We start from the raw sequence: 485312 nt of genomic DNA on the forward strand, positions 1-485312 counted from the left end.
ACTTTATGAAAACTGAGAATTAGGCAACTGAGAATTGGAGTTGGGAGAAAAGAAAAGAAATGGACTTTGCCCGTTCCTCCCTATTTCCTTTGTTTGGTTTTCTGAGAAATGCATTTTGTGTCATGATCTTGGTCTGTTTGCTATTGGCAGAAGCTTGCAGAATAATTCCTTCCTTCATGTGCGGGACTTGATTCAACAATTCATTTTGAAGTCAGAACTTCATTGTCTGTGCTGGAATCACATAGGCTATATTGAATTATTGTCTAGAGTATCAAAGAAAAGATTCTGTTGAAAGAAAGAAAAAGAAAGAAGGAAAAAAAGAAAGAGGGAGGGAGGAAGAAGGGAAGAAAGAAAAGGGAAAGGAAGGAAGAACAGATTTTAAAAAGAGCTAGAGGAGTTCCCGTCGTGGCGCAGTGGTTAACGAATCCGACTAGGAACCATGAGGTTGCGGGTTCGGTCCCTGCCCTTGCTCAGTGGGTTAACGATCCGGCATTGCCATGAGCTGTGGTGTAGGTTGCAGACGAGGCTCGGATCCCACGTTGCTGTGGCTCTGGTGTAGGCTGGTGGCTACAGCTCTGATCGGACCCCTGGTCTGGGAACCTCCATATGCCGCGGGAGCGGCCCAAGAAATAGCAACAACAACAACAATAACAACAACAAAAAAAAGACAAAAAAAAAATTAAAAAGAGCTAGAGAAGTTCTTATTGTGGCTGAGCAGAAATAAACCCAACTAGTATCCGCAAGGATGTGGGTTCGATCCTCGGCCTCACTCAGTGGGTTAAGGATCCGGTGTTGCCGTGAGCTGTGGTGTAGGTCACAGATGCAGCTCAGATCCCACGTTGCTCTGGCCGTGGTGTAGGCCGGTGGCTGCAGCTCCAATTTGACCCCTAGCCTGGGAACTTCCACTTGCTGCAGGTGCAGCCCTAAAAAGACAAAAAGTGGGGGGGGCTAGAAAAAAGATGACAAATCTGAAATAGAACAAACCGTTTGATTCCTGCTAAAGTGAGGCCCAGTCCCAGTTACTTGTGTGGTGACCTGGGCCATGTTAACAAGGTGTTCATTGGGGTGCAGGGGAGTAAATGGGAGATGTCTGGTGCTCCCCTACATCTTTAGGTCTTCGTCCATTCATCTTCTAGGACCACCTACACACTAGCTGTAATGAGGAGCAGAGAACAAAGGCACTCCCACAACAGAGACCATGGAGTATAGCTTGCTTGGAAGAAGCAGCAGCTCCCTTACATCTACCTGCCCCCTAGGACTTATGCTCCCATCTCATCACAGCTGGGATTTGGAAGCACATCCAAAATGGAGGAGAAGGAGTTCCCATCGTGGCGCAGCAGAAATGAATCCGACTAGGAACCATGACGTTGCAGGTTCGATCCCTGGCCTCGATCAGTGGGTTAAGGATCCGGCATTGCTGTGAGCTCTGGTATAGGTCGCAGACACGACTCAGATCTGGCATTGCTGTGGTTCTGGCATATGTTAGCAGCTACAGCTCTGATTAGACCCCTAGCTTGGGAACTTCCATATGCCTCGGGTGTAGCCCTAAAAAGCAAAAGAAAAGAAAATGGTAATAGGAAGTATGGTTGCAGTCTCTTGGGGGAGATGGAGGATTACTGGTTTTCTTTTGGGTTTTTTGTTTGTTTGTTTCATTTCTTTTTTTTGTTGCTATTGTTTTGTTTTGGTTTTGCCACACCCACAGCAAATGAAAGTTCCCAGGTCAAGGATCGAATCCAAGCGGGCAGCCTCAACATATTTCAGATACCTTAACTCAATGCTCTGGCCCGGGGATGGAGTCAGTGCCTCTGCAGCAACCTGAGTTGAGGTCAGATTCTTCACCCACTGCCCCACAGCAGGAACTCCAAGTGAAGGCTTACTGTTTGAGGAGAGTTTTTACTCTTCCTCAAAGACCCTGTTGGGCTCCACTTGCTAGGTTTGTAATGGGGGGCACAGAAGGGACAGGGTAATTAGAAAAATGGGACCCAATTCAAAGTCTACTCCTCAACCCCCTAAAAAGACACAGGCAATCAAATTCTTTTTTTTTTTTTGTCTTTTTAGGGCTGCACCCGAGGCATATGGATGTTCCCAGGCTAGGGGTCTAATCAGAGCTGTAGCCGCCGGCCTACACCACAGCCACAGCAACGCAGGATCTTAGCGGGGTCTTCAACCTACACCATAGCTCACGGCAATGCCGGATCCTTAACCCACTGAGCGAGGCCAGGGATCGAACCCAAAACCTCATGGTTCCTAGTCGGATTTATTAACTACTGAGCCACGACGAGAACTCCGCAATCAAATTCTTACTCCCTCTCTCATGCTCTCTCTCTGGGGCATAATGATCCCATCAGGCAAACTAGTCCCAAGCTGACCTCAAGACAACCCCCCTTATCAAACCCAAAGCAGCCTGGGGAGGCCAGAACCCCCTCCAGTGCCCTCTGTGCTCAGAGGTTGAAAAAAACATCATTTTGACCTACAGAGCCCAATACTTGAACTTTCATTCAGATTATAAATGTGTGTTCCAGAGTTCCTGTCGTGGCTCAGTGGGAACAAATTCGACTAGTATCCATAAGGACTCAGATTTAATCCCTGGCTTTGTTCAGTGGGTTAAGGATCCAGTGTTGCCACAGCTGTGGCATAGGTTGAAGATTTGGCTCAGATCTGGTATTGCTGTGGCTGTGGCATAGGCTGGCAGCTACAGCTCCAGTTCGACCCCTAGCCTAGGAGCCTCCATATGCTATGGGTGCAGCCCTAAAAAGACAAAAATCAATTAATCAATTTAAAAAATAAAGATAAATAAATGTGTTCTTTCTACTTATTCTTATATTCAACCAACACTTGCGCATTGGCCTTGTCCCAGACATTGTTCTAGAAGCTTATGACTACAGCTGTGAGCAAAATAAAGTCCCTGTTCTCATGGGGCTTGGATTGCTGTGGGTAGCTTTATAAGTCATCATGAAAAAGGGCAAACTATGAAACACTACCTCAGGACTTCCCCAGTGGCTCAGCGGGTTAAAGATTCAGTAGATTGCTGCCGGCTCGCTGGTTCGATCCCTGGCCTGGGAGCTTCCATGGGTGTGGCCAAAGAAGGAAAACTACCACAACTGAAACAAATAAAAGAAGTATTTGATGAGATCTGAGTGCCCACTTTTGTTCCGCCTCTCTCCCAAGTCACATGTGCCTCTGCCCCTCTATCACATGTGATAGAGGGCCAAAGAAGACTTGCACGGAAAGGAGTTTCATTCTCTGAGTATTTGTAAACTCAAGTGACCTTTGGGGCTAAAAGTCCTTAACAATGCAGACTTTGGTGCAAATGGGCTGAGAGCAATTTGGATCTGACTGCTGAGCCAGCGGCACCTGTGGTGACAACAGAGAAAGGAAGCACAAAGCTTGGAGGAGTGGAAAAAAAGCCAGCTATGTCTCTGAGGACTCTTCCAGTGAAGGGGAGGGGTCTTATCGCTGGTGGTCCTCTGAGAGGGGTAAAGGAAAATCCTGGGAAGATCAGCAGGAGAGGGTGTTTATTGTCCCACAGACACTGACGCCTCATTTGTTTTGTATTCGTCCCTTGAGGAAGTGGGCCTTGGAGTGCATGCATACTGTTCATTTACTGATTCATCCAAAAACTACTGAGTGCCTACTGTGTGTCAGGATTTAGTCTAAGCACTTGGGATGTATATCAGTGAACAAAGCAGGCCCAAACATCCCTGCCAGCATGGAGCTTACAGCCTCAGATGAAGAGAGAAAATAAAAGCAGCATGGAGATTAGAGGACTGGAGAAAGTGGCTGTCAAATTCTATAGTCAGGAGCTCCCGTCGTGGCTCAGTTGTTAAGGAATGCGGCTAGGAACCACGAGGTTGCCGGTTTGATCCCTGGCCTCGCTCAGTGGGTTAAGGATCTGGCGTTGCCGTGAGCTGTGCTGTAGGTCACAGATGCAGCTCAGATCTGGCATTGCTGCTGCGGCTGTGGGGTAGGCCGTCAGCAATAGCTCCGATTGGACCCCTAGCCTGGGAACCTCCATATGTCACAGGTGCAGCCCTAGAAAAGACAGAAAGATCAAAAAAAAAAAAATCTATAGTCTATCAGTCGGTGATAAGCCTGGTAAGGAAATATAAAGGGTAGGGGCCTGGTAGGAAGTGGGTCAGAGTGAGGCCCAGAGCAAAGAGTAGGTGTCGGCACTCTATCATCTTGAGCCAAAACCTGATATTACTCTTGGTCACCATCATCGTCATCAAGAAATGCAGCGTCTGAAGTTCCCGCTGTGGCTCAGTAGTAATGCACCCCACTAGTATCCATGGGGACATAGGTTCCATCCCTGGCCTCACTCGGTGGGTTAAGGATCTGACATTGCTGTGAGCTGTGGCATAGGTCACAGACTCAGCTCCGATCCCGAGTTGCTGTGGCTGTGGTGCAGGCTGGCAGCTGCAGCTCCGATTGGATCCCTAGCCTGGGAACTTCCATAGGCCCCAGATACGGCCCTAAAAAAAAAAAAGAAAGAAAGAAAGAAAAGAAAAGAAAAAGAAATGCAGCATCTATAACAGTATCTATGCATTCTTTGATTCTTCTGTCTTTATCATTGGAGTGGTACAATCCCAACAGAAACCAAACACCTACCACTACCACACACCATACTGTATATTTGTCATGGTGTGCTTTTGAACGAACATTTTAATGACACACTCTGAAGTTTTGGCTTTATTTAATTGATCCTTAAACTGATTAATTATGGAATATGGTTTGTCGCTTACTACCTTTTTTTTTAATTTTTTTAGGGCTGAATATAGAAATTCCCAGGCTAGGAGTCGAATCAGATCTACAGCTGCTGACCTACACCACAGCCACAGCAATGTGGGATCCGAGCCACGTCTGAAACCTACACCACAGCTCATGGCAACGCCTGATCCTTAACCCACTGAGTGAGGCCAGGGATCGAACTTGTGTCCTCATGAACACTAGTCAGATTTGTTTCCACTGAGCCACAATGGGAACTCCCCCTACTACTTCTTAAAATAAGGTACTTTCTCTACTCTAAACTAGTACAAAAAAAAAAAAAGAGAGAGAGAGAGACAACGTATTGCTACCACTAAGAAATAATCTTCACTCTACAAGTACTCTAACCCCTGAGCTATGGAGACCTCACTTTCACCCCACTTTATTTATTTATTTATTTTGTCTTTTTGCTATTTCTTGGGCCGCTCCCGCGGCATATGGAGGTTCCCAGGCTAGGGGTCCAATCGGAGCTGTAGCTGCCAGCCTACGCCAGAGCCACAGCAACGCAGGATCCGAGCCACGTCTGCCACCTACACCACAGCTCACGGCAACGCCAGATCCTTAACCCACTGAGCAAGGGCAGGGATCGAACCCGCAACCTCATGGTTCCTAGTCGGATCCGTTAACCACCGCGCCACGACGGGAACTCCTCACCCCACTTTAAACGTGTGTGAAGCAAATAGTGCTTAAGAGTTACTGGAAGACATAGCAAAGCAAGTAACAATTAACCAAAGGTTCACTGCATTTGACAAAGAGATTATACGGAAAGAGAATGAATATCCTCCACCTCCTCTCCAGGCCATGGGAAACCACTGTCCAGCATTTTGTATCTTTGCCAAAAGTTTTCTCTGCTTGCACGGAAACATTATACAGTACACAGATTCTTTTTGGTTGTCAGGGGAGAGGAGAAACAAAACTTGGATTATATTTATGTGTAATTTGAATTTTTTTCCCCTTACTAACATATTGTGGGCATCCTCTCAGGTCAGTATATACAGAAATACTTTATTTCTCTTATTAGATGCTTAGTATTCCATTAACAAATTTCTTTCAAAATGGTCATTTCTATCATTTGTATTCCTACAAATAATACTGTGTGCAGGCACGTATATGTATGTATTTTTATTCATATATCTTTATGTCTGTAGAATAGAGTTTAAGAAATGGAATCGCTGGGAGTTCCCGTTGTGGCGCAGTGGTTAACGAATCTGACTAGGAACATGAGGTTGCGGGTTCGGTCCCTGGCCTTGCTCAGTGGGTTAAGGATCTGGCATTGCCGTGAGCTGTGGTGTAGGTCGCAGACGCGGCTTGGATCCTGCGTTGCTGTGGCTCTGGCGTAGGCCAGTGGCTACAGCTCTGATTAGACCCCTAGCCTAGGAACCTCCAGATGCTGCGGGAGCGGCCCTAGAAAAGGCAAAAAAAGACCAAAAAACAAAAGGAAATGGGATGGCTGGAGTTCCCCTTGTGGCTCAGCAGTTACAAAACCAACTAGTCTCCATGCGGATGGGGGTTTGATCCCTGACCCCCACTCAGCGGGTTAAGGATCCAGCATTGCTGTGAGCTGTGGTGTAGGTCGCAGACTCGGCTCAGATCCTGTGTTGCTATGACTGTGGCGTAGGCCGGCAGCAACATCTCCGAGTGGATCCCTAGCCTGGGAACTTCCATATGCCGCGGGTGCAGCACTAAAAAGCATTAAAAAAAAAAAAAGTGAGTCAGAGTAATTGTTTTTATTGTAATTTTGATAATTATACTTGTGACAATGATTGCGAATTGCTGTATAGTCACTATTAGTAAAATTAAAACATGGTCTTTACCCTCCAAATTATTGCAAAAGGCAAGCACAACAAAGTTCTGTTTCTGTTGAAAAGAGAACCGAATAAAAAAAACAGCACGGAAACCAAAAACAAAACCACGAAATAATATGACAGTGGTCGTAACAATTATGACAATTAAAAACTCTTATGAAAAGGTTTGTGGGAATATAAATTGGTACAACCACCTTGTAGAACTATGTAACAGTGTCTTGTAAAAATAAAAAATGCAAATCCTGTGACCCTACAATTCTACCCCAGGGCGTGTTTCAGCCAAAACACATATGAGGTTCACGCCTAAGAGTGTTCAGAGCAGCACCATTTCAGATCGTCCTAAACAAGACAATGCCCCGAAGAACCTCAACAATAAATGCAAAACCATGGAGTTCCTGTCGGGGATCAGCGGTTACCAACCCGACTAGTATCCATGAGGACATGGGTTCAATCCCTGGACTCACTCAGTGGTTTAAGGATCTGACATTGCCATGAGCTGTGGTGTAGGTCACAGATGCAGCTCAGATCCCACCTTGCAGTGGCTGTGGTGCAGGCCAGAAGCTGAAGCTCAGATTGGACCCCCAGCCTGGGAACTTCCATATGCCACCCCTTTGGCCCTAAGAAGACTAAACAAATAAATAAATAAATAATAAAAAGCAATAAATGCAAAAACAAATTGTGGTTAGAGTCATGCAATGGAATATTATTCAGCAATAAGAATGAACAGTTACAGCTGCACCTGCCATATGGGTAAATCATAGAGACATAAGGTTGAGAAAAAGAGCCCGACATAAAGGTGCACACACTGGATGAATCCATAACATAAAACTCAAAACTATGTGGAACTGTGCTGTTAGAAGTGGTTCCCTTGGTGAGGCAAGTGGCTGGAAAATGCCTAGAGGAGAGTTTCTGGGTGTTCTTGACCTGAAGGCTAGATCCACAGATTTGTTCACTTTATGAATATTCATTCACTTATAATCTGTACACTTTTTTTTTTTTGTCTTTTCTAGGGCTGCTCCTGTGGCATATGGAGGTTCCCAGGCTAGGGGTCTAATCGGAGCTGTAGCCACCGGCCTACACCAGAGCCTCAGCAACAAGAGATCCAAGCCGTGTCTGCGACCTACACCACAGCTCACGGCAACATCGAATCCTTAATCTACCAAGCGAGGCCAGGGATCGAACTCTCAACCTCATGGTTCCTAGTCGGATTCGTTAACCACTGCGCCATGACGGGAACTCCCTATTTTCAATAAAAGCCCATTTTAAAAACAACATTCAGGAGTTCCATTGTAGCATAGCAGAAACGAATCCAACTAGGAACCATGAGGTTTCAGGTTCGATTCCTGGCCTCACTCGGTGGGTTAAGGATCCGGCGGTGAGCTGTAGTGTAGGACACAGACATGCCTCGGATCCCTCGTTGCTGTGGCTGTGGTGTAGGCCAGCAGCTGTAGCACTGATTGGACCCCTAGTCTGGGAACCTCTATATGCCGCAGGTGTGGCCCTAAAAAGCTAAATAAATAAATAATAAAAACAATATTCAGGGACTGGCTGTTTACAAGAGAACACAAACTCACACAAAAATAAAATAAAAACCACTAAAAATAAGAGAATTTAAAAGATCAGGTTTCATTTATTGGACACTTGTTATGTGCCATTGTCCTGCTGTACATGATTTCCTTATTTTATTTTAGAGTTGAGCCTTGAACAATGCAAGTTTCAGCTGCACAGGTCTGCTTACACGTGGAATTCTTTAAATAAATATGTTCAGTAATGAACAATCCATGGTTGGTTGAATATACAATTCTGCCTCTGTGGACACGGAGGGCCAACTTTGGAACCTGAGCATCTGTAAATTTTGGTTTCCAGAGCAGGTCTGGAAACCAGTGCTCCTCGGATACTGAAGGGTGACTGTATTTACTTTTCCAACAATTCACACTTTATACAATAGGATAAGTGTGGTTATTTATATTTCTAATGGATGTAATCAATAGAGAATTAATAAAAGCATTGAACATTTGTTCATCAAATAAATACAGCACCAAAAATACATAAAGAAAAATTTGAGATAAAAATGAGCCATAGAAATAGAATTGTCATGTAATATAAAAACAGTCCCCTCACAAAATCTGTACCAGATCGATTAGGCAAAAACAAGAAAAGTCATGGAAATTTGAGCCATATTCCTTCTTAACACATGTCCAAAAAACACTTTATTGAACATTTATTATACATTAGGGCAAAGAAAATCTATAAGGAAAAAAAATTTAAGTAGCAATAATTCAAAAGATCACACTCTGATTAAAGATAAAATTAGAAATTCATAAAACACATTTAATCTACAATAACACTTTAAAAAACTCATATAATTTTTTTATGCTAAAAATAGAGGTCACAGGAGTTCCCGTCATGGCTCCGCAGTTAACAAATCTGACTGACTAGCATCCAGGAGAGTGCAGGTCCGATCCTGGCTTCCCTCAGTGGGTTAAGGATCTGGTGTTGCTGTGAGCTGTGGTGTAGGCCGGCAGCTACAGCTCTGATTATACCCCTAGCCTGGGAACCTCCATATCCTGCGAGTGTGGCCCTAAAAAAACAAAAAACAAAAAAGATCCAGCGCTGCTGCAGCTGTGGTGTAGGTCACAGTGGTGGCTCAGATCTGATCCCTGGTCCAGCAACTCCATATGTCATGGAGTGGCCAAAAAAAAAAAAAAAAAACCCACAAAATTAATATAGAAAAATCCTTTAAACCACTATTAAACAGTTAAAACTGAAATAGAGATAGGATCCCATTAACAAGAGCAAAACGATAAAAATGGAAGCATATACTTAAAAACAAGTGTTCAGGAACTAAAAGTTATAAAACTATACAGAACATCTTAAAAATATGAACTCATTGAGAGACACATGCTTGTGAATGTGAAGACTAAAAAGTTGTCAAATCTCTCCAAATTAATTTATAGGTATCACGTAATTCTGATTGAATTGCCAATTGAAATTTTCAATTAAGTCATTCAAACATTTATCTTGGAGTATAAACAACTGAGACTATTTAAGAAAATTAGAATATTAAGATTAATGAGAAAAAAAGATTAATGAGAACAGAAATTATCAGTGTCGGATATATCAGGGACTTAAGTTCTGGTAATAGAAGATAATGGCAGACTAAGAATTTCAAATAAAACACTCTCCCTTAGAGAAACTAGAAAAATCTGGATAGAATACTTAAAGGATCACGTACTTAAAGGTAAAAGAGAACAGACAAGAGAATGAGACATCACTGGGCCACTATCGGGGAAGTGCCAAGGGAGGGGAAGCACGGATATGTTTGTCCCTTACGGAGGGGCTGCTGAGGGACTAGGACCCTGAAGAGCCACCTCCTAGGAGAAATAATGAATTGAAATCCAGAGGCCCTCGCTGGGAACTATATGTCACTTTCTAATCATCTCAGCTCCTCGATTTGATTAGCGTTAGTGTCCCCCAGACCCTAGAAATGTAAATCCTCCCAGAAGGAAGATGTCATCTTCCAAGTGCTGCCAATTATTTCTATAGTTCGGCAAATAAAATGTCTGCCACGTAATAAAAAAAATGACCATGCACCTAAGCAGATGAGACGACTGAACACCCAACAGCAAAGACAAAGGATAATATATTTCTTTGTTTTTGTCTTTTCTAGGGCTGCACCTGTGGCATAAGGAGGTTCCCAGGCTAGGGGTCTAATCGGAGCTGTTGCTGCCGGCCTACAGCAGAGCCTCAGCAACAAGGGATCCGAGCCAAGTCTGCGACCACAGCTCACTGCAACGCTGAATCCTTAACCCACTGAGCAAGGCCGGGAATCAAACCCTCAACTGCATGGTTCCTAGTCGGATTTGCTAACCACTGTGCCACGACGGGAACTCCCAAAGGATAATATAAAGAGAACACATAGGGCCTCAGGAATCAGAGTTTTCAGGCACAAATTTTAAAATAACTTTGTAAACCATCTTCACAGAAATAAAAGATAGGACTGAGAATGTGGGCTGAGAACTCAAAGCTTTACAAAATGAAAATGAGCAAATTGAGAAACTCAATAACTGAAAGTAAGGAGTCAACAGAGTGAGTTTAAACGCTGATTAAAAACATGAGAGGGGGTTCCCTGGTGGCCCATCAGTTAAGGACCTGGCATTGTCACTGCTGTGGCTTGAATCACTGTTGTGTTGAGGGTTTGATTCCCAGCCCAGGAACTTCCACATGCTTTGGGGGCAGTCAAAAAGAAAAAACAAACTTACCAAACAAAAAACACAACAGGAGTTCCCGTCGTGGCACAGCAGAAACGAATCCAACTAGGAACCATGAGTTTGCAGGTTTGATCCCTGGCCTCGCTCAGTGGCTTAAGGATCTGACATTGCCATGAGCTGTGGTGTAGGTCACAGACATGGCTCGGATCTTGCATTGCTGTGGTTCTGGTATAAGCCGGCGGCTACAGCTCCGATTAGACCCCAAGCCTGGAAACCTCCATATGCCTTGGGTGCGGGCTTAAAAAAAGAGACAAAAAGACAAAAAAAACAAAACAAAATAAAACAAAAAAACAACACCACAACAGGGGAGCGATTTAGTGTCCTAGAAGATAGATTAGAAGAAAATTCTAGAATAAAGTACAGAGAGAGGCCAAAAGATGGAAAATACAGATAAGAAGAAAAGAGACATTTATTTATTTATTTTTGTCATTTCTTGGGCCGCTCCTGCGGCACATGGAGGTTCTCAGGCTAGGGGTCTAATCGGAGCTGTAGCTGCCAGTCTACGCCAGAGCCACAGCAATACAGGATCCGAGCCATGTCTGCAACCTACACCACAGCTCACAGCAACGCCGGAACTTTGACCCACTGAGCAAGGGCAGGGACCGAACCCGCAACCTCGTGGTTCCTAGTCGGATTCGTTAACCACTGCGCCACGATGGGAACTCCTATTTATTTATTTATTTTTGGTCTTTTTAGGGCCAGGGCATATGGAGATTGTTAGGCTAGTTAGTGGTCAAATCAGAGCTGTAGCCACTGGCCTACACCACAGCTGCAGCCACGCCAGATCTGAGCTGCGTCTGTGACCTACACCACAGCTCAGGATCCTTAACCCACTGAGTGAGGCCAGGGATCGAACGTGCATCCTCATGGATACTAGCCAGATTTGTTTCCGCTGCGCCACAACGGGAACTCCAAGAAGGAAAGAGACTTAGTGAATCCCGTAATGACCAAAATATGTACAACTAAAGTCCCAAAATGTGAGAATAGGGACAAGGGGGATGAAGACATCTTTGAAGAGATAATGGCTAGAGACTAATACAAATGAAAGATTCAGAGACCTATGAAAGTTCCAGACAGGATTCACCAAAGAGAAGAGGAGGGGGAATTGGAGGAGAAGGAAGGATAAAGAAAACAAAACAAAAAGAGGAGTTCCCATCATGGCTCAGTGGTTAACAAATCCGACTAAGAACCATGAGGTTGCAGGTTTGATCCCTGGCCTCGCTCAGTGGGTTAAGGATCAAGCATTGCCGTGAGCTGTGGTGTATGTTGCTGATGCAGCTCGGATCCCCCGTTTCTGTGATCCGGCGGCTACAGCTCCAATTGGACCCCTAGCCTGGGAACATCCATATGCCTCGGGTGCGGCCATAGAAAAAACAACAACAACAACAAAAAAAAAACGAAAGAAAATAAGTATCTAGGCAAATCATAATGAAAACAAGATAAAACTTTAAAAACGAGACAGAGGGGAGATGACAAAGGGGGATATAATGTACAGAGAAGCCTGGATATAGAAGCAACCAACCAGTGCATGTTAAAATCACCAAGAATTAGGAAGTTCCTATTGTGGCGCAAGGGAAAGAATCCGACTAGTATCCATGAAGATGCTAAGGATCTGGCGTTGCCATGTGCTGTGGTGTGCTGTGGTGTAGGTTGCAAATGCGGCTCGGATCCCTAGCTGCCGTGGCTGTGATAGGCCAGTACCTGTAACTCTGATTTGACCCCTAGCCTGGGAACTTCCATATACCACATGTGCAGCCCTAAAAAATAAAATAAAATAAAAAATAATTTAAAAAGCACCGAGGATTAAGAGACAGGTGAAACTGGAGAGGCTTACAGTGAGCTAGGAGCTGCAGTTACTGAACCAGGAAGGGAGTCACCCTGGGTCAGTTGATGGTGCAGCCGTAAGGCGTTGTGGCTGGAGAGTGACACAGCTGATGACATGGGGAGAGCCTGGGGCATCCAGGGAGGACAAGGGGAATGGAGGACAGCCCCAAGCCCAGCGGTTCCTGGTACGCGGTGCAAGGGTTGGGAAGAGGCCGACAGAGGGAGCAGTGACCTCAGGGAAGGGCCTCCTCTAGTTTAGCGTGAGAAGCTGGGGTGTGGTGGGGGGGCTTTCAGAACCAGGTAGAGAGTGCAGGGGGGTCGATAATGGCCAAGGGCTGGAGGTAAGGGTTTCAGGGGTTGAGGAGGGATGGGAGATGCCCACAGGGTAAGGGAGGTGTGATGCCAAGTGGAGATGAGGAGGGAAGGAGCGGAGGAGGGACCTGGAAGTGCAGGCAGTGCCTGAGCACAGCTAAAGGCCTAATGAGATTAGTCCTGATGGACTGAAAGGAGATTCTGGTGGGGAGGCTGCCAGGGGTTCTTTATTCGTAGTTAAATTATCTTCTGTTTAGTGGGTTGGTTTTCTTAATGCTAGTTTGTTTCTTGTGCTTCGGAAATTTTGTTTTGTTTATTTTTTTTTTTGTTTCGTGGTGTGTGTGTGTGTGTGTGTGTGTGTGTGTGTGTGTGTGTGTGTGTGTGTGTTTGGCTGTTATTTCCTTCTGCGCTCACTCTCCCGAGGTAGGTCTGTTGCTGCCTGCATCAAGGACCCTCTAATCCAGAACCATGTTTTTCCATTCAAGGAAATGAAGGCGGAGGTGGGGGCCTGGGAGGGGCATGGGGAAGGGGCACCAGGCAGCTTGGACTTGGTTCTGTCCACGCTGCTCTCTGCTGCATCCTGCCAGTGGGAACAGAAACCATGGTCCCAGCTGCAGCCCATGCGGTGGCCCCAGCTTTCGTAGACTCCTTCCACACCACGGAAGTCCATCTCTGCCCCAGGTTCACCTGCTGAGACCCCCTGGTCCCTGGCCCCCAACCTTGAGGAAGAAAAGCTTCAAGGGAGGCTTGGAAGCATAATTGCAGCGCTACCAGACTCCTTATGCCCAACTGGACCAAATTTCAGCTGAATCGAGGATTTGGAGGTACAAAGAGAACCTAATTTTTAAAAAGTAATCTGATCTGGGATAGTTTTTTAGCAGAAGGCTTTTTTAAAAAATCAGAAAACGGGGAGTTCCTGTTATGGCTTAGAAGTAACGAAGCTGACCAGTATCCATGAGGATGTGGGTTTGATCCCTGCCCTTAGTGGGTTAAGGATCCGGCATTGCTGTGAGCTGTGGTGTAGGTTGCAGACTCTGCTCAGATCCTGTGTTGCTGTGGCTGTGGTGTAGGCTGGGAGCTACAGCTCTGATTAGACCCCTAGCCTGGGGACCTCCATATGCCACAGGCAAGGCCCTAAAAAGACAAAATAACAATAATAATAATTTTTAAAAGATAAGTCATCATATAATGAATGAGGAGCTCTTACAAATCAATTTTTTATGGAATTTTTTTGTGTGTGTGTCTTTTTAGGGCCGCACCCACGGCACATGAAGGTTCCCAGGTTAGGGGTCCAATTGGAGCTGTAGCCACCAGCCTATGACAGTCACAGCAACTCGGGATCCAAGCCATGTCTGCAGCCTACACCACAGCTCACAGCTACACTGGATCCTTAACCCACTGAGCGAGACCAGGGATCAAACCCGAATCCTCATGGGTGCTAATCGGGTTCATTAACTGTTGAGCCATGATGGGAACTCCCAAATCAATTTTTTAAATTGATATATATTAGTGGAAGGCGTACAACATAATGACTCAGTATTTTGCAAAATGATCACCACAACAAGTCTCGTTAATATCCGTCACCACACATAGACACAGATTTTTTTTTTCTTCTGATAACTTTTTAAGATCTATTCTTTCAGCACCGTTCAAGCATAGGACCCAGCATCATTAACCATAGTCACTATGCGGCATGTTATCTCCCCATGACTTGGTTTATAACTGGAACTCTGTACCTTTTGACCACATTCACCCATTTTGCCCACTCCCACTCCACCCCCCCCACCCCATCCCCCACCCTACCCCCCTGCCAGGCACCGCAAAGCTGTTCTCTGTGTCTGTGAATTCAGGGTGTTTTTATTTTTGTTATTTTTGTTTTTGTTTTAGACTCCACATATAAGTGAGATCATCCAGTCCTTTTCTCTGTTTCACTTGACTTAACAAGTTACATCCATGTTGTCACAAGGGACAAGATTTCCTTCTTTTTTTTATGATTTTTAATTTTCCAGTGTGTGTGTCTGTGTGTATATCACAATTTCTTTATCCATTCCTCCACTGATGGACTCTTGGGTTTGTCAATACCTTGACTATTGTCAATAATGCTACAATGGGAGTTCCCGTCGTGGCGCAGTGGTTAACGAATCCGACTAGGAACCATGAGGTTGCGGGTTCGGCCCCTGCCCTTGCTCAGTGGGTTAACGATCCGGCGTTGCCGTGAGCTGTGGTGTAGGTTGCAGACGCGGCTCGGATCCTGCGTTGCTGTGGCTCTGGCGTAGGCCAGTGGCTACAGCTCTGATTCGCCCCCTAGCCTGGGAACCTCCATATGCTGCGGGAGCGGCCCAAAGAAATAGCAAAAAGACAAAAAATAAAATAAAATAAAAAATAATGCTAAAATGTACATAGGTGCAAGTGTCTTTTCAAATTACTGTTTTTGTTTCCTTACAAAATTAATTTTTGAATGGCCAAAATAGCCAACAGGGAAATCAATAAAAGATTTTGTACATCACAGAAAAAAATCCCAAATGTATATATTTAAATATAGAAAGCATCTAAAAACATCATTATGAAAGGCAAATTAAAGTTAATGATAAATACTATTTTCACTCATCTACTATCCCACAAGGTAAATTATCAGCTTCTCCATCTTTTTGTGGTGTTGACGTATCACAAAAACGGATGGGTCAAAGAAAACCTTAACATATTTTTGATATGTTTAGTGTCCATATGTGTTTAAACATGCTATTCTTTCTGAATCGAACACTTTTTTTTTTTTGGTCTTTTTGCCATTTCTTGGGCCGCTCCCGTGGCATATGGAGGTTCCCAGGCTAGGGGTCCAATCAGAACTGTAGCTGCCAGCCTACACCACAGCCACAGCAACACGGGATCCGAGCCGCGTCTGCAACCTGCACCACAGCTCACGGCAACACCGGATCCTTAACCCACTGAGCGAGGCCAGGGATTGAACCTCATGGTTCCTAGTCGGATTCGTTAACCACTGAGCCATGACAGGAATTCCCTAGAACATCTTAAATCACATAGATTTGGAAGTTCCAGGTGCGGCTCACCAGTAACAAGCCTGACTAGTATCCATGAGAATGTGGATTCAATCCCTGGCCCTGCTTGGAGGGTTGTGGATCTGGTGTTGCCATGAGTTGTGTGTGCAGGTCACAGACATGGCTCGGATCTGGTACATTTTATATATATATATAATGACAACCCATCTTTTAAAACTTGGCTCATCTCACCCTCTCCACAAAGCCTCCCTTGCTTATCACCACCACCCTAGTGTGATTAATCTCTCTCTCCTGGGTTTCTGTGTCCTCTTTTTTTTTTTGTAATTTGATCATATTCTTGTCTCATTGATTTCAGTCCTTGATTTACTTGTTCCTTTTCTCAACTATTCTACGAATGCACCAAGTCTAATTTGATTTGGCCTTCCCAAGTCCTCACTCGTTGGAAGCACTCAAAGATTCTTTGTTGGGTGTATGAATGAGGAACTTGTTACTGTTGATTTAGTGATGCTAGGGTATGTATCACGCACACGCCACTTGGAGGCAGTGTTGTGCAGTGAAAAAGCTCTCAGCGCTGCCCGACAAATGCCCAGGCTCCCACATCACCCCTGTTGCCTTCTACCTACCTGTTCCTGGGCCATGTAAAATCTTCCCAAGACACTGGCCAACAGGAAGAAGAAGAAGAGTATTTTTCTTACAAGATCGTCGTGAGGATTAAAGATACTTTAGGTAGATTTAGGTATACTGTAGGGGTATTTATTGTAATGTAGCTCTTGATTGCTTGCTTAGACAATAATGGGCCCAACTGCAAGTAAAGGTCTAGTTCAAAGAAGTGTTCTCTGCAATTATGCTGCAAATTATGGTCTCTCTAAAAGCTGTCAACCCACTTCTAACCCTGCTCAGAGGGCCCAGGGTTGCAAGCCCACGGTTCAGAGCTCCTGGGGCTTCTATGAGACTGGGAGTCCCACTGGGCCTTTGGCAAGTCAAAGGCTTGAGGGACCATCATTGCCAGGCTCGGGTTCAGCTGCACGTGCATTAAATAGATTTTCTATGCCCTGGCCTGGGAAACAAGCCACCATCTATAATTCTGTTTCTGTGGGGAAAGGCTTTCCGTGTTCCAAACAACCAACTTACTAATGCACTCCTGGAACACAACCTATTGGTCGATGGGGACCAGCTGACTGGGTTTACAGGGCTGAGACAGCAGCATAAGTGACTCTGCTATGTTGATCTAATTATCATGAATTCTCTCCGGTGACTAATCTAGCTGTGGTCTCCACAATGGAAGAGGAATTTTGAAAAATTGGAGAGGGCTCTACAAAGAACCACAAGGATGATTAAAGGGCTGTAGAAAAATCTAGTCTGGTCTCTATAGTCTTCAGAGGATTGTCAAAATGACCCATGTGGCATTCACTCCCAAATGAAAAAAGTGTTTGATTCTGTACTGTGTCAAGTGCCTTTATCATTTGCTCATGGATTATGAATTTGTAGAGAAGGGAACCAGTGTTTGTTGAGAACCCACATCAGAGGATCAGATAAATTTTTTACATACCATTTGTTGTCATTTATTTATGTGTTTATTTTATTGAAGTATGGTTGATTTATAATGTTGTGTTGATTTCTGGTGTAAATATGCTTTTCCACTATGGTTTATCACTATGAATATCATTCCCTGTGCTATACAGTAGGATCTTGTTGTTTATCCATCCTATATATACTAGTTTGCATCTATTAACCTCAAAATCCCACTCTATTCCTCCCCCACTTCCCTCCCCATTGGTAACCACAAGTCTCTTTTCTATGTTATGAGTCTGTTTCTGCTTTGTAGATAAGTTTATTTGTGTCATATTTTAAGTTCCACATATAAATGATATATGGTATTTGTCTTTCTCTTTCTTTCTTCACTTAGTATGAGAATCTCTAGTTCATCCATGTTGCTGCAAATGTCATTATTCCTTTCTTTTTTATGGCTGAGTAGTATTCCCTTGTATGCATATGCACATCTTCATAATCCATTTATCTGTCAGTAGACATTTAGGTTGTTTCCATGTCTTGGCTATTGTGAATAATGCTGCTATGAACATACAAGTGCATGTATCTTTTTGACTTATGTTTTTTTTCCAGATATATGCCCAGGAGTGGGATTGTTGGATCATATGGTAGTTCTATCTCTAGTTTTTTGAAGAAATGCCATATTATTTTCCATAAGGGCTGCACCAACTTACTTTCCAAACAACAGTGTAGAAGCACTCCCTTTTCTCTGCACACCCTCCAGCATTTGTTATTTGTAGACTTTTTAGTGATGGCCACTCTGACTGGTGTGAGGTGGTACCTCATTGTAGTTTTGATTTGCTTTTATCTAATAATTAGCGATGTTGAGCATCTTTTCATGTACCCATTGGCCATCTGTAAGATACACTATTTAAGTTTGTCCTCAGAGCCACCCTGCCAGATAGGATGTCTCTTTTACAGATGAGGAAACTGAGATTCAGAGATGAATTTGTTGAAAATCTTATAGCTAATAACATAGAACATTGATTCAAATCCAGGCCAGATTAATTTCAAAGCTTCTCTAATCAATTTTCTGCATGACAGCCAGAGTGATCTTTCTGAAATGGAAGCTTAATCATATACTTCCTCTGCTCAACACAGTCCTCTGGCCCCACTGAGCTCCCAGGATAGAACTCAAGGTTCTCAACATGGCAGATGGGGAGTTCCCATTGTGGCTCAATGGTAAGGAAACTGACTAGAACCCTGGAAGACACAGGCTTGATCCCTGGCCTTGCTCAGTGGGTTAAGGATCCAGTGTTGCCATGAGCTGTGGTGTAGATCGAGGATGCAGTTTGGATTTGGCGTTGCTGTGACTGTGGTATAAGCCAATAGCTGCAACTCAGATTTGCCCCCTAGCCTGGGAACTTCCGTATGCCACAGGGGCAGCCCTGAGCGGGGGGGGGGGGACAAAAAATAAAAAAACATGGCAAATGGGACCCCAGGTGTCCTGCCTCCTGCATACCAGCCTTGTCTCCTGTCATTACCCATTCCCATCAGCCCCAGTTCTCTATTCCTCCAGATGCTTCTAGCCTTCAAGCCTTCACATGCTCACAGCTCTCCTGCTTTCTCGCCTTTCCTTCTCTATTGACCGACTTTCTTCTACTCATCCTGTGGACCTCAGCATGTACCTGCCTTCCTTTGGAGGCCTTCCTGGGCCTTCAAGTCTGGGCTAATCAGCCCTTCCCCATGGTCTCACAGCAGGTCACATTTCCAACATAATAGCATGTATTGCACTGACGATAGTTGCATGATGATTAAGCCTTGGACATCCCCCGCCCAGTACACACAAGCATCTTTCTCAATAAACGTTTGTTAAATTAATGTTGAACAGTCATGTCACAAGTTATTTTTGCAGGCAAGAGTTCATTTTTTTTTTTTTTTAAGGGCCATACCTGCACCATATGGGAGTTCCCAGGCTAGGGGTCAAATCAGAGCTGCAGCTGCAGGCCTACACCACAGCCACAGCAACGTCGGATCTGAGCCGTGTCTGAGACCTACATCACAGCTCATGGCAAAGCTGGATCTTTAACCCACTGAGCGAGGCCAGGAATCAAACCTGCATCCTCATGGATACCAGTCAGGTTCTTAACCTGCTGAGCCACAGTGGGAACTCTCTGATATTCCTTGAGAGGAAGGAAAAGAATGCGGCTGTCAGGAGCATCCTGGGAGTTGTGCAAAATGTCAGAGTCCTATGGAAGCATGTCCCACGGTGGACGTCATCCATCAGCTGGGTCATGACAGAAAAGAGACTGAGAACCTTCTATCCCTTAGCTTTTCAAGAAGGGCCCAGTGAATCCATTCCATTCAAAAGAACACTGATCTTTGTAAAGTCCTCAGGAGAGAAATCTCCCATCCTATCAGGTGTCAAACAACCCTTGGGGTCAGGACCTTCTTCCTTTTGTTTAACTTTAATAAGCTCATTCTTTTTGTGTTCTTGGCAAAAGAGAAAAAAACAGCCAGCATCCCCCATGCAGTGGCTCTTCTGAAGTTAAGGTTCAGTGCTGATGCTTCTTAAGTGACCCTGAGGCCTCTTCTCTCCAGGCTAAGTAATCCCAGGTCTTCAGCCCTTCTTTGCTGGTCACTAAATGACTATCCACCTTTTGCTCTGAACTCTCCCCATTCTCTCAATCCTACTGAACGATGGAGACCAGAGCCGGCCCAGCTCCGTTCCAGTTCTGATCTGTGCAGAGCGGCGTAGCAATTACCTCATGATACAGACATGCTTTTCATTTGCCACAGTTCTCTGCTTGCATTTTTTTCAATCAACAGAACTGCAGGGTTGTGACAATTCCTCCCGGTCAACTGGCTATCCACTAAAGCTATACTTTTAATTTTCCAGCCAACTGCCTTTGAGTGGTTGGCACCTTGCCTTTGAACATGTTCACTTTTCAACTCCAAGTGCATAACCCTGAATTTTTCTCTGCTGAACTCCATCCGGTCTATGTCCCATTATTCCAGTTGACCAGCATTGCCTTCTACAACTGCTGTAGTCTGGAGAGCACTTTGCCTTTTGTGACACCTCAGGGTTTGTATTTTAGATGCCTGCTTCTTTTGCACATTTACAATTGATCAGCGCATGAATCAGATTGTGCTAAATCATGCTGCTATAAACAAACTATCCCAAATCTCAGTGGCTTAAAACAGAAGTTGCGGGGAGTTCCCATCGTGGCACAGTGGTTAACGAATCTGACTAGGAACCATGAGGTTGCGGGTTCGATCCCTGGCCTTGCTAGTGGGTTGGGGATCTGGCGTTGCCAAGAGCTGTGGTGTAGGTTGCAGACGCAGCTCGGATCCCGAGTTGCTGTGGCTCTGGCATGGGCTGGCAGCTACAGCTCTGATTCGACCCCTAGCCTGGGAACCTCCATATGCCACAGAAGTGGCCCTAGAAAAGTCAAAAAACAAAAACAAAAAACAGAAGTTGTGACTTTTGTTTTACTCACACTACATTCCCTACTCTGGTCATTAGAGGGACTCTGCTCTGCGTTGTTACTCATGGTCCAGGTTGGCAGAAGCTCTGCCATCTTGCGATGCCACTGTCTCAACACAAGGCTTCAGGGTTTGCTGGGACTGAGACGTAACGCATGGAGAATGGAGAGTGTCGCATGTTTATTCCATCTAGGAGTGATTCCCGTTGCTTAGGCTAACATTTCTTGGGCTAAAGCAGGTCACGTTATTGTGACTCCTTGCAATAGGGGGTATGTGCTCCAAGGAGAGAGGAACTGGAGAGGAATCCTGATATTCATGTTAAGTTTCCCCTGCAACCAATGAGATCCTAATCTTTCCTTTGTCTTTTTAGAGCCGCACCTGAGCCATATGGAGGTTCCCAGGCTAGGAGTCAAATCGGAGCTGCAGCTGCTGGCCTACACCACAGCCATAGCCATGCGGAATCCAAGCCACATCTGCAACCTACACCACAGCTCACGGTAACTCCGGATCCTTAACCCACTGAATGAGGCCAGGGATCAAACCCGCTTCCTCATTGATACTAGTCAGGTTCATTAACCACTGAGCCATGACAGGAACTCCGAGAGCCTAATGTTTCTAAACATAGCGACCTTGTCTTTCATTTCTGCGTCACCCCACATTTGTTTTTTGTTTTAATCCCTAAATTCTTTTTTTTTATTGTTAGTATGTTTTTTTTATTTAATTATTTGTTATTTCATTTTTTGGCCACCCTAAGCATATAGAGTTCCTGGGCCAGGGAGCCTATCCAGGCTACAGCTGCCACCTAGGCTACAGCTGCCTCCTAGGCCACAGCTGTGGCAATGTCAGATCCTTAAATCACTGTACCGGGCTGGGGACTGAACCTGCATCCTAGCACTCCCAAGATGCCGCCGATCGCCTTGCACCACAGCAGGAACTCCTATCTACTATCTATTTATATATTTATTTATTCTTTTTTTTTTTTTCTTTTTTAGACTACTCCTGCAGCATATGGAAGTTCCCAGGCTAGGGCTTATACTGGAGCTGCAGCTGCTGGCCTACACCACAGCCATAGCAATGCCAGATCCGAGCCACCATTACAACCTAGGCCACGGTTTGCAGCACCATGTGAGGCTGCTGAGCAAGGTCAGGGGTCAAACCCACATTCTCGCAGATACCAGTCAGATTCTTAACCCACCGAGCCACAATGGGAACTCCTATTTTTTTAACATATATTTTTATCGAAGTATAGTTGACTTATAAGTCTGTGATAATTTCTGCTGTCCAACAAAGTGATTCAGTCACACATGTACCACATCCGTTCTCTTTCAGATTCCTGCCCCCCACATAGATTATCACAGAATATTGGGCAGAGTTCCCTAGACTGTACAGCAGCCCCCATTGGCCAGTCATTCCACATAGCTCAGTGTGCATATACCAGTCCCAACACCCAGTCCACCCCTCCACCTCATCCTGTCCCCTTTGGTAACCATAAATGTATAAATGTTTCAAAGTCTGTGAGTCTGTTTCTGTTCTGAAAAGAAGTCCTTTTTTTTTTTTCCTTTCTTTCTTTCTTAGGCCTGTACCCACAGCATATGGAAGTTGCCAGGCTAGGGGTCAAATCAGAGCTATAGCCCGCCAGCCTACACCACAACCACAGCAACATCAGATCTGAACTGCATCTGCGACCTACACCACAGCTCACAGCAACACTGTTTCCTTAACCCACTAAGCGAGGCCAGGGGTCGAACCTGCATCCTCATGGATGCCTGTTAGGTTCATTTCCGCTGAGCCATGACGGTAACTCCCAGTTTATTTTTTAAATCCCTAAATTCTTAAAGACTTGTAGATTCTGGACTTTTTTTTTTTTGTTTACTCTGACATCTCCCACAAAAAATAGAGCCATTTTTCTCTTGCATGGTCTAGATGATATACCAAGATGTTAGATCCAAGACAAAATTGTGCAAAAGGCTGCTAGCTGAATGTTAAGCGAATTCACTGACAATATGTTTTCTCTCTACAAACGAGAGTGCTACACACGACGGAATTGTTAGGAAACCAGTGGAGTTAACTGGTGAAAGACCTTGTCCCTCAGTCTCCTACATCCTCCACTCAGGCAGCCTCGCTGTTAGAACTGATCGTGTTTTGCAAACAGAAGATGGACATGCAGACTCTCCCCAGCAGTTTTAAAATCTAAATGAGACAAAGAAAATAAAATCTAAATGGAGGAAGTTCCCTTTGCGGCTCAGTGGTAACAAGCCGGACTAGTATCCTTGAGGATGTGGGTTTGATTTCTGGCCTTGCTCAGTGGGGTAGGGATCTGGCATTGCCGTGAGCTGTGGTGCAGGTTGCAGACTAGGCTCAGATCCCGCGTTGCTCTGGCTGTGGTGTAGACCAGCAGCTGTAGCTCCAATTCCACCGTTAGTCATGAAACTTCCATATGCTGTAGGTGTGGCCCTAAAAAGCAAAAAAAAAAAAAAAAAAAATTACATATATATGTAATTTACTTATATATAAATATACTTATATACTTCTCATATATGTGTATAAATAGAGAAGACTTGCAGACAAAGGAGTGTGGGTTGGGAATTGAACCTCCCTCAGCCTCCCAGGAACTCCATGACTTTGAGGAAATCCTTCCACCCCACTGGACCCTCAGGTTCCAGCTCTTTCTTGAAATAGGGTGGGACTTGATCTGTGGTTCTCAGCTCTAACTATTTACTAGACTACCACAAGGAGCTTTTTATTTTTATTTTTTATTTATTTATTTTTGTCCTTTTGCCTTTTCTAGGGCCGCTCCTGCGGCATAGGGAGGTTCCCAGGTCTAATCGCAGCTGTAGTCACCGGCCTATGCCAGAGCCACAGCAACTCGGGACCCCAGCTGAGTTTGCTACCTACACCACTGCTCACGGCAATGCTGGATCTGAAACCCACTGAGCAAGGCCAGGGACCAAACCCGCAACCTCATGGTTCCTAGTCGGATTCATTAACCACTGTGCCAAGATGGGAACTCCCATGAGGAGCTTTTTAAAAACAGTTCTTAAACCTCACCTAGACCTTCTAAATCCTCCAGGGTAGGACCTGGAATCTCCTAGTTGAGAAGATCATCGCTAATCTCTTTTTTTTTTTTTTTTTTTTTGCTTTTTAGGGCCACACCCAAGGCATATGGAGGTTCCCAGGCTAGGGGTTGAACAGGAGCTACAGCTCCCTGTCTACACCACAGCCACAGCCACAGCCACGTGGAATCCGAGCTGTGTCCGTGACCTTTACCACAGCTCAAGGCCAGATCTTTAACCCACTGAGCACAGTCAGGGATGGAACACGCATCCTCATGGATCCTAGTCGGGTTCATTAACTGCTGAGCCACAAAGGGAACTCCTATCTCTAATCTTTTAAGTGTGAAGGATCCCACTATTCTGCCCTTGACCTTTTAGACTTCTCTCACATCAGTTGTCTTTCATATTTTCAGGATTCCATGTTTTCATTCCGTATCTCAGAAGCATAAAACTTAATTCATCACCTCATGCAGCTCTAGACTGCTCTGAAAATATCTAGATTTCATATAGGTGAATGGTACAAGCTTCTAGCCAATCAGTGGTGCCAGAAAATCTTGGATTTCATTTTATAATCCTCCCTCTCTCACCCAGTTATTCTTTCAGTTCTAACATCTCTCCCCTTGATGCCCTGGCTCAGGCCTTCATTCTTGTTGCTGAACCATTGCATAAGCCTCTTCCCAGCATTCCCTGACTTGAATCTCACTGATTTTGCCTCCTACCCTGTCCATACTCCCTTCGTTCCAAAATGAACATTCTAACATAAAACATCTGCAAAAAAAAACTTCAATGATTTTCCCATTGCTCCTAGTTTAACATCGAAATTCTCTTGCCTTTAGACCTAAACATTCAAGGACCTTCAAGATGTTATCTCAGCATTTGAGGGCCATTGGCATTGGCTTACCTGCCCATGACATACTCTAAGCAATACTCAGCCACCCGTGGTCCCTCAGCTTCTCCGTGTCTTTGTGCACATTGTTCTCTAATGGAAATATGATTCCTCCACCTGTTTTCTGAATATGATCTGCTGGCTGCCAGACCTGGGAAGCCTTCATGATCTTCTCCAGACAGACTGACAAACTATTTCTCCTTTGCTCCCACTGTACTCTGCTTGTTACCAAGTCCAAGCTCATACTGCTTACCGCACAACAGGCCAATAAATCGAGAGATGAGTTTTTGGAGCAAGGAATAGGACTTTGTTCGGAAAGCCCAGCAGACCAAGAAGATGGCAGGCTAATATCCCAAAGAACCATCTTACCTGAGTTAGAGTTCAGGCTTGTTTTATCCTAAAAGGGAAGGGGACATGGTTGGTTGGTGCAAACTTCTTGGAGTCTTTTGTTCTTGTAGCTATCCGTGTACATCAGCTCATGATGTTCCTGTAAACCTCCAACAAGACGTCTGCAAGGTTGTATCCCTATATGAATGGAAAAGTGTTATACCTTTAAAGGTCCGAGCCTTGAGAATGGGCTAAAAATGTATTTTTAGGCTGTAGGCAACCTTCTTAACTTGTAGCAAAAACAAGAGAATACAAAGGTTAAAGCAAAAGTAACAGATCCAACATGGAGGCAGATTTGCTCTTTTATTTTTTTAGGGCCACACCTGCATCATATGCATATGGAGGTTCCCAGGCTAGGAGTCAAATCAGAGCTGTAGCTGCTGGCTTACATCATAGCCACAGCAACACCAGATCTGAGCCTCGTCTGCAGTCTACTCCACAGCTCACGGCAATGCCAGATCCTGAACCCACTGAGCAAGGCCAAGGATTGAACCTGCATCCTCATGGATACTAGTCAGATACATTACTGCTGAGCCATGACAGCAACTCCCAGGTTTGTTCTTCTCTATTATATATTCACACCTCTATAATAGCTTTTATTTGATTAGATAATAAAAACTTCTCTGCATATCCATTCCCTCTGCTGGAATGGAAGCTAGCAAGGGTCTGGGGCAATGCCTGGCATGAAGCACAAATACGTGAAGACTATGAATGAATGAATGAATGAAGGACCCTGTCAGCTCTAAACATCTTATGCATGGAGAAATGCTTCAGGACAAAATAGGTAAAATATTACACTCATGATTAAATTCACACCTGAACAATAATTTGCAGCAAGACGGGATTGGACAGAGATCTCAGTGGGGAGTGGGCAGCTAAGGTGGGGAAAAGAAGGCTCATACAATAATGGCAAGCAGCATAGAAAAGCCATGTCCTGACCCCAGCTCTGCCCAGTACTGTCCTTAAGGATGAAGTTGTTTTACATGATGGAATTAGAGGCGAAGTGGCTAGAAAATTAAGATCATCCTGATTGAAAGGCACTGAATAGCAAGATTTCACAGAAGAACTGGTTAAGTGCTTAAAGCAAATCATTTTCACTTCCAGCTGCTTTTCTCCTCTTCTCAAGTATTGACATGTGCTCAGCCTAAAAAAGCTGAAACTATCCTTAAAAAAACTAAAAGATGCAGAACTTCCAGAGTGGAGAATTCTCCCCATTGGCTCTTTCCTGGATGTGAGCTTCACTGACAGGCTCCTGAATGCTTTTGCAATGACCGCGACTCAAATATGTGATTTCTGTGGTCAAGGCCATCATCACTGTGAAAAATGTCCCTCTTTTAATATGTTTCTTGTTTAAACAAACCTTAGAGGACTGTTTGGTGCCAGGTTCTTAGAACTGGCGGTACAATGAGCTTTTTTTTTTTTTTTTTTTTTTCCCCCTTAGCTGTTTATACTGCCCAGCCCGTAGAATTTAACTTAACAAAGAACGTTTAGTATAAGGTAGCAATATGGATGAATCGTTTTTTGTGGGCTTAACTAAAAATGGGGGCTTCAAAGAACAAAAACCCATTAGGAATAATTCTGCTTTACCCAATGATGGACAGAAATCATACAGGGAAAAGGGAGGAAATTATAAAGGACCTTATGCTACAGAAGCAACAGAGTCAAATGTTCGTCAAAGAACTGTTGAATGAAAACCAGAAAAGCCCACAGCTCAGCGGTAGGAAGAAGCCACCACAACCAGCCCTCTGTGTCTCTCCTTCTGTATCTCTTTGTTTCTGTCTCTGTCACACACATGCACACATATCACAAATGGAATTGACTCAAACAGAACTGTGTCAGAGCAGGAGTTCCCCTTGTGGCATGGTGGGTTAAGGACCCAACATAGTCTCCCATGAGGATGCAGGTTCGATCCCGCCTCCGCTCCTCAGTAGGTTAAGGATCTGGCATTGCTGTGGCGTAGGTTGCAGATGCAGCTCCGATTGAGCCCCTACCTGAGAACTTCCATGTGTCCCATGTGCAGCCGTAAAAAAATTTTTTTTAATTAAAAAAGAAGAGCCATGTCAGGCTCTTTTGTCTTGACACTTAAGCTTCCCAGTACTTACTGGTATGAAATTCTTTGGCAGCAAAGGACAATAAGCAATGTTAGGAATATTCTGTCATGTAATCTAAGTCTTACTTTCAAAAGTGGCAGGTAAGGTCTTAACACATGCCATATAATGGTTTTAGGCCACCTCTCCTTTCTGGACAAAAAGCATATAATCCACCGCTTTTTCGCTCTGTACCTACTGCAGGGTATAGCCACAGCAAGGAAGAAGAAAAACAGAATCCAAATAACAAGATCATGCAAACTCTTTTGCAAGTCAGCTTCAGTTTGCAGCCTCTGCCAGGCAAAGGGAAATGGATTGGGTCGGGTCGACAGGTGGAAAAAATCTCCTTTGACCTCAACCTTTTTCTTGCTCAGAGACAAGCCAGGCTTTGGATGGAGGCTGGGGTCCCAGGTGTCACTCCAACCATAGCTCCATCATGTAGCAGAAACAGTGGAATATGTGGGTTTAACAGTGGTTGATGCTCCTGCAATTCCCTTACTTTACTATGAACTCGTAATTTTTTTTTTCAAGATTGCTTATTGTACTAAAACATAGACTCTGTGGGAAAGGCTGGTGCTCACTTTGGGAACTTCAAGTGCAGAATAGTACCTGAGTTGTCTGAAGTGTGTTCTTCTAAGGAGATGCCCAAATGCTATCAGCCTACCCCTTTCTCCCATCAATTTCCCTCCCATCTTCTCTCTCTCCCACAGCCTCCTCCCCTCCACACAGATCTGCTCAGGCTGCTGCAACAAAATACCATAGACTGGATGGCCAATGAACAACAGAAATTTGTTTCTCACAGTTGCGGAGGTTGGAAAGTCCAAGATCAAGGTATTGACAAGGTAAGCTGCATTCTGAGACCTCTCCTCTTGGCGCTCGAGTCACTTGCTCCCTGTGTGTGTACAACCTCTTCTCTGGGTTAAGTGTTTGGGGGAGGGGGAGGGGGGAGGAAAAAGGGGATGAAGAGAGAGAGGAGATGGGGAACCTCTCCAGTGGCTCCTCCTCCTCTTATAAAAAGGACACTAATCAGAGTTCCCATCGTGCTTCAGTGGTAATGAATACTTGACCAGGATCCCTGAGGATGCCGGTTTGATCCCTGGCCTCCCTCAGTGGGTTAAGTATCCAGCGTTGCTCAGGCTGTGATATAGGCTGGCAGCTGTAGCTCCAGTTGGACCCCTAGCCTAGGAACTTCCATATGCTGCAGGTGTGACCAAAAAAAAAAAAAAAGAAAGAGACATTCTCTGGTGGCCTAGCAGTTAAGGATCCAGCATTGTCACTGTTGGGGCTTGGGTCGATGCTATAGTGCAGGTTCAGTTCCTGGCCTAGGAATTTCCACATGCTGCAGGCGTGGCCTAAGTAAATAAATAAATGTGCATTCATAATTAAATAGAACAAATAACAGAATAAAATAAAAAAACCTCTACGGAGTTCCCGTCGTGGCGCAGTGGTTAACGAATCCGACTAGGAACCATGAGGTTGCAGGTTCGGTCCCTGCCCTTGCTCAGTGGGTTGACGATCCGGCATTGCCATGAGCTGTGGTGTAGGTTGCAGACGCAGCTCGGATCTTGCACTGCTGTGGCTCTGGCGTAGGCCAGTGGCTACAGCTCCGATTCAACCCCTAGCCTGGGAATCTCCATATGCCGCGGGAGCGGCCCAAGAAATAGCAACAACAACAACAACAACAACAACAGACAAAAAGACAAAAAAGACAAAAGACAAAAAAAAAAAAAAACCTCTGCATTCCCCATTCAACCTCTAGCTCAGGAACTTCCACATGCTGCAAATGCCACCCTAAAAAGAAAAAGAAAATTTTTAAAAATGAAAGCAAATCAGAAACATTCAAGACCTCTGAAATTCTAGATGTGGGGTGGCACAGTGACATTTCTGTTTATGACACTGACTGAAGCTCCCTAGTCAAGCCCAAAGTCTACCCAAAGTGAGTCCTTGGCACCAGCATGGGTGCAAAAAGGGTGAAAAACTCAATATACCTCTTCTTTCTCTTCCGTATTTACTTCTCATGGCTGACACATTACAGTGGCTAATTGTTTTTAATATCAAAATCTCCCAAATATGTGTGATTCTTGCCCTCCCTGCATCCACGCCCTCATCTAAACTGTCCTGTTCCACCTGGGCCCTGCAGGAGCTTCCTGATTGGTCTCTGTTTATCCAATCTTGAACTTGACCCCCGAGTGATATTTACATTCACAGACGCCTCACGTCATTTCCTGTGACTCTTTTTATTCTGAAGATAAAGACCAAAGTTTCTTATAATCACCTAAGGCACAACATAACCTAGCAGCCACTAGCCCTTCCATGTCACCTTATAACCCACTTGCTCTCACTCTCTGTATTTCAGCCCCACTAGCTTTTTGTCTATTTGTTTGTTTTTGTTTTTTGTCTTTTGTCTTTTTTTTAGGGCCTCGCCCTCGGCATAAGAAGGCTCCCAGGCTAGGGGTCCAATCAGAGCTGTAGCCACTGGCCTACGCCACAGCCACAGCAACAGCAGATCCAAGCCACATCTGTGACTTACACCACAGCTCACGGCAACAAAGGATCCTTAACCCACTGATCAAGGCCAGGGATCAAACCCGCCACCTCATGGTTCCTACTCAGATTCGTTTCTGCTTCGCCGTGATGGGAACTCCCCCACCAGCTTTATTTCAGGCCTTTATAATTGTGGGGCTCACTGACACTTTAGGGCCTTTAAAATGCTGTTTCTTTGCCTGGAACCCTGTCCTCTGTCCCCACACTCTTAATTCTAAGTTATCCTTCTCATCTTAATTTGAGCATCTCTTCTTCAAGAAAGCCCTGTGGCGCAATGGGATTGTCAGTGCCTTGGGAGCGCTGGGACAGAGGTTCAATCCCCAGCCTGGCACAGTGGGTTAAGGATCCAGGGTTTCCACAGTTGTGGCTTAGGTCTTGACCTCGCCTCAGATCTGATCCCTGGCCGGGGAACTCCATATGCCGAGGGGCAAAGTTCCCGGGCCAGGGATCAAATCTGTGCCACAGCAGCAGCCCGAGTCCACTACAGTGACAATGCCAGATGCTTAATGTGCTGCGCCCGCGCCACAAGAGAAATACAAGAAAGCCTTCCCTGATGCCCAGGCCAGATCAGCTTGGTTTTAGAAAGTCTCGTGTCATCGTATAGCTTTACTTCATGCCAATTTTTGCATTGTGTCATGATACAATATTTGTGAAATTAATTAATTAATTACCGCCCTAGCAGTAAGCTCTAGAAAAGTAGGCACCATTTTTAGATTTGTTAAACATTACATCTCAATGCCTGGCATGGTACTTGGTACAGGTAGGGACTCAATGCTTTTTTGTTAAGTGAATGAATAAACAAACTGGTCCAAACAATCAAGAAAATAAAACTCTTTCCATTCTCTTTGCAAAGAAATGGAAGATATCCACACATTTTTTTTGTCTTTTTTTGCCATTTCTTAGGCCGCTCCTGCGACATATGGGAGGTTCCCAGGCTAGGGGTCTAATCAGAGCTGTAGCCACCGGCCTACGCCAGAGCCACAGCAACGCGGGATCCCAGCTGTGTCTGCGACCTACACCACAGCTCACGGCAACGCCGGATCCTTAACCCACTGAGCAAGGCCAGGGATCGAACCCGCAACCTCATGGCTCCTAATCAGATTCGTTAACCACTGCGCCACGATGGGAACTCCCGATATCCACACATTTTTAATTAAGATTTAACACAGGAGTTCCCGTTGTGGTGCAGTGGTTAACGAATCCGACTAGGAGCCATGTGCTTCTGTTCTTGCACTTCTGCCATGCTATGAGATCAAGCCCAGGCTAGCCTGCTGGATGGTGAGAGACCATGTGGAGCAATGTCAGGTTATCATAGCCAAGGCAATTCTAGATCAGCCCCCTGCCAACTTCCAGGCAAGAGTAATAGAGATTGCTTTAGATTAGCAGAACTGCTCAGCCAACCTAGAGATTCCTGAGTTAAATGAATACTATTGTTTAAGTTTGGCATCATTTGTTAGGCAGCAATAACTAACTGAGACAACTAAGCCTAACTATCACTAGGCTTCTAAAATAAATTATTCCTACTGAATTCCCTTTGCACCTGCTCCAATAGCATAGAACTTTCAGATAGTTAGATCTAGTTATGTCTTCCCTGAGATATACATTAACCAGATGAATTTGGACAAGTTAATTAATAGCTCCAAGTCTTAGATTTCTTATCTATAAAGTAGAGCTAATAATAACGTCACAGAGAAAGAATCTAGTTGTCCTCTATTTTCTTCCTTTTTCTACGTTTTAGATCCATTCCCCCCCCCCTCCCACCCTGCCTTTCTTTTTGCCTCACCTGCAGCCTAACAAAGTTCTGGGGCCAGGAACTGAACCTATGCCACAGCAGCGACCCAAGCTACTGCAGTGACAATGCTGGATCTTTAACCCACTGTGCCACAAGAGAACTACAGAGCCCCCAATTTTTAGCTGGGCACATGACACCCACCTAGGTATGTTTATGTGACTAAGTTCTGGCCAATGAGCTCTAAGTGAAATATCATGTCGTAAAAATCTTCCTAAGGAAACTGGTCTATTTCCTTTGCCCCCCTTTTCTTCCTTCTTTTCCTCTCCGTTGACATTGAAGCTAGTGGCCACTTAGGGAGAAAGAGTTTGTGTCCCTGAAGACTTTGTGGAGCAGCATTGTGAAGTCCGTCCTAGACTGCCTATACCTCTGGACTTTTCTGCAAGAGAAATAAAATTCTCCCTGTTTAAGACATGGTTATTTTAGATTTCTGTTACCCAGAACTGAACCTAATCCTAGCTAATATAAACATCTTCCTTGCTGCTTTGTTATGAGTTAGGTGATAACATAAATGTCTGACATCATTTCTAGCAACAGTAAGTAACAAGAAATGAATGTAGCCTTGTTATTTTTTGATTGGTAATAATAGGAGAGACAATACCAACATGCATCCACAGCCAATGTCGAGATAAAACTGGCAATATTGTTGGAGTCAGCTAGAGATACGGCTGTAGTTACATTTACATAATAGTACAGATCCAGGGACCGGTTTGTTGATAATATTATCTTAAAGAGTTTCCTTCATAACTCACTCCTCACTAAAGAAAAATTTTATCTTAATGAAGTTTAGGAAAGAGATATACATTAGCAACTGATAGTACAGTACTCATTTTGTCATACACTTTAACTCACTCGTGTCGCAATCCCCTCAAGATATGGCCAAACAGGAGAAGGTTTTTAGCATTTTTCATCCCTCATAAACACTTCAAAACTATACTAAGAAAATGCAATCTTCATATGTACTTCAAAAGCAATGTTTTATGTATATATAAACGTATACTAGGGCCATGCAGTTTCTTAACAAAAAATTATCCTGCAGCTTTAAAATACTAAAAAACTTTATTTTCACTATTGGGAGAAGAAATCATTTTTAGAAAACGATCACCATTGTAACTCTGCCATTAGCTTCTTTGGTATTCCCTACTGTGAAGATCATTATTTTGAGACTTGGAAAGTCAGCAAAAAGGCATGCAGAACCTCCCCAGTTCTGAATCAATTTTTAAAGACAAATTTTCCCCAGAAATATGGCGAAACACAGAGAAGTCATTCATAATGAGTTCCTCAAGCAAAAATTCTTTTTAATTATTCGAACATTGGAAAAAGAACTCACAGAGAAATACTGTTGCCAGTGGATTCCATATAGCATTTGAAAACTAATTGTCACCACCGAAATTAACTAACAAGTTCCAGTCTAACTGGAATGGGGCTTTCCCCATTAAGGTGCCTTTTAAAATTAATTAATTATGGAAACCTATTACAAAGATTTTCATAAGTCCTATACTTTGGAGATCATGGGATTTTTTTTTTTTTAACAGCTATTAGGTGTTGGTTAGAATAGTCCAAGAAAACCCAAACTAATTTTACAGAAGGGTCAAGAAAAGGTTTCAAGGTGTGAGTAGATTTGAGATGGCTTAAGGAAGAATGGCACAAGTGTGTGACTAGTGAGATACACAAGTACGTGAGCAGCACAAGTCAAGACAAGAAGTGGGACAGGAGTTCCCGTTGTGACTGAGTGTTAAATGAGCCCATGAAGATGCAGGTTCGATCCCTGGCCAAGCTCAGTGGGTTAAGGATCTGGCATTGCCATGAGCTGTGGTGTAGGTGCAGATGCGGCTCAGATTTGGTGTTGCTGTGGCTGTGGTGTCGGCTCTGATTCCACCCCTAGCCTGGGAAACTCCATATGCCTCAGGTGTAGCCCTAAAAAGACCAAAGACAAATAAATAAATAAATAAATAAATAAATAAAACTGGACTGGGAGTTCCCTGGTGGCACAAATGGGTTAAGGATCCAGCATGGTCACTGCTGTGGTTTGGGTTGCTGCTGTGGTGCAGGTTTGACCCTTGGCCCCAAAATTTCCAGTGCTGAGGGCACGGCCAAAAAAAAGTTGGCCAAAGACCTGAATAGATATGTCTCCAAGGAGGATATACAGATTGCCAATAAGCTCGTGAAAAAAATGTTCAACATCATTAGCCATAAGGGAAATGCAAATCAGAAACCACAAAGGATACCCCTCACATCCACTAGTTTAGCCATAACAGAAAGGACAGGCAGTACTGAGTATTGGTGAAAGTTTGCAGAAATTGGAACCCCCACAAGCTCCTGGGAATGTAAAATAATGCCAGCCATTTTGGAAAAAAAGTGGCAGTTTCTTTAAAGAGTTAAACATAGGGTTATCTTATGTCCTAGCAATTCCCTAAGTTTACACCCAAGGAAAATGAAAACATATGCTGACATTAAAACTTGTACGTGAATAACTATAGTCATCAAAAGGTAGAAATAGAAGTTCCTGTCGTAGCGCAGCAGGTTAATATCCATGAGGATGCAGATTAAATCCCTGGCCTTGCTCAGTGGGTTAAAGATCTGGCATTGCAGCAATCTGCAGCGTAGGTGTAACAGATATGGCTCAGATCCAGTGTTGGCCTGGCTGTGGTGTATGCCTGCAGCTGCAGCTCTGATTCCACCCCTAGACTGTGAACTTCCATATGCCACAGTTGCTGTCATAAAAAGGGGGAGGGGAAAAGGTAGACACAATCCACATGTCTACCAATTGATGAACGGATAAACAAAATATGGTATCTCTACATACTGAAACGCGGATGATCCTTGGGAACAATATGCTATGGGGAAGAAGATGAAATTTATATGAAATGTGCAGAATGGGGAAATCTATAGAGACAGAAAGGAGATTTGCAGTTGTCTAGTGTTGGATGAAGAGACAGGAGGATCAGCACTCGGCAGTTAAGGGATAGGTGTTTCTTTGGAAAATGATAATAAATAAGTCCTACAGTTGACTGTGGTGATGATCACACAACTCTGTGGGCATACTAAAAACCACTGAACTGGTTAAAAAAAAATCAGTCCCATGTTGGAGGGAGATCACTCTGATGGGAGTGGAGAGACAGAAAGCACAGAGACCAGTTATGAAGTGATTAATTTTCTAATCTAGGTTCAGAAAGAAGACATCTCTGGGCTTTTTTCCCTTCACTCACCAAGTCTGTTCCCTTCAAATGCAATTAGTACATTCTCAGTTATCAAGTCTGTATTTGATAAATATGCTACAGGATGGGACTCTGGAAGAGGAGACCATAAAAAGAGCACTTAACTCCTCTAGTGGTCATTTTATTTAGTAACCAAGGGAAAAGTCTATAAATAGTAAATGCTAGTTAAGGATCCAGCATGGCTGTGGCTGTGGCTGTGGCCGGCAGCTATAGCTCCCATTGCACCCCTAGCCTGGGAACTTCCATATGCTCTGGGTGCGCGCCCCCCCGCCCCCAGAAAAAGGGGAAATGCTGAAGAGAATAGAGAAAAAAGGGACCCTCCTACACTATTCGTAGGAGTGTAAATTGGTATAGCCATTAAGGAGAACAGGATGGTCCTTAAAAAGCAAATAATAGAGATACCATATGATCCTGTAGTCCTATGGGCATACATCCAGAGAAAACCATAATTTGAAAGGACAAGGTAAACTGGTGCAACCACTATGGAAAACAGTATGGAGGTTCATCAAAAAGCTAAAAATAGAACTACCATATAATCCAACAATCACACTCCTGAGCATATACCCAGAACAAATTATAATTTGAAAGGATACAGGCACCGCTATGTTCTTAGCAGCACTATTTACAATAGCCAAGACATGGAAACAACCTAAGTGTCCATCGACAGATGAATGGATATAGATATGGCATATATACACAATGGAATATTACTCAGCCATAAAAAAGAATGAAATAATGCCTTCTGCAGCAACAGGGATGGACCTAAAGATTATCCATCCATGTAAAGTAAGCCAAAGAGAGAAAGACAAATATCAAATGATATCACTTATATGAAGAATCTAAAAAAAAAAAAAAGACACAAATGAACTTATTTCCAAAACATACACTCACAGACATATAGAAAACAAATTTATGGTTACCAAAAGGAAAAAGGGGGTAGGGGAGGGTAAATTAAGAATTTGGGATTAGAGTTCCCATCATGGCTCAGCAGAAACGAATCTAGTATCCATGAGGACACAGGTTCGGTCCTTGGTCTTGCTCAGTGGGTTAAGGATCCAGTGTTGCTGTGAGCTATGGTATAGGTTGCAGATGTGATTTGGATCCCACGTTGCTGTGGCTGTGGTGCAGGCTGGCAGATACATCTCCAATTCAATCCCTAGCCTGGGGAGTTCCCGTCGTGGCGCAGTGGTTAACGAATCCGACTAGGAACCATGAGGTTGCGGGTTCGGTCCCTGCCCTTGCTCAGTGGGTTAACGATCCGGCGTTGCCGTGAGCTGTGGTGTAGGTTGCAGACGCGGCTCGGATCCTGCGTTGCTGTGGCTCTGGCGTAGGCCGGTGGCTACAGCTCCGATTCGACCCCTAGCCTGGGAACCTCCATATGCCGCGGGAGCGGCCCAAGAAATAGCAACAACAACAACAACAACAATAACAACAACAAAAAAAACACAAAAGTCAATCCCTAGCCTGGGAACCTCCATATACCACAGGTGTGGCACTAAAAAAATAAAAAGAAAGAGTTTGGGATTAACATATATACATATATGTTATATATATGTATGTAATAACCAAGGACCTACTGTATAGCATACTCAGTATTTTATAATAACCTATATGAGAAAAGAACCTGAAAAAAGAATATCTGTGTGTATATGTAACTGAACGCTGTGCTATATACCTGAAAACCTAACATGATATTGTAAATCAACAATACTTCAATTAATTAGTTAACTAATTTTTTAAAAAATAACCAAGGGAGGAGTTCCCGTCATGGCTCAGTGGTTAACAAATCTGAATAGAAACCATGAGGTTGCAGGTTCGATCCCTGGCCTTGCTCAGTGGGTTAAGGATCCGGCATTGCCGTGAGCTGTGGTGTAGGTCACAGATGCTGCTCGGATCCTGAGTTGCTGTGGCTCTGGTGTAGGCTGGCAGCTACAGCTCCATTAGACCCCTAGCCTGGGAAGCTCCATGCGCTGAGAGTGTGGCCCTGGAAAAAGACAAAAAAAAAAAAGAAAAAGTAACCAAGGGAAAGGGCCCATTTCTCAATTGTTTACCTAAAGGCCAGGAATTTAAAGTTAGATTCTAGGCAAGCATTTTTTTTTTTGTCTTTTTTGTCTTTTTGCTATTTCTTTGGGCTGCTCCCGAGGCATATGGAGGTTCCCAGGCTAGGGGTCTAATCGGAGCTGTAGCCCCTGGCCTATGCCCAAGCCACAGCAAGGCGGGATCCGAGCCTCGTCTGCAACCTACACCACAGCTCACAGCAATGCCGGATCGTTAACCTGCTGAGCAAGGGCAGGGACCGAACCCACAACCTCATGATGTCACTACTGTGGCTAAGGTTCAGTCCCAGGCCTAGGAACTTCCAACTTCCCCAAGCTGAGAGCACAGCCATATACAAACAAACAAATAAAAACAACAACAATAAATATGTCATGAGTTCTTTACATCCCTTTCAGGGAAAAAAAAATTGAAAGGAAAAAGAAATAATAATTTGCAGAGTTAGGAGCTTCCCTTGTGGCTCAGCAGTTAGCGAACCCGATTGGGATCCATGAGGATTCGGGTTCAATCCCTGGCCTTGCTCAGTGGGTTGAGGATTCAGCATTGCCATAAGCTGTGGTGTAGGTTGCAGAGGCAGCTCAGATCCTGTGCTGCTGTGGCTGTGCTGTAGGCTGGCAGCTGTAACTCCAGTTCGACCCCTAGCCTGGGAACCTCCATATGCCACAGGTGCGGCCCTAAAAAGCAAAAAAAAAAAAAAAGAAAAAGAAAAAAAAAGAATATAAATAGTCAAAGGTCAATTAACGTAAAGCATCATATCAACAGTCCAAAGGAGAAAAATTATGTGATTATATTGATAGATGCATAAAAAGCATTGGATCAAATCCAATGCTGATTCAAAATAAAAGCTCTCAGCAAAGAAGGAAGGAAGGGGAATTTTCTCAACTTGAGAAAGAATTAAAAAAAGGAGTTAATGGAGTTCCCGTCGTGGTGCAGTGGTTAATGAATCTGACTAGGGACAACAAGGTTGCGGGTTCAATCCCTGCCCTTGCACAGTGGGTTAAGGATCCGTAGTTGCTGTGAGCTGTGGTGTGGGTCGCAGACTTGGCTTGGATCCCGAGTTGCTGTGGCTCTGGTTTAGGCCGGTGGCTGCAGCTCCAATTAGACCCCTAGCCTGGGAACCTTCATATGCTGAGGGAGCAGCTCAAGAAAATGCAAAAAGACCAAAAAAAAAAAAAAAAGGAGTTAAGAGTTCCCGTTTTGGCAGAGCGGAAGCAATCTGACTAGGAACCATGAGGATTCAGGTTCTATCCCTGGCCTCGCTTAGTGGGTTAACGATCCTATGTTGCTGTGGCTGTGGTGTAGGCTGGCAGCTATAGCTCTGATTCGACCCCTAGCCTGGGAAGTTCCTTATGCTGAGGGTTCAGCCCTAAAAAGAAAAAGAAAAAGAAAGAAAGAAACACCATTCTATGAATATCATGTTCTCCCCAACCAGTTCTAGCCAGATAATCTGGTTTGTCATATCTAAAGAGCTACCGTTCTTTGTTCTAAGGAATAATTATGAAATTGGTGAGAAATAAGCCCAAGATTCAGGGATTACTAACTACCATCTCACAAGAATGATGATTAAAACATCTTGATTAAGAATCAAGGACCTTCAGCCCCTTGGAGTGCTGATTACAAAGTGATTAGTTGGGATTACTGGGCGATTAACAGTGTTTGCAAGGAAGATGATTCGATTCATTCCAGGCGTTAGGGACAGAGGGAGCAGATGGTTTAGTTATACCAAGAGAAACTAAAATGTACAGAATAAAAGACTGTTGGATTTTTATCCTGTATGGTTTGAAAAAGAAAAAAAATAACAACTCTTTCGGGAAAGAGAACATGTTTCGAGTTGCATGGGCTGATAGCATACCTTTTCCATTTGTTGAGAGTGTGAAAATGATGTGATTAGTGTCTGCCTGGGAGGATTGGAGAGATCCAGATAATGAAAATATGGAGGGTAGGTTGTCCATTCAGTCCTTTATGTATTGAGTAAAAACCCTTTGATGAGAAGGTATGATGTGAACGAACTTGCTTGTTTTACAGTTTAGACAGGTGTGGAAGGAGTACCGTAGTTTAGATGCTCAGACTGGTACTTGCATATGCAGATGACATGTTAATGATTGTTATCAACTGATGTGTCTGTAAAAACACATCCCTTGAATATCACAGCATATGGGTAAAACAGCTGGTTCTAAAGTAAGTTTAAGACCGGCTCTTTGCTTGACAGTTGCTGACAAATATGAACAGGTGATCATCTTGGAAGAAGCTCTCGTTTTAAAATGAACCAATTGGGAGTTTAGGAGGGTTTTTAGAGAGTCAAAACAATGAGAAGAAAAAAAAAAACCAAACAGAAAAGAAATGTAGCAGATGAGTGAGTGTGTCTCTAGCAGATTTGGGGAGTTATTTTGTTGTACTGAATGTGTTATTAATCAAAAATATTTCTCTTTGCCTTGAGCCATATGGAAGTGATTTGCCATGTTTTTCTTGCTGTCCATTTGCAAAGTTATGCTTGAGGGAGCTGGCAAAGTGCCTTTAAAAAAACACTATCTTTACAAAGGTACTTTAACGAGCTGATTGAAGACAAGATTCTTTGCATGGCAACCATGAGTGATGTGGCTGTCTTAACTTGTAAGAAAAGCCTATGTAAGAAAAAACTTGACAAAAAAATTCTTTCGCAAATACTTCTGCTATTCTACGACATATTTAGGAAGTATGTGCACTAAATATACTGACGATATAGAGTTATCTACAGAAGGGCCTTTCCAGTTAGTACAGTTTGGAAGCCTTATTTTATAATCTTTTGAAAGCCTTTAGTATGATGAAGAGACACTGATGTAGGACTAATAAAGGGCTACTGAATCCTCTCCTTTTTTGCGTGTGTGGTATCCTTTTCTTTCTTTCTTTCTTCTTGGTCTTTTTGTTCTTGTTTCTGGTTGGAATGAACTGTTTTTGTAACTGTGGTTGGGTGAGGTTTGTCCACCAGCCATGTATACTCATTAACCTTGGTAGAGGCACTATTTTCTCTTAGTATCGTAGGGAAATAGCTATAAGGAGCCATTGATTAATAGGACTTAGTTATGAGCCATGACAGGCACTCTTAATGACAAGTGGATAGAGGCCAAGGATGTGCTGAATATCTCACAATGCCCTGCAAAGCCCCCACAACAATCGGATGTGTTTATAAAAGAAGCCCAAAGAGAGAAGAGATTCTTCAAGATACAGTTTTTACCTGGTTGAAATTATCATATGGCAAGGATGATAAAGAAGGAAAAGCATTTATTTGAGGCATCTGAAAATTCTCTTTTCAATGCATCAGGACTCATAACTAAGTCCTTTTAAACAGTGGCTCCTTATATCTATTTCCCTATGATACTAAGAGAAAATAGTGCCTCTCTACCAAGGCTAATGAGTATACATGGCTGATGGGCCAAACTCACCCAACCTCAGGTTACAAAAACAGTTCATTTGAATAACTTTCATTTATTTTTTCCTTTTCTTTTTTTACAGTTGCACTGCAGCATGTGCAAATTCCCAGGCCAGGGGGTTGGAGCTGTGGCTGAGGCCTATGCCACAGCCACAGAAACACCAGATCCAAGGTGCAACTTGAAGCAATACTAGATCCTTAAACCACTGAACAAGGCAAGGGATCAAACCCTCAACCTCAGCCAACCATAGGTTACAGAAACACTTCATTCTGTTACAACCAGAAGTAGAAAGAAGGAAGGAAGGAAGGAAGGAAGGAAGGAAGGAAGGAAGGAAGGAAGGAAGGAAGGAAAGAAAGAAAGAGAAAGAAAGAAAGAAAGAAAGAAAGAAAGAAAGAAAGAAAGAAAGAAAGAGAAGAAAGAAGAAAGAAAAGAAAGAAGAAGAAGAAAGAAAGAAAGAAAGAAAAGAAAGAAAGAAAGAAAGAAAGAAAGAAAGAGAAAGAAAAAAAAAGAAAGAAAGAAGGAAAGAAAGAAAAAGTTAGGAGTTCCCGTTGAGGCTCAGTGAGTTAAGAACTCAATGTAGTTTCTGTGAGGATGAGGGTTTGATCCCTTGCCTTGTTCAGTGGGTTAAGGATCCAGTATTGCTTCAAGTTGCACCTTGGATCTGGTGTTGCTGCGGTATAGGCCTCAGATACAGCTCTGACCCCTGGCCTGGGAACTTGCACATGCTGTGGTGCAGCTATAAAAAAAAGAAAAGAAAAGAAAAAATAAATAAAAGTTATTCAAATAGGAGTTCCCGTCGTGGCTTGGTGGTTAACGAATCCGACTAGGAACCATGAGGACACAGGTTCGATCCCTGGCCTTGCTCAGTGGGTTAAGGATCTGGCGTTGTTGTGGCTATGGCATAGGCCAGCGGCTACAGCTCCGATTAGTTCCCTAGTCTGGGAACCTCCATATGTTGCGGGGGCATGGCCCTAAAAAGACAAAAAAAAAAAAAAAAAACTTGTCATTATTCACTGATATAATTGTGTATATAGAAATATAAAAGAATCTTCAGTCAAGGTAGCAAGATCACTGGACACAAGGTCAATATAAAAAGTCTATACTATTTTTATAGACTGACAAGAGTTAAAAATGAAAATTTTGGGGAGATCTTGTCGTGGATCAGTGGTTAACTAATCCTACTAGGAACCATGAGGTTGCGGGTTCAATCCCTGGCCTTGCTCAGTGGGTTAAGGATCCAGCATTGCCGTGAGCTGTGGTGTAGGTCTCAGACTCAGGTCGGATCTGGCATTGCTGTGGCTGTGGGGTAGGCCAGCAGCTACAGCTCCGATTGGACCCCTAGCCTGGGAACTTCCATATGCCGCAGGAGCGGCCTAGAAAAAGGCAAAAAGACCAAAAAAAAGAAGAAGAAGAAGAAGAAGAAAATGAAAAATTTTAAATAATGACTTACAAACAACAAGTGTTTGCAAGGATGTGGAGAAAAGGAAACACTTGTACTTTGTGGGTGGGAATGTGAATTGGTGCAGCCGCTATGGGGAATAGTATGGAGGTTCCTCAAAAACTTAAAAATAGAACTACCATCTGATCCAGAAATTCTACTTCTGGGTATTTATTTACCCAAAGAAATGAAAACATTGACTCAAAAAGAAATAAACACCCCTATATTCATCACAGCATTATTTACAATAGCTGAGACATGGAAACAAACTTAATGTCCATTGATGGATGAATGGATAAAGAAAATGTGATATATATAGATATATACACACACACACACATACACACACACTGCAGCAATCCCTGGCCTCCCTCAGTGGGTTAAGGATCTGGCATTGCCGTGAGCTTTGGTGGATGTTGCAGACGATGCTCGGATCCTGCGTGACTGTGGATGTGGCATAGGCCAGCAGCTACAACTCCAATTCAATCCCTAGCCCAGGAACTTCCATATGCCATAGCTGTGGCCCTAAAAAGCAAAAATAAAATGAAAATTTTAAAAATTGGATCATTGCATTGTACATCTGGAACTAATATGTTATACATAAATTATACATCAATAAAAAATATCACAGCATTGAAAAAAATCATGCTACCTAGGAATAATCTAATGAAATATACAGGATACTACAGAACTGTATTGAAAGGAAAATAAATAAAATCTAAATACACAGAGAAATATGCCATATTCGTGGATTGAATATTATAAAGATATCACTTCTTCCCAAGTGGATCTAGAGTTTCTATGTAAATCAAATACAAATCCCAAAAGGTTTTTTTTGTTTTGGGGGGGGTTTGTTTTTGTTTTTTTGTTTATTTCTTTGTCTTTTTAGGGCCGCACTGCAGCATACGGAAGTTCCCGGGGTTGAATTGGAGCTGTACCACAGTCACAGCAATGTGGAATCTGAGTCTATGACCTATACCATAGCTCATGGCAACGCCAGATCCTTAACCCAATAAGCAAGGCCAGGGATCAAACCTGCGTCCACATGGATTCTAGTCAGATTCGCTTCTGCTAAGCCATGTCGGGAACTACCCCAGCAGGTTTTTTTTTTAATGGAAATTTATTACTTGATTCTAAAATTTATTTGGAGATTCAAAGGACCAAGAATAGCAGATATAATTATGAAGAAGAACAGTTAATGAACTTATAAAACTGTAATAATTGATTAGTGTGTCATTGGTACAAAAATAGACAAATAGACTAGTGGAACAGAACGGAGAGTTTAGAAACAGAACCACTGCAGTACCATGGGGAAAGAAGTAGTCGTTTCAAATAATGCTGAGTTAACTGATATCCATATGGGGGAAAAAAAGTGAAAATTGAATTTATCTGTCACCATGCACAAAAAAAATAGCAGATAAATTTTAATTCCAAATATGAAACAATAATACTCATAGGAAGAAGATGGATGAGAATATTCATGAGTTTGAGGTAGGCAACAATTTCTTAAACAGGATATAAAAAGCATTAACCATAAAGATCAAGATCTATGAGTTGGACTATATTAAAATAAGAATTTATGTTCATCAAGAAATATTAAAAGAAAACTACCAAGTGGGAGAAGGTATATATCTATATATCTCTATAAACATATAGATCACCTGAACCACTGCAGTGACAATGCCAGTTCTTTAACCCTCTGAGCCACACAGGAACTCTGGGAAAAGACATTTTTAATACAAACATTCAACCAAAGAATCATATCTGTATAAATGAAGCCTTCCTACTAGTCAATAGAAAAAATCAGACTACTCAATAAAACAACAGGCAAAAGACTTAAATTGGCATTTCATAAAAAGTATACCAAAACAGTCAATAAAAGTACTCAACTTAATCACCAGGAAAATGCAAATTAAAACCATATCCACCAAAACAGTTAAAACTAATGTGGCAAGAATGTGAAGCAATTTGAACTGTCATACACTACTGATGAAAGTATAAATGTATATATGATAATTTTTGAAAAACTGATAGTATCTACTAAAGGAGAACCTACTCAACTCTTCCATTTTTCACTAAACAGCCAAGGAGAATTTACATGTATGTGTACAAAGAGTCACATACACAGATATTTATAGCAGAAATATTCACAGTAGCTCAAAAATCAAAACAACGCAAGCGTTCATCAATATTTCCAAGGGATAGTAACTTCCCTTGTGACACAGCAAGTTAAGGATCTGGCATTGTCACTGCAGCAGCTTGCTTCACTATTGCAGCACAAGTTTGATCTCTGACCTGGGGACTTCCACATGCTGTGGGTGTGTCTCCCCCAAAATTCACTGGGTAGATATATTATGAATGGATAAGTATATTATGATGTTTTCATACAACGGAATACTGTACAGAAATGCAAATGGACACACAACAATGTAACTGATTTTCATCAAATATGAATGCAGACTGAAAATCAGATTCAAAATAATACATACATTTGATTATATTTTCACAAAGATCAAAAAGAAGCAAAATTATGATGAAAGAAGTCAGAATAGTAATTAGTTTCGGAGTGAAGAATGACTACCTGGGGACTCCAGGGCTTTCCATGGTGTTGCTTATAGTCCATTTCTTCCTTTTTTATTTATTTATTTTGTCTTTTTAGGGCACACCTGTGGCATATGGAGGTTCCCAGGCTAGGGGTCCAATTGGAGCTGTAGCCACTGGCCTACGCCACAGCCACAGCAACACAGGATCCAAGCGTGTCCTTGACCCATAGCACAGCTCAACGGCAATGCCAGATCCTTAACCCACTGAGCACGGTCAGGAATCGAACCTGCATCCTCATGGATGCTAATCAGATTGTTTAAGAGCTGAGCCACTATGGGAATGCCTACAGTCTATTTCTCGCTCAGAGTAGCTGTCATGTGGGTGGTTCACTTTGCAAAAATTATTCCACTGAACCCTTTTCAAGATATAACACTTCAGTAAAACATTTACTGAAAAAGAGGTTCACTTCCAAGTTCACAGATCTATAAAATTTATGGGCAGGTACAAACAGAGGATATGAACATAATTAACTGTTCTTCAAGCAATGCTTTAGGACTCTGTTCAAATGATGACTATGTTTGGGCTCAATTACAAGCACTAAGAGAAAAAAAGATCCATGGGGTTTGAATTTTTTCTTTTTAATTAATATGTGAGATCAGAACTTTATTTTACTACCATGAAAAAGAATAGTGTTTATTGTTAATTTTACTAAGAAAATATATCTACTCCTATACCTTTTCTGCCTCTGAATATCTAAGTAATTCTCCCTTTTAAAATTTATTTCCAGCTAAAAGCATCTATTTTCAAATTTCTAACGCTCGCGTCACAAATATTCATTGAACTTTATATGTATTACTTTTGTTTTTCTTTTTACGGCTGAACCTGAGGCATTTGGAAGTTCCTAGGCTAGGGGAGCTGCATCTGAGACCTATGCCACAGCTTGTGGCAATGCCTGATCCTTAACCCCCTGAGTGAGGCCAGAGATTGAACCTGTGTCCTCATCAGCACTATGTTGGGTTCTTAGCACGATGAGCCTCAACGGGAACTCCTATGTGTGTTACTTTTGATTGTCTTTCCCTTTTTTTTTTTTTTTTTTTTTTTGCTTTTTACGGCTGCACAAGAGCCATGTGGAGGTTCCCAGGCTAGGGGTCCAATTGGAGTTACAGCTGCCAGCCTACACCACAGCCACAGCAACACCAGATTCTTAACCCACTGAGCGAAGCCAGGGATCAAACCTGAAACCTCTTGGTGCCTAATTGGATTTGTTTCCACTGAGCCACGACAGGAACTCCATGATTGTCTTTTTAACCAACCAGTTCTCAGTGGTAAGTAGCAAGGTTCAGTCTCAAGGCAGCAGGTGTAAATTCCCTGAATACCAGGCTACTTACTGTAAACAGCAAGCTGCAGTTAAGCCTTTTTTTCTTTCATCACTTAGGAAAAATAGTTAAGTTGGAGTTCCCCTTGTGGCTCAGTGAGTTAAGAACATGATATAGTATCCATGAGGATTTAGGTTTGATCCCTGGCCTCGGTGGGTTAAGGATCCGACATCGCTGTGAGCTGTGGTGCATGTCGTAGACTTGGTTTGAATCTGGAATTGCTGTGGCTGTGATGTAGGCCAGCAGCTGCAACTCCGCTTTGACCCCTAGCCTGGGAACTTCCATATGCAGCAGGTTCTGCCCTGAAAAGAAAAAAAAAGGAAAAGAAAAATAGATAAGTTTAGGGCAGCATTCCAAATACATTTTCAGTAAACTATCACTGAAACTTAAAGAGTGGAAAGAAAAAGCTGATTAATAATCTGCTAAATAAAATCCAAAGACTTTATTCCTTTCAATAATCAAGGCAGAAACAGAACAGCAACAGTAAGTTGCAGGTTTACCCGGAACCCTGGTTTTACATTCTCCACATTAGAACTTCTGGATTCTTAGAAAGCTAATTCTAGAACAAAGCCATTTCTGTACCTTAGAGGGCACATCTATACCAAAGAACCGGGCTGTATGTTTCTGCTTTTAGAAAAATTTCTATATCCCAGGTTTCTGAGAGCCTTAGGAGTAAACTGCCTTTGGGCAACTTCAGAGCTGGTAAATAAACAACTCAGATTCTTCTTATAAGCACAGATAGCTAGAAGCAGAATTCTTTAGCCCTGGGTTGGAATGTCTCCAGGGAGAAATCAAAGTTTTTTTGCTTTTCAAAAATTGCCAGTGACCTGAGGCCAAAAAGTTTAGAGCCTGTTTTCATAGATACTAGGACCTGTGCTTCAATTACACCCCTTCCTACTCTCCTAAGCTTCCTTATCAAGAGGCTGATGTTAACAAGAAGGGAACAGATTGAAGCCCAAGGTCTTTGAAGTGGACATTCATCTTATCAAGAACAAATCTGTGACGTCAATATCGATAAGATGTTAAAAAACAAAAAACAAAAAACCCAAAACTACCATATTTAGGCCAAAAGAGAATTTGGCCTCATTTTCTTCCTTGTGTCATGCAGCTGACATCAAGAATGTTATCAGGCACACTCCTATAAGGTGGCCCAAACCAAGAAGAAAGGATTCTACGCAGCATTCTGAAGGCCAGAGTAGCATCATGAATTTGTATTTTTCAAATAGGGCTTACCTAACATCCCAAAGTCAGTTTAATCAAAAGAATAAGCCTTTCATTGCTTTCTCAGAGATGTAAACGTGTGTAGCATGCTTAAGCACCCGATGTACATTAAATGGGGTATAAACACTATAAAAAACTAAACATTCTATGTCAAACTTGAAATCAAAGCACACAGAGGAGAAAGGAGTTATGATGATCAGCTGTGAAAACAAGGGGTAGAAATTGTTCATTCTTTATTTTTTTCCCCCTTTATTTATTTATTTATTTATTTGCTTTTCAGAGCTGCCCCCTCGGTATATGGAGATTCCCAGGCTAGGGGTCCAATCGGAGCTGCAGCTGCTGGCCTATGCCACAGCCACAGGAAAGCAGGATCCTAAACCCACTGAGTGAGGCCAGGGATCAAACCCACAACCTCATGATGCCCAGTGGGATTTGTTTTAGCTGTGCCATAATGGGAACTCCCTTCATTCTTTATGTTTTATTTATTTGTATTTTTTTATTTTTATGGCTGCACCTGTTGCATATGGAAGTTCCCAAGCCACAACTGCAACCTATGCCAGATTCTTTAACCCAATGTGCCCAGCCAAGAATCGAACTTGTGCTTCACTGGTGACCTGAGCTGCTATGGTTAGATTCTTGTAGGAACTCCTTGTTCTTCATTCTGCATCTGCTCTGGGAGAGAAAAGTGAACCATTCCTGTGTGTGTGTGTGTGTGTGTGTGTGTGTGTGTGTGTGTGTGTGTGTGTGTGTGTGTGTGTGTGTGTGTGTGTGTGTGTGTGTGTCTTTTTAGGGCCACACCCTTGGCATATGGAAGTTCCCAGGTCAGGGGTTGAATAAAAGCTGCAGCCACCAGCCTGTGCCACAGCCACAGCATCTCTAGATCTGAGCTGCATCTGTGACCTACACTGAAGGTCATGTCAACACCAGCTGCTTAACCCACTGAACAAGACCAGGGATTGAACCTGAGTCCTCATGGATACTAATTGGGTTCGTTAACCACTGAGCCATGATGGGAACTCGGGAAGTGAACCATTCTTACCTAGGGGACTTTCTACACCTCCTATCTGCCTTTCCCACACCCCATTTTGAAATAAAAAATGGCATGTGAACTCTCTGTGTTCCAACTGCCAAGTTTCACTGATGTTAAGACATGGTTTCCCCATTTTTATATCTCTGAAATTGGAATATATTTTACAACTGGTGGCATCTGACAATTAAAATTGTCAGCATTTCAAATTTCTTAGTGGTACAAAAAATAATAATGCATTTTACAATCCATCCTGCTTTAGAATAAATCAAGAATGGTATATATAAGTGAAATTCCTCCACCAAATGCCAGAGAATTCTTCCACGGGCAGTTATTTAAAAAATAATTCTTTTGACAGAAGTTAGATTAAAGGAGATGTAAAGACATACTCTGCAAATTTGATGTGCGAATCTTGTTTGAATATGATATGAACAAACTAGCTGTAAAGGATATTTTGGGGATTATCAGAAAAATTTGAACACTAACTGGATATTTGATGATACTAAGAAATCACTGTCAACTTTTTTTTTTTTCGCCTTTTTGTCTTTTTAGGGCTGCACCCGTGGCATCTGGAAGTTCCCAGGCTAGGGGTCTAATGTGAGCTGTAGCCGCCAGCCTACACCGCAGCCACAGCAATGCGGGATCCGAGCCTTGTCTGTGACCTACACCACAGCCACAGCAACGCCCGATCCTTAACCCACTGAGCAAGGCCAGGGATCAAACCCAAAACCTCATGGCTCCTAGTTGGATTCATTTCCACTGTGCCACAACGGGAACTCCAGAAATCACTGTTTACTTTTAAAATGTGTAATAATCCTGTGACATAAGGGAAAGGCTGAAATCTTTTAGAGATACATAGTGAACCATTATGAACGTAATAGTATAGCGTCTGGGATTTACTTTAAAATGATCCAATGAGGAGTTCCCGTTGTGGCACAGCAGAAACAAATCCATGAGGATGTGGGTTGGATCCCTGGCCTTGCTCAGTGGGTTGGGGATCACAGCTTGGCTGTAGCTGTGGCTGTGGTGTAGGCCGGCAGCTGTAGCTCCGATTCGACCCCTAACTAGCCTGGGATCTTCCATACGCTGCGAGGGCAGCCCTAAACAAAAAAAAACCAAAAATAATAATAATAATAATCCAAGATATAGCAGAAATTGTAAATCAACTATAATAGGAAAAATAAAAAACTTTAAAAAATTATCCAAGGAAGGAGTGGGGGAAGTAAAGAGTGGTGATAAAAGAAGACTGGCCATATGTTGATAATTGCTAAAGTGGAGTGATGGGTTCATTATACTCTTCTGTATATGTTTTAAAATTCCCATAATAAAAAAATTTTTTTTCCTTTTGTCATTTGTAATGATTTTTATTTTTTCTATTATAGCTGGTTTACAGTGTTCTGTCAATTTTCTACTGTACAGCAAGGTGACCAAGTTACACATACATGTATACATTCTTTTTTCTCACATTATTATGCTCCATCATAAGTGACTAGACATAGTTCCCAGTGCTATACAGCAGGAAAAAATTTTTTAAATGTCCTAAATTCTGACCTATTAGGTTTTGTTGAAATATATATACCAATATATATACCAATTATGTTATATTAGAAATGGATTTCAGGGAGTTCCCGTTGTGGCACAGTGGTTAACGAATCTGACTAGGAACCATGAGGTGGCAGGTTCGATCCCTGGCCTTGCTCAGTGGGTTAAGGATCCGGCATTGCCATGAGCTGTGGTGTAGGTCACAGATGCTGCTCAGATCCTGCATTGCTGTGGCTCTGACAAAGGCCGGTGGCTACAGCTCTGATTGGACCCCTAGCCTGTGATCCTCCATATGCCATGGAAGCAGCCCTAGAAAAGACCAAAAAATAAATAAATAAAAGGATTTCAGGAGTTCCCTGGTGGCTCAGCAGGTTAAGGATCTGGCATTATCACTGCTGTGGCAAAGGACACTGCTGTGGCTAAGGTTCAATCCCAGGCCTGGCAATGCGCAGCCAAAAAAAAAAACCAAACAAACAGATTTTAGTTCTCTTCAGCATTCCTGCAAATACATATATAAGTAGGTTTCCTTATCAAAATGTATTTACAACTTAGTATTTATTTTTGAAATGCCTCTCTAATCCACACATACTTGGAAGTATTTAAAATTGTAAAACCATGACATATACAACATTCTCTCCAGATAGTATACATACTTAGAAAAGAAATCAGGTAAAATCAGGTGCCTGGGGGTTCCAGTTCTAGCTCCACCACTAAAAAGCCACAAAGGAGTTCCTGTTGTGGCTCAGTGGTAACCAACCCTACTAGTACCTATAAGGACTCAGGTTTGATCCATGGCCTTGCTCAATGGGTTAAGGATCAGGTGTTGCTGTGAGCTGTTAGTGTAGGGATCCTGTCTTTGCTGTGGCTGTGGAGCAGGCTGGCAGCTGCAGCTCCAATTCAACCCCTAGCCTAGGAACTTCCATAAAGAAAAAAAAGCAAAAAAAAAAAAAAAAAGCCATGAGACCTAGAGCAAATAATCAAGTCCTCTGGCTTCAGTTTCACATTAGGATTATAGTGATGGCTCTATCAGCTGCAGAGTGTTTGAAGATTCAAATAAATAGTAAATATAACAGCCCCTTCATGGTTAAAAATATATATATATATATATATGTATGTATATATATATATATATCTTTAAGGGGTGCTCTTTGTAGAATGCCTTCAATAAAATGTTCCATCAGATTAGAATCTGAAGCAGTGTCAACATAGCAGTTGGAAGAAAAAATATCAGTCCTCTAACTGATCGTTCTGCTATGTTGCACCAAACAACCAGTTTGGCTGTGTTTCTCCCTGGCTTATCCAAACAAAGCAGATGTTTCAGTCCCATTGTCACAGCCCTTGAAAGCCAGCTCTGGGCCACACGTGAACTCAGGTACTGGCCTGGGGCTCCAACTGACTCAGAGTTAATGAGGATAAAGGGAGGGAGTACTTGGTAGAAAGATTCAGCACAAAGCTGATCAAACAGAGGTTCACAGGACCCTGTTTGAGACCTTAAAAGACAAGCAGTCTGACCTTGTATGAACAGCAAGCACACTAAGCCCCTACTTTGCCTGGGCCCTACACATATGTTGGTATAGTTCCAGGCAGTTTGAAAAGTTAGAGACTTTCTGAAATATCTGTCCTCAAAGCCTCTTTCTTTTGTTCTGTGTTTCTTTCACTCCTATTGGTAATGCATTCAGCCCATTCTTGGCAGGATGGCTTCCCTGGTGTGTGTTGGGAGAACTGTCCAAGTACATATACAGAGAAAGCAAGAGAACTGGAACTGAAAGATATGGGAATATCAAGCCCAATAATATTTTTCATCCCTTAAAGATGACAGTCATGTCTTTAAGTTATTAAAATGCTTACATCATTTCTTTGTGAAACCTTCACTGTTTCAGAAACAAATCTAGTCACTCTTTTCACTCTCCCATAAAATGAATGTTCCACTGGCAATGAGACAAGTCTTTCCCCTGATTTTCTCTTTCAGCCTCAACAGCTTGTTTATACCACTTGCTTGTACAACCAGTGTGCTGCCACTATTAAGCATTGTGATCTTGCACAAGACACCTAACTTCTCCATAAAATGAGTGGGTTTGATCAGCAGCTCATTTCAGATCTATAATTTCTGAACTTCCGGATTATTCACTATATACCAGAATGCTTACAAAAGAGATGCTTGGAGAGTTCCCTGTTGGTGCAGTGGGTTAAGGGTCCAGCGTTATTACTGCTATGACTTGGGTCACTGCTGCAGTCCAGGTTCAGTTCCTAGCCTGGGAACTTCAGCATGCTGCCAGCATGGGCAAAAAAAAAGAAAAGAAAAGAAAAGAAAAGAGAAGAAAAGAGATGCTTCCAATTGATAGTATTTTCTTGGGAGTTCCCGTCGTAGTGCAGTGGTTAACGAATCTGACTAGGAACCATGAGGGGCAGGTTCGATCCCTGCCCTTGCTCATTGGGTTAACAATCTGGTGTTGCCGTGAGCTGTGGTGTAGGTTGCAGACGTGGCTCGAATCCCGCGTTGCTGTGGCTCTGGCGTAGGCTGGTGGCTACGGCTCCAATTGGACCCCTCGCCTGGGAACCTCCACATGCTGCGGGAGCGGCCCTAGAAATAGCAAAAAGACAGAAAAAATAAATAAATAAAAATAAAAGATAGTATTTTCTTGCCAACTGAGGCTTAACCAACAAATAATTGTTCTTACAATTTTTTATATTTGAAAATTTTTCTAACTGCCCTATAATCCTTTTAGTAAATTCAAATGCTGTCATTAATATAACACTAGTAAATTAAATATGAGAGAAACTTAAAAATGTCATATATTAAATCCAAATAAAATTTATACCAGGAATGCAAGGATGGTTTGATATTGATAAGTATATTAATTCAGCACAAACAAGACTAAAGAGAAAGACTATATACACATATTGATTGATGGTAAAAGATATTTGATGATATTATTTTTATGTATAAACTAGCACTATAAGAAATCTTTATTAAGATAATTTAAAAAATCTTAAACCAGTAGCCAATCTAATACTTAATAATGAAATTCACAAAAAATTTCCATGTAGGAGTTCCCGTCGTGGCTCAGTGGTTAACGAATCCAACTAGGAACCATGAGGTTGCGGGTTCGATCCCTGGCCTTGCTCAGTGGGTTAAGGATCCGGTGTTGCCATGAGCTGTGGCGTAGGTCACAAACGCGGCTCAGATCCCATGTTGCTGTGGCTCTGGTGGAGGCCGGCGGCAACAGCTCTGATTAGATCCCTAGCCTGGAAACCTCTGTATGCCTCGGGAGCAGCCCTAGAAAAGGCAAAAAGACAAAAAAAAAAAAAAATTTCCATGTAGTGCATGATCCTTGAACTTCCTAAAACTGTAAAAAAAAAATGTAGGTACACGCATTTTTCTAAAGTTAACTTTTATCAGATTCTCAAAGGGAGAGAGCATACCAAAAATGCTCCAGAGGGATTGCCATGAATATCAGGAATAAGAAAAGTATTCTCGGAGTTCCTGTTGTGGCGCAGCGGAAACGAATCCAGTTAGGAATCACGAGGTTTCAGGTTCGATCCCTGGCCTCACTCAGTGGGTTAAGGATCCTCCACTGCCATGAGCTGTGGTGCAGGTTGCAGACGCAGCTCAGATCTGGCATTGCTGTGGCTGTGGTGTAGGCCAGCAGCTGTAGCTCCGATTAGACCCCTAGCCTGGAAACCTCCATATGCCATGGGAGTGGCCCTAAAAAGACACAAAGACAAAAAAAGAAAGAAAGATAGAAAAAGGATTCTTGCTATTACCAATACTATTTAATAAAAGTCTGACATTTCTGGTTAATGCCTTAAGACAAGAAGTAGAACCAAGATGGGGAGTTCCCATTGTGGCTCAGTGTTTAACAAACCCGATTAGCAACCATGAGGGTGCAGGTTCGATCCCTGGCCTCACTCAGTGGGTTAAGGATCTGATTCGACCCTTAGCCTGGGGACCTCCATATGCTGAGGGTTCGGCCCTAAAAAGACAAGAAAGAAAAAAAAATAATGATAACAAAGAAGCATAGCTATTAGAAACGAGAAAGAAAAATCCTCCTTATTTAAGGATAATATAATTGTATTAAGATCTTTTGATTGTGAAACATAGAAGCATGATCAAGTTATATGACATATCAATTGATTATGATTGAAATAACTAATATCACAAGCAAGTCAAGAGGAGAGGAGTCAGCCACACTGAGTGGGATGTTGCTCAGGACAAAAAAATATAATCATCTGAGGACAGATGTCCCTTGTTCTTCAGCCCTGTTCTCCACCACAGTGACCGATCTCCCATGTTTGCTATAATTTACTTAATGTCAGAATCTATATGTCTCTTTTTTGTAAACAAACTTGCCCCTTTCAAGTTCCTGTTCAACAGGGCAAACTGAAGTGTTCTTAAATCATGATTTTCTTTTTTTTTTTTTTTTTTTTTTTGGTTTTTAGGGCGGCACGCCCGGCATATGGAATTTCCCAGGCTAGGGGCCGAATTGGAGCTACAACTGCTGGCCTACACCACAGCCACATCAATACAGGATCTGAGCCAAGTCTGTGACCTATACCACAGCTCACGGCCAGATTTTTAACCACTGAGAGAGGCCAGGGATCGAACCTGCAACCTCATGGTCACTAGTCGGATTCGTTTCCAGTGCACCACAACAGGAACGCCCTGCCCTCCTTTTAAAATATACTTTTTTTTCTTTTTAGGGCCACACTGGCGGCATATGGAAGTTCCTGGGCTAGGGGTCCAATTGGCAGCTGCTGGCCTATGCCACAGCCACAGCAACACAGGATCTGAGCCACATCTGTGACCTACACCGCAGCTCATGGCAGCACCATATCCTTAATGCGTTGAGCGAGGCCAGGTATCAAACCTGCCTCTTCATGGATACTCGTTGGGTTCATAACCCTCTGAGACACTACAGGAACTCCCAACCCTTCTTTTAGTATGAAGGAAATGTAAAGGAGAAATCCTCATCCTCATTGTTGTTCAGGAAATCCACACTATTGTTCAGGATCTAGAAAGCTGAAATCAATTTTGGGATGTGCTGTAATACTGAATACAGCTATCTATCAACCAGATCTATATATAGTCTTTAGCTATCAATACTTCACTGGGAAAAAACACTTTCACCATTGGCTCTTGTTTTGAAAGGGACAGCAAAAATTTACATCAAACAGCTTGTTCATGAAACTGAAATATGACTGTCCTCTTACTGCACATGGCAGAGAACTTTGTAGGGCCTGAGAGTGATGAGGGGTGTCTTAGGACATAACTTAGATTCACCCAAGGGTTAGGGAAAGGTTAGTGTTACCAAGTGGGTTCGAATGGGAGTAGAGGGAAGAAATAGTTGTTCTTCTCGCACCCTATGGAATCTTGCTCTTTAAACAAAATGGTAGCAGTAATAACGGTAATGGCAATAACAACCCTTAATATTTATGTGGAGTTATTACATGCCATTTCAAGTTTAAGTACCTAATACATCCTTGTTCATTTCCTCCTCACAACAATCCTAGGATATAGACCTAGGGATTTTGTAAAACCCATTTACAGAAAAAGGAAACTGAAGCTTAAAGAAATTAAGTATCTGCTCATCATAACACCGCTAATAAGCAGCAGATTTGGAATCCATTCGATGTTCACACACTCAGAAACGGACCCTGGCAGATCACCCTCTCACCATGAGCAACTTGTGAGACCAGCTGCCAGCCAGAGGCTGTCTCCTAGGGACAAGAAGATGGCTTCCGGAGGCATGGGCTTGCTCCAGAATCTCCAGCGTCATCCAAGCAGATTCCAAACAGTACCCTGATCTACGAAATCCTCTCTAAACTCATGGAACCAGTGGGGAGCATTCCCAAGTAGGTCTCTTTGGGGGAGACTAGAAGGAGGATTGATGACATACAGTTGAGATTCGATAGCAGCTTTCCTAAAAGGTAACCAGCCTTTCCTTTTGTTAAGAATGCCCTAGGGGAGTTCTCTTCTTGGCTCAGTGGTTAACGAACCTGACTAGGATGGATGAGGATGTGGGTTCCATTCCCTAGCCTCACCCAGAAGGTTAAGGATCTGGCTTTGCCATGAGCTGTGGTGCAGGTTGCAGATGGAGCTCGGATATGAATTTTACTACATTTATAGTTGTACAATGATCATCACAACCTGATTTTATAGTATTTCCATTCCATTGGATCTGCAGGTATGGTGTAGGCCAGCAGCTGTAGCTCCAATTTGACCCCTAGCCTGGGAACTTCCACAGGCCTCGCTCGGGTGCCTTAAGGTGCAGCCCTTAAAAAAAAAAAAAAAAGAAAAGAAAAGAAAAAAGAATGCCTTGGATTATTTAATGAACTCAGGTCTGGGACTTGCCTGAGGGCCCGGTACTCCTTGCTCTGTTGCATTTGAATTGGGTGTAGGATCCTGTTTGTCAGGTCTGGACTTTTTCTTCTGATACAATCGAACAACCCTTTGCCTTACCTGACAGTTTCGTTCCTGTGGTCCCCATAATTGACAGGCTTGGGGGATTGGGCCTCTCTCATGGCCACTTGCATGCTTCACCATGGTAGCTCCCTGGGTGACACAGCCCACTTGGCCTCTGTCTTCTTACAGTCACCCTCCTGGGACCCCCCTGTCATAGTTCATCTCATCCCCACTATAAAGAGTGAACTGACTTTTGTGTCAAGCTCTTGGGGTGATACATGAGATGATAAACGAAGATACACTGGGTGTTGAGTTAAATCATGTTCAAAGTTTAAAAGATAATAAGAAATCAGCTGAACATTCAGTGGTTTAAAGTGGGATTCTCGAAATAGTATGAGTGTCAAAATTTTCCCACTACAAATGGTTGTATCCTAACATACTGTACCTTTATTACTATATCTGAAGATTTTATATATATATAAATATTTCCTGTTGTGGCTCAGTGGTAACAAGCCCGAGTATATCCATGAGGATGCAGTTTCAATCCCTGGCCTCACTCAGTGGGTTAAGGATCTGGGGGTGCTATGACCTGTGTTGTAGGTCACAGATGCGGCTGGGATCCCAAATTGCTGTGGCTGTGGTGTACGCTGGAGGCTGTAGCTCCGACTTGACCCCCAGCTTGGGAACTTCTATATGCCACAAGTACGGCCCTAAAAAGAAAAAAAAAAAAAAACATATATAGGGAATTCTATGGTGGCTCATGGTTAATGATCCAGCTTTGTCACTACTGTGACTTGAGGTTGATCGCTGGCCCTGGAACTTCCTCATGCCACAAATGCAGGGGGAAAAAAGAATCACAAAGACTATGTAAATATATATATTCATTACAGATTTTTATTTATTTATTTGCTCTTTTTTTTTTTTTGTCTGTCTTTTTGCCTTTTCCAGGGCCTCTCCCGCAGCATATGGAGGTTCCCAGGCTAGGGGTCGAGTCAGAGCTGTAGTCGCTGGCCTATGCCAGAACCACAGCAACACAGGATCCGAGCTGCATCTGCAACCTACACCACAGCTCACAGCAACACTAGATCCTTAACCCACTGAGCAAGGCCAGGGATCGAACCTGCAACCTCATGGTTCCTAGTCGGATTCATTAACCACTGCGTCATGATGGGAACTCCTATTTTTTGCTTTTTAGGACCACACCTGCAGCATATGGATATTCCCAGGCTAGGGGTCCAATCGGAGCTACAGCCATTGGCCTATGCAACATCCAGAGCAATGCAGGATCCAAGCTGTGCCTGCGACATACACCACAGCTCACTCAACACCAGATCCTTAACACACTGAGCAAGGCCGAATCTTCGTGGATCCTAGTTGGGTTCGTTAACCGCTAAGCCAGGAAGGGAACTCCCATTACAGTATTTTTAGTAACAAAATACTGGAAACAACCCACATGACTGTCAATAAAGAGCTAGTGAAATAAATTATGCAATGGAATACTATGCATTTGTTTAAAAGACTGAGCTATAGTATCATGAACTGATATGGAATTGCCTCTGCATTATATTGTCAAGTGAAAAAGGTAAGCCGTAGAAAAATGTGTACAGTATGCTCTAATTTTGGCTTTGATAGAAGAGGGCTATTTCTCCATATACATGCTTATATATGCACGTATGCTTTTTAAGGAAAACTCTCAATAGCATTTTGGAAGTAAAAATGATATAAACCATCTAAAGAGAAAGAACACTTTGATCCTTTATGTATTGGCAGAGGAATCAATCTACTCATCAATAAATTGTGATTAATTAAATTAAAAAAACCCCATGCATTTGAACTAAAAAATATATAAATAAATAAATAAATTGTGATTAAGGATACCCAGCTCCTTTTTTTTTTTTTCTTTTTTGGCTGTTCCTGCAGCACATGGAACTTCCCAGGCCAGAGATCAAATCTGTGCCACAGCAGTGATAATGCCAGATCCTTAACCCAGTGTGCCATAAGGGAACTCCCTCATACCCAGCTCTTTTCCTGAGGTTGTCATTAAAAATAAAAATTTTTTCAATTATAAACTTTCCTCTTCTGATTTCCTTTTTTCTTAAAAAAATGATAAAATAAATATTTCTTGGTTTTGTTACACAGTAAATTCCAGTTAACCACGGTTTGCTACTTAAGTTTGCTTAATTAGAAGTAGCATGAGAGGAGTTCTCATCGTGGCTCAGCGGTTAAGGAACCTGACTAGTATCCATGAGGACACCAGTTTGATTCCTGGCTTCAGACTCAGTGGGTTAAGGATCCAGCATTGCTGTGAGCTGTGGTGTAGGTTGCAGGTGCGGCTCATCCCTGTTGCTGTGGCTGTGGCCTAGGCCAGCGGCTACAGCTCCGATTCGACCCCTAGTCTGGGAACTTCCATATGCCTCAGGTGTAGCCCGAAAAAAAGCCCGGAAAAAAAAAAAAGAAGTATCATGAGAGGTGGGATGCAATTATACCAGTAGGTAAACAAACAAACAAAAATCTCCCAGCAGCCTCTGGGCTACATTTGCTTATTACAGTTTCCCATCAAGTTCTGGGAAGAGTATGAGTGACATCGGTCACCACTCCAGAATCTTGTGTCAGTAGACCAGGGCAAGACATCAGGAAACTGGAGTCAGCAGTGTTGAGGCTGGTGGCCTTAATGATGAAAAACCCCTATTTTACAATTTCTGCCAAGAAACCTTAAGTTAATAGAGGTATTGAGCAGCTAGAACGGCACTCCTTTCCCTGAGTTAGTTAAGTGGTGCCCATGTTAAATTTGAGCTGTTTTCCTGGATTATGTCTCAGACCTGTTATGACTGGCAAATGGAAATGAGAATAAACCAGTCTCTAGACACATTAATTTGATAGTTCTCATTACAATACATTTAGCAGCAATCAAAATAAGAAGAAAATATTTAATTCTCTATCAATCTTATTTTTTCCATGTGCATCTTCATACCTTACAAGACTTAATAAAAACATAATGGAATTATCTTGGTCTAAGGCTGTGGTTCTTAACCAGGTGCAATTTTCACCCCCAGGGGACATTTGGCAATGGTTGGACACATTTTTTTTTTTGTCTTTTTAGGGTTGTACCTGTGATATATGGAGGTTCCCAGGCTAGGGGTCTAATCAGAGCCACAGCTGCTGGCCTACACTACAGCCACAGCAACTTGGGATCCTTAACCCACTGAGTGAAGCCAGGGATCGAATCCGTGTCCTCATGGGTACTAGGCTGGTTCCTTAACTGCCGAGCCACAACTGGAACTCCTAGACACATTTTTGAGTGCCACAACCAGGAGGCTGCTTCTGGCATCTTCTGGCATCTCTGGGTAGAGACAAGGGAGGCTGCTAAACATCTTGAAATACACAGCACAGTCTACCACAAAAAAGAGTCATTGTAAAATGTCCACAGGCTGGAGTTCTCTTGAGGCGCGAGGGGTTAAGGCTCTGGCATTGTCACTACTGTGGTGCAGATTCAATCCCTGGCCCAGAAACTTCTTCATGCTATGTGTGCAGCAAAATAAAATAAAATAAAATAAAATAGGAATTCCGCTTGTGGGGCAGCAGAAACAAATCCAACCAGGAACCATGATGTTTTGGGTTTGGTCCCTGGCCTTGCTCAGTGGGTTAAGGATCTGGCGTTGCCAGGAGCTGTGGTGTAGGTTGCAGACTCGACTTGGATCCTGTGTTGCTGTGGCTCTGGTGTAGGCCGGCAACTGTAGCTCTGATTTGACCCCTAGCCTGGGAACCTCCATAAGCCTTGAACATGGCCCTAAAGAGCAAAAATAAAATAAAATAAAATAAAACAGTCCATAGGCAATTAAGGTGGAAGCCTTGGTTTCTTTTATTCTAGTATACTAGGTGATAAGTCCCTGCTTTAACTCAAGCTCCTGATCAAATCCAGCCTTCTTTTAAGATCAACTAATTATTTATGAACTTCATGCAGTACTAGAAACTATCAATTAGCTTTTGTTTATTTATTTATTTTCTTTCAACTAGCTTTTAAAGTACATCTTCTTGGAGTTCCTGTCGTGGCTCAGTGGTCAATGAATCCGACTAGGAACCATGAGTTTTCGGGTCCGATCCCTGGCCTCGCTCAGTGGGTTAAGGATCCGGCGTTGCCGTGAGCTGTGGTGTAGGTTGCAGACTCGGCTCGGATCCCGCATTGCTGTGGCTCTGGTGTAGGCCAGTGGCTACAGCTCTGATTGGGTCCCTAGCCTGGGAACCTCCATGTGCCGATGGTGGGGCCCTAGAAAAGACAAAAGGCAAATGATGATAATAATAATAATAAATAAAGTACATGTTCTTCCAGGAGTTCCCATTGTGGTTCAGCGGGTTAAGAATCTGACTACTAGGAGTTCCCGTCGTGGCGCAGTGGTTAGCGAATCCGACTAGGAACCATGAGGTTGTGGGTTCAATCCCTGGCCTTGCTCAGTGGGTTAAGGATCCAGCGTTGCCGTGAGCTGTGGTGTAGGTTGCAGACGCGGCTCGGATCCCGCGTTGCTGTGGCTCTTGCGTAGGCTGGCAGCTACAGCTCCGATTCGACCCCTAGCCTGGGAACCTCCATATGCCGCGGGAGCGGCCCAAAGAAATGGCAAAAAGACAAACAAAAAAAAAAAGAATCTGACTACTATCCATGAGGATTTGGGTTCAATCCCTGGCCTCACTCAGTGGGTTAAGGACCAGGCGTTGCTGCAAGCTGCAGCATAAATTGCAGATGTGGTTCAGATCCTGCAATGCTGTAGGCTGCCAGCTGCCAGGTTGATTTGACCCCTAGCCTGGGAGCTTCCAAATGCTGCAAGTGCACCCCTAAAAAGAAAAGAAAAAAAAGTACATCTTCCTATTTCCTCTCTCTCCTCTCTCCCCCACTTTCAGACTGAGTTACATATTCTTCTGAAATGCTTCCCCAAAACACTATAACTCTGCTCCCTTTAAAATAGCTAATCCCTAGTAATCCTTTATGATGAGTCAGGTGTGGGTTAAGTGCTTTAAATGCACTACTCTTTTTCTGCTCCACAGCCAGCCTCCAGGAGAGGTGTTATTTTCCTTCCTGATTCCAGAGTAAACCGGTGCCTACAGAGAAACACCTTCCTTATCACACCAGCTTGTGATCTCTGATTTTCCCAGCAGCCGGCCATCTTCCAATGGGGTCTTATTATTTCCATATCTTCAGAGCATCTCATGCAGAGCCTCATGAACAGTAAGAGAAATGACTGATGGCTGAATGAATAGATACATGTTATAGTGATATACACTGTCAAATTTGGAATCTTATCATATTTATAATACCCACATATGTATTTGCTGCCAGGTAAAGAAGACAATCTATTTCTATTTTGTGCATGCCAAATAAGAGGATTGAGAAATATTGTCATAGCTAGAGGCTTCTCTAAAAGCATTCTGCTAAGAATGTAGGTTTTCATTCTTTTTTTTTTTAAATGATTTTTATTTTTTCCATTACAGTTGATAGGTTTTCATTCCTGACTTGAGGTTTCACATCTTAATTCAATTACCACAACTTAAGAAAAGCAGCATTTTATTCAAGAAGTATTCTACTGGAAACATTTCCTAGGAACAGCTTATTTGGTTGATCTTTCAAATACTTTGTCACGTATAATAATAGCTGAAGTAAGTGTTAAAACGGTTTTACAGTTTTGGTGTAATCTGTCTGCAGCTTTTTCACGGGGAACGTGTAACCTTATTATGTCTGTACAGAGAAAGCTCAACAGGGAAATCACCATTTGGTTTGGACTTCGGAATGGACTTTGGCCTTTCCTTTCATGCCACAATCATAGAGCAGCTCTTGGGCACAGGGAAAAGAGCTCCAAAAAGAAGGAATGAGAAGCTCATCTATTCTTCTCCAGGGAGCAGGGCATACAGAAGTTTTTTGATGTTTTCTGTTGTTTGTTCTTTTTAATTATGAATGAATATTTATTTATTTGGATCGAGCCTGCAGCACATGGAAGTGCCCAGGCCAGGGCTAGAACTTACACTGCAGCATTCACCCAAGCCACCACAGTGACAACTTTGGATCCTTAACCACTAGGCCACCAGGGAATGCCTCTTCCTTACTTCCTCCCTTCCTCCCTCCCTCCCTTTCTTTCTTATTTTCTCACTTATGTATTTATACACATTGCAAAAATCTCAGAATTCTTCCATAAAAAGAAATCTCCAGCTCCTCATTCTTCATTGCCAATTTCTTTCCACAGGTAAACATTCCTTTTTAAGTCATATTTTAATTTGGAGGTAATTAACATTGGTGCAAACATCACAAACTACGAAAAGGTGAAGACCCCCTCCCGTTTTTCCATTTCTCTAAGGCAGGTAATTGTGGTTATTAGTCTTGTTTGCCCTTCCAGAAAGAACATAGTTTTAGAAAAGAATACATTTCCTCGCAGTCCGTGCTCTAAGATAAATATTTACGACATAAAATTCAGTAGAAAACTCAAGAACATTTTTTGGCCATTTCCCTTCTTTCTAGATGTAGTTTTGGAACAAAAGAAAAGAAAGGCACACAGGAGAGGAAGTCATTTCAAAGTCTGAATTAAGTAACTAAGTGTTTCCTTCAGGAATTCCCCTTGTGACTCAGCGGTAATGAACCAGACTGGTATCCATGAGCACGCAGGTTCAATCCCTGGCCTCGCTCAGTGGGTAAAGGATCTGGCGTGGCCATGAGCTGTGGTGTAGGCTGTCAGCTGTAGCTCTGAGTTGACCCCTAGCCTGGGAACTTCCATGTGCCTCTGGTGTGACCCTAAAGAAAAAAGACCAAAAAAAAATTTTTTTTTGTTTTTTTCAGAAGGTAGTTTATTGCTTTGATTTGTCAGCATCTTAGGGAGGAAAGATTTTTCCTAATAGTACAAATAGGAAAGTGCCTAATAGCTTAGACCTGGCACCTGTTGTCCTAAGCCAAAGTTGTACATTGGCTTCAGACCCTGTGTTGCTTATAAACCTGAACCACAAACATTTCTGTGTGATGCAACTGTCCCAGGCAAAGGCCAACGGTTTTCCAGGAAATGTCCTCAGTATTGTGTGTGTTCAAGAAGTGTGTTCTCTGTGCTTTTCCGAGATAAAATTGCACTATTTCTCCACGTGAGAACATCCTTGCCAGGGTGGACGTTTTAGTCACCTGATCAAATGCACCATTCCAAATCTATCAGAGGGGCATTCTCATGCTAGTTCCAGCAGAATGTGGGTCTGAGGCTTAACGTGACTGCCCAGACTTTTGTTCTCGGCTTTCTCACTCTTATTGTTTTACTTTGCCTCTATTTTCTTCCATATCTGTGCAGAAAGGAAAGAGAAATTGTGAAATAAATACAGCACTGGAGGAAACAATATGTACACGATATGAACCGTACAGATTTTTCTCGAAACAATAACTTCTATTTAATCAGGACCTGAAAATCTGAGAACATTAAAGGCTTCAGAAACATTTTCTTCCTATTTTCAATCTCATTAACTTGCTATTTTATCCTCACAGTGCCCATATAATGAAAGGAGAGAGAACAGAGTATTATTGCCTGTCTATGCATGAGAAAGCGGAGGCCACGGCAGTAGCCTAAGGGCTCAGGGACGCACACCAAGGCAGAGATACAATCAGGGAAAGAATTCTGAGCACCCGCGTCAACGTTAGCACTGCTGAGAATACGTGTTTGTGGCATTCTTTCCTCGGCCTTTCACTACGTAGCTCCCCAGCCTACAATATCACTCCGTTCATTTTGTCAACCGGAAACCCACGCACAGAGGAGCTGAGTGTTCCCCCAGGTCACCTGGGCCCAACAGAGGAGCTAAAAATAGTACGTGCCAATGCCAGGTCCTGATCCTTGCCTCGGTTCCTTTAACCTCATGTTCAGGGTCGCAGTATCAGAAGATATTAGAAGTCCATGCGTCTCCTGGAGTGATGGCTTCTCTCCTGCTGGGGAGCCTATTGCTACCGCCATCCAAGGCAGACTCATCAATGGCATTGCCCTTGACAAAGGGCAGGTGGCAGGAATCCTGGGCAGCTGTTCTGGAAATTTGTAAAATGCCGAATACTGGATTATTAGGATAATTCAGGGCTAGGCGGTGTGTATCTGGAAAAGACACAGGTCAGGGGACAGGGGTTAGAGGCCTTGGGGAACTGTCTCAATTTCCAGTTTACTTTGCTTCAGTGATACCGCCTCAAAGAATACCCACTCCCCCAGTCGCTGCGTGTCACTGCCTGTCCCGGTAAGGAAGCCACCGCATGCTGAATCCCTCAGAAGCCTATCGTCCCCAGCTATCTTGAGGCTGAAAAACCATTAAAATTAAGCAGAGGGAAAGAAAATCCTAGTAGTCTTAGGAACACTTCCATCAGCGAACAAATCCCTGGAGCAGTGAATTTTTCATTTTACCTGCTTTTTACTTGAAGGCACATTTGGGCTCCAGAGGCCTCAAAAAGTTACTCACCAGTGGTTTCGCCAGTAAAAGAGAACTTTCTTTAATTGAGAAGAAACAAAAGAAAGGGGGGAAAGTTAGAAAGAGAGGGAGAGAACAGGCTTATGTAATTAATTAGAACAAAAATGGATGCCATTTTCTATACAAATTAGTCAACTGTCACCTATAATAAGCACCTAATTTTGCCAGTTATAGTAAACTAATATATATATATTATATATATTAATATATAATATATATTAATATAGTAAACTAATTTCATTATAGAAGTAACAACAAAATGAGAAAAAAATGAGAAATTACATATGAACAAAAAAAAAAGGAAAAATCACCCACAGAATTTCCCATCGTGGGTCGGCGGTAATGAACCCAACAGGTATCCATGAGGATGTGGGTTCAATCTCTGACCTCGCTCAGTGGGTTAAGGATCCAGTGTTGCCATGAACTGTGGTGCAGTTCGAAGATGCAGCTCGGATCTGGTGTTCCTGTGGCTGTGGTTACAGCTGCAGCTCTGATTTGACCTCTAGCCTGGGAACCTCCATATGCCCCAAGTGCGGCCCTAAAAAGACAAAAGAAAAGAAAAGGAAAGAAAGCAAAAGAAATATCACCTACAATCACAGCACTAGAGATAACTATTACCATACAATGTATTCAATTTCTATCACGTTTTCTTCTGGAGTTTTTCCTTTATATATGTGTGTACGTATATTTACATAAAATAGAGACCATGATACACATCATTTGGTAAACTACTTTTGTCACTTCACTATATAATATAAATATATTTTATGGGAATACATATTTATCTACATAATTAATTTTAATGGCTGCATAGCCTTGAATTATATGGATATACCTAAACTTACTTTAATCAGCATTCTTATTGAATATAGAAGTTATTGTATTGAAAATACAGTTTTCAATGTGGTAAACTGTTCTGGAATAAACAGCCTGATACAACTGATCTTACATATCCATTTGCTTATTTCCTTAATACAGATTCCTGGAAGTGATGTTTCTAGGTCAAAGAAAAGCACAGTTTCAGGCTATTGACTCATTCAAACCATTTAAAAAATAGTAAGCAAAGAAAGTTGGAATAACTTTTCTTTTCTTTTTCTCTTGGCTATGCCTGCAGCATATGAAATTCCCCAGGCAGGGCTCAAACCCACACCTCTGCAGTGACAATGCCAAATCCTTAACTGCTAGGCCACCAGGGAACTTCAGGAAATAAAATCAGTTAGCCACAACATATCAGAGGAATAAATGAAAAAGTATAACAGACAATATAAAGTGTTTTAAAAAATTATTATAGCGAGTAACTTTTTTTTAAATTTATTTTTATTTATTTATTTTTTTGCCTTTAGGGCCTAACCTGCAGCATATGGATGTTCCCAGGCTAGGGGTCTAATCAGAGCTACAGCTGCCTACCTATACCACAGCTCACAGCAACACTGGATCCTTAACGCAATGAGTGAGGCCAGGAATTGAACCTGCAACCTCATGGTTCCTAGTCAGATTCATTTCCGATGTGCCACAACGGAAAAACCCCCTCAAGTAACTTTTTAAACTCTCATTTTATTTTATTTTATTTTTTTTTTGTCTTTCATCTTTTTAGGGCAGCACCCATGGCATATGGAGGTTCCCAGGCTAGGGGTCCAATTGGAGCTGTAGCCGCTGGCCTACGCCAGAACCACAGCAACTCAGCATCTGAGCCGTGTCTGCAACCTATACCACAGCTCACGGCAACGCCGGATCCTTAACCCACTGGGTGAGGCCAGGGATTGAACCTGCAACCTCATGGTTCCTAGTTAGATTAATTAACCACTGAGCCACACTGGGAACTCCGAAACTCTCACTGTAGCTTCCAAATCTTGGTGGAATTTGTGGGTGAAGGAGAGAAAGGAAATGTAGTGGGATTAAGGGATGCACCAAAAATCATCATCATCATCATCATCATCATCATCATCATCATCATCATCATCTATATAAACCAAACAAGGGAAAGAGAAAAGGGGACATGGAGGGAGAAACCCATACTTCCTACTTCAGACCTTCAGTGCTCTCCTCTCAGTTCCTCACTAGCTTTTAGGCAAAATTCTGGGCTCCCTGTTATCAGTAAATGGACTCAGGCCTGATGATTCAGGCCCCAAACTAATGAACAAATACCCATGCACCCACTAGCATTCCTATCCTTCTCACTGTGACCCTCACCAGCATATAGTCCTTCCCTTTTCTTAGTCTCAAACTTTTCAGCACAATTTTATTAACTTTCTATTTCACTTTCAAAATAGAAGGGAAAATAAATTTTTTTTTTTTGAGTTCCCATTGTGGCTTGGCAGGTTAAGGACCCACCTAGTCTCAGTGAGGACGTGGGTTCGATCCCTGGCCTTGCTCAGTGGGTTAAGGATCCAGTGTTCCCACAAGCTTTGGCATAGGTTGAAGATTCAGCATGGATGTGGCATTGCTGTGGCTGTGGCATAGGCCAGCAGCTGCAGCTCCGATTCGACCCCTAGCCTGGGAAATTCCATACGCCAAAGGCACAGCCATAAAAAGAAAATTTTTTTCTAAAATTTCTTAGAGTTATGAGGAGCAACGTTTCAAAGTATGTGATAAGGGCATTCCCATCATGGCTCAGCAGAAACGAATCTGACTAGTATTCATGAGGATGCAGTTTCGATCCCTGGCCTCACTCAGTGGTTAAGGATCCTGCATTGCCATAAGCTGTGGTGTAGGTCACAGATGCAGCCTCAATCCCTTGTTGCTGTGGCTGTGGTATAGGCAGGCTAGCAGCTGTAGTTCTAATTCACCCCCTGGCCTGGGAAATTCCATATGCCATGGGTGCAATGTTAAAAAGAAAAAAGAAAAAAGAAGTATGTGATAAATACAATTGGTTTTTTATTTTTTGGCTCCTGTGCCTGTGGCATGTGGAAGTTTCCCGACCAGGGATTGAACCCTCACTGCAGCAATGACAATGTGGGATCCTTAACTCACTGGCCACCAGAGAATTCCTACAATTGTTTTTTAAAAGAAATATTGCTTAGAATTCTAAGAAATTTAGGTCTTCAGAAAATTGCTGGTTAATGAGACCCAAATCCTTTTTGAATGCTCCAGAATAATCAAATCTTGCATACTAGGCTCTTTTTTTTTTTTTTTTTTGGTCTTTTTAGGGCCTTGCCTGAGGCATATAGAGTTTCCCAGGCTAGTGGTCCAATAGAAGCTGCAGCTGCTGTCCTACACCACAGCCATAGCAATGCGGGATCTAAGCCTCATCTGCAACCTACACCACAGCTCATGGCAATGCTGGATCCTTAACCCGCTGAACAAGCCCAGGAATTGAACCCGAAACCTCATCGTTCCTAGTTGTATTCATTTCTGCTGTGCCAGGACAGGAACTCTGGTGTAGCTCATTTTTGACTATAAATTCTGTTGAAATAAAGGGAAGTAATTTCTACGTAAACTGGAGTCCCTCTCTTTGGGACTTGTCCTAATCTTTTCAGATGGCTACAGCAAAATACCATAGACCAGGGGGCTTATAAACAACAGAAATGTATGTGTCAAGTTCTGAAAACTGGGAAGTCCAAGATCAAGGCACCAGCAGATTTGGTGTGTGGTGTAGGTGGCTTCCTGGTGCAGAGATGACCATCTTCTTGCTGTGTCTTCATAAGATGGAAGGAGTGAGGGAGCTCTCTGGGGGTCTCTTTTATAAGGGAACTAATTATATTCATGAGGGCTCCATCCTCATGACATAGTCACCTCCCAAAGGCCACACCCCAAAATACCATGACATTGAGAATCAGGTTTCAACATATGAACTTGGGGGGGAAAGAAACATTCACTCTGTAGCATTCACTCTTTATAACTTTGGACAAACAGGAATAAACAAATCTCTGACCAAGGAAAAACTAATTTGATTGGTCTCTCTCTCTCTTTTTTTTTTTTCTGGCTGCACCTGCATGCCATGTGGAAATTCCAGGGCCAGGGATTGAACCAGCACCACAGCAGCAACCAAAGCAGCTGCAGTGACAATGTGGGATCTTTAACCCATGGTGCCACAGAACTCCTCTCTCTTAACACATTGCACTGAAATCAGTGATCAAGCCACTAGCAAATATTATGTTATTGTCAGAATAGGGTAAGCCTACAGATTCTGACCTGAACAAGCTTAAATCTAGTTGAAAAAAGAAAATGAATATTGGAAGAATTAAAATGTATTGAGATGTTAAAACATAGGCATTCAGGGGAGGTTCAGTGGGAGTTCATAGATCATTTTAGAGAAAAGGAAGGGGTCTAATGTGGTAGGTGGGACTTTATCCATTTCATCAGTAAACCCTTTTAAATATTTATACTTAAAAAACCCAGATGCCAGATCAACTAAAATGTGCCCCTTGTCCCCAAATGGCTCTTTGCCTAATGGAGAGAGCCTGGAAATTAAATAAATAATTACAGCACAATGTTATAATACAGATATATACAAATTACTTGGGGAACAGAAGGTATTTGTGGGGGCACAGAGGAAGACCGACCCCACGACAGAGAAAATGAGAAGAAAGGATGTTTGTACTAAGGCTTAGAGAATGAGTCAGATCTGGAGTTCCTGCTGTGGCTCAGTGGGTTAAGAACCCAACACAGTGTCTGTGAGGATGCAGGATTGATCCCTGGTCTCACTCAGTGGGTTAAGGATCCAGAGTTGCTCTAAGCTGTGGTGTAGGTCAAAGCTGAGTCTCAGATCCTGCATTGCTATGGCTGTGGCATAGACTGGCAGTTAAAGTTCCAATTTCCCTAGCCCAGGAAATTCCATATGCCGCAGGTGTGGCTCTAAAAAGAAAAAAAAAAACAAAAGTGAATGAGTTGGGTCTTATTTTGGGCTTGGGCTCTAAATGCTGATGTTTAAAATGAACCCTTAAATCACCCATAAGGTAGAGTATCTGTGTATGTAGAATCCAGATATCCAGTGTCTAGGAAGCCCCAAACAGCCAGATTTTCCTCCAGCTCAGGAACAGATTGTTAGCTCTTCTTTGAGCACCAGATGAAGAGTTGGCTTGTGTTGATTGGCTCTGTTGTAGGAAAAACACTTATCTTTAAACACTGGGATTACACCCTCTGTGGTGAGATACTCATGTGAACATATGAGAGCCACGGTGGATCTGAGCGAGTGAGGAGGCAACCGATTCAAGCCTCCGGTCTCATGTTCATTCAGAAACGCCAACTCATGAAGCAGAATGGGCGGCCAGACTGTCCTCTTTCTCCCTGTCTCTCTGGAGAGCGTCTAGTTGAATTCTCAAACGCGAAACTCACAGATGATACAGTTGCTCACCCTGTGAAGAAAAGACAGAACAGTATTGTAGATAGACAGCCAAGATGTGGGGAAGACAGGGACATGGGACTGAATCTTAGCATGTTCAGAAACAATTAAGACATCCAGGATGGCAAAATTATGGGATAGGGTACAAAGAGATTGAATGAGACAGCTTGTCTTATTACTGGAGACTTTGTCCTTTTTTTTTTTTTTTGGGCTATACCTGCAGCACATGGAAGTTCTTAGGCTAGGAGTCAAATCCAAATCGGAGCTGCAGCTGCTGGCCTATGCCACAGCCACAGCAACACCAGATTCAAGCTGCATCTGTGATCTACACCACAGCTCATAGCAATGAGGGATCCTTAACCCACTGAGAGAGGCCAATGTCTTCGTGGATACTAGTCGGGTTCGTTACCACTGGGATGCCACAGGAACTTCCTCACTGGGGACTTTGGATTCCACTGATACTTTTAAATCAGGAGGTGACAGTGTGGGCCTTATTTTTGGAAAGTCCATTTTTGTAGCATGTTAAGGATGAAGTCAGCACATTTTTTTTCCATAAAGGGTCAGATCATCAAAATTTTAGGCTCTATGGGTCATATGTCCTAAGGCACATGTCTCTGTCACAAGTACCTATATCTGCCTTGTACACAAAAGCAGCCATAGATAACCTGTCACCAAATGGGCATGGTTGTGTTCCAATAAAACTATTTACAAAAACAAACTGCGGTCTGGATTGGGCCTGAGGGGCCAGAGTATGTTGATCCTCAGATTAGAAGATGGTGAGGCGACTGGTGGAGAGAGCAGTAGAAATCTAGGTCATAGCCTAGGTCACTGTTTTTCAAAGTCTAGTCCCTGGATGGACAGCATCATACATCATCAGGGGTCTCTCGGGCTGGGTTCCTGCACCCTGGGTGTGAACATGCCCTCCAGGTAATTCTGATGCCTGCTAAACTTTGAGACCCACTGGCCTAAGACGGATGGAAGCGAATGCATTTTACATTGGGAGAGGGTGGGAGCAAAGAAGAGGGAGGGATAGATTTAAGATGTTCTAACAAGAAGTTCCTGTTGTGGTCACTAGGAACCATGTTCCCACTAGGAACCATGAGGCGGCAGGTTCGATCCCTGGCCTTGATCAGTGAGTTAAGGATCTGGTGTTGCCACGAGCTGTGGTGTAGGCTGCAGAGGAGGCTCAGATCCCACACTGCTGTGGCTGTGGTGCAGCCTGGCAGCTGTACCTCCGATTGGACTCCTAGCCTGGGAACCTCCTTATACCACAAGTGCGGCCCTGAAAATCGCAAAACAAAGAACAAGATCTCACTTTCTTTTGTGTGTCTTTTATAGAGACACACCAACAGCATATGGAGGTTCCCAGGCTAAGGGGTCGAAGACGAGCTATACCTACCCGCCTACACCACAGCCATGCTGGATCTGAGCCAGATCCTTAACCCACTGAGGGAATATTGGGGATCGAACCTGTGTCCTCATGGATGTAAGATTCGTTTCCGCTGAGCCAAGATGGGAACTCCTGGGCTGGGTAATTTAATAGGCTAATAAGTGGAAGAATTATTCCACCTATTTTGGGGAAGGGGCGTGGTTTCCTGGAGGTGGGGGCATCGCGCGACTTTGGCCTTTCCTCCTCAGCTTCACAACCGTCATGGCGCCGGTGGGCGGGGCAGTCCCCATGCTAATATATTACAATGAGTGCATAATGAGGCTCGGGGTTGCGGGAAGTGGAGCTTTCCGCCATCTTGAGGCTAATCAGCTTTGTCATTCTCTCAAAGGCTCCGCCCTGCCCACTTCTCTCCTGTCTCACCTAGAAGACTACTGGGCTGGAGGTAAGTGCTTGGAAAGCATTTTTATTTTTACTTTTTTCATTTGTTAAAACTTTTTTTTATTACTCAATGAATTTATTACATTTATAGTTGTGCAATGATCATCACAACTCAATTTTATAGCAAGAAAGTATTTTTAGGAGTTCCCGTCGTGGCTCAGTGGTTAACGAATCCGACTAGGAACCATGAGGTTTCCTTGCTCAGTGGGTTAAGGATTAGGCTTTGCAATGAGCTGTGGTGTAGGTCGCAGACGCAGCTCGGATCCCGCGTTGCTGTGTTTCTGGTGTAGGCCGGTGGCTACAGCTCCGATTAGACCCCTAGCCTGGTAACCTCCATATGCCGTGGGAGCGGCCCAAGAAATGGCAAAAAGACAAAAAAAAAAAAAAGAAAAAAGTGTTTTTATAATGGATCCATGAATGATTCAAAGTTGACAGCTTAGGGGACTGACTAGATGGGGAATAGTATTAGTCAAGACGGAGAACACAGTTTATTATTTTGCTTGGATTATAGTTTTTGTTTTTGCTTTTTTTCTCACATCCACAGCATGTGGAGATTCCCGGGCCAGGGATCGAACCCGTCCAACACGTGCCACAGCAGCAACCCAAGCCGCTGAGGTGACAATGCCAGATCCTTACCCCTCTGCGCCACAGGGGAACTTCCTATTGTTTCTGAGCAATTATGAGGAAAGAGGATGAAGGGACGTTTATTGAGTGCCAGCCTTGCCTACAATGTGCCAGGCAGTATTTTACAGACATTGCTTCATTTGGTTTTTGAAACAGTTTTTAAGTTGTTATTATCATCACCGTTTTACAAACTAAACAAATTGAGGTTCCATTTGGAGTAAATAAGGCGGACAGTGAATGACAGCTACACCCAGGCTCTTGTCACTTTGCAGAACAGCTCTGTTTTGAATTTTGGCCAGACTTTGCAGGGTAGGAAAGCTTTTTTTTTTAGGATAGGAAAGCTTTAAAACACGATAGAACTTTACTTCTTACAAAGCAGCTTCACTGATGACTTCTTTTGAGGGGAACTACTTTGTGGAGCAGAAAACGCATAAAGTGCTAGGTTCAGATCCCAGTTTTGTCACTAACGCCTGGAGGTAGCCATCCAAGGAGAAAATGACAATATTTAATAGGGCTGCCATTAAATGGCAATGACAAATACAAAGTACCTGGCCTCAGACAAAGCTCCGTAAATGGTGGATAGTTTTATTTTACAATCATTGCTAAGCTCTTTCTTAAGGACAATAATGGGGCCCCCCATGGAGTCACTTGAGAGACCTTCTCTTAGCTGAAGTCTTACAAGTACCTCTTAATGAGTTTCGATATTTTGCTTCGAGGACTTATCTCCTGTTCTAGGTGTGTTGACATTTAAACAGGTTTTGAATTGGGCTGAGGCCTGTTCCATTGCAAGGCTGGCTTTAGCTCTCGGCTTTGCTCTTGGCAGCCACAGTGGTCAGGCCACTGCAAAGTTTCAAGCTCCATACATACTGGTTTTCCATCTTTCAACACTTCTTTCCCCCCTGCCCCCCCCCCCCCCAATCTGTAGTGTCTCCACAATTTTCCTGCGTTTATTCCCTTCATTTGTCAGGTCAAACCATGAATGGGTTTAAAGGGTCAGAAAAAAGGAGCCGCGGAGAAAGAAATCTTGAAAGAACTGCCTCCTTGTTTCAAAGGAATTCACTTACTGTTGTGAAGGCAGGACAGAAACAATCCAGAGAAAACTGGATTTGCTAAAGGGGCAAAACCGATCACCAATCCCTACTTCGCTTCCTTTTTTTTTTTTTTTTTTAATACTTAAAAGAGCCTAAGAGCCTGGTGGTTCTCCTCCATTGCTCCTACTCCACTTTCAGAACTTGAGAACACCACTTTTCTATATCTCCTGAAGGACAAGTTCTGGACCACACCAGCACCTTCACTCCACAAAGGTTAGTTTGTGACCTTCTTGCTTTCTAGTATGTTGTAGGTAATTTTAGAAAACAAGACTACTGCTTTGCAACATGCTAGGTAAACAGCAGTTTCCATTTCAAGGGGAAATCATACCTGACCATCTTGCCGCCTGGGTTCCACTAGATTAGAAAACAAGCAGAGATAAACACAGCTTTAGTGAGTTGGTCGCACACTAAGGGAAGGAATAACTGGGCCTTTTAAGATAAATGGAACTGACAAAGGGCAAGTTCTGCAAAGAGTAAACACAGCTCTAGGAAAGTTATTCTGAACGCTGATATCTGCAAATGATAGCTGTATAATGTTGATGCAAAGGTCTTTTTCCCAAGATTTGAAATAAAATCCCCGCTTCCACCTCCCACCCCACACCATTTAACCAAGCTGATAAAAATCATGTTGTCAGAAATGACGGAACTAATTTGTGACTTTTTCCCAAACCAATTTTGATGTAATACAAGATTAAATGAATAGTTTCTCTTATTTTCCTCTAGCACAAATTAGAACAAATTGTACTGTTCTGTGTCCTGTTACACAGACTGGCTTGACGTAAAATTCAGGATTTTAATCCAAGATTTGGAGAATTATTATCAGAGATCCATTTTTACCCTCGACATTGATTGGATTCTTAGAGGCTAACTGGTGATTTCTTATTGGGGAATAGTCGTTAAAGTGATGACATTTGGCGTGGTTTTGAGCTCTAGTCCAGAATTCTCAGGCCTTCTCAGGGTCTGCTTGTTTGGGGCCTGAGTTTATTCACTGGGGTTGTAACAACCAAAGTTTCCCGGTTAATGTTTCTTCCACGCAGTGATAAATTGGAGGGGGGCACATCAGGCAAGCGATCGTGCCGTGATTTGTACTTGTAGCAGTTCACACTTCCAGCCCTTTGCCAATTATACCTGCGATGCAACTCCTGACACTTAAACAGGCATCTTCTCACATGAACATATGTTATCTCCCCTTCGGAGGAAATGAATCCCAGCCTAAAGAACACTAGCAGGCCACGATTAGTTCTAATCTCTAGGTTTATGAAAGGAAAATTGACTATAAGAAAATATAAGAAAACCAGGGGAGAGATCCCATCATGGCACAGCGGAAATGAATCTGACTAGGAACCATGAGGTTGCGGGTTTGATCCCTGGCCTCGTGCAGTGGGTTAAGGACCTGGTGTTGCCGTGAACTGTGGTGTAGGTCACAGATGTGGCTTGGATCCTTCATTCCTGTGGCTGTGGTGTAGGTTGGCAGCTGTAGTTCCAATTGGACCCCTAGTCTGGGAACCTTCATTTGCCTCGGTGTGGCTCTCAAAAGCAAAAAGAAAAAACGAGGGAAGCGTAGAAAACTGAGTTCATTTTCTCTTTCCAAAATGGCATCGAATCACTGCCCCAAACGTTCCTTCAAGGTGCTTGTCAACATGTCCTCAGGAAAGTCTTCCTGAAGTCCATCAAACTAATAAACATACTCCGTAGAGTTGTTTTGCTTCGGTATAACATTTGGCAGGAAAACGTGGTCAGAGACTGCATCATATTAAATGGATTTTATGTTTATTGACTACTTGCAGCACTCCTTAATTGATTTATGTCTGCTTTAGAAGGCTTTATGCTATGAAACATAAAATACATCATTCATAGTTTACTAAGTCCTGCATTTGGTAAAAGTTGGCATAAGGCCCTAGGTCAGGAACTTTACCCTTCTGTTATATCACTGTTTCTGAGAGAAAATCATATTTGATACACTTTATTTCCACTTAGAGTAAATTTCCTAGGAATATAATCCACATGTCAAGGCTGCTTGTGTTTCCCAAGTGCTGCTACTGTCATATGCTCACTGCTTTCGAATTTTGTATTTTTTCTGTCTTTTGTGACTTTGAATTAAAATAATAAATAAGAGAAAATAGTAAAAAAAAAAAAAAGTCTATCTTAGGATCTAAAATTTTTCTTCGAGTTTTTAGAACTAGCAGGAGAAGCCTAAGACCATATAGGAAAAAAATACCACAATACTGCTAAGATTTTGAAAGCTATCTTATGATAAGTATATATATAATCTATATCCCCCCAGCTGCAGCATGCAGTGGCTTGATGTGAGATCTCAGTTCTACGCAGCGACTGAACCTGGGCTGTAGGGGTGAAAGTATCGAGTCCTAACTACTAGACCACTAAGGAACTCCTGTCTTTTTTTATTTTTAATTGAAGTATAGGGTTTTTTTTTTTAATTAAAGTATAGTTCATTCACTATATTGTGCCAGTTTCTGATGAAAAGCACAGTGGCTCTGTCATGCATATATACTTTATTTTTTTGTATTATTATTTCCCATCTTGGTCTATCCCAAGAGATTGATTATTCCATGTACTATTCAGTAGGACCTTGTTATTTCTCCATGCATCTATTAACCCCAAACTCCCCGTCCATCTCACTCCTTCCCCCCAATTGAAGTATAGTTGATTTACATTGCTGTGTAAGTTTCAGGTGTATAATACAGTGATTCAGATATATATATATATGTATATAAAACTGAATATATATACTTTTTCAGATTCTTTTCCCTACAGATTATTACAAAATACTAAGTCTCATTCCTTGTGCTATATAAGTCAATACAGTTACCACAGCTGTGTGGGTAGACTAGATGGGTGCTGACATCAAGAACTAGAACCTGGTCTTAAGTCACCAAAGTGCCACGTAAAAGGGGTACCACTAGTGCCAAACTGGTTGTCCCAGCCCACTCCAGTGCCATCATCCCATCCTTCCTGCCAACTTTTTCTCCTTAAATTTCCCTCCAGAACAAGTTCACAAGTCTTATTTCTCCTGTTCCCTGAATACCACCAGTGCAATTTACTGAACTCATCCCAGTCCTGTGAGCAAGAACCTACAAATAAGTAACATGGGAAATGAAACTCCAGAGTTCCCAATGTGGCTCAGTGGGGTAATGATCCAGTTCGTCTCTGTGGTTTTAGTGGTTCGATCCTCAGCCCGGCACAAGTGGATTAAGATCCGGCATTGCTGCAGCTGTGGTATAGGTCACAGCTATGGCTCAGATTCGATCCCTGGCCCCAGAACTTCCATATGCCACCAGTGCAGCTGAAAAAAGAAAACAAACAAAACCCAGAAAAACTCAGCACCTCTATTTGAAGATACAGGAGAGATTGGGAGCAGAGGTACTGTTCTCTGCTAGAACGTCTTCGAGTTGTCAATCCAGGGCCACTTCTCTTTTGAAATATAGCAAGGGCAAGAACTATGAAGTGGTATGTTTTTGTTTGCATTCTAAGCACTAACCCACATTCAGTTAATAGCATTAATGGATGAGAACGCTGCCTGAGTCATGTAAAATGGTGGCTGATGTAAACACTACTTAGATTTGGCTTTAAAATGTACTTTTGTTAAGACATATTTAGATATGGGCAGATCTGATCTCAAAGTTGAAACAAAATTAAATGGAGGCATAACTCAAGAGACTTGGGAACATGAAATACATTAATGTAAGCAATGAGTTGTCCAGTGTAGAAATTAGCGAAAGCTTTGGATCAACCCTAACCTCTCTGGAAACTTCTCTGAAGAATCCAATTCAGTCCAAGCCTGCCTAGCCCTCAATTACTATTATATTCTTTTTTTTTTTGGCTTTTTAGGGCTGCTCCCTTGGCACATGGAGGTTCCCAGGTTAGGGGTCCAGTGGGAGCTACAGCTGCCGGCCTATGCCACAGCCACAGCAATGCAGGATCTGAGCCACGTTTGTGACCTACACCACAGCTCATGGCAACACTGGATCCTCAACCCACAGATCGAGGCCAGGGATCGAACCCACAACCTCATGATTCCTAGTTGGATTTGTTTCTGCTGCGCCACGACGGGAACTCCAATTCCTATTATATTTACTCTAACCAAGCAATTTAGGCTTACACTATACTTTCCTGTTGGTCTCTGATTATTTTACTTATCTTAAAAGGCCACAAATAGATTACAAACATCTTGAGAGCAGGGACTATGAATGAGATAAATGAGAGTGTTTGTGAAAGCTCCAAGAGAGTCTGGTCAAATGGAAGAATGGTTGCGTTTCAGCATTTTTTAGTGCTTACCACATAATTTGACACATGGAAAGAACTCGACATATACTTGTTATGGGACTAACCTCAGGTATTCATAGAGGAGAAGTGTCTGCTTAGGTGGCTAGGCCTTTGGGGTCAATGTCTGTCTTTTTTATTCTTCAATAACATGGAAGAGTATACTTCTAAGAGCGTGGGAATGACTGTGGCTTCAGCATATTCAATGATATATGAGGGGAACCAAGATGGAAAAGAAAACCGATCCTAGTAACACACAAAGTGAGTGTGTAAGTCCCATTCCACCACTGACACATGGAGATGGCACCTCTAGCCTTGGTCGGGCTGCAGGCCAACAAGACCTAGGTCTGGGTTGCCTGGCAGAAATGATCCCCACAGCTGAGAAAACAAATCAGATAATTGATGAACTGGTGATGCGCTCATCCAGCCATCTCCTAATACTATCTAGATTTCTTTTTCTTTTCTTTTCTTTTTTTTGTCTTTTTGTCTTTTTGCCATTTCTTAGGCTGCTCTCGCGGCATATGGAGTTTCCTAGGCTAGGGGTCTAACTGAAGCTGTAGCTGCCAGCCTACGCCAGAGCCACAGCAATGTGGGATCTGAGCCAATCCTAGTCGGATTCATTAACCACTGCGCCACGACGGGAACTCCTAGATTTCTTTTCCTGTTTTGTCTTTTTAGGGCCGCACCAAAGGCATATGGAAGTTCCCAGGCTAGAGGTCAAATCAGAGCTGCAGCTGCTGGCCTATCCCACAGCCACAGCAGCGCAGGATCCAAGCCATGTCTATGACCTACACCACAGCTCTCGGCAACATCGGATCCTTAACCCACTGAGTGAGGCCAGGGATCGAACCCACATCGTCATGGGTACTAGTCGGATGCATTTCTGCTGAGCCCCAGTGGACACTCCGAGATTTCTTTAAGTAGATTGACTAGGAGACATGATGCTTATAATTGTGCCTCCAAGAAATGTTGCCATAGTTTTGCAGGCCCCAGAGCTGTACAGTAGAATGATATCAACCTGGAGAATCTTTATTAGTAAACCCGAGTCATTTTTTCAGTGAAAAGATACTGAACACGTACTACGTGCCAGACCAATTTAGGTGCTGGGATATGCGCAAAATGAACAGAATTCCTTTTCTCATGAAGGTTATAAACAGGTAGCCGAGAGAGAAAATCCATAAACAGAAGTATATTGGGGGAGGGGCAGTATAAGCATGGGGGAGGGGGAGGTACAATGTCTCCAGCATAAGATAAGCGTCAGGGATGTATTGTACAATACAGGGAATAGAGCCAATATTTTATAATGACTGTAAAAGGGGTGGAACCTTTAAGAATTGTATTTTTTTTTTTTTTTGGTCTTTTTGCTATTTCTTTGGGCCGCTCCCACGGCATATGGAGGTTCCCAGGCTAGGGGTCGAAACGGAGCTGTAGCCACTGGCCTACGCCAGAGCCACAGCAAGGCGGGATCCGAGCCGCATCTGCAACCTACACCACAGCTCACGGCAACGCTGGATTGTTAACCCACTGAGCAAGGGCAGGGATTGAACCCGCAACCTCATGGTTCCTAGTCGGATTCGTTAACCACTGCACCACAACGGGAACTCCAAGAATTGTATTTAAAAGTCATCTTCATCATATGCTAAACCCTATATACACATAGGTCAATTTGTGATTCTGTTCTACACTATTACACTATTCTGAAATAAGTACACATTGCATTTTTCTTAAAGTTTTATCTTGTTTTGTCAAATTCAGAAAGGTAGCTGGAATTTTGGCTGGGACTGCTTTAAATTTATAGATTCATGTGGGGTAGAAATATCATGATATTGAACATTCCTATCCAAGAATATCCAGGAATGAAGAAATAGATAGCTCCATTTATTTGTGTAGCCTTTAATGTCTTTAAATAAAGCTTTATAAGTTCTTACCAAAAAAAAAAGTGTATCTAATATAAATTTAGACAGCAGAAAGTATCATGAAGCAAATAATGAATGAAGCAGATCGGGGTATTGAGTGACAAGGGGCAGGCAACCTCATTTAGAAGACACAGCCTGGGAGTTCCCTGGTGGCTTAGCAGTTAAGGATCTGGCATTGTCACTCCTGTGGCATGGGTTCAGTTCCTGGCCTGGAAACCTCACATGCCAAGGGTGCAGCTGCTCCTCCCCCCAATAAGAAAAGAAAACACAGCTAGGAAGTTCTCTCTGAGGAGGTGACGCTGAAGAGACCTGAGACATATGACTCTACAAGGCAAGAAGCTTCCAGGCAGAAGATACAGTGGTTCCAGGAGTCCTGGACACACTTTGCCTTTTTATATTCAGAACCCTGAGAAGGTCATGTGGCTGGTGAGAGAGAGGAAGAGCAATAAGTGGCATGGAGATCACACCAGGTCCAGAGTTCAGTTTGTATTCTGGATATTTTGGAAAGCTTTTGGAGTCTTTGGGGCAGAAAAGTAACATGACGAGGGTTTTTGTTTGTTTATTTGCTTTTTTGGTTTTTTTTGGCCATGCATGTGAAAGTTCCCAGGATCAAACCATAGCAGTGTACTGGGCACTGCAGTGTAAATACCAGATCCTTAACCTGCAGCAAAGCAAGGGAACTCTTACATTTTTATCTCTTGCATTTTTATTTTTTAATTTTAAAAAAAAATTTTCTTTTTTTTTTTTTTTGTCTTTTTGCTCTTTCTTTGGGCCGCTCCCATGGCATATGGAGGTTCCCAGGCTAGGGGTCGAAACGGAGGTGTAGCCCCTGGCCTACGCCAGAGCCACAACAACGCAGGATCCGAGCCATGTCTGCTACCTACACCATAGCTCACGGCAACGCCGGATCGTTAACCCACTGAGCAAGGGCAGGGACCGAACCCGCAACCTCATGGTTCCTAGTCAGATTGGCTAACCACTGCGCCACGATGGGAACTCCATCTCTTGCATTTTTAAAAGATCATTCTGGCATCTGGCAGGAAAGAGACCCTATCGGAGACAAAACTCGAAGGACAGAGACCAGAGGTGATTATGACAGTCCAGACAAGTGATGACAGTAGCCTAGGCTAAGGGGGACGTCGTGGAAATGGTGAGAAGTGTTTAGATTCAGAATATATTTTGAAGGTAGTGCTGTAAGATTTGCTTATGGATCGGATGAGGGAAGTGAGAGAAACAGAGGACTCTGACCTTTCTCATCAGGGCTAGATATCAGAAAATAGTCACTAAAATTCAGCTGCATAAGAGTATGTGCACCACTCCTGTGATAAACCATTAATGGGGGAGTTCCTTGGTGGCTCAGTGGATTAAGGAGCCGGCATTGCCGGGAGCTGCAGTCCGGCATTGCTGAGGCCGTGGTGTAGGCCAGCAGCTGCAGCTCTGATTCGACCCTTAGCCCGGGAACTTCCATGGGTGTGGCTGTAAAAAGAAAAAATTTTAAAAAATTAAAAAAGAATGTTTCACCACGATGTGACTACACCAGTTCTAAGGTGAAAGAGTTAAGTTTGTCAAACGCCTTCTTAACCTTAAAGCAACCAATCAATGACTGAATTTAACCACCAATTGCCAAATAAACACTTGAAATGATTCTACCATTTCTTTGAACGGTTTTTGCATATATGTTCACATCTCTATTTTTATGTTTATATATACAACCTATATATAGGTCGTAGTAATCTACAGTTAAAGGACACTGGGTCAAAAGTCTAAAGTTAAAAAAAAAAAAAAGGTCTAAGGTTACTGTTTTTACAGCCTAGAACTCTAGTACTTTGGATGAAAGAATATGACTATCTAGAGATTTCCAAATAGATAGCTTAGCTAAATAGCTATAATTTCTCATTTTTCTCCAAAGATTTGCTATCAAATAAAACATAGCAATTGTGTGAGGATATCAACCCAGAATAACAGTGGCATATCCCTTCCTTAATGATTGCTCCACTCAGAACTGTTCAGACCCCAGAAAACTACCCAGGATATAAAGTTGTAAGTAATTTGCCATTGGGCAAGACACCAAGCATAGCATGACAGTCAAGAAATCCCAAGAAAATATTCACAAGAACAAATATCCAGAGATGCAGATACTAAAACTGAAAATGAGATCACAATGCCTCGTAAGAAGTGAAAACATTGGTCCACAAATGTGGGGTGGTTTATACATTTTTTGAAAAATTGAAAACTTGTATCGACCTGGTTTTCAATGCAGTTTCTTCAGACAAACTGAGTTACTCAATAGTAACATTTAATAATTATGATGTCTTTACAAATTATTTCACAAGACCTACCCATGTGGGAACGTCTTTATTTTTTGGGGGGGGGGGGTGAAGGATGAAGAACCCGAGGCAAAGCCCTGGCTAATGTCCTGCCTGTGGCAGCTAAGCTGGTGACAGAGCCAGGACAGCCGAGGGGACAAGACAAGCAGTGCTGTGTGGGTGAGAGGCAAGGCGCCAGCTCAGTTCATGGTACTCATTGACTTAGGCACTGCATTATTCAGCTACACTGCACTCTGGCATAACTTGGATATTTTTTTTTATGTTTCCTGCCTATTTCAGCAATAGAAATAGAAATATTTTCATGCTAATAGCCATGTAATAGACATAATCAAAGTCACACTAACGAAAAGAAAACCAGATAGGATGGAAGATGAAAGACAGCTATACTTTAGAATGTCAAGAAGTAGCAAAATACACTAAGGATCGTAATTTCCAAGATAATTATAAATACATATTCAAGGACCTAAAATTTTGCATGACCCAATTGTGGATGACACTGAACTTCATTGAACTTAAATAAAGGATGCCTTCACCAATCACAAAAGGGCATACGTATGAAAATAGAGACACTAATAGAGAACTAAAAAGAGGACTCTGACCCAAGGAACAAGATGATTAGGAAATCATAAAAATATCTTTTGGAGAAATCTTAATGTATTTTAAGTGAGGCTCTTGTCAGGGATAATGGCATGTTAACATGACTTTTAAATATTCACAGCAATCTCTTAATAAAATTATCAGCCAGAAAGAACTGTCTTCATTATAGCTGAAAAGACAAAACAAATCCCCCACCAGGATACAAACCCTCAAGACCAAGACTTGGGTGAAATGGCAAGTTGACACTAAGCTCTCAAGGTCAACAAACAGTCAAATCGGCTGAGAAATGACTAAAATTATAGATAGCAGACTCTTTTCATCATAAGTGGAAGTTTCCTAAAATATGTATATTCTTTCTTTGTGCTGCTGATTCATTATGAAAAAATGAAAAAGTTCCCCATGTACACATGAGCTATACTTTGAAACTCTTTTGACCCAAAGCGTATAATAAATGCCTCTCTGTTGCCAAAGGGCCAGTCAGTTCAGAGAGTTTGCCTACATAATGCCAGACATCTGTGCAAAAGCTGCAAATTTTGGTCAAGGATTTTCATGTTTTGTCGACCTGGTGCCAAACATCTGGGTATTTGAAAATATCCAGATAATTGATTGATTTTTTTAACTTTTCATCTAGATGTCTGGCATCAGAATTAAATACCATCTTACTATGTAAATGTATTTGTGATGTGCCAATAAATGCTCACAACATACCCTGACTAGAAAAGAGGGGTTCCAGGGTTGATTGGTTGGTTTGTTTTTGCCTTTATTTTATTTTTTTTTTAGGACCGCACTCGAAGCATATGGAGGTTCCCAGGCTAGGGATTAAATCAAACCTGCAGCCGCTGGCCTATATCACAGCCACAGCAACAGCAATGCAAGATCCGAGCTGAGTCTTTGACCTACACTGCAGCTCAAGGTAACGCCAGATCCTAAACCCACTGAGCGAGGCCATGGATTGAACCCGTGTCCTCATGGATGCCAGTCGGGTTCTTTAACCCCTGAGCCACGATGGGAACTCCTGTGATCCCAGTTTTAAAAACAAATATTATAGATATGCCCACAGAAGAGGGACACGTACTGAAATGTTTATGGTGATTATTCATTCTTCGGCTGGTGAGCTTATTGCTGATTTTTATTTTACTCTTAGTTTTTTTTTTTTTAAACCTTTTCTAATGTTCTTCAGTAAAACATGTGTTGCTTTTGTAACCAGAAAAGCATTTTCATTGTGTGATTAGGCAATGGCAGTCCATTTGGAAATAGAATTTATTGCTGGGCCTTGTATACATACAATTGTAGCTGTGATACTACTGGTAAGGTTTTGGAAAAGCAAGTTAAAAGTAAGTTAGCAGATGGAGTTCCTGTCGTGGCGCAGTGGTTAATGAATCCGACTAGGAACCATGAGGTTTCGGGTTCGGTCCCTGACCTTGCTCAGTGGGTTAAGGATCCCACCTTGCCGTGAGCTGTGGTGTAGATGGCAGATGAGGCTCGGACCCCGCGTTTCTGTGGCTCTGGTGTAGGCCAGCGGCAACAGCTCCGATTAGACCCCAAGCCTGGGAACCTCCAAATGTCACTGGAGCGGCCCTGGAAAAGACAAAAAGACAAAAAAAAAAAAAAGGTAGGGATATAAAAGCAGAGATATAAAAGCTCTGGGGATCTAATGGCTGCTAGGCACACATGGCTGGAAACAAGGGCCTGACTGGTTTTTCTCAGTGAATTGACTGGAATTTTGTATTTTGCTCACATCCCCACCTATGCCCGCCCACACCTATGCATGCAAGCCCAGAACACCAGATACTGTTCTCAGTGATGGTCCAGTGCTTGGTTGGTACATCAAGAAGCTGATCCCAGGGGAGTTCCTATTGTGGCTCAGCAGAAACGAATCTGACTAGTATCCATGTGGACGCAGGTTCGATCCCTGGCCTCGCTCAGTGGGTTAAGGCATAGCTGTGAGCTGTTGTTCAGGACACAGACTCGGCTTGGAACTGGTGTAGCTGTGGTTGTGGTGTAGGCCATAAAAAGCAAAAAAAAAAAAAGCTGATCGTAGGAGTCCCTGGTGGCCTAGTAATTAAGGATCTGGCATTGTCACTGCTGTGGCTCAGGTCACTACTATGGTTTGGGTTTGATCCCTGGTCTGGGAACTTCTGCATGCTATGGGCATGGTCAAAAAAAAAAAAAAAACAAAACAAAAAAAACCAACAAAAAACCCTGATCCCAGCAATTTCTCCTATCAAGGCCACCACATCCCACTGCCTTTATCTTTTCTCACTTCCAGCCCCCTTTAAGAAACCAAGTATTCTTGGGATGATCTAAACAGTTCTAAATTAAATAAAGACCAAATGATGAAGTTATCTGGAACTTTTGAAGTGGAAAATTTGTGATCCCTTTAAAAAAGTAACACAAAGATTGAAAGACTCTGTAGTGTGATTTCTTTTTTCTCAGCCTTTGTAGAGAGCAAAGCAACCATAATTCACTGATGAATCCCATATATTCTTCAGTTGTTAATTTTAAAAAGCTGTTCAGGAGTTCCTGTTGTAGCTCAGCCGTATCAAAGCTGACTAGTATCCATGAGGATGTGGGTTCTATCCCTGGCCTCACTCAGTGGGTTAAAGGCTCTTGCATTGCTGTGGCTGTGGTGTAGGCTGGCAGCTGCAGTTCCGATTTGACCTTTTGCCTGGGAACTTCCATATGTCATGGGTGCAGCCCTAAAAAGAAAAAAAAAGCCATTCAATAAGCAACACAAAGTAAAAAAGCAAGCACTATATCCTAGCTTATTTTAAAGTTCTTCCTGTAGTTCAAGTACAAATTAAACTAACCTGAAAAAATACCAGTTAAACAGATCTAAAATAAAAAATGGCAAAAAAATTTTCTTTTTTTTTTTTTTGGTGTTTTTAGAGCCGAACCTACGGCTTATGGAGGTTCCCAGGCTAGGGGTCCAATCGGAACTGTAGTGCCGCCTCTCCGCCACTCCCCCCCCCCCGCACCCCCCCCCCCCCCGCATCCCCCCCGCCGGCCTACACCACAGCAGTTGCAAGCTGTGTCTGCAACCTACACAAGAGCTCATGGCAACGCTGGATCCTTAACCCACTAAGGGAGGCCAGGGATCAAACCTGAGTCTTCACGGATCCTAGTCAGATTTGTTTCCCCTGAGCCATGATGGGAACTCCTTCATGAGCAAATTTAAAGCTAAATAGTTGAAGAAATGCTAGTAAATCTCTTGTCCTTCTCAGTCCCTGTCCAATAAGAGAGAAGAAAGAAAAGAAATCATTAGCCTGCAACCTGCTTAACTCAGTTCTTCACAGCCAGAGCCATTAAACACTTCCACATTGTAAAGAGTATCACAAAACATGCTTAGCTGGTTCCGGAAACACTTCTAATTCTTAACAATCCAGATTTAAAAAAAAATTATTTATTTGCTCAAGACATGTAAATTGTGAAAGAAAAAAAAAAAGAAGTTAGTCTTTGGAATTCCAGTTGTGGCACAGCGGAAACGAATCCAACCAGGAACCATGAGGCTGCGGGTTTGGCCCCTGGCCTTGCTCAGTGGGTTAAGGATCTGGCATTGCTGTGAGCTGTGGTGTAGGTCGAAGATGCAGCTCAGATCTGGAGTTGCTGGGGCTGTGGCGTAGGCCAGCGGCTACAGTTCTGATTGGACCCCTAGCATGGGAACCTCCCTGTGCCATGGGTGTGGCCCTGAAGAGACAAGAGACAAAAGACAAAAAAAAAAAAAAAACCAAAGAAGTTAATCTTTAAATACTTTGTCTTTTCTATACATTTGAAGTTCTTTTAAAAAATGCATGTACCAGAGCTTAGGGCCATAAAGTTACTACTGTGCAGGCTCATTATTGCATGTATGTATTCAGTATTTATGTTTGCAAAGCTTTTCACCATCATTAACTTCATGTAAGCTAGGCAGGATATTAGACTTAATGGAAAAATGATCTAATCCAGTATGGAAAATGCTGTTCCTACAAACCACACCTGAAACAGGCAAACTTTCATTTCTTTGTGCCAGAACATTCTAAGTATGAAGGGCTCATGAAGTAGATCCCTAAAATCTTTGCAAAGTGAGGTCAGTGGGGGAATTTCATCTCATGGAATGTTTTTGTTTTTTGGTTTTTGTTTTTTTGGCTTTTAGGGCCTCGCCCTTGGCATATGGAAGTTCCCTGGCCAGGGGTCAAATCAGAGCTGCAGCTGCTGGCCTACACCACAGCCACAGCCACACAGGATTCGAGCTGCATCTGCCACCTACACCACAGCTCACGGCAACGCCATATCCCCAACCCACTGAGTGAGGGAGGCCAGGGATCAAATCCATATCCTCCTGGATACTAGTCAGATTGTTTCCGCTGCACCACAACAGGAATTCCCTTTTTTTGTTTTTTAATTTTTAGAATTTATTTTATTGAGGTATGGTCAGTTGACAACATATTGTGTTCATTTTTTTTTAATTAAAAAAATTTAATGTTAAAATGTGTGGAATGTTTTTTGTTGTTACTGTTATTTGGGGGATTTTTGTTTGCTCTTGGCAGTGACGATGTTTTTGGTAAATTTCTTTTGTTGTGTTGTGGATTGGGTAGGTTTTTCAAAGAAGAAAAAAAATAAGTGAAGTGAAATAACTGTCAAACTAAAAACTGGAGCCTGCCAACGTTCTCAGATAACTGAGCCGATGTCTAGTACTACCTCTGAGATAGAATGAAAGGTTTTTAGGAGTGAGCGGGTGGGCGGATGAAGGACAGTTTCCTGAGAGAAAGGTCAAACAACCTAACAGTCCATTATATGAAAAGTTTAGTCAAATTCTGATGAAGGGAGCAGTTCAGGTCTTTGCCCAATTGCTAATTTTGCATCCTGTCACTCACTCTTCTCTAGAACAGTTCAGAGCTGCTGAGCTGTCATAAGCCTGACTTGATGCCTATGAATTGACTGTGTTCCAAAACCTCATTATTGGAAAACTTTTCCATTTGATGCTAAATATAGGGTATTATATAAACATAATGTATTGTAGGTCAAATCCTGTTACCACAAATGCTAAGAGGCTATCCAATTTGGAGATAGAAAGGGAGATTGTATTAGAATATTACAGTTCACATCAAATCAGATTCCAATTATGTAAAACAAAACTCTTCAAGCTCTAGTCAATGGGCAACATATTTCAATTGTCGGTAGAAAATCCTTGAGTTCTTCAAAATGAGAGTTCCCTTACATGAAACATGAACTATTTTCTTGGAGTTCCCACTGTGACATGGCAGGTTAAAGATCTGGCATTCTCTCTATCAGCTATGGTCGATGCTGAGGTATAGGTTTGATCCCCAGCCTGGCACAGCAGGTTAAAGACCCGGCGTTAACTGCAGCTGTGGTGTAGGTTGTAGCTGTGGCTTGAATTCTGTCTCTGGCCCAGGAACTTCCATATGCCATGGTGATCTTCCTCCCAAATCCATAGTATGTATTCCTGTACTGCTCATTTAGAATTGGATCTATTACCGTGTGACATGTTTGTATGTTGTGTTGGACTTCCTCTGTGGCTCACAACATGTTTGTATGTTGTGTAAAGCATAAGATTATCCAGCATTTACTATGTATTTCTGTTTGTCTCTTATTAAACTTGATATGATGTCTTTAAGGGCAAATATACACAGTTTACTTTTTTTAAATTACTTAATGAATTTTATTACATTTATAGGTGTACAACAATCACCACAACCAAATTTTACAGCATTTCCATCCCAAACCCTCAGTGCATACCCTCACGGTCCAACCAGTCTCACTTGGAAACCATTAAGTCTTTCAAAGTCTGTGAGTCAGTATCTATTCTGCAAAGGAGTTCATTGTATCCTTTTTTTTTTTTAAGATTCCACATGTAAGCGATAGCATTCGATGTTGGTGTCTCATTGTCTGACAGACTTCACTTAGCATGGTAATTTCTAGGTCCATCCATGTTGCTGCAAATGCCATTATTTCTTTCCTTTTGATGGATGAGTAATATTCCATTGTGCATTTGTACTACACCTTCTTTATCCACTCCTCTGTTGATGGACATTTAGGTTGTTTCCATGTCTTGGCTATTGTGTATAGTGCTGCTCTGAACATTGGAGTACACGTGTCTTTTTTTTTTCTTCCTTTTCTTTTTTGTCTTTTGTCTTTTTAGGGCTGCACCCGCAGCATATGGAAGTTCCCAGGCTAGGGGTCAAATCGGAGCTACAGCTGCCGGCCTATAACACAGCAGCAACACTGGATCCGAGCTTCGTCTTCGACCTATACCACAGCTCACGGCAATGCCAGATCCTTAACCCACTGATCGAGGCCAGGGAATCGAACCTGCAACGTCATAGTTCCTAATCTGATTCATTTCTGCTGCGCTATGATGGGAACTCTCTACATGTGTCTTTTCGAGTCAGGGTTTTCTCTGGATAGGTGCCTAAGAGTGGAATTACTGTATCAAATGGTAGTTCTATTTTTAGTTTTCTGAGGAACCTCCACACTGTTTTCCACAGTGATTGTACCAATTTACAATCCCACCAACAGTGTACTTGGGTTCCTTTTTCTCCACACACTCTCGACCCTTATTGTTTGTAGACTTTTTGTTGATGGCCTTTCTGGCTGGTGTAAGGTGGTACCTCATAGTGGTTTTGATTTGCATTTCTCTAATAATGAGTGATGTTGAACATCTTTTCATGGTTTTTTTGGCCATCTGTATGTCTTCTTTGGAAAATTTTGTTTAGATCTTCTGCCCATTTTTGGATGGGGTTGTGTTTTTTTTTGGTATTGAGCTGTAGGAGGTGTTTATAAGTTTTGGAGATTAATCCCTTGTCATTTGGTTCATTTGCAAATATTTTCTCCCATTCTTTGGGTTGTCTTTTTGTTTTGTTTAGGGTTCCCTTTGCTGTGCAGAAACTTATAAGTTTAATTAAGTCCCATTTGTTTATTTTTGCTTTTACTGTCATTACTCTAAGAGGTGGATCTGAGGAGATGTTGCTGTCATTATGTCAGAGTGTTTGGCCTATGTTTTCCTACAGGGTTTACTTTTGGGTGTATTTTATATTTATTGTTAAATCTAGATAAAGTCCTTAATAAAAGGGAGGAAAAGGAGTTCCCTGGTGGCTCAGTGGCTTAAGGATTTGGCATTGTTACAGCAGAAAAAGGGAGGGAGAGGAGTTGCAGTTGTGGCTCAGTGGTCATGAACCCAACTGGTATCCATGAGGATGCAGGTTCAATTTCTGGCCCTGCTCAGTGTGTTAAGGATCCAGCATTGCGGTGAGCTGTGGTGTAAGTCACAGACGTGGCTTGGATCCGGTGTTGCTGTGGCTGTGGTATTGGCCGGCAGCTGCAGTTCCAATTTGACCCATAGCCTGGGAAATTCCATGTGCTGCGGGTGTGGCGTTTAAAAAAAAAAAAAAAAAAAGGAGTTCCTGTCATTGCTTAGTGGTTAATGAACCTGAGTGGCATCCGTGAAGACGCAGGTTCAATCCCTCGCCTCTCTCAGTAGGTTAAGGATCCTGCATTGCCGTGAGCTGTGGTGTAGGTTGCAGATGGCAGCTCAGATCCCATGTTGCTGTGGCCCTGGTGTAGTCTGGCAGCTACAGCTCTGATTCGACCCCTAGCCTGGGGGTCCACAACCTCCATATGCTGTGGGTGCGGCCCTAAAAAAGAAAGACAAAAAACAAACAAATAAAGGGTGTTCTCATTGTAGCTCAGTGGAAATGAATCTGACTAAAATGCATGAGGACGCAGGTTCAATCCCTGGCTTCTCTCAGTGGGTTAAGGATATGGCGTTGCTGTGAGCTGTGGTATAGATAGCAGATGTGGCTTGGACCTGGCGTGTTGTGCCTGTGGTTATAGGCTGTCGGCTACAGCTCTGATTGTACCCCTAGCCTAGAAACCTCCATATGCTGCAGGTGAGGCCCTAAAAAAAATAAAATTAAAAAAAAAGGAAGGGAATAGATTCAGTATAGTTTTTATAAACATGTAGGTCTTGGGAGTTCCTGTTGTGGCTTAGAAGGCTAAGAACCCGACATAGTGTCTGTGAGGATTCGGGTTTGGCCATGGCCTCGCTCAGTGTTTAATGGTGAGTGTTGCCTCAAGCTGCAGCATAGTTCGCAGATGCGGCTCAGATATGATGTTGCTGTGGCTGTGGCATAAGCCTGCAGCTCCAATTCAACCCCTAGCTGGGAAGCTTCCATAGACTGCAAGTGTGGCCATAAAAAGCAAAAACAAAACAAAACAAAAAGAACCTGTAGGTCTCAAATGTATTCCCCTAAACAGGAGCATGAATTCCTCTTTTAAGAGCATCTTTGTGCAGAATGGGTTAGTTTCATCTCTGCTGCCCACGTAGAGGAGGCAGTTCTCCTCTTTGCTGAGTTCTGCAAGAGCCTGGGAACTCCTTTAGCAGCTATGGGATCTTCCTTGCTGTCTACCTGCACTGACTCTGGCTTTGGGCTCATTGAAATGTGCCATAAAAAAAAATAGGATGAGGAATTCCCATCGTGTCTTGGTAACGAATCTGACTAGTATCCGTGAGGACGCAGACTCAATCCCTGGCCTTGTTCAGTGGGTTAAGGATCGGCTCAGTGGGTTAAGGATCCAGTGTTGCTGTGAGCTGTGGTGTAGGTCACAGATGCAGTTTGGATCTGGCATTGCTGTGGTTGTGAAGGCCAGCAGCTCCGATTGAACCCCTATCCTGGGAACCTCCATATGCCGTAGGTGTGTTCCTAAAAAGACAAAAAATAAATTAATTAAATTAAAAAATAGGGTGATAGTGGGATCTTGATACAAACCTTTCAGCACTTTGGCCAAGCTTAGTGTAGGCGTTCTTCATCTCCTACCTCTGCTGAATTAACGTTAGGCTAATAGGTCTCCAGTTTGGGGGTTTTTTTTTTTTACCCTTTTTATTTATTTGTTAATTTAGTTATTTTTGGCGGAGGCATGTAGTGGCTTGATGTGGGATCGCAGTTCCCAAATCAGGGATGGCACCCAGGCCACAGCAGTGAAAGCACCAATTCTTAACCACTAGACCACGAGGGAACTCCTATGAGGCCTCTAGTTTTGCTCCTCTATCTGAAAATACTAAGTTAAAATTTCTCAGGTAGGGCAATTTCTGTAGTAAGGAATGTTAACCTTTATTCTTCAAGAGAATCTTTGGAATTTCAGTCTGGCTTTGATTCTGAATAGTATGGGATTGAAAACACAAAACCAAACCTTTCTTCCTGTAATAACTGTCTATCTCTTAGAGGACTGGGTCTTGATGAAAGGTCTTTATTTAATTCTTTAGCTCCTAGCTCCTTGCAGTCTCTGTATCTTTGCTTTTTTCCATTTACTCCCTCGTAATTGCCCTATGGATTGAATGATCATATAATTAATTGCCCAAACCAGGACAGGTTGGAATTTTGCTTGGTTATGATTTTTTTTGTTGCACATTTTGAAATCGAGATTTAATTCACATAACGTAAAAGTCACCACTTTAAAGTGTACAATTCAGTAGTTTGTAGCATGTGCAGGGCTGACCATCACCTCTGTCTGGATCCAAAGCATTTTCATCTTACCTGAAGGAAACCCTGTAACTCTATAAACAGTGACTCCTCAAGCCCTTTTTCCTCCAGGCCCTAGTAACCATTTTGGTCTCAATGGGTTTCCCTGTTCTGGACATTTCACATAGATGGAATCACATAACATTTGGCCTTTTGTATCTGGCTTATTTTATTGATCATAATATTTTCAAGGTTCTTCTCTGTTGTAGCATGCATCAGTCCTTCATTCCTTTTCTTGGCTGAATTATATTCTACTGTGTGCTTGTTACCACCTTATGCATCCATTCCTCAGGTGATGGACATTTGGGTTGTTTCCACCTTTCAGTTATTATGAATAATTAAGCTATAAACATCCATGTACAAGTTTTTGTGTAGACATCTCTTTTCACTTCTCTTGAGCAGTTATTTACCAAGAAATGGAAGTACTGGGTCATATGAGAATTCGTGTTTAACTTTTTGAGGAACCAGCACACTGTTTTCCATAGTGGCAGCACCATTTTACATTCTTACCAGCCATCTATGAGGGTACCAATTTCTCCTTTGGTTATTTTTCACTTTTCTCTCATGGCCATTCTCATGGCTGTGACACGGTATCTCACTGCATTTCCCTAATGACTAGTGATGTTGGGCATCTTCTCATGTGCTTATTGGCTATTTGTGTATCTTCTTTGGAGAAGTCTGTTTAAGTCCTTTGCCCATTTTAAAATTGAGTTATTTATCTTTTCATTTTTGAGTTGCAAGTGTTCTTTTTGAGGGCAGGGAGGGATAAATTAGGAGTTTGGAATCTTTTTTTTTTTTAGAAAAAGGAAGGATTTATTATTTGCGAAAAGTAAGGAGAATAGCAGGATCTTTCCCAAAGCAGTGTCCATCCCTTTGGGGGGGGGGGTGTACCTGTGAAATATGGAAGTGCCAGGGCCATTGATCCAACCTGCTCCACAGCTATAACCAGAACCATAGCAGTGACAACGTCAGGTCCTTAACTTCCTTAGCCAGATGGGAACTCCAAGAGTTTGGGATTAACAGACACATACTACTGTATATAAAATAGATAAACAACAAGGACCTCCTGTATAGCACAGGGAACTATCTTCAGTATCTTTTAATAATCTATAATGAAAAGGTATCTGAAAAAGAGCATAGGAATTCCTGCCATGGGGCAGTGGGTTAAGGATCTGACCACAGTGGCTTGGGTCAAATCCCGGGCCAAAGTACTGGATTTAAAGGTTTTGGTGTTGCCCAGCTGTGGCATAGGTCACAGCTGCAGTTGGATTCAGTCCCTGGCCTGGGAATTTCCATGTACCCTGGGTGCAGCCATAAAAATTTTTTAAGAAAAGAATATATATATATATATATATATATATATATATGTATGTTTATATTTACACACATATATATTTTTTGCTTTTTAAGGCTGCACCCACGGCATGTGGAAGTTCCCAGGTTAGGGGTTGAATTGGAGCTATACCTTTCTGGCCACAGCCACAATAACGTGGGATCCAAGGCCTGTCTGCAACCTATACCACGGCTCACACCAAGGCCAGATCCTTAATCCACTGAGCGAGGCCAGGGATTGAACCTGCAGCCTCTTGGATCTTAGGTTTATTACCACTGAGCTACAATGGGAACTCCTACTTATATATTTTTAAAAGAATTCTTTATATATTACACATACTAGATTCTTATCTGGTATATGCACCACAAATATTTTTCTTTAGGCTATATTGTGAGGGGAGACAGCTGTTAGTACTTACTCAGATAATACAGGCATCAACTGAGACTATTCCGGAATAGTCAAAACAGGACACACAATCAACCCACATATGGAAGATCTTGATCTGGCAGGTTGAAGAATAAATGTGTTAATTTTAATGGGACAAATTATCCAAATAATCAGATACAAATAAGCCAGCTCAATACCGTTCCTGTACTACCTAAAGTGCTGGATACTGTGAAAATTGATCTAAGAAATATTTAAAAATTCGAAAGCCTTTTTCTCTCCTTGATGATTGATTGATTGGCTGCACCCCAGCATGTGGAAGTTCCCGGGCCAGGGATCAAACCTGAGACACAGCAATGGCAACGCCGGATCCTTAACTAGCTGAGCCACCGGGAAATTTCAGACCTGTTTAACTTTTTTATTGAAGTGTGGTTGATTTACAACGTTGTATTCATTTCAGGTGTACAGCAAAGTGATTCAGTTATATATATTTAAGCAACTTAAGGGCAAGACGAAGAAGTGAAGAAACAGATACATAAAAAATAAGGTGATCTGGTGGCTTAGAAGAAGAAATTAGATTTGGAGTACTAAGAGGAGTTTCAGCCTTGAAGAACAGGTGGCACAGAGATCAAGAGAAATTTCTTTCTCTCTCTTTTTTTTTGTTTTCCCCCATTTTTTGGCTACCCCACGGCATAAGGAGTTCCGGGACTAGGAACCAGATCCCAGCCGCAGTCATGACCAAAGCTGCGGCTGTGGGAGAAATTTCATTTTGAAAAGGATGTGAGTTACTAAGGGATGTAGAGTAAGTGTAAGACATGTACTGGAGAGCAACTTTCATAGGCTTCTCTGGTGAGAGAAAGAGTGGAAAAAGGTTTGTATTTCACCTAATGGTTCTGTTCTCCCCTTTTCAATGTCTTTATCATCATCCTGTAAGGAGAAAGTTCTCTAAAAATGAGAAAGCCATGCATTATCCTACAATGCTGCTTGGAATGCTATTAAAAGGCCTTTTTTTTTTTTTTTTTTGGCTTTTGGCTTTTGGCTTTTGGCTTTTTCTCTTTTTAGGGCCACACCGGTGGCGTATGGAGGTTCCCAGGCTAGGGGTTTAATTGGAGCCGTAGCTGCCGGCTTACGCCACAGCCATAGCAACTCCAGATCCAAGCCGCGTCTGCGACCTACACCAGAGCTCATGGCAACGCCGGATCTTTAACCCGCTGAGTAAGGCCAGGGATTGAACCCGTGTCCTCAAGATATTAGTCAGGTTTGTTACCGCTGAGCCACTAAGGGCACTCCCAGGCTCTTGTTGTTATAGGTTGATTATATCTACTGTCTAAAAGGAAAGGAGAGTCTGTGAGGAGAGGAGTGTCTTATTTACTTGTCTGAATCTGCCCTTGCAGCTCTGCCTCCCACGGGCTGGCGGCTATGGGTTCTGTCTGTACGCGCTGAGCCCCCTAGGTTCTTGCTAGGTTAGTTCAGTGGGTGGGAGCCCTCGAGGGAAGTGGGAGAGTGAGAGCAGGACCTTGGGTCCCCTGGCTCTTTTCCTCTGAGGTCCTCTCCTCCCAGAAACTCAACCTTCCTGTGCCTTCTCCCTCTCCCAGTCCTTTCAGAACCTAGGTGACAGTTGTGTTGAACCTGGGACATAGGGTTGCTGCACAGTCGCTTCTGACCCAAGCCTTTGCACCTAATCCCTTTCATAAATAAACTCCCACTGGATTATCCTAATTTGAATGTGCCATCTGTTTACTCTTGGGATCCTAACCCATAGGGTCCCTCATTGTACCCAGTACTTTAACAGGTGTGTAACAAATATTTGTTAAATAATAAATGAATAAATGGGGAGCAGATGCCTCTGTTTCATCTTGTTTCCCCTGACAATTATTTGTCGGGACAGAGGTAAACTTTCTGATAAAATCCATGGCACTTTTCAGTTTTCAGTTTGCACTACATGTGTTAAGTTGACTTATTTGAGAAATCTGTTTTTAACTTAAAAAGGCCAGGTAAAATTGTATGATAAATTTCCTTTATTGTATCACAGCAGTAATTAAGTACATTGTTTTCTGTACACCCATCAAAAGCGTGTGTAAATGGAAACAAGGGACATTTAAGGGACTTTTTTTTCTGTGTAAGTGATGTGTGTATTTGTGCATGTGTGTGTGACACTGCGTGAACTTAATATCAAGGGAAAAAGAGAAAGCGGTAGTTTTTCTCTCATTTCAAAAGCTTCTGGTACTTTTTTTGCAATTTCTTTCTTACCGATTATTCTGATATCTATTTTTGCCAGTTGTTACACTGAATACTTCTGATCACAGGGCAGGAAAAAAACAACCTGGAGTTAAGTACACTAAATTTTAACTTTAGTTTTCTTAGCCTCTTTCAATTTTTTTTTTTTGGTCTTTTTAGGGCCACACCTGAGGCACATGGAGGTTCCCAGGCTAGGAGTCCAAGTGGAGCAGTAGCCTACAGCAACAACAGATCCAAGCTGTGTCTGCGACCTACACCACAGGTCACAGCAATGCAGCAATGCAGGATCCTTAACCCACTGAGTGAGGCCAGGGATCGAACCTGAAACCTCATGGTTGCTAGTCGGATTTGTTTCTGCTACACCACGAGTGGAACTCCTAACCTCTTTCAAATTTGCCTTCACTTTGCTCACTCTGATTTTCTGTTCTGTTTTGATTTGTTTTGGGGTGTATTTGCATATGTGTGTGTGTCCGTGTGTCTGTGTTTTACACATGGCTGTGCTAAAGAGACAGGAATTTCTTACCTCAAGCATACTTATCCAAAGACATTCCCTTTAGACTACCAGCTTTCTCACAGAAACAAGATATTCATAGCTACCTGCTCTGCAAAGACCAATACAAACTTTCTTTTGCTTTCATAAATGCTTCCCTCACTCCCATTTTCTTGAGTGCCAAAAGAAAGAAAAAGATATAATATTAGCCTCCATTTTATCCCTTTGGATCATAGCCTCTATATACTTGAAGAAAAATAACTATTAGAAATAACAAATATGCTCATGCAGATTCTCTTTACCAAGAAATTAAATTAGAATGAGTTTAGGAAAGATTATCAAAGATCAGTCACACTGAATTCGTAGACCAAAGACCAGAGAAATGGTGCCTGTCTCAGCAAATGCTGAAAAGAAAAAGAAAAGTGGGAATTTAGACTCACTCTCAAGCAGGGATGAGAAGATACAGAAACTTAAGTCGCAAAGAGAGCATTTTCAGAACATCTTCTCTGTGGCTTTGAAGTGAGTCACATCGTAAAGCACTTGGGCAGTTATCTAAACAGCACAGTGGGTGTGGCCACCATTATTTGACTGGACATGATGCCTATTGCCTTCTAAATTGGGAGCCTGGAACATGAGCGTTTTGGAAGTTTCTTTCAAATTATTGCCTGGACTTGTCATGGCTTGTCCCAGAGCAGTCCAGCAACTGTCTTCAAAGTGCTTATTGGCCCTATCCAGCCGTTTTGAGCCGCTATGAGAGTGACCGTGCCCCTAATATGGTCTAGATCATGAGGAGAAAGGGCGAGGGGTGGCTTTTACCAAAACATCCTGCTTCAGCGATAGCGTGTTAGGTTGCTGTTATTAAATAAATTGGCATTCTCAATCGCAGTTTTTCTCAAAAAGTACTTCTCAAAGATTGTCAAGGAGAAATACCATCGTAATTATCTTTGTCTTAATTTTACTGTAGATTCTATAAAACAGATGAATTGTCATCACTCTAGAACATTTGAATTTCCACCCTTGTCTTGATTTTAAGCCAATTAAGCTCCATTTTCGATTTGGTCATTTCAGTGAAAGAATTTCAGGAAGCCAAGCATTGCTTAGCAACCTCAGATTTATGTTCCGATGACAGGACCATAATGAATGCTTTCTTGCCTTTTAGGCATAGTTTAGGGTATACATCAAACCTTAAAGATTCCAGAGGGGCAAAGTTCATCTTCAATGGCTCATTTTCTTGTCCTTTAACTTTTTACTTGTTCTCACAGAAATTGCAGAAAAGGAACTATTTCTTTCAGGAAAAAAAAAAACCAAAACTGTCAATTTAAATGGACCCTCCCTTCAGATGGAAAAACTGAGTGAAATAGAGAAAAATAATTCAGTTCATTAGAATATTTCCTGGGGACTCTCTTGGGGAAAGGCAGTGAGAAAAAAAAAATTGGCTTTACAATAGATTTAGGGAAGAGAACAAAGGCCAAACCTCATCCCAAGCCATTATGTAATGATGAGCCAGGAATACGAGGCATGAGAAACGTAGTCTAACACTGTACTGTCAAAGCTACAACCATAAGGATCCCGAAGGAAATAACCAGTGCTAAAAATGAGAGGTTCTTTGTGTGTTTCTCTATCAAAAATACTAGTAAGTGTTTGTAATCCTACACTCTTCCACAGCCGCCCCCCCCCAAAGGCATCTTAACAGTTAATGTGATGCTAAAGCTTATCTGGGGGACAAATTAAATCTTAGGCTGAGAAAGGAACGGGTGATGGTTTGACTTTGCCTAACGTCTTCTCCAGTTCTATCGAGTGTACTGTCCTCAAATTGAAGAGAGCTGCTTTTAGGGATGGAGGAGCAGAAATAGCCCTGTGGAGGGGTGGAGACCGGCTTGCTCTGAAGAGCTTTTTGTCTGGTGATTCTGTGACTAAAGATAATATTTGTTTATCTTGTATGTTTAACTTGTGTCTTGTAATCCAGAGAGCTGGGGGGGGAATGTGGAATTACAACTGAGTTAGTGAACAAACCCATAGTATAGGGTATAATTTCTAGGCATGGGAAGGGCAGGAAGAACAAAATCAGCAGTTAGGCGAGAATGTATTTTTTCTGTGCTCTCTCCAACCCTTCCAGTAGGATAATTTTACAATTAAAGTGCTGATTGCACAGCAGCATTTGATATAAAGTTACGTCGCATTACTCATGGAAGCAACTTTACTTGAAATGTTTTCTTACTTAGACCTCTCAATTCTTGCATACCTAACTGATTTTTTAAAATAATAAAGTAAAACAAAAAGTCTTCCAAAGGCATTCAGGAGCTAAAAACCCAAAACTCATGTTTAAAAATACCGTCCAGGAGTTTCCATCGTGGCTCAGTGGTAACAATCCCGACTAGTACCCATGAGCACCCAGGTTCTGGATCCCTGGCCTCGCTCAGTGGGTTAAGGATCCGGCATTACTGTGAGCTGTGGCGTAGGTTGTAGACACTGTCAGATCTTGCATTGCTGTGGCTGTGGTGTTGCCCAGCGGCTGCAGATCCGATTCCACTCTCAGTCTGGGAACCTTCACATGGCGCATGTGTGGCCCTAAAAAGCAAGATAATAATAATAATTATAATTATAATAAAGATGCTCTATGAATATACTAGAGATTATAATAGAGAGTTGGGGGACCAGAAGAGGGTGGAGTATTAGGGTGATATGTTTAGGCTCTTTAAGGATAAAAGGCCCAGCACATTCCAGAAGGAAAAAAAATCTATGTTATATCACCATGGCATATTCTCAGTGAAATCAGCTCCTCCTCCCTCTCTCGTTCCAGGCTGGGCTCAATATTATTGAAGTAAAGCCAGCAGCAAGTTAGCAAACCAGTAGGGGAGCAAATTGATTATACAGTTAACTGTGGAAAAACTGAAATTCTTTATTAAGGGAAAATGAAATACAGTTAATTTATGCTTCAACGGAGCCTTTCCCCACGTGGCATTTACTCTACTGGTTCTTTGACTTTGCTGTGAAGCTGTAACTTGGCCAAAAAATGACAGAAGCTTTACTGATTTAAAAATAAGGCAGGTTTTGAGCTTTTTTTCCCCCCCCTTGCATGATGATTTTTCCAGCTACAATTACTGTAACTCACTCATTACAGAGGATAACATAGCAGGCAAACAGGCAAGGAAAAAAGTGTGGTAAAACAGTTGGCAGGATGTGAATTAAAAGTCTTTGCCATCTAATTTTAAACAGTATTTATAGAGAGCACCCATAATACAGCATTCACCATCTCACACAAAATCTCTTAAGTAGTAGAAACATTTACTGAAGTTGTTAGCAAGACAAGTGGACACTAGTAAGTGAAAGAAATTAATGAAACCCTAACCGCCAAGTATAAGAGGTAGAATCAAGGTTAGGCACATCAGTTTGGTGTGATTTTGAGTTATAAAACCTAATGCTGAGGTACCCCTTCAGAATTAAAAATGTCATTAATGATTTCCACACATAAAGAAGGCTTTTTTAAAGCTCTACCTTATAAAGTTTGCCTTATTAATTCTGAAAACAGCCCCAGGTTCAGAGAAATTACTCTATTTTTAAAAACATTTTATTTTGAGAGAATTGTAAATCCTCACATACTTGTAAGAAATAGTACAGAGAGAGTCTACATACCTGTTGTCCAGTTTCATTCCACGGCAACTTCTTAGATAATTATAGTACAATGTCACAACCAGGACATTAACTTTGATGCAATCCAGCAATCTTATTCGGTTTTACACGCAGGCGTGTGTGTGTGTGTGTGTGTGTGTACTTAGTTCCATGCCATTTTATCACTTGTGTAGATTTATATGAACACCACCAGTCAAGATACAGCCAGTCTATTTCCCTCACAAAGATCCCTCGTGGTACCATTTTATAGCCCTTGGCACCTCCTCTGCCTCTACTCTCTAACCCCTGGCAACCACTAATCTGTTCTCCATCTCTATAATTTTGTCATTTCAGGAATGTTATATAAATGGAATCATATAGTAAGTGGACTTTAGATCAGCTTTTTCACTAAACATCATTCCTTTGAGATCCATCCAAGTTGTCGTGTGTCAGCTGTTTGCTCCTTTGTTTTGCTGAGTGATATTCCACGCTGCAGAGACGCCATCATTTATTTAACTATTCACCCATCGAAGGACTTTTGGGTTGTTTCTCCTTGGGAGATATTAGAAATGAAACTACCATAAACAGGGAGTTCCTGTTGTTTTGCAGTGGAAATAATCAGACTAGGAACCATGAGGTTGTGGGTTTGATCCCTGGCCTCGCTCATTGGTTAAAGGATCTGGTGTTGCCATGAGCTGTGGTGTAGGTTGCAGATGCGGTTCAGATTCTTGTGTTGGTGTGACTGTGGTGTAGGCCAGTGACCACAGCTCTGATTGAACCCCTAGCCTGGGAACCTCCATATGCTTCGAGTGAGGCCCTAAAAAGCCAAAAAAAAAAGATAGAAAAAAAAGAAATATTTGTCCACATATTTTTGTGTAAATATAAATTCTTATTTCTCTGGGATAAATATCTAAGAAAGAAAATTGCACTCACGCTTTCTCTCTCTGATTGTGTATTTAGTTCTGTGCAATTTTGTCCCATTAAGATTGGTGTGTCTACCACCAAGGTCAAGATATATTTTAATTTTTAGCATAAAAATACAGTGCTACCAAAAACCCCTCACAGTATTACACATTTCAAGTGCAGCTTCCTTGATCATTTGCTAATAATTCAGTATTTGCCCTTAATTCAGTTACTTATTAAGCATCCACTGCAGTGTAAACCCTGTGCCAGGTAGAAAGAAGAACAGAGCAGAGCTACTCCATAAGGAGGATCAGTTGGAGCAATTGCTCAATACCCTATGGTGTTCCTAGAAATGACCCATTGAATAAAGACCTCCTGGGGCCAGTGCTGGCTGCCTGACAACAAGACCCAGTTCTCCAGTCTCAGGCTGGAAGATGGAACGTTTTTAACATTTTCTCTTGATGTCGCTGTAAGGCTGCTCAGAGGAGGATGCATATTGAGCCTTTTATCCCTGTAGAGGAGTTCATTCATTTATTTAAGACCTGAAAGAATCTACTGTTTACCAGGAATTGCACTTGGTATTGGGAATTCACAGATGATTAGAACACTGGCCCTGTCCACAAGGGGCTCTAAGTCCAATAAAGAAATATGAGATTGATTCTGCCTTCCAGGAATTTATGGTTTTGTTATATACTGAGCATTGAGTAAGTAGCACAGGAAGTTCTGGTAGGGGGGTAGACCTCTAAGAGACTGGGCTTGAGCTGAATCTTCAAGTGATGAGGATTTGCATAGCAGACGGGAAAGCATCATTGGCAAAGGACAAAGCAAAGGCAATATATCTCCATTTTAAATTTAGGAAGCAGGAAAATATTTTATCAACTGACGCAGGAGTTTATGTGAGGAATTAGTGAATGGTGACACCAGAAAATACCTTTGATCAGATGCGATGGCCTTTGATGTCAGCCCTGCCTTTGGCTTTTGGAGCCTTGTTAATTTTTTGTTTGTTTGTTTTTGTTTTTGCTCTTTTAGGGCCCCACCTACTGCATATGGAAGTTCCCAGCTGTAGTTCAGAGCTACAGCTGCTGGCCTTCCACTACACAGAGGATGCCCTAAAGTAAGTTTTGCTAAACAATAATAGCACAGACCTAGGGCTAAATTAGTAGAAAGGTTTGGAAACCAGAAAAAGGGTGAATTGAATTACCAAGAGTTCAGTTAATTGAACAGGGATTTCTTGGGAGGTGTTCAGACTTGAACTGAACCTTGAAAGAAGCACATACACATCAACCAACAGAGAGGATAGAGGCAAGGCCTCCAGGAAGGAGGAACTGTGAGCCAAAGATACAGAGTAGGCACGCACTGGACAGGTCCGGGAAGCTAGGAACCGAGTAGTGCCTCAGGCAGAGTGTTCGTGTCCTTGAAGAAGTTAGAAAAATGTATACAAATATGCAGAAAATCACTCCTGTCTAACGATAGTGATTCCTTTAAATTACAGAATAAAGAGAAGAATGCATTATGCCTACTATTCCAATACTTTTTTTTTTTTTTAAATGGCTGCACCTGGAGTTCCCGTCGTGGCACAGTGGTTAACGAATCCGACTAGGAACCATGAGGTTGAGGGTTCGGTCCCTGCCCTTGCTCAGTGGGTTAACGATCCGGCGTTGCCGTGAGCTGTGGTGTAGGTTGCAGACGCAGCTCGGATCCCGCGTTGCTGTGGCTCTGGCGTAGGCCGGTGGCTACAGCTCCGATTCGACCCCTAGCCTGGGAACCTCCATATGCTGCGGGAGCGGCCCTAGAAGTGGCAAAAAGACTAAATAAATAAATAAATAAATAAGTAAGCAAATAAATAAATAAATAAATAAATGGCTGCACCTGCGGCATATGGACGTTCCTGGGCCAGGGATTTAATCTGAGCCACAGCTGTGACCTAAGCCACAGTTGCCGCAATGCTGGATCCTTAACCCATTGCACCACGGAAAGAACTCCTAATAATACTTTTTTATGTCTTTGAGGAAAGCCTAAATATTTTGTATTTACTATGTTTGTGCTAGAAAAAAGACTTTTCAAGCTTTCATGTAAAGTCTACCACATATGGATGCTCATCCATAAATGCCCCATCTTGAGTCAATACCGTTGCTTTTATTGGGGAACTCTAAGATAATAAAATGTGGGTCATTGAAATCCTATCACTAATCATCTTGCCATCTTGGTAGCACTATGCCAGGCATAGTGGTGGCTTGGTAGAGGTATAAGGCAAGTCATTCCTTACCACAGAGCAAGATGGGATAATTCTCCAGCAGAAGTGACTGTTCATAGTGGTTATCAAAGATTTCAAAGGCAGGAAAAAAGCATTAGTATGTCAAGACTGCAACATTCTAGGATGCTTTGTGCAAAACTGAAGTTAGTTGCTACAAGTATAGCAAAAGCCATACAAGATTAGGAATTGAAACCACAGGTAAAAGCGAGAGCAGTATTTTTTATTGAATTCATCCCTTTCATTAGAGGATATTAAAGGATATTAAATTATTTAATGAGTATTGCTCATTAAACTTTGTTAATGAGGTAACTATTATGCTACCTATTTTATATAAAGGTAGCCTTAGAAAAGGAGTGTAAGCCCTTAGAGAAGGACTTAGGCAGAAGTCCAAATTTCTGGATGGAAAGAACCACCTAGAAAATCATTTAAATTTAGAGCCTGCATAATGCCCCCTATTCAGATATTCTGAAATTTCTCAGTGGCTGAATTTCTAACCCCTCACCCTGGTGTTTGGTATCCTATAGACCTAGTCTTAAGTGGAGATTTTAAACAAATTCTAACATTGGAAAAAAATCAAAAACTGGAAGAAACCCTTTGTCTCAGCTTCTGGAAGCCTGTGTTATTTACTCCTAGATCAAGTTCCTTATTAAAATGGATATTTTTTTAAGCAAATGTAACTTCAATGGCAATGAGTCCTCAATATAAAACTCTCCAATCAGCCAAGTCAATCTCTTTAAAATTTTCCCAACAGTCACAATTTGTAAAATATGTAAGCCAAATCCAATAAATCAAGTAAATAGCATTGCATAATGGAGGCTTAAATATAGAACAAGACAAGCCAGAAAGGTTCAATTAAGTAAATGCTGTACATATGTCTAGCTTTGGTGAGGTCAGTATAATATATTGGGTTATTTTAGTATAAAGCCAAATAAAATAAGATAATTTAATGATTAAATAAAAGAGGGGAAAAAACAAAATGAATACTTTAGGAAAACACAATGGGCAAAAAAAAAAAAAAAAATCCTAGAATAAACGAGAGTTTTGAATTACAAATTACTCTTAACAAAAATTCAGAAACCCGGGAGTTCCCGTCGTGGCGCAGTGGTTAACGAATCCGACTAGGAACCATGAGGTTGAGGGTTCGGTCCCTGCCCTTGCTCAGTGGGTTAACGATCCGGCGTTGCCGTGAGCTGTGGTGTAGGTTGCAGATGCGGCTCGGATCCTGCGTTGCTGTGGCTCTGGCGTAGGCCGGTGGCTACAGCTCCGATTCAACCCCTAGCCTGGGAACCTCCATATGCCGAGGGAAGCGGCCCAAGAAATAGCAACAACAACAACAACGACAATAACAACAACAACAACAAAAAGACAAAAAAAACCCCTCAGAAACCCTTGTAACAATGCAAAAACGGAGAGAAATTCTCTGGACAAATAGAAAGTAATATCATAATTGTGTTTTGTTTTTGTTTTTTGTTTTGGGGCTGTGTGGAGGTATACAGAAGTCCCCTGGCCAGTAGCTGAACACTCATCACAAGCAGTGATCACAGGACAGTGGCAATGTTGGATCCTTAACCACTACTCCACCAGGGAACTTTGTCATTGCAATTTTTAAATCCTAATTGAGTTTCAAATAATTCTTATGTAGAAAAAGCCAGAGTTCCTATTGTGGCTTGGCAGGTTAAGAACCTGACTAGTACCCATGAGGATGTGTGTTCAATCCCTAGCCTTGCTCAGTGGCTTAATGATCCAGTGTTGCCCAAAGCTAGGTTGCAGATGTGGCTCCAATCCCAAGTTGTTGTGGCTATGGTGTAGGCCAGAAGCTGTAGCTCTGATTCGACTCCTAGACTGGGAACTTCCATATGCGGTGGGTGCTGCCCTAATAAAAAGCCAAACCAAAAGAAACAAAGAAGCAAAGTGTGTTTGTGTGTGTAAAATGTAAAGTTACCACGGTAACATCAGACTCCTGAAGGAGTGTATGTATCTAAAACAATTCAGTGGAAAATGAAAAATTCCTCTAATCACCCAGACATTTTATCTACACAATTGCAAAATTATACTGTTTCAAGCTATCTGGGTAATCTAATGAACTTGCATTTTTCCTATTAATGTTTGATTCTGGCCAACCCTTTCTGCATCTTTGTAGTAGACGAAGAGTCCTATCAATTAGGAACAACTTAACTCATAAAAATTTATCTGTGTTATGTATGCACAATCCATTATTCCTGAGCATGTGGCCATGAAGATCATGCTTCAATTTAATCATGATTAACCTTTTTCTTCTAGTAGTATTTGCTGCATATTTATTTGTTTTGCTGCTCACTACTACTTAATAGCTGGGAAAAAAACACTCTTAGTAGCTTAAGAAACATGTCAGAGAAACAAAGTTTTTTTCTTTTTTTGTCTTTTCAGGGCTGAACCCGTGGCATATGGAAGTTCTCAGGCTAGGGGTCGAATTGGAGCTGCAGCTGCCAGCCTATACCACAGCCACAGCAACGCAGGGTCCAAGCCTTGTCTGTGACCTACACCACAGCTCACTGCAATGCCAGATCCCTAACACACTGAGCAAGGCCAGGGGTCCAACCCATCATGGATACTAGTTGATTTGTTTCCGCTATGCCACAGCAGGAACTCCCCGGGAAAATTTTTAAATAGAGAAATCTATTCACTAATATATTCTTTCTTATCCATTGGGGCAGTAGAGACGTTATTTAATTTTACCAAAAAAACCCAAAAAACAAAACTTTGTGCAGCTTGTTTATCATCATGATTTCAGAGCATAAATTTGAGGGTTCGGATTTTTCACCAGTTTTCGAACATCTTTCCCCTTCTCTGGTTTTTCCTCTTAGGCTCATATTATTCATGTATTCATTCAACACCTCCTTGTGCTGTCCCTCCCTCCGTGCTCCGGGGCACTCTGAACCTATCTGTGTTGTCCCATCTACCCGTCTCTGCCTTGTATTTGGCTCTTTCTGTACATGTCTCTCTTCCTTGTGTGCCAGGCAGCCTCAGGGATGTATGTTTTTCACCTTTGTATATTCCAGGCATACACAGTAACTGCTCAATAAAGGCGTTGAGTGGATTGAATTCAGCCAATGCTTCTAGTTCTGTTAGGTTCAGCAGTTGTGGCCCTGCTTCTTCATTATCAAAACTGATAGTTGGTCTTGCCTGGTGGCTCAGTAGGTTTAAGGATCCCATGTTGTCACTGCTGTAGTGCCAGTTTGATCCCTGGCCCAGGAGCTTCCACATGTATGGGTGTCCCCCAAAAAAAATTCATAGAGGAAGGGGATTGGTTAGGGAAAATATGTCTAAAAAGTATTCTTGCGAGAGCCAATGACGAGAAGAAGACTGGGGGACCCTACTCTAGAGCTTATGCTTTTTTTGGGGGGGTGCACCTGCAGCATGTGGAAGTTCCAGGGCCAAGGATTGAATCCATACCACAGCAGCAACCCAGGCCACTGCAGTGACAACACTGGATCTTCAACCTGCTGCACCACAAGGGAACTCTTTAGAGCTTGTGCTCTTAAACACCATTTAGCAATACCTCTCAAGTCTCGTGGTTTTTTGTTGTTGTTGTCGTCTTTTTTTTTTTTTTTTTTTTTGACTACCTAGGGCCGTACCCGAGGTATATAGAGGTTCCCAGGCTAGGGTTTGAATCAGAGCTACAGCTGCCAGCCTACACCACAGCCAAAGCAATGAGGGATCTAAGCCAATTCTGTGACCTATACCACAGCTTATGGCAACGCTGGATCCTTAACCCACTGAGCAGGGCCAGGGTTCCAACCTGTGTCCTCATGGATACTAGTCAGATTCATTTCCACTGGGCCACGATGGGAACTCCTCATATTTTTTCTTTTTTCAGACAGCAAATTTAAGGGGTAACATTTCATTAATAATGTGGATTCACAATCTGCTAAAATGTACCAGTTGTGAAAAAGCTAGTTAAGGTATCCCCAATTAATCAAGTGTGTATTTATCAAATAAAACTTAATTATTATATATACATTTTACTTCTCTGGGGATTTTTTTTTTCTTTTGTCTTTTGCCTTTTCTAGGGCCGCACCTGCAGCATATGGAGGTTCCCCAGGCTAGGGGTCCAGTCGGATCTGTAGCCGCCGGCCCACACCAGAGCCATAGCAACGTGGGGTCTTGAGCCGCGTCTGCGACCTACACCACAGCAACGCCAGATCCTTAACCCACTGGGTGATGCCAGGGATCGAACCTGCAACCTAATGGTTCCTAGTTGGATTCATTAACCACTGAGCCACGACGGGAACTCCAATTTTTTTTTCTATGACCCAGGATAATTCTAGGTATTGTTGATCTTGGCTCTTCCTTGTCTTGGAGCTCTTCACTCTCCTTAGGTTTCTCGTTTCTTCTCCCCCCCTTACTCATTTATTCATTAAACTCATAAACATTTATTGAGTATCCTTGCAGTTTCATCCACTCCCATGATTTTAATGACAACATGTATGCTAACGAGTCTCATTTATTTAGTGAATCTGAATTTTTTTTTTTTTTGGTCTTTTTGCTATTTCTTTGGGCCGCTCCCGCGGCATATGGAGGTTCCCAGGCTAGGGGTCGAACTGGAGCTGTAGCCACCAGCCTATGCCAGAGCCACAGCAACAAGGGATCTGAGCCGCGTCTGCAACCTACACCACAGCTCACGGCAACGCTGGATCGTTAACCCACTGAGCAGGGGCAGGGACCGAACCCTCAACCTCATGGTTCCTAGTCGGATTCGTTAACCACTGCGCCATGACGGGAACTCCCGAATCTGAAATTTTTTTTTTTTTGTCTTTTGTCGTTTTTGTTTTTGTTGTTGTTGCTATTTCTTGGGCCGCTTCCCTCTGCATATGGAGGTTCCCAGGCTAGGGGTCGAATCAGAGCTGTAGCCACCGGCCTATGCCAGAGCCACAGCAACGCGGGATCCGAGCTGCGTCTGCAACCTACACCACAGCTCACGGCAACGCCGGATCGTTAACTCACTGAGCAAGGGCAGGGACCGAACCCGCAACCTCATGATTCCTAGTCGGATTCGTTAACCACTGCGCCATGACGGGAACTCCCGAATCTGAAATTTTTAATCCTAACAAAGATTTCTCCCCTGAAGTTCTAAAGAACCAGACTGCTTAGTGGACCTTTTGTCTTAAAAGTCCCCCAAATTGCTTCAAACTCATCATATCCAAAAGGGAATAATCTGCCATCTGGTCTTCTCTTCCTAGACCCTCTCTGTAAGGCGCGGCAACTCCTTCCACCTTTTCACCCAAGCCAGCAAACCTGGAAACCTTTTATCACCAGTCACATTCAGTTAGAAATCCAGCCTTTTGATAATTATGCTCCTTTACCATCTCAGGCTCTAGTCAAATTACTGTCCCTAAATTCCGATTCTTATCATTGTGCCTGGAAAATTTCTCTCTGCTTTGAAATCCTTAAATCGCTGTTCATTGTTTAAAGAATGTGGACCTTCTGTGATCCGGCCTCCACCTGACTGTCCACAGTGGACACACCATCCCATCACCACTCACATCCTAAGCTTTTGAGGCTTAGAACTTATTTTTGACATTGTTACTTTGAAAAATGTCTGACTCCAAAAGACCTCTATTGACATATATGGATCCACCAAAGCTACTTTTGATATATAGATTGGAAAACATGGTTTTTATTTGTCTTACCTGGACATGGATCCGTACCTAAAATCTACTCTTCTCTCTCTCTCTTTAAAGTATACTTTTTTTGAACACAAGGACATGAGACAAAATATGTTTCTATCCTCCCTGCAATGCCCTGTGTACTGTAAATGCTCAATAAATATATTTTGACAAAATACTATTGACTATTATTTTACAGACTTGCATGTTCTTTCTCTTGGAAATAGAATTATGAGACTATAGTATTTCTTATTCATGTAATTTGATGGGAGGAAAGACAAAATAAACTATAAATTCAATTTACTGTCTTACTTATTGAGGAAATTGAGATATTACTAAGTAAAATATAGATACCCAGTCCAGGTTTTTCAAAAGACAGATATGTAAAAATAATAACTATTGCTAAAATCAGTTTTTGACATGCTTTCTCAGTTTACTTAATGGAATTATAGCTTGTAATCAATAGATAAACAGCAGAATTCCCAAGCAACACATACATCTCTCAAAGAAATTGATGAAAATTGTTAAAAATTTGAGACTTTACCCAAAATACAGAATTTAATTTCAGAAGAAAGAAAAGATAGTGAATTTTAGTTAGCTATTAGTTGAATTATAGTTAGCTATTAGTTATAAGCATGTTTACCAAATCTAAACATATTAGAAGATACTAATATGTAGAAATCTGAAATTATCATTAAAAGAATTTACATTACATTTTAACTTTTGAGAGACTAGCATTCTTTTGTTTTTGTAATTGAATTCCAATATTTTCTGAGTTCAGAGGTGTGAATTTTGCTTGACCTAGTGCCAGTCTGGAATGAAGGCCCTACCTTCTCAAATCCTTTTTGAGAAACAACATCATATCTGCACTTTTTTTTTTTGCCATGCCCATGCTATGTGGAAATTCCTGGGGTCAGGGATCCAACCTGTGCCCCAGCAGTGACAGTGCCAGATCCTTCATTCACTGCATCCCCAGGAACACCTCTTTTTTTTTTTTTTTAATCAAAGTCCTCTACTTCCCATTGTACCAGATCCACAGAAATATTTCATTTGTAAATCAAAACTGTCTACCTTAGTCTCGTATATCAGGAAAATTGTTAGCAGATTTGAAACTAGTGATAAAATTGGACTTGCTGTGTTCCTTCAATTATCAGCATTAGCAAGTAGTATAAATGCAGTATTGATACAGGGCTTATCCATCTACCCAGCTAAACTCAGGTTTATCCACCAAGTTCATGTTTACTTCCTCCCTAACTGTGTTCACCTTCAGGGCACACTCCTGTTTGCCATTTACTGTCTTCTTTGACTATACCTTTGTTTCTAGGCTGGAGCTATGTTCAAAGTGCTCCAAAATGTGTTTCAACATGAATAAATTTGAGAAGAGCTCTATATCTTTTAAATCAGATATAGATTTAAAATTGGGATAAAAATATGCTAGTAAATTAGGTTGGCCACTGCCATATCTTTCAAATCTGTGTAAACAGTGGCTGGAACTAAGAGACTATTTGGCACATATTTGAATTAAATTCAACTGTAAGTTGATGCAAAAAATAGGCCCTGTAGTTCATATAGATTTATTGGTATTAGAATTACCTAAGCATTTTCAATAATTGAAATACATATAACCCAAATAACTAATACTTCACTCATATGGAAAACTAATTAATTTGCTTTATGAGAGCATGGGATAGGCATTTACCATGCGAAAACATTTTAGTTTGATCACTTTTCACAAATACTGTATTTCTGCTTCTTGCTTTATAGTGGAAGAGCTGTGATAAGCAAAAACCAACACCTTTGTGCTAATCAATAAGTAGCATTAGTGCTACATATATTATAATTCCAACTTGGTTGGGTTTCTTTTTTTTTTTTTTATGTTCCAATGTACAGAAGTTTCATTTGCTGATGTCAAGAGAATGAAAGATGTGTTGTTTATGAAATGAAGTATGAAGTTTACTTTAGATAGCACATCTTACAAAAGCACTCAGGTGTGGAAGCATACCTTCAAGTTCAGCAGAATAATGTAAATTGGAAAGGGAGAGAAATAAATTTATTACACATTCATTACAAACATATTTATATAGGGGTTCCCGTCATGGCTCAGTGATTAACGAACCCAACTAGGATCCAGAAGAACAGGGGTTCAAACCCTGGACTTGCTGCGTGGGTTAAGGATCCGGTGGTGCCGTTACTTGTGGTGTAGGTCGCAGAGGCCGCTCGGATCCAGCGTGGCTGTGGCTGTGGCGTAGGCCAGTGGCTACAGCTCCAATTTGACCCCAATCTGGGGAACCTCCATATGCCTCGGGTGTAGCCCTAAAGAGACAAAAAATTATTGTTTTCTTTTTTCTTTTTTCTTTTTTTGTCTTTTTAGGGCTGCACCTGCAGCATATGGAGGTTTCCAGGCTAGGGGTCCAGTCAGAGCTGTGGCCACTGGCCTATGCCAGAGCCACAGCAACGCAGGATCCGAGCCACGTCTGCAACCTACACCACAGCTGACGGCAATGCTGGATCCTTAACCCACTGAGCAAGGCCAGGGATTGAACCTGCAACATCATGGTTCCTAGTCAGATTCGTTAACCACTGCGCCACAATGGGAACTCCAAGACAAAATTTTTAAAAAATTAAAAAAATTAAAAACAGACATATTTATATAATTAAAAGCAAAATGCAAAATATACACATCAGTCTACAAACCACAAAAATTGAACTGCTATGTTTTTTAGCAGCCTCAGCCAGTCTTTACTTATATGCAAATGTAATTTTGATATGTCGTAGTAATAGGTTAGAATAAACCTGTGTTTTTTTTTTTTTTTTTGTCTTTTTGCCATTTCTTGGGCTGCTCCCACAGCATATGGAGGTTCCCAGTCTGGGGGTCAAATCGGAGCTGTAGCTGCCAACCTCTACCAGGGCCACAGCAACACGGGATCTGAGCCGCATTGCAACCTACACCACAGCTCCTGGCAATGCCAGACCCTTAACCCACTGAGCAAGGCCAGGGATTGAACCCGAAACCTCATGGTTCCTAGTCGGATTCGTTAACCACTGAGCCACGACGGGAACTCCTAAACCTGTATTTTTGTAAGGGAGAGTTTAGGCAGTGTTTTAAGGTCATTTCCACAATTAAAATTATTATTATTATTATATTTGCTTTTTTTAGGAACTTCAACAAAGTTTCTGTTTCCCGTCATCATTAACTGTAGAACAGCTAGAAATTAAAGATTTCAAGATACATTACAATGTTTTCCTTCAAAAAATATTTATGCATATAACGGAAAAGCCATCCTTAAGAAAATTTTGAGGGGAGAAATACCATATTCTTATGAATTCTACGTGAGAACTATGTTTATTGCAATTTTCCTCATAGTTTTATGTCATTATAATCAAACATGAAAGTATAAAATATTAAAGGTCTTTCTCCATTTTCACTAAAAAGTCCTTTGTATGGGCAAGTTTATGTGAAGTGGTTCTTGTGACATGTTTGTGGCATTTTTTTCTATACCTGACTTTACAAGCTTGGAGAATCCACAATACCCCATTGCAGCCTGCCCAGTTTGACTTCCTATAGAAAAGGTGGTTTGGCGTGGTATTGGAATTTCATGCACATGTCATGAAATTTGGGCTCACAGTGGCATCTTCCTCCCTCAGCCAACTTTCAAGATAAATAGTTTGCTGTAGTAAGTTGAGGAAAATAGAACAGGGGCCCAGGGCTGGGGGAGGGTGACCTCTTTGTACAAATTGTGGGAAACAACTATTTAACTTAGAACATTAAATGAGTTTGTAAGGGTTTTTCAAACACTCACGGAGTGGGTTATTGAGTTATTGTCTGGGCTTTTGGTACTAGAAGGTTTGGTGACCATTAAAAGTACTAATACTAGGGAGTTCCCGTCGTGGCTCAGTGGTTAATGAATCCAACTAGGAACCATGAGGTTTCAGGTTTGATCCCTGGCTTCTCTCAGTGAGTTAAGGATCTGGCATTGCCTTGAGCTGTGGTGTAGGCCACAGATGATGCTCTGATCCCAAGCTGCAGTGGCTCTTGTGAAGGGCAGCAGCTACAGCTCCGATTAGACCCCTTGCCTGGGAACCTCCATATGCCGGGGAGGGGGGTGGCTTTAGAAAATACAAAAAAAAAAAAAAAAGTGTTCACACTAGGAGTTCCCGTTGTGGCTCAGGGGTTAACGAACCCGGCTAGTATCCATGAGGATGTGGGTTTGATCCCTGGCCTTGCTCAGTGGGTTAAGGATCTGGCATTGCTGTGGCTGTGGTGTAGGCCAGCAGCTACAGCTCCGATTGGACACCTAGCCTGAGAACCTCCATATGCTGCTGGTGCAGCCTTAAAAAGATCAAAAAAAAAAAAAAAAAAAAGTACTCATACTAAAAGAAAACCAGAGAAAAAGAATTAACTGCCTTTTAAACAGAGATGTAAGATTAATGGACAAAGAGAAAGTGTGGTGCTTTATCCAATTTTAGTAAAGTATATGAACACTTCCCTACTTACACACGGATATAATTCTATATTTGATAACATTTTAGTTTTCCTTTTTAAAGTAAAAGTTATATATTTTAAGATTCAGGAGCTCCCATTGTGGGTCAGCGGGTTAACCTGGATAGCATCCGCGAGGATGTGGGTTCAATCCCTGGCTTTGCTCAGTGGTTTAAGGATCTGGCATTGCCAAAAGCTTCATCATAGGTCTCAGATGCAGCTCAGATCTGGTGTTGCTGTGACTGTGGTGTGGCCAGCAACTGTAGCTCCAACTTGACTTCTAGCCTAGGAATTTCTTTATGTTGCAGGTGCAGCCCTAAAAAGAAAAAAAGAAAGAAAGATTCATACATCTCAGGTTAATTTTCATTCTATTTCTAGTTTCTCTGTTTTAATGCAGTGCTCTTGATTTTTTTCCACTGAAAACTGAAGGTATTTATTACTTTCAAGGCCACCTATAAATATTAACACTGGATCTACCATGTAACAATATGTCAATAAATTAATTTTCTGTTGGTTGGGGAAATAAGAGTATCACATTTAATTGAGAATTCACCATGTGTCATGATACCAGAGTAGCAATCGTCAAATAACTGGAATATAAGACACACTGAATATAATTTAGGTTTTCTTTAATGGCTTAAAAATCAGTTCAGAATTTTGCCGTGTCTCTTGGAGTTCCCGTCATGGTGCAGTGGTTAACGAACCTGACTAGAAACCATGAGGTTGTGGGTTCGATCTCTGCCCTTGCTCAGTGGGTTAACAATCCGGCATTGCCGTGTGAGCTGTGGTGCTTGGATCCCGCGTTGCTGTGGCTCTGGCGTAGACTGGCAGCTACAGCTCCTATTAGACCCCTAGCCTGGGAAACTCCATATGCCGCGGGAGAGGCCCAAGAAATGGCAAAAAAAAAAACAAAAGAATTTTGCAGTTTCTCATCCTCATGACCATGTTCATTCATCCTTCGTTCCAGCTATATTTAGGGAGCTTACGACATGCCAGGCACAAAAGGCTAGGCACAAGAAATGGAAAGACGTGGGAGTTCCCGTCGTGGCACAGTGGTTAACGAATCCGACTAGGAACCATGAGGTTGCGGGTTCGGTCCCTGCCCTTGCTCAGTGGGTTAACGATCCGGCGTTGCCGTGAGCTGTGGTGTAGGTTGCAGACGCAGCTCGGATCCCGCGTTGCTGTGGCTCTGGCGTAGGCCAGTGGCTACAGCTCCAATTCGACCCCTAGCCTGGGAACCTCCATATGCCGCGGGAGTGGCCCAAGAAACAGCAAAGATAAAAAAATAAAAAATAAAAAGAAATGGAAAGACGAATCGATGCACAGTCTAGTCTCTGCCCTCTAGGAAATTGTACCAAATAATAATGATCAGGCAGATAAAAGAGTCGCACATAGAGCTTTCTAGTTGACAGCACACTGGGTACTGAAGAGTTCACAGAGCATATCATTAACCTGAAGCAAGACCACATTATCGCTTAGTTTGTCTACTAGTGTCCATAACTAAAGCATTTGATTTATTCGGTAAAAATTCGTGTAACTATATGAATGCCGTATGAAAATCAATCAGAATAAAGTATAATACCTTCTCTCTATTAATCTATAGTTCTCTTTAAACGTCATTAAATTTGTTTTCTTTTTTTTTCTTTTTTGCTTTTCAGGGCTATGGATGTTCCCAGGCTAGGGGTCTAATGAGAGCTACAAGTGCCCACCTACACCACAGCCACAGCAACTCCAGATCTGAGGCATGTCTGCGACCTACACCGCAGCTCATGCAACGCTGAATCCTTAACCCTGAGCAAGGCCAGGGATTGAACCCGCAACCTCATGGTACCTAATCGGATTCGTTTCCATTGCCTCAGCATGGGAACTCCAAAAACCATTAATTTTGTTCTGAGATGTTTTGTTATAGTATGACGATATTATTGTTCATCACAATTGTGTTATATGAGTTATACCTTTGGCTTGCTGTGACATACGTTCAGTATCTTTAACAGCATCTTTGTTGAGTGTATCAGTTGCAGTGGTTGAGAATTACTCCTCTATTTCCCAAACCTGTTATTGCCCAGTAGGAAGTATTAGGTCATTTCTTTTCTTGGCCCAGAAAGCCCAAATTATCTGACCACAGACAAAGAAGAGTTTTTGCCATATACCTGGTACCTATTTTTTTTTTTCCCCCCCTTGCCTGGACTTATTCCATGAAGAATACATCTGAAAGACCTGAGGGAAATGGAGACAGTGGCACAGATAATTCTGGAAAACTCAGCTCCCTTTTCATTCCTTCCTCTGATTGTGCCTTGGGCCTGGTACTTGGAAGTGCTGCTGAGTTGTGGACCTGGATTTAGGCCCTGGAGCAGGCAGTACTTGGAGAAATGCTTTAGGCCAGAGTGATGCACAAATCCCCTAGCACTGAAGCCATCAAAGGCCAGAGCTTGGCTGTGGTGGAGGGGCTGCCCTCAGGACTAGCACAACCCTGGGGAGGTTACGGGTTTAACTCCTCATAGTTTCCTCCCCTCCCCCAACCCCTGCCCCAGCAACTTAACTAATGTTTCCTGTTTGAGTTAAAGACAACACCCATTTGCTGAAAACCAGACCCTGAGGGCCCAAGCAGGGAAAGCCTTTAGCAGGATTGACCTTGAAGTTGAGGTTGGATAAGGAGGAAAGTGAGGACTGGATTTGGGTGGAGGACGTGGTAGGTTTTTGAAGCAATTGGTCATCCAGTCCAGAGGAGTGGAAGGATTCTTGGAAATGAGTTAGCACAAGGGTGAGGTGCTAGAGTGTAAGAAAGTAGAGGTATGCACTGCGGGTGAAGGGTTCCCGGTAAAGCCAGCTTGATCTTTAAAGTGAGGCCATAGGAGCAAGAGGCTGAAATAGTGATGGGCAGAGAACTGCAAGTACTGAGAGGCCAGGGTGTGAGATTCTTGGAGATCTGGTTAGAATTTAGGTGGAAATAGCAAGACATACACCATTTTTATTGCAAGGATGCCTTGTAGGGTGCTAATTGATCACTGCACTTGGGTGGGGTAGATTCACTGTCGCCTGTTCTCAGGGCTGCACCCATGGCATATGGAGGTTCCCAGCCTAGGGGTCTAATCAGAGCTGTAGCTGCCAGCCTGCACCACACCCACAGCAACGTAGGATCCAAGCCTTGTCTTCGACCTGCACCACAGTTCAAGGCAGTGCCAAATTCTTAACCCACTGAGCGAGGCCAGGGATCGAACCTGCAACCTCATGGTTGCTAGTCAGATTTGTTTCCGCTGCGCCAGGATGGGAACTCTAGAGATATGCAGTTCTTTTTTTGTTTTTTAATTTTTTTATTACTCAACTGAATTTATCACATCTGAGTTGTATAATGATCATAACAGTCTGATTTCACAGGATTCCCATCCCACAGCCCAAGCATATCCCTCCACCCCCCAAACTGTCTTCTCTGGAGACCGTAAGTTGTTCAATGTCTGAGTCAGCATCAGTTCTGCAAAATTCAGTCTGTCCTTTTTTCAGATTCCACCTGTAAGTGATAGCATATGATGTTGGTGCCTCATTGTATGGCTGACTTCACTTAGCATGATAATTTCTAGGTCCATCCATGTTGCTAAAAATGCCCATATTTCGTTCTTTTTAATGGCTGAGTAATATTCCATTGTGTATATGTACCACATCTTCTTGATTGACTCCTTTGTGATGGACATTTAGGTTGTTTCCATGTTTTGGCTATTGTAAATAGTGCTGCAATGAGCATCGGAGTACATGTATCTTTGCAAGTCGTGGTTTTCTCTGGATAGATGCCCAAGAGTGGAATTACTGTATCAAATGGTAGTTCTATGATTAGTTTTCTGAGGAATCTCCATACTGCTTTCCAAAGTGGTTGCACCAATTTACAATCCCACCAACAGTGTACTAGTGTTCCTTTTTCTCCACACCCTCTCCAGCACTTATTGTTTGTAGACTTTTGGATGATGGCTATTCTGGCTGGAGTAAGGTGGTACCTCATAGCGGTTTTGATTTGCATTTCTCTAATAATGAGTGATGTTGAACATCTTTTCATGTGTGTTTTGGCCATCTGTAGAGACATGCATTTCTGAGCTTACTTCCTACCGGCTCTCAACACATGTTGACATGTTAGGGCTTTATTGGCTGAGATCTCTATTTTATCTACATCCTTTGGAAGTGCCCTAATGGAGCAAGTGGGCATGGCCCACGTCTACCCCCATCACTCACCCACCAGTGCTGTAACCACAGCAAGCCTTACATCTGAACACCAGGCACATATGGGGGAAGGTGGGGTTGGCAAACTGTGGCCCACAAGGCTCTTTTTTAACTGCCCATGAGCCAGGGATGATTTGTACATGTAAACTAATGAACAAAAAATCAAGAGAAGATAATATTTTGTGAGAAACTAACATTATGTGAAATTCAATCTCCCTACAAAAGGTTTTATCGGAACAAGGCCACACCCAGTGTTATGTACAGTCGGTGGCTGCCTCCCACCACAAAGGCGGGGTTCAGTAGTTGGGACTGCCATGTGTGAGCTCTAAAGAAAGAGATAGTATGTTCCATAAACTACAAGAGTCACTATCTGGCCTTTTACAGAAAAAATTTACAGGCTCCTGCGCTAAACATTAAAATAATCATTTATCATTTGGAAAACAAACTACTGTGCGTCAAAGAACTCTCATTAAAAAATGATATTGCGGAGTTCCCGTCATGGCTCAGTGGTTAACGAATCCGACTAGGATCCATGAGGTTGTAGGTTTGATCCCTGGCCTCGCTCAGTGGGTTAAAGATCCTATTGGACCCCTAGCCTGGGAACCTCCATAATGCTGCGGGGGCGGCCCTAGAAAAGATGAAAAAAAAAAATGAGATATTGGAGTTCCCACTGTGGGGCAGTGGGTTAAGCATCTGATTGCAGTGGCTCGAGTTGCTGTGGAGGTACGTGTTCAGTCCCTGGTCCGACACAGTGGGTTAAAGGATGCCGCAGTGAAAAAAAAAAATGGAGTTCCCGTCGTGGCTCCACAATAAACGAATCTAACTAGTATCCATGAGGATACAGGTTCAATCCCTGGCCTTGCTAAGTGGGTTAAGGATCCGGTGTTCTTGTGAGTTGTGGTGTAGGTTGTAGGCACAGCTCGGATCTGGTATTATTGTGGCTGTGGTATAGGCTGGCAGCTACAGCTCCAATTTGACCCCTAGCTTGGGAACCTCCATATGCCTCGGAGATGTGGCCCTAAAAAGACCAAAAAAAAAAAAGAGAGAGATAGGATCCTGCATTGCTGCAGCTGTGGCATAGGTCACAGCTGTGCTTTGGGTTCAGTCTGTGGCCTGGGAACTGCCATCTGTCATGGGTGAAGCCATAAAATAATAAATAAATAAATAAATATTAGTGGAGCTCCCTGGTGGTTCAGTGGGTTAAGGATCCAGCGTCTCACTTGTATGGCATGGGTTCAGTCCCTGGCCTTGGAACTTCAACAGGCCATGGGCCCAGCCAAAAAAAAAAAAAAAAGAAAGAAAAAAAAAGAGGAGTCTATGGCTCTGCCAAGAAAACAAATTGGTAAATGAGCAACCTGCAGACTGCAGCAACGTGGATGGACCTTGAGTGTATTACACGCAGTGAAATAAGTCCAACAGAGGAAGACACATACTCTATATTATCACCTATATATGGAATCTAAAAACTCAAAAAAGCAAATATATGTAACAAAACAGAAACAGACTCATAGATGCAGACAACTAGTGGTTGCCAGGTGGAGAAAGAAGGGGGGAGGGGCAGGATGGGTCTGGGGATTAAGAGGTACAAACTCCTACATATAAAACAAGTAAGCAACAAGGACATAGTGTATACACACAGGGAAATCTAGCCATGGTTTTGTAATAACTTCAATGGAGTATAATCTATAAAGATAGTGAATCCCTGCGTTGTAGACCTGAAATAAATTTAATATTGTAAATCAACTATACCTCAACTTTTAAAAAAGGAGCAAGCTGAAGTGGAGGGGTGGCTGTGTACGCCCCCCTCTGCTGCTGCGTGCCCAGATGTGCTGCACAGGATGGCCTGGGACAGATCCAGGGGAAATCAGACCCAAGTTAAACCCAGGTATTGCCCATGGTTACTCAGGCACCTGCTTCCTTTGAGTCTCAGCTTGTTATTACATGAAGTGGGATAGTCATTACCTCCTTGGGTGGATAACCTGTCATAACCTTTACAAAAGCCCCTGGATTTAGTAAATGTTAGTTTCTCCCCACCCCTCACCCCCCTTTAGCAGCGAGATCTCAAGAAAGAATAAATTACAACTTACGTCACCCAGAGACCACTTAACACATGGCAGCAATGAGAGAAAAAATTTTTTTTCATTTTACAATGTCTGACTTCAGAGGATTCAATTAGAAACTATAGAGAAATCTCAGCCTTTGCTGAGATCCTAGCAGACGGAATTAAGGCAGTGTGGTGGCAGAAAGACACTGTGCTCTAACAGGAATATCCCATATTAGGAGTCGGTTAATACATTTTAGTACAGCCATATAATGGAACATTGAAAAGCTCTTAAAAGAAAAGTAATAAAAAAAGTAACAGCATTTTTAATGACGTACAAAAAGTGAAAGATATAATACTTGATGAAAAAAAGCAGAATATAAAATGCTATATATAATACAAGCTCAACTATATTTAAAAAACAAAACAAAACACAAGGAGTTCCCATAGTGGCTCAGTGGGTTAAGAACCCGACGTAGGAATTCCCATCGTGGGCTCAGCAGAAATGGATCTGACTAGCAGCCATGAGAATGCAGGTTCAATCCCTGGCCTCACTCAGTGGGTTCAGGATCTGGTGTTACCATGAGCTGTGGTGTAGGTCACAGACGTGGCTTGGATCTGGTGTTGCTGTGGCGTAGGCCAGCAGCTGTAGCTCCTATTGGACCCCTAATCTAAGAACCTCCATGTGCCTCAGGTGCAGCCTGAAAAAGACAAAAAAAAAAAAAAAAAACCTGACGTCATGTTTGTGAAGATGTGGGTTCAGTTCCAGGCGTTGACCAGTGGGTTAAAGGTCCGGCATTGCCGCAAGCTGTGGCATAGGTGCAGATGTGTCTTGGGTCCATTGTTGCCATGGCTGTGGCGTAGGCCTGTGGCTGTAGCTCTGATACAGTCCCTAGCCTGAGAACTTCCATTTGCTGAAGGTATGGTTGTAAAAAGAAAAAAGAAAGAAAAAATGCAAAAAGAACAGTAAGCAATAAAAAGTACATAAATTTTTTGAAAAAACTTTTAAAAGCAATTTTATTAATGTTACATACTCTAATATTAGTACATATTTATAATGTTATAAATCTGTTTCTACAATTTTTAAAATTATACCTTTAAGAAGCTGAGTTTAACATCATGGTCTGAGTGTACTACTCTAACTTTTCAAGGTACCTTTATTAATTTTGTGTTTATAATAGTAAAACATTGAAAATTTTTAGGAAATCAAGGAGTTCCCGTCATGGCGCAGTGGTTAACGAATCCGACTAGGAACCATAAGGTTTCGGGTTCGATCCCTGGCCTCGCTCAGTGGGTTAAGGATCTGGCGTTGCTGTGAGCTGTGGTGTAGGTCGCAGACGTGGCTCGGATCCCATGTTGCTGTGGCTCTGGCATAGGCTGGCATCTGCAGCTCCGATTAGACCCCTAGCCTGGGAACCTCCATATGCCTTGGAAAGCAGCCCTAGAAAAGGCAAAAAGACAAAAACCAAAAAACAAAAAAGAAAATTTTTAGGAAATCGAAGAAAGGAAAAAAATGTAATGATCACATGTAAACCCACTAGTGAGCCAAATGAACAACTTCCCAGATTTTTTCTGTGCATGTGTACATATTTTTAAGAAAAATTTAATATTTTGACATACTCTTTTTTTAGGCTGTCTTTTAAATTTTAATATCTGTTGAACATCTTTCTATGTCAATACCTATAAGAATAAGTTTTTCTCTAATGACTGCATAATTCTATGGAATTTATTTTACTAGTCCTGCATTTTGGACACAAGTCTTAAATTTTTCTTTCTTATAAACAATGCCATGCTGAACATCAATGTCTAACTCTTTGTATTTATCTAATCAGTTTCTTAGGATAAATTCTTAGAATTGGAAATGCTTTGTCAAAAGTATTTGCTTATATTTTAATGATTTCTGATACATACTGTCAAATTGTCTACTAGAAAAGTTATACCAATTTACACTCCTGCTAATACTTTGTTAGAGTGATTTTTTTTTTCTCCACCACTCTCAAAGCATTAGCAACCTTGAAAAAAATGTTTTATTGAGGTATAATTCACATACTGAGAGGTGAACTTTTAAGACAAAACAGGAGACTTTGAAAGATTTGGATCTGGAGTTCCCGTTGTGGCTCAGCACACATTTTCTCTGTGAGTGTGAGGGTTCGATCCCTGACCTCGTTCAGTGGGTTAAGGATCCAGTGTTGCTGTAAGTTGTGGTGTCAGTCATAAATGTCGCTCAGATCCTGTATTGCTGTGGCTGTGGTGCAGGCCTACAGCTGCAGCTCCAATCTGACCCCTAGCCCAGGAACTTAGATCTGCTGCAGGTAAGGTCATAAGAAGGAAAAAAAAAAAATTCGGGCTTGCAGCGGTCATTTCAGGCTACCCCCTCACTGAGTTTGGGGCTGCATTTAGTTACTCCTTTAGAGAAAACTTGCTAGAAGCACTCATTTAGTTCAAGTTTTCAACTCCCTCATTTGCCGGTAGGGAAATTGAGTTTCAGAGAAGTGAACACAGTTGCCTCAAGAAGCACAGCATTGTAGCAGCAAAGTAGGAACTAGAACTTCAGGCTTCAAGTTCACTACTTAAACGTGTCCATTGTCTACCATCTTCTGTCTTTTCTTGTTCAATCCATGTGCACATAGAGTTTCTATGTTGCAGTTATAATATAGACACAAATTGGGGGACTATTAATTCTTCAGAATAGTTTTCCTTCTCTCAAGTTCTGCTATGTCAATATTTATTCTTCTTTAAGCTTTTCTCTTAGTCTGAATACCCAGTATGCTTGCTGTATTTTCGAGCCTGGGGAGTGTTTTTGTAAAAAGCCCAAGAAACTCAAAGGGCCCTTTTATTAGCAATTGTTGGAATCTCTGACCTCATTTTAAAATTTAAATGTAAAATTCTTTCCTCTTCGAGGCTTGCCTCTTTAGAAAGTACTTGTAATCTTTCCTCTCACTTTTTAAAGACAATAGGTACTTTTAAGACTACTTCAGCCTCTTGAAGGAAGAGCTGGGCTCATCTCAAACTCCCTGCTCCCCAGCCCGCTCCCCCTCAAGGAAACTTCCCTGCTGCTGCAGAAGATTAACGATCATCTTTCTTCTTTCCCTGTGCCTTTGAACCTGCCCTCAGTTACTTCCATCTTAGTCTAGCAGTTCTCAACCTTGCCTGTGCTTTAGAATCACCTGGGAGGCTCCTAATTTATTTTTACTGGGATGAGGACATGATTCTCATCTTCATCTCCTGCCTTGGATGAATAGGTTAAAACGAGTGTGTTTCTCTAAGGATATTTTTGTTGTAAAATAAGTCTAGATGGGAAATTAAAAGATTTGACCTTTGCAAAAGAAATTTCATTTGATGCCATTTGGAGCTGGCAGGGGAAGTATTTTTTTTTTTGAAAGAGACCACTGAAATTATACACCGAATGGCTCTCACTCGTTCGTTTATTCACTTGTTATTCATTCGTTAAAAACTTACACTGTGCCAGACACTAGAGATTTACATATGCTGCCTGTTTTCAAGGGGTTTACAATCTAGTAGTAGGAAAAAAAATACTCTAGTAAATACGATAAACTGCCATCTGCTATGAGAGAGACATTTACGGGCTTCCTCTGAATAAGGAATATGTTAAAATGTAATTTCAAGTATATTAATAGAGTATATACTTTATTGCATTATATCTAAAGCAGGTTTAAAAAAATATTCTTGTTTAACTAGAAGTTACAGGAAAGTGAAATGTAGATAAACACCACAGTCGTATCAATAGCAAATGGAAAGTTTTTTAAAATTAAGGTCAAATTTGAAGGTGCCTTGAAATGACAGACTGATTGAACATTGGTGTAAAAGAGAAAAACTCATTTTGATAAATTTCACTGAAATCATTCAAAATTAAAGGAAAAGGTAGTTACAGATTTCGATTGAAAATAGGTAAGCAGGAGCTCCCTGGCAGCCTAGCAGGTTAAGGATCTAGCGTTGTCACGGCTGTGGTGCACTGCTGTCCTTGCTATTGCACAGGTATTATTCCCGGGCCCAGGAACTTAAGCAGGATGAGGCGAGGCAAAAAAAAAAAAAAAAAAGTAAAGAAGCAGGGAAAACATAGGAAACATAGTAAAAACACAGGAAGGGCCAATGGGACAAATCAATAATAGAATAGAAGCAATTTGTAGGGAAGGGAAAACAGCAAGAAAAAGAAAGCAAAAGACTGTCTCATGAAGAAAGGATTATCATTCCAAAATAGAGTTCAAAAGTATTTAAGAACATCACAAGTAAATGATATATTAAATGAAAAGGAAAAAAATGACAAAATTTGAAGATACAGAGTAGTATGCATTATAGCAGAGGACTGGAAAATATATTCTATTACAAAAAATTCATTTGCTATTTATTCTAAATATGCTGTATAAAATGTATCATTTTGGTTCATTTGAAAAAACATTATTTTAGGAGCAAGCAGGCTGAAAATAAAACTTCTTAAAGAATTGCAAAAATGTCCCTACTTAAAATTTAACATATGAAAAACCTAGTAAAATCGAGAAAAAGCCAACAGTGAAATCAAGCCAAACACACTGAGAGAATTTGCTCAGTAAAGAATCTGGGTATCTTGTTCTTCATAAAATCCTACAAAATTCCCCCGCACTATAAAGAAACCTTGAAATTATGCCTGGGGGGATCCAAAACTTCTCAGCTTGGCACTGACAACATATTATATACACTGATGGAAAGCATACTGAATATAGCATTCACTTCATTAGTATGGATGTGCCTTGTTGATGATAGTATGTTTATTCCCAGTAGTAATTTATGAATAAGACTTTTTCTTTCTCATTTCTGTTTCTTAAAAGTACTATTATTAATAGAGTACTAGATTTTTGGTCACAAAAGAAAGTCGAGGTAGACTGTCATAACTACTGTTTTAGTGCTACACATATTCTTTTACAAAACATTACAAAGAGATAGTGTTCCTTCGCAAAGTAGTCTATGATCATAGATTTTTTGTGTGTGTTCTGTCCCATGAGGGGAACTCCTAGAGGTCTTAGTTTTGAAGGGAGGAGACACAGCAGTGATTGCATGAAACAGCTGGCCGCTTTGGGCTTCTCATGCCTCTGAGGTAGTCCTTGGGGAAACTGGATGGCTGATAAACTGTGGAGGGAAGGAAGAGTATGCCTAGAATTCAAGAGATCCCTTAGGGCTTCTCTTAGTAACAGGCACTGAATTAAAGTCAATGGAAAATTACAACAACCTAATCCAGGCAGGTCTGTTAATGGCCCAAAGACTTAATGAATGAAGTGTTGGACCACTCTACTGGGTGAAGAACCACAACCTGCTGTGGCACAGTGGGTTAAGAATCTTACTGCTTGGAGTTCCCGTTGTGGCACAGTGGTTAACGAATCCGACTAGGAACCATGAGGTTGCGGGTTCGGTCCCTGCCCTTGCTCAGTGGGTTGACGATCCGGCGTTGCCGTGAGCTGTGGTGTAGGTTGCAGATGCGGCTCGGATCCCGCGTTGCTGTGGCTGTGGTGTAGGCTGGTGGCTACGGCTCCGATTAGACCCCTAGCCTGGGAACCTCCATATGCCGCAGGAGCGGCCCAAGAAATGGCAAAAAGACAAAAAAAAAAAAAAAAAAAGAATCTTACTGCTGTGGCTTGGGTCACTGAGGAGGCGTGGGTTTGATCCCCGGCCTGGCACAGTGAATTAAAGAATTGATGTTTGCTGCAGCTGTGGGTCAGATTAAATCCCTGGCCTGGAAACTTCCATATGCTGTGGGTGCAGCCATGAAATTAAAAAAAAAAAAAAAATGAAGGCTGTAATTGTAATAAGTATTTCTTTATTTTTTTTGGACTGCACCCATGGCATATGGAGGTTCCCAGGCTAGGGGTTGAATCGGAGCTGTAACTGATGGCCTACACCACAGCCACAGCAACATGGGATCTGAGCTGTGTCTGTGGCTTACACCATAGCTCCCAGCAATGCCGGATCCTTAACCCATTGAGTGGAGCCAGGGATTGAACCTGTATCCTCATGGATACTAGTTGGGTTTGTTACCATTGAGCCAAGATAGGAACTCCATATTTTTTCATATTTTTGTTGTAAATATGCTTGTGCGTATATGTATGTATGTTTGGTATGTATGTGTATGTATGTATGTATTACTTATCTATCTTTGTTTTCTGCCCCCATCTCCTTATTATATAACATAACATGTTTTATTTTTATATCATAGTATTTAAGTATTATTAACTTTACATCATAGAATTAAAGTTACAGGATATCAAGTAGGGTGAATATCACCCAAGAATTTTGAATCCTTTTTTGAGGGAAAGGGTTAGTGTGCTTTCGGCTGCACATAGGATAGTTGTATTATCTCAGGCAGAAACATGACTTTGTTCTTTATTTGGAAATTAAGTATGGTTTAAGGAAATGTGTATAATTACCTACTGATAAGCAGTGAACTTACCATAAGGTTAATTTTATGTGTCAAATTGTCTAGACTGTTGTGCCAATAATCTGGCCAAACACCAGTCTAGGTGTTTCTGTCAAAGTATTTTTTAAAATTTGATTAACATTTAAATCAGTAGACTTCAGTAAAGCAGATTACTCTCCATAATGTAGGTGGTCCGCGTCTAATCAGGTGAGGACATTAAGAGAAAAGACTGAGGTTCCCCAAGAAAGGAGGAGTTCTTTTTCCATACTACCTTTTTTTATATTATTATTATTCAATGAATTGATTACATTTATAGTTGTACAATGATCATCACTCCAGACTCCCTTTAGACTGAAGACTGCAACATCAACTCCAGCTGGAATTTCTAGCCTGCTAGCCTTCCCAGCAAATTCTGAATTTGCCAGCTTTAATAATTGCATGAGCCAAGTCCTTAAGATAAATCTCTCTCTCAATATTTCCTATTGTGGGTTTGCGATCACAGGTGGTATCATAAAGAAGAAGTATATTATAAATATCTATGAAGATGGGATTTAAAATGCAACCCCACTGTTACAGACTAAAGCCTTTGTTACGTTTGGTAAAATTGGGTTCTTTGTTACAGTGCCACCATAAACTGAGACTGGGTCCTTGAAGTTAAGATGGTAGGTCAAGGGAGTTCCCCTGGTGGTTTAGCGGTTAACAAACCCACATAGGATCCATGAGGGTGTGAGTTCCATCCCTGGCATTGCTCAGTGGGTTGAGGATCCAGCGTTGCCGTGAGCTGTGATGTAGGTCGAAGATGCAGCTTGGATCCCTCATTGTTGTGGCTTTGGTGTAGGCTGGCAGCTGTAGCTTGGATTTGACCCCTAGTCTGGAAACTTCCATGTGCCATGGGTGCAGCCCTAAGGAGCAAAAAAAAAGAGAGATAAGTCAAAATTTCTTGTAGATAAAATACACTTTTGTTTCAGAATTCTAATTTGCAAAAAGCGATAGAATAGTGGTGGTATGGCATGGCATGCATCTCCTAAGCAGTGCTCTGCAAAGTCAAGGCCTTGTGCACGGTAGAGGTGCTAGCCTTCTGGTTGTGCTCACCCAACACTCCCACCCAGCATTACTTTGTTATAATAAGGAAATATTTTAACCTTGCCTGCTGGAACAAATTCCCCTAATTTATGTTCTGCAACTCTTCTGTTCACTGATTTCACTTAATTTTATAAAACATATATTCAAATGGTTTTCTTTGCCACATTGAATCATTCATTCAAGAAATACTTATTAAGTGCCTAGTATGAGCCACATCACTTGTAAATTCCACTAAGATGTTGCCTATCTAAGTGGTGTTGCCTATCTTATTTGGTGCTGGGTCTCCGGTGCTGAGAATAATGTTTGCCCAGAACATGAATTCAGTAAATGTGTGTTGAATTAATAAGTGGAAAGAAGCGTATCCAATACCCCTGGTAGTAATTTGTGCATTATCTCCTACACTCTATGTCCAAAGGTTGTTAATATACACTCCTTAGTTGTGAACATAACAAGTCCTCTAATAACTATTAGCTATGGCAAAAAGGCTTTTTAAAAAAATGATGTTTTTGTGAAAGGCTTTGAAGTCTCAGATGAAAAGTACAGGCAATCCTTGTGGATTTATTTCAAAAGTTTACTTGTTCATTGATTGGTTGTGAAGCAGAACATATTTTTCTCTGGAAACAAGGTTTTGCAAGGGGTTTAGATTCTCAGAACTGCCTTGCTAAAACCCATGACATCCAGAATAGCACTGTTTTAGTAATAGAACGTAATCATCTTGTGTGTGTTTCTGGGCAAAACTAGAACTTAATCTACTGCATTTGGAAAGGGATTTTGCAAAATGCGTCTAGATTCAAATTATAAGTTGGGGTTATGTGGTTACACTGTAGAAGAATATTCAAACTCATCTGTGCTTGGCATTATTTTCTGGCCATGGCAGCAGCATGCAGAAGTACCAGGGCCAGGAATTGAGCCTGCGCCACAGCCGTAACCAGAGACACGGGAGTGACAGTGCTGGATCTTTTTTTTTTTTTTTTTATCTTTTTGTCTTTTTAGGGCTGCACCCGAAGCATATGGAGGTTCCCATTTTAGGGCTCGGAATCGGAACTGTAGCTGGTGGCCTATGCCAGAGCCACAGTAACTCCAGATCTGAGCTGTGTCTGCAACCTACACCACAGCTTACAGCAACGCCGGATCCTTAACCCACTGAGCAAGGCCAGGGATCGAAGCCATGTTCTCATGGATGCTAGTAGGGTTCATTAACCACTGAGCCACGGCAGGAATTCCAATGCTGGATCTTTAACTCACTGAGTCACCAGGGAACTCTAGGATTTTTTCCTTAGGGATGGCAGCAGTGGTTCAGACAAACAAGTTTCTTGAGAGGCATAGGACTCAGATATAAGGAAATGGTGATATTGTAATTGAAACCACTATTACAAGGAGGAAAGAAGAAGCTGTGTAGGTTATAATAGAGGCGGGGTGTGGGGAAGGAAACATGAATGAGAAAAACTCTAGGCAGAGGCAAAAAGAAAAGGGAGTTCCAGTCAAGCAAAAACCTTGCCAGTCTTAGGTGGTTGGTTGGCCATGTGTAAATCTGGGATTGAGTGTATTAGAAAGTGTCCAGCAGTAGTAGTTTATTTTATTTTATTGTTGTCTTTTGTCCTTTTAGGGCCACACCCGCACATATGGAGGTTCCCAGGCTAGGGATCTAATCAGAGCTGTAGCCGCCGGCCTCCACCAGAGCCACAGCAACGCAAGAGCCAAGCCACGTCTGTGACCTACACCACAGCTTACCGCAACGCCGGATCCTTAACCCACTGAGAGGCCAGTCGGTCGAACCTAGTCCGATTCGCCTCTGCTGTGCCACGACGGGAACTCCAGTGGTTTATTTTAAAACTTAGTCTAAAAGAAAAACAAGACCTAAGTATTAGCTTTTCTTGTTTTGCAATAAAAGAATGTGCTTAAGTAAAATGTATATTTAGAAGGAATTTTTAAAAGTTGTGTTTATTAAATACTGAATATATACAAAATAATATTTCTAACGTGTGATAGATTCAAAGAATAATAAATAGCACATACCTACTGCTCAGTGTAAGAACTTGACATTAATCATCTACAAGGGTTTGGGGATGGGATTAGAGAACAATTGCAATCTTTCAGGAAGTTGTGTGTCCGAAACTTCATAATCATCTTGGGGAAAAGCTAAAAACAAAACAAACCAGGAGCCTGGGCATTTCATCAAGGATGTCAAAAACTGACATTCATAAAAAATAGGCTAATTAAAATATAACATTGACTGACCCCGTAAATGTTTTGAATAAAAACAGAGTTTTATATTGTAAAGCCCAAGAAACATTGCTAGAATTGATAGCTCTTTGGTGAGGAAGAGAATTTGTCAAGTGGTCCACGTTTCCAAAGGCCTATTTCAAAAGAAGCAAGAAGCCGGATCTCCTAAGGAAGAAGAGCCGGTATTCAGGTGCACTCTTTTTCATGAAGATAGTTTTCTGTCCTAGCTAAAATTGAACACAATCATCTCCTTCCATGCTCAGAATTTTGTGAAAATCTTGCATTTTATTTAATTTTAATTTAATTTAATTTAATTTTTTGGTCTTTTTGCCTTTTCTAGGACCGCTCCTGCAGCATATGGAGGTTTCCAGGCTAGGGGTCTAATCGGAGCTGTAGCCTCCTGGCTATGCCACAGCCACAGCAACTCGGGATCCGAGCTGCGTCTGCGACCTACATACACCACAGCTCAAGGCAATGCCGGATCCTTAACCCACTGAGCAAGGCCAGGGATCCAACCTGCCACCTCACGGTTCCTAGTAAGATTCATTAACTACTGCGCCATGATGGGAACTCGGAAAATCTTGCATTTTAACCAGAGGAATTTTTTTTTTCTTCTGAGTGGGCTTCCCTTACACAGTATTTCCAAGCATAAACTCAGTCCTAGAAGCACTTGATAACATGCCCAGGACGATTTTTTGAAAATATTCTAGAGATGGGTAATGGTTGCACAACAGTGTGCAAGTACTTAATGCCACTGAATTGCGCTTAAAAATGGTTAAAATGGCAATTTTTAGGTTTAGTGGTTTAAATGGCAATTTTTAGGTTGATGTGTATTTCACCACAATAAAAATATGCCATCAACCAGCCAAACACCCAACTAACCAAGTGTTTCAGTCACACTGGTTATGGGTTCGGAATCTGATCTAGAACCTACTTCCTATTCTAAGACTCCCGTCAGCCTACCTACATGACTTTCATGTTAAATGAGATGAGGTCAACACCTGTTTTATCCACATACCAATGCTTCCTTACTAGATTACGTAGGTGTGCTGTGATTCTATATTGCACTAAATTTTTATCAGCTTTTTTTTGGGGGGGGTCTTTTTAGGGCCCACTCTTGGCATATAGAGGTTAGGGGTCAAATCGGAGGTGTAGCCTCTGGCCTATGTCAACAGCCACAGCAATGTGGGATCCCAGCCGCGCCTGCGACTTACACCACAGCTCACGGCAACGCCGCTGGATCCTTCCACTGAGCAAGGCCAGTGATCGAACTTGTGTCATGGATGCTAGTCAGATTCGTTTCTGTTGAGCAATGACGGGAACTCCTTAGCTTCTATTTTTAATAGACATCTTTATTTATTTTTAAACATTTTTAATTACTCAATGAATTTATTACATTTATGGTTGTACAATGATCATCATAATCCAGTTTTATAGGATTTCCAACCTACAACCCAAGTGCATCCCCCCACCCCCCAAAGACATCTTTATTTTGGAGTTGGTAAACTTAGGAGAAAGGAGAATTGTAGAAAAAATGTCTACAATTGATTATATTCGTATATTTGTATATTTATACACGTTGCTTTACCATTATCTGTACTTTTACTAAAACTAAATAGGAGTTCCCTCATGGCTCAGTGGGTTAAGGATCTGCTGTTGTCGCTGATGTGGCTCTGGTTACAGCTGTAGCATGGGTTTGATCCCTGGCCCGGGAACTTCCAAATGCCGTTGGGCATGGCCAAAAAACAGAACAAAACAAAAAAAACGAAATAAACTTTATTGGGACCTGCATTTGCTTATGCTATATGTAAAGTAATGTTTTAGGAAGTTGCTATGCTAAAATCTGTGTGTGACATTAAGAAATCTGAAATCTGGAGTTCCCCTCGTGGCGCAGTGGTTAACAAATCCGACTAGGAACCATGAGGTTGCGGGTTCAGTCCCTGCCCTTGCTCAGTGGGTTAAGGATCTGGCGTTGCCATGAGCTGTGGTGTAGGTCGCAGACGCGGCTCGGATCCCGCGTTGCTGTGGCTCTGGCGTAGGCCGGTGGCTAGGGGTCCAATCGGAGCCCTAGCCTGGGAACCTCCATATGCCGCGGGAGCGGCCCAAGAAATAGCAAAGAGACAAAAACAAAAACAAACAAAAAAAAGGAATCTGAAATCTGACCCCTATATTTTTAAGAAGCTCGCAGTTGAGGCAGGGAGACATCAGCACATGTATATTTTTATTTTTTAATTGATTTTTATTTTTTCCATTATAGTTGGTTTACAGCATTTTGTCAGTTTTCTAATGTACAGCAAAGTGATGATAACACTTTTTAAATTGAAGTACAATACGTATCGGTACACAGGTCACATTTATACCTTGAATGAGCTGTAGGCAAAATGAAATGAACCCGTCCTCCAATCAGATTAGGAATAGGATATTCTCAGCCTCTCCAAATCCTCCTTCATATGCTCTCCCAGGCAGCATCCACTCCAAAAAAGGGAAAAAGTGTCCTGGTATCTATCACAAGAGATTAGTATTGCCCTGTCTTCCATCTTATGTGGTATTCTTTTGTATCCCGCTCCTTTTACTCAAGATTATTTTTGTATGATTCATCCATGCTATTGCATGGAGCTACAGCGTGTTCATTTCAATTCAATATCGTATTCCACTGAGCAAAAACACTGTAATTTATTCATTCTTCTGTCGATGAACTCTATTGGATATATACTTAGGAGCGGAATTATTGGGTCATAAAGCAGAAATGCTCAGCTTTAATGGATATTGCCAAACAGCTTTTCAACTTACATTTCAAATTTTCATTTTTTAACTCTTTCTGATATATGAAAATACAATTATATTTTGTATATTGACCTTCCATTTCAGACATCCAAAATTTAATTCTAATAGTTTGTTGATTTGGGAGCGTTTTCTACATAAACATTCCTGCTACCTGCAAATAATGACAGTTTTATTTCTTCCTTAGCAATAGTTATATCATTTTTTCTTTATTTCATTAACTAGAATCTCCTGTACAATGTTGAATACAAACGGTAATGATGGACGTTCTATTCCCAGTTCTCTTTCCCAGTCTCTAGAAGCTGTAAATGTTTCACCATTGATTGTGACATTTGATAAAAGCTTTTTGTATATACAGTTCATTATACTGAGGACTTTTATTTCATTCCCTTTTTTTTTCAAATGCCAGTGGTACTTTGTTCAGTATAGTGTACGGAGAGTGGAGTTCTTTTTGTGGCTCAGCAGGGTAAGAACCTGACATAATGTCTGTGAGGATGTGGGTTCAATCCCTGGCCTGGCTTAGTGGGTTTAGGATCCAGTGTTGCTACAAGCTGCGTCATAGGTCACAGATGCGGCTCAGATCTGGTGTTGCTGTTGCCGTAGCTGTGGTGTAGGCCCCAGCTGCAGCTCCTATTGAACCCCTAGCCTGGGAACTTCCATATGCTGCAAGTATGGCCATAAGGAAAAAAAAAATGAGATAACAAAATACATAAATCCTAAGTGTACAACTCAATAAAGCTTGACAAACCATTGTCAAAATGTAATCATCACCTAGCTCAATGTTCTCTTTGGGTAAATACTTAGAAGTGGAACTTTTGGGTCACATGTTAAGTGTGTGCTTAACTTTATGAGGAAGTGCCACACTGTTTTCCAAAGTGGTTGTATAGTCCTGCCAGCAATGAATGAGTGTCTCAATTGCTCCACATTCTTGTCAATACTAGATATTGTGGGCTTTTATAATTTTAGCTATTTTAGAGGATATGTAAATAGTATCTCCTGTGGTTATAACTTGCATTATTTCCTGATGACTTATGACTTTGAGCATCTTTTCATGTGTTTATTGACCACTCACATACTTCTGTAAGGTACCTTTTCTTTCTTTCTTTCTTTTTTTGTCTTTTCTAGGGTCACACCCAAGGCATATGGAGGTTCCCGGGCTAGGGGTCTAATAGGAGCTGTAGCTGCTGGCCTACACCATAGCCACAGCAACACAGGATCCTCAACCCACTGAGCAAGGCCAGGGATTGAACCTGCAACCTCATAGTTCCTAGTTGGATTCATTAAGCACTGTGCCACGACAGGAACTCCCTGTAAGGTACCTTTTCAAGTCCTTTGTCCACTTTGTCATTGGGTTATCTTTTTCTTTTTAAATTAATTTGGAGGTGTTCTTTGCTTATTCTGGGTACAGGTACTATATTACAAATATATTATCCCAGTCTTTGGGCTGCCTTTGCACTTCCTAAGTGACATTCTTTTTTTTTACTTGCAGCACATGGCAGTTCCCAGGACAGGGACTGAATCCGGGCCGCAGCTGTAGCAATGCGGGATCATTTATCCCACTCTGCCAGGGCCAGGGATTGAACCAGTGACCTATGCCGCTGCAGTCAGATTCCTAACTCACTGCGCCATAGCAGGTACTTCCTAAGTGGCATTCTTTGATGGAGAAGTTTATCATTTTAATGAAGTCCATTTTATCATTTATTTTTCTTTTCTGGTTACTGTCTTTCGTGTTTTGTTTAAAAAAAAAAAAATCTTTGCTTACCCCAAAGCTGTAAAGGTATTTATTAACTCACATTTTCTTTTTTTTTTGTCTCTTGTCTGTTGTTGTTGCTATTTCTTGGGCCGCTCCCTCGGCATATGGAGGTTCCCAGGCTAGGGGTTGAATCGGAGCTGTAGCCACTGGCCTACGCCAGAGCCACAGCAACAAGGGATCTGAGCCGCGTCTGCAACCTACACCACAGCTCACGGCAACGCCGGATCGTTAACCCACTGAGCAAGGGCAGGGACCGAACCCGCAACCTCATGGTTCCTAGTCGGATTCGTTAACCACTGCGCCATGACGGGAACTCCCAACCCACATTTTCTTATAGGAGGTTTACAGTTTTGCCTTTACCGTTTAAATCTATGAGCTATCTCTAATTCGTTCTTCCTTATAGTCTGAGGTAGGGGTTGATATTCATTTTCTCCATACTGCTATCTAGTTGTCTCAGCACTATTTATTGACATGAGTTTCCTTTCTCCATTGAATTTGATGATTTTCTAAAAAATTAATTGATTGCAAATTTGGGGATCTATTTCTGGACTCTTTAATCTGTTCCATTGATCTGTTTGTCTATTCTTATACCAATATCATACAGTCTTAATTATTGTAGCTCTACACTGATGAATAAAATCAGTGGTGTAAGTTATCCAACCTGTTCTTCAAGTTTGTCTTGGCTGTTCCAGATTATATATATATATTTTGGAATTAGCATCTCAATTTTCATTAAAAAGATCTGCTGAGGGAGTTTCTGTTTTGGCACAGAGGAAATGAATCTAACTAGTATCTATGAGGATGTGGGTTTGATCCCTGGCTTCCCTCATTGGGTTAAGTATCCAGTGTTGCTGCAGCTCTGATTCAGACCCTAGCCCGGGCACTTCCAAATGCTCTGGTGCAGCCCTAGAGTGCCACCCCCAAAAAAATCTGCTGAAATTTTGATTAGGATTATAATGAATCTATAGATCAATATGGGCAGAGCTGAGATCTTAACCCTATTGAATCTATACAGCTCTCTCTCTCTCTCTCTCTTTTTTTTTTTTTTGCCTTTTAGGGCCTCACCCGAGGCACACAGAAGTTGCCAGGTCAGGGGGTCTAATCCGAGCTACAGCTGCTGGCCTACACCACAGCCATAGCATCACCAGATCCGAGCTGCATCTGCAACCTACACCACAGCTCAGGGCTACACCGCATCCTTAATCCACTGAGCAAAGCTAGGGATCCAACCCGAAACCCCATGATTCCTAGTTGGATTCGTTTTCACTGCACCATGACGGGAACTCCTGTACATCTCTCCTTTTAATTAGGCCTTTGTAAATTTGTATCAGTGATGTTTTTAGTTTTCAATGTGGAGATCTTGCATAGCTCTTGTTGAGTATATCCCTAAGTTTTTTTTTTTTTTTTTTTTGTCCTTAACACAGTGAGTGGAGGCCAGGAATCAAACCTGCATCCTCATGGGTACTACTTGGGTTCATTAACCACTGAGCCATGGCAGGAACTCTGTCATGGATTTTGTCTTTTTTTTTTTGTCTTTTTGCCATTTCTTTGGGCCACTCCCGCGGCATATGGAGGTTCCCAGGCTAGGGGTCGAATTGGAGCTGTAGCCACTGGCCTACGCCAGAGCCACAGCAACAAGGGGTCCGAGCCACGTCTGCAACCTACACCACAGCTCACGGCAACGCCGGATCGTTAACCCACTGAGCAAGGGCAGGGACCGAACCCGCAACCTCATGGTTCCTAGTCGGATTCGTTAACCACTGCGCCACGACGGGAACTCCTCCCTAAGTTTTTTATGTTTTTTTGTTTTGTAAATGGCATTGAATTTTTTTTCATTTTCGAATTGTTTCTTGATAATATATAGAAATATAATTTATTTCTGGCTGTTGATCTTGTAACCTGTGATCTAATATTCATTCTGATAGTTTGTAGATTCTTTAGAATTTTTTTTCTTTTTCGGCCACACATATGGCATATGGAAGTTCCTGGGATCAAATCTGAGCCACAGCCATGACCTATACAACAGTTGCAGTAGCACCAAACCCTTAACCCACTGCCCGGAGCTGAAGATTGAACCTACATTGCCTGAGACAATACCAGATCCTTAACCATAGCAGGAATTCCTCTTTTGAATTTTTTATGTACACAATACCATCATCAGTGAGTGAAGATGGTTTTACATTCTTCCTTTTAATTGTCTTGCCTTATTGCACAGTGTAGGATTTCCAGAGAGACTAAATAACTTCCCTAAGTTCACACAGTAAGAGCCAAGACTGAAACTCCTTTCAGTCTGATTTCAGAACACCTTGGAAAGAATGAGGGTGTGTTAAGTATTTTGTTGCTGTTATTGCTAGAAAAAGCAGCTAGGGTCATACTGAAGATGGTCTTGAGTATAAGGTAAGAGATTTGTATCGTATTCTGTAGGCAATTAAAGATTATTAAGTGTTTTCAGGTGGGAAAGAAATAGAATAAAAGTGAGAATATTAATCTTGTGAGAGTGTGTAGTATGGTTTGAAGGCAATCCCTTACTCATTTATTCCTTCATTTTACAATCATTTATTGAACATACAGTGCGTTCTAGGAATTGTTACAGGTACTGAGGAAATAAAGATGAACACAATATGTTGCTTAGAGTAGCAGAGATTTTCGTAATGGAGAACAGAATTTTAGCACAATCTGTTGGCCATGCTGCAAAGGTAGCTCTATGATCTTGCATAAATTAACTTCTCTTAACCTCACTTTTTTTCACATGTAAAATGGGAATAATAATACATATGATGACTACTTTGATTATAAATAAAAATATCTGTAGTACACTTGACCTATATTAGACATACTTGTGGTAGCTATAATATTTAAGGGATTTAGAGAGAGCAGGTAATAGGAATGAAACATTTTGTCAAAGTTGTTTTCTTCAATAATGAAATTGTCAAACAAATATTTTAACTGATTTCCCCCCTCCGGTGATTACATTTTTAATAGACTGAACTATAGATTTTTGCTTTTGTAATTGAAAAGGGGCCCCCAAATAGAGATAACTATGCTATGCACAGAAGAGCTAGTCAACATAATACTGTTCTTTTATATCTGTAAAAAGAGCTTGATAGTTGTCCGTTTATTTATTTATACCATTTTGTTTGAGTCTTGCAACAATTATACAGATGAAGAAACTGAGGTGTTTATCGGCATTGTAAGTAGCAAAGCCAAGTTCATGTTTGGCTCTTTTATAACTTTTTACCACATTGTGTTACCTCTCATATTGAAGCATGCTAGTAGTAATAACACAACAATCATACCAAATCTTCAATTTTTATGTAATATACATATGGAGGAAGTGAGTAGCTTGAAGTTGAATGAGGAGGAGAAGGCAGACGATATAAAATTTCTTGCCTTACATTCTTCACATTGTTCTGATTTTCTTAGGTATATTGTTCAGTATACAAATTATCATTTTTCTTTATGACTTATAGTTGCATTTGTGACTCAGCTGACATTTGTTTTTGGTTTGTTTACTTGCCTCATCCATCCATAGTGTATCAAGTTTCTACTTCTACAAAATTTCAATAATTTCCTTCCCCTTTATGTTTTGCACCCACATCTTTTCCTTATTGGGTTGTCCTCTGTTGGTAATACAGCGAGTTCCTATATTTTTGTTTTAATTTTTCTTTGACTGCATCAAGTCAACTTATTTACTTTTCTTTCTTTTACGTTGTCATATGATAATTCATTAATAATTACAGCTAGTTTTCCTAAAGAATTTTAATTCTTCTGCAGTCTTATAGAAATCTAAGTTCTTTCGAAATAATGAAGACATTTTTAATAAATGTCTTAAGAGACAGGGTGAGATGGGGAGATGGAAATGAAGGTTGGATTAGATACTATTTACATTTTACAGATTCAGTTAAATAGCAAACATTATGTGAGATCTTGTTAGGAGCTATAGCATGTAAAAACGAGAACAAGATGTGGTTCTGGCCTGAGTAGCTTACAATCTACTGGAAGAGAAAGACAAATAAATGAACAACTCCAGTGTAAGACAGAATATCGTTATAACTGTGGCATGGAGTGCCGAGGGAGCCCAGAGGCTACTAGAGAACAGAAGTGACAGGATTCCTTGAGGTTGGAGGCAACTGATTAGTAGTTGGGGACGGAACTCATTATTCTATGCTGTTATATTTTTTTGTTTTATTTTTGTAGAAAGTTGTGTATCTTGAGTAAATTTTATGGAGTAATATGGAAATGCAATGGGGAGTCATTTGTTTGCACGGATATCATGGATTGTTTTTGAAAGCGTGAAATCTACTGTTGCGGAGGATTGATGGACTCTGAACTTCTGCCAAAAAAGGAAGGGATAAACATCTAGGAGAATCTTTTCTTTATCACAACTCAAGAGTTGGGGGTGTGGACAGGAGAGGAAATTAGAGTCCAGCAATGTGACAGACCTCATGTTTGTAGGAATACTAAGGACAAGTGTTTGTGGAAGAAGACAGGCCATTAAAAAACCCTCTATTTCCCATTTCTTCCCCCGTTTGTTGGAGGGCTTTAGGTTTCTAGGAAACCTAATTTTCTGGTTAAGCCAGGTAATTAAAATCTATAAAAAATACTAAATTAATACATGGTGAAGGCAGACATTTCAAACACTATAGCTTAGTGCATAGAAGTGGAAATAGTCCATTATACACCCACTCTTAACCCCCAGTGCTAACAATTTGTTATAGCCTTCTAAATATTTTCTGTGCACAAACACACTCATCACACATAGACATATATATTTTTCTTTCCCAAAATAAAATTGGTGGTATTCCCACAAATTTGAGGTTGAAGAGACCATTAAGAGTGTGAGTTTTGGAGCCTGCCAGAACTGGGCTCAAATCTCTCCAGCTTAATGGCTGTATGACCCCAGGCAAATTACTTCTTCGCTTCAGTTTTCTTTCTTTCTTTTTTTTTTGGGTGAAGGCTAAAAATAGTAATTACTTTATATAAGGCTTGAGAATCACTCAGCCTAGTGTCATACACAAAGTAAGTGTTCAATAAACACTTATTGTCAATGGCAAGTGACCTGTCTCCTTTTAAGGTTAAAAATAAGGAAATTTGTAAAACAAATGTTGCTCATTTTTTCCGACTAATTGTATCTAGGTTGAGAAGAACTTGCTTTTTCCAAGGCATAAAACTGATCCAAATAATATTTAAATGTGGGTTCTCCTGGAATTTTCAGCGCAACTCTTCTGCATCCCACCAGCATCACTTTCTGATGTCTAAAAAGTGGACTTTGCAGTAAAAAACTTTTGTCTCAGGTCGCGAGGAAAATGCTCAGCGAGGTCAGCCTGTGCACTGTGTGCACTTTTGCTTTATCATGCAGTTGCTGGGTGGCATCCTTTTAAGCTCGCCCCACACCGTCGCACCCCTCCACCCCCTCTTGAGATAAGGCTTCAGCGGGAGAAGCCTGCTCTCTTGGGAGCCAAGGGAGAACTGATGAAGGCTCCTCTAGGGCGCAGCAGGAGACGCGGTGTGTGCGAGGTGCGCCCTAGGGTGCAGGCTGCTGGCACAGGGGCCCGGCCGGAGCACGGGCGGGAGGCTTCCATCCGGGCGAGCCTGGTACTGGGCTCTCCACGATCTTCGCGCGGGGGCATCTTCTCCGCTGTCTGCAGCCCCAAGATCCCACTGCCTCCACTCTGCAGCCCCGGCCTGTCCCATCCGTTCTTTCCTTTTTGGCACTGCCCTTTGCCCTCCCATGGAGTCATCTGTTTACTCTCCCTTCACTTCCAGTCACCCATAGGCCACCTTCCCTTTACCACCACAGTCCCATTTTGTCCCCTCTCCCTTCTCTCCTCACTCTTCATCTCTCCTCGGGGTCGCCTTCTCAGAGGACTCCGCCGACGGAGATGCTGCGGACTCCGCGGCCAGGGTCTGCCCCCAGGAGAACCCTCCGTCCACCTTTGCCCCCTCCACGGGGGCGCGGGAGGCAAGTTTCCGCCCCATCCTTTCCCCAGTGACAGGACTTGCTGCGGCCACGGCCAGGGAGGCGGAGGGAGGGACGGCCTGGCTCCCGAGCCCCCCTCCCCTGCTCGCGAGCTCGCGCGGTCTGTGTCTTTCGGCAAGTGCGGAGACGCGGAGGAGGAGGAGGAGGAGGAGGAGGAGGGAGTTGGGGGAGGATCTCCATTGAAATAAACAACCAGGCAGCAGTTATTAACACGGGAACATGGCGGCCGCAGCCTCAGCCACAGCTTCGGCAGCGAAGGTCAGCGCCGACGGCAGCCGGCACCTGACGGCGTGACCGACCCGAGCCGGTAACCGCGCCTTCCCTGGGGGCCGCGAGGGCGGGAGGGAGGCGGGCGGCGGGCGGGGGGCGCCGCGTCCCCACCCCCGGCTGCGACTGCCCTTCCTGCGCGGAGCCGGGCTGAGCCGTGCGCTGCCGAGAGGGCTGTTTTGTGTGCGGGGACCGCTGCCTTGGTTCGCGGACGACGGGAGTTGCATCCCGGAGGCACCGCGAAGCTGGGGAGTTGGGGCTTGGGGGGTGGGGAGGGCGGGAAGCGGCGGGGAGACGCGGAGTCCCTGGGAGAGAAAGGAGGCGCTCCAGCGCTTTGCGAGAGCTTGGGAGACGAGTCCCGGAGCGCGAGGCGGGCGGAGGCTGCAGCCGGCGGCGCCGGCGAGAGGTGAGAGCCCCAGGCACAGCGGGGAGGCCGGGTGCGCGGGCGCGGCCCCCTCCAGCGGAGCCAGGCGCCCGCCGCCCTGCCCGGTGCGGGGTCGGCGAGGACCGCGGCTCCTGCGCCCTCGGGGGGTGCCAGACAGAGACGGGGAGGTGAAGCCCGAGAAGGTGCATTCTTTCATGGAAACACGGGGTGACTGCAGCGCGGGGTGGGAGCTGGGCGAGGGGAGGCAGGACTGGGGAAGTGCTCGGGGGTGTGTGAAGGTGAAGCGTCGCGTCAGGGGCGGCCGGCGGGGTGAGACGCCGGGAGGATGGGATCCGCGGCCCGGCGGCCGGGCCGGGCCAGTGTCACCGCCGGGGGCGGGGGCCGAGGGGCAACGCGCGCCTCAGGCGGACGGGAAGGAGCTGCGGCGGGAGGGGCGGGCGGCGCGCTCGGGCCGAGCAGGCCGGGCTGCGGTGGGGGCGGGGAGCCGGGGGCCGGACCGCGGCGGCGCCGAGCCGGGCTTGCCTCTGACTTAACTTTCTGGGTGCGGGCGTGTGTGCCGGAGGCGCGCAGGGGCCGGGGCTGGGGGCGGGAGGCGGTCCGGGAGGTTCCGGGTTGGCTCGCCAGCGCCCCCTTTTCTCTTCCCCTTCTCCCCGCCCCTGAAGGGACAGGCCCTCAGGGCCCAGGCGGGAAGCGGGAGGGGCCCTCCCGGCCGGCTCGCGACGGTCACGCCCCGGACCCGGGGACACTTCTGTCTCGGGCCTCTGGGGGCTGCTGGGGGAGGGGGCCAGGGTCGTCGCTGCGCGCTGGAGCTCCCCGCCCCCCACCCCTCCCGGGAGTCCCGGAGGCGCCTCTTCGAGATCGGGGGTGGGTCGGTCCCTGGTTAGCTGGTCCCTCCCTCTTCCCCCTCCCCCTAGTGGTTTCCGGGGCCTGCGGGACCGAGGGGCGGGAATCGGGGACCTGAGCGCCTGGCACCCGCTCGGAGCTGGACTGGGCCTTACGCCGTCCGGGTCTGTCACTGGTAGGGGAAACTTTCCCAAACCGAGGTCCGAGCCTGAGCACCCTCCTCCGCCACCTCGTCCTCTAATCCCACTCCCACTCCACCTATTCCAACGCCTTCCCCTCCCACCGACCCGATTCTCGCTGCGTGTGACTGATGGGGCAGTGAGCCAATCGAAGGCGGGGAGCTGACCTGCCGGGTGTCGGTAAGCCAATCGTCAGCACCAGAGGAAGGAAGGGGGCGGGGCTTCTCCCCGACCAGTTAGAGCGGAGTTGCAGGCTGGGCGGGGGAGTCATGGAGACGCCAAGAGCTATCCACTCTTGTCCATCCGAAGTCACCAGCTCCTTGATCTGTAGGGTAGTGTCATTTACAGGGGCTCTGACCGGGGGAGGCAGGTAGTTTGCACGAAGCACTGTGTTTCTCTGGTACAGCAGAGACGTCTTAGACAAGACGAAGTGGAAAGCTACTTACGATGTGGCAGCAACCCTCCGAGGCCCATTTCTAAAATGGCAAATATTGTAGTGATCGCGGTCTGGACCTTAGCGCCCGGTTTCCGTGCCGAGGATCTTCGGAGTTGTCCGTTTACCTCTACCTCAGTTTCTCTCAGCTACTCCAGCGTGGGGACCATGAAATTTGAAAGGGTTCTCTGAAAACGAAGGCATCAGGAAAGGCTCACGTCAGTTGATTATGGGGAGTGTAAAGCATCATTGTTTGTCATGGCTTTACTGGTTCCTTGTTTAATTAGGGCGCCAATTTCCAACGTGTACTTGAAAGTTTGGCAATAGGGATGACATTACAAAAAAGTTGTAGTATATGGTGAGCATTTCTTGGTTTTTGTTTTTTTGCTCTTTCTTGAGTAAACAAAATGAAGTGGGAACCAGAGCTTCACTGAAATCTTAAGCTTTGTTATTTAATGAGCAAAGCTAGTCAAAAATATTTGTCTACAGGAAAAAAAAATAAGTGTAGTTTGCCAGATCACTCCCACACAAAAGATTCATAAAAATTAGTTTGCTTAAACACTACAAAGTGGTAGGTATTGTGTGTGTGTGCACTTCTGGTTTTTGCAAGGTTAGGAGACACCTTTGGTTGTTTTACGCTGTTTGCTGGGTACGTCTAGTGACTTTGTCAACTCCTGACTTCTTAGAATAGGGAAGATAGGTCTTCCATTCTTTGTAAAGATCACAGGTTGCTCTGCAGAAATAGCAGTCTTTTAAAAAGACAGCAGCTGCTGCGTTGCTTTCTGTGTGTGTGTGTGTGTGTGTGTGTGTGTGTGTGTGTGTGAGAGAGAGAGAGAGAGGGAGAGAAGGGAGAGAGGGAGTGAGTGTGCGCCCGCGCTCCTGTTCTTTGTTGGTGAGGTTAGTGCACATTGACAACAGCAAGGCTCCTTTTTCACAACTGGAATTTGTAGAACCTTTGGGAGTTCAAAGAATGAGTATTGAGAATGCATCTGTTCGTTTTGTGATGTGTCCCATGAATTTAATCTTCAAAGGGTTTTTTTGGGGAGGCATTTTGTGTGTATGATATTTATGTATACTGTTTTCCCAAGCTTTTCATGATAGGGTTACTAAGAAAGAATTGAGGAGCACTGGCGTTTTAGGGAACAGGTCTTACTACACCCTACAAATGTGTTCTGTTGTAACAGACCATTTTCAAATTAATAGTGTGAATTCCCAATGCAGTATAATTTTGAGGGTTCACATAGACAAAAATGAATTGTCTTTTGCTGTAGCCCTTGAGGTATTATAAAACAGTAAAAACTGTGAAGATAAAACAAACATTTAGCTTCCAGAAATAGGGAATATTATAAATTAAACAACATTCAAAATTTGACATCATTCAAAACCACCCATCATTAGTTAATTTAGTTACTGATGGCCACTCAGACCTGTGCCTTTTGTATGCTCAAGAGACACACATTATTTTACTCATTTTCTATAACAGTCCTTGAGAGTGTTCTCAGATTCTTGGTGGTTCTGAGTAGCAAGTACCCTAATGCCTGGCTGGGGCGGGGGGGGGCGGGGGGACTCAAGCATATGGAGAGATCTAGAGAAAGATGTGCATCGTCAGCTGTGATTCCATTGTGTGCTCTGACTGGATGTGAGCCTTCTTCCTCCTGGGAATTTCAGTCTTAACAGAGGACTTCTTTTACTTTTAGATGTCAGGATACTGAAGCAGAGGATAGAAAAGAAGCTCACCAATTACAAATTTAGTATTTTTTAGATAGTTTAGCTCTGATTGATTTTTAACCCTGTATTGGTTCAGTATAATTTAAATGACTTGCGCTCAGTGTTAGAGGAGCATTTTCTTAGAAACCAAAATTGCCAGGCTCAGAGGGGACGTGGGCTGTGGTGTGAGAGCGCCCGAAGGGACATTGCTGCTTAGTTGGCTTAATCTTTAGTTATGTCTTATTAAAGCTTTGCAGACCTCAGAAGCAAGGATCTATGAACAGTGCTTTCATTACACACCCTATACTTAAAGATTCACTACCTTTGCAGTTTCAGATCACATCATGTTGAAATGTGACCCACAAGTTGACAGCTTGGAGTTCCCAGAAAAAATTTTGTGTTGTATTGGGTTTAAGGGGGATGCTTTTAAGTAGTCATTAGGATGTTGGGTACCAAAAAATTAAAAATAAAAAAAAAAAAAGAGGAGGGGGTCTCTTTAATTTTTCTAGAAGATTAGTTTTCTGAAATTCACCGTGTGTCCTTATTTGATATTTTAATCATTATTGTGTCGTGATTGAAATTATATTTAAAAGCATAATTTATGCTTCGCAATTTTCATGGCAGGACTGCTATTTAAGAAATTACTAGCTCTTCAGTATTTTGTGTTTATAGTTTTGTTTGGTAATTTATGTTATTATATGCTCTATCAATTTTAAATTAAGAGAATAGGAGAGAGAAAATAAGTCAGTTGCTTTAAGGTGGTGGTCTTTTATTGCAGTAAATCATGAAATGAGCATCAAATCAGGATCTTTTCTCCTAATGAAATAATTGGACCGTGTTTACATAATAATAATGAAAGCCTTCTAAAGGAAAACAGAACAAACCCCTCACTCAGTTTTTTTATATTCTTTCATATCTCAAGCTAATTTACATCTATGCCTTGTTTTCTAAACAAAAAAGACTTTCTTAGCATTAGTGTTCATTTCCTTTTTTGTTTTTTACAGGCTTGTAGAAGGGTTTATGAATTGCAAACTGTAGAAAGAATATTATGTCATAGTAGTCTTTAAAGTCTGTTAAAAGTAATGTTTGTAAAAGCTGTACAATTCAGTTTTGTCCCAGACCTTCAATGCAGGCAGTATAAAGAAAACACATGATGTATGAATTCTAGATACTAATTTCTAAACGGAGGTGAAAATGTGACTTTTGTGGGTATTTTAGAAGCTGATGTAGTTTTCCTAGCTGTTATAAAACCGAGGCAAAACTTGTTATGAAAAAGTGCAAATCTTAAAGGTTGTGCTATGAAAGTGTCTGAAATTAGAAGATTGTATGGTCTGTAGGTAGATCACAATATTTGTGGCTCTTAGGGCAAAGATTTTATGTGTTTATCCTATGAAATGTTCATCAGTGACCACAATTCTGGCTTCCAGTGGCTGAGAGATGACATAATACAATTGTGGAAACACTGATTTTAGGACAATTTTCAGTTAGTTCCCTAGTTGGAAATTTCTGGAAAAGAATTAAATAAGCAGGGAACCTGTGGCGGTATTTGACTTAGCTGCTTTTGAGGCTTTTTGACAGAGAGTCTTAATTTAAAGTAACAGAGAGGAGAGCTGCTTATAGGTAGACATCATTAGCAGTAATTAAATATTTATTAATAGTTAATTATTAAAGATTTTGAAAGCAAAAAGAACTTTTACTTTGAGTGTCAGTTGATTTACTTTGAGTGTCAGTTGACAGATACGTGGAGAATGGAAGTTAGCATGTTAATTCTGGCAGAATTTATGTTTTTTAGGCATCAGTTTTGTTTGCACTGTTCAGATTTCCTGATGGAATTCCCATTTCTATGGATTGTCCATGCCTTGTTACTGCTTTAAGGCTAATATATTCTGAGTCTTAAACCATTGTAGGTTTCTAAAGGATGGAAAACTCCCCTGCACAGCCTTTCACAGGTGTTCTGCTGTGGTTTTTCAGTTTTTCTAGACCTTACTCATCCTTGCTCTTGACTGAAATGTCCAAATTGGGAGAGCAGCAGCAATACAGTGTACATGACAACAGCAGCTCTCACTGAGTGTCACCAGCTTCTCGGGGGCTTTTTGAGTTGTGCGCCATTCTTTCATTCTTGCCACAACCCTGTGAAATGGAGGTTACCCCCATTTTCCAGGAGGAGATGAAGCTTAAATTGTGCCTCTGAACAAAACTGGGGAGAAAAATTAACCTTGACCAATGAGTGGGCAAATCATAAATATCGGAGGGAATGGTGAGTCTGAGAATGTCTTCCTGTTAGGAATCTGATAAAACAAATGTTTGCAAGTCTTTGTAAGGCTCTCAGTCTAGTTGTTTAGTTCAGAAAAAGGATGATAGATTTGAAAAGAGTCAGTTGTAGGACTGTCCCCCAAACCCTTGCCTCAAAGCAGGCCTATACCTGGACAGACCTAAAAATGGTCTCCAGATTGTTTAGTCATCAGCCCAGGTTTTTTTTTTTTTAAACTTTTTCCTTTTATTCTTTTTTTTTTTTTTTCGTCTTTTGTCTTTGTTGTTGTTGTTGTTGTTGCTATTTCTTGGGCCGCTCCCTCGGCATATGGAGGTTCCCAGGCTAGGGGTTGAATCGGAGCTGTAGCCACCGGCCTACGCCAGATCCACAGCAACGCGGGATCCGAGGCGCGTCTGCAACCTACACCACAGCTCACGGCAACGCCGGATCGTTAACCCACTGAGCAAGGGCAGGGACCGAACCCTCAACCTCATGGTTCCTAGTCGGATTCGTTAACCACTGCGCCATGATGGGAACTCCCTCCTTTTATTCTTTTTAGGCTGCACCTGTGGCATATGGAAGTTCCCTTATGATTCTTAACCCACTGAGCGAGGCCGGGGATCAAACCTGCATCCTCGTGGATGCCGTCAGGGTTCTTAACCTGCTGAGTCACAATGGAAACTCCATGCCTAGTATGTAACAATTCCTAAATTTCAGGATTCTTTCTTGTCTTTTAATTTTCAAAAAATAAGAACCATAATGGATGAAGTAAAAACAGGTAACAGTTAGAAAGTGCTCACTAAAAACCTGGTGCAGGGCTGAGGCGCCCTTGCTGTATGCTCTCATCTGGTTCTCACTGTAACACAGAACCAGAGCTGCTCATTTAGAGTTCAGAAAGTGGAGGCACAGAGCTGTCAGATAACTTGCCAAAGGTCGCAGAGCCAGAGCGCTGGAGAGGAATTTGAACCCAGGTCAGCATTGCCCCTTAGCCCTGCCTTCTTCACTTGTGTTCTTGTTAGCTGGTTGGCCCCACTTGCCTTCAGTCCAGTGTGGCTGCGTCCTGTCCTGGGCTTTGCTGAGGTAACACAGAGCATTCCTTCTCCACTAGGAAAGGGGGAGGTGCATGAGTGGACTTTGAAAAAGCACATTCAGGTTGCCTATTGTTTCTCGCAATAAGCCCATCAGAAAATAAGCTCAAGGGATAGGTAGAGAATAGATGGAGAGGGAGCACTGCAGAATCTATAGAAAGGATGAAGCACTGCTGTAGCTATTCGGCTTCTTCTTCAAGATGTATTTAATCCATGAGTTCCCGTCTTGGCGCAATGGTTAACGAATCCGACTAGGAACCATGAGGTTGCGGGTTCGGTCCCTGCCCTTGCTCAGTGGGTTAACGATCCGGCGTTACCGTGAGCTGTGGTGTAGGTTGCAGACGCGGCTCGGATCCCGCGTTGCTGTGGCTCTGGCGTAGGCGGTGGCTACAGCTCTGATTCGACCCCTAGCCTGGGAACCTCCATATGCCGCGGAAGCGGCCCAAAGAAATAGCAAAAAGACCAAAAAAAAAAAAAAGATGTATTTAATCCAGTCTGTTTAATATAACTATCAGGTAGTGATTGTGTGATGCGTGTTATGCTGATTTTTGTAGCCCATGTAGCATGGGTGACTCGGTGTTGAAATATTGTAGTCCCCAAGAAGACTGATAATATATTCAGTCATCTGACTTCTGCTCTGCTATTTGTGGAATTCTTCTGTCTGCTCAATTGTTTGCAGGGAGCGAGGCAAGCTTTCAGGGAACTCTTTCACCTGTGCATGTGTGGGGATCAGCCTGCACTGCTTTTAGTATTCCAGCTGCCAGGGACTGAAGCCCTGTTGTCAGATGAAATTATAATGCCTGATACTTTCTATTATTCATTTAGTGTGTCCACAGGAAATATGATCCCACACCTTCCAAGGCTTGACTTGCAGGGCCTGAGGGAGTTCTGGAAGTTCCTGTTGTTGCTGACTGATTTCTGCTATTGAAGGGACCCTCTAAATGGGGATAGTCTTTTCCAGCAGATTGTTTCTACTTAGAAAACCAGCTCCTGCATCAAACGGGAAACCCCTTTCCTTGCTTTCAGTGGTACAGTAGCATTTGTGAGAATATTTCATATTATAATTTATCTTAAAACTTCTCATTCTCTTGTTAATATGCTTAATAAGGAAAGCTTTCAGTTATTGTCAAAATGTAAATTGAAAAATTGAATTGCATGTCAGAGGAATGTATAGCTTTCCTTGAGTCATTTCTTTCTTTTTTTTTTTTTGCCATTTTTTGGGCCGCTTCCGTGGCATATGGAGGTTCCCAGGCTAGGGGTCCAAATGGAGCTGTAGCTACCTGCCTACACCACAGCCGCAGCAACGCCGGATCCGTTGTGAGCTGTGTCTGCGACCTACACCACACTCACGACAACGCTGGATCCTTAACCCACTGAGTGAGGCCAGGGATCGAACCCGCAACCTTGTGGTTCCTAGTCGGATTCATTTCCGCTGCGCCATTAGGGGAACTTCTAAACACACATTTTTAATGTGCTTATATATAAATTTAAAAATGGATGTATTCAAAAACATGTTTATTAGGTGATCACTTCTGGTAATTATCTGGAACATAGGTGGTGAATTCTTTCACATATATCTTTAATTCCCAGGAATATGGAAATTCCTTACTAAAAACCTGAATATCAGAAGGGTATGAATTTCTCCCAACTTAACATAATATCAATTCTCAAAATTTCCTGAGCTGGTTGTGTTAGTTAGGGAGCTGGGCAGGTGGGGCCTTGGGGGTCCTGGCGGCGTAAGTCTCAGTCCTGCACCTGCCACCTTGTGCCTGCAGCCTGTTGTAGACATCGCGGTAGGCATGCTCTGCTCGGAGACCAATCCTTCCAAGTGAGGATGGAGTGATGGAGGCACAACTTTGCAGTGCTTCGACTGGGGATAACCTTTGCAGACTTTTCTCCTCTGCCTCCTTTTATCCATCTTTCTTGTTCTCCTTGGTTGTGTTTTTTTTTTGTTTGTTTTATTTTGTCTTTTGACTTTTCTAAAGTTGGAGTGGGGAAGATGGGTGGGTGACAGTAAGGAAACTAATCAAGATTCTGGGGGAGGGAGTTCCCTGGTGGTCGAATGGTTAGGACTCAGTGCTTTCACCACTGTTGGGGCTTGGGTTCCATCCCTGGTCTAGGAACTGAGCTCCCACATCAACCCACTGTACACTGAGACCAAAAAAAAAAAAAAAAAAAAAAAGAGATTCTGGGGAAGTTTGTTATTGTCATTAGCGTTTCATTAAGTATTTCATGTGCGGTCATCTCTGTGGTTTCCCTCTCTACCTAACAGGTTTGCAGTGTTCACAGGACTTGGTGGAGGAGCTAACTATTTGTTAAGGTGCAGTAATTGGCTGATTTGTTGGTGAAAGTCATTTATTTGCTGGGTAGTGCATTGTGGTCCAGCCCACTGGGGCGCTGAGCCTCTGTTGTCTTGCTTCCCTCGCTTTTCTCTATTTTTTTTTTCCCGTGTTTAAGGGTATTGTTACAGACTATAATGTTAGATGTCTTTAGAGTGTTCATTAGATTCAAGTGGTCAAAGTGGTATAAGTTGGAAATACTGAGGTGGTTTGAGATTGGTGAACATTTTAACCGAATTCCTAAAGCCTTAGGAATGCCCACCTCTTTGGAGTTTCTGATAGTCTATTGTATTTATAATGTCTAAAATTCTGTTTTGAGACTGGTGCATAGTGTTCTTGTTGCTGTTTGTTTTTTTTTTTTTTTTTTTTTTTTTTTGGTCTTTTTAGGGCTGCACTCTCGGCGTATGGAGGTTCCCAGGCTAGAGGTCAGATCTTAGCTACAGCTGCTGGCTTTTACCACAGCCACAGCAACGCTGGATCTGAGCCGCATCTGTGACCTACACCACAGCTCACGGATCCTTGATCCACTGAGCCAGGCCAGGGATTGAACCCCCAACCTCATGGTTCCTAGTCGGATTTGTTTCCACTGCACCACAGTGGGAACTCTTTGTTGCTGCTTTAAGTAATATGTATGAATATCTGAATTCCTCAAGGTTTTTCTGTGAAAGGGTGATATGAAATTACCAATTCCATTAAGAAATGTCATTTTATTGTGTCTTAGCACTGCCAGAATCTTTTCTAAATAAACAAATAGTAAAGTGTAAGTAATAAAACCCAGTGAAGGGACTCGAGATTATATAAAGATCTTTTTATGCTCTGCTGCCTTGCATTTTAATCAGGAAGTATGTGCATTTAGGAATTGTAGTAAATGAAAGGCTTTAAGCTGTTAGGTATAGCATAAGAAAATGGCTTGAGATTCACTGTGTGCTGAACATATCGACAGTGACAAGTCACTGACAAAAGTCAACAAGATGCCTGGACGTTAGGAAACAAAACCAGAGCATTATCCTTCTGGGTAAAGGCCACACATCGTGACCACAGCATTCTCATAGTCATTGATGAGCTCATCCTAATAGTAAATATCTCACTTTGAGAAAAAGCATTCTGGAGAAAAGAAGAGTCAGGCTGGCGGCGGGGACCCCCAGTTTGTCTCTGGCAGGAAGGAGTTGGCTGGGACTTCTGCAAGAAGATTGCCAGGTGGAACAGGCCCTCTGTGCTCCCTTGCCTACTGTCCAGGTCACTGGTCACAGGAGGCAGGGAAGAGGATAGGAGGGAGGGCCTGTAGGAGGTGGACCCTGGGGGAGTCCCAGGGGACTTAGGTCCCAGTTAGCTGGCTGCCTCCCATGTATAGCTTGTGTATAGCATCTTCTGAGGAATTCCACACCAGACCCGCCTTGCTGATAGCCCTCTCCTTTGAGGCACCACTGAGTCCCCCAGCCCTCCTGCTCCATGCTCTGGGTTACCTGCCTGAGCATTTGGGGGATTCATTTCCCCTTTTCAGGGAAGCAAGGGTGCTGCTCCACGCAGGAGCAGGTAAAGTGCAGGTAGGGCAAGGGAAGGCCTTCTGGGGCTTGTGGTTTTCAGAGGCTGAGCTCCTTGCCTTCTCCTGGTCTGGCCCTCAGAGGAGTGAGGGAAGCCAGTGCTTTGGCATCAGGGGATAGAGATGGTTTTCTTGGGTTTGGAAGCCCTCTTGCATCCCCTTCTTGAGAAATTTCATGATGAGGTTCAAGTGTATCTGGCAGTCTCATCCCAGATTTTCTGGGCTTGCCTCAGTGTTCATAGATGTTTATGCTCTTGGGAAGAGGGATTGAGAGTATAATGCAGAAAAAGAAAAGGAAAGGCGCTCAGACAGAAATGGGAAGGCCTATGGAGGAGTTGAATCAAGACTAAAAAGGATAGGACCCTGCAGATGAAAAATAACAGTGCAAAAGAGTAGCCTTGACTGCCGTCTGTCAGGTACTAAAGGTATATCTAGAGTCAAACCAGAGTAGCAAGTACATGCCCTTACAGCTCCAAATATTTTGAAGATGGACTACTAGTTTATCAGCTTGATCAAATAGAGAGGTCAACTTAGAGTACTTGTGACTTTAAGTGGAGCATGCTCCTGTACAGACTGCTTTGGGGAAGGTTTAGATAGATAGATAAATGGAGGATCATATCATGTTTGTAAAACAAATTAGAATACTTGACATACATTGTTTGAAGTTTGACATCAAGGAGAACAACCGTCAAATAAAGTGCTTTGACTAATCTGGCATTAAAGTATTTCTGTTGTGCTTAAAATGATTGTATGCTTTGTACCTGTGAGTGGTTTGCTAAAATTGGGGGAAATAGTAAGGATGGAGTATATATATGAGTGTATGTGTGTGCGTGTGTGTGTATGAATTTTTTTCATTCATTTTTCCCTCTTCCCAAATAGTATATAGAACAGGAGTTCCCCTTGCGGCACAGTGGAAATGAATCTGCCTAGGAACCTTGAGGTTGCGGGTTTGATCCCTGGCCTCGCTGAGTGGGTTAAGGATCCCGTGCTTCCGGAGCTGTGATATAGGTCGCAGATGGGGCTCGGATCTGGCGTTGCTGTAGCTGTGGCGTAAGCCAGCTGCTGTAGCTCTGATTTGACCCCGAGCCTGAGAAGGGAACCTCCATATGCTGCAGGTATGGCCCTAAAAAGCAAAAAAAAAAAAAAAAAGTATACAGAACAGCTTAAATAAAGTCTTTCACTTTAAACTGTATTTGGGGAGTTCCTGTTGTGGTGCAGCAGAAACGAATCCGACTAGGAACCTTGAGGTTGTGGGTTCAATTCCTGGCCTTGCTTGGTGGGTTAAGGATCTGGCGTTGCCGTGAGCTGTGGTGTAGGTCGAAGACGCGGCTCGGATCTGGTGTTGCTGCGGCTGTGGCAGAGGCCGGCAGCTACAGCTCCAATTCGACCCCTAGCCTGGGAACCTCCGTATGCTGCTGGTGCGGCCCAAAAAAGACAAAAAGACAAACAAACAAACTGTATTTCGGCTGATTTAACAAATTCTCCTTCTGTACTATGTCTTTAATAGACTAATCTTCCCAAAATATTCTTTTTCTTTTTTTGTCTTCCTAGGGGTCAACCCCCTGTGGCATATGGGAGTTCCTAGGCTAGGGGTCCAATTGGAGCTGTAGCCGCTGGCCTATGCCACAGCTACAGCAGTGCGGGATCTGAGCCACTTCTGCGACCTACACCACAGCTCCTGGCAATGCTGGATCCATAACCTCCACTGAGCAAGGACAGGGGTCCAACTCGAGTCCTCATGGATGCTACTTGAGTTCGTTAACAGCTGAGCCACGACGGGAACTCCCAAAATATCCCTTTTGTAATAAGTCCCCACTTACTACAGAATGACATTCCCAAACACTTACTGGGTAGCTCTGCCCAAAGCTGTTTCCCCTATTTCTACTCTACATGAACCTTTCTACCTGTTAGTCTTTTCTTCCTGGCCTGTGAACATTTGACCATGAAAGCTCAGGCTCCTTGATTTACTTAGAGAAAATGAATGAGTTAGTCTAAAATTTAAGAAGCAATTATTTGATATATAACTCAGTTTATTGGGGGGGGGTCTATATTACTGATCTTAGTTAATAGCAGAGTATAAAATCACAACAAAAAGAGAGATGGAGTCCAGCAATATTTCAAATGTTATTAGTTGCTTATTACATTGATTACAAAATTTACAAAAAATATTCTATAGGAAAAGAAGGGAGTCTGCTGACTTTCATATCAGAAACTAAAAACTTAAAATTTTTGGCTTTGTTGCCTCAGTAAAACATTTTTTCACACACAGACTTATTAACTTGCCCACTGTAGAATATTTTGACACTGTGATGAGAAGAGGGATTAATAATCTCAGTTTATAGTGGAAAGAAGAGGAAAAGGGTAAAGAAAACCTTGAGGAAATTCAGTAGTTCTGGAAAGGTAATAAAACCAAACACAAAGTATAGGGTTGGCACTTAAATGCTTCCATTGAAAAAGTGATAAAAAAGAATGAATGTGTCACTTGAAGGGCTTCAAGTCTCAATAGATAAATCATGAAATTCCACAACTATCCAAAGAGTAATACATACTTGTGACAACACCTTTAAAAATACTCTCAACTTTCTTCCCAAATTTCTACTTAAACAGTAATTTTTTGCTTTTTGGGATCATTTTATTTGAAGAGGAAGTCAGAAGGCTATCTGTCACCTGTTCAGATCCTGTCACCAACCAATTACATATTAAGTACTGGAGTCGGTCTGCAGCTCTGGGGGAAAAGCGGGATGGTGCTCTTTGATGCACAGTGTCTTGTGTCTCTCGTTCTTTGCTCCTGTGTTACTTCCATAATGTAGTAGAGGAGGCGACTAAGCTATGTCCGTGCTGTGTATCCCTTTTCTTTCTTTCTCCCTCTTCCCCTGCTTTTTATGTGTGTATTGGGTGAACTGTTTGAAAGTAAATTGCAGATGACCCTTTATTCATAAAGCACTTTACCATAAAATGAAGGCATTATCTTATGTAATCAATCACAATACCACTATTAAACCTAATAAAACTTTTTTTAAAACCTAAGAAAACTCATATCATCAAGTATCAACTCTATTTCAGAGAGTTGTCTCCAAACTGTTACAATTTTGGATTTCAAACGAAGACCTAATCAAGCCCACCCATTGCATTTTGTTCTGAAGCCTCTAATAATATTCAGTAGTTAAAAAAAAAAACAACCAAAACCACATATCAATAATAGTTCCCTTAGTTTTTGTTTGTTTGTTTTTGGGTCTTTTTAGATTCTGACTTTTTTTTTTTTTTTGTCTTTTGTTGTTGTTGTTGTTGCTATTTCTTGGGCCGCTCCCGCGGCATATGGAGGTTCCCAGGCTAGGGGTTGAATTGGAGCTGTAGCCACCGGCCTACGCCAGATCCACAGCAACGCGGGATCCGAGGCGCGTCTGCAACCTACACCACAGCTCACGGCAACGCCGGATCATTAACCCACTGAGCAAGGGCAGGGACCGAACCCGCAACCTCATGGTTCCTAGTCGGATTTGTTAACCACTGCGCCACGACGGGAACTCCAGATTCTGACTTTTTTTAGTGTTTATTTTTTTTAAATTAAAAATCTTAATTGTGGCAAAATTCATGTAAAATTTACCATCTTCTCCATTTTAAGTGTACAGTTCAGGAATGTGAGGTGCATTCACATTGTTGTACAGCCAGTCTTTTCAGAGTTTAGGCTTCACTTTTTCCACAAGTGTTAAGAAATTTAGTTGTTTAAATATAAATATAAATATAATGGATTTGATCAGGGATGAAGAAGAACATAACCTTTGAGAACTTACTGCTTGAGATAGTGGCATCCTAGGATGTTTCCTTGGCTTGCCCCTCCTCAAATCTCTGTGGGTTTGGGCCTAGACATACAAATGCATCATAAGGAGATTCATACAATTAATGCTGTGTGGGTACAGAAACAGGTAATGCTTGCCTCTGAGAATGTTTTTCTCTCGGAGAATTTGAGTACTTTTTTCCTCCTAGGAAGTAGTAGATTTTTGTTTTAGGCACAGGAGGGGGTTGAGATTGAGACATTAATTTTACAGCACACTTGGCTAAATAAAAATAGAAAGCTTTTGTATCAAACACTTCTTTGGAATAGCATTATAGAGACAACAATTTCCTGGGGTTTTTTTGGAGTGTGGCAGCTTAGGAGACACATAGGAGACATCAGGAATGGAAAGAAAAGTAGGACTGTATGTAAGTAGGCTTTTTTATTGAACAAATCTGGGCAGTTTTAAGGAGACTGTAATTTAAATGATTCCAAAATCCAGAGTTCCCATCGTGGCACGGTGGAAACAAATCCGACTAGGAACCACAAGGTTTTGGTTTTGATCCCTGGCTTCCCTCAGTCCCTCAGTGGGTTAAGGATCTGGTGTTGCTGTGAGCTGTGGTGTAGGCCAGCAGCTGTAGCTGCGATTTGACCGCTAGCCTGGGAACCTCCGTATGCCACAGGTGCGGCCCTAAAAGGTTGAAAAAAATAAATCACCCCCAAATCCCATTTTCTGATTTTTTTTTTTTTTTTTGGCAAAACTCTTCTGAAGTGTCTTACAGACATATAGGTGACATCCTCCTTCTTCTTGCCATTTTGTGAGTGTTGTACTGCCTAAAAATATTGGCCCTTGAAACACTGTAGATCAAAAAATACTTCAGTTAAAGAAAAATAATTAGTGTGGTCTAAAAGAAATATATTGACGAATGTCTTTGCTGAAGCTTGCAGAAGGTACTTGAAGAGCTTATTAAAATAAACCAAAGTAAATTAAAAACAAAACAAAAAAAACTGTTGGACTATTGGAGAGAGTTGAACAGATAGTGTGGCTCTGTGCTGTATCCCAGACTGACATGGTAGCAACTTTGGGTAAGCTGGGAAGAAAGTACTTCAGGGTTCTGAAATGTAACCAAACAGGAACATTAAGGACAGGTGGCAGGAGGAGAGGGGAGCAAAAAGAAAGTGATATTATTGTAAAATAGTGGCTATACAAAACCTTCAGAAGAATGAGATCTTGTGTATTTAATTTTCCTGGTTCTAGTTTTTATTCCTTTGAGCACCTCAAATTTTAAAATTAGTCATTTAGGAGAAAATATTTTTAAAAAATGTGTAGTGTTTCCCTGTTTGCTAAACTGACTGGAAATGTGCTAAAGTTCACTGAGTGTCCTGGACAACTTTTAAGATACTGATGTTTGTCTCTCCACTAAGTCACTGTAAACCGTGCGCCCCCATACTTCAGAACTCTAGCTTACCTGCTGGTCTTGCCTTTTTCTGTCTCTGTTCACTGGATGGTACTTTTTGTGTTTATATGTGTATGGTCAAAAAATTAAAAAAAATTAAATCGCAGTCCCTTTTCTCCTTTCTGGTTTTTTTGCCCTTTATCTGCTGTGGGTTTGGAATCTGGAATACAAAGACTAAAAAAGAAGTAGGCTCTATTCTCGAAGTTCTCACAGTTTAGAAAAGGTAAGAAACATGGGGACAAGTAGTTACTGTACAGTATATGCATTAGAATAGAATATTGTATTAAAAGGGCTAGAAGAGATTTTATAGAAGCAAACAGTTCATTGTGTGAAGTGAAGAAAGGCTTCATAGCTGCTGTACTGTTTGAAGCTTCAAGGGCTAATGGAGATTTCATCAGAGAAGAAAAGGCATTCTAAAGAGAGGCATGTGCATAGGACGAAGATAGAAAATATAGTATGTTCTGACTTCCTATTATTTTACATGCACTTAGTAAGATCTGTGTGAGAATCTGACAGACTCTGTCAGTAAAGCTCGTAATCTTTAGAGCACAGAATTGAGGGTATTTGTTTTGAACCTTCCGAAAGAAGCTTTTTATTCTTTATCTCCTTTTTGTTTCTTGCTTGTGTTTTGAATTAGGGAGTTTTGTTTACTGCTGCTCCATAGTATATCATCTGAAACCTGGTGGCATTACGCTCCCACATGCTGTGGCCGAGTTGGGAAAAGATATGATGGACACAGCCTGTCTGCTCTCTGATGTTCTGTGTCTGAGCTGGGAAGACACCAATCCAGAGCTGAATCCACGGCTCAGCGCTGGAATCAGCTGCAGGCTTGCTTGCTCACATGCCTGGTGATTGATGAAGGCTTATTGGCTGGGACCTCAGCTAAGTTATGGGCTAGAATACCTGCCCCTGGCCTCTTTGCATCTGCTGGGGCTTCTGATCAGCATGGCAGCTGGCGTGCAAAGGCAGCTTATCTCCTTTTATAACTTAACCTCAGAAGCCACGTAGGGTCACTTAGGCTTTAGGCACAAGAGTCCCCAGGTCCTAGCTCTCCTCGGGAGGAATGCTAAAACGTGGAAGAGAATGTGGAATGAGAAGTGTGGTCATCTTTGGGAACCATCCTCTGTCACAGGCTAAGTTGAAGTGTTCTTTCCTTTAAAAAGAGAGAAGAGTGGAAGGAAGGCTTATTTTTTCTGAGATACATGAAGTGACTCACTTAAGATCTAAGGCACAGCAGTTCTTTAGTTCCACAAAAGGTAATGTTGCCAAAATGTATCTCATGGGACTTAAGATGTTTAGAAGAATTTTCTGATAAAATTTTATAGACTTTTTTTTGTCTCTTTTGTCTTTTTTGTTGTTGTTGTTGTTGCTATTTCTTGGGCCGCTCCCGCGGCATATGGAGGTTCCCAGGCTAAGGGTTGAATCGGAGCTGTAGCCACCGGCCTACGCCAGAGCCACAGCAACGCGGGATTTGAGCCCCGTCTGCAACCTACACCACAGCTCACGGCAACGCCGGATCGTTAACCCACTGAGCAAGGGCAGGGACCGAACCCGCAACCTCATGGTTCCTAGTCGGATTTGTTAACCACTGCGCCACGACGGGACCTCCCTATAGACTTTTTTTTAAACCAGAGGAAATTTGTATGATTTAAAAATAATTTTAATAATGATGGTGTATATCCCACCTCTGGCTGGACCTGTCACCTTGAGCCAGTGACTTAATGTTTCTGAGTTGCGATTTCCGTTTTTATTGAATGGGGATTATACTTTGTTTCCCTCGAGAGTGGTGAGGATCAAATAGAAGGTTAATTATTAATGAGGCAAAAATGAATTAGATGATTTTAAAGAAATCTTCTGGTAAATGATTCTCTATATAGAAGACGATTGCAGGGTATTAACTTTTCTAAGATTTCCCTGAAAATTTCCAAAGTTTTTTTTTTTTTTTTTTACCAAATAGGGAAAAATGTGACCTCTATTATTTTCTTTGCTATTCATGTATTTATTGTGTAGAACTCTTGATTAAATGATAATGACATGTATTTTTGGACTGTTTGTTTTACCAGAAGCGTTTCTAGGGAGTTAGTAATAATTAACACAGTTCCCTCCAAAAGCAGCAGAATGGTGCTGCTTCAGCAGATCACTTTATAGATTGAGGCAGCTTTTTGTTAAAAGTGCTGCTTTTCCTGTTCTGGAAGCATGGATGATCAAGTTTTTAGTGTAAGCCTCTAGTCCACATTTTAGAGTGCATAAATAGTCTACCTTGCTTATTGAAATGGAAACTGTCTCATAGGGACTTACACACGTATGGGTGGGCGTCTGCTTTTTTAAAGAGACTCTTCAGGTGACCCTGATAGATAAGGTGGGGAGCCAGACTTGAAGGTCCTCTGGTCTAGGTCCCGAGAAAGATAGGGAGCCCTTCTTCACACTGAGAATGTCAGTAATCTGAGAGTCATTAGAGGGTTAGGGCCAGTCAGTGTAGAGATTGCCAGGCAGGCCTGTCCCTTGTCAGTCTGCAGGTACTGTTTGAACTCACTCTTATGCATTAAGAAGTTTCTTGTAGCAGAGAGATAAGGAAACCACATGCTGAAGTTAACTTTTATGACATTTTATGTACCACCAGCCACATCCTTGTGTTTTGAAAAAGGCATTTTCATTTTAAGGATAAAATAAAAGTAAAATCTTTCAAGACCTTGAAAGAAAAGTCATAAAATCTTTCTTAGAGAATCTACCAAAAATGTGTGGAATGTTCTGTTGGAAGCTGTTCATACTACGTGCCAGCCAACTTTGGAGTTCCTTGAATGCAGGTTGATCTATTTATTTGTTTAATTAGTTCTGTGAGGTCAGGTGGGAGTAGCACTTAAGAGGTCTACCTTCGTCATTTGAACAGGTGGGACCTTGTGCCTCACTCAGTTTCCTCAATGTCCATGGTGGTTGTTATTATTACTCTGAATCTCCTTCAGTGATCAGTATTTGACATGTAATTGATGTTCAGTAGTTCTTGATTAGTTATTTGGGATTGTGATTCAGAGTAGATTATTTTAAATGCAAATTGAGGACGTTTAGGGATCTATTTAGAAAATTAATCCTGAAGGCTGGTGGTCTGTAGTGGTTGAGGATTGGCCCTTGTCACTGCTGTGGTGCAGGTTCGACCCCTGGCGGAGGAACTCCACTTGCTTCCAGTCAGTGTGAGGATGGGGGTGTGATGATGACAACTCCTAGGATTTCCCGTTGTGGCTCAGCGGTCACAAATTGACTAGCATCCACACAGGTTCGATCTCTGTCCTTGCTCAGTGGGTTAAGGATCCAGTGTTGCCCTCAGCTGTGGTGTAGGTTGCAGATGTGGCTCAGATCCTGAGTCGCTGTGGCTGTGGTACAGGCCGGTGGCTATATTTGACCCCTAGCCTAGGAACCTCCGTATGCTGCTGGTATGGTCCTAACCAAAACAAAACAAAAACAACCACGATTATTTATGGTCAAGTTTTTTTTAAACCCATCTTTCTTTATTAGTTAACGCAAGTTCCAGAAATGCACAGGGTCATGCAGCACTCTATTATGGAGTCTATGGGATGCCTTATACATTGTCTTATAATTATCAACTGTTTACAGTAAATGGGCTACTACTTTGATTGCAGTGTGATTGTTACTACAGTCACCAAGTGTTCAGTCCTCAGTAGGTCTGCTTCATTGGTTCTCAGAGGAGGGGGTGAGGAGGGAGGATGAAGATGATTTGAATGTTGGCCTGCCAGAATTCTTGCCACTGTTAAATGCATGTGGTTCCCTGGTAGTTGCAGGTAAAGCCAGTAGTGCTGTTTTTTGAAGGAGATTGACAGGAGGGTGATTTAAGTCACTAGAGTGAAAGCTCCTTATGTTTTGGAAAAATTCTGGATAGTAGTTTTAAAACTACTCAGAAGTGGTAGAACATTTTAATTGCTGTGCTGAAAATATCAGAAGTATAAAGTACATAAAATTCACATTTTATGTAACATTGGAGATGGAATGCTTACTTGGTATATCTAAGTGTTAGTCTTAGAAGTAGACAGTGGTATTCTGTAGAGGGCTACTTTGACTTTTCAGGGGAATATCTAATAGGACCTCAATGTTGGAATTATCTGATTGCTTTTAATTTTTATATATATATATATATATATATATCATATATATAAATATAATATATGTATACATTTAAAGGTTTATTGTGGGGCCAGGCAAGGAGAATGGGTGGCTCGTGTTCAAAAACCCCTAACTCTTGGTTATAATTTAACCCCCCACTTTTTTTTTTTGGGGAAAAGTGCTAAGTAAGACTTGAATGATATTTTTGACCAGTTCAGAGTATGGCTTCAAATACAGTAATTTTATCAGAAAATAAAATGAAGCTCTTGCTGAGAATGGTTGGACATAATTTACCAAAATTAGGTATTTGTTTTTCTTGGAGCTTGAATATAACCCTGTAAGTAGATGCTACAAAACCACTTCAGTCACCAAGGAAAATGGATCTCTTGCTGTTCTCTGCCTCAGTGGTCTTCATTTTACAGTTTAGTTAAATCTCATCATCAGTAATGGTTTTGTTTTTCATAGGGATAAGTTGACTCTGGACTTTTTAAGATCTAGCTTGTTTCATAGATAAATTTCCATTTCACAAATCATAATGGAGGATGCCTGTATTTAGTTGTGTTTGCTCACATTTACTATATAAATGGAGTACAGTGAAAACTTTATATAGCTAAATTCCCTATTGGGGAATTTCCAGATCCACAGGGAAAGATGAGATAGTTAGATATGTACAGTGAAGAACTTTTAAAAGCTCTGTTTGTGAAGTTCAAAGAAATAAATACATGCCTTCTCTTATTAGTTGAGGAGGAGCAGAGCCTTTGTGAATAGCATAAAGGAAATTTCTAGGATGATGGTGGGCCACCTCTAGCATAGAATATAGCCATTTAAAAATGTTTGGTTTAAGGAGTTCCTGTCGTGGTGCAGCAGAAATGAATCTGACTAGGAACCATGAGGTTTCGGGTTCAATCCCCGGCCTTGCTCAGTGGGTTGAGTGTTGCCCTGAGTTGTGATGTAGGTCACAGATGTGGCTCAGATCCTGCATCGCAGAGGCCGGCAGCTGTAGCTCTGATTCAACCCCTAGCTTGGGACCCTCCATATACCGAGAGTGTGGCCCTAAAAAAAAAAAAGTTTAATTTAAATGTGTCCAGTTTAAAGATGATTTTTAAATCTCTGTTTTACTTTAGACTGATATCTGTTGCTTCACTTCTAGTCAACCTTCTGATCACGTGTCTGCTTTCAGTGAGTAATTATAGGTTGCTGGATTAAAACAGAAGGACAAAATGATTCCAGGTCTAGCTCCTCGGTGAGAATTTTTCCTTTTAGGTCTGATTGTTGCACATTCACAAGGAAATAGCACAGCCTCATTTACTGCCTAGTCCTCTCTTCCTTTCCTAGTCGCCTGGTTGCTTGGCAGGACTGTTCTGGAAGCACACATCTTGTGCAGTAGTATTCAGAGGAACTGTGTAATGCTCTGGGTATTCTGTCTAGTGTTTACCTTTTCAGCTAGATGCCACTGAATTGGCTGTGGAAACATACTGTCTTTCTACCATTTTTCTTAATTTTTCATATTTGTTTTTAATCTTGAAATAGGAACATTTATTAGTAAGTCAAATGAGGTACTCAGTCAGAGCTTGTGGAAACTGTGGAGTACCATCTGTGTAGTTTGTGATGTGCCATATCAACTCATATTTGAGCTTTTAGCAGGAAAAGTGATCTAAAATTGCAAAGCATTATTATTAACACAGCTGATCCTATAGCAGATCAGGGCAAGAAAATGAATCTTTTTGGGACAAACTGCTTTTATGAGTCTGTTGTATTAACCCTTCTGGAGCATGTGGTATCATTTAATAACTTAACAATTGGTACACACTAGTTTGCTCTCTTGGTATGTTGAGAAAGAAATGCATCCATGCTTTGACTTGGCTCAGAGTCACTTTTACAAATAAAGTGTAATTTTCATTCAGAATAGATACGTGCTAACTTCCCTCCCTGTTTCATATTCTGAAATTCCTGAGCAACAATATCTGATAGAGGCATAAGTGTTCTCGATATTGCTGTTGGGCCTGGAGCAACAAATCCTTAAGCCTTCCCAACACGGAATATTTGCGTTCCTTGGTCTTCCATGACTTTATCACATTGGGGCCAAGACATCTTTGTTCCTTTTCTTCCTTGTTGAAATTTCTTAAAAATGTGTTTAAATTTTTTCCCAGTTTTATTGAGATATAATTGACATATACTATTATATTAATTTAAGGTGTACAACATGATTTATGGCTGTATTGCAAAATGATCTGCATTTAATCTAGCTACTGTCTAGCTACTGTCTAGCACCACACAGTGTTACAGCTTTTTTTTTTCTTGTGATGAGAACTTTAAGAGTTATTCTCAGTACCTTTCAAATATGCAATACAGGTATGTTAACTATACTCACTATGCTAGTTGTATCAGTATCATCCTCAGAATTTTTCTTGTGACTGGAAGTTATGACCACCTTCACCTATTCCCCTAAGAGTGACACCCTCCCACCCACCAAGAACCACCAATCTGTTCTTTATTTCTATGAGCCTTTTTTTTTTTTTTAAAAGATTCTAAATATAAGCGAGAATATTTGTCTTTGGCTTACTGCACTTAGTGTAATGTTCTCAGGATCTATCCATATTGTTGCAAATGACAGGAACTCCTTTTTTTTTAATGGCTGGATAATATTACATTGGGAGAGTATACATACATAGACACAGAGGGCTCTTAGGTTGTTTGTGTGGTTTGGCTGTTGTAAATAACACTGCTGTGAACATGAGGGTGCAAGTACCCCTTTGAGATAGTGATTTCATTTCCTTCAGGTATCTATACCCACAGTGGAATAGTTACTAGATCATATGGTGGTCAGTCTGTCCTTCTTGCTTCCTTCCCTCCTTCCTTCCTTCCTTCTTTCCTTCTTGTGCCTGGGCACGTGGAAGTTCCTAGGCCAGGACAGGGATTAAACCCATGCCATAGCAGTGACAATGCCAGATCTTTAACTGCTAGTCCATGAGGGAACTCCCTATTTTTAGTTTTTTGAGGAGCCTCCATACTATTTTCCATAGTAGTTGCACCAGTTTAGTTTCCCAACAACAGTACCTAAGAGTTGATTCACTTTTCTCCACACCGTCACCAATACTTACCTGTTGTATTTTTGATGACAGCCATCCTAACAGGAGTGAAGTAACATCTCATTGTGGTTTTGATTTGCATTTCCCTGATGATTAGTGAGGTTGAGCACTTTTTCATGTACACTTTGGACATATGTGTGTCTTCGTTGGAAAAATGTCTTTTCAGGTCCTCTGCCCGTTTTTTAATCAGATTATTTCTTTTTCTGTTGAGTTGTGAGTTCTTTATATATTTTGGATATTAATCTGTTATCAGATGTATGGCTTGTAAATATTTTCTTTCATTCTATAGGTGGCTTTTTCATTTTATCGATGGTGTCCTTTGCTGTGTAAAATATGTATTTTAAATGTCAGCCTCACAGCATGCTTTTACAACCCTTTATTCCAGCCAGTTAACTTCTTACAATTCAGCTACAGACTTGAAAGTTGCTTGTTTGTAAAAGTGCTCTGCACGGATGGAAAGCTGCCCTCTATTGTCAGGTGGGTGTCACCATGGCTTACATGACATTGACCCTAGGCCAGTGCCTGGGCCCCTTGATGATTTTCTGCCTTTATGAACTTCTCCGGTATTTACTACCCAGACCACACATTTGGCTATTGATAGTGTATCTCATGTTCTGATTTTTTTTAATGTGTATTTAGGTTTTGTGTCTTTAATGACATTATAAACACCTTTAGTAGCAGCAGCTTGGGATAAGGAAAGTGAAAAGAATTTGGTTTAGGTGTTTTGGAATCAGTTCTGGCTCCTCTCTGTATGAATTGGAGGCATAGGCAGATTCTTAGTTTTCAAAAATATTCCCTGTAACTCACCTAATTAACAGAATCTTGTGAAGAATAAATTAGAAAATATAGATTAAATGCTTTTATAGCCTGTAAAATACCACTGCAGTTATTATTTGGCCTGGGTATGGTCATGTTTAAATATAGCCACAAGATCTTAAACTGTACAGAATTTGGATCAGCCATTGACTCTAGATGAGAGCTTGGGAAATGTCAAGTAAAATGTTATATTTTAAAAAATCATCTAGCTTTGATCCCTGTACTTCATACTTCATTACTGTTTCAGTTTTGCATTTCTGTCATTACTTCTGTAAGCTTGAAAAACATAAGAAATATTATTTTACATTAGGTAATTGTATAGTGTTGCAGTAACAACCTCATTTCATCTATGAGTCTGGAAGAGAAAATATGAAAGTACTTTTCCATGACTGGTATTAATAGCTACATAACCTTAACTTTGTACCTTTGTAGGGCTCTCCATTATTGCAGGCATTTAGCATATTTTCAGTGAGAGAGATTAGCAGTACCACCTTCAGTTTAACAAATGAGCAGTTTGAAACAATAGAAATTTGTTGTTTATAATTAGGATTACAACTCAGGGTCCCACAGTGGATTAAAGTATATTGAAATATCCCCATTTTCATGTGCTATCTTTCAGTACACTTCGTGACATTCCTGATAGTAATTTGGGGGGAGGGGCATTGGCTAAAAATCTTTCACGGTTTAAAAAAATTATTACAGCAAAGTTTAAACCCGTGTAACCTATGGAAAAGTAGACAGAAGAATATAATGATCTCCTATGAACCAACTCCTCTATACACTTACCTACTGCCCGCTTTGAAGCAAATCCCAGATCATATCACTTTATCCCATTAAGTAGTTTTATAAAGAACAGAATCTCATGTGTTAACATATAAATGAACACATGCTGACTGAAGGTAGAAAATCTTGGGCCGTTGAGTCCTTTAAAAGTTTTGCTTCATGGTAGAATAATTGTAGAACATTGCTGTTAGGCTCACGAGTGAACCCCATGCCACTCCAGGAATGTCAGTAGCAGATGTCTAAGTCTAGGGAGGTAGATATTAGATTAATAATCACACTGAACTCTAAGCTCTAGAACACAGGGATCTTGTCTTTTTTGCCCAGCAATGTGCCAGGCACATTATAGGTGCTAACTCATTTGTTGAGTGAGTTAAAAAAAAAAAAAAAAACAGTTTGAAAACAGAATTCCTTTGAAAATGACTCTTATTTGTGTTCAGTATCATTTGGAATTTAAAGTGTTTTTGTGTGGGGGTGGGATGGAGGAAGAGGTGATGAGGAGAAGAGCAGAGAATGAATTAGAATTTGTCTTAAGGGATTGAAAGAATTAAATTTGTCCTAAAACTGATTCTTAATGGAATGTAGTAGGATCTCATTTCGAGAAGTCTATGAAGTGTATAGGTAAGTGGTTCTACTAAGCATGTGACTCCACTAAATGAAAGTGAGAATGAAAGATAATTTTAAAGTGTTTATGTATATAATGAGTTATATAGTCTTCAGACTGCAGTTGACTTACAGTGTCACTGATACTTATTTTTCATTTTTTTTCTCACATTAAGAACCTGCTTGACTCTTGTTTTCTATCTTATTTATAGAAGAGGCATAAACTGTATGGTGAGCACTCATGTTTGTGTATTCAAAGCAGGTAGAACTAATCTGACTGCCTTTTTTTGAACCTTGATGAGTTATATATAAAGCTTCATAATTATTGACATTTGTATATCCTTTGATGGGAAATTTAAAGTGGAACAATGGCATTTCAGACTGTACGGGGCAGTTGGTCATCTTTGAGTTTTAGTTAATATGCAAGGTAATAAGTAAATCACCCTGAGGAAATAGTTGATAGAATCAAAAGTTTAGTCACTCAGATTTTCATATAGAAGATAAAGACAAATTACTGTTTTGTTGCTTTTTTTTTTTTTTTGCTTTTTTAGGGCCACACCCATGGCATATGGAAGGTCCCAGTCTAGGGGTTGAATCAGAGCTACAGTTGCCAGCCTGCACCACAGCCACAGCAACGCTGGATCCAAGCTGCATCTTTGACCTACACCACAGCTCATGGCAATGCCAGATCCCTGACCCCCTGAGTGAGGCCAGGGATCGAACTCACATCCTCATGGATACTAGTTGGATTGTTTCTGCTGCGCCACAATGGGAACTCCTGCTAATTTTATTTTATTTTATTATTTTGCTTTTTTAGGGCCACATCTGTGGCATATGGAGTTTCCCAGGCTAGGGGTCAAATTGGAGCTGCACTGCAGGCTTACACCACAGCTGCAGCAATGCCAGATCCTCAAGCCACCGAATGAGGCCAGGGGTCAAACCTACATCCTCAAGGATACCAGTTGGGTTCGTTACTGCTGAGCCACAGTGGGAACTCCTTTTGCTAATTTTATTTTATTTTATTTATTTATTTATTTTTTGTCTTTTTGCTATTTCTTGGGCCACCCCTGCGGCATATGGAAGTTCCCAGGCTAGGGGTTGAATCAGAGCCATTGCCACTGGCCTAGGCCAGAGCCACAGCAACAAGGGATCCGAGCCGCATCTGCAACCTACACCACAGCTCACGGCAACGCCAGATCGTTAACCCACTGAGCAAGGGCAGGGACCGAACCCTCAACCTCATGGTTCCTAGTTGGATTCGTTAACCACTGCACCACAACGGGAACTCCCTTTTGCTAATTTTAATGTGTAACTTTCAAAGGTTTTTAGTTGGCATGAACAAAACTTTTTTTCTCTTGCACTTAATTTTCCCCCAGTGACTGTCCCCAGTAAAGTGAAATTGTGCCTGAAACAGGTATCAGTGATCACACAAAGCACTCCTATGTAGAGGACAAGCAGTCTGATGACTCCATCAAGCAATAATGCTTTTGTCTAGACCCAGTCATAGAAAAGGGATTCTTCTGCTAGGAAACTGAATGGGTTGAATGGAAGCACCTGATAAGTCTATTTTAGGGATTTTTGAGAATTTTGATTCTCCTTTCCCCTGTCCTAGGCTATAACTGTTGAATAAACATTTCTAAAACAGGATTTCTCTTGTACTCATCAAATGACATATTAAAGTGAAAGATGATACATTTCCTGGGTGGGAGATGGGAATAATGCTTTGAGTCTATGAGAGTCTTTTAGGAATTAGAAGATTATTCCTAAAACTGTTTTAACTTAGACAGTTTTATTGCATTTTAGCTAAAAGTAAGGTAGGATTGTCATGTAATAGTCATCTTCTAAAATACTTCTTAAAAGTTCTTTCGACTTCTTACATTTTCTACCCATGTTTTGTTGTTGTTGTTTTTTAGGGCTCTACCCGTGGCATATGGAGGTTCTCAGGCTAGGGGTAGAATCAGAGCTACAGCTGCCAGCTTACACCACAGCCACAGCAACGCAGGATCTGAGCCGCATCTGTGACCTACACTACAGCTCATTGCAACGCCAGATCTTCAGCCCACTGAGTGAGGCCAGGGATTGAACCTGCAGCCTCATAGTTCCTAGTTGGATTCGTTTCCACTGTGCCCCAATGGGAACTCCCTCTACCCATATTCTTTAAGTGCAGGTTTCCATGAGCTGGTCACTCACATAGTGGTTAAGGGCAGAGTCTGAGAAACCAGAACCAGCTCTGCCACCTTAGAAGCTGCATGGGGATCACAGTAATGGTGTCTGTGATCTGGTCCTGTTAGGACTGAGCAAGGCACTAACAGCAGTGCCTGGGACTGTATAGATGTAAACTGTCAGGGTTTTGTAGATGTAAACTGACATTGTTAAAGCCAGCATCATCACTTCGCTCTTTGCAAAGTTGATTAAATACCAATTTCTTTATTTTATGTTGCCATTTTTTTTTGCATTTTAGGTAAAGAACTGGGACTTTGGAACCAGAATAACTTATATTCTCATTTGCTTTTATTTTACTAATAGTTGGCCTTGGGCAAGCTTTTTAAATTAATTATGTCTCAATTTCCTCATTTTTGAAATAATAGTAAATTCATCAGGATTATATAAGAAATCAGTGAAATTATTTTTTGTGTTGCCAGATGCCTTTTGGGATTCTACCAAAGGCGTTGAACCATCTCTCTTGAAATATTAGACCTCTTCCATTCCCCGCCCCCCCCATTTCCTTTCCCATACTACTTTAGCCAACTACTACATCGATGCAGAGACTCGCATCCATCTCCCACACTGTAATGGCATTAGGTAGGTGTTCCAAAATGCTAGTGTCCAAGTTCCTATTGTGGCTCAGTGGAAACAAACCTGACTAGTATCCACGAGGTTGCAGATTTGATCTCTCTTCTTTCAGATTTGATCCCTGTTCTTGCTTAGTGGCTTAAGGATCCAGTGTTGCTGCAAGCTGAGCTGTAGATCACAGACGCAGCTCAGATCTGGCAATGCTGTGGCTGTGGCTGGCAGCTGTAGCTCCCATTTGACCCCTAGCCTGGGAGCTTCCTTATGCTGCAGGTATGGCCCTAAAAAAAAAAGACACCCCCCCCCCCAAAGAAAGGCTACTGTCCTTTCTCTCTTTCTCTCTTTTTACGGGGGATGGGGGCATTCCTTGTTGCATGCAGAAGTTTTTGGTCCAGGGTCTGAACCCGTGCCACAGCAGTGATAGCACCAGGTCCTAACCCACTGAGCTACCAGGGAACTCCTCCTTTCTCATTTTTACACATGGTTCTGCACTTCCCTCAACTTAGAGCCAAAGTCCTGTCATATTTTCATTAAATGATACGTAAAATATTTAAAGTAATATTTAATCATGTTTGAAGGTCTTCATATTTAATCATTGCTAAATAATTATTTAGATCTTACTTGGAATCAGTTTGCGTTATTTTATTCAAGGCTGTTGATGTGGGTTGTAAGCAGTATTTGTTAAGGCTGTGTTACTGACACAGATGTTTTAGGAAATAATCAGAGGGAATCCATTTCATTTGATCTCTTGTGGTTCTAAGTTGGGTCAGAACTTGTGCTTCCAACTCAGATTTTGGTGCTGTTAATTAGGCCAGAGTCAGCCTATGGAAATGAGAGTCAGACTTATCATTGTTAGTTTCAAGATTGGAACATTTGACTATCAGGCTTGTTATTTCCTTGGAAAACAAGAATTAAAATTCTCTGCCTTTTTGCCCATTTAATTTAGATTTATAAGCTCCAATGGTAGCAGTTGTCTCGTTTTAGATTTTGTGCAAGAACTGTCCCATTTTTGATGTTCAATTAATGTGTTTTTATTTTTTATCTAAATTAATGATTCGGTCTGCAAACTAATTTACATATTTCTACTTGCAGTACTATGGAGATGGGAAACATTCTTTTCAATTCAGTGCCTGGAATTCTAGACTAAAAATTTCAGTTCATCAGACGATAGCACAAAAAATTGTTTTATTTGAAAATATGTGGTAAAGGGGTTTTATTTGTTTCTCAAAGCTGTTCAACATAATATGCTTAGAAAGATGGCTCAAATTGCCAGAGTGATCACAGATTTGGGAACTGTTAAGAGGTTAATTCTCTTCAGTGGATACTTTGGATACTACTAATAAATATACTGAATATTTAACTATATGAGATATTTCTTTGTAAATTGTTATTTCAAAGAAATATAAATGTGTTAATACTGTAGGAGTTTTCTAATACATGAGATATAAGATTTTCTTTAAAAGGTATACTAATATTTAAAAAAAAATTCCATGTAATCAGGACTTCAGTAAGAGTACATGTTATCCACAATGCAAGAATTATTAGAGATGCTTCCTTAATTTTTTGATTATGTCTTGGTATGGATTTTGACTCATTGGGGAGCTTGATTGACTAAATAGGTCTTAAAAAATGCATAAGGCACTTTTTATTCTTTGTGTTGATCATAGTCTTGGTGTATAGAAGAAAACGTATACACGCATTTACTGCAGAAAAACCCATTATCATCATTTGTGGAAAATCAATACATGTATTTCAAAATTTAGATTGATGGTGATGTGCCATCAATGTTCTGAAGCTTGGCGGATGCTCAGGGGTCAAGAGCAGGCCAGCTGAGCTCTTGCATCATCACCAACTATGGGATTGACTTTTTCAGGCAGCTTTTTCCCAGCCTGGGCCTCACGTTCCTTAGCTGAAGATGAATAATATACCTGAATAACATTTTGACAGGAAATAGTGTTAAATAAGTGCTGTGTTTATCTCTAACACCACTACCTTGGGCTAAGGCAGAGTAGATTTTACCTGTGATGGTGAAAATGGAATTTTATTGGTCTTTTTTTATGAAAGTTTAGTATAAAGTACCAGCCATCCATAGGCCTTTAAAATGATGTTGCGTTTGCATTTGTTTCATAATGTAACAGAATTCAAAGATGTTAAATCTATTGATGACCTTCTCTCTTGCTTCCTAATTGGGATTTTTCAAACTGTAGGTTATGACCCATCAGTGGATTATCACTTTTGTGAGAGTAACAACAAAACTAGAGTCCATAATAGAAAAATTGCAGAGTGCATTTGCACAAAGTATAGGCAAGTATAAAGGTGGGTGCCTGTGCACACAAGCTCGTGTATGTGTGTCTCAGTGTACTGGGTCACTGTGTAAAACACATTTTTACTTGGGGTTTTGCTCAGAAAGCTTAAATAACATCAGTTACTCTCCCTGAAGGGGACCAGCTAATGACCTATTTAAAATTTGAGGGTGCTTATTCCTAAAATAGGAAATGATAGTGGCGCTTTCTGGTGAGTATTGTAAAACTGTCACTGCATTTTGAATGTGGAAAGACTTATTCTGCCCCTGCCCCATTTCTACTCTTATGCCCTCGTCACTGTTAATATGTTATTGAATAATGGCATTCAGACAGTGTACTTGTGGACTGAGGTATTTCATTGCTAAAATTGAGTGTAAGGGTTTTTCTCCAAATAAGTTAATGGATAGAATTTTCTCATCTTAAATTCCTCCCATGGTTTCTCCTTAAACTTTTGGTGACTCTCAGTACCTGTCAGATGATAAAGTGGAAATGGAAAGAGCAAATGGCCAATCATGTTTAATGCCCCGGTGCTAGCTCTTTCATGAACATAGGAGATTTTATGTTTCACGTATGTAATAAGCTTTTATCTTCTCTTAGTCAAAGGTTTTTTGTTTCTAGGATGAAATCAGATGTATGGTTGCCCTGAACAACTTGGGTTTGAACCACGCACGTCCATTTATATGTGGATTTCAGGACTGCATGGTTTATGGTTGGTGGAATCTGGATGCAGAACTTCAGGTCTGCTGGTGGATAGGGAGGGCTGACTATAAATTAGATGTGGACTTTCTATTGTGTGGAGGATCTGCGCCCATAATCCCTATGTCATTTAAGGGTCACTGTATTGTCATTTGATGCAGTTCTGTTGAGGCAAGAGTTCCTCAGAAAATGCTGATGCTCAGGTAGCCTGACACTTGAGTAAGTTTCTGAACTTGTCCTGGGTGTGTAAGAATCATTACCGTAGAGTTCCCGTTGTGGCTCAGTGGTAATGAATCTGACTAGTATCCTTGAGGATGCGGGTTTGATCCCTGCGGGTTAAGGATTTGGCATTGCCGTGAGCTGTGGTGTAGGTCACAGGTGTGGCTTAGAGTTGCTGTGATTGGTGTGGGCTGGCAGCTGCTGCTCCAATTTGACCCCTAGCCTGGGAACTTCCATATGCTGTGGGTGTGGCCCTAAAAGTAAATAAATAAATAAATAAATTCTTTGTAACCTTAAAAAAAAAATCGTTACTATTAGTGATTCACTTTGATTTGCTGATCAGTAGGAATCAGAATTACAAATGGGTACCAACAGCAGTGAAATAGTCACCTGTGATACTATTTCTGTTTAACAATACTATCACAAACATTCATCACAGCCTTTAATCTTCTCAATCTCATTTTTGCCTTCAGCATTAATTTCTAGCTGTCCTGGGGGCGGGGGTTACTGTAAGAGTGTATTCTGGTTGCTTCTGATTCCCATGGACATGTGATGAATTCATTTTGGATTTTCTGAAGCAGCTATCTCACCCGATGCCATAGGCAATTCCTGGCCAAGCAAAAGCTTTTCTTTAACTTAAAATTTGAATGACAAGCGCCCTGTATAGGAGCACCCAGACGCATAAAACAAATCTTAGCAGACAAGGGAGAAACTGATGGAAGTACAATAAAATTTAAATGACAGACATTGAATTGGGTAGACATCCTCCTCTAGGATAATCTTTTCATCAGTGCTTCAGTTCAACAAATAAACATATTTTATCATTATTGATGAATGTTTTAATTTTTCTTAAATTATAAAATGTCATTGTAATAAAACAATGATAAAACAAAAGTGATAATAAATAAAATAATAAAAATACAATAATAAAAATAAATACATAAAATAAATGAAAAAAGATAAATAAAACATAAAGAAACAGTGAAAGTCTTTCCTTCATTCTTGCAGCAGTCCTCTCTCCTGAGGAGAGTTAAAATTTGTAGTTTATCATTTCATACCCTTTTTTGCCTTTACAGTTACTACGTGAAATTAAAGGCGAATAGATGACTCAGCATCAGTTCTTTTTCCCCATACTTAAGTTATCAATGGGCCTACGTTCATTAGTTACATATAACTTTTTCTTTAAAATTGCCAATTTTGGAAAATACTGATCAGTAAAAAGAAAAAAGTCTTATGTAGACACCCTGTAGAGAAAATTATTTTTTTGCTTTTTGAGGCCGCACCTGTAGCATATGGAAGTTCCCGGGTTAGAGGTCTAATTGGAGCTATAGCTGCCAGCCTGCACCACAGCCAGAGCGATGCAGGATCCGAGCTGCATCTGCGACCTATACCACCACAGCCCACAGCATTGCTGGATTCTCAACTCACTGAGCAGGGCCAGGGATCAAACCTGCATCCTCATGTTGTGAGCCACACGGGAAGTCCAAACCTGCATCCTCATGGATCTTAGTTGGGTTCGTTACTGCTGAACCACAACAGGAACTCCAGAGAGAATTCTTTTACATATTATTACATCTACTTTGATTTCTTTTATGTATGTACCTTTATAGATTTGTCCAAACTTACATGGGATTATGATTTTAATGCTGTTTACCAAGCTACTTTTTTCACACTCAGTAAGAGTAAAACATTACAGAAATTGCGTAAAGCTTAAAAAAATGAAAAAAAATTTTATACATTGACAATCTGGTGCTGGCTGAAATTCATGTGGAAATCTGAAGACCTAGTATAGCTAGAATTTATTTTGAAAATGAACAGCCTTGGAAGGCTTAAGACTATCTAGAGTTTAAGGTTATTATAAAGTTTCAAGAATCAAGTCAGTGTTGTATTGGCATAGTGACAGACATAGATCAGTGCAATAGAATAGAAGTTGCAAATATACCCATACATATATATATGGTCAGTTGCTTTCTGATTAACAAGTGATTTTAAAACAATGAATATTGGTGTGAGAAAAAATGAACTTAGTCCTCCTGACCTTTTCCTCATAATATGCATAAAACTTCATTTGAAATGGCTCATAGGCCTAAATATAAAAGCTAAAACTTATAAAGGCTTTAGAAGAAAAGAGAACAAAATCACATCAACTTCAGGATAGACAGGCATTAGAACACAAAACGCACTAACTACAAAGAAAAATTGATAAATTGTACTTCACCAAAATCAAAGCCATCTGGTCTTCTAAAGAAACTGTTAAGAAAATGAAGTGGCAAGCCACAGACTGGAAGAAAATATTCACAATACAAATCTAGAATATGTGAAGAACTCCAGTTATAACTTAACAATAAGAAACCAAATTTAAAAAATGTTCGAAAGATTTAGACAGATACTTCACAGAAAATAGATATGCAAATGGCCAATAAGTACATGGAAAGATGCTCAATATCGTAAACCATCAGGGAAATGCAAATTAAAACCATAATGAAATAGAATAGCTAAATTAAAAAAAACCCTCTGACAATACTAAGTATAGGGGAGATCGTGAAGCAGACTTCATCTTTCATTCTTTGCTGGTGGAAGGTCTGCTGTACTACCACTTTGGAAAAGAGATTGGCAATTTCTTAGAAAGTTTCCTGTAAGGTTTATTTAACATGTACTTACCATATTACTCACCATTTACCTAGGAGGAATGTAAACACGTGTCCACAAAAAGACTTAGCCATTAGTGTTCTTAGTGGCTTTATTCATAACAGCCCCAAACTGGGAAAAACCCAAGTGTCCATCAACAGGATAAATGGTTGAATAAACTGTAATATTCATACAATGGGAGGCTATTCACCATTAAAAAAGTACAAGCTGTTGATAAAATAACAACCACATGGGTGGATCTCATAAATGTTATGCTGATTAAAAGAAGCCAGACAAGTACTCTATGTTTCCATTATATAATTAGGAGAGGAAAAACTATAGTATAGTGATTGGAATCATACAGCTGGTTACTGACAGGGGTGGGGGTAAGGAATTGACCATAAAAGGTCATGAAAGAACTTTCTGGAATGATGAAAATGTATTGTGGTAGTAATGTACGTTTATGGGTTTGTTAAAGCCCATCAGACTGTTTACATTTGTTGTGTACATGTTTGTGTATATTAGGATAGCCATGGTTTGTGGATGCTTTAAATGATGAAGGTAGCGCCAATGAGATGAGTGTGAATTCTGCTCTTCTCACCCCTTCCCACAACACAGCTGTGCCATAGGCTAAATCATAAAATGGTTTACAATGAGCTTTGTGGCACTTGTGAAAAGAATAGGATTTGGGGTGGGGTGGGGTGTGTTCTCCTTGTGCATTGCTCCTCAGCTGCTTAGTTCTGCATAGCCCCTAATGCTTTAGAACACATATCAAAGTATTAAATTCTAATTTCTATTTTAAATTCAGTTTTCCCTTTCCTTCTTTTCAAGTAACTGAGAAAACTTAAACACTGGCTTTTGCGTGGGTGGATGACCGTTGAACTCTTTTCAGAGTGTTAGAACAGAATTTAGTTTCCAGAAATGCTGTTTTAAATTCTGCTTGGAATTTTTTTTTTTTTTTTTTGGTCTATAGGGTTTCAAAATGAATGTACCCATATGTCTGTCTTTTTCTTTCCTTGTTTGATTTTCCTTCAGCTCACTAATTTTTCTACTTTTCTTTATTCAAATGGATTACATAAGAAAAAAATAAAGATAATTTTTAGCCCAATACAATTTTTTCCTAAATTCCTTAAAAATATTACATGTGAAAATATGTTTTTTTTTAGTTTAATGGGTTTTACTTGATAATTTAACATTAAAGGAATCTATTATATTATCTAGTACTGAACTTTTAAAAACTTACAGTTTTTAGAATAGCTCACTTAAGACGTCCTCTGATGTTGGGCCAAAGTGATAGGGAATTTCCTTTTCAGGGTTTTGAGGAAATCAGTGCAGTGAATGCATTTTCAAAGCTGCAGTAGTTCTTATGTCCTCTTGGGACTGATGTATTTCCCCAAGTGCCGTAATTTGTGTTTGTGTGGTTTAAAAAAAAACACATCGACCCACCCCAACTCTACAGAATCAAAGTTTTTGTTGATAGCCATGATAATAAAATATTTTTTATCAGACTATCAGGAATTTCTATAAATTACTTAATGTCTTTTTTAGTATCTTTATAAGTGAAATTTCTTGTTCACATTTTCCACAAAATCAAGCTGTATATTTTATTGTCTTTTTTTTTTGTCTTTTCTTTTTTTTTTTGTTGTTGTTGTTGTTGCCATTTCTTGGGCCGCTCCCTCGGCATATGGAGGTTCCCAGGCTAGGGGTTGAATCGGAGCTGTAGCCACCGGCCTACGCCAGAGCCACAGCAAGGCGGGATCTGAGCTGCGTCTGCAACCTACACCACAGCTGACGGCAACTCCGGATCGTTAACCCACTGAGCGAGGGCAGGGACCGAACCCTCAACCTCATGGTTCCTAGTCGGATTCGTTAACCACTGCGCCACGACGGGAACTCCCCAAGCTGTATATTTTAAATGAGAACTCTTAACCATTTGATGCCTCTATTTCTTTTTTTTTTTTCTCCTTATTGAAGTATAGTTGACTTACAATGTTGTGTTTTTGGTATACAGCAAAGTGATTCTCTTATACATATATATATTCTTTTTCAGATACTTTTTAATTATAGGTTATTACAAGATAATTGAATATAGTTCCCGGTCTATACAATAGGACCTTGTCGTTTATCTGTTTTATATATAGTAGTGTATATATGTTAATCTTAAATTCTTAATTTAGCCCTCCCCACTTTCCAGTTTGGTAACCATCAGTTTGTTTTCTATTTCTGTGAGTCTGTTTCTGTTTTGTAAATAAGTTGATTTTTATAATATTTTAGATTTCACAAATAAGTGAAATTTGTCTTTCTCTGACTGACTTCACGTAGCATGGTAATCTCTAGGTCCATCCATAGTGTTGCAAATGTAATGTCTCTATTTTAAGTGCACAAAAATCCTAGATTGGTCTTTGCAGTCCTTACCTCTATTTCATAGTTTTTGATTATTGTAGTTAAAAAAACACATAAAGTTTACCATCTTAACTGCTTTTAAGTATGTAGTTTAAAGTGTAACATTGTTGTGCTTCCCTTTTGTTTCTAAGGTAATAATTTTAATGCATCCGTATCATTACCCAGGGCATTAATGAGGGTCATGTGTGATTTTTGTTTAATTTTAAATCAGTAGTTTAGAATTTTTAAAAGTTGATCCCCACACTCTTCTTGGTGAAGTTCATTTTTTTTATGTGTTATCCTGCATTTTCTTTCTATCATGAGGTTCTAATTGGTAGCTTCTTTAGGGTACTTTTTCCCCTTTGTCCTTTTCATTTTTTTTTTTTTCTCGCCTCTTGACAATGTTATTTCTTAGAAACAAAGAATAAGCAGGATAAGTAGAGGAAACAGATGTGTCCACAATTAAACCTATTATTTTTCTGACACAGGTTTAGATTTTTTTCGAGAAGAGTGGGTCTTTGCACACATGAAACTCATTCTCTTAGGATGGGTCCAGGTGAAGCAGTTATGGCTGAGAACCAGGGTCCAAATTAAATGATGGTGTTCAGAGAACAGGGGTTAAAGTATGACCCAGTGTGCCAATTCTCCTACTGCTTAGGTCCTTCTTTTAGCTGCCAGAAGTCTGTTGTGGAAGTTGTATACGCAAACATATATATGTGTTTGTGTGTATATCTCATATATAAGGGCCTTTTAAAGTAGGAAGTACAGTTAATTTTTATTTCACAGTTGTTTCTCTTTAAAATATAATTTCCTCCCGTAAGTGGGAAATAATTTCTAGAGAGCTCCAAGAAAGAAAGACTAAAATTTTCAACATGATATTCTTCATTTGTCTGATTTCTCTTCATAGCTCTCACCTTTTCATTGTGTTTTAAAACATTCAGTTTATAATCTTGAAAACCAAAACAGGGTGAATGAGGCACTATTGTGCCCTTCATACTTGGTGGCTTCTTGTTTGACTCCTTAGACAAGCACCAAAGGGCTAGAACTTAGGTTGTCTTATTCTGACTTCACAGTGTTCCTAGGAGGTACGTCATAGCAGCCCTCGTCCATCCCCAGGACGTGTGCATTCAGTGTTTGGGATGCTTGGCCATGTCTCAAACTAATTATTTGGCAGAAGCGGGATTCAAATTGAAGGATGGTTTTTAAAGACTGTGTGCCTTCTGCTGTGTCATGTGCCTCTTTCTGCTTGGAAACAAGCAGTGAAACTCATGGATTAATTGATTAATTGGGTCCAGGCTACTCAGCATCATGTATTCACTAATTAGAAAACTAAATTCCAATATTTAATACTTCTCTGATCTATTGTGATGAAAGTAATTTCAGTACCATGTGTATAAGCCAGTTTTTATAGCACCATCTAAAAAGAGCAAACTAAGAAAATACAAAATCCCAATTTGGAACACCACATTAATCAGGGCTTGATACTCACTTTACATTAGTGTATCTCAAATTTATGAAAGAACCAGTTGTACTACTGGTTTCCTTAAATGGATATCTTCCAAAGTATGTTTAAACTATTTGAGTTACAAAAATTGAATTTGTGTGGAATGTTTCAGAATAAACCAGTGTGTCAATGAACTATGAATTTCAAGTGAAATCTGTGCATTTTGATTATGGATAAAAAATTAAAAAGCAGGAGTTCCCATTGTGGCTCAGTGGTTAACGAATCCGACTAGGAACCATGAGGTTGCGGGTTTGATCCCTGGCCCTGGTCAGTGGGTTAAGGATCCAACGTTGCCAATGAGCTGCAGTGTAGGTTGCAGACGCGGCTTGGATCCTGTGTTGCTGTGGCTGTGGCGTAGGCCGGCAGCTGTAGCTCTGATTAGACCCCTAGCTTGGGAACCTCCATGTGCCTCGGGTGGGGCCCTAGAAAAGACCCCCCCCCCCCAAAAAAAAAATTACAAAGCATTTAAAATGTTACTGAAATTTATTTTAGATACATTGATAAATGTAAAGAAATTACCAAATATATAATGTAGGTAATGGGGCGGAAGTGCAAAGTATGAAGAACATCATAAAAACCTCTTTTTTTTTCTTTCTTTAGGGCGTTAATGCTATTTTTGGAAAATATTAAATGACTTTTACTGTTTTAGTTTAGTAGCTCTTACGTCAAAATTGCTAATATTGTTTCTATATGATATAGATAACTAATATAAACAAACTAGGTACATAACAGATTAGACTTTTCCATAGGGAGTGACGAGGTGAATTGCTCAGTTTTTGGAGGGGTTGTATTGACTGAACAATGAATGATGTCTTCTAGTCCTCAAATGGCACCCTTATGGCCTAACAAAATCAACAAAACTATAAAGTAGCATTTATTCCCTTTTGAGAAAGGCTTAGGACCAATAATAACAACTGTCCTAATTTTTCTAAATTAAAGTAAATTTTTACATAAATATGATTTGTTTATGTGACACTTTAGAAATATAGTGAAAGGTTTAAATAAAATAATCTAAACTGTGCTTAAGCTATTTTACATGAAAAACAAAAGTGAAGAGTTGATGAATTTCATTGATACAGATAACCAGTTAGTTATTTTAGTCTCAGTAGTAGATTTTCTTTTACTTGAAAAGCTAAATAATGGTTTGATTATGTACCATTTTGCTTTTTTGGTTTTTCATGTACTACTCAGATCCCTTGTTGATGATGCCTTCTAAAACTCTACCTTTCATTCTCCCTTAACTTTGCAATGTCTTGTGTTGCCACTGGACCATCTTAAAGTCCTGGTCCAGTTTACTTTACAACTTCATTGCCATGAGCACAAGCCTTGTACTTCAGCCAAACTTCTTTAGCCACTGATCCTGCTTGTGGCATTCTTTCTGCCTATCCAAATCCTATTTGTGCTTTAGAGCTTAGAAGATTAAGCCTCATTTAACTCTACAGACCAAGCCAACATGCTTTTGTTTTCCACTTTGATGAAATTGTTGCTGCTATTCTCCACACACCTTCCATTTGGTATATGTTATCATACCTTGTGTTGTCTTAGAACGTTAGTAAACTCTCACTGTTTGTCTCACTTCCTGACGTCAGAGGCCTCTCTCTTCTACTTCTGACTCTGTAGTCTTTTCTATAGCATCTACTTCTCTTTGATGGTGTTTTGTACATAATCAAACCACAAAAAACACATAGAATTCATGAAGTCAGATTTTTACAGAGAGAAATGTCGACCAGAAGTCATTTGTTGAGAATACAGAGAATACAGTCTTGTAAGTGCTAATTTTGGGGAACAGTGTCTTCTTGAAATCATGGTATGGCTTGGGCATGTTTTATTGTTATCTCTGTTATTTTCATTTAGTGTTTTACCTTAGTTCCTTTTTAAAAATAGCTTTTAAAAAATCCTTAACATTTAGACATGTGATTGTTTTACAGAGAGAATTTTCAAACACTTTGAATGGTACTACTTAATACATGGAAATTGATGATCAAACATTTAAATGGAAACTGTTTGCACCTGTGGACTGGTTTTTACTAAAAGCTCGAGTACTGCGATTATTGGTCCCTCTGTGCAATAACTCCAAAATCTATGTTATACTCCCAGCAGTCCTATTAATATATGTTATTGGTGTAACGATTACTCTGTTGGTAGTCTTTTTACTGTGTCTGGAAATGTAGTCCACCTCCTGTGGAAAGAAGGGAAAAAATAGTAGCACTTAATACAACTATTCCCACAGAGCTTCAGAAATCGGCACAAAAGTTTTCATGTTAATTTCACAAATACTGTCATTTTAAACTTATTTCATTTCAAAACAGTATTCAGTGTCTTTTAATGAAACAGAAGTGAAACAAGGTCAACATTGTAGAAGAGGAAAATGAGAATGGTTTTAGGAGTTTGTATTAAAGGAATAGCGGTGGTTGAAGGGAGAATCTGGGCTCCTAGTAGCTTGCATTTATTTCTGAAAAAGAATCTTTCCTTGTCACCCAAGGAGTTGGTGTGGTGTTTTGAAGGTCGTACGTACAGTCACTCAGGCATGATCTGGGTTGCTTTTGTTTTCCTTCAGGAGAGCTATAGGAGATTTATGCTTTGCCATTTCAGTTACAGGTTGTTGTGTATAAATTGGAAGGGTACCGGTCACTAATATTGTGCATGAGTCTTTTGCCTTTATAAACCTCTAGCACATTTAGGGATAAAGGGCATCTCTTTTCTCAAAGCTCAAGGTCAGTGTTTTGACTTGTATTCTACTAAAGTGTAAATTGTGGCTACATCTTTGCTAAAATCAGATCTCATCTTTGCTAAAATCAGAATTCTAGGAAAGAACAGCAAGTATTCAGTAAGTACTCCAAAAGTCCAAGTAACTTTTTTTTTAACTTTTTTTGTAGAGTAGTTTTTCTTGTTTTCTGAATTTTATTTATAGACATGTTCCTGTATAGGTAATGGAAATATAATTCTGACTCTAGTGCTTAGGGGAGAATCCTCATAATAAAGAATTAAAATCTCTTAGGAAAAAAACCCATTGGTAAATTTTAGGTTGACAACTGTCATTTTAATTTTTTAAAAATTTTTATTGTTTTTTGCTTTTTTGGGCCATACCTTCGGCATATGGAAGGTCCCAGACTAGGGGTCAAAATGGAGCTACATCTGCTGGCCTACGCCACAGCTATAGCAACGCCAGATCCCAGCTGCATCTGTGACATACACCGGAGCTCACAGCAGCGCCGGACCCTTCACCCACTGAGTGGGGCTAGGGATCGAACCTGCATCCTCATGGATACCAGTGGGGTTCGTTACCACCAAGCCACAACAGGAACTCCATAAATCAACTATACTTCAATGAAAAAACCAAAATGAATGGTGATTGTTATGGGCCCTTCACCTATTGATTTTTGCTGGGTAACCAATATCTTTCTATATTTTTAAAACTTTAACTTCTTTTATTGTCTTATTTACCAGTTTTCATCTTTGCTTTCTTTCCTTTTTTCTATTTTGAAAGAAAATTTAGAGAACTGTTTTGTTCTTCTGCCCCCAGAGGTGATTTCTGTAGGCAGAAATAACATGGATATCTCTAGTGTGGAATGCTTGAAAGGCATTTTAAAAACATTTACGTTTATAATTGAAAAAGGCTACCATGGGAAAATATGGGATTTGTTAACATTCTTTTTTTTTTTTTTTTAATTTTCCCACTGTATAGCAAGGGGATCAAGTTATCCTTACATGTATACATTACAATTACATTTTTCCCCCCCTGTTTGTTAACATTATTGAAGCCCATAAGATGAGAGTGTTTTCCTGTGAAAGAATACTATATGGGCTGGAAGAGAACAGTATGCTATATAATTTGGTTCTGAATTAGATGATGTATTAGAGTTCAGAGAAAGGAAAAAAATAGGATTGGCTCTATGTAGAGATTCCTTGTTTCCACCCAGAACAGGACTTCATTCTTTACAGTGTTGCGTCTGTTTTATAAAGTCATTTACGATGTAAGTGGGTGGTCTATGAGTAGTCATTGGATTTTTTTCTCTATCAGTTATTTTTCTCTATCAGTTATTATTCTCCTTATTGGATAACAACCTGCCTCAAATGAGATAATATATGCTAAAATGGGAAATAACTAGAAAGTGTTAGACCAGCAGAAGGTATTGCTGAATAACCACATTATTCGGCCATTGTACTGAAACCCTCCTAGATGTGCAACAAACACTTGTGACCGCATCAGAGCACACAGACAGAAAGGGCCATCCCCACCACAGACAGAATTCTGTGCTGATACACATAGACTCCAAGACAAAACCCAAAACAAAACTCTTATTTACTTTATAGAGTCTTTTGATAGTTACTGAATAATGCTTTGCTCCTTAACTATATTGATGTAAACTTGCTCTTTAAGTATGGTATGGAAATGGAATAATAATATGTTCAAAAGAGCTTAGGCTATGGTGTCAGACAAATTGAGTTTCAAGGCTTAGCTCTTCTGTTTATGGCCCTGTGACAATAATCATCGGTGGGATTAGCATCCTACCTTGAAAATTCTCATGCCCATTGTTTATTGTGTGTGTGGGGGAATGAATAATAAAATAACTGCTTTTAGCAGTTTTACACATCAACATTTATGGACTTAAGTATATATCATCTGCTTTACTTCTCCAAGGTCCCTTAACTATTTTTCGCTTTTTCCAGTTCACCATATTTTCTCTCCACAAAATTTATAATTTTCCTCAGAAAGTCAGCATTGCTGTTATCTTCACATTAAAGTTGATTAAACCTTTGCCCTGAGTATTTTATGTTCTTTGCTTTCACTGTTTCTTTCTTCTCTTTTCTCCCCTCTCTGTGTATCTGTTTGATGAATGAGTTTTTAAGTTTGCTCTCAACTTTCAATGTATGACTCAGAAGCTTTAAAACGATCCCTTTTCCCCTAATGCTCTGGGACGGGCAGCTGAGGTAATGTTCTCTCCATCTATATTTTTCCTGGTAAGAGAGACTTTAGTTAGATCCGCTTTCAGTCCTTGTCTTTCTGCCTGGAGTGAGTCCCATTTAGCAATGCCTTTTAAAGGGAATTTTAATCATTTTTCTGCCATTTTTTTGTCTTCTTGGTATATATTTCTTTCATTGTTGGATTCAACAGTACTGCATATAATATTCAAGTGGTGTTAAAGCCTTTCATAGTAAGGTAAATACTGGGTTTTCCTGGTATACTCCTGATGGTAAGCAGCATTTTCTTGACCTTTTATCGAGCACTTAAAAATTTTATAAATTAATTAACATGCTGTACTGTACAATCCATTTTAAAAATGTACAGTTCTGTGTGTTTTGATAAATATAGTCACATAACCACTATATATAGAATTACCCCCAATTTTACTGTGCCACTGCTGCTTTTTTGGCTGTGTCATACAGCGGCTTGATGTGGAATCTCAGTTCCCAGAGTAGGAATTGAACCTGGGCCACACTGGTGAAAGGGCCGTATCCTAACCACTAGGCCACCAGGGAACTCCCCACTGTGTTTGTTAGTCAACCTCAGCCATCTAGAATGTCAACCTCAGCCATCTAGAATGTCATGTATATGCAGTCAAGCCTTGTGAGTCTGGCTGTTACTTGTATCAGTTCATTCCTTTTTATTGCTGATATTTATTCTATAGTGTGGTTATTGCACAGTTTATTTATACATTCACCAGTGAAAGGATGTGTGGGTTGTTTCGAGGTTCTGGCAGTTATGGAAAAAGGCATATTATGATGTAAACTTTGCCTATAGATTATATGAACATAAATTCTCATTACTTGCAGATAAATATGTAGGATTGGGCTTTTCAGATTGTGAGGTAAATTTCAACATGTTCATTTTATTTATTTTTTTGCTTTTTAAGGCCGCACCCTCAGCGTGTGGAAGTTCCCAGGCTAGCAGTCAAATTGGAGCTGCCAGCCACAGCAATGTCAGATCTGGGCCACGTCATCGATGTACACCACATTTCAGGAAAGTGGTGGATCCCCAACCCTCTGAGCGAGGCCAGGGATCAAATTTGCATCCTCATGGATACTAGTTGGATTTGTTTCTGCTGAGCCATGATGGCAACTCCCTGAACATGTTTATTTGTAAACTTTCTTGTTAAGGTTTATAAGTTACTGCCAAATAATTTTCCAAAGTGACTATATCATTTTGCATTTCTCCTAGAAGTGTGTGAGAATTGTGGTTGCTCTGTATCCTCAACGGCACTTGATATTGTCGGGTTTTTTCTTCTTTGAACTCTTCTAAAAGGTGTATTGTTGTTTGAGGTTGCATTTTCCTGATTACTAGTGTGGAGCCTGCTTTCATGAGTTTATTTACCACGTGTGTATATTCTTTGGTGAAGAGCCTGTTGAGATCTCTGCTCATTAAAAAAATTATGGGAGTTTCTCTTTGTCTCTGTGGGTTAGGGTGGGCTTGGGTTGTTGCTGTGGCATGGGTATGATCCCTGGACTGGGAACTTCCACATGCCATGAGTGCAGTCAAAAAAAATATGATTTGTTTTCTTACAATTGAGTTTTGAGAGTTCTTCACATATTCTGGTCAGAAGTCTTTTGTTGTTGTTGTTGTTGTTTTTTTTTTTGTCTTTTCTTGGGCCACACCCGCGGCATATGGAGGTTCCCAGGCTAAGGGTCGAATCGGAGCTGTAGTGGCCCGGCCTACGCCAGAGCCACAGCAACGTGGGATCCGAGCCTGCATCTGTGGCCTACAGCACAGCCCATGGCAACACCAGATCCTTAACCTACAGGGCGAGGGCAGGGATTGAACCCACAACCTCATGGTTCCTAGTCGGATTCGCTAACCACTGCGCCACAATGGGAACTCCCAGAGAAGTCTTTATCAAATGTGTTGATGTGTAAATATTTTCTCCTAGGATATGGTTGGTCTTTTTATGTATCAATTTTTCTTTGATAGATGGTCCTGAGCATTGATTTCAATACTGCACAAAGAAAAAAGCCTTTTAAAAAGACCACCTAAATATGCCTGTGTGCATTAATGTCCACGTATGGTTTTGATTATCTTGTTGTTTTCCTTCTTTTCTTTAGCTTTGCCCTTCCTCCCTTCATTCCCCCAACACACACACACACACACACACACACACTTTTAAATTCGGTCCTTTAGGACTATAAAGATCTATGCTCCAAAAAATCAATCCTGTCACACTTACATGTTTAACAGACTTTGAAACAATGCAGCTATATAGGGGAAATGAATTCTGTGCTCTGTCAGAGCTGGAAAGGACTGCTTGTTTTAACAGCTACTGAAGATGGAAGCATTTATGCCATGGTCATATAGCTTGTCAAAACTGGATGTGTTCCTGTGTTTAAAATATTTGGGATTTTCCAGAAGTTACTATTTCCTCTGGATCCTAAGGAGGCTTGGTTTCTGATTACAGTTAACCCCTACTTCACTTTTAAACTGCCATTCAATAGAGTTAAAATATTTAGTCCGTTTAGATAAATTGTTGAACTTCTTGTTAGCATTGGTATTCTGTTTGCAGATGGTAGACATTCAGACATGCATGTATTTAATATAATTGGATTATTCTGGATTTCTCTATTAATGGAATAGATTGGTTCTAAGTTCTGTAAACATAGATTTTTAGGGAAAGCTAAAGATAACAGCATATTCTTTTTTTGCATCAATGACCAGATAATGTATGTCAAAAGGTCCTAATTTTCCTCATTAAAGAGTTAGAATTTATATATACCCATCTAAAATGAATTAGAATTTCATAAACATAATTTAATTTTTCCTATTCTATTTTCATATAGCTAAAATTTTCATCGTAAATGCATGCTCTGTAGAGACTAGTTTTATTATGAAGAAGCTATTAAAAACTGATAAGATGAGGATCAGCATAATTTTATGTAGCAATGCAAAGTTATTAGTCAGGGTGGCTCTGGGCATAGAATTTTAATTTTATCTTTTAAAATTAAAAAAAAAATTGGCCTTTCTTTTAAAAAAAACATTTTTATTTTTTATTTTTAAAATTTTTGTCTTTTTGCCATTTCTTGGGCCGCTCCCGCGGCATATGGAGGTTCCTAGGCTAGGGGTCTAATTGGAGCCGTAGCCACCGCCCTACACCACAGCCACAGCAACGAGGAATCTGAGCCACGTCTGCGACCTACACCACAGCTCATGGCAACGCCGGATCCTTAACCCACTGAGCAAGGGCAGGGATCGAACCCTCAACCTCATGGTTCCTAGTTGGATTCGTTAACCACTGAGTCACGACGGGAACTCCAACATTTTTATTATTTAAATGGTATGTTTGGCCAAAGGTCATATTAAAGTCAGTGTTTTAAAAATAGCATTTTAAATAACAGAGATGTTTCAATCTTCTGGCCATGTGAAAAATGAATGTTTTTGTGTTAAGTGTGGCTTTTAAACAGGTGTGTTGCAAGAAAACCCCTTGAAGGGATGAAGGTAACCATGAACATAAAATCTTCCAGTGACCTCTTTTAAAGTCTCATGTACTGTAATTAACTACCCTTTAAATATAAGGGTTCTGTTTGTACTGCTAATTAAATTCATAGTTAAGACTTGTAGGGCAGCATTTAATTTATGTGTTGTTTTGTCTTGGGACTTTAATAACTTGAAAGGTGGTATGAAGGTATAAATAGTGGATTTTCATTAAAATGTACTAGAAAAATATGTGTGAAATTCTCAGCTAATAACTAACTTGTCTAAAAATTAAACAGCTAAAAGCGACAACTCAAAATTCTTTATTTCCCTAGCTATCACTGCTCTTTTACTCTAGGCTCTGTGATTTACCCATTGACACTAATTTGACTTTAGAGACATACAACAAGTATAAAATTTGCTTGATTTTGTCAGGTAGATTCTTTTATTTACTGTAGAATGCTGGTATTCTCCAATGAAAAAATAATTTAGCTATATTTGTTATAGTTCATTCATACTAGGGATAACTTCAACATATGTGTCTTAAAGTTTTTGTGTCCCTCTCATTCTTCAATGATTCTAGCCATCTTTATTCTAGTAAAATAAAGTTTAGTTTGGGAAGAGAAAGAGGCAAAGCAAGGATGGAACTGGGAACAGAATTTGGCAAGATAAAATGATCCACACACAAAACAAAGTTTCAGGGCAGGGTATATGTGTTTGAAATGCAAATAAAATACGGAATGATACGCACAATGGAAGAAAAGGATATATTTAGTACTTAAACAGTATTGTACCTCTATCTAGTTCCAAAACATTATGTTAGTGCAGAAGGAAATCCTGTATCCATTAAATCGTTGCTCCCATTTTCCTGTCCCCCTACCAGCCCTGCAGACACTAATCTGTGTTGTGTCTCTATGAATTTACCTATTCTGAACATAGGAACCAGACAATGTGACCCTTTATGTCTGGTTTCTTTTACTTAGCACAATATTTTCAAGGTTCTTCTATGTTGTAGTATATATCAATAGTTTATTCCTTTTCATAGCTGAATAATTTTCTATTGTATGAATATACCACAGTTTGCTTGATTCTTCCCCTGATGGACATTTGGGCTAGTTCCACTTTTTGTTTAAGGTGCTGCTGTGAACATACGTGTGTACATTTGTTTGAGTACCTGTTTTATTTTTACTTTGGGGTAAATATGTAGGCATGGAATCCATCGATCTTATGGTAATTGTATGTTTAACTATTTGAGGCACTGCCCACCGTTTTCCGTAGCAACTGCACTTTTTACATCCTCTAGTAATGTTTGGAGTTTACTCTTTTTCTGTAGTATCTGTTTTTGTGATTATAGCCATCTTCTTGGGTGTGAAGTGGTACCTCATTGTGATTTTGATTTGAATGTCCCTAACCTGTAATATTGAATATCCTTTCATGTGCTTGTTGGCCTTTTTTTTTAAAGCTTCTTTGAAGAACTGTCTGTTCAAGTCCTTTGCTTATTTTTAAATTTTGGTTGTTTGTCTTTTTGTTGAGTTGTAATCATTCTTTATATATTCTATATACTATGCCCTTATCAAATACATGATTTGTAAGTATTTTTCTGGAGAATTCTGTAGGTTGTCTTTTCATTTTCTTGATAATGTCCTTTGATGCACAAACATTTTAAATTTTGATGAACTTCAGCTTATCTACTTTTGTTTTTGCTTTTGATGCCAGATTCAAGGCCCTGAAGATTTAATACTGTTTTCTTCTCAGAGCTTTATGGTTTTCATTCTTAAATTTAAGTTGTCGATTCATTTTAGTTAATCTTTGTATGTGGTGTGAAGTAGATGTTCAGCTTCATTCTTTTGCATATGGCTATCCTATGGCCTGTTGTCCTAGCTCTGTTTGTTAAATAAGCCATCCTTTCTTTTGATATTGAGGGTTATGATTACTTTAACTTTGTTCTTTTTTAATATTGTTTTGGCTGTTTGGTGCCCCTTGGAATTTCATATAAGTTGAGGATTGGTTCCCAGAGGCACAAAAACTGTTAGAATTTTGAAAGGAATTGCATTGAATCATTAGATCACTTGGGGTAAAGTTGCCATTTTTAACAATATTAAGCCTCCAATCCATGAACATAGGGTGTCTTTCCATTTATTTAAGTCATTAATTTCTTTAAGGAGTGTTTTGTAGTTTTCATTGTCATAAGTCTTTAACCTGGTTGGTTAAATTTATTCCTAGGTATTTTATTTTGGATGGAATTGTCTTAATTTTCTTTTCAAGTTGTTCACTGCTGGTATATAGAAACACAGTTGTATTTGTGCATTGATCTTGGACCCTGGCAGAAGGGATATTTAAAATAAATTTTGAAGAGTTCCCATCATGGCGCAGTGGTTAACGAATCCGACTAGGAACCATGAGGTTTCGGGTTCGATCCCTGGCCTTGCTCAGTGGGTTAAGGATCTGGCGTTGCTGTGAGCTCTGGTGTAGGTCGCAGACACGGCTCAGATCCCGCCTTGCTGTGGCTCTGGCTTAGGCCGGCAGCTCCAATTAGACCCCTAGCCTGGGAATGTCCATATGCCGCTGGAGTGGCCCTAGAAAAGACCAAAAAAAAAATAATAATAATAAATAATAAAACAAAATAAATTTTGAATGATAGAAATTGATAGCCAGAGTAATGTGGGAGAAGTACAGGAACTCATTGAGCAAACATTTATTAAATTACCTTCACGTTTGGGTAGTAGGGAAAAAAAAGAACTGTATTGGGGAGAAAACATATATAATTACTCTAAAAGAAAACAGGGAACAGAAAATTATAGGGAGATGGCAAAGAAAAGATGACTCTGATCCAGATTTAATGATGTTCCCTGTTTTGTGAAAACAGCTAACCTTTTTAGTCGTGCCATCAAATATTTGATGTAATATTTGAACAAGTAATGAATGTGAAAATACTTCAGAAACCAGAAAGGCATTATGGAAATGTAAGGAAAAATGATTCCTCTAGTGCTGTTGGTTTTCCTATCAGTTTGTGCAATAGTCGGCTAACAGGGAAACCAGTTTGTCTTTAGGGACTTTGGGTTTAAAGGGTTAACCAGCTGGAAATTGTGACCTACTTGTTTTTAGGAACAATGTTATATACTTAAAATTATTAAACATGCTTTTAGCATTGAAATATATAATGGATGAAACTTTCTAGCCTTTATCCTTCCTCTTTTCACATTTTAAATCATTGGAACAATTGTAGAACAGAATTTTTTGTAATTCACAGTTTCTTAGGAGTACACCTGTTAGTGCTGTGTTATTGCTTGTCTGCTGCTGTGAGAATCTTTAGTTAATATTTTGTTGTTTGTTTGTTTGTGCTTGCTACAGGACTAGATATTTATTGGGAGGGAAAAAGAGATCAGCCTTTAAAATGAGAGGCAAAGGCCATAAAAGAATTCTCCCCTGTAGTCTTTCTAAAATCTTTCTAAATTCTAAGAAGGCAGGTAAAAATTATTCTGTAATTTTATGTTCAATCAGAGAAGTACGAAAACACTTAGCTCTTGCATAGAAATAGTTTCACTTAAATATAGTATTCCTCTGCTTCTACTGAAGTGGAGATAATCACTCAGCCCCATTCAGAATCACAGAGGAGATTCTGAATATATGAGACACTTTGTATTATTAGATTAACTTTGATGGGATGTGTATGTAGGACAGAAGGATGAAATCAGTTAGTTAGGATGGGGGTGGCAAATTTCAGTTCCCACTCTGCCTTTCACTCTTCCTCTGTCCGAACCAGATACTGTTGCTGACTCAGCTTTACTGTTGAATTTTGGCCATGGCCATAGAAGCCTTCTAAGCCTCTGACTTCAGGCAGGATTCTGGAGTTAGTAGGTGACAGGAAACCTGTTTGCATCTTTTATCAAATAACAAGTTTCAACAGGGTAGTTTGCTTCTTTGTTTTATTCATCCCTTTGTCCCCAGTGCCTAAAATAGTGTTTGATACGAAGTAGAGACATTGTCAAGACAAATAAATGAGGAGACAGATATTTGTTTTGGAAAGTGTTTGTGAGACTGGTGGGCTTGAAGACTGATTCTTTTGTTTAAGCATCAGAATCTGTTCCCCTTTAGGTGGATGTTTGTGTGTTTTTATTAGCTTAGGTCAGCACAGTCTCTCTTCTGGTTTTGAATATTCTTGCATGTTCTTCATACTGAGTGTGGCTGATCTGGACACGTGCCACACATATGGTTGACATCTTATAGTAATCTAGAGAGAAGTACATATGATAGCTTGATCAGTATTCACTTCCCAGTATATAATAGCTTAATTTTGTTGAATTTGCATTTAAAACATTATAGACAGTGTGCTAATTATTACTACGATGTCACTGTGGATTAGACAGCTGACAAAGCAAACGTTTGAGGACCAACATCTGTGCCAAAACACCTGTAATTACAGTAGGCTCTTTTTGGCCTAATTTTTCCCATAAATAAATTCATTATAGTGGAACTGTTCCGATCTCTGAGAATAGTAAACCATCAGCTTCTTTCTCAAAATCTGTGCTATGTGAAGGAAAAATATCTCTTTCTACTCATGTGTCTGTAAAGTTCTGTTGTTTTTTCAGATTGTTGTTAGGCAAATGTATTTTTCATAGAATCCTTTAGCATTCAGTAGGTGCTTGTTTTAATTATTATTAATAGTAAACTTTTAGTATTATTCATCTAGGAGATTCCGGTATTTTTCAGGTAGATCCATTTATATATTGTTAAATTTCATCAAAGATGGAGTCCAGGTTTCCCTAGCCCTGAACTGTTGTATTAGGGTCATGTCACATTTTTTTCCCTTTTTTTTTTAATGTCACATTTTGAATGCGTTTCCAATTACTGTGTAGTAGAATACAGCTATCCTGTGCTAAGACAGCATATTTACAAAGCATGTGTCTTTTGAGGAATATGTTTGTTAACTGCCTACAAAGGAAAAGAACCCACAGGTCACCTCTGAATTTTCTCTGAGAAAGTCTTCTGGGAGAATCCATGTGAAAAGATGCCGGTTTTTCTAACTGATTTGTAATGGAATGTGAATTTTGCTCTTTCTAGCCTTTGAGGATAACATTAAAGCCCTATCAACAAAATATGAGAATGAATAGTTGTAAAGTTCAATCAGACTTATGATTCGGTGCTTGAAAATATCACATGGTTTTATAGTGATGATATTTAAAAATAACTATTTAAATCATTTTTATAAAAACAGTACCCTAACAATCTGGAAAAGATGAAAATGACATATGTTTTCATATTATTTGTGATGCTTTGTAATGGCTTTGAAATTACAGTGGAAACCTTTGTTATGCCCTTGGGAGAGGGTAGATTGTGCAAATAAAGAGAGCGATTCCTTTTTTTAGAGGAGGAATGGTTTTCTTTTGATGGTTGCAGCAACATGATGGAATCCAGAGCTAAGGTTTTGGCAGGCATTGTATGCAATTAAGGAGATTAAAAATGAAACTGACTTTTAAGTAGTCCTATGCTTAAATTACATTTACCATTTTAATAGTTTATAGAGGTTAGTTTATTTAGAAGACATAGCTAAAGGTCTTATTGAAGAGTTAAGATGTATACATAGGAATCAATTAGGGGACAGTGCTCAAGGTTACATAATCAAGTATATCAGTTGTGTTGGTCAGAGCCTAATTACCTTAGAATTTTAGATAAGGGAGGCATCAAGGTTAGCCGCTGTTACTGTTGATCGTGATTTTTTGGGAAGATGTGGACAAATGTTTGGCATAGTGGAGAGAGATCCCACTGATAGACCAGCAACCAAATGCTAGTCCAAGTTCTGTGATTAAGGGCATTTATGACTTTGGTCAAACCACTTAATTCCATAAACCTAGACAGGTTTTGAAATGTGTGTAACATCGTTTTTATTTCTAAGTTCTATTCATTGTGTTAAGAAAGGTTTGCCAGCGTCCCCCCCCCCCCCCCCCCGCCCCAAAAGAAAATTTAAAAACTGGCTTATCTCAAATATGCTTAGGGATGATTTAGGTTTTTTTAAACACGGTTAGTTGGTTTTCCTAAATATGTTTTCTTTAGTGGTAAAAGACTGTCACTGTAATAACTTTAAGCTGGATTGCTGTAGTTAATGTGTTAAAAATATTTTTAAAGTAAAATTTAATTTTTACTAAGTGTGATAGGTGAGAGTGTATCACATATAGTAATTGTAAATACAGGCGCTTTGGTTTCAGTTTTTGTGTACTGGTTTATGATGTAAAGTGTATTTCTTAACTGCCCTCCATCTTCATTATGAGCACTTAACACAGTATATATAGTATATTCAGGGTAAGAGGCAGTCAATAAATGTTTAACTGCCCATGATTTAATTTAGCAAATTTGTATAGAAAAAAACCCTCAAAATCAGAAAAACCTCTAATACAAAATAATGTTAGGAAAATTGATAAGACTTTCATGTTGTGTTGGGCTTGTTTTGTTACATGCCTGTGACCTTCTTGGATGTAGGGACTGTGTGTCATTTAGCTTTTTATATCCCGGCGTACAATGGGAGGAGCCTAATTCTCCAAGTCAGAAAGACCTGGGTTCCAACTTGACTCTTGCCGCATATAAACTTTGGGATATTGGGTGATTTTTTTCCCCTGTTCTCTGAGCTTTATCTTCCTCATTTAAAAAGAAGAATAATAGTACTTACCTTATGATTAAGACAGTTATCACTGTACTATCAACACCAAGTACTCCAGGTACTTTGCTTGGACTATAATATATTAGATGCTTATTAAATATTTATTAAGTTAATTTAAAAGACTTAAAGCATAATTCGGTACTAGTGTTTATTTTTAAAATCTCTTTTGAATATCTCGGGAAAAGTTTGAAATGTAAGATTAATTGGATCACATTCAGGGGTAGCAATGTTTCATAACTTTCTTTTTACAAATTTTTTTAATACAAATTCTTTTTTTGATTTTTTTACTCAATTTTATTACATTTATAGTTGAACAACGATCATCACAACCCAATATTGTAGCATTTCCATCCCAAACCCCTAGCCCATCCTGCTACCCCCAACCTGTTTCCTTTGGAAACCATATGTTTTTCAAAGTCTGTGAGTCAATATCTGTTCTGCAAAGAAGTTCATTGTGTCCTTTTTTTAGGTTCCACTGTCTAGGTGTCTCACTGTCTAACTTCACTTAGCATGATAATTTTCTAGGTCCATCCATGTTGCTGCAAATGCCATTATTTCTTTCCTTTTAATGGCCGAGTAATATTCCATTGTGTATATGTACTATATCTTCTTTTTTTTTGGTCTTTTTGCTATTTCTTTTGGCCGCTTCTGCGGCATATGGAGGTTCCCAGGCTAGGGGTCGAATCGGAGCTGTAGCCACTGGCCTCCGCCAGAGTCACAGCAACGCGGGATCCGAGCCGCGTCTGCAACCTACACCACAGCTCACGGTAACGCCGGATCGTTAACCCACTGAGCAAGGGCAGGGACCGAACCCTCAACCTCATGGTTCCTAGTCGGATTCGTTAACCACTGCGCCACGACGGGAACTCCTGTACTATATCTTCTTTATCCACTCCTCTGTTGATGGACATTTAGGTTGTTTCCATGTCTTGGCTATTGTATATAGTGGTGCAGTGAACATTGAAGTACGTGTCTTTTCAAGTGGTAGTTTTCTCTGGATAGATGCCCAGGAGTGGGACTGCTAGATCAAATGGTAATTTTATTTTTTGTTTTCTGAGGAACCTCCATACTGTTTTCCAAAGTAGTTGTACTGATTTACATTCCCGCCAACAGTGTAATAGGGTTCCCTTTTCCCACACCTTCTCCAGCATTTATTGTCTGTAGACTTTTTTTTGTTTTGTTTTGTTTTGTTTTGCTTTTTAGTGCTGCACCTGCAGCATATGGAGCTTCCCAGGTTAGGGTTCTAATCGGAGCTGCAGCTCCTGGCCTCTGCCACAGCAACACAGAATCCAAGCTTCATCTTTGACCTATACCACAGCTCACGGCAACGCCGGATCCTTAACCCACTGAGCAAGGCCAGGAATTGAACCTACAACCTCATGGTTACTAGTCAGATTCGTTTCCGCTGTGCCACAATGGGAACATCGTTTGTACACTTTTTGATGACAACCATTCTGGCTGATGTAAGTAAGGTGGTACCTCATAGTAGTTTTGATTTGCATTTCTCTAATAATTAGTGATGTTGAACATCTTTTCTTGTGTTTTTTGCCATCTGTATGTCTTCTTTGGAGAATTGACCAGATGGCTTCACAGGCAAATTCTATCAAACATTTAGAGAAGAGCTTACACCTGTCCTTATGAAATGGTTCATGACCTTTTAAAAAATTAGAAAAAGCACTGATTGTAGAAGATAGCTATCTTAAAAAGAAAAACAAACATGGCCCAGTTAAGATAGTGTATGTACAAGATGTAAATTAGAAATTAATGTGGGCCAAAATTAAATCAAAGAATTACTTGTAAAGATTAAAAATGAACCCAAATAAGCCCTTGAGAGTCAAAAAGCCCAGGTAAAGATTTGATAGTACTTCTGAACTGGTTGGAACTGGGTAACGTTCGTATGTAAATTACATACTCAGGGATGAAAAAATAGGGATATATTTAGATGGGCTCTATTTAAAATTTTATTTAAAATTAGAAACAGGAGTTCCCGTCGTGGCTCAGTGGTTAATGAATCTGACTAGGAACCATAAGGTTGCAGGTTTGATCCTTGGCCTAAGGATCCAGCGTTGCCATGAGCTGTGGTGTAGGTTGCCAACGCGGCTCGGATCCCGCGTTGCTGTGGCTCTGGCGTATGCTGGCGGCTACAACTCCGATTCGACCCCTAGCCTGGGAACCTCCATGTGCCGCGTGAGCAGCCCTAGAAAAAGGCAAAAAGACAAAAAAAATTTAAAAAATAAAATAAAATTAGAAGCAAAACTTTGAAAGAATATTCTTGGGCTACTTTGCAAACAAATATAGTCAGTCACTTGATAAAGTGATTTGCTCAGTAGTTTGCAGAAGATGGATGGTAGAGCTACTACATAGAGTTGTTGGCTAGAATGTATAACCTCTTACCCTTTATTCTAGTTGTCTTAATATAAAGATTGGTTGTCAATATATGTCCCATTATAAGAAAGTTTGTTAGAGGAGTCACAGAAAGGCCTGTGTTGGCTAGTTTTTTTTCCTTCTTCATGTTCTGGCGTTTGGAGGAAAAAATTAATTGAATCTGGTTTTACCAAAGAAAAGCCTGTCTGGTAAACTGGAGTTACTTAAGGGGATTATTGTAGTGTGTTGTTAAGAGAGAAACAGTGAAGATAATTTATGTAAACTTTATGAAACCTTTCAAGGTTCTAATCTGAAAGTGATAAAGTTTTTTGTTTTCCTGTAAAATGAAGGAGAAATCTTTATTCATGAAGTCACATTGGCTTTGAAACAGGAAGAAAATGTTGGCTGTGAACTGTCACTTCTCTATAGAGGAAAAAGTTTTTTTCGTTTCAGTTTTTTTTTTAATGGATTTCCAAGGAATTGGTGGTGCCTGGACTAATCTCACTTCATATTTTTATAAATGGTATAAAAGGGGATTGTACAGTCAACTTTGAGTTTTTTTGAGTAATGAAATACCCCAGGAAAAAATTCGATTGCAGATAATGACTAAGCAAAACCTGAGTAAACGGATTGTGGGATAGTTTTCTATTTTGGGAAAAATCAGATGAATTTCATTTATTAACGGAGGAGTCCTGAATTTAGTTATAACTAGAATAAGAATCTCTAAGCTGCTGTAAATGTTGATCCTCTATAGATACTGTGTTAAGAACATCAATAAGGCATCAGTGATATACTAGGTATTCTTTGGAAGAGTGTGGAAACAGCATGTTTTCTTGCCATTGTACAAAACCAGGCTTTATGCACACCCAAGATAAATGCTCTGTGTGTTTCTGTTCATTAACAACAATGAAGTATCCAAAAGAAAAAAAAAGAAGAAGTATCTGGATTTAGAGCAGTGTACTCCAAACACTCATTCCTTAGAGCATAATGCAGGGGAGGGGGATGTAATTGAGGTGATTAAAATACGATCTTGGAGAAATTCTTCCAATTCCATCATTCTAGAATCGAGGGTGAGGTGCAAGTGCTTCTAGGAATTTTGTGAGTTGGGTTTAGAATGAAGAGTTCTCTTATATGCCAGAGAGTAAACTTGAGGAAATAAGTATCTCAAGATGGAGTATGGATTGAAAACAAATCATGAGGATTAGATTCACAGATGACATATACAAAACAGAATATTAAAGAAAACTGGAGATAGTTAGACTTTCCATTTGAAAAATGACATGAAGGTCTTCCTTAGTGTTTGATGGAATTCAGGATTTGTTGGAATGCTGACCTGACTGCACGTGTAGTCACTTTCCCCCTTAAAATTTGGGAAGTAGAGTTGTTCTCATCAGACCTCCCAAAGTGATGGCGGGCCTCTTCTTGGCCCTTACCAGGTTATGGGTGCCCCGTTTTGCGCCTCCTCTGCTAGTAGTTTTTTTCTTTGTTTTCTAATTTGCACTTAGTGATATGACCAGATGGTTTTGCTTTTTTTATCTGGTAAGCAACCTCAGGTAAAAAATTGTTCTTAATAGTTATTACAGGCTTTTAATTGATTTTGGAGGCAATTTTGATAATGCTTATTTTTCTAGCATATTATCCATTCTGTATCGCTTTCAATGATGGCATAAAGTTGCTTATAGTTTTCTTTTATGACTATTAAAAGTCGCTGCTGTGTCTGCAGCTATAATTATGTCCCCCTGAGTTCTTTTTGCAGCCGTCATTTCACCCCTTGTCTGATGCTCACACATGACTGGCTTGCTAACACCTGTTGAACTGATTGAACTTGGCTTCAGTCGTCCCTTGTCTCTGGCCATTACTGTGTGTCCATTGCTAGTTTTTCTTTCCATCCACCCTGCATCCCCCACAGATAGGACTTTTTTCAAACTCTATTGCCTCTCTTCTATGCCAGTATGTTTTTATTAGTGAGCTCATCCAATTCAAGCTCGTGGTATTGCCTTTATTTAGATGGCTCCCAGATTTATAACCCGAACCTGACCTTTCTTTTTTTCTTTTCTTTTTTTTTTTTTTGTCTTTTTGCTATTTCTTTGGGCCGCTGCTGCGGCATATGGAGGTTCCCAGGCTAAGGATCTAATCGGAGCTGTAGCCATTGGCCTACGCCAGAGCCACAGCAACTCGGGATCCGAGCTGTGTCTGCAACCACAGCTCAGGGCAACGCCGGATTGTTAACCCACTGAGCAAGGGTAAGGACCGAACCTGCAACCTCATGGTTCCTAGTCGGATTTGTTAACCACTGCGCCACGACGGGAGCTCCCCTTTCTTCTAAGCTTTAACTGCTGGCTTGGCACTTCTCCCCAGGGATCTTGCTTATGCCTTCAGTGAAGCACAACCAAAGTGAAACTCCTGTCTTGCCTCCACCCAAACCAGTTCTTCCTCCAGATTCCTCCTGGTTTCTATGAATTGGCACTGCTGCTCATCCAGGCTCAAAACTCCAGTCATTTTGACTCTTCCTTCCAAGCTATGTGCAGCCTACCCTCCTTTGTGTAACATGACAACCCTGTCATTGCCGTCATCACCATTTGCACTCAGTGCTTTGTACGCTGACGATGGGATCACCTCCTGCCTTTTTGGCTGACTCCAGTTCTTGTTCCATGCATGGTAATCAGATCACTCTGGAGCCTTGGGCTCCTTGGCTCGCCCTGCAGCCTGCTCAGATATGTCCAGACCCCAGCTCTCTGGGTCTTCCTTAGTGGTGCCCATGCTGTCCTTCCTGCGCCTGGCCCTCCCTCTCTGCCTTAACCGTGGTTGTTGTCCAGCTTGTCTTTTACCTCTGGTCTGAGTTTATGTTCAGATGTTTGCTCCTCCGTGGGTACCCCTCCCCCATCTCTGCCTGCTGACAGAGCCATTTGGATACTTGCTTAATTATTCGCAATATAGAAGTTAATTCGCACTGGAGTAGTTAAACTTCTTAGGAAGAGAGTGTAAGAAGTTTCACGGAAGGAAACTTTGTGTTAGAGCCATTTGGATACTTGCTTAATTATCTCTTGCTAGATGATAAGCTCCTGGTAGGCAGGAACTGTTTCCAACTCTGCTTTTTCTTTTTTATTGCCTCAGCGATTAGCACACTCAGCAAATACCATTGAAAATAATTAAATGATCACAGCTGTTGATAGTTTCCTTCCGTGAAACTTCTTACACTCTCTTCCTAAGAAGTTTAACTACTCCAGTGCGAATTAACTTCTATATTACGAATTAACAATATAGAAGTGCTGTAAAACTGCCGTTCCAGGGATGTAGCTGCAAGTGTCCAAGTCATGCTCCCGGAGTGATTGGCGCTACTTTTCTAACAGGTGCTGTCTTTATAGCCTAATAAAGCTCTGCTGGAAGTGAGTTCAGGGGCATCTGTGCAGTAATGACATTGATTTCTGATGTAGCAGTGGGGCTGGGTTGCACCTCTCTCTGTCCCCTCCCCAGCCCCTGTTATTTCTTTTAAATAAGAGATTTCAACAACTCATGATGATACTTTACATTTTAAAAGTTAATGTGTGTGAATTCAGTATGGATTTATAAATGTAAGAAGTAAACCCCTCTATCTTTGTCCCTTAATCTATAGAATGAAGATGATTGAAGAGATTAAATTTTATTCACATGGAAGAAAGCCATTTAGACCAATTTAATGTGAATCCACCAGTGTATTTTATATGCATGGTATTGGTTAAGATTTCAATCACGCTTTTGTAGTTGAAGAATCATAGTTAACCTGTCCATTAGCCTGTCAGCAAATTAAATTTATGAAATTCCATCGTGATAAAAGATTTGGGAGTACAGTGGACAGATGTATGTAGGAATTATATTAGGCATTAATCTGCTACCATTTATTAAAGTTAGGTTTCTCTTCAACCTAACAGCTTAAGTGCAGAGATGGACTTGCCAGTGCGGTCTTTTTCTATAGCCCCCCCTCCCCTCTACTGCCCCCAACAGGTACGTTTTGAGTTCTTTAGGGTATGACCTAGGCATCTGTTTAGTAACCAGCCATGCAGTAGTGAATAATGCAGGCCCAAAAGCTGCCTGCCTGACAAGTCCAGTCCCATGAGGCCTTTGGATGTAGATTTATATCATACATAGAGTTCCTTTTTGCAAAAGAAAACAGTTTCTTTTGAGAGTGTTTATCTTTTTAAAGGAGAAAGGCAGACAGCTCATGTTCAGGTTAATAATCATTTCAACAATAATCAGAACTTTAGGCTTTAGCAATATAAAAATACAGCCTTCGATGCAGACACAGGCCTTGATCTGAGTCTCAGTTTCCTTATCTCTGTAAATAGGGATGTTATGAGAAGGAGAAGTAATTAATGTTTAGCAAGCACTTTGATATTTATGACCAGTGGCTGTAAACAGTTATTAAAAAGTCATTGAACAGGTCAGAATGGCAGGTGCAGTGGTGTGGCCAGAGCGAGCCAGAAAAGCAGGATCTTTCTGGCTCTGGAGAAAGAGATACATGTGAAAATGTTCTATTCCTGATTAAACATTTTATTCCAGGAGTTCCTGTTGTGGCCCAGGAACTCCACTAGCATCCATGAGGATGTGGGTTTGATCCCTAGACCTGCTCAGTGGATTAAAGGATCTGGCGTTGCAGTGAACTGTGATGAAGGTTGCAGACACAGCTTGGATCCACTGTTGCTGTGGCTGTGGTGTAGGCCGGCGGCTATAGCTCCGATTGGACCCCTAGCCTGGGAACCTCCATATGCCATGGGCGCGGCCTTAAAAAGGCAAAAGACCGAAAAAAAAAAAATTTTTCCATTGGTAGGAGGAGGAGGGGCAGGAGTTGAATTGGAACTGCAGTTTGCGGCAACACCGGATCCTCAGCCCACTGAACAAGACTAGGGATCAAACTCACATCCTTACAGAGACAATGTCGGGTCCTTAACCTGCTGAGCCACAATGGGAACTCTGATTATTTCTGTATATACAGTGGCATGGATTCTGATTTTCCCACAGTAAAGGTAACTCTTGGAAAAGATAGCAAGTGCTGTAGTTCTTTGTACAGGAGAAGTGAGGATGAATGAAAAGACATTAAGTCGTGTAGTTCTTTGTACAGGAGAAGTGAGGATGTCTTGAGAGTTGCACTTCGGAGTGGGGAGTGGATGGTTGGACGAGGAGCTCTGGTTGTACCCTCTCCGGCCCCAGTTCTGCCTCTGCTAGCTGCCTGTGTGAACCTGGAGTCACTTTTGCTCCATCCTTTGGCTCTATTTGACCTTAGACAGATCACCTGGATTTTTTTGGCTTCACCTATTTAGAAAATTTTGAGGGTGTTAGAGAAACCCCCTTTGAGTCCTAGTGAATATTAATAATAAAATCTGTGATTTGGAGAATAGTAGCAGAAGTTACTATGCAAAATAAGTTGGCATTTATCAGAGAGTGATTTGCTTTGTGAGAGCAATTTGATGCTTGTACTGGATTTAGTAGTTTACTGCTAAAACAGATCGAAATTATGAGTGATTCATCATTTTAATAGGATTTTACAAGGTACTTGGAATGAACCCAAGCATTCTATGTATTTCTGTAAGTTAAGGTTTAGTTGCTATCAGACTGCTGCTTTTAACTGTTTTCGTGCTGACTGGGCTTTTAGCCCCCTCTCCTCATGGAGGGAAGAAAGTACACATCAGCTAGTGGTTGGGTGCATGTGCTGGTAAGCCAAGGGTCCTTCTTAAAAATGCTTTGAAATTTCATCTGGATGAAAAATCACATTTCTAAATTTGAAGATGACTTCTTGCAGAGAAAAACTTTATAAAGCATGCATGGCACATTTACAAATGCTTTGAAAAAACTGACTGTGATTTGGTGTGATTATTTGTCCCTGTATCCCCATATGTCACACATTGCCTTTTTACCCCGGGGAGTAACCATATTGCATTATTTGTGATCCTTTGGAGTTGTATGAAATGATAACTTAACTTTTCAGATGTGGTTAATCCGAGGGCCCGCTTCCTAACTATTAACATGCACGGCATGACAGGCCTAACTGTTTCCAGGTGTGACTGGGGGCTGCGGACGGTAAATTACTCTAGATTATCTTGGCCACTGTAATTTACTGCAAAACTGCACCTTTGGCATCAGCGGTTGAAGAGAGCATGTTAACATTAACTCCACTTGAGATACATTTTACATGAAATAAGCTAATTGCCTTTTTGGAGACGATTAAGTGTTTATATTTTATAATCCTCTTTGGAACTCTGTCTTGTCTTTTGCATAGCTGAGGTTGTGTTAGTAAGCAGACCTTGATTGATGCGCTCTGGGTGTGTTTTGTGAGACCTCCTGCAGTTCAGGAGTTCTCTGTGCTCTTCTGCTGCTTTTTTCCCCTCAGTCCCACATTTTTTTTTTTGTTTTTGTTTTTGGTCTTTTTGCCATTTCTTGGGCTGTTCCTGCGGCATATGGAGGTTCCCAGGCTAGGGGTCGAATTGGAGCTGTAGCCACCAGCCTATGCCAGAGCCACAGTAACTCGGGATCCGAGCCGCGTCTGCAACCTACACTGCAGCTCATGGCAACGCCGGATCCTTAACCCACCGAGCAAGGCCAGGGATCGAACCCACAACCTCATGGTTCCCAGTCGGATTTATTAACCATTGAACCACGACGGGAACTCCTCCCCTAAGTCCCACTTTGCTCTTCGCCCTGGTCCAGAGAACAGCCATGCTCTGACCACCACCCTGGCCCATATCTGTTCCTGGAATGAAGTCTCATCTGCCTCCAAAAAAGACTCAGCCCTGATCAAGGCCTAAGAGGCCCCTTTAACTCTCTCACCGTTGTTTTTAGCAGCAGAAATCCTCAGAGGTCTGGAGGGCTTGTAGTTAGGAAGACACAGAGAGGTGAGGTCTGTTTTGTAGCTGGCCAGAGGCGGAGTGAGATTCTGGGCAGATCTGGCCAGTGAGGTGCCATGAAGGAGGCTGCAGACTGGCCCTGGACACTGGTCACACACTGGTTAGCCCCGGCTCACTGTTCGCCTCAAGCTCAGCAGTTCCTATGCTTGGCCTGGTCTGTAGCCACACTCAGTCCTTCCCCACCAATTCCTGTCCCATTATCTTTCCTGGAACATCTCCTGTGTCCCCAGCAGGCCTTCTCTGCGGAGAGACACGACATTGTCCTCCTAGGGTCCAGCAGTGGGCAGACCTCTGTCCCCTTACGGGTGGGTAGAGGGCAGAGGTGCCTGACACCCCAGGTGGCGAGGCTGATTTTCTTTTTTTTCCTCTCTTTTTTTCTTTTTAGGGCCGCACCTGTAGCATATGGAAGTTTCTAGGCTAGGGATGGAATCAGAGCTGCAGCTGCTGGCCTCACCCAGGCCACAGCCGCAGCAACACCAGATCTGAGCTGGTCTGCAACTTACACCATAGCTCAGGGCAGCAACGGATCCTTTAACCTGCTGAGCAACGCCAGGGATCGAACCAGTGTCCTCATGGATGCTAGTTAGGTTTGTTACTGCTGAGCCATGAGGGGAACTCTGAGGCTGATTTTCTTATTGGAATGCTTTGACTCACTCCTGGAGCTTTGACACAGCTGTAGATGTGCGCTAGTGCTATACCAATAAAATGTGTGGATTAAAAAGACCCTTGTTGCTTCTCTGAGGCAGCCATTGATACCACTGTTGGTAGGAGAGACTGTCCCAGGTTCCAATCACTCTAATATGGGTTTTGAAAACATTTTTTTTCTAGGAAGATTACTTCTCCTGGCACTCAAAAAGACTCCGATTCTTTTGTCCTCAGTGATTTACACTGGTCCCCTTTTAATGTGTCCCTGTAAATCACCACTGTTCTTAGAGTTTGGGAATTATCTTTGAGATGGTGATTGTATGGAAAGAGTCATCCAATATTTTGTTATTTGTGGCATTCTGGAGTGTGTTATGTATGACAGAGTGATAAGGACCAGAAAGGGCAGAAATAGAAACTTTACACTGATTTCATTTAAGAAAACATAAATTTTAAAGGAACATTTGATCTGAGGCATTGAATAAACTTCAGTTCTGCTAGCCACTTTGTCCTTTGAAAATTGTTTACCAACCTGTGGGATTATAACTAGAGGCATTTGCTAATGTATTTGCAGTGACTGCTGAAATAATTCAAATTTATTGACCATGGTAGGATATTAAATATTTATCTTTTCTGCTTAGTGCCTGTAGTGAAATAGCATCTAAGTTAATGGTTAATGGCTTATAGGCTATTATTTCTGAAATACTATCTTTATGTACTTTATCCAGTGACATTACTTTTATTTTGCGTGTGTTACAAAGCATATTTGGAATCTCTCTTACATAAATTTTGCTCTTAGCTAAACAATATTCCAGAAGAGATTTTTAGCTATGTAAAGTGTGTGTGTGTGCATAATAACTGCAAAGAGAGAAAAGTATGTTAAGTTGTGGGATGAGGAGAAATCTGTCTTTAAAAGAAAATCAATAGAATGAAATAATAATTTATTAATATTACTATGTGTGTGTTTTGGCACATCTGCAATGTCTACTGTATTCTAGAATGTTAAAAGGTTGGCAGTTAATTCAGCATATGAGAATCTAGCAATCATATTAGATTAATGTTAGGATGATTAAAATGTATTTATAGGTATAGAATCAGAGAAAGAAGCTAACATTTAGGTTTCCTTCAAAGTAATGATAATGTAATATTAAAACTCAAAACGTCTTAACATGAAAGTAATTCTATTTGCATTGGTGTAAATATTGGGAGGAACATAAAGCAGTATTGGCAAGTGTTAAATTTCAAGTGAAATAATTTATAGAGTTATTTTCAATTTTCTGAAAACTAGATCTTCAAAACTGACTTAAAAAAGATAATCAGAGAAGCTCTGATTTTCTACAAGCCCTAAGGGACTGTTTGAGGAGTTTTTGTTTTGTTTTGCTATTACGTTAGTTTTCAAGATCCTGAAAATGACTATATTAGTGTGGCTAATTAAAAAATTTAGATATTTTGAATTTTAAGACTACAGGGAACTTAACTGTCGTTAGTTTGTCAAAAACACAAATCATTTAGAAAAGGTTGGCTGGTTGAATAATTACTTCTGTATGTGATATTGTTTTATGTGCAGAATCAGGTATATTATTGAGTTCCATAGTAGTTAATATAACAACAAACTTAAAAAAAAAAATGCTTCAAATCCTACCATCATTCCAAAGAAATTGTTAATTTTTTTGAGAGAAAAGAATTCTAGGAGCTTTTCATCAATTTTGCCTTGGAAATCACAGTCACAGAAAGAGATCTGTTCTGAATTAAAAGTATTTGTATACTTGAAGTGTAACACTTGCACAAAACACATTGGGAAGACAACATGGTATTGACCATGAATGCATATGAGTACTGGAAAGTTTGGCCTAAGGTGTTTCTTTTGTCCTTTATATATCTGCCAGGGTTGTGGAAAATCTTAGAGCTTACTCTCCATACTCTGTTTTACCAGAGGTTAGAATTCACTAATTAAAAGACTACAGGAGTTCCCGTCGTGGCGCAGTGGTTAACGAATCCGACTAGGAACCATGAGGTTGCGGGTTCGGTCCCTGCCCTTGCTCAGTGGGTTAACGATCCGGAGTTGCCGTCAGCTGTGGTGTAGGTTGCAGACGCAGCTCAGATCCCGTGTTGCTGTGGCTCTGGCGTAGGCCGGTGGCTACAGCTCCGATTTGACCCCTAGCCTGGGAACCTCCATATGCCTCAGGAGCTGCCCAAAGAAATAGCAAAAAGACAAAAAAAAAAAAAAGACTATAAGCAAGGGTGAAGCCAGCAAGTAATATTACAAGTAATAAATAGAAACATTTATGAATAATATCTGTTTTCTTATCTTTGTTTAAATAATATTCATTAGGGAGTTCCCATTTTGGTGCATAGGAAACAAACCCGACTAGTATCTATGAGGATGCGGGTTTGAGCCCTGGCCTCACTCAGTGGGCTAATGATCCAGCATTGCCCTGAGTGGTGGTGTAGGTTGCAGACACAGCTTAGATCGACTTTGCTGTGGCTGTGGTATAGTTCTGATTTGACCCCTAGTCCAGAAACTTCTATGTGCTGCATGTGTAGCCCTAAACAGACCAAAAAAAAAAAAAAATCATTGGTATTTAACAAATCAATGAGGATGCTTTTTTTTCCTGGGCATGCATCATTACAGACAGTTTTGCTGACTTTTTAGTGATGGATACTTTGATTTGTGCTTGGTATACGGTATACGGAGAAACATACACATTGGAAGACTGGTTGAGGTACTAGGACTTCATTGTACCTTGGCAGTAGTATTCATTTTCATAGCACTACATGTTCATTTTACAAACACCTGTATAGTGCTTACTAGGGGCAAGCATTGTTCTAAGTGCTTCAATAAGATTTCCTCATTTACCTAAACCCTGACAACAGCCTCTGGTTTCTGGTGGGTATGATTATTACCCCATTTTGCAGATGGTCCCTGGTGTGGACCAGTCAAATCTCAGATGTCTGCCTCTGCAGTTTGTGCTCTTACTCAGTGTCCTCTGCTCCTGTGAAGAAAGCTCTTTCTCAGAAAGCTGGGTTGGAATTCTTTCCTTTGTCAGATCCCTTCCTCCCATGATCTTGCTGACCAGACAAAGAGCCCTGGGCAGGGTGTGCTGGCAGGAGTTCTTACTGTCTCATTCTTCTAGATGTCTGGGAGGCAGGCAGTGTGACAGCTTCTGACCATGAGTGGCCCAGATCTGACTTTGGGAGCAGTTGTTCGTAAATCTTTGTCCTACAGTAGGAACTTTCCGTATCAAGAATGAATTCTACCCTCTCATCCCAGAGATCTAGGGCAAAGAGTGAGAGCTGTGTCTAAGTTCATGGTTGAAACTGGGAACATGGAAGAAGAAGAAGAGAGAGGCAGTACTGTTGCCTGATGGAAAATCTGAGCCTCACGTTGAATATGACAAGTGCTAGTGTTAGAGGAACTACTTTTCTCCAGGATGAGCAGTAGTGGGCTCATTTGTTTCTGATTTTGTGTGTGTGTGTGTGTATGCTCACGCTCGTGTATACACATACGTAGGCATTACTCTTAAAGTCCCTATTTGGTCCATACCATGTGTTAAAAAATATTTACAAGTTTTTGTTAGCACTAAACAGTAATGTGTGAGTAGCTCCTGGTCCATGGCATCAGTATTTTTAAGGAGCACTTGTCTCTGAGTTTGAGCTGCTTTGTAAGGTAACTTTTCTTCCTTTGGAGGTACCTTGTTCTCTTTCCTCACAGCCCCTCAGGATTGACTTGAGTTTTCTCAAAACCACAAACACTATTCATAGTAGCCAAAAGATGGAAACAACTCAGTGTCTATTGAGGATGAATAAATAAATGAAGTGTGATCTCTGCATGCAGTGGAATACTATTCAGCCTTGAAAAAGGAAGGAAATTCTGACAACATTGATAAATCTCGAGAACACCAGTATGTTGAATGAAATAAGCCAGTCACAAACAGCTTATATACTTCAGGATTACACGCAGGTGACGTACTTAGAGTAAATTCATAGAGTCAGAAAGTAGAATGGTGATTGCCGGGGATGAAAGGCTGTGAGGAATGAAAATGGGGAATTACTGTTTAATGACTAGAGGGTTTCAGTTTTGTAAGGGCAAGAATTCTGGAGGATGGTTGCACAACCATTTGAATGCCCTTATCACTGTTCATCTGTATGTATAAAAGTGGTTAAGACGGCAAAATTTATGTTTAAATTAAAACAACAAACCTTTCAGATTTAGTGTAAAATCTGTTCAGCTGTTGTAGTGTAATGTTTTCATTGACAGACACTTGCTGGTAGCAGCTGGCTCTACACTGGTTGAGAGCAGCTGGCTCAGCCCTCCTTTCTAGGGAACAGGTATTATGGTTCGAGTGTGAATGTGTTACATTCTGGAGAAAAGCTTATTGTGGACACTGAAAGAAGGAGTAAGCACACATGGGGGCAGTGTTCGCGGAGCTCATGGAGACAGGAGCGAGGTGAAAATGACCTTGGTTTACGTGGGTAGAGAGAACTGATGTGACCAAAACAGAACAAGTGTATTAAGTGCTGTCTACAGTCTTGATTTTTAAAAGCTTTCACTTTTTGATAAGTTTTTTGTCATTTTGCTTATATTTTACTTCTTACCACGTCTGCCAGGTTGAGTGTTTAATAGCTTCTGCCAGGGATTCAGATACATTCCATTTATTGGTGTTTATTATAACAAGTGTTTTCAAGAAAGGTACTGTTGTTGGAGTTCCCGCTGTGGTATAGTAGGCTAAGGATCCAGTGTTAATTTTGCAGCAGCTTGTTTCGTTGCTGAGACATGGGTTTGATCTCTCGCCTGGTGCAGTGGGGTTAAGGATCCAGCATTCCTGCAGCTGCGGCTTGTATTCAGTCCCTGGCCTGGGAACTACTTCCATATGCTACGGGTACGGCCAAAAAAAAAAAAAGAGAGAGAGAGAGAGAGAAAGAAGGGTACTGTGGCTACAAGTTATTAGGATTGATGTAAAGGTCAAGCCAGAACCCCCTGCTCTTAAGAGCTTCCTGCTCTAAAAGGAGAAGGTAACTGAAATACGAGATAGAGACTGGTAAGTGATATAAAGAAAGGTTTGTGGAAACACAGACTAGAGAGGTCTACTTCTCAGAAGTAACCTTGAAAGATGGGAAGGATGTTAATAGAGCGAATGGGGATATGAATTCAAGGTGAGCATCTTGACACAGATGTAGGGAAGGCTAGAGTGGTCTGCGCCAGGAGAGGCTGCGATCTCTGTGTCTATCAGAGAACAAGACCTCATGTTGGTTGTAGTAAGCAGAAGACAGCAAAGATACTTTGGGGCCAGATCATGGAGAATTTTCAGTGTCTTATTAAGAATTTGAATTTATGTCAGCAGTGGGCAACTGTTGGAAGTTTCCAATGTGGAAATGACAAGTGTTGACACCTTAGGAAGCAGGTAGGCTGACTTGGTCTGACTGGTGATTGTTTAATTATAGAGGCTGATTTAGTTCTTTGGTGTCCATCTGAAGCAGGAAATTAGGTTGGATAGATAAACAGGGAGGATACAAATTAGTTGTGAAAAGTTAGAGGTGTTAAGAATTGATTCATTTCACAATGTAGAGCCATTGAAAGAACTTGACATGATAAAAGCTGTTTTAAAGATCAGTTAGGCAGCAGTGTATTGAAGAGATTCTGTAGAGAGACTAGTTAGTGAAAGGGTTATTGAATGGTGGAATTTTGAAGAGCTGGAGGAGGGTAGAAGCAGCAGAAACAAAAAGGAGAGGAAATGGTGAAAAGAAGGAAGAAGTGAAATTCACAATTATAAGCATATTTCTGCACAAAGCATTTATTGCCCGATGGGATAGCTGACCAGCAGTCCCGCTCTTAGAAAGGAGCTATGCCGTATTGGTCAGGCAAAGGGCATGGTGGTGTGAACTGGCCTGGCTGAAGTGTCCTGGCTTGAGCAGGTCCCTGGAGGGCCTGGTGGCATTCAGCACTGCTCAGCTGACACAGCAGATAATGCTGTCCATTAGTGTCCTGGCTTCATTGGCTGTGTCCACAGAGCGCCCAGGCCAGCGGTCCCCAGACCTCCATGCTCTGGCACATTGGTGAACTGCAGACTGTTCTGAATCATGTGCCGTGAGCTTTTGAAATGTTGCGTAAATGTTTTGCTGCAAGTGGATATTCATAGGGCCTGGTAATGTGTTAAAGACCCTCCTGAGCAGGTCGTTAGGGAAACAATTGCTGTGACTAAGAGGCTTCACCTATCAGGCCCACCAAGGACTGAGCAGAGTTACTGCCTCACCCTTGGGTCTGTGGGCCCCAGAGACCCTTCCACCCCAATAGCAGCACACAGCTGGGGGAATCTGCCCTGCTACCCCTCCGCACCCCGCCCCCACATCCCTGGGGAGGATTTTGCAGCCCCTGTGTCATGGGGTCCCCCGGATGCAGTAGTGCCTGCTTCTTAGGATTCTTGACTTTGTTCAATTTGCTTTTGAGTCTTTTAATTCATTGACATTGGCTAATGAAAAACGCTAGTCTTTGAACATGGCTTGCAAGCAGCTGGCCAAGACAGGTCCTGCCAACTCTTTGATAAATGCTGCAGCCAGATATTGCAGTGGTTGAAGGTAGAGTGAAAAGAAGATGGAATTTGGTATGTGAAATCTTAGGTTTGAATCCTTGCTTTGCCACTAGCAGTGAAACTTCAGGCAAGTTTATTTAAACTCAATTTTCTCCGTTTCTTTGTAAAATGAAGGTAATAATATTTACCTTTCAGGCCTGCTTTGATGACTTGAGGTAATGACTAAAATATAGACACTGTGCCCTGTGAAGAACAATTTATTTCTCATCTCCAGTGTGCGATGCGTTCGGTGCTTTTTACTCCTCTGTGTATTAAGCAGCCACATCCCAGGTTTTGTAAAGCATGTGTCTCTCTGAACTATGGACTCCTGGAGTTTGATCTTTAAAGATTAAATAGACTTAGTATTCAGAGTGCCAAAGCAAGCATTGGTCACTTGTGAGTTATTTAAAATGGAAAAAAATTTGTTTGATTGAAGCATTAAATTTGCTGTTAAAAATCTATTTAAAAATATATCTTATGTCATATACCTTAACACACATTATAAGTTTTCTTTTTAATAAAGTACTTGCCACCCTCCTCAAAAAATGGTAATATCAACAATAAAACTTATGACTAAAACTGTCACAGGGGATTTTGGTAGAATTTTCTATCAACTCCATAGAAAAAGGCTCATTTATCCATCTAGAATTAGGAATAAGTTGGGGAAAAGTTTTGGTCAGACCAGCGTTCTTGAAATCCACTCAGTCTTACTGTAATAGATCACGGTACCGTGGAGCATGTTCTAGTGTAGGTGGTTTTTTTCTAATTATTGGGCAGAGTTTTAAACCTGCTTACAAATCTAGCTGTTTGAATTCATAGTAGGCTTAAACTTGGCACAGATATTCTCTGCTCAGATACAAGAGTAGTTGTTTTTTAACCAAAAAAAATATTGACTAGCTTTTTTTCTTTTTTTAAATTCCTAGAGAACTGAAGAATTTTGGAGTATTTACTCCGTCCAGTTTTAGCTACAAGCAATTCAGACCCCTTCAAATTCCAGTTACTGTTTGCTATATAATCATGATTTTTCGTAAAAGATTTATAAATCTTAAAATGGTTTCTATCATCACATAGTGACTCTTTTTCGTAAGTGGTGTTTTTTCAAACCTTAATAAAGGAATTCACGTGACACGAATATAAAAGTAAATCCTGTTGACCTTAAGGGGACTTTTCATTCTAACCTTTTCGGCATCTCTGTTCACGTCATGATGTAAGTCATGGTTTATTGTTTAAAACTCTAATTTGTTTCTGTGTGAGTGAAAATACATTTTTTTCATACTGTCTTTGCTGGGACCATAACATCTCCAGTGATTTTGTTAACAGTATATTTGATTGCTGCCTTATAGAATATGAAGTTTGTTTTAGAAAATTTAAATGTAAGCATTGGAGGATAAAGCCTACATGAAAATGAAACTTAGCTTAAAATGAACTTGGATAAAATCTGATTTTTACTTTGTTTCAGTAGTATGCAGTTTAATGCCAGAAAGAAATGTAGATATAAAAATAACATCAAAGTGTTAGGTTTTTAAAAAGTTGACAAATTAATACGTAGCAGCCATTTTAGACATAATAGCTTAAAGAAGGATTATCTCAGTTACATTTGGCTATAAATTTTCTTAGTGAACTGAAGAGAACTGTAAAAGAAAAATATCTCTATGTAATTTATACAGTTATAGTTTTTCAAATTACATTAACATTTTTAGTAGCATTTTATATTTGAGCAGGCTAGAATTTTGAATTACAATAAATTCAAAGACTCATTTGAGCTGTACTAAAAGTTTGAAGATTGAGATTATCTTTTGCAGTTACTTATGTGCTCTACTATGATGTATTAGGTTATTTTTTAAGCTTTTTTTTTTTTTTTTTAATTTAATGGCTGCACCTGTGGCACTTGTAAGTTCCTGGCCTAGAGGTTGAATCAGAGCTGCAGCTGCAGCTGCAGGCCTGTGCCGCAGCCACAGACCTACACCACAGCCATGACAACACCAGATCTGAGCTGCATCTGTGACATATGGCACAGCTTGTGGCAATGCCACATCCTTACTCACTGATCGAGGCCAGGGATTGAACCTGCATGCTCACTGACACTATGTCTGGTTCTTAACCCAAGCTTTTAGCATTCTGGCATTGTGTTGGTCAAATTAAATTTTGTTTTGTTTTAGGAAGAAAGCTTTGTGCTATTGTTTCTATATGCTGAAACAATAAATAATAAATTTACTTCTGACCATTTTTATAAGAAAACAATTCTGAAAGTAATATGCTAAAACATTTTTGCTAAAGTTGTAATTTAAACATGGAGTTTGCTTTTTATAAGTAAAAGCTATGCTTTTATGAACAATTCGTTTGGGATTAAATGAATCCCTCCTTAGTGATAGAACTATTTTCTATGCGGGCTGTTCTTAAATAAATGGGAGTATGAGAGGCTTTAAAACAAGTCAGCTAATGGGAAGTTTTTATTTAGGAGAGGAAATTACTAAAATTAATTAGAAACTATTAGTTTCTTATCCATATGCTTTGAAACATAACTGTCTTTTCCAGGTAACTTAAGATAACCAACCCCTAGGTGTTAGAATTGCTTTTATTTTATCTAACCATTTCAACCGGAAGTCTTTCCTAAGTATATGTACACATTCATACCTTTTAAGATCATGTAAATATATTGTCCTTTTCTTGAGACTGCACATGAGTTCTGTTGTGTTCAGCTCTTTGCTTTTATACCATATGGGACCAGACTTGTCAAATTTTAAAAACTTGAGTGTCTTTTCCCCATGTCTGTAGGTTATTTCTTTTTACTATTGGCATTTGTAAGTCCTTTGAGGAGTTCCTGTTGTGGTGCAGTGGAAATGAACCCAAGTAGTATCCATTAGGAGAGGGTTCAATCCCTGGCCTCGCTCAGTTGGTTAAAGGATCCAGCATTGCTGTGAGCTGTGGTGTAGATGCAGCTCAGATTTGGCATTGTTGTGGCTGTGGTGTAGGCAGGCAACTCTAATTGGACCTCTAGCTTGGGAACTTCCATGTGCTGTGGGTGCGGCCCTAAAAAGCAAAAACAACAAAAAAAATCCTTTCACCATGTTCCTGTTGGATAATCCAAAAAAAAAGGGCACTAATAGTAATTACCATTTTTGGATGTTTTATACTCAATATCAACTCTGTATCAAAAGTATTAACCCCATCCTATAGAGGACAAAGTTCAGGTTTTGAGGGCTTAAGTAACTCACAAAAGTCAGGAAGCCAGTAAGACAGAATATGACACAGATAAATTTTTGTTAGTGAATATGGTACACCTTTGTGGTTAATACTCTGCAGATCAATACAGAGAACATTTCCAGCACGTCAGGGACTGTGTTTCCCTGCCCCTGTCACTATCTTCCCAAAGGTAACCACTGTTCTGATCCCAGTCCCCAGAGATCTTGATTCCTCCTAAATTAGTTTTACCTGTTTAAGACCTTTATAAAAATTGAATCATAGAGAATGTACTCTCTGGTACCAGGCTTCTTTTGCCCAGCATTTGCAAGATTCATCCACGTTGTAACATATAGTATGTTTTTCTTTTTTCATTGCTGTATAGTGTTCCATTATGGGAATACATTAACATTTTTCTATTCACCTTATTGATGGATACCTGGGATATTTTCATTTTGGGCTTTTAAGAATAAAGCTGCTATGAACATTTGTTTATGTGTCTTTGGTTTTATACATGTTTTACACTCACTTCTCTTGGGTTTAAACCCAAGATTGAAACCTTAGGTTTTGGGAATAATGTAAATTGAGCTTTAGTAGGTACTGCCAATCAGTTTTTCAAATGTTTGTACAAATTTGCATCCCCATCAGCAATGTATGGGGGTCTAGTTGCTCCACATCCAACATTGCTGGCCTTATTAATCTTTTCCCCCTTTACATTTTATTTATTCTGGTAGGGTATCTAGTATGATTTCAGGGAAATGCAAATTGAAAGTTATATTTAGTTGTATTTATTTTTTTAGATACCTTCTTTTTGAAAAAAAAAAAAAAGAATATTGACCCACAAAGTTGTGTTAATTTCAGGTGTACAGCAAAGTAAATCAGTTATATATAAACATATATCCATTCCTTTTCAGATTCTTTTCCCATAGGTCAATACATAGTATTGAGTAGATTACCTGGTGCTATGTAGCAGGTCCCTGCTACCCATCCATTTTATATGTGGTAGTATGCATGTGTCAATTCCAAGCCCTAATTTATCCCTCCTCAGTCCTTCATGTCTCCCCCTTTGGTAACCAACAGCTTTGAGTCTGTTTCTGTTTTGTAAGTTTTTGGTACCATCTTATTTTAGATTCCACACATATAAGTGATATCCTGTGATGTTTCTCTTTCTCTGTCTGACTCCACTAATTATAGTTTCTAGGTAAAAGTTATGTTTTGGAATGGAAAGATATTTAATGTGAAATGTATATCCTTATTTATGTATAAAGAGTAATAGTTGTCTGCATGGTCTTGAATATTGCTGAGATTCCCCTCCCCCTCCCCCCTCCCCCCTCCCCCCACCCGTTCCTTTCTTTATAAGCAAGCTTGATTGCTTAATCACTGATATTAATAAAGTTTTTCCTATAAGGACAAGTGAAATAGTCTAGAAACAACTTGTTTGATTTAGAATTTTATTTAAGGGAAATTTTAAGGGAATTTAATATGATAAAGGTCTTCATTGAGGGAAGCACAAGAGAAACTATCAAGAATGTCACAGAATACATGTAAGTGTAACTTGGTCCCCATGCTGTACAGCAGAAAAAATAAAAATAAAAATGTCGCAGAATTACTGATTGTCCATAGAAGAACTCAGTAAAGACCTTTTTATAACTAGAAACCCTAGGTCTTTTTTTTTTTTTTTTGCCTCAAAATATAGCAATTACGTCTAATCGATGGGATTTTTAGAATTTTATTTATTGGGTGGTTTACATAATCTTACAGTAAGTTATTCTGCTAAAAATAACTTGAGTTGATTACTACTTGTTTTTCCAAGATTGTGCAAGTTACCCGTGTTTGCCTTTCTTGTATGAGTCTCAGGTACGCCGATTAGTAAGGCGGTCTCATCTGAAACCAATGTATAATAGTGCTGAGTTGTGTGACCTGCCATACCAGTTTCTCAGTGTTTCTGTTTTGCTCAAGTAGATGAAAGGTTTATTTAAGTGTGGCCACACTGGTACTGCATTCCTGGTGATCTTGGTAGGTTAATGACAATCTTTGTCATAGAAATCAGGAAATGTGGGTTGAGCCTATGGGATGCGTGAAGTTGGCTTGTTAAAATGCTGTCTCCCAGAGCACTGGAGATTGTTGGAAGCACTTGATAGGTAATGAAGCTTTAAAAACCTATCTATCTTCTATCTATCTATCTATCTATCTGTCTGTATGTCTGTCTTCATTCTGTGCTTTAGATTATTTTACTACGTCAGCATTTAATCATATTATCCATTGTATGATTGCTTTCTCTAGTAATATTAAAAATGATGAAATTCAGGTCGATTTCTTCCTATATATAGTTTAGTAGGTTTGTTTTACTGGAGTGTTTTGATTAGTTGTGAACAGAATCATTGTCAGACTGTATTGCTGCTTTGTTTTACTGGTTGGCTTTTAATTGAATTCACTTTGTCAATCAGTGTTGTGATCAAAGCCACCATTTTTTTTTTAATAGAAAATGGGTCAAAGAATTTTTAAAATAAATATCGTTGAAATACAATTAGTTAAGGCAGTTTGGTACTTAACAAGCTTTCAGGTATCTTTTGGACATTATTTGAATAGGACCTTCAAGGTTTTCAGAATAAAGTATGTATATATATATATATATGAGCAGGTATCTTTTGGACATTATTTGAATGGGACCTTCAAGGTTTTCAGAATAAAGTAGGTATATAGTTATGAGGAAAGAAGATATAGAGGAGCCTTGCTTTCTTTTGAGTATTCTTTTTACCAGGCTTAACTTTACTGAATTTATTTCAAGTATAGTATTTAAAATGTAAATGAATAGACAGCAAGATTGTTTTTCATTTGAAGACTGTCCTTGAGTGTTTGGGTTGTATAGAAGGAGATGGTAGAAAGCAGAATGTATTAATCTCCTTGAGCAAACTTCAGAAATATCTGTAATCTTGTAATAGGAATGGAAAAGTTTGAAGTTCAGCAAGGAAGACTTAAGCAAAGGCAGTGAAGTGGGTTAGTTGCTGGTAAAGAGCTATCTGAACAGGACTGAGTTACTGATTGTCCTATGCAAGAGTGCCGTCTCTAGAGAAACCCAGTAAATAAGTTATTTATTAGAACCACAGCAGGGTAACTGAGCCTTTTATTTATTTATTTTTTTGAGGCCATTTCTGCCTTTTGTAAGTCAGTGTTGAGTTTATGGACTCCCATCAATAAACTTAAAGTTTAAAACCATTGAAGACTAAATACTTCATTACCTTTCCTGTTCTACCTTTATGGGAGATCCTGGCTCTTGGGAAAATAGCTTAGAGCTACCAGTGTGTTTTACTCTGCGTAAGGGACGACTGACTGGCTTTTGGGTTTAAAACCTTCAATATTAGCTCATTGAGGCTGTGATCAACAGTTCTTATGATTCATCATATATAAGTCATAAGAAGTGGAAAACTTGCTCTTCAGTTTTCCTTATCTGAACCTTCCATGTTACAGGTAATTTTGCAAAAGACATGCCCTTCAAGTTTAAGTTCTCTTTATGATTCTAGAATCACAGCACTCGAACACCCCCTCCCGCATATGCGAAGAGTGCAAGGGTCAGTTTTCCATAACTTTATGCATATTAATTTTACTGCTGTCACTAGTTTGAACTAATAGCAGTGAATTGCCCTTATCCTTTCACATGTATGTGGGAAAACATACATAATAAGGTTGAGAGCAAGTGTAATTTATTCACATGTATACAGAGACTGACATGTACCTGGTAGGAGATTAATTATTACGGGTAAAAACATGTGTGCTTTACGTGCGTAATATACACAGACTCTTCAGTTAGTGTTACAAGTACCAGGCAACTTGTACTTGCGGTGGTACTGCATTGGACTACATCATGGGCGCCAGGGAGAATTGAGAAAAGTATTATTAGGAACAGTTGAAGTTTCTGTGGAAATCTGTGAAAACTTAACCCAGTGTTTTTGGCTTGTCTTGCTAGTTTTGAGGAGGTCAAGACTAGTCCAGGCTGGTTTTCTGGTGGCTCCATTTGAGCTGGCTGCCACTGGGATGGTAGGTGTGTCCCAGAGAGAGCAGTCTGCCGCTTAGAATGTTGGTGGTAATGGCCATTTATGAGGTGACTAAGCTTTGACCAGAAAGACCAGACCAAGTTAATGGGCCACCCATGTCAAATATCCTGGGAGAAAGCAAAGTCTCATTTTAGTCTCTATGAAGAATAGGTTTTTTTTTTTTTTAAACTCTCACACTCACGTTAGTATTTTATTTTTATTTTTAGGGTTGCACCTGCGGCATATGGAGGTTCCCAGGCAAGGGGTCAAATTGGAGCTATAGCTGCTGGTCTACACCACAGCAGTGGCAATGCTGGATCCTTAACCCACTGAGCGAGGCCAGGGATTGAACCCTCAACCTCATGGTTCCTGGTTGAATTTGTTTCTGCTGTGCCATGATGGGAAGTCTTGAAGAAAAGTTTATAGTCTTAAAAAATACAAGTAAAACCTGCAACAAGATACTATTTTCTCAATAATCAAATTAGTAGGATGAATGAATGAGATTGTGCCCTTTGTTAGATTGTGTTTAAAGAGCATTTTCATGAACTACTGGTTTGTGGTATAAATTAGTATTTTCTAAAAATCACTTTGGCTTCATATATCAGTAATCTTAGAGTCAACCGATCATATCTTTTGACATAGGAAAACTACTCCTGATAATCTGTTTCAAGGAAATAGTTGTATATCCAGATGAAGATTTATGTGCAAAGATTTCCATCATATAATTTCTAAACAGTGAAACAATGGAAACATTTAGACAGGGAAGAAAAGGTTAAACAAATGATGTTATGTTCTTTTGATAGCAACTACGACTATAGTACAGAAAAACAGCAGAGTAGCAAATTGTTACAGAGAATTTCATTTAATCATGTTTAAATATATGGATAGAAGAACACCTGAAATAAATAAACTAAATGACAGGATTAGCTGCTCTGTTAAACTATTAACAAAAGGTACTTCAAAGAAGTGAGGTAGTTGTGAGCATTATTTCCCTCTCTTTTCTACTTTACTCTTTACCACAATGACTGTTTATCTTAAAAGTCTTAAAAAGGAAAATCTAAAAAGCGTGGAGTGAATAATAGCTTCATTAAAGGGAGAAAGGTAGAACAGACATCACTTGAAAGAGCTGCTCCAAATAATGAGGCCAAGTTTGGAAACAGAAGACCTTTTCAGGTAGGGAGTGGGATGGATGGGGAATTTGGGGTTAGTAGATGCAAACTATTACATTTAGAATGTATAAGCAGGAGTTCCTGTCGTGGCGCAGTGGTTAAAGTATCCGACTAGGAACCATGAGGTTTCGGGTTCGATCCCTGACCTTGCTCAGTGGGTTAAGGATCCGGTGTTGCCGTGAGCTGTGGTGTAGGTTGCAGACGCGGCTCGGATCCTGTGTTGCTGTGGCTGTGGTGTAGGCCGGTGGCTACAGTTCCGATTGGACCCCTAGCCTGGGAACCTCCATATGTCACAGGAGCGGCCCAGGAAATAGTGAAAAAAAAAAAAAAAGAATATATAAGCAATGAGGTCCTACTGTGTACAGCACAGGGAACTGTCTAATCTCTTGGGATACACTGTGATGGAATATAAGAAAGGGTAAGTATATATATATGTATATGTGCATATATATGTATGTACACACACACACACACACACACATGACTTGGTCGCTTTGCTGTACTGCAGAAATTGGCACAACATTGTAAATCAGCTCTACTTTAATTAAAAAAAAAAAAAGAAGGCAACCTGTTCTAACATCTCTGTGGTCCAAATTCCAGGGATAGCAGTTCCTGGAATGAGTAAGAGAGGTTCTTAATTTTCTTTTAGAGATTGTTGATCTATAGAGTACATCCTGTAACCCACTCACTGCCCAGGGCCGGGGATTGAACCTGTGCCTTTGCAGCGAACCAAGCCGCTGTAGTTGGATTCTTAACCCACTGCACCACAGTGGGAACTCCTCAAATACTCATTTTTAATTTATTAAATTTCCACATTAGACTGTTATCACCCTTATCAATAATGTTTTCAACATTTGCTGATTTTATTCTTTTCCTACCCCAGATGATTTTGCTTTTCACTATGGCAGTTACTTATGTTTTATCCTACTTTGATTTGCTTTCTTGCTGTTGCTACATTCAGTGTCCAAATTATAATTTATATTTATAACTTCCTCTCATCTATTAGTCATCCATTATATTCTCTCCTGTTTTTGAAACACAGCAGAGCTGACTGACTCAAACTTCTAATTAACATCAGTTATCCACCTGTCATTCTCTATAACCATCTTTAGCCAACTGGGAAATAATATATTTTCCTACATTTTTCAGAAATTTCTCTTTTGTTTGTTTCCTTTAGATGGTAAACTCTTTGAGGGCAGGGGTTATGTTGACCATTGATGTTTGTGCCAGGTTTCCAGTGCACAGTTGTACACACAGTGGACTCAATAAATACTCGCTGACTAGCTGTTGAAAAATTCAGTTCAGCCTCCCAAAGTGTTTGGCATACTCTGAGTAGTTCATGTATTAGTTAAATCTGACTCAGTAGTTGGCAGTCCTGGTGTTTCAAGTAGTGCTGCAATACCTGCTTGCTTCTAACATCAAGAAAGTACCTAATAGAAGAGTCTTATGTCACAGCCTAATGACAGAGATGGTATCTGGACTTTGTAGAACCTAGAAGTTGCAGTCTAGAAATGTCTTGAAAACAATTCTTTGAAATATTTCTGAAGGTCTTATACACTTCACTTTTGTGGCTATTACTTGGAATTAGTGGGTTGATCTCTGCAACTTCAATGATGATTATAGTAATTACTGTAAATAGCAAGTGTCTAATATGGACCAAACCCTTCAATATGGGCTTTACAGATCTTTTCTTATTTATACTCTTAAAAACTCAACATGGTGTATATTATTCCCATTTTGCAGATGAAGAAACTATAGCAGGGAGAGATTAATTAACTTATTTGGGATCATACATTATGGTAAATGGCAGAAGTCAGTATTTGAACTATGACCTGTTGGTTTCCAAAACTTTCATGAATTTTACTGTTTTAATACCTCTCAGGAATGAAGATACTAGAGGAAAACTAAATTTAAATATTGGGTCTAGCTATAAACATTTTGAATATGTCTTTTTTTTTTGGTCCTTCTGGGGCCGCACCTGTGGCATATGGAGGTTTCCAAGCTAGGGGTCTAATTGGAGCTGTAGCCACCGGCCTATGCCACAGCCACAGCAATGCCAGATCCGAGGTGCATCTACAGCTTACACCACAGCTTACAGCAACGCTGGATCCTTAACCCACTGAGCAAGTCCAGGGATCGAATCCACAACCTCATGATTCCTAGTCGGATTCATTAACCACTGTGCCACAATGGGAACTCCTTGAGTATGTCTTGTAAATGCTCATATTGCTCTTACAGTATTGCTTGTTACCATATAATAATTGATATCTTGCTTTTTGCAATCTACAGTTTTCTGTACTTGGAATGAACACTGCTTTCTAAGTGAAAAGAAAGCTTGTAACATTTATCAATGCCATTTGTGTTACAATGATTACTGTTTATCTTAAATTTCAGTAAATCTTTATAAGAGGAATCAACTCGTTAATAGTCTGGACTGAGACTTCGAGACATAATGGCTCTGTTGATAGAAGATTTCAGTGAGAACTCAACTGGTATCAGTCTATGTAGATTTAATGGAAAATGTGATCGTTTTCTTAGGATTATATTTAGGTAATGTGATGAATTAACTTACTGGCAGTTTGTGGATAGATTTATTCACTTGGTCATTTTCTTCTCTCCCCAAAGCTGTATTTTTTAACTTAGAGGAAAGCATTAACTAAGAATTGAATTTGTAAAGTAGATTCTAGTATTAAAAAAACCCCAAAAACAAAGAAACATTCCTGATACAGCAATGTCAAGCCCCATAGGAAAGAATGCTGTTTTTACTTCCTGTTGGTAAAGAATGTCTACGTGCAACTGCTTCCTCTGTGGGGAAGAAAATGAATGTAGCACAGCCAGCTAGCTCTTCACCTATCCCCTCAATTCTCTTTTGGATGAGTAATTTCTTGAATGTCCTGCAAACAAAACCAGAGTGCTGCTTTAGAGAGTTCCATGGCAGCAGAGATGAAGTGTGTTGGGGATTGTGTAGGAAAGGGTCTGGCTTCTTGGAGTCAGTCAAGGTGGTTTCCTAGGGGACACTCCCAGGGCTCAGTGAGAACGTGGTCCCATTCATGTACAACTCTCATTATTAATAAACAGCCCTGGCGCCCTTAAAAAGCAGGTTCAGTCTACAAATCCAGTAAGTCTATCTTTCTCAACCCAGTGATGCTTTGACTTGCAAAGGAAACTGGACTCTTTAATATTCACACAATCATAGTTTACCAAGAGCAGGTTTTACTCTTGGCATACCTCTAGGCGGCTTGTGAGGCATTCTCTCTGTGCCTCACATGGATGACTCTCTAGAAAGCATTTTCCCGATACTTTGGACAGCTGGTGATTGACTAGAGAGGCCCGCATTCAAAGCAGTGTTTCATTAGGATTTTCCTGTGAGGGTTATCATCATCTATGGGGCTGAGTTTCTGGATGCCATCATGTTATACCCCAGCCGGGCGGTGTTTCATCAGAATCAGATGAGGGCTTGGTTTAGTCCTGAGACCTACTGCTTCTTCTTACTATCTTGGTTCCTATCTGGAAAGCTTTCAAGACTGCCAGCTGTGTGGCCTGTTTGAAAGCAGGAATGTGGGTTTACCCTGTTAGTGTTGCAAAATCACTTCTTGTGTAGAGAATCTTGTTTTTCTCCTGCCTTCTATAGTCTGGTTTTAGATTATTTTTCTTGTGGTTTGGGTTTGTAGTGTGAACTCATGGCTTTCATTTCCTTATTCCTTTCCCTTCCTTCACATAGACAATGAAGAAGGGACTAAATATATTTTTTGCATTTGTTTATATTGTCAAGCTGTATGGGCACTTCCCTTTTGTCTTATAGAAAATAAACTGAAGATGGTTAAAATATTTGAAATCATTAGTTTTAACTTCCTCAGCAATTCTTGCCCTGTTTTAGTTTAAGTATGGTCATAATTTAGAAGGTGTGGACATTAAAGAATTTACCCATAAAATGGCACCATCCTCACACAGCCACTTTTAGTATTGTAGTGTTTTCTTTTAGGGCTCTAAGAGGTTATTCTATTTGTTTTGTTTTTTAAGTGCTTTTACTTGGAGTGAAATTCGTAGATTGGAATTTTACCTCATTTTCTCAACTCTTTCTTTTCCTTAGAGGTGTTGAAATGCCCAACAAAATAGCTAAAACAGAAAGAAAAAACAATCCCAGATGAAAGGACTTTTGTATTATCAACAGGTTTAATGATCAGCCCTTTATGAATGATTTTAAATATCTTACTTGATTTCTAAAAGACACATAGGGGCCCATTGTGGCTCAGCAGTAATAAACCCAACGAGTACCCATGAGGATATGGGTTCAATCACTGGCCTCGCTCAGTGGGTTAAGGATCCAGCATTGCTGTGAGCTGTGGTGTAAGTCACAGATACAGCTCAGATCTAGCATTGCTGAGGCTGTGGTGTCGGCCTGCAGCTTCAGTTGCAGCTCTGATTCGATCCCTAGCCTGGGAACCTCCATATGCTGCAAGTATGGCCCTAAAAATCATAAACAAACAAACAAACAAATGAATAAATGATACATAATTAAGAAGTGATTGATGAGGCATAGTGTGTGTGTTGTCTTCATTAGCATGCCACAGTTTATTTTTTTTAGGACTGTACCTGTGGCATATGGAGGTTCCCAGGCTAGGGGTTGAATCAGAGATGTAGCCGCCGGCCTACACCACAGCCACAGCAAGGCTAGATCTGAGCTGCATCTGGGACCTACACCACAGCTCACCACCATGCCTGATCCCTAACCCAATGAGCTAGGCCAGGGATCGAACCTGTGTCCTCGTGGATGCTAGTCAGGTTCATTTCTGCTGAGCCATGACGGGAACTCCAGACTTAATTTTTGTAAATTATATTTTGCATTTAGGAAATAAATGCTGCAAGTTTCTATATTTGACAAGTATTTCAAGACCCTCACTTCCCAGTGTTTTACTTGAGGTGAACTGAAGGTGAATAAATATCTCCAGGTTTGGGTTCCAGTTTAGAAACTGCAGAGTGCAGATTTCTTCAGTTATTTCTCTCATAGAGGCTTTTTATGCCATGGATTTTGAGTACTTCCATCTTTTTAATGTAACCTTCCCCAAAATGCCATTTGTTATTACTTCTTACATGGTTTCAGACACTTAATTAGTCCTTCACCTAGCGCTTGAAGTCTGAACTCATTTGTACAGAGGTGGCTTTTGTTTACTCTACAGCCAAAAATAGGATAACTGTAGGTTGCTGAACATACTGTACTTTGATACCTTTCTGTGAGTCTTTTTGTGGTATTCTCTGCTTTATTTTCAAATAATGACTGTTCGTGTGTTTGTGGACAAGGAAGTGGCTCCTGAAATTTACGCTGTATCTGAGGACATTTATAGCATGGGCTAACAGAATTACTTTCCAAATTCTAAAATGGATATAAGAGAGAGGGGGTGGGGAGACCTGTGTAAACATTTAAGGATTAGAAAGAACTGAAATAACTAAAATCTAGGCAACACTTACTGCTTCTATCTCTAAAAAATATTTTTTTGTTGTAATTTTAAAACCAAATAAATAACTTATTCTGCTGTAATTCCATTTTTAAATCAAAATTTTTGATTTGTGAATTACATAAGCATTAAGTTTCATATATGTGAGGGGGAGGTTTGAGACTGGAACCCCCAATCTCTTATTTTCTCAAAATAGCTCTTTTCTCTGTCCCACGTTATCACTATCACCAGTGACAAGTCATACCTCTTTGCTTGGAGGGGTAAGTTATACCACTTTTAAAATACCATTACTAAAAACAGCTCAAGTTTCTAAGCTGCCTTACATTTTCAGAAGCATTTGAAAGTATTTTTGGACGTGCTAAACATTATTAGATGGAAGTAAAAAAGAAAGTGTGTTTAGTTAATTTGTATTTGGGAACTCAGTTGTCTGGAGGAAGGGTTAGAAATATCTGCCTCTTTTGGGATGAAAATAAATTCATCTAGTGTTATAAAATCATGGGCTCAGGATAAATTCAGGTTAGCTAATTAGCCCTTGACTCACAGTTTATTATTTTATAAGTAGGGCAAAAACCACACTTATCGTTACTTTGATGCTGCTGTTAGGTTAAGTGGGGCTCAAAGATAAGGTAATTTGACTTACCTATAAATGTTTGTTCCCCATTTTTGATACACATCCTTATAACAGTTTAAGATTGTTTTGGATGTTATTTTTCTACTCCCCCCCCTGTCATTTATCTTTGCTCCTAAAATTCCATCTGAATTAAAGTCTCTTCTCAGATTCTTTAGTATCAGTTATGGGTATTTGATTTAGTGTCACTGCCAGAAGAAACCTGTTGATAGGGTGTTATTTGTGCCACAGAGAGTTTACATACATATTTTTTTGGCTGTGGCCTGCAGTGGGTTTAGTTCTTAGACCAGGGATCGAACCCAGGCTGGAGTGGTGAAAGTGCTGTGTTCTAACCACTTGGACCACCAGGGAACTCCCAAGAGTATGTCTTAAGATTTTCTTATTCCAGGAATCTTGAAAATAATTTTGAAACATAAAGCCTAAAATTGTGTTGTCTTGGGGAATTTAAGATATAGGACATTGTGATTTAAAGAAGCAGTCTAGCCATTCTAAAATAACACCATATTTTTTTTTTCCTTTTTTTTAGTGGTATGTAATTTATTTTATAGTTCTTCTGGATTTAAAAGGGGCTTTTCTGGGAGTCCTCTGGTGGCCTAGTGGTTAAGGATCCACTGTTGTCAGTGCTGTGGCTTGGGTTCGATCCCTGACCTGGGAACTTCTGCATGCCTAGGGGTGGCCAAAAAAAGGGTGACTTTTCTAGAAATATGAGCACTGAGCTAGGAGTCAGTAGATCTGATATTTAGTCTTTTTATTTTTTTTGGCTTGAGGGACTTCAGTTGAATCACATAAACTCACCAAGTCTCCTTTTTGACATTTGCTTAATGTATGTATACTTAGAGATTAAGTCTGCTTCCCAGAATTGCTGGGATAAAATGAGAGAAAAGGAATTTATCTGTAGATTACCTGTAAGATTATAGGGAAATAATTTTGCCTTAAAGAAGTGGAAGACGGCAATGTCTTATAACCTGTGTTTAGAATAATGGCTCTTTACTTAGGATGGTAGACTTCCTAGAGTTGAAGCAGACTTTGGACATGATTGTGCCACTCTCCCTGTTTGTGTCATTGAGGAAACCGAGGACTAGGCTTACCACATGATTGGCGTTGAATCTCATTGGCAGACCCAGGAGGACAGCCAGGGCTCCTGTGTAACCCCCCCCCCCCCCCCCCCGGCCGGCAACAGTGCTGGCCTTCAGCTCAGTCTAGACGAGGGCAACAAGGAGCTACCTGTTAAGTCAGATTTTCTTGCATGTCTTCCTCACAAAAATTGTCACTTTCCCCTATTTTTTTTTTTTTTTTTTTTTTTTTGCTGCACTTGTGGCGTGCAGAAGTTCCCAGGCCAGAGATCGAACCCGTGCCATAGCAGCAACCTGAGCTGCTGCAGTGACAATGCTAGATCCTTAACCTATTGAGCCAAACAGGAACTCCTCCTGTCCACTTTTTTTTTTTGTCTTTTTGCCTTTTCTAGGACCGCTCCCTCGGCATATGGGGGTTCCCAGGCTAGGCATCCAGTTGGAGCTGTAGCCTCTGGCCTACACCACAGCCACAGCATTGAGGGATTTGAGCCACGTCTGCAACCTACACTACAGCTGACGGCAACGCTGGATCCTTAACCCACTGAGCAAGGCCAGGGATTGAACCCACAACCTCATGGTTCCTAGTCAGATTCGTTAACCACTGAGGAACTCCCCTCTTGTCACTTTTAATAGTTGAATGTTAGTATTATCATTTTTAAGTTCCTATATGCTCTTGCTCAGTACTTTGTTTTGACTTTTATAGTATATTTTGGATAAAATGTTAATGATTTACTTTTTAGCCAGAAGCATTTTCTTTTTCTGTGTCATGTTTTAAAAAAAATTCTGACAAATTACCATGTAATACTCTAAAATCAAACTTATGAGAGAAAAGACAAAAACACAAGGCAGTTTATAATTTAGGTTACTGTTTTACTGTTACTTAGCTCTGCTGTTTTGACATTTAGAGTGTGTAGAATTTGTGAACATACCCTACCACCCTACGTCTTCTAATGCTATGGAGAAAAAATGAGAAGGTATCTTCTCTGTGACCGTTTTTGAAAGTGTTATCTTCTTTCCTTTGCCTCAAGTACTTACTAAGACAGAAATAAGCATTGCTTATTTTTATTGGCCACACTTAAAAAAATAAGTGCGAAATAAATGTGTTATCAGTCAAGACACATTTGCAGAGTACTTTGTATAGAGACATGTGCAAAGGGGTGATGCTTTTAAGACACACTGTCTGTAGTCTTTTGTCCAGAGGCCATGAACACACTTATTTACCATTTTATTCTTTCACAACGTGAGATCAAACATTTTCCTGTACTTAAAAATACCTGGGAGCAGAATTTACTCTATTTGTGTTCTTTTCAGCTTCATGTGAAATTTGAATAGAGAAATACTGCAAATAGAAAAAGTGTGAATAATTTTAGAACCCTGAGAATAATATTATGAAAGGTTAAATTGTCTATGCTTTAATAAAAGAAGCAGTTAAAATTATTTCAGTCACTGGAATAGTAAGTGTGTTTGTTTAAACTGTAGCACACCTAGACAGAAATAAATCTTGTTAAAACAGCAGCTCACTTCTGACCTTAACTTGCTTTGCTCATTCTGGGTCCCCAAGCCTTGACTGCAGTAAAGTAGCAAAGGTCTACTCGGCCTGTTTGTAACAATATCTTTAAAAGTTCTTTAACCTGATACCTTATGAAAAAAAAAAAGAAAAGAAAAGAATTAGTTACGCATGTCTTGAATTTATGGTCTAAAATGAGAACCTAAACATTTGAATATATTTAGTTACTACAAACTACAGATGACCTTTTGTGGGATTTTGATTCAATCTTCACTTCTTACAGAGGAACTCAAACCCTGAATCACTATGAGAGTGGTCTGTATTTCGATTTGATCTGAGTTGATTAGTTTTTTTTGAAAGACGTTTAAAGGTATGCAAGAAAATACTTTGATACATAGTACTTTATAAGTTCCTTGACGTTGTCTTTTGTTTCTTTTCTTTAAACCATCTCCAGAACCTGTATATATCCCTTTTTACAAGTCTCAATATTATACATATTTGCTGGATAAATGAATGAATGGATTTTTATTTATCTTTATGCATCATAATCCTTTTCTGTGTCTGATGCCATTCTAGTTTCCAGCTAGTCTGCCTGAGAAATTTCAGTTTTGCTTTAAAGTCTTTATTAGTATTTATAAAAGGGAATAGTTTTTATTTTGGTTAGCTCTTGCTTAAAACAATGAGTTATTATTATCATCTCTTCATTCTGTGGATTAGAAGTTTGGACAGAGCATGGTAGGGATGGCTTGTCTCTGCTCCATGGGATCTGGTGTCTCAGCTGAGATGAACAAAAACTATTAGGGGCTAGAATAGCCAGGGGCTGGCTGGGCATCTCATTCCCTTTTTCTATGGCATATTCACATGATGAGGTTTCGCTTCCTCAGAGTTCAGTGGCCTCAAGGTATTCAGGCTTGTTTAGTGGCTCAGGACAGTAAGATAAAGGGTTCCAGCACTCCCGTGTAGAGCTTCAAGGCCCAAAAGTCCTAGAATATTACTTCTGCCACAGTCTGTTGGTCCAGCCAATCACTAAGGCAACTCTAGTTTCAAGGAAAAGGCAGTCAGACTTCATTTTTCAACGAGAAGAGTGTTAAAGAGTTTATTGCTGTCATTAGTCTTGCATAGTTCTTTATGTACTGTTTGTCATCATTATTATTAACCTTATTAGGCAGTAGTTTATTCTAGAATGTTCAGTAAAATGTCTACTTCTGAGTACTTAGGCACCTGTTGATAGACAGCCCCTCTCTTCCTTTCTCCTTGATGGCCTGGTATGCTCTTTGTTCCAGACCAGACAGACAGACAGACAGAGAGAAAAGTGTTAAGTTTCTTTGGATAGAAGCAAGAACTCCTTGAATGGGAGTTCATGCTCAAAATGAGTTTTGCCCATGGTGCCAGAGGCAAATAGTTATATCTGTGTGTATGCGTGTGCGCACACGTGCATGTGCGCACATATGCGCGCGCCAATGAGGTACCTAGAGGTGCTGGTTTCATATACTATTGAAAAATTTTCTGCCAGATCTAGAGAACTGACAGGATTGCCACATTTTCAATTTTGTCAGGTCATTACATGGGGGGCAGGGAGACCATCTGCTACCACTAGGTTTTCAGAAAATAAAAGGAAATTTTAATTCCAGAAAATAATAATAAGCTCATAATCTAACAATAAATGAATATCCATAAATTTAATAAAATTTAATTTCATTGAAAAAATAAGTAGAAAAATGAAGCACTATGTTTTTTTTCATTTAGGTTTAAACCTGAAAAAGCTTTTTTCTAGAGCTACACCCAGACATGTTTTGGGAACCAGTGATTATTTTCATTTCTCAGAAAAATTTTTCAAAACAAAAGCTGTACACAATGATATTTTAAATCACATTTTGTGGCCTTATTTATTTATTTGTTTGTCTTTTGTCTTTTTAGGGCTGTACCCTGACATATGCAGGTTCCCAGGCTATGGGTGTAATCAGAGCTGCAGCTGCTGGCCTACGCCACAGCTCACAGCAATGCTGGATCCTTAACCCACTGAGAGAGGCCAGGGATAGAACCTGCAACCTTATGGTTCCTAGTCAGACTTGTTTCTGCTGTGCCACGATGGAAATCCCTATGGCTGTATTTATTAATGGGGAATTTTTTTTTTTTTTGGTCTTTTGTCTTTTTTGTCTTTTTGTCTGTTGTTGTTGTTGTTGTTGCTATTTCTTGGGCCGCTCCCGCGGCATATGGAGATTCCCAGGCTAGGGGTTGAATCGGAGCTGTAGCCACCGGCCTACGCCAGAGCCACAGCAACACAGGATCCGAGCCGCGTCTGCACCCTACACCACAGCTCACGGCAACGCCGGATCGTTAACCCACTGAGCAAGGGCAGGGACCGAACCTGCAACCTCAAGGTTCCTAGTCGGATTCGTTAACCACTGCGCCACGACGGGAACTCCTAATGGGGAATATTAACTGGTATAATGGCTCTTATGAAAAGCAGTAAATGTTACCAGATTTCTTTTCCATGCAGAAAGACTTTAGTTTCATTAGGACCTGTAAAACAGAATCAGATTTACTAACTAAATGTAGACAAAGCTACCAAATCAATAAGATTTAGATTGTCAGTACCACGTCGTGTTTCTGGGTTATGACAGGCTTGTAGTTTACAACCTGCTGAGCTCAGGTTCCGAGTTTATCATGTACTGTTGGCTGTGTGATGATATTTCACATCTTCTCCATTATTTTTCTTTCCTTGAACTTATAGGAAGCTTTGTCCCTCAAGACTTTATATCAGAGACATTAAGATAATACTAGTCACTAATTTTAAACACAGATGCAGTTACTGAAATTAAATGGCTGTAAGCTATCAGCTGTGAATTAGTGTGCCCCTACATTAAATAATCTAGATCGTCATCAGAATGAAAATACTGTATTAGAAAATTTCATGGCATGTATATACATTCTTAGTCTTTGGAACTCCTAGTTTGAGGAACAATTTAGCTACAATTGGTTGTGTTCCTAGCTGTCTCCCACCTTAGGTTTTAGAATGGTTTTATGTTCCTTTTAAATGCAATTCCTTTGTCAGATAAAAACCCTCATTTTATCACAGCCTTAAATTATTTTTCTTCACTTCTGTCTTTATCCTACAATAACATGGTATTTCTTCCATTTTCTTTGCTTATAATAAGCACAGTAAGCTGATAATTGTATAATCTTGTTGGTGAAACATTTTAGAGTAGTTCATTGGGTTGTATTGGGTGAATTCATTGGGCGAATTGATGCTTGGGGATGTTTTCGTAGTAGCTGGCTATTGGAAAGCATCTTCTTGATAATAGATCCTTTCTTCTGGGGAGAATAAGGAGGTGGTTGGAACAGGACAAGCTGAGGAGCAGAGCCTGGCGGCAGGGGAGGGCAAGCATGGAGGGCTTGCGCTCAGTCACGGGCAGCATTCCACCCGAAGTTCTTTCTTGAGCTTCACCTTGAGGGAAGTCATTTAATCTCTCTGGCTTTGACTTTCCTCATCTGCAAGATGGAGTTGACAGATGACAATTTATGGAAAATATTAAAACTAATGCTCATAAAATTAGTGTCAGAGTAACCCACACCTAATATTTAATGCAAGGTGGCTCTCCTTGTTCTGTATGTTTAGCACATTAGATCACTCATCTCCAAATCACTCAAGATTTATTTCCATCTTGTGTTGTTAGATATTTTGTCTGTGAATTCTAGATTAAAACTAAGCCACAAGCCTCTCTCATACTTTTTTTTGTACATACATAACTCCTTTCCTTGGTGGGAAGGAAGACACATGTTTGATGATGATTTCCATAGCAGACAATTAAGACATCACAGCAAGGCCAGCACTTTTAGGATAATATTTGTTTATGGGTTCATGGAAACTCCAGTAATCAGAGGATGTACATCATTGTCAGGAGAGGTACTAATCTCTTTGAGCCTCAGTTTTACATCTGCAAAACTGATTGATTGTAATATATTGTTTCCAAGTTTCTTCTAGACCTGTTTTTTTTATTGTTGTTGTGTTTTTGTTTGTTTGTTTGTCTTTTGTCCTTTTTTTTTAGGGCCGCACCCGTGACATATGGAGGTTCCCAGGCCAGGGGTCCAATCAGAGCTGTAGCTGCTGGCCTAGGCCAGAGCCACAGCAACACAGGATCCGAGCCGCGTCTGCACCCTACACCACAGCTCACGGCAACGCCGGATCCTTAACCCACTGAGCAAGGCCAGGGATTGAACCCTCAACTTCATGGTTCCTAGTCGGGCTCGTTTTCGCTGTGCCATGACGGGAACTCCTAGACCTGTACTTTGATGCAAAATGGTGTTATTGCCACAGGATCCAATTTTCTCCAATGTTTTTATCATAAGCTAAACACAATAAAATGAAAAATTGTGTTACAGTTTTTTTTTTTTTTTAAACAAAATGGGAACTCTATGGCCCATACAATGAATCACATCTCTGATGAAGTATCTTTTTTGATCGTATTTCTTCTGAGTGACATTTGGGTCTGTGGATTGACTCTGAAATCATACAGAGAGACAATGAAAAATTGACACGGTATTAAATGTACTCCAAGGATAAGCTGTCCATTTTCCACTTAGTAAATTGTAGTGCTTTTTTCCTATTAGTCTGGTGCTCATTTTTAGAATTACATATTCTTTTTCAGCCTCTTAATTTTGCTTTACTTGATTATATCACAGGAAATTGTAATTTTACTCAAAGGGGGAAAAAAACTTTAACCTGTGTTATAAAATGACATCTGTGAACGTATATTACACACATGTGAGCTGTTTTCAACTTGAAAAAAATAGCATTGTTTAGGTGCTTGCTACTTTTTTTTTGGTTTCTTTTTAACGGATCAGAGAGCTGCCAAGCAGGCAGGCAGTATGGTAGGAATGTAGGGCCTGGAGTCACGCGGAGCAGGTTTGAGACTCTGCTCCATCACACATTCTTTGACTTTAGACAAATTGTGTTGCCTCTTCTTGGGAGTTGTATAAGACCGTTTTTAAGGAGACATTCTCCAAAACTCTTTCATACTGGGAGGGGAGGGGCTGGTGGTAAAGAATCTCACCTTTATTATGTTGAAACCTTGATACGGTCATACACTGTGGGAAGCTGCAGCCTCCTGCGGGGGCGTGGGGAATGACAGTGGCTCTCATTTGGGTAAGAGACCCATCCTCAGAGAGGAAACACAAACTCAGAAGGGAGGCTTTGGTGGGCAGAAGATTTTTGCTGGTTCCTGTGATGCTAGCGCTGCTGGGTATTGGGGCTTAAGAATCCCCCTGTCTTGTGTGTAGACAGGACCATATAGTTTTAATGTTAGTTCTGATTCACTCCCTTTTGTCACCCAATAGTCTTGAGGTAATTATTATCCAGGCTTGTCTGTGTTGCGCTCAGGGATGTGAGAGGAGGCTTCTAAGGCTCATTTTGTTTCAGGCAGAGTGGGTAGTGCAGCATTAATTGGAGGAAAACCCAAGGAGAAGGTGAGTTTCTGAGAGGAGCTCACAGATTTATCCCTTTTCCCTAAGTAGATCTTTTCCCTCTGTTGTTGGTATTTGCAGGGTATATATATATATATTTTTTTTTTTTTTATTAAGGAAGGTTGCCTTTCCTGTCAAGCTGCTTTATTGTAAAAAATAAATTGATAATCTGTGTTAATCCTCTACTATTCTGATGTATAGAGTGTCTATGCGGTAGGCTATAGTACTGTTCTCCGTTCAGAGAGAATGAGAGGGAACATTCAGGGCAAAATTATCCACACTATTGGGAGAAAAACAGTTAAAATTCTACTCATAGTTTTCTGGGACCTTTTATTTTAGGAGGATAGATGGATTGTCAGGTTGGTATGTTCTAGTTTTGGTAGGCGTCATCCTTGAGCCTTTTATTTCTGTTTAAGAAAGATTAATTCCTGCCTAATGCATTCTTTCTTTTCTCCCCTCTAATTCTATGAAAAACTACTATTGTTTGAATTTTGGGCTGAGCACCCTAATTAAAGCCCCAGGGCAGTTCCCTGGTGGCCTGGCAGGTTACGGATTTGGTGTTATCACTGCTGTGGTGAGGGTCACTCCTTTGACGCAGGTTCAATCCCTGGACCAGGAACTTCTGCATTCTGCAAGTATAGCTCTAAACAAAAACAGAAACAAAACAAAAAAAGCCCCAGGACTTCTGCAGGAGCAGTGTTGAAAAGTCACTAATTCAGTTGCAGGTTCATCAAAGGTGGAGGAAACCTTACCTTTGCCCTCAAGTAGCTCACAGTCTAGAGGAGAAGGCAGATTTCAGTGTACGGTAATCATGATAGTGATCATTTGTACATGTTGTGTGCAAATTCTTACTTCCTGTTCACCTGTCAACACTTAAACTTCCCCTACTATGCTTTGCACCTTTATCATTCCAATGAAACTCTTCTTAGGAAGGTTTGAGCAATTTCTGCTTGCTTAATCAAGTAGACACTATGTATTCTCACCACTTAGCATTGAGCAACATTGACTGCCCTCTCCTTCTTGGAACTGTCTCTCATATCTGTAATACCTCTCTTTGCTGGTCTTCCTCCTGCCTCTTATGTAATTTCTTCTCATTCTCTTTGGCCAGTTCCTTTTCCAGAAGTGTTTTTTTTTTCTTTTTTTTTTCCTTTGTCTCTTTCCAGGGCCGCATCTGCGGCATTTTGAGGTTTCCAGGCCAGGGGTCTAATCCGAGCTGTAGCCACCAGCCTACGCCAGAGCCACAGCAATGCAGGATCCGAGGTGCGTCTGTGACCTACATCACAGCTCATGGCCACACCAGATCCTTAACCCACTGAGCCAGGCCAGGGATCAAACCCTAAACCTCATGGTTCCTAGTTGGATTCATTAACCACTGAGCCACGATGGGAACTCCTAGAAGTAGGAGTTTCTTAGGGCTCAATTCCAGACTCTCAGGACTGTGTTCTTTATATCTTCTAAGAAATCTTAACCATTTCTATGAATTTAAATGCTAGTTTCAGGTTAATGACTCTAAATTTAGGATCTTTAGTCCTCTTTCAAATTTCAGCCATGTACATTCAACTGCATATGAAATGAATTTTCCTTCTTGGTCTGTCTCTGTGACTAGAATATTACTGTTTGGAGAGTTACTGTTTTATGAGAGTTGCATTACTGTACTGACTCTGATGTGATAGATGAGAGACAAAATTGAAAGGAATGGTTATATGAGATGGGTATTTTATTTTTCATTATCTCGTGCATTTCAATTGTGCATGTGTACCTACTTGTAGCTTAGGAGTTTCTAAATAGACAATATATCCTTTTCTATACATCTATTTTAATTATGTCTTAGGAATTTTTTTATATTTTGTATGGATGAAAAGTTTTAAATTATAAATTTAAATCTACATTTTAAAAAATTGCAGTGTACTTGATTTATAATATTATATGTCTCAGATGTACAGCATAGTAATTCACAGTTTTTAAAGATTATACTCCATTTATAGTTATTATAAAATATTGGCTATATTCTCTATGCTTTATAGTATAGCATTATTTATTTTATATATAGTAGTTTGTACATTTTAATCCATTACCCCTCTCCCCCTTCCCTCTCCTCACTAGTAACCACTGTTTGTTTCTCTATACCTGCGTCTCTTTTTTGTTACATTTACTAGTTTTCTTTATTGTTTTAGATTCCACATGTAAATGATAATATACTTTCCTGACTTAATTCACTAAGCATAATAATCTTCCAAGTCCATCCATGTTGTTGCAAATATTAAACTTCATTTTTTAAATGACTGCGTCATATTCCATTGTATGGACGTGTGTGTGTGTGTGTATATATCTCACACCTTGTTTACCCATTTATATACACCGAATCTGGTTTACTCATCTCTCTGTTGATGGACACCTAGATTGCTGCCATATATTGTTGTAAGTAAAGCTGCTGTGAACATTGGAATGCATGTATCTGTTTGAATTAGTGTTTTTGTTTTTGGATAATTTGCCCAGAAATAGAATTGCTAGGTCAGATGGAAGTTCTATTTTTAGTTTTTGAGGTACCTCCATACTGTTTTCCATGGTGGCTGCACTGATTTACATTCCCTCCACCAGTGTACAAGGCTTCCTTTTCTCTATATCCTCACTAACATTTGTTGCCTGTCGTCTTTTTGCTGATAGCCATTCTGACGAGTATCAAGTGCAATCTCATTGTAGCTCGAGCTGCACTTATTTGATGATTAGCAATGTTGAGCATATTTTCATGTACCTCTTGGCCATTTGTAAGTTTTACTGAAGACTTAGGTCTTCTGCCCATTTTTTAATCAGGTTAAATCTCTGGTTGGTAAATTTATGATTAATTGTAGTTTTTGCAACATTTTATTAAATTGAATTAAAATAACAAAAGAACATTTCAAGATTGACTTTCAATTAATTTTAAGCACCAGATTTAGAAACTGAAGATTTCTCTGAGTGAATTAAGTTAGCTATATGTATAATAGAATGAATAGTTGAAAGAAGAATTAGAAGGTTAATTAATATTTATACATATAAGAGCTAAATGTCATTTTTAGGGGGTCTTGGCATAATACCACTGACCCTCTTAGAAGAGCCTTTGAAAAAATGAAAATTATTTGTTAAAGAGTTTGACTAGTTAATGAGTCATTGTGTACAATGTAGGTGGAACTCTTTAAACAAAGAAAACATAAGCCTGTCCACATTATATATAGAAGTTAATCGGTTAACTTATAAATTATTCTTCTGTAGTCTCAATGGTATTTTTAGCACCATTAACGTAATAATTTGGAAAGAATTTAACTTTGATTATGTAGTACACATTATTTACATTATTATGAATTTTACAACACAACTTTGGATTTTTAATATAATATTTTATTAAAATGAAAAGTATATTTTAGGACATTTTAATGTTATGTAAAATATATGTTATATACATCAAATAAAAATATAATATATAAAATAGTTCTCTGGAATTCCCGTTGTGGCTCAGTGGAAACAAACCCCAACTAGTAGCCATGAGGATTTGGGTTCGATTGCTGGCCTCGCTCAATGGGTTAAGGATCCGGCGTTGTCATAAGCTGTGTGGTGTAGGTCGCAGATTTGGTTTGGATCCCATGTAGCTGTGGCTGTGGTGTACGCTGGCAGCTACACCTCTGATTTGACCCTTAGCCTGGGAATTTACTTATACCACAGGTGCGGCCCTAAAAAAGAAAATTCTCATAATTTTCTTGAAATTATGACTTTCCTCTTGATGTTATATGATTTGAAGCATGCTGAGGTAAAGGTGTGTTTTATGTTCAGTTGCTTGGAGGTTTTCGTGCTAAAAGTAGAAAAGTAAATTTATTGTGCTAATCATGCATTCTGGTTATACACTTGTGGTGGGTAGTGTTCAGATATGCTTAGCTGAAACTGTAGAAAATTCTCAAGTAATTTGAGCAGTACTTCTAGCTGTTTCTTCCTTTCCCCACGTGCTCTCTTCATTTCTACCAGCCTTTCTGACTAGCTTGGTGACTGAGGTGTTCCTGGCTAAATAACAAGATCAATAATAATAGGACCTCTGTTGGGACATGAAGTATGGCTGCTGTATGGTTTCCCTTTGCTTAGTCATCTCTTGCCAGTAGCACGTGCCATTAATCTGTTGTCCATCAGAAATCAAGTTTGTTGTTACAGTTGGTAAATATATTTTCATTTGCATACCAACACTGATGTATTAGTTGATGACTTCCTTTGAGTGGTGGCAACTTTGAGAAAATTGTGAGGCCACATTTAAGTCTGGAAAAATAATGTCATGATTCATGAACAGAGTCAGCCAGGGGTGTGTGATGTGGGGAAAGTGCCACTTTTTTTTTTTTTTTTTTTTTTTTGCTTTTTAGGGCTGCACCCATGGCATCTGGAGGTACGCAGGCTAGGGGTCGAATTGGAGCTACAGTTGCCGGGCACAGCCACAGCCACACCAGATCCGAGCCATGTCTGTGACCTACACCACACCTCACAGCAACGCTGGATCCTTAACCCACTGAGCGAGGCTAGGGGTTGAGCCTGCAACCTCATGGTTCTTAGTCAGATTTGTTTCCTCTGCACCATGTCGGGAACTCTGGGAACATGCTGCTCTTGTTCGTACCATACCAAACACTCAAGAAAGCCATTTTCAGGCTGATCACATTTTTGGCCATCTTTTTCAAATCAAGTTGGCAAAAGTGATAGCATTATCAAAATCTCCATGGTAGCCCAGTGGGTAAGAGCGTGCATGGACTTAGCAGTCAGACTCTAAGTTAGAACCCAGGCTTTGCTGTCATATCTGCTCTATGACCTTGGACTTGACTTCACTTCTCAGTTACGTTTCTGGATCTACCAAATAGTGATGATAGTTGCAGTACCTACCTCATAGGGGTTGTTAGGAAGATTAAATTTGAAACGAAAGCCCAGTACTCACAGAATAAGTGCTCAATGATTGATAGCTGCTGTTAGTGATGATGATAGTGTTAAACCAAAACAGCAAAACACCGCCTCCCTCCATTCTGTTAGTGATAAAGAATTACAGATGTCAGGAGCTCTCCTCGTGGCGCAGCGTAATGAACCCGACTAGGGTCCATGATCCCTGGCCTCGCTCAGTGGGCTAGGGATCCGGCGTTGCCATGAGCTGTGGTGTAGGTTGCAGATGAGGCTTGGATCTGGCATTGCCATGGCTCTGGCACAGGCTGTCAGCTGCAGTTCCGATTTGACCCCTCGCCTGGAAACTTTATATGTCACAGGTATGGCCCTAAGGAAAAAAAATTACAGATGTCATTTTGTTTTTTTCCCAGCCTTCTTTGCATCCTTTGACTCTGCTCCTATTAATTAAAAAATAATAATAATTTCAAAAAAAAAATACAAGATTTGAGCACATCTCCTCCAAACTCTCCCCTGCCCTTTAAAAAGTCACCAGCCTGTAGCTTCAGTACTGCCAGCGATCTTTTGATGTATGATAAGTTTTTTCCCCTAAAAATGTTATTGTGCTAGCTGGTGCTCTACTTGGCAAATGTTTACACTACCATTTGCTACTAGAACTGCTTTTAATCCTTAGGCGCCTTTACTTAGCTGTCCCATTGGAAGATAGATAGCAGAGGTGCAGAAGTACATTTTAAAAAAATCATTAAAATTTTTTTAGCATAAAAATTTGGTATTATTTGCATACCATAAAATTTACCCATCTTAAGTGTATTTAAAAGAAGAGGTTTTTTGTTTGTTTGTTTGTTTTTGTCTTTTTGCCATTTCTAGGGTTGCTCCCTCAGCATATGGAGGTTCCTAGGCTAGGGGTCTAATCGGAGCTGCAGCCACCGGCCTACACCAGAGCCACAGCAAGGCGGGATCTGAGCTGCGTCTGCAACCTACGCCACAGCTCCCAGCAATGCCGGATCCTTAACCCACTGAGCAAGGCCAGGGATCGAACCCGCAACCTCATGGTTCCTAGTCGGATTTATTAACCACTGAGCCACGACGGGAACTCCAAAAGAAGAGTTTTAATACATTTTTATGTCACATGTTTCTTACACATCTTCAGCATCACGTTAGTCCAGTCTTAGAATAATTCACCGAGCCCCCAAAGTGTCCATTTCTGGTCATTCCCCATGTACATTCCCAGTCATAGGATACTACTGATCTTTTTTCCTTCTGTGGTTTTACTTTTTCTAGATATTTCAAATAAATGGAGTTGTCTTTGTGTCTGGCTTCTTTTCTTCAGCACAGTGTTTTTGAAGTTCATTTGTGTTATTGCCTACATCAGTAGTCATTCCTGCTTTTTGTTGACTGGAATTTCATTGTGGCAATCTACACATTCTGAAAAATCCGTTCTCCAATATGTTTGAATTGTTTCCAGTTTTAGGCTATTTGCAACCTAACTGCCAGGAACATTCTTGTCTTACTCTTTGTGTGCTTATCTGTGCCCAAGAGAAATGAAAACACACCTTTGTGTGAAATTATTGGTTTCTATGATGAGAAGCTTACAAATTGTTTTTCAAAATGGCTGTGTGATTGCACTTTCCCACGAGCAATGGCTGCGATGTGAGGGTTCTTTTTTTCTTCATATTCTTGTCAACATTTTATATGGCTGTTCCCAGACTAGTGGTCAAATTGGAGCTGCAGCTTCTGCCCTATACCACAGCCACAGCAACACCAGATTGGAATTGCCTCTGCAACCTACATTGCAGCTTGCAGCAATGCTGGATCTGTAACCCACTGAATGGGGCTGGGAATCGAACCTGCTGCCAACTCATGGATACTAGTTGGGTTCGTTACTGCTGAGACAAAACCCCTTGTTTTGGTTTTAATTTCCAGTTTCCTCATGACTTATGGTGTTCATCAGCACTTCTCTTGTACATTCCGCGTGATATCTATGTTACTCATTTTAAAAAGTTGTTTATTATTATATTGTACAAATCCTTTATATAGTCTACAGACATCCTTTATTAGATAACCATTTAGCTCTTTATATGTTCTTCATATGTAGACCTTATCAGATAATTATTTTGCCATTGTTTTCTCTCAATCTGGCTTGTGTTTTCCCCTTTAAAATTATTTCTTTTGAAGAGCAGGAGTTTTAATTTTAATGGAATTCAACTTAGTTTTTTTCTTTTATGGTCTTTAAAAATTTTTTTCTTTCCTTTTATGCATTTGTTATCATACTTAAAATTTTTTTTTCCTAATCCACAATCATTTTCTCCAGGTGCCTTCTTCCACACAACTACAAGCTTTATAGTTTTGGTTCTTACTTTTAGATCTGTTATCTAATTCATTTTGAGTTACTTTTTGTAGATGGTGCAACGTAAGGGTTAATGTTCTTCTCCCCCCTCCAAGTGTTTAACCAGTTTTGGGTACCATTTATTGTAATTTACCATTTACCAATACCCCAGTGTTTGGATTTTTGTAACTTTATAGTAAGATTTCAATTCAAGTAGTACTTTCAACTTTTGGTCTAAAAGTAGTCCCCGTTCAGAAATTTCCCAGCAGCCTCCATGTCTGTGTCTCTGGGGGATTGTGGGCAAATAAAGCCATTAAGACATCTCAGGGAACATCAGTGCTACTTGGGTTTGGGTCAGCCTGAATTACCTGTCACTTTATTGAGTTACCTGTCACAGCTGGCAGCATTTAATGGATCATATAGTTCCAGCAGAATCATAACTGTATAATGCCTACTATGGCCCAGGTGCTTTATGTAATTATCTCATTTAATGCTGCCGAGGTGCTCCAAAGAGGACATCATTCTCATTTTAAAGTTGAGTCCCCAGTAACCTTTTACTGGTCACACACCTAAGCAGCTGCTAGTGATAGAACAATATCAGCAGCAGAATTTACATGAGAAGGCCAGGTTCTGAAACCTTACCTGTTTGATGATCTTAAACAGGTTCTTTCAGATATGTGCTTTCCTAGGTTCTTTCAGCTCCTTCCTGCGTCCTTCTCATAGTGACCTATTGCTTTGTGGAGAGGAGGTTTATCTTTTTTGTTTGTAAGAGGAAATAGGAGGAGGAGTAAAAAAAGACATGAATCCTTCTCCCTTTTCTTGCAAGTTTCCTGTCTTTGCTTCTGTCACTCTTCCCCTCCAAAATTCTAAAGTAGCTTCCCGAAAACTATCAGGACTCATCAAAGAGTAGTGGGGTATTGATTTGTTGTAAGGTTGTCATTGCCAGTCTGTTGCTTTAAATAGCTATTATTTTTTCTTAGTGACTTACAAAATAGTTTGTAATTTAGTGTTTCATGAATTCTTCTGGTTAAAATGTTACCGACCGTATCATACTATACTGTGGACTGCCTTTATGTCTTTCTTTGGTTTGGATTCATTAGCAATTTTTCTTCGTTATATTAGCACATTAATAAAAACATTCTGAATGGTATAGATCAAGCAATAATTGTTTAACATCATCATTCATAAGTTTTAGCTCTTGACTGTTGCATAGTATGATGTCCTTGAGCAAATTGGTTGTTATGGAATTAGAATGGGCTTAGGGAGGCTGGCACAGTACTTGTGCCCCAGTAGTGCTGGGAAGAATTGATGGCTCCTCTTACATAACAGTTTATTACACTGCTTACAGACTGTCACTTGAGGAGAATCTATTCGTTTTATTTACTGTGATAATTTCTTATTTGCATACAGATTTCCTTTTATTTTTCATGAATCATCTCTGCCTAATACCCTAGCTGCATTTCATTACTTATGATGATCTCCAGACTGATCGAGTCCTGGTTAAAATCAAAATGCATTTTTTTCCCATTTCTTTCCCCTTTAGACCTCTCAGATTATGAAATCAGATGTTTCTAGTGCTCTAGAAAAATGACGATTTGCATATTAAGTTAACATTAGTTTCTTTCTATTATTTAATAATTTTTCTCTTATTGGGTTCTATCTAATACTCTAAAGAGTAAAGGGCTCTTAAGAGAGTTAATACTGTTTTAAGTTTGATAATGAATCAAAGTGTGAATTATTACAGATTGCTGTCACTTGAAGGAAAAGAAAATGCAGTAGCTCAGTTGTGAAAACATTCCTTGAAGCTGATTAAATCTAGTAGTAGATAAATGTTATAATAAAGACATACTACTGTCAGTAGCAGTCACACAGTTTTTCTTAGATCCATAATATACACAAAGTGGTAAACATTGATACACATAAAATATCACAGGCACATATCTGTTGTGTTTGTATTCCTTTCTGTGCATCTTGGAATAAACCTTTGGTGCAGTGGAAGTGATTCTTCTGTGGATCAGAGAAAGTGCTGCTGGGTCCTTCATTGTTAAGCTCTTTGTTCTCAAAGATCACACCCAGAAAAAAGAAACTTGGAGAGCAGTTGCCCTCATTATTGAAAATGTCCAATCCTGCCTTTCCTAATCCACTCTTACTCTTGCAAATTGTCATGTAGAGCATTATTTTTGCATCTTTTTACACAAGAATTTTTTTTTAATTTTAATTTATTTTTTATTTTTTTGCTCTTTAGGGCTGTACCAGAGGCATATTGAGGCTAGGGGTTGAATTGGAGCTACAGCTGCAGGCCCATGCCACAGCCACAGTAATGGGGATCCCAGCTGCATCTGCAACCTACACCACAGCTTACGGCAATGCTGGACCCTCAACCCACTGAGGGAGGCCAGGGATTGAATCCGCAACCTCATGTTTACTAGTGGGATTCGTTTCCGTTGTGCCACAGTGGGAACTCCTACTCAAGAATTTTTTTGAGAAATTATTCACTTTTGAATGTCTGACTTTAAACAGTTATGGCATAATTTTTATTTCAGTAATCTCAAGCTTTTCTATTGCATATAGGCAAACTATGAATCACAACAAATTAAGGTAATTAAACATCCATTCATTTACCAGGCATTTCCTCCGCTCTCTGATACTGTATGCTGGGCACTGGGCTAGCCTGAGGAGTACAGTGTGGAAATGAGTAGGTCAGGCTTCTGCTTTTATTCAGCTTTCAGTGCTAGCAATTAGACAGGCAGCTACAAGAAAGTGTAATAAGTGTTACGGCGGGAACTCAAAATGTGTTGAGTAGACACCTCATAATTCTTACTGAAATTGGGCCTTACGTATTTTACATTAGCTTATACAAATAGAAGTTTCACAGCAAGTCTGCTTCCTGATTTACCATGCGGTTTAATGGAGAGATGTTATTTTTGAGTATTACTTGTATATTGGTTGTAAAAAATATTAGTCTACTCTAAGGAATCTAACAGGATTCTACATTTTTTATTCATATTTGTTTGTTTCTTTATATTTCAGATTTCTCTTGGATTTGGCTACAAACTTATAGATCTTCTGCACTGTGTACAGGCACAGGTGAGTTAAAAATAAGCTTTTCTATTGGTTTATTTTGATTTTTTAAGTAAAATCAAATATTTAACATACCCTTTATAGTTTGGCAAAATAGTATGTAAATAAAATGAATATAAATTAAAAAAATGTGTATTTGTCTACATGTGTTTAATTATGAAAATTCACTGAGTGTGTTAGAAATGATGTTTGAAGGTAAAATAGCTATGTCTGTTTATTGGTGTTTTCTGTGTGTATTTGGGAAGAGTTTATGAATTTATCCATTGGGTGAGGTGACGTATAATTTCATAGCCTGGCAAATTTACATTTGTGAAATGAATTTATATTTATTTTCATATATAAATAAAATAGCTACTATAGATTTTGGCAGCAAATTTCTGTCTTATGTGGGTAGATTTAGTGAATAGACTTTTCTTGTCCAGCTAGTCTGAAATAGCTTTTCAGTCACTCTTTATCACACAATCCTGATTTATTTTTATCATAATATTTATCAAAGTGATATATTCTTTTTAGTCTCCCCTACTAGAATATAGAGTCCATGAACATTGGGGCATTTTGTCTTGTGAAAAACAGTATCCCTAACCCTCAGGTTAGTGCTTGTTAAATAGAAGACTGAATAAACATTTGTTACAGTAATTGTTGACTAATACACATTAAGAATTTATTTAGGAGTTCTTGCTCTGGTGCAGCCGCTTAAGAATCTGACTCCAGCGGCTCGGGTCACTGAGGAGCTGAGGGTTTGATCCTTGGCCTGGCGCAGTGGGTTAAAGGATCCATTGTTGCCACTTCTGTAGCATACCTCCCTGGCTGGGTAACTTCCATATGCCGCAGGCCATAAAAAGGGGAAAAAAAAGTATTTATATTCAATCTTTGAACTTTGCATCTGTACATAAATGGTAGAAATAGTTCCTTCTGCTTATTTCTAAATATGAAATTAATTTATATCAGATACTTAAAATATATCACTCTTACATGTTCAAGGAAATTATGTGTTAGATATGTTACGTACTGAAGCATGATTATTCAGGGTAGAATTCAGAGGGTGGTGCTTCCAATTCTGTTTTTATTTTGTTACTACCTTAGAAGGTTCTTAGTTGAGCTCAAGTGGTAGATGAACCTGGAGCAAGTGTGAGAGCTTCTCACCTCCTTACTCTACCATGCTCCCATATTGGATATCCTTTGTGACGTCTTTATGGATAACAAAGTAGTTTTGAAAGTAATTGTCCAGGAGTTCCTATTGTGGCCTTAGTGGTAACAAAGCTGGCTAGTATCCTTAAGGATGCAGGTTCGATGCCTGGCCTTGCTAAGTGAGTGGGTTAAGGTTCTGGTGTTGTTGTGCAGGGCAGCAGCTGCAGCTCCAGTTGGATGCCTAGCTTGGGAAATTCCATATGCTGCAGGTGTGGCCCTCAAAAGCAAAAAATAAATAAATAAATAAATAAATAAATAAATAAATAAATAAATAAAATTTAAGAAAAAGTAATTGTCCAGTTTTAGTCTCTGAAAACCAAGTAAGTTAGAAATTTACCACTACCTGTCACTATATACAAAATGCAATTTACTTAATTCATTTTCTCTTTGTAGATTGGGTGGAATTTTTGGTCATTTTTCTGTCCTTTATAATGACGTTTGAATTCATTATCAAAGATAGCGATATGCATATGCTGACCTCCTGTTTCCTTGTGTCCTTGGCTGTTTTCTTTAATTGTTCCAGGATGTTAGTGCTACTGTTGGGTTCCTGTGTCTTGTTTTCTTGTGTGTTTTGTTTTTAATCTGTTTCAGATTCTTCAGGCTTGATCTCTCCTGCCACCCTGAGTTTTCATTTATAGAAATAACTAAGTCTGACTTTTAGGTTATTTTTTTTATAAGTGAAATTTTAGGAATTACATAGCCAGTTTTTATTCACATCTGATTTATAAGTGCAATTTGCAGGGATTCCTTTGATAATACTAATAATAGCAGCTATTACTTATTCCTCCCTTACTGTGTGCCAGGCATTATGTAAGTGCTTTTCATTACCTTCAGAATAACAGATAAGGAAATTGAAGCTTACAGAGGTTAAATGACTTTTCCAAGGTCATATCAAGTAAGTGGCATTTTGCTACTCCAAAGACTTTGATCTTAACCCCTGAGCTCCATTTTCTGCCTAAATAGCCCTGAATATAAGCATATTTGTGGCAATAAGTGTAATATAATAAAATTGTATGTATTTGAGGACTTTAAAATTAACTTGATATGAAGTATTATTTTGCTTATGTTTCATTAGCTGGTCTTAACTTTTAACCTTTATTTCCATCTGGGGAATATGACAGCTCATTTGAAATTTAATGACAACCTAAACAACTTATATTTCTGCCCCAGCACTTCATTTCATGGTCACTTCGAGGGGTCAGCTACAGGGGGAGAAGCCATTCAGATTCCTTTTTCTGTTATAAACATGGGAGACTATGAATCGGCATTCTTTATTCTAATATTCTTTGTAATATTAGAAATTTTAGGTTATGACTAGTATATGTAGTTTGTTGGATGAATCACTTTTCCTCCAGAGAACAGATTTTGTGAAATATTGTGACTATGGAATACTTAGAACCCTTATCTTGGAACTCGTAATAACTTATGACTCTGGGGGAAATTATTTAAGGAATGAAGTGACATGGCTGAGGTAAAGCAGGATTCATTCTAATAGACCTTCAGCTTTCCTCAGTTAATTTATTTTCAAGGATGAGTGGGACATACCCTATATTGCAGGTCCTAAATGATTAGTATTGTGCACAAAATATTCTTGAAGGCGATGTCGTTGAAATATCTTAAAATGTTGGTTGGAAATCATGATTAATGATACTTCTTCATGCTTTCCTAAAGGATTATATTTGTGAGTGTAAGTACAAAGTCCAGATTTGAGTACATGGTTAGGGAATTCTGTAGTTTGAATTTAAAAAGACAAAATCTATTTAACAGATTGACCTATGCTTCTTTTTTTTTTTTTTCTTTTGTCTTTTTGCCATTTCTTGGGCTGTTCCCACAGCATATGGAGGTTCCCAGGCTAGGGGTCGAATCGGTGCTGTAGCCACTGGCCTGCGCCAGAGCCGCAGCAACTCAGGATTCAAGCCACATCTGCAACCAACACCACAGCTCATGGCAACGCCAGATCCTTAACCCACTGAGCAAGACCGGGGATCGAACCCACAACCCCATGGTTCCTAGTCGGATTCGTTAACCACTGAGCCACAATGGGAACTCTGAGACCTATGCTTCTTTTTTTTTTTTTTTTTTTTGGTCTTTTTGCCTTTTCTAGGGCCGCACTAGCGGCATATGGAGGTTCCCAGGCTAGGGGTCCAATCTGAGCTATAGCCGCTGGCCTACGCCAGAGCCATAGCAACACTAGATCCAAGCCGAGTCTGTGACCTACACCACAGCTCATGGCAACACCGGATCCTTAACCCACTGAGCAAGGCCAGGGATCAAACCCGCAACCTCATGGTTCCTAGTCGGATTCGTTAACCACTGAGCCTCGATGGGAACTCCTGACCTATGCTTCTTAACCTAAAGCTGCAACAGTGTTTCCATTGCAGTCTCACATTTTTAGTATTTTCAGAGTTAGCCAATAAAATTTTTGTAGAATTGATAGTCAAAATAGGAGCAAGTGTTAGATAAATCTGTTGGACAGTAAGCCTCGAAATGTAATTTTCCTTTTACTGTGGAAAACTGGACTCACTGTGGATTCATATATATTTTGAATTTGTCTGTAAGTTTATTTCTGTGTGTTAGCGGTATCTGAGAGCACAGCTGGGGTGGGTGTGTGAAGAATTGTTCAGATGTAGAGAGTTCTCCACAGTATAATACAGTAAAATATACTTCTGGTGATACTAATACATTTTGTTATGTATGCAGTGTTTTTCAATACTAAGCATTGTATTAAGTGTATGAAAACAGAAATTCTGTCCATATTGGATATGTCCATATTGGCTATGACATGGTTAAAAGTACATTTCAAATGACTATGCATTGGATTTTGCATTTCTTCTTTGTTTACGTGAGATGTGAGATTTGTGATTAGGTATCTGATTTAACCAGGAGATGTGTAAATTCCCACAATGACAGGCAGCTTGAGTTGAGCTATAAATCCGAGGCTTTGAGCGCTGTCCCCTGAAAACTGGTATTATTCTAAACAAAAATTTAGAACATTTAAATGTATCTTTCGCTTTAGGCAAAAATCTGCCAACACTTAATTGTATTGCTATTTTTGTGGTATTTCCTTCAGATGTCAGCATGGTAGGCACTGTGATTTGGAAAATAAATATTTTGACAGTTGACAAAATGCCCTCAGTCATTTAGCTATTCAAACTAGAGTCCTAATCCTCGCCCCCCTGGGTCAGCCCCTCTGCTCTTGCACATAGGGTAGACTGCTGCAGTCAGCACAAAATAGGCTTCCTGGTAGGTTGAAATTATCTTCCAGTGGGTGTTATTGACACAGAGCCACATTTTGAAACTGTTTGTGGGACAGGCCAGTTTTGCAAGCATTTTTACCATTCCATTTTTCCTCCCTTTTTATGCACACATTCATGTAAACAGATTGGCTTAGTTTTCACTGTTAAGACTACATTTATTCAGCACCCTTAACTTTCTTTCCTCTTCCCTCCTTCCCTTTACCTTCAGGCCATTCCCTCCTCCCTTCTGACTCTCTGTTTTTTCAGAATATTAATTATTTCCATCATGCTAGTCTGTGCGGAGTGCTGTTGGAAATATAAAGAATGCCTACTAAAGATTGTTGGCCTGGGAGAAGAATGTCAATGCATGTTTAACTGCATATCTCCTTACTCATTATTTTTACACTGATATTCGTCTTTCTGAATTTTCTTCTACAGAGAAGGAACTGAGCATTGATTTATGAATCGTATGTCTGTTTCTACTAAAAGCCTCTATCTAGCCATGCAAAGAGAGGTCAAGGCAGTGCTGGCAGCCACCAAAGCTGTCTCTCTTGAGTCAGTGGTTTGTTTGCTTGGAGTTGCTTGTGCTTTCAGAGTGCTCCTGGGAAGGTGCACACCTTGTCAGGTGGGTGTGTGGTGTTTAGTGAGGTTGAGATGGTCACAGAGGCCAGACCGTCTCCATTTAGAACCAGTGGCGTGGCGATTTCCATAGGTACAGAAGGCCAAGTGATGTGCGTTGTGATGTCCAAGCAACCTGAGTGCAATGCTGAAAAATGCATTATGCAGGACTTGATTTTTCTGGTCCATCCAAATGCTAGAAGAGCAAAATTTAGAATTACAGTGATTTTAAAACATAATTTTTTATAAAATTCGTAAGGCTGTTTCTTGGCTTGTAGAAACAGCATTAGGAATTGATGAGTTTCAGTTTTGAGAGATTTTACTGTGAGAGCATTATTTTTTTTAATTGAAAACATCTAAGTGTGATTTCTGTTGGCATCTTGGGTATTCTTTGAAAATAATTAAAGTGAAAAATATTGCCAGTCTCTACCTCGTAGAGATCTTTTGAGTTAGTGTGTTAGCAAGTTAGTGTGTTCGAGGAATTAGCATTGGAGCCAAGACTCTTGTTGAAAAGAGAGGGCTCTGGTTTCTCAGCTGTGTTTCTTCTCTGTGCTGTGGCACAGGTAAATATGTGTCTGGGGAGGGCAGGTGCTTGCAGATTGCTGATGAAATGTGTCTTCTCCTGTTTTTGGTTATTGGCCTTTAGATTTCAATTCAAACTTGTGTATTCTACTTAACTGCTTAGTGAAGTTGTTAGCTTTAGGGAAAAGGTCTGTGATGAGCAGAATTTCACATTAGTGCGACCATAGGAACGAAAACATAGTATTTGACTTGGGGTAGGTAATTAGGAGTTTTAGCTATGCTGTTCTCTTTCATTTTGGAAGCAAAGTGACAGATACATGTTATTTTCTGTACAGGTGTTGACTTTGAGTCAGCTGACTTTGCCAGAATTGCCTTAAAGAGAATATAGCAAATAAAATCAGGCTGCTTCCATTAAATACACCTCATAGTTTACTTTTGAAGATCAAATCATTTAGGTCATTCTCCACTGTTTACAGCATCTAGATGTAAGGGATAAATTAACTTTAATTTATAAAATTATACATGTTTGTGAAATTAGTTACATAGCCAGTCTTCCTTCCTTTTACTCTTTTTATTCTGTGACTCTTTGCCATCAAGATATAGATGTTTCCACTGAAACTTCCATTGCTAGCTTAAGATGCAGAAAAACTAGACACAACCAGAAAAGTTAACAGTAAAGTTTGCAAATTGTGGTAAGTCCATGCATTACGTTGCCTGGGCATTGTTTGGTACATCGTGAATGATTCTTGGGAGTCTCCAATTGGTAGAAATATATTTTTTGTTCTAGTCACAGTTACACTTCTACCTTTCCATCCAAAAAGAGCCAAGGGAGAGAAGGAAATAGGTAGCATTTAATAATGACTAAATGGAATTTAATCATATCCTATAAATGTATGTAGTCTCTTTCCCGAACATTTTAAGTACATGTCTCCACGCAAGGTTGAGATTGTGGTGCCACCGTATGTAGAATTGTTTGCCTTTGCTACTTTTGGAAGTATTAAAAAATATTGACTTGATTTAGAATTGATTAATTTGAGAACTTTGCTTCTTTTATTTAATCCAACGGTTTTGGCCCTTCTGGTGCCAGTTACATAAGTTTCATAAGCAGAAGTCATACATTTGAAGTTTTGAGGTTTCCACCTAAAGGACTGGATGTCTGCTGGCTGTCAGTGTCACAGTGCCTTATATGAAAACTGAGACTTTGAAGTCTTTACCTAAAGTATAAAAGAATATCTTCGAAGAAATTCCTGTGTCGTAATTATTGAATTGGTGGCTTGAATTAGAATAGAGAACCAGGGCTGGAGGAAGCAGTTTATCTCATGGTTTCTTTCACTTATTTGTCACTAAAAAAGCTATTTGTTCTAGATTTCTAATTTTTCCTTTTTATAGCAGTTTTATTACAGTCCATAAAATAATCTATTTCCTAGGCCATAAGATTGAGTGTGAAAATAGAAGATGGTTTTAAACTAATATATTTTGAAAACGACATGGTGGTTACTCAGCCTATTATATTTGAATGGAATGGAAATGTAAAATTCCTTTGATTTAAATTAAACATGTTAGACAAATTAGGTATAGATATAATAGTAGATTTTGTTTTATTAACCCAATGGAATTATTTATTTATTTATTTATTTATTTATTTATTTATTTGTCTTTTTGCTATTTCTTGGGCTGCTCCAGCGGCATATGGAGATTCCCAGGCTAGGGGTCAAATTGGAGCTGTAGCCTCCGGCCTACGCCAGAGCCACAGCAACGCGGGATCCGAGCCGCGTCTGCAACCTACACCACAGCTCACGGCAATGCTGGATCATCAACCCACTGAGCAAGGGCAGGGATCGAACCCACAACCTCATGGTTCCTAGTTGGATTCGTTAACCACTGCGCCACGACGGGAACTCCCAGTGGAATCTTGATCTTAGATTTTCTTTGAGGCTACATGCTTTGGAACATTAAAATTTTTCTCTAATAAAGAAGTTAGATATTATTGCTGCTGCTTCAAAATGTTCAGAAATTTCATAGAACTTTTATTGCCCAACAGGTAAGCTATTACTTTTTTGAACTTGTTTACTGACATATTTATACTATTAGATCAAGGTCTGTTTAGAACTTTCTCTTTTAAAGTATCTTATGAAAATATAAAATCTTAGCCTTTTGTTATATACTGCTGTTATCTTTTAAATGTATTTTGATTTTAACATATCCTAAATGCCAGTGGATATTGCTTTAAATTGTACTGTGTGTTCATATATTTCATCTGTTTCCCATCTTTCAGTTTTTTTCATCCTTATTTTTAAAAGGAAAACAAAACCAAGCCTTTCTTCTTTCACAGCACAGTGCTTATCATCAAAGCTGGTCAACCCCTGAGCCAAGTGCTATCTGCAGCGCTGGCCGCAGCCCCATGGATGTTCTGCCGTAGTGGCATCATCCTCAAGTCCCATGGGGCCCAGGAATGCCACCCAGGAGCCATATGCTTACTTACTCCTTGACCCTTCCTTGTTTAAGGAAAGGAAAATAAGAGGCATTTATTTTTTACCTTTTTATTCTCACACATTTGATCTCTGTCTTACAGTGGTATTTCTACTTCAGTGTTTTTAATTAAGGCATTACTTTTACTCAGGTCTCTGTTGATTAAGGGTCCTATTTCCTACCACATTCATGGGCTGATCATGAAAACAATATACCTGATCATTTGCTTATACATCACGACGAGGTCTTATGACAGAAGGGTTTCACAGTGTTTCGAAGCAGAGATTAATATAAATTATCTTAAGGGGTAGAGAGGAAAGGAAAAACAAACATTTAGTATTATTTGTGGTAAGACATGGTTCTTGTCCTTTACATGTATTAAATGAATTTAAACTCTGAGTAAATTATTTGGGCAGGAATTGAAGTATGTCCTGATCATGTCTAAATTCTCTTTGATTTGATTTTGAGACTGAATCACATTTTCTTTTCAAAACATTCATATTTTATATCCTGGGCCATAATGTATATAGCAAAATAAAACTTTCTGTCTTTCAACTCATCTGCTTTTAATTGAATCTTGTAACAATTGCAAAGACATTTTGTGCCACCTTGTATATTAGTTAAGGAAAATGATTATTATCTCCGAAAAGGAAACTTGATTAAATGATCCCATCAGATACCACAAAATGAATTTTGTCAGAAGTGCTCAAAAGATGTGAATCAAGGATGTGAAGGAGATTGAGTTAGAAACATCCTACTTCATTAAACTTTTTTTTCATTATATAGAGCAACTCCTAATGTTTTGGTTTTTCATTGTTTTGTTCATAGAACATTTTCAACATACTGCTGCCTGTATGTGCACATGTAACTTTTCTGTGTCAAGGTGTCATTAAATATATAAATGTGGGAGCTATATCTAGTCACTCATGATGGAGCATGATAATGTGAGAAAAGAGAAGGTATGTATGTATGTGTGACTGGGTCACCTTGCTGTACAGTAGAAAATTGACAGACCACTGTAAACCAGTTATAATGGAAAAAAATAAAAATCATTAAAAATAAATAAATGTATAAATGCATTTATTTTATTTAAAAGAACATTACTGTATTACCAAAGATTGATAATCATGAGGGGACCCAAACAGGTAGAAAGTAGGACATGAACACAGGTTAAGACAAGTGTTTAAGCCATCTATTTAATCAAATGTACAGTTTACTTATATTTGATTAAATGTCACAGGCCAATCAGCAATGTGGTTTCAATACGGAGACATGAATGTAGAACCAAGTATTATCAACACAGATCCTATTTTAATCATAGTACAAATGTAGTAGAAAGTCGATGGAACTGACATATGGTTTCTACTTGCTAGTGTGCCTAGTGTGCTTATCATGGGCCAGGTAGTGTTCTGAGCTCTTCCCATTGTAACCCACAGAACCCTCACAGGAAGCCGAGTAAGTAGCTGCTGTTTTAACGATAGGCAGAGAAGGCCCTGAGAAACCCAGTGACTTCCCCAGTGATGGGCCAGTTTAATTAGCTAGTTGAAAGCAGTGCAAACCCAGTCCGCCCTTGGTAGTGTTTTGCCTGTGAAAGTTTGTCCTCTTAAAATATAGAGAGCAGGCAGACCATTAAAATAAAAAAACAGTGGTCTCCAAATAACGTTTCAAGCTAATCTTCTAAGTATGGCAAAGGATGTAACAAGGCTGTGGGGGTGGTATTTTCATCTCTTCCCTCCCAGTGAGGGTCTTGCGGGGCCACCAAGTTGCTGAATTGTGGACTATATCAGAAATGGTTGTCCGACATCAATTAATTAAGGGAAATGCAGGTCACAGAAATTATGTTAAGCTGTTCTTTGGTTTCAAATGAGGTTACACAGATAATTCATTCAATGGGATTTGGATTTAGATGTTTCATTAACATGGATTATTTTGTTTTAATGGATGGAAAGAGGGCTACCTCACTTTCTTTTTCATGTTCTCTTTACAAATAATATTAGAAGAATCTTTTTTTTTTTTTTTGAATGTAATTTTTATTTTTATTTTTTGTCTTTTTATTTTTAGTCCTTTTCTAGGTCCGCTTCCCGTGGCATATGGAGCTTCCCAGGCTAGGGGTGGAATCGGAGCTGTAGCCACCAGCCTACGCCAGAGCCACAGCAATGCAGGATCCGAGCTGTGTCTGCGACCTACACCACAGCTCACGGCAACGCCGGATCATCAACCCACTGAGCAAGGGCAGGGACCGAACCCGCAACCTCATGGTTCCTAGTCGGATTCGTTAACCACTGCGCCACAACAGGAACTCCTAGAAGAATCTTAAAAAGGAATTTCCTGGACTTATAATAAGAAATCCTATGACCTTTTCATACAAAAAGAAGAAAATGCTCCATTCAAAGCCAAATTTCAGTTTTTGTTTAGAAAAAGATGTATTTCTAAGCATGACTAGAGAATTCTTTCAGTTACTTTACAAAGAGCTTAATTTGTATTGAAGTACAGTTTCTATTTCATGTTGACTGTATTATATTTTAGATAATCATGATCTCAATTAACTGACATGGCATTTATATTTTGTAAAATATTTCAAAAAAGGGGGCTACCTTCCCTCTCATATTTCTCCAAGTGTTTTTACACAGGTTCTCTATAGAATCAGTGTGTAGTGTTTTGAGGTGCTTAGAAGGTTTTGTGATATAATTAACAGTATTCACCATGAACACAAAACGAGGTTTTAATTACCATCTCAAATTTACTTTATTCGCAGATGCCAGTTGACTTTTTCTCTTTTCTTTTAAAGCTGTTTTTAAAGCAAATATATAATAACTTAATTAATACTGTGACATATGCTTTCAGTGTTTTAATAATTCATGCTGTTTCTTAAGACACTGTTAACTCTAGTTCTAAAACTTTTACTCTGAGTCTTTACATTGTAACTCATGGTCATTGGTAGTCTCTTAACAATTTTTGTTTCCTATACCCTCTAGGAATGTATTGACCACATCTTTTAAAAATAAAATGTGGAAATGTTTTTACAAATAAGAATATAAAGGTTATTTAATAAGGAGGCCTTTTTTGGCATACCTACATTCTGCTAGTTCTTTCTTCTTTTTTTTAAAGGGTCACACATGTGGCATATGGACGTTTCCAGGCTAGGGGTAGAATTGGAGCTGCAGCTGCCGGCCTATGCCAGAGCCACAGCAACACGGGATCCAAGCTGAGTCTGTGACCTACACCACAGCTCATGGCAATGCTGGATCCTTAACCCACTGAGTGGGGTCGGGGATCGAACCTGTATCCTCATGGATACTAGTTGGGTTCATTATCGCCGAGCCACAATAGGAGCTCCTGCTAATTATTAATATATGTATTATTTTATCATATTCTTACTGCTATCAGCTTGGGAAAAATTACTGCATTTTTCAGATGAAATCACTGAAGCTCATGGAGATTAATCAGTGTTACATATTGAGGCAGGTAGCTCTAGAATTTAAACCTGGGCCTATATATTTCCTATATCTGTTCTCTTTCAAGTATAGCATTGTCTCCTCTAGTGATACAAATGAAACATCTTGATTAGGTGAAGGACTGGTTTGTTTTTCATTCCCCAGCAAACTGATGATCTTTTCCAATTTCGTCTGTATTTATCTGGGAGCAGGTATTGTGCACACAGTAGAGTAGGGATGTTTTAGGTGTACAGAAGTGATATATATGGTCTTTATTCTACTTGCATCTTTTATGTAAGAAGAGACATGGAGAACAAACATTAAGTTAGATAAACGGGGTTACAAAGAAATATAACAACAAATGTAGAACAGGGTACCGTGGCAGGTGCACAATTTGGAAGGTAAGGGCCCATTGCTGTCCATCTCTCAACACTCTTGACCTTGTGGTTATCTTGCCGTGAAATCCACAACCCTGCTATGTATTCTAGATACTACAACAGGAGTAGCTAGAAATGAAACAGAAATACGGCATGTCTTTTGTTGATGGGTCTCAGTTGCCACAAAGAAAGAATAATAAGTGCTAGTTACAATCTTTGCTGAAAAGTGTCTTGAGAATGTGGGCTCTTAATGGTGGCCAGTACATCCCAAGCCTAGCCGAACTTGATTGTAAATTTCCCAGTTAAACAGTAGGAAGGAACCCCTAACTCTTGGGTTTATACAAAGTATTGAGTAAATTCTTGGATTTACCTCCTAGAGTTTAATAAATTATATCCGGTATATTCTCTAATGGAAGAGCAGTTCTTGTTCTAGAGGTGTAGAAAGTTGTTAGTGGTTAATGCTTTAATGTAAGGATATTATAGGAACATGTCCTTTTTAAAAGTAGTCAGTTTCAGGTTCCTGGGACAGAGAGAACAGAAAAGGTTCAGTGTCACTGAAATAAAAGCCTGCCTCGAGGGTCCTTTACTCTTTTTTTAAAAAAGTTCTATCTTTATACTTCTTAGTTTCCTTAAAATGTTTTTTTTTTTTTTAAGTTAAAGTATAGCTGATTTACAATGTGGTGACAGTTGAGGGTTCTTGATTCCCAATACCATCTTAAATCTATTCTTTCTGTTCATATTCCCCCTCCCCACCTCCCTAAGACAAGTGTTATTTTTCTATTATGTGATTTTGTTGTATTGAGATTATTCACATAAAGCTCTTGGAACACTGCCTAGCACTTAGAACATGATTTTTAAAATTAGCTTTGATTTTCCACCTTTTCCTCCCTCTCCTCATAGTCTGCTTCTATTCCTCGTCTCTCCAATTCTCCTGCTCCTAGTCTAGGTTGAGTTACACTTCTGAAAATTTCACATCAGCACCTCAGCAGCAATTCCCAGCTGAGCTCAACCTATTGTCCAGGCTTATGCTCTACATTTTCTCTCCTTTTTTTCCTCTCTTGGTATTTCGCATCTATTTTGAGCCTTAAAAGCCTTAACTCCTAGTGCCACAGGGTAGAGGCAAAATTTCTTTCCTGGGTAACAGCTCAGTAATCAGTTGAAATCCTCTTTAATAGTGCATGCGCGCACACACGTATTCATACATACATACCATCACTTAAGAAATTATACAAGATATCCACAAATACCTGATCAGGCATTTGCTAACAGAAAAAACAAAGTTGGCATAGAGTGGCCTAGAGAGTTGAAGTCCCTCCCCATTGCTTTTTTTACCTTTCCAGCTTTCTCAGAAGAAATTAATATGATAAGAGCTAGAAACCTTTAAAAAATGAAAAATCACTTTCCCCTTCTTGAAAAATCACTGAATATTTTTACTAAATTTTCTTTTAATATATATTTTCTTTGTGATTACTTCCTCTGCTTTCACCGTGTCAGGTCTTCTTCTAGGGAGAAAAGAAAGAAGAGAAGGAAAAGGAAGAGGACATTTATTCTCAAAATTTGCTCCCAACTAACTAGGGCTTTGCAAATAGTTCACTGGGACCACAGCCTAGAGATTCTGAGGATGAAAACGCAAAAAGAGGTTTGAGCAGTGATTATGCATGTTACTTTTAGACTCCAGCAAATAATCATTTATATTTTTCAGCCTCTCATCAAACCTCTAGTGTTTGCTGTTTTCAAGAGTTGTTGTCATTGTTGGCAGTCATCCACTAAAGAGATGAGAGGGTGTTTTTTTTTTTTTAAACAGAAGAGCTGTCTGTCACTCATTTATTCCAGAGGAGTACTTTTTTTGAACATTCGTGTTTCTGAATTTGCTAAGAGAGAAAAAGAAAGAAAAGTCACTCTCAATATCACCAAATTCAACAAATATTATGCTTTGATATGTTATCAAAAAGTATGATTTTATATTTGTTGTCTTGAGAATGCTTACCAGGTAGACGACATAAAGACTTCTAATACCTTTTCTACTGATTGCTCTAACAGTTGCTATAGCGGATAAAAAGTTAAGCCCCAGATGTGTGTGTCTGACATTAATTAGAAAAGGCATAAGTCAAACCAAAATCACAGGAGCCAGTGGGCAGTTCATAGGTGGTCCCAGCCTGGTGGCTGTGAGCCCATGGGCACGTTGTTTCTTTTCCTTAGACTCACTGTGTCAGGATCTGAAAGATTACAAAGAGAAATCCACTCTGACCCAGCAGTTCACCTAAAAAACCATGAGTGACCCTTTAAAGTGCATTATGTGGGCATCACAAATAAATACTGCTGCTTAAGGTTGGAGGAAGAGAGAAGTGGTGGGCCCCCCACACAGCTGCTTGGCATCTGGCATAGTTTAAATCCCCGCTAGTTTTCCGTCATTCACCCAGAGCATCTCTGAACGCCTTTTCTCAAAATTTCATGGACAAACTAGATTAGTAAGTTAACAGCTGGCACTGAATCACAAAGTGTCTTCATTAGAGGAAGAACTGGTCATCTTGGAGTTGAGGCCACATGAACCTGAGTGCCAGAGGACAGGCTTTGCCTTCATTCACTTTTATTCTCAGTGCCTGGCCCTGTGGGGTGGGTGGGGGACGTGGGGGCCCGCCCTCTGGAGTCAAAACACACACGCGCGCGCGCGCACACACACACACACACATGCATACACACCACGTAAGTGCTTTAGTATTTTAGAAAACTGAGACCCTGGGGTCACTACGGATAGTCACAGCACACCAGAAGTGGATCCTATCACTTGGGTTCAATATTACACCAAACTCAGCACTGACCAGCTGGTACTATCATTATTGGTATTGAAAGAAACATAGGATTTATGCGAGGGTGATTTTACAATTGAGAAAAACAAATCCAGTGACCTGCCTAATTTCGTAGTAATCACTTATTACTAAGGATGGGATCCATTGGAGAGTTATCCTATTGTTCATCTAGCCCTTTTTTGATAAGTGATTTTGAAGTCATTGTTGTGTGTGTATTAATCTTTATAATCAACACATATGCATCCATGTAACAAACTTGGATTAACATGAATCCCATGCTGAGACGCTGGATTAAATAATGTTTTTCCTTTACATAGCTGTTAAATAGCATCTCCTAAAAGGAAATTAGAAAATAGCATGTGCACTCTTAATAATTTATTGGGGGTCCATAGACATTCTGTATTATCTCCCACCTCTTAGAAAGTTTCATTAATTTTATTGGTATCAAATATTTAAAATGATAGTCCTAAGGACCGTAAGCTCCTAAATCGTAGAGAAGGATCAAATTATCTTTAGGTATCTTTGAACAATAAATAACGGATCAAGTTAACAACCTAAGTGTCCATCGACAGAGGAGTAGATAAAGAAGATACGGTACATAGACATAATGGAATATTGCTCAGCCATTAAAAGGAAAGAAATAACAGCATTTGCAGAAACATGGATGGACCTAGAAATTGTCATGCTAAATGAAGTTCGTCAGTGAGACGCCCACATCGTATGCTATCACTTACAGGTGGAATCTAAAAAAAGGACACATTGAACTTCTTTGTAGAACAGATACTGACTCACAGACTGAAAAATTTCCTAAGGAGACAGGTTGGGGGGAGGGGGGTGGGCTGGGGGTTTGGGATGGAAATGCTATAAAATTGGGTTGTGAGGATCTTTGTACAAGTATAAATGTAATAAAATTCATTGAGTAATTTAAAAAATAGCCTATAATGGAAAAGAATCTTTAAAAAAAAGTATATGTTTGTTGTACCCTTGAAACTAACACAATGTTATAAATTAACTATGCTTCCATGAAAATAAATACGAAGCAAAAAAGAAACTAACACATGCATGTGCACACTTAATAATTTGTTGGGGGTCCATAGACATTCTGTATTATCTCCCACCCCTTAGAAAGTTTCATTTGTTTTTATTGATTTCAGATATTTGGAATGATAGTCCTAAAGACTGTAAGATCCTCAATCCTAGGGAAGGATCAAATTATCTTTAGGTTGTTGTATACTAAAATAGGAGATTATGGTCATACAGTTTTAGGAGGGCTTTGAACAATAAATAATGGATCAGGTTTGGTGGAGGTGGTGGGGTAAACTTTGTCATCTCACGAGCGTCCTGATTAATAGTGTTTTTATTGTATACTCCCCATTTTGCAGATGTGAAGGCCTGAAATTCTAAAGCTTAATGTTCTTTCTAAACAGAGAGTGTGAGTAGCTGTGAACACACCTGCCACGTTCCAGGCCTGGATCCTGGGCGTAGGTCGCGCTGCTTCCAGCAGGGACTCCCAGTCTGCATCTCCCTTTGCTGCTAGGCCTTCTGTCAGTCTTGTTCCTTTTGCTGGCACCATCCAAGAAAATCCAGTGAGGTGACAAATTTCCTAGTTTAGAGGCTCTTCTGGGAATACTCCCTGGCCAGTTGCAGCTACCTTCCCTTTTCCCCTGATCTCCTGGAGGCCACAAGCATGTTTACTCTTCTACCAGCTGCTTGTGCTCCCTGAATTGAAGCAGGATTTAAGTTACCACAGCCGCAGAAACATCTTTCATATCTGGGATTTCTAGTATATTTGTCCTATAATTTAATGACTGACACATGATGCTTTGCTAGCATTTTCCCTAGAAGCCTCCACAGCCAGGCTGGAAGTGCCACTTCTCCCCACCCCCGCCTTCTTCAGACAGCTATATCTGGTGTGGCATTCTTTCCATATGGCCCACACTGGTCTCCCAATCTTGATATTTCTTAGGCAGCGGGACGCCACCAACGGTGTTAGGCTTAGCCACTATTTAGGAGACTGGGCCTGGCGGGACAGGATGGATTTCTGTGTAGAATAACTAAAACTAGTCAGAAAAAGCCCTAAGGCTGCATAATATGGATGCTTGCATTCAGATCCAGTTTTCCGATTTTCATTTGTCATGTTGTTCTTTCTCCTGTGCTCTGCCAGTCACTGAGGACACAGATAATGTCTTAATTTCAGCATCTTCCTTCACCTCAAAGAAAAGACATCTGGCTTAGATGAACGCCCAGTTTTGTTTCATGATCACCTTGTAAACAGGCCCTCCCCTTCTTAATTCATACATTGAGAAATAGTTCATGGACTGTGTATAAAACTCAGTATTCCTACGTCTTGCATGAAATTTGAAAAAAAATAGTTAAATTAATTAATGAAAAAAATTAGGACTCTGCATAACCACACCTGGTCCTTTAGTTTCACCAATTGATTCCTTGGAAAAACAAATGAATTTTGATTTACCTGTAAGTAGTTGTGTAGGTTTAAAAAAGGAAAAAGTGTCTAAGACATAAAGTAAGAAATGTGGATTCCAACAGAATCATGGTCTTATCTTAGTTGCATCTAATTCTGGTGCTGGCTTTTATCACCCTGAACATCTCAGGTGTCCCAGTTTCCAGGCAGCTTAGGATTCTGCCCTGGTGCTGACAACCTTCTTGTGTTGTTTCACTCACCGGAGGATGTAGTAGGAGTCCAATTCTGGTACTAGAAGTCATGTCTTCCGCTAGCTTACTCCTAAGACTAGGGCACCTTCTTTGCCTGAACTTTTAACTGTATAAATGTTCATTTTATATAGCGTCAGATAGCACCAACAGTGTGAAATAGGTACAGTCACTTATTTTGATGCCTATTATAGGCTGACACAGGTGGATGATTCTGATATGTAGCCCTGGACTCTTTGGGCCACCCCAAAAGAAACCCAACTCAAAACCAGTATGAGCCGTACTGGGATTTATTTCCTCCCATATCTGGAAAGTTGGCGGCCACAGCCAGCTCTGGATATATCTGGACGGGAGATTTAAATGATGTCATCAGAAACTTCTCTCTTTGTCTCCACTTTCTTCTGTGTTGGCTTCTTTTTTTCAATTAGGACCTTAAGTGATGCCAGAGAAGGTCCTCAGCAGCTCTGGCTTAAATCACTTTAACAGCCAAGGTTCCCCTCCAGAGAGAGTGTTTCTTTCCTGATAGTGCCAACAAAAACCACAGGAATGACTCTGGCCCAGCCCCCTATTACTCCCCTACTTATGAATCAGCTCTGCCAAGCCTGGGAGAGAGCAAGCGTCTTCCCCTGTCCCTGGTCACATCAGAGGCTGTGCGGCGTTGATGGCAGTCCTGTCATGAGCCATACGCCAGTGGAGGGTTCCTTGCCTCTATTGGCGAGAGGTGGCCAAGATTGAGGTTTATGTTTTGTTGCTTTTCACTAAATTTTTTCCCAAGCCCGGAGTCTAGAGAAATCCTGCCTGCTCACAGGAAATATTTGGGTATGACAAGAAGTAGCAGTCTCTCATCAAAAGCACAAATAGGTTTTGAGGATCTGTTCTATGCCATTGTTTGTACCAAATCCACTGACTATGAGGAAATCACAAATTTTGCTCATTTGGAGCTTATATTATCATGCAGATAATTGCTATGGAAAGGTAGGGCTTAGAGAGTTTTCTGGCTAAGGGAAACACCCTTTGGGGAGGTGAGGGCTGCTCCAAGTAGAGAGGGCAGCATATTGAGAGACGTAGTCAGAGACCAGGATGGTAGAGTTGAATGAGGCCAGATAACTACCTAACAAAAGCTTTTTTACTTTAATCTTAAGTGCCAGGGGATCTGTTGAAAGGTTTGATGCAGGGAAATGAAGCGATGAGATTTATGTTTTGGAATGAATACTCTGCACTGGGGCACAAGGACGAGAGGAGGGCAGAACTGGAGGCTGAGCCCATTTAGGCCATTGAAGTAAACCCAGGGGAGATGATGAGACAACGGAGGGGGCAGTGAAGAGGTGAGCTGAGTGGCGCTGCAGCCGTTTCAGAGGGAGATAGCACTGCATGCTCAGGGATGGGGGAATCATTCCGGGTCCTGCCCAACACCTGGCTTTGCTTCTTTGCAGACCCAGGCTCCTGTGAGCTGCATCATGCTACTGTCACAAACCGAAGTGTAAATTTTCTGTATTTACAAAAGTAGGAATGTTCACAGCAGCTTTATTCATAATTGCCACAAAGTGAAAGCCATCCAAACATCTGTCACCAAGATAAAACGTGGGATAGATGCACTATGGAATATTATTTAGCAATGAAAGTAAGTGAAGTGCTGATACTTGTTACAAAATGGATTAGCCTTGAAAAACATGATGCTTGGTGAAAGGAGCCAGTAATCATATTAGGCCGTATATACATACTGTATTATTCCATTTGTAGGAAATGTTCAGAATAAGCAAATCTATAGGGAAAGAAAGTGGATTAGCACTGGCCAGGGACTAGACTGGGAGCGGGGGAAATGGGAAGGCCTGCTGATGGGGTTTCATTTTAGAGTGTTGAACATTACTTACTAAAGTCAATTGTGCTGGTGATGATACAACTCTATGAATATACTGAAAACCACTGAATTGTACAGATTTAAACCATTTGAATTGTATGGTATGTGGGTATCTCAATAAAGCTGTTATAAAAAATGTGAATATAGGAGTAAAGTCGCCCTAATTTATTCTACTAGAAGACCAGCTGGTAGAATCAGGCTTATAAAAGACATCAAGAATGACCAGTGAGGAGATAGAATAAAACTGGAAAAAGACTTAAATGTCTAACAACAGGATGGCTAAGTTAATAAATATCTGTAAAAAAAAAAAAAAAAAAGCCAGGGAGAATCCTGGTAATTAACAAATCCGTATAAAAATATTAATAACTTAGAGATGTAACCCAGAAAACAGTAAAATTTTGGAGTTCTTGTTGTGGCACAGCAGAAATGAATCTGGCTAGGAACCACGAGGTTGCCGGTTCCGTCCCTGGCCAAGCTCAGTGGGTTAAAGATCTGGCCTTGCCATAAGCTGTGGTGTAGGTTGAGTATATGGATCTTGGATCTGGTGTTGCTGTGGCTGTGGTATAGGCCAGTAGCAACAGCTATGATTCAACCCCTAGCCTGGGAACCTCCATATGCCACAGGTGCAGCCCTAAAAAGCAAAAAAAAAAAAAAAAAAAAAAAAACCTCTCTAACCCTTAATACTCTATTAATGTGTTATCAAAAACACCATTTAAGAAAGCAGAGAAACAGCATAATACATATTAGAAAAATTTTGTTTTAACATGCAGGGATTTTGGTCGGTTTCACTTACCTGAAAATTTTAGCATGCTGGACCTCTTCAATCAAGGGCCATTCAACAATTTCTCACCTGACTTTGAATTTTTTAAAAAGGAAAGAAAAGATTCTTACGTTGGGGAGTTCCTGTCATGGCGCAGCGGAAATGAATCTGACTAGGAACCATGAGGTTGCAGGTTCGATCCCTGGCCTCACTCAGTGGGTTAAGGATCTGGCATTGCCATGAGCTATGGTGTGGGTCGCAGATGCAGCTCGGATCTGGCATTGCTGTGGCTCTGGCGTAGGCCAGCAGCTGTAGCTCAGATTAGACCTCTAGCCTGGGAACCTCCATGTGCCTCCATTTGCCATGGGTAAGGCCCTAAAAAGACAAAAAGACAAAAAAAAAAAAGAAAAAAAAGAAAAATGATCCTTGCTTTGAATGCCAAAAAGGCAAAGGAAAATAACAGCAACAGTAATAATGTAGAGCGAAATGTAGAACTATAGAGAGCATGCCCTAACTAGGAAGGTAAAGTAAATATTACCTCAGATCCACATACAGGGTTTCAGAAGGAGATTGGAGAGTTGTGTGTCACTCAACTCCTAGCTGACTTCTGTCAGTTATACTTTATTGCAAAACTATTTTGCTGGAAGTTCCCTTGTGTCTCAGTGGGTTAAGGACCCCATGTTTCCACTGCTTATGGCTCTACTTATGCTGTGGCACAGGTTTGACCCTGGCCTGGGCACTTCCATATGTTGCAGGAACTGCCAACTCTCCCTACCCTACCAAAAAAAAAAAAAAAAAATTGCCGACCATTTTTGCCCTTTTGTGTCATTTTCTTTTTATAAGTTCGATCAGGAAAAAAACGAAAACTTTACTGTTTTAATAAGGAAACTAGAACTTAGAGAAATTGCCCCTGTTTGGGATTCTGAATAAGCCTAAATGGAGAAACTCTAAGCTCTGCCTAGGAACAAACTTAGAAATTGTTTTAAAAAGTTTCTGTTGTGACTCACTGGGTTACAAACCCAACTAGCATCTGTGAGGATGTGGGTTCGGTCCCTGGCCTCTCTCAGTGGGTTAAGGATCTGGTGTTGCTGTGAACTGTGGTGTAGGTCTCATGGCTCAGATCTGGTGTTGCTGTAGCTGTGGCGTAGGCTGGCAGCTGCACTTGGCAAGTTCTATATGCTGCACCTACTGCCCTAAAAGGCAAAAAAAGCAAAAAAATTATTTTAAGACAAGTTATTTTGGCTTTAGTATTTGTATGCTTTATCATTTTTAGTTATTGATCCTAAAATTATTTTACTTGTAAAATGAGAGCAACATAATGTAGAATGTTAGTGGCAAATAAAGAATGAAAATTTATCAGAAATTTGAAAATACCAAGTTTATGTAGATGAGGCCTGTGTCTTTTAATCGTCTGTGTGTCAGAATTTTAGAGAATTGTTTTGAGAATTCTAGGGGTACCTGCATTTACAACTTGGCACTCAGAAAGCTTTACTGAAATATTTCTGAATTTGCTTCTTTAATCTCCTCAATTTGGTATTCTTTAATGTTAATCTCCCCCCCATGCCCCCCATGTACCCCAAGAGCAAGTCCCTTATCTTAGAAGCTGGAGGATTTATTTGTCTTTCCTGAGAATTTCCTTCCCGTATCTTTTTAATTGCAGTGCTGTTATGGGTCCTGTCCCAGATTTCTTTCTTAATTTTTCTTTTTTCATTTAATTTAGGCATATCCATTTCATATTAGTATTATGCCTCTTTTTATCTTGGAGGAAGCAACTGAAATTCTCTGAGTGTATGGTAAAATTCCATTTAAGTCAGTGGCAAACATTGAAATATGCGGGTGATGATTAGGGAGTCATTAATAGAGCAATAGTTCTAGATCTTTTCAAAAGCCTTTCCAGTCCATATTTTACCTTATATGTGAGATGACAAAAATCTCATTGCAGAGTTTAGTATTACCTTAAGCAGAGTGAGTTATTTTTTGGCCAAAATATTTCTGCTATACTACCAACTCCATAGCCTTTATAATTTTCAAAGGTGTTCATATTTAAGCATAGGAACCACCATCTATCTATCTTCCTATTTATCTATCTGTCTATCACTCAGATTCTGTTGCAATTTTTAAAAACACTGCAGAATACATATTCTGCTTTTGGTCACATCTGTCTCATCCTAGTTCTCTGAGAGAATTGTCAAGAGTCTATGTCTTTGTATGGTGTTCTAATTAATTGGAAAGGGAAATTTGCTTTTAAGTCTGTGTGGAAGCCCTTGCTAATTAGAAACAATAATTCAAATTTTCTTTCATATTTTCTTGGTTTAACTTGGTCCTCTTCAGTTAGCTAGAATTTTGTGGGTTTTGTTTTGAAAATTAGGGTAATATACTGACAATGCATTTTAATATATCAGATTCCTACAAATAAAATAGTTTAAAAAGGAGTTGATCGTATGTATTGCCAAATTATTCAGTTTAAAAACAGGACTCGGGAGTTTTTAGAAATATTTAATTCTCCTTATATATTGAAAATAGAAGTCAAATTTACATGATTTTATATAGTATTTTTAGGTGTACAATTTTTTTATAAGGTAAACTGCAGCTGTATGTTAATACTTTCTTTTAAAGGACTATATTCTACCCTTAGCTGCTTTCACAGTACTCCTACTGAATTTATGGTGATGATTTCAATTTACTACACATTTCCTGTGAATAATTAAGGATAGTTTGGCAAGTAAATTTTGATAACTGTAAATGAGAGAAAAATTGTAAAATGAGAGAATTTTAGAAAGTGGTATATTTGTACTTTTTTTGAATTTTGGAGTGGTTACTTTAAAATCATCAGAACTACAGATCGACCTACTAGTTTGGTGAAAGGGCCTTTTTATTAGCCATGTATGAGCTCTTTATACGCAGACATTTTAATATGTTTAATTGTAGTGTAGCTCTGTTTGGTCTAACTCACAGTGACAGTTCTCTAGTCCTGATTCCCAATCTTTGGAGACAGTGCTTCAGTGTTTCTTTTATGAACATTAGAGATGAAACAAGCAGGGTTAGTGAGCATCTTGAATATAAGTAGAGTTCGCTTAGTTTCAACAAAATTAAGGTCCTGAGCATGAACACTTGTCAATCCACATTTATATAAATTGTGGGGTTTAAGGTATCAGTAGTTTCATATAGGAGTCTTTTTTCGGGGCACACCAACAGCATATGGAGGTTTCTAGGCTAGGGCTCAAATCAGAGCTAGCTGCTGCCCTATACCACAGCCACAGCAACGTGGGATCCAAGCCACGTCTTCAACCTACACCACTGCTCACAGCAATGCTTAAGCCACTGAGCAAGGCCAGGGATCGAACCTGTGTCCTCATGGATGCTAGTCAGATTCGTTTGTGCTGAGCCATGAGGGGAACTCCTCATATAGGAGTCTTAAATAACTGTTATATTCTAAAATTGGTGTCTTTGGAAGAATTATTTAGGGGGAGGTTTAATCCTTTTGCTAAATATTTAAATAAATATTATTTGCTTAATCATTAAAGACTCTCCATCATAAGATTGTGAATGGCTTTGGGGATAGAGCTCTTGCTGTGCAAATTTATGCTTGGGTAGTACCCAGACTACTCAGAGAATTGTTCAAAGACGACGTAACATAAAAGAATTTTGTGATTGGTAATGAATAGAAAAATATACCATAAACTTTTGACCTTATTTAAAAAAAAACAACAACTGGAGTTGTGTAAAGCACCTACAGATGGTAAGATTTAGCATATAGTTATCTCACCCTTCAGAGCAATTATGATCAGATTACACTCTGTACACTTTAGAAACATCAACGTTTTAATGGGGCAAAGTTGGATATAAATTGCTTTTGGGTGTATGTGTATATTAGAGACCCATCAAGTATGAAAAAATTCATCATCTTACAAGTTTTTATTGTTGCTTTAATCAAATGTTTCCTTGAAATAAGTTTTTTTTTTTTTTTTCGTGAAGTTATGTTAAAACCACTTAGACTCAGATTTCTGAGATGTTTACCAACTACTGCCTCAGGCTTCTGTTATCATCTAAAACATTAAAAGAATATTTTGGCAGCCCATATGTAGGTACTGATTAATTTCTTTGTCCACTTCAATATTCTTAGAAAACTTAGAAACAATTATTAAAAGTAGTTTGCAGGTCAGTTTTTAAAATATTCCATTTATTTTCCTAGTAAAATGCATAAGTAGCTACATTCATTATGTGAGTTGGTTTGTAACTAATGCATTTCCCTGTTAGTATTTCTGATGGCATTAGAAATGAACTTTTAGGAGTTTCTGTCGTGGCGCAGTAGAAACAAATCTGACTTGGAACCATGAGGTTGTGGGTTTGATCCCTGGCCTTGCTCAGTGGATTAAGGATCCAGCATTGCTGTGAGCTGTGATGTGGGTTGAGGTGCGGCTTGGATCTGGTGTTGCTTTGGCTGTGGTGTAGGCTTGCATCTGTAGCTCAGATTTGACCCCTAGCCTGAGAACCTCCATATGCCACTGGTACAGCCCTAAAAAGACCAAAAAAAAAAAAAAAGACTTTTTAAAAATTAGGGATGAAAGATTAATTTTCTTCATTGAACATATTTTTAAAAATTCATGTTTAATAAATCTCCATAGACTGAAAAATAAAAAGGGTTATTGTGTATTATTTTACATCTTTAAAGAGGATTTCTACTTAGGAAACTAGAATGTTTTTTTCCCCCCCCTTTTCATTAACATGAAGGTTTAATGTTAATTTCTCACACCATGTCCCTTTATGTGATTGTATCAAAGTATCAAAACTACCTTATGGATTCTGCAGATGACTGAGCCACTAACCAGGTCATTCCTTTTCCTGTGTTTTCCCCTTTTCACTCACACACTCCCTGATCCTGTCCTTTGGGCTGATTTGTAATCTGACTCTGGTGGCAGATGTTAGGAGGTGGAGCCAAGGGATTCTCTCCTTTTTGGACCAATAGGTTAAATCTATGGCCAGAAGAAAATTGCCTTAGCCTTTTAAAATTACAGCATCAAAGGAATAGCACACGATAATATAAACAAAATATGACAAAGAAAACTTAAGGGAGGAGCCAAAGAGACCCTAAGATAAGTTAGACAGACACTACTAAGGAAGTTTGGAGGAGGGGGTAGGACTTTCGTGTTGAAGCCTGTACTTTGCTTTGACTGAAAGTGGTTTAATTTCTGTAAACATCCCTCCTCCTGGGATGAATGCATTTTAGCCATGTCTGTACCTGTAGCAGAATACTGGTGAGGGAAGTTTAGAGGCAATTTAAAGATGGGAGAAGAAAAGTGAAAAGGCTTGGCGTTTCAGAACATCAGGTACTACCAAGTTTGAACACATTCTGAAATATACCCATAAAGTGTGTGTTTTCAAAACTCTATTTTTCAACAGGTAAATATCTCTAAGTTGGAAATCAGTTGACTCAAAAAACAGGTAGTTTAAAATAGTTCTTACAGCAATTATGCCTATGTGCAGAATCCCTACATTTTTCCAATCTTCTCCACAGTTTACTAGAATCGCTCTGAAATTTTTCCCCTGGAAAGTGTTTTCTGTGGAGAGTTGAAGGGGTTCTTTAGCTAGAAACTTCTTGATTAGGCAGTGTGATTCAGGAGCAAGGATAAAGTCTGCCAGTTTAAATGTGTAGAAGCCATATTGGCAAACATGTGAGTTCTCAGCTAGTTTATAGACGCATAGCATCAGAAGCAAATACTCCTTGGTCATTCCAGTTTACAGTGACGTTGCTGCACATCCCATCAGTGACCAGGACCTGGCCACACTCCGCTGCTGCTTACTCTTAGTCTAAAGCTTTTCAAAACAAAATGCTGATATGATTCTGGTTTTACTTTTTGTTGTTGAACGCATTAACATGTAAGGTCTGGAAAGCATTTACTCACTAGTTTCTACACAGTCAACCCAGTGAGAGCAGCTTTTAGTAATTCACAATGTAAGAAGTTTGAGTATTTGTTCCCCTAAAAATCTTACTGTATTATAGCATTTAATTTAAAAAGGGGAAAAAGCTTCTCAGTTTTCCCATTAGTGGACACAAAAGAAAGCGTGTAATGACTGCTGATTACACAATCCCCACATAAGCACAGCAGTTTAAATTTACAGGCAGGCTACCAATTACAGGTGCGTTTAGTCAGTTGAAACATGTAAAAAATTAATATCAATAAGCTCAGTTTTCTTGACAGTACTCTGGTGCTTGCTTTGCCACATTTCTTTGAGTTTATTGTTTTCAGTTACCTAAAAAATTCACTGCCAACCTGGCATTTACTGTACTGCATCTTTTTATAATCAGGACCAAGAGTAAATGTTTGTTTGAAAGATGGCAAACACAGCGTTCCTCCTTGCTTTAAGAAAAAAAAAAAATTTTAAGTCATGTGCCTCTTGTTTTTTCTAATGGGCTAAGGTATATTTTCAACATATTTCTTCCCTTTTACTGCATATTACAAGTAAACAGAACATTAGCAATACTCGCATTCTGAAGCACATTCATAGATTTCTTTTAGTTGCTAATTTAATCTCCTTTGAAAACTACAAAGCAGTGTTCTATTGTAAATAAATATGTGGTAGGGAACTCATTGTTGTCTTTATTTTTTAACTAATTGCTCATAGGTGTGTGTTCAAAATAAATGAATAAAAGTGTAATTTCATACACTATTTTTTAATTAACTATGCAAGCATGTTTATTTGAACTGACAGTATTGATGTCTTTTCGTTAGGCAGACTTCAAAATAAGTTTTCTTGTACATTACAAAAGCAAAACTTTCTTCAAACAGAGCAACTACAAATATTATTATTATTATTATTATTATTATTATTATTATTATTATTATTTGATTTTGAGGGCTGCACCCACGGCATATGGAAGTTCCCAGGCTAGGGGTTGATTTGGAGCTACAGCAGCTGGCCTACACCACAGCCACAGCAACAGAGGATCCTTAGCCCACTGAGCAAGGCCAGAGATCCAACCCGCAACCTCATGGTTACTAGTCAGATTTGTTTATACTGTGCCATAATGGGAGCTCCCAAACATTTAATTTTAATCTTTAGTTGCAAAAAGAGGTAGGGATGCCTAGGTGGCAGGGAAGACCAAAGTGGAATTGTTAATTTTTTAATTTTAAGGAAAACAAATCCGTTTACATAGCAAGGAAGTGAAGGCTGTCTGCAACAGCACTGAACATAATTCCAGGTGTTAGAACATGATTTCCATCAGCAAGAATCATCTGTCCTCTGGTAGTAAGTGATTTGCATGTCAGGTGATGGTGCAGTAATCTTTATGTCTTAGTATCTTTCTTTTAGAGCTGGAAGAGGCCCTAGGAATCATGTCATTCCTTTAAAGTTAAGGCCCGTAGTTAGAAAGCAATTTTCTGGCTGTTGCATAGTTAGTGACTTATGGGCTGTGCTGAGACATGAATCCAGATTCTCCCCTTCCAGTTCACTGGCTCATGTTATCAGACTGTGGTGCTTCTCTGATTGTTTTTATAAACAAAACATTTTCACTAGTTGCTGTTAGGTCAGTCAAACTGGTATATATTGAATGTGGCAGAATTACTAATTGGGGTTTCAGTTATGTGTTCAGAATGTGTTGTATGCATTTTTAAAACCTCTCTGATTACCTAGAGCACACCAAGGTATTAGATTGAAAATTAAAGTTTCAACATAGGCATATATCTATGAATTTTTTGTAATTGTGGAAGAAATGAGGTTGACAGAATATGAAAAAAAAATATATATATATATATAGTGTATGGATTGAGGTTGTTGCTTGGTTTATCTTTGTTCCCAGTGAAAAATCGGAAACACTCTTATAAAAATTAACATTTAATTGAAGCCATAACTTTCTTTAATATTTTCCTCTTCTTAAGTTTGATAGCTTGGTGCCGTAGTTGTTTTTGGCTGTACTCAGCGTTAGAATGGTGCCAGTGTTTGTTCTATACAAAATAATTGGGACACCCTTGATGTAGATCTGATCACCATTCTTTTATGGCAGTGTGCTTATGTGTTAAAGTGATAATCAATGGCATGGTTGCAGTTATTCCAAATCCTGCCCGTGTATGCTTTGAAATATATGAACTCAACTTGGAATATTACGGCACTATTAAAATTTAATTATGTTTTCAAAGGTTGAAATAATAAAGAAAAATACTCTTCTGATGATATATAGTGGAAATAATAGGATTCATTTTTATACAGCTGATTTTTTAAAATATATCTTATAGAATATATATATACTTTGTTAGAAAACGGGGGCGGGGGGGTTGTTGTTGTTTTGTCTTTTTAGGGCTGCACCCATGGCATGTGGAGGTTCCCAGGCTAGGGGTCCAATTGGAGCTGTAGCCACTGGCCTACGCCACAGCCACAGCAACGCCAGATCCGAGCTGCATCTTGTGACCTACACCACAGCTCATGGTAACACTGAATCTTTGACCCACTGAGCAAGGCCAGGGATCAAACCCTCAACCTCATGGTTCCTAGTTGGATTCGTTTCTGCTGCACCACGACGGGAACTCCCAGAAAATTGTTAATTTTTGTTAAGTAGTATTTTCATATTGTGGAAATATGAAAATTTCTTTTCCCTATTTTTCACATCCCTCCCCCCAACCCCGGGAACATTTTTCCTTGTAAAAACAGTAAACCTGTTGGGAATGAAATTATAAATATTTGTCCTTAGAGGTCGTTGATAATATTGTACTTAGAATTATTTAAACTTAAATTTTACTTAAATTGTACTTAAATTTTTAAAGGGCTTACTCATCAGAAAGATACTTGCTCACTCTTACTGTTTAAGCATTAAAACTATACTTACAGATTATTCCTCTAGTAACTGGTGTTACTTCCTATTGAAAGTACAGAATTTGCATAGAATTCATATCAAGGGCTGTTCTGTTTTACTTGTACTAACTCATTTCATACTACAACCCTAAGGAAGCAATTGTGGTGTTGTCGGTGGTTACTCTTCCATAGAAGAGGAAGCTGAGGTATGGAAGCATGAAATAATTTTTCAGAGGCAACACGTCTAAATAGCTAGTGCAAGCAGTATTTGAACTAGTCTGACACTATAGCCCATAATCTTTTTTTGTTTGTTTCTTTTGTTTTTGTTTTGTTTTCTTTTTTTATTACTCAAATGAATTTATCACATCTGTAGTTGTATAATGATCATAACAGTCTGATTTCACAGGATTTCCATCCCACAGCCCAAGCACATCCCCCCATCCCCCAAATTGTCTCCTCTGGAGACCATAAGTTTTTCAATGTCTGTGAATCAACATCTGTTCTGCAAAGAAGTTCAGTCTATCCTTTTTTCAGATTCCACATGTCAGTGAAAGTATTTGATACTGGTGTCTCATTGTATGGCTGACTTCACTTAGCATGATAGTTTCTAGGTCCATCCATGTTGCTAAAAAATGCTGATACTTCGTTCTTTTTAATGGCTGAGTAACATTCCATCGTGTATATGTACCACATCTTCTCGATCCACTCCTCTGTCGATGGACATTTAGGTTGTTTCCATGTTTTGGTATAGCCCATAATCTTAAATATTATATAGTAGTTACCTAGATGTTGCCTGGTGGTGTAAGAACTGTGACCAAGTAAGAAGAGATGAAGAAATCTTCAAACTATGCATAATGTAAGATTGTGCCTACGAACTGAATGGTAAACACAAGTTTCAGTTTGCTGCCATGTCATGTATAAATGGCCAGACTGAGTGTCAGTAAATATTGAGGGTATATTATCAGCTAGATGGTCTATAGCTTTCAGCTGTGCGTCTTGGTGAGTTCCCAGGTAGCTGAAATGGATGGGCACTGGGAGGTCTTTAGCACTGCCGAAGGACAGAGGTGGGCCTTGCTTGATTGTAAGACAGTGAGGACAGAGAGCCATTGGTAGTTCCAGGCATGAGCTCCAAATGAAGGCCACAGGGGCAGAATTGTAGAAATTGTTTCTCATAGGGGCAATTCCACCTGCAGGGATTTATAATAGAGGTTAATAATTCTTCTGACAAACCAGGTAGGCCAGCTAGGCAGACGTTAATGAATTTCTGCGTATCCCACTGCACAGGAAGTTAAATATAAAATGATTTTATGTAGGAGTTCCTGCTGTGGTACAATGGCTTAAGGGTCTGACTGCAGCAACTCAGGTCGCCGCGGAGGTTCGAGTTCGATCACCGGCCTGGTGCAGTGGGTTGAAGGATCCAGTGTTGCTGCACCTGTAGGGCAGGTTGCAGCTGTGGCTGGAATTTAATCCCTGGCTCAGAAACTCCCATGTACCACAGGTGTGGCCATAAAAAAAGAAAAATTTTATGTAAAAGGAAGTAAAAAGTTTATTGAGATCATACTTATTCTAATGAGCAATTTTATAGTTTTTTCTTTTCCTATCACCATTTTCATTATTGTTTTAGCAGGGTGGTAAATGCCTCCTGTTTATATTTAACTTTTTGTGATAAAATATGATGGATAAAGATGTATTATAGGAGTTCCTAAAGACATCTTTCATATCTCTTTGCAGAAAGGGTATGAATTTCTATCAGCACTTCTTGTTGGAAGTGAGGACATTGGCACAGACTGAGAATAGCCCATTAAGTATTTATTGGACTAAGGACTGAGTACCAGATTCTCTTTACATAATAACCTAAATCTTTTCCTAATTTACTCATTCCTCATAATAGTTGTGAAAGTCCTCTCAGATAGCTATGAATGTTTTCATTTTATGGAAATTAATGAGAGGGAGTATTATGGCCAGAGGTCATAAGTAGTGGAACCTAAGTTCAAACAAGACCTTCTGACTCCAAGTCCATTGTTATTATTGTGTAGATAATACACTCTTGTATGTCACTAGAAAATGTCATCATTATTCAAAGCTCCAGGGATAAACAGTTTTTTTTTGGGGGGGGGTCAAAAAATTAGGTAATGTAACCATATCATTTCAAAATTCATTTAACTAGAGAATATTTTTTAAACTCTGGTCACTACAAAGTACTGTCAGTTCCTCTGTAGGAAAGAGATGAGTTTCTTGCCTTTAAGACTCTTACAACAGGAGTTCCCGTCATGGCGCAGTGGAAACAAATCGAGTAGAAACCATGAGGTTGCCGGTTTGATCCCTGCCCCCGCTCACTGGGTTAAGGATCAGGTGTTGCTGTGAGCTGTGATGTAGGTTGCAGACGTGGCTCGGATCCCGAGTTGCTGTTGCTGTGGTGTGGGCTGGCAGCAACAGCTCCAATTAGATCCCTAGCCTGGGAACCTCCATTTGCCGTGGGTGCGGCCCTTAAAAAGGACCAAAAAAAAAAAAAAAAGAAAGAAAGAATCTTATAACATAGTTGAGATTGACGTACACATTAACAGAGCGACCAGGGCAGTTTTTACACAGGGATATTCTCCAAGGGCCCAGAAAGTCCTGCCACACGCCTCTATCTAGTAAGCGCCTGAATGGATGAATGAGTCCAGATTAGGGCACAATGGTTAGGGAGGGATTTATGGGGAAGATAAGATGAGATATGGATTGCTGAAGGGAGGTGGTGGGGAGTCAGTATTCTGGGCCCGAGATGTGGCTTGAAGAGAGAGGGAGACAGGCAAGGCACAAGGCCAGAGAGCCCTTTGGATAGAGGAGTGGAAGACAACTTTGATGGGGTTCCTGTTGTTGAAGAGGAAAGAAACCCGACTAGAATCCACAAGATCACAGGTTCAATCCCTGGCCTTTCTCAGTGGGTTGGGGACCTCGTGTTGCCATGAGTTGTGGTATAGGTTGCGGATGAGGCTCAGATCCCGAGTTGTGGCTGTGGCATAGGCCAGCAGCATTAGCTCCTAAACAGCCCCTAGCCTGGGAACCTCCATGTGCTGTAGGTGTGGGCCTACAAAGCAAAAAAAAAAAAAAAAAAAAAAGGAAAGAAAAAAGAAGACAGCTCAGAGGCCTTTAAATGCTAGGTTACAGGCCTTTTCCTTTCATTCTCCAGGTGCTGGCTGCCGTCAGAGATTTATACCTAAGGGTCTGATGAGTGAGATGACCCAAGTGACATTTCGTGTTGATTTGCTCTTGGTGCACAGGGTGAGGTTGGGGGTGAAATGGAGAGAAGGGGACCAGAGGCCAGGAGAAGTCTTGGTTTGGAATAGCAGACACTGTCCCAGCGGGACCGAGGGTCCTCACATCAGAAAGACTTGTCAGAACTCAGGCACTAGTTATTTGAAAGAGAGAAGTTCAGTACCAAAAACAAAAACAGATAACCTAAAATGATGAATAGAAGAATCCTCTTAAAGTAAAAGAGAACCAGTATCTTAAAATGTGTTCTGATCAACAACTGCCAAGATAGCCATTCTCTTATCTGGATTTTAAATGTTGATTCTTCTTTACTAATTAAAAGAACCACTTTTTTGACCCCTTTTCTTTGAATTATTTATGGCATTCTCTTTCTTTTCCTAGCAATAACTGCTATCCTGAATTTGTTGTTTCTTGTACCCTGCTCTATATTTTGCTTCTTACTTTTACTCTCTGTGTGTTTAATCATTTATAATATTTGGTATCATTTTGTATGTTTTAAAACTTGATTAAATAGTACCACACAACCTATTTTGTTTTGCAACTTGCTGTTTTTCCTGTAACATTATGTTGTTTTGCGATAATGTCCATGTTTTTGCAAGTCAGTCAAGTGTACAATATTCCATTATGTGAACATATCACAACTTGTCCATTTTCCTCTTGATAAACGGTTAGCTTGTTTGCAATTTTTTGCAATTATAAGCATTCCCGCAGCAAACGTTTTGGGAAACATCAACTTGTATACATGTGAGAATTTCTCTCGGGTGTTACCTAGGAGGGTAATTACTGGGTTGTAGAATATGTGATTTAAAATATAATTTTTGACAATATAAATGGTGTGGAATGGCATTTCATTTTAGTTTTAATACACATTCTCTGATAACTGTGGAGCTCACAAATTGGCCATTTTGGTTCTTTCTTCTGAATTGCTTATTAGTATATTTTGCTCATGTTTCTTTTTGTTAGATTATAGCTATTCTATTTATAGCTGTTGATATACTCGAGATATTTCAGGTTGGCATTTTTAATTTTTGGTTAACTGTGACTCTGTTCCTTTGGTAATCTGATAAGACTATATATCAGCTATGATTCTAGGCAACATTATGTATGATAAAAATGACCCCTGATTGGTTAACTGCATTGTGAGTAGGAGGATAAATAAAACATAAATACCTGATGGGGGAGCCCTAGCTTGGAGATTGCCTGGGTGCAGCAAATATTTCCCTCCTGAGGACTTTGGAAGTTTTGCCTGTGAATTTGTGGAAAGAGATACTGGTTTCTGTGAAGTAGGAAACATCTCCAGTGGCAGCTCCTATACTCATCCAGTGTAGAGCTGAGTTGAAGGGGTCCATGTTCTGTGGACATATGTCCACAGCAGAATAGAGTCTGGTGCTCTGCTTCCTTGCTGGCAAGCCCTTTTCTGGCCTCTGTCCTCAGGAGTTTGGTACCAGGTGTTGCCTATGAGAGTTTTCAGTGGAAATATTTAGTTGAACCCTAAGAAAACCCTTCAGTGAGTGTTGCAGCTATATTGGCACTTAAAATTATCTGAAAGATAGAGAATTAGCTTCTGATAAGTATGATACACACACATGAAATAATTTTAATTTTCTCAATTTTCTTATAATGAATTGTAAAATATTATTTCTGTGTCTTGATTATGCAATCCTGATCCTAAGTCATGGGCTCTGTTAAGGGAAGGAGGGGTATCATAACTGATGTCTGTTTGGCTCTGAAGCATAAGTTCAAGTCACCCAAATAGGAGAGGGATTGGCATTTGTAGTTTTCCTGCCAGGTTCTAATCATTTTCGATTGCTTATAGTTTTTACTAGTAATCCACTTAAACCAATGGGACTCAACCGGTGGCTTGCAGACCCCTATTTGAATACACATTTCTTAGTCATGTGGTCACATTTCTCTAGATTTCAGCTCAGCCCATCAGTTGGGTTTTTCTTTTTCGTGGAAGCGTATTTCTCCAATGTCATGTGATTTAATAGGAAAATGGTATTTTATAGGTAAAAAACATTTTACATACATTTTGGAACATAATTTGTCTTGAGCCGGAGGGATGTATACTTTGCATTATTCCATTAAAAATGTAAACAAATATATTTTGAATTAGTCGGAAGAGTCAGTCAATCTGACTTCTGGGTAGACATGTATATGCATCTTTGTATTACTTTTAATCATTTACTAAAATTTTTCAGACCTTTAGCTAATCCTTGATAGGCTCATGTAGTTGACTGCTCTAATTCAAAATAAGAATCTGACTGGGAGTTTCCTGGTGGCCTAGTGGTTAAGGATCTGGCATTGTCACTGCTGTGTCCCTGGCTGAGGTACTTCCCCAAAAGGAAAATGCCAAAACCAGTGGTAGAAACTCTAGGCTTATCTTAAAAAGTGCTTTAAAAAATAAGACATAATATGGCTCTTTCTAAAAATGTTCATACCATGTAGACTAGAGTGCAGTGGTACATACTGCTTCACTTCCTTAAAGATAAAAGAAATCCATTCTCTTTTGGATCAAGGCTGAAGTTAAGGCAGTCTTCACAACCTTCCCACGTTTACCACCATTGTCATTCGGCTAGATCATACTTGTATCCCCTGGCTTCTTGTCCCTCCTCTCCTCCCAAGCTTGTATAAGCCTATTAAACTTAGGTATTCAGTGCATTGAGGGACCCTGGCTTGCCCGTTAGGGTGGGCGATTGTGCCGTGGACCTCTCCCACAGCAGCCCCAGCCACCCCTGTCTGGGCCGTGATTCAAGGAAACACAGTAAGAGTGGACCTGATTTCCTTTTCCGCATTAGGGACCAATTATCACTATTTTGCCTCTGTCCTCTCCTCCGATGTAAAAGTACTTTTTTTTTTTTCTTTTTTAGCACACAGCATATAGAAATTCCCAGGCTAGGGGTCGAATCAGACCTGCAGCTGCCAGCCTATGCCACAGCATCTCAGGATCCGAGCCCCGTCTGTGACCTACACCACAGCTCACGGCAAGGCCAAATCCTTAACCCACTGAGCTTGGCCAGGGATCGAACCCACAGTCTCATGGTTCCCAGTGAGATATTATTTCTGCTGCACCACAATGGGAACTCCCATGTAAAAGTACTTTGATGAGTATGAGTGGTTCGTATGAGTACTCCCATATTATGAGAGGATTGGGCATGTTCATTATCCTATGTATGTTGTTTGATCATTAAATTTACATGACAGTTAATACAGTATATATTACTGTATGGTTAAAGAGCCATGTTAATACATGTATGTTAGTATGGTACATATTACTGTAGTAGTTAACAAAGTTAGATTCTGGGTGTGAATCCAGACTGTCACTTAATGTAAAATAGGGATAAGATAAATAGGGTTGTTATCAAATGAGATAATGTGTGTGAAGTGCTAAGCACTAGGTTTAACACTTGCTAAGAACTCAATAAACATCACTTGTTCTTAAAATCACTTTAATTTGAACCTTTGATACTTAGATGCTTGCTAATTTCTTTTATTATAATTATTTCATAATATCTGCTATATGTACTAAAGGTTTTTTTTAATTTAACATTACATATTTTGCTAAACAGCCTCAAATTTCACTGCAGTGTTTGGCAATCATATTCACTATCTGCTATATCCTAAGCTTTTTCCTATCAATTCAAGTATGAGAATGATTTTGCCATTTCTTCTTCTTTTCTGGTGAAGTATATTGTCATGTTAGCAAGGGAGGGGGTTAGCTTTAAAGATTCACCTTTTATGTCACATGCTGTTTTATCTTTATCATGACCTATCCTATGAACCCAGATGGTGTGGCTTTTCCCAGTATAATTTCTGTTTTGTTCATTCACCAGTTCATGTTACAGTAATTAGTGATTCTTCTTTTTTGGCAAGTGTTCTATAAATGTTTTTAGTCGTTAATCTTTTTTTAGCTAGGAATTTCATTAAAGGTCTTTTTGTTTTAATTTTACTGGAATATAGTTGACTTAGTATATTATGTTAGTTTCAGGTGTACAGTAAAGTGAATCAGGGGTGTGTGTGTACACACACACGTGTATCCATTTTCAAATTAAGGTCTGTTTTTTAAGCAGTAAATTTTCTATCAAAATACATGATATTGGTGGAGTTCCTGTTGTGGATCAGAGGGTTACGAACCCAGCTAGTATCCATGAGGACATGGATTTGATCCCTGGCCTAACTCAGTGAGTTTAAGCATCTGGCTTTGCCATGAACTGTGGTGTAGGTCGTAGATGTGGCTCGGATCCCGCATTGCTGTGACTGTGACGGGTTTGTGGTGTAGGCCAGTAGCTGCAGCTCTGATTAGACCCCTAGCCTAGGAACTTCCATGTGCTGCGGGTGTGGCCCTAAAAAAGCAAAAAAAAAAAAAGTAGTGGTTATGTTTTTGTGGAAAAACATAATAGATTTTAGTATCTTAAAAGTAGGAGATGGATGTTGTGTGTACTATTTAACAGTTTTCTTAGTTGTCCATATATTGGTGTTTGTAATACTACTAGAGGTCGACCATTTATTTATTTATTTATTTTAATTTTTTTTTTTGTCTTTTTGCTATTTCTTTGGGCCACTTCCGCGGCATATGGAGGTTCCCAGGCTAGGGGTCCAATCGGAGCTGTAGCCACCGGCCTACACCAGAGCCACAGCAATGCAAGATCCGAGCTGCGTCTGCAACCTACACCACAGCTCACAGCAACGCCGGATCCTTAACCCACTGAGCAAGGGCAGTGACCGAACCCGCAACCTCATGGTTCCTAGTCGGATTCGTTAACCACTGCGCCACGATGGGAACTCCCAAGATCGAACATTTAGACTATTGATTTGTTCTTCATTATTCTGTTGAAAGTAAAGGATGAGGTGTGGTGCCTGGCTCGGCACCAAACGTAGATAGGCCCTCAATCCTCTTTAAACTTTACCCTTTTGGAAATATTAGGGCCAAGAAGTATTTTTGCAATGTTAAGATTTATTTCCATTCTCTGAGCATGTATTTATAGCATTGGACCTTAAAGACTTGATCTTTATTTGATTTTGCTTTAGATGTACTTGCTAAGGAGGGCCTTGTTTCTAACTCTTTCTTCGTAGAGGTGTTGAATACAAAGGAATGACTTAGAGTAGATGTCTCCTGTCAGATTGTCTTCACACTTTATATTTGGCTTGTCCTCTGACCAATAAGTCTTGTGTTTAACACCTGAATCAGGGACACAGTGCAGTGAATTTGTTCTTTATTCAGGCATTTTAATTTCTCATTTACATATGGCATAGTTAGTACCAGTCATGAGACTGTACATGGCAGATCTCCACTCAGTGACAAAACATGGAAGTCTGTAATAAAAATTAGTATGAGGATTGTGGGTTTTACTGAGTTTGTCTTACTCTTTTTTTTTTTTAATTTTTCTTATTTTTTCCATTAAAACTGGTTTATAATGTTCTGTCAATTTTCTACTGTACAGCAAGGTGACCCAGTCATGTGTACATATATGTCTTATTTATTCGTTGCCTTGACATATTCTTTATTGTTTGAAGTTTGGGCATAATCTGAGACCTTACATTCTAATCCTAGCTTCGTATTTAAATATAAATAATAGTGAACTGTTACGCATCTAATCGCTATGTACTACTTCTTCATCTAAAATTTTACAAATAATAGTAATCTCTCTCTTATGTATTTTAGTAATGGGTAATTTTTTGCTCTAAACTCCTTAATTGTCTCTGGAATAAAATGTTTTTGAAATACTGCAAAATTAGTATACTTGCCATCAAATTTAACAATTTAGGCTTATATTATGTACAAGGTAGCATAATAAGCGCTTATACAGAATACAAAGATGAGTAATACACAGGCCCTGACATCAAAGAGCTTTTAATCATAGTGCTGAGCCACTTTCAAGGTTATAATATACTTAGGGTAAAATCAGTTCATAATGATAACCATGGTATATAAAAAATATACTAGTTTTTTACATTTGTGTCCTCAGTTTCTGATATACTGCTGGCACATATCAAACAATCAGTACATTTTTAATAGATTGGCTGAAAGGTGATGTTGGAGTAGTTGTGGTTTCTGTGTCTGTCTTATAAGAAGGGCTTAGGGAAGACTTCAGGAGGAGGCGGTTGTCGGAGGATCAGTAAGATCTGGGTGGGCAGAGAGTGGCACGGGAAGGGGAGGACTGCACGAGTGATGAGTCCCCACTGAAGTCTGAGCCTGGCTACTCCACTTTGGCCAGAACTTACACCACAGAGCTAGGGGCGTATTTGGTAGGAAAACCTGGAAAACTGGGTAGATCGCACAGGCTTCTGAATGCCAAATCCCTGTCTGGTTTCACAGGGAGTGAGAATAAGAGCCGGCGAAAGAGGACTGACATTTTTAGAGTCCCTACTCCATCCTGTGATAGATGGTTGTTTTATTATCACACTTAATCCTCGCATTGGTACTGTGTGGTGATTTCTATCCACATGTTCCATAGGAAGGAACCAGGGCACTATTTGATACTTGAGCATAGGCTCAGTGGAGAAACGGAGAACTCTGACGTGGGGAGAAGTTCCTGGAGAAGCTGACTTTAGAGATGAGGAACTCCCAGCAGTTGCAGAGGAATCAGAAAGAAAGTAATGTGATCATGAGAAACTACAGAAGTCGAGTTTAAAGATCTTGGAAATGGATTGGGTTTGAAGATGGAGAGAGAGAGCAGAGTTACAGAACATTTACCTGGTGATAGAAAGTGAGAAGCAGGAGATAGAGGAGGAGTAGCTTTCTCAGGAGGTGAGGGGTCTGGTTTTGGACATGTATGGGAGAGAGATCTGTGAGGCATTGAAAGTTGGGCCCTGAAGCTCCAGTGATGTCTTGAGGCTGGATGTGTATGTACATCAGGTCCCATTTTTACAGATGTTGGTAGATGGAGCCGCATCAGCAGATCCGACCTGCACACAGTAGCTTTACATTGAGAAGCAAAACCACGGATGTCCTTCAAGTACTAGCCACATTGTGTCTTTTACTCATTTACCTGTGGTGTCGCGCTCTAGATTGTAAGATCAGAAGGGTAACGATTTTATCTGACTGGTTCACTGCTGTAGCCAGTGTCTTCACTTGGTAAGGACCTCAATGAAGTGTTGAGGGATCCATGAATGGAAATCATAGTGATTTGCAAAGCGGCCCTTTTTCTCTTTTTATATAAACTTATTAAACAGCTGAATCTCTTTTTATATAAACCTATTAAACAGAGCTTTGTACCCCTAATAATGCCTTCCCTCTTGTAGCATATGCATAAAGTTTTATTTACAGCAACACCCAAGGGGAAAAACAAGGGATTTTGGGACTCAGCTGGTCTGAGGTTGAAATTTTGTTCTGACTGATCGGCCTCTGATTAGGTTACCTAACTTCTCTCTAAGCCTCATTTTCCTTTGCTGTAAAATAGGGATAAATTAATACCTATGTTACAGGGCTGCTGGGAGGATTAAAGTGATATTGTGTGTCAGAGTGGCTGGCATATAATTTGCACCCAATAAATAACTGGTGTTTTGCAATCTCTCTATTGTGTAATGTTGAATAAGTTACTTAACTTCACTAAGTCTCAGTTTTTTAATCCTGAAAAGGGGAAGATGAAGCCAGTCTCATACAGCATTTGGAGGAACCAATGGGATACCACATGCAAAACCCCTCACTGGCACAGTGCCTGTGTACTTGGGATCATCAAGCATGAGTGCGCTCTGTTCTTTGCGTGTAGAGTGTAATGGTTAAGGGTGCAAACTCTGGAACCAGACTGCATGCGTGAATTCAAATCCTGGTCCTTTTACTTACCAGCTTTGGCTGACCTTCCTGTGCCTCAGTAACTGGGGGATATGGTAGTACTACTCCAATAATATTGCTGTGAGGAAAATAAGTAAGAATATCAGTAGAAAAGCTTAGGCCTGGAGTTCCCTGGTGGCTCAGCAGGTTAAGGATCCAGCATTGTCACTGCTGTGACTTCGATAACTGCTGTGGCGCAGGTTCGATCCCTGGCTCGGGAACTTATGCATGCTGCAAGTGTGGCCAAAAAAAAAAAAAAAAAAAAAAACCTTAGACCAGTACCTGGTACATGGTAAGCACTAAGTGTGTGTGATTTTTTTTTTTTTAAATGTGTCTGTTGCTTTTTTTTCTCTATATAGTCCCTTAAATGGTTTTGCCCTGATATAATCTGAGTAAGATGCCTTGCTTGTAAAGAATGAGGTTTCTTTATGAAATTGGTCATGCTTAAAGGTGAAATAGAATTAGACAGTTGACCTGACTGGACCATGTAGCCCTGCTCTTCAGTCTTCCATGTACAGCAGTGAAAAAGCTACCCTGGTTCCCATTGCAGTCAAGATCCACTCCAGAGCAGTGACAGCCTGGGTTTGGTCTTCTCTTTGAAAACCTGTGTCAGTTTGCTTCCATTTCTTGCCTGCCTCCCCACCCCCGCCACCCCAACCCTGTTCTGCTAACAGGTTTCTAGGAATAGCTGGGGTTGTAGCATGAGTAGAACCCAGGAGGAAGGAACAGAACTGGAGAGACAGTCGAAACCTTCTTCTCCTGCTGGGGAAGCTTTACTAGCGAGTCATTTTTCTAACAACAAAACTCTAAGAATATATCCCTCATCGTGCCCCTTGATTCTTCATTCCCATCAAGAGTAAAAGGTCTGTCTTCAAAGAACGACAGTTTATTCTATCACGGAAGGCTTGCTTGGATCTTTATTCATCTCTAAAACAGGCTTAAGAAAGAGAGGTGGCTGCCTCAAAGCCACACATTCAATTTCCACTCCTGTAGCTGCTAATGTTGCAAAATCTGCCCTGTTGCGGTGGCATCTCTCCACTGGCATAGGTTCTTCTGGATGATCTCTGTGTGACGCGTGGCCACCCCATGTCTCTCTTCCAGGCTCATCCTGGTGTGAGATGGCAAGCAGGCATCACCTCTGGTGCCAGGTCCTCTTGTTAGAGCCATGGCCTGGAGCGCCCCGGGGGGGAGAGGGGGGAGGAGGGGCCATGATCAGGCCCGGAAGTGATTAAGTAGCCCTGTCTGCAGACCTGCAGGTCTGCGGTGCAGGGGCGATGGCGCAGTTCCAGCACACGGTGGTGCGCTTGCCAAGCCTCATGGATTCCGTGGTTGGGTCCAGCCTTGAAAGCCTTGGTCTCCTTTTGTCCCAGTGTTTTTGCTTTTGAATTAGTGTCTATCACTTATTTGATTCCGCCGTAAAGTGGAAGTGAATCAGGATTCATCCATGGGCTTGGATTAAATAGACTTGCCCATGCCTGCTTTTCATAGCTTGCTTCAGGGAGCTCTTAGATGCCTAAACTCTTCTTAGTTCTCTCACTTCTGAGATAGTGATTGCTCTTTAACCTTTTTGTTGAGCTTCTATTGCTTAGTTGGCACCTGGTTTTATCTTCTGTTTAGTAAATTTGGGGTAACATTGGACTATTGATAAACTAACATGAATCTCTGGAAACTGTGGGCACACAACACCCCTGTGAACTAATCGAGGTCATTATAGAACAGACCAGATGTCTCCTTCCTAAAGAATTGGTCATGTGTGTGTGTGTTGTCCTTTGGCTTCCTTTCGTAGAGGCTAGAGATAATTTTTAGTCTAACCACTGAATTTTAAAAGCTTACTTTTGTTTTGTTTTCTTAAGAATGAAAGTAAATGTTAACATCTTGGCAGCTGACAAAGAACATTGAGGCACTAATGAAAATGTAGACAATATAATCAAAGTTCAATATGAGGACATTTTGACATTTTGTAACTAAGGTATGTCTTACTAGAATTTTAAGAAAATTGTGGTAAAATATTCATAATAAAATGACCACTTTAACCACATTTAAGTGTACAGGTCTGTGACATTGGGTATAGTCACATTCTTGTACAACCATCACCAATATTCATCTCCAGAACTTTTACATCTTCCCCAGTCGAAAATCTGTACCTTTTAAACACTAATGACCCATTCTTCCACCTCTCTCCCCTCCCCTGTGAATTCCCTGGCCACCATCATTCTTCTTTCTGCCTGGAGGAAATGGACTGTTCTGGAAGCTCACACAAGAGATTCTAGTGTTTTTGTGACTTTTTGCGCTTAGCATGTCTTCAGGCTTCATTCATCTTGTAGCATAATTGAAAGTTTCCTTCCTTTTCATAGCTGAATAATATTTCATTGAGTATGTGTTTACACACACACACCACATTTTATTTATCTGTCAGTAGACACTTAGGTTGGTTGTGTATGTGTGTTTACACACACACACATTTTATTTATCTGTCAGTAGACACTTAGGTTGGTTGCACCTTTTGGCTATCATGGAAAATGTTGCTGTGAACATAGGTATACAAATATCTGTGCAAGTCCCAGCTTTCAGTTCTTTCAGGTATCTACCTAGAAGTGGAATTCCTGAGTTACATGGTTATTCTGTGTTTAATTTTTTGGAAGAGTCGTCTTACAGTTTCCACAGCAGCTGTGCCATTTTACATGCCGCCAGCAATGCGCAAGGGTTCCGTTTTCTCCACATCATTGCCAGTATTTACTCTAGTCTTTTGATAGTATCCATCCTAATAGTAAGTAGTATCTTATTTTGGTTTTGTGGGGGTTATTTTGCTTTTGCATGGAAGAGCCCAGGCTAGGGGTCTAATCAGAGACACAGCTGCCACCCTACATCACAGCCACAGCAACACGGGATCCAAGCCGCATCTGCAACCTACACCACAACTCACGGCAACGCTGGATCCTTAACCCACTGAGGGAGGCCAGGGATCTAACCTGCAACCTCATGGTTCCTAGTCGGATTCGTTTCCGCTGCGCCATGATGGGAACTCCTTATTGTGGTTTTGATTTGCATTTCCATAATGACTAATAATGTTGAACATCTTTTCATATGCTTTTTGGTCATTTGTGTATCTTCTTGGAGGAAGTGTCTTTTCATGTTCTTCGCCCATTTTTTATATCTGGTTTTTTGTTGTGTTATAGCTATTCTTTATACTTGATATCAACCCTTTATCAAATAAATAAAGTTTGCAAATGCTTTTTCCCATTCCATAGGTTGCCTTTATATTCTGTTGATAGTATCCTTTGATGCATAAAAACTGTTCATTTTGATGAAGCCCATTGTATCTGTTTTTTTCTGTTGTTATCTGTGCTTTTGGTGTCTTAGCCAAGAAGTCATTGCCAAAGCCAGTGTCATGAAGCTCCCCCCCTCCACCCTGTTTTCTTATAAGAGTTTTATAGTTTCAGCTCTTATGTTTAGGTCTTTGATCTACTTTGAATTAATTTTTACATATGTAAGGTAAGAGTCCAACATCATTTTTTTCATGCGGCTCTCCAGTTTTCCCAGAACCATTTGTTGAAAAGACAGATGTTAAGGCCCCATTGAATGATCTTGACACCTGTGTCAAAAGTCATTTGCCTCTATGTGTGAGAGTTTACTACTGGGCTGTGTTACACTTAAGGTTAGGCATCTTACTCTACGTATACTCTCATCATTTCTCACTGATTATTGCTATACCTTTCTAACTCCTTCCAAATAGTATCATTTCTTGAAGTTCATGCCTACGGAAATTTATCTTTTTCAGAAGAACATTCTTGTATTCATTCAACTGCTCAGAACCTTTCCTGGGCCCCTCATTCCCTACAAGATGAATTCAGCCTCCTTAGCTCCACAGGCAAAGCTCCCCCTGGCCTGGCCCATGCACCCTCTGCAGCCTCTTCTTCCACCACCATCTCGTAGCACTTTTTGCTGTGGTCTTGTGGATTTCCTTGCAGCCCAAGTGAGAAATGTGCTGTCACGCTTCCCTGCTTTTGCCCTTTCTCCCTTTCCTCGCACACTGGATGGAATCCTGCTGAAAGTCCTTCCCAGCCCTTCCCAGCAGTCTCTCTCTTGGGCTCATAACAGCCCATCTTGAGGTGGCATTTCTGATCGCATTGTATAAGTTTTGTCTGCTTCTCTGTTTGCCCTTGAGGCCTCTAGAGGGCAGGGATTGCCGACCTGTTCTTTTCGGTGTTCTCAGTGCCTCACTTAGTGCCTTGCACCACATTGCTACAGAATAAATATTTGTTGAATGAAATGAATTCATCTGAAGCTACAAAAGAAAAAGAGCAAGAACGAAGTGAAAGACATCAGGTCAGACATCCACAAGTGGTTTTCCTTTGTTATAAACTATTGCTGTGGCCTGTTGGGCTTTAAGGAAAGATTACTCCCCCCTCCCAGGGTATTTCCCCTCTTTTCTTTCTTTCAAAAAAAAAAAATTAATGTATTGTTGATTTACAGTTTTGTGCTTATTTCTGTAGTATAGCAAAGTGCCTTAGTTATACACGTATATACATTCTTTTTTTTTTTTTTTAAAGTATTCCTTTCCATTGCAGTTTATCCCAGGACATTGGATATAGTTCACTGTGCTGTAGAGTAGGAGCTCACTGTCTCTCCATTCTAAATGCAGTAGTTTGCATCTGCTACCCCCAAACTCCCAGCCTATCCCTGTCCCTCTTTCCACCCCCCTGGCAACCACAACTCTGTTCTCTATGTCCGTATGGCCGCTTGTTTTGTAGATAAGTTCATTTGTGCCATATTTTAGATTCCACAAGTAAGTGATATCATATGGTATTTGTCTTTCTCTTTCTGACTTCACTTAATATGAGACTCTCTAGTTGCATCCATGTTGCTGCGTATGGCATTATTTTGTTCTTTTTTATGGTTGAGTAGTATTCCATTGTATCTGTGTACCACATCTTCTTAATCTGTTTATCTGTTGATGGAATTTAGGTTGTTTCCATGTTTTAGCTATTGTGAAGAGTGCTGCTGTGTACATTGGGGTGCATGTTCCCTTTGAGTCATCATTTTGTCTGGATATATTCCCAGGAGTGGAATTGCTAAATCAGATGGTAATTCTATTTTTAATTTTATGAGGCACCTCCATTCTGTTTTTTATAGTGATTGCATTAACTTATATTGCCACCAAGAGTGTTCCCTTTTCTCTACACGCTCTCCAACATTTGTTATTTGTAGACTTTTTAATGATGGCCAATCTCAGTGATTTCTCTAATAATTAGTGATGTTGATTTGATTATACTTTATGTGCCTACTGGTCATCTGTATGTCTTCTTTGGAGAAATGTCTGTTTAGAATTTCTGCCCATTTTTCAATTAGGTTGTTTGGTTTTTGTTGTTGAGTTGTATGAGCTGTTGGTTTATTTTGGAGATTAAGTCCTTGTTGGTTGTATTGTTTGGAAATATCTCCCATTCTGTAGGTTGTCTTTTTTTTCATATTTCCTTTGCTGTGCAAATGCTTGTGTGTTTGAATGTCTCATTTATCTATCTTTGTTTTTATTTCTATTGTCTGGGGAGACGGACTTAAAACATTGGTATGATTTATGTCAGAGAAGGTTTTCTGTATGCTTTCTTCTAGGAGTTTTATGGTGTCATTTCTTATGTTTAAGTCTTTAAGCCATTTCGAGTGTATTTTTGTGCATGGTGTGCAGGTGTGTTCTAGTTTCATTGATTTTCATGCAGCTGTCCAGCTTTCTCAGCACTACTTGCTGAAGAGACTATCTTTTTCTTATTTTATATTCTTGCCTCCTTTGTCAAAGATTAATTAACCATAGGTGTGTGGGTTTATTTCTCGGCTCTCTGTCCTATTCCCTCTTTTCTTATGTTTGATACTGTGTTATGCCGTCTTCCAAACAAGGATAAGTAATCTTAATGATACTATGAAAGGAAGAAATGACTAATGAGAAGGCCAAAAAAGAAAGAGCTGAGGTGAGCAGAAGGGGAAAGAAATAATCCACCTCATTCAAGAGCATTTAACAAGTGACACTTGAAATTGAGGCAAAACTGGCTTAGGTGCAAAGATATAAGGATGTGCTATGAGAGATGCAGTCTCATAGACAAACACGAGACACATGTTCCTTCACACCTTTTGTCACGAGTGCCTCTTGTGCCTGTCGAAATTTAGAATAGATGAATAATTATTTGCCTCAGAATATAGCATTTCCACAAAGAGAAGCTTTTTGCCTGTTCTGTTTATATGGCCAAATTTGTGCATAAATGAAAGCTTTCAGTCAGATCTTAGTTAAAACAGGTTGTCAAAAAACAAACAAACAAACAAACAAGGGAGTTCCCATTGTGTCTCAGTGGAAACAAATCCTACTAGTGTCCACGGGGATATGGTTCGATCCCCGGCTTCACTCAGTGGGTTAAGGATCCAGCGTTGCCGTGAGCTCTGGTGTAGGTTGCTGATGTGGCTCGAATCCCACGTTGCTGTGGCTGTGGTGTAGGCCATCAGTTGTAGATCTGATTCCTAGCCTGGGAACTTCCATATGCCTCAGGTGCAGCCCTAAAAAGCAAAAACAAACAAAAAACAAGTCTCATTACTGTATCAGTTAACTGCGTTGCATTCTGTTAGGACCAGTGAGAACAGTGAGCCAGGCTCTTGCAGTCCTGTAAGTGTGACTGTCACTTTCTCTTGTCTCTGGGAGAAGTTTTTACATAGAGGGTCCAGAGAATAGCAGAGTCAGAAGAGCAAATCTGGTTTATCTGTCAGAGTTTAAGAAGGTGTATTTAAAGTGTATTTAAGGCCTATAACCATCAGGGCCAAAGGGTATGGCTCCTCCATTTTGTCCTTGGGACCTCAATTCTAACATTGTAAAGATGCAGTATGATCTAGTCTCAGCCTTTGGTTTCTTTTTGAACTCTGGATAACTGGCAGGTTTCCTCCTTAACTAATATGCAGGTGATTCTGAAGTTATATCTTTGAAGAAAGTCTGACTGGAGACTGTGAAGTTACTCAAGCAAGGCTGGGCATTTGATATGGAAAGCTTCAAGAGTACTAGGATGAGATGGCTCCCACATTCTTTTTATCCCCACGATTTTATAGCCCTTAAATGTCATTGATCCTATCAGACACCTTTTAGGGGATAATGCTAATTTCAGAGGGCTGGCCTTTGGCGTTTTTAGAATCCTGAGGAAGAAAAGGTCTAAATCCCGACAGATTGCTAAGGTTCTCATTCACTCTGGCTAACAGATCACCTAGGAATTGCAGTTGTAACCTAGTGGTCCTCCAGTGACTTCAAAGAATAAATGCACCTCTTAAAGGTGGCTTACTTGAGAGTGGTTTACATGTGCACTAATTGGAAAGTATCTGATCCGGTAGTTAAAGCCTCTAAAGTCCTTGGATGAAGTACAGATGCTGAGATGGAAATGTAGCGTGCTATTTGTATATTATTTCATTTCATGAAGTGGCAACTTGGCAGAGTCATGTTTAGAAGTGATTGTACTCTCGAGTCCTTCTCCTCAGCTGTCTTTTGTGTGGGTATAATCTACTGCAGTGGTGTCATAGACATTTATGCACTACTGTTTGCATAAGCCTTTTATTGGAAATAACCCAACAAAATAGCACTCACTGCTAGCTTAGCACAGTTGGGCCTTCTCAAAGGCCTGTTTCCTTACACATCAAAAGAATGAAATTTCTAGTTAGTGTTAGCAGACTGACGTCCAGAGGCAGGATGTTCACAGATAGGCCTTTTTTCTCTCCCTGGCTTACATCTTGAGGAAGGAGGTCATAGGTCCAAGTGACAAATGCTGTGGACACGAGTGCCTAATGAAAACAGCCAATTTAATTGAGTATTATTACTGTCCACCGTATTAATTAGGCAACATATTCCCTATTACATTAAAATATATTTAACATTAAAAATATATTTAAAGCTAGATACTATTCCATGATACGTTACCAGGTTTTAAAAACCTGGTACTTTGATATAATAAAGAATTACCGTGCTAATGGTTTAACAAATTGATATCATAAACGACCTAAAGTTTGTTCACACTCTGCAACTTGTTAAATGTGGCACCTTTAGAGTTCATCTAATTGTTTTTTCTTTGTTTTTTTTGTTTTTGTTTTTGTTTTTGTCTTTTCTAGGGCCGTACCCGTGGCATATGGAGGTTCCCAGGTTAGAGGTCCAATCAGAGCTATAGCCACCGGCCTACGCCAGAGCCACAGCAACGCGGGATCCAAGCCATGTCTGCAACCTACACCACAGCTCACGGCAACGCCAGATTCTTAACCCACTGAACGAGGCCGGGGATCGAACCCGCAACCTCATGGTTACTAGTCGGGTTTGTTAACCACTGAGCCATGAGCGGAACTCCTGATTTTTAATCATGTGAATAAATAAAATGTATGGTCTTAGTGTATCAAGAAATCTTTGCAGATTAAAGATTTGTCCCTTTTGTTGGTACAGTGTACTCTATTTTTTGAAATTTGTATAATGGAAATTTAGAATAGTCTTATTTTTTTTTAATTAATGATTTTTTTTCCCACTAAAGCTGTTTTACAGTGTTCTGTCAGTTTTCTACTGTACAGCAAGGTGATGTAGTCACACATACATGTATACATTCTTTTTTTCTCATATTATCATGCTCCTTCATAAGTGACTAGATATATATAGTTCCCAGTGCTACACAGCAGGATCTCACTGCTTATCCATTCCAAAGGCAATAGTTTGCATCTATTAACCCCAAATTCTCAGTCCATCCCACTCTCTCCCCCTTTCCTTTGGCAACCACAAGTCTGTTCTCCAGATCCATGATTTTCTTTCTATGGAAAGGTTCATTTGTGCCGTATATTAGATTCCACATATAAGTGATATCATATGGTATTTGTCTTTCTCTTTCTGACTTATTTCGCTTAGTATGAGAGTCTCTAGTTCCATCCATGCTGCTGTGAATGGCATTATTTTGTTCTTTTTTATGGCTGAGTAGTATTCCATTGTGTATATATACCACATCTTCTTAATCCATAGAATAGTCTTATAACACTTATGTATCCTTTACCCAGTTTTAGAAGTTATGAACATTTTGCTATATTTTAAAATTACAGGAACATTACAAAATGTTTGAAAATTAGAATGAAAATCACCTATGGACCCACTTACCTTACCGAACTCTTATCATTTTATATCTTCTCTTCCTTAAAGTTATAACAGAAAGCTATTGTTTCCCTCTTTTTGCTGAACATCAAATCAAACTAAGAGCTAATAATAGATACCATCAATTGATGTCCTTCTATGCCAGGCCCTGGGCTAGTTTCTTTCCATATAATTCCTAGAATCTTGACAATAATACACAGTAGAGGCATCTCCCTCCACCCCTCATTACAGATAAGCAACCTAAGACTCAGGCTAAATAACTTGCTCAGGGTGGTTTACCTAGTAATGGATTCAAAATAAAGTGTAGTTTCAAGGCCACACTCTTTCCTATAAAGTGGCCTCTTTTCTTTTTTTTCTTTTTCTTTTTTCTTGTCTTTTTGCCATTTCTTGGGCCACCCCCTCGGCATATGGAGGTTCCCAGGCTAGGGGTCTAATCGGAGCCGTAGCCACCAGCCTACGCCAGAGCCACAGCAACGCGAGATCCGAGCCGTGTCTGCAACCTACACCACAGCTCACGGCAACGCCGGATCTTTAACCCACTGAGCAAGGGCAGGGATCGAACCCGCAACCTCATGGTTCCTAGTCGGATTTGTTAACCACTGCGCCACCACGGGAACTCCCAAAAGTGGCCTCTTTTCAAAAGCAGTTTTTCATGATGTTACATAATTTTTTAAGGAAAAGGGAATGTCAGTGCACATATTTGACCACGTAATCTGTGCAAGTAGCACCAGGATAGATAATGGTGAGGATTTAGAGGAATAAAGACATGATCCCCACTCTTCAGTGCTTATGCTCCTGTGCAAAGGAACCTAACCCCTGTGCGACAGTGACAAAGAATACAAAAACGGGGCTTAATGTGGTGTTCGCTCTAAATGTTATAAAAACGCTACAGAGAACAGAAATGGAAGAGAGTCATACCCCATACGTAAAGAAGGCTGCTGACGTGTTTAGCATTTCAGCTAAAATTAAAGAGACTGACAATGCCAAGTGCTGGTGAGGCTGCGGGACATCCAGATCTCCTGCAGGGCAAGTGGGAGTGTGAAATGGGAATGCCACTTAGCAAAGCACTTAGACGGTTTCTTATAAATGTCTGCTTATCCACAAGCCCCCAGTTCTATGCCTAGCTGTTTATCCACAGGCACTGAAAACTTCCTGTCTGTGTGCATTGGTAGCAACTTGTACATATTATTAATCCCACCCCTGTCTGTTTTCTTCGCCAAGTACCAAATCACCACAAATGACCCCCATTTGTTAGCTCACTGTTCCAGAGATGAGGCCTCAAGCACCGCATGGGCGTGACTCTCTGCTCGGAGTAGCAGCTCTGGCGGCAGTGAATGAGTTCTCAGCTGGAGGCTTTGGAGGGAAAATCCACTTTCAGCTCATTCTTGTTGTTGGCAGAATTCGGGATCCTGAAGCTGTGGATCTGTTTCCTCGCTAGGTGTTAGTGGGGTGCCCTTCTCAGCTCCTGGAGGTCACCTGCAACCTCTGACGTGTGGTTTCCTCCATCTTCACATCACCACCGGTACATAGAATCTTTGTTCTTTGAACTTCTGACTTCTGCTGCCACATGGAGAAAACAGTAATCTCCCTATTTTAGTCAGTTGTGCCATATAAATAAGCTAATCACTGGGTGAAACTCCACCATGTTTACAGCTGGGGACTGTGCAGGGTGTGTGCATCAGGGGGTGGGGAAATCCTGCAGAACCATTTGAGTTCTTTTTACCAAAATAGCCCCACTGGGACCAACGCAAAAGCCCATCTAATGAGAATGAACTAGTATATTCATACAGTGGAATTACCCTTAGCACTAAATAGGGACAAATTATTATTACTTTTTTTCTTTTTATGGCCACACCTGCAGCGTATGGAAGTTCCTGGCTAAGGGTCAAATTGGAGCTGCAGCTGCCAGCCTGCACCACAGCCACAGCAGCACCAGATCTGAGCCACATCTGTGACCTATGCCACGTCCTTAACCCACAGAGTGAGGCCAGGGACTGAACCTGCATCCTCACAGACACAACGTCAGGTTCTTAACCCACTGAGCCACAACGGGTACTCTGGGACAAATTATTAATATACACAATAATATGGACAAATCTCAAAAACATTATGCTGAAAAAAGCATGAAGAGTACTTACTGTATGATTCCCTTTATTTAAAGCAAAACTAAACTGTGATAACAGAAAGTAAGAGTAGTGGTTGTTGGTAGGGTGAGGAGGTAGGGATTGCCTGAAAAGAGGCCCAGGAGAGCTTTGAAAGGCAGTGACAGTAATATGTATCTTGCTAGGAGTGTGGATTACGTAGGTGCTTTCGTTCCTGAGAACTCTTGAACTTAATTCTTAAGATCCATTTACTGCACTGGATGTAAACTTCACTTCAGTTTATGAAAAGTAAAACATCACTCTATTGAATCCTTGTCTTGCCTCTCACCAGACTTTGGGTTTAAGAAATGAATCAGGAGTTCCCGTCGTGGCACAGTGGTTAACGAATCTGACTAGGAACCACGAGGTTGCGGGTTCGGTCCCTGCCCTTGCTCAGTGGGTTAAAGATCCGGCGTTGCCGTGAGCTGTGGTGTAGGTTGCAGACACGGCTCGGATCCTGCATTGCTGTGGCTCTGGCGTAGGCCGGTGGCTACAGCTCCGATTCAACTCCTAGCCTGGGAACCTCCATATGCCGCGGGAGCGGCCCAAGAAATAGCAACAACAACAATAACAAAAAAAAAAAAAAAAAGAATCACACTTATATTTGTATAGCCATCTTCATCCAGAAACATTAAAGCTGGGAACACCTTTGCAAATCAACTAGCCTAATTCCCTTTAAACACTACTGCCCTCATGAGGAAAAAGGGTTAAAATTGGTAATGATAAGCCACAGCCTGCCCTTGGTGAGGAGGTTGGACAGGTTCACCTATTTGTGCTGGCCAGCAGAGAACATGATAGAGGGCCAGGTGTGCTAACAGCATTACATCTTGAAGTGTAAGCACAGGATCTGGATTAAGACATTTTACTTAGAAGTATTTGCCGGAAGACCTCTTCTGGCAGTGGATTTGATCAGCAAATTCACGGTGAATTTTGCCGCTGCCCGTGATTGGCTGAGAAATAATTTATAGAAACTCTATTGTAGTTAATAAAGGACAACAGTATAGAATGTCTGTGACCTCACCTTACCTCTATAGAAATGATCTGAGCAATAGCCAAAGATTTGATGATGGTGTGGGCAAGAAAAGGACAAACTTAGGTGGATGGAGTTCACGAAACTGCACCCTGCAGTGTTTATGCTGTTTCTTGAAAAAAAAAAAAAAAGTTTTCTCTCATCTACTCTTAGGTTAGCTTCCTGTGATACATTGATTTCCTGTGATGCCCTGGCTGATTATTGCCTTTGGATTTTAAGTGCATGATGAAAATATTTAGGTGGCTAACTTTTACAGGTTCTTGGTGCTTTGGCTTTTTGTGATGATTCTGGTGTTTTAAACATATTTTCTTATTGTTTGAGACATTTTCTAATTGAATGTCTCTGCTCGGGTCCTCATGGAAGCTATGCTCATTGACATGTGTGTCCTCACTGGAGGCTTGGGGAGTTGCTAGGACTGTCTTCCTGGGTGGCCGTGGCTCCTTCCAGTGACTCGAAGAGAATTAGTAAACACCATCTCCATCCCACCTGAGTTATTTATGCTTTGAATGGTTAATTTTGTATTTCTTTACTTTTTCGTGGCCGAACCTGTGGCATAAGGAGGTTCCCTGGGCCAGGGATTGAATCTGAGCCACAGTTGCAACCTATGCTGCAGCTGCGGCAATTCCAGATCCTTTAACCCATTGCACTAGGCTGGGGATTGAACCCTTGCCCTCACAGTGACCTGAACTACTGCAATTGGACTTAAGCCACTGTACCACAGTGAGAACTCCTTGAGTGGTTAGAGTAAACTATGCGTTTCAGATTTAGAATTGTCAAATTCTTTGAGTTAGGAGAAATTAGAGTTTTTTGGATGGATAACTTTTATATGATAATAATCCCTTCTGTGTAGTTATATCTGTAACAGTTCTGAGGGGTTTTTGTTGTTGTTGGTTTAAGGCCGCACCGCGGCATATGGGGATTCCCAAGCTAGGGGTTCAGTTGGAGCTGTAACTGCTGGCCTATACCACAGCCACAGCAACTCCGGGTCCAGTCCACATCTGCGCCCTATACCACAGCTCACAGCAATGTCGGATCCTTAATCCACTGAATAAGGCCAGAAATCCAACATGTGTCCTCATGCATACTAGTCAGATTCGTTACCACTGAGCCACTGAGAGAACTCCAGGTTTTCTTTTTTAAAGAATATAATTTTAGGTTGATTTACTTCAATATAATGCAGTTTGTGTAAAATGATTTTGTGAGTTGAAAACTCTTTGTCTCGATCTCCAGATACTAAAATATTTATGCTTTAAAATGTCTGCACATGCAAATGATGTCCAATTCCACTTATATAAGGGTCTATAAAGTAGTTAAATTCGTAGAAACAGAAAGTAGTTGGTGCTCGTCAGGGGCTGGAGGGAGGGGGAAATGGGAGTTGTTTAGTGGGTGCAGAGTTTCAGTTTTGCAAGATGAAAAAGGTTGGGAGAGCTATTGCAAAACAATGTGAATAAACTTATCTCTACTGGACTGAATGCTTCAAGTGGTAACTTTTAATGCCATGTGTATTTTACCACAGCTGAAAGCTTAAAAAAAAAAAAAAAGAAAGTACTGTGTTTTCCATTTTTGAGATGAGAAAAACCAAAGCAATAAATAAAACCAAAACATGTGAACTGTAGCTTCATCTGTTGCCTTGAGTTGAACACAAGGGAATCCGTCCGGCTTTGAGTCACAGTGGCCGCACCTCCCAGTTGTGTGTTGTGCTTCAGTGTGAAGCAATTTCGCTTCTGGGACAGCTCCTTGGTCCATTTTTTTCTCCCATTTTCACCTTCTCAGCACATTTTACACTCCTTCCCCAAATTGCTTGATTGGTAGTTAATTTAAGAGTTTTGGGATATGAAACAAACTAAGTTGGGATCACTGAGAGTGAAGTAAGCAGATAATGTAATGTGCTGCTGTCTCTTGGCCTAGTACTTCAACCTGTTACCAAGGACGTGAAAAAACCAAAAATCATGGAGCAACCACCATGGGGCAGTCCCTGACCTAGTATTTCCACATGCGTGTTTTGAAAGTTGATTGTTTATCAGAAATAAATCAAATGGGCCAGACTAAAAAGAACTTTTGATTTTTATATTATAAAATTGTTTGGGCCATGGTAATATTTTTCTTCTTGGAACAACTTAAAAATGACTTAAGATATATTCCATATAAGAACACATTTTCTTGTTAAAAAGTATGCTTACATGTGTTTTACTAATATACGGACCTAATTCCCAATGTGTGGGTAGCTCTAATGTCTCCAAAGTGTGTGTTCACGCCAGATTTATCAGCTGTGCATCACTGGGGGCAAAGCTCGAGAGAACAAGAGAGCACATTTTTCTGTCTGACTGTCCCACTCCATGCGCTGTTCACTGGGGAGTGTTCGTGGCCAGGGGGCTGCATCCTTCTGGAAGGAAGACCAGGCATCAGAATGTTTGTTTTTAGCAGTTATTTTTAGCAGCAGCTCTAGAAATTTTTAATATATTTTCATGTTAGCATATACTTTTAAAATCATGATAATTCCAAGAAGATAATTTTTTAGACATGTGTATGTGAATGCATGTATGCATTATATGCACGTGTATGTGTGTGAGAGAGAGAGAGAGAGAAAGAGAGAGAGGGGGAAAGGGAGGGAGAGACATCCCCTTAATAACAGGAGGGGTAGAGGCTTAGTCTATTATCATAAAGCTCTGCTAATGTAGCTTCTGAGTCATGTGACTGCAGAAAAGGCTATTATCTCAATGAAAAGGAAACTGGTTTTTAGAGCAAGCAATAGAATAGAAGCAGGAAGAATTTTCGAGTGTTCCACCATGCTGGATTGTCAAAGGGGGATCTGTCTGATCAGCAGCTAAAAAAGGATTTGTGAGGCTAGTTTGTCAGCTATCGTTAGAAGCAAGTGATAGAGGAGGTAAGCAGCGGCGGGACGCCCAGCATGTGCTCAGGTTTACATCAAGGCATAGCATTGGTTTGGGTTAACAGAGAAGATTTATCTCTGAGGCAATACATTGATTGCTAATTGTGGGGTGTGTGGTTTTTTGTTTTTTGGTTTTTTTTGAAGAGTGGTGTATGATGTTTTTATTTACATCACTGGTGAAGATAAAGACAAGCTGCTGAGCTCTGGTTTGAACTGCAGAGGCTGTGGACAATTACAAGGTGTGTTTCAAAAGTGCTCCGACTTAATATTTGGTAATGTTCTTGGAATTCTGTGTGCTTGTGGATTGGATGTGCGTGTTGTCGAGGAAGAACTGAGCATGACAACCAGGCAGTGATCACGCTCTCAGGAACAAATAGATACGATGCAATCCAAATTGATTCCTCCCTGGTCCCTATTTCTTTTGTGTTTATTTAGCGACTAAAGGTTTCTTGCAGTTTCTTTATGTAGCCAAATACAGTCTCATGCTTGTTTTAGCAAATGTACTAGTAAGCATTTTCTACATTTCCAAAGAAGAATCCAATGCAGATCTTACTCATTAAGGAATAAATAACGGCTTTATATTTGTAGCCCTGTTAATTTTTGTCAATATTCTTTTGTAATTCAAGCCTAAAAAAAGAGCTTGGCAGTGAATTTGAAATTATCTAAATTTTGGTTAGGGAATAAATCTTTCTTTTTTGGCTGTGGGCTTGAATGAATGATTTTTTGTTATATACAGTACCTAACTTTCTCTGATTTATTGTATCCTTATGCTACTATATGCAGAAAGGTGAAAACATTCAGTTAATCTTTAGACTATGCTTGTCCACTTTTGCTCATGCTAATGCTGTTAATTCTCTTAGCAGTCTGTACCTTTCTGCTAACCTTGGAAGGTGTAGTACCTCAGAATCTGAGATTGATGACAGATAATCATAAGCTTTGTCCGAAAAGGGTTAACTATTATACAGTGTTTACCAGAGATATGCCCAACTTGGGGTATGTGTATGTTTCAAACCACAAACATTATTATGTTTATACATCTCCCTTTTGAAATTGACATCGGAGGAGGTAAGAAATCTATCAGGCTATGATGCACTGTATAGACAGTTTACAAAGAATTCCTTTTTTAATTATCTTCTGCAAGGAAAGATGGTGAAAGCGGCAGGAGATTCTTCTTTATATTATCTACAAACTATATTTTAGCACAGTATGATTTAATAAATCATTAGTCTTATTAAGTGAGATTTTCTTTTTAAAAAAATTCAGTGGTACTTTAGTGTAGTCTATTTCCATAAAAAGACAACTTGGTTCAAATTAACAGTTAATTACCTGGAACAGTTAATCATTCTGGAATTTATGTATTTTTTTAATTATAAGACTTTTCCCACATTTTTGTAAGTAGGTTTTAAGAAATTACTTAACAGTTTCAGCCCAAAAGTCACTAGTATCATATGTTAAGAATTTTGAATAATGAAAATTTGATAGCCAGATGGTTTGGGCTTTCTTTTGTTTTGTTTTTGCTTTTAAATTTTATTTTTGCTGCCTTATCTATAAAGTCTTTGAAGTGGTCCAAGGATTTTTGAATAGTTCAAGGTGTTTTATTGAGCACTTACTATTATTACAAGGCACTCTCTGAAATGTTATGGGATAACAAAGGCAAATAAGATAACTCGTAGTTCACACTGGAACCTGGCCTCAGTAATTATAGTTAATTATCTTATGTCTTAGAGGAATTGAAAATCATTAAGAGGAATTTCTTTGTTAAACTTGTTTTGCTAATCAGAATAATGTGTTGTTGATAATTTGGCCAGTGACTTTTCCCTGTGCAGGTTTGAATAGTAGCTTTAACTGGTCTCCATTTGTGCCCATTCATATTTCCTCTGCATCATAATAAAACATGCATTTTATTTACATTCTCTTAAAACTAGAATAGTTTTGGTTCCAGATTGTGTTGTTTTTCTCCTAGGACATTAAACATCAGTCATGTAGTTCTAAAGTACATTCATAAAATGGTTAATATATTGTGTTGTCTAAAAATAGCATACCTTTCAGAGTTTGGGGAGGGAGGGAGAACCCCAGTCCTTCTATGAGAGTTAGGACACACATTTTGACATGGGTAGTGTCTAAACAAGCCAGATGACTAGCTTGCAAATCCTGCTACACTTCAGAATTCCAACCACAATAATTAACCACAAATATTATAATCAGGTCTGATCTTGTCAGGCTGAGGGGGTTCGTCCTTCAGAGAGATTTTTAGATTATAGAAAAGATAGGGTAAGAAAAGACGGAATTAAAGGAGATTTTTGTCTTTAGTGTTGTAAAACTCAGTGAAATATGCTCGTAGAAGTTTTTTGGGTTTTTGAGAAAGTCAAAGTTTGGGAAGATTTAAGCAGGATTAAGGTACTAGGCTGTATTTTAGACACAGTTTAATTCTTGGGAATCCAAAGGGATATAAAATTCATGAAGTGACAAACCTTGTGCAACAGCTAGCAAATTGTTCCAGGGTCCCTCTTACAGGGCTTAAGAATCCCTCCTGTGACACAGTGGGTTAGGGATCCCGCTTTGTCACTGCAGAGGCTTGGGTCCCTGCTGTGGTGCGGGTTCAGTCCTGGGCCTGGGGACGTCCACATGCCATGGACCCAGCCAAAAAGAAAAAAAAAGTTAAGCAGCACATACTTTGAAAAACTAAATAAATGAAAACAAATACAAATAAGAATGACCAGTCAGAAATGCTGAAAACATTTTAGAGTCAAGTGGCTTCCCATTTCTGTCACAAGTGTTGTAGCCCTAAACCTTAATGAGGTAAGGCATGACTTTTCTGCTGTGCATTTTAGTTGAAGCAGCAGCTCTCCCTGCCCCCAGCTCATAGTTAATCTGTAGGTTAGCTTGTAGGGTGAGAATCACAAATATAGTATAACATAAACATATGTTTGCTTTAAAAATACCTTAGTTATTACCATTTATAAAATTTTTAAAAATTTTATGAGAATCACAAAATACTGCAATCTTGATGGTAAATGAACGTTTCCTCATAAAAGCCAATCACGTTGAGAAACTAGATGTTTGGTTTCATCATTTTATATGTCACATCAGATTATGATAGTACAATCGAGGGTTGTAGAAGCATTCCTGAGGTTTATATTTAAAATTCATATTTTGACGATAAGTACTATGTTGAAACTTCACCACATAACAAGAACCTTTTTTTAGTTTTAATTGTTTTGGGGGGTTTTTTTGGGCCACGCCTGCAGCATGTGGAAGTTCTTGGGCCAGGGGTCGAGCGTTCACCACAGAAGTGACCTGAACCATAGCAGTGGCAATGCTGGATCCTTAACCCACTAGACCATCAGGGAATTTTTTCATTGTCTTTTTTAATTGGCCTTTCCAACTTTTGCTTTCTGGTTTTAGAATTTTAAATGAGGATATGTCCAGTTTTTACTGTTATTATAATATACGCTTATTAAAGATAATATTTTATGGGCTTTGCTTTTCTTTTTCCCTTATCTTTTGATGAGGAAAATGACAGTCACGAAATAACTATCAGTGGTTTTGTTAACCATAAAACTAACCTTTATGTAGAACTTCCTATGTGCCGAGCACTGTTCTAAGGACATATATTTACGTAGTACTTACAAGATCACTGTGTCTGTTTCACAGCCAGGAAACGGAGATACAGAAAGGTGAAATAACTGTCCAAGCTCACAGGATTCAGACCAGGTAGTTTGCTTCCAGAATCTAGGAGCTAACCTACTGTGGGTACTAGGTTTAGATGGTGCTCTTCTTGAAGTTTCTGGTTTATTCTGAAGTGAGGACAGGATGAACATAGCGACAAGGAGAGAACCATGTTAAGGTTAAAGTGATCTTGTTTTTTAATGTTCATACTTTTAATGAACTGCTCTATTTCAACTATGTTATGACTAAAAAGAATCTAAAAAAGAATAGATACATGTATATGTATAGCTGAATCACTTTGCTGTATACCTGAAACTAGCACAACATCGTAAATCAAAGATACTCCAATATAAAAGAAAAAACAAATTAAATTGAAAGAAATGAAAGATCAAGGCATTGTTGAAATGGTGTTTTTTGCCCTCAAAAGAAACGTGTTCGTGAAAAGTACCTCACAGCTGACTCAGAAATCTGCTTTCAAGAAAAGTGAGGGGAGAAAGAAAGCATTGGATGGGTAGCAGAGATTGGTACAAGGAGTGGACTCTGAACGAGGTCTGGGGGTGGGGAGAAGTTCTGATGTTGTGGGATCTGCAAGGTGCGTGTTATAGATTTTCTTGCTTGGCTACTGCTCCTTTTTCTTGGCAAGTGGAGACCTTACCGTTTTCAAAGTCCTTTCCTCACTCGCTTGCTGTTGATGGACCATTCAGGTATAAAAACCACAGATTAAGATTTTTGGTTTCAGACATTGAGAACACCCTCAAAATATAAGCCACTGCCTGAAAACCTGTTGTAAATCATTTTACGTCCATGTAAATTCCCTAGAGGGGAGTTTGTGGCTACATAATATTTCAGATAGGGGTCCCTTTTACTTCTTCACACTTTCTCAGTGAATAAGCATATCTATTCCTAGGTGATGCCACTGTTTCTTGTCAGTATTCATGGTGGAAAAAAGTTTTACCTCGTGAAATTTTTGTAACTCCATTTCCTTTTTTGGCTGCCCCCTCGGCACATGCAAGTTCCCAGGCCAGGGATCAAACCTGAGCTACAGCTGCAACCTGTGTCACAGCTACAGCAATGCTGGATCCTTAACCTGCTGCGCCACAGCAGAAACTCCCTTGAAACTGGATTTTTGGGCATGAGTGGGAAAGTTAAGTATGGATGTAGCTTTATAATTTATCTTTGGTCTCCCTGGATGGACCCTCGTAAGTGTTGGTTGATTTCTAAAATACAAAAATAACCAATATCATTCTTGCACTGAAGTACTCCTGTTCCTATATTTAACACCTGTTTCTTGTAGAATTTTGTCCGGTGCTTCACTGGTACAGGAGAAGAGTGACTGTCCCTGGGGTGGGAAGAGGATGACTCCCAGAGAAGGTGAAGGCTGAGCTGATTCTTAAGAGGGCAGAAGCTGACCACCAGGCACTGGAGGATGTCTTGGATACTCTTGGCCTTCACTGGCCACGTGAGATGGTGGGATAGTACGTGTAAGGCATTAGGTCCCACGCTGCTTGTGGATGAGATGTCTGTGCAGAGTGTTACCCTGAGGAGCGAGAAGCTGCAGACCTTTTTCCTGAGCCTGTAGTCTTCTGTCCTTTCTCTCTTCTGTCCCTGGTAAGACAGCTCTGAGGGACTTCTGGTGTTTTTCACATTTAAAATTAGAAGACCAGGAGTTCCTGTCATGGTGCAGCAGAAACAAATCCGACTAGGAACCAGGAGGTTGTGTGTTCGATCCCTGGCCTTCACTCAGTGGGTTAAATATCCGGCGTTGCCGTGAACTGTGGTGTAGGTTGAAGACGCGGCTCAGATCTGGCGTTGCTGTGGCTGTGGTGTAGGCCGGCAGCTACAGCTCTGATTAGACCCCTAGCCTGGAAACCTCCATATGCCGGGGATGCGGCCCTAAAAAGCAAAAATAAAATAAAATAAGAAGACCAGTTTAAATTCCCTGGCTTTTCTACTTGGTCGTTTGTCACGTTTAGTCTTGCATTTAGGTAATAAGCCAGGAGCCATGGTGATTAGAGTAACCATTGTTATGCACAGCTACCTCTGCCAGGGTGAAAATAGAATTTCTATAATGAGCCATTCTAGAGGCTTCTTGTGGCCTCCCTGGTTTGATCTCCTGTCACCTCCAGATTATTTCAACTGCTAGGCAACCTTAGGCAGTTGAAATTCTGGAATGTAATTTTCTAAAATATTTGGTTGAAAGCGTCGTCAGGGCATTAGGATTAAGAAGGGGGAGAGGAGTTCCCATTGTGGCGCAACAGAAATGAACCCGACTGGTATCTGTGAGGACTTGGATTTGATCCCTGGCCTCGCTCAGTGGTTTGGGGATCTGGCGTTGCCATGGGCTGTGGTGTAGGTCGCAGATGCTGCTTGGATCCTGCGTTGCTGTGGCTGTGGTGTAGGCCAGCAGCTATAGCTCTGATTGGACCCCTAGCTTGGAAACCTCTATATGCCCCAGTTGTGGCCCTAAAAAGCAAAAAGAAAAAGAAGAAGGGGGATACACAAGGTAACGGATGTAAGTGAGAAATTGTTTGTTGTACAAAGTTTATTATAAGCAGAATGTGCCAAAGAGAAATCAACCCAGTTATTGGCAGAGACTAATAACGGATCATTGACCAGTATGGAGGGTCTGGGCTGTGGCTATGGAGATAAGTGGAGACACGGTTGAGTTTGTGGGGTCTGGTACAGTCCTACATGTCTCAGCCACTAGGTTCACTGGAACTTTTTACTTCAGGTAAGTGATGAGCTATATTCACTGTCATTCGGAACCGGAGATTGTGGGACCAGTCTGAGGGCTGGTCGCAACACATACATCAGCATATGTCAGTGACGTGAGAACTCCAGAGGGGATTCAGGGTAAGGGAGAGCTCATGCTTCCTTGGTGATGCTGAGAGGAGAGGATGCAAAATCTGATGCGTTCATAGCTTAGCATTGTAAGGTCGTGGCTTTTGGGTCCTCTGTTCATTGGGAGGTCAATGGTTAACTACATGTGGGGTGTCGACCTTTCCTGGCAATTCTGCTGTCAGCTGTCTTATCCCTTCCTTGATGTTACAGCTGAAGGTCTTCCCAGGGATGGACATTCCACAAACTTCAAGAACTTCATTTTTTCTAGATTTAAATAGACTGTTTCCTTGTACTGTCATCAACAACTCTCCTGTTATGTATTTTTAGGTAGTTATTTAATAATGGTTTTTAGAAAGTGTGAAGAGTTGTGGAAAGAGCACAGGACTTGAAATTAGAGTTTGGTTAGAAACCTAGTGGCATAAGCTTAGAGACTTTGGGCAAGTCACTTAACTTCTTTTTATCTTTTTTTTCTTTTTTCTGTAAAACAGGGGACAGTATCTGCTTTGTAGAACTCAGAGAATTAAGTAAAATAATGTAGTGCCCAGCACAGTGTCCAACACTTAATAATTACCAACACCTAAGACATCTCTTCTCTGGGAAATAGCCCTTCAATATGCTTAGTGTGTGGAGTTCCCGTTTCGGCACAGTGCTTAACGAATCTGACTAGGAACCATGAGGTTGCAGGTTCGAACCCTGGCCTCACTCAGTGGGTTAAGGATCCGGCGTTGCCGTGAGCTGTGGTGTAGGTCGAAGATGCAGCTCGGATCCCGAGTTGCTATGGCTCTGGTGTAGGCCAGCGGCTACAGCTCCGATTAGACCCCTAGCCTGGGAACTTCCATGTGCTGCGGGAGTGGCCCTAGAAAAAAGGCAAAAAAAAACAAAACAAAACACATACTTAGTGTGTTTTCTTAACTATGTTTGTTTTATCCCCACAAGTAGTTTATATACATACACACACATATAAACACACACACACACACCCATACATATCCCTGCTTATTTTAATAAGTTCTTGGCTAGTGTCTGTTCATTGACTAAATTCCCCAGGTACCTCTTATTTTATGTCTTCTGGAGCAACATGGAATTTTGTTTTCTATCCAAATTGCACATTTCTAAGTTTCCTTTTGTTCTTGCAAGTTAAGAGTACATTCGTTATTTTTAGCATCAAGTCATTTGGTTGATTCATATTAAGCTGGCAATCAACTAAAATCCCCTGGCTATTATCACCTAAGCGACCATCATCTTGGTTTCTCCTATTTAAAACTTAATGCAGTTGATTTTTTTTTTTTTTTTCGGTCTCATTGCAAGGGTCTACCTCTGTCTTTGTGGCTGGTCATCATGCTAGTTATGAAGACATGTGACATGGTAGTAACATACTAGAGCTTTTTTTTTATTTTTAAAAGATACAGAAGTATGTGTTAAGATTGAAACTTTAAAAATATAGAGAAAAAATCCTGGAAGGAAACATCTCTTTGAGTAGCTGAGACATACACAAGTGAGGAGACCCGAGTCTCCACCAGGAGAGGGGCAGAGGCAGTGTGCTGGAAGCAGAGTGTGGGCTCTGGAGTTGCTCATAGATTCCATTCTCACTTCTGTCACCTCTTGTCTGTATTTGACCTTGGACATGTTATTTCATTTTTCTGAGCTTCAGAGAATGTTGATAACAATGACTTCATAGGGTTTTTATGAAGATCAAGTAAAAAAAATATAGGTGTAGCATAGTAAATGGTGTTACCTATTTTGATGAAATAGCTTCAAACTTGATAGCAGTTTTTTTGTTTTTGTTTTTGTCTCTTTCTGGCCACCCCTGAGGCATGTGGAAGTTCGCAGGCTAGGGGTCAAATCCCAAGCTGCAACTGCCAGCCTGCACCACAGCCACCACAATGCCAGATCCGAGCCACATCTACGACCTACACCACAGCTCATAGCAACTCCGGATCCTTAACCCACTGTGCAAAGCCAGGGATGGAACCTGCAACCTCATGGATAGTAGTTGGGTCCTAACTTAACCTGACAAGCCTCAGTGGGAATTCCCTGATGGCAGTTTGTAATGCAGTTTATTCAGTGAACATTTACTGAGTGCTGTGTCGCAGGTGTTCTAATAAGAGCCTAGTATAAAAAGGTGAAACCTACTTAGGTTCTACACCTTGCAGAGCTTAAAATTTGCTATGGAAAAGGACAAATAATTAAGATATATGTGCTTAATGGTAGATATATATATATAGCCTATATATATATATATATAGGCTATTAAAAGACAGGAAGAGAATGTAACCTCAGGGAGGGGGTCATCTGAGCTAGGTTTTGAGGGGATTACCCAATGGGGCAAAGACGTGCGGTGTGTTCCATTTGTAACAAGTGCTAGAAGAGGTGGCAACTGACGTGTGTAGCTGAGGAACCCAGTGCTATTTACATGAAGGGCACGCAGGGCGTGTGGGAGACCATCCTGGAGAAACAGACAAGGGCTGATCGTAAGGCACCATTTCTGACATTGGAAGCAGCAGGGATTTCATCTCGGAGGGAGTGGTGTCTGCTGAGGATTTTAGGCAGAGAAATGAATCGTGGGGGGAAAGGAAGCTTATGTTAAATAATCCAAGTAAGGTGAAGGCCCAGGCCGGAAGCAGCAATGTTATCACAGTGATAACGGGGAGGCTTGAGAATATTTAAGATGCAAGGTCCCATTAAGGATTTGATGGGGAGAATATAAGAGTTTAAGGATGACGTTCAGTAGATGTGCTCCTTCAGATGCCAAGTTTGGGGTTGAGGAGAAGGAATGGATGAGCTCAAGTTTGTGCGTTGACACCTCGCTGGATTTTTGAGGTAGAAGCTTGGAGAGGTGAAGGCTGGAAAGAAAGATTTGGGAAACCTTGGAAATAGGTGATACCACTAAGGAGAGTATAAAGGAGGAGTTCTTAACCCCATTTGAACACATGTTTACTTGGAGAACCATTACGCAAATTACCAATGGTGTCCTGGGGGTGCGCGTGTGTGTGTTTGCATGTGCACGCACATTTTTTTTTAAATTATGATAAAATATGTAACATAAAATTTACTTTCTTAAATACACGGTTCAATGGCGTTCAGTACCTCTTCCCATTGCTATGCACCTCTCACCGCTGGCCATCCTCAGAACTCTGTCATCATCCTAAACACAAACTCTCAACTCTTAAACAGTAAGTACTCACTTCTCCCACAAGGCCCTGGTAACCACAGTTCTACTTTCTATCTCTATGAAATTGACTGTTCTAGGTTCCTCATAGAAGTGGAATCATTGTATATTGCCTTTTCTGTCTGACTTCTTTCACTTAGCATCATGTTTTCAAGGTCCACTCATGTTGCAGCATGTATCAGTATTTCATTCCTTTTTAAGGCTAGTAATATCGAATTGCATGTATGTACACATTTCATTCATTCATGTGTGATGGACATCTGGGCTGCCTCCACCTCTTGGCTGTTGTGAATAATGCTGATAGGAATGAGGCTGTCCATGAATCTGTTTAAGTCCCTGCTTTCAATTATTTTCAGTTTCTACCTAGATGTGGAATTGCTGGATCATGTGGTAATGTGGTATTTTTTAAAAGCTCCCCAAGTGATCTTTGAATATGCACCAGAGTTGAGAACCTATGATGTAGAGCAAGGATGCTTCGTCTGGGAGGTCCATAAGTGGTCTTATAGTGGGTTAGTGACTTCTTAAGAGAGTTGTATGTTTCATTTTGTATCTGTGTAGTTTTACTGTTTGGCTTTGATCAGATGCTCAGAGCAGTTCCTAACTCCAAAGTGGTGTTCAGAATCACTGCAGAACCTAGTTTTAAATATAGACAAAGATTTGAATAGACATTTCTCCAAAGAACATATGCAGTGGCCAAATGAGCACTTGAAAAGATGCTCAACATCAGTAGTTACTAGGGAAATGCAGATCAAACCACCAATGATATACCATTTAATTATGGCTATAATTAAAAAAAAAAGTTGAGTGCTGGTGAGGTTATAGAGCAGCTGGAACCCTCTGACATTGCTGGTAGGAAAATAAACTGGTGTATCCATTTTGGGAGGCAGCTGGGCAGCAGTTTCATCAAAAAGTTAAACATGGAGTTACTGTAGACTGGCCAATTCCATTCCTAAGTGTATATCCAAAAGAACTGAAAGCTTCTGTCTGTACAAAAACTTGTACACAGATGTCCATAGCAGCATTATTTCTAATAACCAAAAAGTAGAAACAACCCAAATGGTCATCAAGTGATGAGTAGATACATAAAATGTGGCATTTCCTATATACATTGCAGTATTTGGCCATAAAAAGGAATTAAGTACTGATACACGCCATGTACAATATTGCTGAACCTTGAAAGCATGCTGATTGAAATAAGAAACAGAAGGCCACATATTATGTATTTCCATTTATATGCACTGTCCAGATTAGGCAAAAATGTAGAGTCAGAGAATGGTGGTAGTTGCCAGGGTAGAGAAGAGACAACGAGGGATAATTGCGTAATGAGTATGGGGTTTCCTCTTGGGCTGATGAAATGTTGTGGACTTAGAAATGGTCATGGTTGCATAATCCTGTGATTAGAATAAAACTATTGAAATGTATACGTTAATAGAAGGAATTTAATGACTTCTGAATTATACCTCACTAGAGCTCTTAAATATAATTTCAACAAAGAAGGTCACTGAGGAGAGGATTAGGTAACTCAAGGAAGGCTGGGTAACTCCCTTGAGGAAGATCTCAGGCAAGGGATGGAAGAGGAATTATGCAGTTTACAAGGAGGACCTAGAGAGGGCTCTGTCGTGGAGGCCTCAGAGTAGAGAGTTTCTTGGAGGAATCACTTGCGGGACATGATCACAGTGACAAATGCAGCAGAAAGGCTAAGTCACATCACACATGGGATGTCTGGAGCTCCCGCTGTGGCTCTTCAGGTTATGAACCGGACTAGTATCCATGAGGATTCAGGCTCCATCCCTGGCCTCGCTCAGTGGGTTAAGGATCTGGCGTTGCCGTGAGCTGTGGTGTAGGCCAGCGGCTACAGCTCCAATTCAACCTCTAGGCTGGGAAATTCTGTATTCTGCAGGTGCAGCCCTAAAAAGCAAACAAAGAAACAAAAAAACCAAAAAACACACCGGAGGCCTTGGTGTTCAAATGTCCTGGAAGACCAGGGAGGCCAGATTCACTAGAGTGACTGGGAGGACATGTAATTGTTTTGGATCATGGAGTGAGTGGAAGAGAAGTACAGGCCTATACCCCCCTACTTGAATCTCAAAATTCAAAAAACTCTGAGACTGGAAAGGTTTTTATAACTCATTTGGCAGTAAAACCTGACCTGAATGGATGTAGAATGACATTCTACATTCATTTGTCCCACTCAGTGTGAATAGTCATACATTTCATTGTAGAACCAATACTAAATTTGATTACAGAATATGCTCACAGGCCCTGTAGGGATGTTAAGAAATATGGTATATGCCACAGTACTCTCTAAAATTAAAATGTGTCTATCAGAGTTCCCGTTGTGGTGCAACAGAAAGGAATCTGACCAGGAACCATGAGGTTTCGGGTTCCATCCCTGGCCTTGCTCAGTGGGTTAAGGATCCAGCATTGCTGTGAGCTGTGGTGTAGGCCAGCAGCTGTAGCTCTGATTGGACCCTTAGCCTGGGAACCTCCGTGTGCCGTGAGTGCAGCCCTAAAAAAGCAAAATAAATGAATAAATAAAATAGTAAAATGTATCTATCTATTTGAATTCCAAATTCTCTGGCCCCGAAGTGTTCTGGATAAGGGAGCCCTGAAATGTTGTCTTTGGGATGTGGACGTGAAGGAAAGATGTGAGACTGGATGTTTGCTGGAGAAGGATTCAGACTCGAGGCACGTGTGTTTTGTTTTGTTTTGTTTTCTTTTCTTTTTAAAGATGGAAATGACCTGAGTGTGCTGATAGGTTAAGTAAAAAGAAAAAAAGATTGACAATTTGGTGAAGAGAAGCTTTGTAGCAAAATCCCAGAGGAGATGGGGAGGGAAGGAGGGGGTGAGGTCGGAATGGTCAGTGTTTCCAAGAAGAGAGACCACAGGGGCCCTGAGCATCTGGAGTGATGCTGAGCTCCAGAGTGATGCTGGAGATAGTTCTGTATGTTGGAGGAAGGGAAGTGGAGTAAAACCAAATTCACCAGGCATCTGCTGCAGTGGTAAAAGCTGGAAATAATTGTCAGGGTAAGTAGGAGGAGCTGACTGGAGAACAGCTAAGAGGATTGGGAGGCAGGCCTGTGGGTCAGAGGCGAGTTTGGAACCCTGAAGTGTCTGAGGGGCTGGCCACCCCTCAGCTGTTCGATCTTCTCCACCAGTGTTCAGCTTCCCATGTACAGGAGTGGAGAAGTTTTTTTTTTTTTTTTTTTTTTTCTTGCCTGTGGCATATAGAGTTTCCCAGCCAAGGGGTCCAATCCGAGCTGAGCCGCCGGCCTACACCACAGCCACAGTAATGCGGAATCCGAGCCATGTCTGCAACCTACACCACAGCTCAGGGCAACGTTGGATCCCCAACCCACTGAGCGAGGCCAGGGATGGAACCTGCATCCTCATGGTTCCTAGTTGGGTTCATTTCTGCCAAGCCACAACCGGAACTCCAAGAGAAGTCTTGGGATTAAGTTTTGCAGGAGGAACTCTGTTCGAAGTCGTGTGTGAAAGGGAGCCAACAGCGGTCGGGGGCTGGTGGGGAGTCCAGCTGGGGAGGGAAGGGCAGACGACGAGCAGAAGGACCACCAGGGGCTGGAGTTCTTCATCCATGAAGACAGCAGGATGCTTGAGGCTGTGGGTAAAAGTCGAACTCAAGGGGCACCAATTCTGAGTGATAACAAGTTCAGGGTGTGATCGTAGAAGGCAGTGGCTGAAGTGGAGGTGAGCTTGTTGCAGCTGAAGCAGAGGAGGACCTGTGAGGATTTCGCAGACTGTGATCATCCCGAGCAATGACCAGATGTGGGCTAGGCAGGAAGAACTAATCAAATAGCAACATTTTCAGTAAATGTGGGGGTAAATCTCTGCTCCTTTGAAACCCATGCCTTAAAAACACCCTCTATGTACGATCTGGTCTGACATGTTGATAACTCTCAGACCAGATCATAGATAGAGGATGTTTTTAAGGCATGGGTTTCAAAGGAGCAGAGATTTTTATTCAAGGCCACCCTTGTAATAGAGCAGTGGCCTGGTAGCTGCTCTGAGGAATGCAGAGGGTGTGACCTGCCCTCAATTCCTAATGTGTTTGTGTGTGTGTGTAATGAGAGGACAGGCAGCTTCTGTTGGAGCAGACTGTGGGGGAGGCCTAGAAGGGCCCAGAAAGGCTCCACATTCTGTTACGGGGTAAGGATGTAGGGGAATTTGTTACCACAGGGTAAGGACTTGAGAAGGGACAGGGAGAGATGTAGGATGGAGCAGAACCATTACAGGAAGAAACACAAGGCAGGATAAGAAAAATGGAAGGTAACCAAATGTAGCAGAAGTTCCAATGTGGCCCAAACCCGAATACTAAATACACTAAAAGAGAAAGATTGAGAGGGATTTTTTTCCCTTCTTTTTAATTGAGTTTTTGTAATTGTTCACATTGTTTTCATAATACAAAGATACTAAATAAATGTCATTGTGCTGGTTTGGACCTTTTATGCTAGATTTTACGTTAAGATTTTCAGGAAAGTACTTGCCATCTATCAAACATGATAGGTAGGCTTTGTGTCATCTATCTAATAAACAGATTTTTTTTTTCAAGTCAGTGATTAAAAAAAATAGACTGGAGAACATTTTTTTTCTTTTTGGCCGCACTCTAAGCATATGGAAGTTCCCAAGCCAGGGCTGGAACCCGTGCCTGGCAGTGACAAGCTGGATCCTTAACCCATTAGGCCACTAGGGAACTCTGAGAACTTCTCTTTGTTTTCAGTAATCAGTTAATTAGCATCAAGAGTGTTATTCCACCAGCCTTGACTAACCAGCGTCATTGTCTCCCAGCCCAGTAGTTCTTTTATTTTTTTTTAGGGCTGCACCTACAGCATATGGAAGTTCCCAGGCCAGGGATCAAATCAGCTTCAGCTGCCGGGAACTCCCCTAGCAGAGTAGTTCTAGATGCTGCTGCTCTTTGTTCCCCTTCTCCAAGGGGTTCTGATGTAGTTGGCCTGGGGTGGAGCCAGGAAAGCCATGTTTTCAAAGCTCCTCAGGTGATTCGTTATTGGCCAAATGTACTTTCATCTCCATAACAGCGATTAAGTCAGATGCCTTGCCAACCTGAACATGCTGTGTCTATGCCAGGTCTTGGCTCCGCATCCTTTTATCGAAGTAAACCTGAAGTGCTCGTAAACATTTTTAAGAGACTCAATTATTATTAGTCAATTTGAGTTATGAAATAATACCCTGCCATAGTCTTCAGATTTGCAAAAAATGTTTTCCAAAAATTATAATGCCCATTACTGTGTGAATTCTGTGAGATGGGACCTCATATACCTTGGCTGAGGTGGTTGTAAATTAATACTAAATTAATAGCTTTAAATATGGTCACACCCATTGATCTGGTAACTACATTTCTGAGACTATTGTACTGAGACTATTAACTATTATTAATCAGAAATGGTAGATCAGTGTTTGTATAAAAGATAATTCATTACAATGTTATTTACAGTAAAAATAGAAGTAACTTGGAGTTCCCTAGTGGCCTAGCAGTTAAGGACCCAGCATTGTTACTACTGTGACTTGGCTCAGGTGCAACCCCTGGCCTGGGAACTTCTGCATACCCCATACATGCCCCCCCCAAAATGGAAGCAAACTAAATAATTATGGAAAATGCTTAAAATATTCTGGTGAAATATCATAGAGCCATTAAAAATTACATTGATAGACTTAATGCCATGAAAAAAATTAAAATATAAAATTGTACATGCAGTTTGTACTTAATTGTGCATATACATACGGTACATATTAAAATGCTGAGCAGAATTTTTTAGGGCAGCTGAAGCTGATTCAACCCCTGGCCTGGGAACTTCTATATGCTGCAGGTGCGGCCCTAAAAAAATTAGTGGTAATTCTTTGTGTGGTAGCAATAGTTGCAGTTTATTCTTTAGCACTTCATATTTTCTAAAATTTTGATTATGAATATGTATTGCCTTTATTAAGAAAAAATAGCAAAACTTAAATAAAATCCTTACTCTAATCTCTTTAGCAGAAAGAATGAGGACAGTTCATTTGTAGTCATCTTGCTCATGACCCTTGCCAGTGTATTTCCATTCATCTACTCCACAGCTCTGCCTTGTTATCAGTCTCAGGCCTAATAGCTTTTGGGGCTTGTTGTTGTAGTTGTTTTTGTTTTGCACCTGCATCATACAGAACCCAGGATAGGGGTCAAATTGAATCTACAGCTGCTGGCCTGCACCACAGTCAGAGCAACTCAGGATCCGAGCCGTATCTGCGACCTTCACCACAGCTCACAGCAATGCTAGATCCTTAACCCACTATATGAGGCCAGGGATTGAACCTGTGTCCTTATGGATAGTCAAATTTGTTACTGCTGAGCCTCGAGGGGAACTCCCTGTTTTGTTTTTAATAACTGCCTTATTGATATATAATTCACATAAGGTAACATTCACCCTTTCAAAGCCTACAACTCAGTGGTTTTTGGTTTATTCACTAGTTGCGCAGGCATCACCACTATCTGGTTTCAGAACATTTTCATCAGCCTGAAAAGAAACCGAGTGCTCTTTAGCAGTCGTCACCCCTCCCCCCCCAGCCCTTTCCACGGCCCCTGCCCCCCACCAATCTGCTTTCTGTTTCTGTGGGTTTGCCTATTCTGGATATTTCCTACAAATGCAGTCATCTAGCATGTGGCCTTTTGCAGTGTCCTACCAGCTCATCCTAGCACTCCCGCCCCCCACACTTCCAGCTGCGTCGTGTGTACTACTGTGAGCATGGCTCTTTGACTGTGGTTTTACCACCTGTGGCTCAAAACCTTTCCCTGTGCCTATGGTTTATTAAGTCAACCACTGCTCATTCCAGCATTTAAAGTTTTCTGTATTACAACGCTGCTAAGTAGGTCCTTGCTAAATTAAATAGAACTCAATGAACCTGCCTTATCTCTCCCTTTCTTTCTCAGAGATTATCACTGTTAGACAGATTTCAGGGCACTGATGGGGCTAGAAACTTTCTCCCCAAAGTTGATGGCAGTGGTTGGTGGAGCTCAGCCAGCACTGGGATCCAGGCCTGTGAAAGGCCCAGCCGCCGGGCTCAGGCGGAGTGTCATTTTACCCGGCTCCTGGTGGCACTGGCGGAGGTGGGTGCAGCCTGACAGCACCGTGCAGGGAGAGGTTGGATGAGGATGGGGAAATCCAGACCCAGACCCCCAGCTGTTGCGTCACATAGTGTTGCAGTGGCAGCACCTCTATCCCCTCTGACTGAGCTTTTTATTAACTGTACCACTTTGGGAACTTGGGGACCTCCAACACCATGACCACCACCCCCGAGTCCCTTTGGAATGTTGTACCCCTTCTTCAAAACCCACCTTGGGCGTCTGTCAGACCTTGGCTAAGGCTCCCCACTGTAAGAAGTGATTTCCCCTCTCTAGCATTTTGCATTCATGCACGCTGTGTCCTGTGCTGGTTTACTCCATCTTGTTTCTTCCTCCTGAGTCTTTAATTTCTTGAGACTAAGTTGCTTCTTACCCAGTGACTGTACTACTGCATCCAGAGAGCACAGTAATTTGCCCTCAGCAGCTACGCAGTAATTATCAGCACAGTTGAACATCGGAAGGTAAGAAGTGCAAATAGATTTTTAAATTAAAACCCTATAATTTAGGTTATATTTTTAATACCAAAAAGAGACCTGTATTAATTAGAAACTTAACCTCATATAAAATGTAATTGTCCGGGATTCAATTGTGTTTTTGCGCTCAGTACTAGTCATTACTCTAGATTTTGAAACATTGGCTTTAAACAAAACACCAAACTAAGGAGATCATATGCCTATGTTATGAACATACATATATAAGTATCCAGCTCTCCGAGCTAGTTTTTCTCATCATCTAGCCTAACTGGAACCAGTCTTTGAGTTTCAGCTAAATGAATTCTATTTTTCCCCCCAGTACCAGCCAAAAGGAATATAATATAGTTAATCTCTGAGGTATCAAGCAATTGCCTTAATTTCTTTAAAGTTGTCATTTCATGTTTATCACTTGCCAGTTATGGTTAAATAAGATGTAGCAGCCTTACAGATCTTTATCCATAGATGTAGGTTTTACAAAATAATTACTTTTTACTCTCTCAGTGCAAACACATTTTAGGACTCATTGAAAAAAGAAAGACACATTCTTCAGTGGGTGGAGTTTGTTTTAATCTTTTCAATGCCTGTTTGAGACCACTCTTATTTAGGCCATTAAATTGTTATTTGTAATGCACTCTAAGCTTATTTGGGTTGAAATTTGTCTTAACTACCCAAAGGGTAATTAGAAGCTCCATTCTTGAGTCCAGTTATATTTTCCGGTTCCCCAGAATGTAATAACTCTCCATCTGGTCTGGACGGCTCTCCAGGACCACTCTGTGTCAAGTCGAGAGGGCTCCCTGGCCGCTGATCCTCAGGTCAGAGATTGGGCTCCTTTGTACAACTGCAATACTAATGCTGTGATTGTGCTTCTCCTGGAGCTCTTTGTGTATCCCGAGTTTGAAGCTTAAGCTGAAGTACCCATTTCTCATGACCTACAAGTATATGGTTAGTTTTGATGATTACCAAAATCCAGTGTTTTGACGGAGGGAAAAAAGGTAAAGTAAGTGTTTGGGCTTATATTTTTCAAAGTGCCAAGGTCATTTTTAATTCTTTCCAAATAATGAATTCTTGTGAATAGCTTTAGTAATTCTAAGTGATTCTGTAGGTATGTGTTTCATTCTGTAGGTATGTGTTATTTGCAAGTAAAAATGCTTAATTTGGCTTATTTTTATAAGACCAAATTGGATGAGGGGGGTGGGGGCAGTTCTGTTGATCCAGAGCTGCCTTTTTCTGTTTTTGATGGCAACTGTTGCCTCATAGCAAATCCTGTTTGGAGTTATTGTAACGATCTGACCAAAAGAAAGTTTGTCGGAATTCGTATGGTGAAAAAATGAATCAGAGGTCCTCCCACCAAACCAACTTTTTACCCCTTGGTCACTTTCCATTTCTGTGGAGGAGTTGTAGAGACTAGTGCTCTAGAGAAAGAGCATTAAAAAAAGACTATTTCAGCATAAAAAAAGAATATTTGGACTTCTTACAAAGGAAACATAATTAAAACTGCTCAAAGCAGCTATATAACCCTGTACTTTTTTCCTTCTCTAACCCTAGACATTTAACTGGGGTTGTACTTTGTTTCTGGGATATGCTTAAAAGTTTTGCCCCTACTTTGCATTCCTGTTTGATTGGAGTAAAGAACTTACAAGAAAGCTTGGGGTTAAATGAGCGTGAATGAAAAAAGGAAAGGAAGTGTCTTACGTCTCATCTTTGCACCCAGAAGCTCAATGGGGAGCAGCTACGTGGGCTGGGCTAGTCCATCAGGAGAGTGGGTGCAAGAGAATGCTCTGGCCCCTCATTGGGAAAAAGCAACCAGTGATGCAGGAGAAAGAAGTGTTGTCTTAATTGTGGGTACTGTGGGCGGGGAATGAGTAGAAGGGAACCTTTAAGTCTAGTAGAATCTCTTGAGGCCTTCATAAAGAGGATGGCCTTACAGTTGAACTTGAAGGATAAGATTTTCCTGAGGAAGAAGAGGGATTTGAGTAACTTTTGCTGGAAGGCTCCTGTGGATTTGGACATGGTTCTAGCTTTAAAAGAGTCACCTTGGTGTTCCCACTGTGGCTCAGTGAGTTAAGAATCAGACTGCAGCTGTTTGGTTTGCTGCAGAGGCACAAGGTCGATCCCTGGCCCAGTGCAGGGGGTTAAAGGATTGGGCATTGCTGCAGCTGCTCCTTGGGTTCAATCCCTGGCCCAGGAACTTCCATATGCCTTGAGTGTGGCCATAAAAAAATAAAAATAAATAAAAGAGTCACATTGGTGGGAGAGAAAACATGAAAAAGTTCTGAAAGTTAGGAGACTAGGACATAGTAATGAGTCCAAAAGGACAAAGAGCTCCCATCTTTCTTTTTCTTTTTTCTTTTGTCTTTTGTTGTTGTTGCTATTTCTTGGGCCGCTCCCGCAGCATATGGAGGTTCCCAGGCTAGGGGTTGAATTGGAGCTGTAGCCACCGGCCTACTCCAGAGCCACAGCAACGCGGGATCCGAGCCGCGTCTGCAACCTACACCACAGCTCACGGCAACGCCGGATCGTTAACCCACTGAGCAAGGGCAGGGACCGAACCCGCAACCTCATGGTTCCTATTCGGATTCGTTAACCACTGCGCCACGACGGGAACTCCCCATCTTTCTTATTTAGAAGAGCGTAGGGTAAATTTGGGAAAATGTGAGGTGGTTGTAATAAGAGTTTTAGTAATTTGGAAACTGTTATGGAATATCTTTTTAGTGGTAAAAGGAAATAGCTTATATTTTAAATTTCATTGCCAGTACTTACTGGTAAATAAGGTCCCATTTCTTATTTCATTCACTTTAGGTATTTTTTGTGCCACTTACCAGGGGGTAGATTTATCTCATTTTATGCAACATTCAAACAAATTTGTATGTTTATAATTTGCATTCCGGAGAGCTGGTTATTTAAAAGAATCTGGTTTGGTTATTGTTTTTGTTTTTTTCCAGTGGCACAGCCAGGTTCCCCTCCCTCTCACCTCTTTTCTGCCTTTTGGTAAACTCCTCAGTCACTGTTTCATACTCTCAACAAACTTAAAATAGTATGTATTATTATTTTTCCAATTTTAGGATTGAAGAAACTTAGGTCCAAAGAGGTTAATTAGCATAATTAGCACAACTAATATATGGTAGTCCAGGGATTCTGAACCTGAACTGATACCAGAGTTTATGCTCTTAGCCATTACAATGTACAACTATTCCTGAATTTTGTTTTCATGGCTGCATAATCAAGAAATCTATTATGGATCTTAGAGTTCTGCTAGAAAGTTCTATCTCTGCTCAGGTGTCTATCAACAGAGAACTTTTCTGACTACCGAGGAAAACTGGCCCTCTTCATCCCCATCCATGCTACTGTATTCTAACCCTACCTTTTTTGCTTTTTAGGGCCGCACCTGCAGCATATGGAGGTTCCCAAGCTAGGGGTTGAATTGGAGCTGCAGCTGCCAGCCTACACCACAGCCACGCGGGATCCCTGACCCACTCACTGAAACAGGGCCAGAAATCGAACCAGAGTCCTCAAGGATACTAGTCGAATTCATTTCCACTGTGCCACAAGAACTCCTCCCCTACCTCATAATTTTTATAGCTCCAATCACTACCTGATACAGCAAACGTTTGTTTCACTATTTCTCTACTCCCCTTTTTGAAACTGACAGCACTAATGGCCTGAACCGAGCCAGAACACAGACTGAGACTTGAACCCACGTGCCAGGACTCAAACCCAGCCAAAACCCAAAATTGGGACTTGAACCCACGTGCTGGGACTCAAATCCAGCCTAAAGCCAGATTGGGACTTAAACCCACGGTTTTCAATTAGAATTACTCACCTTGCGGCTGGACTCCCTGAGGTTCAGGTTCTTTATGTCCCCGCGCAGAAGGAATTCAGCAAAAGACAAAGTGATAGGCAAGAAGCAGATCTATTCGGATAGGATGCTTGTGAGAGATGCAAGCGGGCAGGCAAGGAAGCTCTGCCCAAGGATCTGGTGGGCCACAGTTTTACTATCCAGGGGGGCGTGGGGGTTGGAAAGGCCCACCTCTTCCTTTCTGGGAGTCGTAGCTCCTCCTTAGTATCCAGCAAGGTGTGTATTCAAATCAGCTGAAGGGCGGTCTTCAAACTCCTGCCCTGGGTCTGAATCTGAATGCAGGCCTCTCCCATCCCCACCCAGTGACCTGAGGCAGTTCTCTCTCTCCCCTCCACTAGTTGAGCAAGGCTGCCTGGTTGTGACGGTTTTCCTGAACTTACAGTGGTCTCCCAGCCTCTCCCAGGTTTCCCTTCTTATCTGTGATCCCCTATTGGGACGTCCACAACCACCTGTGCCTACTCTATCCCTATCACTTTCACACTGGAATATAAGAATTATGGGTAATGACTTGGTCTCTTTTGTTCATTGCTGTATCCCCCAATACCTAGTACCATGTGTGGCATGTAGTAGATATTCATTTAAACTTACTGAATGATTTCATGACCTCCGACTTCACGTTAGCTTTGCATCAATTCTGATTTTCTTAGTCAGCTTCCACTGGGACTGATAAGCCTGAACAGGCATGTGGTCTGCATTTCCCTCTGTAAACCACAGGAATGCTGTACTCCAAGGGTCCCAAGTTGGTGGGCACTGCACAGCGCCCCAACTTCTGCACAGTAGGGGCACTGCATGCCCAGCAAGAGCCAGCTTCTTGTCTAGACTGCTTTATGCTAATCATACTGGTTATTGTTATAGCAATTTAAATAAATATTATGTAACTGATCAATTGTGAGTTTGAAAAGACACACATTTCTACAAAAACTAAGATGAATGCTATGGAAAAGTCAATCAAATGGACCAAAATTGCTACCAAATAGGTATATGTAGCACATATATAAAAGACTGGGAGGGAGTTCCTGTTGTGGCACAGCAAAAACAAATCTGACTAGGAACTGTGAGGTTTCGGGTTCGATTCCTGGCCTTGCCCAGTGGGTTAAGGATCAAGCGTTGCTGTGAGCTGTGGTGTAGGTTGCAGACTTGGCTCGGATCCTGCATTGCTGTGGCTGTGGTGTAGGCCAGTGGCTGCAGCTCTGATTAGGCTCCTAGCCTAGGAACCTCTGTATGCCATGGGTGAGGCTCTAAAAAAGCAAAAAAAAAAGTAGGAGAACATAATGACAATCTGTACCTCATAAGCACTATGAGTTCAAGCTCTATTTTAAATAAACAAAAATTGGAAATAGTATACAATGCCTTGATGATAGGTCTGATTTATGCAAGAAAGACAACATGAAACCCCATTGGCGACAGATACTCAAGTATATTATGTTTAAAGTAAAAGAAAAAAAAAGTTAAAAGAAAAGGATTTAAATAGTAGTAGATATCATTTGCTATAATTGCTCCTGTTAACTGCTTTTTAAAATTAACCTATTACTTCTGAGTCTATATGAAAAGAAGGCTTTCACTATTTTGAATGAAACTCAGCATTCTTGATGTGCCAGAGGAAATTCCTAGCTGGTTTTATTATTTCAACAGCGTTGGTAATAAAGTCTATAATAACAATAATACTTCATTTTTCTTCAGGGAATAATAGCTTATCTGAGGCAAGATTTCCTTTCTGCACTAGAATATCAGCTTTAGCAGGACAGGGACTTTCATCTGTTTTGTTCATGGCTCTAACTCCATGTCTACAACAGTACCTGGTACATTAATTATTTACTAAATGGATAAATAGAGGAATTATTCTAGAGTATGTACATTTTTAGCAGAAAGAGGTATTTTGCATTTTAGAATGCTACTGCCATATTTTTAGCACAAGTACTTTCACATTACAGATTCGGTGTTTATCAAATTAAGTTAAAATATACTGCTGTCTGTAACTTACATAAGTTTATGTTTCTTCCGTGACAGTAGTAAAGAATAGGAGCCTCAGTGCATTAACCAGTGCATTGCAGTGGTTAAGAATTGGGGAGCTGTTTGGATTCACTTGTGAGCTCTAAAACTTACTAACTGTGGCCTTGGTCAAGTTAGTGTAGCTCTTCTGGACCTCAGTTTCTTCATCTGTAAAATGGTGATAATCATAGATCGTTACAGGCACTAAAGGTGCACCTGTGTGTAAAGTACCTAGAGAGTACCTGCCAAGATAGTCAGCACTCAGTAAATGACAGCTATTATAATTTCACTTGAGTTTGACTCCTGACCTATCATTTATTATCTGTGTGATTTGAGCAAATTACTTACGAACACAGGTCAGAGAGGTTAGATAATCTATAAGGAGTTGAGGGTGTGTGTGAGAGTGTGTGTACATGCACATATATATAAAAACATTAAAATGTGGATTTGGGGGAGTTCCCTTGTGTCTCAGTGGGTTAAGGATCTGGTGTTGTCACTGCTGTGACTCTGTAGTTACAGCGGTGGCACAGGTTCGATCCCTGGCCCAGGAACTTCTGAATGCCTGGGGCATGGCCAAAAAAAAGAAAAAAATGTGGGTTTTTAAGCAAGAAAAATGCTTAACTCTGAGTAAGTGCCAGTCCCTCCCCCCAAAGCAAACAACATATTTTTACTATGGGAGAAGATTCTCATTTTTTTTTAAAAAACTTTTTACAAGTGGGATAATAAAAATGCTTTTTAACGTAGGTACAGATTATCTCGCCCTTGCCATTTCAGTACATTTTTCTCGTAAGTTAGGCAGGTTATTTTAAAAAACCTCAAAGAAGTTTAAAATGGGTTTCGGAAGAATAAAGAAAGAGAACTGAGTTTTAATCTGGACAAGTTATGAAACTCAAACACAAGCGCCACATTGTAGTGCTTAGTTTGAGGACTTCTTTCCAGAATACTAAGCCTTCAGTGAAAACTGGTTTTCCGAATATTAAATAGGGACTAAGTACACCCTGCACGAAGGGGAGGGAAGTGCTTATATTATGCAAGGAATGCGGCTTCTTCCCCCAGTGTTTTCTCATCTGAGGCCTTATTAAAACCTAGCCCTGCTATTCCTGGCTATATTAGCAGCGGCTGACGTCGTTGAATATAGACGCAGCCCAGTGACTGGCTATATTAAGGAACTTAGCCTATGAGCGTTCAGAAGGAGAAACCACCTTATGCCACTGATGTCAGACTAGACGTTTTTTCCCCCCGTTGGTAAGGATAGCTTAGAACAGCTCTCTGCTACTTAGACATTCTGCACTGAATTTTGCTAGGCTAAGACGTTCAGAGAGGCCTTTTCCTTCTTTAAGAGAGATGGAGATGATGAAAATGTTACAGCAAAATATTTATGTAACCAGTGAGCCTGAATTTAGCCCTTTATTTGATTATTGCAGCATGTGTTAAAGAGCTGCTGCCGCCCATTTGCAGCCTAATGTGTTTATTACAGTCTTCCCAGTGGCATCTTGAAGTGTCTTTCAGCTAAAAAATTCATGAGTATTATTGGCTTTCAGTCAGAAAATGGAATATGTCTTCTAGTTACTGTCTAATATAGCACTTTAAGGCCATTATACAAAAGTAAATCTAGGAGTGGAGCATATTGAAAAAGAAGGAATTTTTAGCTTAAACATTTGTTTACACACAGTTACTACTGTTCCGTGGAGTAAGAAACAGCCTAAGAGAAGGTAGGTGTCGAAGCCATTTTACTGGGAGAAGAATAGCTGTAGTTACAGGCTCTTGTTATTTTCTTGACTCCTGTGTCCAACTGTAAACTCTTAGTGTTTTATTATTGAAAAATCATGCCCTAATAATAATAGCTTGTGTTTAGATTGTTGCAGTGAATTTAAAATGTCAGGTGTACAGTAAGTTGCTCAAGAGAGTGAAGTTAAACTGAGAATTTGTTTCTGATAAGATAACTGTTTATTCTGGATCTGTATGAAGTGAGGCTCCTAAAACTTTGCAACCTAACTGTTGTCACTGTATGAATTAATGTGCAGCTTTATGAGTCTCACTCTATATACACACTGTAATGTGTGGGGTAAATTAAAGTTTTATCGTATGAAAAGCAAGAAGCAAAATAATGTATGTAAAGATGAAGTGAAAAGTGTTCATATGATCTAGTTAAAAGTAGTAACACTTTGGGGAAAATAATATACCATTTTACTAACTAAAATTTATTTTTGAAATATTGAATAAGATCTTTTATCACAGTGTTACTGCACTACTTGTTTTGCCAGTGGGAAGAAGTAGTTTGAATTTTCTGTGCGCTCTCATCCTCGCATTCAGGAGTTCTCCTTAGTCTCCCTATGTTGTATTTGCATGGATAATGCTTTCTTTGTGTGCTTGTTTGTACAAATCCACAGTGTATCTTTGCATATACTCTGTGGTACTTATTGCACAGATTTTTTAAAATTCTTGCCAAAATATTGTTTGCTTTGGGTAGTTTTGTTTAGTTGACACTGTTTAGAAGGTGGTCTTTCCCCTGCATGTTTTCCCTGCAGTGTCACCTAACTTATGTCCAGGGATGGGCCCACTCTCAGTTGTCTGCTCTTCTCAGGCATCTGTATCCTTAAAGCACATGTTGCATATTTTAACATTAGATACTGTTGGGTTTTTTTAGACTTATCAGAGGCTGGCCCAGAAATTCTGCTTTTGTCAAAGGGACCCTCCTGGAACATGGTATACTCTAAGGGAGAAATTGTTTCCAGTTTAGAATGAGTAGAATATGTTTACTTGTGATAAAGAAATCATGCCTGCCTCTAACTTTTGAGGTGGACTTCTGAGCCATGGAGGTCTCTTTCGAGGTTATCCTTTTATAATTTAATGGAATAAAAATGGGAAAGTGGTTCAGTGAAAATGTATGTACACTTTTCACATGACCTGAATAGTTCTTAGTCTTACAAAGTTCATGAAGAGTCAGACCCCGGATTCCACAGTGTCGCCTGTCTCCTGTAAAGAGAGTTCAGTTCAGGAAGAGCCTGGAAGGCCCTGGAAGCCTTTCTGGTCTCATATCCAGAACTAGGTGATTTTTCAGTTATCCTCTCCTCTTGTAGGTGTTGATACAACAGCTTTATATATCATCTCATAAATTTTATCTCCAAGTAAGGGATTTCAGAGTGGGCCTAACTTTTTAAGAATATTTCTTGGAACTGGCACAAGAGCTCTGATGTTTGATCACTGACTGTGTTTGGATTTCAGCAACAGTATTATCCTTATTTATTCTCTAACTGAATTTGTTCAGCATATAATAAATCTGACAGTTTTACAGGCCTGGTTTGGAAGATGGCCAGTACTGATGAAAGATAAAATGCACATTATCACTTACATGAATTCTGGATGGTTAACTAGTTTTAATGGCGTGAGGCTGTATATGAGCAACAGCTTTGTTACCTTATAAGTGGTATTGATGAGTTTCATGCAAGAAGAGTACAGTTTGTAGTTGTGTTGACAATTAACATTATATTTTGCTTTCTGTCATTATGCTAAAGATTTAACAGGCATTGTTCACACCCCCACCCACCCAGAATGTTGTTACTTTAAGAAAATAAAACATCAATTCTTATGGCTGTAAATCTTTCCTCCACTGTCTAGTTTGTGCAAGTTGATATCGGAGGATGTCACAGAGAAAGCAGGTCTGTTGTTTGGTTCTAGATAACAAGAATGGACAAATTGAAACTTCCTTTCCAGTCTCGTCCTTTCACCCCCCACCCCCACCCCCCAGCATCTGGTAGAAGCTGGCGTCTTCTAAATGACTGTAATTACCATCACGTACCAACCCTGGAGTTTACATGTGTCATCTTTAGTTTTTGTGATTTACATTAGACATTTCAGAATTCAGAGTGAAATGCTCAAGAATGTTAATTTCATGTGACTGTTAAAAACTTGCAGACATTTTAAGACACTATTATTTTAGGCCCACTCACAAAGTCTAAACCTTCAATGCCACAGTTCATCCTTTTCATTGAAAATTGATATTTAACTGTGATCTACAAAAACCCATTAAAACTCATCTATCTATACAATTTGTTTTATTTTCGATGATTTGTCTTTGTGTATCTGTACACTGGAAGCCATAGATCAATCTGTCTGTCTCTGGTTTTTATCCATCAGTTGGGTGGGAAAAGTATTGACTCCCGTCTGTCCCTGCACCCATGCACTCTGTGTGAAATTCTACCACTTGCTGCCCAGTGGGGCCTCCTTGGGTGTTGAGAACATCAGTCAGAGGGGTCTAGGCTGGAGCACCTCGGTTCCTCTCTTTAGCACCCTAGTGATGAGGTTCCTGTCACTTGTTTGGTTCATCCACTGAGGAGCAGGGCATAAACCCACACACCTGCTGCGGGATCACATCTGCCTCTGATCTCGTGGCACACGGGAGCTGTCCACTTCTTGTCATCACCTTCCCCCTTTCCTTGCTCCAACACCCCATTTTTTCCTGATTGATGATCCGTGATTCCGAGGGGCACCCCCAGCCTGACGGCTGCAGCTGCAGAGTGCATTCGTCTGTCCCCACCTTGACCAATGACTGCAGACCCCTGTCCTTTTTCTTCCCTTTGGTAGTTTAAAGGTTGCTGGCAATGTGTCTCGGACACACATAGCCCAGGAAGGTTGCTCAGAAAAGAGGATGTGGTGGGGGGTAGAGGTGGGGGGGCACATACAGAAAAATACAAGCAAGAATGTGTGAAAAGGTGAAATTTTTAGGTTTTGAGGAAATGTGTTTAAGGTACCATCACATAATAACGAAAGGCAAAACTTGACCTTTAAATAACTTACTTCAAGAGGAAATTCATGACGTCTAAAAGCTCCAAGTGGAGTGGCTCGTGAGTCTGCCTTGGGTAGATACAAGTAAAATAAAAACAGTCTGTGCAAGTGGTTGTACTGTGCTTAGACCAGAAACCGTGCGCTCCTGGCTTTGCACCTCACTTCTGACCAGTCCCTTTGTTGAAATCCATCAGTGCTGCCCCCTCACGCAGTTATGATTATTCGATACAAATTTTGCAAAAAGTAAAGGTAGGTCATGCTGATGCCAGTGTTAAACCCCAAACTGTGTATGTACGACTTCAAGTAAAACAGTCTGTTGAGAGAGAAGCTTTCTCATCTTCCTAATAGTGCTTTCCTTTTTTAATACTCTCAGGGGCAGGGGCCATTTTTACTATATAGGGCACTTTGTTACAGATTGGGGGTTATATGTTGATGACAAAATTTTACTTAACTTTTAAGACTTAGGGAAAACTGCTTCCCAGGTGGAAGTTCCTAGGTTGTTTGTTGAGAGCTCCTTCAGATTGGATGAGACATGTTTTTTTACACGCTCGTGTGTGAAGCCCCGGGAATTGCAGTTCCAAGTGAAACACTGAAAATGAATGTCCATAACCAAGAAGGGTTCTGATGCGGGGGTTTTTGCTTCAGGCTCTGTACTCCTGCAGTGCCCTGACTCCCCTCCCTGGGTTGTAACTCACCCGCCTCCCTCACAGCCCAGCTCAGAACCTGCTCCCCCGCCCCTGCCCCCCAGCCAAGTGTTCTTGGATCTCATGGTAGAGGGTACACCTGTTTTTCCTGATTGGGGTTCCTCCTGTATGAATTTCCTATGGTTCCTGTGTAAGTTCCTCCCTCCTCTCACCGTGTGTTCATCTAGTGAACACACCTCCTTCTCCTGGTCCTCACACTGAGCCTGACTTACAGCACCAGGCAGGATGTCTTTGAGTGAATAAGTGACATGTGGGGGAGGGGGAGGGAGTCAGGCAGGGGAACCGTGTGGTCCAGATCCTGCTACTTTGATGACGTGACCCTTTGCCATAGCTCTGTAGTTAAGAGTAGAGCCTGTAAGCCTGTGTGTCAATTCCAGTTCTGCCCTTTGCTGATCCGATCCACAGCCTTGTGCTGTAGGTGCTCATGTATTTCCCCATTTTATAGAAGCAGTGATTGAGGCACGAGCGGTAACTCCCTAAGGTCCCACAACTAACCAAGCAGTGGAGTTGGATGCATCCTTGACTTCTTTGCTCTATTGCTTCTCATAGTGTGTTTTTGCTGATTAAATGTTATCTGTGAATTGCGTGGTGCAGAGTAAATGCTAAATGAACAGTAACTCAATACAGATTAATTTATCAGCCCCAAGCTGTGAGTACAGCACAAGACCTTGGGACTTAGTTACGCTGCCAACACTAGGAAGCTCCAGTGTTAGCTTTCAGAATTGGTACCCCCTTCCTCATCTAAGACAGTGTCTCCTCATCCTCCTTACACTTGATCCTTAAACAAAAGTTAACTCCTTTTCCCCCTCGGATCAGAGTTGAAGCCCAAAGAAATCCGTTCCCCGATCTCAGCCTGGGGAGCCGCTGGCCAGTCGGACAGGGATGTGACAGCACTGCCATTATCTGTCCTGGGGGTGCTGTCTTAGCCCACCTTCCTCTTTGTCCTTGGTCTCTGTGCACCTGTTAACTCAGTAGCATCTTCCAAGAGTCCTTGACCTGCCAACTTGCCCCTCCCTCTGAATTTTCATGGAAAGGATGAAAAGCCACTGCAGAAAACAGAAGAGGGCAGAGGTGATTCTGGAAGTCTGGGGGATCGAAGGTGGGGAGATGGCATAGAATTGGAACTCTAGGAGAGACTGGTAAATGCTGACTTAAACTTTGGGAGCTCCAGTTGGTTGTGTTTTTTTGTTTTGTTTTGTTTTGTCTTTTTGCCTTTTCTAGGGCCACTTCCCGCAGCATATGGAGGCTCCCAGGCTAGGGGTCTAATCGGAGCCGTAGCCGCCGGCCTACACCACAGCCACAGCAACGCGGGATCCGAACTGCATCTGCAACCTACACCACAGCTCACAGCAACGCTGGGTCCTTAACCCACTGAGCAAGGCCAGGGACCGAACCCGTAGCCTCATGGTTCCTAGTTGGATTCGTTAACCACTGCGCCACAACGGGAACTCCTGGTTTTTGTTTTTCTAAGCAGTTATTAAGCACCTTGAGTAATGATCATCTTCTGTTTCCTCAAAATCTATGCTACTCCCTTTGCTTAGTTTTTTGGAACTTAAACCTCTATCTCTTGTTCTTTGCATATCTAAATATCATTTTGATGCCACAAATGATGGGCCAGCCTGAACACATGGGTTCTATTCTTACACATGTTCTTTTATTTTTTTAAGGAAAGGCCTCCTCCATTGGGGTCAATAAGGTTCCTGATCTTTGAGTGCATCTTAAGACCTGCAGTGACAGCAGCTGGAATCTGCTGAGGGAGGGAGAGTGGATGGGTGACAGGATGTGAGAGGAAGCCCCTGCCAGGAGGGAGGGAGAAGGGAGGGCCCCCGGAGATGCCCCAGGGAGACAGAAAGACCCTGTGTTTGTGGGGCATTGCTCCCGGGATAGGGGTGTCAGATCACCCTGGTCGGCTTTGGAAAGATTCAGCTTGGTGGCAAGGCCCTGCCACTTCCCCGGGCTGTTCCTCAGGGGTGAGTGATTACAGCCCAGACTTGACAAACCCAAAACAGAGACTGGGAGGAGCCCCTTAGAGCACCTGTAGTTCCCACGTGGTATAAGATCTCTCCTGAAACTGGAGGCTGACAGCAGAAACGCAGGGCTAGCAGATTGTCAGGGTGCTGTTGAAATACAACTCCTGTTCTAAGAGTGGGCCCGGTGAGGTAGGCTTGTTTGTTTTTTAATTGTTAATCTTTACGTTTGCTTTACTTGAGCAAGGTTCAAAAAATAATACCCCCTTTTCACGAGGAATTATACATGCCCATAAATCAAAGCAATGTGTTAATTATGTTGTCAGTTTTCTGATTGAAGCCAAAGTGTTTTTATTGTTGGTAAACTGATCGGGTATTTTATTTTTTCACTGGTTTTCTCCTTGTTCTCCATTTCAGTTGCTGATATGTGTTCAAGATGAGTGGGATGGGAGAAAATACCTCTGACCCATCCAGGGCAGAGACGAGAAAGCGCAAGGAATGTCCTGACCAGCTTGGACCCAGGTTAGTTTCTCCCTGAGAACACAACCAGTGTTGCCCAGGAAAGCCTCACACGTGTGTCTTTGATATTTGAGCGCTTTGATTTCATACCTGGATCAAATGCTGTTTACCTGTCAAGCCTTTGAATATGTCTTATTTAACATACATTTTAGATATGCTAACCAGGTTTAGATTTTATTATTCTTTACCAGAAGACGAAAGCTACTACATTCTTCTGAGTTCCCTATGTACTTTGACTCTTAGGCCCAGTTTATTCTATGTAATCTGGAATTTTTCACATTTTCATTTCTATTTGCTCGTAGAATATCATAAAGACAAGAGATCCCATAGTAAAAAAGTGTACTGTTACATTTACACTGACTCTTCTTTCTTTCTTTGCTTCTTTATATCTTTCTTTTTTAAAAACAAGAAATGAAATGCTAAGTCCCTTTGTTTTTGAGTATGTGACAAAGACTGTAGGTCTTAGGTGAATAAAAGAAACAGTTTTACAAACAAGTTCCACATCTTCTATTAGGGCTGGAAATGTGAGTTGCAAGGCAATTTAGCACTATCTGTTCAGAGTATAAATGCTTATTCCCTTCGAACTAGCGGTTCCACTTTTGGGGATTTTCTGTCACAATACTTTCACACGTGCCAGGTGCTGTATGTATGAGGTTACCCATCATAGCGCTGCTTATAAGCAGAAAAGATGAGGAGAGGAGTTCCCATCGTGGCGCAATGGTTAACGAATCCGACTAGGAACCATGAGGTTGCAGGTTTGATCCCTGCCCTTGCTTAGTGGGTTGATGATCCGGTGTTGCCATGAGCTGTGGTGTAGGTTGCAGATGCGGCTCGGATCCTGCGTTGCTATGGCTCTGACGTAGGCCGGTGGCTGCAGCTCCGATTTGACCCCTAGCCTGGGAACCTCCATATGCCATGGGAGTGGCCCAAGAAATAGTGAAAGAAAAAAAAAAAAAGACAAAAAGATAAGGAGAAACCTGAATGTTTGTGAGGAGCTGTTTGAACAGCTGTGATACATCCAGCTCTGAGAAAGAATGAGGACGCTCTATGGATTGATATTTAACAGTCTCTTAAGAATCTTACTGCAGAGAATCACTCACGGTCTAGAAAATGTTTATGGAGTCCAGCCATTTGTACAGAAAAAAGAAAATAATCAATGTATTATTTGAGGATAATTAAGAAACACAAAGAGTCGTTGCCCATTTATGGGGATGAGAAATAGGGCACAGAGGCAGAAAAGAGGCTTCACACTTTTGATGATTTAAATCATTTCCATGATTTTAAAAGTTAAACAGGGAGTTCTCGTTGTGGCGAAGAGGAAACAAGCCTGACTAGTATCCATGAAGTTTCGGTTCAGTCCCTGGCCTCCCTCAGTGGGTCTGGGATCCGGCATTGCCTTGAGCTGTGGTGTAGGTTGCAGATTCGGCTCGGATCCTGCATTGCTGTGCTGTAGGCCAGCAGCTATAGCTCTGATTCGACTCCTAGCCTGGGAACCTCCATGTGCCATGGATTTGGCCCTAAAAAAGACCAAAAAGAAAAAAAAAAGGAAAAAGAATTTACACTGTAAACCAGCTATAATGGAAAAAGTAAGAATCATTATAAATGATGAAAAAGTAAAACAGCTACTTCTATTAAATGGTGAATAGGAAGATCCAATGAGGAACAGTAGGGAAGAGCCATTGAGAGAGCAAAAGCTGTCCCCTTTTCCTCGTCTGGTTGCCAAGCAAAACAGGCAGATTAAATGGCCACAGTCCACACCACAGCCCCAGCTCCTGTGTGCGGCCACTGGAGTCCTCAGTGCTTCCTGAGCAGCCTCAGCCTTCTGTCTGTCCAGCTGCCTTCAGTGCCTGGCAGTCCTGGCTGAGGAGGCGGCTGCTGGATGGAGCCTGCCCTCTCACCACTCACTGCTTGGCTGGTGCTGGGTGGGCAAGGCTCCTTCCTCTCCCTGAGGCCCTGGGGGCTTTGTAACAACCCCCCACAAACACTTTTTTGTCATTTATTTGGTGTCTTGGGGTGGAGAGGATGGAAGGAGACAGAAGGGGTGGAGGGATCCAGAAGGGGTACTTGATTCTTCTGCACGTGGCAGCCAAGGCCTCCCTTTCTGCAGACTTGATCAAGTAAAAGCCAGGAGGGAAAATGAGACTGCGCAAAACCAAATTCTGATCCTCACTCTACTAGTTACTCACTGGGTGATCACAGATGGTGTCACCAGTAGAAAATGGAGAGATTGTGTTCTGTCTTAGGTTTATTAGTTTGTGAAAATAAAGCTGCTATTTAGAGGCAAACATGAACCTCTATTACAAATCACAAAATTTTATAAATTGGTATTACATACAAATAATTACATATTAAGAATACAGCGGCATTCCCTGGTAGCTTAGTGGTTAAGGATGTGGCATCACTGCTATGGCTCGGGTTCAATCCCTGACCATGGAGCTTTTGCATGCCACAATTGTGGCCAAAAAATTTTAAACGAAAAGAATACAGAAAGCTGCTACCATAAACACATTGCTTTTCCTATTTATTGTATTGTTTGAATGTCATTGAGTGAGCTCTCTATCATACTTGAGAAAAAAATTGAATGCTGTGATTATCAAAGGGAACTTTTGAGTTTGCTGTTTTGTCAAATTCACATGAGAAGATCTTGCCAAGTCTTATTCTTCCCTCCCTTCCATTAATGTTTTAATGTTTTAAAAGTTGAATTTGGACAGTTTGTTTACATTTTGCCTATTATTCAGCTTGGACAAAGACCCTGGATCAGTTTCACTTTTGTTTCTAGCTATGCTGTGGTTTTTAACATTATCTTAAAAGTCTGTTAGATTTGATTATTAACATCCTAAAGAAGTCTGCGAAATTACAGAGATTTGTTTTCATTATTTCTTATGCTTTATCAAAAATCATTGAAGTTTATTTATTACTCTTACAACTAGGTTCACTTCTCTTTCTTCTTTTACTAAAATTGAAATAAATCTTTATAAGCGGGAACTCGCTTATGTTTCTAAGTCTTCTTTATTCACCAGTAAATTTGATGCCTGTTTGTACCGTGTGTTGCATGCAGCACAGTGATGAGCAGATCATCCTGATCCTTGTCACTGTGAAGCTTATAGACCAGTGGGAGACGTTTAAACACAGGAGACAAATGATCACACAAGTAACTGTATAATTACGAACTGAGGTAAGTTTGATTTCAAAAAACAGGTAACAGGGAAAATACGGGGTTTTTTTCTCCATAGGACTTCCTTGTTTCTCTAAGTAACTTTTGCTTGCTATCTTGGTATTAGAACTTGTTTAACATGCTTCTCTTTTTCATAACAGCCCCAAGAGGAGCACTGAGAAACGTAATCGTGAACAGGAAAATAAATACATTGAAGAACTTGCAGAGCTGATTTTTGCGAATTTTAACGATATAGACAATTTTAACTTCAAACCTGACAAATGTGCAATCTTAAAAGAAACTGTGAAGCAAATTCGTCAGATCAAAGAACAAGGTAAGAATTAATATTTTGGAGAGTTTAGTTGGCTTCAGTGTTTGCATGTGTGAGCAGTCCCTCCAGAGTGCCTTTAATCCATTTCTTCTGCTTAAATTATTGATGAGAAGATGATGTCACAGTGCAAGATGAATGCAGGTATCACTTGCAGTGGTTTATAAATAGGCTCTGTATGAAACGCAGCAGCTCCCTAAAGACGGAGGAGGCCAAGTTGAGACAGGGGGATGGACGTTTTCACCCAGTAGAACTTGGACGAGGTGTCCCCGACTCTTCTCCCTGCCTCGGAATTCTTATACGTTATACAGCAAGTGACTGTCATGATTTGCCATTGAGGAGGCAGCTGAGGATGGAAACCAGAAGTAAGGAAGTAAACCACCTCCCGTTTCAACTCGTCAGCATATTTAAGTCTGAGCCTCAACTGGCCACTAAATTAGAGTTTCATATCCTGAATGACAGGAGATTTGAAAGGCTCAACCTTTAGTCAGAATTCTTTTGTGAAGTTGAAACACCAAACATGACAGCTTTCTTCCTGGGGTTTTCTTTTTTTTCCCCCTAAGATCATTTTCTGCCTCTCTCCTTTGACATTTTTGCCTACAGAAAAAATTTAAGAAAATAATATTTTAAAAAACACAGTGGACGTTATGGTGCCAAAAAAAAATCTGAGTTAGGCAAGTATGAACAGCATCTTGCTGCTCAGGGCCAATATATTCTCCTGAAGTATTCGTACACTGCTCCCCTTCAGGGCTGAGGAGATTATTATCTCCTGTAATCTGTTTTTGAGCGCATCTTCTTAGAGTTCAGATTACTTTTTATCTGCCTTTTATATAACATTAAAAGAGGCAGGTTTTAGAAAAACAATGTCTTTGTTTATACAGCTATGTGAGCCTGAAACTTTGCCCACCCCTCTGTCGTAAACATCCTAGCTACCTATTTGCATGTTTTCATCATGACGTTTTCCATTTTCAAATAGAAAATATTGAGCTAAGTTTTATATAAAACAGTTCTGTAAGTATAGGTCTGCCTTCTAAGAACTTAAAAATATACATGTAAGCATACCCAATGCAGTTCCTAACACTAGCCTACTCTGAAAAGTAGTATTTCCTGGTTTTGATAGGGAAATACCATAACTTACATCATCGTAACATGCGGCATCCTCGGAGTTTCTCCCCTCAGTGCCTGTCCCAGTCTCCTTCGTCTCTTTCCTCTTCCTTGTGTTCCTTTCGAGATTCACCAGTTATCGATAATTCGGTTTAATCTCAATTTCGTATCTTCTTCGTTTTTGGTATCAGCAAAGGGATAAAACAATATTCCTAAAATTATTAGGAGAAATTATTGGTTCCAGATTACAGTGCGTTGAATTTGCTACATTTCTAGGCGCCCGTATCATGGCAGTGGAAAAATCATTAAGCTTCTTAGGTTGTGTTTCTAAAGACTTTTGAATGGTTCTGTTTTTTGAACCTTGCCTGTTAGTATTTTCACACTTTGAAACAGTAGTACATGTATATGTTTTACTCTCGAGGTCTTGCACAAGGTTTTACGGTTTTGCAAAACTTTGGTTATTCCCCCCTTCAAACCATAAAACACGTTAAGATGTGTCATGCTGGGACTCTGCCATACTTTCGCTGTGAGTTTAATCATAAGGTTGCATGCCACAACCACCCATGAAGCCACAACAGTAAATACCCAGTCACGTCTTACTCTTAAAATAATGTTCCTATTAATTGGAAAACTAATGTGTTTTGAAAAGGGAAACAGAAATGAAAATTACAAGTACATACTTTTAACTTCTCCACCAATCTAATATTTTAAGAATATTGCTTATTTAATAAATTGTTTTTAAGAAAGAGCAAGAACCTGAATCTTGGTTCTGTCTCTTACAAACTTTGCAAACCTGGACAGATTATTTTCTCTCTCTGAGACTCGGTTTCCTCATATAGAATTTAGCAGTCACAACATTAGGTTGCATAGTTGTTGAAGAAATCATGAGCTATGTGCACACTCTCGGCAAGTACTTGTCACAGTAAGTGTTTGGTACGAATTCAGTAAATATCTTTCCCACATGCAGAAGAAAGGCACCTTTTTCCCTCACCTTTGCTCAGATCTTCATACAGTGAGCTCTTCCTTCAAATGGAAAGCTGTGGGGGGAGGTGGGGGATTAGTTATGAATATGCTCCCCTAACAGGGTCATTTAAAGAAAGTAAAATTTTTCTGGGGCCAGAGAACTCTGGCTTCTACTCTGCTGACAGCTCTGTGCAGGCCACCTGGGTTTCACTGACAGTCAGCTAAGGTTCAAGGTCAATGCATAAAGTCAGATCTGAACCCTTCCTTCTCTCTGTGTGTCCCAGCCACCCAACCATCAATCAGAGAAAATAAAATCCAGCCATCACCTTTACAGTGTCATCCAAACCTAACTTGTATTTCAGCCTCAGTTACCAGCATGTAAAATCCTGACTGTCCTGGAGGAGTTAAGCTGGATCTCGGGAAGTGAGCCCTAAAGGGTACACAGTGGGGAAAGTGGGCTCATAGTAAAGGAAGCCACCAGGGTCCAAAGCTCAGGCAGGTCAGCCAGGCAAGACGGGCTCTTCCACTCCAGGCTCCTCTGTCATCAGCTGCTACTTACGTCTCCATGCACTTTGTGAATAAAGGCAGAGAATGGAGGATATTTTTTAATAGCCTAAAAGGATGGGGATTTAGAGGGGAAGTTACCAGCTATTGAAATAAAGATGCAATGCTAGCTCCCCAAAAGCACTCATCACACTGCAGTGGACCTTTTAGCAGTGGAGCGAGTGCACAGAGTCTGGACTTCATCATGATACCAGTGTTTTGATGTTGAAGTGGGCTGTTCCTTTCTATTTGATATGATGCCAATAAATGTTTAAAACTTCCGGCATCTATAACTTACAGGGAAGAGTCATAAGTAGTCAATACCCCTTTTTTCGTAATCGGAGAGACTAATATTGCTTCTGTTTCACAAAGAATAATAAGTAATATGAAGAATACAAGGGATTTAATTCTGGATAACTGGGTTCAGTTTCACACTCCTCAGCTGGAAACTTAAATAAAATTTTCTATGGAAAATACATGGTGATTCCTATGCTCTCAAAAAAATAATAAAGGATAAAGTGACCAAAACATCTAGGCAAGTTCTAAAAATTAATAAATTTCTACTGCCCTCTTTAAAGTAGGATCTCCTCTCTTATCCCAACATAGCCACACTTCTCCTTTTTTTTTTTTCAAATAATAATCTAAAATGAATTATCATTTGGAATACATCAGTCATTCACTTCATTTAAAGCCACTTTAGTGCAATGCGTGTTAATAAAGAATATGTTTTGTCAGTCAGTGGAGAACTGGTTTCATCCTTTTGTTATTATTTTTTGGAAAGTGAATAGCAATAGAAATGAAAAGGTATATTTCAAAAATTTGCATTGGTACAGGCCAGATTTAGGGGGGAAATTCCTTGCTGAGTGAGGCAGCCTAAAAGGTCTTCCTAGTTTCTCGTGGTGATTATTCTAGTGGTTTAATTTGAATGATAGAGCCAATATGAGAATACGGGTTACAGATTACAGAATTCATGCATGTGAATTTCCCCTAAAACCGGGGACAGCAATTTAGATGTAAGAGAGGGTGAGGAGCAGTTGTGTACTCGAGTCAACTGGCATCAACCAAGAAGAGCCAGTTGTTAAATTTCAAGAATTTTAGAGGCCAGTCGATAAATACAGCCACTAAAAATTATTTAGGCTTCCAGTTAAATTATGTTTTTATAAAAGGTAAAGAAGACTAAAATCCTTCATCTCCTGACTATTATGCTGCATTTCACTATTTTCTGTAGTATAGAGGCTTTTGTGTCTTGTGTCTACATGATAGAAATACGAGGTGGCGGTGACTACTGCAAATCTTTGTCCTGAGTTTGCATTCAGTAATGTTACCCTGAAGTCAGCCATGCTGACAGGACTCACACCAAGGAAATATGAAAATCAGCAAACTCTCCTAATCAGAGCTTGATTTCTTTCTTTCTTTCTTTTTCTTTTTTTTTTTTTTAAGAGCTGCACTTGTGGCACATGCAGGTTCCCAGGCTGGGGGTCAAATCTGAGCTATAGCTGCCGGCCTACACCAGAGCCACAGCAATGCCAGATCCAAGCTGAGTGCTACCTACACCACAGCTCACGGCAACGCCAGATCCTTAACCCACTGAGCAAGGCCAGGGATTGAACCTGCAGCCTCATGGTTCCTAGTCAGATTCGTTTTCTGCTGTGCGTGACGGGAGCTCCGATTTCTTTTTTGTTGGCTTTCACTCTAGACTTAAGAAATTAATGGGGGAAATGTTAATAGTTGAGACCTACTGTTTTAACATTAAGTAGCCATTGCTTACACACATGAAAAATATTGTCCAATTCAGCAAAGAAGTCATTCAGAAATTGACAAGCTATTGAATTTCCACATATGATATGCAGTAAGTCCACCATATATATATTTCCCTAATTTCACTTTTGTCTTATTAACTTAAATGAAAATTTCAAGCAACCTTCATGTCAGGACTATATTCTTTAAACAGTTGCAATCATAAGTTCACTACAAGACAAGAAAGAATTTGGTAAAAATCAACAAATATTCTGTTAGAATCAGTTGGCTGTATGGAATTTATAATAAGGGTTGTCATATATTTTATTATCATCTGTCAACTATACAACATATGTTTTATACTAGTACAGTTTGTAAAAACACTGGTGCTTTTCTCCCAAAGAGCTGATTTTTAAGCATTTTCCAGTGTAGCACTGGTGGACATAGGGGTGGGCAGGTGCATCATTAATGTAGGTGAGTCAAATTCACAAACTAGTTATTTAAAAAGTTCAAAGAAATAGTAATGGCAGCAACCTAATTCTAGCACATAAAAGTGAAATGTAGAGTCTGTTAAAATTCTGTTTTTCCTGCCTGTTTTTTTCTCCCCCCATGTTAAATACATGAAGTTCTTGTGATGGAAATTCAGTTATTCAAAGCTGAAGCCTAAGTGTGAACTAATATCTGTCACCAAGCAAAGCAGGCAGAAGGGCTCTGATATCAGATCCCTTCCAGGGGTCGGATATCTATAAATCAGGCTTTTGGGGAGGTGCTTCCAGGCACTGCTTATGTTCCATGTCATGAAACCTTAGGGTGACGGTGGAGTCATCCATTGCCCTGGAAAGGGTAGTGAGTGAACTCGGCATCTCTTGGGTGTGCCCTTATAGATAATGTCATCATGAAGTGTCATGGATTGCCAGTCAGGTATTTAGGACAGTACAAACTCTTGATCATTTGGAGAGTGAATGGGAGACTGATGACATGTATGTTCTTTTTTTTTTTTTAATGGTGGCTCCTTATACACTAAACATAATTTGACTTTCAGCTGTCAACTTTTTTTACTTTTTTTTTTTAAATTATTTCCCCAATACAATTTTTTTTTCTACTGTACAGCATGGTGAGCCAGTTACACACACGTACACATTCTGTTTTTGAATATCATGTTCCATCATAAGTGACTAGACATATTTCCCAGTGCAGGAATCTCACTGGATCTCATTGCTAATTCCATTCCATTCCAAAGGCAATAGTTTGTATCTATTAACCCCAAGCTCCCCAATCACTCCACTCCCCCCCCACCAGGCAACCACAAGTCTATTCTCCAAGTCCATGATTTTCTTTTCTGTGGAAAGGTTCATTTGTGCTGTATATTAGATTCCATATATAAATGAAATCATATGGTATTTGTCTTTCTCTTTCTGACTGACTTCACACAGTACGAGAGTCTCTAGTTCCATCCATGTTGCTTCAATTTCTTTTTTATCCTGTTTTCTTCTAAAGGTGCTGGTGATTAATTAAATGGCCACAGTCAGCCAGCCAGATGTAAAAGTGGGCCAACAGAGCAGACTGTGTGATAGACCAATGCAAGCCTCAAACCCAGTTGGCAGGCTATGTCAGTCAATATAATGAGCTCATTTAGAGCCTGAGGTTTATTGAAAATCAGATGAACCCAGTCTCTCTCTTTCCTGCTGTGTGACGATGTCTAAATTTCCTAACATCTCTGGGCCTTTGCTTCCTAATCTGTAAAAAACAGGGTGATAGTGTCCACTACCTAAAGTTCTTGTGAAGAATATGTTCAGTCTGTTTATAAAGGGTTTGATCTAGTACTTGGCAGATAAAAAGACTATACACAGTACTTATAACTCTTCTTGCCATTGTTTCTAACATTTGGATTTGGAGTCATCGTCCTATTGATTCTAGATTTTCTTCCTAAAGACTCAATATTGATAAGGAAAAACTAGTTTTTGGATGTTTTCTCTGTTATGACTTTAAGCTTTAATATTCTGACAGTGTTGATTCTTCTTAGTTTTTGGGGGGTTTTTTGTTTTTGTTTTTTAATTTTTTTTTTGTCTTTTCTAGGGCCGCTCCCGCGGCACATGGAGGTTCCCAGGCTAGGGGTCTAATCGGAGCTGTAGCCACTAGCCTACGCCAGAGCCACAGCAACGCGGGATCCGAGCCACGTCTGCAACCTACACCACAGCTCACGGCAACGCCGGATCGTTAACCCACTGAGCAAGGGCAGGGACCGAACCCGCAACCTCATGGTTCCTATTCGGATTCGTTAACCACTGCGCCACGACGGGAACTCCTGTTTTTTAATTTTTTTGGCCACAGTTGCAGCATGCACAAGTTTCTGGGCCAGGGATTGAACCCAAGCCACAGCAGTTAAAATGCTGAATCCTTGCCTACTAGGCCACCAGGGAACTCCCTGATTGTTTTTTATTTTAATACAAAAATAAGTAAACAGAGCTATCAAAACCATCCACTCAGAGGCAGAAATCAGAAGTGTAGTGCTTGCTGTGACACCGCCCACACCCTCCTCCCAGCTCTGTAGCCCCTGCCGCACTTTGAAGGCTCCTCCTCATCGCCTTTACACAAGCGACATTTTCAAGAATCTGGCTTTGTGGGGAACGTCAAGAGTCTTGGCAGTTTGCGTTTCATCCTTATTTACTTCAACACTGAGACGAATCTGGCCCTAGCTTTCAAATCTTAAAGATTTGAAACTGCTGCAGTTTTCTATGCATCTAGAAATAAAGCAAATTTTATTTCCTTGTTTGATAATATCACCTACAATTGGCAATATATCCTTTATATTGCAGTTTTAAATGAGGATAAAATACTTTTGCACTGATCTGCATATAAGTCATGTTCATATTTTTATGTGGATTAATGGCTCATAGTATTAATGAAATCCTTAAAAATAGTGAGCAGGGTAGACTTCTTGCTTTCATTCCTACTAGAAGCCCCTTGGGTGTTTTTTTTTTTTTTTCCTGTGAGTATGTGGAAGTTTCCTTGTATTTAACAGCTTTCACAAGAAGATGATTTAAATAATTTAATATGGCCTTAATGCTTTAGGATTTTAACAATTTATGACATGAGCTCTCATTTCAGGACTTAAACTGGCTTCCACACTCTTAATAGGAAGTAGACATCCCTTGTATTCTTTTTTAATTTTTTAAAAGATTTATTTTTTTTTTGCCACACCCATGCCGTGTGGAAATTGCCAGGGCAGGGATTAAACCCACACCGCAGCAGTGACAACACTGAGTCCTTCATTGCTTGGCCATCAGGGAACTCCCCCATGTCTTCTTGATCCCCTTGTACTATTAGGAAAAGACCTCTGTCACCTACTGTCTGTATTGACTTTTTTCGGGAGCAAACACTCATTCAATAAAAGTTTTACAGAGCAAATATATATTTAGGACATACTGTCATTCACTAAGTGGGAATTCAACGATCAGTAAGTACCTGATCCTTTTCCTTGAAGCTTTGGCTCACTTGGAGGGAAACTGGCTTGTAAACAAGCAGGTGTGGAACACTGAGGGCCGGTGGAAGTGAGTGTGCTTACAGACCGCGGTGCAGACTGCAGGGAGAAGGGCAGACCTGGGCCTTGGGTAGGAGTAAGGTTGAGTAGATGAGAGAGTTGGGCTGGGGAAGGAGAGAGGCATTCCATACAGGGAGCAGAGGGAGCTGAGCAGAGGCCCAGGAGCAGCCGGTCAGACCGTTACCTACAGTGAGATGTACTGAGGCATTTGATTGGACCTGAGGATGACAAGGCCAGGTCAAGGCCGGATGTGAGAGCATAGGACCATAAGCAGTTTTGGAATCTGGAGAATGGTGACATAAAATGAGCGATTCCTGACCCTCTCCAGCCGAGTTGACTTGATGTCATCCACCGTGGTCTCTAGATCTGGAAATCCGCTGTTGTAGGAGTGGAAACTTTTTTTTAAATGCTGCTTATTACAGGGCACATACAGGGGAATGGAGGGCACATAGCTAATGAAGCAACAATAAGAAGGAAAAAACTTAAAACATGCTAGAGAACTATAAAATGTCTCATTCATCTGTAATAAGAAACAGTTGATATTTTAAAAGTCTTTCATTTATTTTTGTAACTTGTCGAGGGGACTTAGCAGGAACAGGAAGACGGCGGGAAATGACAGAAGACCACAGAGAGCCTGGCAAAGAAGTTTTGTAAACACGCTCAGAAGTACGTGTATATCCAAGTTCGAACAAGATGGGGCCATTTTTTAATATACAATTTTATTTTGTAGTTTCTTACTGCATTGTCACTAATGACTTAAAGCACAGTGTTATTTGGCAACCGTGGGTACTTCCGAGCCCCCTAGATGGCAGCCCCCCTGCCCCCGGCTAACCCTCACCCAAGCTCTAGTCAAGGTGCCCACCTGTGTCCTGGCTGCTCAGCCCACCCTGACTGGTTCACTGGAAGGGCATCCACCACAGGCCCTTGGAAGCAGTCGTATCAGCCACTCTGCCCAAGGCAGCAATACCGGGTTAAACATACCCAAATCTCAGCTAAAGATACACCCCCAAGCCCTCCCACACCCAAAGGGACTGCCCCAAATTCAGTGACTGCCAGGAGACTATGACCAAGTCCGAAAGAAGCTCACCGTGGCATCCAAGCCCCTCTGTTATCTGTCCCGGCTGTACCATTCTGTCCTCTCTCCAGCCCCCAACGCCCTTGAACTCACATTTCCCCCCCTCCACAGTACACGCTGGCATGCCGTGTCTTCTTCTCAGAATGCCTCTCTCCTCTGGTTGACAGGTGCCCACCTTTGATAGGCCCTTGGATCAGGGCGGGGAGGAGGGGGTGGAGGCGGGGGGTGACAGCTGCTTTCAGTTTGTAGAGCACGGGCCCTTCACCGGCACCCCACCTCTGACTGTCGGCCCCGGGCTCTGTTCCTAAATTCCATTTCATCACTCTGTCTACCCTGAGACTGCTGCCCTGGACTGCTTACTGTTGCTACACATACTTGAGTTTTTTGCTTTTGTATCATTATTCGTACTCTTTCCTCCCTCCCTTCCTCTAACGGCTCCCTTTCCCTCTTTCTATCTGTTCTCATTAGAGTCCATTCTTTAAGGCCCATTTCAAATGCTGCTTTTTAACAAAGAATTTCCTAATTCCCAACCAATGTAGACTCATCTCCGTTGGATCTCCTCATTTCTTGTACTATCTAATCTTGCTCTGATGAGGTTTTTTTTCCTTGCTGGTTGAATGACAGCCTCCTGGTGGCAGAGATCGCATCTAACGCATCACTCACACCTGGGGCCATTCTTCGCACCGCGGTTGTCTTAGTTTGTATAAAATAAATGTCGCATTTTCCTGATGCCTATCCTTTATCTAGTCTTGTATATGGCTTTCTACTGGGGGGAGGAGCACCCTAAATTTAAGAACTTGAAAATTTTATTCCGACAATTGAGTACATTCTCCTTGTTGTACAAGGATGATAAATTACCACCTCACTCGTGACAAATAGTAATTTTTGTTTTTGTCCTTTTAGGGCCGCACCTGCCACATATGGAAGTTCCCAATCAGAGCCGCAGCTGTCAGGCTACACACAGCCACAGCAACATCAGATCCAAGCCATGTCTACAACCTACACCACAGCTCACAGCAACACTGGATCCTTAACCCACTGAGCGAGGCCAAGGATTGAACCCAGAGTCCTGATTGGTGCTAGTCAGGTTCGTTAACCACTGAGACACGATGGGAACGCCACTGTTTGTTCTTTTGATGGTTGTCATTTTTTGGTTGGTTTAGACTTTAAAGTAGATTTCTCTTAGTTTTTTTAGTTTCTGTTTGTTGGTTTAAACGTATGAGTAAGAACAATCCTATTTTCCCAACCTGTCACACAGGTAGAATGAGGAAGAGGGAAACGTGACTATTTTTGTGTACTTCACGTTCACTTCATTTTCAGACTGAGATTACACAGTAATAAATTATGGAAGGTGACTACTTTAATTAGTCTTTCCAAGGAGATGTTTTTTTCTGGGTTTTTAATTGTGGTCAAAAACATATAACATAGTTTTACCCTCCTAACAATTTTTCAGCATTCATTATTGTATTGTTAGGTGTGTGCACACTGCTGTATAAGAGCTCTAGAAATTTTCTGTCTTGCATGATGGAAACACTCTTTCCATCAACCTTCCCATCCCCCCCCCCTGCCCCGCCCCCTGGCAGCCACCTTCTACTTTCTGTTTTCTGTTGTTCACACTGAAATATCTTAGTTCATTCTACTTAGAAAATGTTCTCCTTTTGCTAATTACTGAGTCTTTTTTTCTCTCGTTAATAAGTAGGGAGTCCATTTTTAATCCTCTCATCTTTTCTGTCACCCCACCCAATGTTATTAAAATAATAATTCCAGGAAAAGAATGATCCTCTTCTTCTCAGGTTTTTTGGTAAGAAACAAAGCCCTTTACAGCTTATCCTTTCCCACAAGTGTGGAGTCTAGTGAGAACCGGCCTTCTGCAGTTTTGGAGCTGATTACAACTGGTTTGTTAGCTTTTATTGTGGAGTTAGACTTATCAGCCTGTCAGATCTTGAATCCTGTTTTATTTTCTAAGAATGTGACAGTGAAGGATCATTTGCAGAATATAAGAATTGCAATTATGCTTATGGTATTTACTGATTAAAGACTCTGGATCCCAATTAACTTTAACCTGAGAACTGGTTTTAATTTGACTATTTTTTTATTGTGGTAAAATAAACATACCATAAAATTTTTACCACTTTTTTTTTTTTTGGTCTTTTTGCCATTTCTAGGGCCTCTCCCACAGCATATGGAGGTTCCCAGGCTCTAGGGGTCTAATCGGAGCTGTAGCCACCAGCCTACGCCAGAGCCACAGCAATGCGGGATCTGAGCCGCGTCTGCGACCCACAGCACAGCTCACAGCAACGCTGGATCCTTAACCCACTGAGCAAGGCCGGGGATCAAACCTGCAACCTCATGGTTCCTAGTCGGATTCGTTAACCACTGAGCCACGACCGGAACTCCAAATTTTTACCACTTTTATGTACACCTTTCAGTGATGTTAAGGACCTTCACGTGGTGATGCAGTTTTCACAGCTGTCGTTCTCCGGAACTTTTTCATCATCCCGGACAGGAACTCTCTGCTATTAGCAGAAAGCGCTTAGCCCTCCTCCCACAGCCCCTGGTAGCCAGGATTCTACTTTCCGTCTCTGAATTTGATGGTTCTAGGGACCTCACATAAGAGGAAGCATACAGTATTCACTTCTTGTGTCTGGCTTATTTCCCTTAGCATCATGTCCTCAAGGTTTTTCCATGTTGTAGCATTTCAACACACTTTCTCCCTTTTAAAGGCTGAATAATGTTTTATTGCGTGTGTATGTACCGTTTTTTGTTTATTCATTCTTCCACTGATGAACACTTGGGTTGTTTTCACCTTTGGGGTGTTATGAATAATGCCATTATGAACGTTGTTGTACAAATATCTTTTAAAGTCCCAGCTTTCATGGTTTTTTGGATATATACCCTAAAATGGAAGTGCTAGATCATATGGTAATTCTGTGTTTAATTTTTTGAGGAACCATTATGACTATTTTACACAGTGGCTATAATTTTAGTTTTCAAAATCATTTAGAAATATTTTGATGAACGGGTTGAAAATTTACTAAGACTTAAAATAGTCCTTTCTCTTATTTAGAAATCTTAAAGTACTAGTTTGTCTCCCACGTGATCTTCACTTCCTACTTTTATTTACAAAAAGAGAGTTGAGTAGAGAAAGCCAGAGTACTAATTTCACAGGGTGAAAATTACCCTCCCTGATCCCAGTTTTGGGGAGGGTAGTGGTGAGTCAAACTAATACACCATTTGTGAGTCAGAAAATACTTAGCAAGTGTCTCCTTTTTACTGGGTCCTGGAACACAGCTGCTCACAGGTGACATGGCTGATACCATCGTGGAACCTGGCGTCTAGTCGTAGGCAATACAGGCTGTGAATAAGTAACAGCAGGGCCGGATATATCTGGACTCCAGCAAGTGTATTTTCTCACCTCTTGCTCATGGAAGGTGCTCGCTGGCATTTCATCTGGAAATGAGAAGACAAGCCAGGCAGGGCCCATAACCTTGAGCCCTAATCATGTTTAGTGCACATAGGACAGTGCAGTTATCCATAAATAAACGTATTTGAATACGTTATACAGTCAGCCCTCCTTGTCCGCAGGTGGTTGACGCCACCATGTGGACCCGCAGATACACAGGGCCGACTGCACCAGCCCATTGTATCATACGGGCAGAGGACTTGAGCTTCCCCGGATTGGGGTGTCAGCCAGGGTCCTGGAACCCAAACCTGCCGAGACTGAGAGTCCACTGTACACGTCAAAAATACTACCAGAATGAGTTATCAGAGAAGTTTCTTCTGGAGAAACCGTGCTGGTTGGCTTTCAGTGGATGTGAGTAGCCTTACAGTGCACAGACAAGGGAGCAGGGAGACCTCCTGGTGTGACCTGCGACCAAGAACGAGCAGGGGGTTCTTGTGCCTACTCACCACACCATTCCGTCTTAAAGTGAAGTGACCCCTCAGTCGCCTAAGTCTAGTACCTCCAGAACCTCCTGTTCACATGCCTGCAGGCCTCTCCCGGCTCAGCCTGCTGCTCCGGGCCCAGTCACTGTGGACCAGCTGCCCTCAGAGCACTTCAGCTTTTGATCTGTGCTCTCTTCATTCTCATTCACGGTTTCTCTTTCTCATTTAACCCTTGGCCTTCTTTCTGTCCCCAACTAAAAAATTCCTTCATCACTTTTACCTGTTTCCAACCTTCATCTGTCATATCTGTGTTGTGTCCCTCCAGCTTGAAGTCTTTCATTGCCCAGACGCTCCGTGAGGGCCTCCACCAGCCCAGGCTCTGCCAGTGAGCTTCCCAGCCACCTGGTAGGCAGAACCTCTGGGCACCCATATCTCAGGCAGCTCCATTCCGCTCTGCCCTCTTAAAAGAATGGCATGGCCAGTTTCCCAGGTGCCATATCAGGGCCTGTTACCATCACCTGTTTGCTGCTCACCTAGGCTAGAGACCTGATGCCTGGTCACGTGACCTTCCCCCACCCCCTCTTGGCCACATGCAGCCAGCCAGTTAGCTCTGTCAGATCCTCAGCACATCCCGTGAGAGCCCCCCACCCCTTACTTTTTATTCTTAGTCTCCTAATTTATGCTATCTTTTCTCACCTCATCTCTGCTTCTCTTCCTTCCATAATTCATCCCCATTAATGCCAAGATTGGCTGCCTAAAAACGTATTAGATCTGCAACTCCCGCTCCGAAAACTTTGAGTGCGTCTCTCCTGCCTAGAGAATAAAGTTGAATGTCCTCACGCGGTGTTCAAGGCCCTCCACCATCTGGTCCCAGCACACTTTGCTGGGTTGTCTGCTGCTCTTAGGTGTCTACTCATTCTCCCAGGCAGACCTGAAGCCTTAATTACTCTTTAACCTAGAACTGCACAGCTGGTGTTTTCATTATTAGTTAAAATATGTACTTCATTTTGGCATGTAATACAATAATTTAAACTTAAAAATAACTCCCTACTACCATGTAAACTCTTTGATGGGAGAGCTATAGCTTATTTATTTTTATATCCTCCCCCTAAACCTTGCACATAGGAGATACCTATTAATAGTTTATTTAAATAATTGACAAAAACTAGGGTTTAGAGAAAATGTGAAAGCAATAAGAAATTCAAATTGGACTTCCCATCGTGGTGCAGCGGAAACGAATCCGACTAGGAACCATGAGGTTGCGGATTCAATCCCTGGCCTCACTCATTGGGTTAAGGATCTGGTGTTGCCATGAGTTGTGGTGTGGGTCGCAGACGCAGCTCGGATCTGGCGTTGCTGTGGCTCTGGTATAGGCCGGCGGCTGAAGCTCCGATTAGACCCCTAGCCTGGAAACCTCCATATGTCGCAGGTGTGGCCCTAAAAAAAAAAGACAAAAAAAAAATTCAAGTTTTCTTCAAATGCTTAAAGTAGGTATGAATAGACTAGTGAGAGGGAAAAGAAGCAGGTGGGGACCATCACAACTACTGTGTCTGTTTGAAATAGCACCACGTCAAGTAAGTTCCAATGGTGTACTCTCGAAATGACCAGGGAGCATACCATGATGATATTTCAACATGATGATTTCTTATTAATTCATGATTATATCTGGATGCCCTCTAAGTGCCAGATACTGTGTGAGTCATCAGAGAGAGAAAGGGAAGCAAAACACTGCCCCTCCTATCTAGGTATTTGTTAAAGAAATCTTTAGAGTAGGTCGTCCTCAGCAAACAGATACCCTTCTCCCTGATTTGAAAGGGAGGCCCGTGGTTGGTTGTTCAGGCTGTCCGGCCTGGCCTTTGCTGACATTTAATAAGGGATAAAACTGAATTTTGAATCTAAGAAAAAGAAGTAATTCTAGCACATCAGTAAGTACTATGGTAGATAGATCGATGTGGATGTATTCATAGAGATAAATAAAAGGGAAACCAGGATAACAGGAGGTAGAAAATAAAACTTTTTTTGCCCCCCAAGAATATACTGTGTGTGTGTGTGTGTGTGTGTGTGTGTGTGTGTGTGTGTGTAAAAAGCAGAAAAAAGAATCAGGATTCTTTGGAGTTCCCTTGATGGTACAGTGGGTTAAGTATCCAGCATTGTCTCAGCTGTGGCATAGGTTTGATCCCCGGCCCCAGAACTTCCGCATGCCATGGGCATGGCCAAATGAAAAAAAAAGCATTGAGATTCCTTGTACTGAAGGCTACTATACTTTTTTCTTTAGCAGTATTAAAAAAATGTTATATAAATATATCCGTATAGTAGTCTTTTCAGCTACTTTCTCATCCCTTCTGGAAACCTGCTTCGTGTTCTCTGTCCCTATATTACCTGACTGCCAGGCTGCTTCAGGGTTGATCTGATTGTCTACTTTTTACAGATGAGGAAACTGATATGCAGAAGCAACAGTAAGGTCGAGGCCTTAAAACTAGTATATGACAAGCCAGGGTTCAAACCCCAGTCTGTGGGTGATTCTAAAGCCTGTGATCTTTCTTATATGTTTCTACTGTGTTTCTATGATGTTCTGAGAATGGTGATCAGGTCTTCAACTTCGCCAGTGTTTATTATGAAAGAAAATGTTGACCTACAGAGAAATTCCAAAAGCAACACACTCAAAACCAGAATAAAGATTTATAATGGTTACTGCTGGATCATTAGTGATAGTTTTAACACGTATTATTCACAGAAGAGATTTGGATGACTTGGGGTTCGATGTGATTTCATTCGATATCTTTTCTGTTGTTGTTGCTTTTTAGGGCCGCACCTGAGACATATGGAGGTTCCCAGGCTAGGAGTTGAGTCAGAGCTGTAGCCACCGGCCTACATCACAGCCACAGCAACACAGGATCTGAGCTGCATCTGCGACCTACACCACAGCTCATGACAACGTCGGATCCTTAACCCCTGATCGAGGCCAGGGATCGAACCTACAACCTCATTATTTGTAGTTGGATTCATTTCCGATGTGCCACGTGCGCCACAACAGGAACTCCTCATTCGTTATCTTAAATCTTACGGCAATGCAGGCAGAGGCTATGAAGCACTGTAGGTTGAGGAACTGTAACAACCAACAGCCCTTTCAGGTTGTCAGTGCCTCTAGTCCCGTCTCCTTTGTGTTCATTTCTGACCAGGCTTCTTTGATTACTGGTGAATAGCTTCAGTATTGTCTTTTTTTATTGTGCCTTTGTAGTTTTCTCAGTATCAAAGGATGAAAAGAAAAAGATGCTGAAGTGTTGATCAGTGAAAAGAATTTTTCAGACATGAAGACCTTCTGAATACTATTGCTCTGTATTCAGAGCATTCACATTTTTCCAAGAGGCAGATGAGCGACATAAAATATACAGGAAATATATCATGAGTTCACATTGTATACTTTCAGAGGCAGAGTTTCCACTAAGCCAGTGAAGATTAAGATTCAGGGGACTTGGAGTTCCCTGGTGGCTCAGAGGGTTAAGGAGCTACTGTCACGGCAGCAGCTTGGCATGAGTTTAGGCCCTGGCCTGGAAACTTCCACATGATGCGAGTATGCCCCCCCCCACCCCCCCAGAAAAAAGATTCGGGGCCTCTTCCTACACTGGCCCTTATGAGGTCATGTTCTAGATGGGGAAACTGCATTTGGGTCAGGAAGCACCGCTTCATAAGCATTTCAGATAATTGTCTAAAGACATCTCAGAAAAAGAAATGTGAATAATCTTCTTCAAAGCTCTATTATCTACTGTCTTTTTTCTTATTCTCTGTAAAGAAGAATAAGCATTATACCTAATTTTGTATTCTTAAAGAAATCCCTTCCCTCTAATTGTATAAGCTTCAGGCCCTACAAAACAGATCCATCCCTGTGTATCAGCAGTTGTCGTATACATTAGGTCTACAGCGGAGGAGCCATCTGCTACCATGATAACGAGAGCTCGTGCATGCGCAATGCTGACTTTTCCAGGCACTACCATTCCCACCACCCATCATCGTCCCAGCTCATCCCTGCAGCCCTCTGCAGGCTAGGGCTCGTTATTAACTCCTTTTTACAGAAGAGGAGCCTAGGGCTTAAGTGAAATTGGTGAGACTGGCATGCCAATCCAGGTCTCTGCTAAACTCCAAAGCCAGTGTCTCCCAGGGGAGGAAAGGGATAAAATGAACGTGTCACCCCGCTGTTTACTCTTGTTTTTATCTGCCAGTGGGAAGATGTCGTTATGAGTGAATTGGATACGCTGTTATCAATTGAATTTAAGATCTGCTGAGACATCATGGCTTACTTATTGGGAAGAATAGTTTTTGCAGCTTCTATTTCAAAAGATGCTGTATACTTACACGGTAGCTCTACTCTTTCTGTCAGGGGAAAAAAAATGATAAAAGATCCCAAGCAAGTGGAAAGTTGCTGTCTAGGCCAAAAAAGACTTCTTGGTATTTAGCCAGAAAATTGGATACCAAGCTTGTTTTAGAACATTCACTTTGTTGCCCCGGTGTGAGCAGATGAGGAATTGTTCTGTCAGAGAGAATGTTCATCATTTTCTCTGCCCACCTTATTTGTGCAGTGTAACCTCGAGATAAACGACACTTCTGCTGTTAAGGTGTACATTTCAGGGAGAGGATTGGGAGCGAAACAGACTTTATTGACAGTCTCTGTGACCAGCCGTACTCATCAAGTTACTGACCAGAAGCAAAGCAAAAGGCTTTCATACAGGGAACCGAACCTGGCTGTATTCAAGACTACCTAAAGTGTGTTTTTTAACTTGTGTGTTCTGCAATAGAAGAGTGTGTGATGCAGACATCCCCCTGGAAACTTGATTTTATTAGATGTCAGGTATTTAATATTTTAGAAATCTGTAGCTGTTTGAAAGGGTTCTTTTGCCTTGTGTTTCTCATTTCTGTCATTTTGAACAAAAGAAAGCCTCAATTCAGCATGGTCATGTAAGAAAAATAATATTGATCGTATTTCTCAGGAAAATACAATCCTGAAAAGAGAGAAAAATTGTTCATTAAAATGGACTTGGGGAGTTCTTGTTGTGGTTCAGTGGTAATGAACCCGACTAGGATCCTTGAGGACATGGGTTTGATCCCTGGCCTTGCTCAGTGGGTTAAGGATCCAGCCTTGCTGTGAGCTGTGGTATAGGTCGCAGGTCGCATCCTATGTTGCTGTGGCTGCAATGTAGGCCAGCAGCTGCAGCTCTAATTTAACGTCTAGCCTGGAAACTTCCATATGTTGTGGATGCGGCCCTAAAAAGCCAAAAAAAGAAAAGAAAAAAAGGGACTTAGATTCTGTTCCTACAGTATTAGAACCTTAATCGCCTACAATAGATTTAGACTCCTTTGGGGCTTATTGGTTTTGGAAATAAGACATTCTGTCTTATGGAAGAAAAGTGAAGTGAATAATGTCGGTTCTTGCATGGCATTGCTTCCCATATTCATGACTGATTCACCCCCTCGGGGCTGGATGCTGGGCATTCCGGAATCCCCAAGCCATTTGGCGGAGTCTGTGTCTTCTCAGTAGAGTGGTGATTCCTTATTTAAGCCTGCCTCCCTTAGCAGGGTAGACACATACCACCGTTCTCTAAGGGTCGAAGTTTCATATGTATCTTACCATAGTGGTAAAGGGAAAAAAGGAAAGGAAAACAAGAAAGCAAGCCCTCTTGGAATTACTGTGAATATTCTTTATCACCCCACAATTAAGTTCACCTTCTTAAGAGCTTTTCTTCTTTTGATAGAGTATCTTCGATTTATAGATCTTTTATGTCAGATTAGGGAAAAAAACATGAGTACATTTTATTAGGAATATATTGTTAGAGAACTAAAATTGTCGGAAGTGATTTTTTTTTTTTTTTTTAATTTTAGGGCCGCACCCAAAGCATATGGAGGTTCCCAGGCTAGGGATCGAATTGGAGCTGCAGCTGCCAGCCTACACCACAGCTCACAGCAACACCAGATTCTTAACCCACTGAGCGAGGCCAGGGATTCAGCCCACAACCTCATGGTTCCTAGTCTATTTGTTTCCACTGCGCCACAACGGGAACTCCAGAAGTGAAATTATTTTCGTGTTTGATTGTACAGGTATGTGTCTCATGCGTGGTTGGATTATTCTTTTTTCCCCTACTTGCCATTGCCTTCTTAAGAAAGAAACACAGAGTATCCTCAAACCCGAAAAACCATGTTTTCCTCTAAGATTTATTTGTAATTTAATTATTTAGAATAGAGAATATTTCAAAACAATACAGTTTTTTTGGTGACGAGATTCCTGGACCAGTTCCATAGAGCCTATTATAATCAGTAATGCTTCTAACTAGAATAGTTCTTAATATACAGCGGTGTTCAGATGGTGTAGTGCTAAATAGGATACAAATTCTTTCAGAGGCATCGCTGTGTTTACTGCAGTCTTTTCTTTCTGTCATATGTCATTTCAAGTACAGATAACTCTCCTATGGGACTCCATGGACATTACTGATTTGAAAAAAAAAAAAGAACGCTCTTACCCCAAAAGGTGGGAACCACTGGCCCAATGTTGATTCCAGGGCGAGGCACTGTAGAGGCCAGTCGGACAACACATCCTTGTATTTCCTGGGATTTCCAGAAACCTGGAGTATGGTCTCCTCTCCTTTTTGCCCTGATAGGCCCTCTTGGACGCCTCACTCTCCAGGCTTCCACTTGCCAAGACTCTTAGGAGCGAGCATAGTTCCCGAAGGGCAGGCTCATGGTAGCAATGGGCAGCCTCAGACACGGGTGTGTGAGCGTGAGCGTCTGAAAGCCAGGGGCTCCTGCAGTCCTGAGCGGGCGGAGTAAACCAGAGAGGGGGCCAGGGTTATCTTCGCCTCACCTGCTGCCCACTGGTTTCCTCTCACGCTCTCTTCCTTTCTGCCAGGACTTTTTTTTCCATCTCCCCTGATCCACTGCAGCACACAGTTCAGGTTTTTATGTACACTTCTTGTCTTTGAAGCAAGTGTTCAATCCTGGAATTATTTAGCTAGTTGAAACAGATAAAGTGAAAATAACAAAGGAAAAGTCACAAACGTTCAGGAAGTCGTTAAAGCTCATAATAAATTGTGATCCAGATGTTCTTTGAAATATAAATGAGGCTGTATTTCAATCTTTTGTCTGTCTTCCCAATCTCATTGTCAGTCTTTAGGAATCCCTCCATGTGTCTCTTTTGATCCTGTGGGAAGTACTTGTGGGGGCCCCTGCACTTAACCCGCACGTATCCGTATGTCTGTGTCTCCTTCTCTCTCTTTTCTCTCTTTTCATAAATTCTGTTTCAAGAGACAGGGACCATATAGATAAATGGTGGGTCTTAAGTTGCATGAAGAAGTGATATATGGCTCATCAATATGGTGGCTCATGGGGTTGAAGATCCAGTGTTGCCACTACTGTGGCACAGGTTCAATCCCTAGCCCCGGAATTTCCACATGCCATGGGTGCAGTCAAAAAAAAGAAAAATTTGTTTTTAGAGGAGACATACTAAGTGGGGGAAAGCCACCTGTGCCTGTGGAGAGGCGAGTACTGAAGCAGATCCCATTACCCGACTGATGAGGGGGGTGCCTGAGATTTTGGGTCCCTACTTAGTGGCTTCAAAGCAATAGCATTTTAACCTTTGCTAACCATCTTCTCAGTACAGTCATTACTCCAAATTATGGGAATATATTCACTGCCCATCCATTGCCTATAAGGATACAATGTACAATGACCTATTTTCATATTTTTAAAAAACACATATTACGAGCAGATTTTGACCCTCAGGGAAGCAGTAGGGAGAGGTCATCAGGAACGTCACAAATTATGGACGCAGCGGCAGGATCTGTGAAAGTGTGCTCGTGCAGTCACAGTGCTGTGTTGCTCAGTGTGTTTTCTCCTGTTCCGTCCACCGCTTAGCCCCCAGAGTAACCCTTGACTTTAGAACCACTGTACCCCTCCCCAGTTTTTCTCTTTGATAATATAGTCACTCTGACTGTTCGTCTTCTCCCAACTTTCTTTGACTCTGCATTCTTATCACATAGGTAGTTGATTATGGTAATTCCCCTGTGTTGCCGCTCTTCTGTATACTAATCTGAGGAGCCTTTTAGATTCTTTCTATGTACTATGCTTAATCCTCCTCTTTGGGAATCGAGGTTTCAAAATTGAGCTCTTAGTTTTCGTATTGGAATAAGTAAAAGAAACAACCTGCACAGGCATGTGTTGTAGCTCCACTCTTAACTCAGTGATTCATACTTTTCAGAGGGCAGATACATGACCCATCTTATAGACACCGTTGTAGTTAAGTGACTGTAGGTTTTTCTCTTTTCTGTGTATCCAGTGGATTTCCTTGGAAAATTTGACAGATTATTTTTATTCCTGAAGAGTATGCACTCAGCCTGAATTTTTGAAACCTTTAAGTTCAGGTTCCTTGGCAATTGGGTTTATCCAGAGAGGCGGATATAAAAGATCATTAGCCTTCTAGTTTTTATTTTCTGAAGTTCTTTTGAACTGCTACACTTCAGAGAACTGATTAGGCCCTGTTAGCATCCTGAGGTGTGTGCTTTGTTCCTGGTGTGTTGATGGAAGTTTATTTTGAGTTAAGTAATCAGCTCTTGCTATGTTCAGTCTCTGATGAAAGCATTCTTAGTGAAATCTCAGACAATTAGTCTCTCTTCATTCTGCATCTGGATCATTGCTGTATTGTGAACTTTACTCTCCAAATAAGCTGAATTGTCCAGCTAAGTAAATAAAAAACCTTCTAATACTTACAGATTTTTAAATTTCATATTTATTTTATTGCATAAATCCTCAACACTTTAAAGAGACCATCTGTTCACCCCATCTTAGCACTTGGCTTCACTGTGGCAACATGCCTTTAACACACACAGGAGAGCAAGCCTTGTTTTTCTGATCTTTGCATCCTCGCTATCTAATACCGTGTTTATGTTTCCTTTAAAAAATGAAACACTGCTTTTTTAAAATCAAAATTACAAATAAAAATTGGGAAGTAAAGTCCCTTACACCATGTATCTGTGTGCTTGGAGGTGATCCCATGTAATCCAGCCAGAACATTTGAGAGTTCTTTCCATTTCTTTCTCAAGTGTGGATCAGTTCAACTCACTTTTATGGAGTTCTGCATGGGTCAGCATGGACCATGCAAAGTTGACAGGGATACAAAGATGAAAAATACAGCCCCTGGCTCCAGGACTCCACAGTCTTGGAATTCTGAGGAGATGCAGATCAAATCAAATGATTTCCATATGGTGTAGTAAGTGATATTATGGCTGTGTTATGGAGGAACAGAGGGTTTAAAAATATATATATATATATATATTGGCTCCCTTGAGATTCCAGAAAGGTCTCCTGAAGGAAATAACACCTGGGGCCAAGAAGACCCCAGTCCTATCCCGTAAAGGTAGTGGCATGCAAGAGCCCAGCAATGCCTGGCCTGCTCTTTTGGAAACACCCCAGTTGAACTGGATTTTCATTTGTCATATTTCCCTGCTTGGCTGGTCCAGAGAGATAAGAAACAGGTGTTTCCCATTTAGGAGACACAACTGTTGGCCCCCCAAAAAAGGCAGCATATTTTAATATTTTAAAAAGAAACTTGGAGTTCCCGTCGTGGCTCAGTGGTTAACAAACCTGACTAGGATCCATGAGGTTGCGGAGGTTGCGGGTTCCGTCGCTGGCCTCGCTCAGTGGGTTAAGGATCTGGCGTTGCCGTGAGCTGTGGTGTAGGTTGCAGACTTGGCTTGGATCCCATGTTGCTGTGGCTGTGGCGTGGGCTGGAGGCTACAGCTCTGATTGGACCCCTGGCCTGGGAACCTCCATATGCCGCGGGTGTGGCCCTAGAAAAAGACAATCAATCAATCAATAAATAAATAAATACTTAAATTTGGTAACGTACTCCTCTTTTATCCCAATGAAAATTAAAATTTATGTTTCGAGGAGTTCCCATTGTGGCTCAATGCTAAGGAACCCACTGGTAACTATGAGGATGTGGGTTCACTCCCTGGCCCCACTCAGTGGGTTAAGGATCTGGCATTGTCGTGAACTGTGGTGTAGGTCGTAGGCATGGCTCGGATTGGTATTGCTATGGCATAGACTGGAAGCTGCAGCTCTGATTCAACCCCTAGCCTAGATGTGCGGCCCTTTTTAATAGAAAAAAAAAAAAAGATTTATGTTGTCAATGTTACCATAGATAACTGGAGAAATGTTATTACTGTTAATACTAACATTGATTTTTTTAAATTTAAATTTATTGGTAGAAAAACCATAGAGATGATAGTAAATTTAATTCATTAACAGCAGTGTCTCAAGATAACTTCAATAAAATATCCTCTTGTAAGTTTCTGATTTAATTTCTGTTTTATCACAAAGGGATGTAATTTTCTTTTCGTAGAAACTTGTCTATTTCTTTTCATTTGACTTAGCTTTACGAAACATGAATGAATTCACATTTTTCTTTATTATATAGTTACCTATATTAAATTATTTAAAGTAGTTTTTATTTGTAAACAGGTTTATTGGATTTTTTGCAGGACCGCTTGTAATTAGAAATGCAGAATAATAATACTGCTTGGCGCCTTTCTTCTGCGGCACCCAGAGCGCCTCACATACGTTATCTTATTAAGCCTCCTAACATCCCTGTGAGGCAGGGGCATTTTGCAGGCGATTATGGATTGCTTTGCTGAATCAGCACAGCTTTATGATAAGCTTGGAAAAGATTGAGGTCATGTACTGACTTGCTTTCAGGAAACCCCGTATGCAGCCAACCATTTTCCTTGGCAGGAGGGGGGCGACCACTACCACCAGTCTAGTCTCGGGGAAACCCACTGTCCACTGATGCAATTAAGAAAAATTTTTTGGAAAGGGCAAATCCAAGATAGTACATTGCCCCTCCGCCAATTCCGAGGCAGGTGAATTCCATAGGTAAGGCATGAACACGGCCGGCTTTATATCTGAGAAGAAAGGCTGCCTCACTCTTGTCTTGGCTCTCAGAATTGGACCTGCCCACTTGTCATGTGTATTCATCAACTACTCATCTCCATCACCTGGCAGGCAGGATTTCCAAAAAGAGGTTTTTGGAATTCACACTGTTCATCTGTGTTGACACTAAGCCTGTTTCAAAACACCATTGGGTAGAACTTTTGTGAAGTCTAAATGGCAGCATAACGGAAGCTTAAGATAATTAAAATTGAAAATAGGAAGAATACATTTTATGATGATTTTATTTCACTATTTGAAGGGTTGTTGAATGGTGGGGCAACTTATCTCTTACAGCTAATATATGTAAAACAAAACTAATTTAAGCTAATGTGAACCAGTTAATTTGATAGGGAGTAACTTAATTACTATTATGCTTCATATTTATAATTAGATAGTTAATTTTGATATATGCCATGGCCTGTAAGGATGATCGTAATTAACTTCCTGAGGATTTTTTTTTTTAATCCATGTGATAGCCATGGCACTCACTGTGTATATCTTTCCATTGTGGCTTAAACTTTTCCATAACTTTTATTAGAGAACAAAATTCTCAGACTTTAGGATGTTTTTTAAAAATTTCTTGCGGGAGTTCCCATTGTGGCTCGGTGGTTAACAAATCCAACTAGGAACCATGAGGTTGCAGGTTTGATCCCTGGCCTTGCTTACTGGGTTAAGGATCCAGCATTGCCGTGAGCTGTGGTGTAGGTCACAGACACGGCTCAGATCCCACGTTGCTGTGGCTGTGGCGTAGGCTGATGGCTACAGCTCCTGTTGGACCTCTACCCTGGGAACCTCCATATGCCGAGGGAGCAGCCCTAGAAAAGGCAAAAAGACAAAAAAAAAATTTCTTCTGAGTGGATTTGACTGCTTAATTAGTCTTTGTATTGAGAGCATGTTAACATATAAAATCCAAGAGAATTACTAAATTACTAGTGGTATCATGCAATTTTTTCCCTTAGCTTACAGAACTTGCTCAAGGATGACAGGCCCATGTGTTTAGAAAGGAGAGAATTATAGAATTATTTAGTCAGGATACCAAATTTAGGGGTTTTGTAAATGTCAGCTTTTGTTCATTTCACCTTGACCTTGTCATGCAAATCGTGGTCACCTCTCGTCCCCACTTTTGCTGGGCTTCCAAACCCGAAGACATGGCAGTCTGTGAGGCCTTTGCCTCTCGCTCGCCGCCTGGGGAGGTATGTCAGTTTCTGGGTGAAGCTGACCCTGATCTTCTGTACACAGAATTGCCTCCTGCTGTAAACCATTGCAGAAGCCTGGAGGACAACTCCGTGCCTCTCCTGCCTAAACTGGAGATCTCATTCATGCCCAACAGTATTTAAAGGGTCACTTTAAAGAGGTATTATGAAACATGGGAACTACTGAATGGATATCTGCCAGGAACTCTTTGCCTAGAATGCCTTCTCAGTTTAGGAGGCTGTGATGATTATGAGGAAACGTCACATTGTAGAAAATTAGGGAGATCTGCTTTGGGATTATTTCCCAAGTACTTCCCTGTCGTTTTCACTTCGTCCTCGAAGTACAGCGATTGTCTGCCACAGTCAGACAGAGTTTGGGTACGTGTATTGAAAATCTGCAAATATGTAACTTTATGATTTTTTTTATCATCGCCATCATTTTGAGCATGTGCCAGCACACCATTATGGTATTGAATTTTTATGTGCTTTCCTCATTTTTTCAACTCATGACACACTAGTGCTCATTCATGACAGGACACAGGATGCAAGGAGGCCTCCAAGACTGGTGCTTGGCCTCATTTCCTCACAGTGACTTAGGAAGCCACTGTCACTGTGGCAGGTGTCAACTGAATGTTTGTGTCCCCCCACCCCGCAAATTCACACGTTGAAGCCCTAACCCCCAACGTAATGGTCTTTGGAGATGGGGCCTTTGGGAGGTAAATTAGGTTGGGTCATGAGGGTGGGGGGTGCTCACCATGGGAGCAGTGGCCTAATAAGAAGAGAAGGAGGTTTTTCTCCCTCTCTCCCTGCACACAAAGAAAAAGCCCCGTGAGGACACAGCAAGAAGTCAGCCATCTACAGGCCAGGAGGAAATCTCTCACCAGGAACTGAATTGGTGAGTCTGTTGATCTTGGACTTACCAGCCTCCAGAACTGGGAGGAATAAACCTGTTGTTCAGGCCAAAAGAAGAAGAAATACACAAATACAATCAGGATTCTCTTTGTTGTGTAGGCAAACCTTACGTTAAAAAATTCTGTAGTGGTATGTATTTGGCCCTTCAAAGTAAGTCAGATCCTTCTTTGACTTCAGATGTGATCTTGCCAATTGAAGATGCCATCCTCAGGTGACAGCTCTTCCCTGTAAGAGGGCCCTGGTGATCTTAGTGCAGAGGATGAATCCTTCATAACAGCTCCAGCCTTCACTCCACCTGGCCGGCACTGAGCACTGCACTGGTGCTGGAGTCCAAGTTCATAAAGACCAGGACCATTTTGAGATTAGCAAGGGGTACCCACACTTTGATACGTAAAAATGTGAGTTCAAAACTGTTTCAAGTATTTGTTTTTTTTTTGTTTTGTTTTGTCTTTTCAGGGCCACACCCGCAGCACATGGAGGTTCCCAGGGTTTAGGGGTCTAATCAGAGCTATAGCTGCCGGCCTACACCACAGCTACAGCAATGAGGGATCTGAGCCACATCTGCAACCTACACCACAGCTCACAGCAATGTGGGATCCTTAACCCACTGAGTGAAGCCAGGGATCGAACCTGCAACCTCATGGTTCCTAGTCTTGGATTTGTTTCCGCTGCGCCATGATGGGAACTCCAAAACTGTTTCAAGTATTTGAATAAAATAGATTAAACTTCTGTTTGTGTGTTATATAAAAATGATACTTGGTGTAGTTTTTCCCACAAAAAAATCTGTTTTGGAGAACATAGACCTTCTGACAGGTAAGCTCTTCTCAGACCTGGGATTGTACACTTCTCTCGCTGCCTTTTCTTCCTGAAGCCCTGGAGAATAAACATGGGTACCTTTCCACAAGCACAGTGGCTCTGGAATAAGTTTATAAAATTTTTAAGGTTCATATTTGTGTTGTGTGTGTTTTTAACTATTAGGTAGACTCATACATAGTTCCTAATTGGTTAAAGGACAGAAATACTAAAAAAGTCTTTTCTGAACCAGGCAAAGCATAAACTCACAGAGAAAAACTAATGAAAAACAATCAAGAATGATGACTTTAGGGTCACTGGAAATGATGAACTTTGCATGTAGTAATTATTCAGAGCACCTGAAATGGACTTGACCCTACCTACTGCCTTAATAGTCACTTCTTTTCTTCCCAAAAATGCACATGGGAACTACCTAGGTTTTATGTCTTAGTAGTAAACCTGCTGTGTTGATCTAGACAGAACCTTATTTTTTTAGAGATTTTTGCCTCTAGGAGGTTTAGTGGTTGAAGATGGTGAGGTTTTCTGGAGCTGTGTCGTGTGCCCTGTGACCTTGGGAGTAAGCCCTGGGTGCCCTGAGCCTATTCCCTGCCCACAGAGAGGGCTCCCCTGGGACACTGCACTCACCTTGCAGTCCCCGCCTTTGTTCTGGTGAATCCTGGTTGCTTTGACCCCTTGAGTGTATGCCTCCGCTCAGTCGCCTTCCGAGCTTGGCCAACACTGTGGTACTACATAGGTTTGTGCTGAGTTCCTGAATTGTTACCCTCGCTATGCTGTCTCTACTGCAAGGATGTGATTTAACATAATTTAATGTCTCGGGTCTCCAAATTGGATGATTCCAAGTTCTGTTATCAGCTTCTTGCACTGGGTGCTTTCAGTTGGAAACACCTGCTTTTTTGTTAAAACGCCTGCCCGGGGGTCCTCCTGTGATTGCTCTGGCAGAGGCGCACGTGAGCTGCCGGGACTGGATGGAGGAGGCAGAAAGGCCCGGAACTGCGGCCTCCCTGTGGGGTTGTTGGGATCACGGGGGAGGAGAGGTGTGTCTGTACATCTAGCTGTTCTGTCTCTTCATGAGGCACAGGTGTCAGGTCTGCGTCTGCAGAGAAAAACTGGAAGGAAAACCTGTCCAGATGGGAGAGAGAAAGCCAGCAGGTGGGACACACAGACCATAAAGCCAATTGGAGCAAGAGGCCTGGTGGGGGTGGGGCACAGGGGGCAGAGGAGGGGCCGGGGTCCCTGTGATGTCTCCCACTGAGGTAAAGGGAGGCTTGCCAGTGGCTCCGAGGGGTGGAGGCAGCCAGGACGGATCAGGGAAGGCCGAGGGACTGGCCCTCCATTTCTCCTCCGCTCCCCCCCCCCCAGCCCTTTCTACCCCGAGCCTTTGTTGGCCACTTTCATGGTGGGAAGCTTCCTGGCAGTCACCCGGTGTCCAGAGTTGCATAAGATCAGCATCTCCAGGGATTTCGGCCCTCTTCTGCCCAGCCTGCTTTCCAGACCATGCTCAGGCCATGACCTTCCCCTTGGAGGCTGGGGCTGCCCCAGCCCACTGGTGGGAAGAACAAGAAATCTGATGAAGCAGCCTGGGTCCCTGGGCAGATGGGTGGTTTGTAGAAATCTACCTGGATCTGTTTATAATTTCTGAAGAGCTGAGAGTGACTGGAAAATTCCCAGAGTTAGATAAAAACTCCCCTGATACCCAAACAACCTTTTTTTTTTTTTTGAGCAGTTGTAGCTTCCTGAATGATACCTAATTGAATAGAGTTGGTCTATTTTTGTTTCTCTTCATCTCTCAGGTGTAGAAGGAGTATCGGTGACCTTTCTTCCCAGGAGTGGTCCCTCCTAACCACCGTGGGAACTTTCCTGATGCCCTTGGCACATATGCTCTGACCTTCTCTCTCATCCCTTTTCTGTTCTTTTCTTTTCTTTCAAATAAAAGTCTTATTTTAGGATAGTTTTAAACTTTCAGAAAAATGGCGAAAATAGCACAGAGAGTTCCCATATACCCTGTCCCTGGTCTCCCCATCCACATCTTAACATGACTACAGTAGCACATTTGTCACATTTCAGGGACCAATATTGATACATTATTATTATTAACTAATATCTATATTTTATTCAGATTTTCTTTTTTTATTATAGTTGATTTACTTTGTTCTGTCAATTTCTGCTAAAGATTGTTTTTCTCATATTATCTCCTATCATGCTCTGTCACAAGTGAGTGGATATAGTTCCCTGTGCTGTACAGCAGGACCTCATTGCCTATCCATTCTAAATGTAGTAGTTTGCATCTACTGCCCCCAAACTCCCCATCCATCCCACTCCCTCCATCTCTCATCCCTTTTCTACTTTAATAGACTACAAAAATCAGTCTGAGAATAAACCTCCAGTATGTTAGGTACGCAGTGAAGTTCTTCAGAACAGATCCCTCTGAAGAGGCATTTATGAATTTTAGATTCCGTATATCCTGACTTTCAGCTCCAGGTGTAACAAAGTATTGAGCCCCTACTAGGTGCCAGCCGGTGTAGCCAAGGAGCCAGCCATGCTATAAAAGGGACACATTGGTCATCTCCCAACACTTGGGAACATGACTAGGGGGAGAGAGGCACCAGACTTTGCAGCAATGAGAGGGGCTTAGCTTGATGGTTGTGAGCTTCTGGAACGGTGATGGGGTCTTCAAGAGAATGGGTAGAAGGGCATCTGCGCAAATGAAGCAGGTGGAGAAAATACTTGAAATCTTCAAACAGAAATATGCCTTCAGGGAAGTAATAGATCTTTCTAGGGTGTAAGATAGGATTGTTAGGAGATGTTTTGCTGTGCTAATAAACAATAATGATTTGCAAGATAAAATATGCTATCTAGACCAAAGTCTTTAAGGATTTTAGAAACAATGTTTCATGTAATTTCCATATTTTAACATATTCATTAGAAACTTTATATGCTCCTGTAGCGTAGTCTTGCTGGCATTGCTTGAGTTAACATGATTGTTGGAGAGAAATAGAGCATTCTTATCGTTTGGTCTTTTCGGGGGTGGCTGCCCTTAAATATCGTGACTTAGTCCTGAATTTGAACCCCACCTCACTTCTCATTTCTTTTATGCCTACTAATTTTTTTTCTCCCTTCATGTCGTCTCAGTCTCACCTGTCAGCCTTCTAAACAAATTATGATGCCTCCATTTCCTTATTCAGATAATTCATAAAGCCTTAGCTAGCAGTGCCCGATGTATTAGATTTAACTCTGAGTAAGCAGTTCTCATGTTCTGTTTTGCCTTCATCTCTTAATACTCCATTGCTGGAGAAGATGCAGGCAGAGACTGCCATTCTCACGCTGGAGAATGAAGGACCCCTGGCGGCCTTGGTTTAATGACGTGGGCCTGTGGCCTTGCAGTTGATTAACTTGCAGTATTTCTGAAGCCATATTTCCACAAATTTAAACAAGATTCCTTTTACTGCTGATGTGGTTTACTGTGTGTCTGACTTTTCTTCTTTCCTTCTGTCGTCTGTCTTTAAATTTAAGCTCCTACATCATAGACATAGTTAAATTATGTAAAAGAAAGAGATTTTGGACAAACTGTTCTATACTGGCCTTGCTGACTACACTTGATTATCCACTGTGTGTTTTACCTGTCAGTGCATTGAGTGTGGATAGGTAACTGTGAAGTGGGGCACTGAATAAAATGGTGCATTGGTCCTAGCAGGTTCAGGGACAAGCTAGAGCATCTTCTACCATTATACCCAGAATCTTTTCTGGTTACTGTTTTCCCTCTTGATGCATGTAACACATTAACTTTAAAAGTAGGGTCTGCATGTTTCAAGCTTGTGGCATGCTGGTGGATTCTGTGTAAGAAATCATGCCTTACCATTGATGAAAATGAAACCAAGCCGGTTGCTTTCTCTGAAGCAGAGAGGAAGAGGGTTTTGCTGGGGGCAGGTTCATTTTTGCTGTTATTTCATGCTGAAGGGAAACCATGATGTGTTAACTCGAAGCTCGAAGTCAGAAAGAGAGGCGACTTGGAGCCGAGGTCCCTCCCACTACCCAAGAAAATGCAGCTGCGTGTTTTTAATATGCACGGCAGGAGATTTCAGCAGCCTGATGATATATAGTGCATTAATGTTGAAAAGATAAACACATTTGGAGAGCACAGGAAGGGCCTTGTGTTTTTATGTTAGCAGAATGCTTCCTAATGAATAAGAATGTGCTGCTGGCTTCACAGAGCCAGATGGCAGCTTTTCTAATTTTAGTTGGGTGCAGATGTATAATTCTCTGGTTTTACCTTCTAGAACCTTTGAGATGCTACAGAACTTTTCCTGTAATATTTTATCTATAGTGCTTGGCCAGAAACAGCCTGTCATTGTCTCAATGACTTCTTTGCTCTGAGAGGGTCCCAGTGCTGCTGGGTTTGACAGTCACATCCAGTTCCTAAATGCAGGAAAAGATGGAAATCATACGTGTATTCCCACTGGAGTCTTAAAATTTGTTGTGAAGGTGATTAGACTTGTGTTTGACGTCAGTCTGCTGAAAAATTGATAGGTATCTGGGTGAGTGGTTTTACTCCTTTTGGAGTGGTGGAATTAATTCTAAAACCTGCATAAATTATCAGGTTCTGTTTTAGTTAGTCAAAGATTCTAATACTTTAAATAATACCGCTTCAGTAAAAGCAACTATCCTCATGCTTGACCAAACCTCGAAACAGCTTGTAAACTCTTACTTGTTACACAACCGGGAGGTCTAGACATGGGCACTGTTCACGTCTTTTCTTTATATGGGTGTAAAACTAAACACCTTGGTGGTGATCTTTCAGTAGACGCATTTTTGCAGAATGAGTGATTGACATTTGTTTAAATTCTGACTTTTTAACAATAATTTCTACAAATTTTCCATGGCCTCTTCAGATGATTTTTTAAAAAGGAAGAAAAGAAAGAGTATAAACCTCTTTAATAATGGCCATATTTCCCCACCACCACCGTCCCTCTGATGGACAAACATTAAACAAACCAGCACTTAGGTTTTAAAGTCACCAGTGGTGCTGCTGCAATTGGAACAATTATGTGGCTGTCCCCCAAGCCATGACTGCCATCCCTGTGAGGAGCTAGGACTCTGTCCCCATCATGTTTTGTGGAAAGGACCTCTGAATGTATGTTCTCAGTTCAGTTGTCTAATAAACAAATAAACAAGACCTTCTAATAGTATGAGATCCTCTAAGTTATCAAAAGTCAATAAATGATGTTTTTTAAGAACATGTCTTAAAAAAACTCATCATTTAAATATAACTAATTATATTTTTGTTTGTTTGTTTGTTTGTTTTTAGGGCCATGCCTGCAGCATATGGAAATTCCCAGGCTAGGGGTTGAATTGGAGCTGCAGCTGCCAGCCTACACCACAGCCTCAGCAATGCCAGATCTGAGCCGTGTCTGCGACATACACCACAACTCATGACAACATGGATCCTTAACCCACTGAACAGGATCAGGGACCGAACCTGCATCCTCATGGATAGTAGTCGAGTTCATTACCACTGAGCCACAGTGGGAACTCCAAAAATGGCTAATTACACTTTTAAAGAAGGGAGAAATTTTTTGCTAGAATCACAGTTTCTGATTTGCTTCTGTTCTCACCAAGAAACTTATGTTTTACTTTTTCTTTGTTTTTTTTTTTTTTTTTGGTCTTTTTGTTGTTGTTGTTGTTGCTATTTCTTGGGCCGCTCCCGCGGCATATGGAGGTTCCCAGGCTAGGGGTCTAATCAGAGCTGCAGCCACCGGCCTACGCCAGAGCCACAGCAACGCGGGATCCGAGCCACGTCTGCAACCTACACCACAGCTCGCGGCAACGCCGGATCGTTAACCCACTGAGCAAGGCCAGGGACCAAACCTGCAACCTCGTAGTTCCTAGTCGGATTCGTTAACCACTGCGCCACGACAGGAACTCCTTCTTTGTATTTTTAAACTACTTAAATATCTAGAGATCAAATGCTTCCCTATTCACCTTTCCTTCTGTTCTGAGAGAAAACAGGAATAGTAATTACTTATAAAGAAAAGCATATGGAATAGAACATTAATGATTTTCCCCCAGCTTGCGGTATGACTCATCTTAACATGGTCCCTGAAGAGATGGGGTTTTGTTCTTTGCTCTGAAACTGGAAATCTAATTAATTGGTATTGGATTTCTAGAGTGCGGGCAAATGGGGGAGGGAACCGGATGGGTTTGCTCTCGGAGCAGCCACCCAGGAGGGAGGGGACTCTGGGAGAGCGATGACAGAGGTCCCCGGACAGTCTCCCAATCAGAGCTATGCATTTTTAAAGCCAGGCTGTCATAAAGACCTGAGCTATTTTATAGTACTTTTGTCTTTTCGGGAGTGAAGAAGAGAAGGATAGAATTATCGTTTTCATTGTTAATCTCTTAAGTCATATTCTTTGTCTGAAAAGAATAACTTTAGCAGCAACATGGATGGAACTAGAGACTCTCATGCTAAGTGAAGTAAGTCAGAAAGAGAGAGACAAATACTATATGATATCACATATCTGGAATCTAATATATGGCACAAATGAACCTTTCCACACAGAAACGAAAATCATGGACTTGGAAAACAGACTTGTGGTTGCCAAGGTCGGGGGGGGGGGGGGGGGGGACTGGGATTTTTGGGTTAATAGATGCAAACTGTAGCCTTTGGAATGGATAAGAAATGGGATCCTGCTGTATAGCACTGGCAACTATGTCTGGTCACTTGTGGTGGAGTATGATAATGTGAGAAAAAAGAAGGTATATGTGTATGTGTGACTGGGTCACCTTGCTGTACAGTAGAAAACTGACAGAACACTGTAAATCAGCTATAATGGAAAAAATAAAAATCATTATAAATAAAATAAAATAAAATAAATAACAAAAAAAAAAAGAATGACTTTAGGTGGTCTAGTGGTTAGGATTCAGTGCCTTCACCTCTACAGTCCGGATTCAAGCCCTGGTATGGGAACTGAGATCTCACATCAAGCCGCTGCACACCATGTCCAATAAATAGATAAATAGAATTAAAAGGATAACGTTAATGGTCCAAGTGCAGCAGGAAGAAATAGAAGTCAGGGCATGGAGGAGAAATCTTTTTTATGGGCTCTGAAAATTAAATTTTTCTCTGTTTTTTCCATTTAAGAGTTCCATCTGTAACAATGAGATTTTATGAGGTTTTGATCACATGAAATTCTGGGATGATCTTTCTTCTTTTGAGTTTACTGAAGGATATTTTGGTAACAGAATGTATTTTTATGGTTAATGGATGCAAAATATAGAAAAGTAAATATAATTTGTGACCACTGAGAAAACTGCCTGATTTTAAAAATATTAAATAGTATGTTTGAGTATAGCAATGCTGTTCTTACAGAAGTATAAATATATCTAAGGATTTAAGCTTATTTATATCCAGGACATAAAAATAGCATACTCATTACTGAAATGCTCCATCAAGATACCAATATATGTCCAGTTAACATAACAGTGTATCTCAAAGGAGTCCTTTTCTTTCTCCTATTTAATTTCAAAGCCCAGAAGAACATTGTACAGAGGTAGTAATTATTCTATGAAAAGTACCCAAATAATATGAATTTGTGGCCAGTTTAATTTAGATTCCAATTACTTCAGTAATGTTTCTGGGCATTTTCTGTCACTTCATATTATGGATTTTTTTTAATATTGAGAAATAAAGCACAAATCTAGTACTGAATCAGATAATAGATGGCACATTAGTGGAAAAATGCATATATCCAAACATTTAGTGGGAATAGCCGTGAACAGTCCTCAATGAAAAGTTCTCTTGGAGTTCCCGTTGTGGCGCAGTGGAAATGAATCCAACCAGGAGCCATGAGGTTGCAGATTTGATCCCTGGCCTCACTTAGTGAGTGGGTTAAGGATCTGGCGTTGCCGTGAGCTGTGGTGTAGGTCGAAGACTCGGCTCTGATCTGATGTGCCTGTGGGGTAGGCCAGCAGTTGTAGTTCTGATTGGATCCCTAACCTGGAAGCTCCATATGCCTCGGATGCAGCCCTAAAAAAATAATAATAATAAAATAAAATAAATAAAAGTTCTCTTGAGGGAGTTCCCATTGTGGCTCAGCAGTAATGAAACCAACTAGTATCCATGAGGATGGGGGTTCAATCCGTGGCCTCACTCAGTGGGTTGGGGATCTGGCATTGCCGTGAGCTGTGGTGTAGGTTGCAGACTTGACTCGGATCTGGCATTGCTGTGGCTGTGGTGTAGGCCAGCAGCTGTAGCTCTGATTCGACCCTTAGCCTGGGAACCTCCCTATGCCTCCTTTTAAAGATTTATCAATTGGATGTTAGAAAGAGGAAAAAAAAATTACGTTTCATTATTACAGTGAAATTTTCTGGATGATTATTTTTATCCAGGCTTTCCAGTAGAGCCCAAACACATTTTATCTGCTCGAAATCATCTCTTACATGAAATTTCAGGCCCTTCCGCTAAATTTCATCTGATCCTTAGATTCTTAAAAATGAAAGAAAATGCTGTGCAGATATAATCTCATTCTACATGTTTTCTGATAAAAGCCAAAAATTCCACATCGCTGGTTTATTTAGAATACTCCAGCCCAAAAGTTAGCAGTGTTTAGGAACCTACATGATTGAGTTTTCCATGTCTGAATTTTTTAAACTCACAAAATATTGATGAATGAATGTAGGAAACTTTTGGTTCTTCAGAATGTAAACTTTTCACAAAGCATATTGAATGTCTTTAAAAGACTTGGGAGATATAAATAAGACACAAGGATGTAATATATAGCTCAGGGAATGTGTCCAATATTTTATCATTTTAAGTGGAGTATCATCTATAAAAATATCTTGTCACTATGTTGTACACCTGATACTAATGTAATATTGCAAATCAACTGCGTTTCCATTTTTTTAAAGAAAGGACTCAGAAGTGGATTATCACAAACATTATTACTTGGAATTTATTTCACGCTAAAACAAGGCTTTAATATAGACACCATAGAAAGTAATAATTTATAGCTATTGTAATATCAGAATCTCCTTCTGATATTGTAATATCAGAAACCATAGTGCGATGGTTTCTAGTGAGCAGCAGTAGGTGTGGAGCTGCCTCTGTGATGAGCAGCTCTTGCCTCCTGCCTCACTCTCCTTCACCTGAATCCAAATAACGTCCATTCTCTAAGAAGACTAAAACCACCTAATGTAACAGTGGAAGGATCGGAGAACTGAGGACCTTCAAGAACATGAGCTGCCTCAACATCTGCTGACCAAGGCAGGACAAGATGGTCCATCATGTAAGACAGGTTCTCCTCAGGAGACCCTCTCCCCATATTTCAGTCCCTGCCCATCTGCTCCTGCCCCTGGAGCCAGTGCCAGCGGTGGGCCTCATCTTGTTGGTCAGCCAGCAGGTTTCTAGTGAAACCTTCTGTGACAAGGGACAGTGCTCACCATGAGGATACAGACATGCCCCGCCCCCTTGTGAAACCCTGGTGGAGATGGTGTACCATCTCCTGGGCTGCGAGTCTCACTGCAGGATGAGGGGAGAACACCGTACCTTCCAAAGCCATGTAGCAGAATCTCGTGCAAAGAGGACCTTAGAATCTGCTGAATCTAAGAGACCCTCTCCCAGGAGGACTTCTCGGGCTCACCATCCCACTCTGAGAGTCACTGCTGCCACCAAAGATGCTGGTGGGAACATGGTGCCCTGGTGACCAGTCAGGAGGCTAAGGGAAGGCTGAGAAGTCCTAAGTTCACGGGGTGTTAGCCCGCGTTGCTCCTCCACCCTGACTCTGCCACAACCTCGAAAGCAAGAGGAACTGAGTAAGAAGGCAGCGGAACACATGCATTTATAATAACTGGTATATGGCTCTTAGGATTGATTCTGTGGTAACAAAACTCAGGAATCCTTAGGCCCACAGCCTGCAAGGACCCAGCCAAGTACCTGGCTGTTAAATTTGAGGAGAACGTGGATGAGGTACCAGTAGTGTCCCTGGAATGGTGGGCAGGAAAGTGAGCAGAAACTGGTGAGAAATCTCCAGCCTTACAGAATGAACAGGCAAAGGCGGGGAAAAACATATGCCCTGATATGTATTTATTTGGGGTTTATCTGGCAGTGAAAAAGATTCTAGGAAAATGGGGAGGAACCCAGACGGGATCATAGGCAGTAATTGTCTGGAGAGCCTGAGATATTTCCTGCCTTGGTTCAGACTGGCCAAGGAGTTGAGCTGAGACCACGACAGCAGGTGGGGCAAGGGATGGGGGATGGGGGGCAGCGAGAAAAGAAACGAAGTGAGCCCACACAGGTCCTCACATGCTGAGTTTTAAGGGCTGCCAGACAAGTCAGATCTCTGTTTATAGCTGGTCACCACTCTTCAGATCTAAGCAGGTGAATCAGGAATGCAGCAGAGGGATTAAGAAAACAGATACTCTCCGCTTCTCAGCTCCGCATTTAGAACTCAGTGAGGGAGAGCTCATGGGACAGATATGCTGTTAGTGAGTCACATGTGTAAACTACTTTATAGTTTTTAAAGTGCTTTACGTATCATCCCATTTACTCCTGTCACACTGTGCGATGCACGAAGGCAGATACTAAGGCCTTAAAGAGCTGAAGTGGCATGCTCCAGCTCACAGTCTACTGAGTGACTGAGCTTAGACTTGAACTCCATGAGCCTTTTTCCCCTTTTTTTGTTTGTTTTGCTTTTTTAGGGCCCCACCCGAAGCATAGGAGGTTCCCAAGCTACAGGTCGAACCAGAGCTGTAGCCACCAGCCTACGCCACAGCCGCAGCAACACCAGATCCGAGCTGCGACTGTGACCTACACCACAGCTCACGGCAACACCCGATACTTAACCCACTGGGCGAGGCCAGGGATCAAACCCACAACCTCATGGTTCCTAGTCAGATTCATTTCCGCTGCGCCATGAGGGGAACTCCCTTTTTTCCTTTTCCACTGATAAATATGCATGAGGAAGCTCTCTGTCTAGGAGCAGCAAGACTTGGAGGCCCTGCGTAATTCCTAATTCCTTTGTGGGTTCCCAGGTACAGATTAAGCTTTACAGGTTTTCAAAATACTGTGTAAAATTTTTTGTTGCAAAAAGAAGCAGGGGAGTTCCTGTTGTGGCTCAGTGGTTAACGAATCCGCCTAGGAAGCATGAGGTTGCAGGTTCGATTCCTGGTCTTGCTCAGGGGGTTAAGGATCTGGCGTTGCCATGAGCTGTGGTGTAGGTCGCAGACACGGCTTGGATCCCGAGTTGCTGTGGCTGTGGCGTAGGTCGGTGGCTACAGCTCTGATTAGACCCCTAGCCTGGGAACCCCCATATGCCAAGGGAGCAGCCCTAGAAAAGACCAAAAAAAAAAAAAAAAAAAAAGAAGCAGGAGTTCCTGTCATGGCTCATCAGAAACGAATCTGACGAGCATCCATGAGGACACAGGTTCAATCCGTGGCCTTGCTCAGTGGGTTAAGGATCCGGTGTTGCCATGAGCTATGGTGTAGGTCACAGATGCAGCTCTGATCCATTATTGCTGTGGCTGTAGTGTAGGCCAGCAGCTACAGCTCCAATTCAATCCCTAGCCTGGGAACTTCTATATGCTGTGTGTGCAGCCCAAAAAGCAAAAGTAAAATAAAATAAAAATAAACTTTAAAAAGAAGCAGAATTTGCTAAGTTCTTAGAAGCAGGTTGATTCTGAGTGCTAAATTGATTTACAGTTTTCTTTATTTGCATTTAATTACGATGATACCATGCAGTGTAAACAAGGATATAATTTATTCAGGTGAAATAATTGGCACATCGTTTTGTGCTGTTTTTTAGCAAATCGTTAGGATGTATCTGTTACGCTTTGAACTTTTTTTTTTTTTTTTTTTTTTTGCTATTCTGGAAATAGCTAGTTTACATATGTATTGATGACTGTGCATCTGTTTCTTCCATGACGAAATGTCTCCCTGGGCATGGTGGGCCTGAAAGCTGCCTTGTACGCTTTAGTCCAGGAGCGGGGATCACGCACCTCCATGCTGGATAAAAGGGCAGCCATTGAAGTTTTCCTGGCTGCTTGATGGGGTGCTGCTTCTCTCTGCCTTAGATCATTAAGCACCTTCAACAAGACAGGGTTCAATCTTTCTGATGACTTTAAATGTGAATGTGACAAGAGGGGGGACAATACTAAAGCCCAAGGCAGCCGTTATAGAGCATCACGTGGGAGCAGCCACTTCGGGCAAGACTCATTTTTATTCCTCTTCAAATGCACCTCTGATGATGCTACCGAATCCTGGACAACAGGCAGGCCCTCCCTTTCCCCAGCCTGAAGAATCTCCAGCCTGATTGTGCTGCAAGATATAGCAGTTTTGCAGTCTAGAAAGAACGCTTGTCAAGAACTGGCATGAAACCACTAAACCACTTTAGCAGTGGCCTGAGAGGGCCTCTGAGCCACAGGTTCTGCAGTGAAACGTTAGTATTCTCTGGCTCCTGCTGCCAGCGCTTTCGGCGGGATGTGCCCAACTCTTTTATAGCCGTTATCTTGTCCCACTGGAGACTTTTTAAATCATTACAATAAATATGTTTCTGTGTCACTCTGTCCTTGAAATAGTGCTGCCATTTAATTCACACTTGTGTTTGTTGCAGAGAAAGCAGCAGCTGCCAACATCGATGAAGTGCAGAAGTCAGACGTGTCATCTACAGGGCAGGGGGTCATCGACAAGGACGCGCTGGGGCCTATGATGCTTGAGGTGCCCACCCTCATCTTGGATCTGTTTTACCGTGATGATGTCTTCACGTTGTGACATTTCGTTTCCAAGCGAATATAATTCAAGAATAATCCACACTTAATTTTCACTCTTGAGATTGACGTACTGCTGACCTTCTGAGCTTACCAATATGGATCTGAATTTTGACTCCAGATTCCAGCTTTTATGCATTTCATATCAATAATGTAGAATTAAATTAACTAGATTAGAATATAAATTTGACAGGCTTTCGCTGACAGTTGAGCATTCATTTTGGAAAACCACACTCACAAGTCCCATTAAACTCTGATAATATACTGTGGTTTGAGATGTTCCCAGAATGCTTAGATTTTTATATACATGCCTACATATACAGACTAAGATTTGAAGACCACACAGAGGTTTATGCTTTTTATTTATGCCACTTCAAACTAGTTTGCTTCATGAAGGTGACAGTTGAAATAATAGGCAGAACTTTTAAGATAAGCATCCCTAGTGTGATGGTTTGATTGGTCTTAATAGCCTGTTCTTTATTAACTTGAGGAAGTTTCACGACCAGATTTTACTATCTAAAATTTGTCAGGCCCCGCTTTCTTATTTTATTAACCAGTACAGTATTAAGCATCAAATCCTTTCCTGTACCTCTTCCAAAATTAAAATTCAACATGTAGGCTATGGTAAGATGAGGGAAAAAATGTCAGTGAATTTATAACAAGAAGCAGAGGAGCCCTGAGACATAAATTATGTCAGTTCTCAGGCTAATTTGCTCTGCTGATGATATGATGAGATTGAAAATTACTGCCTGGCCAGAAGCTCTGTAGCATTGCCATTGTAGAGTTACTTAACTTGCAACAGCCGCACATATATAAGAAATTAGGATTTTTAAAGCAAAGAGAACCAATTATTGCCCCTTTTCCTCAGATGGTACAGAAAACGATTTTTATTTTTGGAAAATCTAATTCTGTGAAAATCTCCCATATCTTGGGGAGGGGGCAGGGGACACAGAAAAAAAAAATGTAAAGATTGTCTGTCCCAGTCTTTATATTTAGAAATGACAAAATTCATTGCTTGGGGCTGACCCTGCTGTGGCCAAATGACTTTAAATGACCCCATGTTGGCCCTGTTGGCTTCATTTGAATTACTGGCTTGAAAACATCCAACTACAATTTCAGGGAAAAAGCACAAACTCACTTAACCTGATTTTCCTGAGTGAAAAAGGCAGCGGAAGGCCAGAGAGTGCTGCTTTGCACTTGGTTCAGAGAAGCAGCTAAGAAACGGTTTAACTAGGTGGACTATTTAGAATTAGATGGAAGAACTGGATAAATTCCTGTGAAAAAAATGTTTGAACTACAAAAAAAATTAGTTTGAAAATGATGGTAATCTAAATTATCACAATTAGGAAATTCCCATCTGTCTGTATCTATTCCTTGTGGAGAGGGGGCAGAGCAGATTAAAGTAGGGTAGAAACTCTTGGGAAGATTTTTGAGGCTTCTAAAAAGAAATGCTTGGCCTAACCACAAGACTATGACTCAAGCCCTTTGAGAGCAAGTTCACTAATTGCAGAAATCAGATTGCTAGATGTCAATGGACCTTATCTCATAAAATCAACATTTTTACTGTTTGAAAATAGTCTTCTGAGAATTCAGTGCATTGAGCAAGCACCTGTGTAGCAGGGCTTTAGTGCTAAATGTGTGAGAGATAATGCTTTGAATCTTGAAACTTAAGGTTTGAATTTAAACCTTGGTCCCTGTTTACATGTAATAATTTAAACAGAAAACTCTGAGCTGTTCTGGGCATAGATGCACACTCATGCTTACATCATAGCATAGTGGTTGCTAGGCAACAAAACCAAGTGTCAGCTTTTTTTCATCAGAGCATGTCACGGTAAGCTTAAAAAAAAAAAAAAGCAATTTTGGAAGATTAAATAATTTCATCTTTCAGTTATATTATGCCACAGTCCATCTTTGTATTATGGTCCAAAGCAGTAGGAAGCTACATGCATTTTCAAAAATGGACCATAGGTAATATCATTATGAAAATCCTTGTTGAATGTATATTTAAAGCAGTGAGTTTAAACGGACACTTGGTACGTAACTAATCTACTGGCTTACCTTCTGGCCTTCCCCCCACCACCAGCAGACTACACCCGTTCGTGCATATACTCACACAGGGTGAGAGCACTTGCTGCCAACCTGTCCTGGAAGATTGTTTACATTTAGTCTTGCTTTGCTCTGTATATTGTTTATATATTGGGCCTGAATAACTAAAAAAACTTAAAACCAAGTGATGAGGCCACATATATATATATAGTACATATATATATATTAAGAGCTTTTTATTGGTGCCTTATGGCCAGTTCTAATTTGAAAGAGAGCATTTCATTTTGTGGTAAAAATAGAATTTAAAATGAAATATATTCAAAGAAAGCTCAAAAAATAGAAGCCTGTTAAATAATAACTTAAGGGGAAAAAATGGAGAGAAAAAGTAAACACTTTCTGCCCCATCCAAACACATTCTTCTATGGGTGTGTACATGTAACATTCATGTTAAAAATAGTAAATTTTAGGAGTTCCTGTTGTGGCGCAGTGGTTAATTAATCCGACTAGGAACCATGAGGTTGCGGATTCAATCCCTGGCCTCGCTCAGTGGGTTAAGGATCCGGCGTTGCCGTGAGCTGTGGTGTAGGTCGCAGATGCGGCTCAGATCCCACATTGCTATCTATGGCCGTGGTATAGGCCAGAGGCTACAGCTCTGATTCGACCCTTAGCCTAGAAACCTCCATATGCCTTGGGAGTGGCCCTAGAAAAGGCAAAAAGACAAAAACAAACAAAAAAATAATTAGTAAATTTTTAAAAAGGTAGTAAATAGGAATTCCCGTCGTGGCGCAGTGGTTAACGAATCCGACTAGGAAGCATGAGGTTGCGGGTTCGGTCCCTGCCCTTGCTCAGTGGGTTAACGATCCGGCGTTGCCATGAGCTGTGGTGTAGGTTACAGATGCGGCTCGGATCCTGCATTGCTGTGGCTCTGGCGTAGGCCAGTGGCTACAGCTCCGATTCGACCCCTAGCCTGGGAACCTCCATATGCCGCAGGAGCGGCCCAAAGAAATAGCAAAAAAAAGACAAAAAAAAAGGTAGTAAATACAAATCGTGAAGAAACTGGCATAAGCTGGGCTCATGAATGACTCTGGTTCAAGATGTGCCTGATCAATGTCAAGTCTTTTCTAGTCCTGATTGCTCACCTGATGCATAAGACAGCTCTGACAAGTAAGGATCAAAAAAGGAAAAGGAGAAGGGACTAAGAGAAACTCCCTGAGCTCCCAGCCTTTGCATCCTGTCAGGAAGACAGGCTGGGAAAATCCCAGAGAACCCTGTGCTGCCTGGGAATTGATGCCTGGTTTTGGTGCCAGGTCCACCTGGATTGCTTTGCAGCTCTGCCACTGGCTGGTTGCAAGAGCTTGGGCAAATCGCTTAACCTCTTTGAGTCTCCACTTTCTTCCTTCTCTGTAAATTGGGAAAGGTAAACATTCCTTCAAGATTGTAAATATCAGAATGGCACAGTGTGTTTCAGGCTCAGTAAACCTGTCAGTATCTCCTGCTGTTCTCTTTATTTCCTGAAATGATCCTAGATTCTTTTTTTTTTTTTTTTTTTGATTTTTAGGGTTGCACCCACGGCATATGGAGCTTCGCACGCTAGGGGTCGAATAGGAGCTGCAGTTGGGGTCTACACCACAGCCACAGCAACACGGGATCCAAGCCACATCTGCCACCTTCACCATAGCTCACGGCAACGCCAGATCCCTAACCCACTGGGCCAGGCTAGGGATCGAACCCACAACCTAATGGTTCCTAGTTGGATTCGTTTCCACTAAGCCACAGTGGGAACTCTGATCCTAGATTCTTCATCTCCTTCCCTAATTGATTTTGGAATGACAGCAAAGTGGGGCTGTGCACCCATCCTGGGGGAAAATGCTACTGCTATCCAGGTGCTTTAGGAACCTGCATCTTCCCAACCTGGAGAACAGGCCATGCAGCCGGGCAAACTGAGTGAGCTTCCCCAAAGCTCAAGTCCCTGTGTGGTCTCAGGACAGTGCTGGCTGTACCTCAGCCCCAGATTCCCAGGAGGATCCGTTTGTCACATCAGAGACACACTTTTCCCAGACCCTTTCCTTGCTTCTACCAAATGATAAAGCCTTGATGTTTCTTAAAGGGTCTGAGATCATCTTAAGTTCTTTTTGTTTAAGCCTTAGCAGCTTTAAAGGTAGTAAGACTTTCTGATTTTTTTTTTTCTTGACATTTATCCTTAAACTGAAGGAAAATTATCAATGACCTCTTCCTCCCATTGTATTACATGAGGATCTGTACCAAAAACATAATTCTGGATGGGATCAGTAATGTGCAAGTTGTTCTCAGCCCTACGCAGTACATCAGTCTCATTTGAAAAATACAGATAAATGCCTGTACACTTCTACTTGGCAGTAATTATCTCCTGAGACATTAACAGAGTGAGTGTTTGTCATTTAATTTGTGACAAGAAACCCTGATGTAGGCTCCCTCCCACTTACTAAGAGGGAATGATGTCACCAGGAGAAAATGTGCCCGTTGTTTCTGAATGCTAGGAGAGGCGAGAGATCTCTTCTCTCCACACGTGAATTACATGTTTCCCTTAAAGGGATCATTCTCTTCTAAACAGTCGCATGTGACTTTATGCTGCATCCTTTCTAACACGATTTTGTGCCTTTTCCCTCAGGCCCTTGATGGGTTCTTCTTTGTAGTGAACCTGGAAGGCAACGTTGTGTTTGTTTCAGAGAATGTGACACAGTACCTAAGGTATAACCAGGAAGAGCTGATGAACAAAAGCGTATATAGCATCCTGCATGTTGGGGACCACACCGAATTTGTCAAAAACCTGCTGCCAAAGTCTATAGGTGAGTAAATGTGCTGGGTCTCTCCTCGACCTCTTCTCTCCTGCCCCCCCCCCCCCCCGCCCCCGCCCCGGCACATTGTTTTAGCTGGAGGGCCTAAAACAGACCCGTATTAGGTCAGCTGGAGTTAAGGGTAACTGGGTAGTTTTTAAGAAATACTTGTTGTGTTAAATGTTTAAACTTAGAACTTAGGGAGTAAAGGACACTTCTAGATAGTGACCTTGAGTAAATGATCATTTTGACCCTACATTTAAAGTTCATGAAAATAGGAGTTCTCTGGCAGCCTAGTGGTTAAGGATTCGGCATTGTCACGGCTGTAGTGCGGGTTCCATCCCTGGCCTGGGAACTTCCGCATGGCACAGGTATGGCCAAAATAAAGCACATGAAAATAACTCAAATGGAATGTAGTCATATGGTAGTATTTTCATGGAGTGTGTTTGGTTGTTTTTAAGAAAGTGCTCATGGAATTCCTGCCATGGCACAGTGGGTTAAGAACCTGACTGCAGGAGTCCCCATTGTGGCTCAGTGGTAATGAACTCTGCTGGTACCCATGAGGACACAGGTTCAATCCCTGGCCTCACTCAGTGTGTTAAAGGATCCAGCCTTGCCATGAGCTGTGGTGTGGGTTGTACATGCAGCTCAGATGCTGTGTTGCTCTGGCTGTGGCTGGCAGCTACAGCTCTGATTCGACCGTTGGCTGCTAACTTCCATATACCACTGGTGCAACCCTTAAAAAAAGAGAAAAAAAAAGAATCTGACTGCAGCAGCTTGGTCTCTGCGGAGGTGCGGGTTCATTCCCCAGCCCAGCACAGTGGGTTAAAGGACCTGTTGTAGCTGTGGTGTAGGTTGCAGCTGTGGCTCAGATTCAGTCCCTGGCCCCAGAGCTTCCATATGCCACGGGTGCAACCATAAAATTAAAAAAAAAAAATGAATGTGCCCAGTCTCCTCCCACCCTGTCCTGTCCGGAGCCAGCCCGGCCTATTTTATCCTCTCCCCATGACCACTTAAGGAGTAAAAGGTCACAAGAAGCTTGAGATGCAACTTATTTTCAGTCCTGCTGTGAAAGGAGTATTACGTGAGTGTATACGATGTTCTAAAAATAAACTGCCAAGGAACAAGTGGCATGCAGAGGTTTGAACACTCTCAGCCTGGGAGCCCTAAGTGGGCTCTTTGGCTTTAGACCTTTCTTCAGTGGCTCTGCAGGTGGCATTTCAGAGGTTCTGCTGGCTTCCTACCCTCCCTGCCTTCCTCATCCAGACTTGGGGGTGCTGCCCCAAAGTGTGCATGATTACGAGAACCGGGTTTCAAAGTAGGTGATTCACAGCGTGGGCCGGCCTCGGTGGCTGCTCTGGAGTAGTGCTGTTCCCACTTTCTAAGTGGCTCTTTTTTTACCCTCTCACTTAAGCTGGTGATGCTAAGAACATCTTCAGGGGTAAAAGGAAGTGCATATTTTAGTACAGAATAAGGTCGAGTCCTGAGTTAGTCAAGTATTTTTGTTCCTTTTCTAGAACTGTTTGTTTTTTTTTTAGGCTGGTCTTTCTGTTACCAGAATAAATAGGAAAAGGTCCTTTCATGTTCTCTCATGGCTAGCTTTTCTCTGATGGGATAACCCTTGGTTCAGATAATACAAAGTATATGCATACTTGTGTGAGATTCTTTTATTACATATTCTAGTAAATGAACAAAATGAGATTTCTTATTTCAAATAACTAGTATTTTCAAATCTCTTCAGAAATTTTGTGACATCCTCAAAGGACCTATACTTTTTTTTTTTTTTTTTTTTTTAGGGCCGCACCCGCAGCACATGGAGGTTCCCATGCTAGGGGTCTACTTGGAGCTACAGCTGCTGGCCTGCACCACAGCTCACAGCAACGCCAGATCCTTAACCCACTGAGTGAGGCCAGGGATCGAACCCGCAACATCATGGCTCCTAGTTGGATTCGTTTCCGCTGCACCACAAGGGAACTCCAAAGGACCTATACTTATTAATTGACTCATCTAAAGAGCTCTTTGCCTTACTTTATATTGTACTTTTTTATACTTTCAAGTTACTTATTAACCTGAGTTAGAAATAACTCTTTTTTTCTTTGATTACTCTGCACAGTCTCCATTATGTAAATACGCTTTCAAGAATGCTAATGGTCAAATACACCTCTCAGATGTCTGTATAAAGCTAGCTATGTATCTTGTTCCTTCTTTAAAACAATGTCACAAGACATAGCTAGGTTTATACAGACATCTGAGAAGTATATTTCACCCTCTTTTTCTCTCTAGAGTTTCTTTCCTTCTTTTTTTTTTTTTAATTTTTAGGGTTGCACCTAAAGCATATGGAAGTTCCCAGGCTAGGTGTCAAATCAGAGCTATAGCTGCTGACGTACACCACAGCTACAGCAAGACTAGATCCAGCCGCGTCTGCAACCTCCACCACAGCTCACAGCAATGCTGGATCCTTAACCCACTGAGCAAGGCCAGGGATCAAACCTAAGTCTTAGTGAATACTAGTCAGGTTTGTTAACCACTGAGCCATGATGGGAATGCCCCCAAATGTCCTTTTTAAGTGTTTTCTTTTTCTTTTCTTTTTTTCAGCCACATCTAAGAGTATATTTGCTTAAGTATAACTGGCTACTTTTTGATCCTCTCTTTCATTGTCCTACTGGTCCTAATATTTTCTAGATAAAACCCCAGGAACAGGACTTCCCTTTGTTAATGAACCCGACTAGTATCCATGAGGATGCAGGTTCGATCCTTGGCCTCACTCAGTGGGTTAAAGATCTAGCGTTGTGGTGAGCTTCGGCGTAGGTTGCAGACACGGCTCAGATCCTGCGTTGCTGTGGCTGTGGTGTAGGCCAGCAGCTACAGCTCCGATTCAACCCCTAGCCTGGGAAGATATGGAGATATGCCTTTGGTGCGGCCCTAAAAGACCAAAAAAAAAAAATAAATAACCCCAAAAACAAACCAAAAAAAAAACCTACAATAGAGTAATTCTGCAACAACCAAGTTACAGAATATACACTAAAATTTTGGTAAAGTTTTAGGAAAGAAAGATTAGTCAGAAGACACAGGTGGGATGTCTAGAGTAGTTGGTTAAGTATCTAGAGGATCTGAGCCTTGAAACAGGAGAAAGAGGCAGCCTGACCTTTTAGGAAGGGTGGCACGTGCAAAGCTACCCATGGGGCACTGGGTAAGGGAGGCGATGGAGGGAGTGTGTACTGGGCAGTGTAGAAGATCTGGTTAGATGGGTAAGATGGGCTGGTGAGCCGTCAGCACCTGAGCTTTAAGGGAAAGAGTCACGGTGAAAAGGCAGACGTGTAAAGAACAGCTGAATTCCCAGGAATTTTCCCAAGTTGTTAAAACATTTAACTCAAGACTTTTTCCCCTTTGGATTATGAAATTACTTTGACAAGTATGAATAGTATATATAGGAGTTCCTGTTGTGGCTCAGTGGAAACGAATCTAACTAGCACCCATGAGGATGCATGTTTGATCCCGGGCCTCGCTCAGTGGGTTAAGGATCCGGCGTTGCCATGAGCTGTGGTGTAGGTTGCATATGTGGCTGGGATCCTGCATTACTGTGGCCGTGGTATAGGCTGGTAGCTGCAGCTCCAATTCGACCCCTAGCCTGGGAACTTCCATATGCCGCGGGTGCGGCCCTAAAAAATACAAAAAAAAAAAAGAAGAAGAAGAAGAAGAAAGAAAGAAAGAAACAGTATATATAAAAGTAAAATGACTATATGTCTCCTACCTCGTTTGACCATTGGCCAAAGCCAGTCTAATGCTAGTTTCTTGACATGATGGGCTTCCTTTTTGCCTTGCTCAGTGAACGGGGGATCTTGGTCTGGCGAACCTCCCAGGCGGAGCAGCCACACTTTCAATTGTCGAATGTTGGTGAAACCTCTGCCTGATCCAGAAGAGGAAGGTCACGATAACCAGGAAGCGCATCAGAAGTATGAAACCATGCAGTGCTTTGCTGTCTCTCAACCAAAGTCCATCAAAGAGGAAGGAGAAGGTAGGGCCAGATCTCTAGGATGTGTTATATCGGGCCTTCCCTGTGCTACTTCTTTCATGCTTCGTAATCTGAAAGTAGAGGCCACACGAAGAAACACATAGAGGCAGTTTCTTTGTTTTTTGACCTGTTTAACATTTTTTTTTATAATTTCGACTAAGTCTTTAAAACAGTGCCATCCGATAGAATTTTCTGCCGCGATGGCAGTGTTATGCATCTTCAGTGTCCAGCACAGCAGTCATTAGCTATGTGTGTTTGTTGAGCATTTGAGATGTCAGTAATGCAACTGAGGGGCCAAGTTTCCTCTTTTCCTAAGTGTTCATGAAAAGCCACATGTGGTTAGTGGCTACCCTGCTGCAGCAGCCCCACTGGTAGTTAAATCTCTTGGGGATGCTGGGCTCCTGTGAGTGTCTACCGCAAGCTCCGAGCCACGCCCTGGAGCAACATCTTTCATATACTTCCAAGGATTATGGATTTCATACAGTTTATTAGGGATGCTGGGTTAGGATATGGTGTAATAGAACGATACTTAAGAGAGGATAGAGATGGGAGAAGGGTACCACGCTGTAAGCTCTAGGCTCTTCCCTTTAAGGAGACGCCGATGTCGTCCACCCCCTCTGCCCTCTGAGCAAGCCACCCCTCACCTCTGAGTGTCTCTATGATGTGGGACGATGCTGAAGAGTGCGCCCTACATGCATAGCCAAGGGCAGGAGCTGAGGACCATTGGTCATGGAAACATGGATTTTGTAAGCAGACAGGCCGGCTCCTAATTCAGCTGCTTACCAGTTCTGACTTTGCGCCAGCTTCTCAACCTCTCTGAATGTCTCATAACTAGTGAAGTCAAAAATTCCAGGATCACGGCGTAATAAGGATTAAATGAACATGCATGCCTGAACCGTGCTTGGCATTCAATGCTGGATATTTAATTCTTTTTTTAAAAAGTTGCATGTAAGTAATTTTTAATTTAAATTTTATTGGAAAGGAAGTAATACAACTGTCACAGATGATACATAGTTTTTCAAAATTAAATTTTTATGTAGTTACAGAATGTCAAGCAATTTTATTCTCTTGTATACAACAGAGTACCTGCTGCTAATTCATCCATCTGTGATAGTATTCTAAAGTGGTATTCTACAGCTGAGCTAGCTTAGAATTTTCTTCCATGTATTTAAACATTTTTGTACATTTAAAATCTGATTCCAGATATTTACTCAGTATAGCATAAGAGTGGGTCTTCTCAGCCACGCTATGATCTGGCCCAAGTCCCGGCTTCACCTGAGTTTTGTGTGGCATTGGGCAAGTCACTGAAACCTTGTGCTTTGGTTTCTCCTCTGTTAAATGAAGATAATGCTAGTACCTGACTCATGGAGTTCTTAAGAGGATTAAATGAATTAGTAGCCTATAAAGGAGCTAGCAGGATAACTATCTCATAGTAAGTGCTCAGAAACTTAGCTTTTCTTATGTTGAGAACGGGGATTACATTTATTTTTGTGGTACTCACTATGCCTGGATGAAGTTAAAGAAATTTTTTCCCCAGTTCAAATGTGAACAGTCATAAATCAATGACATAAGATACAAAGAGACTTTTTAACATCAGCCTTTTATCCAGCATTTTTTAAATTGAAAGGGCTTACAATGTGCTCTGCATGTTATAAGATAAACAAAACACATCCCTCTTCTCCAGACTTGAGCACAGACACATAAAACAGTTGGAGCAGGGTAAGGAGTAAATGCTTAGCATCAGCATTTGAGCACCTATTCTTGGCCAAGACTCTTAACTTGGCACACACTGCATTTTCTAGGATTTGTTCTTCGAGTCTGGGTCTAGACTCCATTTGTATTCTTTGTTTTAAATTGTGTATTGCCGTCGTAGGGTATTGACATAGTTTTTTGGGTTGGTAGAAGCTATATCTGGTTTTTCCTGTATCTTGGTGAACTTAAAACTCCAGAAGCAAACACTTAACAGGGTATCAGCTTTTCGTTTTCATCATTTGTGTATCTAATTATGAATTTGGCCGGTTGTTGCTGTCAGCCAGTTACTAAGAAAGGATTCCGTTCTTTTCCACTGCCTCCTCCCCTCGCTGCTTCCCCCTTCAGTTGAAGAGCAGGGGTACCTAGCGTTTGGTCACTTTCTCCTTTATTGATCTACAAGTTATGCTGTCATAAATGCTTTTGAGTTTGTTCGAATCACTTAAAAAAAAAAAAAAAAAGCCTAATGTAACCGTCAGTGTGTATGATTGAAGATTTGCAGTCCTGCTTGATTTGTGTGGCTAGAAGAGTCCCCATGAAGGAGAGACCAGTTCTGCCCTCCTCAGAAAGCTTCACGACTCGCCAAGATCTCCAAGGTAAATTTTCCCTCCAACGAAATCATTCTAGAATACTTAACATGTTTGTGAATGCAAGAGATGACTCTAGAAAACCGTGAAGAAGTGGTAGTGGTGAGAGCTGCTGGGCAGAGGGGGCACTGCCGACCCTCTGGGTCCATGCACTTGTGCTTCCTGTTCCAAATAAATAAAGGTTTATCTTTTTAGCTTTCATTATTTCTGTAAATAACCGATGAGCACGTAGGTATGATGCTTGCTGTTACTCGCTAGGCAAGATCACGTCGCTGGATACGAGCACCATGCGGGCAGCCATGAAGCCTGGCTGGGAGGACCTGGTGAGGAGATGCATCCAGAAGTTCCACGCACAGCACGAGGGGGAGTCTGTGTCTTACGCTAAGAGGCATCATCATGAAGGTAACCGTCTCTGATGGTGTTTTTCCTGGAGTTGATTTCACTAAATTATGGCTTGTAATTTAATTTAATTTCGGAGCTTTCTCGGAAACAGTGACTCCTGAATCCCCCGCCGGGGACCGGAGCCTGCTGAGCCCTTGGGTTCATCCGCACTTGCATTGCCCCACCCGGAATTGTTGCTGCCTGAAGGGAAATGTCCTAGGAGAACCTGTAAGGCTAAGAGCATGAGGAGAGAAGTGGAATTGGAGATGATAACTCACAAAAGGAAAGGGAAGGAGATCATGTTCTTTGATCCCAAGGCTTCTTCTAGTTGTGTCAGACGGCATAGGAAGGTCCCTCCTGGGAGCCAAAGAAAGACCGTCTGAGTCATGAGGACACTATGGAAATAAGTGAATTCCTGAGAGAGGTAACAGTGTGATCCCACCCTCCTTCTGGAGTCCAGATGATGCCACTGAAGATGCTCAGATGTTTCTAGAAGCAGCAGAAGTGATGTGTATGAGATCGCACTTAGTTAGTAGGACACCTAGTGCTAAACCCAAGCCCTCAAGAGTCCTGTTTCAGTCGTTATACCAGCCCTGGTCTTTGCCTGTGTTGTACCCCCCACAAGTCCACCTGCAAAGGGGACCTTTGACTCTCGAGCTGTCCACAGGGGAGCTGACACAGGTGAAATGACAGCCTCACACCAGAGCTGGGGGAGGGAGACATGCTCCTGGCCTCTGACTCTCCTCTCATGGGTGCTGGTGGGGTACTTGGTTACCAGGCATGGATTCCACAGGGGCAGCCACAGCGGGCCATGCTGCCAGTGAGGGACAGGGCTGTGTGCTTTGCAACTCGGTTTGGCAGATTGTCTGCATTTTTGCAGAAAAAAATTGTAACTCATTACTGAAAATAGGGTTTTAGTTGGTCATCTTCCTTTTACTGTGCATCCATGACCTTGGCATTTTACCAGCAGGTTTGTGTGTTTAAACGTTATGCTTTTAAGATCACTTACGAAAAAAGTATAAATCATAGTAAATGACCTCTCTTTCCATTCCCTTATTTTTTCTTCATCTTACTTATCCTTACATCTTCTTTATCCTTATTTCTTAGAAATGAGCACATGATCCAATAATTTGTGTCTTCCAGCATTTTTTCTTTAAGTAGAAAAGAATAAGAGGAAATAAAAATGCTACATTTGACAGAAATCAATAATTAACCTGCCATTTCACTGGATCTAGTTTAAAATTAAAAAGAAGTAACAAAGAATAAGAAATCCCCATCAGGAAGCATGTCCAATGTCCTTGGGCCCTGAGTAGCAATGCCTCACATTTAATTCTCTGGCTTCCTGATTCCTTACAAAGGGTTTACACAGATGTACCAGGCACTGTGCTAGGTTTAAACAGGTTGGACCCAGGGAAGGGATTTTATACTCCACAGTGTATAAAATACATTTCATCCAAGTGTATGAGATAAGTCAAATTGAAGGTAATCATTTGCATTAAATAAAATTCCACTGGAAGGCTTTGTTACATAGAGGAGCTTCCTAAATGCGTCTGGGTGCATGTTTGCGTGGACCTACTTCATAGAGATGTTTGATGTAGACCAAATGGAAATGGAAAATCTTAAAGGATCATAGCCAAGGTCAGATAAAATTCTGAAATTATGAGCCATTGGAAATGAGTCCTATTATAAAACATGGTGTTTATGCTACCAAAAGTGGCATACTTAGTGTGTAAAGCAATATACACATATGTGTACAGTTGGTGGCAGAAAATAATGCCTAAATACTGCATGTCCCTGAATACCTGAAACTGCAGAGGGTGTTTCATCAGGGAAATTGCTCCAAGTGAAATTTTGCCGAGAAATCAGAATCTGTGTTGTGGGTGAGCATCTCTCTTTCTCTCTCCCCCACCCCCTCCCCCTTGTGGCAATTTTGTAGAATGATGAATGTGCTTGGTCGCTTTGGGACTAACTATTCAAGCCACAAAATTTGTGCTGAGGATTATGTGGTAAAAAAAAAAAAATGGCAGTCTTCTTAAAAAGCCTTAGGAGGTAAACTAAACTATATGGCTACTTTTTTTTCTAATTGAAATGTTCTTTTTTAATCTGCAATATTTCACGGTTTTAAAATATAGTTGTTTTAAAAGATAAATCTGAACTTTTGTTTGAAGGGAAATTATTTTAACCTAGTTGATTTGTGTTATATTTTCTGCTATAGCTTGGAAATGGAAACACCTGATTCAGATATTAATCCAGTTTCATGTCACTAAGATTTGTACTTTTATTATTCCGGTTTTCTATTTAGTCATTTTTCTCTGAAAAGCTTCCCTTGATTGTTTGTTTATCTTTTACTTCCTGTTGTCCTAGCCACAGAAATAGTACTTCTCATACACTGAGAAACAGAATTGGGGATTAGTAGTGTGAGAGGCTGTGTGGAACAGTACGTAACTTCAAGATGAATATTCGAAGAATATATTCAACGTCATAAGTTTTACTGTAACATTTGTATTAGTTTAATGAGAAAGTAGAGGCATTTGTACCCTTTAGCGGTATCGTGTTTATGCATTGTATTGTTTCCTAACCTCTTAAACAAATAGTTGGAAAGCTTGTTTTGAGCTAATAAGTTGTTTACACTGTTTTGCCATGATACTGAAGATTTTAAAAAGAACATATTTGGAGGGTCCAAGCATCATTTGGGGGACAAGAAAACCAATATATTGAATTTATTGGCCTTTTGAGTGAAAGATAAGTGTGCTTTTAAAAATTTACGGTGCTCTAATATCATGAAACGTTACAACTCTGTTGAACTTGCTGATAGGAAAATATTAAATGTAATGGTGTTTATTGCTGTTACTATGTCTTGTCCCCTCCACCCCCGGATTTTGCTTTTAAATGTGTATCCTGTGCCCTTGCCTGCAGTGCTGAGACAGGGATTGGCATTCAGTCAGATCTATCGTTTTTCCTTGTCCGATGGCACTCTTGTGGCTGCGCAAACGAAGAGCAAGCTCATCCGTTCTCAGACGACAAACGAACCTCAGCTCGTGATCTCCTTGCATATGCTGCACAGGTAATGTGAGCACTGCCTTCCCTCTGGACTTAGGAGGGAGGGGTCCAAAGGGGATTCCCGTTGTGGTGCACCGGAAACAATCCGACTAGTATCTGTGAGGTTGTGGATTCGATCCCTGGCCTCCCTCAGTGGGTTAGGGATCTGGCATTGCCATGAGCTGTGGTGTAGGTCACAGACCTGGCTTGGATCCCACGTTCCTGTGGCCATGGCGTAGGCCAGCAGCTGTAGCTCCAATTAGACCCCTAGCCTGGGAACCTCCATATGCCGCAGGTGCGGCTCTAAAAAGCCAAAAAGAAAGGGTACAAAGACAGCAAATCATCCTCAGGATTTCAGGTTTGAAAGACATTTCTGTTGACCAACCCTGGGCATGTAAGATATAAATTAAATTTCAATTGTTATTAACTGTTGGCAAAAAAGCAATTCATGATACTGAAATTCACAGTAGGGCTACGCTTTGAATTTCAGCCTTATTACTCATGGACTTTAAAACCCTGCTGGCAGGACGCAGGCTTGCACTGACTCTGTTCTGACGTGACTGCCTATTACCTCTGAGAAGAACTGATGGGCCCCCAGCACTGACCCAGGCAGGGCAGGAATATTGAACCCACTAGAATGGTTTCTGCTCTTGTGTGTTTAGAACTTTCTAGTACACATAGCTGGAAGGAATACTTTAGATTGTTATTCTCAGGTTTAAATTAACTTTTTGACATTAGCCTTTAAATTGAAGGGTGATAAACATTTCCATAAAAAATAAAAGTAGGGAAAATTATTGATTTTAAAGTAAATGGCATAGAAGTTCCTGTCATGGTGCAGCGGAAATGAATCCGACCAGGAGCCATGAGGTTGCAGGTTCAATGCCTGGCCCCACTCAGTGCGTTAAGGATCCCACGTTGCCGTGAGCTATGGTGTAGGTCATGGTTTCTGTGGCTGTGGCGTAGGCCAGTGGCTACAGCTCCGATTAGACCCCTAGCCTGGGAACCTACATAGGCCTTGGGTGTGGCCCTAAAAGACCCCCAAAAAAAAGGCATAAAGGATATTATCGTAGAGTACAAACTTAGACTGCATTTCAGATAATATCAGTATATATGTGTGTGCTATATAAAACTTTATGAGGTACTGTCAGAAGGTATATAAAGTTGTTCTGGTTAAATGGTCCCCTTTTATTACACCTCTCAATTATTTACTTTCTTATTGAAGAATTTTTAAAAATCAGGCAGCCCTATTTGCCAACTGTTAATAAATCTGACCTCAAACTAAAACAACGTGGAAGTGATTACAGATGTGCCAGATTTCACCCCTGTGATGGAAAGCCACTGTTTGACAGTTTGTGAAACCTGTTTTGTTTGGATTTGTGAAGACATTTGGTAACTCACAAGTGACACCCAAGCTATCCAAGCTGTAAATGAAAGCTCATAAGGCTTGGAAAGTCATCCAGCTCAGAAAACCTGCGTTGAGTCACGAGTCCAGGAGTGGAGTAAAGTCAGCTGCAAGCTGAGGATAAGATCCCAGACCCAAGTCCCCGAAGTTTCCTCTCCTGTTCTCTGTCTGACTCTTGCTCTGCCTTCCAGGGGAGCCCTGGCTGGGGGAGGAGGGGGGAGAGGGTACTGTGAGGCAGGTAATCTAATTCTAAACAGTGTTGGTAACTTTATTGGCTCTAAAACTTGCAGTTTTGAATCGTTAGGGGCAGTTTTTTTCCCCTCGGAGTTTACTATTCATCTTGAGCCAAGTTGCACACATCAGAGCTCTGGGCACACAGATGGGTCTATTGTTAGGAATCGTAATCTCTGGCAAATCCCTAAAGACAGCTCTACTTGTTTGGGTGGTTTCTTTCTTTAAGACGGTACATGCTCTCAGTTATTTGTGATAACAGACCATTTAATGAGAAAGGTATGTTACGTAATTGGAACCCCTCTAATGTCTCGTCTGACAACTACGTCTTCGGTCATAGGCCCATTTTCACACAACTCCCTCTGTAAAACCACAGACATCTTAATGAGTTGACGGAAAAAAACATCCCTCTTGGTCCAAAACGATACATGTTCAGTCTTGTCCATAATTGCAGCTTGTTTCATCAAAGTATTATCTTTCCTTTCCATGTCATCTGTTCTTTAAAAGAAATGAGGCAATCTCATTTTTTAAAATTAATAACAACTTGCTAAATATTTTTTTTTTCCTTTTATCTTCTTGTTCTTTCCTCATCCTACAGAGAGCAGAATGTGTGTGTGATGAATCCGGATCTGACTGGACAAGCGGTGGGGAAGCCATTGAACCCACTTAGCTCTAGCAGCCCTGCCCATCAGGCCATGTGCAGTGGGAACCCAGGTCAGGACATGACCCTAAGTAGCAATATAAATTTTCCCATAAACGGCCCAAAGGAACAAATGGGCATGCCCATGGGCAGGTTTGGTGGTTCTGGGGGAATGAACCATGTGTCGAGCATGCAAGCAACCACTCCTCAGGGTAGTAACTATGCACTCAAAATGAACAGCCCCTCACAAAGCAGCCCTGGCATGACCCCAGGACAGCCCAGCTCCATGCTCTCACCAAGGCATCGCATGAGCCCTGGAGTGGCTGGAAGCCCACGAATCCCACCCAGTCAGTTTTCCCCCGCAGGAAGCTTGCATTCCCCTGTGGGCGTTTGCAGCAGCACAGGAAATAGCCATAGCTACGCCAACAGTTCCCTCAATGCGCTTCAGGCCCTCAGCGAGGGGCACGGGGTCTCACTGGGGTCATCGTTGGCTTCACCGGACCTAAAAACGGGCAATTTGCAAAACTCCCCGGTTAATATGAATCCTCCCCCACTCAGCAAGATGGGAAGCTTAGACTCCAAAGACTGTTTTGGACTTTATGGGGAGCCATCAGAAGGTACAACTGGACAAGCCGAGAGCAGCGGCCATCCTGGAGAGCAGAAGGAGGCCGGGGAGCCCGGCCTGCCCCCAGCCGTGGGCAGCGAGAGGCCTGACGGCCAGAGCAGACTGCATGACAGCAAGGGCCAGACCAAACTCCTGCAGCTGTTGACCACCAAATCCGACCAGATGGAGCCTTCGCCCTTAACCAGCTCTTTGTCGGACGCAACCAAGGACTCCGTGGGCAGCCTGCCTGGTTCTGGGTCGACACACGGAACCTCGCTCAAGGAGAAGCATAAGATTTTGCACAGACTGTTGCAGGATAGCAGCTCTCCTGTGGACTTGGCGAAGTTAACTGCGGAAGCCACAGGCAAAGAGCTGAACCAGGAGGCCAGCAGCACGGCCCCTGGATCCGAGGTGACGATTAAGCAAGAGCCAGTGAGCCCCAAGAAGAAAGAGAATGCACTACTCCGCTATTTGCTCGATAAAGACGATACTAAAGATATCGGTTTACCGGAAATAACCCCCAAACTTGAGCGACTGGACAGTAAGACGGACCCTGCCAGTAACACAAAATTAATAGCTATGAAAACTGAGAAGGAGGAGATGAGCTTTGAGCCTAGTGACCAGGTAAGTTCTGTCATGTGTTCTTATAGGTGGACTAATCCGTGTCCGTCAAGGATTTCTCCCAAGGGTGTCATGAGGCCTCAGGGGACCAGGTAAAAATAAGCCTTCTCCTTTGTTCTTACTTTGCAACACGGTTAATTCTCACTGAAGCTGCGTGTTACAAACACTCCATCTAGCAAACAGGATGTTGTGGTAGGGCAGGGTGGGGTAAGGGGGCTGACATTACTTTGTAAAGGGCCAAATGGTCATATCTGAGAATCTGCAGGCCTTCTGTGCCAATCAGCCCTGGCCGCCACGGAAAAAAGTCAGTATGCCGTGTTCCAGAAAGACTTTACCAACAGATACTAATATTTGAATTTTATACCAATCTCATGTGTCACAATGTACTCTTCTTTTGACTTGTTTTAAAGTTATTAAAAAATGTAAATCCAGGAGTTCCTGTCATGGCTCAGCAGTAACAAACGCAACTAGCATCCATGAGGTTGCAGGTTCGATCCCTGGCCTCAGTCAGTGGGTTAAGGATCCGGCATTGCCATGAGCTGTGGTGTAGCTTGCAGACATGGCTCGGATCCTGAGTTGCTGTGGCTGTGGCATAGACCGGCAGCTACAGCTCCAATTAGATCCCTAGCCTGGGAACTTCCATATGCCACGGGTGCAGCCCTAAAAAGACCAAAAATAAATAAATAAATAAATCCGTTCTTAGCTTATTGGCCATACAGGAACAGGTAGTGGGCAGTATTTTGCCCGGGGGCCAGCTGGGAATTGCTGACCCCTGTTGCTAAAAGCCACCTAAATTGGAGATAATCACTTCCTCCAAACTGGGCTTTGTCAGGAGAGACTTCATTCACTGATTTCTGACTTAGCTGTCTCTTCTTAGGATCGGAGTCTGACTGGTTTTCAGACTTAACGAAGATCATTCTACCTCTCTTTATGCTCACCTGCAACTTCTGATTAACACTGAAGAATTTCTTAGGCCATCAGTATAAAAAGTATATAGTGGGAAGTGGAGAGGTAAAGTTGGCGGCCTTGATGCTGGGATAGCTGAGCCATCATATATAAATGCAAAGCAGAAAATAGGTTGCATTCTCTGCTGTTCTTATGTGAAAAATTAATTTCCTGGAAAAAAATCTAGAAAAGCTAAATTGATACTTAGAATCATTCTCAATGACACTCGGATAATGACATCATAGGGAAAATGCAAACCGTTTTTTTGTTGGTTTTTTTTGTTTTTTTGTTTTTTTGTTTTTGTTTTTGTCTTTTTGCCTTTTTCTAGAGCCACTCCTGCTGCGTATGGAGGTTCCCAGGATAGGGGTCTAATTGGAGCTGTATCCCCTGGCCTACACCAGAGCCACAGCAACTTGGGATCTGAGCCGCGTCTGCGACCTACACCACAGCTCACGGCAACACCGGATCCTTAACCCACCGAGCAAGGCCAGGGACCGAACCCGCAACCTCATGGTTCCTAGTCGGATTTGTTAACCACTGCGCCATGACGGGAACTCCTGCAAACTTTGATTTTTCTTTATTTTAAAAAAATAAAATGGGTTGTTACTGACAGTAATGTCTTAGCATAAGGTGCTTTCCAGAGAATCACCAGCTGGCTGAGTTAAGGATCCAGGACTTTATCGACTCTGCAATCCCCGAGCGCTGTCTTAAGTCATGATGGGTTAAGAAGTGAAGAAGCTGCATAGCCTTTTTACTTAAAATGGTTCATTGATTTGACCTTGAAACTTGTTTTACAAGTGAATATTTTAGGTTTCACTGTCTTCTGGGACCAGGTGTGGATGGGGAGAGGAGCACACTTGGTCATAACCTGGGACTTCCTCAGCAGAGGCTGGCTCAGTGGAGGCTGGCCCAACAGCAGCTCTGGGGTGGAGAGCACTGATCCGAGAGCTGAGGCTACACAACCAGGCTCCTTCTGGGTCCTGAGCACTCAGCTTCGGGTCTTTTTCACTTTGATGTCCAGACAGCTGCTACCATTCCTATGAGGTGTTTATGTCCCTTCACCTAGGAAATGGACACAGTTACGTAAACACCTTCAGTGATGAATCCTTAAACTTAGATATTAGTTCAGTCTAACAGGTACTCTGTAATGCTGCGGGCTCATTGGATGGGGGAACCTGAGGCCTCAGCACAAAATTAATAACAATATCTTGGATGAAGTGTAGCGCAAAGCCATACCAGGCTGTAGGTGTTTCAATCTTGTGAGGTTTACTAGATTAGAATACACAGAACTGTAGTGGCAGTTCAGAGTGGCAGGCACAGATACTGTCCCTCAGGTCTCTTAACAGATGCTAGAGGGCAAGATGGTGACTCACGAGGTCCAGGTTAGCTTGGTGGCTAAGTGGCTGGTCCCTCCCTCCATAAACAGAATTTATTTCTATCCCAGGCTGAGGCCCTAGCGACTTAAGGGGGACTCTATTTGATTTCTATATTTAGATATATGATTACACTAACTTTGTATAGGAAACTGACAAAAGAAGTTTTTCTTTTGTTTCGTCTTTTAAATAGTCCTTGAGTCACTTGCAGTTTCTAATTAGTGTTTAAAAGAAACATTTTCTAATGAACATTATCTCACCTTAGGAACTTAAAGTGCAAAGTGTTATCAGCATAAATCTGTCATTTTGGGTGGACTCCCCCCACCACAGACACACATGCACACAGACATACACACACACACACACACACAATTTTTTTCTTAATGAAACTCAGTCCCTGGCTTCACCCTCCATCCATCCGCATTTAAAACTCCACCAAAAAAATACTGCTTCAGAGCAATTTTAACATCAAAAACATGGCAGCTTGAAAAGAAAGGTTACCACAGGAAGTATGCATTACCTAAATTTAGATCAAAGTTAGAATGACTTACTTTAAGAAGAAAAACAGGGATTCTTTCACTGCCCTCCCTCTTTGCCGCTTCCCAAACACAGACTGACTGTGTCTCTTATTGACTGCTGTACACCCTTCTGGAAGACTTTTCTTTCATTTCAAGGAAACTCATTTTTATTTAGTAAGATTAACTATGAGCAAGCCTGAATTGCCCAGTCTCCTTATTTTGACTCAGAAAAGAGCCATTATCCAAGTGAGTGTTTAACCTATCACAAACTTATTAAGGACAGGAAGTACCTCGATGGCGCTATTATACCTAAAATAGCATTCCTCACTGGGTCGAGTATTTAAACAACATTTGTTTCTACAGTGTTTCATAACCAACAGGAAACTATGACAGAAAAATTTCCAATATGTTCGCTGACACTTTTAAGTTATACTTATTTACACTATGGAGTAAACGATACTAACTAAATGATACTTTTAAGGTCGTCTTAATGCTACTGAGCCACTTATGATGAGGGTTTAGAAGTGGTCTATAAAGAGCTGCTTCTTGTTATTTGGCTCCATTAGAAAAGCAAACAGTATTTTAAACTGGTAGTGTCCTGAAAAATCCCCTCCAAGTGTGGTGGGATTGTGTTACCATTTTTTAAAACAATTTTATGTTTTGCAAATGTAGTAAAATTACACTTTTTAAAAAAAAATTCGAAATGTTGTTTTGTAATTTATTAGAGTACATGTCATTAAAATACATATGTTCTTTATATTTCCTTCAGAGAACAAATTGATTTGACGCATGAAAAATTCATAAAGCCAGAAAAATGAAAAATTACAAAAATCAAGTCCAATTTTCATTTTGTAGAACTTTTACAAAAATCTTTCTGACTCATTTTCTGCCTGAAATAGTTTAAACCAGCTATTCAAATTGATGTGGCTAATTTGAGCGTTGGAATAGATGCCTAAGCAAAACTTTGAAGTATCTTGGCAAAGCATTTTAAAGGAAGGCATTAATCTTTTTGTCTTGTGAAGAAATCATGCCTAACAAAGTACGTAGATAGGAACTGGAAGAACTTTTGATGAGAATTAAAGCTTAGAAAATTTAAGACCAGAAATATTTGATCGTAAATTTAATGGGATCAAATCCACCCTATCCAGAACTTAACAAAGAAGCAAGTACCATATTGTCAAATTTATTGCTAGACAACTGAAAGGTGTATAGATATTCTCCTAGAAGAACATTTAAAGTACATTTAAGATGATTAGCTTAATTTAAATATGTACTCCAAAAACTGACAAGAAATAAACATAAGCAAGGCAATATTATCTCTAGTGGGGAAATTTTCATAATGCATTTTTCTGATGGTAAGCCAAATGAATTCAGATCGAGTTCACAAGTATGGGTCTCCAGAGAACCAATTCCTTCTGAATATAACACCCGGAAGTTCCTGCCTGACTTTCCTAAGACAAATAAATGTTTAGTTACTTGTCAAAGCTAGAATGATCCACAGCTGAATTTGGTCAACTTTTAAAATGGCAAAGATTAGGAGTTCCTGTCATGGTGCAACAGAAATGAATCTGACTAGGAACCTTGAGGTTGCGGGTTCGATCCCTGGCCTCTCTTAGTGGGTTAAGGATCCAGCATTGGCGTGAGCTGTGGTGTAGATCACAGACTCGGCTCGGATCTGGCGTTGCTGTGGCTGCAGTGTAGGCCAGCAGCTACAGTTGCTCCGATTAGACTCCTAGCCTGGGAACCTCCATATGCTGCAGGTGCGGTCCTAAAAAGCAAAAAATTAATTAATTTTTAAAACCGCAAAGATTAAAATTTGAAAATGGGCTAAGTGTTATTTGTGGAGGTTTTTTGGCTGCACCCACAGCATACAAAAGTTCAAATTGGAGTTCCTGTCGTGGCGCAATGGTTAACGAATCCGACTAGGAACCATGAGGTTGCGGGTTCGGTCCCTGGCCTCGCTCAGTGGGTTAAGGATCCGGCGTTGCCGTGAGCTGTGGTGTAGGTCGCAGATGCGGCTCGGATCCCGAGTTGCTGTGGCTCTGGTGTAGGCCAGTGGCTACAGCTCCGATTTGACCCCTAGCCTGGGAACCTCCATATGCCACGGGAGTGGCTCAAGAAAAAGGCAAAAAGACCAAAAAAAAAAGTTCTAATTTGATCCCTAGCCCAGAAACTTCTGTATACCATGGGTACAGCCAAAAAAAAAAATGAAATCAACCAAGGAAAATCATGGATTTTAAGTTATCTAATTATTCCAAATAAAGAATCAATAAATTAGAATTCCCTGCTGGCTCAGCAGGTTAAGGATCCAGCATTGTCACTGCTGTGTCGTGGGTTTGATCCCTGGCCCTGGAATTTCTGCATGCCATGGGTGCAACAACAACAAAGGCAACAATAAATTGATTTAAACCATCCATATATATTTTAATGTTTCCATATGTATAAAGAGAGATGAATTTTAAACTTATTTTAAACTCATTAGGCACAAGAGCAGGTCACAGGAAGAATCGTAAATCCTGTCACTTGGACCCTTTGAAACTGTAATAGTTATTTTTATATTTAAGATGGTTGAAAGTGTAATTTTATTTGTGTGGAAAGAATAAAGGTAAAAAGGAAAGTGAGAGTCTAGACCCAGACTGTTAATCTATATTGTAAAGGCTTTTACGACTATCTGGGCTGGAGGTAGATATAAGCGCCTCCATTGATGAAAATAGTATACTCTATTTTTACTATTTTTATATAATCTGTTTATTTTATTTATTTATTTATTTATTTCCTTCAGAGAACAAATTATTTCAGTTATCCTGAAACTTTTGTTCTGAGAAATTGAGTTGATTCTGAAAATATTTTAAAATCATAGGCCACAATGGTTCAAGGAACTCTTCAGGTTGACTGAGTGTTCATTACTACATTGCAGGCACTGTCTTTTTTTTTTTTTTTTTTTTCCTTTGGTCCTGCCAACAGCATGTGGAAGTTCCTAGGCCAGGGACTGAACCCAAGTCACAGCAACAATCTAAGCCACTGCAGTGACAACCCCAGATCCTTAACCTTTTGCACCACAAGGGAACTCTCAGGCACTGTTCTTTGAGAACAATAGGTGTACCTTACACATTGAAGAAAACATGACAGCAGTAGCTTGACAATGGAGTCACTTTACACAGACATTTAGCTTACACAAAATCATCCATACACATTCAGAAAAGAAAAAAAAAATGAAGAAATGGCTATTAAATGGCTAAGTAGTGTGAGCAGTTTTGCCCACCTACAAGCCTTGACTGAGTTTTGGTTTCCTTGAAGCTCCATTAGTGTGAAAATGTAGCCACTGTCTTTTGAAATGCAGAATGGCCCCTGCGTGCACTACCATCACTTCTGACTCATCCAAAGAAGTAAAGATGTGCTTTCACTCTGGAGGGGAAACTGGCCTTGTTGTCCTTGGAGGGGCCTGACAGTAAAGTTCCTTCCTAAGGAGTTCTGAGGATCGTCTTGTCTGTGTCTGTCTATACTTCAGGATGCTTTTGGAACCTAACCCTTCCTTAAGGATGTAGCTCTCCCAAATTTGATCCCTCACTCTTATTAGAAGCTAACTAGAAAATGGTCTGGTAATTGCTCTAACAATGTGTTAGGAATTCCTTGGAAAATGGATCTCCAAGTTCTTGGTAAGCTAGTTGACTATGAACAAAGAATGCAATAAAATACTTCATCATTGTATCCTTCTTAACTTGAGAAATAGGTCCCCTAAAAAGGCTCCCTCCATAGATAGTACATTGGCCATAAATTGTAAAAACCTCAGTAAATCTGGTTTCTTTTGTATTGAATAAAACTGTAAGCCATTCGGCTTTAAGTATACCTCATATTTGGAGTTCCCATCGTGGCACAGTGGTAACGAATCTGACTAGGAACCACGAGGTTGCGGGTTTGATCCCTGGCCTTGCGCAGTAGGTTAAGGATCTGGCGTTGCCGTGAGCTGTGGTATAGGTCACAAGACGAGGTTCGGATCCTGCGTGGCTGTGGTATAGGCTGGCAGCTGTAGCCCCAATTCAACCCCTAGCCTGGGAACCTCCATGTGCTATGGGTACGGCCCTAAAAAGAAAAAGAAAAAAAAAAGTATACGTCTTCTTGGATGTAAATGATTTCACTTGAATTGCCAGTGTAGAAAAAAGGGTTAGTCATGGTCAAGGATTCAAAGTCCATCCAGTGACTTTGGGGAAATTGCCTAACTTGTGTTTTTCCACCTACACACATCAGGAGAATCACTCTTAACCACTCTTTGCACTAGAAAGAACTCCTGGCATTTAACTCTAGCTATTTACCTATGTGGTTGGCACCGTCTGATTTTTAAATACTTGGTACATAGAGAGATACTACTTAAAAGACCATAAATTCAATTGAGCTCTCAAGAACAAAAGTGCTAGATGTGAAGTAGTGGAGATACCTAACTTATTATTTGAACGTTGGTAATTGAAAGGAAGCTATCCTAATAAAGGAAAAAGCCCTAAGAAGCATTTTTATGGCTTCTATAAAGTCAGGTTATTAGATGCTATGTTTGGGGGCAGCCTGCTTTTATCCTGCTTCCCTACATTTGTCACCTAAGCTGGTGAGTGACTGGTTTTCAGTGTCATTCGAAACTGAAAGTGTAAGCAGGAAAAAAAACACCACTCAAAGTGAAAAGGCAGTGCTGAGCTATTCAGGGTTACTGCAAGCCTATTGTGCATTTTCCCCCTTGCTGTTAAAAAGAAAAAGAAAGTTCTAAAATGACCATTTACTAATATTGATTTGGTGTAAATTGGCATCCTACTTTCTACCAATTTGTTGTTGTTATTTCTTAGGGATTGTTAACCACAAAACATTGTCTGTAAGGTCCACTCTTACTTTATTAGAAATACACGTACTCATGATGGATTGAACCACTAGCACAAAATAAAGGGGATTTTATAAGTTGCCAGTGACTCACAATACTAGGAGAGAGCTTTCCTTCTAATTCAGTCAGCTCTATTTTTACACATGAAGAAACTGAGGACCAAGAGATCAAAGTATTTGTCCTTTGTTGATTTAATTTTTTTTACGATGATCACTTAACTGTTAGGTCTGAGGTATGCACGCGTCTGCATCTTTTCCTTGGCCTTAGGTCTGTAATTGGAAATAGGAGTGTGGCACCCACTCTTAGCTTAGGCCTGGATAAACTCTTCTGTTTGTTAACTGCAGCCTGGCAGTGAGCTGGACAACTTGGAGGAGATTTTGGATGATTTGCAGAATAGTCAATTACCACAGCTTTTCCCAGACACGAGGCCAGGCGCCCCTGCTGGATCAGTTGACAAGCAAGCCATCATCAATGACCTCATGCAACTCACAGCTGAAAACAGCCCCGTTACACCTGTTGGAGCCCAGAAAACAGCATTGCGAATTTCACAGAGCAGTGAGTATGAGATATTGATGGTTATGCCAAGAAATTCCCATGTAATCACCATCAGAAACAGGGATTATTAAAATCTGATGCAAACAGCTTAGTCACTTCAAGGTTTTTATGGTCAAATAGCACCATCTACCGTCCTAGCCCATCAAAACAATATTCAGGCTGATTCTGGTGAGCTTGGCCTTGCTGCAGGCGCTTGTGGTTAATTTAATCAGCATGGAGTGAGGCTGACCTGCATAGATAAAGTTCTTCAGATGATTGTTATAGTTCCCTTTGTTACAGTTAAAAAAGATTTTCTGTATCTTAAGATATGGCTGAATATTTAAAATACAGAAACTTAGAAAGTTATGCTGACTTTTTAGGAATAATATACTACTAAAAATCTGTATCAGAATATTATCTCTTAGGAATTCTCCTATAAATAGCAGTTGTACATGGAAATCTATTATAGATAAATGTTTTCTAAGTACATGTTACATTTAGTGGACTATAAAGCTGGAAGACTATTTAGACTGTTATATAATACATTTTTATTGTTTATTTTTATTTGGATATTTTTGTAAGCTTAAGAAGTCTTTCTTTACTATGAACACTGAACACTTAGTTTGCATAACTTGATAGTCACCTCATGTTGTCCCATAGTTTTGAGTGGAAGAAAATACCTTTCCTGCTCCAGGGACGTAGTTAGAAAGACAGAGAACCTCTGTGTTAAATTGGTAAGCAGAATGATCTTTCCCTCTTCAGAACCAATTTGACCCATTTCTCAAAGGAGAAACGGCAACCATCAACCGAATTCCAAAATAGCTTTAATTAATAGTTCCTTTCTCAAAGTGATTGCTGGAGTTCCCATTGTGGTGCAGTGGAAATGAATCCAACTAGGAGCCATGCGGTTGCAGGTTCAATCCCTGGCCTCGCTCAGTGGGTTAAGGATCCGGTGTTGCCATGAGCTGTGATGTAGGTCGCAGACATGGCTCTGATCCCTCATTACTGTGGCTGTGGCGTAGGCCGGCAGCAACAGCTCTGAATAGACTCCTAGCCTGGGAACCTCCATATGCCGTGGGTGCAGCCCTAAAAAAGAAAAGTGAATCCTGATCATTCAGAAAAAGGTAAAGCAAAATAAGGGTTTTTGCTTCTCTCTCAACCTGCCTATTTCTTAGGGAATGGAGGGTTCCTTGTGGCCCATGAGTCAGAGAATTGAGAGGTGAGGAAGAAACACAGTAGGGAGTTTTAAGTTCCCATCGTGGCACAGTGGAAACAATTCCAACCAGGAACCATGAGATTTCGGGTTCAATCCCTGGCCTCGCTCAGTGGGTTAAGGATCTGGCGTTGCCCTGAGCTTTGGCTTAGTAGGCCAGCGGCTACAGCTCTGATTTGACCCCTAGCCTGGGAACTTCCATATGCCAAGGGTGCAGCCCTAAAAAGCAAAAATAAAAACAAAACACCATAGGGAGTTTAATGGCTTCTCCTCTGTTTGTACCTCCTGATGGTATTCAGACTATTGAATGGTAACCAGATCACTAAACCTGAGGAAGTCAGATTAAGCATGTGCATAATTCTCATTCCAAACCCTAATTCTTCTAATATTTTATTTCTGGTATTGACTGTTAAGAACTCTAATACATTTTAAATGTTCTCTTTCATTCTGTGTTTAAATAATTCAGAGAAAATAACGTACTTGGTATTGTTTAATATACTAGCTCTTTGGATTCTAATTTATAGTAGCTTTGTACTTTTAAAGTCATTGTTGTCAAATTACTGGTTGACTATGTCATAGTATAGTATGCTGATGTAGTTTTTACTCCCCAGTAAATTCTTGTGAACGGACCATTAATCATTTCAAATATAAATGTATCTGGAAATTTTAAAAAGCTATGTTTAGGAAATTTAACAGGGTCCTAAAGCTTTAATACCAACTTCAAATAGTAGAGTTCACATTTAAAGATTTTAATTTCCAATGAGAGTAGACAAAACAAAGTTTAGTTAAAAATGATATTCCAGTGTCCAAAGCACATGTGTCTGGGTTTGGTGCTTTATGCAGGAGATGTTTATGGTTTCACAGCTGTGCCAAAACAATATTCCTAAATTCAAATAATATAATGTAAAAAAAAATATTTAGTAGTTTACCTAGCAAATACAATTGAATATTAGAAGCTAATATTGGGATATATATGGTATATAATAGAATGTTCTTTTTTTTCCCCCTCTTTTTTGTTTTACAAGTTTGTGAGAAATTAGGCTTGTTGGTTAGATTGCAAGTCTTTGTTTTGGCACCACCTAAGTTTTTTGGTTTGTGGATTTATCTTTTATGTAGGCAGTTGGTCCCTGTTGTGCATATCTTTGTTATTTTATAGATGCCATTTTCCCTAAGCACTATTTCTGGTACTCTACTTTTCCATTATCCTATATTAACCTTCAATTTTCATTTGTTTTCTCCTTAGCTTTTAATAACCCACGACCAGGGCAACTGGGCAGGTTATTGCCAAACCAGAATTTACCACTTGACATCACATTGCAAAGCCCAACTGGTGCTGGACCTTTCCCACCAATCAGAAACAATAGTCCCTACTCAGTGATACCTCAGCCAGGAATGATGGGTAATCAAGGGATGATAGGAAACCAAGGAAATTTAGGGAACAGTAGCACAGGTAAGGGCTCAAATGGGCTGTTAACTTTATTGGTGGGTTTTTTCGCTTAATGCTGTATTCATCCACATCAAACTAAGAGGATTTTTCAAGTGAATTTTTTATGCTAGAAATGACCATTTGAATGTAAGGAAATTCTTCATTTTTCTCTGTTGAGTGTGGCATATGAAACATTGGAGAGCATTCCAGTAAGCTGACCCAGATATTCTGTGAGCATTATTTGTAATCATTAACCTTATACGAGGTTTCTAATCATTAACCCTATAGCATAGGCTTATTTCACTTCTATTCCAATTACTATTCTAGACATCTTAATGGTATGTGTAAAATAAATGGGGGGTGCTAGCTTCCTGTGGTAATCTGCCAATGACCCCAGAACTTCCTGTTAATTGATGTTTTGTGTTTGGAGAATTTCAGAATGAAAGTTTAAAATTCAACCAACCTTTTCATACTCTTAAAGAGGACAATTCTCATTCCAAAAAATATTAATTAAAAATAATAAATTCTTGGAGTTCCCATCATAGCACAGCAGAAATGAATCTGACTAGGAACCATGAGGTTGCAGGTTCGATCCCTGGCCTCACTCAGTGGGTTAAGGATCCGGCGTTGCCATGAGCTGTGGTGAAGGTCGCGGACGAGGCTCAGATCTGGTGTTGCTGTGGCTATGGTGTAGGCCAGCAGCTGCAGTTTCTATTCGACCCCCAGCCTGGGAAACTCCATGTGCCGCAGGTGCAACCCTAAAAAGCAAAAACAACAAATAAATAAATACACATTAAAAATAATGGATGTTAAATGGTGGTACATCTGGCCTAAGAGAAGCTAATCCAGGGGCTCTTTTTTTGAAGATGTATGAAGTTGCCTGTGATCTGGTTTGGTCCTTGATCTGCTGTCACTTGAGGTGTCTGCCAAGTTGCCTGTCCCCATCATAGCAGCTCCCTCACCCTCCATCCAGTTCAGGTTCAGAAGCACTGCAGCAGCACTGATTGCTATTAGCACCGCATCCTGGACCCTGATACCCTGATTTATCACAGACAGATCAGGATGCTACGTTTTCTCATAGGAACTGCTTGCAGCTTACAGCTTTCTTCCTTTGTCGAAATGAGGTACTGGAGACAAAGGCATTGATAGTAACAGACATTCTAAGAAGAGCTTATGTTCATGGGGTTTTTTAGCTTAGACTATAGTCCTTGTATAGTTAACTGAAGAGTTCAATTTGAGGCAGAAAGATGGATTTTTTAAAACTTTACATTGTTGGTGAGCATTCATGGAAATATTTCCATTCATTGACAATATGAACTATATTGTATTAAAATAGTTTATTCCTTCAACACATATTTGCTAGGCGCCTACTGTGTGTGCCAAGCACTGACTGTATCACTGACATACAGATTCACAGAAGCAACACCATGTTAATTTTATATTATCTTTAAGATAGAAAAAGGATTCATGTATATAAATAAAACACTGATTACATAAAATCCAATAAGAGAAAAGGAGCCCATGATTTGTTAGAAGTGGCTTCCTATTAGCAGAACACAAGATCTGGGTTCTTGTAGAAACTTTTAGGCAGTTGGGGCTATACTTACATTCAAATCTGAGCCGCCTAGAGATGACCGCCATTCAGGCTATAAAGGTCACAGACCGCCTGTGCTTGTTTCCCGAAGAAAAAAGAAAAAAACCTACAAGAGACATCCCAGTTATAGCTACATTCGTGTTTCAAATTATGGAGGGTCCCCCTTCTGCTTTCTAGACTTTCTATAATTTTGTTACATTAATTAGATCATAGATTTTTTGATGTATAAAATGTCTTTTCTCCCATATCTTTGGGTGGTTCAAATCTAGTCTTAAAATGGTTTTTAAAATATGTGTTAATATAATATTATTCTAACTTGTTCAGTCTAGTTAATTCCCCTTCCCTCTTAGTCATCCTAATATAGCACGTTCTCATGACCGGTGAAAGCCCACCCACAAGACTTGTTCTCTGCATTTCTGAACCAGACCCTGTTTTCAGCTGTTTATCATAATTAAATGAAGGCAAGCCATGTATTTGAAAACAGAACTTGGATATATCTGTTTAAAATTAAACACTACAGAATGAGGGGTCCTCACCTGGGGTCGTTCCCCTTGAGGCTCTCAAGTCTTAGGGGGTGTTTGGCCGTGGCCAGCAACCCGGGGGCCAGGCCAGACAGAGCAAACACGTGGTCTGCCCTTCTCACTGGCGTGTGTGGTCACATCGCTGTTACTCTCTCACTTGTAGAAGGATACTTAGGGCTCTGTCCAGCCCACCGCAGATCTGTATCATCAGGAATGTGATGATACTGTGGTCCAGGTCCCAAGTGGTGGGCGCTCCCTTGCCTTGAGCAGGAGCGGAAAGATGCTCTCATTCCCCCTGCTTCTGAGGCTGCTGCAATCGGCTTGGGAGTGCCCAGCAAATTGTGATGCTGGGAAATGGAGTGTGGTCTGGGTGTCACGGGACAGTCTCTGTGATTTGGGTTTCTAGTTAGCGTATTGATTATCAGTTTTCACCTTGTTCCTCTTGGCCTCACCTCCCTGTTGGAAAGTAAAGCATTGACGTGTGCCTCAGCTAATGTGATTCACTTCCTGAGGAAGGAAGTTGGGGTTATCCACTCGCCACAGCACCTGTTTCTAAGTACATATGGGAACAATTCTAACAACTTTTCCGAACTGTAAAGAGTGGCAGGTCCATGTTTTGAAAAACTTCGTAGTGATTGCCAATTCTTATTTCTCAGCCCAGGGCCCACGTCCGTCCCAGTGCGGGCGTGAGCTGTGGGGCTGAGCGCAAGGTGAGATCGTGTGTTGTTGCTCATACGGGCTGACTATGTTTCCAGTGCCCGCGTCTCTCAGCTTGCTCTGGCTTGCCCGCAGGCATGATTGGCAGTAACGCCGCCCGGCCCAGCATGCCATCTGGGGAATGGGCCCCACAGACCTCCGCTGTGAGAGTCACCTGTGCTGCCACCACTGGTGCCATGAACCGGCCGATCCAAGGAGGTATGATTCGGAACCCAACAGCCAGCATCCCCATGAGACCCAGCAGCCAGCCTGGCCAAAGACAGATGCTTCAGCCTCAGGTCATGAATATCGGTAAGGCAGCTCCCAGGCTCTTTGCTTGTTGTGTTTATGCTTTCTGAGAAGAGGGGAACTGCTCTGTCGAGATAGACTCCTAATTTGCAGTTTAGGTAATTCCCCTGTGTCAAGCTGTCATAAGTGGGATTTTGCTGGAACTCTATATATAGAATCATAGAATTGCAGGTTTTCCAGTCACTTAAGAGAACTCACTACCTTTATGGTGTTTTATTTTCATTTAATTACCTAATTTCACCTTTTGTGGGGGGTGAGTTAGCGTGCAGCACTATAAATGTTGTCTAGATGATACTTAAAAGAAGGATTTCAGTGACACAGCAGTGGTTCCTAACTCTGCATGGTCATCAGAATCATCACAGGACCTTAAAGTGCAGATCCCTGGACCACGCGTCTCCCAGGTCCTTGCTGAAGGTGCAGGGTCTCATAGAGCAGCTCACAAAATGTGAAGACCACTAGAATTTGTCTGGATATGGTTCACATGTTATTAAAATTACGGGTCTAACACACAGATACCATTTCTATGAAATGTCCAGAATAGGCAGATCTGTAGAAAAAAAGCAGATTAGTGGTTTCCTAGAGCTGGGGTTTGGGGTTAGATAGTGACTCCTAATGGTCATAGGGTTTCTTTTGGGCAGAATGAAAACATCCTAAAAGTGGGAGTTCCTGTTGTGGTACAGTGGAAATAAATCCGACTAGGAACCATGAGGTTCCGGGTCCGATCCCTGGCCTCGCTCAGTGGGTTGGGGATCTGGCATTGCTGTGAGCTGTGGTGTAGGTCGAAGACGCGGCTCGGATCCCGAGTTGCTGTGGCTCTGGTGTAGGCCGACGGCTACAGCTCTGATTAGACCCCTAGCCTGGGAACCTCCATATGCCACGAATGCTGCCCTAAAAGGATAAAAGACCAAAAAAATTTTTTTTAATTTAAAAAAATAATTTTAAAAAAATCCTAAAAGTGATCCTTGTAGTAGTTGTACAACTCCGCAAATATACTAACACCCACTGAATCGTACACTTTAAATAGGCTAACTGTATGGTATGTGAATTATATCTCAGTAAAACCATCATTTAAAAAAAACTAATGACCTGTGCAACTCATGCTTGAGATTATTTTCTTAATCACTGATGTATTAACCTTCCTCTTATCTTGTACATTAGCATAATTCAGATGAGTTGGTGTTTATGTACTTGTTCGTATACTTAGATATTGCACAATGAGTAAGCGCTAAATCATTAACGGAAAGATGCCAAGATTGCTTTGACATAATTCAGAAGGCTTATCATACCCTGGCATCAGTTTTCTTTTCTGGTCGTTTTAATTGCTCAGCATATTTTGCCTTATTGTTTCTGAGATTTTTTTTTTTTTTTTTGGAATGTAGTTGAGTTAACAATGTTGTTTTAGTTTCAGGTGTACAGCAAAGTGATTCATATGCACATAACCACTTTTTAAGATTCTTTTCTCATGTGGGTTATTATAGAATATTGAGTAGAGTTCCGGGTGCTATATAGCAGGGCCTTGTTATTTATCTATTTTTATATATAGCGGTGTCTATATGTTAATCCCAGACCCTGAGATGGCACTTTCATTTTGTGTTTCTACAGAGAATGTACTTTGAATTAATGCATGATTCCCAAACATAAATTCACATAATTTGAGGCTTACATGAAAAATGCTGTAAAAGTAGGCAGATTTCTTTCTTTTTTTTTTTTTTTAACGGGCAGATTTCCATGCAAAAAATGAACTGGGAGATTTTTTAAATCAGGATAGGGAGTTCCCTTGTGGCTCAGCAGGTTAAGGATCCAGTGTCACTGCAGTGGATCGAGTCATTGCTGTGGTAAGGTTCATTCCCTGGCCTGGAAACTTTCATGTGCTACAGATGCAGCTGGGGAAAAAAAAACAAGATTGTGGTAGTTCCCGTCATGGCTTGGTGGTTAACGAACCCTACTAAAATCCATGAGGATTGAGGTTTGATCTCTGGCCTTGCTCAGTGGGTTGGGGATCTGGCGTTACCGTGAGCTGTGGCATAGGTCACAGACGTGGCTCGGATCCCACCTTGCTGTGGCTGTGGTGTAGGCCAGCTGCTACAGCTCCAATTAGACGCCTAGCCTGGGAATCTCCATATGCTGCCGGTGCGGACCTAACAAGACAAAAAAAGACCAAAAAAAAAAGGTTGTGGATTAAAAATTAAACGCCATAATAATAAATCCCTTATATCCAAAAATTTCATTTTTCCTGTCTTTCTTTTCTGAAGGACACTCAGCTTTTAAGCTCAAAATATGGCTCTATGAGCTTCATTGTGTAGTTTAATTTCTCTGGTTTTTAATAAACTCAAAAAAACCATGAACTCAACAGAAAATTATCTATTATAATGGGAAACAGGTCTACAGATAATGATAATAAAATCATGAAAGAGCTAATACCATTCATTAGCTTTAAGCCTCTAAAAAGAACGTCTAAGAAAGCACATCAAAGTTGTCTCGTCTCTGCTCCTCCCTAATTCTGGTGGAAGAGCTCACCAAAGTGCAGTTTTAACTAAGGTCTAGACCAGCACTTCCCACAAGTGTGTCCAGAACCCCGATGCCCTTTTAGGGGGTCTGCAAGGCCAAAACTGTTTTCATAATCATACTAAGATGTTCCTCACCTTCTTCACTCTCCTACTCTCAAGGATTACCATAGTGTTCACTAAAAAATCTTTATGGGAGTTCCCTTCGTGGCTCAGCAGTTAACGAAACTGGCTAGGATCCATGAGGACACGGGTTCGATCCCTGGCCTTGCTTAGTAGATTAAGGATCTGGTGTTGCCCTGAGCTGTGGCGTAGGTCACAGACATGGCTCGGATCCCGAGTTGCTGTGGCTGTGGTGTAGGCCGGCGGCTGCAGCTCCAATTGGACCTCTAGCCTGGGAACCTCCATATGCCGTGGGTGTGGCCCTAAAATAGCAAAAAAAAAAAAATCTTGTTTGTGTCACAAGATCGAAAAAGAGTTCAGACTTGTACTTACCAGAGGGGGGGAGGTGGGGGGAGAGGAGGAATTGGATGAAGATGGTCAAAAGGCACAAACTTCTTAAGTTTTCTTAAGTTCTAGGGACGTAACATACAGCATGATTAATATAAGGAACACTGCTGTATGGTATATATGTAAATTTTCAACAATAGCTTGATACAACTGGAAGAAAAAAATGTTTCTGTTAACATAGTGGATTTACTGTGATGATTTTTTAAATGAATTAACAATTATTTTTTCCTGCTTTCCAGTTTTAATTTCCAGTACAGTAAATATCAATAAGCTATAACCCACATACACAGAAGCTATATGTTAAGAATACAGAGTCCCAGAGTTCCCGTTAGTGGTACAGCAGAAATGAATCCGACTAGGAACCATGAGGTCTCGGGTTTGATCCCTGGCCTCGCTCAATGGGTTAAGGATCTGGTGTTGCCGTGAGCTGTGGTGTAGGTCACAGACACGGCTCAGATCTGGCACTGCTGTGGCTGTGGTGTGGGCTGGCAGCTGCAGCTCTGATTCAACCCCTAGCCTAGGAACCTAAAAAATAAAGAATACAGAGTCCCAAGTGCAAGAGGTTTGGAACTGCCAGTCTAGAACATCCCTGAAGTGGATGCTTAGCCTTGATATTTATTGCCTTTTTTCCTATTGCAAAGCAAAAATTCTATCTTCTTATTTTCACCTAATTATTATTGCTTCTGTCTTCGTCATTTTTGTATAAGCCAGATTATCTCTCTTTCTATTCCATAGCCAGAACAGCCATTGTAAACAGACTTCATTACAAATGATAAGATTTGGAGATTGTTTTCTTCTCCCTTTTCAGGGCCATCTGAGTTAGAGATGAACATGGGGGGACCTCAGTACAGCCAACAACAAGCGCCTCCAAATCAAACCGCCCCTTGGCCTGAGAGCATCCTGCCCATAGACCAGGCCCCGTTTGCCAGCCAGAACAGGTGAGTCTTGAGCGCTCAGGACATCATGAGTTCTGTGAGTGATCCCCAACCTAGGCCAGAATCTTTTCCTTTTGAATAGTTGGTGCCTGACCAGTTTTCACGTGTTTATTTACTAGGCTGGGAGTGCAGGGCATGGGGGAGGAAGGGGAATCGGAAAATCAGTCTGACCTAGAGCATGCCTTCAAAGAAGTTACAGTGTCATTAGGAAATAAAATATGTAGACTAATAACTATAATGTGAGGTAGTGTGTACTATAAATGCCAAAAGAGAAATAAAACGTATTTCAGGAGATCATCCAGTGGGGGTGACTGGCGGAAGCTACGGTGTCTTGAAGAAAAGGTGTCATTTCAGGAGGCAGAGATGGCAGGAAGCCAGCCCATCTGGCAAAAGCAGCCCAATCAGAGGCCAAGAGGGAGGTTACAGAAACAACACAGTATGTTTAGGGTAACAGAAAATAGTCTAGTTCTATGTTACGTATATTTTGCCACATTAAGAAAATAAAGTAAAAGTCAGTATCAGAAGAATTGGCTGAAAAAGTAGATTAGCAATAGAATAGGTTTATAGATTTATAGAGATAGATTTGTAATAGAATAGATTTATAGAGGGTCTTAACTTGGAAGAATTCAGCATTTTTTCATGAAGCCGTTGAAGAACTTTTTTGTAAAAGGTAATGGTATGTGATTTAATTGGATTTGGGGGTCTGATTATCAGTCTAATAATTTTTGTTTCTTTGTAGGTTATCTTTGCAAATGGCTTTTGAAATATTTTTTGTAATTGCTCTACTGCAGTTTCACTAGTGTGTCTAGATTTACTTATTTATACTGTCTGGTATTTGGTGTATGTCGTGCTTTTTATCTTTTTGTCTTTTTAGGGCTGCACCTGAAGCATATGGAGGTTCCCAGGCTAGGGGTCTAATCGGAGCTGTAGCCACTGGCCTACGCCACAGCCACAGCCACTCGGGATCCGTGTCTGTGACCTACACCACAGCTCACATCACCGTGGGATCCTTAACCCACTGAGTGAGGCCAGGGATCGAACCTGCATCCTTGTGGATGCTAGTCGGGTTCGTTAACCGCTGAGCCGTGCCATGAGCTCCTGTTGTGCTTTTTAAAATCTTGGATTCATGTTATTTTCATCAGTTCTGGGAATTTTAGCCATCATCTCTTTACATATTGCCTCTCTTCCATTTTCTCTATTCTTTCTTTCTGGGATTCTGATAAGACATATGTTGCATGTTCTTTTTCTGCATTCGATTTTTAACAACTCCTACCCTCCTTATTTCTTACTCCACATATTCCATCTCCCTGTTTCTCTATACTGCATTCAGAATAATTTACTCACATCTGTATTTCATTAATTATCCCTTTAGCTATGTTTAATCCAATTAGATTTTTCATTTATAAACGTTCTTTTTTTCATAGTCTCATATTGTTTGCTTATTTTTGTGATTCCATCTTTATATTAAAAACATTACGTTCATCATTATTTTCAATTTTTTTTTACTTGGTAATTTCAATGTCTGGGTTTCTTGCAGTTCTAAATCCAGTAATTGACTCAGGCTCGTGGTGGCCTGTTTTCGCTGAGCATTTTGGTAATCTTTCACTGGAAGTTCCTAGGTGATCTCTGTCTGTAAAACATCTGGGGTCAAAATTGAAGATGCTTTTCTTTTTCTTCCTTTTTTTTGCTTTTTTTTTTTTGCTTTTTTTTTTTTTTTGCTTTTTTATGGCTGCACCCACACCTTATGGAGGTTCCCAGGCTAGGGGTTGAATCGGAGCTGTAGCCCCCAGCCTACACCACAGCCACAGCAATGCAGGATCCAAGCCACGTCTGCAACCTACACCACAGCTCACAGCAACGCCTGGTCCTTAACCCACTGCTAGGCCAGGGATCAAACCTGCAACCTCATGATTACCAGTCGGATTTGTTCCCGCTGTAGCACAACAGGAACTCCAAGGATGCTTTTCTTAGGAGGGAATTTGCATGGGTCTCTTTCCGGGCTGGGTCACGCTCACCTGGTCTCCACAGGCTCCTCACCGTGGTCCAGCAGTCTCCACTAGGCTCCTTCACTTTGTTGTGACCCAGCTCCCCAACTCTAAAGGGTGAAACACACTTGTTGCTGGGGACTTAAGTGTTGCTCAAGTTTCAGCTCAGAGGTGGTTTTGTTCCATTATTCCCTGCAAAAGACAACATCACAGTTGAGTTATGTGCATGATCTCATGGTTTTTTTTTATCAAAGCACTGGAAGTGGATGTCGCACAGGTGACCTCAGGCCTACGTGATGGTGCTGCTTGGCTGGTTGGGTGGGCGAAGAGCCCTGAGGCTCGGGGAGTTAGGAGCCTACGCAGGGCTCAGCGTGGACACTTAAAGGGTGCAGCTGATGTTCTCTGGGAAGTAAACACGTTAGAAAACAAACTGGAGGGAGTTCCTGTCGTGGCACAGTGGTTAACGAATCCGACTAGGAACCATGAGGTTGTGGGTTCGATCCCTGGCTTGCTCAGTGGATTAAGGATCCGGCGTTGCCGTGAGCTGTGGTGTAGGTTGAAGACACGGCTCAGATCCCACGTTCCTATGGCTCTGATGTAGGCCAGCGGATACAGCTCCGATTGGACCCCTAGCCTGGGAACCTCCATATGCCACAGGAATTGGCCCTAGAAAAAGCAAAAAAAAAGAAAAAAGAAGAAAGAAAACAAACTGGAGAAAGTTGGCCTAAGGCTCACATGGAGAGAGTTGAGGATGGAGGCTCAGTGGGGCCCTGGCTGTGGACTGAAGGTCCTTTGGGGGTTATTCTAGTCTAAAATTATGAAATACTTTTATCAAATTCACAAATGATAAAAGCAAGGTTTCTGAAATTTCATAAGGATAGGATATTTCCAGAGCTTCCTGTTAAATAAATTAAAAAAAAAAAAAATACAGGTTTCATAGTGACTCCTACTGTGGGATGAAATGCTTTTGTATAACTTTGAATTGTGGAGTGGTGCCCATTTTCTATCTATATCTTAAGAGAATGATAAAGGATTCTGAAGATTAGATGAAGTTTTGAAAAAATCAAAATAGCAGTAGATGAATATGACCCCAGCTATAGGATGTGTGAGAAAAAATTGGGAACTAGTTATTTCACTGAAAAAAAAAATTAGGGCAACTGCTTAATAACTGTCTTAAGGAGATGATAAAGGGTGCTCACCAGCTGTATTCCATTCTCTTAGGGGGAGAAACCAGTGTTTTCAAACCCCTCTGTGCCTATGTGCCGCCTCCAGGGTCTCCTTGAAAGGCACGTCTGGGTGGAGCCCAGGATTCTGTGTTTCTAACCAGCCCCAGGAGATGCCAGCACTGTTGCTCCTCCTGATACATTTTGAGTGGAAATGAGGCTGTGAATGAACAGACAGAAGATCCACAGTGGCTCAGTGTGGCTTTTACCGAACCAGCTGCCCAGGGCAGTCTGTGGCCTCCATCACTGTAGGAATAGAGCATCGTGTAAATAACTGCTGTAGTTGCAGTTCCCATTGCTACTCAGAGGGTTAAGAACCTGACCAGCATCCTGGAGGATGCAGGTTCAATCCCTGGCTTCTCTCAGTGGGTTAAAGGATCCAGTGTTGGAGTTCCCATCATGGCGCAGCGAAAACGAACCCAACTAGGAACCACGAGGTTGTGGGTTCGATCCCTAGCCACATTCAGTGGGTTAAGAATCCAGCATTGCCATGAGCTGTGGTGTAGGTCACAGATGTGGCTCAGATCTGGTGTTGCTGTGGCTGTGGCATAGGTCAGTGGCTATAGCTCCAATTAGACCCCTAAACTGGAACCTCCATATGCCACAGGTGCGGCCCTAAAAAAAAAAAGGACAAAAAGATAAAGGAGCCAGTGTTGCCACAAACTACAGCATAGGTCACAGATGCAGCTTGGATCTGGCATTGCTGGGGCTGGGGTATAGTCTTGCAGCTCTGATTTGACCCCTAGCCCGGGAACTTCCACGTGCCAGAGGTGCAGCCCCTAAAAAAGAGAGGAAGAAAAAAAAACAAAAACACCGTAATCATTCCTGGATGTGGTATGTTCCCAGGGTCCTCCCAGCTCTTTGAGTCTGATTTCATGTCAGTGAGGTTGTGCTTTTTCTAAATATGTTTATTTGATACATATTTTTAAAAACCTATATCCATGGAAACTTGCACAGATAGTAAAAATGTAGTGCAGGAGTTGCCATTGTGGCGCAGTGGAAATGAATCCGACTAGGAACCATGAGGTTGCAGATTCAATCTCTGGCCTCGCTTAGTGGGTTAAGGATCTGGCGTTGCTGTGAGCTGTGGTGTAGGTCACAGACGCAGCTCGGATCCCTTGTTGCTGTGGCTCTTGCGTAGGCTGGCGGCTACAGCCCCGATTGGACCCCTAGCCTGGGAACCTCCACATGCCGTGGGTGCGGCTCTAAAAAGCAAAAGATAGATAAAATATCACCCCAGATTTAGTGATTTTAATTTGATTTTTTGATGATTTGCTAGATTTATGTAAGAAAACAATAGCTATTTTTCATGAAACACATTAAGTTCAAGATTTCTAGGTTAATTTGGTCTTCTCTTGTTTGTAAGGCGTCAAAGAGTAAAATTTCTTTAGTTGACTTTCCCATTGTGTCACAGCTGCTACCTTTTGCAAAATTTGGAAAATACACATAAAAAGTGATAGTAATGGTATGAGTTCTCAAATAAGAACTCAGAATTGACCTTATTCCACTTCTTATTACCATCTTTAATGTCCTGCTAGTCTACAAGTGAATTAGAGTGTAGATTTCAAGAAATGAGGTTTCTCTTGATGATGGACCTGTCCTCTAGTTTGTTATTTACCATCTTGCCAGCCTAGGGTGTGTTCTTCTCTTTATTCCTCTGAATTTCATCCTTGTCTTAATGTTATATTTGTCTGTCAGCCACCATCCCGATGGTAACTATAGCTGTAATTGCCCAAAATGTAGGAAGGTAATTTCTTCATTATGTTGGTGGCCATTTGTGAGGTTGGAATTGGAAGTCTGGATTGATATTTTTTTCTGAAAGCCAAATGCCCTGTGATGTCTCTGAGGGAAATGATCAAACTCATGACATTTCCAAATTTTCAGCGCCACACCACAGCATGATGTATTTTTCTGAGCGTAAGGTATGATACCCTGGCTAGATCAGGAACCTTTCATTTTCACCACCTTGAAACTTACGCAGTTCATGTACTGGGTCAACCAAGAGATTTAAGATGGCCTCACTGGGCACAGTCTAAAGTTGAGGTTTTAAATAAATGCCAACATCAAGTCAGCATAGCACAGTGAGTGGTACTGGAGTTGAGAGGAGAGCGGGGTGGTCAAGAGTGGCCTTGGAGGAAACATGTCAAGCCTCAGAGGGAAGGTAGGATCGTAGATGGCGAAGAAGGTGGGAAGCAAGGCCCGGCAGGTCTTGGCGTTACGGTGAAGAGGTAGCATCTCCTGGGAAAAGGCCAGTTGCCCAGGGTGGCTGGGACCCACAGGACGTCACAGGCGTTACACTGGGAACTCTTAGGCTTACCACGGTGTGCGTGTCCTTGATTTCCACCACCACCGGCGTCCTGTCCCAGGACCTGAGATCTGTCCTGGGAGAACGAAGCAAGAATTTTGAGTCTGCTCAGTAAAGTGTGTTTTGGGTAAAGGAATCTGACAGCATCATAGCAGGGGAATTAGAGAGAAGCTGTAAGCGGAAAAGTATCTTGAGTTGAAAAGGGCCTTGACCAAAGTGGGAATCAGTCATGCATTAGCTTATTTTAATTACAGAAAGAAAAGAGCAGTTCCCGCTAAGGCATAGTGGGTTAAGAATCTGACTGCAGCAGCTTGGGTCGCCGCAGAGGCATCCCCAGCCCAGCCAGTGGTTAAAGGATCCAGGCTTGGGTTCAGTCCCTGGCCTGGGAACCTCCATATGCTACAGGTGTGGCTATAAGAAAAACATTTTTTTTAATTTAAAAAAAAGGTAACAAAAGCAGGTTATTTTATTATGTTAGGAACCTGTTGCAGTGTGAATGAACATCGCGTTATTTTTTTTTTCTTTGAGCATTTGGATGTGTCTTTGAAGGTACGAGACTGAGCCCCATCCCCTTCCTTTTGAGGCTGGGTTTCAGTCAGATGCCAGCTGGGCAGATGCTGTTCCCTGGGAGCCCCTGCAGCCTTGCTCCAGTTAATAGAGAGTAGATTTCATGTTAACCTGTTAGCAACAAAGAGATCTGGGGACAGGGCTATGGTTGTGTAGGAATGAGGCTTCAGATGAAGTTGAAACTAGTAAAGCTAAAGGAAGAAAATATTTACCACCTCACCTAACTAGTCTCTTTGGGGAGTGAGGTGTCAGGCCTAAGAGAATTTGGTAAATGGACAACATCTACTCTTGGCCGACTTGATGATATTGCCCTCTTTCATGATATTGAGCACATATAAGTGTTGGCCATTCCTCTCTGGGGAACTTCCTCTGCTCTTGGCTTCTGTTTCTCTCACGTCTGTGGTTTTTCTCCTTCTGGTTGCCACTTGAATGTGTCTGCTCCTTCCTCGCACTCTCTGAGTGTCTCAGTGATGGAGTGATCTGATCACAGTCATGTTTAAAAAGTTAATTCTGGGCAAGTGCAGAACAGGAAGGGCCTTGGGAGATGGTTCCGGCGCCTGAGGTCTTCCTGGGAAGAGGCGGGTCCAGGGAGAGCCCTGGGCGAGTATGCTGGTGGGGCCCTGGCAACGGGATACTGGGGTGGATGGCACGGGCGGTATAGCACCTGCTCTGGGCTCGCAGTGGTGGCTGCACTGTCCCTTGTGACACTTGGAAGGCCGTGGGATATGGGCGTGGAGCCAGGGACCTCGGAGAAGCAGTGTCGTCTGTCGTGGAGGGCGTGCTTAATTGCTGATTTTCTTCATAAGTGACTAGGGCTAAATGGAGGATATAGATTGTTTCCGCTGAACTGGGTTAGGACTGTCTGAAACTCATCATTGGCATTAGTCCTCAACATTTCAGCATCAGGATTCTAGGCCAAAGTGGCACAAAGCTATCTTTAGAAAAGATGTACAGCGTATCAAAGGGGTTAAGTAGTTTATCCCTCAGGGACTGTGTTATTGCTTAAGAATGAGGGGACTTACCTATAACCTTATTTCTCCAAAACATCATCGTGCAGTAACTCTGAGAGTACAGATTAAAGTATTATATCCCCTTTAGGTAGTACAGTAACTCAGATGCTCTTTTTAAAATGCTTGTCGGTTAATTTGAATTCAGTTTGCCAGTTAATTTGAATTATAGAAGTTTTATCCCCCATAGTTTGGAGTAGAGTGTTCCGGTTTTATCGTCTATGATCTTACATAACAACAAACGTGACTTGCATGTTCACAGTCTCCTTTTGTTGACTAAGTCTAACAACCACACTCGTGAGGAGTGTTTTTGTAAGTGTTTACAAGTCCCGCTTAGGTGCGACGAAGAAATCTCCCCTGGTCCAGCCAAGTGCAGTCTAATGACAGCTGGGGTCAAAAAAATTAATAGAACTTTTATGCTTACATTTCTCAAGTCTGCCCCAGAGGGGTAGTTAGAGCCTCATGTGAAATGAGAAAATTCAAGAAATTCCTTTGATTACTTTAGTGCAAAGTAAATATGTATGTTCTTGAAGAGTCGGCATGGATCTGTGGAAACAGTGGTCAGGGGGCCCTAGAATTGCTGAGGTCTGTGTTGAATCCCAGCTCTGCAGTGTCTGCCTGGGTGATCACCACCAAACGGTCTGACAAAAAGCTTTACCAGCTTTAAAGTGGGGGCAGTGAGAGTTCCCGTTGTGGCTCAGCAGTAACGAACCCAACTAGTATCCATGAGGATGCAGGTTTGATCCCTGGCCTCGATCAGTGGGTTAAGGATCCGGTGTTGCCATGAATTGCGATATATAGGTCGCAGACAAGGCTTGGATCCTGCATTGCTGTGGCTGTTGGCATAGTCTGGCAGCTGTAGCTCAGATTCCACTCCTAGCCTGGGAACCTCCACATGCCTCAGGTTTGGCCCTTTAAAAAAAAAAAAAAAAAATGGCGGGGGCAATAAAAACAAAGATCCCAACACTGATGCCTGCATGTGTTTCCAGCCTGTCCGTCTTAGCCACTGAGTCAAGTCTGTCTACTGTTTTAGGTTCTTGTTTTATTCCATGTCTGGCGGGAACAGTATTTTTACTACTTTTGTCTTTAAGGGAAAGAGTTGTTCTCTGATCACCTAGCTTCTCCATAGGCCCAGGATGAAGTTTGTCTCTTTACAGGCAGCCGTTTGGTAGCTCTCCGGATGACTTGCTGTGTCCACACCCTGCAGCGGAGTCTCCTAGTGATGAAGGCGCTCTCCTGGACCAGCTGTACTTGGCCTTGCGGAACTTCGATGGCCTGGAGGAGATTGACAGAGCTCTGGGGATCCCCGAACTGGTCAGCCAGGTGGGCCCAGAGACGGATGTTCTCCTGCTTACAGATTGCCTGCAGGATCCTGATCAGGATGCTTTCTTAGTTCCTAAGAAGCAGCTCTGTTTTCTCTCTCCCCCTCACCTTGTTCCTCCCACGTAAACTTTTGCCCAAGAATGGAAAATACTTGAGAATGCATTCTGCATGTAATTTGGGTTAACTGAGCTGAAAGGCATAAACTCAAGTCCCGCTTACCTAATGACAGGGAGGAACAGGCAAGGAGCACAGACACCAAGAACAGAACATTGCTGCCTCAGTGATCTAGAACCTTCCACCTCAAAACCAGCATCCTCTCATCTTGCATTTGTGGGCTAGTGATAGGAAGCGACTTGTGCAAGAAAACGTCCCACCTAAGTTAGCAGAAGTCATGCTATGGGTAGCTACCGTTTGTTGATCATTTTACATCCTCTGTGGATTTAGCCCACAGCAGTGTGGGGATACTTAGGCATCAATGGGAGTGTAAAGAAGTTATCCAGTCTTCATGCGCTTCTGTAGCTTCCCCTTCCTGGTAGCTGGCTGGTTACATAAAGTCATTAACTACTTTAAGAGTACCTTCTAGTGACAGTATAATAAATAACCTAATAGAGTCTCATAAATAACTTAGTACTTTACAAATCCGGCTACACAACTCAGCTTGTGTGAAGCAGGCTTCCTGGCTTCCTGTAGAAAGAGTAACCTGGAAAAACCGATCGCTGCTGTCTTCCTCTTTTCTCAGCACGAATCATCTTGATTTCTTATTGCTAAGAAGCACCTTCCAGGGTTCGGGCTGCTTCTTGGACATGTGACGTGTCTGAGGATCTGTGAGAAGGGTGTTGCAGAGTCACGGAGACTTCTCCGAAGCATTCAAAATAGTCTTGTCATAATTCCCACCTTCGGCAGACATAAGTAGGAGTTAAAACTTGTCGATTCATATTGAGAGCAGCAGAATGGAAAGAAATGACGAGGTTGCATGATATAACCTGAAATAAATCAAGAAAGGAAAATGGAGTTGAAGTATTTCCTGTGTGTCTAGTTTGCTTTGCCTTTAGTGCTAGTGAGACTTTAGCCTTCTGGGTTGTCGTCCCTGAGTTGTTTCTAAGGACCTCTTGGCTACACCCACGGCAGGCGGAAATTCCCAGGCCAGGAATCAAACCAGAGCCACAGCAGTGACACTGCTGGGTCCTTATCCAGCTGAGCCACAAGGAAATTCCTAAGTGATACTTAAAAATGTGATTCTTGGGAGTTCTCATTGTGGCGCAGTGGGTTAAGAATCCGACTGCAGCAGCTCAGGTCACTGCGGAGGTGTAGGTTTGCCCGGGAACTTCCATATTCTGTGGGTGCAGCCATTAAAAATAAATAAAAGTGTGAGTCTGGGAATTGCTTTTATCAAAATTGGTATCATTTCATCATTTAATATGTTTAATATCTTTTTTCACTCATTTATGTTGTTTCTATTTTATGTCATCAAATCCATCATCCTTATGATATCATTAAACTGAATTATAGGGATATGATTATTAGGCAGCATCAGGGGAAACGTAGAATACGGATGGACCTTATTTGTATTCATTGGAATTGTGTGTCTTCTTTAAAAATGAAAATTAAACTCTCTCCCTGTTAAAGATGGGCAAATATTGAAAGTTCTGAGGTGCTTTTGTGGTGCAGTGAGAGCAGTAGTTCAGACTATCACAGACAGAGGACTGAGCCCAGTTCTCAGGGTCAACGGACGGGGTCAGAGCCCAGGACTTGGTGGCCCCAGGCGCTGCTCTAACGTGGGCAGACTGGTTTGGGGAAGGCCTCAGACCTTACGAGGCTAAAGCGAACCTGAGCGAGGGCTTTGCTGTCGGCTCCTCCGTCTCTCTCTCAGGAGGTTTGCAGCAGAGGGAAGAGGGGAATGAACCCGGGGCTCCCTGCTGCTCTGCACAGAGTCAGCAGGGCCACCTGGGTCTGTGCTCCCCTGCAGAGGCTCTGGGTTTTCTACCCCTGCCACATCCTGACCCAGATAGATAGGTAGCCCTAAGAGGTCAAGAATGACGAACACACTGAATGTGTCTAGTTCGGAAAGAGGACGGCAGCAAAATGTGCGACCTGTAGGGAATCCCAACAACCCTAGAGAACAGTCAGACCCGGGCAGTGAGTGCATCCCACTGGGGAGCAGCTCAGGTCCTAAATCACAGCCTGAAGGAGCCCACTCCCTATCAGCCAGACAGGCTTGCTGCAGTTTGGGCATTTCTGCCAGCCTCAGTTTTGTTATCTGCAAAATGGGAATAATAGGGTCGGCACCCCAGCCGGGTACCCAGGCGGCTAAGTCAAGTGATTTCTGCACGTGCGACAATCAGTCCCGAAACGTAAAGCATCCGTTTCCAGGGTGTTTTCCTTTGCATCTTCAAGCCCAGCTCAGTCTGACTGGTGGCAGGAGTAGAGGCACCCGTAGTGCCGGCCCATCTCCCTCCTTGGGAAGGGGTATTGCTGCCAGTCAGGTTTTTGCCTCATGTAGCTGGATCTTTTGAACAAAGAAGCGTCTTCTAGGAAGACAGGTGCAGGCAGGCTAGCAGCACCTTTGTGTAGTAAGTGCAGTGGAAGAAGCGAGGGAAAACGGCCTTCGAGACACGCTGCATTTTCGGTGGTTTATTTACTTGCTTCTCATCTGGCGGCTGTTTCTTCAGAGCCAGGCCGTGGATCCGGAGCAGTTCTCCAGTCAGGACTCCAACATGATGCTGGAGCAGAAAGCCCCCGTATTCCCACAGCAGTACGCGTCTCAGGCACAAATGGCCCCGGGCAGCTACGCTCCCATGCAAGACCCAAACTTCCACACCATGGGCCAGCGGCCGAGTTATGCCACCCTCCGCATGCAGCCCAGACCGGGCCTCAGGCCCACGGGCCTAGTGCAGAACCAGCCCAACCAGCTGAGGCTCCAGCTGCAGCATCGCCTCCAAGCACAGCAGGTGTGTTCCTGGCCAGTGCCTGGAAAGTCGGGGGCAGGTGGGGTGGGGATGAGATGCCGTGACCACTGGGGGTCCTTTTGGAGGCCTCAGTCTCATTCTGTCCTTTCTGTGAGGGTGAATGCATTTCCGCAGCTGTTCTACAACTTCATGCTCTTTTCTGCTTTACCTCATTCTCTGCTTTCTTTCTCTTTCCCCTCCAGCGTAGAGCTGCTCTCTGAGCCTCAGTGTTCGTATCTGGGAAATGGGCTTGTTGTACAGTCTAGGCTAACGTGTTTGTGTTTATGGGCGCAGCACAATCTCTGGCCCAAAGCACCCAGAACCAGGGTAGTTCCTGCTATTAGTCCTGCCTTGTGACAGAAACTGTCACCTTTGGCAGGATGGTGGCAGAGGGACACTGCCTTGTGGAATGCCCATTTAGTTCAAGAAGATGTGATCTCCATGAAACAAGCCTGGACAGATTCTGTAATATAGTAAATCTGTAAATATAGTAAATCTCTCATTTTTATCCCTGTGCCTTTTTCCTCATCTTCCACCGGGCCTCCTCTTCTCATCCTTCTCCCTTCTCCTTTAATAGTGTGTTCTCCAAATAGTCCACAGTAACTTCTCAGTTTTAAGCCACGGGAAACCTCACTGATAACAGCTTACCAGGGAATTCAGCCGCAAACCATGTCTTTTCAATACCCAGCAGGTGTCAGGTTGGGGATGGGGCCGGGGGGTTCTGGAGGAAGGTGATTTGAAATAAAATATATTCTGTTTAAAAATGTATTGATTGCTATGTGTATGCATTTAGAATCGCCAGCCACTTATGAATCAAATCAGCAATGTTTCAAATGTGAACTTGACACTGAGGCCTGGCGTACCCACACAGGTAAGGAACAGACCCACTGTCAGCTTTCCCTGTATCTACTTTCCTCCTCGTCATCACTCCCTCCTTGACCTCCCACACAGAGTGACTTAGAAGGCCATGCACAGACCCAGACACACACCATGGGTGTCGTGACATTCAGTTATCTCTCTGTTCTGTCGCCTTTGTGGTTCCCACCTCATCAATGCCATTTTCATTGCCAGGCACAGTCAGTTACCATTATTCGCGTTGGCCGTGTTATGTAAATTTACCTGAGTTAGCCATTATTGAACCCTGGCTCCTAGGAGAAATAAAGGCTAGGTTCCTGTGAGCCTCTGGTCACATTTTCATTAGTCAGTATGTTTCTGTTTGAGGACACTTTTTGTTTAATATATGTTGTTGATTCATTAACATTGACCTCACAGCCAGCAGCACCGGAACTCATGCCTGAATGAAGCTCATCTAACTCACAGACTCTCCATGAGGCACCTCACAGCCTCCTGTGCCCAGGACACCTGGCAGCACCGTTTAAATAGCAAAATCCCCAACAAAAAGCACAGCAGTGTGAAAAACTTGGAAATAAATAGTCCCCCGCAGGGACACTTGTTTGTGGTAGGAGAGCTGGAACAGGAAGGCCTTGTCGCCTGGCTCCGCCTCTGGCAGGGATATGCACGCAGGGCCTCTCTCAGGTTTTGCTGCTCCGCAAGTGTCTGTAAATGACGACCATGCTGTGCGTTTTGGGGTTTTGGTGACAGATACATGTGAGTGGGTTGGCAGGCTCACCAGTGCAGCATCCATGAATTGGGGGGGGGGCGGTGACTGTACATCACAAGGACCCAGGCCCAGCCTTGTGCTGCTCCCTTCCCCCCGGGCATTGGGTGCTTCCATCCTGGCCTCCCTCGCTCTCCCACTCCCTACGGTCCACCTTTGCTTCCTGCCACTGTTCAGCCTTTTCTGAAGTACTTCCAAGCCACCTTTTGGCACAGTGACGTGGTTTCCCTTTAGACTTGTATGTCCCTCGGTGGGACTATAAAGTCCCATCCTTGAGGTTTCTGTCACAGAGTCTTCCAGCCAGGACCTGTGGGGACCTTTAGTGAACTGTGTCCTCCCAGTTAGTTGATACTAACATCGACGCCCCCCCCACCGTAAGTTGTTGCCAAGTTTCAGAGTCACCGTCTCTGCAGATCTCAGAAGCTCACATTCTCAGCCACTGGTTTTTCAACCCCAAATGTCTTATTTTCCAAACAATTTTGCTCACAACAGTACCCATCATTCTTCTATTTCTAATAGACGGTTTGTTTATCCATCTTCCCACCCCCCCAATGTCTCCCTCTGTGTATTGCCCCCCATCCAGGCACCTATTAACGCCCAGATGTTGGCCCAGAGGCAGAGGGAAATCCTGAACCAGCACCTTCGACAGAGACAAATGCATCAGCAACAGCAAGTTCAGCAGCGAACCCTGATGATGAGAGGGCAGGGGTTGAACATGACACCCAGCGTGGTGGCTCCTGGTGGCGTGCCGGCAGCCATGAGCAACCCCCGGCTTCCCCAGGCAAACGCACAGCAGTTTCCGTTCCCTCCAAACTACGGTACTGGGCTTAGCACCCACCCGCACCTTTCACCAGCGGGTCCCCTAGTCCTGGGTCACAGCTCTTTGCATGGCTCCCAGATGGATGTGGCCGACCAGGGGTGCTAGAAAACCTGGGAGGGCAGGTGGGGCCCAGCAGGAGTGCCCAGGTCCAGCTTGGCACCCTTCAGCCCCAGCTTAGGTTCCACCTTTTCTCCAAGCACAGGCCTGACTTTAAGGATGACCAAAGCAGGCATGTGTGCACAGAGTGCAACAGCCGCTGAGCATGTGAGAGTGTGAGAGAGAGTGTGTGTGAGTATGTGTGTGTACATGCACCTGCAGAGACAGAAACACCTCTGAATCTGACTCACATAAATCAGTAGATATATACAAAGTGTTGAATGGCATATGTTGTCCTCAGTATGACATTCTACAGCTTCTGAAAAATAAAGGCTCTCAATGTTATACCAAATCATTAATGAATTGGCAGTTCTTGAGAAGTGCTCTACAGAAACCACAGTGGACACCCTCTTAGTTGTCTTCGTATTGATTTGTTGTTTCATGTCAGTCTTAAGAGGCAAGTGTGCAGTGCAATAGACATTAATATTTGTGTGCATGTCCTATTCAATTAATAGTTGAATATTAATAAAAGTAAGTGCTTACACCCAGGTAATCCTCAAAATGACTTTCCCTGTCTTCCTCCAGCGTTATCTATAAATAACTACCAAGTCTTTTTGATGCTTAACCTCACATCTCCTATATCTTTAAAGAAACAGAAAGATAATGTGTAGCTTTTTCCTATGTGATCTTAAGCCTTTCTTTTATAGCTAATTAAAGTATTAATTAAATATTCACGTTTAACACATCTTCTAGGCAAAAATGGGCTTGTCATCCCTGAAATTTTATAAGAAGCTGCCTCCTTTGTTTCCTCTTTCCCTCCCTTTCCTTTTTGACAGCTTAGAAATGTCTGCTAAAAGTTCTTTCTTCCCTTCTAGTGTAAATGCCATTTGCCTCGAAACCGAACAAGAAGCTTACACTGAAATTTCTTTTTCATATGCTTGCTGACCTTGTAGAGCACTGAAGTATTGTAGAGCCCTTTATAAAGATAAAACAAGCTAAGAGCTAATGCAGTTGCTTATTTTTAAAAATGTATTAATCTCATCATAAAATAACCTGAGGTAATTTAATAAAAAATTACCCAGTGTTGGCTTTTTATATATAGCTGAACTTTAATCCAGTTTAATTCAATTGTAGCGACATAGAAACATTTAAAGACTTCCTTGTCAAAGAGAAATATACATATTTGACTCATTCTTGATTTGGAAAGGGATGTGAGGAAAGAATGGTATTTCCAGAGTTCCCGTTGTGCCTCAGTAGGTTAAGAACCCGACATAGTGTCTATGAGGATGCAGGTTCCATCCCTGGCCTCACTCAGTGGGTTAAGAATCCAGCTTGGCTGCAAGCTGTGATGAAGGTTGCAGATGTAGCTCAGACCGTGTGTGGCTGTGGCTGTGGTGTAGGCTGACAGCTGCAGCTCCAGTTCCACCTGGGCCTGGGAACTTCCATGTGCTGCAGGTGCGGTCCTAAAAAGAAAAAAAAATGATTTTCTGATTTTCTGTGTGTATTCGATTTGAATGTTCTCTTCCCCTAACCCCACCCCCACTATCTGGATGATAAAACTAACACTTTCCTTTGGATTTCTGTTCTGGTTTTTAAGGAATGAGTCAGCAGCCAGATCCAGGCTTCACGGGGGCTGCCGCACCCCAGAGCCCTCTGATGTCGCCCCGAATGGCGCACACGCAGAGCCCCATGCTGCAGCAGTCTCAGCCCAACCCTGCCTACCAGGCCTCCTCGGACATGAACGGCTGGGCGCAGGGGAGCATGGGTGGAAACAGGTGTGCCGCGTAGCTGAGCCTTTTTGATATAAATGATCTCCAGGGACTCTTTCTGTAGCCCACCTGGCTCTCTTCTGCTTCTTTGCTCAAGCAAGAGATACCAAGTCAACTGCAAAGGAAGCCAGTCTACTTTTCCTAGAGCAGGAGAATTTCCGAAACTTTAGCTTAGTGTTTTTTCCTTGGAAGTGGAAAGAAAGAACTCTCCTAAGAAGATAGCACCTGGTGAAGCGGTATCGGACCCAACTTGTATCCATGAGAATGCGGGTTTGATCCCTGGCCCTGCTCAGTGGGTTAAGGATCCAGCATTGCCATGAGCTGTGGTGTAGGTCACAGACGTGGCTCGGATCCTGTGTTGCGTTGCTATGGCTCTGGTGTAGGCAGCTACAGCTCCAATTAGGGAACCTCCATATGCTGCGGGTGTGGCCCTAAAAAGAAAGAAAAAAAAAAGAATGTAGCACCCCCATCAATTTATGATGGAAACTGCTATGGAAAACAGTGGCTAGAAGCCATTCTCTACTGTTGCATGTAATGAAAGCAAATGAAAATCTTGTCTGGTGCAGACATGAAAGTGGGAAATATCCTTGCAGGCCTTCATGATTTCATTAGGAAAGCTAAGAGCATAGGGGCTCCTGCAGCTTCTCTGAGTGCTTCCCCTGCTATTTCTGACTTCTATCCTCTAGCTGTCCTGCCCTGGGTCCTTTCAGCCTAGATGTATTCATCCTGGAGTAAATGCCTGAGCAACAGTTCCTCGAAACTCCTTACCAATTTGCCCTAGGGCTCTGACGTTTTCATCTTTCACTGTATTTCTAGCATGTTTTCACAACAGTCCCCACCACACTTTGGACCGCAAGCGAACACCAGCATGTACAATAACAATATGAACATCAGTGTATCCATGGCGACCAGCACAGGTGGGATGAGCAACATGAACCAGATGACAGGACAGATCAGCATGACCTCAGTGACCTCCGTGCCTACGTCAGGGCTGTCCTCCATGGGTCCCGAGCAGGTGAGGCCACCTCGGGGAAGCTGCCCGTGCTCTTTCTGCGTGAAGTGTATCTCTCCATGTGTTTAACATCTGCCATCACTTTCCGCATTTATTTTGTAGAGTGTTTTTTCACCTTCCCATCTTTCCACCACTTGTATGGGTGCAATTAATGGAAATACTTGTTAATGACAAAATAAACATGAAAACATCCCTGACTGCTCGAAAACTGTTTAAAATATTTCTTAACTTTTTTTGGGGGGGAGGGGGGGCTGCACTCCTTAGTCTGTGGAAGTTCCCAGGCCAGGGATATGGCCTGAGCCACTGAAGTGGCAACACCAGATCCTTAACCCTCTGTGCCACAAGAGAACGCCTTAACTTTTCTTGTCTTCTAAGTTTTTCTCTTATGTGAGGGATTTCGTGATATCTAAAACAAATCTCAGGCATCCCCTGGTAGCTCAGTGGGTTAAGGATCGAGCATGGTCACTGCTGTGGTGCAGGTCCGATCCCTTGCCCAAGAATTTCCAAAAATAAATCAATGAATAAAATGAATCAGAAAGTGGAATGGTGAACTGTGCTTTTTTAAAACAGTTTTATTTCTGGGAATTCCCGCTGTGGCACAGTAGGTTAAGGATCTGACTTCAGGGGCAAGGGCCACTGCAGAGGCTCGGCTTCCATCCTAGCCTGACACAGTGGGTTAAAAGATCTGTCATCCCTGCAGCTGCAGCATAGGTCACAACTGTGGCTAGTATTCAGTCCCTTGCCTGAAAACTTCCATATGCTACGGATGTGGCCATAGAGTAAAAAAAAAGTTTTATTTTTGGATTTTTAAGAACCATTTTTTTTGTTTTTTTTTGTTTTTTGTTTTTCTATTTTTTTTAGGGCTGCACTCACGGCATATGGAGGTTCCCAAGCTAGGGGTCCAATTGGAGCTGTAGCTGCTGGCCTTTACCGCAGCCACATCAGTTCCGAGCCATATCTGTGAGCTACACCACAACTCACAGCAACACTGGATCCTTAACCCACTGGGCAAGGCCAAGAATCGAACCCACAACCTCATGGTTCCTAATTGGATTCATTTCTTCTGCACCACGATGGGAACTCCAAGGACTGATTTTTTTTTTTTTTTTCTAAACATAAAACCTGGTGAAAGGCAAATACCAAACTACCTGCCATCCAATTACCTTTTTAAATTTTTTTTATTTTTTTAGGGCCGCACTGCGGCATATGGAAGGTCCCAGGCTAGGGGTTGAATCTGAGCTGTAGCCACAGGCCTATACCACAGCCACAATAAGGCCAGATCCAAGCCAAGTTTTCAACCTATCACACTGCTCATGGCAACACCGGATCCTTAACCCACTGAGCGAGGCCAGAGATTGTACCTCATGGATCCTAGTCAGGCTCGTTACCATTGAGCCATGACAGGAACTCCCCAGTTAGCTTTAAATGAGAGTTCATTTGTGCAGGGAGGCACACAGACTATCCGAAAGCTACTCTTTAGCATCTTTGAGATGTGAATTATCTGAGTTTTCTCTTTTTTTTTCTTTTTTTTTTTTTTTTTGGTCCATTCTTTTTTAATAATTCTTTTTTGTGTTGAATAATATTGAAATGATTCTGCCATCCCTGCCTTCCTGATGCCTAAATACACACCAGCCTCACTTTAGCAAATAGACTCAAAGCCCTTAATATCTTAGGCATCCAGCCTGGGGTTCAGAAATCTGAGGTGGCCTAATCCAGAGGTAAAGATAATTGTTTAACAATTTGTGAACTGTATTAAAGAAGACATTATTTTTATTTTTTTTATTTTTTTATTTTATTTTTTTGTCTTTTTGCCTTTTCTAGGGCCACTCCCGTGGCATATGGAGGTTCCCAGGCTAGGGGTCCAATCGGAGCCGTAGCCACGGGCCTACTCCAGAGCCACAGCAACGCTGGATCCGAGCCTCATCTATAACCTACACCACAGCTGACGGCAACGCCGGATCCTTAACCCACTGAGCAAGGGCAGGGACCAAACCCGAAACCTTACAGTTCCTAGTCGGATTCGTTAACTACTGCACCACGAAGGGAACTCCAAGAAGACAATTATTTTTAAAGTGCACAAAATGCTTGGCGTTCTACTATCTCAGTAGTTTATGCAACATATTGATATGGCAAGAGCCCTAAATCTTATTTCAGATTTGGAGAAATTGACGCATGGCAAGTTTTTTTGTTTGTTTTAGGAGTTCTTTTTTTGTTTGTTTTGGGAGTTCTTTTTATTTGTTTTTTGGAGTTTTTTTGTTGTTGTTTTTGACCGAGCCCATGGCATATGAAAGTGGCCAGGGATTGAACCCACACCATTGCAATCCAAGCCACTGCAGTGACAATGCCAGATCCTTAACCTGATGCACCACAAGAGAAGTCCGAGGCATAGAAAGTTTTCATGAATTAACCAATAAGTCATTAACAGCACAATAAATTTCCGTTAGATCATGATTTGTGAGTGAGCATGGTGAAAATTTTAACTAGATCTGTTTAACCCTGATGTTAGTAAAGGATAGTTTGCATGAAAATTTACTATATCTTACAATACCTCTGTTTTATTCTATGAAAAGGTGATTAATAAAAATGCAATGTGATGCATGAGAAAATTTAAAGCCCTTTGCAATTTAAGAAGGCTCTACGCACATGTGTAATAATAATTAGTATAGTTCAGATGATGGTGGCTAAATGCTTATTTGTATAAATTCAACATAAGGAAATATAGACATTCTTCTTTTCAGTGGAGAAAATAACAGTGTAGATGTTGAATTTTCTACAAAAATGGGCCACTGGTAGTTCCTGATTTGCGTTCTGGGGCAAGTGTTATTTGTAAAAGAAGTGTACAGGAGTTCCCGTTGCGGCGCAGTGGAAATGAATCCAACTAGGAACCCTGAGGTTTCGGGTGCAATCCCTGGCCTTGATCAGTGGGTTAAGGATCTGGTGTTGCCATGATCTGTGGTGTAGGTCGCAGACATGGCTTGGATCTGATATGGCTGTGGCTGTGGTGTAGGCAGCTCCAATTCAGCCCCTAGCCTGGGAACCTCCATATGCCACAGGTGTGGCCCTAAAAAGGTTTAAAAAAAAAAAAAAAGTGAACATGTTAAGGCAGAAGAATGTTTCTAACATTATCGTCTCTTGAATTTCTAGACAGAATGCAAATAAAATTTCATTTTGAAGGCAGCTAGTCTATTATAAGCATTTATTTTCATGTTCCTCCATTCTCCCGCCAGAGTATACACATGGGAGAGTAAATAAAGTAGCCACTTTTACGTAGTCCTTTCCCCCCCAATTCTCATCCTCAAAACAAAGAAGGCTGGTGGTTGGTTGTTTCTCAGTGCACTTCTGGATGTCTCACTGAATGAAGCCCTGTCTTGTCGCCCTCAGGTTAATGATCCTGCTCTGAGGGGAGGCAGCCTGTTCCCAAACCAGCTGCCTGGAATGGATATGATTAAGCAGGAGGGAGATGCATCACGGGTAAGAAGCAGCAGAGAAATGAATGTGTGAACATGAATATTTTATAGATTAAAATTCGCATAGCTACATTGTCAGCCAGTAGATTGTAGAGAGTAGTGTGATTCTCGTGGTTTTTTAAAGAATATGTTTACCTGACATACAATGGTTTTTGTGTGAATAATTATTTATTTGAGCTGATGGTAGCTTATGAATTAAGAACACCAGTCTTGCCCTGGAATGAAATTATTCTAGCAAAGCAAAAAACAAAGTAGCAAAGAAATAGTCATGTTTGGGAGTTCCCGTCGTGGCTCAATCCCTGGCAGGAGCAGAGACGTCAGGTGCTGATGCCTGATAAACCTAAATTGGAAAAACAGGGTTAGGATCACAGAAAGCAACTTTGGCACAGACAGGGTGTCCTCTCTATCGGAAGTGCCTCTCAGGTCCGTGGTGGGATTCTCTGTCACCATCTAGCCTGGCCATTTTTACCCCCTTCACTTCCTGTTTTTTTCCAGTCCCCCTCTTGCATCTGCCTTATCCATCTATACTTTGTTCATGCTGAATGTTAAGGCCAGAAAAACACCTGTCTCCAGCAGAGAAGAATGTGTGCTGCACACACCCTAACCCATGAATCTTGTCACTTGTCACCACATTGCTGATGTGCACCAAGAGGATCCCATTGTCCTCTTCCTAGGTGTCTGGATGGACCCCGGCCGCTGTTGCTGTGAACCACAAAACTCTCTTTCCAGAATTTTTATTGGTGATCAGATCAGATTCTATTTGAACTAGAAACCACTGTGATCCTTTTTTTCTTTCTTTTTTTTTTTTTTTTTTTGCTTTTTGGGGCTGCACTTACGGCATATGGAAATTCCCAAGCCACAGCCACATGGGACCCGAGTCACATCTGTGACCTACACCACAGCTCATAGCAGCACCACATCCTTAACCCACTGAGCAAGGCCAGGGATCAAACCTGCATCCTCATGGTTATTAGTCAGGTTCTTTACTGCTGAGCCACAATAGGAACTCCAGTTCTGTCTCATTTTAAGCAGAGCTAGGATAGATTACCATGAATTTACCAAAAACTAGAGAAGGGCAGTTATTTTATTTAACCCAAAGATTCTTCCTTTCACAAGGACTTATCACAGTGTTCCTTTATATTTTGCATGTATTTAAATATATTAAAATTGAGTTTACTACTCAGCCACCTGGTTCTTGCATAAAGAAAGTATAATTCTACTTTTATTTACTAGTGTTTTGGAAATTGAACATTAGCTAGAATCAGCTTTGAGTTGATGATAAAGTGATGATAGTGATGATGACACTTACTAGCCTTTACTCGGCCCCAGGAACGATTTAAGTTTCCATTTGCCATTTTGTTTAATCCCCACAGCAGCCCTAAGGAATGGTAGTGCTGCGTTCTCTCTGTCCAGACCAGCTACCAGCTGCGTATTCATGTCAGCCTGTGTGGAAGATCTGCCTTGAAGTTTCCACAGACCTCAGTACATCTCAGTAGATTTTTTTTTTTCCAGACTAACTGGAAAACTGAAGGATTTTTTTCATATTTCAGTCAGAGCCATGGGGTATTTCCACATAAAACAATATAAGAGACAACAAACTAGAAATAAATATGTTCAGGGTTATACTATAGAGAAAAGTACATTAAGTACTCTCTGAGTTCCCTGGTGGCCTGGTGGGTTAAGGATCCAGTATTGTCACTGCTGGGGCTTGGGTTCAGTCCCTGGCCTGTGAACTTGCATATGCTATGGGCACAACCAAATGAATAAATTAATAAAAATGCTTAATTTTTTTAAAGTATTCTGGAAAGTTCCCACTGTGGTGCAGTGGGTTAAGAATCCAGCTGCAGCGGCTCAGGTTGCTTTGGAGGCTTGGGTTCAATCCCCAGCTGGCACAGTGCGTTAAAGATCCTACATTGCCCCTGCTGAAGTATGAAGTCACAGCTGAAGCTCAGATTCATGCCCTGTCCTGGGAACTTCCATATGCTGCAGGTGCAGCCTTTTAAAAATATATATATATATATTCTTCTCCAAGAGAAAACATACTCAGATTTTTTAAGCTTGGGAGAATTGTGCACCTACCCAGGTTCCACTTTTGACCACTAGAACTCAGGATCTGGCGAGAGCTTCCCTGGACCCCTTCTCAAGGTGCTTTAGTGAAATAGAGTATTTGGGGAGTTCCCGTCGTGGCTCAGTGGTTAACGAATCCGACTAGGAACCATAAGGTTGCAGGTTTGATCCCTGGCCTTGCTTAATGGGTTGAGGATCCGGCGTTGCCATGAGCTGTGGTGTAGGTTGAAGACGAGGCTCGGATCTCCAGTTGCTGTGGCTGTGGCTGTGGCTGTGGCGTAGGCCAGCAGCTACAGCTCCAATTAGATCCCTAGCCTGGGAACCTCCATATGCTGTGGGAGGGGCCCTAGAAAAAGACAAAAAAAAAAACCAAAAACAATAAGAAATAGAGTATTTGAGGCTCACTTCCTTTCTAGTCTTAAACCAGATAATCACTAGTAGCCCTGATAGCGCTAGAATTCTGGGTCCAAATATCTAAACCCCGGAAGGAGTTGTTCCATGTTCCCACAACAGCCAGTAATTTTCCCCATATAACTCAGGTCCCATAGTTATTTAATTGGCTACTTGGCCTATTCAGCAACAATTAGATGGCAGTGACCAGAAATGTCGTACTATGGTTATACCCCCAGCACCTGGCACAAAAGAGATGCTCAATTAATAGTTGCTAAATGAATGAAAACTTTGGGGGGAGAGGGTAATCTGTAGCCAAAGAAAAGCTGTTGATTGACAGACTTGCACCAACAGGCTTCCACGGGGCTTCTTGCTCACTGCAGCCCGGGGTGTGCGGTCATTCAGATTGACTGTGCTTATCAGCAGCCGAAGCCAACAATGTTAGAATGTCTCCAAAACCAAAACCCTGGGTTATTTAGCTTGTCGAACCCCGGGAGAGCACACCCCATGGTGCCATGCGAATGTGGCAACAAGGGGAAGTCAGGAAGGGGACATTTTGTAGGAAGTGAGTTGGTGCTGGATGATTTGGATTTGGAGGAAAAATTAAGAAAATAGTGACCACTTCTGGATTGGGTGCTGTCCAAGAGCCAAGGCAGTTCAGCAGCTGGGTGTGTCAGGTGTGGCAACGACCTTTGTTGCTGAGGCAGGTGTCAGTGGCAAGAGAGCAGCACCCACTCAGACGGAAAGATGGGAGATTAGAAATGTGTTGTCTCTGCTCAAAGTAGTGGCGGGATCTGCCTTTGCAGCCGTCCTTTGTGTTCAGTTAGGAACCACTCTTCTGCATCAGGATCAAGCGCAACTCCTTCTGATGCAGCCTTCGTAATGGGCACCGTTTAAAACCACCAAGTGGTACTCACTTTAGCAGCTCATATACTAAAATTGGAATGATGCAGAGATTAGCATGGTGCCTGCACAAGGATGACATGCAAATTCATGAAGCATTCCATATTTTTAGGAGGCATAGGTTCAAGGGTGACACCTGGGTTTGCAAGAGATTAGTGGAAGACATCCTGTCTAGTTGGGTATGGGTGATACAGCCTACGCGGAGCCCAATGTGACCAGTTTCATTTTTAAAGTCTGCTGGCACTACGCTCGTTACTAAAGAGCTATCCTAAAGACCAATGTTGTTTTGTTTTTAAACAAAAGATATTTTTTAGTGGATGAATCTCAGCCAAACCTGTCATTATGCATAACTGTCTTTTTCAGTAATAGGCTCTGTGTGATAATAACTGTTGACTTTCTTAGATTCACTTCCTTACATGAATGTAAGCTTTTAACTGTTTCTCCATTTAATGTGTGATTTCCTTCTGAAATAAAAGCATTCATGAATATAGCACGCAAAATAAATAAAAGAACCAAGTGTTATGCTGCTTTTGTGATAGGCTTGACGATGGTTTTTCTGAAAATTCAGAGTTCTTAGACCACTTTCTCTGTGCTTTCCTGCAGAAATACTGCTGACACTGAAGGTAGCTGGTTGCTTCTTTCTTCAGCTGATTGGGCTCTCTTGCTCAAAACGCTTACCAGTCTGGAGAGCTGCGTCTATTTGTTTTGACCCAACCGACCTGCCATCCAGTCCTGCCCGAGCAAGATGGGCAGATAGGCCTGGGCCCTGCCCCCCCGGTGGAGCCCCCTCAGCTGCCGCAGGAGGAGCTGTCTCCCTGTTGACAGTCTGCAGCTCGAGCTGGACAGTTGCTCAGTCTGTTCACTGCATTCACCTTAGTGCAACTTAGATCTCTCCTGCAAAGTCAATGTTGACAGGCAAACTTCATACCGTGTCAGATTGAATGTATCTAAATGTATGTATTTAAGGGAAACACCCTTGCTCTTGTTCTGTTCCTATCTGGTTCCAGACACTGGTTTCTTGCTTCGTTTTCCCTAGCTAACATTAAATGATTAAGAGTTCATCTGAGGGAAAGAAAAGAATTTCAAAAAAAAAAAAATCAAACTAAAGATGTTTTAAGCTAAGTCTGAACAGGGGCTAAAGGCAGGGCAGACACACGGACCGCGCTGTATGTACAGAGGCACCCGAGAAGTGAAGACCAAGAAATCCTAGTTGTGTATTTGTAGGAAGCTCTTGAGACCACGTTGGAGTTTCCAGTTCCTGAACAGATGAAAAAGAGCCTATGGGAGGGCTGTTAACAAGAACTTTTTCCTCTCCTCCCGCCCCCTTTTGGTTCAAACCAATCTAATTCACCCAAATCGTGGATTGAGAAGAAATATGTATTTTCCATTTCCAAACTCAGTCCCCTTTAGCTGGATCAGACATCCTGAATCGGCTCCCGTCTCCTCCCCTTCCCTCCCTTCCCCAGTTCGCCCGCTTTCATCCATTTCTCTAAATAAAAGCAACAGAAACCAGGTAAGCCCCTTAATACCTCCTTACATGTTTTGCCAGCCACTTATCAACCGCTCTTAAATTTCAGAAAAATGCATTTATGGCAAGGAGAGGAGCAAAGTTAGGACTCAGTACCAATCAAACTTTGGACACCTGCTTTGGATGCATGTTTATTCTGTTCCCCAGCGACACTGGCCTACCCAACAGAGGAAAATAATAGTGTGCTTAAAATTGACAGCAGTTTCCACTTGACAGATTTAACCTCCGCCATGTGTTTTTTTATTTTGTTTTTTAGCAGTGCTGACTAAGCCGAAGTTTTGTAAGGTACATAAAACCCAATTTATATGTAAACAAGCAATAATTTAAGTTGAGAACCTAAGTGTTTTAATTGTATAATTTTTGTGAGGTATACATATTGTGGAATTGACTCAAAAATGAGGTACTTCAGTATTAAAATTAGATATCTTCATAGCAATGTCTCCTAAAGGTGTTTTGTAAAGGATATCAATGCCTTGATTAGATCTAATTTGTAGACTTAAGACTTTTTATTTTCTAAACCTTGTGATTCTGCTCATAAATCATTTATCTAATCTATACGATATGCAGCCACTGTAGGAACCAAGTCTTGATTTTTTATATGTTTATATTCTTTCTTAATGAACCTTAGGAAGACTACACATTACTAAGCAGGCCACTTTTCTGGTTGTTTTTCTTGCCCACTCTCGTAGGGGAATGATCTTTTCTTAATTGGCATCAGTTTCAAACAACTGTAATACCAAGAAGCTGGTGACCTCTTTTGAGCTATTTCTCCCAACCCCTAATACACATACTTTCTTACCTAAATTTCAGAATGATATCTTTTTGATGTCAAAAAGCAAAAGCATTTTATATCTCATTAGCCAGGCTTTTTAGGAACAGAGTTTGTTTATTTGTGGCAGGGTGAAAAATAGACAATTTGACTGTTTATTTGTGGCAGGGTGAAACATATACAAACTACCCCTATTTATGGTTATATCTCTCTCTGTATGCACAGGTTATGGGAAGTGTAGAGATATAGGCAAAGATAAGATGGTAAGTAGACAGTCTGAAAGTGTTGCTCCATACTGAAGGAATGTTCTGGAAATTTGCATTTCGCTCCTTTTTTCCACGTGAGGGGGTCTCACTACAGGGAGGTGGCCGAGGAACAGCACTTCTCAGGGGCCGCCAGTTCGCAAGTCCCCCTCGAAAGGCTCTACTTTGGTCAACCAAACCATTGGGTTGCCCAACTGTGATGGAAAAACACAAGCAGATGTTGGCCCGGAACTCCACGTCCTTGTTGGCGCAGTGAGGCTTATGTTACACACCACTGAACGTGACCCGTTTCAAGTTGATTTTTGGAGACACGTGAATTAGCATGGCTTTAACTTCACCCGGCACAAAAGAGAAATGGAGTTGAAACTGAATTCTTTGAATTCTAAGTCCCTTTTCACTACAAGACTGTCCAAAAATATCGGTGTACCTTTTTCTTGTTTACTCATCCGCCCACCATGTTTTCCTGTCAGTCCCAATTCTGGCAAATCTGCAATCCTGTGATGCTGGTAACTTAGAATAACTCATGATCATTACTGTTTTGAAGGAAAAGAGATTCTGAGTTCTCTTATGGTTCAGATCAAGTAATGGATGTTGCTTTACATCTAATTAAGAGAAGAAAAGTCAGTGAAGGAAGCCTCTGATCATATTGATCACAATAGAAGCAAAAGCCAAATCAATCCCCTTCATTATCAGTATTCCTCATGCTGTACACAGTAAACTTGTTAGACTGAGTACTTGGTTTTTGTTTAATAGAACAAATAATCAGTGTTTTCCTTCTATTTCTAAATGTGAAAAACACATAATGTGAAAAGTATACATACATTAACTTGGTTGTAAAACTCATTTAAGTGTTCATGTAACGTGGTAAGTTGAAAAAAGTGAAGTGAGCTATTTTACTGCAATGAATTCGTTTGACTCAAAGATTAAAATGCCCCCACCCCCACTCCACGTGTATCTCTTCTGGCCTGTAACAATTGAAAGCAATGTTTTTGCAGTTTATATAATGCAGTTTTTACATCTGTGTTTAAAAATGGAGTTCCTATGGGCTTAACACATGAAATGGGTGGCACAGACCCACTTGCAGAACCCAAAGATACACAATCAATTTTGAAATGCAATTTAAGCCATTAATTGTTGGTGTGAATTTAAAATTTTCTAGTATTTGTATGGTAGTATGCTGCCTAAGAGCAAAGCATTCTCTGCACAAAAGAAAATTACTGTAGTGGCTTCGATTTTAATTAGAATTTTCTCCCTGGTGTTTCTTTATAGACTAAAACAAAATCTTTTAAGTTTCTTACTACAGGTAAAAGCTATGTGCAAGAACCTCAAAATGCTAAAATCTAGCATAATGCCTTAGATCTGTTTTTAAGTCTTGTATATTCCTACATAGCTGTCCGATGTATTATATTTGTATAGTGAATTGTGTACAATTTTTTGAATAAGTGCATCATCACTTAACCTTTATGTTGTTGAATAGTGATGATGATACATTTCTTCAAACATGTAACTGTCTTTTTTTTTTTTCTTATGCCATTTGTGGGTTTTATTTGTACAGTTCCTCATGAAGTTGCATCTGAGATGTGTGTATATGAAAAGATTATACAAGGGTAAAATTAAGCAATATATTAACTATGGTTCTTCAGGAGAAAGCTTACCGTGTTTCAGGTTGTGATTTATTTTCAAAACGGAGTTGACTCCGAACATCACTTTGTCTTTCACTTGCATTGATGTTTGTATTTCTAGTGTGAGCAGTTTATGCAAAGGTAGATATATTCAGAGAAATTTTAAATACATTTATGCAAGTTAATATTGCTTTGCTGATGCTATTTGCTTATTTGATGTTAAATAATGCTATTGTAAATAAAGAATCCTGTTGTTATTGCATCATTTAATAAATTTTAATGCCTTCGGGTTTTACATGGCTTTGGAGAGTCTCATGTGTTTATATTGTATCTTCATTCATAACTGAAGTTAAATTATACAATTATCTGCCCTCTAATGTAATAATTTCTTACATTTATACAGTAGTTGACGCTGTTCCAGCGTATTAACATGTGTTCTCCCAATGACCCATTTTGTGGATTTTCAGTTTGGAGCCAAGAGGGGTGTATCCTGCTTAAGATTATCTAGTAACTTTTTTTTTTTTTTTTTTTGTCTGTTGTCCTTTTAGGGCTGCACCCACGGCATATGGAGGTTCCCAGGCTAGGGGTCTCATCAGAGCTGTTGCCCCGGCCTACTCCAGGGCCACAGCAACGCCAGATCAGAGCCACATCACGGCAACGCCGGATCCTTAACCCATTGAGCGAGGCCAGGGATCGAACCCACAGCCTCATGGTTCCTAGTCAGATTCGTTTCCACTGTGCCACAACAGGAACTCCTGATTACCTAGTAACTTAATGGCAATTTCAGGCCAAGTCTAAAGGAATCCTAAATGATGTTACCACCTTCATCCCCGTTTCTCCAAAAACATTTGAGAGTAATATGGACTTCTCACTGGCTTTTTAAAACATACCAAAAACAAAATTATTAGAAAAATATCTATACTACTAACTATATTAGCAAATTAAGGGGAAGGGAAAATTACTTAGATACCGTTTGGTAAATATGCATATAATAAATTTCAGTCCCTATTCATGATAAGATTGATATGTTTTTCTTTGAATTTGGGCTAGTACTAGTCAAATGAAGCCATATAGCTGGGGTTTTCTGGCAATTGGTCAGTGCGTCCTCTTTTAAAATCCATAGCATCCTTTGAGATGTTTGTCCTCTTATCCCACTGCATAGTTGAAGTTTTTTGTGCTTGTGCTTACTTTGTGTTTATTTTGGGAAGCTTTTCCTTTTCTAACTTACTGAGAATGTGAGTAATTTTTCAATTTTTAAGCTTTTTTTCTAATACATGTGTCTCAAGATTCTAAGTTTTCTGTTTACTGCTTTTAGCAACATCCCACACCTTTCATCTACTTGTCAAAATCTTCAACCATGAGAGTTCTCTTGCAGCACAGTGGGTTAAGGATTTGGTATTGTCACTGCAGTGGCTCAGATCACTGATGTGGCACAGGTTTGATCCCTGGCCCAGAAGCTTTTATATTTTTAGGGCTGCATCTGCAACATAATGGAAGTTCCCAGGCTAGGGATCTACTTGGAGCTGCAGCTGTGGGCCTACACCACAGCCACAGCAATGCCAGACCTGTGCAGTGTCAATAACCTACACCACAGCTCATGGCAACGCCAGATCCTTAACCCACTGAGCAGAGCTAGGGACCAAACCCGTGTCCTCATGGATACTAGTCAGCTTCATTACTGCTGAGCCACAACAGGAACTCTTATCCCTGGCCCAGAAACTTTTATATGCTGCAGGTGTAGCCACAAAAGAAAAAAGCCTCCAATCCTGGCCTTAGGTTTTTATTTTTCCTCTTAGTTTTTTGGGGTTTTTTGTTTTTGTTTTTTTGTCTTTTTGCCTTTTCTAGGGCTGCTTCCCGCAGCATATGAAGGTTCCCAAGCTAGGGGTCTAATCAAAGTTATTGCTGCCTGTCTACATAGCATGGGATCTGAGCCGTGTCTGCTACCTACACCACAGCTCATGGCAACGCCGGATCCTTAACCCACTGAGCAAGGCCAGGGATTGAACCTGCAGCCTCATGGTTCCTAGTCGGGTTCGTTAACCACTGCGCCACGACAGGAACTCCTTTCCTCTTAGATCTAGCAGTTTTTGCTTCTTGTATTCAGAAGCAAGGTGCATAAACACCTCACTATGTTGGGTTCTTAACCCACTGAGCCACAACAGGAACTCCCAGGCAAACAGCCTTTCTGGCCTGCCCTGGACTCCCCCGTTTTCTCTCACAAACATGTTCCCTAATAAATCGCTTGCACATCTAATCCCACCTTGGCAGCTGCTTCTCAGAGGGCGCAGAATAACAAAGTCACCCAAGCAAGCAGGCGGTGAGCTGGGGGTTGAGACAGACTCCCTCAAAGACAGTAGGAGAGGACATCACGGTCCACAAGTGTGACACAGATCGTCCTTGGCTCAAAGTGGTGGCTCAACTACTGAAGATTCCCTGGCGGGGACATTGGAAAGCATGCTGGTGAAGCAGGGGTGGCTCTGGCATGTGGGAGGATGTGGGACAGTCACAAGATTGAGGGGGAGGGGATGCCAGTGGAGGAGTCTGCCTGCTGCCAGGATGGATTGATGCCCTGCGGGGGACAGTGAGGTCGAGGGCTGTAAAGGGGCGATTTACACGCAAACCACAGAGCATTTGTGGCAGCGCCTGAAGAAACTGGTGCAGAGGAAAAGCCCACACAGCTGAGAAGCAGGCTGAAGAGTGCATTACTGGGTTTTTTTTTTTTAAATCAAAGCATAATTGACTTATAATGTGCCAAATTATGCTGTACCACAAATTGACTCACATATATACCTTCTTTTTTAGAGTTTTAAATTGCTGGACTGAGGCAGGTTGGTTACGCAAAAGGGAGGATCCTGGTAGGGAAAACCGTGGACCCTGAAACCTGAGACACTTAGATGGTTGCTGCTGGTTTTTGGGGGTTTTTTTGTTTTTGTCTTTTTGCCATTTCTTGGGCCCTCCCGCGGCATATGGAGGTTCCCAGGCTAGGGGTCTATTCAGAGCTGTAGCTGCTGGCCTACGCCAGAGCCACAGCAACGCAGGATCCGAGCCGCGTCTGTGACCTACACCACAGCTCACGGCAATGCTGGATCCTTAACCCACTGAGCAAGGCCAGGGATGGAACCCGCAACCTCATGGTTCCTAGTTGGATTCGTTAACCATTGAACCACAACGGGAACTCCGGTTGCTGCTGGTTTTAAAGCCCCCAAACCTCTGGATTTGCTTAAGTAGCCCACTCTTCCCTCCCAAGAGCTATTGACGTAATATCTACAATCAAAACAGGAAAGAATGGGAGTTCCCTGATGGTCTAGTAGTTAGGATTTGATGCTTTTGCTGCTGCGGGGAAACTGGTCCGGGACCTTCCACTAGCCAAGGGTGCAGCTAAAGAGCAACAGGGAAAACAAACAGGAAAGAGTAGAGAGCAGCAGGCTGACTGCCGTCAGCCCCTTGTTCAGTTCTCAGACCTGAGCCAATTTTCACATCCAAAACCCACTGAATGAAGAGGTCGCCGGGTCCTTAGCAGTAAGAGCCCTGGCACCTCCCCACTAAGGGAGGGGAAGAAGCAGACACTTGGAGGATTAAGGCCACAGAATCTGAGTTGACGCTGCTATGTGGAAACAACCATCATCCTGCACCCAAAAGGCCAGGGAATAACGGACTCCTGGCCAAATTCCCACTCACAGTGGACCATGAGCCACTCCATGGACCTCCCAGAAGGCAGTGCCCCAGCCCCCAAGTGTACAGTAGAAATGGATACCCTTGGCAGTTGCACTAACCCCCATATTGGGTTTCTAGCCTATAGAGAAAGCCAAGTGGAAACTTCAAAACTGACCTCCAATCAAGACGGTAAACCATAAACAATACTGATTTGGGGTGAGGTGGGGTGGTACAGACAAGCACACCATCAAAGATCTAAAGGAGGCAGAATGGAGTTCCCGTCGTGGCGCAGTGATTAACGAATCCGACTAGGAACCATGAGGTTGTGGGTTCGATCCCTGGCCTTGCTCAGTGGGTTAAGGATCCGGCGTTACCGTGAGCTGTGGTGTAGGTTGCAGATGCGGCTCGGATCTGGCGTTGCTGTGGCTGTGGTGTAGGCCGGCGGCTGCAAATCCGATTCGACCCCCAGCCTGGGAACCTCCATATGCCTCAGGAGCGGCCCAAGAAATGGCAAAAAGACAAAAAATAAAGGAGGTAGAATGCCGTCAGTCCGTGTAATTCACCAGCGAGGCCCCTGGTGATGCAGCCTGGAGAATGACCACAGACTGTCATAGATTTAACCAACTTCTCGCTCACAGCTACGGAGCTGGATGGGTACCGCTGCTGCGGCAGAGGAAGACACGAAGTACCCAGTGCTCAGCCAATGACTTAGCAGGTGCAGTCTCATCTTTTAAGGCTTTCCCCCCACACCCCAATTTATATATTTTTTCCCAGCTCTACTGAAGTATAATTGACAAAATTATATTTTAAGCAAATGCATTCTCTTATACTGTAATTAGAAAAGAGGACTGGAAATTCAAACAAGAGAAACAAGAAAATTCATTAACTTCCAGGTATGTTAATTTTCCCAACCTCTGTTACGATGTAGTCCAAAGGGGGCCTGGACCACCCGGCCATCATGCAGAATGTCACACAGACCCATCACATCAGTGACCCTGTGCTGATTGGACAGGAGGAGCAAGAGGCTAATACACTGAGACCTTGGTAAAATAGATGGGACGTAAATATTATGAAGACCCAGGGACTGGCCACTTCAGTGACACTTTCAGAGGTCCAATGATCAAAAGGCTGCCAAGATAACCACTCCAAAGTGACAAAGGAATTGCTGCATCTTGAATCTCCTACCCCAAAGAAGGACGCCAAGGACCTGGGAGACCTATTTGAGTTCTGGAAGCACCACCCTTTCCTTGCAGAACAGCAACCAATGCCTTCCACACCTGGGAATCCTGGTGACACAGCCTGGCTGCTAGGCGACACAGAGGCTCCCAGCTCTGAGTAAGGCCCAGGCCACGGTACAGACAGCCCTGCTATTTGGACCATCTGACCTGCCGCGACACCCTGTGGTGTTGCAACTGTCAGTGGTTAAAAAGGATGCGGTGTGAGGAGTTCCCGTTGTGGCGCAGTGGTTAACGAATCCGACTAGGAACCATGAGGTTGCGGGTTCAGTCCCTGCCCTTGCTCAGTGGGTTAACGATCCGGCGTTGCCGTGAGCTGTGGTGTAGGTTGCAGACGCGGCACGGATCCCGCGTTGCTGTGCCTGGGAACCTCCATATGCCGCGGGAGAGGCCCAAGAAATAGCAACAACAACAACAACAACAACCAAAAAAAGACAAAAAAAAAGGATTCGGTGTGGAGTCAACACCGCGCTCTGGGGGAGGAGCAAGACCAAGACACCCATGGCAGACGAGGGCCTGACCTTGGAGAAGCAACTCCCAGTGTGTTACTGGGCCCTTATCACCACGCACCAAGTAGCCACACATGTGTAAATGATGCTATGAACTGGCTTGTGCTGGACGCAGCAGCATAAAATTGCATGAGCCCAGCAGCAACAGTAAAATGACAGAAGTACATCAGGGGAGTTCTCTTGTGAAAAATACAGCCCAATCCTGATTGGCCACGCCTGCAGCCTAGGGAAGTTTCCTGGCCAGGGGTTGAACAGTGGCTCTCAGAGCTGCAGCAGGGATACCACCAGATCCTTAACCTGCTGTACTTGTGAGCCACTGTTCAACCCCTGGCCAGGAAACTTCCCTAGGCTGCAGGCGTGGCCAATCAGGATTGGGCTGTAATAAGACCAGAGAGCAGGAGTGAGTTTTAAAGGCAGGTAGCCCAGCTGCCCGTGCCACTCATCACAGTAGCACAATGCCCCTGCCCTGGTTCTATGCATGGCCTTTTGGGGGGGAGCCTCTAGGACTCGGTAGAAGAAACCCGAGCTGGGTCTGCGTTGCTGTGGCTGAGGTGCAGGCTGCCAGCTGCAGCTCCAATTCAACCCCTCGACTGGGAGCTTTCATATGCCGCAGGTACAGCCCTAAAAAAAGGAAAAAGGACTGGATGATTGGAGACAAGGGCTTCTGGGAAAGAGGACACACATGTGGGGACAGTCACCTAGTCTGAGAACATTCCACGCTCATGCTCGTGACACCAGAGGCCAGACACTGAACATCCAAGTAGATGCAGTGACCTGGCCAATTGGCAAGAGCCGTGTCCATCCATCACCAGCCATCCCAGAACTGGCTGGGGGTGTCGATAGGGTAGCCGGGGTGGCAGAGACGGAGGCTGGGCGGGAATTTTCACTCGCCAAGGCAGAGCTAGGCACCGGCTGCCTCTGAAGCTCAACTTATGAGTAACAGAGACCAATGCTGAGAGCCCCCTGCCGTGTGGCACTATTTGTCAAGGAGACCAGCTCTGCAAGATGACTGTATCATGGCACTTCCATCTTGGAGGAGTTGGCATTCATCTTCAGGGGTATAGATACCTAATCTAGGTGCGGGTTTGAAACTGACAGCACTGATGGCCTGAACCCAGCCAGGACACAGATTGGGACTTGAACCCACATGCCGGGACTCGAACCCAGTCTAAAGCCAGATTGGGAATTAAACCCACGGTTTTATATATATATATATATATATATATATATATATATATGTACACACACACATACACACACACACACACATATATATATATATTTTTTTTTTGGTCTTTTTTGTCTTTTCTAGGGCGGTAACCACAGCATATGGAGGTTCCCAGGCTAGGGGTTGAATTGGAGCTACAGCTGCTGGCCTACACCACAGCCACAGCAACGTGGGATCCGAGCCACGTCTGTGACCTACACCACAGCTCACGGCAATGCCGGATCCTTAACCCACTCAGTGAGGCCAGGGATCAAACCCTCGTCCTCAAGGATGCTAATCCTGTTTGCTAACTGCTGAGCCAGGACAGGAACTCCAAACCCACGGTTTTCAATTAGAATTACTCACCTTGCGGCTGGACTCCCTGAGGTTCAGGTTCTTTATGTCCCCGCGCAGAAGGAATTCAGCAAAAGACAAAGTGATAGGCAAGAAGCAGATCTATTCGGATAGGATGCTTGTGAGAGATGCAAGCGGGCAGGCAAGGAAGCTCTGCCCAAGGATCTGGTGGGCCACAGTTTTACTATCCAGGGGGGCGTGGGGGTTGGAAAGGCCCACCTCTTCCTTTCTGGGAGTCGTAGCTCCTCCTTAGTATCCAGCAAGGTGTGTATTCAAATCAGCTGAAGGGCGGTTTTCAAACTCCTGCCCTGGGTCTGAATCTGAATGCAGGCCTCTCCCATCCCCACCCAGTGACCTGAGGCAGTTCTCTCTCTCCCCTCCACTAGTTGAGCAAGGCTGCCTGGTTGTGACGGTTTTCCTGAACTTACAGTGGTCTCCCAGCCTCTCCCAGGTTTCCCTTCTTATCTGTGATCCCCTATTGGGATGTCCACAACCACCTGTGCCTACTCTATCCCTATCAGGTTGGCCTTTCCTGCCCACTCTGCCCCTGCCATCACCACTCTCTAGAAGCTTGGGGCATTCCTGATCCACAGGCTTAGAAATACACACATCTGACTAGGGGACCCACTGCCCAGTGAAGGGGGTGCAAGAGTGTGTCCCTGACCATGGCATGGTAGTGACCAAACCGCGCTACCCAGAGGCAGCTGGCCTCAGAGCACCTGGAAATAGCCTCCTGAAGGTCAAGTGCTAGCTCGGAGGCAACATCTCTAAGTAAAATCTCTAAATGGTGCTATGGGAGTTCCTGTTGTGACTCGGTGGTTAACAAACCTGACTAGGTAGGATCCATGAAGTTGTGGATTCGATCCCTGGCCTTGCTCAATGGGTTAAGGATCTGGTGTTTCTGTGAGCTGTGGTATAGGTTGCAGATGTGGCTCGGATCTGGCGTTGCTATGGCTGTGGTGTAGGCCGGCAGCTATAGCTCTGATTTGACCCCTAGCCTGGGAACTTCCATAGGCCACAGGTGTGGCCCTAAAAAGCAAAAAAAGTAAAATAAACTAAATAAATGGTGCTATGGCCCAAATCAGAAGACTGTACTTGGAGTCAAGGACTGGAAGCAGGAATGGCCCTTTTCTTTTTTTTTTTTTTTTTTGCCTTTTTGCCATTTCTTGGACTGCTCCTGTGGCACATGGAGGTTCCCAGGCTAGGGGTCCAGTCAGAGCTGTAGCCTCTGGCCTACTCGGGATTTGAGCTGCATCTGCACCTACACCACAGCTCACAGCAATGCAGGATCCTTAACCCACTGAGCAAGGCCAGGGATCAAACCCGCAACCTCATGGTTCCTAGTCGGATTCGTTAACCACTGAGCCACGACGGGAACTCCCAGGAATGGCATCAACCCCAATAATCCACTAGGGAGCATCATGCTCTCCATCCCTAAAACTCTGGGTACTTCGGGATTGGAGGTCTTGGTCTCCAAGGAAGCACATTTGCCAGGATCCTGGGACCCAAGTTATGGCTCCACAAGGGCACGTGGGACCCCATGTGCCCAGGACCACTGGGTAAGAAGGGGCAGGGGGTAACTAGTGGTCAGGCAAGGCTGCTTCTACACAGTGAGGACAGAGACAATTACAAGCAGAATCCAGGAGGTCCTCGGGGCGCCCCCTGGCAGCCCCCAGACCCACTGTCACTGTGAATGGACCCATGAAGGCTGTCTGGACTGAGGGACCTGATGGCCAAAGGCTCGGAGCCCTCAGGAATGAAGGGTTAGGTCACAGGGCTAGGTAAGTCACCAAGACCTGCTGAGGGGCTAGCCAGGCTGAAGGGAATTAAGGATGGATGGAGAAGGATGAAGAGAACCAGGGCCAGTTGAGGTCCCAAGACCAAGGGCATAGACAGGACTGTCATTCATCCCACTAAACTCCTGAATTTGCCTCTAGAAAGAAAAGCACACAGAAATTACACAGGAGCAGCGCTCGGAATGCGTTTGGAGAAGTAAATCTGAATCCATGAGGCGAACGGCAGGGTAATTGAAAAAAAAAAGATTTTTTTTTTCTTTTCTTCAATATTTCATACTACCTGAAAAAAATCTGCCTAACACAAGGTTACAAATAATTTTCTCCTATACTCCTTCTGGATGCTTTTGTTTTATTTATTTATTTTTTCTTTTCAGGGCTACAACTGCAGCATTTGGAAGCTCCCAGGCTAAGGGTTGATTCTGAGCTTCAGCTGCCGGCCTGCACCACAGCCGCAACGACATGGGATCTGAGCCACATCTGTGACCTCCATCACAGTTCATGGCAACACCGGATCCTTAACCCACTGTGCGAGGCCAGGGATCGAACTGGCATCCTCATGGTTACTCGTCAGGTTCATAACCTGCTGAGCCACAATGGGAACTCTCTAGATAGATTGTTCTAGCTTGCTGGAAGGGAGGATCAAGGTTGTTGCTTTGGTCCAGGCTCAGTCTTAGGCAAAGCTCTTCTGTACCCCTGGCACTTGGAGATGGGCCTGTCTCAGTGACTCTTCCCTCTGTCCCCAGGGCAGCTGAAACTTGCCTCATCCCTTTGGCAGGCCCCCATGGGAGAGGTGGACACTTCTCCTGGCCTGAGTCCAGGACTCTCTCCTGACTCTCTCACCGGGCAGAAAAGGTTTTTTTTTTTTTTTTGGTTTGTTTGTTTGTTTGTCTTTTTAGCTATTTCTTGGGCCGCTCCCTCGGCATATGGAGGTTCCCAGGCTAGGGGTCGAATCAGAGCTGTAGCCACCGGCCTATGCCAGAGCCACAGCAACACGGGATCCGAGCTGCGTCTGCAACCTACACCACAACTCACGGCAACGCCGGATCGTTAACCCACCGAGCAAGGGCAGGGACCGAACCCGCAACCTCATGGTTCCTAGTCGGATTCGTTAACTACTGCGCCACGACGGGAACTCCAGAAAAGGTCTTTTTGACCCTTCCTCCAGCCCCAGTGGGTCTTCATCTGCGCCCTGGGGCAGAAGTGCTGCCCTTCTCCCATCTCCTGCGTTTGTCCCCCTGGGAGAAGATGCGGGCAGGGTGTCGCATCTTTTCAGCTACTTCCCTCCAGGTTTGCACCCAGAATAAAGGCTTTCTCTGTGGAGCTCCATGGAGAAGAGCCTGCAAGCAGCATGAACTCAACCCCCTCTCTTGTGGCTCCCAAGGGGCTTTTTCCCTTGCTAACCTCCATCAGCTTGTGGCGATTTGGTCAAAAAAAATTTTTTTGTTTGTTTTCTTTATCTTTTTAGGGCCACACCTATGGCATATGGCAGTTCCTAAGCTAGGGGTTGACTCGAAGCTGCAGCTGTGGTCTACACCACAACCACAACAACACCAGATCTGAGCCGCATCTGTGACCTACACCGTATCTGGCAGCAACACCGGATCCTTAATCCACTGAGCAAGGCCAGAAATTGAACTTGCATCCTCATGGATGCTAGGCAGGTTCTTAACCCACTGAGCCACAACAGGAACTCCTTGTTCAAAATTTTTAGCTCAATTTCAAAAATAAAATAAATGTTATCTATACTTGCTTTCTGAAAACTGACAAACACTCATGAGACAGCACAAAGTAATAGAAAGAAAGAATGGAAGAAAGGAGTTCAACACTCATTTGGTTTAAAAATAATAGTGAAACATTAGAATAAAAAGGAGTTTCAAATGTGCATTAGCACCATCACCACTATTTTAAAAACAAAGAAAGTAAGACTTGATTTGCAAGAATGAAAGGTCTGGATTTATCTACCTGTCGGACTTTATGCCAGTTATTGGCTTGTTTCCTCTGAGCCCCAAATTCACCCTGCTTGAGTGCTTTCATGAAAATGAATCCGAGCCCTTTAAATAAGCTGCCGGCTGGTACTGACACTTGGTCAGTAGAGGGCGCTGGAGAGACACTACAGAGAAAAGAGTTCCACCTTCGGGTTCTGAGGTCAGCTCTGCTGGGTCCTGCCCGTTGCACGGCTTCCCCAGCGCTCCTGTCCTTTGGTGTCTGCAGCTTCTCCCGAGCCGTCCTGCTGCTGTGCCCGGCGGCCGGCAACACTCAGTGGCCAGCAGCTTTTCCCAGCAACTCCCTCATGTAGTTTTGTAGCAGGATGCCTGTACGAAGTCATGTCCTGTGAACAACTTTCCCTAGCGTGCTAGAGAGCTGATTTCCAGTAAGCTGCCAGAGGGTGGAAGTCCAGCACGTTCCTCCAGCGTGGAACCACAGCAACCTCTCTGCCACGCAGTAGCTATGGCCGAGCCGTTTCCAACACCGTCGGCATCTAAATTCAAAGGGTGTGGAGCAGCTCTTAGATATAGTATTATGTAACATTGTAGCATTATATCTGCTATTATATACTATATCTGTTATTCCTATGTTCTTTAGAATGCTCTTTTTTTTTTTTTTGGCTTTTTGCCTTTTCTAGGGCCGCTCCCGTGGCATATGGAGGTTCCCAGGCTAGGGGTCCAATCAGAGCTGTAGCCGCCGGCCTACGCCAGAGCCACAGCAACGTGGGATCGGAGCCGTGTCTGCAACCTACACTACAGCTCACGGCAATGCCAGATCCTTAACCCACTGAGCAAGGCCAGGGATCGAACCCACAACCTCATGGTTCCTAGTCGGATTCATTAACCACTGCACCATGACGGGAACTCCAAAGAATTCTCTTTACTTTTTTAAAATTTCTATTTTATATTGGCATATAGTTGATTCACAATACTGTATTAGTGTCAGGTGTTCAGCAAAGTGCTCCAGTTATACATACACATATATCCATTCTACTTCAGATTCTTTTCCCACATAGGTTATTACATCATATTGAGGAGAGTTGCCTGTGTTACACAGCAAGTCCTTGTTTATTTTTTTATATAGTAATGTGTACCTGTTAATCCCAAACTCCTAATTTACCCACCACCACCGCCTTTCCCCTTTGGTAAGCATAAATTTGTTTTTAAGTCTGAGTCTTTTGTTGTTGTTGTCATTTTGCCTTTTCTTGAGCCGCTTCTGCGGCATGTGGAGGTTCCCAGGCTAGGGGTTGAATTGGAGCTGCAGCTGCCGGCCTACACCAGAGCCACAGCAACATAGGATCGCAGCCGCGTCCGCGACCCACACCTCAGCTCACGGCAATGCGGGATCCTTAACCCACTGAGCAGGGGCAGGGATCGAACCTGCAACCTCATGGTTCTTAGTTGGATTCATTAACCACTGAGCCATGGTGGGAACTCCTATTTGTATCATTTTTAAGATCATGTGATATTTGTCTTTCACTGCTGATTTAGTTCACTTAATATGATAATCTCTAGGTCCATCCATGGTGCTGCAACTGGCACTATTTCTTTTTTATGGCTGAGTAATAATCCACTGCATATATGTACCACATCTTCTTTATCCATTCCTCTGTTATGGGCATTTGGGTTACTTCCCTGTCTTGGCTGTTGTAATGAGTGCTGCAATGAACATAGGGCTGCATGTGTCTTTTCAAATTATGGTTTTCTCCAGATATATGCCCAGGAGTAGAATTGATGGATCATATGGTAATTGTTTTTAATTTTTTTCTTTTCCTTTTTCTTTTTTAGGGACACACCTGTCACATATGGAAGTTTCCAGTTTAGGGGTCGAATCAGAGCAGCAGCTGCTGACCTACACCACCGCCACAGCAACACAGGATCCCAGTTGCTTCTGTGATTTATAACACAGCTTGCAGCAACACCAAATGCTTAACCCACTAAGCAAGGCCAGGGATCGAACCCACATCCTAGTGGATACTAGTCAGGTTCTTAACCCACTGAACCACAACGGGAACTCCTTATTTTTAGGTGTTGTTGTTTGTTTTTTTTTAAAGAACCTCCACATTGGTCTCCATAGTGGTTGTACCAATTTTCATTCCTGGAGTTCTCTTTACTTTTTTTTTTTTTGTCTTTTTGTCCTTTTAGGGCTGCACCTGCAGCATATGGAGGTTCCCAGGCTAGGGGTTGAATCAGAGCTGTTGCCGCCGGCCTACGCCAGAGCCACAGCAAGGCCAGATCCGAGCTGCATCTGCGACCTACACCACAGCTCGTGGCAATGCCGGATCCTTAACCCAATGAGTGAGGCCAGGGATCGAACCTGCAACCTCATGGTTCCTAGTCGGATTCGTTTCCGCTGCACCAAGACGGGAACTCCTCTCTTTACTTCTGACTGGCTAATCCCTAGTCATTCCACTCCACTGCTGTAGATAATTCTTCTTTATATTACAGGTTCCCTGTTCAAATTATTGTGTGGTTTTTCTCTCCTGATTTGTCCCAGAAAGAGTCAGAATTTTAAAAAAAGCCGGCTTCCTATTGTGGCTTTAATGGAACAGGGGAAATCTTGTTTTTTGAAGGTAAACATTTTGCAGATAGGTGGAATCTGTTATACATGTAATAAATTATTACTACATAGGATACAAAACAATCTCCAAAAACTAGTGAAAACCAGAGAAGTGATTTACAATTGCTACTTTTTATATATATGTTCTCCTTGAAAAAGTAAAATATCTTGAATTCCCCAAATAAGAGAAAAACAAAGGCCGAATTAAGAGAGTGTATCCAGTAGCAGAGTATATCCAGAAATGGAGTATTAGGGGGAGACTAAAAGAAAGGAGAGGTGAGCTAAAGATATTCAGAGCTGCAGGCATTATGTACATTTTCTCATTAAACATAGAGAGGTATTTTAAAAAAGAAGATGCAGGAGTTCCCGTCGTGGCTCAGCAGTTAACGAATATGACTAGCATCCATAAGGACGCAGGCTTGATCCCTGGCCTCGCTCAGTGGCTTAAGGATTTGGTGTTGCTGTGAGCTGTGGTGTAGGTCACAGACATGGCTCAGATCCTATGTCGCTGTGGCTGTGGTGTAGGCTGGCAGCTGCAGCTCCAATTCCACCCCTAGCCTGAGAACCTCCATATGCCGTGGATGTGACCCTAAAAAGCAACAACAACAAAAAAAAAGGTGCAGAGTTCCCACTGTGGTACAGTGAGTTAAGGGTCTGGCATTGCCTCAGTTGTGGCATAGGTTGCAGCTGCAGCTTGGAATCTACCCCTTGGCTTGGGAACTTCCATATTCTGCAGGTACAGCCAAAAAAACAAAACAAAACACTGAGAAAAGAGAACAGACTACTACTAGACTACTAGGAAATAAGATAATTGATAAAATTCATAAATTGTGAAAACATTTACTTTTTTTTTTTTTTGGTTGTTGTTGTCTTTGGAGCAGTGCCGGATCCTTAACCCCCTGAGCGAGGCCAGGGATCAAACCCACAACCTCATGGTTCCTAGTTGGATTTGTTTCCACTGCTCCACGATGGGAACTCCAAGCATTTACTTTATTTTCTAGGAAAGATTACACAATTTTTCAGTGACTTCTTATAAAAATCAGCAAAGTAGATTCTAGGAAGAAGGCACCTAAGTATTTGGACTTCCTCTTTCTTTCAATCCGTGTATTGACTCTCTGGAGCCAGAATAGCCTTCACAGGTACCTTTGAAACAGCAGGCTCTTGCAAAGTAGGTGTCAGAAGGCAATTTGCTGTTGGTCTCTGAATATCTTTGAGCAAAGCACACTACCCTCTTCTCTGGACCATGTTTTCCAATATGTTTGGATGGCAGACAATCTTAGAAGACAGACATATTATCTCACTAAAGAGTAAAGACCAGAATTGCTTACTGTCTTGAAAGACAGAGAAAAGGGCCGTCATGCTCACCTCCCATTTTATTTATTTATTTATTTGTTATTTTATTTTTGTTGTTGTTGTTGAACTCAGGTTTATTACGCCGGCGAGCTCAGAGGAGATCGCTCTCCAGAGTCTGAGCCCCATTTTATTTTTTATTTTTCAGTCTTTTTTTTTTTAGGGCTGCACCCTTGGCATATGGAGGTTCCCAGGCTAGGGGTTGAATCAGAGCTGTTGCTGCCATCCTACACCACAGCCACAGCAATGCCAGATCTGAGCTGCATCTGTTACCTACACCACAGCTCGCGGCAACGCCAGATCATTAACGCACTGAGCGAGGCCAGGGATCGAACCCGCAACCTCATGGTTCCCAGTGGGATTCGTTTCCACTGCACCAATATGGGAACTCCCGCACTGCCCATTTTAAGAGTGCAGCCCCCTCCATCTGCAATGCAGCCCACTATGTGCTCAGGGTTCATCTGCCCCTTTGCTTTGCCTGTGCAGTTGGGACTTGGGGAACTGGTGCAATGATGCTGTGAGTTGGACTCTTCCTATTGGCTGGAAGTGATAAACTGCCCTCATCAAAAGACTGAGCCAGTCCTACTGCACAGCACAGAGAACTATGTCCTATTTCTTGGGGAAGAACATGAAGGTGGTATGAGAAAAAGAATGTGTATATATATTCATATGAGTGGATCACTATGCTGTACTGCAGACATTGGCACGACACTGTAAATCAACTATACTCTAATAAAAAAAGTATTTAAGGAGTTCCCATTGTGGCTCAGCAGAAACAAACCTGACTAGTATCCATGAGGATGTGGGTTCAATCCCTGGCCTCGATCAGTGGGTTTGGGTTAAGGATCCAGTGTTGCCGTGAGTTGTGGTATAGGTCACAGATGCGGCTTGGATCCCACATTCCTGTGGCTGTGGCATAGGCTGGCAGCTGTAGATCCGATTCAACCCCCAGCCTGGGAACCGCCATATGTCACAGGTGTGGCCCTAAAAAGCCAAAAACTACAAACTATATGTGTGTGTGTATGTGTGTGTGCGCGCGTGCACTGACCCAAGATTCTGGTGTCTTTGACCAGCAGCCATGAAACTGCGGCAGGCTACCTTGGTAACCTGTAAGTAAAGTGTAATCTCAGACCTCAGACCTTTCCCAGATCTTTGACAGTGGGTTTCTTTCTTTCTTTTTTTTTGGGGGGGGGTGCTAAAGGTGCAGCATATGGAGGTTCCCAGGCTAGGGGTCAAATAGAAGCTATAGCTGCTGGCCTATACCACAGCCACAACAATGCCAGATCTGTGCCACATCCATGACCTACACCACAGCTTGTGGCAATGCCAGATCCTTAACCCACTGAGTGAGACCAGGAATTGAGCTTGTATCTTCATGGACACTATGTCAGGTTCTTAATCCACTGAGCTACAATGGGAGCTCCGATAGTGGGTTTCTTATATTACTGTTGTTATTTTTTTGTTGGCTTTTTTTAAGCCCTCACCAGAGGCGTATGGAGGTTCCCAGGCTAGGGATTTAATCAGAGCTGTAGCCACCAGCCTACACCATAGCCACAGCAACACCAGATCCAAGAAGCATCTACAATCTATACCACAGCTCATGGCCATGCTGGATTCTTAACCCACTGAGTGAGGCCAGGGATCGAACCTTTGATGCTAGTCAGATACTCAGGGATACTAGTCAGATCCGTCTCTGCTGAGCCATGATGGGAACTCCACTGTTGTTACTTTTAATTCAATCTGACAACCTCTGCTTCTTAATTGGAGGCTCAACTCTGTATTTGATGTAATTATTGATACATTGGATTTAAATCTAACATCATTTTCCTTGTACCAAGAGCTTCCCTTGTTTTTTTTGAGGGGGGTGCCACACCCACAGCATATGGAGGTTGCCAGGCTGGGGGTCGAATTGGAGCTGCAGCTGCCGGCCACACCACAGCCACAGCAAAGATCCATGTCTGAGTGTACACCACAGCTCACAGCAACACCGGATCTTTAGCCCACTGAGTGAGGCCAGAGATCAAATCCATGGCCTCACAGATTCTAGTCAGATTTGTTTCTGTTGAGCCATGACAGGAACTCCCATGGGGCTTACTTTTAAGACTTGCTACGGTGAATCCAGAACAGCCTTTAATATAGGGTTGATTTTCCCTACTATTCAGGTCACAGTCTTCCGAGGACTCCGCTGATGTCCCGGGTACCATGGTCTCTCCACTCTGGTTGGGTGGAACTTGACATATTCTCAGCTCTGGGTAATCCTGGAATCACCTGTCCTACGTTTTCTAGGGTTCTTCCCCTGGGCCCAGGTGGTCTCCTCTCATACCTGCACAGCACACTACTCAGAGTCCAGGAGATCCCTCTGCAGCCTTCCAGAACTCTCTTCCTCGTTGTGTATCCTGCCCCACAATTCTAACCACCTCGCCGATCTCCAGATCTTCAGCTCAGCAAGCCCGTCAGGCTTGGTTTGGGGTTCCCCTTCCTGAGGTGGGGTTCCCCTTCCCGATTTGCATCGTGGAAACTCCCTCAGGAAAGCAGTAAAGTCAGGCATCACGACATGCATCTCATTTATTTCCCTGCTCTTAGGAGCCACAGTCCTGTGCGGCCAACATCCCAAGTATTTGATGTAAATACTTTGTCCTGTCTCCTGCTGTTTACAGGAGAAGGGCAATTCCTATGGCAGTTAGTTCTTCAAGGCAAAAGGGAATTCCTGTGCAATAGATTTTTAATCTTTTTTTTTTTTTTTTTGTCTTTTAGGGCAGCACCCACGGCATATGGAGGTTCCCAGGCTAGGGGTCGAATTGGAGCTGTAGCTGCCGGCCTACACCACAGCCACAGCAACGTGGGATCTGAGCCGAATCTGCAAACTATACCACAGCTCATGGCAACGCCAGATCCTTAACCCACTGAGCAGGGGCAGGGATCGAACCCGCAACCTCATGATTCCTAGTCAGATTCATTAACCACTGAGCCACGATGGGAACTCGGATTTTTAATATCTTGCTAGAGTTCAGTGTCATTTGTTTGCAATTTTTGCCCCTAGGGATGTAGACTTTGAAAGTTCTCTATCCTTATCTGCCTTTTCCTGGACATAAGATCTACACAAACTTCTCTAATAGTTATTTTAATCTTATCTTTATCTGTGGTTGGGTTTTCTTTCTCAGTACATTTTTCTCCCCTCCCCCCTTAGCCATTTGTACCAGAGGTTTTCTCTTTAGGGTCTTTCCCAAGAAACAGCTCTTGATTTTGTTTTCTTTTTATTTTTTTAATCACTCAATGAATTTATTACATTTATAGCTGTACAATGATCATCACAAAGCTCTTGATTTTATATATCAGTTCCATTAGTTCTTGTTTTTCAGTCTACCAAGTTTGGTTTTTATTTTCTATGCATTCTTTTTTTTTTTTTAATGTCTTTTTAGGGCCTCACCCACGGCATATGGAGGTTGCCAGGTAGCAGTTGAATCAGAGCTGTAGCAGCCAGCCTACACCACAGCTCACAGCAACGCCAGATCCTTAACCCACTGAGGGAGGCCAGAGATCGAATCTGTGTCCTCATGGATGCTAGTCAGATTTGTTTCTGCAGAGCCACGATGGGACCTCCTTATCTTGAATTCTTACATTGTTTGTTTTCTATCCTATTTAAATATTAAAAGCATTTATGGCTATGAATTTTTCTCTGCTTATGGCTTTGACTGCCATGACTGTGAACCACAGCCCTCATCAGTTATCTAAGATAGAACCAAAATAGTCCTATCAGTTCCTCGATTACAACTGTGCACAATTTTGTGTTTAAGTATCACTTCCTTCTTCAATCAGAACCTCACTTCAGAGTCCCCTGTGGCACAGTGGGTTAAGGATCTGGTGTTGTCACTGCAATGGCACAGGTTTGATCCCTGGCCCAGAATTTTCACATGCCATGGGCATGGCAAAAAAAAAAAAAAAAAGACCCTCCTCTCCTCACTTAGATCACCCCTGGCCTTGAGAAATCAGTCGAAGAGTCATCCTACTTCTGATATCCCATCTTAGGAACTTCCAAATACAAAATATAAGAAATAAAATTTGAGGAGTTCCTGTCATGGCACAGTGGTTAACGAATCCGACTAGGAATCATGAGGTTGCGGGTTCGGTCCCTGCCCTTGCTCAGTGGGTTAAGGATCCGGCGTTGCTGTGAGCGGTGGTGCAGGTCGCAGACATGGCTCAGATTCCTCGTTGCTGTAGCTGTGGTGTAGGCTGATGGCTATGGCTCCGATTAGACCCCTAGCCTGGAAACCATAATGCCGCGAGAGCGGCCCTAGAAAAGGCAAAAAGACCAAAAAAAAAAAGAAATAAAAGTGGATACTTAGGAGTTCCCGTCGTAGCTCAGTGGTTAATGAATCTGACTAGGAACCATGAGGTTGCGTGTTCGATCCCTGGCCTTGCAATGGGTTAAGGATCAGCTGTTGCCGTGAGATGTGGTATAGGTCACAGACTCGGCTTGGATCCCGAGTTGCTGTGGCTGTGGTGTAGGCCTGTGGCTATGGCTCCGATTAGACCTCTAGCCTGGGAACCTCCATTTGCCATGGATGTGGCCCCAGAAAAGACCAAAAAAAAAAAAAAACCCAAAACAGAAAAAAAACAAAACACTCTTTAAAATAAAGGTTGATACCTAGACAAACTGTAATTCAAAAAGATACATGCACCCATATATTCATAGCTACACTCATTACAATAGCCAAGACATAGAAACAACCTAAATGTCCATCAACAGACAAATGGACGAATCATTATCAATCCTCATGGGGTCATTCGGTCCAAGCCCATGACTCCAGCAGGTTAAACACCTGTTTCGTTTCTTTTCTTTTTTTCCTTTTTTTTTCTGCTTTTTAGGGCCGCACCCGTGACATATGAAGTTCCCAGGCTGGGATCAAATTAGAGCTGCAGCTGCTGGCCTACACCACAGCCATAGCCACATAGGATCCAAGCCGCATCTGTGACCAACACCACAGCTCATGGCAATGCCAGATCCTTAACCCACTGAGTGAGGCCAGGGATCAAACCCACATCCTCATAAATACTAGTCAGGTTTGCTGAGCCATAACGGGAACTTCTAAACTCCTGTTTCTTGTGTATATGCTCATTACCCTTCAAATTCTCAGGCATAACTTACAAAATGATGCCGTTTACCAAGTGACCACATTGAGGAGCTTTCAATACGACCAAAATTGTCCAACCCAGGAGCCCCTTAAAACAGAAGGGCAAATTGGGAGGAGGCAGCCAATTTAATTAGTTATTTAATTTAATATTCAGTGCTCAATCTTTTATGACCAATATGTAGAATTTTTAAATTTAAGAGGTTCAGGGGGGAGTTCCCATCTTTGCACAGCAGAAACAAATCTGACTAGTAACCATGAGGATGCAGGTTCGATCCCTAGCCCGGCTCAGTGGGTTAAGGATTGTGCGTTGCTGTGGCTGTGGTGTAGGCCGGCAGCTGTAGCTCTGATTCGACAACTAGCCTGGGAACTTCCATGTGCTGTGGGTTTGGCCCTAAAAAGCAGGAAAAAAAAAAAAAAAAAAGGGAAGAATTAAAGCCCATAATAAAGGACAAAGGACTCATTTCACTTTGCACTGGTGTTTATGATACTCCTGCCTTGACTATTAAGTAATCAAAGATGAGTGTACGGACTTACCATCTCAGGGCAATCATTAAATAATTATACCTCACATTCCAATAGTGCCCATTCCTAATACTCATTCCCCCCAGTCCCACCCATGTCATCCGTTTTACAGTTGAGCATTTCCATTCTGCTTTCTTTAGAGCCTGTTCTCTTGAATTCAAATAATCAGTATCTGTCCACCTGCCTTTGTGAGAACCCGCAGCATACATGCACCATTATGCCTCCAAGATTCACTGTGGTTCCTTACTTTTCACAAGTTCTTAATAAGGACATCAAAGTTTCTCTATGGAGGAGTTCCCATTGTAGCTCAGTGGGTTAAGAACCTGACATAGATGCAGGTTCAATCTCTGGCTTTAATCAGGGGTTAAGGAGCCCAAGTTACTGAAAGCTGCAGTATAGGTCTGCAGTTGTGGCTTGGATCTGGTGTTGCTGTTGCTGTGGTGGGGCTGTGGTATAGGCAGCTGCAGCTCTGATTCGACCCTTGGCCTGGGAACTTCCATATGTCACAGGTGTGGCCATAAAAAGAAAAAAAAAAGAAGTTTCTCTATAGAATGAGCTTTTGCTAAACTTAAGATTGAAAAAGAACTGGAACTTCTAAATGCTGCAGGTACATCCCCTCTCCCCCCAAAAATTGGAGTTCCTATTGTGGCTCAGCAGTAATGAACCTGACTAGTATCCAAGAGGATGCAGGTTCGATCCTTGGCCTCTCTCAGGGGGTTAAGGATCTGGCATTGCCGTGAGCTGTGATGTAGGTTGCAGATGCAGCTCGGATCCCAAGTTGCTGTGGCTGTGGTGTAGGCCGACAGCTGCAGCTTCAATTCAACCCCTAGCCTGGGAACTTCTGTATGCTACTACTGAGGCCCTAAAAAGCAAACAAACAAAAAAAAGGATTGGAGAAGCACTAAAACGATTTCTATCTAACTTCTGACTTTAAACAAAAAGACACTGTCTAAAAAAAATTGCAGTTTTCAGCCAAAGGTTCATTATCTGGGGCATGACTTGTCTCAGGCAAGTTCTTACCTCTGATTGACTAACTTCAGGCATCCAGAACCTCCCCAAACCCACTGCAGAAAAGGCGATTGAGACAGGGCATTCTCAACGTCCCTGATGCTACTTCATCTTTAGGACCTTTAGGTGACAGATCCCCTTTCCTGGAAACATAGGCCATGAACATGAATTTTGTAGACCAGACCTCGCTCGTCAACACCCCTCTATCCTTGGTCAGTCTAATTGACCCAGAAGGTTTAGAATCTTCCTAGAACCTGAGGGTCCCCCAAGCTGTACAACCTTTGCTAGCTGGGCCAGCTTGCATACCAGCACACAGCATTACTTTCTCTGTCAGTGTGATTTTTTGAACCCTGCCATGTTTCTTCCACCTGCAAAGAAGGCAAAATGCATTTTCCCTGGTGTTGGTGTTAGAATCACCCACGTCCCGTGCAGGCTTACTAGAAATGCCTTTGGAAGGTTCCCACTTGACCCTAATTGTTGATGGGTCAGATTTACAGAAACAGGAAATGATCAGGCTGACTACGCCGTAGCAGATCTCAAACCACTCTTAGCGTGGTTCCTTACAGCCTAGATGACAATTGATTTCCCTTACTAGAGCCTGCCAACCAGCTAGAGGTGAGGGAGTTAATATAGACAGACAGTAAATATGACTTCAGGTCATCTATTATGTCTGGGGGCATTTATTTTTTCTTTTCTTTTTCTTTTTTTGGATGTGGGGGGCTATGCCTGCAGCACGTGGAAGTTCCTGGGCCAGGGATCAAACCTGGGCCACAGTAGCGACCCAAGCCACAGCAGTGACAATATCTGGATCCTTAACCCACTGAGGCACAAGGGAACTTCCTATTGTTTATGCTTCTTTTTTTTTAATAATGATTTTTATTTTTTCCATTATGGGTGGTTTACAGTGTTCTGTCAGTTTTCCACTGTGCAGCATGGTGACCCAGTTATACATACATGTATACATTTTTTTTCTCATATTATCATGCTCCATCATTAAGTGACTAGATAATAGTTCCCAGTGCTACACAGCAGGATCTCATTACTTATCCATTCCAAAGGCAATAGTTTGCATCTATCAACCCCAAATTCCCAGTCCATCCCAGTCCCTACCCCTCCCCTTGGCAACCACAACTCTGTTCTCCATGTCCATGATTTTCTTTTCTGTGTAAAGGTTCATTTGTGCCATATATTAGATTGCAGATATAAGTGGTATTATATGGTATTTGTCTCTCTCACTCTCTCTCTTTTTTTTTTGTTTTTTCTAGGGCCGCACCTGCAGCATGTGGAGGTTCCCAGGCTCGGGTCTAATCGGAGCTGTTACTGCCAGCCTACGCCAGAGCCACAGCAACACAGGATCCGAGCTGCATCTGCTACCTGCACCATAGCTCACAGCAATGCTGGATCCTTAACCTGCTGAGCAAGGCCAGAGATCGAACCCGCAGCCTCATGGTCTCTAGTTGGATTCATTAACCACTGAGCCACGACGGGAACTCCCTGTCTCTCTCTTTCTGACTTACTCCACTTAGCATGAGAGTCTCTAGTTCCATCTATGTTGCTGCAAATGGCATTGTGGTGTTCTTTTTTATGGCTGAGTAGTATTCCACAGTTTATGTTTCTTGAGGATACACCGATTTATGCAACTGTCAAAACTCATGGTAGGGAGTTCTTGTTGTGGCTCAATGAGTTAAGAACCCAACATAGTGTCTGTGAGCATGGGGGTTGGATCCCTGGCCTCAGCCAATGGGTTAAGGATCTAGCATTGCCACAAGCTTTGGTATAGGCACAAATATGGCTGCTTAGGAACTTCCATATGCTCCAAGTGCAACCATAAAAAAGAAGAAAAAAAGAAAACCCTCTTGGTACCTATGAAATGGTTTATGTCATCATATATAAATTTTACCTTAAAAAAAAGCAAAGAAATATTGAACTTTAGTGACACACATGTTGAAATTATTTCTAGATGAAGTAAACTGATGGCTGCAGTAGCTCCTTATTCCTTCCTATTACTCCTTCAATAAAGACCTGCAAGTAAGGCTGTAAGGAAACTGAATCTTCACGAGTGTCTTTTGCAAGCCCTGGCCTCTGCTGATTCTACAGCCTCCCCAGCTGTCTTTCCCACACCAAGCATCCCTCAGTTCTGTGAACCTGCCACAGTCCTTCCTTGGCACCAAGTATTCCACCGACCTGGAGTACCACTTTCTTTCCCATCACCTAATTAATTTCTACAGATTTTTCACATCTTCTGGGGCAGGGGAACCTGCCCTGTCCTCCCAGCCCAGGTCGGGGCATGCTCCTCTTTCCTATTGCTACTTTCTTCTTTGCTAGCATCATGGTTCAGAGTGACACATTCATCAAGCATTCACACCCGTATTTATGTTCCTTGTAAAACATCAGCTGATCGGGGGCTTTGCTCACGACTGTATTCCCTGTGCCCAGCACATCAATATCAAGGTGTTCCGGTTTGGTGGGTAACTGACTAAAAGGCAAATCAGGAGTTCCTGTCATGGGGCAGTGGAAACGAATCCGACTAGGAACCATGAGGTTGCAGGTTCGATGCTTGGCCTTGCTCAGTGGGTTAAAGATCCAGCGTTGCCGAGAGCTGTGGTGTAGGTAACAGACACGACTCAGATCCTGCATTGCTGTGGCTGTGGCGTTGGCTGGCAGCAACAGCTATGATTAGACCCATGGCCTGGGAACCTCCATATGCCATGGGTGCGGCCCTAAAAGGACAAAAGACAAAAATAAAGACAAATTAGGAGTTCCCGTCGTGGCGCAGTGGTTAACGAATCCGACTAGGAACCATGAGGTTGTGGGTTCGGTCCCTGCCCTTGTTCAGTGGGTTAACGATCCGGCGTTGCCGTGAGCTGTGGTGTAGGTTGCAGACGCGGCTCGGATCCCGTGTTGCTGTGGCTCTGGCGTAGGCCGGTGGCTACAGCTCCGATTCGACCCCTAGCCTGGGAACCTCCATATGCCGCGGGAGCGGCCCAAGAAATAGCAAAAAGACAAAAAAAAAAGACAAATTAGAATAAGATACCTTTTTTTGTTTTTTTGCCATTTTCTTGGGCCACTCCTGCAGCATATGGAGGTTCCCAGGCTAGGGGTCTAATCAGAGCTACAGCTGCCAGCCTACACCACAGCCACATCAGACCTTTAACCCACTGAGCGAGGCCAGGGATCAAACCCACGTCCTCATGGGTGCTAGTTGGGTTAGTTAACCACTGAGCCACGACAGGAATTCAAGATAGTAAATAATTTAAAAAAAATAAATAAATAAAATAAATAAATAAATAAATAAAGGTTGGGAAATATTCAGTATTAGGTGAGAACTTGAAGACCCAGGCCATTCACACTCATTGCTTTTTTTTTTTTTTTTGTCTTTTTGCTATTTCTTTGGGCCGCTCCCTCGGCATATGGAGGTTCCCAGGCTAGGGGTCGAATTGGAGCTGTAGCCACCGGCCTACGCCAGAGCCACAGCAACGCGGGATCCGAGCCGCGTCTGCAACCTACACCACAGCTCACGGCAACGCTGGATCGTTAACCCACTGAGCAGGGGCAGGGACCGAACCCGCAACCTCATGGTTCCTAGTCGGATTCGTTAACCGCTGCGCCATGACGGGAACTCCTACACTCATTGTTGATAGAGGTATAAATCCGTAATGGTTTGAAGTGCTTATCAAAAACGGTCAATGTAGATACCTGTTGATCCAGAGATTTCATAGCTAGGTATTTATTCTCTACGCACAGTAGCACAAAGAAATATCTCTATAACAATGTTCCCAGAAGTTGCTGGAAGTGTTGAAAAACTGGAAAAAACTTAACTATCTTTCAAGAGGAGGCTGGAGTTCCCTGGTGGCTCAGTGGGTTAAGGATCTGGCCTTGTCACTGCTGTGGCTAGGGTTACTGCTGTGCGGTGGGTTGGACCTGGCCTGAGGAAATTTTTCATGCCTTGAGTGAGGCCAAGAAAAAAAACCCGAAAACAACCCACAGAAGGGAGTTCCCATCATGGCACAGGGGGAACGAATCTGACTAATATCCCTGGCCTCGATTAGTGGGTTGGGGATCCGGCATTGGCTGTGAGCTGTGGTGTAGGTCACAGATGCGGCTCAGAACTGGTATTGCTATGGCTGTGGCACAGGCCAGTGGCTTCAGGTCTGATTCATTCCCTAACCTGGGACCCTCCATATACTGCGAGTACAGCCCTAAAAATACAAAAAAGCCCCCCAAAACAAAAAACAACCAAAAACCCACAAACAAAAAACCCACAGCCAAAACGAACAGCAACAACGAAATCCTACATATGTAAACACAGTTTTTTTAAATAAATAATTTAAGGTGTTCCCATTGTGGTTCAGCAGATTAAGAACCCAACTAGTATCCATGAGGATATGGGTTCAATCCCTAACCTCGATCAGCAGGTTAAGCATTGCAGCATAGGTTGCAGATGCAGCTTGAATCCCAAATTGCCAAGCTTCTGTGATAGGCTGACAGCCGAAGCTCCAATTCCACCCCTAGCTGGGGAGCTTCTATGGTGCAAGTATGGCCATAAAATTAAAATAAATAAACGATTTAAAAGTCTGATTTTTCTCCCCCCACCCCTCCCACAGCCTGGCATATGGAGTTCCTGGGCCAGGGATGAGTCCAAGAGGGAGTTGCCACCTACCTACATGACAGTGTGGCAATGCTGGATCCTTCACCCACTGCATTAAACCCTCCCTGGCAGATCCCATTGGGCTGCGGCAGGAACTCCACCACTTTTATTTTTTTATCCATTTCTCTAAACTGTTTAAACAAGCAAGCTTATAATTTAACATATATATATATATATTTACATACTTTAAAGCCTAGATTCTTTGCAGAACAAAACTTGACCATAAGGCTCATATGGTTTCTGCTAAAGGAAAGCTGCAACCATTGAGCAACTGCACTAAAAAATGGCCTCGTGAGGACCTGACATCGATGGACCACCCAAGTGCCGGCACATCAGTCTTTAAATCCTGCGGGTGAGGTCTGGGAGGAAGGAAGAAAGGTAAAGTAAATGGAATTGGGCAATGGGGGTGCTGGGGTGAGCAAGCCTCCGGAAGTTAGACGACAGCAGAATTTATTTGGCTTTTCCAAGTACATGACCCTTCCCCCAAGAAGTGCTGGTTCTCAGGACGGGACAAGATTCGACAGACACATGTCACCTATTAGCCAAGATTTAAGAACTCGGGGAGAGGTAGAGTGTAGAACCAGGAGAGAAGGAAACCCTGAGCTCCTACTCATTCCCATCCCGGTTGAGAAAATCACGTGTTGCGCCTCATCTCATATTCTCCCTGCGACTGGGAAACGCGTCTGCACGCTGCCAGCAAGGGTCGCCCCGACGGCGTCCCGCGGGCGCGGTGACTTGGCCCCGCACGTGGGTGCGGCGGGCTGCGGGGTGAAGCCAGGCGCGCGCTGCCTGCGCACTCGGAGACCCCGGAGCCCCGCGCCCAACTTCCTTCCTCCCGAACCGCCGCTCCGGCGGCGAAGGGTGAAAGGTCAGGTCCCCAAGGCTGAGGAAGGGGGCGCCCGCCCGGCCGCGGCTGCTCTAGAAAGTGGGGTGAGTCCCGGAGGAAGCCCTGAGCCGCCAAAGGACCTCCCACCTTTGCCGACTTAGGACATTTGGCGGCGCCTCTCGGCCGGATGGATGCTGCCTCCTTCCCTTCCCTCCACGTTTAGTGACCCAGCCAAGGCTAGGCCGGGCGAGCGGGTTAACGCTTCTACTTTCTACCCGCACGGCCGCGCCCAGAGACAGGGAGTGCTCGCCGGGCTTTGCAAAGAGGAAGCAGCGGCGGGGGTGGCGAGAAACCTGGCCAAGGTCACTAGGCATTATAAGGGTTTCCCCCACCCTAGATGCTTCCCTGTGTGAATGTGAATGGGCCTAAGTGCTCCTTTCTTTCCCTCAATGGCTGGCAAGGAGAATAAAAATGCGGTCTTTGAGCGCCGGGTATGGGTCTGAAAAGCCCCGCGCGTCCGAAGTGGCGAGCCTCCACCGGGGGAAGGGACCGCGGTAGCGGCGCAGGGGCCGATCTTCCGACGGTGAAAGCTGCTTTAGAAGTAAAAGCCCCCGAGAAGGCTCAACACCCACCCGGAACCTCGGGGGCAGCATGGGTGCCGATCCCACCGCACCTAGGTGTCCCCACCTACATGTCCCCACCTGGGAACCGAGGGGTGATTCGCAGCTTTCCACAAGGTGCCGGGGGAAACCGTCCGTCTTGGCGCTGGACGCCGCTTTCTGCCAAGCTCAGCTCTTGGGAATTGGAAGCCGCAAGGCAGGGGAGAGACCCCGGCACACGAGTCCCGGCCTTATGCGCGCGGGTACGGGGTTGCTGTGAGCGCGGAGGGGCGGGTCTGGGGACCCCGGCGTCACTTGCCCGGGCCTTTTGCTGCCCCATCCCGCCAGCCTAGAGCGGCCACAGTGCCCGCCCCTAAAGAGCGAGGGGCGAGCGCTCTCCGCTGGGTGCCCGGCAGGGTTTGGAGATGTGAGTTAAGTGCGCGACCCCCTAGGGACCGAGGGCAAGTCGTGCGTCGGCCAATGGCCGCGGTGGGCGGGGAGAAGGGTCTGGGGACCTGCGTGGGCCGAGTCCCTTCCCCACCCTCGCGCTCTCTTTGCCCGCTGCCCCGCCCGCCGCGCTCTTAAACCCGGTTCAGCCCTGCGGGCCGGCCCGAAGCCTACCGGTCCCGAGCCCGCGCAGTCCTTTAGCTGTCCGGAGGCGCCCGCTCCGCGGCTTAGCTCTCCAAGGTGGGTGCCAGACCCGGCGCGACGCGGTGGCCCGGGGCCGTCACCCGCCGGGGTGGTCGGTCGCGCAGGCAGAGCTGTCGCTGGCGCCGTAGTTTTAGGGGGGTGGTTTTGCCCTCTTGGGGCTTTTACTCCTTAAGTGGCTTTCAACCCCAAATCGCAGATCCTCGGGGTGAGGCGAGGGCAGGAGCGGAGCGCAGTTGGGGGGCTCAGGAAGAGACAGGCAGATGCCTTCGTCGTGGCTGACCTCTTCTCCTGACCCCATGTTCTGTAATTTCTGAGTCACGACCCTGGTTCGTTTCCATATCGGGCTCATTGATCTTGCCCTCAAGACCCGCTGGCCCTGAAGGGGCTCCATCCCCCAGCCTTGGTGAACTTTTGTCCATTAAAACGCCATCCATTCCGAGTGGAGGCGGCAGCGGCGCGGGTCCGGGAACCTTCTCTCAGCTGCCTGGCCTGGGGTTCGTCCTCGCCTACTCCTAAGCCGCCAGGTCGGGAACCTGGGGGGATGTGGCGGGACTCGGCACACGTGGGGAACCCGCGCTGGCTGCGGAGCTCCGAGGGGAGCCGAAGGTGGCGCCCTCCTCCTCCTCTCAGCCGGGTCCGCGGGGTCAGCCCTGGGCCTCGCAGCGGGGCGGCCTCCCTGAACCTGCCCCCGGGCTGGGGGAGCGCGTCGGCTGCGTTATCCGACCCGAGCCCTTGGCTCTGCCCTCCGGGATAGGGACCCAGGAGCGCCTGGAGCTGCCGCCTGCGCCCGAGCTCAGCCCGGTCTTTCTCTAGGCTCCCAGCCCCGGCTGGGAAGGCCCTGCGGCTCCGACCCACCCTGGAAAAGAGGATTTTTTTGTTGTTTTTTTGTTTTGTTTTGTTTTTTTGGATGAGGAAGAGGGCAGGATAGGGAACTTGAAACGGATTTTGCAGGAGCCGGGTTTGGGCAGAATGTAGAGAGGGGGTGTTGGAAGCCAGCCGTCCTGGGTCAAGGTGGGTTTGGAGAGAGAAGGCAAAGGCGACACTTACCAGGAACCTGAAGTCAGGCAGAATCTCGGTAGATTTTCGTTTTGTTTTGGGTTTTTTTTGGGGGGAGGGGGGCGGTTTTATGGCTGCTTTTTGTTTTGTTGGTGGGGTAGGTCTTTCGGGATCGAACTGGGAAGTGTATCCAATTCCCTTCGACCCGGGGCTGCCTCGGATGGTGGAAGTGTGGCAAGAAGGGATGTCCGCAGCGCCCGGCGCCCCTCACTCGGCCGCGCTTGCTTTTCCCGCAGGCGGACCGCTCGCCGTGGCCAGGATGGCTCTGCGGCTGCCAGGTGAGACCGGTCCCCAGGACAAGGAGTGCTACCCGCCCGACAGGCTTCAGAGCAGCCCCCAACACCTGGCCGCCTACTACACCCCTTTCCCGCACTATGGCCATTACGGGAACACCCTCACCACGGCGGAGGAGGGTTTCCAACCTTTCCGGCAGCTGGAGGCCCTGTCGGCGTCCCCGGCTCTGCCCCCCTTCGCCTTCCGGACAGCGCCTCCCTTGCTGAGCCCCGGGCTGGCGCTGCCGAGGGAGCCGCTCTATGATGTGCCCTGGTACAGCAAGCTGCCGACGTGGTACCCGATCCCCCACCTGCCCAGGGAGGTGCCACACTTCCTGAACAGCCCGCGCGAGTTCACGGGCGCCCCCGCCGAAAACTTGGGCCAGGTCGGCGGCCGGAGCGATGGTGGCCAGTGTTGGGGACCTGAAGTTTTCCTCCCGCTGCCCCCAGTGGATGCTTCTCTGCTACCCGAGAGGCCGAAGCCCTCCCAGTTGTTACCTGGCTCCCCTGGCGAGCGCTCTGAGGATGGCCCCAAACTCGTGAACCAAGAGGGAAAGGCATCGCCCCGTTACCACTTCACCCAGGAAGACCTGCACTTAGTTCTGTACGGGGTCATTCCCAGCCCTCAGCACCCAGCCCGCTTGCACCACGCGATGTCGGGCCTCCTGGTCCCCACCAACAGCTCTGGTAAGGGCAGTCCACAGGATCCAGGACCTGGGTGGGAAGGGAGAAGAGGTGGGAAGGAGGCAGGAGCAGCGAAGGGGCGCTTCAAGGTGGATTCGAGGCAGTGCGGGTCCTGATCCGGAGTGTACCCGGCTTCCAGGAGAGGATGGAGCTGCAGAGGTCAGGCTCACCTCCCAGCCCCTATTTACTTAACTCCTCGACTCCTGAGGTGGTTTTAGTGAGAACGAGGGGGAGGGGAGAAATAGTTTGTGCTGTGGGCTAATCAGGCCGGCTCAGATTCTAGCAGAAAGTACGAGGTATTTCAATGAGAACCTCGTGCCTTTTACACTGGGAGTCTCAGCTCAGCCACCTGACCTCAGCCCGAATCAGCATTATCTCTGATTTCTCAAGTTCCTTGCATGTGCAAGGGGGGTTAATTACAGCATAACCAACTAGCCTCCTTCGGAGTCTCAAATGAGAAATTGCATATGTAAAAGGAGCAGGAAAAAAGACAGGTAACATCAAAACTGAGTACAGGAGTTCCCGTCGTGGCGCAGTGGTTAACGAATCCGACTAGGAACCATAGGGTTGCGGGTTCGGTCCCTGCCCTTGCTCAGTGGGTTAACGATCCGGCGTTGCCGTGAGCTGTGGTGTAGGTCGCAGACACGGCTCGGATCCCGCGTTGTGGCTCTGGTGTAGGCCGGTGGCTACAGCTCCAATTCGACCCTCCTGGGAATCTCCATATGCCGCAGGAGCGGCCCAAGAAATAGCAAAAAGACAAAAAAAAAAAAACTGAGTACAATGGTGAGCTCCAGCTAGTGGGTTGGAAAACGCGGCATGAAAGCCTTTCATACTACGTTTCATCGAAACATAAACATTTAACTCTGTCTTTTTCTAGGGTCTGATTCTCTTCCTCAGACTCTGGATAACAACTCCCTTAAGCTCCCGGAAGGTAGGCAGGGCTCCTGGCTTGGAATCCTTTTCCCCAGCAAATGCAGTCAGTTTCCTGACTGGCTTTCTTTTCTGCCTTGGGATCTTCCTAGGTCTCTGCCTGCGGCAGACGATGTTCGGTGAGGTCGCACATTTTGGTGTGTTCTGCAATAGCCTCGTGGCCAAAGGAGTCAGGTTTGGACCCTTTCAGGGTAAAGTGGTCAATGCCAGTGAAGTCAAGACCCACGGAGACAATTCTCTGATGTGGGAGGTAAAGTTCTTTCCCGTGGGGTTGGCGGAAAGTGGGGAGGGAGGCCGGTGGGGAAGAACATTGGCCCCTGCTCCTCTGGGAGGGGGGACTTTGTCTCTCTTGGGGCCATAATCCGCTGTCTGTGCTGCCTCTTTTGCAACATAAAGGAAAAGAAAGGCAGATGTTCCATCCAGAAGGATTGCACTTCTGCACGGATTCTATGTATTTTTTGGTGCCTTAAGGCATTTTCATCAAGATTGGCCATGGAATATACATTTAAAGAATTGATACATTGGGTTATATGTATACACAAGCCAAATGCTTTAAAGACTGGTATGAAGAATACGCCAAGGGACTAAAACCAGATTTAAAATTTTTGACATTTCCCTTTGAGGATTTTTAAAAACTCATACTCTTGACTCTGTCTGAGGCAGGCTGGTAGGATTGCAGTTTGTCAGAATTTATCAGATTATTCTACCTTGTCCTGAGTATCTACTTCAAAGATTATCGTTTAGGAAAATGATCTGAAATCCAGACCTCACAGGATTATCTGTAATAACAAAACATTAGAGATGGTAGAATTGCCAACGGCAGAGAAAGAATTAAATTATGGCTTTGTTGATACACACGCAAACTAAGTCTAGAGAAAATACAAAACCAATAGTGGTGGAATTAAATGTAATCCCCTATTTCCCTTACCTCTGTTTATGAAATTAACTTATGCTCACTAGAAATTTGGAAATCAAGGAAGTGACAAAAGACTCTTTTTAAAATGTCACATCACCTGTAGAGATATTTTTAAACTAATAAATCTATTTAAGCTGAATAATATTAATAAATCTCTTCAGTGGGTCAAGGATGAGATTTGAATGTTGCATTTTTAATAAATAAATTAACTTTATAGATTACAGCAAAAAAAAAGTAACTTTCGACCTTTTTGTTGGATTTCATTTAGATTTTTGAAGATGGTCATTTGAGCCACTTTATTGATGGAAAAGGAGGTGCTGGGAACTGGATGTCCTATGTCAACTGTGCCCGTTTCCCCACGGAGCAGAACCTAGTTGCGGTGCAATGTCAAGGGCAGATATTCTATGAAAGCTGCAAGGAGATCCACCAGAACCAAGAGCTCCTGGTGTGGTATGGAGATTGCTACGAAAAGTTTTTGGACATTCCTGTGAGCCTGCAGGTCATAAAGCAGGGGAAGCAGGCATCTGGGCCCTCAGAAGGTGAGTGCACGACTTTGCCTCACCCAGTGAGCCCCTCTGGGTGCCAGGTCAGGGCTCTTCTCGAGGCACAGCACCTTGCACATGCTTGTGGAGATTCTCCCCGCAAAGGCTAAGGCAGGGGACAGAACAGGGTGTCTAACCAGGCGGCCATTACCCTGCTGGAGGAAGGTGCCCTCGTCTTTTCAGAGCTGCTAAAACTACTCCTGTTCCTGAGGATACCTTTAGTTTGGAGTTCCCTGGGGGCCTTGTGGTTAAGGACCGGCATTGTCACTGCTATGGCTCAGGTTCAATCCCTGGCCCAAGATGCTGCAGGTGCAGCCAAAAAAAAGGGAGACTTTTCTTTCTTTTTTTTTAATTTATTTTTTCCTGCTGTACAGCATGGGGATGAAGTTACTCTTACACGTATACATTTTTTTTTTTCCACCCTCTGTTCTGTTGCAATATGAGTATCTAGACATAGTTCTCAATGCTACTCAGCAGGATCTCCTTGTAAATCTATTCTAAGTTGTATCTGATAACCCCAAGCACCCCATCCCTCCCATGAGACCTTTATTTCTTTACTTCTATCCCCTCATTCACTCCCAGAGAAACAAAAGTGAATTAAATGGATGCAGCCACTGCTCAGGTGAGCCACCTTCTGATTCCTGGCCGTTAGGGCTCACATCGCTCCTGAAGTCAAAGCTTTAGAGCAGCCGTGTTTTTCAGATGGCGGCCTGCAATATCGTGATGTGGTGGGAAATTGATTTGGTGGTAGAGACCAGCATTAAAGATGGAAAAAAGAGAGAGGATAAGAATAAAATAGAATAGAAAATATTGATGCTACTCTCACTTAAGTAAGCATTGTTTGCTGAGGTTTTTGTTTCTAATGGATATGTGTATGCTAAGTCTCCAATATGAAACGTGTAATTTCTTTCTTTCTTTTTTTTTTTTTTTTTTTCATTTTTGGCCACCCCTCAGCACATGGAGTTCCTGGGCCAGGGATCAGATCTGAGGTGCAGTCATGACCTAAGTTGCAGCTATGCTGATGCCGGATCCTTAACCCACTGTGTAGGGCTGGGGATTGAACCTGCGACCCAGCGCTCCCAAGACTCAAAGGATCCCATGGCACCATAGCAGGAACCCCTAAAACCTTATTTTCTTACCATGGGTCTCAGTCAACTTTGGGAAGCATAGTGCTACACTCTCCAGGTTTTTTTTGTTTTGTTTTGTTTTGTTTTGCTTTTTAGGGCCACCCTTTCGGCATATGGAGGGTTCCGGGCTAGGGATCAAATTGGAGCTACAGTTGCTGGCCTACACTACAGCCACCGCAATGCAGGATCTGAGTTGAGTCAGCAACCTACACCACAGCTTATGGCAAGCCAGATCCCCAACCCACTGAGCCAGGCTAGGGATCAAATCCACAACCTCATGGTTCCTAGTCGGATTTGTTTCCGCTGCACCATGACGGGAACTCCTACACTTTCCAGTTTTGATGTGGCTGTGAACACATGGGGATCATGGGAGGATGAAGATTCTCATTCAGGGTTGGAACCCGGGATTCTGCATTTCTATCAAGCCTCCAGGGGATACTGAAGGTCTGGTCCCTGGGTCACATTTTAATAGCAAGGAGCTAGAAGACCACCCACCCCCTCTCTGGGAGCTAGCCTCTGGAATTTGCATTTTAAAAAAGCTCTCTGAGCAATTGGTTTTTATTTTTATATCCCTAGGAACCAGTGATCTCATTCATGGAAATAAGACAAAGCAAATTGCTATAATAGGTGTAGTCAGACAGAAGACCTCCTCCTGCCATTGCTGAGGAGAAGGTTCAATCCCTGGCCCAGGAACTACCACAGGCCAGGGTGTGACCAAAAAGAAAAACAAGAGAGAGAGAAAGATGCATGTAACTCACAAAATATAATCATCCTTTTGAAAAAATTAACACTGTATCAGAGCTATTAAAATGTTCATAGGAGGAGTTCCCACTCCTGGCGCAGTGGTTAAGGAATCTGACTAGGAACCAAGAGGATGCAGGTTCAATCCCTAGCCTTGCTCAGTGGGTTAAGGATCTGGTGTTGCCGTGAGCTATGGTGTAGGTTGAAGAAGACTTGGCTCGGATCCCGTGTTGCTGTGGCTCTGGCGTAGGCCAGTGGCTACAGCTCCGATTTGACCCCTAGCCTGGGAACCTCCATATGCCACGGGAGCGGCCCTAGAAAAGACAAAAAAATAAATAAAATAAAATAAAATGTTCATAGGAGTTCCTTTTGTGGCTCAATGTTTACAAACCTGACTAGTATCTATGAGGATGTGGGTTCGATCCCTAGCCTTGCTCAGTGGGTTAAGGGTCTGGTGTTGCCATGAGCTGTGGTCTAGGTTGCAGACATGGCTTGGACCTGGTGTTGCTGTGGCTGTGGCGTAGGCCGGTGGCTACAGCTCCGATTAGACACCTAGCCTGGGAACCTCCTTATGCCGCAGGTATGGCCCTAAAGGGACAAAAAAATAAAAATAAGAAATAAATAAAATGTTCATAATGTTTGATATATCAGTAATACTCTTCTGGAAATTTATCTTCAGGAAATAGTCCAAAAGGAAAAGCTTTGTCCACAAGAATTTTTTTGTTGTTTTTTGTTTTTTTTGGCTTTTTAGGGCCTCACCCACAGCACATGGAGGTTCCCAGGCTAGGAGTCCCTTCGGAGCTGCAGCTGCTGGCCCATACCACAGCCACAGCAACACTGGTTCCTCAAACCGCTTATTGAGGCCAGGGGTCGAACCTGCAACCTCATGGTCACTAGTCTGATTCGTTTCCACTGCGCCACCATGGGAACTCCAAGAATTTTTAGTATAACATCATCCACATTACTGAAAAATCACAAAATGCCTGATAGTAGAATAATTACCAGGTAAATGAGGATATATCAGCATGGAATAATATGCAGACATCAGAGATTACAATCATATAAGCAATAAGCCTGAGGGTTATCATGGTCCGTGGCGAAAACCCCCAGTTATCTGTGCTCCACTTCTTTTTGTCTTTTTGCTATTTCTTTGGGCCGCTCCAGCGGCATATAGAGGTTCTCAGGCTAGGGGTCTAATTGGAGCTGTAGCTGCCAGCCTACACCAGAGCCACAGCAACACGGGATCGGAGCCGCATCTGCAACCTACACCACAGCTCACACCAACGCCGGATCATTAACCCACTGAGCAAGGGCAGGGACCGAACCCGCAACCTCATGATTCCTAGTCGGATTCGTTAACCACTGCGCCACGACGGGAACTTCCTGTGCTCCACTTCTAACCAAATCATAGCCGATGCTTATTTTTACTGTTATGACAACGGGTATTTTTGGATCATTTGTGGCGGAAAGCTTGTAAATAACCTAATTTGTTGGGGAGACTAAGGGATGAAGTCATTCGTTTGCCGTTCATAGGAGTGTTTTAGGATAGGAGAGAAAGAATCAAAATGCCTCTCTCCCCTCAAAAGAAAAGAAAGGTCCTTTTTTCAAAGGCTTTCGGTTAGGCTTGGTGGACATCTTCCCCTTTAAAGGGGTCTTGAGTGGGAGGGAAGGGCCTGGGCCCTACGTGGGCGGGTTATTTGAGTTTTTGCGCCTAGTCAGTGTGTGTTTGGATGGGTGGGGGTGCGAGGTGTGAAGACAGCTCTTAATCTTTACCAAACCGAATGGCAATGGGGCAGAAAGCGTCGGTTTTGGCCTTGAGAAACCCTTGGTCATAAAGATTGAGCTGGGAGGGAGAAAGAAAAGAAACAGGACAAAATTAGGTTAAGATATATTTCCGAGGACCTGAGCAGAAAAGTAGGTGGCTGAAGCCTAATTAGTCTGGGTGCTGTGTCATTTCTGGCTAAGTGTGGTTGTTCTTATGCAAATTCACGGTCGAACCCTTACTCTGAATTGCGGTGTGCCTTCGTGCTTTGATTTGTAAAGGTCTGTCGTGTAGGCCCCCCCTTCCCACCCCAGGAAGCAGGAAGGCCAGGTATTTCTAACCAATGAAAATTCTAGCTTGGAGCCAAACCTGTCTCAGCAGGGGAATTCTGAGAGTATTAGCACCTCAATGAAAGCGATAGACGGGACCTGGCCAGGGATGGCCCTGGGGCTGGTAGTTGCCTTCCTGGGTATTACTTAATAAAATGATTTATTACCTTAGCCACCTGTTGCACGTGCATGGGACAGAGTTATCAGCAAAACGCCCAGTGGTTGGCTTGGTGGTTGGCTTTTCCCAGTGGTTGGCTTTAATGCCCTTTAAGGTCCTGATGCTAGAGATTTCCACCTACACACTTTGCAGAAACTCTCTTCCGGCTCTCCTCTCTCTCCCTGGGGCCAATGAGGTTTCAGAGATGCATTCACAGTCAAAGCCACTTGATCCTCTGGAATCCAGAGTGTCCTCAGCAGGGGATGCTTTTGTAGCTGGCCCCAGTTCTCTCCCTGCCCCCCCAAACACATAGACACCCCTGAGCCTGGCACCTACTCGGCTAGAGTCGGCTAGAGTCGGTTGCACCCTCTCTAACCTCTTCCCCCCGCCCCGTTCCTCTGTAAAACCAGACTTAACCGTTCTCAGTCTTGTCTGTGGCTCCAGGACGGTATCACTCAATAAGTGTGTTAGGATCAAAGGAATCATCACAGTAACCCTATATGTATCAGGGAAGGCAAGATGTGGTCATCCTTACTTTATACATGATTCTAGTTCTGGAATCTTTCCTCAAATTTCAGAGAAGTGAATATAAGCTAAAAGCATGTCTGGAGTTCCCTGGTGGCTCAGTAGGTTAAGAGTCTGGTGTTGCCACTGCTGCAGTGTGGGTTCGATCCCTGGCCTGGGAAGAAGCTCGGATGCCCTTTAAGGTCCTGGGTAAATGGCTTTGAACTTGGAGCCCAGGCTGATCAAAAAGGGACAAATATAGTGGGTATTCGTACATGACGCCAGTCGGGAACATGATCAAGGAGAGGATGACTTGCTCTTAAATAGGGCTGGGGAAGGGCTTCAAATGTACTTCAAAAGGGAGGGAGAACCTATAGCTTAAGAGATTGAAAAGACAGAGCAACCGCAGACAACATGTTGGCTTTGAATTTGACATTGAACTAACTGACTACAATAATATATGTTGTATATTTATATACATTAATATATGTATTTCTATTAAGGAATAAGGGTTAACTCTTTAGGTATGACAGTGACTTTATAGTTATGATTTTTTTAAAGTCATTATCTTTTCAAGATTATGATTTGAAGTGCTGATGAACCAAATGAGAAATTAGTATTAAAAATAATCCACTGTAAGGAATTCCTTGGTGGCTCAGCAGGTTAAGGATCTGGCATTGTCACTGCAGCAGCTCCAGCTGCTGATGAGGAACAGGTTTGATTCCTGGCCTGGGAACTATCATGAGTTGTGGGTGCAGCCAAAAATAAAAATCAAAAAAACTGGGTTCCTGTCGTGGCGCAGTGGTTAACAAATCTGACTAGGAACCATGAGGTTGCAGGTTTGATCCCTGGCCTTGATCAGTGGGTTAAGGATCCGGCATTGCCGTGAGCTGTGGTGTAGGTTGCAGACGTGGCTCGGATCCTGCATTGCTGTGGCTGTGGCGTAGGCTGGTGACTACAGCTCTGATTTGACCCCTAGCCTGGGAACTTCCATATGCCGTGGGAGCAGCCCTAAAAAAAAAAGACCAAAAAAATAAATAAATAAAAAAACCCACTATGGAGGGAAGTGACACAAATGAGTTGGTCACTGTCAAAGTTCGGGGTCTGGGTACATGAGAGTTGATTTTATTATTTTGACTTTGGTTTTTTTTTTTGTTTGTTTTTTTCTTGTCATTTTAGGGCTGCACCTGCGGCATAGGGACGTTCTTAGGGTAAGGGGTCAAATCGGAGCTGTGGCTGCCAGCCTACACCACAGCCACAGCAACTCGGGTTCTGAGCCACTTCTGTGACCTATACCACAGCTCATGGCAATGCCGATCCTTAACCCACTGAGCAAGGCCAGGGATCAAACCCGCATCCTTATGGATCCTAGTCAGGTTCGTTACCGCTGAGCCACGATGGGAACTCCAACTTTGGTATATGTTTTAAATTTTCTGTAACAAAAGGTTTTAAAAGTTGTCTTAAAGAAAATAAGACTGAAGGAAGGTAGCTGACCAAGCCACTGGCCCTTATTCCCCTGTGTTTGACAGAGTCTGCAGAAGGGTACAGATGTGAAAGATGTGGAAAAGTATTTACCTACAAATATTACAGAGACAAGCATCTCAAGTACACCCCCTGTGTGGACAAGGGTGACAGGAAATTTCCCTGTAATTTGTGCAGACGATCCTTTGAGAAGAGAGACCGGCTCCGGATCCATATCCTTCACGTCCATGAGAAGCACCGACCCCACAAGGTAAGAGTCAAGGTGATCCCTGCTCTCAGGTAAGAGTGAGCCCACCCGCCACTCCAACACTGCTTTTCCTGCTTCTTCCCAAACCCCTGAGCACATACCAACGGCCTCCTGTATGCAAGTTGCTGGGACCCAGGCCTGACAGGACAGAGTCTGTGGAGGGCAGAAAGCAGAAGAAAAAGGAAACTCTCATCAGCTGGACAACCATTTGCACGAAGGGGTTAATTTCATGGTTACTGACGCTCATTGACACAAGTTCTGTGTTCTGCAATCAACGGACCCTGGGTTTTAATGCTATAGAGCTCTCTCTATCAACAACAGTAGCCTTAATAAAAAGGGACATGATTGACCTGTTGCTCTAGCTGGGTTTGGGTGGCACTGGTTAAAACAGTGGCTCTTCAATGGCTAAGATCACCAGGGCGGGGAGTGGTCTAGTCAAAAATGCAGATTGACGGGTTCCCATTGTGGTTTAGGGGAAATTAATCTGACTAGCATCCGTGAGGATGCAAGTTCGATCCCTGGCTTTGCTCAGTGGGTTAAGGATCCAGCATTGCTGTGAGCTGTGATGTAGGTCACAGATGCAGCTCCAATCTGGTGTGGCTGTGGCTGTGGTGTAGGCCAATAGCTATAGCTCCGATTTGACCCCACCAAGTCAGGGGGTGGGAGGGAGCTTCCATATGCCGCAGGTGCCACCCTAAAAGACAAAATTTTTTTTAAAAAAGGCAGATTGACAACCCCAAAAAGTGTACCATGATGTCTGGGTGTGAAGACTGAGATACCTGGTTGATGGGGAACAGAGGAACTGTGTCCTCCTAGCTGGACACATGGGTTATGAAAAGCTTCATAGACAGGTGGCTGAGAGCTGAGTCTCGAAGGACAGGGAGGTGTCTGGTTTATATTGGAGGCGGAGTTGGTTGGGGAGGGGAAAGGGTTGAGACATTCCCGGCAGGAAAGGAGCCTGGCTCAGGGGTTTAGGTTACTATACCTGGCTCCGTGATGTGTGCAGGTACATGGATAGCTCCAGGCGAGGATGAAGCATAGGCGAGGTCCAAAGGATGGATGGCCTCTACGGTGTGCCAGGGACTTTGTAAGGAAGAAAGGCAATAGTGGCCTTAGGGAGCCATTGTCCACCATTCTGGATACCTGGTCACCTTGCCAGGTTTGGTTCAAGAGTGCTGGCTACCATTGGTCCTAATTAGGAGAAAGAGGATGGGGCTTGGGTGCAGAAAGATGGATTGGGTTGGGTTCCCTCGCTGTCAGGACTCCTTCAAGCCCCAGTTTTTTGGGGTTTTTTTGTTTTTTTTTTTAATTTTTTTAAATTAAATTACAGTTGAGGAGTTCCCATTTGTGGCTCAGTGGTTAACAAATCTGACTAGGAACCATGAGGTTGTGGGTTCAATCCCTGGCCTCACTCCCTACAAGGCCCCACAGCCTTATAAATCAACTGGACTTTATTTTATTTTTATATTTTTTGTCTTTTTGCCTTTTCTAGGGCTGCTCCCATGGCATATGGCAGTTCCCAGGCTAGGGGTCTAATCGGAGCTGTAGCCGCTGGCCTACACCAGAGCCACACGCGTCTGCGACCTACACCACAGCTCACAGCAATGCTGGATCCTTAGCTCACTGATTGAGGCCAGGGATCAAACCGAAACCTCATGATTCCTAGTCAGATTCGTTTCCGCTGCGCCATCATAGGAACTCCAAAGGATGTTTGTTTAAAAAGCACGAGCTAGATTTCCCTTATGGCTCAGTGGGTTAAGGACCCAGCATTGTCACTGCTGTGGCATGAGTGCAATCCCCAAAAAGCTCAAGCTACAGGATTAGTTTGGGTTTGTTTCGTTTTGCCTTCTGGCTAGAGCAGAGGGCAGGAAAATGTTATATGAGTCAGATAAAAAAATGTCCACTCGGATGTTATGTGGGTCATTTGCCTAAACACTGAGGATCATGGTGACTCTTGGTTTGGGGTTCGAGGAAGGGCAGATGGTAGACCAGGAGGTCCCACAGATAACAGGAATGATAGAAGGGGTGGAAGTTGGTACTAATAACCTGGGCTTCAAGAGAGGAGTTGTCTTTTTTATCTTGGTTTGGGTTTGGAGTTTTTTTTGTAATTTTTTACTGTGTTGTCTTAAACTCAGTGTTCTGAAATTTGGTCAGTATCTTCCTGAGTGGTCTGACCCTTCCTCATGACTCTAGATACCTTTTAACTTTGGGTTTCAGATCGAGCAAAAATTCTTTTTAAAAATTTTTTTATTTTAGGCGTTCCAGTTGTGGTGCAGTGGTTAATGAATCCGACTAGGAACCATGAGGTTGTGGGTTTGATCCCTGGCCTTGCTCAGTGGGTTGAGGATCCGGCGCTGCCATGAGCTGTGGTGTAGGTTGCAGACGTGGCTCGGGTCCCGCGTTGCTGTGGCTCTGGTGTAGGCCTGTGGCTACGGCTCTGATTCGACCCCTAGCCAGAGAACCTCCATATGCCTTGGGAAGCGGCCCTAGAAAAGGCAAGAAAACACACACACACAAATTTATTTATTTGTTTGTTTGTTTGTTTGTGTTTATTTTATTTATTTATTTATTTATTTTGGTCTTTTTGCCACTTCTTGGGCCGCTCCCGCGGCATATGGAGGTTCCCAGGCTGGGGTCAAATCAGAGCCTCAGCCACTGGCCTATGCCAGAACCACAGCAACAATGGATCCGAACCAAGTTTGCAACCTACGCCACAGATCACGGCAACGCCGGAACCTTAACCCACTGAGCAAGGCCAGGGATTGAACCCGTAACCTCAGGGTTCCTAGTCAGATTTGTTAACCACTGTGCCACGACAGGAACTCCCACAAAAATTTATTTTAAATGATTTTTATTTTTTCCATTATACTTGGTTTACAGTATTCAGTCAATTTCTGCTCCACAGCAAAGTGACCCAGTCACCCAGATAGATACATTCTTTTTCTCATTATCCTCCATCATGTCCCATCATAAGTTACTGGATATATAGTTCTCTGTGCCCTACAGCAGGATCTCGTTGTTCATCCACTCCAAATGCAATAGCTTGCATCTATTAACCCAAGACTCCCAGTCCATCCCACTCACTCCCACTCCCCCTTGGCAACCACAGGTCTGTTCTCTGTCTGTGAGTCTCTTTCTGGTTTGTAGATTTATTCCCTTGTGTCCTGTTTTAGATCTCAAATACAAGTGACATCACGTGGTATTTGTCTTTCTCTGACTTACTTCACTTAGTATGCTAATCTAATCTCTAGGTCCATCCATGTTGCTGCAAATGGCAAATCTTCATCCTTTTAATGGCTGAATAATATTCCATTGTATATATATACCACTTCTTTATCCACTTATCTGTCAATGGACATTTAGGTTTTTTCCATGTTTATATAGTAAAGAATACTGCTGTGAACATAGGGGTGCATATACATATATATCTTTTTGAATTATAGTTTTGTCTGGGTATATGCCCAGAGAGCTCACATATATCCTTGATATTTTAGTTGGATATGTAACTTTAGATAGAAATAATTTCCCATGGAACTTTCAAAGAATCATTCCATTTTCTTCTAGCATTTGTTGCCAATCTGGTTCTTATTTCTCTGTAAGAAACCAGTTTCCTAGCTTTGTGAAAATTGTTCTTTAACTTTGGAGTTCTGAAATTTTAACAAAATGTGTTAAATTAGATGTCTTTTTCTTTCTTTTTTTCCTCTTGCTTTGTAATCAGTGAAAGACAAAGTATTCTTTCCATTGGGAGACACAAGTCCTAAGCGCAAAGGAATTCTTTTTTTTGCCCTTGGCTGTCATCTGTCTTCAGGTTTTTGTTCTCTCCTGGGATCTTTTTGGCCAAATATTAGGTTGAATCAGCCTCCCTGTACTTAACTCTTAATTTTTTTCATTAGCATTTCTCTGAGAGTTCCCCAGCCTTATTTTAATTTTATATTATTTGGCCTCATCATGCAGCAGCTTGATGTGGGATCTCAGTTACCAGACCAGGGATTGAACACAGGCTGGAGCAGTGAAAGCACCAAATCCTAACCACTAGGCCACCAGTGAACTCCCTACCCACCCTTTTTATGTTATGTTATGTTATGTTATTTTATTTTATTTTATTTTATTTTATTTTATTTTATTTTATTTTATTTTATTGTCTTTTCTCTTTAGAGGGCTGCACCCCAGGCATATGGAGGTTCCCAGGCTAGGGATCTAATCGGAGCTGTTGCCGCTGGCCTGCACCACAGCCACAGGAACACAGGATTTGAGCCGCGTCTGTGACCTTAAACCACAACTCACGGCAATGCCAGATCTGCTGTGCCATGACGGGAACTCCACACCCTTAGTTTTTTTTACATCAGATATTCGGTCTTTAGGAGTTCCCGTTGTGGTGTAGTGGAAACGAATCCGACTAGGAACGGTGATGTTGTGGGTTTGATCCCTGGCCTCGCTCAGTGGGTTAAAGATCTGGCGTTGCCGTGAGCTGTGGTGTAGGTCGCAGACGTGGCTCGGATCCGGCGTTGCTATGGCTCTGGTATAAGCCAGCGGCTGCAGCTCTGATTCAACTCCTAGCCTGGGACCCTCCATATGCCTCGGTGTGGCCCTAAAAAAAAAAAAAAGGATTCTTGATCTTTAGCTGTCAGCTGAGTCCATTACATACACTATTTCTAGTCTATACTTTTTTGTTGTTTATTTTAATTTCCAAGAGCAGATTCACGTTCTAATTGCTGCCCCTTTATAATTGATCTACTCTTTTTGCAATATTAATTCAACATCTGACCTTTTTTGCTTAACTAACGATAATACATGTTCATTATTAAAACTTCATAGTACAGAAAAATTAAGGAAGACTTTAAAAATCAACCCCATGGAAGGAGTTCCTGCTGTGGCTCACTGGTAACAACCCGACTAGTATCCTTGAGGATGAAGGTTCTGTCCCTGGCCCTGCTAGTGGATTAAGGATCCCGCATTGCTATGAGCTGCGATGTAAGTTTCAGCCATGGCTCAGATCTGGCGTTGTTGGTTGCTGTGGCTGTGGTGTACGCCAGCATCTGCAGCTCCGATCTGACCTCTAGCCTGGGAACCTTCATATGCCACACCTGCGGCCCTAAAAAAAATATAAATAAAAAATAAAAATCAACCTCATGGAGTTCCTGCTGTGGCCCAATGGGATTTGGCAGCATGTCTGCAGACCCAGAACACAGACTCGATCCCTGGCTTGGCCCAGAGAGTTGAAGGACCCCATGTTGCCACAGCTGTGGCATAGTCACATTTGTGGCTCAGATCTGATCCCTGGCCCGGGAACTCTATATGCTGTGGGTGAAGAAAAGAGAAAAGAAAACAATTTTTAAATAAATAAATAGGAGTTCCCGTTGTGGCGCAGTGGTTAACAAATCCGACTAGGAACCATGAGGTTGCGGGTTCGGTCCCTGCCCTTGCTCAGTTGGTTAACGATCTGGCGTTGCCGTGAGAGCTGTGGTGGAGGTTGTAGACGCGGCTCGGATCCCTCGTTGCTGTGGCTCTGGCGTAGGCTGGCGGCTACAGCTCTGATTCGACCCCTAGCCTGGGAACCTCCATATGGCGCGGGAGCGGCCCAAAGAAATAGCAAAAAGACAAAAATTTAAAAAATAAAAAATAAATAGATAGATAGATAGATACAATTCAACCTCAAAGTCCCATCATCTAAAATACCCACTTTTTGGAGTTGCCATCGTGATGCAGTGGTTAATGAATCTGACTAGGAACCATGAGGTTGCGGGTTTGATCCCTGGCCTTGCTCAGTGGGTTAAGGATCTGGCGTTGCCATGAGCTGTGGTGTAGGTCGAAGACATGGCTTGGATCCTGTGTTGCTGTGGCTGTGGTATCGGCCAGCAGCTACAGATCCGATTAGAGCCCTAGCCTGGGAATCTCCGTATGCGTGGGTGCGGCCCTAAAAGGACAAAAAGACAGAAAAAATAAAAAATAAATAAAAACTAAAAACAAAATACCCGCTTTTCCACTCGTGCCCATAAGGACATCTGGGGAGCAGGGCACAGAGACACAGTAGATTCCTTTACTGGTTCAGAATTGCTGAGAAGATTTGACAGGAGGCATCAGAGTCAAGAGCACAGAGAAATGACAGGAACTGTTCATAGCAAGCGGATCCCCCAAATACTACCTTTTTCTTGTAGGTACAGGTCTTGGGTCTTCTGCCAGGTGCATTGCCATCATGGTCTCCACATTTGGCCCCACCCGCACTCCATATCTGTACAGTATTGAGAAGTTCCCTATAAACGCTTGTTGAATTCATTGCTAGGGGCTTGCAATTCATTTATTTATTGTCTTTTTAGGGCTACACCCACGGCACATGTAAGTTCCCAGGTTTGGGGTCAAATCGGAGCTGCAGCTGCTGGACTAAGCCACGGCCAGAGCAACATAGGATCCAAGCCATGTCTGTGACCTACACCAAAGCTCAGGGCAACGTGGGATCCTTAACCCATTGAACAAGGCCAGGGATCGAACCCACATCATCATGGATACACATCACCAGGTTTGTTACTGCGGTGCCGCCACGGGAACCCTGGCTTACAATCTATTCATAGCCTGTGAGGAAGTCAGGATAGGTATTTTGCCCATGAGACAAATCGGGGGAACCAAGATTCCAAGTTGAACCGAGTTGTTCTGGTCACACAGCTACTCGTTGGAGCAGGATAAATTCAGACCTCTCTTATAACCCCAGTCCTTGTCCCTTCCCACATTACCCATTAGAAGCAGCTGACACCCAAAGACTCTACCCATACTGAACAGCTTCTGGACCAGTGCCAGTGTGTCCAGATTCTTCCTGTTATCTTCTGCCTTCGGATGTACACAGAATAAATACAGCAGTTCGCTCCCCCTCAGATAAACATAATGGTGATGATATTAGCCTGTTAAGGGAAAATGTGGTTTCAACTGTTCTCTTTTCTTTTCTTTTTTTTTTGTCTTTTTGTCTTTTTGGCATTTCTTGGGCCGCTCCTGCGGCGTGTAGAGGTTCCCAGGCTAGGGGCCGAATCGGAACTGTAGCCGCCAGCATACGCCAGAGCCACAGTAACGCAGGATCCTTAACCCACTGAGCAAGGGCAGGGACCGAACCCGCAACCTCATAGTTCCTAGTCGGATTCGTTAACCACTGAGCCACGACGGGAACTCCTCAACTGTTTTTCTTTTTTGTCTTAGTGTTCTACGTGTGGGAAATGTTTCTCTCAATCTTCCAGCCTAAACAAGCACATGAGAGTCCACTCTGGAGACAGACCTTACCAGTGTGTGTATTGTACAAAGGTAAGTGGATCTTTCTCTTAATTTTATTTCTTTACTTTTTGGGCTGCATCCAAGGCATACAAAAATTCCCAGCCCAGGGATCAAACCTGCACCACAGCAGTGACAATGCCAGATTCTTAATCCACTGAGCCACCAGGGAGCTCATGAAACCTTTTTTTTTTTTTCTTTTTAGGAAGCATATGGAAGTTCCCAGGCTAGGGGTCCAGTTGGAGTTACAGCTGCTGGCCTACACCGCAGCCACAGCAATGTGGGATCCGAGCTGTATCTGTAACCTACACCACAGCTCACAGCAGTGCCGGATCCTTGACCTACTGAGTGAGGCCAGGGATTGAACCTGCCTACTTATGGATAAGAGTCAGATTCTTAACCCGATGAGCCACAATAGGAACTCCCCTGCAACTTTCTTTTAAAAGCTCTTCCTTGAGTCTTATTCGGGTGTCCATGGATAAGAACTTGTACCATAAAGCCTGGCTGATAATGAGTTCTTGGTAAATTAATTCATTGTCAGCCCAATCCCCACTTCCTCCACCAGATAGGCTCATGTTTGCTTACGATGATCAGATTCAACCTCCTGTTGCCAAATTGGCATTTAGGGAATGTGTCATAAATTAGACCCTAAATTTACAGAGTCCTGTAGCAGACATGATTAGGTAGTATTTCAGAGCATGGACTCTTAAGTGCTGCTGATATTATTGTAGTGATAAATTGATCACGCACACACACATATATATATATGATGACATATACTATTTTGGTTATGTATTATATATACCTGTCCTGTCTATTTAGCCATTAACCGTATGTGGCAATCAATTTTTTTTTTTTGTCCTTTGTCTTTAGGGCCGCACTCACGGCATGTAGAGGTTCCCAGGCTAGCGGCTGAATTGAGCTATAGCTGCTGGCCTACATCACAGCTACAGCAACCCCAGCTCCAAGCCTCATCTGCGGCCTACACCACAGCTCATAGCAACGCCAGAACCTCAACCCACTGAGCAAGGCCAGGAATCGAACCCGTGTCCTCATGGATACTAGTCGGCTTTGTTAACTACTGAGCCATGATGGGAACTCCAAAATTTTTTTTTTTTAATTTTTTTAATATAGCTGATGGTAGTTGGAAATTTTAGTAACTTGGTGGCACTGGCCACATTTCAAAGGCTCAGTAGCCCCAGTCTTGGTTGCTGGTGACCACCAAATTGGACAGCACTGGAATTTGTTGTTTCTATCATTGAGCCATTTATATTTGTTAATAATAATAGCCGTAATAGGAATATAGGCTCTCTTAAAGTGACTTCTAAACTTCCCTAAGAGGAATAAAACAGGAATAAAAGTCTACCAGGCGTGGAGTTCCCGTCGTGGCGCAGTGGTTAACCAATCCGACTAGGAACCATGAGGTTGCGGGTTCGGTCCCTGCCCCTGCTCAGTGGACGATCCGGCATTGCCGTGAGCTGTGGTGTAGGTTGCAGACGCAGCTCGGATCCCGCGTTGCTGTGGATCTGGCATAGGCTAGTGGCTACAGCTCCGATTCGACCCCTACCTAGCCTGGGAACCTCTATATGAACCACCATATGCCCCGGGAGCGGCCCAAGAAATAGCAAAAAGACAAAAAAAAAAAGTCTATCAGGTGTAGGGAAAGGAATTCCACTAAAGAAATTGTGTCAATAGAATGGAAATAATCCGTGTAAAAAAAGGGAGTTCCCTGGTGTCTCAGTGGCTTAAGGATCCAGTGTTGTCACTGCTGTGGCACAGGTTCAATCCCTGGCCTGGGAACTTCTGCATGCCATAGGCACAGCCAAAACAAATGAAAAAAATAAAAAAAACAGGGCTGACTTACTAGACCGTGTGGAACCAGCACAAACCTAAGACAAGCGGCCATGGATTTGGGTGGACAAGGATTCAATCTGAGGGATAAATGCTCTGCCGCCGGATTTCCAGAGCAGGGACAGAATATTCCAGTGCCTCTCCTATTTCTGGCTTTCTCATTCTGATCCTCACCTTGGACTTGTAGTTAACCTGGGAACTAGAGATGCCTGCAAGGGGGGAATCAATGCCCTTGGGGCATCAATGAACTGTTTGGCATTCTGACCTCTGTGTGAGACTCTGGTACTTTGGCTGCTGGAGACTGTCCTTGTCTGGGCATCCTGGCACCTATACCTGTGCTCCTTACTGGGCAGTGGCCCAACCCCACCAAAAGCATTGAGTGCTTTTCTCCTAGCCCCTGCCCCCCAAATCCAAGGTCACTGATTTAACCTAGTGTTTTGTTATCACTGTCACTGCCCCCCCCATGGAGTCATTATATCTCTAATAAATACTTGAAAATTACAAAAGTCGAGCAAAGTACTGAAGTGAATTAGGGGAAAAGTTATAAGTAAGGGAAAGAAAAAAAGTGATAACAAAAAGACACAAAAACAACAAAGTACTGGAGTTCCCGTGGTGGCTCAGTGGAAACAAATCCGACTAGTATCCATGAGGACTTGAGTTTGTTCCATTTGCCCTGAAAAGACAAAAAAATAAAAAAACATTTAAAAAATTTCAAAAACAACAAAGTACTTGGGAATCTAAAATGGTTCACAGCCACTCTGGAACACTGGCAGTTTCTTTAAGAACTAAACTTATAACTACCACACAACTCAGCAGTCGCTCTTCTGGGCTCTTATCCTAGAGAAATGAAGGTTAATGGGTTCACACTAAAACCTATACACAAACAGCAGCTTTGGAGTTCTTGTCATGGTTCAGCGGAAAGGAATCTGACTAGCATCCGTGAGGACACAGGTTCGATCCCTGGCCTCACCCAGAGTTGCTGTGAGCTATGGTGTAGGTCACAGATGCGCCTCAGATCGGGTGTTGCTGTGGCTTAGGCCGGCAGGTGCAGCTCCGTTTTGACACCTAGCCTGGGAAATTCCATATGCCATGGGTGCAGCCCTTAAATAAATAAATAAATAAATAAGATGGTCATTATGGTGAAAGGATTCCCCCACATCCCCCAAAAAATATATAGCAGCTTTATTCATAGATGCCCCAAACTGGAAATAACCTGAGTGTCTCTCAATGGCTAAGTGATTAAACAGACAGCAGCAGAACCTCACACTGTGGAACACGCTTCAGCAATAAAAAAGGATGAGCTGTCTGTACACAAAACTGCCTTATGAATCTGCAGAGAATTATGCCCATCCCCAAAGGTTACATACAGTATATGCTTCTGTCTACAAAGCCTTCTTGAAGTAATAAAATTCCAGAAATAGAGTACAGATTAGTGGTTGCCAGGGCTTAAGAAAAAAGTAGGAGTAGGAGGGAACTAGGTGTGGCTGTAACAGGGCATCCTTATGGCAGTTCCTGTCGTGGCTCAGTGGTTAAGGAATCCGACTAGGAACCATGAGGTTGCAGGTTTGATCCCTGGCCTGGCTCAGTGGGTTAAGGATCCGACGTTGCCGTGAGCTGTGGCGTAGGTCGAAGACGAGGCTCAGATCCCACGTTGCTGTGGCTGTGGTGTAGGCCATCTGCTATAGCTCTGATTCGACCCCTAGCCTGGGAACCTCCATATGTTGCGGAAGCAGCCCTAGAAAAAGGCAAAAAGACCCCCCAAAAAAAGAAAGAAAAAAGAAAAGTTTACAAACAAAAAACCCAAGGTCCATTGATTGGTGAACTCAGAACAATGAAATTAACCCCTTGTTGTCCAGCTGATGAAGTTGTCCTTTTTTCTTCTGCTTTCTGTTCTCTGCAGAAGTTCACTGCCTCTAGTATACTCCGCACCCACATCAGGCAGCACTCTGGGGAGAAGCCCTTCAAATGCAAGTACTGTGGTAAATCTTTTGCGTCCCATGCCGCGCACGACAGCCATGTCCGGCGTTCACACAAGGAGGATGACAGCTGTTCCTGTAGCATCTGTGGCAAGACCCTCCCCAATCAAGACGCTTTCTATGCCCACATGAAGTTTCATGAAGACTACTAACTAGCCTTCAGAGATTTTGAGGATATTTCTTGTTTATGGGTGTGTCTTGTGGGGAAAAGTGATGCTTATATTGAGATGAGACACAGAATAGTGGAACCGACCAATTAGCAGAATTTGCCAGAGTTCTTGGTTGTGGTATTAACATCCTTTGCAGAAATGTTTTTTGTTTTTTGTTTTTGTCTTTTTGCCTTTTCTAGGGCCGCTCCTGCAGCATATGGAGGTTCCCAGGCTAGGGGTCCAATCAGAGCTGTAGCCACTGGCCTACGCCAGAGCCACAGCAACACGGGATCCGAGCTGCATCTGCAACCTACACTACAGCTCATGGCAATGCCAGATCCTTAACCCACTGAGCCAGGCCAGGGATCGAACCTGTAATCTCATGGTTTCTAGTCGGATTCATTAACCACTGCGCCACGACGGGA

The 485312-nt window shown here is 41.9% G+C and overlaps 2 protein-coding genes and 1 non-coding gene across 7 annotated transcripts; all 3 read left to right on the forward strand.

Moving 5' to 3' along the window:
• The first annotated feature begins 139798 nt into the window (after window positions 1–139798).
• NCOA2 (nuclear receptor coactivator 2) lies at window positions 139799–435179 on the forward strand. Of its 5 annotated transcripts, none has more exons than XM_047783775.1 (23): window positions 139799–139959; window positions 242084–242140; window positions 328068–328172; window positions 331485–331657; window positions 370985–371088; window positions 375832–376009; window positions 379824–380012; window positions 382253–382354; window positions 382604–382747; window positions 385643–385790; window positions 387997–389266; window positions 397302–397512; window positions 399948–400154; window positions 403038–403253; window positions 407073–407202; window positions 415444–415609; window positions 418279–418557; window positions 419348–419425; window positions 420756–420990; window positions 422686–422863; window positions 423674–423872; window positions 427251–427340; window positions 431300–435179. In XM_047783775.1, exons 3-23 carry the CDS (start codon window positions 328087–328089, stop codon window positions 431309–431311), a joined length of 4395 nt encoding a protein of 1464 aa, XP_047639731.1. In that variant the 5' UTR covers window positions 139799–139959; window positions 242084–242140; window positions 328068–328086; the 3' UTR covers window positions 431312–435179. The 5 variants fall into 5 exon arrangements, with proteins under 5 accessions (XP_047639731.1, XP_047639736.1, XP_047639733.1 ...); XM_047783777.1 differs by lacking the exon at window positions 139799–139959 and adding an exon at window positions 140208–140325; XM_047783780.1 differs by lacking the exon at window positions 399948–400154.
• LOC125130208 (U6 spliceosomal RNA) lies at window positions 430703–430806 on the forward strand. The gene has a single exon (XR_007135703.1). It is a non-coding gene; the product is annotated as a U6 spliceosomal RNA (small nuclear RNA).
• A 29050-nt stretch (window positions 435180–464229) lies between the features above and the next one.
• PRDM14 (PR/SET domain 14) lies at window positions 464230–484890 on the forward strand. Its single transcript, XM_047782961.1, has 7 exons — window positions 464230–464929; window positions 465804–465857; window positions 465949–466106; window positions 467041–467311; window positions 473464–473666; window positions 480843–480944; window positions 484663–484890. Exons 1-7 carry the CDS (start codon window positions 464230–464232, stop codon window positions 484888–484890), a joined length of 1716 nt encoding a protein of 571 aa, XP_047638917.1.
• The last annotated feature ends 422 nt before the right edge of the window (window positions 484891–485312 follow it).

The sequence above is a fragment of the Phacochoerus africanus genome, chromosome 6 (genome assembly GCF_016906955.1).
Source record: "Phacochoerus africanus isolate WHEZ1 chromosome 6, ROS_Pafr_v1, whole genome shotgun sequence".
Lineage (NCBI taxonomy): Eukaryota > Metazoa > Chordata > Mammalia > Artiodactyla > Suidae > Phacochoerus > Phacochoerus africanus.

Coding starts and splice junctions, on each gene's coding strand:
- NCOA2 (XM_047783775.1), top strand. CDS start 328,087: ATGAGTGGGATGGGAGAAAATACCTCTGACCCATCCAGGGCAGAGACG. Junction 420,991..422,685: donor TCCGTTCCCTCCAAACTACG/GTACTGGGCTTA, acceptor CTGGTTTTTAAG/GAATGAGTCAGCAGCCAGAT. Junction 423,873..427,250: donor CCTCCATGGGTCCCGAGCAG/GTGAGGCCACCT, acceptor TGTCGCCCTCAG/GTTAATGATCCTGCTCTGAG.
- PRDM14 (XM_047782961.1), top strand. CDS start 464,230: ATGGCTCTGCGGCTGCCAGGTGAGACCGGTCCCCAGGACAAGGAGTGC. Junction 466,107..467,040: donor ACAATTCTCTGATGTGGGAG/GTAAAGTTCTTT, acceptor GATTTCATTTAG/ATTTTTGAAGATGGTCATTT. Junction 473,667..480,842: donor AGAAGCACCGACCCCACAAG/GTAAGAGTCAAG, acceptor TTTTTGTCTTAG/TGTTCTACGTGTGGGAAATG.